The 573,320-nt window shown below is 44.2% G+C and overlaps 32 protein-coding genes, 7 long non-coding RNA genes and 1 pseudogene across 74 annotated transcripts; 17 read left to right on the top strand and 23 right to left on the bottom strand.

The window, feature by feature from the left end:
- Positions 1-10,455: 10,455 nt before the first annotated feature.
- LOC143516218 (uncharacterized) lies at positions 10,456-19,580 on the bottom strand. Its single transcript, XR_013131609.1, has 3 exons — positions 19,255-19,580; positions 19,007-19,091; positions 10,456-10,760 (listed from the first exon to the last, which is right to left on the bottom strand). It is a non-coding gene; the product is annotated as an uncharacterized LOC143516218 (long non-coding RNA).
- Positions 19,581-34,929: 15,349 nt separating this feature from the next.
- Positions 34,930-37,655, bottom strand: arl4ab (ADP-ribosylation factor-like 4ab). 2 transcript variants are annotated; one of them, XM_077008662.1, is made up of 2 exons: positions 37,445-37,655; positions 34,930-36,676 (listed from the first exon to the last, which is right to left on the bottom strand). In XM_077008662.1, exon 2 carries the CDS (start codon positions 36,668-36,670, stop codon positions 36,065-36,067), a length of 606 nt encoding a protein of 201 aa, XP_076864777.1. In that variant the 5' UTR covers positions 36,671-36,676; positions 37,445-37,655; the 3' UTR covers positions 34,930-36,064. The 2 variants fall into 2 exon arrangements, with proteins under 2 accessions (XP_076864777.1, XP_076864776.1); XM_077008661.1 differs by having other exon boundaries at positions 34,930-36,792; positions 37,445-37,651.
- A 12,006-nt stretch (positions 37,656-49,661) lies between these two features.
- Positions 49,662-56,228, bottom strand: LOC143516813 (kelch-like protein 10; annotated as a pseudogene). The gene is made up of 8 exons (XR_013131795.1): positions 55,675-56,228; positions 54,425-54,779; positions 54,127-54,316; positions 53,551-53,625; positions 52,875-52,951; positions 52,553-52,667; positions 50,056-50,147; positions 49,662-49,948 (listed from the first exon to the last, which is right to left on the bottom strand). The product of XR_013131795.1 is annotated as a kelch-like protein 10 (transcript).
- Positions 56,229-71,822: 15,594 nt separating this feature from the next.
- LOC143516812 (uncharacterized) lies at positions 71,823-81,383 on the top strand. 2 transcript variants are annotated; one of them, XR_013131794.1, is made up of 6 exons: positions 71,823-73,577; positions 73,758-73,901; positions 74,070-74,252; positions 74,385-74,465; positions 79,888-79,938; positions 80,034-81,383. It is a non-coding gene; the product is annotated as an uncharacterized LOC143516812 (long non-coding RNA). The 2 variants fall into 2 exon arrangements; XR_013131793.1 differs by having other exon boundaries at positions 73,758-74,252.
- A 7,086-nt stretch (positions 81,384-88,469) lies between these two features.
- On the top strand, positions 88,470-99,087 carry LOC143516811 (uncharacterized). Its single transcript, XR_013131792.1, has 2 exons — positions 88,470-94,767; positions 96,798-99,087. It is a non-coding gene; the product is annotated as an uncharacterized LOC143516811 (long non-coding RNA).
- Positions 99,088-99,185: 98 nt separating this feature from the next.
- LOC143516809 (uncharacterized) lies at positions 99,186-104,128 on the bottom strand. Of its 2 annotated transcripts, none has more exons than XR_013131791.1 (5): positions 103,546-104,128; positions 100,887-101,015; positions 100,236-100,480; positions 100,007-100,135; positions 99,186-99,855 (listed from the first exon to the last, which is right to left on the bottom strand). XR_013131791.1 is itself a non-coding variant. In XM_077008658.1 (5 exons), the coding sequence occupies exons 1-3, from the start codon at positions 102,491-102,493 to the stop codon at positions 100,305-100,307; spliced, it is 318 nt and encodes a 105-aa protein (XP_076864773.1). In that variant the 5' UTR covers positions 102,494-102,810; the 3' UTR covers positions 99,186-99,855; positions 100,007-100,135; positions 100,236-100,304. The 2 variants fall into 2 exon arrangements, 1 of the variants encoding a protein (XP_076864773.1); XM_077008658.1 differs by lacking the exon at positions 103,546-104,128 and adding an exon at positions 102,443-102,810 and having other exon boundaries at positions 100,236-100,442.
- A 6,762-nt stretch (positions 104,129-110,890) lies between these two features.
- LOC143516808 (uncharacterized) lies at positions 110,891-130,514 on the top strand. 3 transcript variants are annotated; one of them, XR_013131789.1, is made up of 6 exons: positions 110,891-111,058; positions 111,212-111,256; positions 115,503-115,550; positions 117,243-117,286; positions 125,208-125,418; positions 130,343-130,514. It is a non-coding gene; the product is annotated as an uncharacterized LOC143516808 (long non-coding RNA). The 3 variants fall into 3 exon arrangements; XR_013131788.1 differs by lacking the exon at positions 130,343-130,514 and having other exon boundaries at positions 125,208-125,506; XR_013131790.1 differs by lacking the exons at positions 117,243-117,286; positions 130,343-130,514 and having other exon boundaries at positions 125,208-125,506.
- LOC143516806 (uncharacterized) lies at positions 117,348-124,768 on the bottom strand. The gene is made up of 2 exons (XM_077008656.1): positions 117,823-124,768; positions 117,348-117,549 (listed from the first exon to the last, which is right to left on the bottom strand). Exon 1 carries the CDS (start codon positions 122,763-122,765, stop codon positions 117,873-117,875), a length of 4,893 nt encoding a protein of 1,630 aa, XP_076864771.1. The 5' UTR covers positions 122,766-124,768; the 3' UTR covers positions 117,348-117,549; positions 117,823-117,872.
- Positions 130,515-134,060: 3,546 nt separating the features above from the next.
- Positions 134,061-145,824, bottom strand: scin (scinderin). The gene is made up of 16 exons (XM_077008657.1): positions 145,524-145,824; positions 143,929-144,083; positions 143,524-143,685; positions 142,364-142,513; positions 141,947-142,039; positions 141,658-141,790; positions 141,203-141,291; positions 140,808-141,023; positions 139,846-139,979; positions 139,616-139,706; positions 138,963-139,133; positions 138,707-138,884; positions 138,448-138,569; positions 138,235-138,312; positions 138,072-138,132; positions 134,061-135,071 (listed from the first exon to the last, which is right to left on the bottom strand). Exons 1-16 carry the CDS (start codon positions 145,714-145,716, stop codon positions 134,899-134,901), a joined length of 2,199 nt encoding a protein of 732 aa, XP_076864772.1. The 5' UTR covers positions 145,717-145,824; the 3' UTR covers positions 134,061-134,898.
- Positions 145,825-148,942: 3,118 nt separating this feature from the next.
- Positions 148,943-155,121, bottom strand: tmem106bb (transmembrane protein 106Bb). Of its 3 annotated transcripts, none has more exons than XM_077008647.1 (8): positions 154,998-155,121; positions 151,967-152,182; positions 151,661-151,724; positions 151,383-151,542; positions 151,156-151,296; positions 151,008-151,057; positions 150,867-150,920; positions 148,943-150,746 (listed from the first exon to the last, which is right to left on the bottom strand). In XM_077008647.1, exons 2-8 carry the CDS (start codon positions 152,172-152,174, stop codon positions 150,617-150,619), a joined length of 807 nt encoding a protein of 268 aa, XP_076864762.1. In that variant the 5' UTR covers positions 152,175-152,182; positions 154,998-155,121; the 3' UTR covers positions 148,943-150,616. The 3 variants fall into 3 exon arrangements, with proteins under 3 accessions (XP_076864762.1, XP_076864761.1, XP_076864763.1); XM_077008646.1 differs by lacking the exon at positions 154,998-155,121 and adding an exon at positions 153,479-153,632; XM_077008648.1 differs by lacking the exon at positions 154,998-155,121 and adding an exon at positions 152,703-152,721.
- On the top strand, positions 154,658-157,931 carry acot13 (acyl-CoA thioesterase 13). Its single transcript, XM_077008655.1, has 3 exons — positions 154,658-154,833; positions 155,008-155,192; positions 155,362-157,931. Exons 1-3 carry the CDS (start codon positions 154,750-154,752, stop codon positions 155,516-155,518), a joined length of 426 nt encoding a protein of 141 aa, XP_076864770.1. The 5' UTR covers positions 154,658-154,749; the 3' UTR covers positions 155,519-157,931.
- Positions 155,752-158,449, bottom strand: c6h6orf62 (chromosome 6 C6orf62 homolog). The gene is made up of 5 exons (XM_077008654.1): positions 158,314-158,449; positions 157,788-157,964; positions 157,147-157,272; positions 156,911-157,045; positions 155,752-156,820 (listed from the first exon to the last, which is right to left on the bottom strand). The coding sequence occupies exons 1-5, from the start codon at positions 158,440-158,442 to the stop codon at positions 156,695-156,697; spliced, it is 693 nt and encodes a 230-aa protein (XP_076864769.1). The 5' UTR covers positions 158,443-158,449; the 3' UTR covers positions 155,752-156,694.
- A 1,637-nt stretch (positions 158,450-160,086) lies between these two features.
- Positions 160,087-163,557, top strand: gmnn (geminin DNA replication inhibitor). Of its 4 annotated transcripts, none has more exons than XM_077008652.1 (8): positions 160,087-160,243; positions 160,734-160,878; positions 161,256-161,323; positions 162,156-162,254; positions 162,343-162,499; positions 162,588-162,670; positions 162,791-162,901; positions 162,980-163,557. In XM_077008652.1, exons 3-8 carry the CDS (start codon positions 161,270-161,272, stop codon positions 163,127-163,129), a joined length of 654 nt encoding a protein of 217 aa, XP_076864767.1. In that variant the 5' UTR covers positions 160,087-160,243; positions 160,734-160,878; positions 161,256-161,269; the 3' UTR covers positions 163,130-163,557. The 4 variants fall into 4 exon arrangements, with proteins under 4 accessions (XP_076864767.1, XP_076864766.1, XP_076864765.1 ...); XM_077008651.1 differs by having other exon boundaries at positions 160,088-160,243; positions 162,153-162,254; XM_077008650.1 differs by lacking the exon at positions 160,734-160,878 and having other exon boundaries at positions 160,088-160,243.
- Positions 163,558-165,089: 1,532 nt separating this feature from the next.
- On the bottom strand, positions 165,090-197,655 carry ripor2 (RHO family interacting cell polarization regulator 2). Of its 4 annotated transcripts, none has more exons than XM_077008641.1 (22): positions 197,320-197,655; positions 181,526-181,646; positions 180,527-180,709; positions 180,206-180,284; positions 179,890-179,913; positions 179,578-179,631; positions 175,073-175,222; positions 174,892-174,955; positions 174,755-174,798; positions 174,253-174,378; positions 174,004-174,152; positions 173,642-173,771; positions 170,634-171,293; positions 170,292-170,464; positions 169,649-169,814; positions 169,245-169,377; positions 169,000-169,161; positions 168,738-168,911; positions 168,423-168,625; positions 167,707-167,790; positions 167,506-167,596; positions 165,090-167,276 (listed from the first exon to the last, which is right to left on the bottom strand). In XM_077008641.1, the coding sequence occupies exons 1-22, from the start codon at positions 197,387-197,389 to the stop codon at positions 167,176-167,178; spliced, it is 3,141 nt and encodes a 1,046-aa protein (XP_076864756.1). In that variant the 5' UTR covers positions 197,390-197,655; the 3' UTR covers positions 165,090-167,175. The 4 variants fall into 4 exon arrangements, with proteins under 4 accessions (XP_076864756.1, XP_076864757.1, XP_076864759.1 ...); XM_077008642.1 differs by having other exon boundaries at positions 180,527-180,685; positions 197,320-197,654; XM_077008644.1 differs by lacking the exon at positions 197,320-197,655 and adding an exon at positions 191,265-191,444.
- A 12,534-nt stretch (positions 197,656-210,189) lies between these two features.
- LOC143516800 (Y+L amino acid transporter 2) lies at positions 210,190-226,612 on the bottom strand. 2 transcript variants are annotated; one of them, XM_077008639.1, is made up of 10 exons: positions 226,520-226,612; positions 224,825-225,306; positions 218,754-218,879; positions 218,325-218,469; positions 218,001-218,124; positions 217,275-217,378; positions 216,880-216,976; positions 216,595-216,744; positions 216,312-216,495; positions 210,190-212,324 (listed from the first exon to the last, which is right to left on the bottom strand). In XM_077008639.1, the coding sequence occupies exons 2-10, from the start codon at positions 225,267-225,269 to the stop codon at positions 212,227-212,229; spliced, it is 1,473 nt and encodes a 490-aa protein (XP_076864754.1). In that variant the 5' UTR covers positions 225,270-225,306; positions 226,520-226,612; the 3' UTR covers positions 210,190-212,226. The 2 variants fall into 2 exon arrangements, with proteins under 2 accessions (XP_076864754.1, XP_076864755.1); XM_077008640.1 differs by lacking the exon at positions 226,520-226,612 and adding an exon at positions 225,606-225,625.
- A 3,691-nt stretch (positions 226,613-230,303) lies between these two features.
- stmn2b (stathmin 2b) lies at positions 230,304-237,774 on the top strand. The gene is made up of 5 exons (XM_077008638.1): positions 230,304-230,573; positions 234,984-235,079; positions 235,190-235,365; positions 235,774-235,965; positions 236,222-237,774. The coding sequence occupies exons 1-5, from the start codon at positions 230,555-230,557 to the stop codon at positions 236,279-236,281; spliced, it is 543 nt and encodes a 180-aa protein (XP_076864753.1). The 5' UTR covers positions 230,304-230,554; the 3' UTR covers positions 236,282-237,774.
- A 1,248-nt stretch (positions 237,775-239,022) lies between these two features.
- Positions 239,023-241,713, bottom strand: hey1 (hes-related family bHLH transcription factor with YRPW motif 1). The gene is made up of 5 exons (XM_077008637.1): positions 241,541-241,713; positions 241,239-241,314; positions 241,047-241,130; positions 240,825-240,906; positions 239,023-240,619 (listed from the first exon to the last, which is right to left on the bottom strand). Exons 1-5 carry the CDS (start codon positions 241,624-241,626, stop codon positions 239,970-239,972), a joined length of 978 nt encoding a protein of 325 aa, XP_076864752.1. The 5' UTR covers positions 241,627-241,713; the 3' UTR covers positions 239,023-239,969.
- A 19,084-nt stretch (positions 241,714-260,797) lies between these two features.
- zbtb10 (zinc finger and BTB domain containing 10) lies at positions 260,798-273,518 on the bottom strand. Its single transcript, XM_077008633.1, has 4 exons — positions 272,548-273,518; positions 267,857-268,778; positions 263,821-263,996; positions 260,798-263,653 (listed from the first exon to the last, which is right to left on the bottom strand). The coding sequence occupies exons 1-4, from the start codon at positions 273,241-273,243 to the stop codon at positions 263,348-263,350; spliced, it is 2,100 nt and encodes a 699-aa protein (XP_076864748.1). The 5' UTR covers positions 273,244-273,518; the 3' UTR covers positions 260,798-263,347.
- Positions 273,519-274,704: 1,186 nt separating this feature from the next.
- tpd52 (tumor protein D52) lies at positions 274,705-292,104 on the top strand. Of its 2 annotated transcripts, XM_077008636.1 has the most exons (8): positions 274,705-274,862; positions 286,649-286,773; positions 287,162-287,310; positions 287,450-287,551; positions 287,892-287,918; positions 288,727-288,768; positions 289,008-289,056; positions 289,449-292,104. In XM_077008636.1, exons 1-8 carry the CDS (start codon positions 274,844-274,846, stop codon positions 289,569-289,571), a joined length of 636 nt encoding a protein of 211 aa, XP_076864751.1. In that variant the 5' UTR covers positions 274,705-274,843; the 3' UTR covers positions 289,572-292,104. The 2 variants fall into 2 exon arrangements, with proteins under 2 accessions (XP_076864751.1, XP_076864750.1); XM_077008635.1 differs by lacking the exons at positions 287,892-287,918; positions 288,727-288,768.
- An 870-nt stretch (positions 292,105-292,974) lies between these two features.
- LOC143516795 (uncharacterized) lies at positions 292,975-300,531 on the bottom strand. The gene is made up of 2 exons (XR_013131787.1): positions 295,507-300,531; positions 292,975-293,522 (listed from the first exon to the last, which is right to left on the bottom strand). It is a non-coding gene; the product is annotated as an uncharacterized LOC143516795 (long non-coding RNA).
- Positions 300,532-300,553: 22 nt separating this feature from the next.
- znf704 (zinc finger protein 704) lies at positions 300,554-330,076 on the bottom strand. 5 transcript variants are annotated; one of them, XM_077008629.1, is made up of 9 exons: positions 328,845-330,076; positions 325,428-325,636; positions 308,096-308,199; positions 307,490-307,731; positions 305,557-305,657; positions 304,153-304,414; positions 303,399-303,578; positions 301,287-301,384; positions 300,554-301,051 (listed from the first exon to the last, which is right to left on the bottom strand). In XM_077008629.1, exons 1-9 carry the CDS (start codon positions 329,100-329,102, stop codon positions 300,940-300,942), a joined length of 1,566 nt encoding a protein of 521 aa, XP_076864744.1. In that variant the 5' UTR covers positions 329,103-330,076; the 3' UTR covers positions 300,554-300,939. The 5 variants fall into 5 exon arrangements, with proteins under 5 accessions (XP_076864744.1, XP_076864743.1, XP_076864747.1 ...); XM_077008628.1 differs by having other exon boundaries at positions 300,554-301,054; positions 328,845-330,073; XM_077008632.1 differs by having other exon boundaries at positions 303,399-303,506; positions 328,845-330,072.
- Positions 330,077-330,594: 518 nt separating this feature from the next.
- Positions 330,595-360,123, bottom strand: pag1 (phosphoprotein membrane anchor with glycosphingolipid microdomains 1). Of its 3 annotated transcripts, none has more exons than XM_077008624.1 (7): positions 359,892-360,123; positions 339,147-339,353; positions 338,667-338,718; positions 337,263-337,365; positions 336,379-336,926; positions 333,650-333,709; positions 330,595-333,391 (listed from the first exon to the last, which is right to left on the bottom strand). In XM_077008624.1, exons 2-7 carry the CDS (start codon positions 339,296-339,298, stop codon positions 333,059-333,061), a joined length of 1,248 nt encoding a protein of 415 aa, XP_076864739.1. In that variant the 5' UTR covers positions 339,299-339,353; positions 359,892-360,123; the 3' UTR covers positions 330,595-333,058. The 3 variants fall into 3 exon arrangements, with proteins under 3 accessions (XP_076864739.1, XP_076864742.1, XP_076864741.1); XM_077008627.1 differs by having other exon boundaries at positions 339,147-339,344; XM_077008626.1 differs by lacking the exon at positions 359,892-360,123 and adding an exon at positions 358,572-358,705.
- Positions 360,124-361,919: 1,796 nt separating this feature from the next.
- mrpl53 (mitochondrial ribosomal protein L53) lies at positions 361,920-364,888 on the top strand. The gene is made up of 3 exons (XM_077008623.1): positions 361,920-362,051; positions 364,394-364,506; positions 364,655-364,888. The coding sequence occupies exons 1-3, from the start codon at positions 361,960-361,962 to the stop codon at positions 364,771-364,773; spliced, it is 324 nt and encodes a 107-aa protein (XP_076864738.1). The 5' UTR covers positions 361,920-361,959; the 3' UTR covers positions 364,774-364,888.
- Positions 364,889-365,203: 315 nt separating this feature from the next.
- fabp4a (fatty acid binding protein 4a) lies at positions 365,204-366,359 on the top strand. Its single transcript, XM_077008622.1, has 4 exons — positions 365,204-365,360; positions 365,539-365,714; positions 365,805-365,906; positions 366,135-366,359. The coding sequence occupies exons 1-4, from the start codon at positions 365,288-365,290 to the stop codon at positions 366,189-366,191; spliced, it is 408 nt and encodes a 135-aa protein (XP_076864737.1). The 5' UTR covers positions 365,204-365,287; the 3' UTR covers positions 366,192-366,359.
- A 9,632-nt stretch (positions 366,360-375,991) lies between these two features.
- Positions 375,992-380,298, top strand: fam8a1a (family with sequence similarity 8 member A1a). The gene is made up of 5 exons (XM_077008621.1): positions 375,992-376,478; positions 376,752-376,872; positions 377,034-377,157; positions 377,625-377,764; positions 378,167-380,298. The coding sequence occupies exons 1-5, from the start codon at positions 376,094-376,096 to the stop codon at positions 378,309-378,311; spliced, it is 915 nt and encodes a 304-aa protein (XP_076864736.1). The 5' UTR covers positions 375,992-376,093; the 3' UTR covers positions 378,312-380,298.
- Positions 380,299-396,800: 16,502 nt separating this feature from the next.
- Positions 396,801-461,584, top strand: atxn1a (ataxin 1a). Of its 6 annotated transcripts, none has more exons than XM_077008619.1 (4): positions 396,801-397,001; positions 435,981-436,048; positions 451,002-453,139; positions 454,053-461,584. In XM_077008619.1, the coding sequence occupies exons 3-4, from the start codon at positions 451,355-451,357 to the stop codon at positions 454,614-454,616; spliced, it is 2,349 nt and encodes a 782-aa protein (XP_076864734.1). In that variant the 5' UTR covers positions 396,801-397,001; positions 435,981-436,048; positions 451,002-451,354; the 3' UTR covers positions 454,617-461,584. The 6 variants fall into 6 exon arrangements, with proteins under 6 accessions (XP_076864734.1, XP_076864730.1, XP_076864731.1 ...); XM_077008615.1 differs by having other exon boundaries at positions 435,981-436,075; XM_077008616.1 differs by having other exon boundaries at positions 435,977-436,048.
- Positions 461,585-463,911: 2,327 nt separating this feature from the next.
- On the bottom strand, positions 463,912-470,571 carry gmpr (guanosine monophosphate reductase). Its single transcript, XM_077008620.1, has 9 exons — positions 470,240-470,571; positions 467,943-468,062; positions 467,694-467,777; positions 466,855-467,028; positions 466,656-466,737; positions 466,321-466,427; positions 465,925-465,967; positions 465,643-465,802; positions 463,912-465,024 (listed from the first exon to the last, which is right to left on the bottom strand). The coding sequence occupies exons 1-9, from the start codon at positions 470,324-470,326 to the stop codon at positions 464,844-464,846; spliced, it is 1,038 nt and encodes a 345-aa protein (XP_076864735.1). The 5' UTR covers positions 470,327-470,571; the 3' UTR covers positions 463,912-464,843.
- Positions 470,572-471,022: 451 nt separating this feature from the next.
- LOC143516786 (tissue alpha-L-fucosidase-like) lies at positions 471,023-475,773 on the bottom strand. The gene is made up of 8 exons (XM_077008613.1): positions 475,238-475,773; positions 473,791-473,928; positions 473,569-473,706; positions 473,237-473,342; positions 472,941-473,141; positions 472,611-472,801; positions 472,032-472,131; positions 471,023-471,882 (listed from the first exon to the last, which is right to left on the bottom strand). Exons 1-8 carry the CDS (start codon positions 475,588-475,590, stop codon positions 471,751-471,753), a joined length of 1,359 nt encoding a protein of 452 aa, XP_076864728.1. The 5' UTR covers positions 475,591-475,773; the 3' UTR covers positions 471,023-471,750.
- A 1,018-nt stretch (positions 475,774-476,791) lies between these two features.
- Positions 476,792-480,763, bottom strand: LOC143516785 (tissue alpha-L-fucosidase-like). 2 transcript variants are annotated; one of them, XM_077008610.1, is made up of 8 exons: positions 480,092-480,754; positions 479,867-480,004; positions 479,635-479,772; positions 479,265-479,370; positions 478,969-479,169; positions 478,037-478,227; positions 477,441-477,540; positions 476,792-477,318 (listed from the first exon to the last, which is right to left on the bottom strand). In XM_077008610.1, exons 1-8 carry the CDS (start codon positions 480,436-480,438, stop codon positions 477,187-477,189), a joined length of 1,353 nt encoding a protein of 450 aa, XP_076864725.1. In that variant the 5' UTR covers positions 480,439-480,754; the 3' UTR covers positions 476,792-477,186. The 2 variants fall into 2 exon arrangements, with proteins under 2 accessions (XP_076864725.1, XP_076864726.1); XM_077008611.1 differs by lacking the exons at positions 476,792-477,318; positions 477,441-477,540 and adding an exon at positions 477,595-477,908 and having other exon boundaries at positions 480,092-480,763.
- Positions 480,764-480,976: 213 nt separating this feature from the next.
- Positions 480,977-484,544, bottom strand: LOC143516784 (tissue alpha-L-fucosidase-like). The gene is made up of 8 exons (XM_077008609.1): positions 484,002-484,544; positions 483,780-483,917; positions 483,548-483,685; positions 483,187-483,292; positions 482,891-483,091; positions 482,543-482,733; positions 482,025-482,124; positions 480,977-481,895 (listed from the first exon to the last, which is right to left on the bottom strand). The coding sequence occupies exons 1-8, from the start codon at positions 484,358-484,360 to the stop codon at positions 481,764-481,766; spliced, it is 1,365 nt and encodes a 454-aa protein (XP_076864724.1). The 5' UTR covers positions 484,361-484,544; the 3' UTR covers positions 480,977-481,763.
- A 1,669-nt stretch (positions 484,545-486,213) lies between these two features.
- On the bottom strand, positions 486,214-489,711 carry zbtb8b (zinc finger and BTB domain containing 8B). The gene is made up of 4 exons (XM_077008608.1): positions 489,580-489,711; positions 488,105-489,186; positions 487,822-487,979; positions 486,214-487,718 (listed from the first exon to the last, which is right to left on the bottom strand). The coding sequence occupies exons 2-4, from the start codon at positions 489,150-489,152 to the stop codon at positions 487,416-487,418; spliced, it is 1,509 nt and encodes a 502-aa protein (XP_076864723.1). The 5' UTR covers positions 489,153-489,186; positions 489,580-489,711; the 3' UTR covers positions 486,214-487,415.
- A 960-nt stretch (positions 489,712-490,671) lies between these two features.
- On the top strand, positions 490,672-494,033 carry LOC143516781 (uncharacterized). 3 transcript variants are annotated; one of them, XR_013131786.1, is made up of 6 exons: positions 490,672-491,149; positions 491,846-491,945; positions 492,602-492,749; positions 492,846-493,094; positions 493,176-493,446; positions 493,669-494,033. It is a non-coding gene; the product is annotated as an uncharacterized LOC143516781 (long non-coding RNA). The 3 variants fall into 3 exon arrangements; XR_013131784.1 differs by having other exon boundaries at positions 490,676-491,149; positions 491,846-491,960; XR_013131785.1 differs by having other exon boundaries at positions 490,685-491,149; positions 491,846-491,960; positions 493,324-493,446.
- On the bottom strand, positions 493,913-500,610 carry LOC143516780 (uncharacterized). 2 transcript variants are annotated; one of them, XM_077008607.1, is made up of 13 exons: positions 500,308-500,610; positions 498,951-499,002; positions 498,791-498,868; positions 498,331-498,569; positions 498,081-498,181; positions 497,802-497,980; positions 497,494-497,688; positions 497,303-497,389; positions 496,957-497,210; positions 496,002-496,127; positions 495,642-495,782; positions 495,328-495,439; positions 493,913-495,161 (listed from the first exon to the last, which is right to left on the bottom strand). In XM_077008607.1, exons 4-13 carry the CDS (start codon positions 498,550-498,552, stop codon positions 494,944-494,946), a joined length of 1,635 nt encoding a protein of 544 aa, XP_076864722.1. In that variant the 5' UTR covers positions 498,553-498,569; positions 498,791-498,868; positions 498,951-499,002; positions 500,308-500,610; the 3' UTR covers positions 493,913-494,943. The 2 variants fall into 2 exon arrangements, 1 of the variants encoding a protein (XP_076864722.1); XR_013131783.1 differs by lacking the exon at positions 500,308-500,610 and having other exon boundaries at positions 495,665-495,782; positions 498,791-499,100.
- Positions 500,611-504,310: 3,700 nt separating this feature from the next.
- On the top strand, positions 504,311-508,929 carry LOC143516217 (uncharacterized). Its single transcript, XR_013131608.1, has 4 exons — positions 504,311-504,503; positions 504,595-504,627; positions 504,931-505,012; positions 507,299-508,929. It is a non-coding gene; the product is annotated as an uncharacterized LOC143516217 (long non-coding RNA).
- A 369-nt stretch (positions 508,930-509,298) lies between these two features.
- On the top strand, positions 509,299-513,237 carry heyl (hes related family bHLH transcription factor with YRPW motif like). Of its 2 annotated transcripts, none has more exons than XM_077008606.1 (5): positions 509,299-509,812; positions 511,266-511,332; positions 511,506-511,589; positions 511,790-511,871; positions 512,003-513,237. In XM_077008606.1, exons 1-5 carry the CDS (start codon positions 509,733-509,735, stop codon positions 512,668-512,670), a joined length of 981 nt encoding a protein of 326 aa, XP_076864721.1. In that variant the 5' UTR covers positions 509,299-509,732; the 3' UTR covers positions 512,671-513,237. The 2 variants fall into 2 exon arrangements, with proteins under 2 accessions (XP_076864721.1, XP_076864720.1); XM_077008605.1 differs by having other exon boundaries at positions 511,766-511,871.
- A 6,444-nt stretch (positions 513,238-519,681) lies between these two features.
- LOC143516777 (homeobox-containing protein 1) lies at positions 519,682-528,005 on the bottom strand. Of its 2 annotated transcripts, XM_077008600.1 has the most exons (11): positions 527,871-528,005; positions 527,245-527,356; positions 526,623-527,031; positions 525,331-525,416; positions 524,945-525,055; positions 524,024-524,149; positions 523,601-523,754; positions 521,764-521,846; positions 521,495-521,590; positions 521,197-521,318; positions 519,682-521,087 (listed from the first exon to the last, which is right to left on the bottom strand). In XM_077008600.1, exons 2-11 carry the CDS (start codon positions 527,321-527,323, stop codon positions 520,947-520,949), a joined length of 1,407 nt encoding a protein of 468 aa, XP_076864715.1. In that variant the 5' UTR covers positions 527,324-527,356; positions 527,871-528,005; the 3' UTR covers positions 519,682-520,946. The 2 variants fall into 2 exon arrangements, with proteins under 2 accessions (XP_076864715.1, XP_076864716.1); XM_077008601.1 differs by lacking the exon at positions 524,024-524,149.
- A 426-nt stretch (positions 528,006-528,431) lies between these two features.
- LOC143516778 (gap junction beta-4 protein-like) lies at positions 528,432-530,058 on the top strand. Of its 2 annotated transcripts, XM_077008604.1 has the most exons (2): positions 528,432-529,308; positions 529,411-530,058. In XM_077008604.1, exons 1-2 carry the CDS (start codon positions 528,948-528,950, stop codon positions 529,755-529,757), a joined length of 708 nt encoding a protein of 235 aa, XP_076864719.1. In that variant the 5' UTR covers positions 528,432-528,947; the 3' UTR covers positions 529,758-530,058. The 2 variants fall into 2 exon arrangements, with proteins under 2 accessions (XP_076864719.1, XP_076864718.1); XM_077008603.1 differs by having other exon boundaries at positions 528,432-530,058.
- Positions 530,059-531,442: 1,384 nt separating this feature from the next.
- Positions 531,443-532,404, top strand: LOC143516237 (gap junction beta-3 protein-like). Its single transcript, XM_077007799.1, has one exon. It carries the CDS (start codon positions 531,634-531,636, stop codon positions 532,402-532,404), a length of 771 nt encoding a protein of 256 aa, XP_076863914.1. The 5' UTR covers positions 531,443-531,633.
- A 496-nt stretch (positions 532,405-532,900) lies between these two features.
- tmem54b (transmembrane protein 54b) lies at positions 532,901-540,004 on the top strand. The gene is given in 7 exon segments (XM_077007781.1): positions 532,901-533,184; positions 535,807-535,997; positions 536,748-536,807; positions 537,741-537,932; positions 538,912-539,043; positions 539,325-539,492; positions 539,494-540,004. Coding segments are annotated over 7 exon segments (819 nt in total). The 5' UTR covers positions 532,901-533,165; the 3' UTR covers positions 539,551-540,004.
- A 167-nt stretch (positions 540,005-540,171) lies between these two features.
- On the bottom strand, positions 540,172-566,738 carry hpca (hippocalcin). 2 transcript variants are annotated; one of them, XM_077008598.1, is made up of 5 exons: positions 566,417-566,738; positions 547,002-547,148; positions 544,554-544,835; positions 542,584-542,689; positions 540,172-541,941 (listed from the first exon to the last, which is right to left on the bottom strand). In XM_077008598.1, the coding sequence occupies exons 2-5, from the start codon at positions 547,095-547,097 to the stop codon at positions 541,844-541,846; spliced, it is 582 nt and encodes a 193-aa protein (XP_076864713.1). In that variant the 5' UTR covers positions 547,098-547,148; positions 566,417-566,738; the 3' UTR covers positions 540,172-541,843. The 2 variants fall into 2 exon arrangements, with proteins under 2 accessions (XP_076864713.1, XP_076864714.1); XM_077008599.1 differs by lacking the exon at positions 566,417-566,738 and adding an exon at positions 551,271-551,412.
- Positions 566,739-573,320: the final 6,582 nt, after the last annotated feature.

The raw sequence follows: 573,320 nt of genomic DNA, 5'->3' as shown, positions 1-573,320 counted from the left end.
GTATTATGTGTGTCTGTTTTTGCAGTTTTCTCTTAGAATGAACTACAATTTACAGCCACAGATTTATAACACTGGATATTTTTCATCGGACTAATCAGAACTCCTCCAGCCAAGTGGGTTTATTACTCATAATTTATACATTCCTGTCAGCTTGGAGGAATATATGTGTAATACTACCACCGAAAAAGGAGTATAGCAAAAAATGAGGAAAAAATCGCTTACGAATAACCTGCATTGTTGTTTTACGTGTTTAGGTGTGATCATCAAAAATAGATGGATATTTTAACATGTATTTCTTACAGGTAGTTTCTTTTACAGAGTCAGGTCTTTTGAATGTGACATGTGACTCAGAGCCAGGATGGACTGCTTCCTCCAGTCATGTGATGAATGTAGGCCTCTGCTTGGGAGATGGCTAGCTTCTCTTCCTCCTGGGGATTACACGTGTGCGCTGGTGGTCCAAGTGGATGAAGAAAATATTTGTGTGGTAAGATCAACCACTTCCTGTCTGAATTATCCTGAGATCCCATCAGTCACCAGGGCTTTGCAGGCAAAATAACCCTAGTTAAGTAGGTTTATAGGTGTTTATTGGTCTGGCATGTTCAATATTCCGTTAATAAAAAATGTGCCATTGCTAGACAAAGATACAGTTGTGATCAAATTTATTCAACCCCCAATGCTGCGAAGGGTTTTATGGAATTCAGTGCACATTTGTAATTGTGTTCATAATGAAATCTTACAAGGACTTGTTAAAGAACTAAATGCAACTAAGATAGCATCAATTTTTTTGTCATAAAGTATTAAATGGCCTTTTTGTGATTTCTTCATTGACACAATTATTCAACCCCTTTACGACTACCACTCCTAAGAACAGAGGTTCTTTCCAGTGTTTTCCATCAGGTATTGAAAACATCTGTGGATGTCAACGAGCAGCAATCAAGCATGATAAGCACCAATTAGGCAGATTTAAAAGGACTGTGATACTCAGCTCCTTCTAGACATCTACTGGTGTGATTCCAAGCATGGTGAAGGCAAGAGAATGGTCCCAGAAGACAAGAGAAGAGGTTATTGCTCTTCACAAGAATGGCAATGGATATAAAAAGATTGCGAAGTTGTTAAATATTCCAAGAGACACTATCGGAAGTATCATTCGCAAGTTCAAGTTAAAGGGCACAGTGGAAACGTTACCTGGTCGTGGCAGAAAGAAGATCCTGACCGCAACTGCTGTGCGCTACCTGAAGCGTAATGTGGAGAAAAATCCCCGCGTGACTGCTAAGGAACTGAAAAAAGACCTGTCAGATGTGGGCACTGAAGTTTCAGCTCAGACAATAAAGCGCGCACTGCATAACGAAGACCTCCATGCCAGAACGCCCAGACGCACCCCCTTGCTGACTCCAAAGAACAAGAAAAGTCGACTGCAGTATGCCAAAAGTCATGTGGACAAGCCACAAAGGTTTTGGGACAGTGTACTGTGGTCAGATGAAACTAAATTAGAACTGTTTGGGACAATGGACCAGCGCTATGTTTGGAGAAGGAAGAACCAGGCTTATGAACAAAAGAACACCTTGCCTACTGTGAAGCATGGCGGGGGGTCAATTATGCTTTGGGGCTGTTTTGCTTCTAATGGTACAGGAAAGCTTCAACGTGTGCAGGGTACCATGAATTCCCTTCAGTACCAGGAGATCTTGGAGGAAAATGTGATGGAGTCAGTCACAAACCTGTGGCTTGGGAGACGTTGGACCTTCCAACAGGACAATGATCCGAAGCACACATCCAAGTCCACTAGAGCATGGTTGAACATGAAAGGCTGGAACATTCTAGAGTGGCCATCGCAATCACCAGACTTAAATCCAATTGAGAACCTCTGGTGGGACCTAAAGAAGGCAGTTGCAGTGCGCAAGCCTAAGAATGTGACTGAACTGGAGGCTTTTGCCCATGAAGAATGGGCTAAGATACCCATAGGTCGCTGCAAGACACTTGTGTCAAGCTATGCTTCACGCTTGAAAGCTGTCATAACTGGAAAAGGATGTTGTACTAAGTACTAAAAAATAATGTCACTAGGGGGTTGAATAAAACTGATAATGATGTGAGCACAGTAAAGACATTTGTGGTTATTCCATCATAAATATTATGTTATGTTTGTCTAATTTATAAGTGCCTCTTTGATATAATTGTAAATAAGATGACTAAAATGATCAAAATCAATGTCAAACTGGCCAAAACACTTTATTTCAGTGGGGGTTGAATAAATTTGATCACAACTGTATATGTTAGGTAATGCATGCTATGTTTGAATGACATCAGTGTGACATAAAAATGGCTCTGATGCAGCATTATGTAGTGAAATAAAAGTTACTTGAAAATGAGTCACAGTATTGTTGTTAGAAACATTCTGTTTAAATCTACATCAAATGAAATAAGAGCCATATCAGTTGCACCTGATACTTCCAATACCACAAAGTACACTAACATTGTAGGATGTGAGTGACCAAAACCAAATGTTTCCCTCTATGTGATTTTTTGTCTAAGAAGTCACATGACATTTAAATATGTGACATCTGGGAGAACAATAAAGCAGAATTAATTTACAATTCACTGCATGAACTTTAGTGACTGCTTCCCAGTTTCGCAATTGTGGGCCTTTCTGATGTATGCATGCATTTAGAAGGCCAGTAATATCTGCTATACCAGCAACACTTGTGCCTGTGCCAGTTATGCCTGTGCACTCTTTCTTTTATAATTAGCACTGTAGTTTAATTCATTAATTTAACAAATTAACTATTTTAATAGTTGTTTCCAGCAAGTGTTCTAGTACAGGACACTGTGTTCTAGTGTTCCAGAGAATCATGTTGTAGTGTCCCAGTTCATTGTGTTCTAGTGTTCCAGAGAATCATGTTGTAGTGTCCCAGTTCATTGTGTTCTAGTGTTCCAGAGAATCATGTTGTAGTGTCCCAGTTCATTGTGTTCTAGTGTTCCAGAGAATCATGTTGTAGTGTCCCAGTTCATTGTGTTCTAGTGTTCCAGAGAATCATGTTGTAGTGTCCCAGTTCATTGTGTTCTAGTGTTCCAGAGCCTCATATTCTGGTGAGGGGGTTTCACACTTCTGCTCAGCTAGCTCATAAATCCTGTTCAGCAGGGTGTTGATGATGTATTTATTAGTTTATTTATTACTAATATAAGACAATAAAATGTCTTTACTCACTTTGCCAGTTATTGTCAGACCATACAATGCAAGTCTTAAAGTTGTTGGTTCCAGACAAGAAAGACGTGGATTATGTAAGATACGTTTTTCTATGCTGTGGTGCTCAAAGACTCTCCTTTGAGAACATTCTTAAGTGATGGAGTTGACTTTGAGGTGTATGGGGTTTTAGTCATGTGTGTTTATGTGTGTCAAACGTGCATCCTTTTCTCGTCTGAAGACCATTTGACTGTAAAGTCTGCCTGACTTCACCCAGGCCCCTTCTGCCGGTGCAATTTGTCCTCCCAGCTGAAGGACGCAATTGACCATAAAATTGCAGTGCCTTGCTGAAGACGTGTGGCAGCGGCCGGGCCAAGCAGCAGATCACCACCGACCCCTCATTACTCGGCATCCTCCCCTGCCAACCCATCCCACATCTGGAATCAATTACACATGTCTGCCGCTAACGAGATGTGGAGCGCTGATGCGATTCACACGTGAGGCTCGATGTGCCTTTTACAGCTCAAGTCCATCTGTTGCTCAGTCTCTCTCAGGTGATAAAACCGATAGAGGGCTCCTCCTCAGGGATTTATATGGCACCCATACACATATACTTATCAGAAAGTCTCACGGATATTAAAAAAATGAATAAAGATTTAGGAAACAGTTTATTGGTACTGATGTACTTAGGATTTATACTTTTTCTGCAATTGATATGTTCTTTTTATGTGACATCATGATATGGTATTCAAATCATTAAGTTAAATTCAGTGCAAAGTCCAGAATAAATTAATAAACTTCACCTGTCAAGTATTGTTCAAAATGCCCCAATCACATTATTACAGTTACAACAATAACAACAGTTATCTTATTTTTGCAGCAATTGTAAATAGTCTAGTATTTGGCTAAGAAAACAATGATATTAACCACAAATAGATTAAAATCAATCTATCAGTACCAAGTATTATTTACTTCAGAGAGTATAAATAGTAAATAAAGTCATGAATTGCCACTTTCCCACACAGTTAAAAGCATCACAAACACATATCAAACATATGAGTCATGTATGGACACAGATGAGCATTTTGATAAAACACTGGGATTCCTTTCTTAACACCAGTTGAAAAAATTATATTATCTCTATATGGAACATAATATGTTATATATATATATTATATGTTATAGCTATATACACATATGTGTGTGTGTGTGTGTGTGTGTGTGTGTATAATATAAGTATAAAAACAGTACTGCAGTACTGATGTTGTTCTATGAAATGTTTTTTTATCTTCCATTGCTAATTCTACTGTTTATTAATAATGTCCTTAAAAAAGTCACATATGTTCAGGAGCCACAGCTATTAGCGTGTGTTTTTATCCTTTATGAATTGGAACATGCTATTTGGGTGGGTTTTCTCCTGACAGGGGGCCACTACTTCCTGGCTTTTCTTAAAGGTTCCCAAAACTGTACTAATGATTTTTGCATAGCAGCAGCTGAGCTTATGTGGGAACCAATTTACTTACTCAAAAAATATGTTAACAATATAATATCTGTTCTTAATGTGAATGGCCATGCCGTGAGGGCGTTTTGATGTTGTGTGAGTCGGATAACTGTGGGTAAGACCAAGGACTTAGAATGGCAACACGGGACAGCATTTAATTGCATTTGTTATAAAAGAGCATGAGTGAAACAGCCTATGGATATGGCAGCACCCTAAAGCCAGACCTGTGTGATATATGTCTGTGGTGTTGCTATAGCTCGCCAGAACGTTCTTAGTAAAATACCACCAGGCCTGGACCATAAACCTGGGTGACAGACATCTGCTCAGCTTTCACTGAGTGAGTGGCAGCACTCACAAGCCTCTCACATGTATAGCTTTAAGAATGTGTGTGTGTGTGTGTGTGTGTGTGTGTGTGTGTGTGTGTGTGTGTGTGTGTGTGCGTGCGTGTGTGCGTGTGTGTGTGTGTGTGTGTGTGTGTGTGGGTGTGTGTGTGTGTGTGTGTGGTGATTGCTCTCTAATGATGTAACACTTGGCCCTGGCTGGGTGGTTTTGAAGGCTGCTCTTGGTATTTCCCTCAGTAATTACCCATTCTCCCCAAGCACTGATGGAGGCTGGCCCTGACCCACCAGTGAAATCACTGAAGCCATTTCAGAGAAAAACTAATAAAAACCCACCTGCCTGCCACTTCACAGGCTGCCTGGGATAGCGACACAGTGAGCTGTTCTGCATTAGCACAGAAACAGACTCTGATTTAGTCATCTTATCTGCCCTCCACTCTACCCTCCTGCTTAATATTTAACTTACATATGAGGGTTCACTACATTCAAATCCGGTTAATATCATTACAACCCTTGAATCCTGCAAGAATCCGTTAAGAACATTTTAATGTCAGTGCCTCTTGTGTCTTTGGGTGTAGTCAGTTAGCCGTCATGCAGCTAAATACATGCACCCTAATCATAATAAATAATTTTCAAAATGTAGCTTGTGCTTATATATAATTAAATATTACACAATAGTGAAATTAACAGTTTGGCTGTTTGTTTTCATACAAAATTCTTTCCAGATCTTACATACAGTATACTTGCAATGGTGAAATTATGCTGTAAATTTAACTGATAACTTAAATAGTGCCAAAACAAATGTTCAAGTACTGATTGCTCCATATTTGTATTCAGACCTGCAATGTGGGTGTAGCTCTGCTGGCACAGACCTGCAGCAAAAACCCATCCAATCTTTATTTACCATGGCAATTCTCTTCCTTCTTACCACACTCACCACTGTCCTCCCGTTCACCTCATTCTTGTGTTTATTATTCTTCACTGGTCATATGTAGGTCTGTTTTTCCTCTGGTAGGTATCAGGCCCGTGGAGGGCATGCCCAGCAGGGCGTCGGACTGTGAGGGGGCATTGCGTTGAGAGGATGTGGTCATGGCCAGCCGACTGTGTCGGCGCTGATATATCCATCTCTTTAAGGACTGACAGAAAGTGAAAGGTGAGAGAATTGTACTTCCTTTTGTGGACTGCTGGTGGGAGTCTCCCCAGGTTCTTGTATGAGTTTCCCCTCAGAGGTAAAAAGCCTTTTCCTGGGTTTCACCTAAAGTCATCCATTATAGGGAACACACTCACTGACCCAAGAACAGTTTTTTTCAGGATCAGAGCTGTCTTTCCCTTCCCACAGTGTACACACGCTGTGAACCTTAGGTCAGTCTTCCACACACGAGTCAGGAAGGGGCGTTTCGTCTTCTTACATCAGCCCTTCTGATAAATCCAAATTGACATGTACTTCGAGTAGCTCTTCCGAAATGACTGTGCCGGATGTGGCGAACAGAAACAGGACTTGTTGTGATTTCCCGGCGAATCTGGAGAGTCGTGAGGGTGGTGAGACTAACAGCTGCTGAGTCGGAGGACTGACTGGAGTTAGCTGGGGCGAGTGGGAGAGCACGGCGGACCGGCGCTCAACATGGCCGCCGGGGTGACATGTTGAATGCAGATGCGAATGCTACTGGCTCTGGTTTTAGGAGTAGGGCCTGTAGAGTGAAATGGTCTGGCCCAACTCCCAAGTTCATATTTATATTCATGGGAAGGGTGTAAATAAGAAACAAAAGGCCTTACGGAAGGCCTGGAATAGCTACTGTAAGTAAACAGTGAAATGTGTACGTCGCGCTTTTTATTGGCACCCATTTCAAGTGAGCTATTTTACGTTCACCCCACGATGCTACTGTTTCTGTAGCTGTGCCTAGTTACAGTCCCCTTTTAATGTGCATGTAAGAACTCTGGCATGAACTTCATTTCTTATTTTGCATGGTTTCAGTTCCAGAGTCAGTTTTATATTTGTAATTGTACTTAGTCACAGCATGTGCTGACCCCAAGTGGATCACACTATGGAAAAACAACTGTAGCCATGCAGACTGGGGCTGAAATCATACAAGAACAATTCTTATGCTGTTTGCTTCTACTGTGACTACTGTGAGATCATCAACCATTTGTAGCTCACTCAGACTTAGAGGTGTTCCTCTATATCTGCTCTAAGTCCTGTTGTCTCACACGGAGAGTTCTTGCAGTATCAGCATTTCCACAATATATAAAAAATTAGAACCAAATTCACCAAATTGATTAAAAAAGAAAAATTAGAAGTGTGTGTGTGTGTGTGTGTGTGTGCATGTGCTTGTGTATGTGCGTGTACGTGTGTGTGTGTGTGCATGTGTGTGTGTATTATGTGCGTGTACGTGTGTGTGTGTGCGTGTGTATGTGTGTGTGTGTGTGTATGTATGTGTGTGTGTGTGTGTGTGCGTGCCTGTGGGCCAGATGTAGCTCTCTGAGAGTCGCTGGCTCTGTAGGCGGTGGGTGTTTCTGAACGTGTCGGCAGCCATATGGACAGAGGAGGTCTGGAAACATCCCATTACAAGTCGTACATCAGAGGCCTGACAGGCCCGCTCAGTCCTGTTTTCTTTTCAGTCAGGAGCACAGCTGCTCCAGGCCTCTGGACGCTGGCCGCCACCTTAACCCCTCACTGTCTACACACACACACACACACACACAGAGACAACACACACAAACGGACACACTCTTGTATATACTCACATTGACCTGCACCTACATGTAAGCTTTTCGTATATTGCCATGGACCTTTACATACACGCAGTCTCTCGTTGCCACAGGGTTTTGTGGGCAGCAGTGTTACCAAGTCTGCGGTCTTAAATCAGCACATAGCAAGCCTCCCAGTAAGCAGCATTTACATTCGCAGTTCAGCGAGGTAATCAGCTGAAGTGAGTGCACCGATTCCTCTATATCCCCTTAGCACTTCAACTCCGAGCCTTCCTCTTCTGCCTCATCTTCCTCGCCTCCTCTGCTCTCCTCTCCTATCCCCTCATCATCACAGTAGCCTTTGACAAGAAAGGTTTTTATTGCAAACCTGGGACACTTTCACACAACAGAGCCGTGTAAAAATGTATCACTCTGAAAGGTGTTTTCAGTCCTGCTTGCCACTTTTTTTTTTTATACAGGAAGAGCAAAAGTAGCTGATGAATTATGAACGTGGCCTAATGGTGAGAAGGAGAATGTGTGGGAACACTCCAGAGCTCAGCAACTGATCTGCACTACTGACTTGCTGCCTTCTGCAGACTAAAATCTCCAGCCATGCTCCAACCCGAGCAACCTCACAGCGCTTCTGGAAGCAAGAGCACCAGCAATCCCCTGAAGGTGATATTGTCAGCTCCTGGCCTCCTGTCTGCAGTGGGATACAGGGGAAAATTCAAACCAATGGCACGGAACATAAAAGAAGCTCAATTACTGCAAAGGTGAATGTGCTGGGTTGGGCTTATCCCACACAGGGGACCGCTCCAGTGTTCCAGTGAATGTGAGTTCATGAAAAAGAAACATTTCTGAATATTTCAGTTTTCCTAAACATAAAAAAAGATGAACACTCACATAGCTCATGTTTCAATTATGACTAAAACTAATATGATTTTGAGTTTTTGAGCAAGCTTTTAAATGCTTAAATGCAACACTGCTGGATTTTCCTGTACACACATATATAACAATTAAAGTTAAGTATTTAACAAACACACACACACACACACACACACACACACACACACACACACACACACACACACACGTAGGTCATGTATACATATATACCACAACTTAATTATTAAAGCATGTTTCCCCCACTAGTGATTTACTTTCTTCTTTTAAATGAAACACTTGCACAAACATGACGAGGTCGTTCTCCGTCGTTCTTCATTCATACATGGTGCGTGCAATCACTCTCTCGTCACTGTATCAAAGCCAGTGGCTTCAGATCGGATCTGAAACTAGATGATCAATGCGGTCTCCTTCATTGTTTTTCTTTCGTTTTAAGCTGATTTTGGAAACTCATACTGTCCACAGAATCCTGATCTGTTCACCACTGGAAAGGCACCGTGCAGTACCGGTTCTGTTAGGAAACTCCTCCGTAGCCTCACGCTGGAACGACGTGACAGAAGCACTAAGCCCACTGTCGCAAATTCAGGCTTGTTCATCTCGTTGGGTGAGAGAAGATTTTCACAAAAAATGCTCCCCCAATATAATATAACTTCTAGCTTCTGATTAGATTAGGTTATGTTAGACTTGCCTTTTCTGTCTGGAGTTTAGAGGTTAATGGAGCGACTACCCCGGGCTGGTGTCTCTCTGAGCCTGCGTGTGAGCTTGAGACTGACAGAGATTGGAGCGCACACCCATGAGAAAGGCCAGAGAAGAGAACTGCACTTCATCTGGGCCAATGAAGCATGACTTCACACGCAGGCAACCCTCCAGCTCAACGTTTAATGTTTTTCTATGTAGTTAGTTTGTTCCTGTATTACAGCCAATAGACCTGTGATCAATGCGAATAACTATGTTTATCTACGACCAAAATTGTGCTTCTAAGTCGGACAAAAAGCAGTGACAGTGTGAAAGTTACTGCACTAAATATATAGCATATGATTTATGGTTTAACTTTCACTGTAACTTAATATTCAGCACATCAGTTCAATTTTAGATTTCGCAGTGCAAAAATATACTGCTTTGATGACAGTTTATGGTAAACATGCACAGGAGCAAATCTTTTGGCACGTAAATGCGGTTGTTTACACGGGCTCACAGTGCCTCCTTGTGGTCATTTTTGGAAATGGAAAGCTATGTTGATTATTCACAAAAGAAAGAAGAAAATAATAAAGATACAGTTAAAGCCTTCCTAAACATTTTCATTCAAAAAATTAAGTTTACACGTGCTGTCAGGGCCACCTCAAATATGTTTTCACATTATGCAACTGTATATTTCTGTATGCTGAGACTATAACTTCCACTAGATGGCTGTATTGCATGGCAGTGCAACTGCATTCATACCCAAAGATTCATAATGGCCACAGGCAGGGCTAGGTAAGGTCCACATAAATCTATTCAGGGCATCACTAATCTGTTATGCTGAGGCAGATATAGCCTCTTAAGTGTGTCACCAGCTCTGCTGTTATCGTGACAGGAACAAAGAAGGCATTGTGATAGGCCACTTTCACTTTAAATCCAATTACTTATTTTCAGGAGAGAGTGAAAAGGCTCTTTGCCCTACGAATATTCAATGAAGAATGCATAATAATAAAAAAATAACCAGGTATTAGCATTGTACATATTTATTTAGTATGTGTCTGCATTCATTTAGTATTTGTATACCAATAGTGCTAAGTGCAGGCCTGGTACTAGTGCACATCTGCACACATGCATCCCTAAGGCAAAAAAATGCATCTCAGACTATTGAGGCATCTTCACTGCACATCGCCGCTGCTCTGGTGCCTCCCGGGCCCGTCCACGCACGGCTACTGTATGTGAACACACAGGACAGTGGCTCAGGCTGTGAGGCGAGAAGGGCCTTTGTGCGGCTAAAAGGAAGGGAGCCGTCTGGAGGTTTCAGCCTAGGGCCTTGGCAGTGGAACATGTGGAAGGCATCCAAGATGAGAGACCTGATCTCAGGACGTGCAGGTAACGAATACGTGGATGAGGAGGGAGACTGTGGCGCGTCGGTAAACTGCCCCGTCGTCCAGACCCGTGATCTGTTTTCATGTCGGCGATCCTAAGAAGACAAAGCTTAGTTTAATGCTAGGGAATATTCATTTATATATAGTTGGATGGTAGATTTCTACAGAAACAGAATTCATTAATTTAGTGAATGTGATGAATAATTGAAAAGGCATGGATTTGAAGTAATTTTGATTTAAAAGAAATGTCTTTCTCTAGCTGTCTCTGTTGGTTTTATATTTATTGATGAACGAGCAATGATTCATATCACTGGCAGATTAGAAACTTTGATAATACATTAATTATGTGTATTTTGCAGCTATCTTATGTGGAGTCACGTATCTTCTCCTCTCTCCAGTGTGTGTCTCTGAACACCGATTTATTTAAAGCTTCTATGGGCAATCACAGCAGGGAATCAGATAAGAAGGGGCTGGGGTGACCACCTGGACCAGGAGGAAAGTGAACCAAGAGGGAAAGGCAGAGAGGTTTGTCTTAACATCAGGAGTCAGAGGTGAATGATCTGAGCTGACCACAGATCTAGGAGAACGAAAAGATGGCCAGGTGCCATATTAAGGTTCCTGTAGATTCTGGTCTGGAGACACAAACTAGTAAAAAAAACAAACGTGGTATATACAAAGCATGAATGTTTAATGTAAGAGAGTAAACTTAGCACTTTTGTACAACCAGGTGGTTACAATGCAAACATTTCCTAAAACAAAGTTAAACGATGAATTATGGTTGAGTGATGACTTCTCAAATAAATTTGCTTCTCCTGAAGCGCAAGTTTGTTGGACAAATGCTTTGGCTTCAGAGAAGCGACTGCGATCCATGGCACTGATAAAAGTAAGATGTGTGATGAAAGTGAGGGAGATTCTGCGAAATGTCTAGAACAGCTGAAACAGTGGCTGAAAGCAGAGCTCAAACTGTAGTCCCTTCAGACCAGAGAGTGCTTAAGGTGTACCTTAGAAAAGAAGAGGAGCACTACACAGGAATGCTATTCATTTTGCATGCCTAAATTTTCAGTAGGGAGAAAGTAAAGAACAGAAATGGCTTTGATGTCTCTTGCAACATGGGATTTGCAAGAGAACTTGGCAGATACATCTCTGTATTCTACAAGAAATAGTCTGGGAACGTTTCACAAGAACGCAAAAGTGCAGAGAGAGAGAGAGAGCGAGAGAGAGAGAGCAAGAGAAAGAGTGAGAGACAAAGCAAGAGAAAGGTGAGACACTTTGAAATATGATTAAGTGAGGTTTGGAAGTGGAAGTGAATAAGACAGGGTATTAAGAGGAAAACTAATTCAGAGATTTCTAGATCCTCATGTGGGATTTCTAGATCCTCGTATGTGCCTTTGGGGGTTCCCACGACACGACGTTGCGTAGTGTAGCGACCACAGTGCCCTCCTTCCTGATCCTGTTTGTAGAGCTCAGTGTGTGGAGAGCTGGCAGACAGGCGTGTCCCTGGTGGATCTCCACGGCTCGTCTCCTGCTCTGCATGCTCCAACACGCTTCCAGATGCCTTCCCAAGCTCGGGTGAGAGTATGCTTTCGTGTCCTCTACTGCTGTTTTAACTTCATTTGTAAGCTCTAGAATATTGCTCTTTAACACATGCACTACCATGAAACATGGTAGCATGATTGAAGTATGCGCACTGCTGAGTGAACATTAGTGCAGCAGCAGAGTGAGCATCAACACAGCAGCAGAGTAACAGTGTGACCAGAGTGAGCATTAGTGGAGCAGCAGAGTGAACAGCAGCATATCAGCATAATAGCAGAGAAACCAGTAGAATGAGCATCAGCGCAGCAGCAGAGTGAACTGCAGAGTGAACTGCAGAGTGAGCAGCTCCATCCTGCTGGGTTTGCATGTGTGTCCATCCAGGTGATCACACCCAGATCACAGGAGTGCTTACAGACTCTCTCTCTCACGAATACACACACACACACACACACACACACACACACACACACACACACACACACACACACACACACAGTGTGATACCAAGCAATGAAGATTACTAAACCATTTGATTCATGGTCAGATAAGTGTACTACCCAGGCTTGTTGCTGGAGTTCACTAGCCCAGGTGTTGAAAACACATTCAAAGCGGTCTGACCTCACAGCAGTAAACATGCCAGCAACCCACTGGCCCAGCAAAATAGTTAAGGGTTCTATAACCTTAAAGCTTCAAATTATATTTTACTGTAGTAAAATGTCACTGTAGTATGACTGCTACCCAAGCGTCTAATATGTGGTATATAAATCTACTGTTATTACCCACCCTCCAAGTGCTTGCAAGCTGTGATGCCCTACTGCTGAAAAAATAAATATACAAATATACTGGCTACATTTCTGGCGACAATTCTCTGTTCCACACTAGTGTTTTGTTGTGGTACTGAGGTATGCAGCAGGTGTGTGATGGGGGGATTACGGGGATGAGTGCGGAAGCGTATTCGGTTACACGGAGTCCTGAGGAAAAGCAGACAGCTAAGGTGGCTGCAGTATGGCCACAGAGTACCATCACTGGAACTCAACTCACGCTCAGCCACATTAACACACAGCCACGTTAACGCACAACCACGTTAGCGTTCTGTCACATTAGCGCTCAGTCATGTTTGCGCTCAGTCGCGTGCTCTGATGCCACTTTAGTCCACTCCCGTTGTTTTTAGTGATGAGGCAAGTTTGTCCATGTCACAGGCCTCGGGCTGCTTCCAAACACTGTATGTCTCTGTCAAGTTTTCTCCCAGCAATGCCGTTGATGAACCCTACGCAGGCTGTGTTTGCTAAGACACAAATGTGCTATAGGCTGGCGCACTGGTCTTATGTCATGGGAGGAAAGACCTCCCAAAATGTCACAGGTCATAGGTCACAGCCTCATAGGTCACAGCATCTGTACACTTCTCAGCTCTGGCTGAAGATCAAAACAGCTTCTATCACCCTTTGGATTTACAACATTCAAATATAATTTTGCAGTATTTCTGCATGTGATTTTGACATTGGTATTACCACATCCTTACAGCATAAATCTCCATCGATTTAAGCCTGAAATTACAGCCATGTGGAAGCAGGGAAATACATTTTGCACATTACACATTAGATACGCTTGTCTGATTGACATCTCATGCCTTGGCTGAGAAAGCCAACAGGTGCTGATCTGCAACACACACCTGCTTTGATGCTAACATGTGTGTCAATATGAACGCCAAGGATGCGAGTGAGACAGCGTGAGAAAGAGAGAGACTTAAGAGAAAGGAAAGCAGTTGCATAACGTGTTGGAAAACAGCCAAGGGCCAGAGGTGCTGTAAGAGAGTCAGTTCTGCACCCTGACTCTGTGTGTGTGTGTGTGTGTGTGTGTGTGTGTGTGTGTGTGTGTGTGTGTGTGTGTGTGTGTGTGTGTGTGTGTGTGTGTGTAGGTGTGTGTGAGAGAGAGTGGCAGAGACAAACAGTGGGGGGGGGGGGACACATTTCACACATGCCCATGCTTATGTGAAGAAGGAGAAGGAGATAAGTGGCGAATATTGAGAGCAACACAGAACCTCATAAAAGGCCTTCTCACCCGTCTCCTCTGTTCACCTCTGAGGAGCACTACGAGTCTCATAGAAACCACCTTTACTCGGTTAACCCCTGGATAACAGAGCAAAGGACTCAAATGCAGCACGAGTTCAATTTGAACCAGCATGATTTATTAGTACCTCGTCTTCCTTACGTCCCCTCAAGACGTATCGTGATGCCCCAGCAAACAAAGAGCTACTTCATTTATTTAGCATGAACCTTGTCCACAAAGTCCCAGTGAAGAGCGAGAGTGAGACAGAGCTACGGACGCTTCCGCCCCGTCCTGCGTGCAGAACCAGGCCCTCCCCGTGCTGGACTTAAATTTTATCTCCACCCCAAGCATTGCGTGCCAACACCAACCAGACCCAGCGCACGGAGGAGTGAAATTAAACGACGTATTCTCCTCCACCTCTGCTTTGTGCACACAGTGTGCCTGTCCTTTTCCGTGGTGACCGCATGCAGTATTAATCTGGGCGCCTATCGGGGTTTCTTCTGACCCGTCTCCCGCCTAAGGGGAGTGAGTTAAGACTCTGGGCCACATTGCAAACGATATGGAGTGGTAGCCAGCTTGGATAGTCCTGCACACAGGCTCTCAGGGCTAGCGAGGGGATATGGACCTGTGGTCTGGAATGTGTTTACCTGCAGTTTTGTCAAGTGATTCCCCAGCACACGCACCCATGCCTGCCGTGCCCTCTAGCTCTCTGCTGCGGTGTTGGCCTGTGCACGCTGCCTGGGTGCTTCGCTCCTGGTTTTAGGTCAGAGTCGATAACATTCGACTTACTCTATGGATGTCATCTGATAAGTGAAACTTATGATGAATGCACCTTTCAGTGAGGTTATCTAGAGATAAATCAGTATTGGTCAACTAATGTCTAAATGATCCAAGTGACCTTGTACTATATTGTGTGCATATAGTAAATTCCGCATTTTAATCTGAAACACACATTTTTTATGTGTTTAAAATGGGCAGAAGAGGTAAATGTAGGATTGGTGAAGGTTATTAAAATAGAGATAGTTATGACAGATCTAGGTTACTGCTACAGAAATTTTCCTACTAATTCCCTCTCACCACATTTCTCATATGGGGGAGAAGGCTGCTGGAACTATAACATGGCCGACTGTCATGTGACACTAAGCTAGCCACAGCTAACCAAAAACATGCAGTTTCTCAAGAAAGTCCCCACTAACATTTTTAATGCCAAGTTTGAGGCTATTAGTTGACCATGATGAGATTAAGGAGGATTAAGGCTGTTGAGTCCTGTAACTGAGAGGCTATTTTGTGGACACATATTTTGCCTGGTTGCAGTTAAACCTTCAATGACAACTGACTTAAATTGTTTAAAACATTTTAAAGGTAATGAAGGGACCTCAGAAGAGTGATATAAATCACACACTTGAGACCTTGTACTCTTCTTTCATTTGGCTGCCCTCTAAAGAACTATGCTTGGCTCAACAGGTCTTTAAGTGCAGCTTACATCACTGTGAATTAATCACGTCACAAACTTCTGCTGCACGTTGACCTCCTGCCAGACACCAGGGCCTCGAACTGCAGGCCGTCACTAAAGCCTCAATACTGAAACCACAGACACATGGCTGGCAGGGCTGAGAGCAGTTAAACTGTACTGCATCGAGCATAGCCTGTTGAGCGGGGTTGGGGGGGGGGGGGGGGGTCACACTCTTGGCTGCTCCTCTAGACATCAGACAGCCTCAAGTGAACTCCCACCTCATGCTGATCACAGTGGCCTTTGACCCTTATACACATGGACTCTGCAGGAGGTCGTGGCATGGTGGGGCTCATTTGCACCATTCAAGTTTAGGCAGGAGTGGAGCCCATGTTCCGCCTACTCTCCAGCTACAAGGTGTTCCTCTCCATTAAAAAAGGGAAAATACCATCCCTCACTCTCTGCTTTTTAGCAGATTGTTGATGTATGGGAACTATTCTAGAACAAAAAAAAACAATGGCGCAAATGTTCATAGGGGGAAAAGCAAATAAAGATTTCACTGTATTAGTACTTTGCTCAGCCATACATAATTATATTTAACAAAGACTTTGTTTTAGTTGACTCCAAACACATCGATGCACATATAAACTTAGCAGTGTTGTTTTGTTCCATCAATGGCTTGTTTAACTGTGGTAATTATCTCACGTAGTGTTCCCTTTTAGTACCCAAACCATTCCAAAACAGATTGAATGTAGAGAAAACATCCTTAATCCCTGTGAGGTTTAACAGTTTGTTGCTGGCTGCAACATCTCAAGGTGCTCTCGCAACATGTGAGAATTTCAGCTTGAGTGCTAAATGAAAAGGGAACTTGAAATGCGTTTCCAAGGACAAGACATGCCGTTTACAGCCCGGGATCAGACAATGCCTCCAGCCCAAACTGAAGCAGTTCAACATCACAAGGAGAGGATTTCCCTTTGATCTAACATACAGTATGCTATTGGTTGCTGTACGTCCTACTGGTCTAATGTATTGGTCTCAGAGGTTAGCGAGTTTCTCTCCATCTGCCTCTTTCTGTATTTTTTGTTTCCCATGTTTATTCCCTATGAACACAGGCAGATGCTATAAATGGTGACAGGTCTTTTTTGTATTTAAAAGGAAGGAACACTCACTTCTGTGAAAAAAAACAATATATATATCAGTGGAAAATATGTAAAAAAAATAAAATAAAATAAAAAAGTAAAATCCCTGTTGTGTTGTGAGTCCTATTGCAGCCCAGAAAGCACAGGTTATCAAGCTAAAGGTTTTCAAAAGGCCCTGAATAAGATACCTGGAGAATGTCAGGGTATGACAGGCAAGGACAGGATAACTTCAGAATACTATTTCCTGCACCAAAAAGCCCTCTGCCTCCTTCAGCCTCTCCTGATATAATCTGAGTTCCTCACTGCCTGGATTAACTCGCATCACAGCTCATTTCAAGGACAAACTACAGGGTAAAGTCATGTCTGCTAAGAAAGTCCTCAGCTCTGCTCCATGGATAATCCGTACAAGTCCCGGGTAAATAACCATCTAAGCAAGATGACCGCCGAGTCTCTCTCCCTAGGCAGCCTTCCCTGTGGGAAACACTTTCATTCCATAATAACCGTAAATCACAGATCACATGAACAGGCTCTTTCCCATGCCGTGGTAAAACCACCTGTAACTCCCGGTTCATCCCCCTTCCTATGACCCCACCACAAGTAATAAACCAAACTCCTCCCACCATCTTTTTGCAGTTTTCCGTGTGATCTGCAGACAAATGCTAATAAGTAGAAACCTTTAACTATAAACCTGCGCTGCAGAGTGCACATCAAACTGCACTTAGCTTTCTGCACTCTATGTTTATATCTTGCATAACGGATGCACAGTGGTATAGTCCCTAAAGAATGGTATGGCCGTGCTGTGCTCTATGGCGGGCTGCATCATATTTCATACAAATGTAAAGTACAAGAGAATAAAAGGGTTGCTGATTCTGATAAGTGGATGCTTCTGTGATGATGTCACCAGGACCCAAGCTGATGATTGGTCTAAACGCTGCACAAGAATACAAACAGAAGCCTTGAACTGCTCTGCTACATGCAGGCAATAGTGTTTCCATGACAACTGAGTAGAACCATAGAGAGAAGAGCTGGTCCTTTCACTGGTCATCTGTTGTAACTGTATCACACATGCACACACATACACACACACACACACATGCACACACACACACACACACATGCACACACACACACACACACGTACACACACACACACACACACGTACACACACACACACACACACACGCACGCACATGCACACACACACACATGCACCCACACACACACATGCACACATGCACGCACGCACACACACGCGCGCACACATGCACACACACACAGACACAGACACACACACACACACACACACACACACACATGCATGCACACACGCACGCATGTGCACACGCACACACATACACACACACACACACACACACACACAAAGTCATCATTGGGCCAAGGCCCTGCTTGCAGCCTCTCAAATCAGCTTATCGGGGCAGTACAGCAGAGGGCTTGAGGAGGGTGTGGGGGAGGCACAATCAGAGGAAGCATGGTGGTGTACTGATTATCTCCCTCACTCTCTGTGTGTGGCGGCAGGCTGCTCAGAGTGCAGAGAGAGAGGGGACAGGCAGGAGCTCATTACTGCACCCAGCAGTCAGAAGAGTCTCTGCCTCTCCATCACCTAATCTACTCTCCCTGTTTCTGGAAGCGCATTAAAGGAACCGTTTGCAGACTGACTTTGGTCATAAGCTTTTTTTTTCTTTTTTTTGATGAGCAGGTTCTGTCTTTTGGTATATTGTGGATGCAGAGGATGTTAAGGGGAGGTAAAGGTCACCCATCGATTATTCTACCTTTGATCTCATGCGTGGGCTATCAACATTATCTCTATATACAGTACATGTCCATCATGCCTAGACCTTGCGGATATATGTACGTATATGTACATAAGAACTATTGTAATTTCTTCTGTGTTGTTTACTCTCTATAATCGTCTGTTCTGCTCAGCATAAAGAGAAAAAAATAACTTTTGCACTTGCAATTGTCTACTAGCTTGACTGTTTTCCCTACACAGATTTGACCTACTTCCAATGCTACTGCCCACACATCTCAGAGAGGAAGATAAGGAGAAAGAAGGATGGAAAGAGAGAGCATGAGAGAGAGAGAGAGAAAGATAGAGAGAGAGAGAGAGAGAGAGAGAGAGAGAGAGAGAGATGGAATGGTTTGGTTTTTTACCCTTCAGCTGTCTCTCAGCAGGAGTTGTAGAGTGAAGGATTCTGGGATTCTTGGACCCTCCGCCTCATCTCCTTCACCCTATTTTCTTTATTAAAATGCCAAATTTAAAAATGAGATGAAAGGATATATTAAATATAAATTTGCATTTACTGAAGACAATAACATCAACAGCACCTGTTGCCCAATTTGGCATATTGCCACATAGTGGGTTACATCACTCTTATTTTAGACATAATTTCTTGACCTACCTGGACGATTTGATGTATTTTGATTAGGCGAGTGCAATTACAAGCTGTTACAACCAGTTCAACCAGTATGAGTGATGTTAGGAGAAGGAGAGTGATGTATAAAGACAGCAGTATACAGCATACAGTCCACGAGATGAGATCATAGCTAGTTCATCGTTAGACAGACAACCTTCGAGTTTATTTACATTCACAGCTGTAAACGTCATATCGTCCCAGTCTCTTAGGACAAGCTCTTTTTCACCCACACAGTTTCACTTTTGCTTTGACAGAAGTAGAGCTTTCCTGAAGCCACTTCGCTAAGCACACACGTCTCAGGGAGCAGCGATGCCCCCGTGATCCACATGCTGTTTGATTTCAAGTGCCTTCTGAATCTCTCTGAATCCTTTTCACTTTCAAAGATCCATCGTAGACATGAGATAAAAGTCATGAAAGACATGTTTAAGGGAAAAGACACAGAAAAAGCATCCTGATTTAAACACAACACCTTCAGTTTAGAGGTTCTAATTTGATGTAATGTGTGTGTATTTAATGGATGTAATTGTCACCTGCATCTACACATACTGTGCAGTAATCACATGGCGTTAGTCTAAAAAACCTTGTTCTGCTCGGGCGGAATGTGAACGGGTTCATATCAAGTGTGGTCATTTATGGCCTGGGTCGCAGGCCACGCGTTGCTATTTGCAGCACTGCGTGTGTGGCATGTCTGTGAGGGGTCTGGACAAGGAGTGGAGTGTCTCGCTAGTGTTTGCAAACTGCTCAGTGGCACACAGCTGATGGTGAAACACAGTCATGCATGACCTGGCTGTCTCTACATTAACAAAGCTAGAGCCTGACCTCATACATAATGTCGGCATGTCAAGGAGATTTCTGCCTGTCTACTGACAAGTAATGCTTTGACATCTCCACTCCTCTGCAAACACACACTCATGCACACCTACCCACTCAGTTACAAACACACACACACACTCACAAACACACACACACTCAGTTAAAACACACACACACACACACACACACACACACACACACACACACACACACACACACACACACACACGCACAAACACGCACAAACACAACTATATCAGACCAGTCTGTGGTTCCACACATACACACACTCCCATCTGTCAGTATAGGAGTTGTATTGCAGCATGCTAGGCCTAGATCTGCTTCTCGCCTCTCTTTTTGCTCACACATGGAGGCACACACACACACACACACACACACACACACACACACACACACAAAGATTTTTACAAACACAAGATGCCCATGAAAATGCATCCCTTCTGGACCAAACCCTTACACATGCACACAAGTCCACACCAACATCTCTGTTCACAGTCTGAGAAGAGGCTGTGATGGCTGCCAAGGAGGGGGCGTGGCTTTGTGATGGCTGCTATGGAGGGGGCGTGGCTTTACCAGGCAGAAGAAGTACTGATGGGCCTCTAACAGAGCATGAAATGAAATCCACGAAATCCACAGTGCTTGGAGACCCAGAAGCAACTCAGATCCCTTCAGAGCAAAAAACGGAGGAAAAAACAACAGAGGAAAGTTGCCATTTTGTGAAACGTAAACAGACACCACGTTTGAGTGCATGCAAGCCAGCATACACGCACCCTCTATTCTTCAAAATACTTCATAATACTAGAACACTCTCCTGTCTCTTTTTCTGTGTGTCTCTCTTTCTCCGTTTAGCCATCCATCTCACACACATGCACAAACAATCTTAGCAGAAGCACCGGGGTGAATACCCAGGACAGCGGTGCAGCAGGTCTCCTGCCAAGGCTGATTGACTTCCTGTCTCCACACCGCTGGGTTTCCTGCCATTCATCTTGGCTCTTTCTTCATCACGTTCCAAATGATTATGTCCCAACAGCAGCCAAATCGCTCAGGAACCCCTCGTGTGTGTGCACATGTTTACCACTGTACTGGAGGGCTCCCATGTGTTCAGGACTGGAGGAGATGGACCTGTGTAGTTATTGTTCTAGTGGAAAGTCCCTTCAGAATTCCTGTCAGAGCATCAGTCAGTTTCACAGATTCAGCAAGTGTGTGTGTGTGTGTGTGTGTGTGTGTGTGTGTGTGTGTGTGTGTGTGTGTGTGTGTGTGTGTGTGTGTGTGTGTGTGTGTGTGTGTTTTGAAAATGAATTCATATACTGTATAGGCTAACACCTTTCCAAAATTATTTTTGTCTTAGAATCAAGATTAAGATTGATTTAAATGCTTTTATTACTATTAAAAACATACATTCAGTCAAGTGTGTCCAAACGTTTGACTGGTAATATACATATGTCTTCATGTACTGTTAAATTCACTAATGTCTCCAATGACATGACCACAAACTACATGGGAAATGTAGGATGATAATTATATTGACTAGGTTGTGGCCTGGCTATGTCTGACAGCCTTGACATTATTGTAGCGATGGTGGTAACCATACCTGGCCAAATTGCTATCCTTGCTGCATTACAAAGTCTAGATTTTGACCAAAGACTCTAAATAGAACAAAAAGGCGAACCCCCCCCCTCCCCCCCATCCCCACACACACACACATCTCCCCCTCCCCTCTCTGACACACCTTCACTACTCCCAGCCACTGTGCTCACTAGGACTGGACCAGGAGAAACTGTGTGGAGCTCAGATTAGGAAGACATCAGAGGTAGCAGGTACTGTATATTCATATTTCATAACCATGGGTACAGTATAACAAAGTCATAAGACACAGGCAGTTAATCACTGATTGTGGTGTCAGAGAGATAACTGGTTTCGTTATCTCAGTTTGAACTCATTTCATCTCACAGCCACCTCACCTCTCCACCTCCGCTGTAAAATCCAGCAATAGCCTCATCACCGTCGATGGGAGGGGCGGCTGGATAACCCTGTTGTTGTCAGCCCAAATATCACCAAAATCTGACTCATGAGATTGTGAAGGTATAGTCTGGGGTTTAAACTGTCATCTCATGTCTCATCTTCTGGCCTGCAGCAGAAGCTGTTTGGCTGTCTGTCTTACGTTTCTGTAAACGGATGATGCAGTAGATAGGGACAGCTGACAGCTGACAGCCAAACTCTACTATAAAGGTGAGGTTGTAGAAGACAGTTTCATGTCACAGGTCACCATGGCAAAACAGCACAGCAACAAGACACAAGGTAGTTATACTACATCAGCAAGATTTCACAGCAGACTGGGGTTTCAAGATGTGCTGTACAAGCACTTTTGAAGAAGCACAAATACACTGGCATGTAACAGAGAGGACCATGGGCACAGTTCTCAGTGAAGGAGACAGTGCCGCAGATGAAAGACACGTCATGCTTACTTCCCTTCAAAATCAGATGTCCAGCAGTGCCATCAGCTCGGAACTGGCAGAAACCAGTTGGGCCCAGCTATACCCGTCTAGTGTTTGGAGAAGTCTGAATATAAGTGGTTGGCTCCAAATTTACTCTGCAGCAAGAAAGTGACTACAAACGTACAGCCAATGTAATCAAAAACCATCTTCAGTGTAAAGAAGAACAAGGAGTCCTGAAAGTGATGATATGACTCCCACAGAGCCTTAATATCGTCGTCATCGAGTCTGTCTGGGATACCATGAAAAGACATTAAGAAGGATTTGAGCAAGCCTACAGCCAAATTTGATATGTGATTGGTTATCCAAGATATTTGGAACTTCAAGAACTGCGTGGAAGTGTATCTACAAGAATGGATGATGTTTTCAAGGCAAAGGGTGGTCGTCACGCCATATTCTTCATGACTTCTCTTCTTCATTCACTTTGCATTTTGTTAATTGACTATTAAATAATAGTTAGCGATTAACTCTTCCTTTTTGAAAGCATTCTTACTTTGCAGCATTTTTATATATACAGTACTGTGTGTGTGTGTGTGTGTGTGTGTGTGTGTGTGTGTGTGTGTGTGTGTGTGTGTGTGTGTGTGTGTGTGTGTGTGTGTGATATGTAGATGAAGCAAGGAGCAGTAGAGGAAACCAGGCAGCCTGCAGGGGGAGGGCAGTTAAAGTCCTGCACTCCTTTGTTTAGAGGCAATAAAGGAGCAACAGACAGACCTTACACCACAAACCCAAACAAGCTATTTCTGTCCAACCCGGATCACATTCCACCGGACAAACAGTGACCAAGCAGCTGAAACAGCAGGCCAGATAAACTAAAGATGAGGGAGATGATGGAGAGTTGTTTCTAACGAAGGCCCCTGAGAGGGAGGCGGCCTTGGGAGGCCTGACAGAACAGGGCTGATGTATTCACGTAAAGATTAACGAGCTGGTGATCTGGAGCACGCCCGGAACAGGAACTCACTGCAGCACGAGCCGCAGGGCCATTAATAGCCAACAGATGAAGGCTCCTTTTTTTATATGATGTATTTATGGAGAGGCGTGTCTGTACCCGGCTTCACTCCCAGCCATTGCTGGATCCTCCCTAATATGTTTGCGATTGGAATGGTAGATTTTAAACCAACCAAGAAGGTGAAAGACACTTTATTTTTCATTCTATGAATAGATGGGGATTGAGGATTCGGTCATCTTAAGATAAAACTTGAGCCAATCCTAATAGCAGCTGCTGCAAACTGGGTGAAAATCCGGTTAAATATCCTCTCACTGAAATGAATTTCACTGTGATTGAATTGCAACAATGCCATTTCAGAAGACTTATGTATTTTTATTACACCTGTTAACTACTGTTTAGTGGGTAAACTCAGCAAGGATCTTAGAATGACTACTCTGGGGATTTTTGTTTCAAACGAAAGCTATTTCTTAAATAGGGTTGTTGGTGTATTTCCTTCACCTTTTATGCTCTGAGAAGACGTAGTAAAGTTGTCTTGTGACATCAGAGATATTGCTCTCCACTGTCCAAGTCTATAAATAAGTCATACATTATTTAAACATCATGAGAAAAGAATAATTTTAGTATTTTTGGTTAATTTTAGTAATTTAATTTTAGTAATAAAATAGTTTATGTTTTTGTTTTGTGAGTTGGGGAGATCAATTTAACAGAGTATAAGTGTTTGACCAGTTATTTTTTTGTACTAAGTAAAAGGATTCAATTAATGTATTAAGCACAGATGAAGCAGTCATCACTGTATCCCTCCCTCTTTGGATCTGGGAAGCTTGGAACATATCCCCAGTTCACTGGAATGTGAGTCTCAAAGAGAGAGACAAAGAGAAAGAGAGAGAGAGAGGAGGGGGGTCTGAATAATGCAATGCAGATATTTATAAGTTAATTAAAGCTGAATCTCTGCTAGGGCAGAGCGGGTAAGAATAGATGCAAGGCCAAAATATACAAAAATTACCTTCTGATAGACAGAAGAACTGCAGCTAAACACTTTATTAGGTCAAACTTTATCCTTGAGCATGCACTACGCTACATTACACACACATACCCTCAAACACAATGAGAGGTCTATGAAGAGTGACTTGGTATAAATATAATTATAATTATAGTAGAATTATAACTGTGTTTTGCGTCCATGAACACACGTTGATACTTTAGCTGTAATTATTTTAGGATAAGCCTGCATTCCTGAGATGGTGTGAGAGGGATTTATTCTCAGTTTCATTGCAGTGAGTTGCTGATTGCACATGGAGCTGCAGGCTGACACAAAATGACTGCCTTTAGTCTTACAACCGTGAGACTGCTAATCTGTGCTTGGAAGCTACAAAGCAAATGTTTACGGAAGATGTTAACACGCACAAAGCTACAGACGACTGTAAGTTTGAGATATGATATTAAGGAAAACTCCAACTAAAATTGCACCCTATTTAGATTCCAAATTATATGGTGACCTTTCTTTGAATATGGATTTCTGTCCAAGCCAGAACTCTTCTCTATGCTTTCATCAACTCATCTTTCAAAGTAACAAGAAAAACTAGAAAATATTGATATACCTTTTGACTGCACAAGCAAGGCTAAACTTGAAATGAATGTGGATTAAGCGTTAATCAATCTCTTTGAGTCATGTCATATTTTAAAGGTTTGTTTGTGACAATAATCATGTGGTGACATGATATGTCTTTTAAAGGCAGGGGTAAGATTTGAATAATTAATGAGTTTATGAAATTCTAATAAGTCCGCTGCAATCCTTATCGCCCGTGCTCACGCTTACAGTGCAGCTTTGCCTAATGATGACTGGGTAGAATGACTTAGCCCATGGCAATGAGTCCGAATGTGAGGCTGAGAAAGTTCATCTGCAAACTTTAGTTAATGAAAAAACAATGGAGGAATGTAAAAGATTCATCACTCCATCCTCATCTTCAACAGCGACCGTGGAAGAACGTGTTGTGACGAAACACAGAGGAAAAGCTCTTTCTGATTAGCAATAGGACTCTTTCTGCCTGCTGAATCCAGGGAAAGCCCGTGGAGATGGGCTCTTGTTCCTGGATTCTTAGCTATGCAGCTGCCATCCTTTGCAAGACATCCAAGAGGCATGTAAACAGTTTCTACAAGTGCAGTTAGGTACCTACTTGGCATTCCAGCAAAGATTGCTAGTTTTGGCCATAGCAGGATGTCAAAAGATGCAGCACCTGGCTTCAGGCCATCACCCTTTTATATTTTGAGCAGCTGTAATTAACCTAGAAGAGGTTCATTTAAGTCCTGCTCGTTTGGGGAGGCTGCTTTAAAGGTTGTTGAGAGTGGGAGGAATCAGGGCAGTTCTTTGCCACAAGTCCAGGTTAGCTGGCGCACCTTACCCAGAGGCGGACTTTGCATAGAGGCGTGGCTAGGCAACTGCATTGGGCCCCTCCCACTGCAGCCCACTGTATGGGCCCCCTGATTAGCTGACTTATTTCTCGCATATTAATGTTGATGGGCCCCCTAGCAAAATTCACCTTGAGCCCCCAAATTTCTAAGTCCGCCACTGACCTTACCCATTCCTGGGTAGTTGAACCTTGACACTACATTAGTCAGAGTGAGGTGTTCTGTTTCTCTCCAGCCCTCCACTTATATGACTCAGTCACTTATACCTTGTGGTCCCTCTGTTTTTTACCTGGTCATTTTTCCTTGGATATGATGAATCACTCCATTGAAATTAGGATTTGGATTTTAATAATGTTAATGTTTTGAAAATGAGATACATTGATTAGATGTTTTAATTTTACATGTAACAATGTAAATGAGCAGGATTTATGAATATTTTTGTGCCCAGTCCTGACCTTAACACGTGTTTGACAGACGTGTCTGTCATGTTACATTCACACTATCAGTCCCATAGGCACTGAATGAGTATGGAGGAATGACTCTCTCCCTAGAGGTGAGAGGGAGTCTGTGTGTGTGTGTGTGTGTGTGTGTGTGTGTGTGTGTGTGTGTGTGTGTGTGTGTGTGTGTGTGTGTGTGTGTGTGTGTGTGTGTGTGTGTGTGTGTGTGTGTGTCTGCATTTTATGATTTTCAAGCTTAAAGACGTCATAATGTTGACCTCGCAGGCACACTTAAAATTCTATTTCATGTTTTGTGTTATTGTGAAGACCCTCTCCCTCCCATTCTCCCACTCTTTCATCCTCCTTCTAAAAACACCCTGGCCCATGCCATTCTCTGATCTTTTAACACACACACACACACACACACACACACACACACACACACACACACACACACACACACACACAGTGTTCTGATGGTCCTCATTGATGAGGCACTTTGTTTTTCTCACAGAGGGTGTTAAGACTCTCTGGGTAATCAATGCTCTCCTATGAGATACGAGTTCCTGTCATGAGATGTTTTACCCATTCAAGTCTGAGTGCCTGAACATATCTGACTTCATACAGATGCGGGGAACCTTATCCTCTGACACCTTTAAACATCTTATATTTTACACACCCAATTCACACCTGCAGAGGTGGAAAATGTGTTCAGTGTTGTAACAGCACAGTATTTCAGAAAGATATTTAAACTGTAGGACTGATAGAAACAGAAGGCATGAGGTGTTTGACTTTTAGAATAGCAGCTGTTGGAATGGAAGAGTTATTCAGTGTTCTCTTCTCCAAACCTTGTATTGGTCAGGGACCAATTCAGCTTATATCTCTAACAATAGACCAAATGCAGGTCTTAGGAGAGTAATGTTTGCTGGAGTTCAGGCCACAGAGTTGTTAAGAGCAGTTGTTTCCTGCTTCCTCCTCTCAATGTGTGTGTTGACAGGTGAGTTGATTCCATGAGCATGTTGGGAAATTGTGACGCATTGACGCTCAGTTCCATCCCCACAAGGGGAGGAAGAGGAATGACAGGTCACACGCTCCCTCTCTCTGTCCACATGAGGGGCACCAAGTGAGGCCTGTGAACACTACCCATGAGCCATTGCTGAACTCACAGCTGTTTCATTACATAATCCACCATTTTGTGGTGTGAATTGAGTTTAGGAAAGTCATGTTCTCAGAAACAGGGACAATCTCATAGAGGCCATGAACAGAATACTGCTTTAGCTTATAATAGAATTTCTGTTTCAGTGAGCAAAAATGATCATATTATCCGTTCCTGGGCCCCGTTTTGAACAAGATGATTGGGTAATCTCACTTTTCTTTTGTCATCAGTGTTACACTTTGACCAGATTAAGTCACACATTTACCCTTGTGTAAAATCATTTTGTTTACAATTGGGTAGGGTACTCTCTTAGAAAATGTGATTTAGTTGAGCTGTAACGAGTCACCTCCATACTGATCACCTGTCACAGTGCAAACCAGACAATATCAGCTCGACCACGCTGGCCTAACCAGCACTCTCCCCCGCTCTGACCTCAAGGGAAAGACACTCCTCTCCCATTGTGCTGAGACCAATCACTCAGAAATCAAAACACCCACCACCCTTAACAGAGGAGCGAAATATAAAACTGAGAGAAAAGTTAGAGGGATAAGACACAGGGAGGAAAACAAGCTGACCTTTGACACCTTAAACTTGAAAGAAAGGTAAGAGGCCAGGAAAGCCGAGGAGTGTACACGAAAACGACGGGAAAGGAAAAGGCGGCTGGGCGGGGAGTGGACACCTACAGGGCGGTTAAGGGAGAGAGGAAGGGGACAAAAATGGAGGGAAAGGGGAAAAGTCTCCTGATGGAATATGAAAGACCAGGAAAAAGCACTGATAAGAGAGGTGTTGGTGAGAGCAGAAGTGGGCAAAGGACAGAGGGGTGAACAGAAGGGCAACAAAGGTAATCTGATTACAGAAGAGGAAGAGAAGTCCCGGCTTTGCGCTGTAGTTTCCGTGTCTGTAGGCCATGCTACTGTGTTTTTACAGTGATACATTATGAAGGCTTTTAAAAAAATAATTATATTAAAACATCAAACCAGAAAAAAATATACTGTATTTCTGCATGAAAAAGTATTAAAAGTACTTTTATAATATAACAGATTATTAAACTATTAAACTAGATTTGACTTGTAATCCCCTGTAATCTTTTGAGATTATCATACATCAACAAGTTCATAGTGCCTGCTCTAGTATCCTAGAAGCACAGCAGGAAGCATATCTATTACTCAGCTCTACTACAAATATTATTGTGACTGAAGACAGGGCCAAGGGCTCAGGAGTGTGTGACTGATGTGTGTGTACCAAGAAAGCAAGGATAAGATAGCATTATCTTACAACAACGCAGGTGGCTCCTACTGGGTTTCAGCCCACTACAGCGTGTGGGCCAGAGACCTGCTGACACACGAGCAAGTGACAGGAGCATTATGTAACCTGTGAGAAACAGATATGGCTTAATCGCAGACATGTTTCGCCAGCTCCAAGCTTCTTTCACAGATGTGTCCAGAGAAAATACACTTCTTAAACAAAACAACAATAATACATTTACCTCAAACACACTGTGACTTTTTGTGTTTCAGTTATTGGAAAATAATTCACATTTTCCTTCTTCGTTGCAGCAGCTATATGTTTAGTGGATGGTACCCTCATATACAGCATTGTCCTATCTAACTGTGAAACAATGCTATTTCTATAATTTGTTAATTTGGTTTAATTTGGGGTGTGTGGCTCACAGCCTTGACAGTGTTTTCTGGTTAAATGGTGGTCTGCAGTGCAAGATTACTGTGTCTCGTTTCCTCCTGTGAATCAGATGCAATAATGAGGCGTCACTCGGTAGCTCTTTCCCACTGAGAGGATAATCCCTTTGGTCCACTCCAGTAAACATCCTGCCCATGACACCTACCTGCACACAAACAGCACCTCACACGTTGCCACCAAAGACAACTGTCAATCAGTCATCACCACATCCACACCAGTGTAATCATGAGCATGTGTGGAGCCAAAGATGTTGGCCATGTGCATCGCGCTCATGTTTTTCAAGTTGCCAACATGCTGTGTTCCACATTGTGCTTTCAGAGACGTCTGCACTGTGCCAGCACAGTATAACTGAGACAATGTCGGTCAGACTCTGCAAGGCCTCCAGGTCTCCCAGCCGAGAGAGCAGGTAATATAAGAGTCAGGAGATGATGTCCAGGCACAACAGTTGGTCAGGCACAGCAGACATTGCTTTAAAGAGAGCATGTAACGCCATGGGTGGGCCTGGGCACTGAGAATCTGATCAGTAAGAGGCCTTTAGGCAGAGTGCCTTGCATGGCGTGAGTCTGAGTGCTTTTGTTTAAGTTGCGTGGCGGAGATAACTGGATGCTGTTTGCCCACAGTGCTTGCCAGAGTCTTGAGGGGAAATATGGAATGAGCAGGTTGTAGATGGAAGACCTCTCGGACTGGTGAGATGATTTGGGAGTAAATACATTGTTGGGGTTGCTTGTAAAGATGGACCAAAACATTACATTGCTTTTCAAGGTCAATTTTTTTTTCATAGGGTTTTTACATTTTGTTATAAGGAAATCTATATTAGATTGATTACGTATTAGATTAAATTAGATTAGATTGACCCTCTGTTGGTTGGTAATAAAATAAGAAATACTTTTATCAATCATTAGTTTTTATTATTAATTGGCTTGAAGTAGTAATACTTCAAGCCAAATTAAAGCATATTCTGTCTTTGTCCACACAAAATTATTTATGGTCAACAGTATTTTAAAGGGAAACTCAACTCTTCAGCGTAAGATGGCTTGACTATCTTCAGCACATATCCAGCCTTGACCAGAGCTCGACAGGAAGCTCAGGACATCCCCACCCTACGTGAGAACAAAACGTCCCGTAGACAAAACAGAGCAGTGTAGTTCCTGTATCCACTAGTACCCACGCCAAGCCCACACATCCCATGGCTCAGCCAAGGGCCCTATCAAATGTTAGAGATTGCAGTCAGATGAACGTTTTGACCGCCTAAATCCACCCACTATCAATATTGCCAACCACTAACAGGCTAAACAGATAAATTATTTTGCCCTTTAAACCTTGAGATTTATTTCTAAACTGAACATATTGGGCACCATTTGTTTCAGTTTTGGATTCTGCTAAAAGAATATTGGTGCTAAAACAGAAGATATATATAAATGAATTTGATGCTGTCATAGAGACAAATAGAACAAAACTTATTTGTTTATTAAAGCTAAGGTATAATAAACATGAAAAAAAATTCAATCAGACATGAATTTTCACTTGAATAAAAATTACATAATGAAACTGCAGCCGTCCCATCAGTAGTTGTGCAACCAGTAACTCCAGAAGAAAAGGCTATGAATCTTATTTCCTTTAATACAGTGTGAAGCTCATTATATTTCTATTACTAGACTCTGGCTGAAATAAACCAAGCAGTTGTTAGGAATCACAGTTCAACTGACCTTATTTGAAGGGCGGTCTAAGAACACGATCAAACCAAACACTTCTAAGATTCCACTGAGAGCTGCTTAAAGTATAGCATGACTTTGAACTGTCAGATATACTGAGGAAAACCCTCACACATATTCTACCCTTCTCTTGCACTTCTTATTTTTCTTCTTTGCTTCTTTACGCTCCTTCTCAGACACTCACATGAATACCAAATTCAAAATCAATCCCTCTCTCGCCTCCTTTCCTTTGACGCTGTAGATCTGACTACAATGGGAAAGTATTGGCATTAAAACCCAAATACCCGGTGAAACGTAGGGAGGTTTCTGGGGAAGGTCACAGGGAAAGAATACATACTGAAAAAGGTTCATTTGGAAATGAAAACACTTAAATAATCTGGTGTACACTAACAAGCCATATTTCCAAATTACTCAGTACTTGCTAAAAGTTTCAGAAAGTCAGTTGTCATGACCTATGACCTCTAAAAGGGGAAGCTAAGGAAACGGACAAGGTGGTGTGCACCCTTGTTTCCTGTCCAGCCCAGTGAGTAGACAGAAACACTCCCCTAATGTGGCAATGAAAGCACCACTTCAACATTTTCCCCATTCATGAAAAAGGTAAAACCACACATAAAACTCAAAAGATCATCCTTGCTCTTTTGATCATAAGACTTTCTCATTTTACTGTCTCCTGAGAGAAGCTGGTAGACCCTTTCCCATCTGGCCCTCACGGGAGTTTGAGGCACAGAGGGACCAGACCAAAGTGACATTCATCCACATTAACTGGGACCAGCACTGAGCACCTCAAAGAAAGTCCAGCAGACTTCACATACATTTCCTTACCCATCCAGGCACTGAAGCAAGCAGTTTTTTCATATGGGCTCTTAAGTGTTACATTATGCAATGCTTCTGATAACAAAATATAATTTTAGCTGAAAGCCTGTAACAAAGAGAAGTTCTTTAGGTAACAATGACCTATTTGTCACTCAATAATAATATGCAATTATACCTAAGTAGCCACTATATTTTAGCAGTAATAACTTACTTTTAGGGCAAAAGCTGCAGGTTTTGATGTGAAGACTCTGTCAGCATAGATTAACTTGGGGGGAAAAAAATTAAATGTGATTTAAATTGAGGTCATTTCAATTTGCTTCAGTAGCTGGCAGGCTCTGGAAGCACTTGAAATAATTGGCTAGTCATGTAATGACTATAGTCTCATTAATATTCGGATTCTTACATACCACAAGAAAAATGTAAATGATTGCTCAATATTTTTACAGTTTGCTGTACCTCCATTTAAATTTTTCTCCAAGAGTTTTTTTACTATAATCCTTAATTTGTTAAAACATTGAAATAAAATACATGTATCTAATTATAATTTCAAATATAAGTAAATATATTCGTGTAACCACTGAAGGCTTTAAATGTACAGAAGCAGAATGATTGTGCTATCACACGTTTTTTCGGAGAGGAGAGGGCGGGTTCTTCTCAGGAAAGGCCCGGGAGTGGCTCCACACTTATCTTCTGCTGCTTTCCCTCCTTATTCTGCCCCACTAACTCCACCCAGGCCTGGTAACGCCACACGAACACACATACATTTGCACTTCAGCTACATGGCTTTGATGGACTGCCCCTTTAACATATGGTAATCTGAACTAAAAAAAAGATTGTGTTTTGAGAAGGGTGTCAGACAGATCTAAGAGAAACCAGTGAAGCATCAGCACATCAATGCCTATCTCTCTTAGCCCCTTTCCACCAACGAGAAGTTCAATCTTGTACCAAAATTTCAACTGATCTTAATAAATTGCAGTTTTGAGAATATTTCATCAGTCTGTCTCAAGTCCTTTGACTTCTATTCATCAGTAATATTTTAATACACCCGGCTGCACATACATATTGCCAGTAATGTGTAGAAAATAGACCCAAACCAGACACAGACTATTCTGTATAGGAGCTGGTCAAGTGAACCGTGGGCTTTGTTGCTTTGCTATACTGTCTGGCCTTTGTCCTGGACAACATCTACCATGCAAAAAAAAAAAAGGTTAAAACACAGACCCACCATCTATTCCTCCCAAAATGTCTCCTAATGGCAGTATTGAGAACTTCATGACTCTGAGCAACCTGTTGGCAAGCTCGAGAAGGCACTGTATGAAGGCACTTTTATAGCCAGGCACTGTAAAATGACGCCACACAAGGGCGTGGGGTGTGGATAGTGGAGGTGTGTGGTGTGTCAAACCCTGAGACAGCGTGTTCCTGAAGCAGGGCAAAGAGCAACAGGAAGCTGTGCTCTGCAGACTGAACTCCTCTGTCCCACACGAAACGTTTAATCCTTGGTTAATTACATAACACGATCAAAAGGACCACACTGGTGCAGGAAGGCCCAAGGATTGATATGGGAGTATGGGTACAGCTAACCTATTAGCTCTAGTGTGGACCTGATAAACCAGGCTTATTTCCTCACATAGTCATGGGAACTAATCAGCTCTGTCTGAGCACTATGTTGATAGAACAAACCAGTGGGCACTAGGCACAACGCCAGCCTCCCGCAAACTCCCGGCCACGACTAATACGACGGGCCTTTATTTTCAGCAAAACACAAGGGCACGCTACGTTCTCATTAAAATTCTTCAGCGTATCCACATTGTATGTGAAGTGGAGACTGTCAGGTGTAATTTTCCAGTGCTGTTTTCAACACAAATCAAAGCACACAGTCAAACAGTCAGATCACATTGCTCCCCCCCCCCCCCCCCCCCCCCCAAAGCCCCAAAGACATCCACACTTCGTTACTGAGTCTAGATGCTGCTGCCCTACAAAATGCAAAGACACTGCATTAAGGATTCTCTTTGAAGCTCTTGTAAGGTCTCCACGTACCACAGTGCCAGACAGGACTGGTGTTTTGCATGGTGTAAGGTGCGCCATCTCCCATGGAGAAAATCTGCTTACATATTTCTAAACTCACGACAATTAGACGCATGTCAATTCCATTATCTCTGCAGCCAGGAGACCTAGGTGGCTACACGTCTTCTTCTGTTCCATTTATCTTGCTTACTAAAGAGGGTGAACTAAGCAAGTCCAGCAAAGGTCTGTTGTGATGGGTCAGCTTGTGGACAGGTCTTTCTGTGAGCACTGTGAGGACCAGGCTTGTCCTAGAACCAGCTGTCCCAGATCCTTTCCAAACACAACACACAGCTCTGTGGGGGCTCCAGATTATTCCCGGCACACTCAGAACTCAACACTTTTAAGATCACTCTGTTTATTCTTTTCCCGGTATTTGCTCATGACAGAATGTGAAGGCGTGATGCGCACGCTTTCTCCAAGTACTTAATTAAGGTGTATGCTGCCCGTTCCACCTGCACTGTGACTGGTTTTATCTGTTTGGTCATATGCAGCAAGGTTTTTGCCAGTGGAAAAAACATCGGTGGTCCTACGGGGTTATGTGAAATGGCCTAAATTGTCACACCATGCCATGCTTCTTGCAGAATGATACTCAACATAAGCATGGAGTCTGATGGGTGTAAGCACAGTGCTAACTGTTCAGAGACACAAAAGCCTCATTTAAATATTCATTTTTAGTAGGCTCATTGAATCCATATAACATTCATGTTGTTTGAAGCTGCACTTGTTGTGTGCTATATGGATCCCCTATACTGTGCGTGTGTGTGTTTGGACTGTGAGGAGACAAGGAAATAAGGGCAATGAGCAGGAAAATTGCCACATGCATCACATGCCTGGAATGGCAGTCATATGCTTCAGTTCATGATGGCATCTGCTTAAAACCTGTCCAACATCCAGTCACTGTACAGAGGATGAAGCCAGTACACCACTGGCTTACCAGTATAGTGCCTCAAATCAGTATTAGGTTAGTAAATGCCATAAACATAATGTCAAACACAAATCTGGAACACCACAGCTTTGGAACTGCAATAAAGAGGAGATGAACTATTTGGTACCCAATTTAAAATCCAAAACGGTGGGAAAAAAAAAACCACATATTAAATTTCAGTCTGGGTGTTTTATTCAAGATGTATAAATTGACACATAAATATGAACTTCCCTGCATCACACACATACCAAGTGATAAAATGGCACACTTGAATGTGAAACAATGTAGGACTTATAAAAACGCTCCTTTTGAAGCAATACACACATTTCTTTTTCTTTTCTTTTTTTTTTACAATCATGAGTTCCATACAAAAATCTGAATTTACAAGTTCATAGACTATAAAAGGGGATTGCTAAAGTGCATTGAAATGTACAGGGAAGCACAGGGAAGTTGTGTATAGAACTACAAAGAACACAGGTAGTCCATGTCTTCTGTAGACAGAGAAACTCCAGGAACTGTGGCAGAAGTCCTGGTCCCAACGCATCTGCCCTTGGTGCCATGAACGCTGCGGTGTGCAGAACTAAAGGCATTTTAGCTGGTGAAACACCTCATTCTTTTACATTGGAAAGTCAAAATGTCTGTGCGCTCTCAACATTTGTGATGAAGCTTATCCTGGTTCTCCTTACAACACCTCTGTTGTGCAACAGTAATTCTGTGTAAAAAAAAAACGAAAAAGGCCCATTTTATGCTAACAGAAATTACAGATCACCTGAATGTGCACATTTGACATTTCAGAAAGCTTAATTTTACAGGGACTTTGGTAAGCTTCTCTTTCATTAATTCACATTGTATCAGAATGGATAATAGAAAAAGAACATTAGAGTTCAACGGGCATCAGCTACATTATTAGCGGTCTGTCTTTAATGTAACAGTTTGTATCCAGTGTTTGTTCGAAAATCAACAAACCACGTGTCCATTGAAGTAGTACAATATATCTTCATGTAGAAGTCCTACGATGTCACTCACACCATTCCATGACTTCTATCTTCCGTAACCAGTGACAAAACAGTGTTCAACTATCGATGTGCTGTTCCATGTCTTTGGACTGTAGTCATCCGGCTCCATCGGGCTGATAAAACTCAGCCGGCGCCAATCAATCAATCCCCCAGTGCACAATCAAAAAAATAATTAAAAAAAAAATCAATCAATCCCCCAGTGTGCAGTCGTTCAGGCCAGCAGCACGTTTCGTGACCAGCCCGATCCTCGAGGAGTGAGCACAAGCCCTGCAGCCTCTTCTCACACCGACCCGCCCAGGTCATCTTTTACGTTTCTGCTGCCTCATCATCTTCCGCCGCTTGACGATCATGCCGTGAAGACGCTCCAGGCCCTCCTGCAGGCCTTCTCCGATGATGGCGCACGCAGGCTGGAGATGCCAGGGAGTGTGAGCACCGAGCTCATTCAGAGCCAGCATCCTCTCCACCTCGCCCAGGGGGAGGGCGTGGCGCAGGTCCTGCTTGTTGGCCACCACCAGCACGGGCACGCCCTGGTTCTCCTGGAGCCTGGTGATCTTGTGCAACTCCGTCTTGGCCTCCTCCATGCGTTCCACGTCCACCGAGTCCACCACAAACACCAGGCCGTCGGCGCAGCGCGTGTACGAGCGCCAGAGCGGCCGCAGCTTCTCCTGGCCGCCGACGTCCCAGAAGTGGAAGGCCGCGTTCCGACCTTTACCCTCGAGGGCCACTTTGATCTTCTCCGTGTTGAAGCCCTTGGTCGGAACAGTGTTCACAAACTCGTTGAAGCGCAGCCTGTACAATACCGTGGTCTTTCCAGCGCAGTCCAGACCAAGAATAACAATGTGCAGGGCCTTTAGGGATGGCAAACAGGAGAAGATGGTGTGAGGTTCTGATAATCCGTTTCCCATCTCGTTCTGCCACGCCGGAGGGGATAAAAGCGAAAGGGGAGAATCACGAGACCAGGAGCCACTGTGTTTCACCAAATATTCACAAGACTTCTCTCATTCCCCCAAGAGGCCACCACTACAACCTGAAACCAGATGAAAAAGTAGCTGATGCAATGAGGCATCCAAACAAACAGTTCATTGCTTTCCTGCCTTGGAAATTGTTTCTAAGAGGGCAGAGCCACGTCTTTATCATTATAAAACGCGAACAGCTTTAACCTGGTTGGATGTCATTATGTCACAACGAGGAAGAATAAGAAACACATCAGCGGGGAGCGCAAAGGTTTCATAGGCTAATTCCTAACGCCAATGGCTAACTCCTATTCAACTGTAATAAAAATCGCCAATGAATTACAAGAACCCGTCCACTGCCTTGTGTTCTATTCATGCCACTTTTCGGGATAAACCCTATGCAGGTGGTTCAAGAGAATGGAAACACACTAGTTTTGGTTACTGTTTAACAAAATGAAGCTGATAAATGGTGCTTGCTGTGTCTTGAATACAGCCGAGAGGCTGTTGCTGACTGACCATCTGTGAAAGCAGTTGCTGAGAGGAATATCGCCATAAACAGCAAGTGAATTAAGTTCCTCCTTGCGTGCTGCCAACAAGTGACCCACAATTAAATGAATGAAGCTGCTACAGTTTGTGGTTTATAGACTCTAAATAAACATTCGCCGGTATGATCGTTTTAGATTAATGACAGCAATGTTTGAAAACAGCATCAAATCTGACACTCACCTTAGCCGATATATCCTATCCTTGGGACAGGACGATTCATCAAAGTCGACTATTTACAAATAAATAAAGGGTTGTATTCACGCCCTAAGAGAGATACCCACAATATCCACTCTTCAAGACAGACACCGCTTCACTGACTGATACAGCAAGCCAGTTCATTCTAACACCGTTGGTTCAACTAGCGATATACAGGAGATGCTGATTGGTTGACTTCAACGGCAGTCCTAGGTTTTATCCACGGCTGATTGGTGCAATGTCACGCCCATCATTCGTCACTGACACACCTATCTACCACCTGTGCCGCTCGCTCAACCATTTACACGTAGACAGGGAGCAATAGGCGGTTTTGTTTATTCATCACTTCGTTTCGTGCTAAGCTTATTTAAGCTGGTCCGTTTGAGCATGCTTTCAGAAATGTACATTGGCAGTCTAATACTGAACAGTTCGGTTACAAATAATGCTGTTGGCCAAAATTAAGAAGTCAAATTATAGATATTTGATCTTTGAAGAAGTAAACACCTGGGATGTTGCTTTCAAAAGACGAGGTAGAGCGAGAGCCAGTCAAAGAAACGACATCCGTCCAAGTACAATGGTGATGAGTTTAGCTTTCACATGGATCACCCAGCTATTAGCAGATGTTTGATCTCATTGAAAACGGAGAAACACAGCCGGGAGAATGTTAACTGGAGTCGTGAAAATACACAGTTCTTCTTTTCCTGGTTAAGAAATCCGTATTTCAAATGTAAATAGCTCTGAAATCAGTAATTTAGTGTTGTTTCCCCCGACGTTTAACCAGGCTTGATCTGAACACAGAAATAATCCATGTGTAATCCAGCCTTTTCTTTCACACCTCCGCCCTCGTGCGGTCGTAGATTGGCGCGCAGTGTTTCTTGAGATTCCAGTTTGTTATCGGTTTATGGATCAAAGGGCACGTAGTTAAAATTGGATTTAATTTAGTTCTTGATTTAATTCTGGATAAAAGTGACACGTTTAACGTTACTCACAGAGATGATTATTTATCATCAAAGAAAGTGCGTGATAGATAGAAAACGGATAATCTGTTCAATTGTAGATTGTACCAATATGTATCAAAGGTTATGCTTTATGTTTTCAGGACACATACAACGTAATACAAAAAAGGAAATAAGCATATTAATTCAATACAATGGAAATTCATTTTTAAAAATTTATAAAAAGCAAAATTAATATATAGTTTTATAACCAGTTAACATAGCTACTATCTTTACAGTAACTCTAGATTATATGGCCAAACGTATGTGGACACTAATTTCAAGATGATGGTCTGTAAAAGGAAAGGGCCTCCCCCAGTTACTACAAAACTGGAAAAGTATAATTGTCTAAAATGTATTTTTTACACTGTAACATTAAAATTATTATTCACTGGCTTTTAGCAATTTTCTGTCGTTCACCAAACCTCTATTTGTCAATCAGACAGCCAAATAATGTGTTTAATTATTTCAAATAACATCTTTCCTCTGCTGCAGAGTGCAGAAGTGGTGTATTTTATATTACTCAAACTGACATTTAGAAGATAATGTTGGTGATTTTAAACTACCAACACAGTTCTTGTGCAGGTTTTTCTTCCAGAGACAGTTTGTCATTGTTATGTGCTAACTGAGCAACCCCTCTGTGAGTTTGCCAGGTCAACATGGCTGCCATTGCTCATAAATGTTTCCATTTACAAATAATTGTCTTACAGTTGACTGGAGCAGCTGTCAGCTGTAATTGAAATTTGAAAAACTGACTTGTGGCAAATCTCTTCAGTTTTACCTATTCTACTTCCAGTGTTTGTCTTTGTAGATTGCATGAGTATGCACTTAATTTTATACAACTGTTGTTGAAATGGTGTGGATGAAATATCTAAGCATAACAATTAGGAACAGTGTCTACAGATTTTGGCCATATAGAGTACATCAATAACACTATCATATATTACATGCTGATATGAAAACTGAAATATGTTTGGCAATCAAGCGGAAACATTCTGATAAAGAAATGCATCTCATGCAACCAAATGTGTCTCTGCTTCTGCTAACCAGTAGCAGAAGTCTCCGGTCTCGCTGGTCCCCCTTGGAGGCTTTAGTTGACATTCAGTGTCTTCATGGCTCCAGTCACAGGGTCAGTATCCCACTTGGAGGAATCCCACCCCAGAAACCAGCCTGTGAAGGTCGGGGGCTCGTGACCCTGCTTCACAATCACCACAGGAGTTCCTTTGTCCCGTCCTGATGGGTCTGTGTCAATATACGTCTTCGCTGTAGAGGAATAAATTATCACTCAGTGAGATGTTATTCACTGTATTTTCACCTCTGGAATTCTGTACTTAACAGTCTGTGTTCAATATACATTCAATATACAATATACATTTGAGGCAAACAATGGACTTTCATCTCTAGGTTTTTATCTGTGGTCCTTACTCTTCTTAATTCAGAAAAACTTGTGTATGTATTTTTTTTTGTTGACACATAAATATGAACTTCCCTGCATCACACACATACCAAGTGATAAAATGGCACACTTGAATGTGAAACAATGTAGGACTTATAAAAACACTTGTAAAAAATGTATGTAAACTTGTGTAACTATGTATTTCACACTCACATAGAAATTACAGAATACTGAAATATATGAACATTTATAATGTATTTTAAAAATACACTAACAATAGAAAAAATTATAACTGAGCTGCAACAGTATATTTGTTAAGTTGCATTGTTTCCAACAAAGTTGTGTTTAAGAGTCTTGTTCAGGAGGGACATGTCAAATATCTTTCATTTATCTTTAGGAAACTCAAGCTGAGTGTTTTTCTTCCTGATTTGCCATAGAAAACTGAGCTCTGGGATCATATTGTAAATATAGAACTCATTGTGAACACATTTATGGAAATGTCTCTAGACAAAATGTTTCCATCTTTCCAGAATGGGTGTAAAAAAGGATATTTCAATACCTCCCTGCAGATGGAATGTACCTCACCAAGGGTCAGGCATGCTAGCATATTCCAGTGCAGGATGGATGTAACTAATATTTATTTTTTTGTTAGACCATCTCAGCTTCTATCAGATGAGATGGTTGGTTTTTATGGCATTATCATTATAGTAATTCCTCTGCAGATCTGACTGTATCAGGACTACTAATACTGAGGTGTCAGGGGTGAGAGGGGAGGTTCTCATAAATATCACAATAGTGTTACACCTAGCTGGATTATGAGATGTCTTATGAGATGTTATCTTGTCAGCATGGCATTCACTGACAAGATTTAAATCACCCACATATTTCCAGTGATTTCCAATCTGAAAGCCTATAGAAGCATGATTGATAACAGTCAAAAAGATGAATGGCTCAGCGAATGCATCTGTGGTTACACCCCTGTAAGGTCATTGAATTCAGAATAACAATCTCAGTGATGTACTCTCTGCCAGTGACCAGCACACTGGTATGTCTGAGATCTAGATGTACACTACCGTTCAAAAGTTTGGGGTCACTTAGAAATGTTCTTATTTTTAAAAGAAAAGCAGTTTTTTTTTTCAATTTAGCTAACATTAAATGCATCAAAAATACACTCTATACATTATTAATGTGGTAAATGACTATTCTAGCTGTAAACATCTGGTTTTTAATGCAATATCTACATAGATGTATGGAGACCAATTTCCAACAACCATCACTCCAGTGTTCTAATGGTACATTGTGTTTGCTAACTCTGTAAGGAGGCTATTGGATATTTAGAAAACCCTTGAAAACCCTTGTGCAAGTAGGTTAGCACAGCTGAAAACAGTTTTGCTGATTAGAGAAGCTATAAAACTGACCTTCCTTTGAGCTAGTTGAGAATCTGGAGCATTACAATTGTTGGTTTGATTAAACTCACAAAATGGCCAGAAAAAAAATCAACTTTCAATTGAAACTCGACAGTCTATTCTTGTTCTGAGAAATGAAGTCTATTCCTTGTGAGATATTGCCAAGAAACTGAAGATTTCCTACAATGGTGTGTACTACTCCCTTCAGAGGAGAGCACAGACAGGCTCTAACCAGAGTAGAAGGAGAAGTGGAAGGCCCCGCTGCACAACTGAGCAAGAAGACAAGTACATTAGAGTCTCCAGTTTGAGAAATCGACGCCTCACAGGTCCTCAACTGACAGCTTCATTAAATAGTACCCACAAAACGCCAGTGTCAACGTCTACAGTGAAGAGGCGACTCCGGGATGCTGGCCTTCAGGGCAGAGTGGCAAAGAAAAAGCCATATCTGGCTAATAAAAGAAAAAGATTAATATGGGCAAAAGAACACAGACATTGGACAGAGGAAGATTGGAAAAAAGTGTTATGGACAGATGAATCAAAGTTTGAGGTGTTTGGATCACACAGACGAACATTTGTGAGACGCAGAACAACTGAAAAGATGCTGGAAAAGTGCCTGACACCATCTGTCAAACATGGTGGAGGTAATGTGATGGTCTGGGGTTGCTTTGGTGCTGGTAAAGTGGGAGATTTGAACAAGGTAAAAGGGATTTTGAATAAGGAAGGCTATCACTCCATTTTGCAACACCATGCCATACCCTGTGGACAGCGCTTGATTGGAGCCAATTTCATCCTGCAACAGGACAATGACCCAAAGCACACCTCCAAATTATGCACAAACTATTTAGAGAAGAAGCAGGCAGCTGGTGTTTTATCGGTAATGGAGTGGCCAGCGCAGTCACCAGATCTCAACCCCATTGAGCTGTTGTGGGAGCAGCTTGACCGTATGGTACGAAAAAAGTGCCCATTAACCCAATGAAACTTGTGGGAGCGGCTTCTGGAAGCATGGGGTGAAATTTCTCCAGATTACCTCAGCAAATTAACAGCTAGAATGCCAAAGGTCTGCAATGCTGTAATTGCTGCTAAGGGAGCATTCTTTGACGAAAGCAAAGTTTAAGTACAGTAGGGTCTCCAGCTTTGCCTGCGGAGCAACAATAGCAGATTTTCACACATTGGGGAATTTCATTTGAGGCTACAGAAAGGTTAAAAAGCTGCATAAGAGAAAACATAGTTTCAGGTTATCTGGACCCGCTGATTTTTTAGTGTCTAAAAGCCTAAGGGCTTCATACACCTCGAAAACTGTTAAAGGAGTAAAACTAAAGCACTGAGAATCAAAAAGACGCTCAACAGAGCTAACCCAATAGGGACTCGTATGAATAGAGGTGGCCAACTCTTTTACTAAACACAATGAAGTGCTCATTAAAAAGATGAAGCATTTCAGCTTCACATTTTTGCCTGGAGTCCTTCATAATGCATGTTGAAAGCTCCATAGGTTTATGTGTTTTGTTGTTAGCTATAGATCTGATGGTTTCATTGGATTATTTAGATTTCTCTGGTTTGTTTAATATAATGATCTGTCTTAGCTTTCCTGATTGCAACAGTACATATATTATAATATGTGTACTATTGCAATCAGGAAAGTTGACAGATCTCAACATAGTATGGATTGGATGCTTTTTAGTAGATTGCATATATGCAATCTTCTAAAAAGCATCCAATTCATACTATTTTGAGATTGTCTGGCTTTTGCCCATACTATATTATACAGTACATTTAAAATATAAGGTGTGTGTTAGTTGTGTTCCATGCTTGTCTTTGTGTGTCTACGGGTGCTTTACTATAAGGCTGTGTGTTTTGAGAATACTCGTCTCTGCATCCTGCCATTACTCACACATGACAGGAGTAATCCACCCATCCACCTAACAGGAGCATTATACATTATAACCATCAATACACATATCTTTATCCACCACAGATTTACTGAGCCACATTGCTGACTAGCTTCAGTTGACTGCAGCTAAACGCGAACCATATCCATTTCCTCAAACAAATTGCAAGCATTCAAGTGAACCAGACCAAGACCAGCTCATGATTTAAAGTCTGTTGGAGTACTAAAACTCATGGCTGTCACACTTAGCCCCACCTCCACCTGTCTGTCATGTCTGTTTTGTTTTTCCTTGTGCTCATGTTTTGGTTTTCCCATGTGTTCTCCTGCCACACCCATGTCATTTGTAACTCTGTCCTCTCGCCATTGTGCACGTGTTCACCAGTTTTATTCCTTGGTTAGTTGTGTATTTAAACCCTGTGTTTTGTCTTCCTTGTTGCTGATCATAGTTTGAAGCCTCTGTTTGGTTTGTCCTCAGAAAATCCCTGCATTCAGTATTGTACGTTCAGCCTGTTGTCTTGTCTCGTGCATTACTTAGTTTCCTGGTAATGTGTTTGGTTTGGTTATCCATCATATTTCTGGGTTTTCCCTAAGTTTAGTCATGTCTCTTCATGTTGGTTATCTATCTGTTGGACTGCTCACCTGTTATGACCCTGGACCATTCTTATTAATCTATTAGGGGATTTGCCCGTAACAGATCTAGCTTTTCTCAGCGTTTGCGTCCGCCGCATTACCGCTCAACGCCTAAAGAATCACAATGGCAGAATATGGACCTGGATTGGGTTGGGCATTCCCTGAGATCAGACGCAACAGGACAATTAAACATCCCAAAAGTATTTACAGCGTAATTCCCTTAGTTTAAAATACTTCACTGCAAAATCAGAGAATGTGTAAAGAGAAATGATAAAACTGTCTTCAAGAAGCAGTATACTGGTCAACCAGCTCAGATCCACAGAGTGAGACAAGAGCCAGGGGTCTATTTGAACAGCTGGATCTATTTGAACCAGATGCACCGTTTCTCTGGTAAGTGGGACCAAAATTCACATGGAAGATCATGCTCCCTATAAAATCCAGTTCAGGGATTTGTAGAAAATGTGAAGTCAAGTAAAGTCGTTTTGATACAGTTGGTTACAAATACTGATACTTTGAATGTCCCCTGCTTTTCTGTTCTTGCTGGTTTCATAACTTTTTCTCCTTAGATTTGTGCTCTAAGTGAGAGTTGTAGTGGGTTTCAGGATATTTCCTCTTTGAAAAACTATCCAGTTGCTTTAGTTCAAGGGTCACCAACATGGTGCCCGCAAGGACGTCATGAGTCGCCCGCGGGCCTGTTCTAAAAATAGCTCACTATAGTGCCACGCACCAATGAGCTGCATCTTTTTTTTGCACTACTATTAGAGATTGTCCGCGGTTGCCGTGTGGCTTCTAGCTAGCGGGCTATGCAAATAATGTACACGCAAACCACCCCCCCCTCCCCCCCGCTCAACAATTATAATACATCGCGAATGTATTAAACTGGTAGCCCTCCGCAATAATTGGTATCCAAGAGGTAGCTGCCAGTTTGAAAAAGGTTGGTGACCCCTGCTTTAGTTGTATCCTTCAGGTCATTGCCTTGCCACGAAGTGAAAAGGAATCCAGTGAACTCTGCAGGCATTTGGTTGGATTTGATCAGTTAACTTTCTGGAACATTCAGAATTCACCATCCTGTGGGGCTCAAGGTACTAGTGGCATGAACCAGTTCCACTGCCAACCAGGAGGCCTCTATTCTCCAGACTTTCCACTTGTCACACTGGAACAGGAAAAATCTTTATCAAAGGACTTAGAGTATAGTTAACAAGCCGACATTCTTTAAAAACACAATTTAAAGCAACCTGTAACTTCTGGCATAGAAGCACCTGAATGAGTGGAGTTTGGTTCTGTCCTTCATTGAAATGTGAAGAAATTCTACATAATTGCATTAGTACACACTATTCAAGGAAGACCACCTTCACCACAGTCCACTTTAGAAAACTATGCACACAAATTGAGAGTTAAAACTTAATCTAGTTAATCTAGTAGTGCCCAGTGAGTGCCCACTGCTAAGGGACTGTCATCACCTGTCAAAGAGGTCTGGGTGAGAATGCTGCGTGTCGTCCTGGAGTTCCACTGCAGTTCTATAGTCTTCCACCGCCTGATCTATCAGTCCCAGATGACCACGGACATCTGCCCTGAGCTTGTACAGCAGAGCATCAGGCTGAAGCTCTAGAGCTACAACACACACACACACACACACACACACACACACACACACACACACACACCTCTGTGTTATTTGCATAACATACCCCATTCTGATGAAAAGTATTATGTGTGTAATTACATGTCCATAGAGAAGAATGAACCATCACCTGTCAGTCATCAGTGGAGCTCCCATACAAATTGTTAGAATTGAATGATGGACATTAATTAGTATCAGCAACACAATACTCCTATTCACTAACACCCTGTGTCACTGTTCTACACACAGACTGCAGAAGTATATCACACAGTTGTTGCTAAATACATCTCCATTTATCAAATATAAAATGAGAGTGGTGTAGGGGAGGGTACGGTGCTTTACAACCCAAAGGGAGAGACAAGAGGGAGCATTTAAAGCCCATTTGCCTAGTACATTTCCATAAATTACCAATCATTCAGTCAGCACATTTGCAAATGCTGATTCCAGTGAACCCTGAAAATGACCTGGTATGAGGTATGAAGTTGGGATCAATGTGCATGTGAACATTATTTTACATATATGTAAAAATAAATGTAGCGAAAAATGTTGGAATGTAAAGTGAAATCTCTATTAATAGAGAATATAATAGATAGACTATAGAGAGACCTAAGTATTTCTCTACAAGGCTAATAACGGAAATTCTTTATATTAGAAAAACATCTGAAACAGTTCAAATCAGAGTTAACATCAAAACTTTAGGTCCTTTGCTGCTGGGCAAAGTCATCGGAAATCTAGCACTTGGTGTACACTGTAATCATAGTAACCATCTGCCTCTTGTTTTAGACAACAGTGTCTAGGTTACTTGAGCTATAAAGGACTTATTTTCTGTGATACTGGGTCAAATAGACTAGATTCAATTTTAAATACTGTGCATGGATGTCTGCACATCTTATACATATGTACAGAGAATAAACTGTAAACAGCTGCCACGAAGCGATGAATCAGCCACAGTGCTTAGGTAAGCCGTAGTCTCCAAACATCCATCCATAGATATCAGAAGAACTCAGGGTGTATCAAGAACACGTTTCCCACACCATCACTCCACCTCCACCAGCCTGAACTGTGGAGTTGTGCACTCAGACATGTTAGCTGGAGCACCAGTGTTGTGTTCAGTTGCAGTTTGTTCATTGTATACTGCCTGTTCATGACAACGATTCTTGACATCATCCTCTGAACATTTTTGTTGACAAAAGGTTTATGTCCATATGTGCACTGCCTGGATCGCCTAAAATAAAACCTTTGATTCAATGACCCACACATGGATCCTTGAAGCCGGAATAACATCAAGCGGACTCTAAGAGCCTTCATCAAGAACCCTGTTGGGGTTTGGATGATGACCCTAGTGGCCAATGTCAGGCAAATAGCACGTCACCTGCTGGATTTACCAAGGAGATGCCCTGTGCCTACTGCTGTTCTGCATAGGTCTGAACCCCCTCAGTGAAACCATCACCAAGAAACCATCCTCTGCATGGATGACATCAAGCTGTATGCCAGAAGCGAACAAGACATCGACTTACTAATCCATCTCACCAGGATACACAGCAATGACATGACGTCACTTAGACAGGGAAGTGTATTCAGATGTTTGCAAGATAGAGATCACACTACCAGAAGGAAAGTTCACAGATGTTGAAGGAAGCTAAAAGTACCCTGGAATCCCATAGGCAAATGGGAGTCTTGTAGGAACAAAAGAAAAGCACAAGGAAACCACAGCCAAATACCTACAAAGAGTGAGGTAAGTCCTGAGATGTCCACTGAATGGAAAGAACAAGATCTGAACAAGATCTGAACTATCAAAACCTTTACCATTTATTAGGGTTCACTGGCAAAGTGTCACAGCACAGAGGTACTAATCATGGCAGCTCAGGAACAAGCTCTCAATACAAGATCAATAGAAACTGGGCTCTACCACACCAGACAGGACCCTAGATGCAGGCTGTGCAAAGATGCCTCTGAGACAATACAGCACTTATCATGAAACACCATTACCAAGTGGCTGTCATCGTATACAGAAACATCTGTGCTGAGACCGGGCTGGAACAAACTTGATTTATAATCTCTAAGAAACTAACTCTTTACTCCCAATGAAGTAATGAATACATGACCAAGACCTTTTATTTAGTAACAATATACTACGTTTCAGTGAATAGCTTGATGACATGATACATATATATATATATATATATATATATATATATATATATATATATATGTACCTTTCTGTCCCTGTGCCCGTGTCTGAGTTGTCACCCATTTCGTTCCTGTCCATGTGTCTGTTGTCTGGAGTATTTTTGCCTCTGTCTCTGCCTCGTTCCCTGTTCCCCGTTCTGATCCTGCTTCCCGGTGTCTGTTGCGCTTCCTGGCCCTGTCCAGTCTCCCGAGTTCCCGTCTGCCTGTCCCCCTCAGCCTGTTTCTGCCCCTGTGTTTGTGTCCCCTGGCCCTTTGTCCTCTGTGCCATTTTTTGCCCCTAGGTCCTGTTTCTGGTGTGTCCTCCTCAGTACCTTTGCCACAGGTCCCTGTGTGTTTTTCGTCTCCTGTTCTTGATTTGGTTCCTCCTGTCTGTGCTTGATGTTGGGTTTCTTTTTTGGTTTCTGTTGCGCGCCTCGGTGCGGCGCGCCTTGGAGGGGGGTTCTGTCATGTGGTCCTGCCTCCCCCCTGTCAGTCTTGTCTTTTGTTTTGTGCTCTGTGGTTTTGAGTGTCTTTTATTTTGACATTTCCTAGTTGTCTCTGTTTTCACACCCCTGCCATGTTCTCTGCCCCTCGTTATCACCATCAGGTGTGTCTTGTTGAGTCCCTTGTTTAGTTGATGTATTTAAGTCCTGTGTTTGGTCTCTGTGGTTGTGGGTTATTGTATGTTGTCAGTTGAAAGATTAAGTCTAATGTTCTAGTCGTGAGTAGTGTTTTTTTGTTCAGTTAGTTCATACTTTCATATCATCTTTGGTCTTTGTATGAGTTGTACCTTTTTGTGTTAGTCCTAATATCTCCTAATATCTGCATCTGCGTCCTACCTGCCCAGCCTTGTTTGTTACACACCCTCAGTAATCCAACAATGCTGGATTTTAAGTTATGTTAAATATAGATTATATAATTACTTCCTTGTGGTATATGTGTCTTTTGAATCCAATGCATATGCATTAATTATAGCCATTATACATTAAATAAGTCTGGTTATATTGAGTATGTCTAAAAGTAATGTCTTAATACTGTGCCAGGATTATTGTATTACGTTTGCTGTAATGGATGCTATATACAGAACTGTTATTCCTTGTCCAGAAACAAAAAAAACGTTTCCATGAATACTGAGCAAATGCATTTATAATCGTTATTGAACTTGGAATAAATATGGTAAGAAAGTGAATGGCTAAAATGAAAAAATTGAGAATGAAGGAAACATGCATGAAGGAATAATATGGGGGGAAATGCTAAATATATGGTTTAATTATTACAGAACATTGTATCACAGTAAAATTATTCTTCTGGTCCAAAATATTTGGACACAGAGCAAATCTGTTCTTCCGTACACTCTCATATTTAATGTTAAAACAAGGAAGTTGGTAGAGTAAAATGACTGAACTGATGAACTTGCATAACAGTAGATTCATTTTATAACAAGTGTAATCTATTACAGTGGACATTTTGCTCGGGTTGAATACATGAAGGATACTTCATGAAGGATCAGTGCAACAACAAAAAAAAACTGAATGAACCAAGAATAAAGAATATATCTTTTTTCTGGGGCTCTGGTAAAATGTGTCCCCCTTGTATTCTCAATGTAAATGTGATGCAGATAGTATTAAAGTTACTGAGGGAAATGGTAATCAGTTTATCAGCATCAATCATGACTTATTGTTGATTTATTTGATTTTGGGGATGTGTATTGTTTATTTGTTTATGTGCTGCTGCCTTGGCCAGATTTTTTATCTCAGTGTGGTATTTCCTGGTTAAATTTACGTTAAATAGATTAAAAAATATATATATTTGGTTTTCCTAAGCAATTCATAGATGTTGTTTTTACTAGTGTTTTACCTGCTTGGAGAATGGATTCACTGACCTATAAAGAATCAGCTGTTAAGACAATAAAAGTTATTTTGATGCGGACATCATCCTGCAAATAAAACTGTCTAATATAATACTGAAACACTTCAGAATCTATCCGGAGGATGCAGAGACTGTGTCCATTTTTATGGATCATCCACGTATCTCCTACAGAGGTAAAAATATCAAAAACATGTATAAAAAAAATGAAATGGTGTCTATAACTCTGTTCCACAGTAAGACAAGCACCAAGTCTCTTAGGGATCTCTGATCATTGAAGTGCCTCCTTTTGTATAATAAAATGGTACAGTCTGCTCTGATGTGTACGTCTGGCTTTATTGGTGGATCCTGCACGTCTGTGTCAGGCAGATTAGGTGGTGTTGGAGGTGGATGGATTCTGGCTCTGTGGGAGGTCCTCGGGCAGGTCTCTGGGGGCGGCGTACTCTACTATTTTGGGGAGGGCCGGCACCACGCAGCAGCTCAGTAGACTCCGGGAGACACTCATGCGGTGGACCTCCTTCCTGCGGGAGGCACAGGGGAGAACATGTTTCATGGCACCACTCACTCTACTATCAAATATGGCACATTTCATTACATTTCATTTCATATCAGACAGGTGGAAACGCACCATTCTCCTGTTTGCTCATCGTAGCACTCCACGTGATTAAGGGCGGTGCCGTTGTCATATCCGCCGACCACAAACAGGAGGTCGTCGACCACCTGTGCAAAAAAAATAATTTTTTAAAAATATGTTTAGCCTAAATAACCTAAACATGACCTGAATATTTTTTTAGCATGATGCCTGTATCTGTTAAAGGGTGACACCATTTACAGTGAAGAAAATAAGTATTTGAACACCCTGTCACTTTGCAAGCTTTCTCACTTAGAAATCATGGAGGGGTCTGAAATTTTCATCTTAGGTGCACGTCCACTGTGAGGGATAATCAAAAACAAATCCGGAAATTACAATGTATGATTGTTAAAATAATTTGTGTGTTACTGCTGCAAATAAGTGTTTGAACACCTGCCAATCAGCAAACATTCTGGCCCTCAATGACCTGTTAGTCCACCTCTAAAAGGTCTACCTCCAACCAAATTAGTTATTCTAAATTAGAAGCACCTGTTTGAGGTCGTTAGCTGCATAAAGACACCTGTCCACCCCACACGATCAGTAAGACTCTAATAACATGGCTAAGACCAACGAGCTGTCCAAAGACACCAGAGACTAAACTGTAGACCTCCACAATGCTGGAAATGGCTACTGGAATGGAATCAGGCCAGAACTACACGGGAGGAGCTGGTCAATGACCTGAAGAGAGCTGGCACCACTGTTACTGTGGGTAATACTCTAAGATGTCATAGTTTAAAGTCATGTATGGCACAGAAGGCTCCCCTGCTTAAATCAGCACACGTCCAGGCCCGTCTTAAGTTTGTCCATGACCGTTTGGATGATCCAGAGGAGTCATGGGAGAAAGTTCTGTGGTCAGATGAGCTCTGCATAGAACTTTTTGGTCTTAATTCCACTCGCCATGTTTAGAGGACGAAGAATGATGAGTACTTCCCAAAAACACCGTCCCTACTGTGAATCATGGAGGTGGAAGCATCATGCTTTGGCGGAGTTTTTTTGCACATGGGACAGGACGACTGCACTGTATTAAGGAGAAGATGACCGGGGTCGTGTATTGTGAGATTTTGGGGAACAACCTCCTTCCCTCAGTAAAAGCACTGAAGATGGGTCGTGAATGGGTCTTTCAACATGACAATAACCCAAAGCACACAGCCAGGATAACCAAGGAGTGGCTCCATAAGAAGCATATCAAGATTCTGGAGTGGCCTAGCCAGTCTCTAGACCTAAACCCTATAGAAAATCCTTGGAGGAAACTCAAACTCCGTGTTTCTCAGTGACAGCCCAGAAACCTGGCTGATCTGGAGAAGATCTGTGTGGAGGAATGGGCCAAAATCCCTCCTGCAGTGTGTGCACACCTGGTGAAAAACTGCAGGAAACATTTGACCTCTGTAATTGCAAATAAAGGCTACTGTACCAAATATTACCATTGATTTTCACAGGTGTTCAAATACGTATTTGCAGCAGTAACACACAAATAAATAATTTAAAAATCATACATTGTGATTTCCGGATTTTTTTTTTTAGATCATATCTCTCACAGAGGACGTGCACTTAAGATGAAAATTTCAGACCCTTCCATGATTTCTGTGGGAGAACTTGCAAAATCGTAGGGTGTTTAAAATACTTATTTTCCTCACTATATGCAATACTGTTCCAGTCATCATCCACTATGAGTGTGTGCAGGGGTGCAATTACTTATGTTACGTCCTCGTCTAGGCTAGGGGAACAGTAACATAGAGGTGCATGTTTTTATAGCAGCTGAATGTAAAAGGGACTGGACAACCAGACAAAAATTGATGAAAACTTAGCCTTGTATTCAGACATAGTAGTGGATAAGACAGATGTAAATGTCTTCGGGAGTGGCCAAGGCCAAAATAACAAACAAAACGTCACTCAGAACCAAAACAGCTTTACCAAACTATACTTACAAAGAAAACAAACAACATATGAACTAAACTACACTTACCAAACATGAACAATAAATACATACAAACAAAATGGCAGCCACTCCCTACCTCCAAAACGCACTACCAACAAGATGCACAACAGGTATACATAAAGACTAACATAGAAACAGATATTAATGATCACAGCAACAAGAGATTCACAAATTCTGTTTCAGGCTCAAAAGCAATACATGTACATGTTCCCCTTTCCTTTCCCTTCCCCCTGTCTCTGTCTCTTCCTCGTTCCTCCCTCCTTTTATAGGATAGGGCTGGATAGACTGGACTGGACTGGGGCGGGTAGTGGTAAAATCCGGGACGAACCTGGAATCGGAACAGAACAGAAAACACCACACAAAAACAAAACATACAAACAAACCCTCATGTTACACTTACTTTCTGAGGTGTATGCAAACATACGAGTGTGTGTGTGAGTTTGTGTGTGTGTGTATGAGTGTGTGTGTATGAGAGTGTGTGTGTGTGTGTATGAGAGTGTGTGTGTATGAGAGTGTGTGTGTATGAGAGTGTGTGTGTGTGTGTGTATGTGTTGTCACCTCAATGCCGAAGTTGCAGCGTGGGTTGATCATTGAGGGCAGGTCTCTCCAGGTGTTGGTCATGGGGTTATAGGCCTCCACGCTCCTCAAGAAATTGACACCATCAAACCCCCCCCCACCTTCAAAAACAGAACACACATGTTCATCTGTGTTACTTTATAGAGTGAAATTACTTTAATTATAGTTCTTCAGGCTTGATGATGGCAGACATTTAGCAGATTTGTAAAATCGGTAAAAATGGCAGTGTCTGACTGCATTCTGCTATTATGTGTTATATAGATGTGAATGTGTGTGTGTGTGTGTGTGTGTGTGTGTTGTCCGTACAGCGTAGACCTCCTCTCCATAGGAAATGACTCCCATTTTAGTGCGACTGCTCCTCATGGGAGCGATAAGACTCCACTGGTTCGTGTCTTAGAAATTCTGAAACCCTTCAATGGTGAGTACAAAATAAGTCAGAAGCAGTTGGGTTAGATAATAAGTACAATGATTTATTTAAACATAGACATAGATTAAACCCTTGAGATCTCCGTTACAAACACCCACGTGTCAGTCACAGAGAGAGCTAATTCCCCATTCCGAACTCTCATCCTTTATACCCTTGATCATCAATACACACGGTGTCCACGAGGTGAACACACGGTTATTAACTAAATATGATTGGACAAAGTAAGGAGTGATTAACTCTGATTTGACAGATGCATATGATGCGTGCCCCCTCCCTGCTCAGCATCCTCGTGATGGCATGGCAGACTGAGTGTCGCCGTAGTCCTTTCCAAGCTGAGATTATGCGTCTCCAGCGAGGTCAGTTTAGGAACATCCAGAGGAACATCAGATTAAATGTCCCAGACAGGCACACATAAACACATCTCTGAGGCCTACTAAAGTCACCAGAATGACTTTAGTGCTTTGATTAACACACATATGCAAAAACCTTATTTCTAATGTGTTTAACGTATACTAAGAAAGCCTGATCTAAATGGAAATCACCAAATTTCCACCACATTCGTCTCAGGGTTGTAGACCTCCGCCGTCAACAAATACTCATGTCCATTATACCCTCCACAGATGTAGACCTGCCAATCATATACACACACACAATGCTGACTAATATATCATGTCCTGTCAAACTTCACTGTAATACAATATGGGCTACACAATATGAGCTTTAAAGGAATATTTCAGTGAAAACTCCAATACATGTGTGGTGTCCACCATATCTGAAGCCATGAGGCTAATCTATCTAGCAAGTATTGAAAGCCATTTCATTGTAAAATCTTCATTGACATTATGTAAACTACATCATTATGCTTCATGATTTCATATTTAAATAAAACATTTAGTTGTGGCGGCGAATAATCCATTAATAGCCTATAATAATTTATTAAATATATTAACATTTATTTTTGAGCGACCCTTGTTTTTGGCTCGAGTTTGAAAAACCCTACTCTAGTGTATAGTGGGGAATAAACTCAAGTATGTATGTGAGCATGTGTATGCATTGACATGCAGGCATTTCTCAGCTCACTGGTTTGGTAGCACTGAAATTGGTTGTGTGTGTGTGTGTGTGTTGCCACCTTGCCATGCAGTGTGGTGGCACTAGCATCCTTGCGCTGTTCATGCATGGGTGCTATCATGCTCCATTGATTTGTTTAAGGTTCGTAGCGCTCGGCCGTGTTGAGGTCTACGTGTCCATTATACCCGCCCATGGCATGGCGTAGAGACGGCCATGGAAAGGGACCTGCGTTGATTATGCATGGGTGCGACCTGCAACACACACACACCATAAACAACACATACACAGCAACCTAACAAACACACACAAACACTAAAAACACACACAACAATCTTGCCCACATGTACACTGATACTGACCTTATGCCAAGTCTTGGCCACAGGGCTAAACTTTTTTACACTGTTGAAGTACTGAACACGGTCAGTGTGAAGTGCTCCCACAATGTACACAAATCCATTCAGATATGCTGCTCCGTAATAGGCTCGTGGACACTCTTCCTCCAGTGTTACAATATTCCACCGATCCGCCCTCGCATCATAAGCTTCAATGCTAGTGATGAAAACTGCGTCCCTCCAACCGCCTATAGCTAATAAGATGGCGGAGGGCAATCGTGGGCGGGACAGAGGGTTTCTGAAGTCAGAGTTAGACGCTCCATTCTTCTCCAGGTTGTTTATGGTCTTCAGTGCATTGGAGATGATGGGCTTGCAGTCCTGTCTTTTAGTAAAGCCTGCTTTATACCTCCGGACACGGACGAATTTCGTCTGTCCGTACCAAACGTAGCCTCCATAGGGGGCCACTATACCTCTTTCCGGTTCCAACGTTGTTATGATTTTTTAAAATACATCCTCTAGAGGGCAGTATAGTCAAATTTCCGGCACCGGCGCGCCAGCAACCTCCTCCCAGCTGTTTTTGCATCGGGTTTTCCATCCACCGATTTTTGCGCATTTTGAAAATGCGCATGAAAAAAGCTGGATGGAAAAAGACCAAAATTCGAAAAAGCCCCAAATATCGCAAAAAGATTTTTACGCTAGGAGGAGGTGGAAAAGTTAGACTATCGCATCGCCAAAATTCGGAAAAACTGGATGGAAAAGGGTTTTTCGCATAAACGATGACCTATCATGCCTCAAGTCATGTGGTTCTGTACATGATCGCGATGTAAAGATGGCAAATGCATACAAAAACAGTTCTGGAGAGAGCAAAAATTGAATTTAACTTCTCCACGTATAGAAAAGAAAAAGAAAAAAATGTTTCAAAACCTCAAAGTGCAAAAATGCGTAACTGCCAGATGGACGTAAAACCACTATTGTTTGGCGTCCTCTCACGTGATCTAAAGTTTATTCGTATAACTGTAATGAATGGAAACAAGGCTTAATTCGCATTTTTTTCTGCCGAAACTTGGAAATTGCGCATTATTTTTTCGAAAGGTTTGGATGGAAACCCAACCAACTCGCAAAGTTTCTCTTCTAACTCGAGCGCCATTTTTAAAAGTCCAGTACTCTTCTTCATTGATTTTCCCGAATTGGTGTACTTCCGATGCTTCTGACTCTCTACTGCCCCCTGATTTCCAGTTTATATTGCTCCGTTACTACGGATTCGTAAGCGCTCTGGCAACGGACCCACTGACGGATGAAACGACCCCCGGAACCGGACGAAAGGGTCCGTATCCGTAATTACCGTAGGGTGTGAATGGGCCACTGCCATGTGTCGATTCCTTTCTAGGGGCGCGTGGCTGACCCAGCGCAGGATGGCCTCAAACACCACCTCTTCCTGTTTGACACTGAGGTCGTCCTTCTCAATGATGTCACACAGCTGGGTCAGCGGCACCTCCAGGAACTCTTCTGACACACATGCAACCTCTTCAAAGTGTTGAAGGATGAACAGGTGGGCTTTCTGACGCAGGTCCGGGCACCAGTAAGTGTCAGCCACTTTATGGATGCCTATGCAGTTCTCCACACCCATCTGAGCTTTTAGGAACTGGCAGCAGGCACGTACGAGGCCCGAGACTAAGAACTGGTCTGCAGCTGCTAGCAGCTCCTCCACGTTGTCTTCATTTATGGGCACTGAGAGTGTGTAGGCATAATCAACGATCAGCCGCATCATTTGTGGGGAGACGCCAGGGATGTTGTAGACACGCTTCTCAGGAGGGTACCAGTCACTGGTGAACAGTGTCCTGTGGAGGAAGCATACAGGTCACCCTTATGTAGCGTCCCGGTTGAAAAAGTGGTCTCTCGAACGGATGGTTCACAACATAACATTTTATTATTATGCCTTAGTCATAAACACATCGTAAGAGCTTGTTCCCTCATCAACCAGGTGCTAAAGATCCATTAAAGTTACGAATAATTATTTAGTAATCTTGTTTTACACTGTTCTTTCAACCTTGACCATGGAGTGCACCTGCTAACTCCGCCTCGGAACTCACACACTGATAGCGCGTTTATTTTTCTCTTCTTCGTTTCTTTCTTTCAAAATAAAAGCATAGCGCTGCAACAAAATAATAAAGGCTTATGAACCAACTTGCAATATGAAAACACTGAATTATCAGGTCAGTTACACTCCCACCAAATCATTATAGCTTAACTGGCAAACAAATGGAGTAATAATGATTTCCTAACGAAGAAATGACCTGTAGCCTTAACTCAATGAACACAGTTTGTTATAAAGAATGAACTTTAACTGTGGAATGCAATTAAACAGTCTCTAATAACAAAACCAGTTTCTGCACTGGGCGTTCCACTATTGAAGGTTTACTAGAACATTGTCCTTTCTCCAACTTCTTTTCTGCAAAGCGAATCTTTACTTTCCTTACAAGTCCATCTTTGTCGGTCACTGTGTCCACTACACAAGCTAATCTCCATTCATTGCGAGATAAATCATCCATCTTTTCCATGACGACATCTCCTACCTTCAAATTTCTTCTTGGAGTGTGCCATTTCTGCCTTGTTGCAATGTTAGACAGATATTCCCTTTTCCAACGGGACCAAAATTGTTCTGCTAGGTACTGCATTTGCCGCCATCTTTTTCGTGCATAAATGTCCTCCTTAATGAAGTTCCCTGGAGGGGGCAAGGCTGCCTTTGACTTCATAGTAAGCAGGTGGTTCGGTGTCAATGGCTCGAGGCTGTTCGGGTCACTGAGGTTGTCTACTGTGAGAGGCCTGCTGTTCACAATTGCCATCGCTTCATAAAAGAATGTTCTTAATGATGCATCATCCATTCTGTCTGATGAAAGTGAAGCTGTAGAACGCATAATGTTTCGAACCGTCCTGATTTGTCTTTCCCATACACCTCCTGTATGGCTTGAATGAGGAGTGTGCATTTGGAAGTCACACTGTTTCTCAGCCAGAAACGTGGTAATGCGGTTAGTGTCCACTTGTTTCAAGGCTTCCTGCAGTTCGTTTTTAGCTCCGACGAAGTTGCTTCCTTGATCGCACTTTATTTCACTGACTGCTCCTCTTATGGCTATAAAACAGCGGAGAGCGTTGATAAAGGCATCCGTAGTCATGTCATCCAACATTTCTATATGAATTGCCCTGCAACAAAGGCAAGTGAACAGAAGTCCATAACGTTTGTGTACTTTGCGACCTTGTTTGGTTGTAAAAGGACCAAAACAGTCCATTCCACAAAAGGTGAACGGTGGAGATGGATCTAGGCGCTGTTTTGGAAGATCCGACATTTTTTGTTTCTCTGTGTCTCTTCTGAGCCTGCGACATTTTACACATTGGTGTATAAATTTTGCCACGGCTTTGTTGATGCATGGAATCCAAATTCCATTTGACCTAATCTCATTGATTGTCAGTCCTCTCCCTTGGTGTTGTACCTTGCTGTGACAGTGAGCGACGATTAGTTGAGTAACGTGATGGTCCTTGGGAACTAATACTGGATGCTTCAGTGTGGAGGAGAATGAAGCATTTCGGAGCCTTCCTCCCACCTTAAGGAGTCCATCACTATCAAGAAACGTGTCCATTTGAAGCAGTTTACTTTTGATAGGAAGTGCCTTTCCCTGTTTAAGCAGTCTTATCTCCTCTGCATATTCATTTGCTTGTAGGTCCTTTATAACAACACATTGTGCATTTTGTCTTTCTTGTAATGTGCTATGGCCTGTTGTTTTATCTCCCTTAACACGGCGGATCAGTCGAGCTATGGCTTGAGTGGCCTTGTACCATGAGGAAAATTTTGTCAACTTGTCTGACAAACCTTTCTGCTCCGTTTTAAGTGAGTTTAGTGCGTGTACCTTTTTAACCTCTGGATCTCCGAGTGGCACATCCATGTCAATCTCTGTAGCTGTGGGAATTTCTTTGTTCCATAAAAACTGTGGCCCTTGGAACCAGTTTGATGTCATAAGTTCACTTGCACTTAAACCTCTGGAGGCCATATCCGCTGGATTTTGCTCAGAGGAAACATATCTCCACTGCTGGGGGGAGCTGTTGAGCCTTATCTTCTGAACTCTATTGGAAACAAATGTGTGAAAACGACGTGCTTCATTATTAATGTAGCCTAAAACCACCTTAGAGTCTGTCCAAAAGTACTCGTCTATCTCCGTCAATCCTAATTCATCCTTTAACATGAGGCTTACAGTGATGGAGACAGCAGCAGCTGTCAGTTCGAGTCTAGGTATTGTTACTACCTTGATAGGAGCAACTCTGGCTTTAGCTGTAACTAAAGTACAATGCACTTGCTCATCTTTGCTTATATGTCTTAAATAAGAACATTGACCATAACCGTACAAGCTTGCATCAGAAAAATTGTGCAATTCTGTTTTCACTATTTTGCCAAAGTCTTTAGGAACATAACAGCGTGGTATTGTGATTTTCTCCAAGTTTTTTTAATCTTCTTTCCATTTTTCCCATGCTGGCCGTAGTTCACTGGGAAGAGGATCATCCCAACTTGTGCCATGTTTGCATGTCTCTTGAAGCACTCGTTTACCTGTGAGTACAAAGGGGGAGATGAATCCTAATGGGTCATAGAGAGATGCAACCATTGATAGGATGCCCCTTCTTGTAGCAGGTTGGTCATTGGGGAGAAAGCCAAACCTAAGTGTGTCTGAGTCTATGTGCCAGTGAATGCCTAGTGCTCTTTCAAACTTCGAGTCATTAAGTGCTAGGTCGCATGATTGCTGTGGAGAGGCGCGTTCTGATGGTGGAATGCTTTCTAACACTGTTGTTATTACTTACAAACTTGTGCAGTCTGAGGCCACCTAATGCACAGAGAGCCTGGGCCTCCTGAGCGAGCTGAATAGCTTCCTCGATGCTTGCAGTGCTTGTTACACCATCGTCCACATAGAAATCCTTCATTATGAACTGGGATGCAAGGGGAAACTGTAGCTAATTTTCTTTCGCTAGATGCTTTAATCCATAATTTGCACACCCTGGTGAGGATGTTGTGCCGAACAGGTGAACCTTCATTCGAAACTCCTGAGGCTCAGTATTCAGGTTGCCATCCTTCCACCATAAGAATCTTAAATAGTCTCTATCAGCTTCATACACATGAAATTGGTGGAACATTTTTTCAATGTCACATAACAAAGCAACTTGATGCCTTCTGAATCTGAATAGAACGCCATTCAGATTGTTCAACAAATCGGGCCCTGACAGCAAATGATCATTGAGACTGTTGCCTTTGTATTTTGCTGAGGCGTCGAAAACCACTCTGAGTTTGTCTGGCTTTTGAGGATGATATATCCCGTGGTGGGGAATGTACCATCTTTCTCCTTCCTTTCCTTCACTGTGCACTTCCTCAGCCTCACCCTTCTCTATGACTTCACTCATGAACTTGACATATTGCTCCTTGTACTTTTGGGTTTTCAACAGTTTGTTTTTGAGGCTTTGAAGTCGTACAGTTGCCATTTGCTTATTATCTGGTAAGGAGGGTCTCTCTTTAAATGGAAGTGGCATTTCATAATGTCCTTCATTGTTTTTGTAAATGCCTTCTTTAAGTGTATTCAGAAAGAGAATGTCATCTTGGGAGACTGATATGTTATCCTTGTTGTCATTCTTAAAGTCATGCTCGAGAACCTTGATCGCGTCAGCTGGAGTCATTAAAGGGAGCTCCTTGGTCGTCACTCTGTGACACACAGCAGACATGCTAAAGGCGTCATTGTGGGATGAAGTGGGACCTACAATGCTCCAGCCCAGCGCTGTGCGGACTGCATAGGGTTCGTTCTCTCCTCCTAAAATTACTTGTTGTGGAGCTAATGCCTTGGAGCAATTGTACCCAATTAAAAGCCCAACTTCACACTCTAGCTGCGGAGGAATCTCATTCACTATTGCTCTAAGGTGATTCCATCGCCTTGCCGTTTCACAGGAAGGAATGTGGGAGCGATTAACAGGTATACAGTCTTTGGTGTAAGCAGGAGGGAGTTCAATCGTTTCTGAGAAGTTGTAGCCTCTCACCTTAAGACCTGATACACGTTCACTTGACATAACAGTATCCTTACCCAGCATTGTAGTGAGTCTTAACTTTATTGGAGTAGACTTAGCCTTAAGATTGTTAGACACATCTTGGTCGACAAATACTGTGTCACTCTGGGTGTCTAAGAGTGCATAAACAAGCCTTTCTTTACCTGGTTGTTGTTCTGAAGAAACCCATACAGGTACGATCATGGACGTGTTTGCACATTGTTCACTGGTTTCTGCATTGAGAGACAGGGTAGTTGCAGCCTGTTCTGCATCTATCTGAGTTGGGTTTGTGGCTAATTTAACATGGTCATAGTTGAAGTCGTGCAGACATGTGGGGTGTTTTTTCTTTCATATTTCACACACAAGTCTGTAGCGACAGTCCTTTGCGCCGTGTCCGGGTTTGAGGCAGCCGTAACAAAGCCTGCTGTCTTTTATGTATTTCCTTCTTTCTACAAGAGGTTTGTCTTTGAACTGGGGACAACTGTGAAGTTTGTGTCCGCTGTCTTGACAGAGCGAGCATGGCAGTGTAACGTGTGACCTTGGTTTAGTGGTTTCTGTCTCTGTTACTACCTGCGTTTGGAGAACACTGGATGTGAGCCTTTTTTCCTTTTGGTGACTTTTACTAGTGGTTTTGGTGGAGTCGGTAGATTGGAGAGCCTGAAATGATGTGATTGGATTGCACAAGATCTCTGCTTCAGAGGACAGAAACTCAGCAAAGTCTTGTAGATCTGGAAACTTTCCCTTTTCTTTCATGCTCTGAGTAGCTTGACGATTCCACCTCGCTGCTGCCCAAGTTGGTAATTTTTGAACGAGTTTTTGATTTTCTTCACAATCGTTGAGAATGTTTAAGCCTTCTATGTGGGGCATAGCTTCATGACATGTTTGAATTAGATCAGCAAATGCTCTGAATTCTGTAGAGTCATTTGTTTGTATTTTTGGCCATTTTGAAAGTTTCTCTCTGAAGGCTTTCTGTACAACAAATGGGTGACCATACCTTTGGTTGAGGCGGTCCCAAGCATCATCATATGCGGCACTGTCATTTCTGTAGAAGATGCCATCAAGCATTCGTCGAGCTGAACCTCCTACATATTTCTTCAAGTAGTGGAGCTTGTCTGCGGGTGAAATATTCCTTTTATCAACAAGTGCTGTAAATGAAGCTTTCCACTCAATGAACTGTATTGGGTCACCGGTGAACATGGAGGGCTCTGGTATTGGCAGTCTATTCATGGCAACGCTGTCCTGTAACGCTTGAGCTAAGTAAAGAATGTTTGATTGTGGAAGCGACTTAGACGCTATGTTACTGTCAGAGACTTGAATGGGAGCGGAAACTGGGGAAGCCCTCTGGACGGCTCTGCTACAGTCAACATGAATGCTGCTCTCACTTTTTATCTCCTGATCATAAGTTATGAGCCTAGCTCTTGCTGCCTTTAACTCCTTTTCAGCCTTTAATCTGTGTAACTCACGTGTCAGAAGTTGGATCTTTTCCATTTGTTTTTCTTCTTCTAATAGCACTTGGTACTCTGCTTCCTTGGCGGCTAATTCAGCCGCAGCCTCCGCTCTCTTCTCAGCAACTACTGACCTTGCAGAGCTTGATTTACTAGCAAATGAATGTTTACTTTTATGTGTGACCGATGAGCTATAGATGGACCGAGCATAGTCCGGTTCGAGAAGCTCACGTAGGCGTGTCTTAACTTTGTCTCCGTCATAGTCATCGATGCCTGAGAGTCTTTCAAGTGCAACCTTAATAAAGTCTTTTGTGACCGCTTCACATGCATCTGTAAGTCGCCTTGTATCACTAGAGGGGGTAATGCTTTCTCTAATCTCAGCATACAACTTTATGACATTGTCTCGATCTTTCTCTAATGCGTCGATGAGCGAGGCAATTTCGCTGTTTGTTATGTCTCTCTTTAATAGCTCTCGTGAATTACGAATTTGCTTTTTCCATTGATCGTAGACTTTGCGGAGTCATCGTTCCTTTTTACAGGCCTCCTCCTCCTGATATACCTGCATTTTTTCCGTAGGTTTCCTTAGACGAACGGAATGTAGAAGCTCCTCCTCCTCGTTGACCTCCGGGTCTTCCGTGTGTTCGGTTTCCTTTCCAGAAGCGTCCATGCTTAAGTATGACACAATTAACCATCTGATCTAAGAAGACCTCAGCGCTGAGCGCGGGTTAAGCTCTTCTCAGCCTGGGGCAAGCTCTTACTGTAGCGTCCCGGTTGAAAAAGTGGTCTCTCGAACGGATGGTTCACAACATAACATTTTATTATTATGCCTTAGTCATAAACACATCGTAAGAGCTTGTTCCCTCATCAACCAGGTGCTAAAGATCCATTAAAGTTACGAATAATTATGGCAGATGCTATTTGCACCCGGGTATATGCAGCAGTATGTGTTATTTGCACCCGAGTATATGCAGCAGTGTGTGCTATTTGCACCCGGGTGTACATAGCAGTGTGTGCTATTTGCACCCGGGTGTACATAGCAGTGTGTGCTATTTGCACCCGGGTATATGCAGCAGTGTGTGCTATTTGCACCCGGCTATACGTAGCAGTGTGTACTATTTGCACCCAACATTTTGATTTATCAAAGATTAGTACTATTCTTTTGTGTTCCATTTTACTTACAAAATTAGTTTACAAGAAGTGAAGATACTTTTATTTGGGGTTATGGGGTAGACCTCAGTTTGAATTTTGTTTTTCACTTGTGAGTCTTTTTCTTTACCATGCTTAGAATTTAAATAGCAATTTAATTATCCTAAGTCGCTTACCGCTAATGGCAGTAATCACATGGTAAATACTACATGTAATATACACTGCCAGTGATAAATAATGTTAAAACAAAATGTAACACAAGTTAATATCTGTCTGTAGCACCCTGATATGTACACCACATTGTATGTGTCACGTTACGGTCCCCGACCCCTCCCTTTGGGCGTGTTTACGTCGTCTGCGTCAGTGGATCTTCGTGGGTGCGGTTGCGTCCTGTGATAATTCGTCTCACCTGTGGCTCGTCTCGTCATCACGTGGGGTTTATGTAGTTTGTCTATTTAATGTGCGTTCGCGCAGTGTCTTGTGCTCGTCGTTGTTTGAGTCTACGTGTCTCTATATGTCTGAGTGTTAAACGTGCACTGTCTGCGCTATATGTGTAAAGACAAATAAAGTAACGTCTGTAGCGAACAGGATTCTGTGTCTCGTCCTTCACCCAGTCGCCAGCGTTACAGTATGATGTATACAAATATTCTTCCTGCCAGTACATTATCAGCCTCTTTAATTTTATTTAATTTCACAGAATGCAGAAGACAGATTTGACTTTTTAATTCATTTTTTCTGGATGGTTTGTACATTTTTTAAAGAAATAAATTGGGGTTTTTATTATTTACATCATGTTTAAATAAATTTTAATTTTGTGCATTGGATGGTAGCCCTCTTCACTCCATAATCTCAGTGCTCTCTGGAATTCCTCACAACTGTCGAAGGAGTATCCTTCACAAATGTTCTTTAGCTTTTCTTCCTTCTTGGGAGAAAACACAAATATTAGCTTATATAAAATAGTCATTACATTATAAGTCTGGCATATTGACTCTGTCATGCAAAGACCTTAATTCAAAAGGACTGTACATCTTTTGTTATACACATTCATGTCCTTTGTGTGTACTGAAACAACACAAAAATAGAGAACAAAAAGACAAAATTATATAATTTTACACAAAACTCAAAAAATAGACTGGACAAAATTGTTTTTGTAAGATAGCAATGCGACTGTCACGTAGAGCTACGCCCCCTCTCTAGCTGTCACTTCGGGTTGCTGCTCCTGGTGTCTGTGTTGTTCCCTGCGTGTCTGTCTCCATGGTTTCCCCTCGTCTGACACGCCCGTGTCATCAGTGTCTTCACCTGTGTGTCTAGTTTAGTTCTGTGTATTTATAGTCCTAGTGTTTCACTTATCGGTTATCAGTTGTTTTGTTCTATTTGGTTAGTTTGTGCTCTTGTTATTCATGCTCTTTGGTCGTGTTGTGCTCTTGTTATTCATGCTCTTTGTTCAGTGTTCTACGCTTCCTGGTCTCTGAGTTCTACTCGTTTCGTTGCTCAGTCGTCTGTGTTTTCCGTAGCCTGATTTTCTAGTTTGTATGCGTTTACCCCGTGTTTGATTTGAAGTGTTCATTCTGTGTCTTAGTTTAATTCTTAGTATCGTCATGCCTGTTTATTTGTCAAACCTGGATGGCTCGCCCGTTATGACCCCTGCCTGTTTGAACGACTGGAATTCCCATTAATAAATCTCGCTCTCCTCAGCGTTTGTGTCCGCCTCCAAGCTCTGTAGCGCGAGCTACGTTTAGTGTTGCCACCTGTCCCGGTTTTCACGTCGCTGTCCCGGTTTGTCCCGGTTTTCCTTCTTTTTAATATTCGGTCCCGGCAAAAAATAAAAATCATTTAATGTCCCGGTTTTCACTAGGTTAGTTCAAACTATTTAGACTGTTTCTGCACACTTGAAATCTGTCTTTTTTTCTCGCTGTGTCCATTTTACACCCCCCACCCGGTAACACTTTACGTTCGCCACTATTATGCTCCTATTAGCTCAAAAATATATCAGTGTTTGTTGGATAATAATTCTCACACTATTTCTTAAATATATATTTTAAAATGTAGAGTTAAATTGAGTGATGGACCTTTATACATAACTATTAACCAAATTCTGCTTACCGTTTCCTACTGTGTCCGTTTCGGTTCCTTTAAATTTGCGCCTTTTCGCTCCCGCGCATTCATTAGTAGACATGCGCAGATGGGTTCGCTTTCTTTTTTTTAAATTAAGGGGTGAAAATAGCCTCGTTGTGTGGCAAATGCTACTTGTACCCGGGTGCAAATAGACACTCCGAATAATTATTTAGTAATCTTGTTTTACACTGTTCTTTCAACCTTGACCGTGGAGTGCACCTGCTAACTCCGCCTCGGAACTCACACACTGATAGCGCGTTTATTTTTCTCTTCTTCGTTTCTTTCTTTCAAAATAAAAGCATAGCGCTGCAACAAAATAATAAAGGCTTATGAACCAACTTGCAATATGAAAACACTGAATTATCAGGTCAGTTACACCCTTAAGTGTTTGAGTTTGTAATTTGATGCTTTTGGAAAAAATGAAATTTTTAAAAATCTATTTATTATTCTGATGTTCTGGATCATGAAGTGGGCTCTGGGGGAAATGTAGCTTCACGGGTTCACTGTGATCACAAATAAAACTGTACAAAAACAAAAATATATTTACAAAAATATGTGACAATCATTGGCAGTCATAGAAGCATCTTATGAACAAATTCTAACAGAGGAGTGTTCCTTTGTAGATTTTGATTTTTAATTTTAGTTTGTAGGAATGCTTAAGTGGTTATCCATGCCTGCACGTTTCACTGGTGAATGAATATGAGATGACATACAAGTCAGCCACCCAGTTACCACCCCACCGACCCTGGGACTGTCACATCACCCTCAAGGCAGGTACTACGCCACTGAGCGATCGAGTCTATCCACTTTCTCAGGAAGAGGAGCGGGTCATGGCTCAGTATGTTAAGGAGGCTCTCGCTCAGGGCTATATTACTCCCTCCACCTCTCCCGCCTCAGCCAGCGTCTTCTTCGTGAAGAAGAAAGACGGTGGTCTGAGGCCATGCGTAGATTACCGAGGGCTCAATTCCCTCTTAGTGAACTTTGCCTACCCGCTGCCTCTAGTGCCGTCGGTGCTGGAGCAGTTAAGGAAGGCTAAAGTCTTCACTAAACTAGATCTGCGCAGCGCCTACAACCTTATTCGCGTACGCGAGGGTGATGAATGGAAGACGGCGTTTAGTACCTCTACGGGGCACTACGAGTATCGCGTCTTGCCTTATGGCTTGGCCTCTGCTCCGTCGTTCTTCCAGGCGTTCATTAATGAGGTCTTAAGGGAGTATTTGAATAGATGTGTTGTCGCTTACATCGACGACATTCTGATCTATTCTCCCTCCTACGACCAACATGTGCGTGATGTATGGGCAGTTCTGGGCACACTCTTGCGCAATCGTTTGTATTGCAAGCTCGAGAAGTGCGAGTTCCATCTCAGTGAGATGAACTTCCTAGGTTACACCATTAGGCCAGGCTCCGTGCACATGCAGCACAGGAAGGTGGAGGCGGTCGTGAAATGGACGCAGCCTCACACACAGCGCGAGCTTCAGAGATTTCTGGGCTTCGCAAATTTTTATAGGCGGTTCATTCGCGCATATAGCCAGATCGCAGAGCCCCTTACTGACGGAGGAGTTAAGCTTCGCTGGACAGAGAGATCTACGAGAGCGTTCAACCAGCTGAAGCAAGCGTTTGTCGCCGCGCCGGTTCTGCACCAACCGGATCCTAACCGTCCCTTTATAGTGGAGGTAGATGAGTTGAACGTGGGAGTAGGCGCGGTGCTGTCACAGCGGCCGAAAAAGCATAGCTCCCTCCGTCCCGTAGCCTTCTATTCTAAGAAGCTCACCGCCGCCGAGCGCAACTACGGGGTGGGAGACCGTGAGTTGTTGGCTATGCGGAAGGCGTTCGGTGAGTGGAGACATTGGCTGGAGGGAGCTAAGCATCCATTCACCATGCTTACCGACCACAAAAACCTGGAATATATCAGGACCACGAAACGGATGAACGCCCGTCAAGCCAGGTGGTCTCTGTATTTCTCTCGTTTCAAGTTCCAGGTGACATACCGGCCAGGAGAGAAGAACCAGCGTGCGGATGCGCTATCTAGGTCCTTTCCTGGCAGTACGGAGTTGACGAACGAGGAGCCAGTGCTTACGCCTGAGTGCGTCGTGGGAGCTTTGGAGTGGAAGATCGATTGGGAGATCGAGGCAGCGAACCTGCATCCAGGTTGCCCGCCGCACCGTAAGTACGTTCCCCCCACGCACCGTAGTGCCCTCATCAGCTGGGCTCATACGTCAGTGGGGACGGGGCACCCAGGGGTGTCTAAAACGGCTCAGTTGTTGGGGGCTCGCTACTGGTGGCCGGGGCTGCACCGGGACGTACTGCAGCAGGTGGCGTCCTGCGCGGTGTAAGGTGCCACACACTCCTCCTGCGGGTAAGCTCCTCCCTCTCCCTGCACCTAAGCAGCCATGGACGCACATCACTCTGGACTTCGTCACGGACCTCCCCCCGTCCGAGGAGAACACGGTCATCATGGTGGTGATAGATCGGTTCTCGAAGATGGTTCGCTTCCTTCCCCTGTGGGGCCTGCCCACCGCGTGGGAGACTGCGGATCTCTTGTTTCGGCACATATTCCGGCAGTTCGGTCTGCCTGAGGATATCATGTCGGACAGGGGACCGCAGTTCACCTCGCGTGTGTGGTGGGAGTTCCTGTCCAAGCTCAACATCACGGTTAGCCTCACCTCTGGTTACCATCCGCAGGCTAACGGACAGGTGGAGCGAGCAAACCAGGAGGTGGGAAAGTTCCTGCGCGCATACTGCAGCGAGCACGTGGACACATGGTGCGCCCTTCTGCCCTGGGCCGAGTACGCACAGAACTCCCTCACACATTCCAGCATGGGGATGACACCGTTCGAGTGCGTGCTCGGACGCCAGCCGCCGCTTTATCCTTGGAACGCCGCGTCCTCAGACCAGCCCATCGTCGAGGAGTGGTGTAAGAGGAGCGAGCGGGTGTGGGAGGACACCCATCAGCGGCTGAGGGAGGCGATCCGGCGATTCAAGAGGAAAGCCGACCGTCGGAGGGGAGAGGCCCCATCTTATCAGGTAGGGGATAAGGTGTGGGTCTCCACTGAAGATGGACGCCTGGGCAGGAGAGGTAAACTGGGGGAGAGATATGCCGGCCCGTACGTCATCTTGAGGCGGCTTAACCCAGTTACTTATCGCATCAGTCTGCCCGAAGACAGACGTGTGTCGCGTGCGTTTCATGTGTCCGCTCTCAAGCCATACAGAGCAGGTGCATTGGAGGAGGCCTCGACGTCACGACCGCCCTCGCCGCTGCAGTTGTCAGACGGACCCGCGTACCTCGTGGAGAGGTTACTGGACTCGAGGCGCAGAAAAGGTGGCTTACAGTACCTGGTGGACTGGGTCGGATACGGACCGGAGGAGCGCTCCTGGATACCGGCCTCTCAAGTGGTAGGCCCCTCCTTTATCGCCGACTTCCACAGGGAACATCCAGACCGGCCAGCTCCGCGGCGACGGGGAAGACCACGTGGGAGTCGACGGGAAGAGTCCTTGGGGGAGGGCTCTGTCACGGTGAGGGGGCCGGGTCGCCACCAGAGGGCGTGCATCCTGGCCAGCAGCCGATCCCAGCACACACCCCCGCGCACGCAACCACTCCCACAGTCGCAATCACCATCATACTGAGCACCTGTTTCTTGTTTACTTTGCTCTTCTTAAGCCCGCAGGTCGTCTGGTCCAGTGCTGCACATTGCCGCTACATGAGTGTCTCTGGTCTCTGCGTGTCAGTCACTGCGTTCCCAACCTGCGTGCGCGCTAAGAGCTTTATTGGTGTGCGCTACGAGCTTTACCTTGCATCACTTGCAGCGTGTGCGCTAAGAGCTTTACTGTTTGGTTGCCATGGACAATAAACATCCTTCTGTTCAACCCCCGTCTCCGGCTGCCTCTGTCCCGACGCCTCCGGCGTCACACATTTATTAAAGTTTAATTTAATTTATTAAACTAAAACAGACATTGGCACAGGCAGTGGACTTAGCAGTTACTGATTAAAACTTATCATTCTTCTTAGAAGTTCCTGAAACACATTCCTGAATGGTGTTTCAATAAAGGGGGAGATACACCTGTTAGACAACACCATGCACACAGCATAAATCAGAAGTTGTATGATAACAAAAAAGGGTAAGCTGAGAGACAGAGGCAAGTAGGAGCCCATTAGATGGTTTGCAGGGCAGACCACAGGACCTAGAGCTACTTAAAGTACAGGAAAAAATGGACCCCAGAGAAAAAATTTAATAAATAAATAGATAAAATAAAATAGCATTGCTGAGTAAATATGGTAAGAAATAAGGAAGTCTGCACTAAAAAAAAATGATTTAGGGCCCTCATAAAGTTTAAACAAATATTTTACATAAAACATTTAATTATCTAAAAATTATACATTATTTATTTGAATTACTTAGAACCAACATGATTTTGATTAATATTATACAAATTAAAACGACCTGCATAAAATCTATTAGGTTTTTCCACTAAATCCAATAGGGGGCAGTACGCATGTGCACAGTATCCGGAAACATGCCAGCTTGCGTCAGTACATGTCGTATGTGGTGGATATGATACAGGTAAGCTCTTTATATTTTTACAATCTTCTTCCATCCTTTGTTATATATTTTTCTGAAGAGTATTGGAGAATTATATACAGATAATATGTGTTATATATTTTTTGTGATCTATTTTAAAGCTGTGTCATACTTCATCATCATCATACAATCAAGCTAGCGAGTTAGCCAACTAACTAGCGATCTTACAAAAGTAGACTAAATAAGTAAATAGTTTTTTTTGTAAAACATATTATGTTATGTTAAGATTAAAGTTTGTCCAAAATTATTCACACTAACAGTTTGTGTTTTGTGAAATGAGCTGTAGGCGAACTTTTCAAATTGCCATTAGCATTAGCTTCTTAACTAGCTTGCTGGCATGATGCTTAGAAGCGTTAGCTGTGTATTAAATTGTGTGATCTGTAGCCGTTGGTAAAATTATACTGAACTGAGACAGACTTTCTCACTTATTACTAACTTGTTCTAATATTGACTGTTTTTTAGGTATTTTCTGAAATTTTAAGAACGGTAGGGCAACCTCTCAGTTACAGTAAGTATTGGTAATCTCATGGTATTTTTCAAATATAATCCTCTAAATCACTCCTAAACACTCTCCCTCTTTCTTTTTAGGTATATAAATGTGGGAGTCTAAGGTGTGTGGTACATCTGTCACCAGTACGTATGAAATATTAAAGCATTTTAAGCTAAAACATGGGCATTATGGGAACAGGTTCAGGTATCCTTGTGTATACAGTAATTGTCCTTGTACTTTTAGATTATGGAGTAATCTTTTAAGCCACATATACTGTTCACACAGTACTCAAGTATGTCCAAAACCAGTGCACATAGCCACATTTTCATGTCAGTTGTGTGCATGCAAAGAGCTTTCAAATGAAAGAGAGTACTTCAGTCATGTGAATGAACATTTAAGGAGACAAGAAACAGTGACATGTATGTTTAAAGGATGTGAGTTTAAAACTAACATTTATAACACATTCCACTCTCACAAAAACAGGAAACATAATCCACATGCTTTAAACGATTTTAAGTCTGATGTCGTAGTCAAAGTAGAATCACAAGAAACAGGCAGTCCTATAGTTGATGCTCCTTGTTCTGCAGATACAGATATTGAAACTGAAACAGCTACTACAGCTTCAAGTAGCGATGCTAATGTTCAAGATCTTTCTAAACTAATAGAGCAAGATGTTGCCTTAGTTTTATTAAAGTTGGAAAATATTTTGCACGTTCCAGCGGCTGCTGTTGATGAATTACTTCAGGAATTGCAGTATTTATTAAGCTCTGCATCAATTCCATTGACTTGTCACAATCTTGCTGACATTTTTAAAAATCACAGTTTTCAGATTGAGGAGTCAGTCATTAGAGAGATAGCTGAAGGAGTGTGCAAATTAAATCCTTTGAGCAAATCCATAGGAAAAGATGGTTCTCTTTCTACAACCTTTAAACGCAAGAAGTACTACAAGGAGCATTTCAGTGTAGTAGAACCAGTTGAGTACATACTTGATCCAAAGACCAATAAGACCTATCAGTACATTCCATATAAAAGGCATATACTATTTCGTGTGATTAAGTTTTAAATATTCTATCACTTAAAGAAATAATATAATTATTAGGAGTTCATACTTATTATACCTGTGTCAACACTATAGCTGTGATCAGCAGCTATGGGCCCTGTCTTTACAGGTCCAGTGGTGCATCGTAGTGCAGGGGGCTTCCTCTTTCTGAGTGTGGGGCGATGCACAAAAATGGTGGGAACAGCATCTGCTCTCAGCCTAGTGTTGCCCTGTTTGGTTTTGATGAACTGGTCTGCCTGAAAATGTGCCTGCAGAGTGATGTGAGTTTACTCCTCACACATGACAACTCAGTTTTGTCTACCCATATACATATCCCATAGTGGGTGAATACACAGTATTAGAGAACACTTACTGGATACGTATACACTCATTACACATACACTATCGTTCAAAATTTTGGGGTCACCTAGACAATTTTGTGTTTTCCCTGAAATCTCATACCTTTATTTATCAAATGAGCAAAAATGAATAGAAATATAGTCCAGACATTGACAAGGTAGAAATAATGTATTTTTTTTTTTTTTTTTTTAATAATTTTCTACTTTAAACTTTGCTTTCGTCAAAGAATGCTCCCTTAGCAGCAATTACAGCATTGCAGACCTTTGGCATTCTAGCTGTTAATTTGCTGAGGTAATCTGGAGAAATTTCACCCCATGCTTCCAGAAGCCGCTCCCACAAGTTTCATTGGGTTAATGGGCACTTTTTTTGTACCATACGGTCAAGCTGCTCCCACAACAGCTCAATAGGGTTGAGATCTGGTGACTGCGCTGGCCACTCCATTACCGATAAAACACCAGCTGCCTGCTTCTTCTCTAAATAGTTTGTGCATAATTTGGAGGTGTGCTTTGGGTCATTGTCCTGTTGCAGGATGAAATTGGCTCCAATCAAGCGCTGTCCACAGGGTATGGCATGGTGTTGCAAAATGGAGTGATAGCCTTCCTTATTCAAAATCCCTTTTACCTTGTTCAAATCTCCCACTTTACCAGCACCAAAGCAACCCCAGACCATCACATTACCTCCACCATGTTTGACAGATGGTGTCAGGCACTTTTCCAGCATCTTTTCAGTTGTTCTGCGTCTCACAAATGTTCGTCTGTGTGATCCAAACACCTCAAACTTTGATTCATCTGTCCATAACACTTTTTTCCAATCTTCCTCTGTCCAATGTCTGTGTTCTTTTGCCCATATTAATCTTTTTCTTTTATTAGCCAGATATGGCTTTTTCTTTGCCACTCTGCCCTGAAGGCCAGCATCCCGGAGTCGCCTCTTCACTTTGACACTGGCGTTTTGTGGGTTCTATTTAATGAAGTTGTCAGTTGAGGACCTGTGAGGCGTCGATTTCTCAAACTGGAGACTCTAATGTACTTGTCTTCTTGCTCAGTTGTGCAGCGGGGCCTTCCACTTCTCCTTCTACTCTGGTTAGAGCCTGTCTGTGCTCTCCTCTGAAGGGAGTAGTACACACCATTGTAGGAAATCTTCAGTTTCTTGGCAATGTCTCGCATGGAATAGACTTCATTTCTCAGAACAAGAATAGACTGTCGAGTTTCAATTGAAAGTTGTTTTTTTCTGGCCATTTTGTGAGTTTAATCGAACCAACAATTGTAATGCTCCAGATTCTCAACTAGCTCAAAGGAAGGTCAGTTTTATAGCTTCTCTAATCAGCAAAACTGTTTTCAGCTGTGCTAACCTACTTGCACAAGGGTTTTCAAGGGTTTTCTAAATATCCAATAGCCTCCTTACAGAGTTAGCAAACACAATGTACGATTAGAACACTGGAGTGATGGTTGTTGGAAATGGGTCTCCATACATCTGTGTAGATATTGCATTAAAAACCAGGGCCCGTATTTATCAAACTTCTTAGAATTACTCCTAAGAATGCTGCTAAGAATTGACTTATGTCTAAAATAATTCTTAGTTAAAAGCTGAGACTAAAAGTTAGTTATCAAGCCTCTCAGTCTCACTTTATGCGAAGTGTAGGAGCAATTCTTAAGTGTCAGTCTAAGAGCTGATTTATGACACCTGGCTGTGCCGCAAAGCTGGGCCTGTATTTATCAAACTTCTTAGAGTGGAATTTTGGACTTAAGTGCTGAAAAATTCTTAGATTTGCTCCTACTCACAGAGTTAAGTGTAAGTGCCAGTTATCAAAACTCTCAAGTATAAGAATCACTCTTATTCTCCTGAAAAGTTAAGACTGCTCCAGAGGACTCATAAGTCGTTAAGAGTTGCCACCAGGGGGCTGAGATGGCACTGAGAAGACAGAGACGCGTGCGAACCTTCATTTTAGGTACACATTTCAATTTTATAGATATATAAATATGCACAAATATGGACAATAATTAGGCATTAAGATAAGCATGGGTTTAATTATTTTTCTTCCTTTAATTTTTTTTGTGCAAGAGTGTAATTAATATTCATGCTGCGATTTTAATACTTTAATTTTAAGCTTTGATGTCTGCCTTGTCAGTTATTGTTTGTCATTTGGGAGTGAGTCCTCTGCCAGACTTTCTTCAGACGCTCACTCTTCCTCCGGCCATTCATGACTGGTGGTGTTTGGAAGCGCGGTCAGAGAGGGAGGGGCAGATGGAGAATCTGCGCTCAAGCCAGCAGGGTCGGGAGCACGAGCATCTTCTTTATTACTGACGGATGCAATAATTTTGAAGTGACAATTAGCATCAGTGTTTGTGTGCAAATCTAAGTAAATGATAAAAAACCTTGTCTTTGAAATATGTTTTAGAATTTCATTAATGCAGGATCCTGACCCCCCTCCACTCCACAGATCACCCCCATGATACGCTGCACCACCTCACAAAATGCGCTAAGAGGCTTGCCCGGTGGTCCTCCGCCTGAATGTGATTCGGTTAGAATGTATGCAGTATCCAAAATAAATCTGAGAAAATATATGAATAACAAAAGAAAGAAAGGAAAATTATACATACCAGTGCATGTCACATACTTAAAGGTAGATATGAAATATTTTTTTAATGGATTATTTATTAACTGTAAATACGCTGTGTAATTTCACAAAAATTATGACTGCAACATTATTAAGTTAAATGTGACATTTTCTGAATTTTATCTTGACATTTCACAGGAAATGTTATTGAACATGAAATCCGATCCAGTGATTGGTTCCTGCAGGGGGTTTTGAAATGACATCATCAGGCACAGCCAGGTGGGTGTCGTAAATCAGCTCTGAGACTGACACTTAAGAATTGCTCCTACACTTCGCTTAAAGTGAGACTGAGAGGCTTGATAACTAACTTTTAGTCTCAGCTTTTAACTAAGAATTATTTTAGACATAAGTCAATTCTTAGCAGCATTCTTAGGAGTAATTCTAAGAAGTTTGATAAATACGGGCCCTGGGCCTGTATTTATCAAACTTCTTAGAGTGGAATTTTGGACTTAAGTGCTGGAAAATTCTTAGATTTGCTCCTACTCACAGAGTTAAGTGTAAGTGCCAGTTATCAAAACTCTCAAGTATAAGAATCACTCTTACTCTCCCGAAAAGACTGCTCCAGAGGACTCATAAGTTGTTAAGAGTTGCCACTAGGGGGCTGAGATGGCACTGAGAAGACAGAGACGCGTGCGAACCTTCACACATTTCAATTTTATAGATATATAAATATGCGCAAATATGCATTGCATTCAGTTTTTATTCACAATTTGTTTAGTGTCCTAACATTTTTGGAATCCGGTTTGTACTAATAACTGTAATCAATAATAGTGGTTCATAATTAATACACTGACTTTACACTAAGTGGTAGAAATGGTATTAAATTAATATCATTGCTAGTATGCTCTGTGTCACGGTGAGCCGGCCCCTTGGCTCAAGGGAGACTTGAGCCATGACTCATTCCTGAGACTGGCATGATTGCTTCCTTATTTTTACACTTCCCTTGCCCGTCACAGTAATGATAAACCTAATTATGTCCCTTTAAATCAGGGGTACTCAACTGGTGGACTGCGGTCCAGATCCGGACCCTAACACACTCCTGTCCGGACCCAATCTCATTCCTGATTAACTGGATACGGACCAAAAAAAACCTGGAGCATTTATTTCAGGGCTATTGAAAAAACACTCCGTCATGAGTGTTACGTTTGCCACCCCGCTCAACAACTTACGTTCGCCACATCCCCCCCACTCAACAACTTACGTTCGCCACCCCCGCCGCACTGGACCTCAGGTCACAGGTATCTGCCAAAATTGGACCGCGGACAAATTTAGTTGAGTACCCCTGCTTTAAACCATAACTAAATGTACATATACAGAATCATGAACAAATACCAATACACTAAATACTTGAGTCCTGAAACAGAAATCATGTCCCTTTAAACCATAACTAAATGTACACATATACAGAATTAAGGACAAATACCAAGACACTAAATACTTGTCATGATATAGCTACTATCATCCCCTGTGAACCATATATAAATGTACAAAGATGGCAGACATAATCAAACAGCAAGACACTAAATACATGACCCGATATAGAAATCATGTCCCTTTAAACCATAACTAAATGTACACATACAAAATCATGAACAAATACCAATACACTAAATACTTGAGTCCTGAAATAGAAATCATGTCCCTTTAAACCCTGACTAAATGTACACATATTATAGAGAATCAGGAACAAATAGCAATACACTAAATACTTGAGTCCTGAAACAGAAATCATGTCCCTTTAAACCATAACTAAATGTACACATATTATAGAGAATCAGGAATAAATAGCAATTGTGACGGGCGGTGTGAGCAACTGAAAAGGAAGCAATCACACCAAGTCTCAGGGAAAAAGGATGGTTTAATAGAAAGTGTGCAAACCAAAACCCGTGCAAAAGATCCAAATTAAGAATATAATGACCAGCGGTCAACTGGTATAAAGACAAGACATATATAGGCAAACGGATCACGGGCTCCGCCCACCTGAGGGACGCACATGACGTCACCAAACAACAACAACAACAACAGCCGCTGTGGACAGAGGCGGCCGGTAGGGGGCCGCCTCACCGTGACAGACCCCCCCACCAAGCCGCACTCCCCTCCACTGGGTGTGTGGCACACAGCGGCTGCACACAAAACACGAAGGGGCAGGAAGGCAGAGACAGGCAGGAACACACCTCCTGCAGTCCGGGAGCTGGAACATAAAACAAACAACATTAAACAGCTCACCTCCCTGGGCGGGACCCTGGACCCACTGGGCCGTTAATAACACAAAACCACGCCCCGGTCGGTCACAGGGCCCTCACGCCCTAACCGGCCTTCAGCCGGTGAGCCCCACCGGTGTGAGGACGAGGAGCTACAGCTCCTTTCTCGTCCCTCGTGCATGTGTGTGCGTGCAGGCTACCTCTCTAAGGCGTGGCTACTTCACCTCCTGGACCTACCTCCTCCCAGAGCTAACCCCTGCCTTCTGCTAGGGGTCACCCCAACCTCCTGGGGAGCCAACCCCTCCCGGGGCCTCTCATCGCAAGGTGGACTCCTCCACCCAACCCAGGAGCGCCAGAGACCGAGGCCCAGAGCACCCCCGACACGGGCTAGGGAGCAGCCCCAAGGGCCTCCTGGTCACCCCGGGCAGGAGGGAGGATCTCCCTCCTCAGCAGGAGCTTTTCAGACCGGAGCCCCATGGTCCCCTAACATCCGGGGGCCCCAGCCCTCTAGGGAGGGGCTCTTCATGACCGCGCTCCGGTCACCCCACAACACAAGGGGGCTCCTGCCAGGTGGAGACCCCCACAAGGTCCAGGAACACTGCCAAGGAGAAGCACCTGCACAGAAAACACACACACACACACACACACACACATACATATATATATATATATATATATATATATATATATATATATATATATATATATATATATATATATATATATATATATATATATATATATACAAACACAACACAAACGCGCCTCAGACGCCCTCCGTGCCATACCCCGTGGCACGGGACCACAGCCGTTCCCCCCCGAAACACACATTTAAGGGAAGGATCATGCGTGGAATTACAATTACAATTGCAACAATAACATTTCACAAGCACGCTAGGACACAACGAACACGCAAAGACTAGACAAACAAAATAGTGCTCAGACAGTAAACGAACGGGACAAACACGTGCGCGCTCGACATACACATAATAGTGATGCGCCGCTCAGAGTCACAGTCGCTCCCCACATTAAACACAAGACACACGGGGAGCGAGGCGTCAGTGACGAGCGGTGATCGCGTCACACACACGGAACAGGCGAGCACGCACACAGATCCTCCGCTCGTTCACCCGTACACACTCACAAGACACCACAAGAGAGTTTTCCCAGGCAGACACCCTGGTCCTCGCCGTGCCACACACAAACAAACGCACGGCGGAACTCTCGCAACAAACACCGAACACGAAGAGCTGTCTCAGGGCAGACTGCCTTGGTCCTCGCCGTGCTACACACACACACACACACACACACAACACAAAAGCACGGCGGAGCTCTTCAAACAAAACACCACGCAGACAAACACTTACCATGAGACATGACCACGAACGAAGGAGAAAGTAAAAGAGACTCGACGGCTACCGAAATGTGGCTGGTCATTCGGTGAGCAACTGAAAAGGAAGCGATCACACCAAGTCTCAGGGAAAAAGGATGGTTTAATAGAAAGTGTGCAAACCAAAACCCGTGCAAAAGATCCAAATTAAGAATATAATGACCAGCGGTCAACTGGTACAAAGACAAGACATATATAGGCAAACAAACGACCCTCAGGTGAGACGGATCACGGGCTCCGCCCACCTGAGGGACGCACATGACGTCACCAAACAACAACAACAACAACAGCCGCTGTGGACGGAGGCGGCCGGTAGGGGGCCGCCTCACCGTGACAGCAATACACAAAATACTTAAGTCCTGAAACAGAAATCATGTCCCTTTAAACCATAACTAAATGTACACATACAGAATCATGAACAAATACCAATACACTAAATACTTGAGTCCTGAAACAGAAGGGCTGTTAGAACAAAAAGACAAAAAATAAATAATAGAGATCAATAGTTATGTCTCGATGCTTCTTTGTCTACTGAAGACACTCTTATTCTTCTTGGACATCATCTGCACCCTGGTTCTGCTGGAGTCCAGCAGAGAGTTCTGTAGTGTGTTCTGAGATGACATTCTATTCTCTACTGTTAAATGCCTATGTGATTTGTCTGGCTGATCTGGGGCTTATTCCAGTCCCAGCAACTTAATCAACAGATCTTTGACTCAGCCAGCTTCCCTGCTTCCTGCTCAGTGGGTCTTCAACCTCCTGTTTCTGAATCTGTCTTGTCCCATCTCTGGTCCGTCACATCAGCAGTATGTGCATGTTCCTCTGGCTGAGGAACTGGCCTCTGTCTTGCATTTAGTAGAGAACATGTAGTATTCCTGTTTCCCTGTTTTCATGTTGCGTCACAGGCCTCTACTGAGGCATCCAGAAACTAGAGCCCTCCACTGAACTTTCCAAGCTTTCACCAGACTTCCTAGAGCTTGGAACAAGGGTTTACTAGTCAGAAGACCAGGCCTGAAGTCTCCTTACCTGCAGTTGACATTATTGTTGCTTATGTTTCCCTTCAAAATGGAGGACATCACCACTTTGATGAATCCTAACATTAATCAGCCTGTGGCTGTTCTGGGACTTCAGGTACTGTCAGGCCATGGTTGGGCTCCTTAAGCAACACTGTATTCCCAAACCAGGTGCCCCACTAGGTTCCCCAAGCCAGAGTCCCTTACCTGACTCCCGAAGCTCTAGGCCTCAGATACACCAAAAGCTAAAAGACACCTCTAGGCTCCTCAAGCCAGGCGCTCCCTGACTGAAAAAGTCACCTCTTAATCTATCGCTGCCCAGGGTCTTCACTTCATGTCAAACAGGCTCAGAAGCAACTAGCCTCCACCACTACTCCCAAGCCACAGGACCCTCCAAGTTTCACCAATCTTCCATTGGGCTTCCAATCCCTAGGTCTGATACCTCTGCTGTAGTGTCTTTGTCATCACTGATCCACAAGCCTCCAGTCATACAAGTCACGTTCGTCACAGTGCAGGCTTCTCAAGTCAGAGGCCCCTACTGAGCTACACAAGCTAGATACCTCCAACATACCACAGCTGCCTTCCCAAACTGCCAGCTTCCTCTGCCATTTTCAGTGTGAGGCCTTTGCTGTGATTCTTAAGTCAAAGGGCTCCTCAATCTAAAGGTATCTGTCAGGTTCTCCAAGCCAGAAACCTTCCCAAAGCCAGAGGCCTTCACCAGGCTACACTACAATGTTCCCTTCAGTCCTGCTCCATAAGATAATATTCCTAAAAGAAACTTTAAAGTTTTCCCATGTTTATTGCTAAATTATAATACAATAAAATATGTCCTATACTTGTAATGCTGTGCCATCAAAACAGTCAGTTCTTTTTAACGGTTTTTAAGTACTTCATTTTTGTTATGTTCAAGTATTCATATGTATTAAGGAATTAATGTTTTGAGGGCTGTAGTACAAGGATGGATTATAGCTCTACATATGTTTAGAATTGTGCACGTTATCAAACTATTGCAAAAACGATTTCTGAAATGTACTGTTTAGGTGAAAATGTTGGTGCAGACACTACTGAGACTTCTGTTGCTGGCAATAATGGTAGGATTTTTGATGTTCACTATTTTATTTGTGCATGTTTATTTCTTAATGACTATTTAAAAATGCTATTAAACTGTATTAATTATTTATAATAGAGCTCGTCAGAAAAAGGAAAAGGGCCTACACAAAGAAGCCTTGGACCACCACGGAAGTCAAAACCATCATGAAGCATTTTGGGCGGCACATCAGGAATGAGAAGTTAGCTTCTTTAATAGAATGTGATGCTTGCAGAAAGGCAGAACACCCAATTCTGGAGACAGCTCAAAATATTAGAGATTTTGTACGTAACAAGGGATTATATTACAAGCATGCCTTTAATAAGGCTTTATGAGTAAGTACATCGCTATGCATTGTAGGTTCTTTTCATTTATAGGACCTTATGAGTTTTTACACCCCCATTTTTTAAATAGGGCGTTCTGAGTTTGCAGTTTGCTTTAAAGAGGACCATATGAGCTTGTAATGTTCTGTAGGTTCTTGGAAGGGCCTTATAAGCTTGTACTTGATATTTGGAGTCTTTTCTTTTGTAAGGGCTCTCAAGAAGTCATACTTAGTGGTTCTTAAACTGGAGCCTTGAGTTATACTGATAGCAGACTTTTATAGTTGTTGTGATTGTATTGTATAGTAAATGTAATGTTTTGTAGGTTCTTGGAAGGGCCTCGTGAGCTTGTACTTGATATTTGGAGTCTTCTTTTGTAAGGGCTCTCAAGAAGTCAAACTTAGTGGTTCTTAAACTGGAGCCTTGAGTTATACTGATAGCAGACTTTTATAGTTGTTGTGATTGTATTGTATATAGTAAATGTAATGTTTTGTAGGTTCTTGGAAGGGCCTTATGAGCTTGTACTTGACATTTGGAGTCTTTTCTTTTGTAAGGGCTCTCAAGAAGTCATACTTGGTGGTTCTTAAACTGGAACCTTGAGTTATACTGATAGCAGACTTTTATAGTTGTTGTGATTGTATTGTATATAGTAAATGCAATGTTCTGTAGGTTCTTGGAAGGGCCTCGTGAGCTTGTACTTGATATTTGGAGTCTTTTTTTGTAAGGGTTCTCGAGAAGTCATACTTGGTGTTCTTAAACTGGAGCCTTGAATTATACTAATATACAGTTAGGGAGCCACTGTCTAAGTGTTTTTCTGTTTTGTTTATTTCCAGGTTAGTATTTCAAGTTAGTTGTTGGATTGGCATTACGTTCTGTTATGCTGTCATACATTTTTTTTATGTTGCATGCTAGATGGCATTTTTTAAATGTTTTATACCACTGTATAATTGATGTTACACATACATTTTTTAAAAGATTTTTAAAAGATTTTTTGAAGATGTTTTTAAAGAATTTTTTTAAAGATTTGTAAGCCAGGGTAAAAGTATTCATATGTATTAAGGAATCAATGTTTTAAGTGCTGCAGGGCTAAAAGTAAAATATTGAAATTGTAAATACTGACTTTGTAATACACTCTCATGAACTTTTACATGTAAATCTGTTCACAAATAAATGTTTTCTCAAATATAAAATGTTTTTCCATGTGTTTCAAATAGTTGAGATAAATAATATTTTAATCCATGGATTTAATTTTTTTATCAAGTTACTTATGATATTAAGTCATTTTATTAATTGCGATACAAAGGGGAGACTTAAAAAGAACATTAAAATATGGTATAGGAATTTATAAGTAACAAATAAATAAGTAAATAATTTATTGACAAGATTTTTACTTGTATTATCAACATACTTTTTGATTAAAAAGAATGATTCCATAGTACAGTCCTAGTAAACCATATATGACCTTTGTAAGAAAAAAAGAAAATTAAAGGCTAATAACTTGATGTATCAATTTAGTGTTTTTCAGGGAGACTGTGGGAAAGCAGGAGTAAGGAGGCCTCAGTGGCCTTGAGGAGAACAGAAGGGGCCTATTCAGTGCAGGATGTGTAGCAAGCAGTTTTTAGATAACCAGGCAGGCAGGCTGGGAGAAGAGGAGCAGGTGATTTTCCATGGAGAGCAGCCAGGATTGGGGAGTTATCGAAACTTAAAGAATCGAAACTTATGGACAGGGATTATGAAAGAGAGGACATCGCCCAGCACGGCAGGCTTTTCGCTTGGACACTGCTGAGATCCACTTGGGTTAGGTAGATTCCTAGGCAACTAGCACCAGTGCACTGAAGAGTTTGTACCACGTATACTTCTATTATATTGCATTCAATTATATTCTATATAAATCATTTTAAAAGAACTTTTGTTGTCAAGACTTTGCTTGGACCACTCAGTCAAGGACCAGTCGGTTCATCGGGCGGTGTTGGGGCCCATCTGGGTCGGAGAAGAAATTCCCAACAAATTGGTAGCAGAGGATGGTTTTTGGCTGGAGTTGAATTCTGCAATTAGGACAAGAGAGGAGGTCAATCCGTCCGTGAGGTGACTGAACTAAACCGCGCGGTCTGAAAAAAGGTAAGGAGCCATTCTCTCCTATTGGCTGATGTTACTACGTCATAGGCTAAATTAAAGTTCAGTCACTTATTGGTCGAGGCGAAATACTCTCTGCAAATGTAGTATTGAAATTGTATACGTGTTACAAATTCGATATATAGACAGGAGGATTGCCCTACGACTCATAAAGTCGGGAGGAGGACGCCCTGCCTGGTTTTATACTTGACGCGGCGCGAGGGTCCGCGCGGCGAAAATGACGTAATCGCTGTGGCTCCGCCCGTGCGCGAGGGCCTCGCGTGCTGTCCGTTCGCGAGGTCGTGCATAGTCATTCATTTTCAATGAGAGTGAGCGACACCCAGCGACGCGAAGTGAGCGATTCGAGCGACGCGAACAAGTTGAGCTTGTCTCAACTTTATGCAAATGAGCAGTGACGCGCGGCGGCGACTACCAATCAGAAAGTATGTTTGCACCCTCCTCCGAAACCGCACCTCTGACTTTGGTTCCTACTGATTATTTGTTCCGATTGCAAAATGGAGGAGAGATTAATAGTGGCTGTCTCTGGATGTCCCGCACTTTACGATGTTTATTTTTGGAGGGAATACTGTTCATTTGTTAAAAAACATCTGCAATAAATTAGCGTATACCCTATTATTGGTTATGATTTTTTAAATTCCTGTTTGATCTTCGGGTCTGGGGTAAAAAGTAAAAAAAATACATAAACATTTTAGGTTTATATACTATATGTGTTTTATACACACACTATGTTTTATACACGCACTCCTTTATAATCGTGTGTCCTGTAATCAATAGATTAAAATAAATACTGCGTCCTGCTTTAAAAACGTGATTTGCATATCTGTCACGTGCTGCATGCATGTTGGACACGCCCCCACGCGACGCGATGCTGGCGACTCGGCGATGGAGAGCGATTTTATCGCTTTTCGGTGTGAACGCAGTGTTCTCCGAAACGATAGGCAGTGTTGCCATAGTTACTTTGAAACAGTAATCCGACTACTGACTACTGACTACTTCTTTAAAAAGTAACTCAGTTAAGTTACTGACTACTTGCTTTTAAAAGTAACTAAGTTAGATTACTTTTAGTTACTTTCAGCAGAGGCTGATCCCCCGCCCCTATAACATGAAAATGACTACCAGTTCTGCCAATACTCACTTTATTGACATGTATTTTAACCGGAACATCAAAAATGACACTGGCATTTGTAAACTTTTTCTTGAAATAGGCTTACATGTTTTTTAAATAAATAAATAAGACAGTCTTTCTGTTCAACTCCGCCCACTTACAGGGTTGCCAACTGTCACGCATTGAGACACACGCATTTGACTGTCTTCACACACTTACGCCACACTTCCGATATCTCACGCCGAAAAAAAAATCCAGTTTATTTACCTCTGATCCACATCTATGATTCAATGAGTTACTAGTTCGATCTGGCGCCAACCACCGGCGATCGATCGATCGCGATATAATACTGAATTTAGTCAATTTTACACCCCGCCCGGTAACAATTTACGTTCGCCGCCAAGCCCCGGTTTTTTTTTTTTTTTTCAGGTTTGACGTTGTGTTTTTGAAAGTAGACAGCACTCTGTCGCCAGGACAGAGTGTACAACGGACCTTAATGTTGTCTTCCTTAGCCGAAATAAAATCAAAATAATGCCTGTATTTCCAGCTGCTAAAGGCGAACCTCTCCTTCCATCTGACTTTGGCGCCGCAGAGCAGAGATGACGTAACCACGTAAGAAACGTGTAGCCAAAAAATAAGAATGAATAAATATAACCTACGTTCCCCCGAAATGCAGAAATAGTAACGCACGATGTTTTAGATAAGTAACTTTAATCTGACTACTAGTTTTTAAATAGTAGTTGCGTTAGACTACTCGTTACTGAAAAAAGTAGTCCGACTACAGTAACGCGTTACTAAGTAACGCGTTACCGGCATCACTGACGATAGGTGGAGATAGGTGGCAATGGAGAATAAAAACCACTGCAAAACCGGTGAAAGAACATTTTTACCTGACCAGTGACCTTATATATACACCAGGCATCAAACATAAATATGGCTTTGCAATGTTGTCCGAAACGATATGTGGTAGTATAAAGAAACACCCCTCAAAAAAAGGGGAATGAACATTTACCTGACGCATTTTGATGTTGCTTTGTGTTTCAGGTTTGAAAAGTGCTGGAATTTAGGCTAAAGTACATTAAAATGTTGAAATTACGTTAACAAATACGAGCCTCTTGTAATTCCAGGACGAAACACGAGAGAACGTGAAGACGTTAAGATTGGGTGTTTTGAAAATAAACAACCATTAAATAATTTGATAAAAAAGCGAATTGTTTCGAATCATTTCGAGTATATGTATTAATATTTAACTTAATTATGTTTATCGTGCTGGAAAATATTGAAATGGACCTTGAAAGTTCCGTACAAGTGCTTTAATTCCACCTTGTATAGGTGTATGAACCCTGCAAACATGATTGGTTTTATACTTGACGCGCCGCGAGCGGCGCGAGGGTCCGCGCGGCGAAAATGACGTAATCGCTGTGGCTCCGCCCGTGCGCGAGAGCCTCGCGCGCTGTCATGGCGCGAGGTCGTGCACCTCTCGAATTTTGCGCGCGCGCCGCGATTCAGCGCGATGGACAAAGTAATGTTTGCCGGGTTCATACACCTTCACAAGGTGGAATTAAAGCACTTGTACGTCACTTTAAAGGTGGGGTTGGGGAGGGTTATCGGGATGCTGTGAAAGATAACCTCAGGGCCTGAAAGTGGAATATCAATGCCATATGATACGAGGTGGCATTCGCTAATTTCTTCATCTGAAAAACGGATATTTGAGAAAGTCCCTTTATGCTCCTGTAATGACCCTGACAGACCCACAGACGGGGGGGGGGGGGGGGGGGGGGGGGGATTACCCTCACCAGAGACTTTGGGGGAGGGGGGTTACTGCACTGAATTATGAGCATATTGACATGCGACATGACAAGAGAACACTAAACAGACCCACAGGGTGAGATGCCCCCACAGGCCCACAGGGTGAGATGCTCCCATGAGACAAGGGGCAGTGGAGTCAGGGAACAAAGCTCCTGTGTGGCACTGTGGAGATCTGGGAGTCATGATCTCCTGTGTGGCACTGTGGAGATCTGGGAGTCATGATCTCCTGTGTGGAAATGCTTGCATTGCATTCAATTCACAGCCTCTTTGGACAGTTCGTTGATTTTATTTACTCATTTGAATAGCCTCAGTGATCAAAATGATAATGATGATGATGATGACGATGTAGTGATGGTGATGATGGTGATGATGATGATGATGATAAGAAGTGATGAACTAATTCTAAAATTCAGCGTAAAAACATGCTTATTTCATTATGTTAATAATGGGTATGCCAGCCTGGGTTTGTAAATATCACAAACACCACACTGCAGTGAGAGTGCAGGAATATCACACATGAAAGTTTTTTCAGAGGACAGAAGCTGCCCTCTACTGTCATAACCATTACACTACCCTAAATGCCTGAGGGCCTCCTTTAGACTTTGGTCCTCTTCTAATAAATAAATAAAAATAATAAATAAAAACATACATAAATAAATACAAACAACTGCAATGTACTTTGGTAAGATACATAGAGGATCTAGAGATATAAAAATAGTAGTAAAGTACACAAAATTTCCAGAGAAACAGGTCTGCTCATTTATGGAATGCACATTTAGCCCACATAGATTGATAAAAAAATGTGCAGACTTAATTTATCACAAATGTATTCACTGGCAAATTCAAATAATTGAAAAAACAACAACTACAGCATGAAGCTAATTTACACCATTTTAGTAGTTTCATATAATGAGAAGTATCTTCCTGGTTTACTCCGACATGTTCTCTTCTTCTGCGGGGCCGTCTGCTCTTTCTTATGCGTGAACCAGTGCAGCTTTTGACAAGCCTTACAAAACTATCAAACCAAACCAGTGGGGAACCGTCAGGGCCCTCTACGCCCTCTCAGAGGGCCTAAAATATTCTTAAAACATAAATATATATAATATAATTTATCCAATTTTTTGATCTACTTACAGTTTGACAATCGACATCTAAACAATTACAAAAATATAAGTAAATAAATTATTCAACCGTGTCTATTCAATCTGTGTTGGAAGGTGAGGGGTTAAGTGGAAGCCTGTGAGCCTGTGTCTCCCCCTATCAGGACTGTGATGCCCGCTGTTCGTTTACAGAGGGCCTGGCAGTTATAATTCAGCACAATACCAGTTTCAAATGACAGTAAAATTGACCAATCATATGTTCCTTCTTAGTGGGCGGGCTTAACTGTATGATAATTTCTGCCCACTGTGTCGACGCTAGCTGTCGTTAGCGTACCACCGCTAGCTAGTTTCGATACATTCCTTTGATGCCCTCGTGCACGTTGTTTACATATTCCGCTCCCGAGGAACACGGAGCTGTGAACCTTATTTTGTTGGAACCTTATTTTGCTTAAGAAGTTATCTAGTTATTGTTATCTATATAGTTATTGTTATCTATATTATTGATATTATTGTTATCTATATTATTGTTTATTGCGTTTCTAAAGCTGTACGGTCGTCTCAGTTTTTTTATTTTTTATTTATTGCATATTTATTGCATATTTATTGCAATTTTATTTTTTTTTGTGGGGGGGATGGGAGCGGGCCCAGGTTTAATGGTCACGGTTCGCTACTGAACCAAAAGTTAAATGGCTTAATTCAGGCTTTTGAAAAAAGACTTTCACACTTCAAGATACATACAACTGTGCTGCATTTTCAAAACCCACAATACCTACGTTAGAAATGCACAAATTGGACAAAAATAGTTCATGTCATGAACATACATGTCTATTTAATAGTTCTTAGTTGAGTTCAAACAACACCAGACTTATGCAGGAAGGAAACCCAAGAACCATGCTGCAGAAGTGACACTTCCTGTTGGCTGCCCACCTTCACACAGAGCTCCGCATACATCGCAGCCATCTGCCCTGTTAATGCCTGGGTCAGAATTGACATGGCTATGGGGTTGTTACCCTAGAAACCATAATCATGTCGTTGACAAATTAATACATTTTATTTTGCAAACAAACACATCCCTTAACAGAGGCAATTATGAGCGCAAGGTCTTGTTTTAATAACACATAAAAGCACTGAAATCAAGGAAAACCATGGGAGCTACTGAATTAAACAAAATAAGGGGCGGGCCATTCTACAGCGCTTGCATGGTATTGGCATGGTTGTGGCATACTAGGAAGACTAGAAAATGACGCCTGAAAAGGGGGACAGCATGTGGAGACGATCAGCGGGAGCAGTTTTAAGATCCGACTGTACATCTACAAGGTAGTTCTAATAAAGTGTCAGGTGAGTGCACATCTCAGTGAACTAGTTCAGAGAAGGGGGCTGGGCCCTCTTCATCCACCTAGCACGTTTCTAGGATCTAGCCTTATATCACATTACACATGACTCATCCAAAGAAGGGATTAAGAGCAGCTCAAAGTCACTGGATGAACATTGTCTAGCAGAAGCCATTGATGAAAAAAAAACATCGGACATACCTCAGGTCACCGTAGCCATTGTATAAATCCAAGTCTTCCATGAACACCTTCTTGGCAACATTATAGCTTACAGGGTAACATGTGTCTAGTCCATTTGGGATAGACTATCCTGTCAGTCAAGATCAAAGAAAAAAGTGTTGATCTGATCAGCATATGTTCAGAATCTGTCAATAATCATATGTTTAATATGACAAATTCTGTGTTCCAGTTCTTTTACAACAACCTAATATAAATGTAGCTTCTGTGTTTGCTGCTTGTTTGGAATTCTTAGGGGTCATTAAAGCACCAATCACTGTCCACATCTATATGTAACAATATAGCTTCCCAAAGTTTGCAGTCCACTTATAAAATGACAATGCAGAAAATAAGTATTAGATTTTGGACAATCCTGTAGAAGATCCTACCTTGGCAGGTTTAACTGTCATGGTGATTTCATGTAAAGGGCCATTGAAAATGATCATGCTTGCTTGGCAAAATAAAAATAAAATATCTTCTCAAAGATTCCAGAACTTTTAATTAATTATGATTGTATCAGCAAGGAGTATTTCACCTTGAATTTTATTAAAATCAAATGTGTTTTATTGTAGCACAAACACTTATGCCTACAGAAAAATGTATGTTTGGATATATGCTCTTCTTTTTCTGTCTCTGTTTCTGACTCTCGTGTGAGAGAGAAAGAGAGAGGAGCAAATGTCCCAGCACACATTTTGCTATAGCTGGGTATATGTGTTTGTGCTACAATAGAACACATTTAATTACAACAAAATTCTAGTTTTTGTTTACTTAGAATGAAAGGGCCATTTTAGCTCAGAAATACTTTGTTGTTGTGCTTGGCACCTGAGGTGCCTGCACATGTATCCGTTGGAGCTACCATCTTCCTGGTGCCACAGCAGAAGTAGGCACAATCCTGCCTGCCCTTTAAATGCATGACAGGGCTTCTGGGAGCAGAGATCAATACGGAGGGAGCAGACTGGGACAAAGCCATTTAAGGACATTACCAAACCAATGCAAGGGAATGGCAATTATTAGCAAATGCTTCAAATTTTATTATTCAAGTTTGTATCCTATTTGAAGTATACATAAAAGAAAATAAAATAAAAACGTACAACCAGAATATCTCTAAAGAAGATATGTCTAAAATTGGAGAACATGTAATGCCTGCCAGTAGGTGACCTCTGGGCGGAGACTGTGACACCCCAGAGTGCAACGCGCACTTAATTAATGCCACCCTGAATGTGCTTATTTGTTTCCTCTTACACCGGTTTGATGTAAGCAAGGTCACTTTAATAAAAGAACAGCAAAAGCGATAGCATGACCTACACGCTCATAACCTACATATTGCATAACCTACACGCTCATTAGAAAAGGCGTCACTAGTCTTAACAGAGTAAACATGCACAACATAAACACAAATAAATGCTGAACTCAAGAAAGTGTTTAAAAATGCTATAAAGATTTGTCAGCTGTAAGCAGTTAAGTTGCATGTATACTAGCTGAGAGGGATACAGCACATCCCCTGTATAATGTGTAATAATACCCTACTACTATGCTCATGACCCATCGTCTCAACTACCCAGTACTACTAAGAAACTACTGCGATGACAAGATAGATTTCACACACCCTATGCACACACTAGTTGCTTGAACAGAACACAGCAGCAGCTACAATATAGGCTCAACAAGGATCCAGAAGCAAAGCGCACTATGTTCATGGTCCATTGCCTCTACTGCCAAGTATTCAGACCACCACACAAACCTGGACTGACCTTCAAAACAAAGTGACAAGGACACACACAATACCTTGCAAGCTTTTCATTGGGGTCATCAGGAAGGCACCTCCCTTGGTTGGTGTTTCGATGAATTGAGCCCCCAACACCTCCAGAAGGCTCATCAGTGGAGACCCACCCCCCTCCTAGCTCACAAAGAAGTCCATCACAAGATTTTGCTACCGGGTGGCGAACAAAAAAAAAAAACTTTTCAACATCAACCAACGGCTTCCAATCTCTTGCTGAAGACTGTGCTGGCTCCTTGCTATGCTGCCCCTCACACACAAACCTAATTACTCTATTGGAACTAGCAACTGGCATGCCATTAACTTCCAACCGCTTCTTATCCAGTGCACCTGCCAATGATTTGAGAACCTGATTATGCCTCCATGTGTAACGTCCCTGTGACAAACTCACCTTACATGTTGACGGGATGTGCTTCAATGTACCACTTCCTGCACATAGCTTACAAGTTGGATCCTCACCTACCCACTGCCCAAGGTTTTGTGGAGTTGGAAGCACATCATAGGTAGCTCCCACAAGAAATTTTATACGGCTTGCATCCAATGCCCACAACTCTCGCCAGGTGATTCTCCTCTTCTCCACACTCTCCCATTTCATCCACTGTCCCTGCTTACTCTGTCCTACAGCTTTTGCCCGTCTTACTTCCTCCTCCTGCTCTCGAATAAAACCAGTCACCATTCGCCTTCTCTCAGGAGATATGGCCTTGCTGAATGCCCTCCATGTATCACCTGACCCTAGTCCTGCCCTCCCATTTTGCACCTGCCCTACAACATCTCTATGCTCCAATGCCCTCTTTGCTGCCTGAGTTGCCTCTTGGGAATTCCACTTTCTTCCTGTATGTGTCACTGGTGCCGCTGCTTTGATCAGTGCATCTTTCGACCCTATTAACAACATTTCTTGGCCTACCTTGGCACATTTAAACTCCTCAACTAAGCTTGATAGTGGCAGTTCTAGCACTCCCCTCCCAAACCATGCCACACTACTAAGACAATGTGGAACCCCAAGCCATTTTCTTACAGCCTTATTAACAATCCTTTCTAGCCTCTAGCAACGAAACGGACATGGTAGATTTCATCTTGTTTGCCCGAGTTCTTTAACGACATGATTATCTGGTGTGAGAGAAATTATTGATTATTGACTAATTATCATTGATTAGATCATGTTTAGTTATTATAAGAGATCATTATGAACTTTATGATTTAGTACATGTCCATTCTGACTAAGCAGAAGGACTACAATAATGAAGTAGTGTGATTCAGTGTAACCATGTTTAGTTCATATTATGCATGTGTGCTATACGTGACCCAGGTCAGGGAGAGTGCTGAGGGTAAGAGCACTCTGTTAACTGGTAGTCACTAGGCTACTAGTCTTGGGTCATTTAGCTTTCTCTGTGTTCAACTGATACATCAGTTGCTTCCGCTAACTCTAGGGAAGTCCATATTAGGAGATACACACGTGTGAGACAAAGTAGCCTGCTGGACGCTTATGTTTTGGAACATGCTGTGCTAAAGATAACCTGCTGTTAGAACTGCTGAATTGTGTTTAAGATTGTATATAAGCAGGGGGAGCGCCCCCCTGCCTTCAGAGTTGTCATGCTTGAATGAGACTCTCATGTCTGTGTCTGTCTTGTATCTGTCTTTGTCCTATTTATATATATTTATATTTTTGTAATAAATTAATCATTTAACCACGTCTGAGTCCTCATCCATTTATTAGGAAATTTCCACGACAATTTGGCGTCACGAACAGGATCGGCGAGAGGCACCCCGGAAAGGCGGTGACTGATCTTTGAGGACGCTCCCCGGGGGATGAGATCCCTGGCTGGGCTGGGCAAAGTGGGAACCCCACGAGCAAAGGGAAAGTACCTATACAGGGAGTGATGTCACCGCCAGTCTCCGGTGGTGTTCTCCGCCCGATCAAACAAACCGCAGTGAGTGGGAATTTTCAGTTTATAAAATTCTAGGAATTTTTTTGTTTTTAAGTGTTAAATATCCGCCAGTGTCTGCCCGCCGGATGATCTCTGTTATACGATAGGGATATAGTGAGATATCGCCTACAGGGATACAGAGAGGTATCGCCTACAGGGATACAGAGAGGTATCGCCTGAGAATATAAAGTCTATAAGGTGGGGATACTGCGATATCGTCCACGCGAGATAGGACTTAGCCTAGCGCCCGTCAGTCTGGCCAGAGATCCAGCTGGGCAGAAGCGCACTGATTAGACGTAATACGGTGTTGGCTAGCTCCGGAGCGGCAGAGATATCCGATAGGGGCGGGTGGAACTGTTTGTTACGTTGGTATGCAGTAGCGGATCTAAATTTTGAGGACTTTTTCTGACGTGTTTAATTGATTTGGGATTTTTTTTTGGACCCCTCACAAAAAAAAAAAAAAAAAAAAGTGTGAAGGGTCATCTCTGGGATTATCTAGAATTATGGGTAAACATCATTTGGGTAGAATACATAATAAGAGTAAAGCATCGGAGGCTCATAGCATAATAATAATAATAATTATTATAAGTGTAAATTACCAAATGACCAGAGATTATTTAGAAGATGTAACTCGACATGTGGGTTTTTTAGCATTATGGGTTTGGTTCAAAGGGAACATTGAGTGTAGACTATCTGCGCCGACTAGTTGAGAGAATAAAAACAGAGCCCAAGGTCGCAGATAGAGAAAAACTCGCAAGTATTTTGTTAAACATAAAGCAGATATGGAAGAAAAAGCTAAATGTTGGCTTGAAGAAGCCGAGAAAAGGCAAGCACGACAGGTAGGGATTAAAAAAAGTGTACTAACAAAGTCTCTCAGTGTGTTGTTGTAGCCGACCAGACCTCAACGCTGCCCCGACGAGATCTGCGCCAGCCAACCCGGCTCAGCAATTGCGCCACGCTCAGATGCACCCACAGCCGCTACCCCTGCCTCCCGCACCTCCACCGCCAGTTCCAGCACCACCAGCTCTGGCGCCACCACGACAGCAAACTCTGTCTGCCGCACCTGCACTGCGAGCTCCAGTGCCATCAGTTCCGGTATCACAACCACAACCTCTGCCTCTCTCACTCCCACCAGCCCAACAGCTGCCGCTGCACCCAGGGCCACTAGTCCCGTATGATGACGTCCGCCAGGCGATTGAGTGTGCCCGCCAGGCGATGGAATGCGCCAGCCGGACGATGGGAAGCGCCACCTCCCCAACGCCACCACCGCCACTGCAGCCACCACCACCCCCGCCGCCAGCTTCACCCGTGGCAGCACACACAGGAAGCCGTGCCACAGAAAGAAAGGGTCAGGTGATGCTTGAACTGACCACCCCAGGGTGCGCAACGACCTTCCCAATGGTCGAGGTCACAGGCCCTGAAGGAGTCATCATGGTCCACCGTCACTGGACAGGAGATGACATCATGAAGGCGGCGGTGGGCCTGGGTAAACCGACAGAGATGGGAGGTAAGCGCTCCGGCGAAGAACTAACAGCTTTTGTTCAGTCTTGTCATCCAGTCAAACAAGATAGACCGAGACCGGACACCGGGAGACGTCCGATGACGTCCAACTCCACAACACTGAGTGGGAACAGCAGCTGGACAGGAGGATCCAAACAGGCCCTACAGAGAGATTGTGGGACGCCTGGTCGCAAGGCTGGAAGCTGCACACCCAGCCACTATCAACACGTCCAAAATAGCTGCATGTAAACAAGAAGATGGAGAACCTGTCAGCGACTTCCTCGTGAGACTGACCAGAGTTCACACTGACCACAGCGGTCTTGTAGCACCAGCACAACGAGCGGAGGCCGGCAGAGGCCAGCCCATGGGAAGCCCACCTGAGAAACAGCTTCCTGGTAAGCATGAGAAAAGACATCAGTGACCTCATCAGAGCCCAGTGCATTGGGTACAACAACGCCACCCTGAAAACCATAGAAGATCATGCCAAGCATCACGAGGCACAGCTGGCATGGAGAGTGAACAAGAAAATCCAGAAGCAAGCTGAGACCATGGTGCAGAGAACTCCCAGAGAACGCGGGAGGGGCCACGTCAGAGGCTGAGGAAGAAGACGAGGTGGATGGAGACGAGAGAGTTACCCCAGAGGAGAGGTGGTGAATGTTACAACTGTGGAAAACTAGGACACTTTGCAAGAGATTGTCCTGAAAATGAAGAAAATGCTGAGCAGAGAAACAGAACTTTCAGAGATTGACGGGCAGCGGAGAGGCTGGACGGTACAGGACCACTGGAAGACGACAAAAAGGAAAGTAACTGGTTTAAATTATCATTTAATTTATCAATGCTTGCAGAAGATTAGTGTAGGGCCGCAGGGCCTGCCTAAAATAACACTGACTGTAAACGGCACTAAAATAAAAGATTTAGGTTTATAGTGGTGCCACCCATTCAAAGAAAAAAAAAGAGCCTCTCCGATGTAAATGAAATAATACATTTGAACATGAATTTTTAATTTAATTTAATTTAACTGCTATGGGTTGTGACTTAATGTGTAAATTGGGCCTGAGTAGCAGGCCTGAGGGGTTGTTTATGGAGTGGGAGTTAGCTGTGTTGGGGTTCAGTTATCAGCAGGAGTTCCACTGTATGCTTATGAGCTGCATAGTGCAGGAGGAGAGTGTTGGGAACACTTCATGTGTGAAGTGTGTAGTTTGTTGCCAGGTGATTTGATGTTGAGACCGTAGGGGTCACTGCACTGCACGCTGCATGTGAGTGAGGGCCCCGATAGAGGTTTTGAGGATAAATTTAAGGTTGGAAAACATGATTGTTTGGTTGTCACTGCTATTGTGTGGGATTGCGTGTGGGCTGTGGCAATGGTGCAAACCCCATTAGAACAGGAAGACCTGTTCTCATTTCCTCGATCTAAACCACACGTGTCACTAGCAAACGTGTGCGAGGAGCCTCAATGGCAGGACATCGGTGAATGGAGGCTCCCCTGCAGGCAGGGAGTGGAACTGAATAACCCCCTTGGTATTTTTTTAGCCGCCTCCCTTACCCTCTCAGGAAAGAAGAAAAAAAAATGAGAGGAAGAGGAACTCAGAACTGTTCCTGCAACATTATGGGCACCAGGTAAGAGCGATGTTGGGGCTCATACAGGGGGTGTGAGCCCATACACATCACCCCAAAATCTGACTATAGGCCAAAACAACATCAATACCCTTTGAAGCCTGAGGCGCTCAAAGGAAATTAGGCCAGTTTTTCCAATCACTTAGGCAAGCTGGAGTGATCGTACTGTGCCCTAACTCACCCGTGCCCACTCCAATTTTTCCAGTTAAGAAACCAGGGCGGGAAGAATGGCGGTTTGTGCAGGATTTGCTGGCTGTCAATGCAGCAGTACACGTTAGAGCCCCAAAAGTGCCAAATCCTCACAATATTCTTTCCCAGATTCCCCCAGATAGCCAGTGGTTCAGTGTAGTGGTCCTAGCAAATGCATTTTCAGTGCATCCAGATAGCCAGTACTGGTTTGCGTTTTCCTTCGAAGTAAAAAAAAAAAAAAAACATACACATCACCCACCATTACAATGCAGCACATGAGAAGTATGCAAAGAGGGCCATAGTGGCATTGCTAAATCACCTAGCAAGGGAAGGCCACAAGGTTCCTAAGCAAAATTGCAATATTGCTGACAAAAAGTGCACTTCCTGGGTCATGACCTAGTATGCATTGAAATTCTGACACAACAAACAGAGATAAAAATAACATTTGTTAAAGAGAATAAGCCCGTTTGAAAAAATGAGTCTTAAGAACAGTTTTGAATTCTGAAATAAAAGTTCAGAATTGATGTGTGTGTTCAGTGTTCGTATGTGTGTGGGGAGTGTTGACGTTAAAGGACCAGTGTTTTGACTCAAGCCCATAGTGACAGACAGAGGCCAGTAGCCTACTTTTCAGGAAAACTAGACCCTGGGGCAGCCGGGGTGCGGGCACTGGTAGCATTCAGAGATATAGTGGGGTACGCTCAACTCGCCCTTTGGGTCAAACATGCTGTTTCTCGAATTTTAAAGGACCAGAGAAAAAGAAAAGCACATTTATCCACACAGAGGTTTTGGAAACAATATCACTCCTGCCACATTATTCTGCCCAAGCAGCTGAGCTCACCATTCCTTACCAGCTCAAGGTCAAAGATAAAGCACCAACTGATCTCACAACTACAATCATCAAATGTGCCGCACACACCAGAACAGGCGACACAGTAGCAAAAGGCAATGCCTTCGCAGACTCCACAGCCCAATACACAGTTTTGCAGGCTCCAAACACACAAATGATGCTAACAGATCACAGTAACAGAGAAGACACACCCTTAACAACCAGAGCAATACAAACACAAGCCACAATGTAAGACAAACAGAGATGGGCAAAAGGGGGGGTGCAAAACAATGGGGGGAGTCTGGACACACACACGGAGACAGGTAAGCCGTGTGTCCCTACAGCCTACATGAGAGGACTGATTGAAATTGCTCATGGTAGGAGTCACAATGAGCAAAGGGGGGATAGTAGCATGCACTAGCATGCACTAAGAATAACCACACTCACCCAAAATTTTTATACATGATGTCTGGTATCCCACCACAGGGGGATAACAGATCTAAACATGCACCCGCCGGACACCTGCCGCCGACCGAACACTTTCAACACTGGCAAATTGATCTTGTTGAACTAACACCTGCTGAAATACAGGCTTGTGTGTATGTATGTCTAGCAAATGGACGGAGGCCTTCCCCACCACAAAGCAGAATTCAGATACGGTGCCAAAGATGCTACTAAGGGAAATAATCCCACGATGGGGGTTACCCAGGAGGGTGTCGAGTGACAACGGCACTCCCTTCGTACATGAAGGGCTAAAGGAGCTAAATTAACTAAATTTTAAAGGAAATTAACTCAGGAAACAGAATTGAAATGTCTGCCTCTGGTTTTGTGGCAGAGCAGCACTCTGCCCCAAGCTCGCACAGGCTTATCAGCCTTTGAGATTGTGTTTGGAAGGCCTCCAAACATGGGAGTAGTGCCGCCGGAATGGGACACACACACACACACACACACACACACACACACGTTGAGCCATTAATATGTTATCCTGCACAAGTTTGTCTCTATTTTGTCTGAGCAGGTCAAAGCTGTCAGAGGTGTCGGAGAATCCACTGCACGAGTTCCAGCCGGGAGACTGGGTGCTGATCAGAGATCCACGTGCTGCTAACAACCAACACAGCTGTAAAGACCAGCGGCCGAGCCACGTGGACACACCACACCCACTGCAAAAGAGCTCCAGAGCAGCCGCCAGAATGAATGTTATGCTGTTGTTTTTTACATGATGCTTTTCTCAACAGGAGGGGTAACTGTCATCTCCCCCACACCGGAGGAGAGGTGTGAGGGAAAGAAAGCATGTGTAATGTCCAATGTCACTGCTACTGCAGTGAAACCAAACCAGCCCTGCCTGGTTTGCCATCCTTTCCACATGCCGTGAACACCAACACCAATCACTTACGAAATGGCTACAATGTTAATTAACAGACCCATATGCGAGATTGATAGGTTAACAGGTCAATTATACAACATGTCTCACGCCATCATTCACAGTGGTAAGGTTCCTGATTGGGTAGGTGATGATGTTGCAAGTATGGATCATAGGAAATAAACGCCTGCGACTCAAATGACGAGGTGTCACGAGTCGGCATTCGCAACATGACATTTGACACCACCCCTGTTGAGGGAGAGTGGTGTCTATGCACAGAGGGGGCCTTGAAGGCCATCTTTGGATAGAGCACACCAAGTGCCAGGTTGATCTGGTAGCAACAGGCAGAGACGAATCAACATGCACCATTAGACTAAATAACTCCTCTGCAAAATGGAGTTTCACCTCCTGTCATGGCATCGTGAACCCAGTAACAGATTGGGCGACGATGTGGGCATGCAGAGAGAAAACCTACTCTGCTCTACCTGAGAGATCATACAACAGGGGTCAGTTTTCAGTTCGCCTGGGGAGGGTGTTGTACTCCAGTTTTCCTTACCCCCCCAGTGTCAATTTATACCATACCAGATCGTGTCCCACGGGAGGCCTCACTGGAGGGGATCCCTGGTAAGTTTAAAGGTTACACGCTGGCAGACCCCTGGACTACCCCAGCGGTTGCTGTGGGATGGTCACTGTTCCTCGGAGGGGGAACTACAGCGACGATAGATAAGATCAACGGACTTGCATGGCAAGTTCTGACTTTGGCTTCTCGTACTGAGACTGCCCTGGACCTATTAAACAAAGAAGTGAAAGAAATTAGACAAGTATAGGTCCAGAATAGACTAGCTTTAGACCTCCTCCTCACAAAAGAAGGAGATGTGTGTAAGAAAATCAATGTTTCATGTTGTTTCAGCATTCCAGACTACTATGATAATATTACTGATTTAATTGATCACATGAAGGCCGGGGTTCAAGAACCTGGTTTGGGTGGATCACTTCATGGCTAGGCCCATGGGGACATTGGATGCTGACTATGATTTTACCAATTGTAATAATCATTTAGTTGTTGTTGTGTTTAGTGCCTTGTATTTTGTCTTGCTGTTCGTCGTGGCTTACTGGCCTTATGCGTCAGCATTTTCAGATGGCCTTGCACAACGACTTAAAGGAGCTTGAGATAGCAGACTCCTTGGGACATCTGTTTAAGGAAGACGTCTGGGATGACCTGGCGACTGGCTGGGTTGTGCCCGATGGCCCTGAGCAGCTTAATGAACTCCAGGGCCTGTTTTAAGTTGATATTCTATGATGAAATTAATGATTTATTCTCTCCTTTTTAATGATTACACAGAATCAAAGGGGGGAAGTGTGAGAGAAATTATTGATTATTGACTAATTATCATTGATTAGATCATGTTTAGTTATTATAAGAGATCATTATGAACTTTATGATTTAGTACATGTCCATTCTGACTAAGCAGAAGGACTACAATAATGAAGTAGTGTGATTCAGTGTAACCATGTTTAGTTCATATTATGCATGTGTGCTATACGTGACCCAGGTCAGGGAGAGTGCTGAGGGTAAGAGCACTCTGTTAACTGGTAGTCACTAGGCTACTAGTCTTGGGTCATTTAGCTTTCTCTGTGTTCAACTGATACATCAGTTGCTTCCGCTAACTCTAGGGAAGTCCATATTAGGAGATACACACGTGTGAGACAAAGTAGCCTGCTGGACGCTTATGTTTTGGAACATGCTGTGCTAAAGATAACCTGCTGTTAGAACTGCTGAATTGTGTTTAAGATATTGTGTTTAAGATGTATATAAGCAGGGGGAGCGCCCCCCTGCCTTCAGAGTTGTCATGCTTGAATGAGACTCTCATGTCTGTGTCTGTCTTGTATCTGTCTTTGTCCTATTTATATATATTTATATTTTTGTAATAAATTAATCATTTAACCACGTCTGAGTCCTCATCCATTTATTAGGAAATTTCCACGACACTGGCAATACCCATTCCACCCTGTAGATGGCAGAATTGTGTCATTGAATCACTTCAGTCAGTATTATACTTCCAAACTCGTCCATTCATTCAAGGGCGTTGGAAATGATGGATCAGAACCGATATGAAATTGACCACTCTCCAGGGCTCTGACGTTTTGATTTCGGTGCAGAGTGAGATTTTGTGGGCAAAGGCAGGGGTGGTGTTGGTGGGGGTGTCGGAGCACAGAGGTAGCTTGTATGTGTGTGTGGGCCACCCAGGGTAGAGAGGGGGAAGCTCAAGCATTGTAACTATGACAGAGCTCTTCAAAGGGTGACTGTTTTCATTTGACCAGCTACAAAAGAAGAGAAATCTACCGTTTTTTCACAACTTTACTGTCACGGTTTAAAGAACATGGGTTCTAACTACAGGAGATAAGTAGGTAGATTAGTAAGTAAGCTAGGAAATTACCATATTTTTGGGTAAGGATGTGCAGTACTGTTATTATTGAATTGTTGGATAGGAAATTATCAATCCAATTTGACAACACTAGTGTGCATATTGCCATCTGCCACAAACTTGTGACCAACAGGTCTGTGTTTTGAATGAGTTTGTCACATGGTTCAGTAGATTAATGAACAAGGAGCTGTTTATTTATTGTCGTTTTTTTTTTTTTTCATTTAAGTTGGTGATCCTCCTTGCCTTTCCTCGTCCGGTCCTCCGTGTGAACACAGATCGTTTGTCTGTTTCTTTACAGAGAGGAAACAATTAGATTACAACCATTCAACATATGATTCTGACAATAACAAATGTACAATTGAACATTCAAAAGAGCAAAATCTACAGCTAACAGGGTAACTGGGAATAAATGGAAGACATTTTTAAGAATAAAACAGATACCTTGGATCTGAGCTTAGGACACTCGAGCCCCACATCCGCCGCTTGTGTGTCACTATGCAGAGCAGATCTTGTGGATGAAGATGCATGTGCAGAACACAGCTGGATCAAACATTCTTCAGCAATCTGTCACTTCAGAAATTACAGATAATTATGTTAATGAGATAGGCCTATATTGGGCTTTTAATCTTTTAATATGAATTTCAAAGTAAATTCATGTGTTGTCACGTACTTTGTCATGGGGAGCCGGGGTCGCCGTCATGGGGAGCCGGGTCGCTGTCATAGGGAGCCGGGGTCGCCGTCATGGGCGGCCCGGGGCGGCGGCGCGGGGCGGTGGCCACGGCCTCTGGAACACGGGCGCCGGCCTCCGGAACACGGGCGCCTGCCTCCGGAACACGGGCGCCTGCCTCTGGAACACTGCGGGCATCTCCGGGAGGGGCTGAAGATGGGAGTCACCGGTGCCTGAGCGATGGCCGACTGCGGTATGAGCGGTTAGTAAATTGGCGAAGCGAATGTCATAGTCAATGGCCGCGTCACGGCGCGCGTCACGGGGCGCGTCACGGGGCTCGTCACGGCGCTCGTCACGGGCCGCGTCACGGGCCGCGTCCCGGGCCGCGTCGCGGGCCGCGTCGCGGGCCGCGTCACGGGCCGCGTCACGGGCCGCGTCACGGGCCGCATCACGGGCCACGTCATGCGGCGACCTCTGGAACACGGGGGCCGCCGCGTGAGCTGCGTGACGTATGGCTAAGAAATGGTCACGTGCCTGATGGAATGGTCTGCCATATCGATGTGAGTAATGCATCGCTAAGACAAAGTCATCGGGGTCAAGCATGCCTATGCCATGGTCAGCTGCGTGACGGATGCCTACGCCATGGTCACCTACATGATCGATGGCTACATCACGGGCGGCTGCGTCACGGGCAGCTGCGTCCTGGGGAGCCTGGGCAGCATCATGTGGAGCCTGGGCCGCGTCTTGTAGAGCCTGGGCTGCATCCTGGGGATCCCTTCTTAGCTGAGGAACAGAAAGGTTACTACTTTTACCAAATCTATCACGCATATACAGGCTGTGGACATCTGAACTGGGTTGGGAGAAAATTAATGCTTTTTTGCACTAACCGCTAAAGGTGCACTGTAAAAAAATTGCTGTTAATTTACAGCAGAATTCCAACAGTATTAACCTGTTATTTTTTAAAACAGCACTCTACTGTTAACACAAACAGAAAATTGGTAATTTACTGTTCTTTAACAGGACTATAAATTTACCGGGAAAATCTGACAGTAAACTACTGTATACTTCATATACAGGAAGTTGCTGTGAACTGATAAGCATTGTGGGTATCTTTGCTGTAATTCGAGCGCCCCCTTTTGAGCATTTCCTAATTACAGTAATTAACTGTATGTAACTGTAACTGTAATTAGCAATGGCTGCTGGGAGATTAGAAAATCCTGAGTTTTTTCCCTATTTTTTTCTACTTGCTTGAGTGTTTTAGCAGTTGTAACACTGCATTGTGGTGCAAGTTACATCGTGGACCTGAAAACCTAATCTAAGTTTTTAGCTGACCGTACGAAGCTAACAAAAAATATTAGAAAAATACTTAGGCTAGAATTTTATATAAGGGCAGTCATGGCCTGGTGGTTAGGGAACTGGTCTTGTGACCGGAGGGTCGTGGGTTCGATTCCCAGACCTTAGGCCATGACTGAGGTGCCCCTGAGCAAGGCCCTTAACCCACAATTGCTCACTTGTATAAAAATTAGATTAAAATGTAAGTTGCTCTGGATAAGGGCGTCTGCCAAATGCCATAAATATAAACCCAGCCATTGATGGTTAAGGGTCTTGCTCAGGGGCCCAGAAGTGGTAGCTAGGAGGAGGGGGGGATTCGAACTCAGGACCTTTGGATTGCAACACCAACGTCTTAACCACTGAGCTACCGCTGCCCTTTGAGCTGTTGTTTTTGTATACAGAGTTCTGTTAGCTGTAACAGAAATTAACAGTAAATTGCTGTAGGTTTAAAAAAAACAGTAATATTGTGTAGATTGTGTTTACAGTATTATGCTGTAATTGTAATTACGGTATCCGTACTGTAAAAATAGGGTATAATACTGGTGAAACTGCTGCCAGTAAATTACTGTAATTTTACATGGAAATTTTTTACAGTGTGAGAATAGTATTGGTCAGAGATTTCGATCGTAATAATGTCCTCAGATGGTTTTAATCCCTCAAACTTAATCACACCAAAGACATATTCCCCAATAAATTACCTGACTCCGCCCCTGACGTAAAACAGTGCCGCTTACTTCATGATAGTCATTTTGGATAAATCATTTACACATTCTATTTTGCAACAACCTGAATTGTAATTAGACCTACTACTATAAATTGTTAAAATGTTACCGACGAGCTAGGAATTAAGGTACCATCTCAAACGAATTTGAACTTACGCTCGTCAGTTTTCTCACGGTCCAGTTGATTAAGTATATCGCATGTAACATTGCGTCGCAATCATCAAAAACTTCATCTGTCGTTCAGCGACAGCGGCCGCTCCTTTTATAGGCACTTTAATTGTGACGTCACCAGTGTTGTCAGTAACGCGTTACTTAGTAACCAGAGACCGTAAGTCATGGCCAGCTGATGCGGGCTGACGGTAGATCAGCGGTAGATCAGCGGAGATCAGAAAAAAAACAACTTGTCCCAGAAAATCCGGGCTGGACTACGAAAACATACAGCAGCTGTGTCACTTATTAATACAAGTAGTCAGGAACTGGAAAAGCCTTGTCCATACTAATGCCACATTAATTATATCAAGTCAAGAGAGAGACGCCAGTTGCGCACTGACACTGCTGAGGGTCTAACTCAGGGCTTTTCAACTATATTTTTCTGCGTGCCAAATTTGGCAGAGAGCTCTGACCTGTGGGCCAGACAATTTTCAGACCTATACTAATACTGTCATAGTGGAAGTAAAATTGAAGCGAACGTAATTTGTTGTTATTATTTATGGGGAGATGTGCCGCGGGCCGGTACAAATTCATTAAAGCCAAGGGCCGGGTCTGAATAGCCCGGGTAAAGCAAGGTCTCATCATGTAATCATTCCGCGACACGGTTGACACTACTGAAACGTGAAAAAATAGGTCCGCATTGCCGTAAAGATGGAGCAGTCTAAGCCAGGGTCTAACCAGGAGTGTCCAATCTGCGGCTCTTTGCCTGGTTTCATGCGTCTCCCCAGCCGCTCCACACTCCCACCTGCACTAACGGTCTGTGCCGTGGCCCGGTTACCTCATCAGCTCTGAGGGCGACACACTACTACTTCGTGGTGCGCGGTTTGTTTACAAGACTAGTATTTAATAAATGTAATAAATATTTTGTGATGGTTTATTAGGACATACATTTTGTGCTTTTGTTCATGTATTACGCCTACGCCGCGGCCAGGATGAACCAGATCGTCTGACCACCTGTACCGGCTCAAAAAAAAAACACTCTTATATTTCTGATAAAAATTTAACTCAATCAGAATAAAGATAAAATACTGAATTTATCTTGTATCTACCTCTGAAGCTCTTCCGATGTCTGAAATACAGGCGGTCCGCTGATCCGTCGTAAATCGATTTTCGGTGTAAAAAAGCCTGGCTGCTTTATACCTCCGGACACGGACGAATTTCGTCCGTCCGTACCAAACGTAGCCTCCACTATACCTTTTTCCGGTTCCAACGTTGTTATGATTTTTTTAAATACATCCTCTAGAGGGCAGTATAGTCAAATTTCCGGCACCAGCGCACCAGCAATCTCCTCCCAGCTGTTTTTGCATCGCTGTTTATCGCGATGACCTGGCACCGTAGCAGAATGTAGCCTCTAACCAACTCGCAACGTTTCTCTTCTAACTCGAGCGCCATTTTTTTAAGTCCAGTACTCTTCTTCATTGATTTTCCCGAATTGGTGTACTTCCGATGCTTCTGACTCTCTACTGCCCCCTGATTTGCGGTTTATATTGCTCCGTTACTACGGATTCGTAAGCGCTCTGGCAACGGACCCACTGGCGGATGAAACGACCTCCGGAACCGGACGAAAGGGTCCGTATCCGTAATTACCGTAGGGTGTGAATGGGTGAATACTTTTATACGGCGACGTAGAGCTGCCAGCTACGGAAGCTCAGAGCTGCCAAGCCCTAATATATATTTGGCTCAGTATCATGTAATTACGTGAAAAGTTTTATGTTATAACGTGATATTTATCACGTTATAACGAGAAATTATCACGTTATTTCGTGATATGAAATTATTACGTTATTCTGAGATATGCAACTATCACGTTATTTCATGTTAAACATTTATCATGTTATTTCATGCTATTAGGCCATTCAGCACTTCAACACTTCACAGGTTCAGTCAAGGAACATGGCTCGTCTGCATGACTTAATTCAGTTCTATTTCAAGCTTGGTTTAAGGCATGGTGACATTCTACAGTTGTTGAGCACTGTAGATGGTATTGTTTTCAGTATGCGTACTCTCCGAAAGATTTTGAAAAGCATGGGGTTGTACCGAAGAAAGAATGAATCCGACCCTTTAAACCACATATGTCAAAGTCAAGGCACGCTGTCGATTCGCGAGGTCGTGCACCTCTCGATTTTTGTAACTGCGCACCAGTTAAACTTAATTAAGTTAAATATTTATACCTATACTCGAAATGATTCAAAATAATTAGCTTTTTATCACATTATTTAATGGTTGTTTATTTTAAAAACCAATCTTAACGTCTTCACGTTCTCTCATGTTTCGTCCTGGAATTAGAGGCTCGTATTTGTTAACGTAATACAGGAGAACTGTTCAGTCAGACAGTTATTTGTTGTGAAACGAAGTCGTTACAATTTCAAGCATTTTCAAGTACTTTAGCCTAAATTCCAGCACTTTTCAAACCTTTATTACTTTATTCATTGAATGTACAGAACACGTTTTCTTTGAATGAAGTTTGTTTTAATCTGTTTGCTTGTTGAAAAATGTTTTCACTTGAAATTACTGACAGATCCATAAGAAAATATTGCTTTATTCATTTAAGCATTAAATAATATACACTGTGTTAGGTCTTAATAGGCCTATCTTAATAGAACCTATTAGGTTTAATAGGCTATGTGCAATCATTTCAATATGTTTTAATAAACATTGAACCAGTCCGGCTCTCGGCTTGTAGCAAATTTGGTTTTTTGGCCCTCGGTGTATTTGACTTTGACATCCCTGCTCTAGACGTTGCACCATTTCTCATTGATCAGCAGGGTGGGGACGGGAGGCTGCACGGATACAAGTTCCACCATCTCAACTGCATCCAAGCTGGATATGTTGTCACACAAAGTACGGTGAGACATTTGCTAAAGTTTCTCGACCCCAATGGTGTTGAAAGAAGACGAAGAAATCGCTTGATGCGACGCGTGTACATGAACCCTGGGCCTAATTATATGTGGAACGTTGATTCTTATGATAAACTAAAGCCGTTTGGGGTGTGCATAAATGGAGCTATTGATGGATTTTCAAGACTTATTGTATGGCTTCATGCCTATTCAACAAACAGCAATCCCAAAATCATCGCTGGTTATTTCATAAGGGAAGTTGAGAGGAGGATGGGGACGCCTTCCAGAATTCGCGCAGATTTGGGAACAGAAAATGTCACAATGGCCGAGATGCAGAGGTTCCTACGATGGAGTACCAATCGCAGCATCATCAGAAACTGCTATATCGCTGGGTCCAGTAATCACAATCAGCGGATTGAAAGCTGGTGGGCGTTTTTAAGAAGTCATCATGCCCAGTACTGGATGAATCGTTTTCAGGAACTTAAGGATCAAGACTGTTTCTCTGGAGACTTCTTGGACAAGCAGCTTATCTTGTTTACTTGCCTGTCCATCATCCAGGTGTGTTTTGCTGATTTGATGTTCAATTCAAGTAGCATAACATCAATCAAAAGAAGGCCTGCATTGGCCTGTCATTAAATGTGCTTTAAAAAGATAAAATAGAAAAATATCTAAAATACACATTTATATAACCAGTAGGCCTAATGATTTTGGGATTGTGCCTTGTTGAATAGACAAATCGTGGGATTTATTGTCAATATTATACTGCAAGTAACAATTTCCATATTGTTTTTTTAATAGGAACTGCAGCAAGTTGCACAGTTGTGGAATACCCATGTCGTCCGAAAGAGCAGGAATGCAATAGCTCCAAACAGACGTCCGATTCTGATGTACACCCTGCCTCATCTATTTGGAGGACAAGATTACTTGAAACAGGTCCCTCAGGAAGCAGTGGAGGCTTGCAAAGAAGAATGCCAACAGAGAGGACCGTGTCCTTGTGATGAAACAGTGTTTGACATGTGCTGCCTTATAATGGCAGAGAACTTCTTACACTCACCTACCACAGCTGATGAAGCTATAGAGCTGTATCTTTTCCTGAGAGCATGCATCCTTAAAGACTTGGACATTATCCCATGACAGCTGTATATTTAGTGCTAAGAATAATGAATGGTGAACATCTAAAGCACAATGATCATGTTTTTGTTTTGTTCTTTACTTGATCAATTCTTTCATGAATTCCTGCCCTAAATCTGCAGTTAAAATACTTGACATGTCTCTAGTATTAAATACTGTTGCATACGATGTAATGTGCATGCAGTGCTGTGACCTGAACACATGAAATAAGTGTTGTTAGACAGGTAAATAGTCAAATGTATAGGTGATAGGGCATTGTTTAACATGGTAGTTTAAAATGGTAGTGTTAGTGTTAGTCAAGGAGTGGTTATGTTTCTCAGCACAAGGGGATATGCATCAACATAACATGGAGGTTTATTCTTGTGTTTGCTTCCATCAACCTCATCACTTTTGTGTTCATAAAAGTGAAATAAACCTAGGCACAAAAAGCTGTTGTGTTTCTCAGCATATAGTATTAGGGTCTGTCACTAATCAATGAAAAAATGAGGCTGTATATAAGTCAGTCCAATTTACTTTTGTATCTAATAAGACCTAAATAAGCCTTATATATTTAGTTGTGTCGCGGGCGGTAGCCTGGCGACCATGGACCGCCTTGCTCGTTAAAATATATTTATAAAACAAAAGACTTACCTTCTGCATGCAACATCCCATGCGTTGTCATTCATTTCGTATTACAATCTTATAATTAGTCTGGTCTGAGCAGTGGCGCAAAAAGGGGGCATGCAGCGTATGCGACGCATAGGGGCGCTGCACTAGAGGGGGCGCCAAATCGATGAGATATAATACTGAATTTGTGTCCATCTTACGTTCGCCCCGAAAAAGGCTGCCTTCTACCTGTTCTTGGGTAATACTTAACTGAGAATGTTGGTGGAGAACTTTTCACTTCCCTTTTGAGGGCCAAAATGCCGCAAGTGCACTGACAATATCTGCTCTTTAATTATAATTAAACACGGAGGTCTGTAAACTGTGATTTTCATATTTTAGCTGAGCCATTTGTATAAGACAAATACTGAACATTCAATGATTAAACTATCATTCTGGGTTCGACATTCAGCATGAAAAAGAAACTGAGCAAAATATAAATGTTTGTAATAATTTTTTGTATATAAATTTCATATATAAAAATTATAAGAGGGAAGACTTGAGTGTGCCTGACCAGTATTAGTTTAAAGTGTTACATATTTTTCTTCACATACACTTCTGAAGAAATAGAGGACATTCTAGGTGCAGGGAAAAGGATTCGGGTTCCAAAGTTACTGGAGAGAAATCCTGTGGAGAGCCAGAGAAACTCAGAAAGGAAAGAAATTGAAGATACTGCTGTAAGTATATATGTGCATGCATGCATTCATATATATATATATATATATATATATATATATATATATATATATATATATATATATATATATATATATATATATATGATAAGAGCAAGTGAGATGTTATGTGCTATTATTATTTGCAGATGTCACAAAAGGCAAGCATTATTGAGGGAAAGCGGGCCTCACTAATGGAAATTTTAAAAGGGCGGCAAAGCCAGAAAAGAATCCAGCCAGTGTGCCTCTAATAGTCAATCAAAGAGGCAGAGGATTCTGCTGGATGATAATAATAATCTTTATTAATAATCTTTATTTGTATAGCACCTTTCATACATACATGTAACTCAAAGTGCTTTACAGTATAAATAAAAGAAACATTAAAAGGAGATAAGACAAAGACAAAAAGAAAATGTTAAAAGAAATTAAAGATAAAAATATTAAAATAACATAAAAAGTAAAAAGTGAACTAAGATAATAAAAAGTAAAGTAAATAAGATAAAGCTATTAAGATAAGAGTTTCTTAACTAAAAGCGGATCTAAACAGGAATGTTTTGAGACTGCTCTTAAAACTATGCAGGGATGAAATGCCTCTGAGCTCTTCAGGAAGAGAATTCCAGAGCTTTGGGCCATAGTGGCTAAAAGCACCCTCGCCAATCTTTAATCGGCTTTTAGGAATCACCAGTAGATTACTGTTTGAAGACCTGAGAGACCTGACTGGAACATATCTAACAATCATTTCACTTAGGTAAAGAGGGGCAAGACCATGAAGACATTTAAAAACCATGACTAGAACCTTAAAATCTATTCTAAAGCTGACAGGTAACCAGTGCAGTGAGTGGAGTGCAGGTGTAATATGATCTCTTTCTCCTGCGGGTCAGAACCCTTGCAGCCGCGTTCTGAACTCGCTGTAGGTGCGAAATAGAGCTCTTTGGAAGAGCAGATAGAACAGCGTTACAATAATCTAGCCTTGATGTGATAAATGCATGGACAAGTTTTTCACTGTCAGCAGGAGAGAGCATATCTCGGACCTTAGCGATGTTTCGAAGATGAAAGTAAGCTGTCTTGCATGTAGTCATGATGTGTGATTTGAAGCTGAGCTCATTATCAAAGGTGACGCCCAGGTTCTTAACACATTGTCTGGCTTTCAGATTCATTTGATTTAAATAAGTCTGGACATCATTCCTTTGTGAATCACTGCCAAGAACAAGAACCTCTGTCTTCTGTTTATTTAATTGCAGAAAATTGTCAGACATCCATGTCTGTATATCATCTATGCAGTCAAACAGTGAGCAAATTGATTTTAGGGCTTTAGGTTCTAGCGAAATATAAAGTTGAGTGTCATCTGCATATTGATGATAACTAATACCATGTTTATTAATGATGTGTGGTAACGGAAGCATATATAGGTTGAATAGTATTGGCCCAAGAATTGATCCTTGGGGGACGCCACAAGTTATTTTTTGACGTGTGGAGGAAGAGGTACCTAATGCTATAGTAATCACGCCCAGTTAGGTACGATCTAAACCAGTCTAAGACTAAGCCACTAAGGCCTACCCAGCTCTGTAGTCGATCAAGAAGTATTTCATGATCAACGGTGTCAAAAGCGGCACTTAAATCTAGCAGAAAAAGGACTGAGAGTTTGCCTGCATCCTTATTCAATCTCAAGTCATTTACTACCTTAACTAGGGCTGTTTCAGTGCTGTGGAGAGCTCTGAAACCAGATTGAAAAGTGTCATTTATTTGATTTACTTTGACAAAGTCATTCAACTGGATTGACACTACTTTTTCAATGATTTTGCTAAGAAAGGAAAGGTTAGATATAGGTCGATAATTATTAAGAATTGTGGGATCAAGATTTCTGTTCTTTAATAGTGGTTTAACCATTGCAGTTTAAAAAATTTTAGGGAATTCACCCAATTGCAGAGACTGATTAACAATCGTTAGAACTTAATTTGCTAATGCGCTCAGAACCTGCTTGAAAAAGCTTGTTGGTAAAGGGTCCAGTTCACAAGTAGAGGATTTTAGTGATGAAATCACATCAAGTAGTGTTACCATGTCAACTTCTTGGAAATAAGACATATTAAAGTTAGGCTGAGTAACTGATATAAGGGTTGATGGTCTATTAGTGCTTGTTGCTATGTTCTGCCTTATACTAGTAATCTTGTCCCTAAAAAATATAGCAAACTCCTCACATTTTTCAACTGAAACAGTCTCAGGGAAGCCACAGGAGGTGGGGTTTACTAGCTGATCTATGCTTCTGAACAAGACAGCTGAGTTATTATTGCATGAATTGATTAAGGTAGAGAAATAGTTTTTCCTTGCTGATTTCACTTCACTGTTGTAATTCTGCAATGTTGTTTTATAAATATCAAAATGTACTTGCAATTTTGACTTTCGCCAACGTCTCTCAGCCTGCCTACAATCTTGCCTAAATTTTACAATAGATGGAGTGTTTCTCCAGGGCATCTTAATTTTACCAGAGATTATTTTAGTTACCTTTGGTGCCACAGCATCAGTACAGTTCCTAACTCTGTATGTGAATGTTTCAACTAGCTCATTCCCATTTTCTGAGAGGGGAGGGAGGGACTGTATCATGTCTGTGAAGGCCACGGCACTGCCAGCACTGAGATAACGCTTGGTTATTGTGCGCTTTTCACTGAGTGTTCTAGTAGATAATGACATTTTGAAAAATACACCAAAATGGTCAGAGATTGCAACATCAGTAATTTCAGTATTATTAACCTCTATACGTTTAGAAATGACCAAATCTAAAATGTGGCCATGCTTATGAGTTGGGCCTGATATATGCTGTATGAGATCAAAAGAGTTAAGCATCCTCATGAATTCTGAAGTGATTGGATTTGTGGATATATCCATGTGAATATTAAAATCCCCAGCAATTAAAACATAATCAAAATCAATTAAAATCCTTGAAAGCATTTCTTCAAAATCTTCAAGAAAATCTGCATGTAGTCTGGGAGGATGATAGATAACAATCAAAAGAACTGAATAAGTACTGTTGAGTTGTACTGCCAGATATTCAAACGTAGGATGTTCCCCTAATGAGATCTGCTTACATCGGAATGCTTTATGGTGAAAACATGCAACATCTAGTGGCAGTGATGATTAATTAATTGCCAAATCTGAATTTGATGCATTAAAGAAGAAGCACACAGTACTTGGGCGTAAATATCAAGAAGCCATTAGTGAACTGGAACAACTGAGAAAATTGAACACTGAACTCCAAAAGTGTTTGCTCTCCAAAATCCTTCCTGGTAAGTTTGTAACACTCACCCTTCTTTCCTAAAAGGCTGCCTCACAAAACACAAAACAATTGTTATCATTTTATCTAAACTGGAATTTAAAGCTGTACTATTTATTGAATGTAATGACAGTGAATTACATTTAAGGTCTCATTTATGTTATAGGGAATAACAGCCTTCCTGATTTTATGGACACCCCTCAAACAATTAGTAAGACCTTTCAGTTACTACTTGTGACGCTGTGGTGACGGAGGAAGAAGGAGACACTACTAGCGTCTTACGGTGCACACAGAACATTTATTTCATCCACACAACGCAAAGCCCAGCACAAACGGTGCAAGCACGCTGACGCTAGTGCTTACACGGGCATGAACTTTAGACAAAGACGAGCACAAGACACTGCGTGAACGCACATTAAATAGGTGAATTACACGGACCCACGTGACCTCGAGACAAGGCACAGGTGTAACAAAAGAACACGCTCACAGACGACCCACGCCCACGGAAGTACAAACATGGACATAACGACACACAGACAACGTAACGACACGCCCACAGGGAAGGGTCCGGAGCTGTTCCGTGACACTACTGCTATTACTATTACTGTTGTTATTATATTTTGAACATTATCTGTTTTGCTTGAGAAGGTGTTTGTGGTTTTGTTGCATATAACACTAACAGCTTGTTGCGTCTGTCATGTTGAGGACCCCAGCCCCTCACGGTGAAGAGGAGGAGGAGGAGTCAGATAATGAAGACTACCTCCCTCCGCCCGTAGGTTCCACTCCTACCATAGAGGAGGGCGGGGAGGAGGAGGACTACCCCCCGTTGGAGTGCTCCACACCCACCGCCGACTACGGTGAGGTGGAGGAGGACTCCTATACGGAGGAAGAGGAGGACAGTCCGCCTTCCTCGGAGAGATCAGCTGGGACCGTCAAGGAGAGTGCGGAGAGCCGTCCACCCTCCGATCGCTCCGGCGAGAGCGCAATGGACTACTCCCGGGGTGGCAGCCCGGAGCAGTCCATGGAGTGGAGCCGGAAGACAGAGGAAGACATGGACACTGACGGGGAAACCCCAAACGGCCCGCACGGGGCGTCTGCCAGTCGCGATGCACCAAGCGCGTACGCCAGCCGCGCTGCACCAAGCGCGTCCGCCAGGCGCGCTGCACCAAGCGCGTCCGCCAGGCACGCTGCACCGGGCAGGTCCGCCAGCCGCGCTGCACCGGGCACGTCCGCCAGCCACACCGCTCCCAGCGGAGGCTTCGCAGCAAAGGCTGGAGGAGGACCGACCCCCGCAGCGCCTGCAGTTCCCGATCTCTCTCCCGTCATCGCTCTACTCCTGGCGCGTAGCCTGGCGCGTTTCATGTTTGTCCGTCCCGGTGTTTGTGAGTCTTCCCGTGTGTCTGCCAAACCCCCTGTTCCCGTTTGTGCCTCTTTGTGAGAGTATGCCAGTCTGTGTGTTTGTTTCTGTTCCGTTTAATGTGTCTCCCGTCTTTTCCCCCGTCTTCCCAGGGAGGGTGTTCTAGGCAGTCCATGGCGGACGCTTCACCAAGGGCGGTCACCTCCCAGACGCAGGACTGAGCGCGTCGGATCCGCCCATCGTCGTGGGTTCAGGGCACTGTTGGCACCCCGGGACGGGTAGTGCCCTTGGAGGGGGTGTCTGTCACGTTGAGGACCCCGGCCCCTCCCTTTTGGGCGTGTGTAAACGTTGTCCACGTGCTTTGTCTGCGTCAGTGGATATACGTGGTTGGGGTTTTGTTGTGTGATTAATAAGTCTCACCTGTGAATCGTCTCGTGATCACGTGGGGCTAATGTGTCTTGCCTATTTAATGTGCGCTTGCGCAGTGTCCTGTGCTCGTCGTTGTCTAATGTTTACACGTTCTGTGTCAACGTATCTGTTACTTGTGCGCTATATTGCGTAATCTTTGTTACTATTAAAAGTGACATCAATGAAAAGGAGGATTCGTGTCTCATCCTTCCCTGCTCCGCCGCGCGTCACAGCGTCTACCTATTGTCTAATAAAAAAGCCCTAGTTAATGTTCATGTCACGTTGAGGACCCCGGCCCCTCCCCTTTGGGCGTGTTCACGTAGTCCGCATGTCATCGTCTGCGTCTGTGGATACTCGTGGTGGTGGTTCCGTCTAGTGATTATCCGTCTCACCTGTGCCTAGTCTCGTCATCACGTGGGGCTAATGTGGTTTGTCTACTTAATGTGCGTTCGCGCAGTGTCCTGTGCTCGTCGTTGTCTATGTCTGCACGTTGTGCTGAATGTGTCAAGTGTTTTTCGTGCGCTATTGCGCAATACACGTCTTCATTAAACGTGACGTTTGCTGCCATCGAGGGATTCTGTGTCTCATCCTTCGCGCTGCACCCACCGTCACAGAACGACGAGCCGTTTGAGACACCTAGAAAGCATGCCAGGCTACAAGGGCAAGCAAAAGAAGGGCAAGAAGCCCAGTAAGGCTCTCCATCTCCTCGGTCCGCCGACTCAGGTCCGCCGACTCTGGCGCAACTGCAGCAGGATCCGGAATGCTCCTACCTGCTGTATGCGGCCCGGGAGGCCGCTATTCCCGAGTTGGCACGGGAATACCGCCAGACAGCGGTCCGAGTGTGGCGAGAGAGGCACCCCTCGCCTTCCCAGGGACTCTCACCCCTACGGGTAAGCGTCCCGGGGTTTTACGAGGCAGGGACGCCGCCTGAGGAGGTGAGGGGATCACCGCCACAGTGCGACGCCACGCCGACGTCGGAGCAGCTGGAGCGGGACCCGCAGTGCGCCGACCTGCTGAGGATGGCTAAACAGGCGTCCAGCCCCGAGTGGGCGGTGGTGCTCCGACAGGAGGCGGTTAAGGTCTGGCTGGCCAGACACCCGTCTCCTCCCCGCGCCCTCTCGCCGCTGAGGGTGGGCTCGTGTGTCTTTGGAGCCACCGAGTCCACCCCAGAGAGCGAGTTCGGGGAGGAGAACTCCGATGAGGAAGCCTACCCTCCATCGCTGTACGACGCCTCCACCGTTGACTACGGGGGAGAGGGAGAGGACTACCCCCCGTCGGTGGGTGAGGCGTCCACCGTGGACTACGGTGGAGAGGAGGAGGAAGAGGAATACCCTCCGTCAGAGGACTCCGCCTCCACCGTGGACTACGGTGGAGGGGAGGGAGAGGAATACCCTCCGTCGGAGGACTCCGCCTCCACCGTGGACTACGGTAGGGAGGAGGCGGAGTCGGAGGAAGAATCGGAGGACGAGGATTACCTCCCTCCGCCCGTGTGCCCCTCTCGCACCGCAGAGAAGGGTGAGGAGGAGGAGGGCTCCTATACTATGGAGGAAGAAGAGAGCCCTCCCCCCTCAGAGAGGTCTGCGGAGACCATAAGAGGGAAGCGGACGCCCTCTTCCGCTCGCTCCAGAGACAGTGCTATGGACTGCTCCCGGGGTGGCAGCCCGGAGCAGTCCATGGAATGGAGCCGGGGAGAAGAGGAAGAGGAGGAAATGGAGACCGAAGGGGACCACCCACACGGCCCGTTCGGTCAGTCCGTCAGCCGCGATGCACCAGGCGCGTACGCCAGCCCCGGCGCTCCTGGCACGTCAGCCCGCCGCGCTGCTCCTGGCACGTCCACCAGCCGCGCTGCTCCTGGCACGTCCGCCAGCCGCGCTGCACCCAGTGGAGGGATCACAGCGAAGGCAGGAGGGAGACTGCCCAACGCAGCACCAGCAGCGCCGGATCTCTCTCCTCTACTCACGCTCCTCCTGGCGCGAAGCCTGGCGCCCGTTATGTGTTTGTCTGTGCCAGTGTTCGTCAGTCTTCCCGTATGTGTGCCGAATCCCCTATTCCTCTATGTGTTAATGTACCAGTGTGTGTGTTCGTATCTGTTCCGTTGAGTGTGTCTAACGTCTTTTCCCCCGTCTTCCCAGGGAGGGTGTGCTAGGCGATTCGTGAGGGACGCTTCGCCAAGGGCAGTCGCCTCCCAGATGCAGGACTGAGCACGTCGGATCCGCCCATCATCGTGGGTTCGGGGCACTCGGTCCTGTTGGCACCCCGGGACGGGTAGTGCCCTTGGAGGGGGCGTCTGTCACGTTGAGGACCCCGGCCCCTCCCCTTTGGGCGTGTGTTCACGTAGTCCGCGTGTCATCGTCTGCGTCTGTGGATACTCGTGGTGGTGGTTCCGTCTAGTGATTATCCGTCTCACCTGTGCCTAGTCTCGTCATCACGTGGGGCTAATGTGGTTTGTCTACTTAATGTGCGTTCGCGCAGTGTCCTGTGCTCGTCGTTGTCTATGTCTGCACGTTGTGCTGAATGTGTCAAGTGTTTTTCGTGCGCTATTGCGCAATACACGTCTTCATTAAACGTGACGTTTGCTGCCATCGAGGGATTCTGTGTCTCATCCTTCGCGCTGCACCCACCGTCACAGTTCATTTAATCTGTGATACAAACTTGTACTGAAGATTTATTATCATTATATTATACATTTCAGGGCAATCCAACTTGTCACCCCCATTAAACACTCCTCAAGCAACAGTTGGTAAGTATATTGCTAATAAAACATGAATGACTTGGTTACACTTATACATTCATCCTATCTCTGATAAGAGATAAGAGACATGCACAATAATATTGTACTATTTAATCATTCTACAACTGTCATTTACCAAAAGTAAGGTAATAATTATTAAATTATTTTATATTAGGGATGCAAATGATTAATCGACTTTCGATTAATTGTCGATTAAGACGTTACTCGATCAAAATGTATTAATCACGATTAATCGTTAGAGAGCGCTCCTGTAGTAACTTGAACAGAGTGTAAGAACGAGAGGTGAACACGTGTCGCAAAAGACCAGAGTGGAAAACAAAATGAAGCGGGCGAAAAGACATGCGGTGTGGGACCATTTTGAAGCGGGTTCGGGAAACGAGGCAGAAACTGCGTAATCCAGAAAATCCCGAGGAGGGAAACTTTATTTTCCACGCAACTCAAACAACAGCACTGTTCTCTCCCCCTCCCCTGGCGCGCGCAGGCGCCGCTCCCCCAGTGTCACTTAAAGGGCCAAGTGCCTGTCTGTTAGGGAATTCGCTGCGAGGAGTAGTAGTCGCTACAATTTTAACATTGTTAATTTAGGCTAAGAAGTCAAATGTTCTCTGTGTAATGCGGTATTGAAGTACAACAGTTCCACTAGCTCACTCAATTATGATTTGAACACCGTGCATGCAGCTGTCCTGCATATCACCAGTGCACCTGGTCAACCTAAAATCACAGCTACACTGGGAAGGCGAGCGTTTTCGAAGCTCGCTATGAAAAATGAAGAGTGAGCTAAAACAAAGCTAGCTACCACTACTGCTGTAGCCCTTACAACAGATTGTTGGACGACTCTAACAACATAAAGTTACATTACCGTGATGTGCCACTACACTGACGAGAACTGGCAGCTAAAATCTGCAGTGCTGATTACGACGAACATGTCGGACAGACACACCGCTGACAATTTAGCTGACAAGCTCAATGATGTTGTGGAGACTTGGGCACTCTCCGGTCGCGTTACAGCGTGTGTTCACGACAACGCTAGAAACATTGTCCAAGCATAGGCTCAATAATATTCTGTTTAGCTCTCTATTTAATTTCTTCTTTAAATTTTTTTTACATTTTTTAAAATGTCTAATGTTTCAAATGCAAGAACGGAGCCAGTCCTTAATTTATTCCTTTTTTAAATGAAAGAATGTATTTTGTTATACCATAAAAAATTCCTAATGCATAATTACTTGAGCAATATATCATATAATACAATATAATTATCATAATATAATACATACTTTTTGACCAAAGTGTTTTAACTACACTGCTCAAAAAAATTAAGGGAACACTTAAACAACACAATGTAACTCCAAGTCATCCACACTTCGTGTTCAGATAGGAAACAACACTGATTGTGAATCAATTTCAACTGCACTTTTGCAAATGGAACAGACAACGGGTAGAAATGAAAGATTTTCAACTGATTTCAAAGATTTTTATTAATTGAGATCTAGGATGTGTTATTTTAGTGTTCCCTTAATTTTTTTGAGCAGTATATTTAGCTAATATTTTTAAAAGCCCTATTGAAACAATGAAATTCAGGTGGAAAACGCCGCTTATCGATTAATCGAAAGTCGATTGATAAGATCAATCAACTAACGATTAATGAATTAATCGATAATTTGCATCCCTATTTTATATTTGCAGTAGAAATAAGCCAACAGAAAGAGCAAGCTTCAGAAGAAGAAAGGGTATTTTAGATTTAATTATAAATGTACAGTAATGGTGGTATTGTCTTTGATTAGACTCAGGGTATCTGTAGAGGCGCTTCGTTTCTTTCACCAGTTTCTTGTGCCACCTTTGCCTCTGAGTAACAACCAGTATTGAAAGACGCGAGTGAGATAGAATCCTCTTTAAATGTTTACTTATAAACATCAGACATTACATTGAACTCAACATGACTCGGTCCAAAAACTGTGTTGCTTCCAAAAACTCCAACTGACGTCTGTCCGTCCTAACTTAAGCAGGAAACAAAAAGGGTTACTGACGGAAGCTGAAAGTACAGAAATTTCTTCAAACTTATACATTACTAATTTCTGTTTTCATTTTAGAGAATGCAACAATTATGGATTATTATTATTAATTATCTTCATCATATTTTAACCTCTTTAACTAAATTGTTTTATACAATAAATTAACCCTTAACTGGCTCTTACATTACCCGGCCCCTAATTGGTTAGGCAGGAGGACTAAGCTATTACAAACTTAAACATTAAGAGCCTACTACCTATACTTCAAATGTTCATGAAGACCAACTTGTCTTCCTTTGTTAGTCGTCTACATCACTTCTTTCAACAGACACAGTTTATTTACAGGCCTTTCCAAAGTGTTGGTCCTTGTCTTCAATTTCACTCTCCGCACCATTCCACTGGAGTCTGGCATTGTTTCAACTACCTTCCCCATGACCCAGGAGTTGCGAGGGGAAGAACTATCCACTAATAGCACGACATCTCCCATCATGAAGTTTCTTCTAGGTTTCAGCCATTTCTGGCGCTCCTGAAGAAGGGGTAGGTATTCTCGTGTCCATCTAGACCAGAATAAATCTGCAAGATATTGGACTTGCTTCCATCTTCTTCTTGCATACATGTCATCTTTGCAGAAGGTGCCTGGAGGCATGATTGGCTGGGACTTCAGAAGCAATAAGTGATTGGGGGTTAAAGGCTCGATGTCGTTTGCATCATCCGAGACACTCGTCAGTGGCCTTCCATTGATGATGCTTTCGACTTCACACATTATTGTATGAAGACAGTCATCGTTCATTGCTTGCTCCTTCACCAGGGAATTAAGGATCCTTCGCGCACTGCGGATTTGTCTTTCCCAAACCCCGCCTTGATGGGAGGCGGCTGGGCTGTTGAATATCCACTTTATTCCCTTTGGATGAAAGGCTCTTTCAATTTTGTCATTATCCAACTGTTGAATGGCTCCCCTTAACTCTCTTTCAGCTGCCACAAAATTTGTCCCATTGTCTGACCTCAGGGTGTTGACTTGACCCCTCCTACATACAAACCGGCGTATTGCATTAATGCAGGAGTCCGTGTCAAGGCTGTCAGCAACTTCAATGTGCACGGCTCGGAGAGAGAGACAAGTGAACATCACCCCGTATCTCTTAACAGTACTCCGTCCCCGTTTAACTTCAAACGGGCCAAAGTAATCAACGCCGGTGTTCGTGAAAGGTGGTTGGTCCGGGAGGAGGCGATCTTCGGGTAAGTCCGCCATCATTTGCTCACCAGCCTTTCCCGTCATCCTACGGCAGACTGTGCATTTGTTAATGATCTTCCTGATTGCGTTATTGGCTTGTGGAATCCAATATCTGCATCTCAGTTGTGCCAACACATAACTGCGCCCACAGTGTCCTGTTCTTTGATGTATGTCTCTCAAGATCAAGGTGGCAACTTTGCTGTGTTTAGAAAGAATTGCTGGATGTTTAGCGTTTTCTGGCATAGCGGACTTGTTAAGTCTTCCGCCAACCCTCAAGGTGCCATCTTGGAGAGTCGGATTCAGTCTAAACAGCGCACTACTGCGACTGAGATTGTTGCCTTTCTGCAGAACTTTGATTTCCTCTCCAAAATGCTGTCTTTGGCTGAACCGTATTATTTCCGCTTCAGCTGTGTCCAAGTCCTCCAAGGTAAGCGATTTATTTCCTGATGTAGCTTTAAATTTCTTCATATGCCGTTCTAGCTCTAATCGTCGCTTTCCAGTGTCTTTTTCAGTTTGATCGATTGCTCTTGATGCCTCTTTACTTTCTTTCTTCCATTTCCACAGAGCATCCTTTATTTTTACAATCCAAGCCACTGATCGTTTAAGCTTATTCCAATCTGAATAATAGCCGATCAGCTGGCTCATTGGTTCTGTACTTTCTTCTACTTTGACTGTATTAACAGTGACTGAGTTCTTGACCTCTGGGTCTTCGTCCAGGCTTTCCTTCCACAGCACAGGCTGTTCCGGCCAATCGTTCTCGTTCGGCAGAAACTTTGGTCCACTCATCCACGTTCCTCCTTGCACCAAGCTTTTCGCTTTCAGGCCTCTGCTGGCTTGATCTGCAGGATTTTCGTCTGTTCTGACGTACTTCCATTGAGATTGCTTGGTTGCTTCTCGGATCAAGGAAATTCTGTTCGCAACAAACGTTTTGAAACGAGCAGCTTCACTGAAGACGTATCTGAGCACCGTTGTGCTGTCTGTCCAGAAGACAGATTGTTGCAGTGGAACTTGAAGTTCTTGATGTAACATCTTGTCGACCTTCACCGCGATAACTGCTGCTGTCAGCTCAAGTCTAGGGATCGTGACACGTTTGAGAGGAGCCACTCTTGATTTCCCCATAAGGAAAGCACAGTGTTTCTCGCCTTGCTCATTTTCTAGCAGTAGATAAGACACAGTGCCATATGCATACTCTGAGGCATCTGAAAAATGATGCAACTGCGCCGCAGTAGAGCATCCAAACTTGGTGGGTTTTAAGCACCTACTCACGTGGAAATTGGTGAGGTGAGTAACATCTTTCACCCATCTCCTCCAATCTTCAGCATGCCTTTCACCAATGTTCTCATCCCAACCAAGTTGTTCTTTACAGAGCTCTTTCAACAAAAGTTTAGCAGGCAAGATGACTGGGGCCAAAAACCCAAGGGGGTCATAGATGGAATTAATGACTGACAATATGCCTCTTCTTGTCATCGGTTTGTCTTGCAGTTTCATGCTGTATGTGAAAGTATCCATTTCTGTGTCCCACTGAACACCGAGTGTTCTCTCCACTGGCAGAGCGTCGTGTCGTAAGTCCAGGTCTTTCATTTTACTGGCTCTGTGTTCCTCAGGGATTGACAGTAACACCTTTCTGCTATTGCTCATCCACTTTGTTAAGGTGAACCCTCCACTGTTGCACAAGGCTCTAAGATCATTGACTAAGGTAATTGCGTCTTCATCTGTAGCTACGCTTTTCAGACAATCATCCACGTAGAAATTATTCAGGACTGTCTGAACCGCACATGGAGAAGTAACACTTCTGTGATCCTCTGCTGTTCTTCTGAGTGCGTAAGAAGCTACACTTGGTGAAGAGTTGGCTCCGAAGAGGTGCACGGTCATCCGGAACTCCGCCATGGGCTCATCCAACCTGCCGTTGGGCCACCAAAGAAAACGAAGTAGATCCGCATCATGTTCCGGCACCCTAACTTGGTAGAACATTGACTCAATGTCTGCCATTACTGCCACTGACTCCTCACGAAATCTCAGAAGAACTCCGACTAATGTGCTGGTCAAGTCAGGCCCCTGGAGCAGTTCGCTATTTAGACACCTACCCTGGAATGAGGACGTGCAGTCAAATACCACCCGCAACTTCTGTTTTTTTGGGTGATAGACGCCATGGTGTGGTATATAAAACACCCTTTTGTCATCTCTGTTCAGTTGGTGTGTAGGAACCTGGACAGCATAGCCCTTACCAATGATGGTTTCCATGAATCCCTTGTAGTCTTCAAAGAATTCAGCATTCCTCTTAAACTTCCTAAGCAAAAACGCTATACGTTGTTCCGCCACACAACGGTTATTAGGCATTTGGAGCTTCTCATTCCTGAATGGCAATCCAATGGTATAATGTCCATTCTCTAAAATTGACGTCTTCTCCACACACCGCATAAATATTTTGTCTTCTTGAGACATCTCTTTCTTGTCGTCATAGCTGCGCTCTGGAAAATCAGCATTATACTGTTGGACCAATAACCTCTCAATCTCCATCAAAGAGATTTTGTTGACTGAGAAAGGTCGCGGTTCATTCTCTGTTTCATTCAGGTCTTTCCTTATAGGCCCGTTCACAACCCAGCCAATGGCCGTCTTCACAGCATAGGGACCTCCAGCCTGACCATTAATGATGCGCCAGGGTTCTAATGCTCTTGAACAATTTGCTCCAATAAGTAGTCCCACTTCAGCATCTATCTCTGGCAAGCTCACTTCGTGGAGGTATGGCCACATCTGAACATCCTTCTGTTTGGGTATATTCCCGGCATGAACAGGTATGCTGCTGTGAGTAAACACCTTGGGTAACTCAATGAACACGTTGCTTTCCAACCCACACACTTCCAGGTCAGATATCACAAAACTGTTCACGAGCTTTCGTTCACCTGGTTCATCTTGGCCCATGGTGCTTAGAAGTATTCTTGTGGGCTTCCCTTTCACGTTCAATTTCCTTTGCAGGTCTTCCGTGCAGAAGGTTGCTGTGCTTCCCGGGTCCAGAAAAGCATACGTTTTTATATGTTTGTCGCTATTCTTTGACTTGATTTTTATTGGTACTATTGACAGCACACAATCAGCTTCTCCGGCCCCCGTAAAGCCACAGGACTCTTGTGAGATGGGAGCTTCTGCGCAGGGCACCTCTTTAATTTGAGCACCATCTTTCTTTACTGGGACGGAGACAGAACCTTCATCCTTAACTTTGTGCAGAATATCAGGGTGCTTTAATGCACATTCCTTGCACTCTAATTTTCTTTTGCAGAATGTGCTGAGATGGCCAGGAACCAAGCATCCAAAACATAGGCCCTTTGATTTCAGAAAGTCTAGTCGTTCTTTATGTGGCCGACCTTTGATCATACTGCATGAAGCAAGGGTGTGAGACTGCTGGCAGTACAAACATGGTTTATCAAAGGCATTCACTGTTGTACTCGTGTTAGCAGGCTTGATATGTATTTTTTGGGACATTTTGCTTTCAGCAGCAACATTAGTTGCGAAGCTGCTTCCACGCACCTCTTTCCTTGCTGGCCTGTTTTCCCTTTGGTCCATCTTTCCAGGCGCGGTTGTGCGGCTGTCTGAGATATTACCGAAGAGGGGGTCCATAGCTATCTTAGCTTGGCGATCTACGAAGTTCACCAAATCAGCAAACCTTGCTCTCCTTCCTCTTCGCTCTTTAAGTTCGAAAGCTTCAGCACGCCAACGTTCTTTCATTTTGTACGGCAGTTTGGATATTACTGTCCGTAGATTGGTTGGATTGTCCATCTCTTCTAAAAATTCAATGTCCTCCATAGTGTTACAACATCCAATCAAAAACATTGCGTAGGCATTCAACGCTGTCCTGTCGTCCGACTTCACTTGTGGCCATTTGAGCGCTTTATCAATGTATGCACTGGCTATGCGAAGCTCATCCCCATAATGCTTATGAAGTAGCTGTTTTGCCTCGTGATAGCCTTTGCTAGGTGTCATGTGAACGCAGCTGCGTACCAGTTCTTGAGGTTCGCCATCCGTGTATGTTCCAAGAAGTATAACTTATCCTGATCGTTGTCAGTCTTCTGCTCAATTGCATGCTCAAACGCCCTTATGAAGGATTTGTACTGGAGCGCGTCACCCTTGAACACAGGAATGTCCTTTTTCGGTAGCTGTGAAAGCTGTTGTTGTTTTACAAGTAGCTCGGTAATTACATTCTGTTTTTGTATGACTGTAAAGATGTCATCACCTCTGCTCGTTTGAGCTCTAGGACTCTGATTGGAAGCTGGCTGTGGCTGCTGTGGTATTCTGGAGTGCTGCACTTGCGTTGGTACATGAACATTCACATGAGCTTGCTGCTGTAGCATCATGGCATCTCTTTCCTTATTCATTTTCCCGCTTAGTGATTTCCACGCTGACGAATGGCAACTGGAACCATCTTCGGACCTCTCATATTCTCTAAGCACTTTTAATTTTGCTTGGCTTTCAGCTAATGCAGTCTCCAGCTCTAGCTCTTCCTTTTCAGCTTTAATTCTAGCTGCTTCGAATTCAAGCTCCTGTCTTTTCCTTAACGCTGCTGCACGTTCCAGCAGAGCTGCGTGTTCTGCTTCTTGTCTAGCACGTGTGGACGATACACATGATGTTCCACTTACACGAGACCCACGCAGGTGATCCTTTACAGCTCTGCAGACCCTTACCTGTGAAACACTGTCACTCGGTAGAATGGCATCTTGTTGTTCATCTATCACATGCTGCTCTTCCAGTTGCATGCTTTCCTTCATTGTGTATTCATGCTCATCTGCAATCCATCTTTTAGTTATTTTCATAAAGTCTTTGATAACTTCCATTTTTGGTACAAACCAATTATCCTGGTCAAGCATTTTTTCATCTTCAGACAACAGATTGCCAACTTCGTTGTTGAGACTATTGAACTCATTTAGGGATTGTGCAAATTCACTTTCCATCATATCTTTAACATTTTCTAAATTTTTTGCACTCATCAGTGCCTCTATCTCTTTCATTCGGCTAGTTAGAGTTCCCAAAGTTCGTCTCCTCAATGCTATGAACCTTTGTAATCTTTCCTCTATACCCTTCTCAGTTAGCTTGCGTGGTCTTCCCTGCTCCACTCTGTCTTTGCCACGTCCGTTTTTATTTTCATCGGCCATCTTACAATTCGTGGAGCTAATGCTCACGTTGCGCGCACAAGGGTTTTAAAACACTTCTCAGTTGTCTTTCTTAACGAGCCGAGTGCACACAACCTTTCCAAATCGCAAAACTCCACCTTGACCGAATCCAATCCTGTTATTCACGAGCGTTCTTACAGGGAAGAGATCCAACGCGCTAGCTCTTTTAACTTTGGTTAGCCCCCTTTTGTGGTTTTTTTTTTTTTTTTTTTTTACTTTCGTTTTCGTCCGAACTCGTGGACCATCTTAGAATCCATACAACGTACTTTCTTCACAAAGCTTAGAGGTAAAGAGGAATTTTCGATACCTTTTCCTGGAGAATGCTTCAGAGGATAACCCGTTTCACGGATTCTCTGGGCGAGCTCCGAACTGCGCTATCCAGGTTAATTCAGCGAGGCTACGAGTTAGCTAGTTTTTGGACTAATGTAGAGGCGCTTCGTTTCTTTCACCAGTTTCTTGTGCCACCTTTGCCTCTGAGTAACAACCAGTATTGAAAGACGCGAGTGAGATAGAATCCTCTTTAAATGTTTACTTATAAACATCAGACATTACATTGAACTCAACATGACTCGGTCCAAAAACTGTGTTGCTTCCAAAAACTCCAACTGACGTCTGTCCGTCCTAACTTAAGCAGGAAACAAAAAGGGTTACTGACGGAAGCTGAAAGTACAGAAATTTCTTCAAACTTATACATTACTAATTTCTGTTTTCATTTTAGAGAATGCAACAATTATGGATTATTATTATTAATTATCTTCATCATATTTTAACCTCTTTAACTAAATTATTTTATACAATAAATTAACCCTTAACTGGCTCTTACAGTATCTGTACATTTTTAAATCTCAAATTCAATGACTCTTAAGACCTTTTTAATACCTCTCACAAGAAAAAATAATACTATTACTGGGGATGCAGGTGTGTTCCACATCGTTGACGGGGGGGGGATTGTTGACGTTGTTGAGGCCGTATACTCCAGCGCTAGAAATCTAGCACTAGGACCCTGGAGTGGTTATTTTCGGCATGGTCCTAGCGCTAGATTCGGCAAAGTTTACATCGCGCCAGAACAACTGAACAACACGCACTTATAATAATTTAATGCCTCCCCTCATAAAATTCCAGACATTTTAAGACATTTTTAGGCCTTGAATATGGAAAACTAAATTTAAGACATTTTAAGACTTTTTAAGGACCCGCGGGTACCCTGATACTGATATGATTTACATATAATCGTGAAATAAAATAAAATTTCACACAGACGCACATTGGTGAAGGAATTTACATCAATACAAATCAGTGGAAGAGAGTCCAAGGAAACAGCAAGGACAGCTTGTTTGTGAAGGAGCTGGCAGTGTGCATTTGGGGCACAAACATTTTGTCCAACCGGAGTCTGGAGGGTAAAAGTTGTCCAACAACAAAGACAACCCCCAGGCCCCCTCTGACCCCTCACAAATTAAGAGCACTAAAAAGTAAGTAAGAATGTTGATAAAGAATACTAATCTGAAAATGATGGAGGATATTACTGCTGCATGAAATATTACATGTGTCTCTTATGGACCAGGGGTGAGTTTCCCGATAACGAACGATCTTAGAAAGTTACGAACAACTTTAAGTATGACGTAACTTTAAGAACGCCAAATTTACGAGTGTTTCCCAGCCTTCATAGTCTCCAAATTTACGAACGAGTTCTAAGTAGTTCTTAGTTGACTCCGCCTCTGCAGCTGCACTGGAAAATCTCCGCTAGTCGAAAACCGAACCACCGATTTACATACATTTTTTCATAATTACGCCGCAAAAGCATCATTGGCAAAATGACAATCATAAAAACTAACAACTAATAAGTGTTGACATTTCAAGTATAAGGAAAAAATGAGTAGAACATATTATTACCTTTGCAATTCTGACCGATCGTAGGCTTTTATCAAGGCTATAAATAGGGCACACAATTAACCTTTCACACGTTATTCAAAACCATGGCAAACAAGCAGAGAAAATGAAACTTTCTGTCGAGTGAACTGAGCCAAAAACAAAAGTATAGCCTACTGTTTTCAATAGCTCGAGGAAGTTCATCAAATTCAGAAAAAAACAAAAAAAACTAGTCAAGTCAAAAATAAGGGGGCAGGACTCAGAAAGGAGAGGGCTAAGACTGGTGGAGGTCAAATGTCCACAAGTGCCTTCACTGTTGAGGAGGAGAAGGCACTGGGGATACTGGGCCCCACAGCTACTGAAGGGACACCAGGGGATTTGATACAAGCTTCAGAGTGGATACCCACTGTCAGCTAGTATATATATATATTATATAATATAATATATTTTATACTATATATATATATATATATTCATGGGTTAAAGCAAGAAATTTTCATTTGGCAAAAGACAATGCCAGCAATTACTGAAAATGTGGTGTAGTTGGGACACGGCCTCTTTTGCCTAATTCTACACAATAAAAACATTTATAAAGTATATTTATCTAAACAGCCTGTGTAAGGAGAGAAGAGAGAATGAACACCTGAGCAGTAAATGTACATAAATGTGTATTTAATGGGAGTTATCTGGGGGTCCTCTTCCAGAAAATTATTTAAAGATCAAGTCAAATTTAGTGAATCCTGGTTTAAAAGCTCTCTTGTTTTTATCAGATTCACCATCGCAAAAACATAAGCCGTAAGATTACCTGCTTTAAGTAGGTATGTTACAAAAAAATTAACACCACTGGATAGAGCTTTTAAATACAAACAGAACAACACCATCCATGTTAAGCCTGGTTTAAGCCTTTACACTTGACGCAGCACGAGTGGCGTGAGCAGCGCGAGGGTCCGCACGCCGAAAATGACGTAATCGCGGTGGCTCCAACCGTGCGCGAGAGCCTCGCAGTCGTGCACCTCTCGAATTTTGTAACTTTGCGCGCTTCAGCGCAGTGAAGCAAGTCATGTTTGCCGGGTTCATACACCTTTATAAGGTGGAATTAAAGCACTTGTACGTCACTTTCAAGGTCCATTTCAACGCGTTCTCAACGTTAAATTTAATTAAGTTAAATATTTATACATATACTCGAAATGATTCGAAATAATTCTCTTTTTATCACATTATTTAATGGTGGTTTATTTTCAAAACGCCCAATCTTAACGACTTCACGTTCTGTCATGTTTCATCCTGGAATTACAAGAGGCTCGTATTTGTTAGCGTAATAACTGTTCAGTCAGACAGATATTTGTTGTGAAACGAAGTAGTTACATTTTCAAGCATTTTAAAGTACTTTAGCCTAAATTCCAGCACTAATGCAACATTACAATTGGTCAGGTAAATGTTCATTCCCCTGTTTTTGAGGGGACTACACTGCAAAAAGAATGTGACGCAGCAAGTAGCCTCCGCCGTTCGCGCAGGTGTACAGAGTCGCGCGCTACGGTCACGCCAGGCAGGAGGGGGGTAAAAACTTTTCTACGTAACATCCGCAAATCTGAAGGCGGAATGAACCGCAAGTCAATCAAATGACACCGCCGTCATCTATCCAGCGCTGATGAGCGCCAGTGACAATCATATTTCGGCCACAAAACAGATAGCACGTGCGTGTGTTGTTTATTATGATTTGACGGATTTTTTCCCCAAAAAAATCAAATGACGGAAATCCGTCGTAGTGACGGAGAACTTTAACCCATGATATATATATATTGGGTCTAAAGCTGTTAGAAGCAATTGGGCTGATATTCCCCTTACCCTAGATGGTTTTTCAGTAACACCAAAATCTACTGCAAAAACTTTAGGTGTCACTATTGATTCTGATCTTTCATTTGAGGGACATGTATGCAATGTCACTAAGGCTGCCTTTTTCCATTTACGTAATATCGCCAAGCTGAGACACTTACTTTCATTAGCTGATGCATAGAAGCTAGTTCATGCTTTTGTCTCGTCAAGATTGGACTACTGTAATAGTCTTCTAATTGGATGCTCTAAACAGTCCATAAAGAAGCTACAACTTGTACAAAATGCCGCAGCTCGAGTCCTAACTAAGGCCAGGAAATTCGATCATATTAGTCCCACTCTCGCCGCACTACACTGGCTGCCGATTAAATATCGCATTGAATTTAAAGTTCTCCTGTTAACCTATAAGGCGTTAAATGGTCTTGCCCCACAATATCTGAGTGAACTCATTGATTACTACAACCCATCTCACCCTTTGCGCTCCCAAAATGCTGGATTTCTCCTAGTTCCAAAAATTTGTAAAACTACAGCCGGAGGCACAGCTTTCTCTTTTAAAGCCCCTCAATTATGGAATAGCCTTCCAACTCCAATCCGAGATTCTGACACAGTTCCAATCTTTAAATCTAGACTTAAGACTCACCTGTTTAATCAAGCCTTCAGCTAACATTCCCCTTGTAAGGTGTGGGGCTCGGAGGCCCCAAGACGTTGAGATTTTTGGTGATCTGAGATGTTGATGCTGTCATCCAGATGTGTCTTGGCATCACTCTATTTGTGACAATGACTTGACTGGAAAGCAATGTCTCAGTGAGCCCTCATGCCTGTGGTCACCTCTGAACCCCTCCCTTTAGTTAGGCTGCTATAGATTAGTCTGCCGGAGCCACATGCTCATCACTGGCACGTGAGCTATGTACATTTAAATCAATGGTGGTTTAAATTCATGTCCACTCAGTCTGTATTGTCTATCTTCTTGCATGGCTCTACCCAAGACGATTGGATACAGGCACCTGCAGGCACCTGGGGGATGGTCTGGCTGCCGGTGGATGTGCTGATGCCGGGGTTCACCTGGGGAGTAACACTGCAGTAGGAGCCTACAATACCAGCATCACTGCTCCGTCACGGAATGAAAGCCTGGCGTTCATCAACAGACATTTACAGTGACATTATCAAAACCCAGAACTTTCAATTCTACCTTTTACCTAGTCTGATTGTGTGAATTGTGTGTGACTTGTGTATTTGTGTGTTAACGGGCCGCCCAATGGAGGATGGGTTCCCTTTTGAGTCTTGGTTCTCCCGAGGTTTCTTCCTATTCCCCACCATCATAGGGAGTTTTTCCTCGCCACTGTCGCCCTTGGCTTGCTCATTAGGGTTCTGGACCCATAGTATTGTTAACCTTGTAAATCCTGTAAAGCTGCTTTGCGACAACTTGAGTTGTTAAAAGCGCTATACAAATAAACTTCGATTGATTGATTGATATATATATATATATATATATATATATATATATATATATATATATATATATATATATATATATATAATTTTTTTTTTTTTGCTGCATGGTGAAGCAATGCTTTAGTAACAGCATGCACACATATATGTCAGCTTTGCTTAGTCCGTGGGCATCACCAACAGTCTGCAGAACAGTCTGTGGCATAAAATCGGAGGGCGGTCAGTAACTGCGTCGTGGAGCTAAGGGCAAAATTCTGTATTCAGGCGAACTACATGGCTTCGTGGATTACATCGTCTTCTTAAATTATGTCTTCTATTCAAAGCCAGTACTCTGAAGAGCTGCTATGTTCATCACACAAGCACAATTGCTAGCCTTAATCCAAGTTACTTATATGTGCTACCGATTAATCAATCCATTTTATTGGTTAAGTTAAAACAAGCTTAATAGGCCAACTTGTATCTATTTCTTTGCAAAGAATACATTAATTTTGAGTCTGAAACGCTGTTGACTGCACGATGACGAACGGAGAGACTTAATTAAATATTGGGAAGATATAAACTAATGCTAAATAATTCAAAGTAGTACATTTGATTTCTGTTGACACATTGTGGTATATGCGATGTAAATACTTCAAAAGAAAATAGGCTACTAGGCTAATTATACACATAAACGCAAATGTAGTAATGCCGTGATTAAAACCCGCGCGAGTGAAATTAGCGCCTCTATCATTTTTGAAGTAGAACTGCACGAGAGCTTCGAGTTAAGAAGTACTTAGTGAGTTACGAATGGGTCCGGAGATTCTTAACTTGCGAACGACTATAAGAACGACGTAAGTTAAGAATATTCGTAAGTACGAGGTTACGAAGTACTTAGAGTTACGAACGTTTCGGGAAACCCACCCCTGGACACTTGAATTTTATTAAAATTTCTCAATGACCTGCTAATAATCTTATACATATCTTCTGTGCAAAATGTTGATATTTAATAAAACTGTTCATAATAATAGTCATGTGGCCTTTGAGCAGGTTATCTAGTCTTCATATAGGCTAGAAGTTTATACCTCACATTTAGGAGATTTGCTCCTCTGAGAAGGCCTATACATGCAAGTAAATGATTTGTACTTTGTTTCAAGTAAATAGTTTTTGAAGTCTTTAGAAAACTATATGATTTTATTGTTGTGCAGTAAATCATTTTTATGCATATTAAAGTTTTCTCATGACATTTTGCTTTATTTTGTTTTGATAAAGGTTGCTTCCAAAAGTGGCTCGAGACAAAAAACCTGGAAGAGTTCGAGCTAAGGACTAGAGCAGGAAAATTTGGACGTTATGTTACAGATAAAATCCAAGACATCAACAAAAAACAAAAAAAAAACAAAATCAATAAGTACATTATTTGTTATTTAATAAAATTGTATTACTTGTTTAAAATGTCGTTTCTACAAATAGCATTTTATTAAAGCAGCTGTTATAATAATTTCTCAGTAAATTAAGAAAAATAAATATTTTTGAGTTGTCTTTTAAAATTGTCTTTGTTTCTTGCCTATTTTGCAAACTGGTCTATTAACAGTAAAGCATAGGTGTTAGGGGTTAGGGCAGGTGTGCACATGTTTAAACATTCCCTGCTTGTTTTAGTGTTGCTCTCCTCCAGCATGCCTAATTTAATTGTCATTTAGGAAAACATCAAAATGTTCCAGACAGAAAATCCACGACCATGGTTGAGGCACATTGTATAATATTCTGGTCACTTGACAGTTCTGCTACAAGTTATCAAGGGTTAATTGTAAATTAAAAATACTAGTTATTTTACAGAATACCAGATACAAGCTGGTTTTGGACAGTAAAACCACACACCAGCTACAAGATGGTTTAAGATTGTGTAACCAGCTATAAACCAGCTACCACCTATGAACCAGCTAACAGCTGGTTTTGGATGGTTTAACCAGCTACCAGCTACAAACCAGCTACCAGGTTCCAAAACACAGCTTAAGCTGGTCAAGCTGGTTAACCAGCTTGACCATCTTAAGATGGTATGAGCTGGTTTTTTCCAGCAGGGAATTTCGATAAATGATTCCGGTAATATTCTAACAAGCCTGGATCATCGTCAATTTGTGACGTATCCCCGTTTGTAATTACGAAGCGAGCAGAAATTTTAGAAGCGAGCAAAAAACTGAAACGCGCGCTGAAAACAGTGAAGTGCTCGCGTGGCTGCGAGAAACGAGCGCGCTTAACCGCGCAATTCTTGATTCTCTGCTCTCGTTGTCACTGTTTTTGCTCGGTTTCCTTGATTTTGCGTGCTCAATGTGTCTGACTTGCTCGATTTAACATTATCTTTGCGCTCTCATATTAAAGATACTAATTTGACGCCATACGGTTTTGTTTATTCATCACTTCGTTTCGTGCTAAGCTTATTTAATGCTGGTCCGTTTGAGCATGCTTTCAGAAATGTACATTGGCAGTCTAATACTGAACAGTTCGGTTACAAATAATGCTGTTGGCCAAAATTAAGAAGTCAAATTATAGATATTTGATCTTTGAAGAAGTAAACACCTGGGATGTTGCTTTCAAAAGACGAGGTAGAGCGAGAGCCAGTCAAAGAAATGACATCCGTCCAAGTACAATGGTGATGAGTTTAGCTTTCACATGGATCACCCAGCTATTAGCAGATGTTTGATCTCATTGAAAACGGAGAAACACAGCCGGGAGAATGTTGACTGGAGTCGTGCAAATACACAGTTCTTCTTTTCCTGGTTAAGAAATCCGTATTTCAAATGTAAATAGCTCTGAAATCAGTAATTTAGTGTTGTTTCCCCCGACGTTTAACCAGGCTTGATCTGAACACAGAAATAATCCATGTGTAATCCAGCCTTTTCTTTCACACCTCCGCCCTCGTGCGGCTCGTAGATTGGCGCGCAGTGTTGCTTGAGATTCCAGTTTGTTATCGGTTTATGGATCAAAGGGCACGTAGTTAAAATTGGATTTAATTTAGTTCTTGATTTAATTCCGGATAAAACTGACACGTTTAACGTTACTCACAGAGATGATTATTTATCATCAAAGAAAGTGCGTGATAGATAGAAAACGGATAATCTGTTCAATTGTAGATTGTACCAATATGCAGCCCCGTCGACAGGGGGGGACAACCGGGTCTGTTGTCCCGGGCCCTAGGGCCAGGGGGGCCCATCAAAGAGCCCAGCAATTTATTTTTTATTTAAAGTCTATAATTTTTAAATAATCTTGAAATCTTTCATTAATATAAAATTATGTACTTATAATAAGCTCAATGGCTCAAATATATATGTTTTTTACCTATCTGCATATTTTCCATTAAGTGCATACACCCCCGCCTCCCACTGGAAAATGGTTTGATCCAGCACCGACCGTAGCCGGCTGGTACTGGCCCAACAGCGGGAAATACAGTGGTGGATAGTTAAAGTAAATACAGAAATCTGGAGCGCAGAAAAGAAAGGAAAAACATTTACCTGACGAATTTTAAAGTTGCATTGTGTTCCAGGTTTGAAAAGTGCTGGAATTTAGGCTAAAGTACTTGAAAATGCTTGAAATTGTAACTACTTCGTTTCACAACAAATAGCTGCCTGACTGAACAGTTCTCGGGAAGACGTTAAGATTGGGCGTTTTGAAAATAAACAACCATTAAATAATGTGATAAAAAGCGAATTATTTCGAATCATTTCGAGTATATGTATAAATATTTAACTTAATTAAGTTTAACGTGGTGGAAAATATTGAAATGGACCTTTAAAGTGACGTACACGTGCTTGAATTCCACCTTGTAAAGGTGTATGAACCCTACAAACCAGTCCCACCAGGATTTCGCGGGCCTTTTTTGTGATTGTTGCGGGCTAAAATGTTTGATGTTGCGGGTGTTTTTCAAAAAAATTGCGATGGAAGTTGCGGTGTGTTTTTGCTTTTTTGTGAGTACATTACAATAGGGAGTAAATGTTGTATGGTTTCCTCTATTTTGTAGTCCATTTTAATTATCTATTTACCTATTTATTCAGGGTTGGCAACTTTTCAAGATCGCTTGGAGTGAGATTTGAACCTGGAGGGGGTGGCGAACATTAATTGTTGACGGGGGGCGGGGTTAGCGAACATAAGTTATTACGAGGGGCCTGTAAAATGGACACAAATTAAGTATTATATCGAGATCGATCGCCAGTGGTTGGCGCCAGAACGAACTAGTAACTCATAGATATGGATCAGAGATAAATAAACTTTCTCTGACTTTAAACTTTATCTCAGTTTAAAGTTTAAACTTATAAACTTTATCTCAGACCCTCGCCGCTTGCGTGCGCTGAAGTGACTTCGCGGGCTACCGTTGCATTGTGGGGAATGTAGTGTTTATGCGTGCAAAACACCATCGGGCGGCTGTGGCCTGCGGGCCGGTTCTAATAGTAATTAAATCATCCAGGGGGCCATAGATAATCAATTCGCGGGTCGGATCTGGACAGTTTATCCCCGCTTTCATGTAGTGTACCGGGATACTGCTTTTCCCGATCTTTTTGCCGTTATTTTCGTCGCTCATGCTGCTTTCAGTCTGCTCCTCTTGAACGTATATACGGAAGTAAGGCGGGAGTTTGTCGACGTCACATCAAGACGACATCAGTGATTGGTCAAATTTACGGGAAAGTTGCGGTGATTGGCTGAAGTTGCAACACCGCCCTGATTACGTCATTTTCGCGCGAACCCTCGCGACGCGTCAAGTATAAACCAGTCAGCTGTCAGAAACAGCTTTGATGTGTGGCTATATTATATACTATATGACCTAACGGAAGGATTGTCTGCTACAGAGGAAAGGGGGGGGGCACATGAAACTTTCTTGTCCCGGGCCCCAGCAAGACTGTCAACGGGCCTGCCAATATGTATCAAAGGTTATGCTTTATGTTTTCAGGACACATACAACGTAATACAAAAAGGAAATAAGCATATTAATTCAATACAATGGAAATTCATTTAAAAATTTTTATAAAAAGCAAAATTAAGTTTCATAACCAGTTAACATAGCTACTATCTTTACAGTAACTCTAGATTATATGGCCAAACGTATGTGGACACTAATTTCAAGATGATGGTCTGTAAAAGGAAAGGGCCTCCCCCAGTTACTACAAAACTGGAAGAGTATAATTGTCTAAAATGTATTTTTTACACTGTAACATTAAAATTATTATTCACTGGCTTTTAGCAATTTTCTGTCGTTCACCAAACCTCTATTTGTCAATCAGACGGCCAAATAATGTGTTTTATTATTTCAAATAACATCTTTCCTCTGCTGCAGAGTGCAGAAGTGGTGTATTTTATATTACTCAAACTGACATTTAGAAGATAATGTTGGTGATTTTAAACTACCAACACAGTTCTTGTGCAGGTTTTTCTTCCAGAGACAGTTTGTCATTGTTATGTGCTAACTGATCAACCCCTCTGTGAGTTTGCCAGGTCAACATGGCTGCTATTGCTCATAAATGTTTCCATTTAGAAATAATTGTCTTACAGTTGACTGGAGCAGCTGTCAGCTGTAATTGAGATTTGAAAAACTGACAACTGTTGTTGAAATGGTGTGGATGAAATATCTAAGCATAACAATTAGGAACAGTGTCAACAGATTTTGGCCATATAGAGTACATCAATAACACTATCATATATTACATGCTGATATGAAAACTGAAATATGTTTGGCAATCAAGCGGAAACATTCTGATAAAGAAATGCATCTCATGCAACCAAATGTGTCTCTGCTTCTGCTAACCAGTAGCAGAAGTCTCCGGTCTCGCTGGTCCCCCTTGGAGGCTTTAGTTGACATTCAGTGTCTTCATGGCTCCAGTCACAGGGTCAGTATCCCACTTGGAGGAATCCCACCCCAGAAACCAGCCTGTGAAGGTCGGGGGCTCGTGACCCTGCTTCACAATCACCACAGGAGTTCCTTTGTCCCGTCCTGATGGGTCTGTGTCAATATACGTCTTCGCTGTAGAGGAATAAATTATCACTCAGTGAGATGTTATTCACTGTATTTTCACCTCTGGAATTCTGTACTTAACAGTCTGTGTTCAATATACATTCAATATACAATATACATTTGAGGCAAACAATGGACTTTCATCTCTAGGTTTTTATCTGTGATCTTTACACTTCTTAATTCAGAAAAACTTGTGTATGTATTTTTTTTGACACATAAATATGAACTTCCCTGCATCACACACATACCAAGTGATAAAATGGCACACTTGAATGTGAAACAATGTAGGACTTATAAAAACGCTTATAAAAAATGTATGTAAACTTGTGTAACTATGTATTTCACACTCACATAGAAATTACAGAATACTGAAATATATGAACATTTACAATGTATTTTAAAAATACACTAACAATAGAAAAAAATTATAACTGAGCTGCAACAGTATATTTGTTAAGTTGCATTGTTTCCAACAAAGTTGTGTTTAAGAGTCTTGTTCGGGAGGGACGTGTCAAATATCTTTCATTTATCTTTAGGAAACTCAAGCTGAGTGTTTTTCTTCCTGATTTGCCATAGAAAACTGAGCTCTGGGATCATATTGTAAATATAGAACTCATTGTGAACACATTTACATTTATGGAAATGTCTCTAGACAAAATGTTTCTTCTTTCCAGAATGGGTGTAAAAAAGGATTTTTCTGTACCTCCCTGCAGATGGAATGTACCTCACCAAAGGTCAGGCATGCTAGCATATTCCAGTGCAGGATGGATGTAACTAATATTTATTTTTTTGTTAGACCATCTCAGCTTCTATCAGATGAGATGGTTGGTTTTTATGGCATTATCATTATAGTAATTCCTCTGCAGATCTGACTGTATCAGGACTACTAATACTGAGGTGTCAGGGGTGAGAGTGGAGGTTCTCATAAACATCACAATAGTGTTACACCTAGCTGGATTATGAGATGTCTTATGAGATGTTATCTTGTCAGCATGGCATTCACTGACAAGATTTAAATCACCCACATATTTCCAGTGATTTCCAATCTGAAAGCCTATAGAAGCATGATTGATAACAGTCAAAAAGATGAGTGGCTCAGCGAATGCATCTGTGGTTACACCCCTGTAAGGTCATTGAATTCAGAATAACAATCTCAGTGATGTACTCTCTGCCTGTGACCAGCACACTGGTACGTCTGAGATCTAGATGTATGGACCTAGGTGTATGGACATCAGAGGCCTTGTATAAAACATAACTCTTAATAAATTACAAGTGGTAAATCTTCTCAGTTTGCAATTGAAATAGGAAATTATCAAAAATGGAATCTATGTGATTTGTGATCGAGTTTTCTGAGTTCACATGTCCTTGGATACCCTCTGAGATTTTTTAAAGAATTTTTTATACCGAGTTTCTCTATATTGGGCATTTTGATGTGGGCTAATGAGTTGTTTAGTATGCTAATACAGTACTTTGGACGACTTAGTTGTACTATGCACTTCTGTCATCTATGTCATTATGTACAATGACGTCCTTTTGTCTATAATTTGTTGTCTATTATTTTTTCATTTTCATATATTTTATTTTCGCTTCATTCTCCTAATGACTACTTCATTTATTTTAATTCTGCTGCCATCTAGTGGTAATAATAGCACTGCTAGATGTAAAATACCTAAATAAGATGGCGCCGATCAAGTTGAAGTCGTTTTATTCGAAAAACGTAATTTCTAATAAGCATGATAAAAAAAAACTATATAAGGTTTTGACTTTAAATTAGTTTGTTTGTTGTTTTCAATGTTATAGTTTCGTGTGACGTAATTATATAACCGTAACCGGTTTATTATATGCGATGTATACCCCCCCCCCCCCGCGTAGAGGATACGCTTTACCATAAGTTAATATATGCGCATCGAAAAGTAGACCAACCCCGCCCTTTTTAAGTTACGCATCCCAGTGGTTCCTTAAGTGCTTAGTGCTAACGAGTTTGATAATTACATTTCAAACGCATTGCTGATGAGTGTAAATGTTTTAACTGGTGTCAGAGATTTACCTTTATTCATTTTACATCATTATTGCACAATCACATGAAATATTTCTCGAGTTTGAGAAATACATTTTACTTTAATTGCACATGTACGCAAAATAAGATGTGAAGTATTCTCTGTGTCCATTAGAGCTTCACACGGGCTTCTACTGCTACACACACACATCCTATTCCTGTTCACGAATAAAACTACAGCCATCATTGGCGATGTGCTTTCAAGGAATCAACTGACCCATGTGTTTTTCTCACATTGTACTCACGTAATGACTGCTTACATCTACTTAGGTGTTTGAGTAGATGCTGAGGGCAGTTTATGTGTTGGGTGAGGGACAGTGAGGGATTATTTGACAAAAGCAGCTAAAACAAATAGAAGACTTGATGTTTTAACATTGATAAAACGAAAAAAAAATCTATTGAACGATGTTAAAGGTCAAATGAAATGTAAATTGCTGTGGGGTAGGGGCAAGGCATGGCTTTTTTACCAGGAAGGACAGTCTGGCGTTACAGAGGTGTGGCTTGGATTTAAAATTAGCTTGGATGGGGTGGAGCTGACACCCAGAAGGGTCTTGGGCCTTCTGAAGGTATCATGGGCTTCACTGACACAGAAGAAGTGAGGTGCCTACCCAACAACCACTGAGAAGAACTTGTGATTTCATGGTTGCTGCTATGCTATGAAGAGAGTGGATTGGGCCCTATATGAAGCTTTAATGGATTGGCATAGGATAAATATGTCATCCCTGTCTATAATTATATTTACTGTACCTCTGACTGTAATTTATCTCATTTTATCAGCATTTCACTATACATCATACTCTTGTACAGTGTACAATCGTAATTTTATTATGTTTTTGATCCACTATTCTGTATAATTGCAGATGATTTATTTAATGTTTAATGTATTTTATTACATGTAATTATATTAAATTTATCAGACTTAATTTGTTAATGCTCACAATAAAGTTTCTTACCAGATTTTACTGACTCGGTTCTTTCCACTTCATTGGCATCCTTTCCAATCCAAATAAATACCTGTGAGTTCAAAACAACTGTTGATGCAATGCACTTCAATATATGACATCAGACATATAAACACATAAGCATGCATTGCGTATAAGAATTTGTCTCCTCTACCTGATCCCAGACATCCAGCAGCATGACATCGTCCTCTGCCAGGTCATCCTGGGTAAACTCACCCGGCACCTCCTCAATCTGAGTGGAAACCATAAAATGGATGTTTGGATCCTAGAAACTGGCTATTCTATAATACTATTAGAGTATGTATGAGTTGACGCTGAGGGATGCTACGCTCTGGCGCCGTCTAGTGGTGACTTTGTGAATACTCACAATGAATCTGCCTGTTTTGTTGGAGCAGGCGAACAGGTGAGGTGGACGTGTGAGGCTTTTGCTCTCTAGCCGCTCTGATGTCTGATACTCAGTCTTTCCACCCAGAGCATCCCAGAAGGCCTCTTTAAATGGATAAATCACAATCACATATTTCAAACCAAGCTTTAGGACTGGAGAGTCCCTGTACTGGTAGAATGGTAGAACGAATCCTTCTAGAACCTTCTCTCGAAGCGAACATGCGACAGAAGCTGTTTCTTACCCGGCTCCTGTCCCTCCTTGACGTCCTGGGTCTTACACTGCAGTTGTTCACTCATGTATCTGACCCCACGTATCTCTTCCTCACTGGCACCTTTCCCCTCCCACATGTACCCTTGACCCTCGGGCACCTTCAGCAGGTAGGCATCGTTGGAGTTCAGACTGGATGCTTTGGCATCGACCTGTCAGAAACGTGCAAAATTGGACCATTGAGGCGGAGCTCTGGGGTTTGCATGCCTCTGCTGAGTGTTAGAGCTCACCTCAGAGATGCGTGTGATGGTATCCAGGTTCCTGCGCACTTGAAAAAGACGGACCGGTGATGGAGGTGACTGCCCTCCGTGTCTGGACGTGCCATGCTTGTAGACGACCAGAGGGTTGGCCTTGAACAGACTCAGCAGGTGTACTGGCTCCTTCCCCTGGGTTACACGCACCTACATATTGATCGTGGTGACTGTGATCATTACTTGAAATTATAGACAAAGTTCACCTCATAAAGTGCTGTCACCAAGGTCAAAGTTTATACTGGCAGGAAGAACATGTACACATATGCAATTTGTTCTGGAGAAGGCGTCTGCCAAATGCTGAAAATGTAAATATCGATTTGTTGATGTGATTCCAAGTATGACCACCAGATGGAGTGCGATTCCAGTGGAATGTTTTAGTGTGAAGAATGCTTTACAACGTTTCCCCACATCCATTTTTTACCCGAAGTTCACTGTTAACAATCCCAGTCCAGTAAGACAAATATCACTGGTGATAACATCAGTAGACTTTTAAACTGACATTTTAGATAAACTAAAAAGGTTTTTTAATGTCAGTTGTGTGGTTATTTAATGATTAATGTACAGTAACAGTAGTGAATGAATCAGAGCCGCCTTTACTGTTCACTCTTAAATGCTATCATAGCAGGTACCTGGACAGCGTTTCCGCCCAGCGACCGGTCCAGTTCTACGGTAAGGAAGGCAGACGCTGTCAGTTCATCTATCGTGCTGCTGGAGCCCTGCCTGGGGACAAGACATCAAGCACTCCAGTTACCACTTACAGGACAAAGCGCCGATCACTGATCAATCATACGCTCAGTAAAACTGCATAAAGCCCTTCGTCTGAATCTAGTGTGAATCAAGTATGAATCAAGAGTCTTACCATGTGTAGATAATTTGTCCTCTTTTGTATGTGTATAAAATTATATAGCAGTCCCCACCATAGAACTGTCCGTAGGTCTTTGGGTCTATTAGAACTTTGCTCTCTCCTTTATTCCCGGTCTCAACCCTCCAAATCTGAAAGACTCAAGAGTAAAATACTCTGAAACACAGTGTGCTGATGTTTTGAACTTGCTACTTTTGGTCATTTCATTAGACATAAAGATACCTAAATGCCAAAATATACAATAAAGGAAGTTCGAGGAGTTGAGTCACTAATCAGTGACTACACACCAGGAGCTCAGCAGAACCCCTACAGAGCCCATGGCTGTCAGAACTGCATCCCTCCATTGACACGTAATAAAGGTGTACTACAGCCTTGCTTCAGTGAAACATGCATTCACAGTTATGATCTTTGGTAAAACCATTGCTTTTGTGATTTCAAATCACATTTACAAATCTGTGGGTTATAAAATGACAGAGATTACAGATCTCAATCTGAAACATCCTGTTTCTGTGGAAACTGTGTACTTCACTACAATTTTGAATCTCTCTAGGGTTAATCTCTCTCTCTCTCTCTCTCTCTCTCCCTCTCTCCCTATATTTATTTATTTGTTTATTTACTTCCAGAGAAACAGGATGCCTTTATGTATTTCCACAGAAACAGGATGCTTCATCATAACTTCGATAGCTGTACAAGCTCATTCTTTGGCCTGTCGAAAATGTACAATTGTTTGGAAACTCTGTGTACTTTCCTACAATTTTGAATATCTCTAGATCTCTCTATAGTACATTGCAGTTACTTACCTAGAATCGTCTAAATATGTATTTAGCAATACCAGTCATATCATCCTCATCTGTTAACTTTTCTCTGTTTGTATAGCTTCACACATATGCAAACATAAACATACAGACAATAGAGAAGCCTTCCGGTATTACGTTGACCATGTCCGCTGGGTGACTCACCTGTGTTTCTCCACTGCCATCATCCACCATGCTGTACTGGGCTGCCATCTGCTGACATTCGTGAAGCTTGGAAGCATCAAACTCCACCTGCTGGATCCTCGCAATCCGCTCGGTGACAAAGACCCTGCCCAGGCCCTGAGTCTGGTCCTGGTCCTTCCAGTCTCTAAAGAACTGCTTAAAGACAGGAGTCTCCCCTCCCTCGGGAAGGACCTGAATCTGTTTGCGAGGTCAGAGGACTGTTGTTTCAGTGGTATTACAAAGAGGCATTAAACACGTAGCTGACTGCATGGTGATTCATGGCATACAGGTGTCACTGATGCTTGTTTAGTTTTTTAAACATAACAGTACATAAATTGTTAAAATAATGTGACATAATGCGTCATAAGAGTCTGAACCTGGGTGTTTGCAGGATAGCCCATCTGTTGGATAAAACCCTCAGCTGTCTTCATAGCTTCTTTTCTCTCACTGGGGTTTGCGTTGCGTCCTGGGTCATACAGAGCAGATGAAAATAATGAGGACGAGCCCCAAGAACACGTCCTACACCAAAAAGCACACAACTCCATTTATCCACAAACCTCTAAAAACGAGTGGAAAAACAGAGCCCTACTGTTCCTTAAGAGGTTTGTTAACAATCTCTTGGATTCATTGATCTGGTCAGATGCTACTATCTTTCAGGCTCTTATGAAGTAAATGTTGGATTGTATTCAACAGTATCTGAAATGTCTTAGGACGTCTTGCCAAAGGAAATATTGGGTGTAACCGCGTCTACAAATAATCTTAATGCTCACTGACAGCCTTATGCCAAGAAATAATGTCATAAAGAATACTTTATGTGTGTAGCTGTGTGTACCTTTCCACACAAAGATCATCTTGCTCTTGCTGTGATCCAAAATGAAGCACTCGTCAGATAGCAGGTGCGTCTGGGAGAATGGATTCTCCTCTGACACAACAGACACTTGCATTTGACCCGTGGCATCAGACACCTATTGAAAGAAGTTGTTCTTTTCTTTGCTTGCATTTGTTGTTGCTGTTGTTGTTTGTTTTTGTGAATCTTTGTTGTGGTTGCACCAGTGAGTGTATAAAATGTGCATCTACTCACTAGCAGGGCGTGATCTTGTTGAGTGTATCGGTTTTCTCACCATGTACAGTTTGGCCATTTTCCTGTTAGCTACATCAGCTACAGAATCATCATTATCATCACCATCGGGTAGATCTGGTTTATCACCAAGAACCTGCAAAAAGCAAGGGATGCTTAAAATAAACTGACACGCAGGAACAAGCAAAACGACTGATGCAGAAAGAACAGATGTTTAGTGGTTCCAATGACTAACTTCCAGTGCCTCAAAATAAACCGCATTCACCACATGCAAAAATGCAAAAGAGTGCACAGTAATAGCCTTATTTCTTCGAAGAGTCTCTTTCCTCCTTCTTTGTGATGACCAACATGCAGGGTGATAGCAGCACCACCTCCTCCTGAGGGAGCAGAACCACCTCCTCCTGAGGGAGCAGAACCACCTCCTCCTGAGCTCCATGACGTTGGTGGTTGGTGGTATTACCTTGGTCAGCGCTCCAGGTTCACTTCCTTCTTCCACAACCACCAGCCGAGCCCTGCCATTACGCTCGTTGTCACGGATACCAACAGCCATCTGGGCTGCCTTCAGACGCTCAAACTTGTTGCACATGGAGCCACACCACTGGTAGATAACCTGGAGATAGTCAGAGAGAGAGGGGGGGGGGGGGGGAGAGAGAGAGAGAGAGAGAGAGAGATGGGGGAAGAGATAGTATGTGTCAGTAAGAGCGAGTACTCAAAGCCCTGTTGTTCTTCAGTACTGTTGTTTCACAGTGTTTTGTTAGTACATACTTAAAGATCAAAGTTCTGCCCCAGCCTTTTGTAAAGTACTTTATTATTCTCTTTATTATTCTTAAATCATCTCTCAAGATTATTAAAATCTAAAATATTAACACTTGCACTTTGTATTTTAGTCAGTTCATCTTAATGTTTCATAATGATTCATGCATTCAGGTTATCTTTGATGCAGATATCATATCTGTCCCGATTCACTCTGCACCCAAAAGGACGTCCAAATCACCTGATTATTACTAATCCAATGCACCTGTTTCCTGTTTATTCACCCCTCTGTATAAGGCTGCCGGTCCTCTCCCCCAGTGCTGTATGGCTTTGTCATGCTGTTTGTGTTTGTTTCCATCTTTCGCTCATTTCGGTGCAACAGAGAATAAAAAAGGCATCCGCCCAGCCCAGCCCCGCCCTACCGCCATTACAATCTCACACTTATCTCAAGAAACTCCAGTGTGAACTTTGCTGTACAGCTTCCAACATAGAAACTAGGTTGTTGAAGTGAAAAAAAAATTGTTTTATCAACTGTCTTATGCATTGAGATGGGAAGAAGGAACCCCATGACCTCAGTGATGTCATACAATCGTTTGAGTGTGATTAATTATATTGACAGTGCATGTAACTTCAGACTAAACCAAATATCATTCCCTCTCAGTGTACATATGTACACAGCGTACACATAGAACATATTATGAACAAATTCTGTCCAGGAGATCCTGTTTGATTTTTGTATTACTAGTATCTGAACGGATGCGATTGTACATTTGCATTTCATAAAACAGAACATTCAATGATGAAAAACATAATGTCTCCTTTTAACATGTAAGTTTCTAAAAGCAGAATGCCTTCTGTGGCCCTTACCGCACCCAGGTCCACTATAAAGCAGTCACCCTTGTTGAAGCTGCTCCAGTCCAGGGGCACCTCCGTGGCCCTCACCACCCGCCGGCCCTTGATATGGAACAGTCGCTGGGCGCTGAGCTCATTGGTGACCACGTGATGGAACCCAGACGCCACACCACCTGCCTAGAGGGCGAAGAACAGACCTCATTTCTGCTTCCTTCCCACTGGGTTTTTCTCGTCTACAAGGGTCTCCACTGAATGAGGAGCATGTCTCTAGATCAGAACCTGCCGTGGACACTGAGCCCTCTAACAGGGAAGGGTTCTCATCTGTTGCTCTGGGATCAGTGTCACTCCCAAACAGCCAGAAATGAGAAACCGGAATGCTTTGGCTGTAAAAACTGTGCTATCCAGAGGAATGGTCTTTACTTTGTATCTGATGCCTCCTTTGAAGTAGCTGGTGAAAGCGGTGGATTCGCATGCCTGGAGCTCGCGGTACTGTACTGGTTTACCCCCCAGGTAGTCGTCCAGCTGTACTGTAAAGATGACTGCAGCAGTACTCTCATCTTGGGAGCACTCCTTACCTGCACAGAGAGACCGCAAGACGCCAGACAGGCATACATCACACCGTCATATGGACATAATAGCAGTAATTCGTTCAATTAAAACTTTCATTAATAGGGACATTCATGGTGATTTCCAAAAATCATATCTAAAATAATCCGGCGCAGTGGCCTCACTTGTACTTGTCTGAGGTACGGACGTAAGAATAGTACGAGTGTTTTCACGTCGCAGCAGGAATATTCACACCCACTGTGTAAACTGTCACACGTGCATGTGTTTCACACTTTGCAGTCATTTGCTGATGATGCGCTCCAAAGCACACAAAAGCACAACGATGTGTTTGTGGTTGCCATGCTTCATAATAAAACTCCTCGGTTGTGTTCCTCTCCAATACATGGATCAGCCCTCTCGGGTTAATGCATCCTTAGCATGAGTGCTTGATGGGCAGAAAACCCATTAAGAATCTATTTACATGCCCAGTCATCAATGAGTCTTAATGGATGCATTCTGGACAGCGTAAATGGAAAAGACACCGCCAAGGACAACAGAACTCAACTGCTATTGACTCCCTATTTGAGGTAGTATGGTTAAGAGGTTGCCATCAAACTGTGTCATAACAAGCACTCCAAATAGATCTTCTGATCACTTTTGCTGGAGATGACAGTATGGCGGACTGGAGTTGATGTCCATGACATTCTGTGCACGTTATTTAACTGACATGACCTACACACAAACATCATATATCCTTCCCATTTTATGCATGCTGGGCATACAATTACCTGATGGTAATATGACCTTTAACAGAGATCATGTTCTATAGCATTGATTAATTGAGTTAAACAAACAACTAGAGTCGCACAACTGATTTGGACACAGCAAGTACTACCACTGAAAATTCCATGAAAGAGATAATAAAGATTATCATTGTGGTTACCTGTGGTTCAATATCCTGTTTAAATATGACCACCATAAAGCATTTGCTGATTATTTCCATGTTCTGCATGTAATTTCTGCACATTTTTGCATGTTCTGCATGTTTTTCCCAACATTAGTATCAGCTGATGAGCTTTCAACTATAACCTTACAGCCTGTTTTCATGTGATATTATAAGTCCTTTAGATTTTCTTTTAAGTATTATTTTTCTGCATATTCTACACTGGAACATCTTCAGGCAAGATTCCACAGTTTTGCCATTAAAAGTTTCAAATCACTACAAATGTATTTAATAGATGTAAGCTGCTACACTTAACAGCAAAAAAGAATAAACCCATAAAGAAATATATGACACTTATTTTTTTACTGGTTTGCATAGATGAAATTGCCCTCTATAAAAATCTTTACAGCTTAAGCCAGTGTGTTTTACTGTGGCCACCTAACATTCTGAGGTTAGGTGCAGTAGTCAGTTTATTTATACAGTTTTGTCAAACTTAGCTTTGCATTCTGGATGTTCTTTAGCTCACCCAGCCAATAGTGGAGGTCATAGTAGTAGACGTCCTTCTGCACCACAGTACGGAGGACCAGGTAAGCATCCCCCACATAGAAGCTTCCATGAAGGCTTTCTGGCACTGGTGCTAGTTCCATGTTTTCAATCCTCCAGATGTGGAGACCAGAGGTCTTACCCGCTTGCTCGAACTCTTTGTGGCAGACGACCATGGCTGAGTGGAGTGTGTGAGCTTGGTGTGTTAGGTGGAGAGTGGGGCTTGGTGGACCAGACACTGCTGCTCTGTTGCCTGACAGAAGTGAATCAATAGAAGCAGTGTGGAACACTCCTTCAGACAGCACTGAGAGCAAGTGGGTGTGTTTAGCCAAATAAAGTCAAGTGGGGGGGGGGGGGGGGGGGGTTGGGGCTTATTACTGTACATCAAAGCTCACATTTTCCAGGACGTGGGGGAAATGTAAGCTGAAGCAAGTAAAAAGCCCTCATTATTATAAACTAATGTGGTATAATACACTACAAAATACATGTTTACAGCCCTTAAGCTACAGATTAGAATGCTCTGAGCGATCTGCTGGTGTGGTTTAATTCTCCTCAGCACACAGCCCTACCACTTTCTGTAATCCATTATAAACCTGCCTTTGCAGTACAACAACTTTTAGAGGTTTAGCTTAACAAGCAATGACTTGTAATACATCTCAAATATAGCAGTTTAGTGTTTACTGTGAACACGAGCACTGAATTGCCACTGATCCTCAGGGTTGCCATGTATGTGAATGTGGAAATCATTATCTCAGTCTCCACAGTAAAATTTCTGCAAGCACAATGCAAAAACAGATCTTTTTTCAGTTTGGGATTGAATAATCTCTGCCAGTTCTGTGTGAAGAGCTTGTGTTTGTGAGTTTGTGTCTGTGTGAATAGCTTGTGATTGTGTTTGTGAATAGTTTGTGGGGGTTTTGTGCTTGTGTCTGTGATCTTGTGTGTGTGCGCAGCTTGTGTTTGTGTTCTTGTGTGTATGAAGAGCAGGTGATTGTGTGATTGTGTATGCGAACTTGTGTTGTTTGTGTGAAGAGCATGTGTTTGTGAGCCTGGTCTGTGAGCTTGTTACTGTGTGAAGATTGTGTGTTTGTGTGCTTGTGCCTGTGCGAAAAGCATGTGTTTGTGTGCTTGTGTTGTCTATGTGAAGCTTATGTCAGTGTGAAGTTTTTGAGCTTGTGTCTGTGAGCTTGTGTCAGTGTGAAGAGTATGTGTTTGTGTGCTTGATCTGAGCTGGTATTTGTGTGAAGAGTATGTGTCTGTGTGTTTGTGTCTGTGAAAAGTGTGTTTGTGTGCTTTATCTGTGAGCTTGTGTCTGTGTGAAGAGTATATGTTTGTGTGCTTGTGTCTGTGTGAAAAGTGTGTTTGTGTACTTTATCTGTGAGCTTGTGTATGTGTGGTGTGTTTGTGTGCTTGTGTCTGTGTGTAGAGTGTGTGTTTGTGAGCTTGTGTATGTGTGTAGAGTGTGTTTTTGTGTAGTGTCTGTGAGCTTGTGTCTGTGTGTAGAGTATGTGTTTATGAGCTTGTGTCTGTGAGAGTATATGTTTGTGTACTTGTGTTTGCAGAGCTTGTAAGATAATACAATATGTGATTATTTGAAATGTTGTTTTTGTCAAAGAAAACCAGTCTAAAACAACATTATCTATAAAAGCTAAATACTATATTTAAAAGATGAGCAGTGTAAATGTTTACAAAATTGAATTCATCACCTTAACATTATATACAAGTTCTGTGATATTCTCTCAGTTCTTGAGTTACTGCAACACTCTTTCTGGCCTTTAGCAGAGTGTAGAATACTGTTGTGTAAGTTAACCTAATGAACATTAAATTTATGAGGCAGTCACCTATGAAGATTTTCCATCTTTTCCGTCTTGAAAAAAACTCATTTATGTGGAGCACTTTCAATTAAATTTTCAATTAAAATTAACCTTTGACTGGTATTGAAACATTTATTTTGTCCAGCAGGTGGTGCTAATCATTAGCTCAGAGATAACGTCTCATTTTATTATGAACAGACCCAGAGCATATAATAGTAAGATGGGCTCTTGTAGCTTCAGTATAACTGTGCGTTCACACCGAAAGCGATAAAATCGCTCTCCGTCGCCGAGTCGCCAGCATCGCGTCGCGTGGGGGCGTGTCCAACATCACGCCTGCATGCAGCACGTGACAGATATGCAAATCACGTTTTTAAAGCAGGACGCAGTATTTATTTTAATCTATTGATTACAGGACACACGATTATAAAGGAGTGCGTGTATAAAACATAGTGTGTGTATAAAACACATATAGTATATAAACCTAAAATGTTTATGTATTTTTCTTACTTTTTACCCCAGACCCGAAGATCAAACAGGAATTTAAAAAATCATAACCAATAATCGGGTATACGCTAATTTATTGCAGATGTTTTTTAACAAATGAACAGTATTCCCTCCAAAAATAAACATCGTAAAGTGCGGGACATCCAGAGACAGCCACTATTAATCTCTCCTCCATTTTGCAATCGGAACAAATAATCAGTAGGAACCAAAGTCAGAGGTGCGGTTTCGGAGGAGGGTGCAAATATACTTTCTGATTGGTAGTCGCCGCCGCGCGTCACTGCTCATTTGCATAAAGTTGAGCCAAGCTCAACTTGTTCGCGTCGCTCGAATCGCTCACTTCGCGTCGCGCCGCGCCGCGCCGCGTCGCGTAGCTGGGTGTCGCTCACTCTCATTGAAAATGAATGACTTCCGGTCGCCGTGTCGCTCTCGTCGCTTTCGGTGTGAACGCACAGTCAATCGAAGAGGCATACTCTCTTCTTACCTGCAGGGTGGAATCAAGCTAGAGATAATTAAACTGTCCCATGTATGACATTCAATGTTCTGATTAAAGTCTACACATTTTGCCATTTCCTAGTATGACTAGAAAATAAATTACAGTGCACTTCAGTTAAACACCAGGCATCCCTACTTTTAAATGTAAATGACATAAATACATCAAATATTGTCATTTTCTTTTAAGACAAATCAACCAATGAGTTTTTTCCTTAAGTCCAAAGCACACAAAGCCAACATTTTTCAACACTAACATTTTTGTTGTTGGCTGTTAGCTTTCTAGACCATCCCATATATATGCTTTTATCTGTAGGGATTATGTAAACATTATACTGTCTTTTGAGATTTTTCAGCATTATTGTCAGCATATAATTTGCTTAACAGAGTTCTTTGTGGTATTTTTCCACCCTTGTCCATCTCAGGCACTTTTTGCAACATGTGACAACTTGCACTGAAGTCTTGAGATTTTAATTGTGTCTATTTATGCAGGCACTCCACAACTCTATCTCTTTACACCCAACCTTTCCCTCATGGATCTATGAAACATTTTTTATCGATTCGTCCATACATCTATGAATGAAGTTACATGCAAAAGTCATGACAGGATTTACATCTTTATTCATGCAAAGAAAATATAGGTTTCAGATCACATAGCAAAACTGTGCAAGTGTTTGTTTGCTTACACAAGTCTACTTTCATGATCATGAAATATTTTTATTAGAATTCTGAAAACTAAGCATCAAACATACAGCAATGGTTACAATTTTGTAAAAACTCATGTATTTACATACTGTGAAACAGTTGTTAAATATAATGACGCACTACCCCATATATTAGCTTATTACTTAGCTAGTGTAAAATAACACATTCATAGCACACCCATTCAAACACCTTTAAAAGGCAAAAACATTTTTTAACCAAACTTGAAATGAGTATTCAGTAGGTCTAAACTGATTTAGTGATTAATCTAGGATAATCTTTACACCAGTCTGAAAAACCAAAGGTAATAAATATGAACATTTAGGTTACCAAACCTTAAGCCATGTGAAATAACATACACGCAATATAACAGTGTCAGCTCAAGTCAGTATTAGTGTATGAAGTAGTTAGTGTTTCTCTCCCCACCAAGGAGTAGAGTCCTTCAAGTAAAACTCCTTCTATGAAGCTTTCTTTTAAAGTTAAGTGTTAAAAATATCACACCATCTCCATATCATGTAGAAACAATGTTACAAATGCCTTATTAAATTGCTATTATCAAACTACGTAGTTCAACATATCAGGGCAATACATCTAGTTAACTCTGGGAAGGACACAGTTGGTGTGTATAAATAAAGAAAAGTTACTTTGGAATAATTCACTTAAAAGAAACCAACCCTTATTTCTGTCGGATAAAGTTAGTCAGTCCCAAATGATCTTGCTCTTGTACCATTATTATTATTATTATTATTATTATTATTATTATATCAATGATAATAATAATAAAAATAACAATAACAGTAATAACCATTAATAACAAAAGTCTCTTCTGAGGTCATCTTTAACATATTTGTGACAATTCACAAACTAAGAGAAATAACATTTGGTAATGAATTGTACATAGGAACTGAAAACTTGTCTAAGTGCACACACCCTCACCCTCTAGAGGATGTTATCCTGTAATGCAGGCATTGAGACTGCTCCTGCTCCTTGTGCTGAGGGACTAATAATGACATGAGGTAAACAATTATTCTAATTAATAATGTCATATATATTACATAAAAACTATGCTGCAAGAGACATTTTTAAAGAAAAGATCCCAAACACGTATGTATGACCTATAGCTTGTCTACCCTGCCATGCGCAGACGTTACAGAAATATAACGTGACCTACATTCAAGCATTTTTACAGGGAACCTCAAACAGACAACATCTGACATTAAGCAAAGGTTTTAGTGTTGTACCACCTGCAACCAGTGTTTTTGTCCAAAGGGACTTAACTGAGCCTATAAAGCTGCGAGTGGTTCAGTCTGGAGTGGCTTAGCTGTACTACTACAGTCTGGAGTGGCTTAGCTGTACTACTACAGTCTGGAGTAGGTTAGCTGTCCTACTACAAGAAGCAGTAATACTTTGAAAGGTTGGGACGTTTTGAAGAGCTCAAAATAAAGTGCTTCTTTTATGATTTGAAAACACCCTGATTGTTTAGCAAAGGAACGTGGTGGGCTCTTGAGTCTGGCCAATAACTAGGCCAGGCTACAGTAACAAACACCCAGACGCAGCACTCACTTGGGCTCTAGTCTGAGCCAGGACTTCTCAGGTTGTACTCATGCAGCAAGGTCGTGTTGCCACCGCAGTCCACATACTGGTACATCTCCTGAGACACCTGCTCGGCGTGGCCAAAATACACTGTGGTGACCGTCACCCTGCAAAGCCAGAGTTAACACAGCTCAATCGTTTGAAATTGTTCATCCACGGTTGGACTACATGCGCTGTGATGTAGTTTTAGGGGGGAAAAATGCAGTCCTTGGCGGTAGAATACTTACTGCATCATGACCACAATATTGTGCACTTTGATTGTTATCAGGGTGCAGTAGTCACTGGGAAAAAAATACCAGGTTGTGATTAATTAATTTGTGTCCCAGACTATTTTGTGTTTTGATATTTGGAAAAAGACCCATACTTACTACATATAACTCATTTCATCTGCAATCGTTGTGGGCACCATGTAATCAATCTGGAACAGAATCAGAAGTCATTTGTGGATGAAAAAAAAATACTGAAGAAATAGCAGAGAAACAAATAATGCACTGTAGTCTTAGTCAGTAAACCTACCTGCTTCATGTCAAGGGGGCCAATGGTAGTAATATTGCTGACACGAGTTTTTCCAATCACGGTCTTGGAGAATTGCACCTGTGCTGTGATGTTGGCAACATCCACTGAGTAGTAGTTATTGTTAGTAATATTCAGTGTGTTCTACAAAAGAAACATTAACACACTAAGCAACAAAGTAAAACACTAACAGAGAAGAGATTCAGACTGAAATGCTGAACGGTGCTTACAGTAATATTAAGATACACAATGTGCTTGGCCTGGTCATAGGTGACATAGACAGACTTCACCCCCACGTAGGTTACGTCAATAGAGCGGGGGAAGAGGAAGAACACTGCCAAGCCAGACAGCAGGAGGCACACCATGACCGAGGCAGTCACATATAACTTCCTGTGAAAAGCACACACATCAACAAGACTAAAGGCACGTCTCTAACCTGACAGAGTTCACACCGAAACAGTAAATATAAAAGTGTCTTGGTAATACTGAACAGCAAATAAGATCTTACGTTCTTCTTGGCCTCAGCCTTTGATCACTGTATGGAATCAGTGCCACCAGCTGATTTTCTTGGCCTTCATAAAAATGCAGTTTTGTAAAACCTCTCATGCATTAGCATAAACATTTATCATAAACATCTATCATTGTTATTTGACTGCATTGATTTGTATCATTGTCCTACTTTTGTATATGCAATAACCAGAAAACATTAGGGCGAAGAAACACTAGCTACATGGATCTGTACACCTTGGAACAATAACTGTGCTGTACACCATAGCAGATAAACATATTTATTTTTAAACTTCAACAGGCTTACCTCTTGGGATGCGCCCAGTACCCTGACATGTTGGGCAGGTGACACTGTCTCTACCAGTGAACTCCACATAAGGAAACTGGGACACATCACCACCACCATTCTTAATGTCCTCACTCTGCATGGCATTGTATTCTGGTGAAGAGGTCAGGCTAGCGTGGCACTCATCGTGGCATGCCTGTTTAGGCAAGTGGGACAGTGCCTTCCCCATAATCACACCTGCAAGGAGGAGAACACCTGTCAGAATACTTACACACTCGCCCAAGCCTAATCCAAACTGCATATGAAAAACAAGCCAAGGTCCAGAAAATAATATCTTAGTAATTTTCCATCCAGATGATGACCGCCGAGCATATTTACAAGATGGTCAGAAGAGGAGTTACGGAACCACATTAAATTCCACAGGTTATGTCACCTCAGGCATGTGATTAGGCAAGCACATTACAGCATTATGACAGGCCTAGTGGAGGGAGTCAGAAGATGTGGAAGACCAAGAATAACTTGGATGGACAACATCACAACATGGACTGGCTTTATCAGGAGCTAGTCTACTACAAGCAACACAAGACAAAGGTCATTGGAGAATTGACTCCTCCTTGCAGTCAACCATTTTACTAGTTATAGAAAAAAACAAACACTGGATCCAATTCCCTTGTTATCCATATCTACTTATATCCTTAATTTGTATTGAATAATGTCATGTCATAAAATATTTAGTTTAAATATTCAACAGGCTTACCCCTTGGGATCTGTTATGACATTTGTTTGTTTGGGTTTTCTGTAACTAATAAGATAAAATAATCAGCTCCAAAGAAAGAGGATAAGACTCATAACTACCTGCCACTCACTAGTAGGTGATTAATATTTTGAAGTTTTATGCATTAATGTTACAGAGCTGAGTCCCCTCATAGCCTATTAGATACCTCATATGGCAATTCGGATATAGCTGTATCAAATATGTCACTGTCTATATTTTTAACACAACTAAAATGATGAGGTGGTTATCACTTTGCAAGTATTCAGGCCACGAACCATGAATGGTTAACATTAATTAGCTGCGTTTGATTAAAGATCTGGACGTCCACACAGAGCCCAGTTCTGGTTTTGACCCACTAGCACACAACACACCGGACAAGACCATGAACCCTAACAGAATAAACACACGTTACGCAGGCTATTTTCATATGAACTCGTGTTGGTTACAGCTTACTTTGTGATCTAGCTGTCTAGCTTACAGACCTCGGTGTAGCTAGCTACACTACTAAATGCTCAAACCTAAAGCAAGAGCTGAACAGTTAGTGTTTACTGAATGTGTAACGTTGAACCTACAGGTGTTACGGCACCAAGCGGCCCGTTACACAGTACCGTTACCTAGCGACCCAGCTAGCTGGCTAGGATACGATATGGCTAGTCCGTTTAGCTACGTGCTTACTAACTAGTTAACGTAACGTTACACAAAAGCTGACTACCTAACTATACTTTTGTGGTGTACTTTTGCTGAACGCAAATAATTACCGGGTTTTCCTTTTTGGCAGTTAGCTAGCTAGGTCTTCTCCGATCATGTAATTCCTGTTTGTATCCGAGAGACGGACATGCGCAGTAGCACAGGTAGAGTGTCGGCGACAACTACAGTGGGAGCTACGGCCACCTACAGCTAATCATAGCTGATAGTCTGATTCTCCAGTCTCAAAAGTCAAATGGTAACATTACTGTAATTGAGAGAGAGAGAGAGAGAGAGAGAGAGAGAGAGAGAGAGAGAGTGAGCTTCTGAATTAATAGGAGGAAAATGAATACAATGTCCATCAGTATTAAAATTCATTGACACTAGAAATGACATCCTTAATCCGGATGGTCCGAAGGTGCTTTAACAAACCGATTAGCAAGTCTTCTCTTGGTTTCTCCAATATAAAGCTGATTATATCTCTTGCAAGTAATGCAATAGACAACTCCTGCTGTGGTGCATGAGGATAAACGGGTGATGACAATGCATCATTTGTGCCAGTTATTTCAGTGGCAGTGTTAATACATTTACACATAGCACATCTAGATTGATTGCAGGCTACAGTACCACAGCTGAAAGCTGAATGGTCAGTTATATTGCTCTTGACAAGCATGTCTTTTATGTTTTTGTCTCATCTATAAGAGATTAGTGGAGTATCCTTAAAAATGGATGTAGTCTGGACGTCATCCTGAAGTGTTTAAGTATATTAGCCACTGTTTTATTTGTAGGATGAAAAGTTAGCACAAAGGAATTCTTGTTGTCTTAATAGTAGATTGTTAATAGGTCAATGCGTTCACTCTCTGAATAGGTCAAATATGAGCAAAATGCTTTTCTGGAGGAAGTCTTCATTGTCACTACAAATGTTCTTAAGTCTCAGATTTCTGTCATTTCTGTGCATGAGAAATGCAACGTGTGGCTTATGAGAGTGTGAACTGCTTCAGATGCGTGAGAAGTCAGAGCCCTGCGTTCAGGTGTTTCGTGTTGTTGCTGCGACCCAGAGATTAGCCTTCACTTCACCGTTTCGATTTATACTTCATAATAAAGGTCCTCGGGCTAACATCGTTTATTAATTAGAAACATATATTTTACTCGAGAGTAATTTATTTACTTACTTTACTCAGTGTATCGGCATAAGGAATTACTTGACCAAAATATTATCGACAAAAAAAACCCCAAAACAAATACGTCACTCAGAAAGGCGTTTATTTTGGAAAGCACAAAAGCAAGTGATGTCGGTTGTTGATAACCTTACAGTATATCCTTAGTTGTGTTATTATAAATCGAAATGGTCTCGTTGTCTTTACAATCACTTAAACAGATCATGCGAGTCATGGTGGACACGCCTGGATTTGACCGCGTTTTAAACAAGGTGAGAGTATTGATTATCCCTGTACAACCTTGACCTATGTGCGACCCTCGAAGGGCCAACTAGCTAGCTAGCCAGCCCAGCTATCTTAATTGCTTGTAGCGTTACCACCGATTGTGTCAAAATCAGTGACTGTAAATATGTACAGGTTTAACGTTATCACAAACCTCATGACAGGTTGAACTGGTGTCAGCTAGTCCGGGTAAGGTTGTTTGTGGGATGAAAGTTGAAGAGGAACACACTAACCGAGGAGGGACTCTTCACGGGGGCCTGACCGCCACCCTGGTCGATATGATTTCTACTACAGCGCTTATGTACACAGAGAGAGGAGCACCTGGTGTCAGCGTCGACATGAACATCACGTACGTGTTTTGTGTGAATTGGGAGTCAATGTGTAAGTAGGTTGGAATCAAGAATGTATCCATAAGGTTTTTTTTCAATCACATTGTGTATCTTTATATTACTGTAAGCACCATTCAGCATGTCAGCTCGAGTCTTCTTTTCAAATTACTGTCTGTTTCGTCTGTACAGGTATATGAATGCAGCTAAAATTGGAGAAGACATCTTGATCACTGCGCAGGTTTTAAAGCAAGGAAAAACTCTGGCATTTGCTACTGTGGATATAACAAATAAAGACACTGGGAAGCTAATTGCACAGGGTAGGCACACAAAGCACCTTGGCAGCTGATCAAGAGCCTCCGATCAGGTATTAAAAATATAGGAACCATGTAAATTACTACACATTTTGAAAGGACATAATAAAACAATGACAATTAACACTTGCACTGTATTATATCATTATTTAAAGACAAATCAAACATTCCTATTCATATGAAGAGATCAGGGCCTCTGTGTGTGGGGGTGATTTGGGAGGGGTGAATTTTTTTAATTCAAATTCTGCAATTAGTACTCATCAAGGGGTTTGTCAAAAAAGCAAACAAAGTTTAATGATGTATTTAAGTTTTTCCACAATAATTTTGTTAGGTACATGAACTTAAGCATTGATTTCCCACCGAAGATCCACCACCAAACACAAAATCAGATATCAGTAGCATGAATTAATGGTGCATGAACTGCTTGATTGGTAACATTGACTTTCAGAAAACCACCACCCCAAAAACTGCCTTCAGACTTTTCTTAAATTGTCCATATCCTCAGGTAAAACTGTAAGACATCTCCAACCTCTTAGGCATCAATCACCCAGAAATTAAAAAAAAAACAAACAAACACACGTGTATATATATAGATGAAGAAAGGGATGACCTCTTACAAGCAAGGAATGACACTTGATGTCCAGCAAAACTAAGGCAGTTGAAAAAGTATGAGAAGCAATTTCTACACCAACTAAATTGACAAGTAATGTTTGCCTAGCCTTTTCAATGACTACTCAGGCTGTGTAATCCTGTCACTGATTGTCATTATTCTTAAAACTGTCTTCTCCCCCAAAATAAGAGAAGATAACTTTTCACTTATGAGACCGATATCGGAACTGGTCCAAGACGAGGCCCATATTTTAGCAACAATGGTTTGTTTGTTTTTTTGTCTCCCGCCCCTCCCATATAGAGTTCCTTCTGTGACTGGTGGTGTTGACAGTGCTGCTCCATGAGGACAACCACTCAAAAACAATGTTCGTGCAGTTTCAAATAAAATCAGACAGCTTAAGGAAGGAAAGGGCAAATGGGTGAAACAAACCAAAGTAGGCTGGTACGAAAGACTAAAAAAATTGACTAAATTAATCTCAGAATGAAAATGAGTGGTTAACAAAAAGGAGAGTTCCAAGCACAAGTTCAATTCTATTTAACTGAGGCATGTGTATGGGGTCGACTTGCTTCAGAGGCCTACAGAGGAGTCTTCCATCTGTCTCCTAGTCTGGCATGTATGGACGGAGGTGGTCTTCAATATCTCCAACCCCCCAACAGGTCAGCTGATCCTGTGGCAGGTAGAGGCAGAGGCTGCACAATTTGAAAACTGTGGCCTTGTTTTTTGGAGTCTGTAGAAAGAACACAAGTAACATTCAACTTCCTAGCCTATAAACAATCATTCTGGATTTTAATTGCAGCTTTAAACAAACTGAACTAACCTGCAATTGCTGTCTGTCCAAGAAAAGAAACACAGACTGATTTGGGTTGTTCATAACCATGCCAGCCTTGTCTTTGCGGCCAGCAGCATGCAAAAACTGTTTCTCATAGTCTCCATGGTGAAATTCAAACTTGGCCTTTGAATACAAACAGTAGGGGGAAAGATCAAATTGATCATGTGTTATACTGACAAACACCATTTGAAGCTTCTAGCTTTTTTTAAAGGTAGAACAGTCACCTGAACAGGCCTGAATGGTTCATGGTCAGCTCCCTTCCATCTGGAGAAAAGAAGACAGACTATCTTCTCAATATCGTTGCGGGGCCATAGGATGAAATCCATCTCCTGGGTGCAACCTATTACATCCTTTATATATTTAGAAACAACAGTGAGATCCCAATCAAATAAAGACCACAAAAACGGTTTGTTCACATAAAATTACAATAATTTCATCACATGCCTTATGGAACTTGGGAATAATTCCAATAGAAAAGAAAAAGCAAAACCATGACAGATAAAGCCTTATTTATTGCTCACAAAAAAATCAACTGTCCATTCCCAGGTCCGAGTAGGCTGAATGTGTAAATGTCTAAAGTAACAGACTACTGTAAGTCAGTGGTAGAAACACTAAAACATTCTATTACAATGCATTCACACCTGTTTTATCAAGTAAGATTTTTTCAAGGCATCCACTGTCTAAAAGAACTCATTCAGAAGCTTTTTGTAAAGTACCTAACCCTCACTGCACCAGACATCCTCACTAATCTCAACGACTATTCAAAGAAAATTTGCACAATATGCAGCTCTATTACAATGTCAAAATGTTAACCCTGTAATCCCAACTCTTTGAAAAAATGTATCCCCCCCCCCCCACTACTTACCCTGCGCATTGAATGGTAGCGAGGGGCGTGCAACTGCACAACATCCTTTTGAAGAAGTTCCAAAGAACTTTCTAAGGAGTAGCTTGAATCCTTCACACCTTTGAGGATATTTTCTTCATAGTTGTTGGTCATGACAGGTACCACCTCAGCTACCTCAAAAAGGGCAGACTTCTTTTTCTGCTCATAAAACAGATTCCCAATTTTTTTTTATTATTACAGTTGTTTTGTTAAATTAAAACTAATCAAACAAAAATTAGGCTTGCCCAATGATATATAGGTATTTAATAGTACAAATTCTTAATAGAAATTTTCCCTCCCTCTGGTCAACAGATCAGTGAAATACACTCCAATGTCATGAAATTAAAATCATCAGTCAACAAAGACTGTCAAAGACTGATGAAAAAATCCAAGCCCCTTTTCTGGCCCACATTTAAACTTTTTGTTAATTGGTTTAATATTGGCATAAAAGGATCTACAGTGATTACAAGGAATAACGCATTCCAGTGTAATGAACTTGCACATTCACCTTTTCCTTAAACACGAAGGCAATGTAGATTTTGAAGTCGAACTGATCAGCCAAAGATTCCCTTTTCTTCCGTAGCTGGGCACGGAGTCGGTTTCTCGTTTGATTTCGTCGAGAAGTTGGGTCTCCCATTGTTGTATTTTACTTTCTTTACTCACTTTCTTTTAAAGCATCCAAGAACAGGCCTCGTTGTGTAAATTATATTACGTTTCAATAGGTAAAAATGATCCGGCACTCCCTGTAAAATACACTAACTCTAAAAAAAAAATAAGTCTACCAAACAGCAATCAAGTCATTTTCAGATCAATATGGGAAGTGCATATGGGGCTTAATTTGTATTGTGTCTGAACCACACCATGTCTTAGCAATGGACGATCAAGACCAATGTCATTAAACAAAATTCACTGCTGCAAATCTGTGCTCAACGAGTATGAACTTTGCATTTTATTAACGTTATTGTAAAACAAACGGCCTCCGCGACGCATCCCATGTCGACAACTTCTCAAACGCAAAAGTGGGACCCCCCCTGGCTGAAATGGGAGCCTGCTACCTGAAGCGAGTTTAAAAGAAACAAGGCAAAATATATTTATATATTTAGATATTAGAAGACCTGACTTCTGCGGACTCGGGAGTCTCTTTCACGACACGACTTGTTTGTACACATATCGACGCATTAAACGGTCTGGGTAACACACGACTGGATGGCGGAGACACAGGCGCCCATGGCGGAGAAAGGCAGGCGCCCGGCGGCGTTGGCACCACACACGATAACACGGAAACCGCTCGACATGTCGGGGTTCACCACCAGGAAACCGGCCCACGGACCGCTGCTGTAGTGCCGCCGCTGCGTGTCATCATCCTGAGGCGTTTTTGGTGGCTGTCCAGCTAACGCAGCTAGCTAACCTGACGAGCTAGCAAACCGAGCTGCGTTCACTTATAACGTTACATTTCAGGTTAAACCGCGGTTCGATGTTTTATTCGGTTTACCGGCCGACCGTTACATTTTCCGCCCCGTCCGCTCGCTGACTGACTGCTCTGCGTGGCTAGTTTAGTTTATCTCGCCCGTTTGCCATAACGGCGTTGTCGGTTCACGAACGTGCCAACTTATCGTTAGTCGCTTTAACCAGAAACCACGAGCTTATGTTCCGACTCTCAAAAATAACCAAAAGACTCTCCTCTCTAGCCGCTGCCCAGCTCGCCTCTCCGCCGCGGTGTTTTCGAGTTTTGTTTTTTTTTTTTTCCTCAGTCGTCACAACCAACCATCCAAACCACCCATGCCATGTCAAGATAAATTGACAAACCAATTGAAACGCTCCCTTCTTTCGGATAATAAACGACTAGATTTGCTTTGCGGTGGACCCATGGTTACAAAATGGTTGTTTTAAAATGTCTTTCGTGCGCGTCTCCGACTCTTCGATCGTCGATCCCCGTTCAGCGAACAACAAACCCTCGGCCCCTAACTGAACAAACAACTCAAAATGGCTGTCGACCAACGTCGCACAAGTCCGAAGATACGTGGTTGCCAGGTCTCACTAGAAATGCACACCAGATGCTACCTCTCACTAAACGAAAAAGAAACATGTTTTGATTTCCGTTTCAGTAGAAGGTTTAAGAAGTTATGGACCAATTTCAGTGAAAAACGTTTAGAAGACGAGGAGTGCCACTTATAAGTAGTATAGTCAGGCTGGTAATTATGTGGTTACTTCTGGCAAATCTGGCAACCTTTTGCAGACATCACGTGGTAGACATGTGACCGAAAAGGATGTTTTGACGTTTGAGAAAGTAAGGCACGTCATTTATACATGTATGTGTCAAGCGCGACGTCTGCACACGTTATGTGTAAAGACAAACTATACAGTCAGTGGTACAGATGCTACGTGTTAAGACGAATTTTTGTGACAGTCGATGCAAACGGAAAGTCTACTGCAAGCAGGTACGAATTTTTCAAAATTAAAGTCAGGAACACTGTTCCCGCAAAATATACACATATTCGTATGATAATGACGGATAAACCTCAAAGTAACTGGCTGATCTTTTGCATATGTGAATTAAACGAAATTACATGTAGGCACACTGTCATGTGCAACTATCCACTAGGCGTTATATAAGCAAAGCCTCTATTTATGATAACCGAGTATCTGATATTAGTCTGATATTATTTCTAATTAGATATTCCCCAGAAACATTCGCAAAATAAATGTTCGCACTTTATGCTAATCGGCTCCCATAGGTTGAGGTTACATTAATGCTCTCAGTGCTTTGAATCTGACATGCAAAAAACGATGTAGCTTGCGTTATGTAGACTGTGTAAATCCACAAACTATTCGAGAATCCAATTTCAAAAAGCCAGAAAACAGTCGAACCAGCTCACATGCACGCTAAGATTTACACGTGTTATAATTTTCTGATGACTTTTATTTTAGTAGCCAGACCGCGCCAGTTCGTGGTCACGTGATAAACTCCAACACTTAAGCTCGTCGCTCTGGCGCGTGTCTTTGATGGTAGCTGGGAGACGCTGTGGGTGTAGTGAATGATTTAGCCAAGTGTCTCATTTCGACAAGTTTGTAGGTAAGTTGATTTATTTTGTACTGAAATAGAAGGAACATGCCCAGGAATGTTTTTTCAGCTCCCCAGACATAATAATTAGCAAGCTTGCTAACTTCCTTACTGGTAAAGTGTAGGAGATAGCTAAAGACTTCGGGTTGTATTTGGGGAGTTTGGTTATTACTAGCCTGGTGTTGACCATCTTGGCTAGCTAGCTAATTTGTTAGGCTTGGATTACCTAATCCTTTTACAGCAGTGTCCATCTTCTGACTAGATCAACTAATGATCAAGCCCTCGTTTCAAAGCTAGGATCAACTTTACCTGTCTTATAATAATAATTGTATATAACTATTGTGTTATCATGGTTTTCAAGTTGGATGGCTGTCTTTACGTGTTCATAGGCAACATCGAAGCAATGAGTGCTGTTAGAAAAACGAAGCACGCAGAGAATCCAGGTGAAAACGTGAAGGTATGTATAAAAACCTCTTATCACAATGTCTATATTTCATACCACCATGCACAGGCACTATAAAGGTAACAGTAATTGGCCTTCTTGTGTTTTAACCAGGAAATAGCTAGCTTTAACCGGTTACAAGTGACTTTAATCTGTAGTCTGGGTTCATAGTGTCCAGTATCATTGTAAAATGGGTAAATGAGTGTTTTGCATATGAGTGTTGCAGTTGTTTCTAAAGCAGATCCCAGTGTCTAGTTGAATTAATCATTGCCAGAATAAGCTCACCTTGATGCACTGTACACTGGTATTTAAACCTGTAACTGTGGGTTAGATTGGCACAGTGGTGTTTTGAGTGAAAATATTAACTCATTCCTAACTTGTAGTTGGCTGTAATGAGCATTTTGGAGCAAGTTCCCACATAAATTTAGTTCAAGAATCTTGCAGCAAGATAATGCTTTGAAAGGACCAATCGCTGCCTGTGGGAATTTGAGGAGTTTGCCTGTGCAGCTGATGAATGGCCTGCCCCTTTCCCACGCCTGCTGGGCCTGCAAACATGCAGGGCTGATGGGCCACCATGCTGTTTTCTGTCTCACAATGACTGTTTAACAGGACTGTAAGTGGAGAAGAATTGGGCAGGTCAGTGTTTATGGTATTCTGAAAGGGGAGGACTACTTTGGCAGTTGAGACAGGTTGTAAGCAGAGCCCTCTTATTACTTAAGGCAATTTTTAAGGCAGGGCATTTGGCTTGTATTTACTAAATACACAAATCTGGTTTTCTTATTTTTAAAGTAGGTTGCATACTTTTCTAAATATGTCCTGTTTTGGTGTTTTTCTTTTCCTCCAGAAGTATTTTGCCGCACAAGGATCAAGTGCACTATCGGGGAGGAGAACGTTTCAAGTTCTTCAGCCATCTGCACTGAATAAGAGCATTGGAAAGATAACTGAGGTGTGAGATGTGAATCTACTGTAATCATTTACTTAATTTATTTTGAGTATGAATGCCAAATCCTTTCCAATGTGTAATCTCTCCCCAGACTGGGAAGGCCGGTCCTAAAAGGAAGCAGTGTGGTGCGCACCAAGTCAAGGGTTCAAAGCGGGTTAAAGCAGAAGTGGCAGTAAAAAATACAGATACAGAAAATGAAAACCAGCCAGAGGGAACCACCCAGGAAGCCTACGAGTTGATGGTCAAAGGTAACGTCCAGATGAGCTCACTCATCCATCCAGAGCTTGTTATTTTGGCCATACCTTGGCACGGGCATAACTGTATGGCTTTGTTCAGAAACGCCTACATCTGCTTACTGGAAGGAAGTGGCAGAGGAGCGGCGGAGGGCCCTGTTCAGTGTTCTTCAGGAGAATGAAAAGGTGAACGAAAATTTATTTATTTTTTTATTTTATTTTTTTGTCATGATGATGGCGCACAATACCTTGGTGTCGTGCAATTGCTTGATTTGAACAGTGTGCTGAGATTTTTTTTTCTTTTAGCTGCATAAAGAGATGGAGGCCAAAGATGAACAGATTGCTCAGCTGAAAAGTGAGAATGATGAGCTACAGCAACTAGCAGAGCATGTGCAACACATGGCTGACATGATTGAGGTAAGTGCTTGAGGTCTGTAGTACATGACGCCTGTTACCAGTCTGTGTGAATGAATAACTTTATTAATTTGCTTGAAGAGGTTAACGGGGAAAAGTCCAGATAACTTGGAGGAACTGCGAGAGATTGCTTTTGACCCACTGGATGAGGATGAGGATGCAGAGGTCAAGAATGAAGACACGGATGAGGACGATGCAGAAGATCAAGATCATGCAGAAGGGTCAGGATGAAGAATGCTAGGACTATTACAGAAATTGTGCAGAGTTAAACAACCGAGAGATTGTACTGACATAAGAGGATGTGCTAGAAAAGGAAGACCATGCTGCCTCAGATGCACAAAAGCCAAAGTAACACTCCCTAATTTTCCCTTTGGTAAATCCTGAACTAGAGGGTTCATCCAAGTTGGTGCTGCTGTATCATTTGACCTGTATTTTGAAGTTAACCTACTTTCTTTTGGAGGTTGTGATGTGCAATTACCTTCCTGGTTTTAATGCTTTTTTTTTTTTTTTTTTTTTTTTTTTTTTTTTTTAAACTTAATGTAATCGAACTTGATAAAACTGATTTAACATTTAATGGCTATTGTGCAAGTTTTGTGCACTGTACATATGTAAAACTTGGACATGTACACAAATAAACTGCCATATTTTTTATAAACATTGCTAATAGTTCCATTTAATTTTCAATTTTTGCTAAATGTGCAGATTTACTCAAGCTTTAACCTGTTTTATTAATGTCATCTGAGGGTTAGCATTTTGAAATCGGGTGTTTAGCCTGGTTACATTCTATAAATTAAGGTCTGAAATCAGATTGAGAACAATGACAATTGTAGATATTCAATTGTATAACCTGTTCTTTGCATCTTCATGTCTGATATGTTCTCTTTAATTATGTAAACCCACCAGTATAGCCGAAGATTCCAAGGCGATGAGCTTCCTCCACTCACTTGTCTATTGGTAGCTCATTGTTCTGGATATATTGTCCAGCCAGTTGGATCTTTTTGAGGTGTAGATTCCTGTGGTCTTGATCTGAATCATCTTCATGCGGAAATGTACAACGCTGGATGTAATTATAGAGCAAAGTTAAATACTTGGTCATGTTGTCTTCAGAATGGGCAAATACAGCCTTGGCCATTACAATCATTCTGTTTTGTCCTTCGTGATGCAGTAATAGCAAAAGGGCGTGATCCGTTCAATCTCATGATATGACCATTACAAAAGGGTGAAGAAAACTGATCAAGTTTACATTGTGCAACATATGATTCCTATAGTAGTAGTCAGATTCTTTCTCACATATATAGGTAATATATAGCTTTCTTTTGTTCTGCTGGTTTGAATATCAATTCCGTCATTCTTCTCAGAACAGAAATTCAGTGAAACCCCTGCCAGCCCCTTATCATATCAAAGCTCTCAACACATACTTTTTCTGCAGAACTCTGATGCTCTCCACTGTGTCCACCCCACTGTCCTGAAGCTATTGTGTGTCTAATGGCTCCATTGATGACAATATTGGCCACGTGACGACCTTAAAGATTTTACGGGTTCCTGTGGACCCATGGTACTTCCCATTTTCCCCCCATGGCTTTCCCCAGAGATGCATGCCTAGAAAACTGCAGGTCAGTATCTTGAGCACCTCTAAAATAACCTGCTTAGCTGTCCATGTGGAAGTCTATTCATACCTCATGCTTGGTTAAAGAACAGCACTACACTACACTCTGCCTGCTCAATACACATTTCATCGGTCAATGATTTCAGACATAAACCTAAAATTATTTTAACTATTAACTTTTCAGCTCCCCATGTACTGCTGAACCATTTTTCCCCCTCTGCCCCTTATCATCTGATCATGGCACAAACCAGTTGTTCATAAATCAAATGCTGAACAGATCCATTTTCTCTCCCACCAAATCTTTCTTCATTCTAATTGTGTGAGTGGTAGTGATGGTTTTCTGTTATGCTTTGAACAGTGATCTTGATTTTGCGAAAGGTGCTATATATGTGAAAGTTCTTCTAATTATCATTGATAGTAGTAGTGTAATGGGCTTTTAACAGTCCTGAAAGAATTCCATTACTGTTGTCGTGAGATACATAGATGATTATGCCTTGATAATGCATTGGCTCTCCAAATAAGAACTAAGGCCTTAATCTGAACACATTTAAAGGACGGCAATAAATAATATTTTTATCCTGATAATTATGCAAAAATAAATTTTATTGCCACCTTCAATAGACAAAAGAAATACTGTAAACTGAGGAAAGACAACTCAAAAGAACCAGACTGGACAGCAAGAGGTCTGCATTAATTCAAATCCAAGCTTTTAAACACTAAAACTGGTGATTATAGCTGCCTAAACTGGAAACCAAACATTTATCGGTCTTAGGCCAGCCATCAAAATCAATAGTAAAATGATTTATTATTTTGCATTTTAGTGAAAAGCTGGTGTAACCTTGGATTTGAATAAAGCAAACCAGTGTGAATTAATCACAGGAACTATATGTACAAGACAACAGTTGCCTTATTGGATCTTCTATGTCCAAATTCAAAAATACTGCAGTGATGAAAATAACTTAGATAACAGAAGGAACATAAACTTCAAACCACTGCATAATATGAAAACATACAAAAGGCCTCACTTTAAGTAACTTATAAAGAGAACTATATAATGCAGGTTACAAAATCAATCAGCCTAATACATATTGTTTGTATCAGTTATGGCTTTTTTCAAATTTGTGCTGTCGAGTTTTACAAGGTTAATATAAACACTAAAAACAAAAACTGTTCAGTTGTGCTTGGTTAGCAGTTCGGTACTCCTGGGAATATTTATGTTCTCTCAGTACCGTTTATTAATGTGCTTGTTCCGTCACCAGAGGACTGCTTCTCCTTCAGTCTAATTCTCTAAGTCATAGCAAAGCACTAAACTGTCATTAACACGTCATGCATTTTACACAGCCACATAGTTTGACCTTTTTTACCTTAAGAGTCTTAAAAATACTAATAGCCTAGTTTCCTACAATTTAAATTGTTGCATGACTTTTTACACTGACACATGTTAAGAAATATACATTTCGACGATGATTATTAAAACAAAGTATTTCCAGTATTAAGCATTGTATTGGGGGTTCAGTATTAATAAAGTACCCTGGTATTTGTAAAAAGTACACAAACAACTAGATCGTACTATATTGCAAGTAATCCATTTTAAAAAGAAAAACAACGTTGTGTGACGAGCAACAAAACAAAATAAAAAATAAATATCAGTTGTCACAGTCAATAAAATGACTCAGTAGTACAGTTACAATAGGCACAGAAGCTAGTCGGATCACAGAGCACTGTACTTCCAGTCTTCATTGAAGCTTAGAACCAAATTCACAGTAAATCCATTAACACTTCTCTTAATACCAAAAAGTGCATTTCAACACGCACACACACGTTCACGAGTTTAGTGAACAGCCTTAGCGAGAGCTCAGCCAGTGCTTTACAGTTTCACGAGTGCCTATTCACCATGGCATCAGCACTAACGCACTACCTATTCTCTGGGAGTCAACTGGAGGAACTTGCAGCTGTGGTCACTGGTGATGGTCAACCATACTTTTACTATGATTCCAAGAACAGCGATACAGATCCAAGATCAGCTGAAGCAGTCCAAGTGTCTGCCCGTGATGGCTGCTCACCGGTCAGCGTGACAGGCAAACATAAGGGCCCCTTGATGCGTGGTCTGAATGAACTGATCTGAGCTTCTGATATATCTTCTCACAGCATCCAGTTGGTGTGAAGTCATGATAAACTCTGTCCAGTGATCCCAGGGGTTAGAGCTTACTTACACATGCATACACACAGTAGCTGAGGATTTGGTTAAATGTGTCCCTCAGGATCCCTGAAACCAATTTTGGGGGGTGGGGGGGTTTGGAAGTGCACTGCTGGATGAATGATAAAACTCAACTCTCAAGTTATGGTAGGATATTCCCAACAAAGCATTAATAATTCTGTGCTGTATGTACATGCATCTGACAAGTGCAAACTAAGGAACATTAACCAACATCAGCAAATAATTAAGTAGTAGTAACACAGGATGTTATTAATATAAGATCAACATGAATGGTGAGAATGATGCGTGTACTGTTGTAACACATCTGTGCAGGGAGAGTTGAGCTCTAAGCGTGGGGAGCCCCGGTCCTCAGCAGTTTTGTGAGGGGCGGGGCCTCACAGAGGCGGGCTGGGCTGGGCAGGGCTGGGCTTCTCGAGCCATGGGTGGCCATCACACTGCGACACCCGCCTGCTTTCAGAAGGCAGTGGTGACGGCATTACCGCGGCGTGTGCCCACACGCACCATCTCTCTCGGGACCGTGTCCAGCTGCTCATACGCCAGTCGCCCCTCCTCACCTGCACGCACGCACGCACACGCACACGCACACACACACGCACACACACACGCACACACACTTACTTTCAAACATTGTCTTCCACAAACAGCCTCAGCCAATTGTTCCAAGACTTTGCTCCATCACAGACAGGAATTGCCACATGACATTATTATCTATATGCTCTGGTGTATGTTCATATGTTCATTCTCTGTGATCAGGGAGGAAAACGGTGCTTGCTGTTGACTTACCAAAAGTGAGGAGGGTTTCTATGGCAACATGCCGGAGCTCCTCATTGGCCGAGTCACACAGTGACACAACTGCATCAATGCTCTCCACAGCCTGCGACACAGAGAGAAGCTCCTTGCTACTTCACAGTGTCCTCCACAGGCCTGTTATTGCAACCGCCTGAAGACCAACTGGCCTGGTTACATCGGGGCAGAGACACTCACCTGCAGACAGCTCAGGGCAACACATGCTGCTCTCTGTGTGTTCACGCCTGCTTCCGATAAGGCTTGTGAATAGCAGGCCACTGCCTATCCCAACACACACAAAGTTACAACACTAAGGGCGTTTCCACACTAGAGGGTTTTTCCAGACCCAGGTTCACTTACTCTGTGACTTCAGTACATTTGAACAACTGTGAAAATGATTTTTTAGCCCAGGAGTCCTCATGAAATCAGTGGTGTGGAAATCCACTGTGCACATATTCATTGTGCAATTTTCTAACATAACTGCTAATGTAATGAGTTTCTGCTTCAAGTTTAGTGATGGAGGGGAAATGATTACAGTGTATTTCATGTTGGCTAGCCATATAAGAGTGGCAACATCATCATCAGTATATGTACCGAATAAAAGTACCAAGTACCATGTGATGGCCTGCATTTCATATGTAAACATCTTATTGTTTCCTGGTGTGTACTTAGTACTCTTAGGAACTCTGAAATGGTCCATATGGCCCACCTGTCAGACTGGTCCACATTTTTAGCTTAACTTAGGAAGTCACTTGTCTTAAGTACTTAGTGTTGGTGGCTTTGTTCGGTCAGATGTGGTGGATACAGGGCTACTTAACGCAGGGCTAGCATGAACCGTGTTGAGAAACACTACCGCAGCCTGCTGACACAGCCGTGAACGCAGACGTCTGACGGAGGTGGTCACCAGCACTGACCTTTGACCTGAAAGGCGGGTGTGATGCGGCACTGGAGAGGAAGACGGCGGCGGCCTTCCTGAGGTCTGGGTCAGAAGAGGTGAGCAGGGCGGCCAGAGCGCGCAGGGTGAGGGGGCGGGGCTGGAGGCAGGTGACGGACACCTCCCTCAGCTCTTGAAGAGAGCACTCCGCCTGGCCGGCGCCCAGCCGCTCCGCAAACACAGCTGCACAGCACACGACAAACATCTCATCACTTTCCGCACCCCGTTCGCTTGTGTATAACCTGCAGAAATCCACCGTGGCTCTTGTTAGGTGACCGTGTGGGAGGCGTCGTACCCTCTCTGGCCACCTCGAGTAAGTGCTGCTCCATGTCGGTGACGCCGTGCGCGGAGGCGTAGCCGTGGAACTGGAACACGGTCAGCACATCCTGGGCCAGAGAGGAAGGGGAGGGGCCTGGAGAGGAAGCCAGTTCGCTCCTATCGACCATCTCGCTCACCACCAGCCTGATCACTGCACACGAGACACGCACAGAGCACAACCTTAGCCCTACGCATTCAAACCGGAAACGGAGCGCAGGTGGAAGGTGTGGTCCGTGTACCCGAGTCCGCGTGATGGGGATGGCGGTTCTGCAGTGGTGCGGTGAAGCTATGGTGCATGTGTTTGAGCACACGGTCCAGTGTGGTGTGGAACAGACCGCCAGAACCGCTGCATTCAGACCACAGCGCCAACAGAGCGGGTCGCTCCGTCAGCCCGGGCAGCACTGAAGACACACACACACACACACACACACGTTAGCGAAGTTCTATACACACAGGAGGTGCAACTGTGAGCGGACAGACTCACCATCAGCAGCAGAGGTGATGGTGCCCAGCCGGTCGATGCTGTTCTCCGTGAGTTCCTCCAGCAGCAGGGTTTGGGTGGAGATCTTCTGCAGACAGTCCTTGTGCTGCCACGGGCTGCATCCCGCCGTCAGCAGCTACCAGCACACACACACACACACACACACACACACACACACACACACACACACACACACACACACACGCAAGTGCTTTACGTCAACACATGTAGCAGGTAATGTTTACACATATACATCCATGCAGTGTTGTGACTTTAGGTGCACCATGTTAGATTGACTGTTATGGCTAAAGTGAAAAGTTACTCTACAGCCTGGGGGCTTGAGAAACACAGGCTTTGGAGCAGACGCCCTGCGGGCCAGTTTGTATTAACCAGGGTGAGTGTTTCACCTGAATCAAGTGGTTGCAGTACTGCAGGTGAATGACTATGGCCACGTCCAGGTTCTCGTTGCCCGTGGTGAGTGGCATGGGGCTGCCAGCCACGCTGTTCCCCACCCCAGTGTCTTCTGTCAGGGCTTCGCTCAGGTGCCCCCTGGCCTCTGGGTGCTGTCCTGGCCTGTTATACAAACATGATACGTGCTTACCACCAGAGGGCAGTACAATCTTACAGGAAGGGATAGTCACACATGGATGAGGACTTAACACTGTAGCATGAAAAATACTATTTAGTAACAGTATGAGTATCAATACAGCTTTACACATCAGGATTTGTTTTTAAAATGGTGAACATTGTGTTTTAAAGTCAATGCAATACCATCCATTTCAGATACAAGTCTTGCTTACAGGTGTATGAAAGGTTAATATTGTCCATACAACACAAATGATTAAACCGCACTAACACAGATAACTCTGACCAATCAGAGAGAAGCTAGAGGAAACACCCTGCCAGCCAGAGTCCCTTCAATAGGGTGAGGATTTAGTGGTTTGAGACTCACTCTGAACCCCTACATGCCACATAAAAAAAAAAAACCTCACACACACAACACAGAGGAAAGAGAGAGAGTGGTCAGTCATGGCAGGAAGGCGGAGTTACCCAATCCTGTCCGTCTCCAAGTCAAAGAAGGCGGCTCGTGGCACGGCAGTGGCGTCATCCCCCGTGTCGTCGTCGTCAAAGTCGGAGGTGTTCAGGAAGTCGAAGCTCTCCAGCGCGCTCTCCACGGTTAGGCTGAGGCTCGAAGAGCGACTCCGCTGAGCCGGACCTCGGCACTGAGGAGAAAAGATGGGACACATGCTAACAGCTACACTAGCAAATATGAGCCAGACTACACATACACAAGGCAAAACTTCATCATTGATATTATTGATGGTTTTGTCTGAAAGGTAATTATGTAAGAACCGTTCTGGATAATTGTGACTGAAGCTTTGGATCCCTCACCTTCAGAAGATCCTCCAGTTTCATCACTTCCTGCTCCAAGTCCTGAAGCTCCCTGCAGCGCTGGCCGAGGTTCTCCAGCCTCAGAAGCAGGTTCTGGATGGCTTCCTCCAGGCTGCTCTCCAGGAAGGCCCTGCTGCCCTCGCCAGCCCAGCTCTGAGGCCCAGCCTCGGGCACGATTTCAGAGGAGGTGAGCCTCCTCACGAGCTGCCTGGTCAGGCTGCCCTCCTCTCCATCCAGCTCTACTGGCTTCAGTTCAGAGGCCTCGTCGGGGCCTCCGGGCTCCAGGAAGACCACGTCCTCCGGCCCCACGGCAGACAGCTGGCCCTCCGAGCACAGCGAAGCCCCCGCAGAGCCGTAGCCAGGCGCGTGGTCCTCGGCCCGCTCCCACTCCGCGTCAACCTCGCCGCCACTAGCCAGGCTGGCGCTCGCGCTAACATTCTCCTCCTCTTCCTCGGCTTCCTCTTCTCCTGCAGGCGGTTCGTCTGAGGGACAGAACTGAAGGGGAGGAGGCTGCATTTCAGGGGGGGTCACGGTGATCTCGGGGTTCGACTGGGCCGGGCCGGGGCTGGAGGCGGACGTGTCGGAGAAGGTGAAGGACAGGCGCTTGCACTCGGCCGCTCCACAGCCGCCGTCGTCGAAGACGTCGTCAGGCAGGGCGGACTGTGAGAGGACGGGTACAAAAAAAACGGCATGAACTACGGTCAAAGACGCTGGACGTTACTTTCAGCACGTTACTTAATTCCAGTCACATTCTTTAATTGAAATGGTATAATTCTGTAGGCAAAAAGGGTGAAGGAAGAGACAGGACAAGGAGGACTAGAAAGTCAAATTTGTGAAAAAACTTTGAGTTGGCTTGCCAAAGCCTGCCGAGACAGCGTGAACAGTATGGCTGGGTTACTGTTATCCGTCACTGTGAAGAGCAGATATGTAAATGGTGTCACAAATCGACCATTTATATCAACTCTGATGAACATACATTAGCATACATTTAACTAATCATTTTTAGCTGGAAGAGGTGATGGGTAGACGAGACGAGCTTGAGGCCTGCTGAAAACATGGAGGGATGAATAATAGCACAAAAGTGGTGGATAGACAAGTGTAATCAGTACGAATTGCAGTTGGGTGCTTGGGGTCTACTGTTGGGTCTTTCCTCCAAGTGTGATGGATATAGCTTGTAAATTAAGGGAGTTATCAAATCCTATGGGAGGATACAGGGATGATTGCAAGACTAGGAGGGGTAAAAGGGGAAAACGGATGAATACATGCAGTTTGGCGCTTGGAGTCAGCTGTTGAATCCTTTCACCAACTTTGACTGCTATAACTTCAAAATGAAGGGAGTTATTAAATCAATGGGTTTCTATGGGAGGATGGAGGGATAAATGATCTTTGTGGTCAGCTGTTGAGTTCTTTCATCAAGCTTGATGGTTCTAGCTTGAAAATTGCAAGCGTTATTAAATCAATGGGTTTCTATGGCAGGACGGAGGCATAAATAAAATGATACATGGGGTGGATATGTGAGGATACATGGGGTGGATAGACGAGTGGCACTTAGTAAGAGAAGTTTGGTGACTGTGTCCAGTAGTTCAATAAGTCCAGCAATTTAGTTCTTCTTTAAAGCTGAAGGAATTATAATAATAATGTATTTCAAAGGGAGGATGGAGGGATGAAAATGGAAGAATAAGCAATCAATGGAGGATGTATGGTGATATTAGAGCAGATTTACTATGTATACCAGTTTTGCTTGTTACAGCATGTAAGGCATTGGAGTTAGGCAGTGAAAAATGAACCGAATGCAACAATATGAAAAGTGAGAGATGTAAAAGAAAGAATAAAAGTGATAGAGGTGTGAAAAATGGAAGATCATTCCCATCACTCCTCAGATCATGAACAGCAAGTTTTATGACAATGTTAGCCGTTTAAAAAAATGTCCCAAGAAATGGAAAATTTCTAGGGAAACACGTGGCCAGTTGGAGGGATGATAAGGGTGGATGTGGGTGGTGTATCTCAGGGCAAACACACCATTCAGGTATTGAACAGTTTCTAGAAAGTTTGGTGGTTCCATCTCAAGAGCTGTCAAAAACCCAGTGGTCCAAAATATACAGAGAAATAAGAACAACGAACGTGGCTTTGTCAAGCCAACTGAATGATACAGGTGAGAAGAGAAAGATTCAAACATGCATGCAGAGGATGCAAAGGGTTTGGGAACACTACCAATACACTCACATGCGCGCGCGCACACACACACACACACACACACACACACACACACACACACACACACACACACACACACACACACACACACACACACACACACACACACACACACACACACACACACACACACACGTGGTTGAAGCGGCTGGGCACACAGGGTCCTGACTCACGTAGACTTCCAGGCTGGATTTGGGACGAGGCCTCAGCACAGCCAGGTCTCCAAAGGAGCGGCTGCGTCTGAGTTTGTCTAACAGAGCGTCCCTGAGCGTGTGCAGCACAGAGAGGTGGCCCTGCTGGCCCGGGGCCTGCCACGCCTGGGCACGTGCACGCCCGCGTCACCACGTGCACGCACGCGGGAGGGGCATGGGTTGTTGGCACAGAGGAGCGGGAAGAGGAAGTTAATTGGTGGTAATTAAGCATGGCAGCAGGGGCTGGGAGCACACACACACACACACACACAAACACACACACACACACACAAACACACACAAACACACACACACACACACACACACACACACACACACACACACACACACACACACACACACACACACCACGGTAACTGTGCCAGGACAAAGGTATGTGCCAAGCTGGAGATAGTGGGAAGGGGGTTAGAGGATTAATTCAAGACACCTTAAATGCCACAACTATCATCCGTATGTACATCAATACATAATCATACACAAGTCTATGTGGGCTGTGTATATATGTGTGTGTGTGTGTGTGTGTGTGTGTGTGTGTGTATGAAAAGCCCTGGTTAAACTCTACCAAGATAAAATGGAACTCACAAAAAAGGCTGTGTCCTGGAAGGTGGGTGTCTCAGGTGTGCCCTGGCTATATATGGACACTCGTCTCTGCAGGGCTGAGGCTTTGCTCACATTACCAGAGGACAGGGTCAGGTCCTCCACATCAAACGGACTACAGGGAAACAGACAGATGCTTAGCTGTCAAGGCAAACTGTTACTCACTTAACAAATAGAAAGGACAACAAAGAAACCCCCCAGGACCATCCATCAAAATGATGCGAGTCAAATTTAAAGACTGTTGTAAGTAGCTAACCAGTAGAGGGCGCCTCCATTTTAGGAGCAGGTCTATAACGTCGCTCCGGTATTCAAAGTCTTGAACACAATAGAGTGGGTCCATCACTTACAACCAGGTGACCTCCAGGTTCAGCTTGATGGTACCCAGGTCATTAACATCCACAGCCACCACCTGAGGCATGGCCGTGAACAGGTCCTTCGTCTCACAGATGACGCTGCCTACCAGGACGTGGGTGGCTAGCCCCTTTAGCTCGGTCACCTGAGGGACAGGAAGAAGGTTAGCGCCTCGGACCGAGGTCATCGTCACACAGGTCAGCTCAGTCGCACTCGCAACAAACATTTCAGTTGACTAGCTCCACCTTGATGGAGATGAGGTCTGTGATGAGAGGCATGAAGACCATCTCCTCTCCGTCCCAGCTCTGCCTGGAGTTCGCCTCGATCTTCCCTTTCAGCTTCCAGCGCTGCCGTCCGTACCGCATGAAAATCTGGGGGAGGAGGGGGTGGGGGAGGAGAGGAAGACTTGTCGAGTGAGATGCTGAGCAGGAAAAGAGATGCAGAGAGCCACGTGTGCCCACTCAGTCTGCGCTACACAGCAATTAAGGAGAAGGAACATTCTGCACAAGCCCAGGAGAGAGACTGGGGTTTTAATCAGAAAACCTGTTTCTCTGGGCTGGGAGGAGAACAGTGGTGTGGGAGCAGAGCCGAGCGGGTTGCTAGGGGAACAGCCAATATGGATGCGCTTAACGTACTTAGCGGATTCCCAGACATTTTACCATGAGTGCTTTCATAATCACGGACGAGAGATTTTCAGGATCTTATTTTAGGATCTAGTACGAATGCCATGTTCAAGTCATGACTCACCTCATACTGGTCACCGGGACAAAGCCTCGCAAAGCCGGCTAACCCTGGGGTAGAGAACATACATTTACCAACAGGACTCTATACAGCAATCATTCACTCAGTCCCCCGCCGCCACGCAATAATAGCAGCACATTTACCTTTCATTTTGATGTGGAACTCTCCCAACAGGTTCTCCAACTCCCCCTCAAAGGTGCTCATGTTCTACATAGAAAAGCAGAGACGGACAAGCTCAGACTACAGCCAGCCGAGCTGCCAACGGAAACTGAAATCTAATTGGAGGAAGTTACACAAATGATGTGCAGTGTAGAGAGATATTACTTCTGTGTATTCTTTGTAGCGGCGGTTGACCTCAGCCAGGCTCTCTCGCGTGCCTTTAGTAGATGGGGAGGCGGTGAAGGCCTGCTTCATCTTACTGGCTCCCTCACGCAGACGCCTCTGAATACAGAAACCCTCATACAACTCGTCCACCTGCAGCAGCAAAACACAAGTCTTCAGAACACACACAGGATAACGCAAAGAATTCTTCCTCAGGACGGACTGCATAAATGTTCTCTGACTATGATGCTACAGGAGTCTCTAAAAAACAACTTCCTCATGAGAGGCATAATGCAATACAAAAAAGAAATGAGTCATCAGTCCCGCACAGTCTGAAATCAGCAGACCCAATTTCAGCCATCCAATTAATGCTAATTTCATAAGGCATGGATCAAGAAAAAGATACAGACAGATGGATAGAGATAGAGAGAGAGGGAAAACAAGAAGGAGAGAGGAAAATGGGGTGGGTGGTAATATATGAACTGATCTAGTGTTTAGGATGGAATAAAACCTGACAGGAAGAGGGACGAGAGGAAGCTAAATGAGAGGGAGAAGACAGCAAGAGCTCCCCTAGTGGCCTGAGACAGACAAGCAGGGATGACAAAGTAGCATTTAGTGTTCAGTACTCCCACACACAGCACAGTGTGTGTGTGTGTGTGTGTGTGTGTGTGTGTGTGTGTGTGTGTGTGTGTGTGTGTGTGTGTGTGTGTGTGTCAGACACAGAGGCAGAATCATGGTAATGAGCTCAACTCTTTCAACAATTGTAGCAGACAGACAGAGCAATTGTACAAGTGCACCGATGTTTTCTTACCGACAGAAATCTTACGCCAAGTCAATTTAAAAGGTACGATACTAGTTTGGATTTAACCTCAATCTAAAGCCTTTAGGAGCTTCTGAGCCTCGTGTTTTGATGAGGGTGAGTATGAAGCACTACAGAAGGAGAAAGATTAAAGACAGAGCTTGTGTAGACCAGATGAAATGTGTGTGGGTGTATCACCCGTCTACGCGCATGCACAGCCCTGTGTGTATATGCACAGGGATTGAAGAAAATGGGTGATTGTCTGGTTCTGGGCCCATTTGTTTATTAAACTGAGGAAAAAGACCCACCCGAATCCACCCACACTTACACCACAGCCGTTCGTGCTGTGGTATGAATGTTGAAGCCTGGCTTCATAAAATCCTTTTCTCCCTCATGCTGTCTGTTAAGGTTACGGCTGCGTGTTGGTGCAGTCTAAGCAGACAAGACATTAAGAGATGGGGCTCAACTGTGCCCAAGCCTAGTGTCTCCTGTCCGAGTTCAGCCTTTGCATTTTTCACCATAAACCTTGTAAGCACTTTAAATGTCACGAACGATTCAAAACAGCCACCATGACTCGCAACAAGTGTTATCATGCCTGGTGTCATTGGATCCCCACATGTACTAGAAACAACTGAGGAATGGGGTGTGGCCACTGGCAAGGCTGACTAGTGATTGGTGGAAGTAAAGGCAAGTGAGCTCAGCTGTTGATGCCACTCTATGAGGCCAACAAAGATTTTCACAAGCTTGTCTGCCTCCTGTATACCTTCAAAACACACCCACACACACACACACACACAACCACCCACACACACACACACACACACACACACACAATGGCACAAAAGTCGCGCAAAGCCACTGCTCTGCACTCTTGTCCGGTTTCATCTGCAGACACCATTCCAGTGTTCCATCTCTGCGATTACGCCTTCAGCGCCTCCCAACGTGGGCTTCACCCTGTCTGCGGTGCCTGGAGCTCGGAGCCGAGCTGCGCAGGAACATATTCAGAGGAGGGCGGCAAGGGCGAGACGAATCACGGCTGGATGGGCAGACCCGGTCACGCTCTCTCTGTTTCTGCAGCCGTGTTTAAACAGGCAGGCTGATGCAACGGGGAGAGTATGAAGTGTGTTTGATGATGTCTGGTGCCTGGTTCTACATCTCTTCACACTCCGTTAGCTTCAGAGCCTCAAGGGTGTGGTGGATGAGCATATGATACTCGCATATACATACAAAACACATACACACACACAAAGTGAAATTAAGTACTGCCAAACAGCTGTGTACACACAAGGCTCCCTCTGCCCCTGCCTTGCTCCCACACTGTGAAATCACACACACCCACACACACAGTAAGTCAAAAATGCCCAAGTCTCAAGAGAAGGTGCGTGTGTGTCACACAGTGACACAATAGTAAAAGTGCAGATGCATGCCATCTTAACAATAATAAAAGATAAAACAGAATGGTGTATGAGGAAAATATATGAATGAGCCAGGATAATTTTAGTACAGGGCCATCAAACAGCTGTGCATGCAGGATTTAGACCAAAGAGAACTGTCTGGTCTCAATCAAGGGTGTGGCGCTGTGATCTTATCATAAACGTTTGGTAAACTGTATTTGTGAGATAGACAGCTACAGCAGATCTGGAGATACAGTATGTACACTGTGAACAGGACAGCCAAAGCTATATTGAGCTTGATGAGGAAGTCCCTCGCTAACTGCAGCGTTAGCGACAACGTGTCATCCGTCTCTGTCTCTGATGTCATGCACGCTTGACTCGTCTCCCTTGCAGAAAAGCTCTGCCAGACCCACACTTGGATTTTCTACTGGAAGTCTGAGAAATTGCCTCTTCAAGAAAGAGGGTGGGCTATTTTTAGTTTGTTTGGATTTTAACGTCATGCCACCGAGGAGCAATAAAGAGAAGACGTACTCCTCCCTCTCACGCTCGTCTGCTCTTCCCCTTTTCTGCACAAACTACCTAACCACACCCCTGGCACAAGACTTCCTGTGTTTCCTGCCCTCTTTCCTGTTAATGGTGGGGGGAGGGACCTGTGGTTGCTCCAGGTGCAACGGTAACACGAAACTCTCCATTTGCATTAATTACACTCACATTCAGCAAGTGTATCGCACGCTTATGTACAGATGCCCAGGTGCAGACTATGCCCCGAGCTCACACGCTGTTCACACGCGGTTCACACGCTGTAGAAGCCGCCCTAATGCACGCTTCCAGCCCAGGCCATGTGGTCGGGCCACGTGATGTTAAAAGCCACCCAGCACGACCTGGGGGAACTCTAGCCCTCACGCGCAGCCTGGAGGCGGGGCATTCAGCCTGGAGGCGGGACAGTGATGGGCAGTGTCAATGCTCCCACATCAATCTGCCCTCCAACACGTACAGAGTCTCTCTCCTTTATACTTTCAGCAAAGCGGGCTTTTATGTTTAATTAACCATTCTAATACTATTTACCCTACAGGATTAACAGTCACCAAATGCAAGAGGAGAAAGGCGAGAGGTCAAAGGCCGCGCTCAGCACACGCTCTCCCATCACACCCCCACAAATCACACACACACCACACCACTCTGCCACTGTAATGAACACATGTACTTTTGTATACACGTTAACACGGCAGGTTCATGCCTCTGCCAATCAGCTAGGCTCTGACCTAGATCCATAGCTAATCACAAACACCACAAATCACTTTGAACAGCAAAACAGGACACATCAGCCCCATAAAGTACCATAATGTTCCAAGCCATTTCCAGTACTGTAAACAAGGTGTAATCAACGATTCAATTATCCCTTAGAGACAGCGTGCAAAACCACGTTTTCCAGAAGGCAGCTATGAACCGAAGGATACAAGGCTAATTTTGAGCTAGGATTTTTTTTCAAAATGGCCTCAAAGCTTCCATATTTGGGTTGCCATGGCTACCTCTAGAGGAGAAGCGCTTTTGGGTCGGCAATCGGCGCTCCGCCGTGCGGCTGCCGCCTACCTCGGCCACGGAGGGTCTTTGAGGAGAACCAGACCTGGCAACCCTGGACTTGAGTCAGAACAATTACTACAAGCAGGCACGCTGCACTGCCTTCAGCGCCCATGCCGGCTCCCTCATAACGCCGTCGGCTCGGCCATCGGAGGGTTTACAGCTCGACCCGTATGACCCTTCGCTTCCGAGTGTCGCGCCTGCGAGGTCTACGTGGAGCGAAAGCGGCGGGATGCTCGCGTGAGTTCGGAAAACAGGGGCGCTAGGACCCAGGGCTTGGGGAAGAGATCAGTGCCGGGAGAGCAGCGTAGCCGTCGGAGCACGGGGCAATCTCGCCTTATCGGTGGCTGTGGTGACGAGAGTTGGTGCGTGGGTGAAGCACATATGGGCACGAGAGAGAGAACGCAGGTGGAGATGAAGAATGTCAAAGAGAAGGAGAGAGGCAGATTAAAAGAGGTTAAAAGCTTTTCACTAGTGCTGGAAACATGAGCTAGAGGTTTAGCTTAAAAATGTAAGAGCCAATTAGGGGTGTGAAACATCAGTTAAACAGCAGTTCGCCTCAGTCCTGGTTCAGAGCCGTTGTCGAGTTTGATTTGTTTCAGTAAACGTAGATTCAGCACAAGTCCAACTTGGGAGTGATCCGTCAGAACGCCGCAGTTCCAGCAGATGACCTGGGACACCGGAGAGCGCTTGTGCACAGAGCAGGAGGCAGAGATGCTAATCACACCACTGCTTACCTTACTTATGTGAAACTCCAGGCGTCGCATGTATCTCTCGATGGTCTTTATTTGCTGCAGGAGACAGAAGGAGAAAAAGCAGATCCCACAGGGATCAAGTTGAGTTCACACTCAGAACCCTCCATGAAGACAAACACCTGCAATAATGGAATGAGTCATGATAGCGGGTTGCGTTTACTGGAGCGTGGCAGGACAGACGTGCAGGGCTGCTTGATTTGGACTTTTTTATTTGTTATTTGTGTCATACTGGCTTTGCATACGGCATACAGAAAAAAACCTGGGTAAGGTGCCTGTGGTTAATCTCTTACCCACCTTGTCAAGGTCATATAAGACTCCCTGAAGAACATACATACACACACACACACACACACACACACACACACACACACACACACACACACACACAAAAGAGTGTCAGTGCACTGTAACCTTTCTAAAGCAGGTGTCAGATTTACACAACACGGTGACATCACCCTAATAATTAGGCCGTCACTTTCATAATTAGACAATTGGCCTTATTATAGGACATTATCTTCAGTATTTCACGATGCTATAAGATCTCCAGCAGGTTGTTGGAGGACGTCAGGATTAATCTAGAGATGGAAGGGTGAGGTAACTCCTGCCTTACCAGTCTGGAGTTCCTCTTCATGTCCTTCATGAGAGAAGTCAGTTTGTCCAGCTCCAACTGGTGAACTTCTAGATACTCACTGATCCAGAGAAAAAAGAGAAGAGAGAGAGAAGGGAGGAAGGAGGAAGACAGAAAGAACAAGCTTAGAGTGCAGTAGAAAACGTCATGCGACAAGGCACTCAGAGACATGGCGTCTGTGACGGTGATGCAGAGTAAGGCCTGGCTCGGCTAGACACGGCTGGACTAGTAAGGCCCGGCTCTACACTGCAGAAGCGTGAAGGTGAGGGTTATTGTGTTGTGCGGGGGGGGCAGGACACGCACTCGAGACCCTGCTTCAGGGCACCGTACACCTCCTCCACCCTGCGGGGCTGCGGCTCGTGGGAGGTGCTGCTACTCGACTTGTGTCCAGACAGGTGGGCTTTCTTGGGCTTGGAGTTCAACTTCTTCTGCACCACCGAGTTCCCCATGAACGAGTTGCACCTGGAGATGCACATGGGAATGTGCCTGTGATCAGAAATGCGTTTCAGGGACACAGGACTAGAACATCAGCGTCTCTACATTATGCATAGCACATTTGGATAAATATGAAGTCTTTCTGAGCATATCATTTAGACTGACGGAAAAGGGCTTGCAGGCTGTATGTGCAATGCAGCCGTCTGGGCCTAGATTACGGTTCTGAACATCTGAAGCCCAACTCAGATCATACAGCCTGATTCTACGACAGACCTCTCAGCACCTAATAAAAGCACTGAATTCCTGAGACATAAGGCCATAAAGGCAGTGTGTCTCATGGCCTGACATGTCTCAACGTGTCACACACACACACACACACACACACACACACTTGGAGAATCCACAGTTGCAATGAATCTAGGACATCGTGGTGAGTGAGCACATGCTGTCGCTTAGGGGTCTCTCTCTCTCACACACACACACACACACACACACACACACACACACACACACACACACACACACACACACACACACACACACACACACACACACACACACACACACACACACACACACACACACACACACAATTGGCTAAGTGAGCATGCTCAACACATGCTCTCTCATACACATACAATACACACAGTTCACACTACATCCACAGCCTTTCCCTTATTTAAAACAGGTTAATATTTACGAGTTCCTGCCCACACTTACGCTTAATGTCCTGCTAGACATTAAAATCGAGGTTTTGCACAGCCTTTCTTCCTCTCTCTTAACTTCATACTATATAAAAGATGCCGAGAGATGCTGCTGAGACACTGAACACAGTCAGACCCTCAAGACGAGGAGCGAGGCCCTTACCGTGAGCGTCTCTCCTGCAGGGTACTGAAGCCTGCAAACGACTGGCTGCGGATGATACCGTTGGGCCCTCCAGGAGAGTGGGTGCCAGCCGCCATGATCTCTGGGAAGCGGGAGGACACTCCTGCAGGGAGGCAGAGAGATGCTGGGTCAGAGGTCACGCCGGTAGGTGTGGGGGGCGGGGATATACACTTATAACAAAATATGAATTGAGATTTTAGTCATTAAATGTTAATAGTGAATTATGGCTGACAGTCCAGAATGTATCGGACTAAAATAAAGGTTTGGGAAATAAATAATTAGGTTTCTAAATGTAGTCTAGTCCTTATTAAGCCTCAGTTTTTTTTTTATGGCAAATATCTAGCCAGTCCCCATAGGCACTTAATGTGTGGCAAAATCCCAGTTAAAAGGGGTGAAAAGCAAGAGATGAGTCATTTAATCTCTTGTGCAAACAAGCTGAAAATAGCAGTGAAGGAAAAGTGGACCCCATATGGTGAGCACTGCAAGGTTCCTGTGAAAAGCTTAAAGCCACCTGAGCCTGCGCCAGCTAAAGCGGCAGAAAGAAAGCGAACAGAGATGGCACTCAAAATTACATTTACGTGACAAATCCAATATGGCGATTTATCTCTGGCCCTTGCAGTGTACCATGATGACAGCACAGACAAGCCTTACGGGCTCACTGATGCGAGCAGGATAGCGAGACACGCCCACTCACTCTGGACGGACCCAAGGATGGTCCCCTATTACCCAATGATGCAGGGTATGAAGTAAAGGAAAGGATGTCCCTACTGAAGACGCTTTTTGGAGCTCTCTAGAAGAGAGCCTTGCTCCGGCTGAGACGGGCCACGTGCAGGAGTGGCGAACGGACGTGGCGGTTGCTGACGTGCAGGGTAACCCGGCCCGAGAGTCCTCAGAGAACAGCTCCATGGGTAGGGCTGCGCTCAGAAAAAGCCACACAAAGGCAGCACGACACTGCTCGGAAAGACGGGACCTCGTTTTGCACAGGCGAGACAAAGGGCAGTCTTAGGCCACACGCCAGTCTATATTTAGATGCTCCAGCATAGGCTGATGGGGAATTTGACCCGTGGACTAATGTTTGGGTCAGCATTAATCATCACTCAAAACATCAGACCTTTGCTTCTCAAAGACGGAAAATTAGAGATGTTGGATGGGAGACAAAGACAGTCTGCAGAAGACAACTACACAGAGACAGGACAGAGACATCAGCACCCGGTCTCCAAAAATAGCACCTACTTAAACTGTTACATAATCAATAGCTGTTAAAGATTTTTACGGGATATGGGATATGTAATGAAATACAGTATAATCACATTATATGAAAATGAAATATTATTATGGAGAACAGATATATTTCTTAATATTCCAGTTACTAGAAACTTGGTCAGAAACCCAGGTAGATACACTGGGTTACAAAAGCACCCAGATCGGAAACCGCATTTTCAAAGACCGCATTTTAGACTTCACACTATTTCCACTTTGTGTGCACAAGACATGTATTACTTGAGGTAAACATACAACCAAGACCATGTGATCACATATCAGACTGAAATCCACCAGCGCATCCTACACAGGGGGGGAAGGTCCAGCTGAAGTGACCCGGAGGTGCCTAACCATTCTACGGCGGGTCGGTCTTTCAGAAACGGCACAGATTACTCCATTTCTGCACCTTAAACGTCCCACTTTCCTCACACCATGTCTGGACGGGACACGGCCACTCGGATGGCTACAGAACAGAGGGGTCCGCTCCCACCTCCCGGGCCTGGCCTGTCCGGGCTTACGATCAGACGCCGTGTGTGTGTGTGTGTGTGTGTGTGTGTGTGTGTGTGTGTCCGCCCCAAACACAACCCTGGCCTGTGCCCGCCCTGCAGACATCCTGGCACGCTGACGACAAGGAGTGCGACGGGCAGAGAGTGGGCCTTCACCAGCAGAGAGAGGGACCGTTTGAGGCGTTACCGCCATCCAGCCGAACGGGTATTAAGCGCAGCGAGGGTTGAAAGAACAGGCTTGGAGTTTGGGAACGGATGTGAAGCGTGTGTGCTTGCGCATGTAAGGATAATCCTCTCAAATCCATGCTAGCATCACACCTCATGGATAGCCCAATCCCAGAAGTCTGTTTAGCTCAGCCCAGCAGGCTATAAGACTGCATACACCACACAAAGCACAGTCTGTTATTAAGAAACTTTTACTTGCGTAAAGAATGCTCACACGGTGTACCCTAGCCACATATTTCAACAGAATTGCTATGATGGTCTCATTTCATTCACGAGTCACAGTTCACATGAAGACAAGAATCTTTTTTTTTGCTCCAATTTTGCAGTCTTCAATGCAGAATAATAAATAACAGTTTGGTTCAGCAGAAGTCAAAAGAGACAAGTAGAAAAAAAAACAAAAAAGGACCTCAAGAGGAACTGTGAACACGGAAGCCATCCTCTTCCGCACGACTCTGGCTAGGAGCCCTTAGGGAAGTTTATTTTTTCTACATCTCAATATGAAGATTAATGAAAACGTGTAACTCTGACACCCTCCGCCCCGGTTATGGACGCACATGCAGAGGGTGTTAACATCAGTACACATACGTGTGCGTGCATCAACCTCAGCGTGCAGAGTAAAACAACACTGCCACGATGGGAAGGTTTCATTACGAGTCGAACGCCCCCACCTCCACTGGCCTGCGAGGCCCTGTTGTCTTGGGCCGGACCTGCCGCGGGACGGCTTAAGAATGGGCCCCTTTAACGGGGTTCTCTGTGGCCCATGGGCCTTTGTGCTTCCTTGATCCCTGCTGTCACCACGGCAGCCTGCACACTACCACCACACTGGTTTTCACGCCCATCTCAAGAGAGAGAATCAGGAGGGACCAGTGCACCAATGTGCCCAGGCCGTCCTATTATAATCCTGGGGACTGGAAGCAGCCCTGCCAATGGGGGCTGGGAAGAGTGGGATGTAATTCTCATCTGCGGTGGCCGAGTTCGGGGCGTGCTGACCCGCCCCGCTGCCCCACACCCTCCACAAAAAAGAGAAGGAGAAAGAAGGAAGCTTCAAAATGGCGGTGGCACAGTGACCGGGCGGAACTAAAACTATCGGGCCGACGTGCAGTAGCAACACCCAGGTATCATTTCTACACTTTGAAAGAATCCCTTTATGTGAGACCACAGGATATAAAAGTCCATTGCAACAAGGATGCAACAAGTTACAAGAGCTTGAATGGATGCGTTGGGTAGTGTTGCCATATCTGATTGGTTGTTCTTTATTAGCTCAACCTATGTAGAAAGTCTGTGTTCTGTTTCTCAGATGCATAATCTTGGCATTAATAAAAATTATTTTATTAAAGGTTAAATGTTACTGTATTGAGGAAGTTGACTGGAAGGCAATCTAGATTGGGGAAAATAAGGTTGAACTGTAACTATATGCTTTGTTTTGTATTGTTTACTCTTGTTTACTTGTTTATCTGCACAGGACAAAGCCTGATTATACTTATCCAGTGCAGACAAACAGGGAAATCAGGCAATTAACACTGGGAGGTGAAAAAACTACAACTCCCAAAAGGCCTCACTGATCAGTACACTGCAGGGCTTCAGGTCACACAGGGGAGCACACACCTGATTGTACATAATCTCTTCCAATGCATCTGGACATGTGACGTCTATGACTGGAGATATAAAGACAACCATATCTTTATGAGCACTGTGTGTTACTCGATCACCCATGCAAATGATCGGAATCAGGTGTTCCAATCACTTCCATGGCCACAGGTGTATAAGATTGATCACCTAGGCATGCAGACAGTTTTTACAAACATTAGTGAAAGAATGGGTCACTTTCAGGAGCTCAGTGAGTTCCAGCATAGAAATGTGACAGGATGCCACCAGTGCAACAAATCCAGTCATGAAACGACAGCAACTCCGTGTTAGGCCACGTAAACTGACGGAGCGGGGTCAGCGGATGCTGAAGCACATAGTGTGAAGAGGTCACCAACTTTCTGCAGAATCAATCACTACAGACATCCAATCTTCATGTGGCCTTCAGATTAGCTCAAGAACTTCATGGAATAGGTTTCCACGATTGTGCAGCTGCACCCAAGCCATACATCAAGTGCGATACAAAGCGTCGGATGCAGTGGTGTAAAGCACGCCGCAACTGGACTGTAGAACAGTGGAGATGTGTTCTCTGGAGTGACGAATCACACTTCTCCATCTGTCAATCTGATCGACTTGTCCGGTTTTGGCGGCTGTCAGGAGAACAATACTTGTGTGACCGCATTGTGCCAAGTGTAAGGTTTGGTGGAGGGGGGGGATTATGGTGTGCGGTTGTTTTTCAGGAGCTGGGCTTGGCCCCTTAGTTCCAGTAAAAGGAACTCTGAATGCTTCAGCATACCAAGACATTTTGGACAACTCCATGCTCTCAACTTTGTGAGAACAGTTTGGAGCTGGCCCCTTCCTCTTCCAACATGGTCCATAAAGACATAGATGGCAGTGTCTGGTGTGAATGAACTTGACTGGCCTGCACAGAGTCCTGACTTCAACCTGATAGAACACCTTTGGGATGAATTAGAGCAAAACTCACTCAGGAATATCAGTTCTTCAGCTCAAGTGGACAGGCCGCCTTCTTTGTGTCCAGATTCCCACAATTTACCACAGAATCAATAAAGTGCAGTCTACCTATGAAGCAGTCACAGGGCAGTGGGCAGATAAGAGCAGACTGGACAAGTTTAAGGTCATGCGTATATGCAAACAGGCTGACAGAAAGTAACCAGCAGTAACTTTTTCAAGTAATTGAAATGTCCTGTATCTGTGCACGTGTGCCAGACGGGCTTCGCTCACGTAAATGTCGAGAGATAGAACTCACATGACTTGAACTGCAATCTGCATACAGAACTCAAATCATGGCATCTTAAAAACACATTTCAAAGCCCAGGCACAAGCCAGGCACTTCAACGTTATCAAAAGGTGAAAGGTGAGTGTGAGCAGCTGATATGAGAGCTTCAAAGCCCTGGTGTTTCCTGTTCCTACCGTGGTGGGCCCTACAGAGGGAAGATGCTGGAGATGTCTGAATTCTGATGTAGCTGTGGTGTATCATGCTTCAAACGACTTGGAGAACACCAAGCAGGTTGGAAAGGCCAGCGGGCAGAAAGGGCATCTCACTCTGACAGGACCACACACGACCAAACTCGAAGAAAACGACCTTTACGGCAGAGCGGTGCTCTCAAAACCTAAACCGCTCGGTGGAAAATCACCATTTAAAACATAAATACATGGAAAACACGCACACAGGCACAGAACCGGAGCAGATGGGGCGTGTTTAATCCAGTTGTAGTAGAGAGCTGACCGTTTTGGGTTTAAAATGGGCCATGGGTCCACATGCATCAGAGAGCAGAGATGACGGGCGGAGCAGATGACAGCGTGCGGGGATGACGTGCGCAGTGTGTGACTGCTGCCTCCGGCCCGGCCACCACGTGGAGGAGCAGTATTTATAGTGCGCTCCAAAATGAGCGGCATGCGCGTGGGGGTGGACATTCTTGTACGCGCGGGGAGCGGGGAGCGGGGCACGGGCCGGTGGGGTGACCAGAGTGGACGGCACTGCCGAGGCCATTCGAGCGCAGCTGCGTCTGCATGCATCTCTCCGCCCACGGCGCTGGCAATGTCACGGAGCGACCTTCAGCTTCTGGAGCGCTGCCCTACAAGTTCTACTGATTTCCCTCAGTTTTTAGTCATGCTTATACAATATTTCTCAGGGTCAGGATCCAGTTCATTTACTTTCAATACAAGTGTTTTCACAGCCATATCCACATTCCAATGCGCTCGCGATGAAAATGATTATCCGTCAAGCCACTGAACCCAGTTCAACCTGTATTGGGTTTTCGTGCGTTCAGAGCTGTGCTGATGAATACCTTTTCACTGTCTGCTCAGCACACACACACGGGCCACATCCAAACACAACCCCAAACCCCTTCCCCGCCCCCCTCCCCTGGCGATTCACACCGAGAGCTGTGCGTTCTGCTTTGAAGTACAGGAAATTAACAGCTTTAATTATGCAGACAGCAATGCAGCCTTGCAGGTCAGTAGCGGAGGAGGCAGGTGGATTCTATTCTGCCCCCATTGGTGCATGTGTGCCTAAAACGAGATGAAACCACAAGCGTTCTCACACTGCAGTGAGTGTGTAGATGAAACACACGGCTTCTCGCACAGCTTTCTTAATCTCGCAACTTCTGATGTGCAAATATATACAGTTTATTCACTCTGCACTTTGATGCTGCTACTGAGGTGAAAATTTATTTGAAGCTATATTAAATTAGCCGATTAACAGGCTATTTTTAAACTCGGTTATAAACTACAACTATGTACCGAGGGCCTCTAGACAAGATCAATCACAGGAATCAAACACTGTGAAATTAGATTGTTTTCTTATAGTATTAAAAAAACAACACGTGCAAATGTTTCTCAAATCTTCTTGGAAATCCGCTGTTACTGGCAGCATGGACACCACAAGCTACAAGAAGTCCAAACAACCTTCACAAACACAGACAAACACAGTTACAAACACAGTGCAATTTCTGTAACCCAAAGGTTTACATTTTACTTGTCTGTTCTACTTTGTGTCTAGACGCCTAGCTGACCCAGTCGCCGCAGGGTGGGAGCGAGCTGCCTCGTGTTCCTCGCATGACCTCTGACCTGCAGAGACACTCCCCTGTCCCTTTCCAGCTGTCCCACTCCAGCTGCATGCCACGCCCCCTTATGGGAATGGGACTCCTCCTCTCCTTAAATGCCACCATGTACAAATGTGCCTTCAAAAACAGATTCCAAATCTGTTGAAAGATGCACTGTAAAATATGACAACATTGCCACAAATCAAAATACTTCAGCCTATAAGACTACAAAAGTCCTCCGAATAATTCATATTCCAATGTATAAATGTTCACCAGTGAGAAAGCAGAGATGGGAAAAATGTCAATAAACACATCCTTCTGATCAGCTTATGTCTAAGGGATACAACATTTTAAAGCATACTGCAGACCACAAGAGTGTCAGTGCAGGTCAAAGCAGCAGGTGCAGCCCGGTGAAGGTGCATGTAGGAGATGAGAAGGATGGTCACCCCAGTAATGCCTCCACACCGATGATCAGGGCTGAAGGTGCAGGTACAGGGTAAAGATACGACAGACCAATTGATTTACCCCATTCTCATCCCAGAACATCCAGCTGAGTCTGAACGCGTCACATTGCACACACTGCCTGTAATCACCATGTGACAAAGTGACGTTGATCTTCAAAGGGAGTGTGTGCGCATGTTGTATATGTGCTAGTGAGTGTTGCGTTCTCGTGCCCAGGTAGGCATTTCTTACACAACTTAAACTTATACTGATGGGGTCTGGATGAAGCCATGATGGGACATTCAGTGCATGAGACAATTAAAGGAAACAATAAATGTCTGGACATGCTTCTAACGCAGGCCAAAGCTCAGGTGCTTCTATAAAGCTCATAATTGAAAACAAATATGTGAAATAGCAAGGGTGACCCAAAGGACAACCGCAATGTATAAAAGGCAGCAAGATTAACATTCACAATCAGCTGAAACCACAGCTGATCATCTGTGATCCACAGGGTCTGATCAGAGGGCAACACGGTTGCACACCATTGCCCTGCAGTTCACAGATGATTTAATTTAGCTCTCCTGCTCCGACGCTGTGCAAACCACAGCACATCCTCCCATTAGATGGCTGCAAAAAGTCGGACATTTCCTTTCATCCCTCTTTCCTGAGATTCTCCAGAGAATCTCAGATATCTCTCTTCCCTTCCCCCACACGCCTGCCTCTAACTCTCCTAAAATACCCCTCCTCAGACCCCAGGTTCCAGGCCCTCTGACCGGGATTTGTCCAGACAAGAAAAGCAGACACACGGCAGCTCGAACCCAGATAAGACTGGCAGGTCGAGGCATAAATCACTCTCCAACTCGCCTGTTTAAAGCCCGCATAGGTGATTCAGTCATACAGAGCTGGACAGAGGAGCAAAGCTTCACCGTGGCTGCCCGTGACTGGGTGTGGGTGAGGATTTGTTTATGGAGTCTACAGACTGGCCCACACTTCCTCCCTGAGGCTGCACTCTGGCCATTGCTGGAAAGCATTTTTGGGACGAAGACGTGGAGGCTTATGGTGAAAGAACACTGCTGGCCAAATGACTATCAGCTGTGAAAACTAAAGACACACCTTTCAAAAGAAAGATGAGAATGCTGAATATTCCCCTGAACCACTCTTGGTCTAGCATACACCCTCAAACACACACTCTCGTGTGTGTCTATGGATACAGTACATCAGAGCTGCTGGGCACACTAGAGAAGGCAAGGGGCCTATACCTTTTGAAAACCATGCTAGCAAGGTGTAATTTTTCTTAAGCACTAAATTTCAGCACACACACACACACACACACACACACACACACACACACACACACACAAGAGAACGTTCATTGTATACAAATTAGCTCATTCACTACCTCAAGGACTGACTTAACTCTTACTTGTACGCCACAGAATGATATCAGTGCTCAGAATGGCTCATTGTACTAAATGTTGCGCTGAACCGAAAATGACAAACAGCACAGCGCTTGACTCGATTCGTTCTTGCTCACTTGTTCAGTGGTACAACTAATAATGGTTGCGTGACATTTGAGAGAGCCAGACATCAAACATCAAAAGAGCACATGTAAAAGAATGAAATGAATAAACAGGAACAGAAGGGACAGTCTGATACACAAACCAACAGGAAAGAAGAACTGGAGAGGCAGCAGTAGGAATTTCTCAGTGGCAGCAGCCATGTTGATGCCTTTGGGCCTTGGCATCCTTCTCACAGTACCCCAACCTTAAATGCCTTCCAGATCTAAACCATCCACAGAATTGGAACAAATCACTAGCATTACCCATATGAAAACAAGTGAATTTTCACGTAACTCTGAAGAGTTTGATCAACGCCGAGAGGCATTTTCACTTGTTTTGAACAAACAACAACAACAACAACAACCCCCACCGTCACCTAACAGGTTTTCTCAATCTATATCCTGAAGAATCTGTGCTATGCCGAATTGTAGGCTTCTCGTCCTTCAAACACCAATGCTTGTTAAGACCATTTGAAAAAAAATGGTTAGGTATACTGGGAGGAATAAAAGCAGCAAAGTGTGTACTGAGAGAGAACTCCACTACCACGACCAAGAAACACTACTGCACAGTACTAGTCTCTACCGTCGTTAAAAAACAACATTCATGCAGACATGCAGATGCTTTTAACATAACACGTTCAATGGAGTTGCTCCTCCTGACACTGATGAGGACATGAGATAAGAGATCTGCTCATTCAGGAGGCCAAACGCTCATGAGGGATGAAGTTCATCAACGGCAAGAAGGAAAAAGTGATCATACAGCGAAAAATCGATCCGTCGGAGGAATCAATAACTGCATTTGTATTATTGTAAAAGGATGAATCAGAAAACAAATCGACACTTCGTGGATAAACTGATGAAGGATCAGATCAGATCTCCATCCAATCACGCGATAGCCAGAATAAGTAACCTAACAAATGTAACAAATAACGCCAACAATAACGGTCTGGATATTCTCACTAAATGTAAAAATAACCGACTAGTATCTCGAAACACCTGAAGCAAAGTTATACAGAATTCAGCGTTGCGTTATCGCCACCAACTCTGAATTAGCGTGTGCGTGGTATTTATTAGACACTTACCGCTGCAAAGAGAAAACTTATCAACTAAACTCTGTTCAGTCGACTTTGTCCTTTATCCATTCGAACCGAACCGCTATGGCACGTCCAAAACGTCCACAGAGCCGAATGAGCCTCGAGGTTTCCAAATGATACAATAGCGAAAGATTCAGCGTCCGATCAAAAATCATGTGCATTCTCGTTTAGATTGTAGCAGCCAACTCCCACTGAGAACGGCGGACCAATGGGAAGGCAGAACGGGCAAAGTAGGCGGGGTCTTATTCCGCTCGCCCCGCTTTTCTTTGAGGGAGTTTTTAATGTCAGACTGAAAGTAGGCGGGGTCTACCTGTGCCCCCTTATGAATATTCATCCTTAAGCGTCTGCAAGCGCACTCCGTTCTCAAAAAAAGTTTCTCCACCGTTTAGTGGCGTGTTTGTCGGCGGAAGCTGCGGCTCTGACTCACGTGCTCCTTTGGTATTTACTCAGCTGTCATGATGGTCGTGCAATTGCATAATTTTGCTTTTAGCCAGCGGGTGACAAAGGCTATTCCAGCTATGTGCACTGAAATAACCCGGTGTAACTACAGGCCACATGTAATCTATGAATGCACATTACCTACTCATTAAATAGTTTTTGTACAGGAACAATACAGCCATGTGTTTAAAGAAAATGACGATTACAGTAATATCATAGATGAATAATTGTATTAAATTAAAATTAAATCCGTCCAAGGTGCTTATGCACAGGGAATAGTTATAGTTTATTTTCAGCAAAATTATATTTTTACATGGCCTACTGATGTGAGATTACTTTAGATCGACCATGGTGGTCTCTGTAACAGGATCAGCTGTGGGTTTCCCTCACACATCAGGCTGAGTTGTCTGCAGAGGCACAAGCAAATTCTGCAGAAAGATACCCTGACTCATTTTAATATATTAAGAAAGGTTGATGTTTCTTTAAGAATGGTGTGTGAATACAATAAACATCTCAAGCTTAAGGTTGAGAAAACCGACATGGGGGATACAATTAGTCAGAGACACATGCAAAGACCATGTAAAAGGGCCAGGATGCTGAAAGATGTCAATACATCAAATTACTGATCTAAGTTTTCTCTCTCTCTCTCTCTCTCTGTTTCTCTCTCTCTCTCTCTGTTTTTCTCTCTCTCTGTCTCTCTCTCAGGATCAGCTTTGGCTTGCTCCTGCCAGTGACCTCACCTGCGGTTAAGGCTGACCCGAGTGCACAAGCACGCCGTCTGATTCATGTGCAGTGCGCCGATCCGAAAGGTCGAGCAGATCTGTGGAGGAAGCCCTGGGCAATGTAGCAGAGACACCTCCACACGCCTCTCCTCTCTCAGCCGCTGTAAAGCTCATCCTGTCCTGTAATTACGGCTGTCATCAGCAGCCCCCGGTCAGCAGCTATATTTACAGACGATCCGCACAAGCAGCAGTTATGCCCAGAAGAGCCCCGTACGAAGACAGAGGTCTGCAGGGAAGCTGCACCACATCTTTTCTGATTAGGCGCCTTGCAGGTCAAACAAATGTTTTAAAGTGCTGAATCTACAAAATAACCCTGCGACATAATGCTGTTGGTACCGTAATCCTAATTCAAGGTCTTAATCTTAACTTGATCCCCAGTGTCACTGTGACATCAGTAGTGTTCTCTCTTTACTGGAACAATGGAACTTTCTAAGGTTGCTGAGTCATGGAAGAATATGTGTAGGGATGGTGACATCAAAACCTCTCACACACACACACACACACACACGTGTGTGCGCATGCCACACTGTGATACATGTTCACACACACGTGTATCCTTGTCCAGCACGTCAGCAAACATTCAGTACCCCTGGCCTAAAGAGGTTCACTTTAAAATACTACAGGTCCTGAAGGTCGGTGGGTAGGGATGACCAAGCACTGTGAGAAGATCTGTGGGTGTGTGGACATGCGGAGTGCATGTGTGTTTGCACGAGCGTGGGGTGTTTGAAGAGGTTATGGTGTAGAACTATACAACCTGCATCTAGGTCTGTGAAAACAGTCCTTCAAATGGAACCAATCACAATCATCTGAAACACCTAAGAACTTTGAATTATATAATGAAAGTTCTGCACAAAAGTAAATCCCATAGCATGCATTCCTTAATAAAACATCTATAACACTATAAAACAATACATACCCCAGAAGATGAGTATAATTTCACTGGCAGACATTTAGTCAGCCTTGGCTAGATTATAGGCCGTTATGGCCTAAAGCACACCTCCTGTCTTTAGACTTAATGACAGACTGAGCTGCAGGTAGTGTGTCAGGCCGCCCACCCCATACAGCTGCCTGTGCACTACCAGGTGTGTGCTCTGAGTTTGTATCCGTGTAATAAGCTCTCTGTATGCCTTCAGTATAATTGTGTTGCTGATAACACTGACAATGAAAGCTGAAGGATAAGAACCTAGTCCTGGGTCAGGGGAAGAGGGTTATATTTCCCACTACCCCCACTGATACTGACGGACGGAGGAAACAGCTCTGGTCATCCGTCATCAGCGTGCCTGTGTTTCGCTTGTCGACATTGTTTCTTTTCACTCACTGAGAAAATAAACACGGCCCTGTGTTTGTGGAAAGCTTCGCTTGTTTGGACTAAAGTAGGCCAGTGGGTATCTCTGTTAAGAGGTGGTGAGACAAAGGTGTCACACGGTGTAAGTAGCCTGCAATCCACTAATGGCGGCCCACTTGGGTGTGCACAGAGAGCCTCGTCTGCAGCACGTTTCCCGCTCCCTCTGGGTCTTCAGCCTCGGGCAGTGCACATGCCTCTCAAGCATGATCCCTGGATCCACTCTGGACAGGGATGTTCCAAAAAAACAACTCAAATGCTTGTGGTCATATACATATGTGTAACACCCAGCCAAACACACAAGAGGTTGTCTTTTGTGTTTGTCAGTAGCAATAAGAGAATGTTAAAGAGTTACCAGCCTCCTGCTTCAGGTAGTATACCCAGAATTCCCGGGAGAACTGCTGGAGATGGCTTTATGCAAGGGCTTAACTTATGGCACAGCTTCCGAGGACTTCTTAGCACAGTGGCAACCACTATAAAACCATCAGGCAGTGTTTATCATTACCGCTCTAATAAACATTGCCTGGAATACTGAATTAAGTGGTCGCAGTGGATTACCATCCTTAATTTTCCTGGTGAAATTGCCCACGCATGCAGGCTCTCAGCCAGCGACAGAGTCTAAGGGTGCCAGGTGCCATGTTGTACTGAACCACAGGACTGTAATTGTGTGGCCGTGCTGAGCGGGGCGAGGGCAGAGCGGTTATTCATCTCTGGCTGCAGAGGCAGCACACAATACAGCCAGCGCTCTATTGTACAGCAGCAGTGGAGGTCATCTCAGCTCAGAGGCAGCCCTGGTCTGCAGAGAAGCAGTCGGGTCTCGCTGGTCTTCCAGATAGTATCTCCACTACTGCAGGCAGCACCGCTAAAGCTCCTCTTGCATCCGGTCGAAGGCGTAAGTCTCAAAATGCCGCATCAGGCAGCAATGATGTGAAACCTGATGCCTCCTCAGACAGCTTCACGTAAGCCCCCGAGAGGATCCAGTTCCCCCTCTCGCCCCCAACACGAGAAGCACTGAGAGGAGGTTGAGCAGGACAAATGGGTTTTGCGAAACCCGACTCTGCCTTTTTTGCGCGGGCAGCGTCTTCGGCACGGGGCCACTAAGAGCGCGGTCACAGCTGAACTGGGCGGTCAGGGTGAAGTCTGTTCAGCTCAGCCAGCACATCCAGACTGCCATCAGATCAGATCAGAGTGGATCTACGCCAGGTTTGGCTTACAGAAAGGGCGAGTCAGCAACAGATGCTGTAACACAGTGAGTGTCTGGGCTTCCTCCAAAAAAAAACAGGTGAGGACGTTCATAGAGATAAATCCAAGAGCTACTATTTATGTGATGATACACATCTGTGTCACTAAATTCTGCAGTGAGAAGATAAATAACTTGTTCCCTAGACGCTTTAGGCAAATTTCTACAACACATTTCTTGCAAATATTTGGCATCTAGCAGTGCAAGAGGTGGATAGGTATGTGGTATCAGCATTCATGCTGGAGCTTGTACCTGTGTAACAAACCACACATGAAACTTTAGATTTACGGTCAAACAACCTTAGGGCATGCACTGCTGCAGCATACAACAGTGCTCCATGGAATATGAACAAACACAAGACATGCACAAATCTATACACTCAGAAATCAGCAAGTTTCACAAAGTTCTTCACTTTTCTCCTCTTTAACTCTTCAGTTCCTCACAACCCACTGTCCTTCCTCTCTCTTGATAGGATCAGCAGAATAACTAGGGCCACCCTTCCCAGAAGCCCTGGGGCTTGATCTCCTGTGGACCAGGGAACAAGCCTCCCTCTTTCCTCCTTGAACCTCAGACTGCCTCGTGCAAATGGCCCTCTGAATAACTCATGAAGTGCCTACAAAAAGGACTCTATTGTGTGTATTTTTGTCACAACAAAGCCGCCATTCCTCCTTGCTTTTTTCTTTCCTTGGCAAGACTAAATTAGGTTAATGAAAAAAGTTTTAAAGGCTGAACTCTTAAAGAAGTCTGTGAGGAGAGAGTATGCTAAGTTCAGTGGGGCTGAACATGCTCGACTGGCTGACATGCAGTTGTTTATCTGCAAAACAGTGAGGAAATTTCACTCTCCGTTCCTGAGGTTGAATCAGAGTGGGAGTGAACCCCAAAGGGGAGTAAACCCAGGAGGAGGGGCCTCAGAGAAAGGGCCCAGGAGGAGAAGAAAAGGGCCCAGGAGGAGGGGCATCAGAGAAAGGGCCCAGGAGGAGGAGAAAGGACCCAGGAGGAGGGGCCTCAGAGAAAGGGCCCAGGAGGAGGAGTCTTGGAGTATAAATGCTTAAATGGAGGGTTGGGTCATTGAGTTTTAGTGAACAGTGGACATATTATATGATTACTGTGGACATACAGTTTGTATGTCTGAATAATAGTTTAAAAATGTTTAGTAAAGTGTTGATAGATTGATCTTTCCACTTATTAATTTAATTTAAATTAATTTAATTTAATCCCAAAGGCAGCAAGGCAAAACACTAAGATTTTCAGAAGTGTGATGTGATACAACGATATCTATTGCATAACTTTTCCTGAAGATTTTGGCAAAGTACCTTATTGTGACAGCGAGTTCAAATAAACTGCATTACAGTGAAACTGAGAATGTAGAAATGGTTTGCAAGCGACATTATTTCATACCATTGCACATTCGAGAATAATTTGACATGCTAATTGTGTCTGCAACCCACACGATCTCCTTATCTCTCCCAGTAAAACTGTGGCTTTCTGTCTGGAGTGGAGAGGAGCAGATAGACCCTCATTTGAACAGACCAATTACCTCATGGCCATATTTTCATGCTACATGCACATAAACAAAGTGGCATTAGCACTTTTTCATGTACTTAAATAGGTCATCCAAAGCAATTGGAAGGAATGAGAAGATCTTTTCTAAGTATCTTAAAACATTTAATGTAGAGTGTACTACTGTTTGTACCACCAAGCATATTTTATGACATGGTTGTCAAAACAATCCTCCAATTAGATTTTTTAAAGGCTCTTGATGATTAGAGGTAAGGCTTAAATAACTGAACTCACAATTAAAATAATATTACACATCATCCATTAGTGTACCATTCCTTGTTTGTAGGCAGAGGGGAGTTACACAACAACACCCACACATCAGAGTCTGTATTTGCAGATGACCAAATACGAAATACCAATTCAACAAGCACCATAACTCTGGTATATATAAAAATCATTTATCTATTCTTTCCATGACACAATAATAATGCCAGGCCACCTATCTGTAAGAACACTTATATAGACTTCATCGCATCCTTGTTTGCCAGCCTTAGCACAGTGCTATAGCTCTTAGCCAGGCTTGTTAATGACCAAAGGTTCTGCAAGGTTTTGTTTGAAATTTTGAATCTTCAACAAGGGTGCCTGCAGAAACATGACCCAATTAGTAATGCACCCCACCCCCCCCACCCCAGCCCTGGCCCAAGCCCCATCCCACAATCCCCTGTCCCAGGACCACCATACCATCATAGAAGACATCCTCTGCTTCCTCATACATCACTGAGTCGATGTCCGTCAGGTGGGATGAGGCCATTCCTTTGTTCTCCTCTCTTCTCCCCTTCACTGGTGCTGCCCGTCCAGAGTGAGGAGCTCTGTGGGCTTTCAGATCGGATGCACTTCCTTCGGGCGGCGAGCTTCTGCTCACTGCAGGAGCGCACGTGTGAGTGTGTGTGAGAAGAGAAAGACTGAGCCCACACCGCCTGGGTCAGCTTTCATCAACAGGATGATTTCATAATCTGCTGCGCGGAGAGCACACTTTAAAGAGTGAGTGTGGGTGAGAGCGTGTGTTGCGTGTTGCCTGTGTGCCGAAAGTGTCACAGCAAGTGTGAGGCAGGATGAGGGACGGCGAGAGAACCACACCCTGGTGATTAAAGCCAAAGTAGCATGTTGTGCATCAGCATGTAATGGGTGACCTGTGTTTGATCAACCTGCTGTTCTCTTACTGCGCAGTGCCCCTGTCTTCATGCCTGGGACTCAGCCTTGTGTTTCAGCTCCATAAGAGCAGTGACAGACTCATCTGCTGGAGGCATGTCTGAAAACATTTGATTGCTGTGAAACTTTAATTGACTATCTATACTGAATATCTATATCTATATATACATATATATCCATACTTAAGAAGCTCACTTCTTAACCTTCTGCCCATTATGGAAGCTTGTGGACTGAACTCAAACATAGTGCAAAATGACGTATGCTAGCCCATGGAGACGAGTTGAAATAGTAAGTAGGTTGCAGTGGATTGATTTAACTCACTCTCTTCTTCCTCTTCAATTTTTGCGCTCATCCCATGAAACCCTGTGGAACAGACCTGACTGCAATCTCATTAACAGAGGGACAAGTTCACACAACTGCCGCCATATGATATGGCCCCCCAGGACTCCCAGAACACATGCTTAAAATAGGGGAATAAAAATAGAGCCAGAATGCAACCGCGTTTATTAGGGAAACTTTAACAACCGCCACAATATACAGCAAGTGTAATGTACACACATGCTTCTGTCTCCAGTAGACCAGAGTCCAGATTACTGGACTGAGTATGACTAAACATTAGTGTTGTTAAGTGCAGCCTGGCTCTTGGACTGTAGTAGTGGGAGGAGCCTCTCAGGCCTTTGCGCATAATTAATGGAGGACTGCAGTGTAACTGGAACTCTAAGACAGCCGTGAATAACCCATGTTTGTAGATAAAAGAGCGCCCACACTATACAGAGCTTGCCTCACGCGCTAATAGGTGCTGGACACAAAACAGATGCGTGAGGGTCTGTTCGACATATAGTCAGCATACAACTCCATCGTATATATTTAGCTTGTATATTGGTCTTGGAGTCTATGCTATGATTTATTTCTAGTTACAGTCTCAGAAACAACAACTTCTGCTGGTCAAGGGTCAAGTGGAGGTGCTTTTCATGTTTGGGTTAATTACCAAATCTTGTTTTTTCTCTTATAATAAATGCAAAATAGAACATGAGTTTCTCTGCTGTCCCTTGTGTTTCAGGAAGTGCTAATTATGCAGACTATTACTCATAGTAAACAACTCACATACACATAAACACACAGACACGTGCAGACACACACTTGCTGTGGCCAACACATCCCACCCACAACAAAGTCAAGCAGTGCTCTGTATTTTAGCATCAGCACCAAAAACATTTGAGCTTTTACGTACAGATTGAGGTGGGGGTGAAAACAAGGCTCACCTCTGACCTGTCATTCAAACACAAACACCTTGCACAGCAGGTGAACAGGGAAGGTCTTCAGCACCCTGTCTTTCTTCACATAAACGCTACCAACTTCTCAGGTGCCATTATCTATCCACTCTCGGCCATCGGGCCTCACAACAAAGCCAGCCGCTCCCTGGGGAACCTGCGTCCCTCGGTCAAATGTGCGCGGCGTATTCACACGCGGACGCCTCCCCCCCCTCTCCGCCTCTCTCTGCACAAACAAACAAACACACTTGTATTCCCTGTGGAGTTTCCTGGACTACTCATTGGCACTGTCTGCCCTGCTCTCTGTGTGACAATGGAGCTTCGCACAAGGAGGCCTTCAGAGTCCTACATTCGGCACACGGCAACAATGCGGGTCAGTGTTCCCGACCACGCCCGCGCTGCCTGGCCGGTTCCGATTGTTGTAGTAACGCTCCTAAACAGGAGCGGCACGGTCGTCTCTCGCCGAGGCAGAGACATCGCCGGAGGAACGGAACAGAGGAGGAAGTGGACAGGAGATGGCCCACAGCAAAGCTAGCTTCCTGTTCTGTTTCCTGTTCTGTTTCCTGTTCTGCTTTCGTTGAAGAGTTGTCATGTCCATTCCCACATTGCCCATGGGCATACGTGACGATGGAGCCCGGGGACGAGCAAACGCTCGGATCACCTCAGGAGCCACTCGACATTCACCTCTGTTCACCCCTCCTACCACCACCACCTCCACCACCTCCACCACCTCCACCTGCTCTCTGAACAAACAGCAGAAGATAATCCTGTGCACTGTGAAATTCTTATATTGTACTATGTTGCCACGGAAACAATAACAAGGGCATGGCGATAAATCTGTAGCTGGCTTGGAATATGATTTACAATGATTCAATAGTTAACTCGTATAAAAATTTTCCCTGACATGTGAAATGACACATGTTTTTCAGTTCCTCCTTAAAAGGCAGGGGTAGTCTGTTCTTTTTAGTCAATAATAGGGTCTGTGTGCTCACTTAAGCGTGGTGTACATTTTCACCAAAAGGTACACTGATCCATTTGTAATACGATATGACTAATTCTGCATAGCAAGCCGGCAGAATCCTGGATGCTGTGTTAATATGCGCATCTGTGTGTTTCCATGTCTTTGTGCTCTGCTGCATCTGCTAGTTGTGAAGGTACCAAAGGCCACAGCACAATAAGCATCTGTCAGTGTGAAGGAGCACAGACGACACTCAGCACACAGAAACAGGCCCGCTGTCAGTCAGTCTCCTTACTGTCTTCATAATCCCACAGTAAACCCTCACAGATATATACAGGATGATACAGGGATGATGCAGATGTAGACATTTACAAATATTTTTAAATCTGTTAAAAATAACTGTTACTTTAAGTGACCCTGTCAGATAAAGTAAGTTTACATTTTTTATCTCTTAATAATGGGGTGAATATTAAAGCCTTTTTTTTTGTGGCAGGAACTGGGTGGGTGACCTGTGGTAGACCACAACATCCACCCCTACATCAGCAGGTGACCAGCAAAACGAGAAGTAGACTATGCAACAGAGAGAGGGAAGTACAAGAAAGAAACTCTTGACTATTCATTTGTAAATTGGTTAAGAGTAGGGTGTGGCTCGGTGGTGCTAAAAGTTCAGCCCGTACACCCGGTGGTGTGTGGGCTGCTGTGTAAGCTCTGGTAACAGGACAGTGGGACAGTGCTGCGGGCTGGTAGGCGGACAAACCCATAAGGAGAGCACGATGGTGGTAATGACTGTCTGCAGGACCTGCGTTACACCCCAGTAGTTTCCTGACACTGGACAACCCCCTCTCTGCCTCAGTGATCCATTACCTCAAGAGGGTGGTGTTAAAAGAACATCGCGTATGGTATTTGTGGTTTCTGTGGGCATGTGTAAGAGAGAGAGAGAGAGAGAGAGAGAGAGAGAGAAAGAGAGAGAGAGAGAGAGAGAGAGAGAGAGTGTGTGTGTGTGTGTGTGTGTGTGTGTGTGTGTGTGTGTGTGTGTGTGTGTGTGTGTGTGTGTGTGTAGACAGGAGGGAGAAAAAAGTGAGGAAGAGAGAGGAATAGTTACACTGTGAGATTAAGAGTTTTCCTTCAATTGTATCAGTGAAGCAGCTACAAAAAGACCAAACTGTAAATTAAAAAATAGGTAAAATCAGTTTTTTCCTGCATACTTTCTCATGTTCTTGGTCTACATTTATACTAAGTATGGTGAGAATGGTCTGGCCACAGGCCGCCCGTTTCCTTGGGGAAGCTGAGTCTGAGCGTGAAGTGAGCCATTCTCACATGGTGCTCCAGAAACTCAGACGAGGGGCTCCTTTCCGGTCCATCTGCATGAGAATGGGCCTTCCCAGGATGCCTGCCGTGGTTCCCACCCCCAACTCTTTCAGCACAGCTAACGCAGGCAGCTTGGCATTCCCGAATAGACCCACATGCACCCTGCTTTCAAAACATCCAGGGAACGCTATAGTATCTTCCATCAATAGGAACTACATGCCAAATCCCATTGGCCTGGACCAGTGAGTTCTCAGAAGCTTCGAACTCTTCTCAGAAACCTCAGACACCTCACCTCAACAGGACTGACTTCATGTGTCTGAAGAGCACACCAGTAGAACAGGGGGTATGGAACGATACACAGTAGAATATGTGCTCCATGACCACACCGAATGTCAGTGCAGTCTCACAGTAATAACTACTACAATGTGTTTGGCACTAATCAACATTTTGTCGTGTTGGTTTAGTCTTTGCTACCGTTATGATGTATGCAGGTGCAGTGTGGCCTGCAGGCTAGTGCTGGGAGCTGGGGTGATGTGTAATGGCATGACTCAATCATGGCTCCATCTGTCAGAACAAACACACAGCCAGAGACATTTTCATAACTGCGGAGACAGCTCACTGTTCTGTCTGCTGAACCTCCCACTGACAAACCTCTCTAAGTTTGTCCTCTAAATGCCATGTTCTGTTTCCTCCATGTGCTTAATTAGCAGTGTTAACCCTACCAGAAACTGTCTGTCTGTCTGTCTATCTGATTGTTTGCCTGCGTGCCCTAAACCTTCCTGTTTACAGCAAGTGTGTAGCTTGCCCCCCCCCCCTCCACTTTGCCTGTCAGCTACTGACACATCACGTCTCCATCTCATTCAACGTAGTCCAACAGAGAAGGGCAAGACCATCAAGTCACTGAATGCAGCAGAAATGTTCAAGAACATGATGGTCCTCTGACATCAACACATTATACTCACTCTGAGCAATACAAAGATGATGTTTTCTTTGGGGGTGGGGAAACTGCTGTCTGAGATTGTATTACGGAGCTCTCACCTGCAGCTGCACAGTCTGAACGAAGCATTTACCTGGAGATCTGCACAGCCCGACTGCCGTAATCAGAGCTACTTGTAATAATGGTGCTGCCACATTATGGCTGTAGAGGGAGTGAGGAAGAGATCAGCACAGAGAAGATGTGGGCAGTACAGCCATGTGTGAGGGAGTGAGCGTGAATCACAGTGCCCTGCAGATCACCACTCTCACTGGTGCTGTGGAGGAGGGGGGGGGGGGGGGGGGGGGACAGAGAGAGAGGGAAAGAGAAAGGGAGAGGGGGAGAGAGTGAGGGAAAGATAGAAAAAGATAGAGGGGAAGGAGGGAGAGACAGAAGAAGAGAGTATGAGAGAGAGAGAGAGAGAGAGAGAGAGAGAGAGAGAGCGAGAGAGGAAACGAAAGCTTTCAGTCCTGCTTAAGGACAGGAGAGGCGTGTTGCCATGGAGTGGGAAGATGCTTTGCCCACAAAGTCCCTGACAAATAAGGTTAAGGCAATAAATAGACAAAGAGATTGAGAGAGAAGAGAGAGACAAAGAGAGAGAGAGAGAGAGAGAGAGATGGAGAGAGAGACAAGAGAGAGACAGAGAAATAAGAGAGATAGACAGAGAAATAGTAAATGAGAAGTAATGTTACACTCTAACAGGACACATATGCAGTTTATAAACCTTGCAACACCCAAATTGGTTTTATAATGCAAAGATCAGTTCACATACCCCCATAAAAACATTCAAATAGAAAATAGAAAATGTGGATACGTAAGGGCCACTGTGAATAATGAAATAAAGAATTTACGTATGAAGTGACTCCCCCCGGAGATTCTGCTATGAAATATGAATATTAAAACAAGAATGTCAGTGGCATGTGCAGCCCAAAAAAACACTCAAATCCAAATCGTACCTGCCGGCTTAAAGCTGTGGTAAGCAAGATCCTCTGGGTATATATATGCACTATTTACTTTGAATACATACTGACAAAAATTCGTGACCAAAGTAAATTGTATGAGCTAGGGTCTGAGGGTTTGGTTTATGGGAGTGATTCAGATTTTATCATCCAAATGTAAAAACCCACAGGGTGTGACACTTTTGAGGCCCTACAGAGACCATGAGAAAAGGAAACCAAACTTTTAAATAGAAAGTATTGCTAACACTTTCCTCATTTCTCTTGTAGTTTCCCCGAAGCATAACAAATGCAATCCTTCCATGAGAAACACCTTTTTTTCATTTACTGACTTTTAGCTTAGGTCATCACACGAGTAGTGTCACGATTCCTGCTGACATTTAAATGAAACATGAATGAATGAAAGAATGAATGAAATAATCCTGTCATGTCAATCCCACATGTAATGTTTCTGAACACCTTTATTTGAGGTCTTAAAGCCTCTTCACTTTGTATCTTCTTATAAAGGCATGTGGTCACATGACAACCTCTCTTTTAAGTTCTGAAACTAACAGGCTCATTATGTTTCAATTATAGATGTATATATATATATATTAGTGGTGGGACTTTAACGCGTTAATTTCGATTAATTAATTACGGGAAAATTAACGCACTAAAAAAATTAACGCATTTTAACGCACGATACACTTTTGCATCGTGGAATGTTTCTCAGTGCACGAGTTCCAGGCGTACAGATTATATGGACGCACGATAAGATGAGCATGATGCAGATGACTAAAGAGGCTACGCTGGTGGATGGGAAATTTACATATAAGAAACTTCCAGATGGAAGTTCAAACAAAAATAGTGTTATTTACACTTTATGTAGGAAGGAGTTCGCTTATCACAGGAGCACTTCCACCCTTCGTTACCACCTCAACGCAAAACATGTTGCAGCTAAAGCTGGGCGTACACTGTACGATATTTTAAATCGTGTACTCAGCTCCAGCTCAAACTGTACGACTAACTCGTGGCGGAGAGTCGGCTCGTGGAGCTGCTTCAACAGTGCGATACTCTCACGAGGAGCGATTTGAATTTCAAACATGTTTGATATTCTTGCGACGCTGCGATTTCTGATCGGGAGTTGGTCGTGAGGTGTGAATCGCTCCTCGTTTACCTGTGTAAACTATACGATGCATGACACGCGATTGAGCCGAAACGAGTGAAAAATCGGCTGAAAATGGGCCAAAAATCGCACAGTGTACGCCCAGCTTAACGCGCAGGTCAGTAATGATAACTTAGCTGCTAAATGTATTCCTAGTACGATAGGGTGACCTAAACGTCCGCATTTCACATCCTGTCCCGGTCGTCCCGGGTTTTTTTTAAAGTGAGGAAATGTCCTGGTTTTTAAAGTACCTTCATTGGACCATTAAGACTGGATTAAACTCGCGAGTGACCGTAGCGCGCGACTCCGCACGCGTTTATAAATGACGCGTCATATTATTTGTGTTGTTCGCTCTCTGTGGTCGAAGATAAAGGCTTACAAGAAGCGCTGCACATTGCGTCAACTGATGCAAGTTATGAACTACCGTCCAGGGGGTGAGTTTCCCAAAACGTTCTTAGCACCAAGTACTTCTTAACCTCGTACGTAAGAACGAGGGAAAAAAACAGGTTATCGTGAAAGGGAAGTAAAACAGGTTATTGTGAAGAGCGCCACAAATGTGGCTCTGACTGGGGATCACTGGACCTCTGTTAGCAACAAGAATGATCTTGGTGTGACAGCTCATATTATAGATGATGAATGGAAGATCCAGTCATTTGACCACTTCTAGGCACTATGGAGATGCCTGTGGCAGAGGCCTGGGAAAGTTAAGAAAAGTATACCATCTAAAATGGTATTAAAAAACATCTTCTGATTTACTTCAATTCTTCCAATATCCTGAGCAAAACTCCCAAAATTAAACAACATTTTTGGTCAGAATTTCCAATGTTCTGAACTGTTTTCTGCACTCATATATTGGTCTGTGTAGTAGACTGGTGGAAAAATAAACAAGATGTTGAAGTTTGATTATGTTCATTGATTCATTCATCATTCAAACTTAAATTAATATTTCTCATGTTAAATACTGAAATGCGATTAAAATGCGATTAATTTCGATTAATTAATTACAAAGCTTCCGATTAATTCGATTAATTTTTTTAATCGCGTCCCACCCCTAATATATATATATATATATATATATATATATATATATATATATATATATATATATATATATATATATATACACAGAGGCGGTCTTTGCATAGAGGCGTTGGAATAGTTGGACAATATATATATATATATATATATATATATATATATATATATATAGTCCAACTATTCCAAAGTTCCCAATACAGAGTGGATAGCTATGTGGCCAACAGCAAGGTGACTAGAGTGTAAGGAATTCTACATTACTTCTTTACTCTGCCTATCAAATCCATGGGCTGTCTGAAGCACGGGATGAGTGTGTGTAGGGTTGCCATGCTTAAAGTAGCTATCTGATTAAGAACTGCAGTGAATCCCCCTAGCGGTCAATTCTGGGAACAACAACAACAACAACATCAACAACAACAACAACGGCATCTACAACACAAACAGTGACATGCCACATATGCAGGCATATAAGTATGTTAATAAAATGAAAACATGTTCATGTTCCTGCTGATTTCGTTAGTAGCGACACGCCTGTGGGTGGACAGCTGAAATCTCCCCACGTTTTTTTTTTTTTCAACAGATTGGTCACTTTTAGTTATCCAAAAGACAAAGAGCAAAATGAGAGGTGACCGTGTCTTTTCAGTCGCTGCCCCAAAATTATGGAACGATCTCCCTTTTCACATCAGGCAGGCTGACTCACTCTCTGCTTTTAAATGCGCTCTTAAAACACATTTTTTCTCTTTGGCTTTTAACCCAGTCTGAGATGTTGGTTCTTATTGTTTATTGTTTTAACTGTGGTTTTTCTTTTATACGTATTTTAAACCTGTATGCTCTTATTGTGTACAGCACTTTGGCCACTGACATTGATTTTAAAGCGCTCTATAAAGTTTGAGTTGAGTTTGAGTTTTAAGGTGATGCTGTCGAGACACTAACGAGCTGCTGGCTGATTGCAGACAGACACGGTGCTAATACAGCGCCTCTTCCTTGCCTGTCAGTCTTCTCAAGGAAGTAGCAGGATATCAGAGGAGATTATCTGTGCCTTGGACACATTACACATGAACAGACAGACAGAAAGAAAGATGTTAGATAGCTGAATCAGGGGAATGCAGATCAACTGATTATTGAGTCATTAATACTCTTTTCCTAGAGTACCCGGAAAAGCAGACCTGAAATTAGCAGTGGCTGGGTTGGTGAGTCTGCGCTAACTCTGCTCTAATGAAACCCTTTCAAAGTGACTCGCTCTATGGGGTCAGTCAAGGAGGAAATCCATTTCAAGTATATCTAACAAATCACTGCGATCAGGCTCTTCTTTAAGGATGTCCCCCAGGAGTCTTGCTGACAGGCCTTTCATGCTCTCTGCTCTGTGATCAGCGCGGCACCTGGCCCTCTCAGCCCGCTCTTGGCATCCAAGCAAAAGTTCAAAGCTTAAGCATCAAGCATCAGCACTTATTTCTGAGCACCACCCAGCGAAACCTTTCTCATCACTCGTCTGGCCGTGAGTCTCTGCGGCAGACGGGTGTCTGGACAACCTTCCTCTGTCCTAATCATGTCTTCACCCCTCCCCCTGCTCTTCCGGTCAAACAAAGCACTTGATAGGGAGAGCAGCTGATGCCGGACCCCAGTTGAAGTGGGGGAGCCCCCAGTGTGTATGGGGAGGTGAAGTCTAAGTCCAGGAATGGCCCCGCCTTATGCCTACAGCTCCAGTACATCTGAGAAGCAGACAACTCTGATCTGCTCATCACTGAGATAAAAGAAGGAATTCCAAGCACTTTGGGTCAATTCAGGTGGGGCATGTGTGTGTGTGTGTGTATGCGCATGTGTGTGTGTGCATCCTTCAAAATATTGCTATTCCATACAATTTCTTTTAATACAGTAGGCATGGAATCCATTTCATATTATGTAGGGTCACAGTGCCCCCTCCGTTCCCTGAGAATCAAAGGCACAAATCCTTTGTGTGTGTACAACAGCTGTGTGATGGGATCAGCCTCTACTCAAAGGGTGAATTGTATGTGTAAACAGGCATATGTTGTATGGTGGACTCTGACCTTCAATGTGAAGTAAAAAAACAGCACACATTATTGACTCTGAAAAGATCCAGAAAATCTCTAATACAGCCAGAGACAAAATAGTCTCAAAAGATTAAATATTTTACTTTTGCCCACTTTATCTAAAACCACCATCTTTGCTATGCATAAAACATGTACTGTAGTGAATGAGAAACCCCTGACAGAGCTGCTTGACTTCAGGCCAGCGAGGAACGCAGCTCAGTCAGATGATGCATGGTAAACACAGCATGAGCCTGGGGCCACTGCTGTCATCAATTTCTTAACGTGAAATTCAGCTCATGGGTAGTAACTCCTTGTTTTCTGCCACATATAAAACACAGGAGATCTCTCTCTCTCTCTCTCTCTCTCTCGAAGGGAGAGGTTGGTGAAGATATAGGTCAGCTGCACTAACTGTACAAGTGGATGTATTGGTTGTGTGTTCTACTGAGTCTTAAAGAACTACACAGTACGTAGCTTGAATAAAAGACAATGGCGTCCCTCAAGAGGTATCCTCCACTGCTGGTTCTCCACGAGTACACTGCGATAGAAGTCACATATCTGCTGCCAAGTTGTGGTCCAGTGCCACATTTTGTCCCTGGCCAACAGATTATCTCTCTCGCTTTCTCTCACCCAAATATGCACACGTACATCATCCAGCCCTTTTCTCATAGGACCGACAACTGGTGAGCTTGGTCCCACAGAGGATACCTAAAACGCACTCAGGATCTCAAGACAAGGGCCTCTGTGTGTTAGCCTCTTCTGAATAGACTGCTGACGCAATGCAGACCTGCTACGGCTGGCTTTACTTCTGTCAGACCTCCTGCACTTAAGACCGACCATCATGGTTAAGACTGCTGATATACAATGAAGAAACGAATAAAAACTTGCACCTAACTCCAGGCTTCTTGCAAACACGCATCCTCTAAGCATGGTTATAACAGCCTGGCCTGATGCAGGACCTGATTGGTGGATTCAAGAAGTGACCCAGTCTGCGAAACTGGATCCTGTCCAATAGAGCATATATGTTCCAATTAAACTTTCACTGAATAACCTCTGTGCAAAGGTGCTTAATGCCATTATTCTGAAATTAGTTAAGTCGTTAAGGGAGTCTACCTCTGTCCCACTTTATCCGGTTGTAAACCTGCACCATGGCCTTGTTACTACTTGTGTAACTTGTGCAACAGGAAAAGCATTGGGACACAGAAAACACTGTTTCACAACAGGATAAAGCAGCAGTCAGTGCAGTCCATTACATTCATGCCATTTTCCCATCAGCAATCCATCATTAGATCACCAATCAGAAAAGCTGGCTGAGAGCCAATCAGCACCCAGTATGAGTTGTAGCGTGAACAACACCTGCTCTCACACACATGTGCATTTTTTACTTCCCCACAGAAAACAACAGAAAACACAGACCATTGTAATAAAATAACCACTTCACTCTGATTATGGGATACATGGTATTCACAAAATCAGAACCATATAAAATGCTTTTGAAGAAAATGATCCTTAAAAAAACCTCATCACAGGTGGCAGACATAAGCACTCTTTATACTGGAACATGATCTACATATAACACACGAGCACTTAAACAATAGCACCGTTGCATAACTGTTACATCAGCAACTCAGGTCATCTCCCATTGAGTCAACAACAGGCCACAGTCACAGAAATGAGTTCCTGTCACAGCGAGGACAGCGGAGAGGATTCAACCCAGTCCACAGCACCATCAACCTTCTGATCATTACACACAGAGTAGAGGAACGGAGGAAAAAATGGAGGAAAATCCCAAGGCTGAATATTCGGCTCTTCTCACGCACACACACTCACTGTTGAACGTCCTGCGATGGGCCCGGGTCTTCCAGGGCTGCTGGCGGATCCAGCGTAGCCGTCGAGGCAGGTCCATGGCCTCGGTGCCAGGGTGTGCCCACCGCAACCCGTCCGCTAACCTCACCCCCAACGCGGGCTCCTTCTCCTCATCTCCAAGGTGAGAGACGGACCCTCGGTGGGTCCTGGAGATCCTCGTCTGACCGAGTGGTCCAGCTCTTTTTGTTGTGATACGGGCTGTGTGTGCGTCTCTCCTCTCCTCCGTGCTGTTTGTGATACCTCAGCTCTATATTTTATGCATGAGTCAGGGGAATCTAACCCACCCACCACCACCCCACAGCTCAGGGTACTACAGGCAGAGCCTAAGCTACCTCGGCCCAAAGAGCTGATCTTATTCACGGCCAGCATCTGAGAACAGGAACATGGACACTCACACTGAAATACGACTCCGAGTCTCCTAGAAGGGGAGCGTTGGATAAAAGGTTAATTTATACACATTACCACTTGGAGTATTCTGAATAAATGCATCCCAGCATGGAATGAAACTCATTCAAATACTAAATATATCCTTATATAACCTTGTTACTACTGTTCCTGTACATCTCAGAGCTGGTCAGGTAACAGCTTCTGTAGATGGGTTAAAAGATCATGTTTCAAGAAGCTAGACAATGCCTATATACAAACCAAGTGAATTGTTGTCAAGTAAACATTACACACAACACGTCTGAACAAAGTAGAACTCTTAATCTCCCATGTCCTGGAGAGCCAATTGTAAATTCAAGACAATTATAAACCAGATCTGCCTCTGAACTGTGATGATTGTGATGACTATGGTGACCTCTAGAGGACTTACCCATTCACTACATTCATAAATGACAACCGATGTATAGCCTAGTTTATCATGTTTATTATCATTTGGTACATACAATTCTAAAATAGAAAAACACAACTCAGTCAAAGAGTTGCAAAAAAAAAAAAAAGTTTAAAATTGCACAGGTGAAATGCATAGAAAATGTAAAAGCTCACGTTGTGAAATGGTGACATATCCACCACAGAAAAACAGTGACCTGACAATATTGGACTGGAATATTTTGAATATTTGATTACATGTCATGATTCTGAGGTAGACCCATCTACTCTACTAGTTATACTAAACTTCGTCTGAAGCACGCACATGAACTTACACTGAGTTACAAATGTACAAATATGATGGGAAACAGCTCAATGTGACTCAATATAAACAGTTTAGTTGTGCTATGACTTTGGTCATCACCTTCACAGGAGGTATGTGTGGTAACCATACAGTACTCTTACCGCATGCAGTACGATAAGAGGTTACATTTTCTGTTTCACAAAATCGCTCTTCATACTACAGAACACAAAATCAGGAGGCGGCGTAAGATTACAGAATTCCAGGCGGAAGAACAGGATGAAGGCCATTTTATAACGTAACCTCTTCTCAAACCACTAGTAAACCATTTTAAAACAAGGTCTTGTTATAAACATGATTCTATTGCTATCAGGTCAGAGAACAGAGGTAGAAACTCTTTTCTTTAAAAAGTCACAATATGATAAAAACAAGATAAAAAAAGAGTGTAGGAAGCACTAAGAATGTTCTAAAACTTACAACAGTTTAGATAAAAGCAAGGGAGTCCTTCCTGTCTCTTCCTCCATATAGCTTTGAGTTATAGCTGCTCACTAATGTGTACCAAACTGCAATAAAATCTGAATATATTGCTATTTGTTTTTCATAATGAAATAAATAATAATGGCTTTGGTCAGAGGTTCACAACCCAGTCACAGTGGCCACTGAAATGAACGTGTTTAGTTGTGCTGGGAGTTGGAAGAGAATCAAGAGTGTCTGAGAAGATCTGAGGTCTGGAAACCCAGATTCAGGTTGTACAAGACTATTACTGGAGAGCCAAAGACCTGCTGAATAACACATACAGCTTTACTATACAGATTCTCTTAAGATAAAATGGGTGTGTTCAACTAAATCCTGCAGTCTGAGACAAAGATGGTGCCCACGGCCGGTCTTTGGTCAGTACGGATGGACAGGAATGGTATAAAGTGATGTAGGAAATACTCTGTGGCATTTAATTTGATGCTGACATGAGATATGGATTGGAGATCTTACATTATGTATCTAATCATAATGTAATTTTACTACAGGATGTATGTACAATATTTGACCCATTTGCACGGGATAAGAAATCTCAGCATAAATTACAGAGGTGGGAGTGGCTACTCAAAATCTGCATTGCTGTCACCTTGAAAAAATTTACATATGCTGTTCACGACTAGAAAACACAGTATGACATCTGTCTCCCAGAAAAGGCTTTTGGTGGTAAAAAAGGGCACAAATGTTAGTACAGAGCATCAAATGCAAGACCAAAATAACAAAATAAATAATTCAAATATAAACTATATTGCCCACCAACATAATCACCTGAATAAATATAGCAAATAAAAATGTTTATAACTTATCTACAGTCATCTTTGTGCCATATACAGCAAAACTAAATGCTTCGAGTACCTCTACATTTAAGGGAAAAAAAGCTCCTTTTGCACAGGATATGACAGAATATATACACACATTGATTTTCAAAGGATTCATTTAACCTGAGGTTATTTTATGGCTAGTTTCACAGAAGGTAAAAGGCCTAGTAATCTTTACTGATGTGGATATGCAGTTGGTATAAATGACGCACTTGTCCGGGACAAAAATCAGTGAGATTTGTGAGTGTGTGTGTGTGTTCAATCAGGTGCTCTCATCTGTTATAGTGTTATCTTAGCATTCACCTGAGTCTATGGTCACTGAGATTGGAGGCTAAAATATGTATAAATCACCATAAGATATTAAAATTATTAAAACCATGGTTCCCTGAATTAGCTGGAATGGAACAGTCTGGGCCTTTATGATCATTCAGTTTTATCCATTTCAGGTAGGTTGTCGAGGTCAAGGCTGGGGTCCGCCACACAGCAGACACACAGCTTCTGTGTGTACAATGAGACCACATCTGAAACAAAGAAAGTTTGTAGAAGGTGCTTATTGGCTCATTATATTACATGAAATTGTCTATCACAAATCTTCAATTAGTCCATTTAGATGGCAGCCAACACAACAACCTTAAAGTTCACATAAGTGCTCCTGCATGTAATCTCAAACCTGTCAAATCTCAAAGTTCTTTTGACAACATCAATCCAAAAGAACCATCGTAAGAACATAAATACATGTATTGAAGACCAATGTTTTGCTCTGTAATTAGAGCAAAGAGAGAATTTGCTTGCAACCTAATGGCATTAAGGCTGAAACACCAGGGACATGTGGAACCCTATTCATATTAAAAGAGCTTACAGAAAGCCCAGCTTAGAGACCTGCATTAGAAATCTGCATTCCTCACTGTTAGTAAGATTTAAAGTCCATTTCAGTATTTAGAAGAAAAATTGTACCTGATATTACTTCAGTGTGGGCCTGACAAACAGACAATATTTTAAATAGTATTTTTTTCTTAGCTGCTCAGCTTCTCAAACCAGATCAACGGTATTTTGTAAATACCGATTTGTCCAAGAACATATTTAACTGATTAACTTTTCATTCTTTCTAACCAAACCTTGGTTCCGAAGAATTAAGAGTCTGAAAATGCCCTTTACTGCATCTGTAGCCTCACCATTCTGTCACAAAATAAGGGGCATATGGTTGTTTCAAATGTTTCTAATGTTGACATGGCCCTGGTGGTCAACAACTAGTTAGTATGTTACTGGTCCAACAAACATGTCATACAAACATGTCATCACATATCCCACTGTGTTTTAAATCTTAACAAACTTTGCAATTCAATGATAGCATGATGATATTTGATCCAATGATGACATATAGCGTAAGCTGTTGTTACTGCTGTGACTATTAGGCTGACGGGAGATGTTGGTGTCCTAATAGCTCCATCTCTACACACTCTCACTACCATCAGTTCAGTATCTTTAGCTTCTTTTTTGTGAATCGTAGACTATTGCATAGAATCATATAGCACACATAAGCAACCTGTGGTATTTTATATATACTGCTCAAAAAAATAAAGGGAACACTAAAATAACACATCCTAGATCTCAATTAATAAAAATCTTTTAAATCAGTTGAAAATCTCTCATTTCTACCTGTTGTCTGTTCCATTTGCACAAGAGCAGTTGAAATTGATTCACAACAATCAGTGTTGCTTCCTATCTGAATACGAAGTGTGGATGACTTGGAGTTACATTGTGTTGTTTAAGTGTTCCCTTTATTTTTTTGAGCAGTGTATATACACAATTGAAAATGAATGTCAATTAAAATATTTTCCCTGAACACATTACTAACTGGAACATTCAATACTACAATGGGGAAAATAAGTATTTAGTCAGTCACCAATTGTGCAAGTTCTCCCACTTAAAAAGATGAGAGATGATGTCAATTACCGGCCTAGGTAGACCTCAACTATGAGAGACAAAATGTGAAAAAAAAAATTGAGAAAATCATTTTGTCTGACTTGTAAAGAATTTATTTGCAAATAATGGTGGAAAATAAGTATTTGGTCAATAACAAAAGTTCATCTCAATACTTTGTTGTATATCCTCTGTTGGCAATGACAGAGGTCAAACGTTTTCTGTAAGTCTTCACAAGGTTGGCACACTCCATGCAGATCTCCTCTAGAGCAGTGATGTTTTGGGGCTGTCAGCGGGCAACACGGACTTTTAACTCCCTCCAAAGGTTTTCGATGGGAGACTGGCTAGGCCACTTCAGGACTTTGAAATGTTTCTTACGAAGCCACTCCTTTGTTGCCCTGGCAGTGTGCTTGGGATCATTGTCATGCTGAAAGACCCAGCCACGTTTCATCTTCATTGCCCTTGCTGATGGAAGGAGGTTTGCACCCAAAATCTCACAATACATGGCCCCATTCATTCTTTCATGTACACGGACCTGTACGGGTCGTCCTGGTCCCTTTGCAGAGAAACAGCCCCAAAGCATGATGTTGCCACCCCCATGCTTCACAGTTGGTATGGTGTTCTTTGGATGCAACTCAGCATTCACTGTCCTCCAAACACGACGAGTTGTGTTTTTACCAAATAGTTCTACTTTGGTTTCATCTGACCATATGACATTCTCCCAATACTCTTCTGGAACATCCAAATACTCTCTAGCAAACTTCAGACGTGCCTGGATATGGACTGGCTTAAGCAGGGGGACACGTCTGGCACTGCAAGATCTGAGTCCCTGGCGTCGTAGTGTGTTGCTGATGGTAGCCTTTGTAACGTTGGTCCCAGCTTTCTGCAGGTCATTCACTAGATCCCCCCTTGTGGTTCTGGGATTTTTCCTCACCGTTCTTGTGATCATTTTGACCCCACGGGCTGAGATCTTGCGTGGAGCCCCAGATCGAGGGAGATTAGTAGTGGTCTTGTAGGTCTTCCATTTTCTGATTATTGCTCCCACAGTAGATTTCTTCACACCAAGCTGCTTGCCTATTGCAGATTCAGTCTTCCCAGCCTGGTGCAGGTCTACAATTCGGTTTCTGGTGTCCTCCGACAGCTCTTTCGCCTTCACCATAGTGGAGTTTGGAGTGTGACTGTTTGAGGTTGTGGGCAGGTGTCTTTTTATACTGTTAACGACTTCAAACAGGTGCCATTAATACAGGTGATGAGTGGGGGAAAAAGGAGCCTCTTAAAAAAGAAGTTACAGGTCAGTGACAGCCAGAAATCTTGCTTGTTTGTAGGTGACCAAATACTTATTTTCCACCATTATTTGCAAATAAATTCTTTAAAAGTCAGACAAAATGATTTTCTCATTTTTTTTTCACATTTTGTCTCTCATAGTTGAGGTCTACCTATGATGTCAATTACAGGCCTCTCTCATCTTTTTAAGTGGGAGAACTAAATACTTATTTTCCCCACTGTATCTAAAAAAGTCAGCACATATAACGTGATTAATCTCATTTACAAATAGATTCCCAGCTGCTCTAAAACATCCGACTGAAAAGCTAAAAAGAGTTTGGATTTTAGACGTGAGACTCCATTGAGTGGAGCTCGTGTACCTACTGTCTGGCCAGAGCTCCAGAGCCCCGGAGACCCGGAGACCCAGAGCCCCAGAGTCCCGGAGACCCAGAGCCCCAGAGCACCAGAGCCCCGGAGACCCAGAGCCCCAGAGCACCAGAGCCCCAGAGCCCCGGAGACCCAGAGCCCCGGAGACCCAGAGCCCCAGAGACCCGGAGACCCAGAGCCTCATATCTTTGCCGGGCGTGCAAAGCAGCAAGTGCAAAAAACAAACAAAAGCTTGACAAACTTGTTCAGCATGCGCAACAAGCCAGTCAGCAAAGGGCCAAACATAGAGATACTGGCAATGAATTCATCTTGAACATAACACGAGAGTTGCATTGAGTACATTTATATTTGCAATTTCCGATAACTATATTCCGATAACATACTATACTATACATTTATACTACAATGCTTAGTAGCAACAGAAGCTTGTTTAGGCAAGCATCAACCAAATGTTCATGTTACCCGTCAAAAACTACTTTAACAGACAGTAAAGATTCTGATTTGCTTGTGCATTAATAAACAGACCTGTTCATGAGTTTTAATGTAACCAGTTGAATGTTCTATAAAAACATCAGTAATCCACCTAAGCTACAGGGCCAATCCTGCAAACGTGAAGCAGGCACAGCTAGAGGGACGGACTACACACCTTGTATCGTACTAGACAAAACATTTTCACCGCAGCCTAAACTAAGCACGTAAACCAGAAAACTAATTCTGGTTCTCACCATTTTTGGACAGGCAAAAAGCAAAGCTGCTTGCAATCCTACTCCATCCACTGAATGGTACACAGATAGCACCAACGTCACGTGAATCATCCGTGTGCTAATCAGGGATGTGTCTGGGACAGCGTCTGCGTCCCCATTGGCCAATGCTGATATCTCCCAAAAGATTAGTATGCCACTACGTATGAATTCCGGCCCCAGACTACTGCTACTCACTGAGCATTTGTCCCAGGAAGGCGGGTCTGGAGCTGGCGGGCAGGTACACACACAGGTAGTAGACTGGAGCTCCAGAAAGAGCCACTGCAATCCCCACCAGAGAGTTCACTGTGTCACTGTAGAGTGGTACCACCACCAGGAAAACAGTGCACACACAGTACACTATGGGAAAGAACAGACTCAACTACACACACACACACACACACACACACACACACACACGTGCTGTCAATGCAGTCTAATGAATATACAGAGAAGCCTGGGCAAAAGAGCAAGAACTCACCTTGACAGGGCGGGGCATCTCTGGAGCCTTTATGCGCAGGTAGATCTGACTGGCTATGGAGAGGCCAATGAACAGCCAGTAATTAAAGCTGAAGTAATTAATGAGTTGGAATACATCCCTCACAAACAGGTAAAGTAAGGTCATGGCACCCTAGGGAACACACACACACACACACACACACACACACACACACAGGCCCATGTTCAAGAATGCAGTTTCTGCAGGGGAAGGGTTACTTGAACATATGTTTGGAAAAAAAACCAGATGTGTCCTGTGTTCACTCACGTTGAAGAGCAGAGCAGGGATGGGTGTATAACGCTTAACGTGAATCATGGACAAAACGTTGGGTAAATGGCCCTCCCGCGAACCTACGAAAAACAGCCTGGGGGGGAAAGAACAAATCACGCTACTCAACGGCTGCTCAATTCTGTTGAATTTGCATTTAGTAAAATCAACGACTGGTTATTTAAGTCATTCAAAAGGGTATAAGAATAATCTTGGTTTAAATAAACTCCAATAAAAACATGATGACAGCCCTTTGTTCTCCGAGGTAGTAGGAAGGGCTTCTGCAGTGATTTTTTTTCAGGCTAACACACGCTGTTCCTATGTAGAGTGTCTTAGCCTGGACCCTGGCAGGACGCTGCGTTAAGATGTTATGCGCCCTGCAGGTATTCACCCACCTGGAGGCAGCAATGATGGAGGAGTTGAGGCCTCCGTAGCAAGAGATGGCAACAGAGATGGGGATCAACCAGCGTGCCCAGCCCAGGACGCTGTCAGCAAACGTCTGTACACAGAGGGCGCATACGGGTCATGCAGATTTCACAGAGAGACAGTAAGACAGGAACTAATGCAGATAAGTCAACAAGCCTGGGTTAGCCATGTCAACAAGAGCTTTGTATGACAAACTTTATTGTAAGCAGTCACTGAATTCAACTTTGAAACTAGCATCTTTCTAGAAAAACAAGCTTTAAAAGACAGTTACTAAGGTGTACGATATCGGGATGCACCGGGTTAATTGCTAGGCAACGGGGCATGTGGTAGATAACAACAGAGCCTCTAGAGACACACAACTGCCTGAAGCTTCACTGGATCAGATAAAACAATCAAATCTGAAATGCATTGAACATCTGCTGCCAATTATGACCAGGATCATGACTTTATGGAGTTAACTATGTTGTGTGTGTGTGTGTGTGTGTGTGTGTGTGTGTGTGTGTGTGTCTGTGTGTGTGAGAGAGAGAGAGAGAGAGAGAATCTTGTTTAACATCTATCACTTCATGTGTAGACAAAGACAGAGACAGACAGCACACATCAGAAAGATGTAAAAGAAAGGCTATCCCGATGTAGTCTCATCTTCAACAGGCCTTATCCTATGGCAGCCCATGTATCAGAAGAACAGAGCGACTCACCACGGCCACAGCCTCACTGTTCAGAACGGTGTCCATATCCAACACTGTGTAATAAGCAACGTTCGTCAGGAGGTAGATCACCGTAACGATGGGCATGGAGATCGCTATTGACAGAGGCAGATTTCTGGGGAAATAAAAACGGTAACCCAAAAAGACAGTTATACTGGTGTATAATATGCTACCATAAAATGTCAATTCATCACCGAGATCTGAGCAAAGGGCGAAATGTCTTCTGCCCTGTTTCAGGTCTGACGAGTGTTTGGGGCGGGTGATTAGATAAGGGAGATGATAGGCGGTGATTTGAAGAAGCCACTGTAGCCCCACCTCTCTGGGTTCTTGATCTCCTCGGTGATGAAGTTGAGGGTGTCCCAGCCAGAGTAGGAGTAGAGGGCGGCGTACAGGGCCAGCGCCATGTCCCCCGCGTTCAGCTTCGACTTCTCAAAGGAGTTCTCAAAGTTCATCGCCTTTCCTACAACACCATCCACAGGCAGAAACAGTTACTATCTGCAGAAAGTACTAATTATCTGATTTAGCATCCTATTATCTATTTAGCGTAAGGTGATATTTTTCTTAAATAGCCTACCACCATCCTCTGCCCTTTAATTCTGTAATTCATCATCAGGAAATTAGATTTATATTTAACTTTTCTACCATTAACAGAGTTCCTCCTTAAAATTCTGAAAAAAAAAACGATTACCAGGAAGTTGGATTACACTTAACGTTGAAAATGTGAATGTTGTAAATCACATGTACCTTGGGCCAGTATGATAAACCCTGCAATGATGATGACGATAAGAGCCAGGACTTTGGCTACCGTGGAGATGACCTGCAGGATGGCGCCCCACTTTACTCTCATACAGTTCACAAATGTTAAGAGAGCTAGAGAGAGAGAGAGAGGGGGGGGCAATATCATATCATGTGTATACAAGATAAAAATCTAAATAATATCTTGATCATAAGCAGACTTTATGGCCTTCAGAATAGTCAGCCCTTTTTGAAATGCTGACACACACATTTGGACAATTTATGATTTACTGCATGTGACCTCAATTTGAACATTCTGATCATTCATCTGGGTGTTTTCGAGGTGAGCTGGCCCTGTAGCTCGAGAGCGACGCCCATACACACCCTTAACCACTCCCTTGATCACAATCACACACCTCTGACACACCCACCTGTACCTGTTCCCTGTTCTCCTCTTCCCCTTCCCTATATAAACAGGCCCAGTGAACCAGTGCTGCACATTCAACAGAGCGCCTTGTTATTTTGTAGTTCCTGTTGCGCCCCCTATTGCTGTGCTTGGGTTATTATGGAGATTAGAGATGCACCACTGTCACCCTTGCCTCCTTCCTTCCAAACGTCCCAGACCTTACGGGTGTCTACCCCTTAACTACAGCTTCCCTTTTCCTTCATGATTATGCTGTACCTATCCCGTCTGTCTTCATTAATAAAAACTATAGTTTACATCTAGAGACGGCGTGCACAGCTATACACATTGTCTCTGTGATACAGACGTTAAATGTAACTGTCAACATTTGTTTTTATAGGAGTGTCTAAGAGGTGTGTTGTAGTTAACGCATTACACTACTGACTCATGTCCAAGAAGTTGTATCCTTTCTCTGAATATTAGCTCCTATTAACTAAACAAATTTCCCCCTCAACTTGGGATAATGCATGAATTGTTTAACCCGGGCAATGGAAAACAACAATGGAGCAAACGCAACGAGTTAATTGTGAAGTGGTGTAGCCATTATCTCCTCAACACACTTGCTAACAAGTTATACCACATTCCAGAATCAACTTTAAGACACTTAAGAACATTTATGTCTTCTTTGGAATTTCAGAAGACTACTAAGGAATATTCTGACTGCTTTCAAGAGAAATCACAAAAAAATTTGCTTCTGATCTTTTGCACTGCAACTTCTTCACCATGTTCTACATAATTCATACATATTACAGTATGTGATACATATCACACACTGCTACCAAATTAAATGTGTTTGTGCAATACTGACCTCACAATTAAATAACTGCATGGTTATACATAATCACAGGTCAGACTAAAAAAAATTATTAAACTGTAAAATTGATGAGTATTTTTTTTCCCATTTATGCTGGTTTAAATGAAACAGTTTAAGAGCAGTGGCTGTGCCACAAAATGGTAGACCATGCACCATGCACATTCACAGAACAAGCGCTGAAACATGTATTTGGTAAATAAACACCCATCATTTGTTGATTCAGAATTCAAGACTGGCACTGGAAGCATCAGTAAAGAACCGAGTGTCAAGAAATAGGGTTCCATGGCCAAGCAGCACTACACAAACCCAAGATACCGATATGCAATGACAAACTCTTTCAGGAGTGATGTAACTCTCATCACCACTAAACTCTGTAGCACTGAAAACATGTTCTCTGGAGTGATGAATCATGCTTCAATATCTTACAGTCTGACTTGTGTTTCGAGTAGGTACCAGGAAAATACTACCTACTGACATGCATGTTGGTGCAGGAGGGATTATGACCTGGTTTTTCTGTGTATGGGCCAGGCCCTATAGAACCAAGGAATACAAAAAAGTAATGCTTCAAACTTTGTCGAAGGCCCCTTATGTTCCACCATGACCGTGCTCCTGAGTACAAACAAGATGGTTTGACTGGTCTGGTGTGGTGGAACACAAATGGCAGGCACAGAGTCCGCACCTCAATTCCACCGAACACCCTGGAACATTTTGATGTGTCTGACGTTGACTCATCTGTAGAAGATTAATGGAGGATCATTAAAAAGGGAGGTATCTGCATCATCCTGGAAGAATCTGAAGTGTATAAGTATTTCAACTACTGTTTTATTTGTATTTGTAGAATAAGTCAGCACCAAAGTCTCTGAACAGGTAAAACTGTTGCAACTTGTGAATGAACGAATGAATACAGCACCTTCGAAAAACCCAAGTGAAACCCACAGTTCTGAAAATATTCATCTTATATTCTGCAGGAAGTCTTCATGTTCACTGCAAATGCACTTAAGTCTTTATAGCTGTGAGCGAGGGATGTTTTTTTTTGCTAGACTTGGAATGTAGAACAGTTGTATTGCAAATAGGAATAAGAGTCCATAGGTTTACAACAGATGATGGTATTTAAACAAGAATTTCCAAACTTCACTGAAACATCCAAAAAATTTATCTTCATGCCAGGAAATATCATATTCCACAGTTGGGTGGAGAATGAAGACATGAACAGTTGGAGGTCTTCAAATTCTAGTATAGAAGTGAGAAGAGGACTGTCCCATTTTAATACCCAACCAACTCCAGTTATCATAAAATCCTGCTTCATCGTCTCCAGAACTGGGAATGTCTTAGTGGCTGAGTCTTAGACTGGTTTAGATCTTATCAAATTAGGCGTGATTATTATATTGCATTAGGTACTTCTTCCTTCACACATCAAGAAATAACTTGCGGGGTCCCACAAGGATCAATTCTTAGGCCTTTACTGTTTAACCTCCTTATGCCTTCATTGCCTATATCATTAAGAAACATGATATTAGTTATCATCAATATGCAGAGGACACTGAACTTTACATTTTTTTAGAAACTAAAGCCCTTACATCAATTACCTCACTGTTTGAATGCCTAGGAGATATAAAGACATGGATGGCTAATTATTTTTTGCTGCAACTTAAAGAGAAGACCAAGGTACTTGTTCTTGGTAGTGGGTCACAAAGTAAGGCTCAGACGTTTTTATATAAAATAAATCTGAAGGCCAAACAATGTGTTAAGAACTTAAGCATCACTTTGATAATGAGACCAGCTTTAAATCACACGTCATGACTACGTGCTGGACAGCTTACTTTCACCTTCGAAATAACGCTAAGGTCCGAGACATGCTCTCTCCAGCTGATAGTGAGAAACTTGTCCATGCATTTATCACATCAAGGTTAGATTAATTGTAATGCTGTTTTGTCTGCTCTCCCAAAGAGCTCTGTTTCACACCTGCAAAGAGTTTAGAATACTGTTGCAAGAGTCCTAACCTGCAGGAGAAAGAAGTATCATATTACACCAGCACCAGTTACCTGTCAGAATTTAGAATAGATTTTAAGGTTCTGGTAATGGTTTTAAATGTCTTCATGGCCTTGTTCCTCTTTACCTTAGTGAAATGATTGTTAGATATGTTCCAGTCAGGTCTCTCAGGTCTTCAAACAGTAATCTAATGGTGATTCCTAAAACCCAGTTAAAGATTGGAGAGAGTTTTTCCCCTTTGGCCTGGTCCCGTCTATGTCTTCTGTCCCAGCTGTTCCTTGTTTCTCCTTATGATTTTGTTCAGTACTTATCCTCTGTGTCTGAGGTTCAGTGTGGGTCAATGGTCGATGTATGAGCTTGTCACGTCTGTTCTGTCTCACTCTTTACTTATGCTCCCGTACACGATCTCATGGTGTTCCAGTCAGGTATCTCAGGTCTTCAAATAGTAATCTACTGGTGATTCCTAAAACCCAGTTAAAGATTGGAGAGGGTGTTTTTAGCAACTATGGCCTAAGGTTCTGGAACTCTCTTCCTGAGGAGTACAGACACATTTAATTCCTGTGCACCTTCAAGAAGAGCTTCAAAACCTTCCTGTTTAGATTGACATTTCTTTTGGGAATTTCTATAATTTTATCATTTTATTAAATTATTTCATTTAAATTAGAATTAGATTTTTATGTTTGTTTTCTTCTATTTATATTTTAATTTTTTTTTATTGTTCATTCATCTTTAAACTGTCAGGAAATGCTCCTGACTCCTCCCTCGGGTTCATCTGTGTCTGTGTGTGTGTTTATAGGTGTGTCTGTGTGTTTGTGGTTGTGTGTGTGTGTTTGTGGGTGTGGATGTGTGTGTCTTCATTTGTGTCATTTGGCTCACCCGTCTCTTGTCTATTTTGTGTAATATGTTACACTTGTGTCTAGATAATGTGAGCATTTGTTTGGTCTCAGTCTCTGAGCATCGTTATACGTGTTGTTTGCTAGTGCTAATCGTGCTATAGGTAATTAGAATTAAACCATTGTTAAAACAGCCATCTTGTGTTGGCATCCTGCCTCACCCTCCCTTGTTATATAAACTTATTTTAATATGTTATAAATTGTCTGTAAATCACTTTGAGTTGCATGTATGTATGAAAGGTGCTATACAAATAACGATAAGATTTCTATTATTTTAATTTTATTATTTTTATTATGACTATAAGATTTTTATTATTATTTGTAAGTAGTACTTGGAGTCAAAGGTGAAGCAGTTCTGAGCAGTTCTCAGTCTTGTGTGGTAGGCTTCTTCTCAGGTCTGTTTTAAATCTCTCAAACCACCTTCATTAGGGATGACCGCATATACACATTTTATGTCCATTATAAAAAGGTTGGCAGCTTACATTTGTTCTTTCAGGCATTCAAGGATTTGTAGAAAGTATTAAGAGCCTTTAATATGTGTAGGTAAGGACTAAACCATCATCCAGAAACTTGGTGAATATTTCTGTTGGGCAGGAACAATAAAAGAGTATAATGAGGATTATATAGAGTAAGATTCCATGCAGAATCACGGCTGTGTCTTGCTGAAATCTTACAGAGGACTGTAACTGTGGAGTGATGGAAGACTGTAACTATGGAGTGATGGAAGATAACTGGAGTGATGGAAGACTGTAACTATGGAGTGATGGAAGACTAACTGTGGAGTGATGGAAGACTGTGACTGTGGAGTAACGTTACTAGTGATGGAAGATAATTGGAGTGATGGAAGACTGTGACTGTGGAGTAACGTAACTAGAGTGATCAATGGTTAATGGTCGATGTATAAGCTTGTCACGTCAGTTCTGTCTCACTCTTTACTTGTACACAATCTCATGGTGTATTCGCTCAGTAAATGTATTTCTTCTTGGTGTTTCTGTGATTCTGTTTCTTAGCTCCTAGGGATGAAATGGTTACCCTTACTGTGTGCTCTTCCCTGGTCTTAGATAATACCCTGGAGGTTCATAGATTGTTCCTGTTTATCTGAGTGTTCATTGTATGTATGTTTCTATGTTTTGGTCCACTCATTTCACTAGTCTTTTATACCCTGGATGTATACCTGTTGGTTTCTTTACATTAGTTTTGCTGAACATGTTAATCCCTGTACCCTGCCGGTCTATTGTCTATGAGTTATCTGCTTGTTCCTTTCCTCTCTTGCTTTGCCAACAGTGTTGTCGGTGCTTCCTTAGTGTTGCTTGTTGTTCTGTTCTTAAGTGTATGTAGCTATCCTTTCTAGAATCTTCATCTTCGTGTTTCTACCCGGGGTCATGTCTCCCGTTAGAATTTACGTATTCTTGTTCATTGTGTCCTGTAGTTTTGTTCCCACATGTGTTATTTCTTAGTTGCCCTTCTCCTGTGTTCAGTAAACGTGCAGTACCTCAGTTTGGTGTCCCTTTGTCATTACGTAGCTGTTGTTCGTAGTGTGCTCAGTGTCTGAGTTCATTACGTAGCTGTTGTTCATAGTACGCTCAGTGTCTGAGTTCATTACGTAGCTGTTGTTCGTAGTATGCACAATGCGTGAGTTCATTACCTGCTTGAATACATTAACAATGCTTTTCCAATTCAATGCCAAAATGCTGTTATCTGCACATAGTATGATATTCCTGGGACTGCACTGGTTTATGAAAAATTTCACACCATCCACGTACCACACATTAAGAAGCCTGGACTCAGTCATTATGTCTTGACAGCTGACCATGACCTACTCAGCAGTTTACACTGTTATTCATTCGAGGAAATAAGCACAAACCTATTCTATGAACCAAGTGAAATAACACAGGTGTATTTCTGAGCACAGATAACTCACCTACAATGACAGCTGCGATGAGGCGAACCGCATCGTTTGGAGCACTGCAGGTGTTGTAGAACGGCTGGACGAGGTAGATGGAGAAGGTGAGAGCAATGACAGCCTGGCAAGCTGGTTCCACGATCAACAGCGATGCCCACAGGCGAATAAAAGCCAGGAAGCCTCCGAAGGACTCCAGGATGTAGGCATAACTCGCACCCGACTTGCGGATCGTGGTGCCAAGTTCCGCATAACACAGGGCACCAAAGACAGAGAAGATGCCGCCAATAGCCCACACCACCAGCGACAGGCCGAAAGACCCCGTGTGGAGCAACACGCCCTTTGGGGATATAAAAATTCCAGAGCCAATCATATTGCCCACGATGAGGGAGACGCCGTGCAACAGAGAGATTTCCTGTTTCAGGCGCATGGAGGCGACTGAGTTTGTGTCCCCTGGTTTCCCCATGACCTCGCTATAAGAAGGGCCTCTGGATATTTGATCACTAGGAGAAAATAAAGAAAGGGGTGGGAGAAGAAGGAGGAAAAAACAAACAGGACTTAGAAACAGTGGAGAACGGTGGAGCCAGGATCACCGCAGTGGTGGTTATATTTCATGTTCTACTTACATGTCAAACAAATATTTAGTCAGGAGAGAAACAAACTTCTTATACTCAAAAGCTTCCTCAAAAAAAGATAAGAAATAGGAACAAAATCACATAGTACTTTGCTACCAATGCAATCAAGTACACATTTCTGCAGGTGGGAAAAAAAACATTAACACTTAAATACAAACCGGACTGACTTTTCACAGGATGAATGTATGCCATCGACCACAGCATACCTGAACGCCTACACGATGAGGTTCGGTGCCTTCCTTATCTTATTTGGCTGCAGCTAAACATTAAGTTTATTATCACCCTATACCTGTGTAACGAAAAAATCTATTCTCACATATTTAGTAACACAAATTACAGCTTTTGAACGTTGTTGAGTTCAGTCTACTCCTTCTGGCTACGGTTGGTCGTATCTGAAGACGTTTGACAGCCTTCAACGTGGATGTTGCGTCAGTCACCCGACATCCATCTTCAGGTCACCATTAGGAGCAACGCTAACGCTCACATGTTTCATTCAGCCCTCTTACTTTGTCGAGAGGGATAACTTGCTCGCTGGCTGACTCGTATTCATTCGTTGAATCGCCCCTTTGCGACCGACCTTCAAAGCATATCTTTATTTTCTAGCTGTACAATAAATACTCTGATAAAGTGGAGATGAGGTAGCTGGCTAGGCAGCGTGCCAAACACGAGCTGCTACCGGGTTTTCCTCGTTTCCCTAGCTAGCTAATACATAACCGAATACCTCAACTGAATACCTAACTACTCTACACCCGCACTAAAGGTGGATACTTATTATTTGGGCTTTCTGGTCTTATGTTGTAAGCCAAACCGAATTTAAAGGCAGTTACTTAAATTGTGTCCAGGTTGTGTTCACCTACGGCGGTGTAAACGCGCCCCAAGCTGTGTGAGCTACATTAACGTTACAAACATGAGTGTATCTGGCTTAGATCTTACTAGAACTTACTGTTTCAAATTATTACACTTCGGCACCAGAAAATAACGCTTGACAAATAACATTAAAAACATTCTAACAGAACTACAAAATGAACAAAAATACTGATGGCTATAGAGAGGGTTTAATACATGATAATAACCGTCTTACCTTGTCGCGGCGCTGTGGAGATGCACAAGTTCTCCGCCTCGCCAGAGACGAGCATGAACTCCACAACTGAGGAGCTCTTTTATGAGCCCCAGTGTTTCCCGCCTCTTCACGAGAATAAAACACAATACGTAACTACTGGGCTCAGGTGAATACGTTTATTTAGTGAGAGTATATTTATCTATGCACATTACAGTTAAGAGTATGTATATGTAAAGCGTTCGGGAGATGCAAAACTGCACTTCAAAACAAAACCTACAGAAAATGTACTTGTAGAAATACACAACACACCACTGAAGATGCTAACTCGTTCCCAGTTAAATGTCACATTCAGGTAAAATTATATGACAACAGACCCCATAAAATTCCAATTCTGAACATCTGCTGACCTTACAATGTTAATAACTAATATTGTAATGGGTGTCCATTAGTCCTGTGGCTTTTATTGAACTCCGGTCACCTGGCCTTGCTCATGAAGTCCCACAGACATGTGCGCAGTCCTAATCAAATGTAAAATACATATATATCAAATATCAAAATATCAAAATGATTTTATTGGTACAGGTTTATTTACAAAAATATTTGTTAATTATAGAGTGTTTCCATCAATGCGTTTGTAGTGTTTAAAGTAATGCTTAAAGAGATCTTACATAAACTAGCAAACACTCGTTACAGTGTTTCATTTTGCACTTCCCTGCAGTTTTACACCAAAATGCCAGAGGGCGCTAAAAGCAGCAACAATGATACCCGCTCTGTACATGTATAACAACAACAACAACGATGATAATAATAATAATAATAATAATAATAATAATAATAATAATAATAATAATAATAATAACAATAATGAGCTGGGTAGGGGGGTATTCAAGAAAGCGGGTTTAACAAACATTAAAATTTAACTCGTACAGTCTTCAATCACTCCACAGTTAGTCCTCTGTTAATCCACTACTAATCATAACATTCCAGCAAGACACAGCCCTGAAGCTCGACCCGGCCCAGAGATATTAACCTTCCTCTAGGAAGTGACCGACCCGTTTGTAGGTTTTAAATGCATAAAAGTACCACATAAATGTGTTTATTGCATCAAGACTTTTTGGCTTTGACAGGAACTTCTATTTAAACAAAAAATATTAAAATGCTTAATAATTATTAAATGCTCTTGTTAAAATTATGACTTTTCTATTAGTATAATTAGAAAACAATTATAATTGCCAAAACTAATAACATAAACACACTATATACCAACAGCCCACAGCAGCTCTTCCTCCAACCGTTTGATCTTCAGTTAGGAGCTTCTGTCTTTGCCTTTTGTACAAAACTAGGAAAGACAGACATTTCCAGACATGTAAGGCCAAATCAGTTTAGAGTTGTGTATACTGTTGTGTATGCTGTCAACAGAAATGCCCAGGCGGGCAGAACAAACGTATTAAAACTAACAATGTCATAGATAAAGAAACATAACAACGTAACCGTGAGGTAAGAAATTAAATGTAATGTAGGCAAACATAAATACTTTAAAAGGGAACACAACAACTCTAGCAAAGGAACAACAGCCAATACGAGTTTATAGAGCTGCAGAATTGTATAGCCTAAAGCCTATTTAGCCTATTATAACCACGTATCAATTATATCGTAGTTTTGCACGCGTGTGTGTGTGTGTGTGTGTGTGTGTGTGTGTGTGTGTGTTAAGATCATGTTTAAAGAAGATCAAGATGTTTAGAACATGGCTTTCGATTATTGATATCGGTGATATCAAAATATTCATTATGTAGCGTTGTACCACCATCTAATGGACAAAAAGAGAATTTCCACGCAAAACGGAGCGCATGCTCAATCTGTCAGCTTATTTACCTTTTACCGAGATATTTACAGAGGTGTCAATTCCAGGTTCAGAAAGTAAAAGTCCTCACCAGAATTTTGCTCAGGCTTCATGGATTGTGTTGATTCCACTAATTTCACCTGGATTAAACTAATTAGAAAATCTAGCAAGCTTGAGCAAAATCCTGGTGAGGACTTTTACTTTCTGAACCTGGAATTGACACCTCTGGATATTTATTATTTCATATACATAAAATCAAAAAGAGCATCAGACGGCATATATAAAGTGATTATATCTTTATTTTTTAGACCAATAAGGACACAATGGCAAATAAAAAGAGCCTCTCACACGTACATAAACCCATCCTGTTTTTATCCTCCTTTACAATCTGAAGGGATCCCCATTCCCAGCTATTACTTTGCAGCATCCACTAATTAACTCAGCTTCAAGCTTCAAGCCCACAGCATCTCAGGCGGAAACAATTAGCAGTTCACCGTGACTGACACTGTTACCTGTAAACGTCTGTATCATCATGCTAAGTATTGTGGTACTTGCAGTGTACTGATGCGTCACTGATGTGGTCTGTTGTATTGATCTGTCATGTAGGTCTGAGAGCTTTTTTATTTTCCGGCTACATTCATATGACCCTGTTTAGTTTATGGCCCGACTGTTATCTAGACTAGACACTGCTTCCTTAATTATTTGTGTTAGACATGACTATGGCATAACTGGAGATATATGTGAATTACTGATAAATCTGTGATTGAATGTGTATATGAACTGAAATTGTCAAACAATAGTCAACATACGTACTTGCAGAAAAAAAATGGTAATAATCAGATATAACAAATGTTATGTACACCATGCAATGCTTCCCCTGAAGTTACTAGCCCCCTCTTCTTATTATTCTGTATTAAATTAATTTCAATTTTATTACAATGTTGTTTTTTATTTTATTTATTTTTGGCAATGACCTTCCCAAAGTGATAGAACTTTGGGATAGAGCTTTTAGGTCATGATAGGTTTCTTATTTTTTCCAGTGTAAAACACCTCGCTGTTGTGTGTGAAAGCTGCTATGAAAACACTCACCTTGCCTTCTGTTTCTTCTTCCTCCTCTTCCAAAGTTTCCAGTTTCATTCTTTTAGAATGTGTAAATTCAACAAATCATGTCATTTTCTTACTTTCACTCAAATAAATATAAGCATGTCCTCATGCTTTTATTAAATTAAATGTGTTCTGGATGGAGATTTTAAACAAGAAAAGAGCTATCTTTGGTTTAAGGTAAATGGATCCTGGGAAATCCGAATGAAAATCATTAGCCTGGAAGAATTGCATGCAAAGTAATGCAAACTCAGTAATAAATTATCACTCATCAGCTGCTTTATTGGAAACAATTATTTACTAGAGACACCTGGGAACCATTATGTCTGTTGTTATGTGGGATTCGTCAGGCAACATCCAGCTCTTTATTAATAGTAATATAATAGTAATATAATATAGTAATAATTCTGACTACTTGACCATAGCATGCTTTATACAATGACATTTGAAAACAATTGCAGTATACTGAAGTATGAGTTTGTCAGGTGTGTTGCAATGGTTTTCAAATGTCATTGCATTTAATATGGCCTTTAACTGCCTTTAATATGGCCCTGCTTCATTGAGGATACTCAAATAATATTGGCTCAGCTCTGGTCAGTGTTGTAGTCAGAAACTGGTCGGTGACGGACTGCACACCTAAGATCCCTAAAAGAGTGTCCTGTGCGTGTGCAAGGTGTTCCTAATATAGTGTGAGAGTGTGAATCACCATGAACAGACCATCTGTCATCTGTGACGACACCATACAATTACTGAACTTACCCATCACGTTTACACAAATCTCAGGGCTTTTTCGTGTGCAGGTTAACTGCAAAAAAAAAAAAAACCATACACGGGCTGCACCATTTTTTGAGACTCGGGAGGAGTTGTTTTTAGGCACCCTATGCAGACCTTGACATGAATTCTCCTGTATGCTAGAATACCGGCTGGGTGCGACAACCTTGGATAGGCGCGTCAGGGGACCACCGTAGCCAATCTGCGTGAGTACTTCTCCAGCCCTGTCTCCTGCTCCCACATCCAGCATCCTTCTGCTGACTCAGTGCCTTACGACGCTCCTGTTCCTCCACACCGCGCAGAACCAAGACGCGCTCCGCTACAACACCGCAACACCGACGACCATGGCTAAAACCGCAATCGGTAAGACTACGCAATGCTGTTATCTGGACTGTTTCCATTGCTCTTTGATACTGTAGGTTAGGTGGTTCTGTGAGATGCTTCGCTGGGGAGACGACACCCTTATTACACAAAAGACACACTGAGTGAATTAGAGGACCGGCCGAAGTCTACCGAATGTGTGAAAAAAAACATCTCCAAGCATTCAGATATTTTAGTAATGCATAGCCTATTTATTTACTCTGTTGACAGATACTGTATTTTTATATATTTTTACATTCGACGGTCATTTCCTTTTGTATGCGTATATACTGAATCTTAGCAGCCGAGACCGCTTTGACTTCGAAGAGGTGCTAAGTATACAATATTTTTGTAAAGACCATATGGAAATAAAATTATATAAGCCCTCTTAAACGTTTTACGACGCGATGGCAGCAGCTGATAGCGCACCTGCTGCCAGAGGCTGACACATGCTTCTACAGCATAATGCAGAAGGACCCCACCCAAGATCTCGCACTGTCTGTCTCTGGATATTATTGACTTAAACCCGCTCGGTGAGGGACACAGGATCTCTAGAAATGCACACAAGCCTATTGGTCTTACGTTATTTTCTACCGCACGTAGGTTATTACAATTACAATGATGGAGAGATTAAATAATCGTCCAGACGCAGATGACGGGACAAAACAGGCATCGACGAGATATCTGCGAACGACGCAGATTAATAAGTGTGTCCGTTTTGACAATATTACAATTTGTCATCGGATGATTTATCTGTATTTGCTTACTTGCCGTCAAATCTGCGCTGATTTGGACCAGGAGTCATTACCTGGTTTATTATAAAAGGTCTTGCCATTCGTGTATTGGATCGTTTTACTTTATGGATAGGCCCAATGCGCATCTACATTCCAGCATCTCGGAACCGACCTAATTCCCCTTAGATGTGGCGATGTGATTATTTACAGATTAAACTACAGGACTTCCACGGTACCACTTTGATACTAAACTGATTAATAAGATCTCACGACGTTATGGATGAATTATTGATTAACAGTTCAGTTCGTGGGCTACGTGGTTCTGACCCAGCGGCTGCTGCTTTTAGCTGTGAATGATGGGCGGATGGGTGGATGCACTCAGAGAAGCCTGTATGGAAACGTGCATGCCTCGAAGTCGTCTCGCCCGTAAAATCATGGGCTTTAGCCTTTGGAGATCTGAAGGAGCGATGGGTCGGACCAGAGGACGCACACTGGCGTCATTGAATTATGATGAGGACACGTTGGAGCTGAATGAAGACGTGTCTGGGTCTGTGGGAGAGGCTAGCTGATGGAGCTGCCATCTCCTAGACCCCCTCCCCAACCCCCCATAAAACACGTTATGATGACAGTCATGATGAATGTGTACTATATTTAAAAATAAAACAGCGAAGTGAAGTTACCTTTTGGATTTGCACAGTAAAACATTGGTAAGTAATATTGTAAGTCATGTTTTTACATGACGTTACATGATGATATAAAGACACAAAGACTTGCTGAAAAAGTAACGAGAAAGGACATGTTAGTCAACATAGTCAACGAGTGGAATATAAAAGGCATTTTAATGGATATTAATGGAGACCATGTTGACTCAATGTCAAACTGACCATGAAAGTAAATGGTATTCTGGAGAGCCTAACAGCTTCTTCATCAAATAGCTTGATGACTGATACTTTTTGATACTGATTGATGTATTTTGGTACATTTGGTATATATCGGTCTGTGGACCTGTATATTTTGGTTAATATATTAGACGCACTGAATAACATTTTCCCAAAAGTTAAGGGCAAATTGTTACCTCAGGTTCTTTCACAATTTCCAATGCAGTTTAATTATTTCTCTTGAAATTTGAGTTACTTGGTTAGGCATAAATAATCAAATGCAATCCATAAATCCAATCCTGCAGCATCACTCTCAGATCAACCTTTCAGGTCTGACGTGAGGGCGGGGCAGAAATGTCCTGCATGACATGCCAGCTCTAAAAGTACAGACACCAAGGAACTTGCAGGCCACAAGGGTGTGGCCAGATGTTATATTGTGTAGCTGAGACACGACTTCTTGGTGGCTTGTTTCTAGCTGTCTCTACTATGCCCTGCAAGCTTTTTGACAAGAGCAATTAAATAAACGGGTTCAGCCATGTCAGCCTTTGGTAATGGTTTCCATGGGAGTCGTAAAACTGAGAGGGAGGTCTGCACAGGTCTGCAGTGGCAACAGGGCACAGTTTGTGTGTGTGTGTGTGTGTGTGTGTGTGTGTGTGTGTGTGTGTGTGTGTGTGTGTGTGTGTGTGTGTGATGATTATTGATTTCTAGGGTGGGCATGCTGATGCATTATCCAAGGAGCCACACAAAAGACACCCTTTCCCTTACTGATGCACCTTTTGCAGCTAGCCTGTTCCCTCCTTATGTCACTTTGGATTTAAAGCAGAATACATTAGAGCTGTTTAACATGGCGTTGCAGAAAAGCATCGTTTTCCATTTCATACCAACAACCCCACTAATGCCAGTGCAGTTTGATCAAGGAAGCGGTCATAATTTTTAACAGATACAGGAGGACCTCACCACAGCCGTTTATTTTACATATCCATTCAAGTTAAGGTTCACTGGCTGTCATGCAGGTCAAAGGGAGGCGCAGACGGGCCTCTGTGTCTCTCCATGCTCTGAATAATCTGCTGTAATTAGAGAGCATTACTGAAATAAAGCCTGGGGCTCAGATGTTTAAACTTCAAAGACCACACCCAATATATACACTGATGAACAGAAAACACTGATATTGGTTTGACAGGACAAGGCATATTTTTAAAATGGCTTTGATTAATTACCTGCTCTACCAAACTGTCAATCTCCATCAACTCTTCCTGACTGCAGAACTGAAGGGGGCAATCGCCTCTCACACGTGTGAATACTCACCATCGCCACTCAATAGTTCACCCCCTCCCCCATCATCATCATCACACACACACACACACACACACACACACACACACACACCCACACACACACACACACACACACACACACACACACACACACACACACACACACACACACACACACCCACACACACACACACACACACACACACACCCACACACACACACACCCACACACACACACACACACACACACCCACACACACACACAGAGGCAGAAATGTGGCAGAAACACCAGTGATTACATCCTAGGAGCTCCCCCCTCCACCTACAGCAGAAAGCCCCCTCCGCCTGCCTGTGGGCTCTTGCTCCCAGTGGGGGCGCCTGCTGTCCTTCAGGCTTCTGCACGTGCCTTCCTGCGGTCATGGGGGAGGGTAAATGAGTTCACAGGCCTGCCAGGGAGGACCGCTCTCCTCTGATGGCAGCAGGATAGAGGGACAGCATGGCAGCAGTGGGAGGAAGTGGCAGGCTGCCAGAATGGCATTGCAGCAGACTGCTGCCTGCTAGGAGACGGCTCCGTCCGATAGGCTCAGCTTGATGAATCGTAAATGAGCACCTGTCAGTGAACAGATCTATGTGCTCACTGACGACTATCCAGTTATGTATGATGATCATCCAGGTTATACAAAGATCAGCTCATTTTGTTTCAATGTAGCATTTTTTTTTCGGGGGTCTTTAACCTATACTTGTACTTGTGTATCAAACTGATTTGTCATTTGCTATCATCCAATCCATACCAGAACGAAATGAGATCTTAGGAAGTCATGCAGATCAATGGGGGGATTTGTGCATAAATGATGGAACAAATTTCTGATTAAGCAGGAGGACTCCTGTAGGGAATATGGGTGTTTGTTCACCAGGAGCATTTGAGGACACAGGATGTGTTCGAAATAACCTACTACATACTGCTGGCGTACTGCTTGGGCCCCAAAGCAGTATCCAGTATGCAGTATGCGAATAAAAATCATTTTTCCAGTACGCAAAACATCCCCAGACGACATACTACTTCCACAAAATATTCCAGTACACGAACAGAGCTATCTTCGTGGTGTACTGCATCCCATCATGCAACGCTACGTTCACGTGACCCCGTAGTATGCTTTGCTTTTGTCGCGTACTGGAAACTGTACTGCAAACTACTATGAGGACCAATATGCAGTATCCAGTATATACTGAGTGCAGTATGCAGTATGTAGTAGGCTATTTCGAACACAGCAACAGTCACCTTGCTCCCTCCTGTAAGGCTACAAAACCATCCAGAAAACCAGGGATGCTCCTGCTAATTCAGCCTTCTGAGAACCTGCTTTGATGCTACTTTTCATGTCTATTCATGGCTGAATTTTTATTTCCCACAACATGCGGATTGCACAGGACGCAATCGTAACATGACATAAACACTGAGAGATGAACAAAGTGTAATTCAAGACAAAAGGGCCTCGTTTGATGCTAATTGTTTGATTTGTTTCCCTGCAGCTTACAAAGAGAAGATGAAGGAGCTGTCCCTCGTCTCCCTCATCTGCTCCTGCTTTTACCCAGATGCCCACAATAAGATTATGGCTGAGTTTGAAGGTAAGAAATGACAATAATGAGAGATGAGATGTAGGCAATCAGCACTTATTTAATAACAAGTAGTGTAATAATTGGTGGATATGTCTCATCTTGCCTTCTCGCGTGCTCAGACATGAAGGTCAAGCCCATTAACAAGCGAGCTTCTGGACAAGCGTTCGAGGTGATCCTGAAACCACCGTCGCCCATGTCGGATGGGATGTACAGCATTGCATCACTCCCCAAGAAGAGGGACGTCTCCCTGGAGGACATACAGAAGAAACTTGAGGCAGCTGAGGATCGGAGGAAAGTGAGTCATCAGCTGGTTGCCTTGTTGAATGAATCATACCACTTCTGCCTTAGTATGAAGCTCTGTGTTGATGAGAACCAGTGAGGAACAAGTATCTGGAAGCCTAATACAGGCTCACAGAGAGAGAATGTCTGCAAACCAAGGACACAGACACAGATAGACCTGAAAATATCATGTGCAGGCCATCATGGCAAATTTCATTTGCTTGAGCAGTTTCTGGGTCTGTGCTCCCCCTTCAGCCTCTCCGCTATTGATCAGGAATGTCTGCTTGGAGGTGAAGAGATGCTCTCCACCCCTCTTCACACTGACATGCTCTCCCCCATCTCTCTCTCTTTCTCTCTCTCTCTCTCTCTCTCCGGCTCCCTGGGGCCCTCTGCCCCTCCCTCCCTCCCCCTCCGGCTGCTGTAGTCTCAGGAGGCCCAGGTGCTGAAGGCCCTGGCTGAGAAGCGTGAGCATGAGCGGGACGTGCTGCTCAAAGCCATGGAGGAGAACAGCCAGTTCAGCAAGATGGCCGAGGAGAAGCTCACCATCAAGATGGAGCACAACGACAAGAAGCGCAAGGCTCTCCTCACGGCCATGCTGGATCGCCTGCAGGAACGGGTGAGGGAGCTGAACCCGAATATTTATTTTAGCCGCAGTGTGAGCAGATTGTAGCGTGCTGAACAAGCATATTAGATTGTGAATAATTTCTGCTTTTGAGCCTGCTTTTTATAGTGTAAGGAAAGAAAAATTTTAAATATATTTATGTTGATGGGGTTTTTTTTATTTCTGTGTGTGTGTGTGTGTGTGTGTGTGTGTGTGTGTGTGTGTGTGTGTGTGTGTGTGTGTGTGTGTGTGTGTGTGTGTGTGTGTGCAGGAGAGGCATGCCCAGATCGTACGCAGAAACAAAGAGTTGCGGGAAGAGCTGACTGCATGAGTACCCGTCCTCTTCCGCCACGCTCCCGTCCCCGCCCGCTTCACCACCTGAGAGACCCTTTCTCCCTAACGCCTAATCCCACACAGAGGAAGAGTCTCGGGCACCTCCCAAGCCCCTCCCCTGACCCGAGGGGGAGGGGCCAACCTCGCCCCCCTCATCGACTGCACACCCCTCCCCCACCTCCAACACCCTCGCCTCCAGAATAAAATGAAGAGAAAAAAAACAGAAGGATCCTGCATCCCACTATTCCCCGAAGAACCCTAAAGAATGTTCTTGCTTGATTTGAAACAAATGAAAGTGGGTATTGTTTTTTTTGTAAATACTTCCTTTTTTGTTATATATGAGACAACAAAAGTATTGCAGTGTGCCATTTTATAATTTAATTTTCTCTCTCTGTATTAATGGATGTATTCATTTGATCTCTTTCTATCTCTGAAAACTGCTACAGTTTCTCTTGTGCCAGGCTTTGGTGTTTGTGAGTTTCGCTGGATAGCCGACATTTGCAGTTTCATATCTTCTGCCCCAGTGGCCATGTTTGTATCTGTGTCTGTGTGGAGCACATAATCAATCACATCTTACACACTTCAGACTCTTCTGACAGGGAGATCATATGAGATTCATTTATGAGCCAGCTCTTCCTGTCTGTGTCTCTGTCCAGTCTTAATGTCATTTTTCAAACGCACACATGCACACACACACACACACACACACACACACACACACACACACACACACACACACACACACACACACACACACACACACACACACACACACACACAATTCAGTCATGGCACACACAGCCTCGTACACTCCATAGATTAATGCATGGATTAGCAGAAATAACGTAGCTCAGGAGGGGTTTGCTAAGTCTTTACTTAAAGCATTGCATATGTCATATGACCCCTGTGCCTCATGGTCTCTGTGCGGCCCTCATACACAGGACACGTCCCTCTTATCCATCTCACTGGGGGGTAGTTTTGCGCTGACTTATGGCTCTCAAGACCAAAAACATTGAGTCCTATTTAGAACCAGACAACCACAAGATCAGACATAACAATAAGTGGGGAGGAAGTTATACAAAGAACATAGTGATGGACACAGAATGGGGCACAATGGAGAACAAACAAGCAAACAAACAAATAAACAAAACATCCTGACCTCACATGTCCCCTCCGTGCATAGGTGTGTGTGGCTGTGTATAGTGTGTATAAAGCTGGTGTGGGCGGACCATGTGGAGGTGTGTCATTACTCTCATATGAGCAGGTGGAGACGGCTACATCATCCTGCTCCCCGGGTTTGGGGCGGAGCCTCACGGGGCCTCCATCTGCAGCCTTCCCCCTCTTCACATGCTTTCTCCCCTTAACACTTATATCTTTGTGAGCAAGCTGTTGTGAATAAAGGTTTGGGGTTCTGTGAATGAGAGTGAGTGTCTATGGCGTTTCACTTTTCTCTAAATGCAAATAAAAGAAGTGATGTCAGTGTAAACTTAATTCTTTTTTTTGTCTTCCTTAAAACTGCCAAATGAGAATTTCAAACTTTCAAAATTTCATTGGACGGGAAGTGTCGTCACTCCAAACATTTGTAGTACTACATATCACCAGCAGGTGGCAACAAATTACTTCTAATCAAGTTGCTGTAGAAGTCAACAACACTATTCCCTTTTATTCTTATTTAAAATGTACCTTCAGTGATACACACCTTAAATAACATATATACTTATAACCTATCTTTATATATATATATATATATATATATAAATATATATATATGATAGACATATGAGATAGAGCAAGGAAGGGAGGCTCGGAGACGAAGAGAGAGAGAGGAGTGTATTTTGGCATCGGAGTGTGTGTAGGAGGAGGGTCTATTTTACGGATTTGGCTGGCAGGAGTGTGCAGTAGCGTGGGAGCCCAACACACCAGGAATTGTGTGTGTGCCGCTGCAATGGCTACAGGACAAAGCTGCACTGTGCGGCCGCTTCCTCCCTCTCCGTCTATCCCTCTCTCCATCCCTCTCTTCTCATCATCATCTCTCTCCTCTCCATCCCTCTCTCCTCTCCTCCCTGTTGCTCGCTCTCTCCTTCCCACGCACCCTGGGCCAGCGCTGGCCCCCATTGTCCACTATATCCCTGGCTGGTCATGGCTTCCTAAACAAACAGAGGCCCAGAGGCCAACTACCGTCTTCACAAATTCTCTCACTCGCCATCACAAGTTCAATATTTAATAACTTGCTTAGTTCAGTCTCAATTTTGTAACATGAATATATGTTATATAGGCTATATATAATTTTAATATTTTTTATTTTTAAAGAGAAATGAGGATTGCGCTGGTCCTAAATACACACATTCCCTGTGATCTGGATTCGAAAACCTTCCATTTGAGTCCGTTTTAAGTCAGTCCAGTTCAGCAGGACAGTACACACACATGAACAAGTTCTGTGCATGTGCTCTGTTGCCAAGTAGACTGGGCGACGGGTCCAGCCACGGTGTCCACACACGCCTCTCCTCAGAGTCACCGCCGAGCCCACCCGGCCCATCCGACCGCAACATGGCATCATCTGTGAGGTGGTGCAGAACCCCAGCCCTCAACAGTTCACCACAGCCGACTTTTCATGCACACGTTCCGCAACCCCTGCGAGACGGTTTGGGTTTGACCGCTTGCGCTACGGGTCTATACAGCCCAGATCCACCAAGCTGTCTTCCACTGGTTTTGTGTTCAAGCATGACTGAAGCGCACAAGTGCTATTTCATGTTATTTATTTAGTGACATTTAATAGATTGTCCTGTGTGGAAAAAAAAATGTTAAAGGCTGTCAAAATTAAAAATGGGGTTTACAGTGATTCAAGTGCAATGACTGGCTAGCTCAGGTCATGATAATTCATATAAATAGGTGCAGGGGAAGAAATGCTGACAGAAAAAAATGCTTATTTAGTTGAGATAGAAGTTCTGTTGCATAGGCTTTACTGTATATTTACATTAAAGGAACGGTGCAGTCAAACTCACAGACCGTATCAGCCAGGTAATGCCACTTATTGCATAGCTTCATGGAGCAAATACAAAGGAAATACAATACATCTCACCAAGATGTGACACGGAGTACAAGAGTTGCTTTATATTTCACCCTGTAGCCATGAGAGTTCTAAATACCTTCAAAGAAATGAATTTTAAGGATGTAAATTAAAATACAGGGTGGAAAACATTCTGCTTTTCATTTTTAACTACACTTCAAAATAGTTTTTTTTTTAACTCGTTCTAATAATTACACCCACTGACCGCCATTTTAAAGTATCAGTACCTTAGCCCCCAAACATGCATATCTCTCTTTCTCTGTACTTATCTCTTTGACTTAACAGTAAGGCAGGGCTTTGTACCAGCATTGCACCCTGTTCTACTCAAAGACTAAAGAAATAGTTTTGCTAAGGAGTTATTGGACAAGGGCCTGGCCATCAGCAGTATCTATCCCTGATTAGCTCGAAAGAGGACCGTCTCTCGAAGTAGGAGAAAACACATTGTGTCCAAAAAGCAACACAGTCTGGCACATTAGTTCTGAGTTGCTTTCTTCCACTTTGTCGAGTCCTCCCTAATAAGGTCCATCTTCTTTCAACACTTCACAAAGCAAAGTCATCTCTGGTCTGACACACTGTCCGCGGAAATCCATCTCGGGTCCATGAGCGCTAGGGTGAGAGTTCAAAAAGCCCCTATTTCCATGCTCCAGGGTCGGTAGGGCTTCCCCAGGGTGGATGAAGGGGTGGTGGGCCCCAGTGATCCAGGCGAGAGCAGCGGGAAGGCGCCCAGAGGGAAGGGGAAGGCGGCCAGGCCGGACAGCGACGTGAGGAGGGGGGGGGAGAGCTTGGACTGTGCCGTGAGCCCCTGGGACATGGCTGCACTGGGGGGCATCCTCAGTGGCCCGCCGTGCCCAGCCTCGCCGATCCCTGTGCCAGTTAGCCGGCTGGAGCCGTGGGTCTCTGAGGAGGGTGCAGGCGGAGATGAGGAGGAGGTGGAAGAGGAGGAGGAGGAGGAGGAGGAAGATGACGAGGACGGGGGGCTGGTGGTGCTGCGCGGGAGTGGCGCCCCCTGCTGGTGCTGCGGTAGGAGCAGGTGGTGGGCCAGGTGACCCGGTGGGGTGCCGAACGCAGAGCCCCACGCCAGGTGACCCAGGCCAGAATGGGCTTCTCTCTGGGTAGCATAGTTGTTCAGGTGGGACACCAACCGAATGCGGAGTGGATCCGTGTTGTCCAAGCCCTCGATGATGCTGAGGTACCGGGCCGTCTCAGCAAGGCACTCCCGGAATCCCAGGCCACGGTAATCCATGGCCAAAGCGTGTGCGTCGAAATAACCTGCAAAGCAGAAGGGATGCTTAGTGCATTTGCTCTAATGCAAAAAGTTGCATGGCCAGTACAAAGACACAATTTAGTACAATTTAGTACAAAAGTACAATTTATTTTGAAGCTTATAACATGTTATTCTTGCTCTGAATGATCTTGATCTGAATCTATTTAAAGTCAGACGACTTTAAAATAGATCGTGGCAAAACGTACGTACCTTTACCACCAGCTGCATGAAGCATCTTCAAATGATCTACTGTCATCTGCAAAATTTCCGCTTTTTCCAGCTTTGCCGAGCCCTGGACGGAGGAAGAGGCGAGAACATTTAGATTTGACTGCACACTAAACTCAGCAAGTGTAGGACTAACACGGGGCTGCGTAATGGACCTGGTGGACACGGAGAGAACAGCGATCACAGACAGAACCGCGCGAGACTCACCTGCTTCTCAAAGGCGCTCGGAACCAGTCTGCGCAGTTCAGACAAGCTGTTGTTGATGCGATCTCTGCGCCGTTTTTCGATTATCTATAAAAGCAGATTGTTATACTGTTAGCAAATGTATAACTAATATCCAATAATTAAAGCCTAACGTTTTTTCTTATTCGATCTATTTGTAGCTGGATCACTACTTACTCCTCGGCGACGCTTTCTTGCTTGCACTTGAGATGTTGTAGATGGAGACATTGATCCAAGCGGAGAGTTCATACCGCTGAAAAAATAAAAATGTACATCTTAAATCGTTCTGAACGTTCAGATTTTACCATGAAATAGACAGACAATTCCCTTATCTATGTTTCACATTTCAAGAAAACATTTAAGACAGATCATTCGTTTTTTCGAGCGATTAGTCTGTTTTGCTCCGTTTAGGTCCAAAAGTAGTTAACTAGTTAACCCAACTAATATTTTCGCAGACAGGCACTGAACGGATGACTTACACATTCTCATCGGCACTTTCCTTCTCCACTTCGATGTTCTCGTCAAGCTCGCTGTCAGAAGAACTGAAATCATGATTTCTCTTCATTTTGAACAAATGTGGGGAGTCAGGAGAGCCTGGAGCGTCCGTGTGTGATGGTCAGGTGAGCCCGGTGGTTCGTCCGTTTGAAGCGTCAAGCTTTCCCACGGTATCATTTCAACGCTGCGACAAGCCAAGAAGGGCGGGGCCACGCACGCAGCCAACCAATCGACGAACAGATCCGAGTTTGAACGGCAGGTCAGCCGCCCGGGCGCCACTTTAAGCACGCCCTGCTTCTTTGAATAATTTTGACAGCGAGCCAATAGGCTGTCTGTCCGTAACTGTGGCGCCCCGCCCCCGTGTTCCGCCGGCACTATTGCTGTCTGGCGCGGCTGCGAGGAGCGGCTGGCCGGCTGTCAGCACGCGCGAGCCGTGGGAAAGTTTCTTAGCCTAGCGCAGATAACCAATCAGGGGCGACGGTCGTCTCCGGCGTTGGAATGAATGGGGCAATTGGTTGGGGCGACGGGCGGTCTGCGAATGAGCGTGTGAACCTGTAATCTAATACTAACTCATCCCAAGGAGTGCAGCGTGCAGGAGGAAGCCACCAAAGTCTAATCTTACCCCAGGAGATTCAGCATGCGCCTACTGCGTGTACTGCGAGCCCTACCTATAACAAAAGATAGAAAACAATTAAAATGGATTCAAGTCCTGACGGGCGTCTCTCACAACGCACGCGCACACCTGGGACGCTTTAAGACAGTTGATCTCGATAGTTATTGAGCTTTGGCAAACATCACAGTGCCCAGGAGACCTAACCGGCAGGGCTGTGGGGCTGTTTTGTCAAATACACATTTGTCTTATGTTTTATTTCTTTCCTTGATGGAGTGTGTCAGATTTTTTATTGACAGTGACTGAAGAATTTTACACTTCTGGCTAAATAATATAACAATAAGAATCAAAGTAACAACAAGGGGGTAATGAAAATAGAACAATGAGAACAAGACCACACAGATAATAACATGAGGAGTAAACAGCAAGTCAAACATCTCCCACTGCTGACACCATCACCCGGCGAGCAGGAAATGGAACATTATTTGCTATTAAGGGTTGGCCTCTCACCCTGTTGGCACTGTCGCTAATCTCTAAAGACATGTCAACAAATGTGTGCAGTCCAAGCAGTGGGACAGGTGGACAGCCCATGGGAAGAGTTCTTCTCTCCTTCCTGAAGCTCGCTGTGACAAACGAGAAATAATACGGCCTGAACTTAGCGACTTCCCCTGCAGCATCCACGCTCCAAGTATAGTTGCGAGGACAAAGAATAGGACCGGTGCCCATTCATATAGGGCAGACTGAGAGGCAGGGTCCCGTTTGCTTATCGGCCCCTGCCTAGCGCGCTTAATTGTCATCAGTGCAGGGGAGAAGCCCCCTTGTTCTGCATGCATGAATTAGAGGAAGCACTTTGGGCAAGTTTTCATGTCGATGTTCCTGCGACCAGCCTGGGGTTAGCCGTAAAGATCCCCCCCCCACCACCACCACCACCACCACCATGCTTGCCTCTGATTGTTGGGGTAGGGGCGTCAGAGGGGGTTGGACCGGTGGAGGAGGGGGGGAGGCTGGAGTGTAAAAGGACTGTTGTGTGTTTGTAGAGTGTACGTGCGTGTGTGTGTGTATTTGTGTGTGTGTGTGTGTGTGTGTGGTGGGAGGCTTCACTTGTAACTCAAGTTCACAAAGGTTTCCCACGCTGTTGTTTTCTGCCGCCGTTCGCCTTTGTTCCCGTGTCTCATCGCATGCTGTGATTAGTGGCGCTCTCTCTGACGCTCTTTTGAAGGTGAAGACCCACGACACAACATCATCTCCCTCCAGCCAAGCATGCCCGGGGCCCCTCTTTCATTCCGGGACGGAGCTTTTTGCTTCTCTCAGTGGGTCTCAAGTGCCGCTGCGCTTTCATTCCGGGCCTCTTTAAATCCACGCCAAGATCTGGAGCCGACTCAGCACTCTGGCACAAGCAGCCCTGCGCAAAACTAAAGGAGACGCGAGCTTTTTCACACACCGTCTCGGGGGCACAGAGACATGACGAGAATCGTTAAACGCTGATCTTTTACCCCCCCCCTCTAGTTTTTTGTGCAGAAAGTGTAGAGAGACACATTCCCACAGAGGTGTGGGCTCCACCAGCTGCCCGTGATCAGGGTGGAGGGCGAGAGGGGACGGGCGGTGCGCTCTGATCCGCACATGTGGCCGCGGTGTGGCTGCAGAGGCCGGGCCCGAGGCAGCCCGCTCCGCGCAGCGCCGGCCCGTCTGCGTCCAGTGCGGACAGATGTTCCGATCCCCAAAACAATGTGTTAAAACAAGGCTGCGTTTCTGGAGGAGAGGCGAGGGGAGATGTTATTGTTTATAAATAGCGTTGCATTGAGCGCACCCGTAGAGGAAGAGTGTCTTTGTTTTGTTCACTGGGAGAGGAAGCAGTGCCTAATTCTCTCTGAGACGCGTGTGACACCTTGCATTGTCCCGCTTGCGTGAACGTGTGCGTCCATGCGTGCACGTGTGTGAGTGTGTGTGTCTGCGTGTGTGCGGCTTCATTTGTTGCTTGGGTTTTGGAGAGTTGCCCTCTGATTCTTTGGCATCGCGAGTCTTTTTTCCCTCTGGTCAAAGAGGGTGTGAAATTCGCCATTGCCCCCTACAGGCTTTGTGTGTGTGGGTGTGTGTGTGTGTGTGTGTGTGTGTGTGTGTGTGTGTGTGTGTGTGTGTGTGGGTGGGTGTGTTTGTGTCTATGTATGAGAGAGTGAGAGTGTATGAGAGAGAGTTATTATAATGACCGGCAGGATTCCTCCTCCCAGGTCTGTGTACTTCTCCATCTCAGGCATTGTGAGTAATACTCTGTGTAAAGAGTATTCTTCTCTCTCATGGAACTCCACCCGCTATGTGTATTCCATGAAAGGCTGAGTGGTTTCACCCCTGTTATGCTCCTGAAGGATGAGAACTGGTTCGTCCTCACGGCTATTATAAGTAGTTGACTAGTATGGTTGTTGACTAGGTAATGGAGAAAATATTTTAGTCTTTAATAAGAAGTAGGTTTATTTAGCATGTAGGTTGAATAATTTTAATGTCACAAGGTTTTGAGCATCTCATTCTAGATGACAGCTCTAGAATGAACTAAATCAGCTGCTGAAAATGAGATGAACAGGAGTTTAAAGTCTCTCCTATAACCCTACTACCCTATAGCCCTACTACCCTATAGCCCTACTACCCTATAGCCACTTTGCCCTACAAAACCAAATTATTATTGCTAATGTGCTCAAAATATGGGTTTTTCTGAAGGATAAAATTGGGTAGTAACCACAAAGTAAGATTTTCACACGGATGGCCAGGCATGTGGGTGGGGCCTATATACCTGCGGTGGTCAGAGCCAATTAGAATCTATTTAATTCCACTAGTGGCCTGAGATCTTTGTGGAGGTCAAGCTGACTACATTTCATAATATTGTATTTTCATCCCGAGTCATTTTTGGAAATAAGATGATAGGAACATTTATTTCTCCATTGCTGACATGGGGCTAACATTGGTGTTAGATGCCATCGTTAACAGGGAACTCTCTTAATTGTAATGAGGTGTGTGAAAGCTCTGAGGGGATCCAAAGTGGGTGGTCTTCCACATCTAAAGGTTCGGCCAAGGACCAAGGACACAACACAGGACTGTGGTCAGGAAAGAAGTGGGGCCTGCAGGCTGCAGCTCTGAATTCATTTGCAAAGTTTAGTAGTGTGTGTGTGTGTGTGTGTGTGTGTGTGTGTGTGTGTGTGTGTGTGTGTGTGTGTGTGCACTCGCATGTATGCATCTGTGTCTGTGTCCATAAGAGAAAACTTAGCTTTACCAGACCGCAATATACGAGAGGATTTAAAATGGATGCAATTATTCAGAACATGATAAATATTTGAATCTGTTCTCTATTACTCATGCACTGAAAGAATTTAGATGTCCTTATTCTGTCTGGCTAATGGCAGTCTTGTGTCTGTGTGCTTTTGAAGACAGCCACAAGACTGGCTACAGAGAGACAAACACACACACCCATCCCGACCCGACCCACACCCTGACACACACACATACACACACAAAATTCATGTCACACTCACATATTTCCTAATTTGATAACGACCTACGATCAAAACATGCTTGTAATTGACTTTTGCCCTGACAAAATGGCAGTGGTTTGCCCTTTGTGCAGGCGGCCTGGGATAGCGCCGCCCTGTGACCTGTGTAATGGGCGGGGTCAGGAGGGAGGCTGTGTGAAACCCTCCATGTCTGCTGTGTGACTGGAAAACCCCCGCTGCCTGCGTGAGCCCATGAAATGGAGCCCTCCGGGCAGAGACCGGGCAGCAGACGCTCCCGGAAACTGCCCCCGCGCAGAGGAGTGGCCCACCACCAAGGCCTGGCTGTCTGGAACCGGCGGGAGAGCTGAAAACAGGACAGAGGGAGATAATTGAAAGAGAAGAAGTGAAGGAAGAAATGAGAAAGGAAAAGAGGACAGAGAATGAAGTGGTGAAGCGATGACTAGACTGTGTGTGAGGAAGAAAGAGTGAGGAAGTATATGGAAGGAATATGTCCCTACGGAATAATATTCAGTCCAGTTCTTGTTTGTTCACTGTCAGTCTGGATTCTTTATATTTGAAGTGCATTGATTCATTTCCAGTAAAGCCCCAGTGAACCACAGAAAATCTGTCACCTCACTGCAGACTCCCCTAACCCTAACTGCAGTGTTAACCTAAGCCTAACTGTAGAGTTACCCTAACCCTCACTGCAGTCCCCCCTAACCTTCACTGCAGTGCCCCCTAACCCTCACTGCAGTCCCCCCTAACCCACACTGTAGACTCCCCCTAACCCTCACTGCAGTCTTACCCTAACCCTAACTGCAGTGTTACCCTAACCCTAACTGCAGTGTTACCCTAACCCTAACTGTAGTTACCCTAACCCTAACTGCAGTGTTACCCTAACCCTAACTGCAGTGTTACCCTAACCCTAACTGTAGTTACCCTAACCCTAACTGCAGTGTTACCCTAACCCTCACTGCAGTGTTACCCTCACCCTAACTGCAGTGTTAACCTAAGCCTATCTGTAGAGTTACCCTAACCCTAACTGCAGTGTTACCATAAGCCTAACTGCAGTGTTACCATAAGCCTAACTGTAGAGTTACCCTAACCCTAACTGCAGTGTTACCCTAACCCTAAATGCAGTGTTACCCTAACCCAAACCTCCAGCTGCTGTAGGCCTGCCCAGACACACAGACTTTTTTTTTTTTGCTTCCATTCATAGGCCTGTGAAATGAACTCTGGATGCTTCCGGCTGCACCGTGCAGCTGTGGCGTCTTTACTGAGAAACTGTGGCTTATCCAAACACTCCCGACTCTCTAGACCACATCACACTCATTTAACAGTGGCTCTCTCATGTTATTTCAGCTTTCTAGTTCATTTGATAAAATGAGTAGGTGCACTTGTCAACACATATAATGATCTAATAGTACGAGCCTCCATTTTGAGCCTGGCCGCGTTGCTGCCGACGGTATGGACGGCTGGGAGTGATGCGTGAACACATGGGGAGTGTCACTGTGAGCTTTGCCTGGCCTGCTGAGTGTTTATTCAGCCATTATGCTGACAGGCTGAGTTCTGCCCACTGCCCACCACCGACGGGCTGTTTTCAGATCGTCCCACAGCTTCCCTTACACAAACACCGGCGTCTCACTCTTACTGCTCCCACTGGGCTGAGAGACCTCCGCTCGAAGGTTCCTTTGCATATGTGAAACGAAACACTGCCTGCTGATCCTGTTATGACTGAAACTCAAGTTAGAAATTCTATTTTTGTATAACGTGTGGAGATTTTTATGCAGTTCCTAATGCAGTAGTATGACAGAGTGAAACGCTTGTGATGTAGATGTATGGGGGAAGGACTAGATTAGAGTCCGTGTACAGTCAGGCAGACGTAGGCAGATATGCAGACAGTTTTAGGTAGACGTAGGCAAACAACTTTACATCAAGTCTATAGTGCACTTGTCCATTATTATTATTTTCTATGACACAGGCATCCAAATATGAACATGTGCTGTCTTAACACACAGAAACACGCACACACACGCACACACACGCACACACACGCACACACACGCACACACACGCACACACACGGCGTGTCATCTGGCCCTGGTGGCCCTGTGTGGTGTGTTTTGGAGATGGGGAGATGTGGAGATGGTCCAGGCTGCAGTACCGGCTGTTCTCCGCTGGCTTCGCAGCTGTCTGCCCACGCCGGCCCTCCGCAAGACCCCCCTGCCATGGATTCCCAGGCTCGCGAAGGGGCAGGGGCCGAGGGGGGGAGGCAGGGATTACGACCGAGGACATGTAGCCATCACACTCCCAGCCTGTACTCACAACACACACACACACACACACACACACACACACACACACACACACACACACACAAACACCCTCCTCTGCTGCCTGCCCTGAGGCAGCTCTGGTCTGAACACATAGTGATTAGTCTGTCTGTCATCTGTAGATCTGTGTGTGTGCGTGTGTGTGTGTGTGTGTGTGTGTGTGTGTGTGTGTGTGTGTGTGTGTGTGTGTGGTGTGTGTGTGTGTGTGTGTGTGTGTGTGTGTGTGTGTGTGTGCATGTGTGTGTGTGTGTGTATTTACAATAGTGTTTGCACAGAAATGTGCATGTGTGCAAGCATATGTCTCCTAAAACCCTCTCCCCCTAAACTAATCCAGGAATGTGTTTTTCATATAAACAAAAACAGTTCAATAAACGTCAGCACGCAGTGAGCTACCCTCATATGTCTGTCACCAGCAGCGGTCGGAGGCTCGAGACTAAAATGGGTTGCAGCTCTTTCAGGAAGTGGGCAGTTGTCAGCGTGGTAACCCCTCTACATCGCTGACAAACAGGACAGAACGGGATTGTACTTTTCCTCCATGGTGTACATAAGCTTGTAGGGGTGGGTGGGGGTGGCTGGTTGAGAATGTTTTTCTTCAGAAAAGACTGTTTTCACTGTCGGGTCTCACGTTTTATGGGAGCAGAGTGTATTCAGTGCCATGTGAAAAGAGTCGTGATGGAGCTCTGGAACATTCCGAGCTTTGTTTAACCTGTGCTAGGGATGTTGTTTGTTTTTTGCTGTGCTGGGTGCACAGTCTCCCTGGAAGCGTCGCAGAACTCCACTGTGTTATCATCCATAGATCTTCCCAGACGGAGCGATATCGGCGGCCGGTTGTCGTCTGCCTCGCTTGCTCGCTGCAAACTAGCGAACTTCGGATTCTTGAAACCGCAGCGAACTTTCACCGGGGCCCGGGGAGCCGCAGAAGAAGAGCATCGCATAACCGTCTATCTACCTTTAACAAACAATGCTGTCATGCTGTCATAGCAAAGCGCGCACACACATACACACACACACACACACACACACATGCTTCCTTTGTCCTCAGAGGAGTCCATTCCCAGGCAACTTTGGGGCGGGTTGGTTTCTGTCTCACCCAGGCGCGCTGCAGCCATAGGTAACGAGGTATTGTTTTGTAGCCGGCTCCAGTGGGGAAGAGTTACAGGAAGAAGGGTGGTGAGAGAGAGCGCGGAGATGGCTGAGCTACGGCCCTCAATGGAGTTTTGTCTAGGCAGTGTGCTGAGGCAATCTGATCCGGTGGGAAACCTTTGAGACAACCACGGAGCCGCAAATAGAACAACAGGAACCGGGGACAATCAGGGCCTGCCCAATAAAGGAGGCACTATCCTCTAGTGAGACAGCCAGCCATGTCCCACACCACTGCAGACGTGTCTTCTGTCTCACTGCACTCGGTGTGAACACCGAACGTATGAACTTGGCTGCATCACACTGGAAGTCACGCCAAGGCGTTCTAGAGATCAGCTTTCGCTATTTCGCCCTGACACCGACACGCCGGGGCTGTCTGTTCCCGTCCTGCCGTCACTTCACTGCAGAATGGAACACGAGCATGTCGGCATTATCCAAAAAAAGCATCGCATTTAACAGGAAACATTCTTTGAAGGCCTATAATATCGCCTTCATTAACAAACGCGTAAGTTCTTGATTAAGCCCATCCTCTGGCGTTATGAGCTGAGGAAATCTCTTCCAGTTGGGTCCTTATATTGTTAGATTGACGGGTCCCCTGTGCTAACGGTTCTGTTTCCTTTATTGATATGTCGAGTGCCTTATGTCACTTCCTGTGCAGTATGAGAGGAAAGCAGACGCTGGCTGCAGGAGTGTCCAGCTGCGCTGGCAGGACGTTTTAAATAAGGCAGAACACACCACTGAACTGTGTGACAACACTCTGAGGACCGGCCGAAAACAGGCGGCCGGGGGGGGGGGGGGGGGCGGCGTCATACAACAATCAGCACTACATTGTACGCCATGCTGGAGGGGAGTCACATTTGCTGTCATGATACAAACACGTACATGTGATGTGGACATTTCTCCAGCTTGTATATTGATGAAGTAATAAACATCTGATAAATTCATCACTGTTCTCTGGGTGGAGTTGTGCAATTCCCCATGCCTGGATTTCGCTGGAAGAAATGCATCCAAGAAGCGTCTCACCATTCGTACGGCTCTTGAGTAAATATCTTTTCATTGTCACTATTCGTTAGCGACTCGTTAACTCGTTCACGGTTGTAATCGCGGGCGGGTCACTTGAGCAGCGGGGTTCTGGCCCCTCACGTAGCCGTCCTCCGAGAGAGGAGAGTTCCTCCGTATCCGGAGAGCTCCCCGCGTGGAGCTTCAGCGGACCTCCGCAGATGTTCTTCTTGGCACCTGAGCAGAGCCGGCGGGACCGGCAGCGGAGGAGATGGGAACGGCGCTCGGCGCCCGAACGCTCGGAGGCCCCCTGGATGAGGCCGCGCGTGGGCGTCGGCGAACGGAAGACGGAGCGTGGAACGGAGCGAACGAGTGGGTGAGCGAAGGGCAGAGCGGGAGAGACGGTGGACGGACCGGCGCTGGAGGGGTTACGACGTGGAGCGGACGAACGAGGGCGGAAGAGGGAGTCATGGGGTAAGGAAGGAACGACAGCTGGGCAGCCAATGAGCACTCGGCACTCTCTCCCCTGCAGCGTCCCCAGCCAAGCTCCTCCCCCTTCCTTGGCCGGTGTGGTGATGATGTAGGCGCCGGGAGACCCAGACCTCCACTGACACTACCTGCCCTGGCCTCTTTGCCTCCGTCTCTGAGTCTGCCTCAGCCCGCCTGGCTGGGAACCGACACATTCACACCATACAATGGCCCACAGTGCCTGACACATAAACCTTTGGCTCATTGTGAGCAGTAAAGCTACCCTGAATGAGAAGAACACATCACCCTTAACTCCTTCTGGAGAGAGGGGCATTTATGTCATGGCTACCAGTGTTTACCATGGAGTTGCCAGTCACCGTGGCAACTGATGTCCCCTCGATGCCCCTCTGTGTTTCTGTCAGTCGATGTCTGAAGTGGAACAACATCACCCATCACAGAGTCAGGAACAGGAAGGCTCTATTTTCGGACGCAGGCGCTTTGCTTTGAGGGCCACAATAATGCAACGCCAACGAGAAAGTGGGAGTTAGAGGCAGCTGCGTTTGATGTGGGGGGGAGCTTTGCAAAATACCCTCTGTGAAAAGAGGAATGAAAACAAGAAAGCAAAGCAAAGGGGGGAGAAAAAAAGCAGGGTTTTTCAATTGTGCCCCAACAACAAAGAGGCAAAAACCAAATATAATTGGCTTTTCCCTCACTGGTCCAGACTTTATGGCTCAAGGCAGGAGACAGAGCAGAGGGGCTCAGAGGATCCTCCTGACCACACCCCAACCACCAGAGAGAGACGGGGGGGTTTGGAATGTGCAGAGCGCAGAGAGTCCTGCTGTCTAGGAGCTCTCGTGCCCCGAGTCCTCCAGGACCTCGCCACACATACTGCGGGGCCACAACAAAGCCGAGGGCCCCGGCACAAAGCGCACGCTCTCATGACAGGACCCTGGTGTTGCCATTGGAATCACATTTCCCTTAAGCAGAATGGTCTGTTTAACTGCCACAAGCTGGGACCGGGACTCCCTCCTCCTCTGATCTGCGCGCTGTCTATTAATGAGTGGCGGTTTATGGGAAACGCACAGCAGTGTTGCTATTCTGGATTCTTGAATTTCCTGGATTAAAAGTGAGGTGGTAACGCATTATGTGTCCGTGAAATGAAACATTCCCACCGCTCCGGGGCCGACGTCCATGTGGCATTTCCCATCATTCCACACGGAGCCCTGAAGACTCGCCTCTTTTCAGCAGAGGAAGTCGCTTAATTGGAAATATCTGCACGTAATGAAATGCAGTGACATTTAAGTGCATTAAAGTGAGTGGGTTGCGAAAGTTCTGAATAGCTCCAAACTAGAGTGCTGCGGCACACAGACGGTATGGGAGTGGAGAGCTTCTTCCAAGGCTTTAAAACAACGTGCATGTCGCCTGGAGAACAGAGAATAAAGGCTCGCACATGTAACAATGACAGATTACTGAAAGGCATTATGGGAAGACACTTATTAACCCACCCATGCAGTACCAAACAGATTCTGCACGAGTTCCCTCTCAGCCTCTGTCCCATTAGCATCGCACCTTTCAACCCCTGCTCACCGGATGGTCCACCGAGAAGCTTCCTCACAGGGCTTCCCATCCTGAATGCGATGGGGAAGTGCTTTGGGGGGGTCTGTCTGTGAGGCCTGAGGTCAGATCCAGGAGGCAGGAGTTGGACGAGGACAGCCTTACGCTCCAAACTTCAGGTCCTGAAGGGAGGAGATGTCAGTCGAAACCTGGCTTAACACTTCTACAGCTGTAGGAGAGGTGAAGATGGCTCTGGATAGATTATGACTGGGCTTTCCTTCTTTGGTCTGCTTTGTTCTCTGAAAGCTCTGGTTTACTCTAGAATGCCTTTGATAATACCTCTTGGCATGGCATCAGCTCAGAGCTAGTCACACCGGAAGGGTAAAGAAGAAACAGATTATACACACCCAGGCTGAAACATACTCACATCAGTCTGGTGATCTAAATCACAAAAAGATATGACATATGAGCATACACACACACACACACACACACACACACACACACACACACACACACACACACACACACTCACACACTGGTGTGACTTTGGTGGTTTGCATATCATGTTGGTTTATGGGGTCATACATATGTAGTAAGTCAGATAATATCTGTGAAGCCAACTACACGTAAAAATTATTTTCTAAGCCCAACCCAAAATCTAACCCTAACCTTAATCGTAACCAAAAATAAATGTTGTCCTTTCAGTTAAAAAAGTGAAAAATGTATTTTATTTTAATAACACCGTAGGGGCCATTTTACTGGCCTTGATATGGTAGCTCACTCTTGACTTGCTTTGGTTTTCCTACAAAGTCAGCACATTTTTGACCTGAAAACGTATGAAAACCAACCAGCACACAAGCACACATGAAACCACACACACACACACACACACACACACACACACACACACACACACACACACACACACCTGTGGGTATTTACCAAATGGTCCCTGACATTAGGGAAAGTCCATGTATATAGTTTGTTTCTGCGTGCCTCTCTTCCTCTCACTCTCATTCAGCCACACACTGTCCATCCTTGTGCGGCCAAAACAACTGCTTCTTGGCCCGCGGCCTGACCTCACGACCCCTGACAGCATGGGAAAGTGCGCGGCTCAGCTGTCGGCCAGCCCTCACCCCGCCCGCAGGCCCCTCCCTCGCCATCCCACCGCGTGCTGCAGGAGAAGGCCAGGGGAGACCGCCCCGCAACCGGAGACCCCCAGGGGCCCCGCCCAGAGCTGCACGGAGATGTCACAGCATGTGGGAACTCATTGTTGCTGATAGCCGCTGACAACTGTGGGTCTTCTGTCCCGTCACGCAGAAGCGGCTACACGGAATCGCGCGGAGGTCGGAATGGTAGCTCCGAAGCCTTCTGTGTGCCGTGTCGTTCTCACGGCGGACGTGTGAGAGGAATCCGTGGTATCTGGGACCTCGGCGAGGGTGTCCTGGCTGAGGAACGTGACGGGGCCCGGGGGCCACCGGGGTCCCGTGTCACGGGGCTGGCAGCAGTGTGATGAGATATGTCCCCTGTTTCAGCCCAGCTCCTCTGTGACACTCCACACAAGGGCCAGGAGAGGACCAAGCAGCTGCTCACTGACAGAGAGATAAACCTCTGACCTCTCTCTCTCCCTCACACACACACAAACACACACACACACACACTCACACACACTCACACAGAGACACGAGCGCATGTGCACATACACACGCACGCACACACACACATACACAAACACGCACAAATAGATGCAAAAATATATACAAACAAACACGTATGCACGCACACACAAACATAAACACACGCACACAGTCATTTGTGCACACACCCAACATCCAATCTAATACTTGCATATGTCAAAACACAAACAGCTGAGCAGCAAACCCACACACCCATGTCTACACACATACAAACCAAAATATCTCATATAACCAAAACTCAAAGATGCAAACTTTGATTGTTCGCAGATAAAAACGTTTGTTGTGGACTAAAACTACAAGGCCTGGGTGAATAAACATTAAGTTGTAAGAGTAATTGACATCAATTTACACTAAAAGATGGTCTGGGACATTTATTTTATAAAAGTGCACAAACTCTTTAGCAACTCAGAAAATTTTTTGGAATCACAAAATTTCACAGAATTTTCACTGAAATGTAGAGGACACAGATGCACATGCGGTGGGGGGGGGGGGGGTGGGGGGGGGGGGGGGGGGGTATTGTGCACTAGCTGCAGGGGGCCAGAACCCAGAACCTCACCTTTAATCAGCCGTGTGGAGAAGGGCCCAGTGGGGCAGGGGGCCCTCAGCTCTCTCATGTGTGCAGCTGACTGCTGTTAATATTTCATAGCGAACAAATGTGGGGCACATTCAGGGGGCGGGCGTGTGGAAATGGGGTGCGGGGCTTAAAGGGTGATAATTACCCCAATTACACTGCTGTTAGTGTGAGGTCAGACGTGCAGTGCCCTGTCTGAGACGCTCGCCTCCGCACCTTTCACCACCCCCGCGTGGGGGGGGGGGGGGGGGGGGGGGGGACTGGGCCTCACCCTGTCCATAAACACACATGTGCTGGACCGCATGCAGAGAGGTCACAGGCTTGCCCACCTGTGCTGAAGACTTGGTCAGAAACACATCTAACGGCTGTGGGGCTGATCTGGCGTTAGCAGGTGCTGTAACCACAGAGAAGCTGGGGGATGTTTTTTTGAGTTATAACATAACTATAACGTCACACTCTTTCCAGCCGCCGTGATTCTGTGATATTGGAGCAGATCTCAGGACGAAGAAGTCACAACAAAGCTTTGGCAGCGCGACCCCCACCAGCGGAGCGTCCTGAAGGCCCACAATGGTCAGCGGAAGAGTCAGTGGCTTTGATCTAAATGAAAGGCACTAATGGTGGTGATGGGGTGAAATTGGCGCTCTTCGGGGACGTGGAGAGCCCCGCCCGGTCCCCCGCTGGGTGATGGCGCAGATAAAGGGCGTGGTAGAGAGGCAGATAAGCTGGGAAAGAGGACGGGTACAAGTGTGTGTGCGCGTGTGTGTGTGTGAGAGTGTTTGAGTGTTTTGCAAGCGCTGGCGTATGCGTGTATGTGCAAACCGAGACCGTGTCATCGAACATTTAAAGAGGTCACTTGCTGAATTTGAATGCGAAGGTGAAAGTGACTGATTGTTCGTGAGGGTTTTCTCTGCGTGTGGGACTACACACTCGATCGTACACGTTGGGGGGGGGGGGGTGTTTGTGCGCTCGCATGTATGTTGACCTCTCGAGGCGTGTGCGTGGCGTGTGAGAAATGTGCGTATGTGCATGTGTGCGTGCGTGCTGGACGGGTATCAGGAGGCGGCCCGGCGTGCATGAATGGAGCCGCACATGCCGGGTCAGGTGGCCGGGCCTGCGGACAGGGGGTGGTCTGTTTCGCACAGGCGCTAATTGTGGCAAAGGGATCGACTTTACAAGACATGCGTTCAGTCAACGGTAAACGCGAAGGGGGGTGAGCGGGAGAGACGGGGGGGGGGGGCAGGATGGGGGGGGGGGGGTCAGGATGGGGGGGCAGTTGGGGGTGCGTCTACTCGTTCCCCCGTGCTCGCAGGCTGCCTGTAGATCACTGGCTGTTTGACTGTGTTGCGCGCTAATGGAGCTGGCAGGGCGGAATCAATTATTGGCCAGTGTAGATTTTCCCACAGGCCGGAGCTGGGAAAGCCCAACAGAACCAGGCCAAGACAGCTGGCACGGAGCGGCCGCTGGGAAAGTAGCCGGCGCCTCTGAACCATGGACCTTTCTCTCTGGTCGAACTGGGATGGCCCATTATTTACGTTTCCTTTCTGCAGGCCCTTAGTAACCGGGCCTTGCCGGTGCCTAGGGAAGAGAGTCATTTAGTCTCCCACCTTGTGGTTGTTGATGGATCTCTGTAGTGCTCGACCCAAACGGCACCGCCACGTTGGTCCGAAAACTAGCCTCTCCTGTCCTCTCCTTAAGGGGAGCTGTTTATTTATCCTCGTACAGTTGAAAGCAGGAGGGTAAATCCTGGTGACACTTTCCTAAATATTTCCCAAGCGGGAGCGTGATATATGGAGTCCCACTCCGAGCGGCAGTCCGAGAGGCGGAGGCACTTGATGGTTTTGGCCCTGCGAGGTCCATTAAAATGCAGGCGCGAGGCGGGAGCTGTTTCTTACCCCGGCGCGCTCACAGGGCCCCGCGCCCACGAGAAGAGGGAGGGGGAGGGGCTCTGTGCCCACGAGGAGGGGAAGGGGGAGGGGCCTTATGCCCATGAGGAGGTGGAGGGGCGGGGCCCTGTGCCAATGCCATCCTGCCACTGAGCTGGGCAGACCCATAGGGGCCTGTACCGGTCAAGCAGGCTAATGACACAAGCACAGGATCCCAGGTAAGAAGCCCACGTGTGTGTGTGTGTGTGTGTGTGTGTGTGTGTGTGTGTGTGTGTGTGTGTGTGTGTGTGTCTTTGTTCTAAGTAGAACAATGAGCGTGGATGTGTGTGAAGTACATAGAGAGAGGGAGAGAGAGAGAGAGATCATATGTTGGAGTATGCATGAGAAGCGGAACTGCAGGGTTTGTTTTCACAACTCAGATTGATTTCAGCCAGACTCCCCGGGGACATGTCTTACTCATGACACTGACACAGTCGTGAACACACACACACACACACACACACACACACACACACACACACACACACACACACACACACACACACACACACATACACACACATACACATTTAAACACACTCCTCCACCTTAAATTTAGAATATAACATGTAAATACTCCAGAACGCAGCTGTCACAACTCTACAATCTCCTCCACTTCTCTACCTCAGGACAGAAGCCCCCCACAGTCTGAAGACCAGTACACAGCTCCCCCACTGAGTAAGATCAACCCCCCCCCCCCCCTGCCCTCTCCCCCTGTGTTTCACACACATGTACACAGACACGGATGTGAACAGAACCGACAGGTATAAGAGTCAGACCAAGCCAGAGAAGGAAAAGGCCACAGACAGAAAAGAACATGAAGGAAGTTACAGGAAATAAAAGCTGTATGTGTGAGCGAGGTCTCTGTCTGACATCTGGGGGAGTGGGTGGAGGTTGGTGTGGCCCAGTAAGGGTGTTTGTTGGACATGGGGGTGAGGGCCTGGTGTTTATTTGTTCTGGGAGTGATGGAGCGTGTTTTGGTGTGTTTTGTTAAAGAATTTGTCAGAAAGTTGGTTTATCCCGAGGGAGAGGTGGAGGGTGTGAGAGCATGCGTTTGTTTAAAGTAAGACAGAGGTGTGATACTTGATACTAAGAGTGAGGTGTGTGTGTGTGTGTCTGTGTGTGTGTAAAAGACATCTAAAGCTAAGCAGAAGAGACAGGACCAGGCAGCAAAAAGCAGGATCCACAATTCTCTCTCTCTCTCTCTCTCTCTCTCTCTCTCTCTCCTTGTAACTGCAGAGTAATCTAATACTCTGATTGCATGGCGTGATTTAAAAGGGGGCACATTTAGACTGACAGACCATATATCCCCTCTTCACGCATGCCAAATGCTGTATCACTGTGAAGGAGAATTTGGCCTGTAACAGTTTGCCATGTGATGATGAGGGAAGCCCCCCCCCCCCCCCCCCCCCCACACACACACACACACACACACTCACACACACGCACACACACACACACACACACACACACACACACACACACACACACACACACACACACACACACACACACACACACACACACACACACACACACACACTCACACACACACACACAAACACACACACACACACACGCACACACACACACACACACACACACACACACACACACACACAGACCCTGCCCCACCGGCCCGGCTCCACACTTAACAAGCATTCTGTCAAGGACTCCCGTTACTCAACTCAGTCAACTGTGCCTTTGTTCCAGTCACATACACACACTCCCACTTTCTCGGTACACACACACACACACACACACACACACACACACAGATGCACACACACACACAGATGCGCACACACAGGCTCCCTCGCGTTCCTTCGTCTGTTTTTATAACAATTCTATCAGCCAACCACTTCACCCAAACAGCACACACACACACACACAGACTCACACACACAGACTCACACACGCAAACACAAACAACTGCACACTCGCTGGCCACTCTCGCCCCTCGCCGGTCCAGGCAGGCGAAATGTCAGGCAACCCGATGCCTCCCACCCACGGCGCCTCTCCTGCGATCTCCTCCCCTGCGCCTCCTCTCTCCTGCAGTTGCTGAATGGCAGATATAGGGTGTCGGGATGGTGCGCTCACAGGATGCGGTGGGCCATCTGAACGCGCCTGCTACAGCACGGCTCCCACAGTTGACACAGTAAACCAATCCGGGCGAGCCGCTGTGCCCAGGGGCCTGTGGGAGCGACGGAGGAAGTGACTGACACGCACACACACACGTACACGTGCGTGCGTACTCACATGCACGCACACACACACACACACACACGCACGGAGAGAATGCTGGCAGTGGGAGGGAGAGGGCTGGTGGAGCGTCGCTCACACGGAGATTGGGTTACAGCCGAATTAGATCAGAGCTGTGGGAACCGGCACCTCGTCAAGCGCACACACGCTCGCGCGCGCACACACACACACACACGTGCGCACACATGGCCGCACGCACACACACACACACACACACACACACACACACGGCTGTGCCTTGTACGTAAACGTGTGCTGACAGATTGTCTCACACAATAAAACACACACACTGACACACACCCCACACATAGCTACAGGCATTAAGATTCACACAGCTCATTTTTCTCAAAGGCATGCACACACATACAAGTCCACACAGTTAGAGCTGTGTGTGTGCATGCAAGTATCCACAAAGAAATGTAATAGTCTTGTGGGCTGCAGGTGTTTGTGAAGTAGCAAGGCCCAGTCCTGACTTATGGGTGAGGCCTAAACACCAACCTCCACGTCCACTTCCACCACAGCAACGCTACCTAGCAGTGACCAGAGGCTTAAAGTGAGAGTATTTAATCTTGATAACTTAATTTCCACGTTTTCACATGCAAATCACCCGAGTGTGTTTCCAGCGCAGGGGAGACGGGCTGCTCAGGACCGACCCAATCGGGACCTCATAGCCAGTAGAGCTATGAGTGGCGCTGGTGGAGACAAACTGAAATAATGTAAAATAGCATATCTGTATGAGCGTAAAGACGTATTGTCAAATGACAGCACATATTAGCAGTACTGCTGTGACATCCCATTGCCTCCAGTGGGGAGCAAAGCACAGTGTGTGTGTGTGTGTGTGTGGGGGGGGGGGGGGGGGGGGGGGGTATGTGGCACGAGTGAACACCTTAAATCGGTTGAAATCAATTTGTCAGGTTAAACCAGTGGCCTCAAGTCTACAAGTTCACATTACCTGCCCAGGGGCCTGCTGCAATGCCTGAAGGCGATCATCCCCCCCACACAAAGGCCCTCAGTCTGGGCCACGTCCTCTCGCTGACCCTGCACGCTCAGTCCAAACACACGGAGCACACGCTCAGACGCTCCGGTCTCAGGTGCCCCCGGGCCGGGCCGGACCGGGCCGGACCGGAGCGTCTGAGCCTGGGAACAGTCAGAGAGAGGGGTCCCGTGTCAATAAGGAACAGCGGTCAGGCACAATGGGGCCTGCTCCGCACAACAGCACTGACAGACACCCGGACAAAAGCAGCGGCGCATTCTCACACAGCCAGCAGAATGGGCCAGTGTGTGGGAGCCCGAGGCCATGTTTGAACAGCACACACACACTGTGGCTGCCATGCACACACGGAACAACGTATAAACAAACACACACGGCACACAGCCTCGGATGAATGAACATGTCTGAACTCAAACAAACGCTACACATCTACACACACACACACATACTGAGCTCATACTCTCTACTGTACGTAACACGTATTCCGACATGACAAATATTCATATAAACACTGAAATAAGACTGATGACCTCACCATATAGCTTAAATAAAATGTCATTTTGGACATATTTCACACGGCTCTAAACATGACAAATGATGTAGTAGTTACACTGATATATTACAACGAAGTGACAAGCTGCCATCTAGTGTTTGATTCTAAAATTAAATCATGTGTTGCATTGCCTAGTTATTAAACGAATATTTTAAAATTATTATTTGTGTTCTTGCTATTCTAAAATGTTAATTGGTTTGGCAGGCCTTACAACATTAGTTTAATAAATAAAATATTTGGTGTGGAAAAAACATCTCAGAATAGACCAAAATATATAAGATTACCACTAGATGGCAGCACTAGAACGTCTAAATAAGAATTCCTGAAACTTTTGCATATTTTACAGCATATTCCTTTTGCCTCTAGTTCCGGCAGAAAAAGCGATGGAAGAAATAATTACGAGTGCCTTCATGATCTTCTGTGCAAATACATAAATAATAGCAAATGTGATAGAATTTCATGTTAGGTATTGTTTTTATTCTCATATATCAGTACAAATACCACAGACAGGACCTAGTTAGCCAGAATTATGTTAGTATTTAGGTCATTTGAACTGTGAGTTCAATGTTAAAAACAAAGCTTGCATAAAAGTATCTTGGATAATTCCAGGTGTGAATGTCAAACCAATTCTTCCAAGCAGTATAGACTCAATGGTGACACAGCTGCACAAGAGCAATATCAAAGTTTTATTTTAAAATGTATTATAGAGGAACAGTAGTACAATTGAAACAGAAAGGAGAATATGTATTCATCTTATAACTTTGAAAAACATAAAAAGAGCAACCTGATTTGATTTGTGTTTGAGTTGAGCCCAAGGCTCTGTTTGCATCACTGTAAGAGAGTTGAAAAATACATCTTTGAAACGGCTTTAAAAAAATACAGCTGGAAAAACCCTTCATCTGTAGTGTTCTACTTTTTGTTGGTTATGTCCACATGCATCATAAAATGTAAAGAGTTCTTGAGTTCATCGGATACACAGACATGAGAAAGAACTAACAGCGTGTCTGGGTGAACAAGCACAGGTGAACAGAACGAAAAATGGAGAAGACGCACAAAAAAAAACCAGCACAAATAACCAAACAAAAAACAAAACAAACAAGCCAGGACCAGATTTAAATCAAGTTACTGTAGCTGTGTTCCATTATTTAAAGCAACATCTTCAATATCTATATTATATATATATATATATATATATATATATATATATATATATATATATATATATATATATATATAGTGAACTCTCCCTCCCACAGTGTTTTGAAAGTAAATAATACAAACAGGATGAATATCTTCTATACAGCTTTTAAAATACACTTCTCATCTGGAGTACGAGAAAGATAAACATACTCTGTCCTATTATAGCGCTTTAGCAGACACACTGCATAAGAACAGGCACGGCTGTCCTCTGGTCTCAACCCACAATCTCTCATATAACGTTTGAGGAAACGAAGAAAGGAAAAAAATATATAGGACACAAAAAGCAATAAATGCATGTCGGGTAAAGTGATTTTACAATAAAGACATTTAAAATCTGACAATTACATACACAAGCAAGAATTTATACTAAACAGGTTACCTGGCTTTCGCATACATTAATTCAACATTAATTAAACAATGATTTTGGTTGGACAAATAGAAATTAACAGTCTTGATTGCAATTTGGAATCAATATATATATATATATATATTTATATATAATATTAAATAATGAAATGTTTAAAAAAAGAAAAAAAAGAAAAGGAAAGGGAAAAAGCCACACATACGTATCAGTTTTCTTTTATTTCCATCCAGACCGGCTTTGGGGAAATAAAGTAGTAAACGTAAAGTGGTAAGTGCACGTCTATGTTCATAGAGCTCCACTTTACGTTACGACCACCAAAGTGTTTAAGTCGGCAAATACAAAACAGAGTCAAAATTAAAACGATTGTAAAGAGACTGGGGATTTTGCACTGATAATGGAATATTTTACAAAACAAACTTCATACATCCCAACCAATCGGCATTCTTCACAATTACCTGACGCACACCATTCAAGTGATTATCTGCATGTTCAGTACCTCATCACACCAACTCAAAAAGGTCCGAAACAAAACTTTGGGTCATCTTTACATGTACTGCCGGTGTGTGTGTTATTTATAATCAAAATAAAAATGGTATGTGTGTGTGTGTGTGTGCATTAAATAAAAATCGATGGCAAAGTATACCTGATAGGCTCTTTAGCACAAGTGTTACATACAGAGCTGATTAGTATATCTGAGTAGGCTTTACGATTATTAACATCATATACAGCTTCTAGGTCCAGTATTTCAAAAACAAGCGTTACAGCACCAAACGTTTCCATCATTTGGCAAAATTCAAGCTTTAAGTGAATGTCAAAATGCTCTATAAAGTGTTACTGTGATGCTGTGATTCATATAAAGCTAGCAATAATATATCCCCCTTATACTTTATTTTTTTCCAGATTTTTTTTTTTCTTGCTGCATTTTCAGTAGTTTGTGTCCTGACAAATCTTGGTGTGCGTTCTGCTTGGCACAATGGCACAGCCCAGTATAATTTAATCATAAATATGGCTGTGGTCAATTTGAGTCACAAAACAGAATTTTTTTTTTTCGTTCCAAGATTTGTGCAAGGAAATAGGAAAGGAAATATAGCTCATTAATTTTCATTACAACTAAATATATCTACACAACATGAGAGGGAATAAATTCTTCCTGTAGGCAACATCTCTACAATGCTTTGTCTGTAAAGTCTGCAGAGCGGACCGAGCTCCACCTGGCCAGGAAGCACACGCTAAAACGGAACTTCTCTCATCACACATGGAACAAAAGCAAATTAGATCATTTTAATAAGACCATATTATCTTTCTTTATAAATTAAATAATTAATATTTTAAGATGATTGGCTTATCGTAACTTAAAACACTGTACACCATACCCAAAAAAGAAAAAAAAAAAAAAAACAAATACATCACTGATAAACCTGATTTTTATGAATCATGTCATCTCTTTCTCGAACAGGCAGTAGGCCTAGACTCTCTCATACACACATGATAATCTTTACATCTTGGAGTCCCTATCTACCAAAGCTTCGGTTTCTTTGACATACACGTCCCCGTGCACCCACAAGGTTTCATAGCACTTTGGAGTTGATTGTTTCCCAGCTATTTTTAAAATTTTTCTTTGTGTTTTTTTTTTGTCGTTGTTGCATTTAACTTAGTCCTCCTCGGGGGTGACACCCGCGTCACCCTCCCAGGTGGATTGGTCGTTCTCGTTAGGCTCCTCCCCCTCGCCCTCCTCCGCCATGTCTTCGTCGCCGTCGACGGGCTCCTCGAAGTCCTCGTCGCGTGGGAACTCCAGCTCCTGCATGCCCTCCAGGCCGTCCTGCGTGGCCGGGTGAGAGTCCGCGCAGTCCACGCACACGCCGTAGCGTCTGGAGCCGTGACGGATGCCCACGCTGGCGGCCAGCATGAAGATCTTCTTGCACACCATGCACTTGTACTTCTTATCCTTCTTGTGCACCTGTGGGGTGAGGGGGGGGGGGGGGGGGGGGGGGGGTAGACACGGAGAGGCACGGTCAGCGGACGGCCCGAACACACACGGAAAAGAAAAACGGGGCGAATGTGAGGGAGGGCGGGAGGGGGCGTGGCCTGGCAGAGCGAGGTCCCGCCCCTCTGCCGGGGTCTCACCAGGGAATGTCTCTTGACGTGCTCTCGGCGGGTGAAGAGCTTGCCGCAGATGTCACAGCTGAAGGAGCGCACGCCCGAGTGGATGATCAGATGCCTCTTTAGTGTTCGCCGGTGCTTGGCAATGTAGTTACAGTGGGGACACTTGAGCTTATTTAGGGCGGTGTCAGACGTTTCGCCTGCAGAGGGGAGAGAGAGAGAGAGAGAGAGAGAGAAAGCGAGCGAGCGAGCGAGAGAGAGCGAGCAAGCGAGAGAAAGCGAGCGAGCGAGAGAGCGAAAGAGCGAGAGTGAGACAGAAAAAGAGAGAGAGAGAGAAAGAGAGAGAGAAGGGGGTCAGTTGCAGGTCAACTCCAGCATCTAATACAGCGACAGGAGTTGGGGGTGGGTGGGTTGGGTCCTGGTTCTCCTCCAGACTTCTCTCCACTTATTTCTGTGGCGCTGACCCACTAAGCGCGGGTGCGAGACGCAGCCGGTGGGAGCGGAATATCGTGTTTATGTGAGAGGAGAAGACACGCTCGCTCTCAACCATCCTGACTAAACAGAGCGCCAAGCAACCTGGTGTCCGGGTCGCTATGGAAACGCCGTACCACGCGTCATAACTGCATTAGAATAATGTGATTTTACCAATGAGAAGAAAAAACCAATGACAATAAAACCACAACAACAACAAACACACCAACAGAAGCAGCGCTGTGTGTGTCTGCTGCGCTAAAGAAGAGCAGGAAATGTTGATGGAGGATCTAGGGGTCCATTCCTAAGACCCCCAGAAGGCGGCGCTACACAGGAGACGCCCGTGTGGAGCAACGTCTGTCCTCCAGCCCTCCTCAGACTAGACCGGGACCGCCACTCCCTGCTCCAGCACGCCCCCCTGCTGGAGGAGGGGGGGGGGGTGTCCCGGCTTTGTTTGAGCCAAAGTGGCCCAAACAAAAGGGTCGTCAAGCAGGTTGCCAAGGGGCTGACGAGAGCCAGATCACCTGGGAATTTAAGCAGGACTCGGCCCGGCGGTGTCGGTCCAGGGGAGGTGTCGTCGGGACGCCCACACCGCCTACGCCGCCTTCAAGAAACTAAAGTTCAACCTCTGGCGTGTGTGCGAGTCACGCACAGGCCCCGTATCAGACTTTGCCATTAAAATATTACTGAGAAAAGTTAATCATCAAGCCGGGCCGTTACGAGGCCAGAATCGAAACCGCCTGCGCGTACCACCGCCAGCCAGAACCGGCGCGTCGCAAAAGGCCCGGCTTAGACGTTCCCGCTCTCCCGAGACCGTCCTCGCTGGGAATGTGGGAGGAGGTGGGGCGGGAGTGGGCGGGGCCAGCCTCAGCGGGGGAGGGACACAAAGGCGGAAGATGAGTGGCCTCCACCCAGTAATTGCTCCATCTGTACACTAGCTGAAAGCCCTGGAGGACATACACACTTACTGCTCCTGCACGCCTGCCTGCAGTCACTATTCACCGCTTCCTAAAAAGCGTCATAAATACTTGCCTTCAGAAGGAGTGTGTATGTTCCGAGACGACCTGTACGAGCTACAGGCTGCGTGTGTGTGTGTCTTTGTGTGTGTGTGGTTGGGGGGGTGGAGATAAAATGAGTAAATGACTGACAAAAGCCTCAAAAGTGGATCATCTCTGGCAGGAGGGGTTAGGGGCTGGCAGGGCAAAGCCAGCAGATCCCCCAGTAATGGTCTGTGTGATGGCGCACACACACACACACACGTAATGGCCTGTGCGACGGGCCACTCTGCACGGGTCAATATTTGGAATGGCAGGGACGGGAGTTCTCCATTTGGGAGGATTAGAGCGGGACGACCCCTGGCATCTCTGCACCTCGGAGACCTGGGCGGGGGAAGTGTGTGTGGGAGGGATTGTGTGTGTGTGTGTGTGTGTGTGTGTGTGTGTGTGTGTATAGCGGTTGCAAACAGTTCAACTCCCCAGTCTGGAAAGGATTCAAGTATTTACGACGAGGACTTGCGCTGTGTGAACAGTGCGAGGAGCAGACAGGTTCTTACAGCAAACACCAGGCCGGCTCCCTCCAGCCCCACACACCAACCGGAGACCAGCGAGTTGACCGGTGCCTACAAAAACCGCCATTAAGCAACGCGCTGTGCAAATATCATATCGTAAAAGGAAGCAGATTGTGTGCCAAGACGCTCTCGATCTCTCAGGTTCTCAGACACGCTGGCACAAAAAAATGCCACGAGCGTTGGACCACCTCGTCCTGAGGGAGGAGTGCACCTCCCCGTGTTGCTTCATCATCCAGCATCAGGAGAACCACGCATGCGAGAAGCTCCCCTTAGAAGAACCAGCACCTCTCGGGCCGCCGGGCTGAGACTCTGACGCTCCGCCAGGTTAATATGGACCCGGGTGCGCAGACTCGCCCTCTAATTAAAAGGAGAGTCCGTGCGTGCTACACACCCCACAGCCCACAGGCCCGGAGGAACGCGGTGTGGAAACAAGACCGCGGCTGGCCGCGTGCCACAAGCGAAGGTCAGGACACAACTATGCGAGCGTGTGTGTAAGAATGCGCTTCCAACAACCCGGCCAACGCCACCAGGCAAAGGCAGGGCGTCTCACTAATGACGAGCCCTGCCAATGACAAAGCAAACCATGCACATTCCAGAAATATTTTCTGATGATTTCCACCAAACTGAACAGATACGAGGAGCCGTGAGGAGACCGTCGTCCAGACAACCATAAAAAAAAAAAAAAAAAAAAAAAAAAAAAAAAAAAAAAAAAAAAACACACAAGCAGGCATTTTAGATTGCTTGGGCGGATTACGATTTCCTGATAACACAGATTACGATCTTGAAAAGCAGGCCAAGGTTGAGCCCCTGCTGTTCTCATTAAGACGGATACGGTCACAGTGAACATACATACAGGCTGTGATCCGCCATTACGTTCATCAGTAGTACATTCAAAACATGGAGTTATGAAAAAACAATGTGTCAACACGAGTCCTGAACACGAGTCCTGAACACGAGTCCTGAACACGAGTCGGCCCCCATTCAACCTTTCACAACAGGCCTACATTTGACAGTCAGCAAATCTTTCATTTTGCGAGGTACCTCAGGCCCTGAATCTACTGCGCAGTTTTTATGCAACACTTCGTCTTGCCATGACCTCACCGCTGTTGTGTAAGAACGGTAGAGTTCACACCGTGTGACGAGTACGGCGGCCTCCGTTTAGGTTAACTCCACGCTACCGTCACGAAGGAAGCCCCCAGAAAAACTGCCTGAACCACAACGGAGTCCACGTGAGTCTGACGCGAGGAAAATGGCGGACGGCTGCCCAGAACAGCCCCGACTTCTCAGCAACACCAGCTAATCGACGTTCGGCAAACCAAGGAGCTTACAGTTCCACATTACTGGGCACCATGTCACGGGAAGTAAGCATACATCAATGCTAAATATATTTTTTAAGCACTTGCCCCTCTTTCTAAGCAACACTGCTAAACATAGGCACTTCATGTTCATGAGAATAAAACATGAAATCAAGCATGTCGTTATCGTAAAGAGCAAACGAATAATAATGAAATCTACGCAGAGGTGGACAACTCGTTGGCAATAGGTCTGTTCTCCCGGCCGGCTTGACGTCTTAGCCAAGGATACAGTCTCTGTGTTCACCTGACTAGGGCTGTACGATCTGTGTTACTATTAAACTTAGCTGGCTGCAGGTATGTGTGTGTGTGTGTGTGTGTGTGTGTGTGTGTGTGTGTGAGAGAGAGAGGAGTCAAGGACACAAGATAGCATCACACCCCCTGCATCATATGGCCTCTCTAAACAGCAGCAACTATTTAGCATGGTCACTGCTCAGAACAAAGCTGCTACCTTATTCAAATCCCAGCCTCTCCAACGCGGGCTGAACGAGGCTCTGAACATGCGAGTCAAAGAACACAAAGAACACAGGTGTGTCGCGTTAACGTACAAAAGCCCTCAGCCAACGCGAGCGGCTCCCGGGTTCAGCCTAGAGTGGCCGTGTTCAAAATGGCCGCCGGGGGCATGCCCCGTAAACCTGTTCTGCGTCTTCCGAGCGGCCGTGCGGCTTACCTGTGCTCTCGGAGAGATAAGAGAAGTCCTCTCTGGTGTAGGAGGCCGAGGGCTGGATGAACATGCCCTCGTCGAAGCCCTCCTCCGGCTCGGGGGGGATGTTGTAGACGAATCGTCTTGCGATCTGCTTTTTCCGCCTGCCGCTGCCCGGCTCGGGACGTGCCTCCCTCTTGACGCCGGCCCTGGTGCCGGTGGCGGGCTCGTTCCACACGAACACCGGGCCCGGTCCGGACGGCTCGGCCTCCGTGGACTCCGAGGAGTTGTCTCCGCCCCACCCCGAGCTGCCCAGCGCGCACCCCTCCCCTGCAGAACCGTCGGCATCTCCTGGCTCCTCCTTCACCTGCCCGCTGGCCTTGATCGACAGCTCCGACAGGATGCTGGTGGCCCAGAAGTTGCCGGGCTTCTTGTCGGCGCCCTGGCCGTCCTTGGGCAGCGTGCGGCGCTTGTTGTAGTCCACCACCACCGAGTGCGGGGCCTCCTGCTTGATGCTGATGTTCAGCACGTCCTTGATGAAGGCCCGGCACGACTGCACAACCTCCGTCATCTGCAGGTAGCTGGCCACCGACATCACCTCGATGGCGTTCTGGCTGGTGAGGAGCAGGTTGCCCGAGTACAGGAAGTCCAGGATGACGGAGAAGCCCTGCACGGCGGCCACGTCCAGGTGCGTGACGGTGGTCTGCTCGCTGCCCTCGTTCTTGGTCAGGCAGTAGAGGGTCTTGAAGTAGCGGCTGCCGGCTACCAGGATGTTCTTGTGCGCCCGGAACACCTGGCCGCTCACCACGATGCTGACGTCACACAGGACGCCGCTCTTGCGCTGCTTGTCCAGTTCCTGGAGCAGCTGGTAACAGTAGGAGTTCTCGCTGGACTTGCTCCTGTAGTCCTCCACCTCCGCGCCCTCCGCGTCCTCCGACCTCTCCGTCTCCTGGAGGACGCGTCACACACGCACAATTAAACAAAACATGAAGGCAAACGGCATTAGTTCACAGTGTAAACTCAAAGTGGAGAGAGTACGGTGACACCACCACAGCAGAACTGGTTTAACCAGATCCCAAACCGCAGCACTGTGGGAAACGTATATCTGCCCAAACCCCCCACTCAGGCACTAACTGCAATACAAGACACACCCTATGCAAACCATTTAACTCACTCAGCTAATGCTCTTTAAGTTTGAAGATTTCAGTTGGCCACCTCTCTCTTTCTCTCTCTCTCTCTCCTCGGATATGAGAAAGAAGCAAAGCACTCTGGGAGCCATCAGTGGGTGTGTATGTCCGTGTTGGATTGTAAAGCAGATGTCCTAATCCACACGGTCATTTATACCACTCGGATCTAACATTTCCCCCTCCTACCACAGCTGTGTGTGTGTGTTTGTGTGTATGTGTGTGTGCTAGAGTCATTCAGATTAAATCCATTTCTCAGGGGCGGAGGTCATCACAGGCCCCTCCTCCACATGGCCCTTGTGTGAGTACAGGGAGGTTATTACCACAGTGTGGCACTTGCACCGTCAGCCCAGCCGGAGGACAGAGGGACGGGAGAGAGACAGAGGGACGGGAGAGAGACAGAGGGACGGGAGAGAGACAGAGGGACGGGAGAGAGACAGAGGGCAGCCCACACAATGCCGGCTCTCTCCTCCGCGCTCATTGTTCGGGGGCCGTTGGTCGCTACACTGCGGCTTTGTGCTGCTTGTGCCCGGCTCCGAGGGCCTCGGCACACATCCGCGAGGGCCGCAAACACCTCACTGAAACGTGCCCTGCGCCGTGCTGCCGGATTCGCTTAGGAGGGTCAATAGAGACCACGCTGTGGTGCATTTGCGTGAGGGCGGAGATGAGGAGGCAGGCCAGATGGGGACGGGCTTGAAAGAATAAGAGGAGAGGGGGGTGGAGGCCAAGAGACTGATATATGGGAATGACTGTCGGTTTGTGGTGTCATATTGTTCTCCATTGTCGCCCGTCTTGCCCGAGGCGAGTGTTTGCTCGGTGGAGAGGCCGACACTGGCGGCCCAGAGAGGAGCAGCGTTCCTTCTCCTGCTCTCTGAACATCCCTTCTCCAGATGTGCCACGTGTTACTGACGGCGCTGCCGGAGAAGAGACGCTCTCGGAGAAGTTCACTACTCGAACCGTCCCAAACTAATGTGTGGTGACGGTCGCTTTTCCCCCAAGCAAAGATTTCTCAGACACCGACTGCTGAAAGAGGAAGGACTGGGAAAACACCAGTGGCGGTTTAAATTCACTGGTCAGGAGTAGCAAAATAATACTGAAACTTGTGACAAACCAGGACTGCCCTGTGTGAAAAAGACATTTCTCATAAAGCGAGCTGCACACAAAACCCGCAGTGGTTTTGCTTTCTGGTTTCACACCTCAGACTTTCGGTCTGACGTGGAACAGGAATACAATGCAACCGCCGGTGCTAAATACCACCCCTCGCCCCTGCTGTTGTGTGTCTGGGCTCTGGTAGAGACCCACGACGAAGACGATCACCAGCTCGCCTGAAACCCACCACGCCTCGGACCGCGTACGAGCACGCACGCCCCAGGCTCTCTCTCTCTCAGCTGCTAAGTGCTATCCGATCACATATTGGACACGGAGTAGACGGTGGCACTAAAGTCGTCCCCCAGACTGCAGGGAGAGCGGTTTTGTTTCATACCCTACTGTGGACCAGCCTCCCCCTGAAGGCAGAGCTGGGTCCCCTCACCCAGCCAGTCTCACAGATGCATGAACAATGTAGCAGTGTGCTTGACCCAAGGTGTGGGTGGAGAACACCAGGCTCTGGGCCTCCCAACAATGTAGAGAGCTCATCGATAGAAAATTCCACAGAGTTTTTCCCCCCAATACACATAGGCCTACATTTCAGAAGGGGCAGACAGGACACAGACAGAGCCACTATCTCCTGCAAAGCCTCACTAACAAGGGAAACAAGGGATGGCAACTTTGAGGACAATGACCAGACTCGAAAGTGAAGCAACCCAGATACCCCCTATTTGGTTAATCGAGTTACAGGCTGCTGCTCAATTGAATGAGGTCTGGAGATGGGGGAAAAAACAACAACCATTGTCTGAGACATAGCTGATCATGACAACAGACCACAATTATGGAACTCATTTAAGATTATATTCCTGCTGAAGAAATACCCCGACAAACACAAAAGATATCCAAAGATCATATCACGTATTACTTTATCAGAAAATCACCCCAACATTGATATATTCTGTTTTTTTCTGTTGTGATTATAGTTAATAGTTTGACAAAAATGCAAAGCAAATGTAGGATCAAGGCTGATACTAATCTAAAACACCTTAACTACTCTGTTGCTAGGGAGGGGCCAGTAACCCCTCCCACTGCTTACCTCCCTAATTACTGAAGGCTATAAATTCAGTTAGTTGAACTCCAAGACATCCTGATTAGCATGAACAACTGACTGCATTTGCAATGCTATCCTTGGAGATTTTATTAATAAATGAATCAAATTGAGCATAGTCATACTTTTAATGGCTTGAATAGCATGCATAAACTGACCACACCGGCCTTTAAGAATGCATTCAGAACAACGCTCCCCTAATGTTATACACTAAAGATTCATTATAGAGCATTAAGGCTAGTGAAAGATCTGAACGTGCGCTTTGAAAAATAATCATACGCATACTATTGATCGGAAATCCCTTTATAGGGGGTGGGGGGGAGACGACACCAGGACACAAGGTCATATGATAAATTTATTACTCACGCTAATGATAAATAGCAGCATTGAATGAATACAGCAAGCATAGCTGTCAATGGGAAACACACACCAGGCTGGGGGCTACTGGACTGTGGAGCAAACAGACCATCTATGCACCGTGGAGATTCATTTAACACAGTGCTTCTGAATTAGGTGCCCTAAAGGGGAAGATGAGATGTGCCAGAGGTCACTTTTACAGCGAGGCAACAGAAGAGGGGGGTTGGGGCAGGGGTGCGGCTCCCCAAAGGCCGCTGGGTCAAGCTCTTGCCCTTAATGCCCTCTGTGGTAATCAACCCTGTTGCCAGGGGCAACAAAGGTTGATAATTACAGTGCGACACTGAACTGAAGTACAAAGGAGGAAATCACACTCATTATAAACGGGGCACTGGACAACACTGCCACAGTCCACTATATTTGTGGAAAAGAGACCCACAAACACACACCAGCCACGACTAATGAGCTATTTAAGAGTTATTGTGTGAAATATCTCGACGGAACGTCTTAACCGACGTCTGTAAAAAGTTAGAAGGTTAGCTAGCTTAAGTTAGCCTTCTCGCTAGCTAGCTGCGTCCATCATAAACGAGCTAGCAGGCTATAAACGTACAGCAGGCTACCGCTAGCTAACGTTATAAATGTTTCTATTGCTCTACACACGTCCATAAGTGGACAAAAAAAAAAACTAAATCACCACGGGGGTAAAAACGACGGGTTATTAGTTCGGCGAACCCAACGGGCTCTTCCTGGTGTCTCAAGTCGGCTGTCCAATGCTAAGCTATGCTAAGCTAACTAGCCTACAAGCTAACCTAGCTAGCCAGTCACCAAGCCAACCGTATAATTTTGTCGAGTGCTACAAACACAACAAGATACTAAACCAAACTAAACCAAAACAAACTCACATTCTTACTTCAAACGTAGTCGACATATAAAACCTGGTGTGGCGGAGCGAGCGGGAGCGGCGGGTCCCCCGGGCTCGGACTCACCTGTTTGGCGGGGTCGTTCCTGCCGTGCTCCGAGGACAGGTGATGCCGGAGCAGCAGGGCCCGCTTGTAGCTGCGGCCGCCCTTCACCAGCTCGTCGCCGCCGGCCGAGGCGACGTGGTGGCACCAGGAGCACCACATGAGCCCCGTCTCCCGGCAGAACCTCAACCAGGGGAACTCCTGCAGCCACGACGCCTGGAAGAGCGAGTGTTTCTGGAGCAGCGTCTGCGGTCTCATCTCCACCCGAGCCTTCCCGGCGCCCGGCTCCTTCTCCCCGCCGCTCCCCGCCTCGACCCTGTCGTCCTCGGACCCCGCGGCGGCCCCGTCTTCGCTCACGCCGTTGCCGACCGTCCATCCATCGCCCTCTCCCGCGACCGTCACGGACGTCCAACCGATACTGTCAACCGACGCGTCTCTCCCCGCCGCCCATCTCCCCCCTTCCGGGTCCTCTTCCTCCTCTGCCTCCGGTTCTGTGCTGTCGCTGACGGACCCCCCGCCCTCCACTTTACCCAGCGACGGTCCTTTTGCCCCCGGATCCCTATCCTCCTCTTGATCCGGCCTGTTCCCGTTCAAGTGTCGATCTCGCCAAGCCTGGGCCTCCCAGCTGGTACCGTTGCTGCCCCGGACAGCGCTGGACCCGGCCACGGCTGGTCCGCCTCCTCGGAAAGCCAGCGACCTGCGGTTTCGCTCTCCGGACATTTTCTTAATAAATTACAATCTACTTTCTCAACGATTTTTTCCCCACCGGCTAAACACGCTTACAAAAAAAGTCTTCCACGACGTAAAAAATTAAATATTCCGCATCGATATGGTCGTTTTTTCCGCTTTGGCCTCCCGGTGCGACTATGTAGGTTATGCGGAAATAAATAAGGGTTTTAAAGGCATCATGAATTTGAGGGTTCCGTCTGCGTCCGCGCAGAGGTCGAATGGCAACGACTTTCCCCACAATGCACCTCGGTAAGAGAAAGGGGGGGTCGTGTGTGTGTGTGTGTGTGTGTGTGTGTGTGGGGGGGGTCTCGTTTAAAGGAAGATGGGGGTGACTTAACAGCAAGGGGTCTTTTGTGTTGATGACTGCACCCATTTTCCGCATGCTTTTTTATCTTTTGATATCCTCGTCTTGAACCAATAAGTCCTCGTCTGCCTTTCATGCCCCCACTGAGCGGGTTTTGAGGGACTGACATTAAGCACGCCGCACAATGTTTGTTTTAGGAGACCAAACTATAGGGCAGGTAAAAGGAGGAATAAGACATCTGTTGACATAGGTGCAGTTATAGGAGCTGGCTTTTTTCAATACTACAGAGCTCTGTTATAGAATGGTTGAATTATGTTACATCTTTCAAAACAGCAAAATATATAGGAGAGACATATGCAAAACAATCGGTCAAATAAAATAATTAAATGATTTATATAAATAATTATTTCCTAGATACAATACAATACTATGAATGATGCGAATTCATAGATTTCCAGATTAAAGTAATGTTTATATGATTATTATTATTTAAAAGCATACTATTAACGATTTTACATATGAAAGGAAATCAATTTAACGGGATCCTTATCAAAATAAAGTGGATGGGGAAATTAATTAATTCATTCGTTTATTTGTTAACCATACAGAGTAAAAGAAGAGGATTGAGCTGTCAGGTAGGTAATGTTTGGTGTGTTCGCTGGTAGAACATGTCACCCAGTGGGTGGCGTTCTTTCCTCTTTACATTGTCAGGTTAACTGTCAGATTAGTAACGACGGGAATTGTTTCGGTGTCATTGTAGCATTGTTTCCTGTTTCAGTGTTGGTAAAATGGGGATTTTGAGGCTGTGAACGACAGAGTTAGACCTTGTTTCACGTGGCATGTCCGCAGCTTGCCCATGATGCATGATGCAGGTTGCCCATATTTAAATACAAACGTGACATTATATTTTATAATTGTCAAATAAAGTAATACCATTATCAGTTAGTTATTTACTGTAAAAGTTAAACCTTGAAGTTAACTGTTGAAGTTAAAATGAAGTCTTCAAAACACACCCACCCACCCATACACACACACACACACACACACACACACACACACACACACACACACACACACACACACAAACGCAAGAAACTGTTTTTACCACGTGCCCATTTCTTTTTTGTTTACATCTCTACGTGAGCTGCGTGATGACGTCACGCACGACCCCACCCCACTCACACAAACCCAGCTGCAGCGCGTGAGGGGTCAACACAGCTAGCTGGTGTGAAGTGGCGCTTTCGGGAGGATTTAGAGAACAAAATAACCTCTGAAGTGCTCAGAAGAATGGAGGATTCTGAAAAAGGTAATAGACAAAAGGTAGTTTTTGAAACGTGCAGTGTGCGTGCAGTTCATGCTCGGTATTTAGCCAAAACAAAACTTATTACCTGTTTATTTCTCCCCGGAGTTAGCTAAGGTTGGCTAGCTGGGTGCTAGCAGTTGGCTAACATAATCGATACATTTATAAATCAGTCATGTTGCGTTGGCAACGATGAAGCGACGCGCGCTACTAATACGTGTTTAATGTTGTTATAATAATAATAATAAATAATAATAATAAGTTTATGAAGTTTTGCGTTGACGGGACGTTTTTGACAGCATTGGTTAAACTGCAAACTTAACTGGCTAGCTAGCTAACAACGAAGGTAAGCGAGGAAGTAAGGAAAAGCACATGTTTTCACTTTGACTCGTTAATTAACTACTTTTTGCATACTTATTAAATAATAAAGTCTCATTTACAGATTGCGCCATCATTCATTTGCTGGGAAGTGAAGGCCTGCTATTGCAGTGAATGGTTGGACCTGTTGTCAGCAGTATTTCAGCTGTTTCTCCCCATAGCACACAACAGCATGATCATATTATAAGTGATGATGAGTTTCTTGTTATCTTTGGTCCTTCATAGCTTGCTTGGGTTCCCTGAGATGCGTTTTCCTTTTGTTAAATGTCATGTAGCCCCTAATTTGCTAGTCACCAAGATGTCCACATGTAGGAAGGTGTGCTTGGTTTGTTTGTTTTTAGTGTTGAGTCAAATTATTAATGTTGGTTTATTGTGACCCAAAATAAGGTGTGTGATGTGGTGTGAGTGAGAAGGTGCTTTAATAACAGCTGCTTGACTTTGACTAGTGTTTTACAGCTGAATGTTCTGTTCCATATTGAATCTTGTCTTTATGCAGCTCTGCTCCAAGCTCAAATTGATTCTAGAGAGAATATACAATTATTCATTGGTGTGATTTTGAGAAATTGAAACTCATTTCTTTAATGTGCTAAACAATATGTCTGTTCGCTCGGAGTTCCTTGATTTCTTTTCTTCCATGTAAATGACAACTTTAGCTAGTATGTGACTACATCAGTGGGCAGAAATTCTATGAAAAGAGTTGAGATTAGGCGTCGGCATATCTTACACATGATTTAATAAATATGCTTTTGTTAGAATTTTATATGGAAACTATAGATATTAAGCCTGTTCTTATCAAAGGATCACTATTATAAAATATCCTGCCTTTGATTAATATCATTGTCTAAACAAAATGGATGATAAAGATTTCAATTCCTTCTTATGATCTGAGCTAATTTTTCACAGTGAATATTCATAAAGTTTATGAATGTTTGCAAAATTTTCGTGTGCCTATCCACATTCTTGCTTTTTAGTGCAACACTTTGAGTGTTAGATATGTTGAAAGGTTGTATAGGATCACACCCCAATATGTGTGTTCAACCGTCTCTCAAAGTGTGTGTAAATTTGCACAGATCTGTTCAACAGTTATTCGCAAGGTGCTAAATCTGCAAAAATTAAATATCACTAGATTTGTTGTTTCTCATTGTAAGACAGAAAGGATACATTAATCTAAATGTGACTTTTCTTATTTTTTCTTGAAGCTTGGTGGAGTTATGGTATCAGATCCTGAACCTAGTAGATAGGCCTACAGTATCTGGAAGGGCTGTAGTCACCATTGTGGTCAAGGTAACTGTAACCTGTGTGGTTTTGAGGTGCAAGTACATGGGACCTTTTCTTTTAAATGTGGCCTTTTGTTATTTACATTTCTGGCCAGTGATATTTTTTTCTCTGGATATCTGCATTGACTGACTGAACACACAGGTGGTACTGATATCCTAAACACATTGCCAACCAACTGCAGTAGGACTGCTTCTAGCTTTGTGTTTACCTGTTTAAAATGGTAAGAAACCTGAATCCGTTTTCTAGTATTACTTATGCTAGAGTAACATTTTTTAATGTTTAGTCAGTCCTCACATAAAATGTAATGTCATTACGTTTTAGTCCAATTTTTAGCTGCATCTGATTTACACAAATACGGTTAATGTATATGTAACATTTCATAACTTTAGACTTGGACTATTCTTATTTCCTGATACGGACCGTGTAAAAGTACAACCTAATATCATCCTTACCTAATATCAGCCGTAGCACTTTCTAAAAATCGGTATCGATATCCACATCGGCCCTTTAAAAACTAATACTGAGTACATCACATCAATACATCAACCCTTTAAAAGCAAACCAATACGGTACTCTTGCAGTTTAGGATGATGGAAAGGTGCTACATGAATTAGCACGTGTCCCTCTTAGTTTATTTTTGTTTTTTCCTCTGATTTGTGTTCCTTGCTCCCGTGCAGACTTGCTTGTTATCATCCATCCCAGGTGGTGCCTTCATGAGGTGTCATGTCCTCCTCCCCCCACCTCCATGTTCCATGCAGGGACGCCATCTGCTGAGTTCACATTTTTGCATGTGCACGTCTCACCAAAGCTGGTGCGCAAAGTCCTTAATTTTGAATTCTTTGGCGAGTGTATTTATTTTTTTTGCTAGGTATGGATTGCGATTGCGTCTCAGGCTGCACCTCGTTAGCAAGGCTTCTAGTTTGAAGGGGTGATGTGTATTGGGATACGGATCCTGCTTTTGTATTTAGTGGATTCATGCATGATTTAATTTTTTAATTAGGATCTCATTGAGATTACAATTTAAAGTAAAGCCCTAAAATCACATTCTGAAGCATGAGTCCAGTAGTGTAGTTATTTTCCCTGAGCCATTGAATTGGTCACGGTTGATACAAGGTGAACAGAGGAAGTCGTACAATTAGGCCTACATCCCTAGAATGAATAGAAACTACTATAGAATTTGACGGTGTTGCTAAATCAGTGGTCTAAATTAATGGACTTGAGCAACGTGATAAAAGTACTTGTGGCAGTGCTACTATTTACATGATAGTCCAATAAAGTAATTTACATGACTTTAAAATGCAAGCACATTTCAAGTTTTTCTTTTTTACCTTAGGCTCTGAGCTCAGATGTAAGCATCTAGTTTTGAGTGAGGCACCACCACCCTAGCAATTCTTCTAGTGCCATCACTCGGTACCCTCATCAGACCATTGATTCTTCACCCAGCATGACCTAGATATATATCCACATACATATTTACGCTTGATAAACGCCAGTGTTGTGCCAGCATTTACATGGTGTACTGTTTCTGCATTTACAGCATTTGGAGAATAACTTGCATTTTTATCATTGTGTGAAAGTGTGTGTATGTATGTGTGTGTGTCTGTGTGTGCTCCCTTGGGAACTCAACACATGACGCTGGTGTTGATTGCATCTTGCATTTCCTGCTCTACCAGGTAAGCTAGAGGAATGATTAGGATGGGAATAAGATTGCACCACTAAAGCAGTCGCCCTTAAATTGACACAGAACCAAAGTGGTGCTGTAAATATTGCCATTGTATTTATCACTGTATGTAACTAGCAAAACATCCATCACCATGTGAGCCAACACCGACTTTGTTTCTTATCCTTCTGTTTTGTATTGGTTACCTGTGAATACACTTATCAGCTTTCATGTGGAAAAAATTGATTGTCCAAGGTTTGTCTGCTCACTCAAATGAGTAGAACCCAAAACTTTTGTATGGTTTTCACATTTGTTGCAAGTTGCAAATAGCTCATTTCAAACATTTCTTATTATGCTTTGAGTTATATGATATGATTCAAGTTTCAACCATTTTGACCCCTCTTAAGCTCTTTCTTTTTCATTGGATGGAATAATGAAGTATAGCTGAAGCTAATTACTTTGTGTTGCATTACAAGAACACAGTGTTGCTGTAAAGGCCATGCCAATATATGTCCTAAAGCAGGGGTACTCAACTGGCAGACCTGCACGCAGTCCTGTCCGGACCCAATCTCATTCCTGATTAACTGGATACGGACCAAAACAAAACCGTAGCATTTATTTCAGGGCTATTGAAAAAACACTCCGCCACGAGTGTACGTTCGCCACCCCCGCTCAACAACTTACGTTCGCCACCCCCACCGCTCCGGACCTTAGGTCACAGGTATCTGCCAAAATTGGACCGCGGACAAATTTAGTTGAGTACGCCTGTCCTAAAGCATATATGTCCTGTTTGCCGCTTATGTAGAGCTGGAGCACCTAGCTTTAAGATGAATATCGTAGGAGTGGCATGCATTGAACTGTACTCTGTGTGATAGCTGCATATCGTCTGACATTTCACAATAGCAGAGCCAGAATGTTGCCTTTTTACACCTTCTTAAGATCGGGCTACTTTTACGTCTCATAGGAGTATGGCATAGCTGCTCTTTGGCTTGCTGAGACTGCAATTCAGCCTGCACAGGCACGCAAAGAGCCATGCTTCCTCATACTTGCTCTCGCTATTTTGGTTTGGTTTGACCACTCGGTGGGATGTTTTGGGTGTGCAGTCCTGGGGCAGTACCAGTGAAAGCAACATGGGTACACCTAAGGGACCCTTCTAACAATCCATCCAGACACAAAAATACATAAGCTTAAATTTAATTGTAAGGGGGTGGTGTTAGTGGATACAATGAAATTGCAAAAGAATTGCTGTTGGCAGTTTATATCAGCCACACACTGCTCTTAGTGGCTTACGGGGTGTGATTCATAGGCTGTATGTGTTTTAGAAATAATAGCTCTTGAGCTATCTGTAATTAATCAGTTAAATGCTGCTTTCATGTCTTTTGTAGAGGTTTACAACAAGCTCCTCTTCCATAGACTGACATATTTGACCTAAACTCACTCCGAATATCACAAACCAAAGTGGATATAGATTTTGGGTGAGTGGGTGCATGTGAGCATGCTTGTGACGACCTTTACCAGTCTGTGCTGGCTTGTAGCGGGGCGTTCTGAGGTCACGACCCATGATCCTCCGAGAGTTACTGTGGCCGTGGCCACCCTGGATGGACAGCGTGAGTGTGGAAGTGAGACATATCCCATGATTCACATTATGGGTAAATCATATGACACGGTGCATCAGAGAGAGAACTTTAGTATGAGATTCGTATGACTTTCATTTAAGTTTCCATTTAGAGGATAAATGTACAATGTGTTAATTGACTGGATGCCATGGAGCGTTAAAGACCTTTTGAGGGTCTGCTTTGTTTCAGTTTGTTTCTGAATAGAGTGTGTGTGTGTGTGTGTGTGTGTGTGTGTGTATATGTGTGTATGTGTTCCTTCCCTAAATGGTAAAGTGAATGAAAATCATAGGGATCTCAGTTATGGAGTGTTGGAGGCAGCTGTAAAAATGTTTTTTCATTTATTGATTCGAACTGCATAACTAAGAAAATATGAAGATTACTCGTTTGTGCCCTTATTGGCATTTTTAAGATGCTAACCGTAACCGTGAGAGGTGCAAAAGTGCGCTATCGATCGGTATGAGCTTAAACAATAACGCAACTGTAGTTTTCTTCCTCTTGTACTGCCAACTTCTCTTTTAAAGCAGAACTGTGTTTCAATGGAGAAGTGTATTTCTTGACACGGGCCTTTTCCCCCCTCATGGTCTCTTGGGTAATGGAGTGATGGGTCTGAACTTGCTGTAAAGAAGTGGGGCTGCAATCCAAATTCATAGTTGGGAAAGGATTTTCGCAATTAAATTTGTTGGATAAGACTACGGGTGTGTCTGTATTGCAACATCTGGGCATGTGCATGTGTACATATCTTTTTGTTACACAAACTGAGTGATGCATGGTCTGGCTAGAGGCCATCAAGGACCTCTCTGCAAAGCAAATATCCGGGTTTTTGAAAACCCACACACAGCCACGACCGTGCTCAAGGGCAAAGTGTATTTCACCCTTGGTGTCTGTGTGGGTGCGGTGTGGTTGTTGCTGCACAGTTTTTTTGCCAGTAATTATTACATGGTCAAAATAAATGTTTAGTGATGATGTTATGTAGGTCGGTGTCCTTGTAGAATAAGCTATGAAAGTAGATCTGGAATAAGAAGCCTGACAGTCAGTGGGAACTATCAGCAGATTTCCATAAATTTGCATTTTTACCACGACTCTGCCAGAAACTGCTTTTCTTTTCTCCTAGATGTGTAGCGAAGACTATTCTGTTTGGTATCTGGAACCAAAGGCATAGCAAAAAGACCTCAGTACAGAAAGAATTGTTTAAAAAAAACCTCAGTTATTAAGAGCAGATTTCACATCTACAACTCATTGTCGATCAGTGTGAACTGTTTTAAACTGAGAGATAATCTGCTACTGCCAGACCACCTATAATTAAACTCTGGAATACACAGCTGATTACATGATTAACTACGAAGAATATTGACAGATTATAGCTAACTAGACTCATGTGGCTTAGAATAGTGCACACATGACTCAAATTACTTGTGTTCAAAACTAGGGTATACTTCCTGAAATGTGTCTACTATCAATCTCAGATCTTTTCTATGGGAAATAATATAACATGATAAAATATAATATGTTCACACAGTTTTTGGGATCCACCTTCCTTGTATACGCACTTAGTGGGGCAGCCGTCTGTCAGGGAGTTCAGCTGCTTTTAATGTTAATTATCTAGCACTAATCAATTAAAATAAGTGGCTACAAAATGCTTTTTAAATAGGTTACGTTAGCTTTAGCTTTAGAATAATGGCAGTTAATGGCTGCCACATCCTGTGCAATTATTGTATTCTACTAACATCAGGTTGAACCTTGTCATGGGGTTGGGCAGTGTGTCTAACACATAACAATGTGTACATGGAATATATACATGGGTCTAATGATGGCTGCAAGGAAACATGGCAGTGGGGTGTACTGTATAATATACATTACAACTATACAAGCTATCCATGCCACATTTTATACACATTTAATAATTTTTTTTAATCACTTCAGCCTGGTGTGACATTGTTTGATATCCTCTGTTTAAAATAACGTGGTCACTAAAGCCTTTAATTTGTTGACTAGGCAGTTTATATACCGGTATATATTTTTATGTTGTGTTGTTTAAATGTTGTGTGGGAAAATACCTTTTCATCCACTGCCATAAATTTTTCTTGTGATATGTTGGAGATAGACAAAATAACAGCAATATAAGGCATTATTGTAATTATTTTTAAATGCCTACATCAATTAAGTCTAAATAAAGTGCATTTTGGCATTTTAATGTAAAAGGTTGTAAAAAACATTAAATGGAAACTGATTACAGAGAAGATGGTAATAGCTCATGGTTTTTCATTGGAAGGACTTCCAATGAAATATATTCAAGTTTGATTTCCAGGTAAGTACTAAGTAATAAATCTAGTTTTCGACATTTAAAGCAGACACTGCAGTTATATCGGGCAGGGTGAACCCTGCTATTAGCATTGAGACCATCTTCACAATGCTGGTACATCATGTCGTCAGATGTGAACAATGGATAATGGCGTCGCCTCTCGGCCCAGCACTGTCTCTAAATTGTGTTACAGAAACATTTGATGTCTTTCTTATGTCTGCCATTTTCTGCATGTGCCCATTTGAAAAGAGTGTTTGCAGTATTACGCAAACACTCTGGAATGGTGCTTAACTGTGGCCTTGGAGGGCAGGAGAGACGGGTGATTTTTCACTCATCAGGAAATGACTGGGTTTAGAATTTGTTACAACATTGAAACATCTACTTTTTCCAGCACAATCACAACATTAATTTCATGGGATTCTGAAATTATTATAGTGTAGATCAGTATAGATATCTTTTGTATGTAATTTTTATTATAATAGGCGAGAAAAGCACATTAATTGATTGGTGGATTATTGCTTGTTTATCTGGGCCACTGGAGATTACAGAGTGCTTCTCATGAGTAATGTAACGTGAAATACAAGATGGCTGTAGGGAGCCAGGTATGGCAGGGGCAGCAGTTACATATTCGACTGCCCAGACCCCTGCTTTAAGGGATGAGCTTCTGTCTGCTGTTTAGTTACGAATGTCCTCAGTCACCAGCTGCCATGGAGATTAGAGCCGGGAGCTGCCATCTGTAACCGAAGTAGCGTGTGCAGCAGAGGTAACTCATTAACACGCCGCTAAAGCTAGCTGGGCCTGCTCGTCATGTGAGCCTGCAGCCCAGGGCACTGTGGGCAATCTAGCAATGCTGGCTTGGAAACACGCACACACTCTGGAAGCTAGCATAAGAGGAGAGGGTCAGAAGATGCAGTGAACAAAGGCAGAGCAGCACATGACTCCTGAATACTGACTCCTGAATGCTGACAGAATGGATCCTATGGAGGAATACACGTCTCCCTTCAGTTTTGAGCAAGGAGTTAATGCCAATTACTTTTACCTGTCTACCAAAGAGACCTGCACCCCACCCAGCTCACCAGTAATGCATTATAGAGGTATCGTGTGTGTGTGTGTGTGTGTGTGTGTGTGTGTGTGTGTGTGCATGCACTCGTGAATGCATGTAGTATGGACGTTGGGCGTGGACATGTGGTGTATCACTGTGTGTTTAGGAGGTGCAGACCATGAGCTAGTGACTGAGTGTGGAGAAGTGATGGAGAATAAACACTGCCGTTCAGAACATGCACAGTGTTGAACGTCTGGCTGAACTCTGATGCTGTCAGGTCCCGTCAGGCACAACTGATGATCAGGTGATGGACCTCGGGGGGGGGGCTGCCTTTCAATGCCCTGGTAAACCCGCAGTTCAGCCATTTAACAAACATGGACTAAATCTTTCCAGCTGATGTCATTCATATGAGTGCAAATTCTATGTGCTTATTGTGGTTATGCATTTTAAGATGGTACTTTTATTTTTTTATTTTTATTAATATGGGTACTTACAAAATTGATAGCTGGTGAATGTAACGCAAGTTAAATGTGAATTAAGTCATTTCTCCAAACATTTTGAAGTGCTTACGTGCTGCTCCATCAGTCTAATTGACCAGGCAGCAGGAGGTGAACGCTTATGCCAGTATCTCCCCGCACTGCAAATAGTTCCTGGCTGGTTCCGCTGGAGCTTTCGCTGGTATCTTCTATAGTCACCATGGAGCTTGGGCTGGGTGGATTTTTACTCACTTGGTTGCCGAGCATCCAAATCTCTCAATCTCATCCTTTCAGCCAGCGTAGATGGTCAAGGCAAATGTCTATTTGATCACTTTTCATAAAGAGAAGACGTTATGTGAGGTCACAGGAAACGAAACCGAAAAACCCCCAAAGAGCTGGACTCGGATGCGTGGCAACACTTGACACTGTCTGTAGGACTCAGCTTGTCCTTTGTGTGTCTTATCTGTGGTCCAGCTTGCAGCCATTTCTTTGACATGCCTTAACCTCATATATCACCTGGGTAATCGGTACCACTCAACCACTCTCGTCCTACTCTAAAATAACAATGGAGGTGTGTATGTGTGTGTGGTTGGGGGAGTCCATCTAGGAGCACAAATATTAATAATGTCCTACATTAAATTCAAGGCTCTGTTCCTCACTTCCGGTCCAGAGTGGGCGTAGTGGGGGCAGGGGACACTTCCACTCCGTTTCCCCTTTTCTAACCTCAGTTGTTTATCAGCCCTTTCCTGAGATGCCCTTGAACAGGCTATGGAACAGTACAGTTATAGTTCCTGCCCCACATTAAATGCTTACATCTGGAGGATGAAAGTGTTTACATGTAAGAATCTACCGCTCCGAGGTAAAGGCATGGCATGTGTTGCACTGCCGTGTGACTACGCAGAGATCTTGTGGGCGGAGCTGAAGTGGGTCATTGTGGTGAGGTGTCAAAGATGTGTCTTGATTAACGGCACTATGGAAATGAGGAAATTAGAGACAGAAACTGGACCACAGTTTGTCTCATAGCCCTAATTTCTTTCTCTAATAATTCTCATTTCTTTTCGAGACTGTACAAGGCTGACTCATTAAATTCATTCTTTTATACAATTTTTAAAAAGTCCTGACTAGTTTTGGAAATTTGGTAATTACTGTATGAGTAAGATGGTGTAGGAAGTTGCACCCCCAGTTTGTCCCAAAATATATTTCGCAAGAAGCTAACAAAACCGCATCCTCAGTTTTGTCTGCCTGATGAGGCTTTATATTTACCGTATATTATATTTATATTCCTCACATGCAGATTCTTTAAGGCCCTCCCCAACACTTCTGGACAGATGGGAATTACATGGTCCTTATTAGGGATACTAAGAGCATGTGGTGGGAGATTTTGGGAGGGGCCTTTTATTTATTTATTTATTTGACATGCTCGGTCTGATTCATGGTGCTAACGGCCAACCAGTACACTTCCTTTTCCCAAAACACTAGTTCTTTGTACTAATGACTTCTATTACAGATTGGTGAAACATGGCCGGAGAGTAAGAGTCGTTTTGTGGAAAGCTGCATTGGCAGGTCTGTGGGATGAGCTGCACACTGGGGTCTTTTTTATCTCTGCTCTGAGCTGATGTGAGATTAGGTTTGGCCAGTCGTATTGGGTGGGTCCAGTCCTCATGCTGAGAAAAGATAAGCAGTCAGTTAGCTGATAAGTCATGAGCTCAAACTGAAAGATCTCATGACATTCTTCTCCTTCTGGCAGCGGGGTTGCACTTATAGGACATGCGGAAGAATATTTCCGCTAAGAGGTGGACTAGCTAGCAGCTTTACTTGCAATGGGCAAAAACAGTGGCTGCGTTTATATACAGAGATTTCTGTCACTTCATATGAGTTCATGTTGATTGGAGTTGTTAAGAACTGTTGACATGTATTCTAAACACAGCAATTCACCATAAGCGTCTGAAATCATCCATGTAGCCTACATCTACAATAGCTGAAATCCAAGCTAACCGTTTTTGTGCAGATGAGTTTAAACTTGTGCTAAGATTAGCATAAAAATTAAACATGACAAAGTCCCTTCAACATAAGTATAGAACCGCTAACTTGTGATTTTTTTATTATATATTTTTTAATTTCCTGAAATGCGGCAGGCTCAGCCATACGCCGTCTGTTACCCATTTGCTGAACATTACAAGGTGAGGTACTACAGTAACCTCCTTGTAATGGCCTTGTGGTTCAGAACTTTATTTGAATCCTCTGACAACTGAACCTTAATAACTGTTTATTATACACAATATATTACTATATAATAACAGTATTCAGCATTTGCATAATTATCCACACCACAACAGTAGGCTCTGTTTTTGTTGCTCAATAGGAATTAAGCGGCTATTTACAGAAGAAAATGTAAAGGTAGCTATTGTGAAAACTGTCCAATTCAAGAGGTTTCATGGCCAGTATTCCAACTTTAAGTCATCATTTCAATATCCTTTTGATTTGATTAAAATTCCACTCATTCCGTGACTGAGGTCAGTCAGATTACTCTTCAACGATCGAGGCGTTTATAAGGTTTTCTAATCCCGATCAAGCTATTGCATCGATTGCTCAAGTTTTACTAGGTTGTGTTAACGTAGCCAGTTTTGCCTGCTGCTTCCACTCTCTAATCCTTGTGACGACGCCGTGGCCTTTTTTGGTCGTCTTTCATCAGGATTGTGAATTATTTATGCTGCATGTCATCCAGTGTGCCGGGGGGGGATCCGAGAGTGATGCTCCTGTAGCAGCGCGCTCTAAATAGAGAGCTGTAATCCAGCCCGTGTTTATATCCTCACTGCGCTGCCCTCCCTGACTTTGAAGGCCGTCTTCCTAATCTAGCCGTGCAAGCCCAAATCTGTCCATGTCATCCCTCCATATCACAATGGGTGAGCAGAGCTGAAGATCAACTTGCTGTAAAGGCAAATGCACTTTTCATGCAATTTGCTTCTGAGCTTAAAGAAGGCCCACGTGTCGGGTCGATAACGTCGAATGGCTCGAAGGCTGAGTATGATTTTTGCCGATCCAGGTATTCCGGGAGCAGACGGCGTAGCAGAAGTGGGGGAGGACGCGGCGAACTCGGCGGACCAGACGGGCCCTAACGAAGTCTTCACCGCAGAGGAACAAGAGGAGCTTCGCACCGAGCTGGCCAAGGTCTGCAGCCCATTCCCACAGTCCCTCACACGTCCCGGCTGCTGCTTATCCGTGCTGGGGGGGTTTTGCTCGGAGAAGGTCGAACAGAGACGAGTTAACTTCGATTGCAGCTGGTGAATGTAACGTTTTCAAGGACACGCCGATACCCTCGCTCAGTGGCAGCCTCTCTCCCTGACCCGGTTGTCTGTGACCGACGGCGTGCATTGTAAAGGTGAACTATTGTAATGTAGCACCTCTGTAGTGCATTTAATGGATTTCACGAGGTTGAATAAGCACGGCCGGCGGTACGTCCCCCGTTCGCTCCGCCCGGATACAGCGCTAAGTTATCGGTTTGCGGCCGTCGTGTTTCCCCCGGCTACATCCGCACCCTGATCCCTGTGCTCCGCAGGTGGAGGAGGAGATCCAGACTCTCTCTCAAGTGCTGGCGTCGAAGGAGAAGCAGGTGGCCGAGATCAAGCGCAAGCTGGGCATCACCCCGCTCAACGAGCTCCGGCAGAACCTGAGCAAGGGCTGGCAGGAGGTCACCACCTCCACCGCGTACGTACCCCCCCGCCCACCGGGCCGAGGACCTGCCCCGTCTGTAGCCGTCCGTCACTCTTAACGGAAGGGGAGCGTCTCGTAGCTCGCCGATGGTTCGTGCTTCCACAACGTCCCACCTCTGGCCTTGTGTACGCAGGTACAGGAAGACCTCCGAGACGTTGTCGCAGGCAGGGCAGAAGGCCACAGCGGCGTTTTCCAGCGTGGGCACCGCCATCACCCGGAAGCTGGAGGATGTCAGGTGAGGAAGACCTGGGCAGACAACCCCGCACATTTACATTAGACCTCTGCTGTTCACTGCCCTCTGTCGAACCAGGAGCATGTGAGTGAGAACTCCATAATATGTACCTAATAACGGGGGTCTTTGACCAGCCTCCCTCATCGTGTGGTGTTCAACATGATACTAACGGTAAATGAGCAACTGTTGAAGAAGAAATAAAACAAACAAAAACCAAACCTGCCAAGGCCCTGTATAGTCCAGCCTTGAGGGCTTTCAAACGGTACATCAGCTCACGCAGGTATTCAATGGTGTTTCAGTGCATTTTCTTTTTGTTTGCTAATGCGGTCTGTCACATTTACAGATTACAGTCATTTTCCAATTATTTTAGGTAAGACGAACTTGACCGAGTCATTACAGATGCAGCATCGATCAGTTGTGTGATGAGTTCTCTTGAGGTTTCCTGCATGCACTTCTGTACCTGTGTGAAGTTCATCAGATGTTCTTCATCCTGTTTCTGTAACGTCTGCGCTGCGCATGCTTGTTCTCTGCATGTTCCTCTGTGCTCGTGGATGTGTGGATGCTGCTGTTCTGTACGTTTAGATTGTGCTGAGAATGATTTGTGGGCCATTAGTATAACCATAACATTTTCATGTTTGTTTTTTCTTACTTTTGTGTGTGTGCGTGCTTTTGTTTTTAAATAGTGATTTGAATATGTTTATCCTCCCAAACCAAAGGTTCAACTCTGTCTGTGTGAGCACACCCAGCAGGCTGTGTTTGCATACACATGAGCTGTGGTTTAATCCGTGTGCTCTCAGGACTGATCCTCTGCTTGATCTCTAACTGGCCACAGGGCCGATGAACCGATTTTCTAGATGAACACATCTAAATCTGTCCATCCACATTTATCCATAGTTCTCTCTCATTACTTAATAGTATAGCCAGGATCTGTTTTCACCAGTTATGGTTTAAACTGTGTCAGACAAGCTAGCACTGTAGCCTTGAACCTGTTGTACTTGTGGATATAAGACCTACCCGCAAACCCGTACTGAGTTGGTATCGTTTCCTGTCTCGTTTAAGTTGGAGAGAGTTGAGTTAAAAACTCATGTAAACATCAGACTTTGACCCACACTACTCTTAATGGCTGAGTGACGTGGCTAACCCCTCTCTTTCTCATCTTCCTTACTGCTGACCGCTAGCATACGCTCCATACAGCATTCTGCTAGCATGCCAGTGATGAGGTAAGCCACTCCCTGATGATCATCTCTCTGGCATTATCTCTCACCGCAGCCCTGAGTCTTGGGAGGCCCCCTCATCCAGGATGGCAGCTTGCTAGAAAACCTTCTCTCCCTTGTTTCTCCAACTCGCTCCTAGCTAGTCCACATCCAATTAGAAACTGCAGTGGACCTGTTTGTCATGTTGTTTGATTCCTTGGTGACTGGTATGCACATCAATGTCCATATGTCCCCATTTCTTGCAGGAACACTCCAACCTTCAAGTCATTTGAGGAGAAAGTGGATACTTTAAAGGTAATAGAGCATACATGTTAAAGAGCAAGTCAATTTTACTTCCCAAAGGTAGCAAATAATATTCATGAACTTCATTCATTGTTTTACAGCATAACGTTTAGCTCACATGGGATAGTCTAATTTCTTTGTAGGCCTCAAATGAACAAGGTTGTACTCCATAGAGTGGGCTCCCCACAGGAAGTCCGCCATATTTAAAATAGATTTACTATGAAAAACTACTCTGAAATATCCAGGCCAGTAGAGGTCAGGTATAGTGGCTGTTTTAGAAGTGAATAATCACTGGGGGGAAAAAAAAACGTATTCCTCCTTTAATTTATTTGTTTATATATGTTACACTTCACTCATATCATGTATTTTCGTATATATTTATGTGTCACGTATTTGCACTGCAGACCAAGATGAGCCCCGAGGGGTCATCCAGTGAGCTGGGGGACGTCTCTCACCCTGTGCCGAACGCAGAGCCAATGCTGGAGCAGCCCGAGGTGATGACTGCCCACGACCCAGAACCCCACTGAGGAGCAGGCGTTGGCCACCTCTCCCCTGCACCGCAATGCCCCCAAACTCCTCCACTCCTCTCTTCTCCCTCTGCCTCTCCCCGTCATCCAGTAACCGAAAACCAAAACAAATGCTCCATGCTGTTTGATTTCTCTCAACGTGCTTTGAATAGATTGTTAAAGGCATATTGTGTTGGTTCCTGGCCAGGTGCTGAAAACATCAGGTGTAGGGAGACTTCAGGAGGGAAGTTCTCTCCTCTGCCTCTGGTATCTGGTAGCCAACCGGTATCTCTTTCTGAAACTTTTGCACCAGTGTGGGGATCCTCCAGGCTGATCCTGGTGGCCCTGCACTAGAGCTGATCTCATGGGTACAGTGCTTCTACAGGTGGTCAGGTAGAAACACCCCATTAGGAGGCGGTGAGCTAGTCTGCCTGTCGTGTCCTACTTGCTCTTTTCACACAGTGAGATTGACCACTGAGTCAGCTCTCATACACACACATACCCAAGGCTCAGCTAACACTGTTATTGACCATCTCTTCATATGGTCAATAACACAAAGTGCGACAAATTATCTTATGCTGTTTTGCAGTCAAGGACGGAGAGGGATGCTACAGGTTAAAGGTCAGATATGATATCTATATATAGATGCATTGTTCTGTTAATTACATTTTCCTCAAACTATTATATAGCCCAGGTCGATGGTCTAGAAAACTGGGGAGGAAGTTTTATCATTTTTTTCCTTCGTTCGTTTTGTTTTCTGCTTTGATATTTTGTCAACAATGCTTATTAAAGCAGATGCCAAAAACAAGATTCAATGGAGCTATGGGAACAAAATCCTTGCCTGACACTTGTATGCCATTAAGTTGAATGTTGCCCCCCCCTCCACAAAGGGCATCTGTGGTGTGCAGCATGACAAACACTGAATAATGTTAATGGAGCTCGATGTAGAAGATTTTATTCTCTCATTTTGTAGAAATATAGTTTGTGCCTATAGCTCCAGTAGTTCCGAAAAGAAAACTATTCCGTTCAAAATTGTAAACATAATAGCGTACTATGAAAGCTGAAGGCTTTTGACCGCTATATTTCTACATGTAGCGCCTTAATAGAACATTTCTATTTTGTTGTCTTGGAGTGAACGCTGATTTTGGGTGTCATATGGCTTTAGCGGTACTATGTCATTTTTATTTCATTAATTATAACGCATACGCTTGGAAGGAGGTAATACTTTGTTATGGAGGTCTGTATGCATCTTCCTGTTGAGAGAGACGTGAGAACAGCTAGCTGGGAGTGTGTCTCCACCCTTAGGACAAATCCCACTGGTCTGTAATGGAACCCTGGCTCATTAATGTCAGGACAAAGAGGGACTCCTTTCACCTGGTTATGCTCTAAAGTGGAGGTTTGAATTCAGTTTGAGACCTTTATCTGGGCCATATTTTTGTTTATCCCATCTCACAGCCCACTTAACTCCTGTATTTAAGGGACACACAGCTTCAGATGATCTGGTTCAGTGTGTTGGGAGGTAGAATATGAGCTGTGGGCTGTGCCCAGGTCTCCACAGGCCATGTTGGGAACCACGGATGTAAGGTTGAGTGTTCCCCGTGTTGCTATGGGCATGCGCACACCCTGTCCCGGTGGCTTTGTTGTAGTGTTAGTCCTCTATTGCCCCAGTGCTGCACAACCAGAGGCCATGTAAAGACTGGGAATCACACTGAAATCTTCATGTCAAAGCACTATACATTGAGGGGTTGCAATTATCTCTTGTCTACCAGAATAGCTGTATGAAATATTTTCTAATTTCTGCAGGTGTCAACAATTTGTAAAAGATCTTCCAAATAATATTTTCTGCTAGCAAAGGAAAACTATCATAAAATATATAGATTATTTTCATTTTGTAATAATTCACAGAGGCCTATTTTAACAGTGTATGCATAACCAGTTTAGAGTACACAAAGAATATTCTAGTTAAAGTAATGAGGAAGATGCTGATATGATTCTTTAAGGCTTGAGGCAGCAGGCATCTACAGTCATTACACAACATTTGTGTAACACTAAAGGCTGGTGCTTCACAGCTGCTTTGCTAGGTGCTGCTTTCCCCACTTATTTTAAAAGCACTTTTTCCCCTCAATTGAGGTGTTTTTTTTTTCACCTTTTGTTTACTGGCCCCAACATTTTATGTACAGCAGGAATGTTTAACACAGCACTCACTATATTCAGTGTTTGACCGTGACCTCTTCATTGGGAGTATAGATAAAATGATCTAAATCTTGTCAAATTGAATATATATAGTGTATTATGTACACTATGATTTTTTTGTTATTGACAAAATTGTTTAGCACATTTACTTCACCTGCTGTGGGATCTCTAAACTACGTTTTCTTAAATACACAGGTGGCTTTTTCATTTTGTTGCTGTTTTACTGTTTGTAAACAATATTAAAGGTTGCTTTTTGCAGAATGTGTTACACAAACTGTCTGTGTTGGACTGTTTTACCTGTGCCAGTCATTCTTTGTTTCCGTGTTCTGCTGCTAAATAAAGCACAACTGTTCTATCTTCAGTTTGCTTCATTCTTTTGAGTGCCAAGTTAGTCAATGTTCAACTCTTCTACTGGTTTAGCCTTACTTTTATTGACCACTAGATGGCAGTCTGAAGTCTGCAAGCGGGCCTTTTCTTGTAAGCTCTGTTGATCTGCTATCTGAATTTACCGAATGAGCAAAATCTGTACCTGGCCTCCCCATTAACACATCAAGGATTCAAGGATTCCTAAATCAGTTTACAACTTAGTTTTAATCATATTAGCAATAATGGAGTCTACAGTCTGTATGATCTGGCGCCCATATTTGTTTACGTACCATCTGACTGGATCTCTTGGTCAGTCAGAAACATGGGAGTTGAAAGCTGGTGAGTATAGAAGTGGCCACTAGTAGGAACATTGCACCAGGTGCTATGGTATACTGTATTACCTCATATGAATGACACGTATGTAATCAACATGCAGCTGAACATGACCTCAAGACTATAAAGGAGATAAAACTGCATATCAACAAATAAGGACTGAATGACTAGGTCTTATTTAACATTATATAGCCCTTTATCACTCTAAGGCCCTGAAGATGTGGCAGGACACTTGCTGTAACATTCATTTGACCTCTAGATCCGCCAAGCCAGCCATTAGCGTTGTGAAATCACCATCAATGATGGGGTCTGCAATATTGTGTGTATTAATATTTTATTACAAGGTAGTTTTTTTTTGGTAGTTTATCATGAGGTTAAATCTGATAATTTCTGTGTAATTGCCATTTGTATTAATATTTGTCTGTGTTTGCACATAGAAATAACTTTTAACAGAATGGTCAGAGGCAGAGAGTGAATCCAGATACCGTCGTTATTGGTGTCTGAATGAAAGAACACACCGGACCAAACACAGTGTAGTAAACAGCTGCCAAAAGGCTTTTTTTATTGTTCTGTGACCTGCAAGTCTGAGCTCGTAGTGACCCGAGCTTCGCTGAAAGGTCGTACTTTACACCAAAAGAAACATCAACAGCGACACCGACAAGCACCTGGACACCGTCACTGCAGCACAAATACAACGGCAGTCTCTATGTACACACGGCTTCGAGTAGAAACTAGCACAGCCTGTGAGCGAGGCGATAACAGTCACCAAGTGTGTTCTCTACCGAGAGAACCAGAGTAGAAAAAGTGACCAAAAAAATAAAAGAATAAAGCAGGGGCTCCCAAACCTTTGACACCGGCAGACCTCTGCAGCCCGGCCCATATGCCTTCAGGAGGGAGCTCGGTTCACAGGGTTCATTTTTACAGGCAAATTTGGACCTCAAAGTTATTTTCCGCTAACAATGTTTTAGCTAAAAAAATGTCCAAAATGTTTTAACGAGTCAGATATTTTTCTCTCCTATTTTGCCTCACACCCCTGTGTGTCTGCTGAAGGCCTGGAGTCCCGGCTCAGTTTAGGAACCACTGCAACACAACAAAGGAGACATTGTACACGTAGCAAGTGTTTCTGTTTGCAGTTGGTATTGCAGTTAGCTTAACAATCCTAGATAAGAGGGGGAAAGTGTCTCTTACACTGTCAACTCTGTCATGACTGTCCAACCGTGCCTCTAGATTGGCCTGTGAATGTTTGAGGTTCTTAATCATTTGAATTCAAGGAAATATTTGTCTAGGTTAGTTCAGGTGGACCTGCACTGAATGCATTAAAAAGCACATTTTAGAATTGGAAGAGGGACACAGTGTGATTAAGACTATCTGTTAAAACAGTGCCCTACTGTGCTGTATGGCTTTTTGACACTAACAACTGCACTACACTAGTTGGGTTTTACTGAATTATGTTACTGCTGAATAGTCTTCAACAGCAATTATCATTATCTTTTGAAGAAATGTCTAGAACCCGGTAAACCATGACAGGTCTTCTGCTGAGAGGGAGAATGAAGGGACCAGCAGACTCCAGGGAGTCCGTGACGGCCCCGGGGAGCCTGTAGGCCTGTCTGAGAACGCAGACATGCAGCAGATACATCTTTGTGCTCACTGATAGTGTGTACGGATCCCAGGATGAAGAGAGCTTGGTGCAAGGAGTCCCGCTCACTCTCCAGGGAATCTACATTTTGCCCTGCTGCTCCCCCGCTGTCAGCTGCACGCACCCCTGTATTTAACAGACTGGGGAGGCGGCCTATTGTTGTAGGGCACTAACTGCTTCAGGGAGTGAAACCTAAACCCTAAATTCAGGTTCCTTGCGGAAAGCCAGGTGAGGGCGCTGTAACTGAGCGGCTGTAAGGAGAGCATCAGGGCAGCCGGCCACGCCTCCCCAAGTCCACACGTTCTAAACGGCCAGTGAAAGCCCCACGTCTCATGCACTTACTGCCACGGGCGGGATACACTGCTTTAGAAGGCTCATGCGCACATAAGCACCTTCTTTGTATGTTTCAGCCTGCCAGGAGCTCATTTTCTCTGTTTATGAGGCATATCACAATGCGCACAGCAAAAAGTGTAAAGTGCTCCGAGTTAAGCTGCAATGGTTCGCCACTCCCACAGCCTGAACTGCGTCCCTGCACCACGGAGGCATGAATACAGCGGGGTGTCTACGCCCCAAAAGGCCCCCCGCTCTTTTAAGATAATCTCCGTTTCTTCCGTGATCCTCTACCAGCAACACACCAGGGCAGACGGTAGAATATCTGAATATTTGGCCATCGCTTGGTTCAGACTATAATGGCTTAACGAAGAAAATATCAGAATGGCCAAGAACAAAAAGCAAAGTCATGAACACAACTGGCTCTTCGTGCCAGACACACGCTGAGCCATCGCTGGGTGTTGCCCGTGGTTTGTGTTCTTCCAACCTACATGAAATTTACCACAAAAAAACTGCAATATTTAAACATTGTGAAAACCACTGAAAATATTAAGCTGAATAGAAACTGAATTAAAATAAAATATTAAAGCATGCATGGAGTTGACAGTGTTAGACACTAATCCCCAAGGGTCTATGGGTTAGGGGTTCATTAGCTTTCTCCAAGGATTTCTGGAGAAATGGCCCACAGATATGTTTTTATGATCACTGAAAGCCTCCATTAATACAGAACTGTAGTGAAACTAACTTAGTAACAGCGTTACTGACAAACATGAATGAAATGTGTTTATTTGAAGAACTAACTGCTATCTTGGTTAACTCAGCACTGCTTGGTGGATGGAAGTTGTTTGAGGTGCTGGGGTGTAATAATCTCTATAGACTCTATAGAGTTGGTTTCTATGGCTTTAGGGTTCTATTGCAGCGACGATATTCGGCATGTAATGGTGAAAGCTATCCACCCTCCCTTGTGTAAACACACACGTGTGCACAGAGCATCACATGCTTCCTCTACCCCATTCCATTCGAAGTGCTTCAATTTGACTTTATCATAGATCAGAGATAAAATAAAAGTGTGTTTCTTAAAGCCTAGTTTGGACTCACCACAGAGAAGGAGCAGGCAGTTGCTGTTATGAAGTCATAAGCATGTCGTGGTCCTCTGTTTTATCACCACTGGTGTGGAGTACTAATGGCTTCCTTTTCTGTGTCCACTGTAATCGCCTCCCCCCAGCAAGGATGTAAGTCATATCTTTTATCATCGGCATCCGCTGCCTTTTACGGCAGCTACATCTTATTTGTTTATTGCCCTCGCCCCACCCCCACCAGCACCATCACCACCATCACCACGTCATGAAATCCCTCGATTCATGCCCACGTCGTTACATACGGAGTGGGCTTAAAAAAGGAACCAGCAATCTCTGGATTTCTGGCCAGCTTGTAGAACGTAGCGCGTTCTATTCTATTCTATTAGTACTCCAGCCAATCAGAGACCAACGTCCTCCCCAGTCTGGGCAGCAGGGGAATATGGGAGAGGCCTTTGTACGTTTATATGAGCCTATAGATCAGTAGTGATAGAACAACCATGAGAAGTGAATGTTAAAAGAGGACGTACTGTTCATAGACCATTTTGGACTGCAACCTGCCTGCCCTTTGTCTGTTTTATAGACAAAACACAGTATACACATTTATAAATTCAGTTCATATCTTCTTCAGCATGCACATGCAGTAGTAAAAATACAGTCCAAGAATGTTTAAAAAGTGTAAAAATCCAGTGCGACAGTCTTTGAGTTCTTGAGGTTAACATGGTTATTAACAAGAGCAGCGACATAATTCATCATAGATCACCATGCCTACAGTTTCCGCGCTTCATTGGATATTGATATCTTATTTCTTTAGATACCAGAATAGAACCATTCTTTTCTTTAGAACCAATAATTGTATTTAATTTTGTAATGCAAGATAATTTCGACAAAATAGGCAATTTCACTTCAACGTGCAGATAAAAGAGACCTTATAGCCCAAATATATGCTTAATTTTCAAATGTGTACCAAACTGCCTATGAGTGTTTGGGTCCTAGCAAGTTTGTCACAGGTCCACATTGTTTCTGTAAGGCGTGTTCTGACTACAATGAATGATCTCACTGATTTGTAGGAAAAGGCTCCTGGGTTCCCAAAACATAGATGTAATAAACCAACTCAAGACCAAACCAAGATGGCGATTTAAACATATCTATGTTTTGGAAACCAGATAAACACAACAAAGAACTACAGTACTGCAGTTGAAACTCGATTACAAAGCACAGCTTGGGGAAAGACACCCCTTAGCCTTAAAACTGTGAAAATGTTTTCACTAAAAAACAAAAGAAAAGGGAGTAATGAGCTCCTCCATCCACACATTTTAATTCGTATAAAATGAAGAACTCGGACAAGCCGACACCAGATACATTCCTTTGCTTTCTGTGCATGTCCACACCCATCAATCCTTACCAAGGCACAGTTAGGCTGCAGTGTGTCCCCAAATACCACACTCCTGACAGCGGACATGGGTGCAAGCCCCACACACACACACACACACACACATACCAGTGAGACCCTCAGATCCCCTCACGGAGCAGAAACAGGCAGCCACATGAAGGCTTGGTCATGCTCCATTTGGGACGTGGAGGTGGTCGAATGCATTACTGAACCCCATCACAAGTCATATTCTGCCTTTTTAAAGGCACTGCCATGACAGCTGCGACTCCAAGCCTTCTACAACACCGAGGAGTTTATCCTGATGGTGAACTGGGACAATGCAGCTTGCTTCAAACACAAAAGTAACTCAAGGCTACGCCTTCCACTTCCACTCTTGCACACCTTCTTTGTAGTATGCTGAATGACACACACACACACCTTTTCCTTTAATACTTTTTATGGTCTCATCTCATGTTTGAAGTTTGCTAAGGTTAATATGCGCTTTCACACACACCCACACACACACACACACACACACACACACACACACACACACACACACACACACACACACACACACACACACACACACACACACACTTCTGTAAGGGAAGAGTAATGCATGGCCCATTTGCCACCAGGCCACAGCCAGAGAGCTCCATCTGGCCAGAGGTGTAAAGCCAGACCCACCACTCTCCTGTGGCCATGGTGCCTGCAAAAGGCACTCAATCAAGGCCCATGCTCTGGAAACCCCAACAGCTGCACCAATCATCCAGTGACACTAGTGGAAAACGCATGCAACGGTTTGGCTTTAGATCAGGTTGGCAACATGATAATTATATATAGAGACAGAGCTCATATTCACATACATACATAATGTAGAAGTCACTTATACATTGAATAAACAGTCATATTTTGAATAGATTAGTATGATTTGTTAAACCTCGGATATTACAATGTATTGTTTTTACATAGAGTAACAGGAGAAGTGATCTGGAAGGCTTGAGATAAGTGAGACTAAAAGCTTTTATCGCATTCGGCAATTTCGGCTTCATACTGCACACGTGACGTGGACCAAAGCTGCTGTTTTTGTGGACCTCACTACTATTAAAGATGGCTGTTTAATATGTAGCTATATAGGAATATCTACTGTAGTTACATGATATATACCCCAACCTGTCATAATCGGGAAAGTTGTTATAACGGCAAACAGGACGGGCAACAGGAAGAATGCAAATATGGAAAGAAACAGTGATACCGTTTGAACATTGTTCTTAAGCTGGACCTTAAATCACGTCTTTTTTTTATTTTCATGTTCTTCAGAGTAACAGAGGCCATTACACATAGGAACATCAGCACCTCTACTGAAAGAAACGAACAAGCAATGACCAATGACTGATGGCCAGCTAATGGAATGGCAGTCCAAATGTACACAAGCACCATGATGACAGATAGGGCCATGTGACACATCATGAGAAAATACCGCAATTGTTTAGTAACAGAATCACCCAACAGCTAATCCCTTGCAAGTGCCGTCATCTCGATAGGTTGGTATTCATAGTTCAGATGAAGCATCCCAACTAATGGGAACTGAGAGAGCGCTCAGAAGCTTAACCTCACGATGGTCGAGATGGTTTCAAGTTTTTCTGTGTAAACAACTGAGCGTGCCAGCCTGCCCCTTACATGAACGCCTTTGGAAATAACGCTGAGGACGCTTGGTCTACGGTAGCACCAGGGAACCACTAAAGGGCAAACCCCTGCTCCTATGGCCTTCCACACACGCTGACCAAAGGACCTCTGGCAACATATGTGGCTTTACTTCTCAAACCTAACTGTTATGTCGTATAGCTCAGCATATAAGATCATAAACCCTTCAGTAAGGTTAGGTTCTAAGGCTAATTCTGCAGTTATGATGTCACTGACGTCGACCCCCAGCGCTGGGGCCCTTAAAGTCCAACCCAGCAGGGCTGTTCAATACAGTGCGTCTTGCACTGCCTGTTCAGGACGCGCCCAACATGACGGCCAGGACGACATTACATTTACGGAATTCAGCAAAAAGGGACAGAAACTGAAAAAAGGAGAATTTTTTGAAAGCGAGATGCAAAAACAAATGTATGTCTTATTACTTGGAGATAACATATAATATTTATATATAGGTATATATATATATATATATTTCTTAAAGCAACAAAGAAATTCACATATAATGACAGTCTTCTTTTATCTTAATGTATTCTGTGTACTCTGTAGAAACATCACTTAAAATGAATGCATAATGATAAAAAAAGGATTTCATTCAAAATGGTCTTTATGAAAGAAACACTGTTGGACTCAAACTTATTCACATCTTGTTTGTTCTCTTGTTGCAGTAACCTGTCTCTGCTACTTCAGAGGAAAGACTTTTAGCTTAGATTAGAACAAAATACGTAAACATCCTGACAGTGAAGAGGAACCGTGTCAGGAGAAGGAATGAGTGAAGGGCTGTGGATCCAGAGCAGTGTGTCTCTGTGTGTGTGTGTGTGTGTGTGTGTTTGAGAGAGTTTCCAAGCTGGTGCGACTGCTGTGTGTTTTCACACGATACTGCATCGTAGCAAAAACAGTGCCAGAGGACTTACAACTGCCCGTTGGGCAGGCGGTTTTCATCTTGCATAAAACTGGAGGAGAGATGTCGGAGCTGGCACCATGAAGGCGAGGGGTCCCCAGGAGGAAGTGGAGCCGTTGGACCGGACCGAACCGCTCCGTGCCCGCTCCCCATCGGCCGGAGTCCCGTGTAGGAAGGGCCTCTGTGGACAGTACCCTCCTCTTCCTCTTCCTCCTGCTGGGAGTGTAGTGTGTGGTGCTGTTCCACAACGCTCCTCAATCACAGGTGAGTAAGAAAACACGCTTCAGTGCCTCCAGCGTGACGCGTGGGCGGGGGAGGGGCCGGGCGGGGGAGGGGCCGACGGGGGAGGGGCCGGACGGGGGCAGACGTGGCAAGTGCTGCAACTTTTATTACTTCCTGTTTAAACGCACGAGGTCAGGTTAAGGGTGAGAGGGGAGGGAGCTGATAGAGGCACAGAGGGCCGCGTCTCGTGCTCTCAGGCCGGGCGCGTGGGCGACTGTCTGTAGGTGGCCACGCCCATCCCCTGTGCTGCAGTCTTTGTACTTTATCGTATACAACAGAGTACAGAAACAAAAAGCAAAAAAGAGAAATGGCACATCAGAAAAAACAAAAAATATGAATATCACCGATAATAATCCTTTTTGGTAGCAGGTAGACACTCCTGTGACACAAAACCCCATTACCTTCACTGCTGTTAAATGCTGCTGGTTTTGCTTTCACTGATCGCATCCCTGAAATAAATGACACATATAAAACAGAGATAGAAAATGCTCTCTCCCTCCGGGGTCTAATTGCTTGTGATGATGTGGAAGAAACAGGGAAGCCGCAAGTATCATATCCACTGTGTTCCCCAAACGTTTGTTTTTTGTTTTGTATTGTTTTTTTGTTTTGTTTTTTTGCATTGATCCTTTTCCACTAGAGGGCGCTCTCTCACACCTCCCCCATCCTCTATACCGCCAGAAGTCCTCAGAGCAGTACAGGGAATCTAGTTGGATCTAGTTGACAAACCTTGAGTTTTGCCAAAATGTAGGCGTGGAAAAGTGTTCAAGGAAAACAAGAAACCCCACAGAACCCCCCCCCCCCCCCCCCCCCCCCCCCTACAACTCCATATTTTAACACTCTCAAAGAGTCCTCCTTTAGAAAAAATCTCAGGCAGTGATTGGTCCCATGACTGGTGCCTCCACAACTCACAAGAATGTTTTACAGCCAGAGCTTCAAAAACAAAGACAAAGGGATCACAGGACGTTTTCTCAGGGATTTTTTGTTTTTTTTTTGCACTGTAGAGCGGCTCGCCTCTCTGTTTTTGGCTAGAGGAGGCGGTAGCGCTGGTTAGAGGGGGAATGTTTGAAGAGTATTGTTCCTGGATCCAGGCCAGGAAGTGAGGGAACTTGGGAGAAGGAGGCGGGGCAGAAACAGGGTTTGAGTGACGTTATGCATGCAAGAGAAGCCCCGCCTCTGTTTCCGTGGCAGCCAGACACGGCCTAGTCCACGAACCTCTGGCAGGCTTTCTTCCAGCGACAGGCAGTACACCACATGTCTCTGTTCTCCATCCCGTACACTTTACGGCATTTCTTCCCCTCGCCCCGGGACTTCCTGCTGGGTAGAGATAAAAACAACAACCCTGAGATCCACCACCAGCTCGGGCATGTAAGAGGAAGCCCAACACACAGTATATTTTTACAGATATTTATTTTATATCTCAAACAGTGTGGTCTGTGCAAAATACACAGAACGCAGTTTGTAGTTGCTGACGAGGGCAGGAGTTAAAGTGCTGAAGTGTGTGTGTGTGTGTGTGTGTGTGTGTGTGTGTGTGTCGGGTGGGCGGTACCTCAGCGAGCCTGTACTTCGTGGGGGAGACGACAGCACAGTGATGGTCTGAGGGCGCTGATCGCTGAAGCCCTGTGTCCGGCCATGAGTGGGAGAGGCCTGCAATACAATCCAACTCAATAACTCCTCCCTCTGTCTGGGACAGGCACACCAGCGTGCTACCAGAAGCCTCTCACCTCACAGGACTGAGTGGGCAAGGTCTAGCACTTAAGACAACTATCAGCATATGTACGTAGTGCTGGTGCTGTGAGCATATCAGAGGTGGGACCAAGTCAGTGTTTTGCAAGTCTCAAGTAAGTCCAAGTCTTTATCCTCAAGTCCCGAGTCAAGTCTCAAGCAAAGACAGTCAAGTCAAGTCAAGTCTCGAGTCAAGACAGGCAACAGTTAAGTCAAGTCCCAAGTCTGAAACTTGGAATTTCAAGTCCTTTCGAGACTTTTTTTTTTTTTTTAACCAATGTTGCAGGTATATTTTATTGCACAGTTCAATTTGTTAAAGTTAGCTGCAAAAATATTCATACTTTAAACTACAATTTTCCAGAAATAAATATTCTGTGAAAAAGTCATAAGTAGAACTCCATGTTCAAATAAAAAGTGCTGATATTTTCACAGTACAATACAAAGAACCATAACAGCATTTTTCCCTCTCTTCTCTTATCTGGTTTCTTGGAGAACATGTGTGTCCATGTGTGAGTGACACAAGACAAACAAATATAAGAACTGAACAATTAACAGGAATCAGGAATGCAACTTTAGACATTTCAGTAAACTATTCTGCATTGCATTTGCAAAAGACCAAACTGGCCAAAAGTCTGTATGTCATTTGTGCACGATGAGGCCGTAGAATGATGTCCCCATAGCTGAAAACTCGCTCCACTTTTGTCAATATATTTTTTTCTCGATGTAGATATCTTCAAAATCACAATCCATGCTGAGATAGAACTGGATATGATGGTGACAGAGAGAGGCTCTCTTCCCTGAGTTCAGATACAGAACCCAGGGTTGCCAACTCTCACGCATTGAGCGTGAGACACACGCATTTGACCGTCTTCACACGCTCTCACGCCACACATCCAATTTCTCACACCGAAAAAAAAAAATCTAGTTTATTTACCTCTGATCCTTATCTATGATTCAATGAGATACTAGTTAGCTCTGTCTCCAACCACTGGCGATAGATCGATCGCGATATAATACTTAATTTGTGTCCATTTTACACCCCGCCCGGTAACAATTCAGGTTCGCTGACCCCCCCATTTGATTGGTTGTGCTGCAGCTCATGCACACGCGCACACACACACACAACGTACAGAGTGTGGAAAAGCAGAGGACCAGTCTGCGTCAGAAGGACGGAAATGAAAATTAATGGGGTGCACATTATAAATATTAATATGCGTTTTAAAATTTAGATTTGGGGTAAAAAAAATCAAGTCTTTGCAAGTAAACAGGTTCAAGTCCAATTCAAGTCCCAAGTTATTGGTGTAAAAGTCCAAGTCAAGTCTAAGTTTCTGAATATTTTTTCAAGTCAAGTCAAAAGTCTTAATATTAATGACTCGAGTCTGACTCGAGTCCAAGTCATGTGACTCGAGTCCCCACCTCTGGAGCATCTTGCTCCAGGTGTAAAGGAAACACTGGAATCTGCGCTGTAGATATAAGCAGCTGCCCCTGGGCTCGTGGGTGGGTGAACCCGATTCTGCTGCCTTGTGCAGATCAGGGCCAAACAACACTACAGTTCAGCTGAGAATGGGGCACAAGTGTGTAGAAGAGCTGATGAACAGTCAGGCGAGACCGGGTTCTGAGAGCGCGTTGGCAGGTTCGGCGAAGGGCATCGAGGGGTACGGATACGACGCGGCACGTGGGCAGAAGGGCAGAGGTCACACACGACTGCACTCATCCTCTGAGTGAAGGTGACCTTCCGTCAGGAGCCCTGTGAAGGCCACGCAGGGGAGGTCCTTGCAAACGTGAGTATGTGTGTGTGTGTGTGTGTCAGACTGGGCTCACAGGAGGACAACTGCAACCTGGGCTCAGTAGAGCGGGTACGCGAGTGTGTGTGTGTGTGTGTGTGTGTGTGTGTGTGTGTGTGTGTGTGTGTGTGTGTGTGAGCTTGCGTACTCACAGGAGTGCCAGTGAAGGTGACGGGTGGGGACTGCCAGGAGATGCTACAGCAGGTGGAGGGGGTGAAGCCAGCGGTGCTGGTGGCGGGGATGTTGACGGGGGCTGTGGCCTGTGGAGGGGACAGCAAGGGGTTGCAGTCACACTGACCTACGCTGACCACAGCGCCCCCTAGAGGACAGAGCTGTTGGGTGAGACCTATCAGTCATCTGTCAGAGCTTCCAGAAGATCAAGATGCTTAGGACTCTGATAGGTTTGTCACAATGATCTAACCAGATTCGTCTCTAGCTGTGGATTTATATCTTAGCTCTATGTTATGGGGATCATACTAACATATTAATGGATTAAAAAGTACATTTATTAGGACAGCATAGACCAACAGAGAGGATGTGTCCGAGTGTGATTTCAGAAAGGCAAACAACTCACTGCAGACATGAACACCTGTCTGATATGAGAAGCATTAGTCGCTATGCCAGTGATGGGATGAGCTGATTTTACATTAACTTCTAAGTATACCAGCTGAATCCTGCACACCAGAACACCTCATCAGCCAAAATAAAGGCTTTTGTTTTCTGTGTTTTCACAGAATAGCTCGCATAGCTCCCGTATGGCGAATTCAGAAGGTTCAGTGTTTCGGCAGTTCAGAAGGTTCAGTGGTTCAGTAGTCCAGACAACACTACACTGGCAGGGCGCTCCGTGTTAGTGAACTGTGCTCATAGTGGAAGCTCACAAGGGTGCACAGGGGGGGTGGTGGTTACCTGGTAAGCGTGGTCGGCGTGCACCAGGTAAAGCGCGCTGGGGGCGGAGCGACTGAGGGGGGTGGAGTTGCCGCTCTCGCTCCTGACCGCGCCTCCGGTGGCGTCCGGCCTCCTCTGCTCGGCGGTGGGAGGCGGAGACAAGACGGACGGGGACACGGGGGACAGGCTGCTCAGGCCGTCCGCCACCGAGTCCGTGTTGAGCTTGATCTCGGTGTAGTAGAAATCCTCCTCTCCATCGCTACACTCGGAGTCGCAGTTGCGTCTGAGAAGATCGGGGGAGAACGCCATCTCATTAGTACTGATTCATTTGGCTGCACTACTCTAATTAGTTTTATGACCAGCGCTGCACTTTCCATCATCAATTATTTGGCAATTACTGTCAGTTTAACGGGCGCCTGCTATTAGGGCCTATATTAAACTGTATGCAAATACAATTAAAAGGCTTTGAATGTTTTGTAATGTACAGTGTATTTCATTAAAACTCTGAGCAAAATGTCTTATATGCCTTAAGTGCAACAACATGAAGCCCTAAAAACCTCCGTGACACTACATGAAGTGTTTGAGTGATACTGCCCTGCTAGAAGTAAACTAGAGGAGGAGGTAGCAGGTTAATGGTGTGTCCTTGACATTGTGCTGTCAGTACAAACCCGAGTCCTGCAGTGTGTCAGTGTAGCATAGCATAGCATTCTCCTTGAATCAACACACGACCTCTTAGTGGCTCTGTAATGATCTCATATGCTTAATCAAGTATGTTGAACTGCTGTGTAATACCCTGAGCTTCACTACAGTGTTGAGCAGTCCTGACACTGCAGTGCTGCATAGGGTCCTGACATACACTGCCGGGCTGTGCTGAGTTCTGACCCTCACTGTAGTGCTGTGTAGAGTTCTGAGACTCATTGCAGTGTTGTGTAGAGTTCTGACCCTCACTGCAGTGATATGTAAAGGTCTGACCCTCACTGCAAGGCTGTGTAAAGTTCTGAACTCACTGCAGTGTAGAGTTCTGACCCTCACTGCAGTACTGTAGAGTTCTGATATTCACTGCAGTGCTGTGTAGAGTTCTGAGACTCACTCCAGTGTTGTGTAGAATTCAAAGACACACTTTGATAAGGAACAGTGTGCAGACTTTCTCGTTAAAAAGGGTATTAGGAGTTCACTGCGATGACAGTTCTTACTTCCTAGAAGTGTGTGTGTGTGTGTGTGTGTGTGTGTGTGTGTGTGCCTGGTTGTGAGAGTACAGTGGATCTACTGTGCGTTTTAAAATTAAATGTATAATAAAAACATTCCTGCAGCCCTCTGCGCGTGTTGGCCTGATGGCTTCAGATGCGTTTCCGTGTTTCCTGACGTGGTGAAGTGTCGGCGGGTGAGCTGGGGCGGACAGAGCCGCGCTGGTCCGGCGTGTCTTACCCCAGATGGACGGTGCGGATGTGCCTCTGTATGCCTGCCGCCGTGCTCAGGACCTTACCGCAGTTCTTCCACAAACACTTGAACATCACCTTCATGGAGTTCTGCCCAAGACACAGAGCAGCATGAGCCCACCGATCACACCTTTCCGCTCCAGAGCCCCTCCGCCCTCCCCCCCCTCCTCCTCCTCCTCCTCCACCGCTCCTTCCTCCTCCTGCGCTCGCACACAAAGGAAGCTTGCGGAGAAAGAGGCACTTTATCTTGTTCTCCCTCCATTAGCCGCCCGGGGCCCGGAGGGAGGGGCAGACGGCATCCGTGGCCGGAGGGCCTGGTAATTGGCGGGCAGCGTGAGTGCCACTGCATGCGTGTCCGTCATAACCCGCGTGACTCCGAGCCCAATCTGGCCACACTAATTACACTGGCCCTCTTTGAAGATCCACTGCTTCTGCACACACCAATTGTTTTCATGCTGAAAGCTAGAAGGACAAAGTGGCAGAATACCTCAGTCCCCGGCCATATGCTATTGTGATGGGCGTCACACCGCTGCCTGTTTACCTTGTGGAGGCACTAATTTAATTTCCACGAGGAGGTGGCTGTTCTAGTCAGAAACACAAAGCAGTCCCTTCTCGTCCCTGGGTGATGAAAAACACCACAGCTCCCACTACCAGGTAAATGGGATCTAATTAATAGCTGAAAACCGACCCACATGCCGTCTTGTGTAAAAACTAGCACTGCATGACACCAGTGCAGGAAATAGAACAAGGAGCTTCGCCATCTTCTCACAACATGCTGAGAGCAAGACAGAAGAAACACACCAGAGGACATGACTGGCCTGTGGCAGCAAATAAACTCTGAGTGTTTTTGTATGGATTTAGCAACTACAAAATGTGGATATTTTTTTCTTCGTTTTGGTGCATTGAAGTGATCTATTAAGTTAAGATGAGGACTGTTACTATCACTTCCTTCATCACTATAGCGCTCTCTCTCTCTCTCTCTCTCTCATTCTCTTTATCACTTCTTTAAGACCAGCATTTATTTACATCCTCAGCAAGCATGCAAACACTTTATTGATCTGGATGTCTGGATGGATCCGGATGGATCTGGATGTCTGGATGTCTGGATGGAAGTCCAAATGCAATTTAATGTTTGCTAAGGAAGATATTAAAATCATTCCTTTTAGCACCAGCAGCCTGTATGTGTGACTCCTGCGTAATTAGGCAGGACAAACGACTGGGTTGCGTGCAGATAATGGCGGCAGGCCGAGGACAAACAGCAGGACCGCTGCTGTCCCACAGCACCGCGTTCGAGTTGAGAAATTCACTTCCATATATGAGGGAAGAGAGACAGAAGCTGGAATCAGTGTAACAGAAGCTGGAATCAGTGTAACGGAGGCTGAGGTCAGTGTAACGGAGGCTGAGGTCAGTGTAACGGAGGCTGAGGTCAGTGTAACGGAGGCTGAGGTCAGTGTAACGGAGGCTGGAATGCTGTAATCCGCCCACCCGCACTCTGCACAAGTGTGACTTTCGAAAGTTGACGGTCACAGGAAGTTGCACTGTGCCCTCGACAGCTTTGCAGAGCCTCACAGACGCAGGGTTACGAGAGCGAGAAACGCTGGCCGTACCCCGCAGCTGTAGTGAGGGGGGAGGAGTCGTTGTGCATGAAGGTAGAGAAACACACGCGCACGAAAACACTTACATACACTTACATTCGGGCCTCCCTCACAATACACGATCATAAAACTGACTGATTCAAAACGGACTTTGTCTCTTTCGAAATTACATTAGCATTTCAATACTTCGCCATCAGGCTGTAGTGGTGAGGATGGTACAACTGCACGTTGCCACGGCGCTGAGCATTATTATGCAAACTATTCTCCCTTCCATGCGTTGGCGGGGGGTCGCGGGTGGGGGGGGGGGGGGGGGGGGGTTTGGGTCACCTTGCGCTTGCGGGGAATGGGCTCATCGAACAGCAGGCTCCCCGCATCCTGCTCGTCCAGGGCGTCGTCGGGCGGCCCGCTGATACTGCCCGCGCGGAAGGGCTTGAAGCTGTCGGCGGACAGGGGCGGCGAGGGCGTGGACGGGTTGGAGTGGTCACTGGGGGCGCTCCAGCTCCAGTAGCCACTACTACTGTAGCTGGACGGCGTGAAGCCTCCGTCCTTCCACGAGCCATTTAGTCCTTCTGCGGGAGTAAAGCAGACAGGAGACTCAGTCTGGCAGAGAGCTCTGGTAGTTCAGAATCACAGCCTGAATTCTGGCTCTAAATCTAGGAGAAAAATGTATCAAAACCAAATCCAAGCAGTGAGTGAAAACATACTTAAAGCTGCCGTTGTCTCAGGGCTTAAGGCCGACTTTGGAGGATTTTTATTCACGAAATGGTTCTGTCATAGCGGTATCTAAATCACGAGGGGAGGAGGAAGCTCTGGTGTGCGGAGCAGGGTCATGGCCGGGTGACGGCACAAACAGGAAGCCCCGCGCTGCTCTGTGCGCTCAGGCTAGAGCGTGAGGGGCGTGAGCTGGCCGTGCTGCTGACGCAAGGCACTCACCGCCCATTTTAACCGGGGGACTCCGCACCAGGGGACTCGTGGAGAGGCTGGTCAACACCATGGCGGCCGTCACTTTGTCCATGTCCACCTCCTCTTCCGATTTCCTGTTGAGAGAAGGGAAGAGAACGCCGTCTTACAGGACAGATCACTGGCCCACTTTTGTTTTCGGAATGGAAAAAAGGTTCTGTGCCTTGCCGTGCTAAAAGATTCAGGATTCTAGAGTCTTCTGGAAATTTCTGTGTCAGAATGACTGAAACGTGAAAATTTGCTTGCAACATTCGCCGCGCCTTGACACTGCCACAGCAGCACAGCGTTTCTGTGAGCCATTACGCTGATAAATGAACGATTCCTTCAGGTAAACAAGACCTGGTCCAGATTTCAGGCTGGCTTCCACGAGCAACAAAGAACAAAACAAACAACAAGAACCTCACCAGCTCAGAACGTCACCGAGCCGCACGCTGGCGAACCCTTTATTGTTGCCCAAGGATGGTGAACGGATCCATCAGCGTGTGAAGACCGTAATCGATCCGTTCACCCGTCATCTCTTGCAAATACAGCGTCTCATGGGAACCCCTGAGTAAAATCTGCCAGCAGCAGAGCAGAAGCCGCCCCGGGGCTCCGGGCCAAGAGAGAGACCACAGGCTGATAAACAAGTCTGTGGACCTCCATTAAAGACAGTTTAATTTATGAGCCTCCCCCGCAGGATGAAAACACTCATTGTAGTGTCATTGTAGCGTCCGTAGAAATTAGCACGGGCAGCTGTGCGTTACGGCGGACAGCAGAGCGTTGATGCTGGCACTGCTCCCAGGATCCCGTCACGCTGACACTTCCTGGTCACCTTGAGAGAGCACGACTCGGCCTCGAGACCACGGAGCCGTCCCTGAACAGCACCTAATTAACACCCACAATACCCCCACACCGCTGAAATACTGTACCAAAACACATTAAAGTCCGTGTGATTAACACGTGATTTATCGTCACCCTCCAAAACAGCCATTTTAGGGTCTGAATCATTTTGTCTTGAGTGGCCTTGTAAAAACACGAGGAGCGACGCACCCTCGTGCTTATTAGGCCGTTAAAAAACGATGGCGAGTGAGACATTCAGCTTTCAGCAGTAGACAAAGCGCACCATGTGGGGCAGGACAGAGTACGAATCCCGCCAAACACACGCCTGGTGGGCACAGAGGTGCGGACAGGAAGCCCACTCTCTGGAACACGGTTGTTTTTAGACGGACTGGAAAGGTCTGGCACAGGAAGATTCTGACATTTCGAAATTTCTAGAGGCTTTCTGACATCTTCCCATGAAACATTAATCTGTGTAACACTGAACACTGGGAAGTGGAGCCAGAGGAACCTTCCCTAACAGCAAACTGGAGACAGAGACATCAGCCCTTTCACTTTACCTCAGCCTTCTCCTCGTCTGACCACGGACGTGTTCAGCGCTCAGACCCACACCCTGTCCTCTCTCCCCACCAAACATCTCATGGAGGTATGAAATAATGACCCGTGGATAGAAATAAGCGTGGGTATAAATTACCCAAGGGTGCACGCCCAAGGCCAAGCAGGCCAAGTGTGGGTGGGTGCTCTGGTGCAGTGGTGGAGGGGGTTGGGAGGGAGGGGGGGGGGGGGGGGGTGTTGTTTCTTGGCAAGGGGCATAAACGGGCAAGATGGCAGCCAGCCTGAAGGAGGCAGTCCGCTGACATCTGCTGCTGCTCGTCAGACAGATGTGTCAACTTTTTGTGCCTGTCCAAACTCCCAAGACAAACGGCGGAGCCTGGCAGCGGGTGAAATGCAATCCCCGCGCCCCCCCCCCCACCCACCCCACCTGCCTCCACAGACATCTGGGCCTTTGTGTGGAAGGGCCCCTTTGAGGAGCCCCGAGCCCCCCATGGCACGGAGCTGGAGAGGGGGCTCCAGTTACCAGCACAACACTGACTCTGGGGGAGAAATAACAACAACCAGGATCGATTGTGTTACCATGGTCCCGGTTCTGCGTCACCTGTTGCATCTCCGCTACCGATGGTGTTTGTACTCGAGAACAGAAGAAGAGGCGTATGCACCACGAACCCACCCACATAAACTCTGGCGAGGTTCGGTGCATGACAGTGTCAGGAGGTTTATATAAGAAGACACTTGTATCAACTTTCAGCTCCCGCTGTGGTCTTTCAGGACTACATCGTCCTGGCAATTTAAGGTTCAACGTAACACAGAATCCGTGATGTCATTTACTTCGTGTCATTTGCATATTTCCTTTGCAAATACATTTCAGATTCTTTGATGCAACGCGCTCGCTGTGTCGGCGTTCAGCGAGAGCTTCTGCGTGGAGAAAAATAACGAAGCGGTTAAGCAAGCAGCGGGGAATTCCCCTGAAAGCCCCACCATGGTGCCCGCCCCCGCACCCCCACCCTACCCCACCCGCACCCCCACCCCTCGCCCCTCTCCCGCTCCGCTTTGAGCGGGCAGAAGAAGCAGAGAGCAGGAGGCAGGAACACTTTGAAACCCACTCTGGCCATGGTGGCCACGGCTCAGCGCAGCCACTGGGCTACAGCGCTCGTTTCCTCCTGAATAACGAGGAAGAAATCTGTGCCGTCCAGCCAGACGCCTCGGGCTCCTCCATACAGACACACGTTACACCCGGCAAAAACGAATGAAGGATGAACCCGTTATAAATTATGCAGACATCTGCCGGAGCTAGCAAACCACTTAAATGGCAGTGTTTCACATGTAAGTCACTTACAAGCAGCTTTTCACATTTCTTGTTCAGTCACACTATCATAGCAAAAGCTAGAACTGGGATGAGACTGGGAGAGACTTCGGTACACTGTGATATATAACAACCACATCAGTGCTCAAAAAGAGGATATTTTCCCCCAGTTCTGTTCATAACAGCCTTATAAGCTTTACTTTTTTTCTTTCATAAGATGCACATATGGAGGTGTGTGTTGGGCCTCACACGTGACCTCACGTACATGCCACGTGGCACGGAGCCGGCGGAGATAAAGGCACGTGCGGAGGTAAGAGCACGCCCCTAAGAGCTACAGCTCTGTACTATGAAGGGCGGGGCTCCACGACGCCCATGCTCATATTTCCCATCCCAGACGAGGAACGCTAGCCAGGGCTTTGACTGGCCCTCCGTATCCACACGTGTCCGCCCCCAGTTCTCCAGTATCACTCCCGCCCTCCGCAGTTAGTACGAGACAGCCGAGCCGCCTCCGTGGAACGGGCTGTTGATCTCGCCATATGTGCGTTGTATGTTGAAACCTGCTGCAATAATGTTTATAGTCTCATATGACAACCTGACCAGAAAGAAAAGACAAAAAGAAAAGACATCACAGATGAAGACATGAGGTGAGGTAACGTAATTCCAAGCCAGCCTGAATCCAGATTAGCAAATGGCTCCGTGGGGAGAATACTTAATCCCAAGAATTTGTGAGTCTCGCTCACAACATCCCCTGTGCAAGGTCTGGTTAAAACGAAGATTAATGCATTCATTAGCTATTAACTGGCATTAGTGCAGGCCTCTCCTGGCACGTTCCCACGGACGAGAGGAATGTACACCTGCTCTTTGTTCCCGCTGCCGGCTGGCGCGGGTCTGTCCCGCCTCCCGCCCCTCCCCTACGTCACGCTGCCCGCCACGGCGCCCCCTAGAGGCCTCCGCCCACGCACGCTGGGCAGCAGGACAGCACAGGGCAGCATGGAGTCCTGGGGGGTTGGTAATGATCATCACAGCTCCAGGAGAAATGGCCGACCCAAAAACGGCCCACAGAGCCACGCCCACGCGGAGTTTACCCTAGCAGCGATGAATCGTGGGACGGGAAGCCTCAGTCAAGCGGCAAGATTTCATTTTGAGATTTGATACCCTTCTGTGCTCTACGATCTGCAGGTAGTCAAAACACAGCAAAGCTCTGTGCTTGCTTGGCCTCTATTTATAATCCACAATCCACACCCCCCCCCCCCCCCCCCCCCCCCCCCCGCATGTTCGTCGCTAACGGTGCAGTGTCATTCACGAGCCCTCTGTGCTCCGGTTTCCAAACACGCAGGAAACGGGAGGCTGGTGCACGCGCTCGGAGTACGACACGCCGCACTCGCCGGGGCGGTGACATCACACTCCAGAGCGAACAAAGAAACGACAGCTTGTGTTATGGATCGTTCGGCGTCAAAACAGCTCAGCGACGGGAGCCAGCGCCTGCAGCCTCGTAGAAGAAAAAAAAAAAAAAAAAACCCAAAACAAAACAAAATAACCACAGTGAAAACACAGATACGTGACACGTGGGTAAGAGTGACCACAGTCGGTTAAAAATCAAAACAAGTGCCAATTATTCCGCGAGTGAACAATTTAGTGGACAGGCATGTGGATAAACACACACACATCTGAGGTAGGAGGGAGAGGTGTGTGTTACACACCACAACAAGATGTCACACCAACCCACTTATCAGTCTCCCACCTGAAGTGGTTCACCACAGGGACGGGATGAAGCAGGCCACTAGCAGCCTAGAGTGGCCGCGCAGCCCCGCTGGGGGGTCGCCCCCCCGGGGGCCCGGTCCACGACCGGAGCTGAGCCGGCTACCTGACGGCTGGAAACAAAGCGACCCGGCACAGCCGCGTCCGTCGGAGATCCGCAGACAATGAATGTTTCCGTCTGGCTTAATGAGCGTTGGGAATACGGAGCCGTTTTCCGCTGTGAGCAATTCGTTCGGCCGGCCCTTTTGCTCCTGAGGAGGAAGGGTAGCGGGGGAGGGTGTGTGTGTGTGTGTGTGTGTGTGTGTGTGTGTGTGTGGGGGGGGGGGGGGGGTACCAGGAGAGGGAGACAGGCAGAAAGGCTGCGATGTGAACAAAGGCAGCAGCTGAGCGAGTCATTACGGCGTCGCTGGAAGCCGCGGCTCTCGCTCTCTCCCGCCCGCCGCCTGCCTGTAACGGACCTGACCCGCTGACCCTCCTCCGCTCCAGCTCCACACCGAGGGCGGTGTCACCGGCGCTCGCCTCCTTCCCGGCCGCGTGACGGATGTGGGCGCGTGCGCCCCGATTCTTCCCGCTCTCCGACAGCCTGACGGCCACGCCCCTTCACCCCTCTCCCTCTGGTCTCGGAGCCTGCTGTCCCGTTAATAGCCTGGTCTCTTCGCCAAGCAGACCGCACACCCGTGACCTCTCCGTCACCGCGCGCTGGTTTTAAAACCCTCAACGCCCCGCACCCCCCCCCCCCCCCAACACCCCCCCAAGAGAGTCATCTCTGTGATGGAGAGGTGGGGGTTGAAGCACAGGAGCTAGAAAGTGCCTCATAAAACACACTCAGCCTCCATCACACGGGGGAGGGGACGTTATGGCTTCTAACAGCATCATATCCACATTGACTGTGGCAGGACAAAGATCCTGTCATTTACATTTATCTACAGGATGAGGGCACTTTCAAACAGGTTATGTGTTCTGTGAGGGGCGTCGCCCAGACCGCCTCCGGTCTTAATGCCTCCCGCTCCCTGCTCAAAGACGCCTTTGGGGTACAGTGAATATGGCAGCGGGACATTTATTGGTGAAGAGTGGCCTGTGATTTGAACCACAAAGCCTCTGTTTCCATCCAGGAGAGATCAACATATGATTCATTTACCATCACTGGAGGAGACCACTACCCTCAGTCAGCCCCTCCCCCACCTACCCCACCCAAGCGCAGCCAATAGCGGCACAACGCTGAGATTTATCTACTGTTGCTTAGGGTTTCGGTGGAGTCTGACCGTGAGCGGTGAGACGAAGGAGACACTTATCATCAAGTTACTGCTGTCTGGAGCTCCGGGCGGCTTCCAGCGTTCACAATCACCTGATCCTTCCGTCTTTACTTATTTGAGCTCGGGTGAAAAACACACACAGTGAGACTGTGTCTAATGAAAACACTGCGTGAACGACGGCGAGGCGAGCTAGCGAGGTGGGCGAGCTAGCGTGGTGGTGTTAACGGAGCGCAGACACAGCGGTCACGGTGTCGCCGGGAGACACCGCCGCTCCTGCCCGGCGTCCTGGTGGAGACACGCGAGGGAGAGGAGACACGACGCGCCTCACAGCGCAGGACACACGCCTCTCCTGCAGAGCAGAAAAACACCAGAGCCAGGAGACAAAGGGAGAGAGGGCACGAGGAAGGAGAGAGAGAGAGAGAGAGAGAGAGAGAGAGAGAGAGGAGGGGCGAATCATCCACACTGATGGAGTGCATGAAGGAGGAAGAGAGAGAAAAAAAGAGAGAGAGAAAGAGAGAATGAGAGAGAGAGAGAGAGAGAGAGAAGGAGGGTCTGCAGCTCTCATTGTCTTGGATTGCGCCTGCATCAAGATTGTTGATGTTTCTATGGCCACCGCGTCCTGGCCGTCTCCGTGCGGCAGGGACGACGGGTCGATCGCAAGAGGTGCCGAGCGTGGAGGTGGACGCCCGTCTCCGAGGACACATCACGGCCACTCGACCGGGACGCGACTCTCACCGCAATCAAAACCCTGGCACTGACAGCCAGGTGGAGTTGGCATGAAAGAGGACGACCGTGGGTGTGCAGCAGGTGGATGGGAACGCCACTCCGTGAAAAGGGTTCTGATCCGTGCCAATCGGGTGGGTCGCGTGCGTGTGGCGGCGAGACAAATAAAACCTGCGCAACAGCGACAGAGGCACGTCAACACAGCGGTCAGGCACACGCACCGCGGGGCGTAGCAGGTGAAGCAGGGACGGGGAGAAGAGGAGGAAAGGGGGAACAAAGGAAGAGAAAAAAGGGGGCAGAACGAAAGAGGTGAGCGAGCGGGCGACGCCTTCTGCCACGGAGACGCTGCGGGCTGCGAGCCCCCCCCCCCGCCATCTCCTTCGGTTACACAGGCGCCATGGAGACGCACACAGCCGCCCTGTGCTGAGAGGGGAGGCAGCGATCCAGTTTGGCATTCGGTCCAAACGGAGCAAAGTTCAACATGTGTATCAAAACCACAACCCCTTCCGCAAGTGTGCACATGTACACACACACACACACACACACACACACACACACAGATGCTTCCGCCTCTGCTCCTCCTCACATGACTGCTCTATTGTTTACTTGGCCGAGGTCCTCCAGATGCAGACGGTTCGGAGAATGAATGCGTCGGCGGTGAACACAAGGTGGCTCTAAAGCGCGCCAGCCGTCACCCCCACTGAACCAGGCCAGGGTGACCTCGGCACACCCTCACTGACCTATCAGGAACACCCTCACTGACCTATCAGGTCCACTCTCACTGACCTATCAGGTCCGGGCCCGGCATGAGCATGAGCAGAAGAGCGATGACACTCGGGCTCAGGGGCGGCACAGGCCATGGAAACAGCCTCGCCCTGTGTCCCTGTTGCCATGGTGCTCTCCTTCACTGACTCTTACAGGGGCTCTAGATGAAGAAGGTCAGAGATGGAGACACACTCCTCCCCTGTAACCACACACACACACACACACAGGACAAGGTGACCACCACGGACGTCTTATCTCAGACTCGCACACCCACACACACACTTCCTCCTGCTTTGTCAGCCATTTCCATATTTGAATTTCAGTTCACATTAAATATTTATGTCATATTCCAAAGTCAACTTACTGCATAAAACATCTTAAATATGCACAAACAAAAAGAGCCTCGCGATCACTTTACTAAGCCATGAAATGTTTCATGTTTCTGCACATGTGAGATCCGTCACTGGTCTCTGTTGCTAAATAACTTTCGTGCCTGAACAAAGAGGCAAAAAAGACCTTAAACAACAGATTTGCATTCTGCGGAACCAAAATCAATATATAAAGCCAATGCATATGCATTTATTCATGTACATGCATACATAAATGCATGTATATGCATACATACAATGACATATATATGCATTTATTCATATCTACACGCCTTGACCTTTAGGGCTCTCATACATAATCATGTCATTGCAGGTTAAGAAACACACGCGTCTGCACCTGTAGATCCTCCACTAAAGACGATGCTGGAATCTCCTTCAGAAACCTTCTCCACTCACCTCTCCGCTGGGCACATCCAGCTACGCTTCGCTCATTTAACACTTCCTCTACAACAAACTGGATGCAGTCTATCACAGCCAGATGGGATGACCATACAGTTTGCATAATTGTATATATTTCTGAGTTATGTCATCCGCAGAAACACAAAGATGCTCCACAGGTAAAAGTGGCAAAGATCGAGCTCTTCACCCCGAGTGTGATTCAGAAGGGAACAGAATCTCTGTGATGATGAGTTTGGGACCCAGTCTGTGTGGTTGTGCACCAGGCAAAACATGAAGGAACCATACAAGCAGAACTGGCAGGGGTCAAACGGACCCACGTGGCCGTGATGGGGACTGCGCGGGGACTGCACAGGGACTGCACAGGGACTGCACGGGGACTGCACGGGGACTGCACAGGGACTGCACGGGGACTGCACAGGGACTGCACGGGGACTGCACAGGGACTGCACGGGGACTGCGCGGGGACTGCACGGGGACTGCACGGGGACTGCACGGGGACTGCGCGGGGACTGCACGGGGACTGCGCGGGGACTGCGCGGGGACTGCACGGGGACTGCGCGGGGACTGCGCGGGGACTGCGCGGGGACTGCGCGGGGACTGCGCGGGGACTGCACGGGGACTGCGCGGGGACTGCGCGGGGACTGCGCGGGGACTGCGCGGGGACTGCACGGGGACTGCACGGGGACTGCACAGGGACTGCAGAGGCTGCTGGCTTGCGTTTAACGCACACAGCATTCTCTCACTCCCCAACCTACATATTCCTGTTATACTGAGTTTATAGACCTGACACCTTGTGCAGGTTATGCAGAAAGTCTCCTGAATAGGGTCCTCCCTAAAGGCTCTGGATCTGTGTGTGTGACTAATATTGAAGTTTGAGTTACAGAGCCTCCTTATCCCAGAGTAAAGAAATAAATCCAGCCTATAAACATGCCGTGTTTATTCAACATGCAGTGTCTATTTTGCACATGGCTCTAATGAACATGTGAGAGAGACGTCCCGATCGCTCCTGTGTTTTTCTTATCACACAAACATGCCTGATGCCTGCAACTTAACCATCACTAATGAGGATGAAGGAAGAAATCCTGTTTCATTTGTCTGCGATGCCATACGAGGAATTCAGTTTATTGCACAGTTAATTTATTTTCTCTGCTCTTTATGCAACCGACTATGCAGTTAGGCAGATATAACAGCATAACAATCAATACCTTAAAAAAAGCATATGGAAATCTTCAGAACCTCTAAACTTCTCTGATGTAGCATTATACTTAGTGTATGCACAGAGGTACTGCAGTTATTGGGACCAGCACCTGGCCAAAGTGCTTGTTTTGGGCCCTCTGCACTCTACCTGGGCCCCCCTCTCCCTGCACCCTACCTGGTCCCCCCTCTCACTACACCCTACCTGGGCCCCTGCTCCCTGCACACTACCTGGGCCCCCCTCTCCCTACACCCTACCTGGGCCCCCCTCTCCCTGCACCCTACCTGGGCCCCCCTCTCCCTGCACCCTACCTGGTCCCCCCTCTCCCTACACACTACCTGGTCCCCCCTCTCCCTACACACTACCTGGGCCCCCCTCTCCCTACACACTACCTGGGCCCCCCTCTCCCTACACACTACCTGGGCCCCCCTCTCCCTACACACTACCTGGGCCCCCCTCTCCCTACACACTACCTGGTCCCCCCTCTCCCTACACACTACCTGGTCCCCCCTCTCCCTACACACTACCTGGGCCCCCCTCTCCCTACACACTACCTGGGCCCCCCTCTCCCTACACACTACCTGGTCCCCCCTCTCCCTACACACTACCTGGGCCCCCCTCTCCCTACACACTACCTGGGCCCCCCTCTCCCTACACACTACCTGGGCCCCCCTCTCCCTGCACCCTACCTGGTCCCCCCTCTCCCTACACTCTACCTGGGCCCCCCTCTCCCTACACACTACCTGGTCCCCCCTCTCCCTACACACTACCTGGGCCCCCCTCTCCCTGCACCCTACCTGGTCCCCCCTCTCCCTACACACTACCTGGGCCCCCCTGCTCCCTGCACTCTACCTGGTCCCCCCTCTCCCTACACACTACCTGGGTCCCCCTCTCCCTACACACTACCTGGGCCCCCCTCTCCCTACACACTACCTGGGCCCCCCTCTCCCTACACACTACCTGGGTCCCCCTCTCCCTACACCCTACCTGGGCCCCCCTCTCCCTGCACACTACCTGGTCCCCCCTCTCCCTACACACTACCTGGTCCCCCCTCTCCCTACACACTACCTGGGCCCCACTCTCCCTGCACCCTACCTGGTCCCCCCTCTCCCTACACACTACCTGGGCCCCCCTCTCCCTACACACTACCTGGGTCCCCCTCTCCCTACACACTACCTGGTCCCCCCTCTCCCTACACACTACCTGGTCCCCCCTCTCCCTACACACTACCTGGGTCCCCCTCTCCCTACACACTACCTGGTCCCCCCTCTCCCTACACACTACCTGGTCCCCCCTCTCCCTACACACTACCTGGGCCCCCCTCTCCCTGCACACTACCTGGTCCCCCCTCTCCCTACACACTACCTTAGTCCCCCTCTCCCTGCACCCTACCTAGGCCCCCTCTCCCTACACACTACCTGGTCCCCCCTCTCCCTACACACTACCTGGTCCCTCCTCTCCCTACACACTACCTGGGTCCCCCTCTCCCTACACACTACCTGGGTCCCCCTCTCCCTACACACTACCTGGTCCCCCCTCTCCCTACACACTACCTGGTCCCCCCTCTCCCTACACACTACCTGGGCCCCCCTCTCCCTACACACTACCTGGTCCCCCCTCTCCCTACACACTACCTGGTCCCCCCTCTCCCTACACACTACCTGGTCCCCCCTCTCCCTACACACTACCTGGGCCCCCCTCTCCCTACACACTACCTGGTCCCCCCTCTCCCTACACACTACCTGGGCCCCCCTCTCCCTACACACTACCTGGGTCCCCCTCTCCCTGCACACTACCTGGTCCCCCCTCTCCCTGCACACTACCTGGGCCCCCCTCTCCCTACACACTACCTGGGCCCCCCTCTCCCTACACACTACCTGGGCCCCCCTCTCCCTACACACTACCTGGTCCCCCCTCTCCCTACACACTACCTGGTCCCCCCTCTCCCTGCACCCTACCTGGGCCCCCGCTCCCTGCACCCTACCTAGGCCCCCTCTCCATGCACCCTCTCGATGCTGGACTACTCTCCTGAAGCCCTCTCCACTCTCCACTCTGCCAATCTGTGATAAAAATTGATGAGGGCAACATAAATTAAATGGAAGTCAATTACGACAGTCACATGCAGCGAACTTAATTAGTATATCTCCATTTTAATTAATAAAGGCCATCAACCTGACAGAGATCGATAATTTGTGTCTCCAACTATGTTGTCAAAATTGATAGGTATAATTAGAAATGGTGAAATTGTTTTGCAGGTTTTGTATGAACAGGATTTGTGCAAACTGACAGAAAGCCAACCTGCCAGCCTGACTTTGCCCCAAACCCAGAGCTCGGTCTGCACATGCCCAATTCAGTACATGCACTTTTGTCTTTGACAGAACTATGATGCCATTAGAATTCTAACCCATGATGAACATAATGCACATTAAGCTAATAAAATAACCAGCATTTTCCTATCTAAGGTGCTTAAATGCATTGACACTACACATTTCACCACTGCTGTTTCAAACACTGGGACATCATCTCATAATTGATGTGATAAAGCATACTTAGTACATTTTCCAAAGCAGACCATTAAAATCGTCAGACTGTGTGACAATTTACTGCATTACTGTTTACTGCATTAATGTACTTTATGTAAAATATCCATTATGCAGATTCACTCAAATTACTTCAAAATTTGCATCTTTATAAAGCATATTATTAACTATCATAACTATCTACTAAAGCGGCATTCAGTTAATCAGACTGTTCTGAGAGATACACTGAGAGTGAAAATGTTGATGTGCAGACACTGTGCTAATAAACTAACTACATCAATGTTGTTGATACTGTTGATAAAACATCAGGCCTGCTGGACTCTGTTCAACAGTAGGCAAGTGCATCTTACACAGCCAAAGTAGAGCACACAGGATATAGGACATTAAACTAGTTTATGATTCCTGGCACCTTTCAAATTATTTCCATAATTTGATTATAGATTATTTCCAGAATTATGCAAATGATGTTTTTTTTTATCAAACAGTAAGGTAGCTTTATTATTTACTGACATTCTAATAATTTTTATTTGGTTTTATGAAGTAGCTTCAAAGCAGTATCTGGTCAATATTTCATGGTTACTTTTAAGTAGCCTGATCTCATGACAATTTCATGTTTCTAAAAGCCACTACACAGACTTCCACTGAACTAAGCTTCCAGGACCTCACATAAAAAACGAACTCATTATTGCTTAGTGATATGAGAAGTCGTCTTCAGGAATGGCCTTCCATTAAGATTAATGAACACTTCTTTTCCATAAAACTCAAGAATTTCCCTCTGGGATCAATAAAGTATCTATCTCTATCTATCTAAACACCTTTTTAATTGTAATGCTGCATATTTAAAAATCTTCAGTATTGAATAGGTTGTATTTTACATATTCAGTGTTTTCGAATAATACAATCCTAATATAAACAGCAGCTCCGAGCAACCAGCCAGCAGTCTGAGCGATGGGAGTGCTTACTGTCAGCCTGCTGTTCAGGTTGTATTCTGCCGTGTATTTTTCACAGTTCTCTGTGGGCCGAGCCGATCTGATACGGACTTCACAAATATTTCAATCGTGGTGCGATTCGGAGAAGTCACTTAAGGGAGGAAAGGGGAAAAAAAAGGTAAAAAAGGACCGTGTCCAATCTGATAAGCAGCCGCTAGACCAGTGGGCTGCTGAGGAGACTTCGCTGGGAGTGAACTGGAACGTGTCCAGCATCAAAGAACTCCAGGCTGTGGAGAAAGATGGGCTTTTCAGATGCTAATCACACGCTCCCCAACGCTGCGCTCCAAACACAGTCCCCCTCTTGGAGGGAAATTATTTTCTTTGGCAGACGCTGAGCCGCTCTTCTGAGAAACCACGGCGCTGAGACCAAGCTACCCTGTTCTCCGTCCGATTCACACTCCCCTTTAACACTGTACGTCTCACTGCCGTGGCCGGCCAGAGTGGAGATAAAAGGAAGAGAAAGAGAAAAACCTAGTCGTGAAGGAGAACAGGAGAATAACAAAGCCGTCACCATATTGCTGTGGTCTGAGAGCTTGTAAGAGACCTCATGACTGGGAGCCTTTTATTTCCTGAGCTTACCACTGTGGCACTAAATAGCAGGCTTAGCAAAGGTTGCATTTTCAAGGGGGGAGGCCTTGAATATGTCTGATACTCTCTCTATTAGCCATGCTTTGGATCTATGCCAACCAATTACCGGTTGCTGTGTAGTCTCACATTTTAAGTGACCTCTGTGATATTGTATAGTTCGCATCTTAATTTGACCCTGGGTCAGCAGATCTACACAGGGGATGTAATAAAAAAAAACTAACAATTTCAGGAGGTCAGATTAAGGAGCACGTGAAACGAGAGACACCGTTTGTGCAGCAGGGCCCAGAGCCCGAGAGCAGAGAGCTCATTTCTACTTCTCAAAAACTGAGCAGCGCATTTTCAGGACTTCCCCAAAACCACGCTTCACTTCCTCTACTCGCAATTAGTCGTCTGAAAGCCATTCGTCAAAAAAAATTTTCTGAGCTAACAACGCCACAAGTCAGATCACAAGCTCTCGTTACAATTGGTCATTTCCTGCTATGAGGAAAACATATAACCATGAAAAGAAAGGCCAGGCCCACATCTGCCACAGCGGAAGGGCACATCCACAGTGCCAGGGTGCTTTCATCCACAGTCACGCATCCTGGACAGACGGGAACAGTAAACCTTGAATTAGACCATGTTCATATTTTAAAGATCCCACAGTTTAATAAAATGTTTTCATAAAATTCTCTATCTCTAGGGAAGGCAGTGAAAAGAAAAAAAATAGGTCAGTCATCAAACAGGGTCTATTGATTTCCTTCCTGCTGTCAGAATGCTGAATTAGTGTAAACAAATATGGCAAGCAAAGCTGTTTGGCTCAATAACAAGAGCTAAAAGAAAAAGCTGACCAGGGAGTGAGAGATGCACCTCCACCTCTCCAAAGTCCTGCAGGCCCAAAGCCCCACAAAGACACACATTCTTCCCCATTTATACGGTAATTGAACACACCTAAACCCCCCCACGCCACTGCCCACTGAGGTTACAGCACCCCCGTATCCTGGTTACTGATGACTGGTATGCAATCACCAGCTCAAGGGTGTGTGGTCGAATCTTTTTAATCACAATCAGAGAGGGCAAAGTGCACTTGAATTCCTCGCAGCCATATCCTTCCAAGGTTCTCGGACTCCCGCGTTCTAATCTATGCGCTCTAAACTCCATCCCTTCTCCACCAAGGTGGATGCGGTGTTCATTTCAGGGCAATAGATCATGGTTTCAGGGTAATAATAGTCATCCACTCCTGAGATTACTCCTGAGGGCAGATGAGATGAACTTGAACTTAAATCTGCTCCTTGTGATTATCGAGGGACTCTTGTCAGTCTTTAATTCAAGTGCGGCGTGCTCGTGTAATTTCACAAAAAAACACCAGAATCTCAAAAGGTTGAGCCCACACACCGATCACTATCCATATGAAGAACACAAAACATTAAAAAACTGTTTATGGATAGAGAAGTGTGACAGTAATACCCTGTCCTCTAGATCTACTGCTGGGAGTGATTGGAAAACAGATACACACACACACACCCCTGTACCCAATGCTAAGTCTGTGTTTGTCTGATGCTTCCTGCCTGAGAAATGCCACAAAACTCTATGTGGGAAATGATTGTTGGGATTTGGTGCTGTAATTCATCCAAAGCCACGTCGGAGAGACTACATGGGCTTTTGTTCACATATTTCTGAGGTTCCCACTGTTCAAAAAAAAAAAAAAAAAAAAAGAGCAGAGTCCTCGCTGGTGAAATCTGGTTCTTTGCTGAACTGAGCCACCAGGAGATCCAAACCCAGTGAGCGATACGGGCTGTCCGATTAGACCCAAAAATAAAAACATGTTATACTGGGATGACATATGATCTAATGATATGATAGTTACACTGTTCATCAAAATGTATCAAAACGGCAGAACATAATACGCAATATAATGTGTTTGAGATAATTAGTGAGGTTGGGACAATTGAGGGACACCTGGAACAATTGAGATAATGAGTGAGGTTGGATTCCTTAAGACTTCAGTTGGTGGATTGAAGTGAGGCACTATTCAAGCAACCTACAAGACTTTTTGTGAGGTACAAATCCAGGAATAATCCTGGAATCCTGGAATAACCTGATTGTTGTATTTGCTAGAAAGGTATTTCTTTATTTTATGATAGCACCCATAAGCCAAGGCTCAGGGATATGCTATTTCAGGACACAGAGCATTTGAAAAATATTTGTACCGTTCTGGGTCAAACAACATTTAGTCTTTTAGTGGTTGTGGATAATTAAAATTGCATACACTTATAATTCAGAATAATGTGATTCACAGTTATAAACATTATCCTTCCTGCGGCAAAACACCTTGCTAATAAACTTGGGTAGAAATAATTACACATAAAAAAATAAATGCTCATATGATACTTTATTTCATAAAACACTATTTGCAGACATCTTAGAGGTGTTCAGTTAGAGTCTGCAGCCATGTTTTTGTGTAAGGCACCCTCGTGCCATTCTTCAGAGCTCAACTTGTGAAAGTAGGATCAGTGCGCTGGCTGCGTAGTTTTGGTTTTATATTTATGTTTTTTTCACATTTATATATCCATCCACTAGCTAGTCATCCATTTTTTTTGGCAATGGGCCACTCTCATCTAGCAGTAATGCTAACACATTTTAAAACAAACAAACAAACAGAAACCCAGGAAGGCCGTGGTGTCTGGTGAGATTCTACCTCTCAACACCCACATACATGGCACTACCACGTTAGTGTTAATGCTGGGTTTAGAATGGTGTGTCACCATAGCTGACTGAACACACAATTCGCTTAATGGATCAACGCAAAGTGAATTGTGCAACGAGATCAATACTTCATCAACAAATAGATATCCTGAACTCAATTAAAGTAAGAGACTTATCAGATTTATCAATTATTCTTCTTTATTGAATCTCACACAACGTCAAAAAAGAGGAGGCCATTTTCATGTGGGTCCTTGAGTGAGAGCTGCCCTTTGCTCAGCCAAGCTCAGCCATACCAGTGTGGCCTGTGTAATGGAAACCAGTAGCGAGTGTGAGTGTGAATGACTGAGCCCTGATGAAGTTGAACACACCTCTAGCCCTGCACACACTGCACAGCTCACAGCCCACCACTAACCCTCCCACAGACCCCCCCACCACAGCTGTCCAGAACGACCCAATACATGGGGTGTATTTATGAGTCTTTTCATCTTCAAGAGCACATATGGAAGATTAAAACACTGTTTTTGGCTCTGAGGTCTGACACATTTGCTTATAGCAGATTTTATGTCATAAAGCGAAAACCTTCAATCCAATATTTGAATATGTAAACTACAATTTTTGCTGTATTTCATCAAACCAGCCATGATTGTGGAGCACACTTTAAAATGATTACAGAAAAGAGTTGCTGACGATTTATGGAACATAAAGCGTGTTTGAGCTTTAAATCTGACTCATGACAATCAGCAAACAATAAACACATACGTTACATACTGGCATAAAGAACCTTGCCACTTTTCAATACTAAAAGTTTAGTTTCAAACTTTAGTTTCATTTTCCTAAATGGCATTTGTTCTGACATTTACAATATGTGTATATATACACATCAATATGCATAGATATTTATGAGAAATTAAAAAATGATATGCTTTACACAGTAGGCCTGTCCTTTTCTCCTCAACCAAAGTCTGATGAGCTGTTTAAACCTATTCTCTAGGTTGCCTTATGAGCATAAACTTTATGCTTCATACTTACTGAAGTCCTTGCTTCATAAACCAGATATCCACATGGTTGCTTACTGTTGCATGCCTATAATCTATAACACTACGGTTATAAATACATTAAATGCATAGCTCAAAACAAATAAAATAAATAATAAAAACCATAAGCAATGATAATATTCATCTGTCTCCATTCCTGAACTGGCACAGGTACCACTAGCTAATATTCCCATTCAACTCAGGCAGGGTACACACTGAATGTAGAGGGGAAAAAAACTCCCAGCACCGCCCGTGGGCCTCATCCTCACGCCCGCCTGCGAGGGGCGCTGTGTCTGCGGCGTGGTCCTACCTGGCATGGGGTACGTCGATGCTGGAGGAGACCACCTTGCGCTTCTGTTCCAGCAGCGAGACGGAGCGGGTGTGGTCCTTGTCCTGCTCGGGGGCCCGTCCCGGCCGCCTGGGCTCCTCGGCGTTCTCGCGGCCAAACGGGGCGCTCTCGCCCCTCTGCGAGCTCGGGCACACCGCCGGTACGTCCCGCTGGCTGCCATTACAGGAATTCTGCAGTGGGAAGACAGACGCAGCCCAGTGAGTGGAGGAGAAGATCTCCCGCCTATACACACACACACACACACACACGCACGCACGCACACGCACACACTTTCTCCCCTGTAAGCGGTGCCAGACGCTACAGGATTGTTTACCTTACTGGCAAGCATCGAACCAGTCACCGACTACAGCTTGTTTGTTTGCAAATGCTAGGCTAAGAGAGACATGCACCAGCAAACACACTGCTGTGGGGCCATTAGTGTTTAATACGTGCATCGATACTCACACTGGAGCAAAAAAACTGGATCAAGACATTTCCTTCCCCAGACGGCAGACCTATTTGCTCAGCGCAGAGCTTCTGCGCAGATCTCCGAACTGCTGACAAAGAGAGATTAAACCCCTCTGCTCTCACGCTTCCCCGCCGTGCACAAAAGACACCGGCAGCGCCGCTCTGTCCGGCCCGAGCACCGACCTCCTCCTCCCCACGGCAGCCTCGCATGCCTCCACCACGCCGTGACTAACCTGGAGGGGTCCCCAGCCCCACGCAGCCACCCCGGGGGGGCGAGAGAGACGGAACCACCACCGATACTACAGCAAGGACCACACCGTCCGGATCATTATCGCCTATTAACAAGATTAGTGCGATGCGGTGAAAAGCCTTAGTTCATCACGCCATACTCTGAGATTTTTTTCAATTTGGTCTGATTAATAAGTACAAAGAGATAAAAGACTACATGAAAACCTACCCATATATCAGAATGCTTCAACAAAGTATATGCAACAATAAATACACTCATTCAATGAGAGGGATGTTATTGTTAAAGATATTATACTGAATGTCCATATGTTTAATTCAAATAAATCATACATCTCCCACAGAGTAAACATAACATTTTTAATAAAGGTATGAAATTAAAGAAGATCAGGTTCCAAGACTAGATTAGGCATGTCAAAACTGTCCTCTACTATGAAACATGGATGTCAAAACATGAAAGAGTTCACAAGTTCATGTTTATATTTATCACACCATTAGTCTCGGTGCTTCTGTAACACTCTCTCTCTCCCTCCCTCCCTCCCTCCCTCCCTCCCTCTCTCCCTCTAACTCTCTCCCCCTCCCTCTCTCTGTAACTCTCCCGCTCAAAATGACAGACAAAAATACTTCCCTCCTTCAGCTAAGACCAGCCACATAGTGTAAACACTTTAAAATGATCAAATGGGCCCATGGGTCATAATTTAATTGTGTCAATCAAGAAATTCATAATCCAATGTGCACAAACACATTTTGTTTATCAAACCAGTTTGAGGTTTAAATCAAATTAAACATGTCTTAATTCTATAGAATTAATTAGATTTGAGAGCACGATGCATACAGATGAGATGAGTGTTCCACTTTATGGATTAAACAAAAGAAAAGCGATCCCCGTGCGTTCACTGCTCACATGACTCACTGTGGTATGGCCTTTCTGAGCTGAACACACTAGGAAGACATTTAATGCTGGTTAGAGACCAGCCTTCATTTTGGTCGGAGACCACCCTCCATATCGGCTCACATTTTAATCTAACAAAGAACCACTTAAGACTAGCAAATAAATGTTTATTTCTCCCTCAGTTGGGCAAGCCTTCAAGCCAAGCAAGGGGTTGCGCTTATAGTCTATAGTAAAGTCTAGCAATGGGCTATGGTTATGGTCTATAGTAAATCTAGCTCTTAAGACACATCAATGACCACAGCGATGACCGTCTGCCGTGGCAAAAGATTGCTCATCCATCACGGCCCTGGCCAAGCTCATACCCCACACATGCCATTCAGTGCCATAATCCTGCCATCCAGAGGGAAAAAAAAGAATCACTTCCCTACGCCCCATTAATGGAATGAAAGGGTGGAAAAGAAAACAGGGACAGAACAACAACAACTGCCCGCCTTTGTCTTGGGGGCCTGCATGCATCAGCATTCGACGCAAAAGCCCCTCCCCACACGAGTCAACAAGTGGCATTCCCCTAGGCTGAGGCGGGCTTCCAGGCACCCTGCCAGGGCCAGGGGCTCCCACACACACACACACACACACACACACACCCCGCTGGCAGTCACGGCTGCTGCGTCGGAACGGCCTGTCCCACCTGAGGTCCACGTCCTCTGCCGGCCCCTCGTCTCAGCTTCTAGTCCGACTTTAGTTCCAGCACTAGTACTACAGCACTAAACACAGTCAGCCCTGAGCAGACCACAGCTACTACACACGAACAGAGTAGTGGCGAGTTTGCTAGTAAATGGTGACCACCTACATCCACATGTCTTGTTTGAGGTGCTACTGCAGGGTAGTCTGGACTAATGTACTAATGTACTAATTGATGTTGCTTTTGATGTTAGTGGTAGAGCTGTAGTATTCCATGAACAAATAACCCAGGAACACAAAATATACCAAAATGTATACAAATGTGTCTATTTAAATCAACCAGTGTAACCATGATGTAATATAAAATATTGATGATTTTTTGCAATCCTAGAACCCTTAGTGAGACACTGACAAATGTCCAACAGTTGCTGTGATCAACTGCAATCTGTGTTTTTTGTAGTTAGCCATTTGTATTACAGTTTTGAGCCTCTTTGTTTTGACATTTTGCGAGACAACACACTGCACCTTTAAACTGAAGTCAATTAGGTCATTAAAAAGTCTTTGTTAGCTATCAACTCCAGACGAAGCACCGTCCTACACTGTGTAAAACACTACCTTCACTACAATTCGTTAATGCAAAACTTGTTTACAATTATAAAAAGGATTAATAATGTCTAACAAAACAGACCAGAACTACAAGCAGCCAGAAATTAAATAATCGAATTGTTATTATTATCTTTTTTTTTTACAAGCATCAAAATCCTAACCAGCCGGGTATCGGGGCGAGGATGGAGATGAGGATGGAGGTTGTTATGCACACACACAGGTGCTGATGCTGCTGTCCAGAATGCTGCAGCGCGCGCGCTCTGCCCATCAGGTCAAACACAAGCAGCACAGGACAACATCCACTGTCACGCGCCGCTACTCCAAACACTTATCCCGTGCGTTACGAGCATGCATCGCTCCCCTCGCTGCAAACACCGCTCTCATTGTTCCGAGTACAAGGCATGCTGGTGTAACAGCCAGTACAGTGACCGATGCGTAGACCGGCACGAGGCTCGGGGTTGGAAAATGCTGCAAAAACATAAACAAGCCCAGGTGGTCCCACACACCTTCAAGCTCGACTTCAGCGGCCCCTTCGCGGCCATCTGAGCGGATCCGATGGCAATTTCCTCTTCGGAATATTCTTTCAGGCTTCCGTCTTGCATGAGCACGGTGTAGACGTTGCATCGATGTCCGGCCGGACCGTCTCTGGGCTCCTGTTTGACAGCCTGCACCACTCCTGTGAGCGGTGCCGCCTCCCCCGTCGGACCCGGCGCGTACACGCGGCTTCCTATGATGGAGCGTTTCACCAGGCGCCTTGTATGCATAGCTAGATTACGATTACGATTATGTCCCAAATCCCGGATTAGATGCGTGTCGATCGGTGCATGCGTTGTTTTAATACGGGGAAGTGTCGAAATTCAGATGACAAAATCGCAGTTGAATGAATGCGCGCTCTTCGGATGCAAAACGAACACGGGACGACGACAACATCTTAGAGGACAGCGGGGTCCGGTTCGACGTGTGATCCAAGCTCGTGTAAGGCGACGATGACGCAGAGATGCATGTTTAATTAATGCAAAATACTGTAAATAATTCGGATGCATAAGATAGCGGTTCTTTGCTCGATAACCCCTTCGTCCGACCGGCAAGCGATCTTTCTTCTTTCGACCTGTTTGTTTTCCCAGCCGTTCCCTTAAGCTCGCGAGAGTACGTGAAAACACGGAACGGCATACTGGTGTCGGACCGCAACGGACATCACCGGTTTACCGTTTAAAAAGTGCAGACCGGTACCATGGACTGCGCGTGACCCCCCAGACTCAAGACGTGTTCAAGTCCGTTCAATTAGCCGTTATTCGTCCTGTAACGACACGCGAGGCCCCTCCTTGGTGTCGAAGTACGGATTCAAACGCGACGGAAAGACTCGGTTCCGCACGGTGTTCCGCGCGCCTGTGCCTCTACCGGCGGAATTCTGGCTATAAACATGTGCGGGTTCGCGGCAGATCCGCGCTCCCATTGGCTGGCGGCGTACACGCCTCCGCCGGGGTTACGCGCTCCTCCACTGGGTTACGCGCTCCTCCGCGGGTACGCGCGCCTCCGCGTGTCAGTTTCCCTCCCAATACTAAGTGGTAGAAGGCGGGGAGGGAGCTCCGTTCAAAACAATGACGCGAGGCTGGAGGAGCGGAGCGATATGCGGTGCCGTGTCGACGTGTTTGTCCGCCTCGAGTAGACTAGGGTGTAGTCCAAAGGACTTTTGTCTTGGGTGGATGAATTGGGTGGTAGTTCTGGACTCGCCACCGTTGTCGGTGTTGAAGCTGTTGTTTACCTTTGCGCTGTGTTGTTTACCTTTGCGCCGTGTCGCGTGCCTGCTCGCGTGCACGGGGGCGCGGTAGTAGCACCGCCAAACAGACCTCTCTCGAAGGCCTACTAAATAAATAGAAATAATTATGGTTAATTATGTCCATGTTGTTGTTTATTGCAGCAGAACTGCTGGATTATTACTACTGGAAATCGAAATTTGCGTAATATGTTAGATTTGCACTGTAAATGTAATTGCATTAAAGTACCATTACAGATAATGTCCTGTTTCTAGAAGTGCGACCGCAGAGGTCTACTGCGATGGCATCAACTGCCATGTTGTGCAAGACTAATATTGGGCTTTTAGGCCCATGATGCATTTTGATATTTTCATGAATTTGAGCACAGACTGCAACAGTCCTAGCTCTGGTTTGAGAGAACAGACACTTTGACCTCTTGTATAAGGTACTTTTGATTGTGCAGTAGGTGTGGATATACAAAAACATGAACAGTACGTTATTATTCCAGCATGACTGCAATATTTATTTGGCAAACAACACTTTAAAAAGATATAATAAAATGCAATCATACATACTTTTTACAACTAAAATACACTGAATTCACACTGAAGTATAACAATGGTTCACAATGATATTAAATAAAGGAAGTACCCTCACAATACAGGAGTTTGTACCAACAAAGTGTACCATTATTGCAAAACAAGCAATCGCACTGACAACACTGCATTTTCACCAAACAGGACCCAATGTATAGTGCACCTGGTTCACCAATCACACTTCAGCTAGTGCATGTATATTTTTTTGATGGTCAAAAAACCTGCAGAAATTCCCTTAAGGCAGTCACAGCGCATCCAGATTACCACGCCAGTTTGTGTGCTTCACCACCCTTAAAGAAAGAAAACCTTCATTTAGAGAGTCAATTGATTCAAACCTTTACGTGTCATACATGTAAAAACCAATTGGAGTTGTAGGTACGCATGTCTGGGCATGTCGTCATATGCAGTGTCTTTTTGCAGGATACTTGAGTATGATAACCAGCGTATCCGGAGGGACAAAAGGCTTCATATTTTAACTGTGAACACAATGTGCTGTAGTTGCCAGACAACTGCTGTGTAGCAGTACCACAGTTTTTCTTCTTTTACAGCTTTGGAACTGTACCCACTTAGGCATTCAATAATGAATGTATTTGATACATTTTAAATCAATACTGCTAAATTAAACAAATTTCTGAGGATTTTTCTTTGACACACACATGGGTATTTGTACGCTCAACATCACAAATAATTTATGAACAGTTTACAGAACTCTAGAACTTAACAGCAAGGAGATACGCTTTTGCTACGCCCGTCAGCCTTGTGGATGTAGTTCTGTATGTACCATAAAGAGGTGATTTTATAATCAGCCCCTCTGACTTTGAACCCCACAGACAGACTGATTGCAAATGCAAATGGCACAAAAATAAATGTAAAAAAAAAAAAAAACATTTAATTTATATTTAATAGGCGCTGTGCTCACACAGAGTAGCTACATATTTGTCCTGCGACAGGGAGCGGGGGGATGGGTGAGGGGGTGAGAGGTGAGGGGGTGAGGGGTGAGGGAGGAGCAGGCCACACTACTAAGTGTGCGATACATGAATGAAGCGTCGTAACGACGGCACAGCAGAGACGCCTCCATTTGTAGTACCCAAATATTTCGATAACCATCACAGTCCGACATTCGTTAAAGACTGTTGTGACGGTCACAAAACTGAATCATCTGTATGCAAAAGGAACGATCAACATAACAATAATACCGAATCCATTAGTGCCACAACCAGTGGCATATCTAGGATCTTCTGGCCTCACTGCAAAAAGATATCATTGCTCCCTGTGTGTGTGTGTGTGTGTGAAATGAACAAAATGACAATTTGCTTGTTTCTTTGTAAGCTTTGCTTGCTATTTTGTAAGCTTTTAAGTCAACGTTCTGTTTACTGAGGTTCATGCGATGTTCCTTATACTCAACAAAAATCATCGACGAGTCTTCAAATCCAAATTCCTGGCTCTGACATTTTCAGTGGACTGCACAGTCCTACTCTGTGCAGTCTTCTCAAGTAAGCATCTATTTTAAGTCTGCAAGTCTGTTTAATGCAGCCATGCTTTTCACCTCTGACCTCTGCTTTGGTGCTTGAATTTACTTCGCTTCTTCACAGCTACACAGCACAGAATACATAAAACGTTGAAGCATCGACTAACCTAAACGTTAACCTAAATGCACTAGTCTACTTATTTTAACTACAATAAATATGCATAATTGCTAACACGCTATTGGCCAATTAAGACTTTTTCTTCTACTACATTATGCTATGTGCATATTTTCATAAAATACATATTTTTGATATATTTTAATGGAAATACTTTCATGTTTTAGAATTTGAGAGTTAAATAAAATAATGAATATATCACGTTTGAAAGATCGGTTTAAGAGACATATGTCCATTTGTCTACCATGAATAAGACACTCTATGATTAAGAGTAGAGTGGCATAAATGAACACCAGGCTGTGTAAAGCAGTGTATGTTGATCCTGTCTAGTGAGGGATGTTGTTAAGATAAAGGATCCCTTTGTGAATTATATATGCTTAGTCTAATCCCAATGGGAAGGAATCAAACTGGAAATGTAGGGGCCCAGTCCCCCACACCACCACTGGCCCCAGGACCATTGGTCCTCCCTGACCCCCTGGTAGCTACACCACTGGCCTCAACATCAGGAAGTTTTTCTTGGGTCATTACCTATTACAAAAATGAACACAATGTGTGTGGCACCACGACTTCAAAGTATGCAGCGATGCGTCATCACATTGCGTCTGGGTTGGTAAGTGCTAAACCGAGTCAGTACGAAACCCAACTCCTGAACGCGAAGGGCCTGCTGAGTGGCGGTGCCGTGCGGCCCTCACCCCGCCCGCCGACGTGCGGCAGGTCTGGCGGGGGCTCAGAGGCGGGACGCCTCCCTGTTCAGACCCAGCTCCCCCACGCTCTCGTAGTCTGGCTCTGCTGTCCCATTCCCCCGCTGCTCTTCCTCCTCCTCCTCCTCCTCCTCCAGAGCCTTGGGGATCCTGATGGACTCGTACCCGGGGTCCACGCTCTCCGCGGCCTCCTCGAGGGGCGGCTCGCCCGGTGGCGACGGGCACAAGTCCCTCACGGTGGCGTACAGGTCGCTGGAGGTCGAGTCCGAGCCCAGTCCCGCGATGTCTGCGATGTAGCTATAGTCATTCTCCTTCTCTTCCGCCGCTGGCTTCACCACCGTGGAGTAAATGGCTGAGAGCTGCAGGTGAAGGAGAGTGAGATGTGATGAAGGGATTTCCACCGCTAGCCTCTCTGGCTAACACATGTATAGGCCAGAAAACGAAGTAAAGGTGGCATGTCATTACTCTGTTGGTTTACACTAGCAATTGTTGACTTTATTTCGGTTTTAATGGGCCCAACACTTTGTTTTAATACACCATAAATACTTAGTGCATTTTGACATCTAAATCAGGATGAAACAGGGAAATAAACAGATAACTGCTTAGAAGTAACCTACCTCCTGGTCTGGTGATACCAAATCCTCGGGGTCTAGAGGGCTCGACAATAGTGAATGTGACTGTAACACAATAACACATTACATCATTAGTTAGAACTTATCTATATTTGATCAGTTTACATACAGCAAAAAAAAGCTCTCCACACACCTCCATCCAGCTTTCATTAAAGTGAAATGTAGGGACTCATTCCTTATTTAACAGTCTCCAGTGCTTGAATACTGCTTCCCCATCTTGGCGATCACTATTGTACACTCACAAAGGGGATCGATTCGTGAGTCATTAATTAAGAAACTAAATCCTATAGCCAGTCAATAATGAACACCTTGCTCGTCTGCGAGGAATATCAATTTTGGAGCCAGTGGTTTGCTCATCATGGAACGTATGGTTAAAGTGCACTTTGCTGTCAGTGTGCTGAGATTAACAATAGCTTAATATGAAATTACGAAATTCAGTTTGCACAAAGTAGCAGGCAAGGGACATTTCTGAAATGAAGGCGCTCTGCTTCGGTGAACTCGAAAGTGTGTTTACATTGATACAAATTATCCAAAGTGCACAGGCTCTGAGATGTGCTTTGATATTAGTTCAATTAGCAAAGCAATTAATTTAATAGCCTGTGATACGTTTGGCTCTGGAAAAAGGGCACGGCGAGTTGGGAGACAGGCCATTGGGAGTGACAGACGCTGGATAACACGGAGAAAAGCACGAGCTTCTCTACCGTGGCACAGCGGAGCGTGCTCAGGCAGACGCACGCTGGAGGGCCGGCGTGTTGATCTGCAGTTTACTGTGAGGGACACACCTCCCTCAGCCCATGATGGGGGACCCGGGGGGGGGGGGCCCTCTCTGCACCACAGCCCACATCCTGACACTGCCTCCATTACCAACCCTCTGCACTTCCCCTAGACACGAACGAGGGAACTTCTGCACTCTGCAGTCTCGCGACGGTCACGTTGGTTGGATGTGCCGGTTGCAAAACTGCAGAGGCACAGTTCCATCCGACAGGTGGGCCACCAGCCCGCCCGCGACGCCAGCCGCGTCTGATGTTGGTGTTTAATAAACGTGGGGCTCTTCCCTTACAGTGCCAACTACCCCTCGAGCCACAGCTCATTAAGATGTCGTCCCACTGGCAAAGCCGCCCCGCCCTACCACACAACATCCCACACAGTCGCAATCTCTACACCGCCGCTACACGGTGCCATGGGCCTTCTTAACTTCACCTTACGGTTTGCAGCATGGGAGGCTACTGCATGACTGGGACGTGGTCTGTGAAGGAGACGATGCCTTCAGGTTGAGGACGGCGAGTTTATTTTCACGAAAGGTTTAAAATTCCCAACGTCCTTGCACCAGGACACAGTCTCTCACAAGAATATATGATGGAACACTGATCAGCTTAACGTGAAGCTATTACTCTTACGTGTGTGTGTGCGCGCGCCTGTGTATTTGTGTACACAGCAAGCCTGATTGCGTGTGTGTGGGTGTGTGTGTGTGTCCCACTACTATTTGACAGGGTTTCGCACGCAAACACCGACCCTGCACGTTGAAACACTCCCCCGTCCCATTCATCACGGAGGCGGGCTGTCAGGCAGCCGGCAGGGCGCGTGCCTGTGGCCCAGTGCTGGAGATAGACTCCACACACACACACACACACACACACACACACACACACACACACACACACACACACACACACACACACACACACACACACACACACACACACACACACACACCCACACACACACACCCCTAGAGTGGCTGATTACGCGTGAACGCCATTACTAGGGATATTGCCTTCGATTCGGTGCCATTGCACAGAAAGAGCAAATGGGACTTTCTGCACTTTGGAGTTTAAGAAGCAACAAGCTGTCTGGTATCATAGTTGTAGGATTTTCATATGGAGCTACATGACTGGCCGGTGTCATAAGCCCAGCCCAAGAGTCCCACATGCTGGAGAGTTCCCAATGAGCTGGAGAACATCTGGCTCTGTGAGATTAATACGTCCCCAACACACACTGCCTTGACTGATGAGACAAATCACCGCCGGCCCACTCGGGCATGCATGCGCACGCGGCTGCAGGGGTCGAGCTCGGGCTCGGCGCAGACATATGGGTGTGGAGGGGGAGGGGCGGAAGGAGCGGCCAGCACCTCTGGACTGAGGAAATTGCTGACTTTAGAGCACAAGTGCACCATGGGAAGGGGGGCGGGGTCAAGCTGGAAGGCTGCAGGTGCCCCCGTGCAGGGGGGGAGCAGAGAGGCAGGCCTGACTTTCTTAGATTGGCCCACAGTTGTCGGAGTGCCGGAACCTTCTTTAGCAAGCAGCTAATTGACTGGAGGGATGAAGACAAAAGAAGTGAGAATGGGGGGTTGGCTGGAGACAAAGCGAAGACCAAAGCTAGTTTGGTGCCAGCAGAGAGACGTGGTGCGTGTGGGATTGTGTCCAACGTATGTGTGTGTGCATTTGTGTGTGTGGACACGCTTCTGTACGTGTGTGTGCATGCGTGTACGGGCCTGGCACCCACACGAAGCCCCACGCAGTGCTGTTGCCTGGCGCGGTGCGAGACATCCACTCCCCTTTGCAGATGGCTGCTTTGGGCTTTCGGGAAGCCGCGTCAAAGCTCATAATTAAGCAGCTGGCGTGGGCTGTTGTTCTCCATTCACACACACACACACACACACACACACACACACACACACACACACACACACACCTCCTCCCATCCCCCCCCCTCACCTGGCCGTTGTGCAGGCCGTTGACCCTCGGGCCGTCGGACTCGTCCAGCGCCTTGTGTGGTATGGGCGGAGGCTTCTCTTCCTCGGGCTCCTCGGGAGCGGCGCTGGCCGCCGAGCGCCGGGCCTCCACGTCGGCGCTGTAGCGGCTCTTCTTCTTCAGGTTGACGGAGGCGTACTCGGCGCCGTTGGGCAGGGAGCGGTGCTCGGGCGTGGGCGGTCCGGGGCTCGGGAGGCCGTTGGCCAGGACGGCAGGCTCGGCGGTGGCGCCGGGCGAACCCGGACCCTTCAGCTCCTTCACCGTTTCATAAAGCGAGTCCTCGATGCTGGCGTCCCGCGACGCTCCGTCCTTCAGGACCTCGTAGGTGCCGTCGCTCAGCGTCCCGGGCCCGTCGGTGGGCACCGCCGACGCCCCCGACACCGGGAGAGCACCGGAGGCCGGAATGCTGGGCAGCTCCCGGTCCTGAGGACACTTGGAGGAGCGGAGCTCAGACAGGCTGGACAGCATCTCCTCTGAAGGGTGGGGACTCGTGTCCATGGTGTCGGTGAGGACTGTTCACCAAAGAAGAGCAGAAAGATTCAGCAGCAACACACGCCAAATCTCTTCCACCCACCACTGTATTAGAAATGCCTTTTACATGGCACCACGCAGGTTATTGCTTTGTGAGAATGTAACCAGTGATACAAAGAGCTAAGGGTGGCGGCCACATGCCAACAGACAAGTAATTGCACACCCATTCAAATGCAGAAACAGAAGGACCCTTTACAATGGTGTATAGTACAAGGTGAGTGGTTCTCAAAGTGGATGTTGAATTAACTGGTTAAAATAGGGAACATGCATATTGTGTGTGCAATAAGAAAGTTGGACTTGAAATATTAGCATTTTACCTGTACCACTTGTAAGAGGCCCATTGTGGGAGCTACTGGCCACCAGATCAGTACCATGACTGCCCGTTTCTGCTGATTGACTACATGTCTCTTTTTCCGATACCTGGATGAAGACAAACCCCGATTGATAAAGTCAAATCTACCCTTATTGTATCCTGCTATCCTTATTGCCAGAAATGGACATTGCCTAAAATATTGAGGACAAAAGGCAAGTGGATGAAGCTCTTTGTTTTCAAACCACAGGAAGCCAGAAAGTGACTCTATGGCTCCACCTTGTGGCACTGTGACGACATCCCACCGAGGCAGGAGGTTAAAGCAAAGAGGCACTCTGCTTGTCACAGGAAGACAAAGACTCCATTTAACCTGTCAGACACTGCCATTTAAACGAACACCTCCTCACCGTTTTCCCTGACGAGGCATACATTATTCGATAAAGGCTGCCCTCTAGATATCCATCACTTTGAAAAGAAATGATTCTCCACTCTCTTTGGGCTTCGTATCCACACGTGACAGGATGCGATTAGAGAGATATTATGTCGGATTCTCACCAAAATCCTTACCACCATCCATAAACCCTCACTTCACATTAACCCGACATGATCTTTCAGCCACCTAACCCATCGTACATCTAATTCAGTATTTACATAAAATGGAAAATACATAAAGACAAAGATAAGATAAGAAAATAATTTTAAGGCCGACAACAGACAACAGAGCTGGCAGGTGTGATAAATGTCAGTATGCATGACCAAATGTGAGAGGGTTTCTTCCTTCATTGGTCTGGAACATGTTACCTCAGGAGAACCCGACCAAAATGTTTTGGTGGTGGGTCACACTGGCCTAAGCCACATGCAAGAGCCAATGGGCAAGAAATTAACCACTTAGAGACGATTATAGCGAACAACAAAACACAGCCTATTGTTTGTATGTATGTATGTGTGTGTGTGTGTGTGTGTGTAACCAGTTTCAATTCGCCAGTGCATTTCTCACATGACATGTCCAATGTGATTTTCATAGACGCTCACTGCTAAACTGTGCTGAACTCTTAACCTCGTGTCTTAAATGGCGATTTCCCAGCGGCCCATGGTTCCCTGCAGAGGGCGCTTCCTCAGGGACGGGCTGCTCCTCCCCGGGGTCGCCCTGGCCTGATCTAGCTATGAGCCTGGCTCATGCTTTCATCCTGAGCAAGAGCTCCACGAAGCCCCGTTGAGGGGGGGGGGGGGGGGGGTTCCCCTCTAACCCACAACCCCCCCAGGGCCCCACCACTGGATGGCCATCGCCTGTGCCATTTAATCGCATTCTTATTGGAAAATGCTTTTGTGACGAAAAGCACTTAAGGTATGACTAGTCGCAATCAGGCACAGAGTGAAGATTGTTCATCTGAAAAGAGCCATGCTAACATACCCCATTCATCAGGTTCTCATGGTCCCCGGGGAGTTGGCTTGACTTCTTCTGCCTGGGGAGGGGGGGGGGGGGGGGGGGGAGAAAGATCACTGCTGAAAGGAAGTTGATTACATTTGTAATTTGAACCTATAGTATGCTGCTCTAACCCCATGTGGATAATTAATTACCTTGATCCATATGCTTCAAGATAAAGAACTGGCTTGGAACTGCATGTCAGTTCGCCAGTAGTATCAATTTGACAATGATCGTGCACTACAGTAACACTGGACTGCTAACACTCAATGAGCTGGAACACGCAGGGAAATACGTGACTATTCACTTCAGTTGTATTTTTGAAGAACTTGTAACAATAGACATTGTTTAAAGGCAGCACTATGGGAATCAGAACCTGAGGCCCAGGGACCTTACAGAGTGGCTGAAATCAAGGGCGCCACGTGGGTGACCACACCGGGGGGGCCGATGGGGCCGGGCGCTACTCACCCCTGGCAGCCGGCACACAGCAGCAGGAAGAGGGTGAGGAGCAGGAGCGCCGTCAGCACGGACAGCAGGCCCACCAGAGGCAGATCTCCGCCGAGCAGCGCCACCCAACCTGTGACCCCTGACCCCCATGGAGTGCCCAGTGCAGGAGCCATTACACATCACAGTGAGGAGCAGAGTGCATTTGCCACGCATAGATTACTGGAGAATCTAAAGGGGAGAGAGAGAGAGAGGAGAGAGAGAGAGAGAGAGAGAGAGAGAGAGAGAGAGAGAGAGAGAGAGAGAGAGAGAGAGAGAGAGAGAGAGAGAGAGAGAGAGAGAGAGAGAGAGAGAGAGAGAGAGAGAAAGAGAGAGAGAGAGATGTAAACAAAATATAAAGCAAGTGTGCATTTGTAATGGCAACAAGCCATATGACTTCCTTCATGTTCCGTCAGTGTGAACATTGAACACGTGTCATCGTGCTAAACGTTTATGTCAGCTACTTTTAGTAGTGATAAAACCGCAGTTCCTGTCTGAAACCTCATTATCAGGAAGTTACCAACAAGCAAACATCTAAATAACAGCGAGCAATACTGTTGCATTCCATCAGTGACGCATTTTCAGTAGCCACAAGGGGGCGCACAAAGGCAAATCCTGTATGTGAGCTACAAAAATCCCATGCGTAGCCCGTTTATGTCGTATACTGCAGTCTTGAGGAACCATCTAAACAAATGGTGGCTGGGTGTTTCAATAAGCAGCCCCCACACGTAGGCCAGTTTGAACTGACAACGATCCAAATCCTTAGGACGGCCTCAATAGAGCCGCTGTTCGGAGTTATTTTTAGGCGGGGAGGGGAGCGGAGAACACCCCACCTCCATAAACTGAAAGAACAGATAAGGATCAGATGGCAGGCATCCCAGAGAGTGGCAGAGGCCCAGACGCTTTTGTGTCAGAGCTGAGGGAGAGAGGAGGAAGACAGCAAGCAGGATCAGCGAGGGGAGAGAGAACCCGTCTAGGGTACTGCCCCCCCCCCCCCCCCCCCTCCCTCAGACACTGGAGTGCAGGGAGAGTGAGCCTTGGAAAACATCGTTAAAAAAAATCCCACAAAGCACAGGCAGCATGGCAGCCTTATTTTAATATATGTGGCTCTTTGGGTTCTGAATGTGAAAGCTCACTCGGGCTGCGTGCGTGTGTTTGGAAAAAGCTTATTATACTATTCAAGGACATATGCAAATGTAGCAGGAAGATTCGAGTAGTAGGTGTGATGTGTACACTCGCGTCAAGCAAGGATCACAGCATGCTGCACGTCAACAAAAGGCCCACAGACGAGTCTATAAAAAATAAAAAAAAAACCAGACTGCCTTGAATATGAACAAACGACCGTAGCATAGCTCACTATAAACAAAGAAAATGTTTAGTCAGCTTTAAAGCGGTTTTACATGCTAATGTATACATGCACTGGTGGGTGGGTACATATACATACGTCTGTTAGGCTCTTGTTAAAGTCAGTGAAGACATGTTTGGGGGGGGTTTAAGAGGGATGTTGGTCTCCAAAGAACAACCATTCCCAGAACTCCTACAGTCACAAATTCTTCCAGGAAGTCATATTAAAACCACAGCAGACGCATCCATTACAGCAGAAAAACACAGCTGGTCTCCTGGACGCGCTGGGAGACGCGTGTGCCACCTTACACGGACACGCCGCTGGCGGACACGGGTCAGACCACCAGGAGCGGCGAAGCGCATGGCAGTGCCCCGGCGGAAGGTCAGAAGTTCAGCCGCCCTGCCCGACCCGACACAGGCGTGGAGATGGATGCTCCGATATGATAACGGCATGGACATCACGCGGCCCCGCCTCCCTCCCTGGGGGGCCGGGATGAGGGAGCTGCCAAAGTCGTCTGGGGCAGCATGTTCTCATGCTCCCAGCGTGCGATCTCCTCCGTCTGTCGGTGTGCGAGGGGCCACCGTGTCATAGGCGTGTCCATACCCAGGCCAGTGATCAGGACATGCACGTACCCCATGAGCTTGTTTACACGCGTGCGTCTGTGTGTGCGTGGAAGAGAGAGAGAGACATTGCTGAAGAAAGATCACCGAACATCTCGTTCCCAAGTACAGGATACTGAACTGCCATAGTGACGATGCACTGATCAGAACTCGTGGGATGGTTTGATCTAACGAGCGTGCTAAACGACACTGGAAGGAATGCAACCACGACCGCCGAAGCAAAATGAAGACTGTGTTGGTCTACGCACGTCCATTCCAAAACACACAACCCCAGAGTTCAGAGAGGAAGAGCATTCCCCCCCCCCCCCCCCCCCCCCCCCCCCCCCCCCCCTTGGGATTCAGCATAGCAGTGCGTTTCATGCCATTGAAAATAAGAGAATGGAAAAGCCATTTCTAGAGGAATGTTTGGAGAGGTTGGCCGAGATCTGCAGCTGGGTTTGCGACCAGCACAGGGAGACAGACAGCATGCTCCACCTCTACCTCCACCCAGAACACCTGTGAGAACCTCTCAGGATCTCCGTCCCTCTGGCTGCCCGTGGCATCTCAGCTGTGCATTTATCATGTGGCTACACACTGGGCGTGCTGCACAGCAGAACACACGAGGTGTGAAAACATGCTGTGAATGTCTGCAGACCAGCCAAGCCCCACAGTGTGACCGTGGAGCGAGGGGGCGAGGGAGTGAGGGAGTGAGGGGGTGAGGGGGTGAGGGAGCGAGGGAGCGAGGGGGCGAGGGGGGCGAGGGGGGCGAGGGGGCGAGGGGGCGAGGGAGTGAGGGGGCGAGGGAGTGAGGGAGCGAGGGGGCGAGGGGGCGAGGGGGCGAGGGAGCGAGGGGGCGAGGGAGCGAGGGGGCGAGGGGGCGAGGGGGCGAGGGAGTGAGGGGGCAAGGGAGTGAGGGGGCAAGGGAGTGAGGGGGCAAGGGAGTGAGGGGGCAAGGGAGTGAGGGGGCAAGGGAACGTGTCCACTGCAGAACTCTCATGGCCACACCACGGGCAGGTCAGGAATACCTAACTGGGAATAAATAAATACATTAGGACAGGGCTAACAATAAGGACCGTTTAGCTTCATTATTTGAAGATTTTCTGTTAAGACGTCCCACATTAAAGGTTTAAGCCAAGATCCCTTATGTTGAACTTCAATATCTATTAGTGAAATATCAGCAATATCTCTTACGAGGTGTCGCAGACCAAGAGAACAAAACCAGGAAGCAGCAGGTATCCTAGCTGTGGTACCTCAGGTGTCTGAATCTGATTGGTAAAAAAAAACCCTGACAGACAGATGTAAGCCCCGGTTTACCACTACATCCCCCTCCAGCACAACATGACCGACTTGCGTTTAATACAGCGCGAGATTCCAGTTCAGTGGAGCATAACGTGACGGCAGAAGAACTGAGATCCTCTGGATGAGCCAGGCTGACTGGATGGAGTCTCCCAACCTTCTCCGATGCTCTTCATGGCCTTGCTGGACCCTGGTCAGGAGCTGCTGTCCCATCATGTGTGGGTGTGAGCAGAAAGGGAGGGAGGGGTGGAGGAGACCATGTCTCACCTTCCGGCTCTACCCAGTGGGCGGGCCTCACGCGTGGGCCGGGTCGCTCCCATCACACCGCTTAATGAGCTCTGGCTGGTTTCGTTACGAGCGCTGCTTTCCGTGCGGTCCGCAGGGCAGGGCGAGACCGCCGACAACCGATCCACCAATCAGCATCCTCCTTGCAGGAGCGCCGGTACGGGCTTCCAATTAAAACAGCCCCCGTTAAAGCAGCTGCCTCTTTGTTTCCATGGCAACAGTGCTCATCCCAGGGGTTAATCATCTGGTGTGAAAACCAACCCCCCCCCAAAAAAGGCATGCAGGCCCAGACGGCGGCATGTCTACACCGTTTCCACCTCCTCATTAGCGGGCTGATGCGCGTGGAGATCCGGACGCGGGTCTGAGGGGTCAAAGCCGGAGGACGCCAAGCGGTAACGCTGACAAAGGGTCAAGAGGGGGATCGCCACGGGGCAGTTTCCCCCCGCGAGGGCAGGGGGACGGTGGCGGGGTAAGAGCTGGCCGGAGGGGGCACAGCAGGGTGTATCAGGCTGGAGCAGGACCAAGACAACACAGACAGGAAGCAGCAGGTAGCCTAGCTGGCGTCTCCCTGTGGTAAATGGCTTCTGGCTCACGGCAGGTTTGGAGAAGCATGCCAGCCACCTCCCCTTTCATCGTGGGTTTGCATCGGATTGGTAAAAATGACTGCAGGCGGGCGTGGGCAGAGCAGGCGGGCGTGGGCAGAGCAGGCGGGCGTGGGCAGAGCAGGCGGGCGTGGGCAGCTGGAACCTCTACTCCTCCAGTGATGACAGAGAGAGGTTTGCTCACGACATCTCTAGAACAGGAACACTTCCTGCTACATACGGACCAGTCTCATTAATACATGCAAAGCACAAACAGCCTCACGTGACTTTTTAGGGTCCGAAGTGGCATGAACGTAGATGATCTTTGAACCAGGAAATGAAACTTCAGCAGACTGATAAAGCTGTTAATGTTCTACTAGCAGATCTGTACACGTTTCGTGCTCAAAACACCAAAATCAAGACCAAGAGAGGCAAATGTGTGTGAGAATAAACTACAGGTTCCAAATTCACAATTTGGGAGATGAAAGTAAAAATGAGAAGAGGACAGGTTCCTCCTTTCTTTCACTCATCTTTCATTCTCTCTCTCCCACTCCTTCCCTCTCTCATACCCTCCCTTCTCTACCCCTCCCTCCTCTCTCTCGCATTCCCTCTCTCCGAGTCCATCTCTCCCCCTTCCCCCACTCTTCCCCAATTTCCCTTTCCCTCCATCTCTTTCTCTATTGCTGTCCCTGTTTTTCTCTTTCTTTCCCTCTCTTCTTCCTCTCTTTGTCCTCTCTCATCTCTTTTACTCTCTCTCTCTCCCTCTCTTCCTCATTTGCCCAGTCTTAGACACTTGGCCACTGCACTGAATGAAGCAAACTGCTTTGCCTCACTGGACTGCCAAACAATGCTCTCTGTGTGCAGCTCTCGTACTCACACTTTCACACACACCCTCTGGTACACACACACACACACACACACACACACACACACACACACACACACACACACCTCTAAAAACAGAAGCGGGGCCCTCACTGTCACAGTAGCTCAATTTGACACTTCATATCTGAACAGAGTTTGAGAGATGGGCTGAGAAACAGACTGATTCAGCAGATTCGTGATGTTCTCACACACACAGGGGGCAGCAAGGTGCTAATCATACTACTGAATGGATGATTCATTCAGCGGCACTCTGTGAATGTGCTGCGCGACAATGCTAAGCACCCATAGCAGTGACAGTGAACACCGACATATTGCCATAGATCAACCAACTGTTCCCTTATAACACCCGCAGACCAGCACAGACTGCCGAACTGTATACGAGCTGCTAAGATTTAGCTACTTTCGCTTGTTTGATTGCTTCACCCAAATTCCAGAATGACGGCAGAACAGTGTGATGAGCAGGCCCTGGCTTCACCTTTGACCTCCGCATGTACACAGCTTCGCATACCAAGCGAGCTTTTTTTAAAACATGATCTTGAGGCATTTTATTGCATCGGCAGTAAAAAGGCCCCCTGATGTTCGTGGCTCCACCACTACGCTCCTTAATGCAAGACGGAGACGAGAAGCAGAGACAAGGCCTGTGTGCCCCTGCCAGAACTCCCCACCCCTCCCTCATCAAGGGGGGGGCAGTTGGGCAGAAAAAAGGATATTGCAGGAGCCTGTGCCCTCCACACATGGAAAACCACTATGGAGATTAAACTGCAGTACATCCTCCAGTCCTATGGCTGCGCTGTCGAGCAACACTCGCCCCCTGTAGACTGGATGGAGAACTGCTGGAGGCAGAAGGGAGTGCAAAGATGAAATAGAAATCCAATATGGCTTTACATCCAGCCGGTGTGCAACAAAGCAATTTATCACAGCATGCACCAGGCTCGGCTAGGGCCCACAGTACACTGGAAGAACAGCCCTTGGGTTCATAGTTATTCCCATAGAAACGACCCCACATTGAAATACTGAATAGAAGTAAATATGAAGTCATTAACTGTGACCTTTTGCAATCAGCCAATCAACTCGGAGATGAGGTGAAATTCACAGTTTTGGTTAATGCTCGATTACCTGAGCAAGCTCTGGCCAGAGCATTTCAAGGTTTGCTTGAATTCAGAGCAAAACAGAGGGTCACATGGCCTCTCCCCTCCTCTAGGGCAGATCTTAGGAGATGGGGGTAGGTCAGCCCTCTCTGCGAGGAGGATTCCCACCCCCGCCTGATTAATTTTACTTGGGATTCAGGGTGAGGCGTGTCAGCGAAATAAGGGAGTGTATTTGTACTCGTGGGGTGTGCGTCCGTGGCGGTGGGTTACCGCACAACTGATGCTTACAGTGATCTTCCCTGCACACCATTCCTCAGAGGTGCTCCACAGGGAAGGAGTCCGTGATGTGCTTGTTTGAATGTCCCCCCCCTCTAGCTGCGCATTTTCCCACTGCACATTATGCATCAGTGGAATAGTGCTGTTCATCACCCTGTAAAGATATGGTAAAATATGGAGGCTGTCGCACCATGCCAGAACCAGCGGAACAAATCAGGGGGTCGACTGAATGACAAAAGGGTCCCAGCTGGAGCTGAAGACCTGACGCCGTCCTACATTAACGAATCCACTTCATGGCATGTTTGCCATTTTAAATGTGTTGCTTTTCAAATGCCTCCTTTAAAAATAGCACCTATGGCCGTATGGCTTTCTTCCACTGCGGTAGACACGTAATGGTTAGATAAGACACAACTGAACACTTGCAGAAAGCATTAGTGGGTAAAAACGGAATGAAAACTGCTCAGAACCCGTAAAACGGTGCAGTTCTGCTGAGGCGGCAAAGGCATCTGGTGGCGGAATAGAAATGATCCAATTAGAAGAGGCGCCTGCCACACAGCCGTGCGTGTGCAGCAGAATACATTAGCTAGACATGTCAGCCATGCGGGCTGATGGCACCATTCAGTGTTGCTGTGGCTGCAGTGGAAGACACAGCGATGTGTGCACTGGGAAGGGGGCAGGTCTGGGGCAGGTCTGGGGCAGGTCTGGGAGGATCAGGGGTGGGCCTCTAGGTTCTCTCCATCTCTCTGCCTGGGCAGCCCAGTGATGGATCTCCTCTAGACCTGCCTGTGGCTGCCACGCCCTAAGCCCTTAATCACCTCTCTACATGCCTGCAACTCCTTCATTAGCGGCAATTACCTGTCATTCAGCTGCCTTGTCTTTTCTTATTAAAGCATTAAGCATGAAGAAATGAACACACACACACACCACACACACACACACACACACACACACACACACATTTGCAGTCAATATTTCCTTTTCTCCTTTGGCACTGACATATAGGCTCATCATGTCTGTCTGGCTGACTGCCTGATCGCTCTATAAGAGTGTAATTTCAGCCCGAACTCGAAGTCAAAGTCGTTAGCGTGAAATATGATGAAACACCAGGGCCGTGCTGCACTGTCCGGCGGCACTGTTGGTCCGTTCGCCCCCCCCCCCCCCCCCCCCCCCCCCCCCCGCCCTGCGACGCTCAACCCTCCCACGGGGTCATCAATAATTCTCTCAGAATGGGTCCACAGCGGCGATCACGTACATATGGGCTCGAGCTGCAGAATCTCGTCTTCGTTGAGGCTGTGACCTCAAACTGGAAGGGAACCATGTGCTCCTAGTGTGAGACTTGTTGGGCACAGGACAGAGAGAGGAAGGACACCGTGAATGGACTCTGGAGGCTGAGGGGGAGGTCAGGCGTTCTGCTCTAAATCACTATCAAAACCTTAAAGCTGTGGTGAAATACAGAGTACGCAGTGGGGAATAATAATGTTCTTCTGTCATAAAGTTGCTGATTTCTCAGAAAGGACAAACGCATTCCTTGCAATAATCCCAAAGAAAAGCAGACCGTAGAAAAATACTGTCATATCAACAAGATTTAACTTTGATCGAATGGACTCTAGGGATTGGGTATACTACTCCCCTGCATATCTGGCCAATAAAATCACTTTGGGGGATGGACACAAGGAGGGAAACAGTATGACAGAGGTGGAGGTGTCCCTCTCGGAGACGTCCCTGCCCACAGACCTGGTCACAGTGTAGTGGGCAATTCAAATGCCCATGAAAACATGGGTGTTTTCTTCAGCAGTTCTGAGCTCACAGGCTCCGATTTCCCAGGCCAAGAGCTCAATTAAAGGCATTTAAAATCAACCGGACCGAGGGCAGGCCACAGGAAGCGCTGGCCAAGAGGCAGGAAGTGGGCCCGCTTCAAAAGCAAGCCTTTTGCGGTTTGGCAGTAGCAGGTGCGGGACACTGCCACACGCTCACTCCAGAGTTGAGAGCGGCACTCTCCGTAACCAGGGGCCCATCCAGAGCAGGATATCCCAAGGGAGACTATCACGGACCATTACCAAGACTTTGCTCCCTTACACTGGTTTGCTGCCGGATTTGCTTCTGGCAACGCTGAAACCAAACATACTTTCAGAATTTCGCCATCGCCTATAGTTTTCTTGTTCAAGTAAAGCCTCCTGTCATTATGTATAGTTTGGAAAAGTGAATGAAAATGAAAAGTGGATACTGTGTTGGCATACTACAGTTGGACAACAGAGAGGCCAAATATGACAAAATATATCCAAAAATCATACACTGTACATCATTGTTAATACAGCCTTATTTATGAATAAGGTAAAATCATTTTTCACCCCCCAATTTTGTTTATTCTACAAACAAAAAAAAAAGTCCTGTGAGGGCCAAATATTTCAGCTTGTGAAACAAACCATTCAAATTGTGTTGCTCGGTGTTATGAAAGGATGACTAAATCTGAGGCATTCAGCTTTAAGTATGAGGGAATAGACTTATCACCTACACATCATTAATGTAGCATCTGCTATAATGGTGCTCAAAGGAAGTGTAGCTGTTAAAAGTCGTGCTAGCAGTTTGGAGAACAAATGCTATCTGCACAGTATTTATTCCTCACTCAACCAGCTGCTTGAGATAAATGCATACCTCAGATCGATAAGGATTTAGAACATGAGTGGTAGGAGAACCTAGACCCAAAGTGACAAACCTTTCAGTGGTGGACCACCGATTTATCAGCAGGTAGAAAGGAAACATCTCTGTTGAAACATAGAGCAGAAACTTCCCTTTTCTTCTTCTGTCTTGCTCTGCAGATTTTTCCTGTGCAGTTTTACTTTCTGGTAGCAATATGCCTTAATGGACGAATGCAAAAGCAGTTCCTCTTTCAGCTGGGTTTACTCGTACCACATTTCTGGAAGGGAACATGTGGGTGCTCTGAAGTGTGGTGGAGTGATGCTATGTCTGCTCTTCGAACCGACATTATGAGTACATTCTGACAGGCAGGATCCACCACAGCTTTTCAATGCTGAAAATAACTGGCGTGACTCTACATTGAAATAAACCTCAACACAAGATGATCTCTTTGCAAAATGATTAGATTACACAAGGGAACAAAAGGGAACAGCCCATTTGGTAGAATTCTGTAAAAGATTGCTCAACGTCTTTAAACCAGATTCTTTTACTCTCTTCTTTTAGATGTTAGATAGTTATCGGACCAAAAAAATGCATTATATATATATATATATATATATATATATATATATATATATATATATATATATATATAGTACATCAAGACAGCAAAATAAATATCATGTCAACAAACATTTTGTCTCAGAACCCGAGTTACCACAAGACTCTGCAACCACACCCAAGCAATGCTGGCAATGTTCCATGTGGTTACGCTTCTCAATATACTGTCAAGGTTCACATGCTTTTTACCTCTAGGTTCACTGTGTTGCCCTACTTCAAATGGATACCAGAAAGTTATACACAGAGTTAATTGGGCAGCTACACAATTACAACCAGGTGAAGTGTGTCTGACAGAAAATCTTAAAAGCGGCAGTAAAAATGTCTGTGTTCAACTAGGGCTGAGGGGAGGCTTTCATGTCAGACCTTCAAGATGAGAAAGAGTGTGCAGCAGACAGAAAACAGTAGCATACGTAGGAGTGAGAGAGAGAGAGAGAGAGAAACGTATATGCTGAGCAAGGCTTATTAAAGTTCCCTTAGAAATGAGAGAAGGAAAGATAGTGAAACTGCCACGACTGCTGGCCTTCTCCTCAGACAGTCTTCACTTCTCCCCCCAGATGAACAAATCGCATGCAGAGGATTCATTCTGATGCTTAATGTGGCGAAATGGGACACGGCTCACAGCTGTCAAAAGTTCAGTGCCAAAGAAATGCTGCAGGACCAGAAGCCCAAAGTGAATGCCAATACTGAAGGAGCTACTCAAGTCCGTTCGCATGCCATATGAAAGCAAATTTTAAGTCTCTCATCCAAGCTCTAGTTATCGTAGTCCTAGTTACTTGGACAACAAACTGCAACAAATCCATGCCGAATAAAGCATCAGGTCATACGGCAATAAATGTAAATATGCTTAAGGAAGCAGGCGTTCAAATCAAATGTGATTTCTCTGCTCCGAGACCAGGTGAGAGGCTGGATAGTGGACAGGACAGTTAATATAGCCCAAATGTGTGGGCACACTTAAGAATTAGAGGTACCAGCAGACCAGAGTTCATACACATTTGTGACGGTTCCGATATGAGTGGCAAAACAATTTTCTCCTTTTCACCATCACTTTCTGATGGGTCTGACTGCTGTGAATGCGTGTAAGGTGGCATGTTAAGATGACCCCACGCTAAGGGCCTTGGGGAAGAACATCAAAGCTTTCCAGAGCATTTCTGCACAGTCATTATGAGTAAACGGCTTTAATCACTAACGGACGTGTAAATCGCACGCTGCTTCCCTCGCCCAAAGGAAATGATGCCGCACTTTCATCCCCGTGCAAAAAGACCCTTGCTCACCTGCGGCGCGTTGTGAATGCAGCCATCAAAGTGTTCTACAGTGAATAACTACCGAATTGAATTTCAAGTATTTGAAAGAAATCAGGCTGCTGCACAGGGAGCTGTGCAGGTTAAACAAGAGGACTTTTCCAGCACATTCTATGCGGTTAGGGAAGCAGGCAAAAGCTACATAATCCCAGGTCCTAGTTCACCTGGAACTTTCTGGAACCGCCCGAGACAAACGAACACTCTAGAAAGGACCGGTGCCAATGCTTATTTCATAATCAGGCCCGAAAATATCAGATGGGTAAAAAAGATGATAATTTCAGAAAACCCAACTTGTCGTATGCAAGGCCTAAGGCATCCTCACCAGTCTAAATGTTAGATATGGTGCACATGAGATTTAAAGTACACAGAAAAGGAAAAAGTTTTATTAAGTAAAAATAGGGTATGACCTTACTGGCACTGCCGAGACAGTTAAACACTACAGCTTCTAAACACACCAGAGAGAAAACAAGTGTTTTTAAATTAGGTGTTAATAAGATACCGCAACAATTCCAACAACTCTAACGCAATTAAAAGAACAAATAACACTATGTGGAATTCTCAACCAGGACAGGTTCTAACCAATATTCTCCTCATGTTTCAAATGTAAATTGATAAACTGGGTGAAATGTTCCTTCTTTGGCTCAGCCCGTGCACCTCTTGCTAGGCCTTACTGCTGTGGGTTGGTCTGATCTCACTCTTTCCCCGAGTGGCTCACTGAGGTCCCAAGAACCATCTGAAATGCAGCTGGCACCAATCCGCCCAGCAATCACCCCGCAGTTCCTTCACTCCCAGTCAGCATGAAGAATGGACCAGCCTGCGATCGCCTGAACACTCCCCGCCGGCTCCAGTCCAGATGGTCTGGGCTGTTCCTGAATCCCAAGAATAATCCCAGTAAGGCCAGGACTCGCTCTACACACACACCAATAATCAACAAGTGAAATATGAGTAAACCAAGATCAACATAGAATCCCGTCATTCCACAAATATTAGTTAAATATCAATAACGTTATGTACAGCAGTTCATTTTTCATACTTCCAGACCATCTTTAGTTGTTTTAGAGATTAACCCTGTCAGAAATACAATATTCCAGGCACTCTGTGTCTTTTTCAGGGGGCATCAGTTAAGACTGTCTGTGCCTTGTCCTAGTGATTCTGCTCTCGGACTCTCCCTGGGAGCCCACAGCCCTACAGCACCGCCCGGAACCTTCTGTGTCAATCATTATGCCTCATTACTACTGGAGCTGTTGCAGCAACTGGGATAGAATGTAACTGTTGTGAAGGGATGACGGAGAGAGAGAGCGAGAGAGTGTGGGAAAGAGAAAGAGAGAGCTCGAGTGAACATGCATGAACCGACCGCTATGTAAATCACTTATAGATACTGCGGTGACACCTATGGCAGTCCGAGCATAATACACTGCCAGGCAAAAAGGTTTGTAGAAGATTTGCATAGGTTCACAAGAATTTGCATAGTGTTGTTTTTTCATAGTGTTTGTTTTTTTGCCTACAACTGTTCCTCACAGGCATCAGTTCACGGGCTTATAAGGTCTAATTCAGGCTGTGCCTGCGTAATCCATATAGATGCAGTCAGAGAAGGTCTCTAAGGAACAGACAGGAATTAACTGAGGCATGAAAGAGAATTGGAGACTAAAACGGCAGGAGAACTGCACAAATCCACAGACATCCTGTCCTCAAAATGCCAAACAAAAGTGACAGATGAATAAAACAAAAAAAGGAAAGTTGTCTGGTGCTTCCACCATTAATGTGAGGCTCCCATGAACACAAACCGAGCGCCAGGATTCCTTTAGCAAATCTATCAAAATGGTCTTGCATCACAAGCCGTCCGTCCGGCACCACCAACCTCTCGTGATCTGTACATCTCTCCCGCCAAATCTCAGAAGTCTCTTTCCCAGCACGTCTCTTTATGAGAGGGGTTTCCCCACCCATCCATCCTATCCCAGCATGCAGTTGTCAAGCATTTCCCGCCTTTTTCCTGGGATCTCGGTCTGGGTCACTGCAGTTACGCTCAAGCCCCTGCTACGCCTCCCACTTCCTGATCATTTGTTCCCCATCTGTTGCCGTACGTCTGCAGGCCCACGGTCATGCCACATGACGCCTCCTGCTCCCTCTTCTTAAATGTTTCGTGCCAACCATTCTTGCTCAGTCCCCAGTGCGTGCGAGTTAGCGTCACGAGACCACACATGGCTCCCTTGCTGTGCATGGTGCATGGTCACCGATAATCATGACACTGTTGCCATGCTGTTTAGTCATTAAGCAGTTGCTGGGCCCACTTCCTTTCTTAACTGCTCAGCATTCCCCAGGCGCCTGTGTGCCAGGACGAATTTGAAAGGATTACCTTTTACTTCACACTGTACCAGCACAGCTTTCTCTCCCCACTTTCATCCTCGGTCTCTCCACTTCCAATTTTCCACTTTTGTCTGCCACAACTGTTCTGCACAGAGATCCGCGCTTTGCTGGAAGACATCAGATCTTCACTCCCGGACGTTGGGTTTTATACAAATCCATCTCTCTCCCCTCTGGACTCTTCAAGCTGTCTGGCCTCTGCATTAGGTGCAGCTTTAGCTTTTCAGGATGATGAAAAGTTAACAGTTATTCACTTGTGGCAAACTGCTAAGGCTGAGCACCTTTTTCCTGTGGAATTCAAAAATTGGCAATGGTGTAAAATCTCATGGGACCCAGGTTTGGTAGAAGGCAGAGGCTTTTTTGCTGCATAAATTCAAATGAGGCAGCCAGAGATGGGGGACAGCACTCTTGAGTCTGGCCCGTCTATCAGAGCCAGACAGGCGGATGAAAGAGCCGAAAGCGAGAGAGAGAGAGAGAGAGAGAGAACAAGACTGGTACTCCACTGGGCCCCAACACGCCCTCACTGGCAAACAATGGCTTAATTTGGATAGAATATTCTGATAGACACTCATAAGTGAGAGAGAGTAAGAGAGTGAGAGTGAGAGTGAGAGTGAGAGAGAGAGAGAGAGAGAGAGAGAGAGAGAGAGAGAGAGAGAGAGAGAGAGAGAGAGAGAGAGAGAGAGAGAGAGAGAGAGAGAGAGAGAGAGAGAGAGAGACTCTTTCTTGTTCACTATCACACTGGCATAATCCTCTCTCACATTACAGCCTTCCTTTAGCATGACCACTTATTACGATGGTGAGAAGCTATAATAACAGGATAGAAAACAGTGACTGTAATTATGGTAATAATGACTATGAAGGGGTGTCAGTAAAATCAGCTCACACACAAAAACTCCACATGTTCCCCAAAGAATCCCACATCTCCAAGAGTAAACATGGTACAATGAATCTTAAGATTTTAAAATAACTTACTCACTAAAAACATTTCAAGCATGAAACCAACATGTTTGAAAATTTCCCCTTTTATTTTCTCTTTTGAAAATGAAAATGTAGAGAAATGAAAAAACTAAGCCAATGCCGTCTTCAGAACCTGGCCATTCAAAAGCAGGTCCTCCATTGGACTCGGCGGCATTGGACTGGGCTTACCATATTTACCAATTCAGAAAATTACCACCCATGAGTGGTACCAAGTTATTCTCAACACAGACATCATCAGAGGCAGAGTTAATGTCCTGTTTGTCAACAGCCCACAAGACAGGCACAAAAGGCTGAAAGTGATGAACAGGTTTAATGGGATCTAATCACACAGAACTGCCCCGCTGCCGTTTCTGGCCCACTCTTACTGGGAAAGTAGTCAAAGGGGATGAGGTCCCTTGTGATCTGTCTGACTTCAATACAGTGTTGAGTAGTGGGTCATGTCTTGTGGCACACTGGTGTCTGAGTGGATAGTGGGTCTGCGTCCATGAAGATGTGGGCTGTGGCGATTGGCTGAGAGCGTATCTTATGGATTATTTACGGCTACAGGCACTCCTCGGCCCCCATAAACCCTCAGTGTTCAGATCAAACTTTGGCACGCATGCACTGAAAGCATGCACTATTTTAATCATCTAAAACCAACGTGTCAGGGTTGAGACTATGCTTCTCTTTCTTTTTCCCTTTTAAACCAAGTTCCTGTTCTTGACATTCTCAAGATGAAAGCAATGGTCCTCCAAGACTGCATCTCAAGCATAGGGGGGGGTTTCAAGCACCTCTGGTGACTTCACAGCCTTTTGTTAGGTGCCTGATGTTTTTTTCGAGGCTTTTTATTAATATGCCCTCTGTAGATAACGAGCCCATTTCCTAAAGACTTGCGAGGAACAGGAAGAGGGAGGACCAGGTTAATTGTGAAACGTGTATTTTAGGCAGAGCATGCTGGGAAGCCACCAAGAAAAAAAAAATCAGACGTGCCCTTTCTCTCCAAGGCTGAGCTGACCAGAGACGGCGGTGACTGGAGAACGTTTGCGAGGGAGAGGTGCACACCCCACGTGCCCAATCGATGGGAGTCGATCGCCCACCCATCACATCTTATTGTGTGACTTCCGAACTTCCGCTTCAGCGTATTAGAACTCGGACCTTGGGGGTTGGATTCACTTTGACTTTGTGTGTTTTGACAACAAGGGCCTTGTCTCACTCTTTGGACCTTCTGCTGTGGGCGAGTACATACATAAGCCTCCCTCATGTTCTCCTCTGAAAACAAACAGAACACAAAGACATCTGTATGGAGCGGTCAAATGCCACAACTGCAGGCGATGTGTTAATCCTCATTTATACTCCTCGATCGTCAGGAACGGCACCTGTTGCTACATAAAAAAAAAACTGTAGAAGAATATAACGGCATCTGCTGTTTATCCACTTTCATCAGCAGTGACACAGCGGGCGGGTGCACCAGCGTTTTGGGCTCGGTGCTGCACCGCGTGAATCGCAACCTGCAGCAGCAGACATCTAGCCATGTGTCACCAGGCCCAGGAGCTTGTGGAGCTGGCCACCATGCTGCATGAGCAGAAGCAGTCAGCCGTGATTGTGCCTGGGGAGAGTCCTCCAGCAGGAGATGGGCCTCCAGGGGCCTCCGGGCTCCCACGCTTATCGCACACACTCTCAGAGCAGAGACCTTTACCACACTGCTCCTCAAATGACAACAGCAGGGAGGCGGAAGACAGCTTACTGCTGTTCACGACGGCCCTCAAGAACAAAAATGACAATAAATGTGTTTTTCACTTCTTTTAATGGGTTCAATTTCATTCTGTAGTGGATTTAAGTTTAATACCTGAAGAATGATTCCAAAATCAACACTGCATAGATAAAGACAGCAGTGTGAAAACTTCCTGTTTTATTACAGGAATGAAATAATGATGACATACTGCATTCACACCCAAAGAGAAGTCACTGGTAATCCCTCAATCATGGCCTGCGGCTTTACGACACTAGATCTCGAGTGTATGCAGGATTGCTGCCAGACCCAGTTCTAATGACCATGAGACAGAGGCTATTGACATGTGGGGTGTGGGTGTGTGTGCGCGCGTGTGTGTGTGTGTATGTGTATGTGTGTGTGTGCTATGTGTCAATATGTCAAGAGATGCACTTCCCCCCCCCAGGGACCCACATGATTTCCCCACACCACTCTACAAATGTGCTTTAATTAAATTTGCTTTGTTCCAGCATTTCCTCTATGAAATGTTGAACTGTGAAATCCAAGAGCAGTGAACAAAACAGCAATCAGCAACCAGTCACATACGTCTGTGGTCCTGAGAAAATTGCTATGGAGCCCTTGCTTGATAACAGAGCGTACACCTGTGGGCAAGATCAGACCTGCTTTGTGTCTGGACAACCCCATCTGACTACCACCAAACTTGACAGCACCACATGTACTAGTCAATGAATCAACATTCCAGCATTATATCCGAGGGCTGAATGAAGCAAGGTTTCTAGAAGGCTCCGGTTGAACAGGTCCAGTGACTCAAGTCATCTCCATGGAACCAGATTTTTGGCAATGATCATGCAGTGGTTTCATCTCACTCCGTCTAATTATCGTTTTTTCCCACGCGGCATTAAACATGTCCTGTGAAGATTATCACCACATAATACTTTCATTCCAAGTCTGTGAAGTTCAAGTTCATGTGGCACAAAATATTTTGATTTCATTTCACATATCATGTGACTGTAACATATCACATGCACACACAGCAGACCTGATGCGTCAGACACCTGATGCAAACATTAGCATGCAAACATTGTCCTACTTAATTCACTGCAAGTCGCTGATTTCAAGTTACATATTCAGATTAAGTTAGCAGTGAAGAGAGTGTGGTCAGCTGAGGCAGAGACCTACTGCATCAGAGATTTACTGCTGGATTTACTGAGACTAGACAAATATAGCCATTGTGGTTTCCCTGGAAGTTCATAGGTGAAGTTTCTGTACATTAGCCCTCAGATGCATTTGTGTATCTGTGGAATTTAATTCAGTTGTCTTGCATACCAAACAGCTGTGAAAACAAATTCTGGCTTGATCTCTATTTCCCCATAAGAACGTTTTCTTCAAATGTATTCACTTCAAAAACATCATGCATATAGCATGTTAAATAGATGAAAAACAATTCTGGGCAACAAACCCTGAACCGTTTGCTTCACAAACTACTGAATTCAAACCTGTCCTTAGAATATTTCTGTTACAGAACAATAACATTTTAGATAACTCACTCATAAACATGACTGTATTTATACTTAAAATATGTGCAAACCTTTAAAATATGCAAGGTATGATTCTGGCTTATATTTGGCCTCAGAAGCATCTCTTTTGTCAGTCCAACAGTAGTCTGCCAACACAGAGAGAACCCTCTTTACTTGGTACTGCTTGCCCACACATAATGACAGGAGACTACACTGGAACTATGTAGAATATTCTGGAAAAAGCTATGGTTGACAAATTCTGAAAACATTTATATTGAGTGTTTGAAAATACATAATAAACAGTGGTTTTTTTCAGGAAGCAAAATTGTTGGTGCCAAAATATTGCAGTCTCCAATTAAAGGGCTCTTGGCCTCTTAAAGGGCATTTTTGTCAGTCAAATATTGTCAAGTCCAATCAAATGAAACCTAATCTTAATTTAAGCATGACATTAAGTGTATATTAACCATTTATTTGAGTCCATCTGTGCATGGCTCTGAATGCTGGCATTTTCAGGCTCTTATAAGATGCACCACTGGAATCTAAACCTGACTATATGCATGAGGTGAGGTGAACTCCTAAATTGAATTGTTAGTTTTGTTTCCATGACTGACTGCGCACACACATTAGTTTTCTGTATCTGTCCATGAGCTCTAGTAATCATTACATGTCAGACACAGAAATTTCTATCAAACATATTTGCATCAAGACATTTGAAAGACAGGATTTCGTGTCATATGGAATGCTCTCTACATATTTAAACCATCCACACTGTGGCATTGCAAACTGGAGGACGGCTACTGTTCCGAATTGCAAAGCAAATGAAGAAAAAAAAACAAAATCAATCTGCCACGAGTCATTTTGAGATTGTGATGTGCATCAGTGAAGGAGCGATCAGTGCTTCATCTACTGAGCATCATTAAGAGTCTCTCGGTGGACTTACACTCCTGCACCTTCTGTCTCTGGCTCATTCCGCATACCAATGATTCTGTGTTCTGGATCAACTGTGACACTACAGAAATAACCCGTTAGTCACATGTATAGTGTGCTCATTAATATTTTACTATGCGCTATGAAACGTATAAGGTCACTTTACTAAAGTGTCAAATGTAGATGGTATTTTTTTTTATTAATTGTATTTGCAGTTATATTTGTAATTATCATGGTCAGGTCATCGTAGGAATAATAACTGGGGCACTGCACACGATGTGACTGAGGAAGTATAGAATTTAATAGCTCGGAGTACTTCCCGTTTCCTTGACTACTGCAGTACTGGGGTCGTTCACTGGGTGGCTGCCAACCCGTAACACTGGCAGGTCACACCTGGCTGACTGGGAATGTTCTGACGGACCTCTTACTGAGTAATGACAAATGTCTTCCACAGCGGATGCCGGCAAATCTTTATCGCTCCTTTGGCCATTTCTCTACGTCGATTCAGATTCTTCTCAATGTAGAAGTAACTCAACATGCTTCGCGTGCTATTGAAAGACCACACAAGTGAGAACACGAGTCCTATATTAAGCACATAGATGCGGGTCAGTGTCTCTTCATGCGCTGAGGCTAATACTGCATTCCAACACATTATCCACCATAGTGTGGCAAAAGCACACTTTGGCTGCTTATAGCAGCCCTCTGCTGAGCACTAAACCCAGACTAAGAAGCCCTCTTAACGAATACACGCCACAGCTGGAGAAACATCCAGGCAAACAGATGCACTTGGGCTGGACACGGGCAGGCAAAAAGACCTCAGTTGTTGCACAAAAAAAGCTGAGTCTATGAACTCTCTCCTCCTTCAGCAGTTCCAAGTACAAAACGCAATTCTCAGTACATTCATTATGCATCATTATATATATTTGGATGCGGTAAAGTAAGATCGCTGATAACACAAGGGCTGATGCTTTAAATCAAAAATGAAACTTTAGCCAGTTCTCAGTTTCATACCTCAGCTGATGTTAAATAGACTTGGCGGGAAACCAAGTCTCTGACACCTGTTTTCAACTTGACGTTTCCTAATAACTGCAGTAGCCAGCCTTTCCTCCGCCTGACAGCCCGAGAAGGCCTAGAGGGATTGAGCTTAGATCCTGGACAACTTGAGAAAACACAAACGTTTGCAGCCTTAAAAAAAAAAACTCTTTAGAAATCTCACACAAAACCATGAAATCTGGACGATTCAATGAGAGTATTTGCAAGGAGATCAGTGCAAATCACTGAAGTGGCTTAATGTCTTTCAACTCCCTACCAGAGAGACAGGTGCAGTCACTGGGTGCGTGAAACCCTCCAGCACAGCAGAGCACACAGGGCCCGAAGAGCCAACAAGCAGCCTAGCTCTGCCAAGCACGACGGTACCACCGGCCTAATAAAGTGGAGCGGAAGGCTCCCAGCAGTCCTCACATGACCCCAAACCCACCGTCTTGCTTTCGCAAGGTCCCGAGTAGTAGTTTAAGAGAAACCACCATAATGTCTGATTTGTGAGCAATTTTTGCACATTTCAGCTATTTTATGTATTAATTAATTCATGTTACCAATATTTAATAACGTGATCTACTGTACTGGCAATAGCAGACCATAAAAATAACCTACATAGCCTGACACTGTCTGTGAAGCTTTCATTGTTAAACTACGCTGTAAACATAATGGAAAAACAAGCAGTAACTAAGACATTTACCAGAGAAAATGAGACACCAACCCCAGATGTTTAACAGCTAGAAAAGAGCAATAGATTTATTGGACTAAAATAAATAATTTATTCCCTTACATTTGAAACCATCTAAATATCAACTAACTAAATATTATAGCAAAACAATGTTATAGCTAGAGAGTTTAATCCGTTTTACATCTATATAATAGTAGTCCTACTGATATTAGATTAAATATGGCCAGACGCTTATATAGATTTTAACTTGATACCAAAGAGTTGATGTGGCGTAGATCAACTCCATCAATGCCCCCCATCACCTGGTCTTCAATAGTGGAAAGACTGAATAATGTCTCACCAAAACGGGATTATAATTCCACACAATCCCATAACATTTATAGGTGGGTGTGTAAAGAATCTGAGTAATGAATGCACATACAGGCAATGCGATTTGCAGCAGAGCGCATTCAATTTTGGACTGCTGCGGCACCCCAACATGGTGAAACTGCACCTCTGGTGTAGGAGCTTAGTCTACTGTTATTATTGTCATCATTATTTTTCATGCATTTATTTTAAAAAACTGTACTTTTGCGTTAGGCTGTTTCGAGTCGAATAAGATCACTCACCCAAAGCGACGGTCCATAGAAGCAGCTGCGACTCGGTTAAGTGCGGTTCCGTTGGACCCCCCAACAACAGTTCAAATCTTCAACAACAATCAGGGGGGCAGCGTGTTTTCACCACGGTACACAGAAACACGGTGCGGTCTCTCCGGGGTCTGAGAGCTGTGGCACGCAGACAAACGCGCCCTACACAGAACATACCGGCGCTGCTCTCCGCACACTCTACACAGCCTACCGCTCCACCGCTCTGATATAGGAGCGCAGTGACGTATCGCGGACTCGCAATGGTTTTTGGGATATGTAGTTTTAGCGCATATGTACCCCTGCGGTCGACGCCGCAGTATACATTTCAATTACATCAACCATATTTTTACTGTACATAGACCTACGTGGACTCGAGTTAACAAATGAAACGTACGTTTGTTCTATACAATGTAAATATACAGATAAATACAACACTTAACATATTTAAGGTTACTATTAAAGTTGACATTATCGTTAAGTATACTGTTTTTAAAGAATGCATATTGCATGGCTTGCTTCTAAAAAGAGACTTTACTGATGCATATAAAAACTGCTGTGAAAGCACTAGATCAACTCAAAATAAAGACAATTTAACCACAGAGTCTCCAACCAGCCGCACGTTGCCCGCTCATTACATGGAAGTGGCGCACCTCTGGTTTCCTGCCGTGATCCTTCAGAGGAGCGACGGAGACAGTGATTCAGCGACTGAAAATACTTTTAGCACATAAAGCACTGGAAATCAAAACCGCTGCCTTTAACCCTTATTCTGAAAGGCTGACCCCACACTACTAAGAGTGTGGAGGCATTGTGTGTGGGTCTATCCGGCTGCTTAAGCTTAACTCACTTTGGACAATAAGCTCCCAGTAGTATTAATTATTGTTTTTGAGGAGATGAACCCGCTTACAAGAGTGTTTCACAGGAAACGCAGGCTTCAGCACTGCTAAATATAGTTCTTTTATGTGTAATAAAAGAGAAACTATGTGAAATGTAGGGTAACCCCAGTGGAAAACCAGGGTGTGTGAAGTGACAAAACCTCTTCTGTCAACAGTAGGACTTGTGTGAAGAATGCAACTAACAAAAATAATACTAGTGGGGTGGCACAACCATAGTCGTACTTGATTTTAGTTTATGCAACGAGTACTATAGGGATCCATTTGTTTTCTCCCTTTTATGTCATGTTTTGGGTGTGATTATAGGATTCAATACCTGCTTTGTTATGTTGGTCCGTTCTAATCTTCACTATTCTGATCTTTTGTTAGATTCCTTTGAACATTCACAATGTGCTTTGTCTGTAAGGCTTTTTTTAGGTACTGCTGCTCACGTCAGCCACACCAGAAAGAAAAAAATCATAATCTGTTTTCTAAATGCATTTCTAGCCAAATGCAGTCTTAAAGTGTTTACACATATTAGGCCTACCACTGCTCTATCTGGGGACTTCACTACACCACTTATCCAATAAGCTCATCTCAACCAGTCTGAAAACACTTGTAGATATTTTTTTATTATTTTGCATAATGAACAGAATATAAGACTATTACTCACTGTTTATTTACGCATTGTTACTAAATCTAAATTCAGCACTGTCATTAAGACCTAACAGAATTATTTTGAGAGAACACATCAAGCACCAACACTCAATTTTAGATTATACTTAGTAGTTGTAAAAGTCAGAAAAATGCAGAGAATGCAATATATTTGTTTTTATTTGCCATAGTATGTTACATATAATTTACATACACAAATAAATACGTTTTAAAAATACTGATATAGACTATCAACGTGCGCCATCTACTGGTCACGACCCTTACTGACGAAACCAAGCCTGTGATGAGATATGCATAGAATGAACTCATTTCATTTAAGATATATAATGTTCTGTTATGAAAGTTAACGTTCAACTGATATACGCAAGGTAGTCTTACAAGTCATGAATGTAAATTAGATAAATCTTATATTTCTGAAAACTTTAGGGTTAGGGTAGTGTAGTGCTGCTTTCGCGAAGCATTATGGATCTGAACGCACCATAGTTCAAAGGTCATAGAAAACAAAAATGGCAGCTTACAGAGGAACTGTGGTGTTAAAAGCCGTTAAGAAAATACTTGTGCAGTTTTGCCCATTTGAATCCAATGTTCGCTCGACACGGTAAGATCGCACGTCTATTAGTTCAACATGTTTAAAATCGGTGTCATATGGTAAAGAGATCTTTATCGTGGAAGAATTTGCTGCATGTAAATCGTCTCAACCTTTAACATGATTAACTATAACAGCTAGCTGTTATATATGTGGTCCGTGTCGGTTTAATTACTAACGATCATTTTATATTTGATTAACCATTTAACGATTGCGTGTGGTAATTATGGGACGCTGTAGTCTTTTATGATTCGTGTATGTGATGCCAAATATCTCAGTAGTTAGGTAGTGTCATGGGACTTCATCGCTATTTTTACACGCCACGAGTAGATAAAGAGACATCAATTGATCGTTTATTTCGCTTGCTTGTGTATGTGCCTAATGCACAAGTTCAGAGAAAAGTCAGACCGCTGAGGAGTTCATAGCTCCGGATAATTGTGGTCCACCATAACACGGAGGTCACCAGCATGATGTTGGCTTCCTCTTGGCAGCTGGTGGATGATGCTGTGTATACCATAGTTCGCCTGTAGAGGGCACTCGGTAGTCATTTTCAAATGCAGTAAAATGTTTTCTTGTAAATCACAATTTTGGAATAGAAAATATATGTTGTGTGAAGTCTATTTGAAAAATGAGGTCACCGTCGGTTCTTTTCCTGTTTTTTCGCTTTCTCTGCATTATACTGTAAATGTGATAAAGTCCTTAAATAATGTACCGCATTAGAGAAATTAAACTTAATAATTAGACATTTATTTTCATATACTGTAAGTTGCCAATTGTGATTTTCACCCACTCGGAATTTGTCCTTTCTTTAACCCATTTAAGCAATTCATGCAGTGATAACACACACACACACAGACTGTAGTGAATACTAGGGGGCTGTGAACACACACATGCCCAGAGCAGTGGGCAGCTCTTGCCCTGGTGCTCAACAGCACTTCTGTCATTGCCTAGCTGGGAATCAACCCTACAACCATCTGATTACAAGATGGGCTCCCTTACCACCAGACCACAGCTATAGTTTATGCAATATGAAATTAACAACACTTTTCCCCATTACTTGTTGAACTTATTGGACTTTTTTCAGTAATTGTGAGTCAGGTTTTCACTGAAGTTTTGAAAACCTTTTTAAAAAATTGAAGTGAGTGATGTTATATCTCCAATAATGCAATGGTCTAGTGGTTTTTTTAAAGATGTTTTGAGATGCAATATTTTTATTCTATTGTGTGTGTAACAATCCATCAGAAAATGATCTCTAAATCCTCCAAATGTCTTCACATTATCACTGCTCACACTCAGAACAGCATCACAATACTGTAACTAGTTTCCTTGTTAATTTCTAGATTCCACCTTAATTGGACACACGTTTTTAGAATTATTTTGTTATCACAACTATTGTGACTATTTGGAGCCTTGTCACACATTTATTGATGAGCTTGTTATATATTAAAAAAAAACTTTTTTGTGTCTGGTTTGCTGTGATTTGCAATGTACACTGCTATTTAAGCCTGGGCGGTTAGAGATAGGCAAAGGCTATGACACAAGTCTTAAATAAACAGAAACTGTAATCAAAATTAAGGATGGGGACCTCCACACTCACTCCAGGTCCACCAGACTGAAGCTACATATCAGTCTTTGCAGACTTTCGATAGGTAGCAATGTAACATGACGTTTCATCGATAGGTAGCAATGTAACATGACGTTTCATCGATAGGTAGCAATGTAACATGACGTTTCATCGATAGGTAGCAATGTAACATGACGTTTCATCGATAGGTAGCAATGTAATATGACGTTTCATCGATAGGTAGCAATGTAACATGGCGTTTAGTCGATAGGTAGCAATGTAACATGACGTTTAGTCGATAGGTAGCAATGTAACATGACGTTTCATCGATAGGTAGCAATGTAACATGACGTTTAGTCGATAGGTAGCAATGTAACATGACGTTTCATCGATAGGTAGCAATGTAACATGACATTTCCAAACCACCTGAAGGTCATGAACTCCCAAGCAAATTTTCACTAATCTTCATTGGTACTGTGCAAATACTTGTGAACAGTGCATGTGCCAAGAATTTATAGTGAGAACTGATATAGAAAATGTTTTGGTAGTCACGTTTGGTATACTTCTGGATATAAAACATTTCCTGACAGACCCGGTTGGTTTAGCTTTGCATACCACTGATCTCCATTGGCAGCATAATGTAAGCAGTAAGCTATAGGTCATCTTTTGATATTATGTGAGATATTGTGAATGCAATTCTTAAAGAAATATTTAACCATCAGATGCATGCAATATGCATGAGCTCCATTATTTGGGCCTACTAATGTCATAATTTTGCTTTGTTCCACAGAGAATTCCTTTTTTTGGTTGGATCAGAAAAGGTTAGAGCTACTAATATGAACTGTGCTGTCCTAACAGAAGTGAAACATGACCAGTCAGAGCCTGTGATTGACGTCACATTCAGTGAGTGACCTGGAATTATGCTTTTGTTCTTTGAGTACTTCAACATAAAGTAATAAATCTTAGCTTCGCCTAATAAAGGATTGTGCACAAGTGTGGGGTTTTCACTTGTTTGTGTTTTTAACATGTCTGAACTTTTTTTTTTTTGTAGTGGATGGAGAAAAGTTAGTGATGAAAGCATCCAAACTGACAAGCCAAGAGATGCTTACTGCACTACAGACGCGATGCATGGCAAAAGATCCCCAGTCTCGGACAGGGGGGAAGAAATGAGTGTGTTTTTGTCTACTTTTTATATTATGTACTTGTGCTTTTTCATTAAATAAAATAGGCTACTATATCTGATGCTGTATGTAGGATTAAAAGAATAAATGACATGCAACAACCATTACTGTGTGTGTGTGTGTGTGTGTGTGTGTGTGTGTGTGTGTGTGTGTGTGTGTGTGTGGGACAGAAAAATGTCTAATACTTACCGTGGAGTTATCATCAAATGTGCAAGACACCGCTATGTTCATGCATTGCGCTTGTTTTGTGTTTACGTAAGCTATTTGAACATGAATTTTGTGATCCGAAAATAGACGTGAACCTTACCCTCGTTTTTTGTATTTCCCTGCGCTTAAAAGAAGGAGTAATCTCGAATGACGTTAAAGGCGTTGATTGGGTGACATAATCGCGCGCGTGCAGTAGAAATATCATAAAAACGCAGAGACACGCGTCCAGGTGGTCAGTGTGAGCCCAGCGAGCGTCCCAACTTCAATACGTCTGTACCAAAAATCCAGCTGAAAAGATGGTTGAGAACTTCGTGGGGTCATGGAAGATGGTCTCCAGCGAGAATTTTGACGAATATATGAAAGCTTTGGGTATGATCAGATTTTTAAAAATCCGTTTGACAGACAGACTAACCATAAATTAAAGTGAAGTACTTATTGATTACTGATAATTACTTATTATTAAGCTTGCTGCAGCAAAATGTGTATAGATATACCCTAACTATATTAACTTTGACTAGAATCAAAATGCATTTTTACGCTTGTGCAGGTGTGGGTTTTGCCACCCGACAGGTAGGGAACAGGACCAAACCCAACCTCATCGTTAGAGTGGAAGACGATGGACAGATAAGCTTGAAGTCACAGAGCACCTTCAAAACCACCGAGATCAAGTTCAGACTAAACGAGGCTTTCGAGGAGATCACTGCCGACGACAGAAAGACGAGGGTCAGTTGAAAACTCGGATTTATTTTGTGGAAAGTATCTTAACCCATGCCTTGTGTGGACTTGACGGAGTTTCCCCTTCTGTGTGTCCAGACTGTTGTAACCATTGAGAATAACAAACTAGTGCAAAAGCAGTCATGGGACGGCAAAGAAACCACACTAGAGAGGGAGATCGTTGATGGAAAATTAATAGCGGTAAGAATATTTTAAAATTAGGATCTATTATAATTCACTTACAGACTCACGCGTGTGATGTTTTAGTTTTTGATTTCTTTTATTTTGCACGCACATGTTATTCACATAGGTAGCACATTTGATTAGTGGTAATGATCTGTGCATAAAACGTCTTCCGTATCGAAATGTTGGTCAAAGACACGTATAACTGTAGCAGATGTTTTCTAATTTAATATTTTTTTCCTGCAGACATGCAAGATGGGAAGCGTGGTGGCAGTCAGAACTTATGAGAGAGAGTCACGTTAACCCTGGTTTGATTTGAAGATGCCTGGCTCAGTTTAATGAGCAGTAAGACCACAGAGTCCTTTTATTTTTCTTTTTATCATCTTTGACTCCATAGCCAATGCAAGCGGTGTATTTTAAGATGCATTTAGCGCTAAACGTTGTGGTGCTTTAAATAAATTTGTAATTTTACTGGCGTTTACTGGAAGTGTTTATTTCTTTGTATCGATTATCTTGGCACTTGTCATAAGCAAGTGCTTAAAATCATAAGCCTTTCACATTTAAACTGAAGATTTCATACATACATTGTTTATAGAGGTAATGTTAATTACTTGCTCATTTTAAGTGCTAGCCTAGAAATGTTTTTGTAAACAAAGAACACTATAAAAGGAGTCATTGATGATTGGATACTTCCAGTCTAGGGTCTCAGATATTTAGTACCTGGGGTCAATATCAACTCAAAAGAGTTTATAGAAGTTTATATAGCAGTTTATGCTCAAAAACAGGCTCACAGTGCCGAATTACAAGTTGCATCGATGAGAGGCACTTTTATTTCCCTAGAACATTAGTAGCAACAAACTTACTTAGTTTGCAACTTAGTTAAAGTTGCAACTTGGTCAACATTTGCTGTGTGGTAACCACCCTATCAGGGACATAAGTGTCTCAATAAGTCTAGGCATTCTACATATTTTTGACTTTCATCCACATGTCTTAACACAATAGCCACTGAAATGCAATTCCTATTCTGGACACCTTGCCTATAGGCACACCCCAGTACATAGTGTGACTCCATAATGTAAACATTGAGTTCTTTGGTCAATAGGGAGCGATGCTGCATGGAAACCATTCTTTAAAGACAAGGTCATGCACATTGTCTGATCTCTAAAACGGACAAAATCGTTTTACCTTGGTCCAAGCTGGTGAAAAGCGTAAAAACAATTTTACAATATGATACTCTTGCTCACGAGCAACTGCATGAGAGATCTGGCTTTAGTTTGACCCATAGTGATTTAATTACTGATGGGCAGTAACAAAGTATATGTATATGTTACTGTACTCAAGTACTAGACCTAGAAATGACAAGTGACCAAATGAGCAATCCCCCAAAACCGAAGATAAGAAACCTGCATAATAATAGCCATACTTTTTTTTTTTTTTTGCACCTGTGTTTAAAGCAGAGTGGAAAGCATGGGGCTATGCGTGTGTTTTGGTTTAGCATGGATGAACAGAATGGTGAAAGTGTGCTGTGTTGAGTGTCACATAGGATATCCTTTCTTTTCCTCTTTTTGGTATGACATTTCCTTATTTGCTCATAGTTTGGAAGTTTGTAAGGAGCCCAGATCGTAGGTCCCCACTACTCCAGTTGGCCTGTGTTCAAGTCATGGAATGTTCCACAACTAACTGTTTTCCCAGGACAGGAAACAGATCAGATACACTGATTGTGATTAACAGCAAAACCATCTGAAACAGGTGGATTATGGGCCAACTCCTACCCGACACTTTTCAACAAACACAATGCATTTTCTGACTGCCCATGCTGTACAAAGTTTAGGTGATGGGAGGAGGCACTGGAAGCCATGACTTAAAAAACTCACGTATACTGCATACTGTATACTGATTTGGGCCCAATTAGTACGCAAGTATGCAGTAGGCTGTTTTCAACAGAGCAGTGGTAATCGAAGGATGTGCCACATTCCTTTGAGTTTGATTACGTAAGTCCTGTAGAATCTCATGACCATGCTGAGATCAAAGGATGAGAACATATGAAATTGATCTGCTTCAGAGATATTTATTGTCCTAATGCAAAGGTGACCCATTCAAGAGGTTGCCAGGTCACTGCTTTTGTATCCTACAGTATGGTGTATGTGTGCTTTTGCAGGATTAAGTAAAACTTAAGTTAACTTGTTTTTTCTTTTTGCATCTTATTTTTATTGAGGTGGGAGTTTGCTGCATATTAACAGTCCAAAATGATATATATGCAGGAAGATCATTTTAAGGAAGATGGTGGACAGGGAAGTAAATTACAGACAATATATATTTAACTCTGATAAATATATAATATTTACATTTCTTAATCTTACAAATAATTAAAGTTGCAATATCAACTGAAATTCATCTTGTAAGAACAAATATTTAGCATAAAACAAGTGCAGACCTATTTATAATGTTTTACTTTATAAAAATAAACTCATACTAGTGAATATGATATTGTATATTTGTTTTCAGCATAACTACACTGGGTCACATTCTTTTCTTTAGGGAATATTTAACTGGTTTGATTTTATGAGAGACTTTTGTTGTTAAGAGACTATAAAAAAAATAGAATTACATGAAATAAAATGTTGTGGGACATTCTGCACTTTACCCAGCGATATAATCTGTGCATTGCACCATGGGAACATACACATGGCAGGATTTTGAGGTATTGTGTTATTGATACACTGGTGTACTGTCTTATCATCTTGAATTGAAGCCTGTTTTGCCTGGATCCATCGAAGCCTATGGGAATGAAGTCATATCCTTTGGGTAACATCTGGTCAGCCACTCTGCAGGACACCATGTACACCCTTCCCATGAATTTCCTTATTCTCAGATACACAATGCTGTTATACAAGCAAGTGTGGCTTTGTCTGAGGACGAACCCAAGGCCGTCTTCCATCCTACGATTTCCCTGCATCCTCTGGGCATAAAATTCATTAAGAGCTCGTGTTAGTTTATTGCTATTGCCGGCGCATGTTCAGTAATCCTATACTGTCCTTTAATAAAGTAAGTGTCCAGGTTATGTACCTGCTAAACTCTCCGTATTACACTTGTAATCATGCCAACATTAATCGTGAAAACATTTAGCTTAACATTCATGTCTTGGGTAATTGTTGTGCTAACACTTGAGCTGTTAGTCAAACAAATGACAAATAGAAGGGTATTTCACTTCCTCTTAGTTACATGCTGGGAGTCAAGGACAAGGACTGCTGTGTGTCATTAATGTTATTGTTTCTTTCAGCAGGGCAGCTGGGAAGCTTGTTGCCATGCAACAAGCCTTCATTGTCCTCTAAAGGGCAGATGAGTAGTTGAGCACTATAACAGACTTGAGGCTCTTCAAGCTGTCTCTGTCTAAAAAAAAGGTTTCTCTCAGCATTAAGTACTCTAGTGCCATAGTCATACACTAAATCAGTTTATTTAAGCACCATCACATACTATAGGAAAGGCAGCTCCAATGCCATGGGAGTCTCTTGAAAGATATATTTGATATTGATATTTTTATCAAGGTGAAGAGAGAGGTGATGTGTAATGCACATTTGAGGATGACTGGTTGACACAGAAAGGCATGAAACATTTCAAGTCTCACCCTTGATATTGGAATTTTCTCTTCTGTGTCACTGTGTTCTGTGGAAATAAAAGCAGATCATACTCTCAAAATCCACTTCCCAATTTCAGTCAGGAGATGTTATCAGTAACCTTCAGCATGTGGTTAGCTGTTCTTTGGTCTCTGTATACTAAAACAACACAATATGAGTAGATGTGCTGCATACAGAACAGTGGAACAACAGTATATCATTTACCTACACGTGAACGTCAACCCACTACTTTAACTCATGTGACAAGCCTGGTTTTACTATAATCTACAGAGGAGGACCTATAATAGTTCTTATTTTTTGTTATACCCAAGGATAATAAATCTGTGACATCTGTGACAATTTATCCCTAGTTCCCTCAATACTACTACTACTACGAAGCATCATCATCATCATCATCATCATCATCATCATGCTTGTTGTTGTTATTGTTCATTTATTTATTTGGTGGTGGTGGTTGGCTTTTAGAACTACTCCACCCACCCCACCCTGTGTTAAAATAGAACCTACACAGTTCACTATAGTGCATGCCATTTTTGACACTTTCATTCAATGATTGTAGGATTTCTGGTTAATTTAAATATATTTGTGAGATTTGAAACTAGAGCTGAATATGTAACTGATGTATTAGACCAGACATTGATAAAAAAAAGATTTAAAAAATCTTATCAGACATTGGACAAAAAGCTAAGAATGAGTTGACTTAAATCGCTTAAGCATTTTTAAAATATTGTAATTTTAAGAAAACAATGCACAATGATCACAGGAGTATATTTGACTGCATCCTATATTTTTGGGTGGGGTATTCCTTATTTCACAAAATAAGGTTTTAGTGAAAAGAAATTGACAAATGTTGTCCCTGCTTGACTGTGCTGTTGTGCATAAGAATGTGACATCTGTGCCAGAATGACTCAACAGCATGTCCTGATGCCTATCAGCATTATAGATCCGCAGTACCAAACAAAAGACAGGTCAACTGGATGTGGGAAATGCAGGATTGTAGGCTAACTGTCCAGGCGTACGGCCAGTTTCACTCAACAGTGATTAACTTCTAGTGTGTGACCCCTGGCTCAGTAGAGTCTGTGCCTACAGAGATGTTTTTGAACAACATGTAGGTCGGATTTTCTATTGACTGATTTATTATTTAATTTGATAGCAAACAAAAAATCACATGTGTCATATGAGCTTTGCTACTAGGGAGATTGTGTCAGCAGAGGTCTGAGGGCAGTCTGGTCAGAGGGGTGTGGGGGAGAGCACAGCCTCAGAGGCCTCAGAGGCAGGTGAGTAAAGTGTAAGATCCATATTCAAGAAGATTAGCAAGTGTTAGGGAACCCAGCAGGCACCTCAATGGTGGATAAGATGAATATAACAGCAGTGATGTATGTGACAGCCCCCCCCCAGTGAAGTAAACATCCATCTGAGCAACATCCTCAAGGTCCCATTGCCTCTGGTAGAAGGCTCAAGTGTAAGGAAAAAAGATTTGACCATTCACTGAAAGGGTGAGACAGAAATGAGATTAGACTGTATATCTGACGATTCCAGGGAGTTACTCCCATGTAATGTGGTAAAAAAAAAACTAGAGAGGTAGTTGCATTGAAAACAATATAAAAAAGGTTTCCAGAGTAACAGGGCATTTTGGGGAGGTCTTTCTTTCTTGCAAAGCTGATGAAAAACCTCTGTCAGACACACCTTTATCTGGAAACATGTTTTTTTGGGGATGATAGCTAAGAACGGCAGCTATATCCATAAAAAATCTATTTGTTTTTTTTAACTGGGTCTCTCTCTCTTAAATGTGTATATTCACTCACATCCACTTTATTAGTTTCACCTGTACGATTAACGCAAATGTCAAATCAGCCAATTACATGGCAGAAACTCAATACACTTAGGCATGTAGACATGTCCAAGACAATCTATTGCAGTTCAAACTGAGCGTCAGAATGAGGAAGAAAGGTGATTTAAGTGACTTTGAACATGGCATGATAGTTGTTGGTTCCAGACGGACTGGTCTGAGTATTTCAGAAACTGCTGATCTACTGGGATTTTCATGCACAATCATATCTAGGGTTTACAGAGAATGGGTCGAAAAAGAGAAAATATCCAGTATCCAGAGCGGCAGTTCTGTGGACGCAAATGCCTTGTTGATGCCAGAGGTCAGCAACAGTTTATAACCAGTTTTTACAACTGAAGCATGTAGAAGAACATCTCTGAATGCACAATGCATCAAATCTTGAGGCGGATGGGCTACAGCAGCAGAAGACCACACTGGGTGCCACTGCTGTAAGCTTGTAATTCTCATAGGCTCACCAAAATTGGACAACAGAAGATTGGAAGAACGTTGCCTGGTCTGATGAGTCTCGATTTCTGCTGCGACATTCAGATGGTAGGGTCAGAATTTGGCCTCGACAACTTGAAAGCATGTATCCATCCTGCCTTGTATCAACAGTTCAGGCTGCTGTTGCTGGTGGTGGTGGTACAATAGTGTGGGGGTTATTTTCCTGGCACACTTTGGGCCCATTAGTACCAATTGAACATTGTGTCAATGCCACAGCCTACGTGAGTATTGTTGCTGACCATGTCCATCCCTTTATGACCACATCTTCTATGGCCACTTCCAACATGATAACATGCAATGTCATAAAGCACAAATTAAAGCAGTTCTGAAGGCAAAAGTGGGTCCAACCTGGTACTACCAAGGTGTACCTAATAAAGTGGCCGGTGAGTGTACATGTGTGCACAGAGAGCCTAAAACTGCTGAACTGGAGCTATTTCAATGTGTGATGGAATTTTGCTGGGGATATTGTTGACACATAATGTTGAATGGGATTGTAAGGAAACACTCTGACTCACATATGGCAGGAGATAAGGCAAAAGAGGAATCTGAGGAATCTGACATGTTTGGGGGGGGTTCAAGCTAATCTGGCAGAAAAGACTACATAACAATCTTGACCTAGTGTCAAGATAGGTGGCACCAAAAATAAGGAATGTAAATAAACTGACATTAACACACAGACATTCCCATTGAAATTGCCATTTAACAGCATGGCCAGAAGTGGTCGTAATCATATACAGAAGCTCGAGCAAGAATATGAGCTAGACGTCCCCAAGTCGACACGAGGACCTGCTGTAAGGTGATAAACAGCAAAAGACCCTGTGGACCCTACAGACCCATGCAGACAAGCACACAATGGAGAACCTTCTAGTGAAAGAAGAATGCAGAACATGTAGAAATCAGCAGTGATGATACATGTGGCAATCCCAAGTGATGGAAACACATAAAGGAATGAAGTAAGAGAATAAATGTGGAAATGAGCAAAGAATGTGAAAGGTTAGTGGCAAGGTTGTCCCAGTGGTGACAGGGGAACTTGGGACTGTGACCTCTATGCTGGAGGAGTGGCTCCAGGAATGACAACATCAATCCAGTCCAGAAGAACGCGATCCTCAGAACAGCCAAAACACTGTGCCGCACCCTCAGACTCACATGCTCAGATTCACATGCTCAGACTCACATGCTCAGACTCACATGCTCAGACTCACATGCTCAGTCTCACATGCTCAGACTCACATGCTCAGACTCACATGCTCAGTCTCACATGCTCAGACTCACATGCTCAGACTCACATGCTCAGACTTACATGACTGTGTTTGAGGGCATTGTCACTGGGCTCAATGCTAACTAATCCACACTGGCCATTTTCAGGAAGATTTCTCTGATGCTTGCTACACAAGACTGAATATATCAATCAATCTTTTTTTCATAGTCACTGAGAACCTGTCAGTGAGATACTAATTGTTTAAACCACATCACACCATTTAATTTTGTTTTCAGTATTATTTACACAAACTGATTCCAATTCAGATAATTAATAAGATATTTTTCCTGTAGGAAAATAAAATGAAATATGGGCAAGTGAACATGTAAACACACATTAGTGTAAATGTGTAAACACACATTGGTTATTGACATATTACAATATACTTATGAACAGTGATTATCTTAACCGTTACCATAAATAAAATCACGAGTTTGGAAAACAATGGTTCTGTGAACACCCACCCTTCGATTACTTTGCAACACAACACGCACTTCCACACACTGTGTGGGAGAGATAACATTGGCTTGTGATAGCTTAGAGGAAATAGGAAACCATCAGTCACTTGCGAAACTTTCGTTTCCTTGCTTATGATTAAGATTGACCATTCTTCATTTAAATTGCAGCTCTCATTTAAAATCACAAACAAAACTGTTTTGGTCTGGGGCATCCACTGCAGTGAAAATAAATATGACCAGTCCACAATGGCAACATGACCAGCAGCATGTCTGATAAAGCACACTGACGAGCTCTTTGAAATGAAGGCCACTCGAGGTCCACTATAGCACAGCTGCGTGTAGAAAAAGCAAACATCATTGTGAGAGGCTCTGAGGTTTCTGGGAGATCCGTGGCTTATTTCTGTGGCTTTTGATCCAGGACTAAAGGGGAAGGAGAGGTTCATGGGACTTCCATACAGACAGGACCACATGTGGGGCTGAATGCAGCTTTCGCAAGATCACAAAGAAGGAGGAGGTGGGAGGTATAGGAGTCCTGACCACAGGATGCTGACTTCCTAAGAATAGTGCTTGCCTTGGAACCCTGAGAAGTACACAGTTCACTTAATTAGGGATTTGTGTCAAAGGTGTATGGCAGGTATCAATCTGGAATGTACTATTCTCAAAGTGAAAACTGACTCCGGTTGACTTGAGCTTTTAATTTTGTTTTTTTTTTTTTTTATAAAAAGCACATCAAAATCTTTAAGTAATCATGAAGGAATAGAATAAAAACAATCATTTATTATCACTTGTTTTAAAGTAGCTGAGATTAGCCAGGGAATGAAACTCTATGGTTTCTTATTCAATAGGACTGATTTCCACAGAATTTTCCTCTGAAAGAGGATAAGGGTCAGCAATGAAAATGTAAGACTCATCAAACTGGCCAACAGCTTTACCTAATTTACTGAATGATTTGCTCACATGTGACACAATCAGATTTCTCTGAGGCAGAGAAACTGTGAGAACTGTGAGTTCTCTCCCCCACACCCCTCTGACCAGACAGTCCTCAGACCTCTGCTGACACAATCTCACTAGTAACAAAGTTCATGCAAAAATATCTGTATTTCACAAACGTTTTACTCCCATCTGGCGTCTTGTCCTCAGTTATCATGGTATTGCAGATGGAAAGATTTAACACTTAGTAGCCCTTTGGTGAACAACATAACCCCATCGGCATGACCGAAATCAACTTTAAACTCAGCAGTCACTGTGATTGATTCAACACATACACTCCCACCCACAGCCACACACCCACACACACACATCCATAATCCTCGGCTGTTGGTTTCATACAGGTCAGCATTTGCTAGACGCATCTGTTATTTCACCCCTTTACTCTGATTATTTACAGACAAGTCACCCCATGGCTTGTCAGGGTTGATCAGGCTCACACATGCATTCTCTTATGCCTGGGGGCTTCTATTCAAGGCTCAGTACAGTCACTAGGCAACTGAGACCTAGGCAACCGAGATCTGCCACACAGGCCTAGTGCAGCCTAGTCAGCAAAGTTACTCCAGTAGAAAAAGAGAGTGATAAAGGGAAATAAAATATATCACTTCTTTTTGGCCCGCTGACTACAGCTGGCGCAAAATCACATTGTTTCTGAATGAGATTTTGGTGGTTCACACTATTTACTTTGACTCATTATAGCTACAGACAGAACTAGGAGGACTAGAAGTCCAGACTAGACGTCCCAGGCTATATAAAAAACTATCAAGTTTGATTTGAGTCCCACTTAGACGGAATCTCTGGGTTACAGCACAAAATGATGAATGGCCAATATTTGCACATCACACACCTTTTTCTATGACTTCCTTTCGTTCACTTTTAAAATAAAGCTCGAATTCAAACAAGCGTGTGTTCCAGAGGGGAAATACACTGCTGCCCCCTTGTGGTCATCTCCTAAAATAAATATTTTAACTACGTTTCACTTGTTTTTATTTATTTATTTATTTAATTAATTAATTTATACATACATACTTTATTTATGTGTTTGAGCAAGTACCCCTGTGGTTAACACTGATCTGACTGCATTTCGGTCGTTAATTTCATTTTGTATGTCTTGGACAATGGACTAACTTTGATTTCGGTACTGCATTTGGAATTTCAATTAATTTCCTATTCATTGTATTTAGTCACTTTGAAATATCCTGTAACATTCACTTAGGAAAGTGCACAAGATGCTCATGGTCTGCACCATTGATAACTGTTATGGGTGTGCTGTTAGATTTGGGTGTTTGTTTGTTAAACGTCTTTATTTGTTACCCCACGGTTTTTTATATACAATTAATTTTAATTTTCGCTAACTCGAACTAAAAAGGATACAAACATAGTCTCGTGTGTGTCAAATTACTTGTTACAGTTTCCTATGTATCCCGGAATGGTAGAGTCCAGGACGTAGCGAGAATTAGCATGGCCGATGGTAGCGGGAAGATCAGCTTCTCGGGCGAGGTGACGGTAATAAACACGTTTTAAAACGACTAAACATGGCCACGATGAAAACCGAGGAGGAGCGAACGGCGGACGGCAAAAGCCTGGGCGGAGACCCTAACGTTTCAAGGGCAGAATACTGCAAGAAGTTACAAGAGTGGATGTGGCACTACTACTGCGGCTATGCTAACTGGCAGAACTGGATGTTTATGTCGGCGCTGCCGTTCCCTCCGTGTCACCCGCCGCTGCGGGGCAGCCAGGCTCCCGGCCCCGCTCCCCACCCGTTCGTCCCAACCTCCTCGGACATGGCCGGCTGGTACAACCAGCTCGCCGGTCCGCCTCAAACCAACGGTGCTCCGTCTGGGAGTCCCTCGGCGGCAGCAGCAGCGCCGGCGGCTACGAGCCCAGCGCAGCCCAATGGGAACGCGGTGCCGCCGGCAGGTAGCTGACTAGACCGAGACGCCCTCAGTGGAGCCGGCCAACCTCTCCGGCTCCAGCCGCTCAGACGTCCGGTTACCTCACAGACGAACCACGTTTATGTGTGGTCAGCTAGCTTGTCCCCAATGTTGGACATTTCCAAGTTCAAGACCGTGTTTGTCTGCTTTGAGAACCAGCTAGCTGTTAAAACTAGACTATAGATACTAACACCCAGGTTACAAATCGTTTTTTTTGTTTTGATTTGCCCATCCATCTTGTTTATTTTTTCTGTTTTAGGTAGAGAGTACAACATTCCCTCCCCTTTACACAGATTTCTAGCAGAAATGGTAGACTTCTTCATCCTCTTCTGTGTTAAAGCAACCATAGTTTTGTGGATCATGCACCTAAGTGGAATGAAGTAAGTCACTAGTTGCAACAGTGTCCTGTCACTTCTGATAAAGACAAACCACTGCTGACATTGTTGTGCCAGTGGTATGCTACTTATTGTTATGGTACATCTTAAGACCTGTTTTCACAGATTGGTAACGCGTGTTTTAATCCCTGTGATTCTGCCCACAGGGACATTTCCAAAATTGTAATGCAGTTTGTAGTTGAGGAGATAGATGAGAACACCTCACTTGAGGACCTGCAGAAAATGATGGCGGTGGCACTGGTGTACAGGGTTCTGGTGTGTTTCTATGAGGTGAGTGGGGCACGTGGGGGGTGCTCTTCTGTTTTATTCCAAAGCTTCAAAGCTATAACTTCAACTTCACGCCCGGTGTAAAGCTGCCGTTTCCGTATACACCATGAAATTGCCTGTACGATGATCTAAACTGAATTCTGCATGCATTGAACGTTTTCAACATGTCTAACATGAACATACTTTCCTGTGCATTTCTGACATCTTTAGAAATCTTTAATAGTTCTACTTTGCTTATAGTGCTCCCTTGATTTTTTTTTTCACTGAGGTGAACAATACATATGAGAACAAATCATATTTGTTTACTGACTACCTCTCTTGAATTCACTCTCATTGAAAATTTAAACCCAAAACACTCGATTATATACTCACATAAGATTATACTTGATAAGTCACTTGTGCATGTAATGCAGTGTTATATCTGTTCCTCTTAAATCAATATTGACTTTCCTCTCTTTCCTTCCCTGAAGATCATCTGTATTTGGGGAGCAGGAGGTGCTACTCCTGGGAAGTTTCTGCTTGGTCTGCGAGTTGTCACCTGTGACTCTATAGTCTTGGTACGACCCAACCGTGTCCTGGTGGTACCAGCATCTAATGTCACCTTGTCTGCGTGAGTACAATCACAGATGTAATTGATATTAGTGCTGCATCATATGGTCAAAATATATTGTGATGTAATCTGATGTCTTACAGTATATGGAAAAACTGATTTGGTTTGATCAATCAACTATACATTCGACTCACATTGTTTTGTTTCAACCAAACATCATTAAAACACTCTCTGAAGAGTGATAATTGTTGGATTGGTCCTAGACCACCAAAGAAATTTGTTAGTAGACTTATTTGCATATTCCAGCACACTGCAGTATCGATATTGCACAAGCACATATGTAAGTGATTAACAAACAACATAAAGCATAACTCTTTTTGGTATGTAAAAAAAAACCTGCATTAAAGCTTGCACTGATATTGCGATAACCTGTTTGGTCCTATGGCTGTTTTTCACTTGCAGTTCAACAGTACGTGCTTTGAATAAGAACTTATCCATCGCGTTCCTCTTCCCCGTCTTCATCACACTGCTCTTCTTCCAACACAACAGGACTGTGTATGACATTGTGGCTGGAACCATCGTTGTTCGACGTAGGGGTGCTAGATGACCAGGGCTGGAGATCATGAACGGCCCAATCTAAATGTATCTTTATAGTGTTGATGTTGAGGGAGTCATGACTATACTGAAGTCTAGAAGGGCTTTAGCGGTGTATTGTAATGTAATTGATAAGGGTCTCACGATATACAAATTTTCATGTTTGAAATGATTTTTGATTCTGACATCAAGATTTCATTCAAATTTTGTGTTTGAAAAGTTAGTGATCCTACAGACTTCTAATTATGTAGTACACAAATTGGTTTGACTCCATATATTAATTTTATTTTGAAAACAAACTATGGCAAAGTATCATATCCTAATGCGCGCGCAAAAAAAAAATGAATAAGTAATCTTACAACAGCACAGTTGTGCTATAATGAAACACAAGAAGCTCTTCTGACTGGTATCAGACCTTCAGTAACACACCAGAGCCCCCCCCCCCCCCCCCCCCCCAAGAAGAGGACGAGGGGAGTAATGACGATACCGCTGAAGTTTGGCCTGTTCTGTGGAGCTTCTGTTAAACCATTTGTATTTGATTCATGTGTATTATTGCTTTGAGTCAATCTTCAAAAATATTTGAGGAAGAAGCTTCCTGTGTGTTCAGGAATCATGCGTAATTTTTAGCTTATTGCCGATAGGACAATAATATTCTTTGCCTCTTCTGTAGGTTTCGTGTTGAAGGTTTTGGTTAACACGACTATCAGGTCTAGATGAAGGACTTACAGTCTTATTCACTTTATTCACCAAAGGGGTTTCGTTAGTATTATCCAGAGTCTGACCAAACAGCCAGAAAAGACAACACTCTTCTCAATGCACTGAAGTGAGGGAGTTTAGCCTGTCCTTTGGCAGGTGTCTGCCTGGCATTTGCCTTCATATCGTGGAGTACATTCCTCTTTCTCATGTCACTGTCTGGAACGTACTTCTCTTGTTAAGGCCATCACTGTTTGGGAGGCTGTAAACATGGCTGCCTACCCGCCCTATGGTATCTTATACGCCGTCTCTATTCGATCGCTCTATAATACACACAGCAGTGTACTGCATGAATATTAGCCCCTGTAGGAACCTTACTAAAGTGCTTGTTGATTAATATACTGAATGGCAGTGTACATAATTTACACAGCATTTACGAGTTCATTCTTGTATACATAAGTTTAGCTAATGAGAGATTCAAAGATAATAAATGCATAATTTATGGAACTCATGACTGTACTCAAAGTTATTTTGTGTACTGTAGTAAAAGAAGTGTTCAAAATTGCACTTCATAGCAATTTTTTATATCCCTCTCTTTATACAAACACGCTATTTTGTATGAAACTGAACCGTAGACTTTGTTTTTTATAACAGTGTCAGCAGTAACCGGTGGAAAATCCAGTTCCCTGATTACTGTAAACATTCTGTTTTGTTTGTCCATCAGATTTTGTTTGCATTTCAATTTATTTGGAATTTGAGCACAGCAATTCTGTCAGTGCTCCAAGAGCTGAAGAAAAATGCACCCCCACCCCCCCTGCATGAGCCAGTATATGCGGGACTTGTACAGTAGTTAAAGCTTCAAAATTTGTTTTATTGGTTTACTGTCTTTTTGTATTTGCATCTAGAGCTCTGCTGCACATTTGGGCAACATGCCATTGTCCAGCTTTATAACAACTGAATTAGTGGTTTGTAAGTATAAATATAAATTCTGTGTTTGTGAGGGGAGGTTTGTTCTGAGACCACTATATTGTGTTCTCATTTGAGTCTGTGTGAACTCGGACAGTGTTCGTTTGATATACACTAGGGGGCGACATTTATACATCAACAAGCCTTGACTATAATGCTAAAAGGTTATTTGGGTTAATGTAAATGTGTTGCTGTGACGCACAGGATTTGACATGTCTCGTTATGGCAACTCTGAATTAAGTCTGCAAAAAGGCTTTCATTTCATATCATGAGCAATCATGAAAATTTACTTTGAGAGCAATGCTTAATATTTTGACATAAATAAAGAATTGATAATCTAGCATGCTTGCTTTATTTTTCTTCCATGTTTGTAGACTTTCTGGAATTCTATCATTCCATCTCGGGGGGGGGGGGGGGGGGGGGGGTCTTATGAAGAAAGTGGGCACAGATGGCGCAAAACCTAAGCTGTCATTAGCACACATTGACATAAACATGAAGTTATTTACCATGACTGTAATTCACTATGTAAACGGGACAATAAGTGCTAACTTGCTGACATGTGTGCATTTGCATTTATCACTTACTAATTCCATGACATATAAGCTTATTTGCATTATTTAATGAACAAGCTTTTATGTGTGCCCTGTGTTCTGAGAACACTATTAGCTTTCACGTTAATTTCCAGAACAATGTGATGTTGGTTGCTTTACAAAAAACATTAGACGTGCTTAGATCTATATCAGCAGCTAATGTGTCCTGTAGGTGATGCTTCATGCATTATGCATGCACTAGGAAAAAAAAACCCCTGCGGTTTTATCTACGAATCTAAACTAAAGAACCTTTACACCACCCACTACCCCATCCATCGGCCTTGTTTTGTAATGGACTTTTAATTTAGCTGCACGGTGCCTTGATCACAGAGCCTGCGAGGGCTGCTGGATTGCCAGTACCTGGCTCCACGTCCTCATCACTGGGGTTTAAGGTTGTCCCATTAGGCATTGCTTCACCCGGCCCACACACCTCTGTCTGTGATTGGCAGGCTTAAGACAGCTCAAGCAGGTTAGTCTGACAACTGAGCCGGGCTGCTGAGCTGACTGAGAACAGCAGTGTGCTGAGTGCCAATAGCCTTAACTCTGATCGTAATTCTGTTGAATTTAAATGAGATTATTTCTGGAACATGTACTGAAATTGTTGTACCAGTGGAACAAGGTGTTCGCAGGTAAAGCTTAAAAAGTGCTGACATATTTGTGTGTACAATTACAAATACTCTTTATAATCTACTGACAGGAACATAGACATAAACATAATTATGATTTATTTCCACGTTTTGCATCAATTATCAAGCCCCTACACATATACAGTGCCTTGCTGAAATACTCAATCCCATTATAAATGATCAAATTAATCTGGATTACAAATGATGCTTTGTGTGTATGCTTTTCCTCAACAAACTGGACATATTAAACTGGACTTCAAAATACAGGGAAATGCTGCAAGACGACCTGTTTTGGTCTGCTAAAAGAAATTAGCTACAGCATGTGTGAAAACTCACTCCAGCAGCACGATGATCCCAAGCACAAGGCCATGAAGTAGAGGATGAACAACAAAAAGGTGAATGTTCTACAATGACCAAGACAAAGTTCAGATTTTAGTGCAATTAAAAATCTCTTGCACGTTTCAAAAATTGCCGTCACCAGGCACTACTCAACCAACCTGAACATCAAGCAAATCTGTAGGAGGAATTGGAAAAATAAACAGTACGCTGGTATTAACCCAACAGACCTAAAACTATAATTATTACAGTAATAAATCATTGTTTCAAGTACTAGTCTGAAGGGGTTTAATACTTACGCAAGCAGCAGTTCTTACTTATTACTGAACATGTATAACAACAAACAGAATTGTGAGCACATAACAATCTGTATGTCATGTGTAACTCATAAGGTAAGGGGAGGTGAGCAGACACTCTTCAGACAGTTTGTGTTGGAGCAGTTTTCTAATATCTAATACCTAATTTCTGACCAGAGGATTCCTAGAAAATGACAGGAAATTATCTTAGGAAAATATTTACCCTTGTCAGAAAAAACATTAAACATTCAGTATGTCATGAAAATCATTTACAGTTGCAGCTGTAGGCTAGCTCGGGTGCCCATATATATATATATATATATATATATATATATATATATATATATATATATATATATATATATATATGTGTGTGTGTGTGTGTGTGTGTACACATATACATACATAAACACAGTGAGTTCACAAAGCTCACATAACACATCTTCACGAACAGAAATTTCTATTTGTTCTTTTCTTTCGGGAATATTTGAAAACAAGTTCTCATTAAAGTAGCTGTTGTTTCATGTGGTGCCACTGTATCTTACCGCCTGTGACTCTGTGAGTCAGGTGAGAGCCTTGTTGCCATGACGCCTCGAATTAGGAGCTATCACAGAGGTGCTAGTGAAATTCTACAACAATAACCCACAGAACAGGAAGGAGCCATCCTGCACAGATCCACCCGCAATAATACCAAACTCCATGTTACTTGCTGATGCCTCTAATTACGCCACCCTAAATATGGAACAACTCTGTGTATGACCGCCACGTGTCACTGGTAGAATGCTTTATCTGATCCCACTTGTCTGTGACAGAAAGCATGTGTAGCATCACCAGTAAGTTAACTGGTTAATCGTGCATTCTCATTAAACTGGTGTAAGCCAGTTCTTCATAATCAGCAGATAATCTTCATTCTACGATATTGAAACCATTCTAATCTTTCCGGCGGCTCATGCACGCATACACGGTCAAAGCCTCGCATCCCCTGTGCCTTTCCGAGCTTCCTTTTACCTGCTACAGACCGCACCACTGCGGCGGCCTGTCAGCGAGCTTTTCCTGCAGCGTTGTGGATTACTCTTCTCCCGCTGAAAAGCAGAACTGGTGGGCTCAGGTCTCTTCAAGTCTCTCGCTATGAGACAGGATAGGGATCCCAGCCTCTGTCAAAGGAAGGACAAGTCGTGGGTGAAGGATCCGTGGCCCCTGTCCTGGGCCGATGAAGCCCAGGTGAGGCTGAACCGGCTGACCTCATTAAGAGAGGCAGCTTGGATTACATCCTCCGCCCTATGCACTGCTGGCTTTAAAGGGAAGGGTGGTATCAGACCCGAGTGTTTTCATGCATCCAGAGCCTCAGACAGCCTTGTCAGACACAGGAGAAAGTACACCCTGCGATAAGACAGCTCCCAAAGTTAGACATTCTCCCCAGAATCCTAATGAGACTGTGGGCAGAAGCTTCCTCGCCCGCTGTGTGTATTGGCAGAACGGCAGTGCCATTTTCCTGCACGGACTGCACTTCTGTGATAAGCACGCAGGGGTCAGACTCTCTACGGCTCTGTAAAGCTCACCCGGAGACCCTGGAGGTGACAAAAAGCACTTGTTGTCATCCCTCACACAAAGACAGACGGGAGGTCGGTACTCTGTAATTGTGCATCATGTGGGTCAAATAAGAGAAAAGAGCAGAGAATGGAAAGCTGGGAAATGAATTGGAAGAGAAATCAAGAAATGTGGGTTAAACCTGCAGGTAGCACAATTCCATATTCTCTTCAGGTCGTGTGCCTGTGAATCCAGAAGGTGTGGAATTTCCAGCATTAAGATTCAGGGAGCTTCACCAAAGCTCAGTTATATAAGAATTGAGCACAATGCTGCCTCTGCCTTCTTCAATACTATCTGCTTTGTAAAGATTTGGGATTCGAAATAGAAAGGGGCGAGTTACATTTAGAAATGTAGTGCTGGAGACTCACTGATTTCTCTTCTTTGCTTGACTGTATTTAAAATATGTGCTGACCTGATTTATTGAAATGGCCATCTGTGGTTCACAGAAGTCTAGTCTATATTTTTATAAGTTTTCCATGTGCTAAAAAGAAATATGTTAAAAGAGAAGGGTGGTGTCAGACCTGAGTGTTTTCACACATCCAGAGCCTCATACAGCCTTGTCAGACACAGGGAAGTGTATCCTGTGATGAGACAGCTCCCATGTTTTAAATATGTAATATGTAAAAAAAAACTGGTTCTGCCTATCTGAAAAGAATTAATTATTTGTATTTAATTAATTATTTAAATACGAATGTATTATTTCTATAATTAATTTCTTTCCTGCATAGTGCCTCTACATTTGTTAAAAAATGTAAAAAATATATATTATACATAGTATAGCATAACATAGCTATGGATGCTATGTCATATATGTATATATATATATTAGTGGTGGGACTTTAACGCGTTAATTTCGATTAATTAATTACAGGAAAATTAACGCACTAAAAAAATTAACGCATTTTAACGCATTTAACGGACGAGACACTTTTGCACCGTGGAATGTTTCTCAGTGCGCGAGTTCCGGGCATACAGATTATGGACACACAATAAGATGATCATGATGGAGATGACTGAAGAGGCTACGCTGGTGGATGGGAAATTTAAATATAAGAAACTTTCAGATGGAAGTACAAACAAAAATAGTGTTATTTACACTTTATGTAGGAAGGAGTTCGCTTATCACAGGAGCACTTCCACCCTTCGTTACCACCTCAACGCAAAACATGTTGCGGCTAAAGCTGGGCGTACACTGCGATATTTTAAATCGTGTACTCAGCTCCAGCTCAAACTGTACGACTAAATCGCAGGGAGAGTCGGCTCGTGGAGCTGCTTCAACAGTGCGATACTCTCACGAGGAGCGATTTGAATTTCAAACATGTTTGATGTTCTTGCGACGCTGCGATTTCTGATCGGGAGTTGTGAATCGCTCCTCGTTTACCTGTGTAAACTATACGATGCACGACACGCGATTGAGCCGAAACGAGTGAAAAATCGGCTGAAAATGGGCCAAAAATCGCACAGTGTACGCCCAGCTTAACGCGCAGGTCAGTAATGATAACTTAGCTGCTAAATGTATTCCTAGTACGATAGGGTGACCAAACGTCCGTAATTCACATCCTGTGAGGAAACGTCCTGGTTTTTAAATGACCTTCATTGGACCATTAAGACTGGATTAAACTTTCGCGAATGGCCGTAGCGCGCGACTCCGCACGCGTTTATACGTGATGCGTCACATTATTTGTGTTGTCCGCTCTCTGTGGTCGAAGATAAATGCTTACAAGAAGCGCTGCGAATTGCGTCAACTGATGCAAGTTACGAACTACCGTCCAGGGGTGAGTTTCCCAAAACGTTCTTAGCGCCAAGTACTTCTTAACCTCGTACGTAAGAACGAGGTGACGAAGTACTTGGCACTAAGAACGTTTTGGGAAACTCACCCCAGAAAGACAATGTCGAAGAAAATCCAGCAGCTGTATGATGAGGAAAGAATTAAAACAGGTTATTGTGAAGAGTGCCACAAATGTGGCTCTGACTGGGGATCACTGGACCTCTGTTAGCAACAAGAATGATCTTGGTGTGACAGCTCATATTATAGATGATGAATCTATAAAGATGATGAAGATCCAGTCATTTGCTTTGAGCATGCAGAAGACCACTTCTAGGCACTATGAAGATGCCTATGGCAGAGGCCTGGGAAATTAAAGAAAGTCTACCATCTAAAATGGTATTAAAAAACATCTTCTGATTTACTTCAATTCTTCCAATATCCTGAGCAAAACTCCCTAAATTAAACAACATTTTTGGTCAGAATTTCCAATGTTCTGAACTGTTTTCTGCACACTACACATATATTGGTCTTCGTAGTAGACTGGTGGAAAAATAAACAAGATGTTGAAGTTTATGATTATGTTCATTGATTCATTCATCATTCAAACTTAAATTAATATTTCTCATGTTAAATACTGAAATGCGATTAAAATGCGATTAATTTCGATTAATTAATTACAAAGCTTCCGATTAATTCGATTAATTTTTTTAATCGAGTCCCACCCCTAATATATATATATATATATATATATATATATATATATATATATATATATATATATAATGTATAATGCTATATATTATGCTTTATTATATATTTGTGTTGTTTATTTGTTGTAACCTTGACAGTGCAGTTGAACCGTGTCAACACAAGCCATAGCCTTATCGTCTCATGCTAATGCAGGTGAGCTTACTAAACTGATATTCACAGATAATCTGCTCATAATCTGCGTGTTTGATTGTTGTGTGCTTCAGGACCTCATGTCACCTCTGCTGTTTGCTTTAGCAGGTCAATGTCCAGGAACAGCTTTACAACAAAGCCTGAAATGGCACTTAGGACAAAGTGCTTACGTGGTATCTGAGAAAAGTGAAAGTTGTGAAAGTTCACTCTGCCCACTTCACCCCACCCTGCTGTCCTGGGCATCGTGTTCAATGTCTGTTTGCCATAAAGCACAGCATATCCCCTGTTTACTAAACAGACAGTGTAGATTAGCCTGTGCCGATTCCTCGTTTATGGCCTTAAGAGTTGCAGTGCATCTTACAGCCAGTAGATGGAGTCACTAAGCAAACAGGCTGTGGCTGTAACTAATAAACTGCTTGAATGATATCTGAAATTTTTATTAATCGGTTGATTGATAACAGGGGGAAATTGTATCACTACATCTAAAACAATTCATCCATTAAGAGTATAATACAGTGTATGTTCCACAGTTTTTATAGTCTCGTTAGATAAAGCATTTCTAGCTACTTCCAGTGTGCTGATGGATTTGTTCCATTTGATTCAGGTAACAGCCAAAAACACAAAAATCTCAGCAGTGACTCAGCATCTGGTCCCAGCGCTCTGTACTGTGAGATGCGTTGGACATCTTTCACTCTCTGTGCATTCCAAGGCCTTTAAAATCAGCTCAAGATGGGGTGGGAAGCAGTACGACTCTGGCAGTGTCACCGAGAATCTGAAACATCAGAGGGACGAGTGTCCTCAGTGTCCTCAGTGTCCCGTGGGCTGATTCACAGACGTCAAAATAAGATACACGAGGGCCACAGGCCTAACAGAGAAGTCTCAGTTAGCTGGTCAGTGTGGGACTGACTGCTGGCAAGAACTGAGGATAGTCTGGGGTCTGTCTGGATTTCTGTTGTCTCAAAGATGTGAAGTGTGCGTGTGTGTGCGTGTGTGCATGCGCATACGGGCATATTATATGTGTTTGTGGATTAAAGAGAGATCTAGTCTATGAATCTGTTAAGGAGAAATAACAACTGTATCTGGAGAGAACCTGGTAATGTAATCTATGAAAATAATAGGAAAGTTTGCTTCACATAGTTTAAGATACAAAATTGATTGTGTAACCACTACTAAATCTTAGTTTAATGTCAGTTTAATATCTGTATGGTTTTTGTAGTTGGAAGTGTGCAGCTGCTCTACAGTCTATAACACTGAGCTGTCCTGGGACCAGCTACCAATGATTTACTTCCTCTCCCTCTCTCTCTCTCTCTCTCTCTCTCTCTCTCTCTCTCTCTCTCTCTCTGCTTTGCTGTTCCTCCAAGCTTACGCCTCATTGGCTGTCTCCAAGGCTTGTGTCAGAGGCTCCCCCACCAATGAGAATGCTTCTGGGGCACAAACATCTGAAGTAGTAATAATGTGGAATGTGCTGTCTCGGCATGTGCTGTCAGCTGAGGCACGTAGTACTATCAGCACCCAGGCCTGGCTGAAGAAAGACGAGGAGAGGGAGAGAGACAGAAGAAGGAGGGGCCGCCCAGCGCGTGAAGACAGATCTGTAGTGTTTCTGTGGTTAAAGCTACAACCACGGCTGTGCTACATTTTCTCTTGATTTAATAAGCGCTCTTGCCCCGAGCACAGACAAAATATTCCAAATTGCTGCCGGACCAATTAGATATCACTCGCATACTCCTCGTATCTTCATCCGTACGAAAGAAAAGTTTTCGTGCTGCACCGAGACCCTGACCTACTTTTCTAGCCTACTCTGCAGGAAGCATTGAGCAAGAATATGAAAATGATTCTGGTCCCCCCCCCCCCTGCAGTACCCAGGCACTTCCTCCATATGGCTGGTGTGGAAGTCTGTGCTAATGTGTAAGAGCCCCTTCTATACCACTGTCTTTCTGCTCTCCCCATTGGTTAAGTTGGAGAGATTCATCAAGGGCGACTGTCAGACTAGTCACACGTTAACTACCGATAGATGAGACATGCTGAGAAGATATAATGACCATGTAGGTGTGTGTGTGTGCATGTGTGTGTGAGACAGAGGGGGAGAGTAAAAGTCTCAGTGTGTGTGTGTAAGTGTGTGCAGGCTGTGTGCTCACCGGTGTCGTCTTCCTAGAGTGAGCTGTGCCACTGACAATCCCGATCACCCACCGTCCGGGGTTCTTTCTCCCTCTCTGCCCCTCCTTCTCTCTCCGAACACCTCACGTGCGTCTCAAGAACGGCTCAGCATGGACGATGCGGGTAAACGTCTTCAGTCAAGCTCCCGACTCACAGGTACTAAATCCCTCACCCGAGAGACGTTTCCAGGTTCGCTACGAGCCACATGTAACCCAAAGAACTTTCTCTCCGCTATCAAAAAGGTCAGAGTCGGTCAGGCGTCCTGTCAGGTTGATCCAACGTGTTGGGAGTCCCGCAAAGGTGCTGAGGTACGGGTCTCAACAAGGTCGTGAGGGAGCTCGCTTCCGTGGGTCTAACTGCTGCTATTGGCACAGTATAGTCAACAGGGAGGGACTGGATAAATGTGCCCTCGACGCCCAGGCACGATGCCCGCTCTCGGGGAGCGGGCTGCTGCGTACAGCCTGGGATTAGTGGGGCCTCCACAGACATCCACCGGGGCCTCTGCAGACCAGGTACCTGGTCCGGCCGGCCGGAGGTATGTACTGTATGCCAGGAGCCCTGTGGCTCATGTCTCTAAAATAATCATCATAGGTAGGGGTAGAGAGTGAGAGGGCGTGTGGCAAGAGGGGAGGGGATTGTGGGTGGGGAGCAAATGGGGACAGACACCACACAGGGGTGTTTAGATCGGGTCACTTTTAAAAAATATAGTTGCTGTACGAGAGACACGTAAGCTTGTGTGTACATCTGTGAGCGTGCAAAGCTGGGCGAGCCATGCGCACGCGTGTGGTCGGCGTGTCTATTCAGGTCAGCTGTTCTATAGTCTTTAATGCAGGCAGCAGATAGCAGAGCGTTTTGCACTTGGTGTCTGTCGCAGCATCGCTGCCGCACACACACGTCACGTGGTTCACGATGCGGCCCGTGGAGGCCCGGCGTCCGCGCGGTAAAACACGATACTGTATGTGAAATGTAATACAGTCACAGATGGCCGAGAAACAGTGTAATCTGTGGGCCTGCTGACTGACAGCGTGCATTTAAGCATGGGGGCATGCTGTTAGGCCTTTTAAAAATAGCCCAGCAAGGACGGGCCTAGGGACCACACAAATAATACATCCAGCAGAAGCCTGCCATCTGTGTGTGCGTGTGCGTATTAGCGAGGGTGTGTGCGCTGGAGTGTCTGTGTGCCTGTGTGTGTGTGTGTGTGTGTTTGTCCAATCTCCCTGACCCATGGTCTGCTACGTGCTGTAGGAGTCTCTAGGGAGGAGCTGTAGTACGCGCTTACAGAATCTGACTCATGAGCAGCTTTCTGCAGGAGAGCTGGGGGCCAGACGCAGGGTCTCATGGTACCCACCCACTGATAGCACGCCATGGTATGATCGCCCAGTTACAGCACCGCCATCGTGGTGTACAGTTCGTAGCGGCTGAGTGTTTAAAGTGATGAAACGAGAGCCTACATGGACCAGATGAAATGTGTGCAGAGTGTTGTATTAAATTTGCATCTGCGGAACGTTGACGGGCCACACTAAGGCACACATGGAGGGAGGGAACGGAAAACCTTTATACAAAACTCCCTCTCTGTGATTCTCTCTGTCTCTGATACTCTTTCTCCCCATCTCCCTCTCCCTTCTTCTTTCTGTCTGTCTTTATCTACAAACAAGTGTGTGTGTGTTCGTGCACACACACACACACACACACACACACACACACACACACACACACCCACACACAAACACATCTTAGCAGAGACTCTAGTCTCTTGGGGCGTGTGTGAGAATGTGCACGTCTGTGTGTAACCTTTGTGTACATGGTCACTGCCCCCCCACCCAGTTCAACAGCCTTTGTTTATGCAACTCTCTCTGTCATTCTCACAGTCATGTTACAAAGCCAACAGACTCCCCAACATGACCAGTCAAAGTCAAAGTCGGCATTATTGTCAATTCTCTATATGTGCCAGACATACAAAGGAATCGAAATTACGTTTCTCGCCTCCCTCTGTGTTGACATTTCTAAACCTAAAGTAACAAATGAACCAGGCCAGACCTATCCTAACACTAATAATAACAAATACAGATCATTTGACACAATTCCAATCCTTTTTAGTCTGGCATCCGAGGTCCTACTGATGTGCGAGTATCCACAATTCACATTTACAGCCATCCCACTCTGGTGTAAGGTTAAAACAAGTTATTCAACCAGACGGTGCCACAGTGCGATTACATAACTCACTGGAGGATAGTTAGGTGTGCATAGTAGCAGAACACACCCACTCACCGGAGGCTATTGTGAACAATGGTTTGTGTGTAAGCGTGTGTGTGTAGGTGCGCGTGAATGTATGCTCCGAGTATGTGCGTGTGTGGGTGAGAGACCCGGGACCTCTCAGTGGAAGCTTGATTTCTTTCACAGGATTATGGGAGTCCGAGCTGCAGCTGGCTGTCTGCCATAGGAAGAGCCCTTGACCTAGAAAATAAGTCAAAGAAGTAAAAAAAAAGCCAATGGAAGGTGAATGCAGCATCTAGACGACTTCACTCCAGCACGGCACACAGGGCTTAGACACCACTGGTGAGCCCCTCGACTGATACAGCACGCCAGAGACGTTTGGACCCAGCTCAGTTCGGGTTTAACTCCGAGACGCCCGACGTATTGCCCAGAGCTGAATACATACATATTAATCACACAGGTCCAGATGAAGCGGTCTCACAGATGGTGAAGATCGTGCATGCACGCACGTTCTTACACTGACCTCCGCTTCATTCTTTACCTTCTGAGCGTAAAAGAGGCACGAGCCGCTAGTGCTCTCAAACGCCGTGCGCTCGCGAGGTCACGGTGCGGAGAGCGCGCGACGCAGGCTCCTCGCGCTGGAAGAGAGCGCGCGGACAGCCTGTTCACTCCGAGCAGAGGAACCTTGTGGCGGAACTGTGGGAGGGGGTGCATGTTCAGAGCCACTGAAGCGCAGTGCCCTTGTGCTCGTGGCTGGTAGAAGAGCCTCCACATCTCAGCGTCATTTCACAGAGAAACAAAGAGATTGCTGCACTCATTCAACATTTCATTTTGCTGAATGTCTACCACTTTGTTTCTTATTTTCTCTCTTATAAAATAAGAGTAAAGAGAGAAAATCTCTTGCCAGATCTTTGTATGTTTACTTTACATTATTAGAGAGAATTAAATGGAGCCATGTCAGAAAAAAGGAATACAAAAAGTAGTCGTTTCCTGAACACCATTCCTGTTCCAGTGCTCAGAACTGCCCCTGCTGAATTATTCTGGTCATACTAATCTCATGTTGCAATTCCAAAGTCAGGTTTTCCATGGTGCTGCGTGCCAAACATGGTGTTTGAGGTTTGGTAGAATTTGTCCTTAAAAGGACATCCAGACACAGTAGTCTTGCTAATTTCGCACACAGTATGCTGTCATTTCGAATCTTTTCAGTGAGGTGAGCGGACTCCTCCCATGTTCACTCATATACCTTGTATGGTTTAGTAGATGATTACATCAAAGGCAAAGTGGCGGTCACAGGGCCTGTGTACCATTTCATGACTGATAGGAATGAGAGATGTGAGTAAAAATGTGATGATGCGATATGGAAACTCTTGGCTGGCTCACAGATCTTCCTGCATCTCACTAGGGAGCGGACAGAATACACCAGGGGTCCCGAGTGTGCCGGGACTCCTTCCTGTGAATGTGTTATATGTGTGCTGATCCCGCTTAATTGACTGTGACAAACTCTGAAAGTGCTACAGCCAGACAGCGGTGGCTCAGAGCAGGCAGGGCTGACCAGTGCGGCTGGAGAACTGAGAACGCTGTTGGGAATGTGCGCAGCTTAGCAGGACAGAGTCCGCTGGTCTCTAATGGAGGAGACAGGTGGGTTCTGCACCTCCATGGCCTGGCCTGGCCTAGCCTCTCCAGCAGCTAAGTGTAAACGTGAGTATCCAAAGATGTGAAAGAGGAGGATGGACCAAAGGAGGAGAGATCATGTGTAAGCCCTATCTCTCTCTCTCTCTCTCTCTCTCTCTCTCTCTCTCTCTCTCTCTCTCTCTCTTTGTCTCTCTTGACCTTCCTCTATTTCCACAGACTCTTTTCACCAACAAAGTCGCTAGCTGTGATAGTTGGTGGCAGAGGCAAGCTCACAGTGATGAGGATGAGTAGTGGCAGTTTGTAAGAGTGTGTGCATGTGCACTCTTTGCTACCCAGTTGCTTAACCTGTTCATCCATCATCTGAATGAAAGCATAGCGCCCCCAGACTCACCCCCACACACACACCTCCCCCACATCCAGATGATTTCAGCCTTTGAACCTCATTGACTGAGAGCTGTGAACAGCCCTCCGCTGGTTACCCGTGCTACTTTGAAAGCTGACTCTCGTTTTGTTCGTGGTCTGTCTCTAGTTTGCTCATCCATAATTCAACTGGCCATCACGCGACCCCTCTTTCACAGGAACACAGTTTGGAACGTGCTGACGGAACCCAACAGTTTGTGTGTGTGTGTGTGTGTGTGTGTGTGTGTGTGTGTGTGGGTACGTGGGTCTTTCCTCATGGTCACTCTTCCCTGGAAGAGGGGAATATTTCATCAATGTTTAACCACGTACAGAGACACCAGTGCTGACACATCCAACACTCTTCATTATTGCAACGCAAAATCAATCGCAAGACCTGCGTATTCATATCATGAAAAGTGAATCAGTGTCGTATTCCCGAAGCCTTGATTCACCGATTCATGAACTGGTGCCCTTGCTCTGTGCTCCTCACCCCCCCACCTCCTTCCCTTCCTGCTGGTAGGAATGGCGGCAGCACCTGTGAAAGATCAAGACTGATCTGCTAAGTGTCCGAGGACGGCTGCGAGCGGGAGGACGTGCAGGGAGTCAGACGACCCGGCTTCAGATCCTCCCTGCAGTGCAAGACGAGGTCCTTTTGATCTACCGGATCAATTCAGATCCAGTCCTCTGGTTCAGAAGAGGAATGATGTCTTGCTGACGTTGCTTGTTCTGATGCATTACAAAGTGCTAATTAGGGCTAAACTTGGTTCAAATTTGAAGTTAATCTGTCTATGCTGAACGAGTTGATTGAGTTGGGTGCTCTTAATACTAAGATTAGGAACCCACAAATGTCTAGTCCTGGAGCTTCAATGCCCTCACTGCTTAATAAGGTGAAGAATATAAGAGAAAGAAGTGCTGATTCTCCTGCTGGAGAATATGAATAAGAAACACTTGTCTTTAAAGTCATTTACATGTCTGCAAATGTAGACTGTACCCTAGGACAATTGGACCTGATATTATTCTGATTTCTTAGATGTGAATTCCATGAGGTTCATCCAATATACATAAAAATCTTTGCAAACGAAATCTGACCTTCGACACTTTAACCGCATACTCATTATTTCGTTTCAAATCAAAGGCCTGGAGGACCAAGTCAAAACACCCACTGCTGTGTTGTACGTAGGGTTGTTCGCCTAACGCCGGAGGAGGAACCCGGCCTGTGCGTGTGGAAGGCCGCATCACTACACGGCCTGTGATGCCGACCCACATGATCACTCTGCCACGCTGGCTGGCACCATGACTCGGGCCCTGTCCACCCACTCCGGCTGCCCGACTCATGTCACAAAATAAGTGGTGAAGCTGCCTCTCCATGAAGAGCACTAGATATTCTGTGCCTATACACCAGCTGTGTTGCTGCATGGCTTGTGGCCCTATGAGATAGTGTCATATCCACTAAATATCTCATTTTTGGACACAGAAGTAATAACCACTACAGAGGGACGGTATAATCCTGATATGCAGGTATCAGCATCATAAATTCCTGCCCTCTCGTATTACACATACCCTTATGTATAATCCACACAGTCATATGGAAATGCTATGATGTTAAACAGGCATGGAGAAAACACGGAGAGTGAATCCACATCTGTTAGAATGAGCGCTCAGTGTTTGTAATAAAGATTCCAGAGAATTCTAGCTGAAGGGTGGAGGATGTGAGCGGGTGGAGTCTCACACCACTGTGGAGTTCATGCATTATTTAAAGTAAACTGAAAATGAAAAGGTCGCTCAGCTTCCTTAATCAGGGAAATACTTCCAGAATGAGTCCAGAGTAAAGAAACCAGAATGTTCCATGAATCTGGTGGTTCTTGAACACTATACACTCCCTTCAGTAGTTGCAACATGAATGCTACATCATGGGTATAATTTTAACATTACTGATTTTTTTATCATCAGTAAGATTGTGTTTTCTTGCCTGTTCTGGAAACATTAACGATGAAAGGTAATTGAGGATAAATAAAAGGATGGTTTTTGAATACATATAACTTATTTAAAGAGGTGAGTGCTTATATATACTTGGTGAAATATATTTCTATTGCATGATACATGGATGTATTTCTATGCATTTCTATTACACACTAGCAGATATTAAAAGTCTTTTGAATGCATGTATTGTGAAGAAATAATTACAATGATGATATTGTTCTGTAATGTTATGCAAGAAATTCAGTCTGACTCTGAAAGTGTAAAAATTATTATTTCATGCATGTTAGCAGCTGTCATGTAAGCGGTCCTTTTTTCAGACATTTGTGGTGAATCTTCAGACATTTCTTGATTTGTCCAGTAGAGGGGGTGCAACCTTTGGTATCTGTAAACATTGGCCCTTCAAATGTACCATAACTAAACCGCGGTTTAAACATAGCCTGAGATTTTGACAATGTACATTACATTTCACATAGGGATGGAGAGGTGCCTCCATGACTACTTTGCAAGCAGCATTAAGAGGTTAAAGGAAGTGTGACAACGCTTGCAGATGGAGACGAGTGGCGTACGGTTTAATCCTCAGACAGATTTCTGACGTGGCCAAGAGCAGAGGAATGTGAAGCTGCCCTGTGAATGCAGGTAGAGGCTCACTGTCTGGGCACGGCCCGACACAGATAACTGCTCCCGTGAACATTCCCTTCATGTGTCACGTCAGAAGTACCACTATGATTGCACATGTCATTTTTTTTAACTCGCTGAAGCTTTGAGCTGGGAGCTGGCCTTTGATCATCCATCTGGATGCTCGTAGAGTACGATTCATTATCACTGAGGTATTTGTGCAACACTACACTCTGCAGACTAGTGGCACGCTGGAGAAACCGCAGCTCTCCCGTTCACAGGCAGTCAGCGGCTCAGGGGACGGTGCACAAACCCACACACATGCACACGTGTACACAGTTTGGGTTTGGGGTGTTGTTGTAAATCCCACGCCTCATTCTGTGCATAGTCAAAATATGACCAAGCACAAAGACCTCATCTTTTCTTCTTTATGATTTAATTGTGTTTAAATTGGAAGGACATTACAACCCTTTGGCATACAGCAACATACTCTACCTCATTCTAACTATCTCAGAGGTCCTGGTGGAAGGTATTTTTTGTGCATGTGTTTGACAAATACTTGGAGGACAATCCCCTCAGACATAGCTTACTGGTGAGCCCACATACTGTAGCTCACTGGTGAGCCCCTGCTTTCAAATACTTTCCAATTAATGGTCACCTTCCCCCTTATGTCTGTCAAACTCTCACCTGAACAATCGTCTATTTTTAAGATTGTACCATTTCAGATTTTAATTATGTGAAATTATGTTTATGTGAGGTTATGTTTGTGCGAGTGTGTTTAAAATACTGAAGTCCTAAGAAGGTGCAGGCGAGGTGTTGTTTTGCCTGTCCTAAATCCTCTAGTCAGTACATCTGAACTGTCTAGGAACGATAATACATTCCCAGGTGGACTGCTCAAAGAATCTGGTTTCCATAGTAACGCAAGCACAAACACTTCAGAAAGTCCCATCTAAACCACATTTAAGGGAAAAAACAGTGACAGCAATTGCACATACATTACGCTACTTAAATGACAATTCCAGCTGTAAATAGAACGCTCTAAATGGTCTACTTATAGGATTTAAACCGGCATTGGTGTACACACAGCCTGCTATACTGTGTGCTCTAATCTCCAGGGTTGGCACTGGCAATTATGCCCACCACCATTCACCTGTACTGTCTGAACATGTCTGAGTAATGACCTTCATTCATTTGGTACTTGACATGGGTATCTGAGTGGGAATAAGAAGGTTGCCAGTTCAAGCACCACAGAATTAACCCTCAACATCTCAAACTGTAATTCATAATTGCAAGTCCCTTTGGATAAAAGAGACAGTTAAATATAAATCTGTTATCAACCATCGAGGAGGGTTTGAAATGCAATGGTGGCAACATTTCTGAAAACATTATAATTCACTCTTGAATAAGTTAACAACTACAGTACTTAAAATTAGCCGAAGCACTGAATACAAAAAACGGTGCTGATTAAAAAGATCTCTAAAACATTTTGTTTAGCAATATTGTTGGCAAACACTTGTACTTACATGTCCTAAAAGCAATGAAATACAGAACAATAATTATATTTTAAATTCTGTCATTCTGATTTCATCTTAGTACATATAATACAGAATTGTTTTGATGAATCTAACATCAGCAAAAGGCATCACCCATCCCCCGGTTTTCATAATACAGTTTAGGCTTCAAAGCCTTAGCTAACGGGGCCGGCCAACTGCTCCATATTTGGGTTACACATTCACACACACACACACACGCACGCCTTCTCTTTCTCACACACACGCACGCACACACAGGCGCTCACTCGGTCACACACGGGAGGTGGGAGCAGAGAGCGAGATCAGCTCCGCCGCAGCACGCATCGCTGTAGCAGTAAGGGGAGACGATAGAGCGGCGACGCGGGCGCGGGGAGCCCCGACAGCCGCACACTTCACCGCCCCGCTGCACCACACGGTAGGTCCGTCCACAGCCGCTTGTTTTTCCTCCCACTTCAGAACTAAAAAAAACAGACCCGGCTGGAAGAAAAAAAAACACGCAGCGAATCAGTCTGACGTTCATTTAAAGAATCCTTTAGAAATTGTTTATGCTACTTTGTCACTTGTCCGTGATCGGTGGGTAATATGCGCTTAGGTGGACTGCGCGACCTTGTCCCAGGACTTTTTAATTTTGAATGGAAAATGTGCAACTGTTATAAAGTGGAACATGAGAGCGCTAGTTGGTTTCATGGAGCCCGGGCAGGGAGCGCTGTTGCCGGGGTGGGAGTGCAGCAGGAGCGCTTCCTATCTGCGCCACTACAGCTGCTACGCGTTCAAATCCTCGTAAACGCGTTTTGCACGTCGCTGTCTGCGCGTTTCATTCGTCGTGTGGCTTTTTTTTGCACTTTTGCTGAGTCAACACGGTTGTGGGAACGGTTCGGACCGTAAAAAACACAATCGCGGAAGTGCACGCTATTTTCTAGCAGAAATATCCTGCTGGACTTCAAACTGTGTAGTTGACCGGCGAACACGGAGCCAGCGAGCGCGAGTGAGGAAATATTGCGCGTTTTGTGTGCGCTCGTCCCATTTCAACAATTAGGCGCAAGTTAAAACGTGCGCGTGCCGCTCCGCCAGCGACACTCGCGCTCGTGCGCCGCCCGTGATGTCACTGGGTCCAGCTCCGCCAGTTATATAATGGGCTGTTGGGATCCCTGCTAATGCTTACGGGTGTTCTGCACACTGTTTACGTCCGTATGATTTATGCATTATGCACTACGAAATGTGAGCATTGGAGTTTTTGGAAAGGTAACTTTATTGTAAATGGAAAAAATGAGCTATTACCAGTTTATCATCATGCAGTCGAACAGAGGGCTCGCTTTAGGTGCACAAGTTGGTCGTGTTTAATTGAAGCAAAGCCGGAGCAGATATGCTGTTTCCAAGCGGAACATGTCATATTCTCACGAGTCTGATACGGAGGCGTCAATGCATGTAGTAACCGAAACGGCGACGTTGCTAATGCAGATTTACGTGAAGCAATTATACAAGCCTTACGACGAAACGGAGAAATACGTGCTTTATTCCTCGAAAAGCTTCTGGCTAGCCTACAAATATGCTATTACATAATGAAAATGGTGCCAGGGGCATGTTTTGCCGAGTTTCTCCTAAGGCTTTCATATGTTTGGTTATGGCGTGTTGCACTGTGTCAAACCTGCTGTGTTAATCCATGCTCAGAACCCGTACTTTTACATGCTAATGAGCAGTAATTAAAACACAAAGTCTAGCCTAATCGCGAGCGTTCTCGTACGTCAGCTCGTTTATCTGAGTAACACACACACACACACACACCTGCCACGGGCTCCTTGGTACTCGTTTGTGTCAGTATTTCTCTTTAACTGCAAGGGCGCTTTGAAAGCACTAAAAGTGTTGTAACGGGTTCCGTTTGCTGAACCATGCTGCGCGAGTGACAGGTGCAGGATCACCTTTCATGCTCGAGTGCCTGTGAAATATGGACACACCTCCACCTGCAAATACTGCTTACATAATGCCACCGTGATTGACAGAGACAGTCTCAGCCAATGGCCAAGGAGAGCCAGCCGAACCAGAAATTTGTTTACACATCGGAGGGGAGAGACCAATAGCAACCTGGCTTCACCTTATTCCTAAGAACACTGTAAAACTAGGCCTATCCAGACAAGCTCTGTGCACACACTCCCTCACAGGTATGCATGCAAAAGCAGATCAGGCCAGCCACACTTTCTGTTTATCAGTACTCAAAAACTCCCCACAGTAGTACACCCTACTTCATAGTAGTCAGTTCCTCTCGTAGTATCGAAGAGCAAAGAACTTGCAATAGAGACAAGGCGTGTGTGTGTGTGTGTGTGTGAGGGGGGTGGGGTTGTGAATGATGCTGGCTCCAGACCTCACCAGGCCACTTTTATCTCAGCTTGATTCTTTTGCTCCTCCTCTACTGGTGAAATACACAAACGCAACCTGCTTTTGTACTACATGGTCACATCGAGGTTTTTGATGTCAAGATGAGAAACATTCCTCTCTCCAGTGAGTGGAAGATGCTATGCGGGTCATTTCTCTTCCTCGCGACTCCGTCAGGACGTTATGCGCATTCAATTGAAGCTCTCTCTTTGTTGCCGAACTGAACATTGAAACAACCTTAAACAGTAATAGGACTATAAGAATTTTTATTTTGAAGCTTTTATGGCCCACATCGGCTATTACTACCCCAGTTCAGCTATCCATGACGAATCTATACCACCACGCAAAGTGTTTTAGTACAGAACAGTGCCTGTGTTGCAAATCAGTGGAAATAGTCATCTGAATAAATCATGCACATGTCAGTCTAGCCATGTTTTACCTTACCAGTGCACATATTACAAAGTAACTGTTGAACCAGCCACATTAGTAAACCGGTTGGCTAGATACCCCTCTGTGGTTTGTGAGAAGGGTTCCTTTTCTGCCACGCAGCTGTGGGCGAGGTAATGGTGTGGGTCTGTAATGAATGTGACCGATGGCAGCGCTCCTGGGTGGACTTGTGTGCGCTTTACATCAAACTGGTTCTGGTACTAATCCATATGACCTCCTCTCTTCATCCCCCTATTGGCCTTGATACATATTTGATAATGTTCGCTCTACTATGATGGGCAGGGCAAACCTCCCAGCTTCCAAACCCTCTGTGTATAATGAGGAACCCGCAGTGGAAAAAAAATATGACATAAAACTATTTTTAGTCGGTTTACCATCAGACTTCTGTTTCACTTGCTCATTCTAACAATTTTGGTAGTATTCAGGCGTGACCAAATGACTTTCAGTATCTTTCGTCAATATCTCTGTTCCTCTTTTGACAACAAGGGATGCACAAGGTTGTTCATTTTGTTCTGATAGATACTGCCCCAAAGGAAACCAGGTCCTGTTGTTTGATATGTTGTGTACAGATGCTTGTAGCCGATAAACAGGGGCCAGCACTGTTATGGTGCTGGATACATCTACTTGGCATGGAACGAGCCCTCGAGCTGCAAACAAGTGAGGGCGATTGTAACTGAGCCAATGTGGTTTTCTTCCTGATGCATTCAGCAGACCAGTGGGGGCACCAAAGACCAGTTACCACCTCGACCCCTGAAGGTCTCTACTCTCTCCCCCATCAAGCCCCAGTTGGCCTCGGGTTGATGATCCCCTCCCTTCCTCTTCCTCTACCTCATGCTGTGGAATAGATACCATGTGTTATCAAAGAAAGATTATAGGTTTAAGTTTGACTGAAGGGCTATCAGGGGTTTGACTGACAAGCCCTCTGGGAAGCACCTTCAGGACTAAGCCTGCAGCTTTGGAGAACCGCTCAAACCCCCCCCCCCCCCCCCCCCCCCCCCACCCTGGGAGCTTCCCAGCGGTCGGCCGGCGTGCGGGGAGAGGGGGCCACGCGACGTCGTTGTCTCATGCACGGCTCGAGCGCCCATCGTGTCTTGCGCAAAGGAGGATATGCATCAAGAAAGGAATTCAGGAATAACAGGAAAACAGCACTGATACAAACAATCTGTGGAATACCGAAACCCACCCTTACAAATGTTATTTTTGGCACAGCATAAATTTTCCTTATTATGCATGCTTTCTTATGACACCCCCGACCTGCGGCCGATTCATCTCGAGAGGTGCTTACGTTATTGGAAAGACAACACCAGCAGCTTTCCAGGAAGCATGTTAGGGGGCTTTTTCCTTTCAAGCTTTATTTAATGCACTCAAGCTGAGTCAAACTGTGGGTGCCATGATAAGACTGGGGCTAAAACGATGCTAACTGCCCAACAGCCCTCGTCAGTGTTGTCATCAAGGTAGGGAGGGAGGCCACCCCCCCCCCCCCCCCCATCTGCCACGCGTCTTCTCTCTGAAGTCCTCTCCAGCGAGCGAGCTTGCGGTGGCAGCCAGAGAAGCATGCCTGTCCTCCACGTCTCACGCTTTTCCCCCTTTTCCATTAACCTTTCCAAAAACGTGTGCGCTAGACAGCCAAGGGTACATCAAACACAGATAAAACTGAGGCTCAACATTCATGGAATTCCTGTCATCATAAGCTTAATATAACACCCACCTTAGCAGAGCATTGCAGGTTTCATTTATAACCTTCGTCTGTTTGATTAATGAATTCTTCCATTATCATTAATATTTTTGCTAACTTTGGCTACGTGGCATTTTTCGAGAGTGTTGGTAAAAGGTCCTGGCGGTGATGAGTGGAGTGTTCTGAGGTAAAGAGGCCGTCTCTGACATGCGGAGCGTCAACAGTTGTGAGTCGGAGCAGCGTTTGGATGGAAGGGGCAGGTTGAATGAGCAGCAGACAGCCGACTGATGAGCCCTGACACAGATAAATGAGGCTAATCCAAGGGGCCACGATGTGATGCTCTATTCTGGGCGTCGGCACAGAGAAGGGGAAGGAGTTCTTCACTCGCACTGCCGTGGAAGGACTCTAGAAGAGTGTCTGTCAATTCCTAATCCCCACAAAGTTTATAATGATTAACTACAGATCCTGTAAACAATGCACAGTGATTTCATGATGGTACAAACGTTGAGCTACAGTATTTGCTGCCCATTTCAAAGAAGATATGTTGGTTCCTTTGCTGTTCACTCACTAAATAATTCTTCCAATTTGAAAATATATTTAGGATGTGTATTGCATTATGATCTTACATATATATATAAATTTGTTTGCATCAGCTAACAAGTAACTTCGACATGCAGGGAGTGGCGTACGTAACACGGAGAGTAGGAATGCAGGTTTGTGCCGTTGTCCGGGGTCGTGAATACCTCTGCCATTGCCACCCACAGCGAGCCAACTGGTGATAAGTCCATGGCCTCTGTGACATCTGACCCGTCTGCGCGGGTCGGGGTGCTGCGCAGACAGGATGGACTGCCCGAGGAGAGCAGACAGAGAGCGTTCTGCGCTTATATCAGCGTGTTGAATGCCAGTCAGAGGGAACACCCTGAATGCGCAGCCATATTGCGTCCTCTGATGTCACCCCTTTGTCCTTCACAGTAGGCGATGAGCAGAAGACCTGCGGGGAGGAGGATGGTTTAGGTCGAGCGCCTCGGTCTGCATCAGAACGAGAGAATGACCACCCAGTCAAGGACAGAAAGGGTCCCGCTGCTTGTCGAACGCTGCCGAGCGATCCCCCCCCAGACGCGGATCATATTCACTACTCTGTGACATGAGAGGGCAGGATTCCAGCCATGGCTGAAATGGAGGCCGTGGTGAAGTGGAGTTGGGCCTGGAATTAAGGATCATTCTAGCTGTAGTAATTTGACCCGAGACAGTTTTCTTTCCTGTGGAAGAATTGATGATTTTCTTTCTAGATTTAGCGCTGTTTGCTAATGTTGCACAGCAGGTCATTAGCACAATTCCCCTGAAGCACGCCTTCCCAACCACACAGGCATACATACACACATAGGCATTTACAGTGGGCGGTTGGCCCTCGGGTAGTGAAAATAAGATGCACATGCTCATATAGCCACTGTAGGCAGAGTGGCTGGGCAGACATGTGAGCACCAGGGTGCTGGGTGCACACACGCCCTTTAGCTGCGACTACATGCAGCTGAACCTATATCAGTCCTGACATCCTCACAAACATACTGCTCAAACGTGTAGGATCTATTAAACACGACATAAATATTTGATACCTTCCTGGCTAGAAAGCTGTGTGTGTCCTAGCCTGCCTGTCCCTTTTCGCACAAACAGATTCAGCAGCCCCAGATCCCGGCTGGAGAAACGCTCTCTCCGGGGACTGGCCTTCTCAGCGACGCCGGGGTCTGGGGTCACCAGTGGGAGAGGTTCAGGGAGACAGCTGCTGCTCCTGTCGCTTTGGAGATTACATCAGGACATGCATGCCAGAGAGGGGCTGGAGGGTCTTCTTTTTCCTGTGGGGAAATGATTTGATTTTGAACGCTTATATTGCAATAAACTCATTTAGCCTTAGCACAAGAGCAGCGTGGCCTCGGTCACTTCGTGAGGAGAGCTTTGGCCATTCTAGCACAACTGGTAGCAGAGAGGTAACAGGCTAGTGTGTAGAACGGTGGGACTATTTCTGTGTAGTGGTTTTCACAGAACATTTTTTACAACCCCCCCTTCAAAAAATAACAAACAAAAAAAAATCCCAAAACCACTTTTAGGTCATGACTCCCAAGAGTTCACAGAAAACATCAGTGTAAGTTCAGCATCTTCCAAACAAATCTGCCAATTATATGTTCTACGTCTTGCATGCATTGCTTTGCTTAGAAGTTGCTGGATTAGCATGTTTGATTGAACCCTTGCAAAATAGGCTCTGGGTTTTAAGACTTTTTGCCAAATGCAGAACCTGAGGGTTCTATCGCTAGTAACATTACTCAAGCCTGTTCCTGTTTATGCATTCATGCACATGCGGTCGTTGTTGATTTTCACCTTCTAAAGAAAGATTAGTAATTCTTCGTTGTAAAGGCATTACCCATCATTACTCAGATTTCTTGTTTTAGTCTTTCTAAACTGGAGGCTAAATCCTCCATAGCGAGAATCCTTTGACTTGAATGGGGGCTGTTTGCTTTTAGCGTGGTAAAAGGTTGCCTGGCCTCTCCGTGTGTTTATTGACTGTTCAGAAGTGCTGCGTCCAAGTTACACTCCCGTTCCTTTTCTTTGAATTTTGCTGAACCTCACGGATGGTTTCCAGCTGCCTGTGAGGTTGGCTAATCCCTTCATGCCTTCCAAAAGATGACACGAAGAGATACTGAACTGTTGTGAAGTGATACCGAACTGTCGTGCACGCCAAGCTTGACGAACGTTTTCCTCACGCGGACAGTTTTAAAGCTTTGGTTATGCAGTTAGTCACCACTGTACAGTCACGTTTGCTGGCTGATCTACTAGAGGTCAGAAAAAAGACCATGTTCGTCCGTATGTTTTTTTGCGTAGTCCTCACTGGCATGGCAGAGGCCATTGCTGCGTTTGCTAAAAGCACGCGGCAGTCTTCTCATAGTTAATTAAAGGCCTCCAGATCTTTTCCTCCATCCGTGTCTCTGGCCTCGCTGCTCTGGTCTGCCTCGGCTGTGCCGATCGGGGCTCTGCTCCAGGGCTGCGTATCGGTGGGAGAGAATGGAACCTCTACGATTCTCCCACCACAGTATTTTTTAAAAATGTTTTTACCCCCATCTTCTGTCCTACTTTCAGTCTTTCATCTTCAGGATGGAACAGCGAGGAATGTGTGTGAGTACATGGGTGTGTGTGTGTGTGTGTGTGTGTGTGAGTACATGGGTGTGTGTGTGTGTGTGTGTGTGTGTGTGTGTGTGTGTGAGTACATGGGTGTGTGTGTGTGTGTGTGTGTGTGTGTGTGTGTGAGTACATGGGTGTTTGTGTGTGTCTGTGTGGGTGTATGAGAGCGAGAGTGCTGTGTGTAGTGTAGGTGTAGTGTGAGTTCAGGAGTGTTGTGCATGTCTTAAGAGTTGGAGGTGATGTGAGTAGGTTGTGAAAACTGTTGCGGTGGCACGTGAACCAGGTTGGGGGGGGGGGGGGGGGGGGTGTTGTTCTGCAGGGGGTTGCCAGCCAGAATTCCTCTCAAGATGGAGTGTGACATCTTTGCGCTGTAGGGCCAGAGTTCATCAACAGAACTTGTCTTCTGCTCCAGTGTTCTCCTGATAAGGGCCGGGCTCGTTTTAGTGAGTCACCACCCACCCATTCCAGCTACAGGATGTCATTGGCCTCCTCTCCCTTACACACACACACACACACACACACACACACACACACACACACTCACATGCACGCATGCACAAACACGCGCACACACATACACCAACTACTGGCTGCTAGGCTCTGAACAGTGGCTGTTGTTGATTGTAGAAAGCCAGCGTCCCCCAGGGCACTTGGGAAAGTTTTCAGGCTTTGACGATTTGGCTGAAATCCAGGAGGGCTCACATCTCAGTAGATATCACTGGCCCCAGTGTGCATTAAGTAACAGCACTGTTGCTCAGCCGGGAATGCAAAACAGCTCTTGTGTGTATGTGCATGTGTTTGTGTGTGATTGGGCATGCATGTCAGCGTGTGTGTGTGTGCTGCCTCCTGTCACCTCAACCTTGATTACATAAGCAGGGTCGTCATATACAAGCCTCAGGGGAGTAGAATGTTGACGACTTCTGACATGTCTCATATACAGTACACACACACACACACACACACACACACACACACACACACACACACACACACACACGGGCACAGGTGGGCAGAGACATTCAAGGACAGACATGCACTCTATAACTTTACCTTAAGTACATTTAATAGCAACTGTAGTGAATCATTGAGGGGACTACAGGGTTGGAAGAGGGACTCTGCTATGGAACAGACAGTGTCATCCTATGCCAAACAAAGGCTATTTTCTTCCTGATTAAAAATTGACAAGTTCATATGCAGCGCACTCATTAGTTATTGGGCTGCCCTTTGCTTCATGCTGTAAAATGCGTGCATAGGATCAGAAGACATCATTACCTACATTTGATTCTACACTCACTGCTCTCTCTGTGCACGTCACTTCCCTGTTCCTGTGTCTGTGTATTGTGTCAATCTGCAGAATGTGTTATGTGTGCTTGGACTGGCTCCAGACTTTCAATTCTCTAGAATGTTTTTAAGATAATTTGTTGTATACCTTGTCCTGTCAGAGAGAGAGAGAGAGAGAGAGAGAGAGAGAGAGAGAGAGAGAGAGAGAGAGAGAGAGAGAAAATGTTCAATAATGTGGGATATAAACTTTTTCACACTGTAAAACCATTGGCAATGCAACTCTTGATCTAAAGATTACAAGAGTTTGGTGGTGTAGTCACACTCTCTCTTCCTCCATTACACACACACACACACACACACACACACACACACACACACACACACACATACGGTACATAGTGCTATGATACTATGCTAGAGTGCAGTCAGCTGTAGCAGAGATGGCACAGATTAGTGGGCTTGGGGTGTCTTGGCCACCTAAGGTAAAGTCAGCCCACGGCACGTGGACGGGACGCCCTCCTGACGCACATGCCTCATCCGCGTTTATCCCTCATCATGGGTCAGCGAGCCGTGGCACACACGGGATGTGGAGAGAAAGAGGAAGCGGGAGTAGGAGTCAAGGTCACGGAGGAGAACATGTTTCTCCATTAAAAAGAGACAGATGGAGCGAGAATGTAGGAGTTGCTTTTCTGCTGGCGTGTTGGGGGAAGAGTGTGCACTCTAGACGGCCATCACACACTCTGCTGACTGGCTGCGGTGTGAACTGCACTAAAGCTGTGCTGTAGAGACAGACAGGAACAAGCTCACGGAGCAAGACGCCGTCTGCTCCGACAACTCCTCCCTCCAGTTGAATTGCGTGAATGGAAACCCTGTTTCCTGGGCAAGGACAGCCCTTGCTGCTTGTGTGTGTGTGTGTGTGTGTGTGTGTGTGTGAGAGAGAGAGAGAGAGAGAGATCCTAGCAGACCTCTGTGCTTGTGATCAGGGTGGGCTAATGCTTCAAAAGTCTTGGCACTAGACAGCTCCGGACCACTCCGTGTGGAATGCTGGGTAATGCTGACTACCGTGGTGCTGGGTCTGTCTGTGGGCATGCCCCATAACTACCCCCGTGTCCCTTCTTCTCTGTTAAGGTGCTGTAATTAGTCCCAATTGGCCCAGACGCAGTGACTGCTGTGATGTCTGGGTTCTACTCCGTTTTACCCCCAGAGTGCTTCTGCTCTCTGCATTCCACTCCCGGCCCCATTTAGAGGGGTATGCAGGCACACCGGAGTGAGGACACCCCCGCGTCTCTTCTGTCCAACTCTTCTGTCCCGTCTGTGTCCCTCTGTTCTCTGATTTTGTGTGAGTGTGGTGAGTTTTTCCGTAGCGCATACACTCTTGTCAGGGGTGTCCGCAGGTCCCGCAGATCAGAGGTCAGCCATCTTGCTGAGGGGCAGTACATTCGCCTGGTTGATGGGGCGTATGCTGTTTAATGTGCTCCACGCATGGTGTGTGAGCGAGACTGGTCACGGCACCTGGACTTTGGCTTGCTTGTTCGGTAACTTCTGGAACTGGAAAACTGGCAGCGAGTTCTTTTTGTGAAGGAATCTCACCCTGCTCCTGATGGAACTGGGCATTCCCCCTTCCACAAACACACAGCATCTGCATTTCAAAGGGCAGCGCTCTACCAACCATGTGCTCCTGTCGCTGGGATACCTGCTCGCTGCTGCTGGCCTTTTTTTCATTAAAGTGATTTTTAGTGTGCCAGCACGTTTTGTATCCCAGCAAGATTAGGACAGATCTCGTCTGGGTGTGGCGTCTTCACCTTTTCTCTGTTTTTTTCTTTTGTCTTCACTTATTACTAACATAATACCGCACATCATGTTTCAGCCTTAACTGCTTTTGTCCTTTGTTAATATATAGTAGTTCTAAATTAATACGCAGTAGTCCTACATATCCGGTCAAAGGTTATCATCTTAGTTGATGATAATTAAAGAGCTAGCCTACACTGTGCTTCTCAGACATGAATCAAAACATTACATAGACAGCAGCAGAGACGGAGAGGGAGAGGGAGGGAGAGAGACCAAACTCTTTACCTTAAATTGAATTGTATTGAATTGACTGAGAGAAAACCAGAGCGAGAGAAGGGTTAGATAGAGTAATAGAGAAAAGTGATAGACGGGGCAAAAGGTAGCAGAAAAGACTAAATGTGTGAGAACGATGGTGCGTTAATGGGCGTGAGAGGGAGAAGGTAAAGGGCAAAGAACTCCTGGTCCGTCCTTCAGTAACACAAACACAGCTGCTTATGTGGATAGGAGAACTCGACTGTGCTGTGAATCCTTCCTCACAGAGGGGAAAACCCTTAGGAGCCACGCACACACACACACACACACACACACACTGATACACACACACTGATACACACACACTAACACACACACACATCAGCTGGAGGAGGGCGTGTCCTAGTGGCTATGGAGCTGCTGTCTTGCCCAGCTGCTATCTTTTTCCAGAACGGTACTTTCGTACTTTAGATAAGAATAGAGAGCTACTGTTGGTCAGGGACCTCAGCTAGTGTCGTGGCTTCTTATTCACGGCTCGCGCTGGTATTTAATACCATATTGAAATAAGTCCACAAGAGAGAGAGAGAGTAGTGACTGCCTGTGAACAGGAGAGTCACCTGGTTGTTGTAATAAATACCAGTAGTCTGTAAAGATCTTTGCTGAAAAGAAGGGGCCAGTGGCTCTACGTATGTGATGATATCAAGGCTGCATTTGTACAATAATAATGCTTTATCAAATGATAGTAATAGGAATCAGATGTGCCTAGATCTTTAAGAGACCTTGGGTCTCAAGGCAGGGAATTCCAAAGCCTAGGGCCATAGACAGGTAGTGGTTATGACTAGCTGTTGTTGGGTAGTGGGTATGACTAATATGTTAGTGTTGGTAGATCTTAGAGCTCTTGCAGGACCTTACGAAATAATTGGTTCACTATGGGCCAAGACCATGAAGGGTACTCATTTGTGCAAAATTAATTCTCAGAGACACAGGGAGGTCATTGGCTCTATTAAAGCTGCAACTAATCTAAATAAATAAACAGATCATTTACTAGTTTCGATTATGTAATTTAAAGAGGGATGATGGACCTCCACCACTGTAAAGCCATGAATACATAGAGAGGGAATATTCTTAATGTGAAAATAAGCGAAAGGGACTCGTGTTGCTGTTTTCTGAAACCACAGCAGTGGTGTCATGATGTATGTGACCAGACATGCACACATCTGAGATTTATATAAATCCAACCCAAAGCTGCCACAAATATGGACGCATAAGAAAGAGAAGCCAAAGGTTTACAGGGACCGACGGTGTCTTTCTGCAGAGTTGCCGTGGCTACTGTCTCATGTGACCCGTCATTGGCTGACTCGCTCTGTTCTAGCAACAGACGGCATGATGGCATAGCAACAGAGAGGTGCATGTCAGTCATATGACGGTATCATCCAAGCATTCACAGGAATGTTTTTGTGAAGGTTTTAATAACCAGTTTAAACCCATCTGTTATACTAGGTTTTTAGTGAAATGCCCTGACCTCTTTCAGCTGTGTGAAGCATTCTGACTCGCCCTGCACACATTCTTGTGGTTTTTCTTAGCTCAATACTGAGAATCTTCAAAACTTCACAGTATCCTTTGGCATATTTTTTTTGCTCTGTGTGCCTTTTAGCATTAGAGTTTCCCATGCTCCTTTGTTGCACTCAAAGTGTGAAGTGGGAGGAGTTTTATTGACTGCATTGCACTAGTACAGGGTGCTTGTATGGGAAGTGGGAGGGGCATACCTTACGTCTGCTCTGCCCGTCTGCCTAGCTGGGTTCACATGGGGCTTTCAGCGAGAAATGAAACTGCTACCCACAATTGCTGAGTCAGAAGAAAGAGGGCCAGTGCGTGTGAGCACACGTGTGTGGTGTGTGTGTGTGTGTGTGTATGTGTGTGTGTGCGTGCATGTGGTGCATGCGTGTTGATGGTGTGGGTACACTTGTGTGTGTCTGTGTGTGTGTGTGTGTGTTGATGGTGTGTGTGCATGCATGCACATGTGTTTGCATGTGATGTCTGTCTGCCTGTCTGTCTGTCTGTCTGTCTGTCTGTCTTATCTACTGCAGTTGCTTTTGTCCCTCTGCAGTGTTGCAGAAGTAAACTTTGCTACTAGCTTAGTGGAATTAAGGTTATCTTGCTCTTCGATTCATTTCTCAGAACTGTGTCAAGGGGCAGAGGGGGGGGGGAAGCCAACCCGTGTGCACATACACACGCATACACTCACACATTTACACATGCACACGCTTACATATTGCAGACTTTTCAAAGAGGGAGTATTGATGTGGAGACCTTCAAATTCTGATTACTCTTTTGACTCTGATTCTGGGAGCTCACCCAAAGAAAGAAACAAGCCATAAACCCCCCCCCCCCCATGTCTGGGTTTGCCTGACAGTCTGGGCTTCCCTTTATCCACATCTGTCCCTTCTCCTTATCTCTAAACACTGGGAGTGAAGCTGGGTAACCAGGCAGCATCACAGAAGGACGGTCAGTGCTTTTCAAAGCTTAGTGTGCCTTTAATTCTCGGAGTCATGAAGAACAAGAAGTACTTCAGTCTCTCTGCTCTCCCCAGACACCTCTGTTCCAGCGTCTCTCAAACGCTCAAATTCAGCTCAAATGGCAGCTCAAATTCCACGCGCTGTCCTTCCATCTCCACGGGTGATGGCTTTGGAACATAACTGTGGTTCACTCACAATGCGTTTGACACACTCGAAATCAGTAGCTGGTAAGCAAACGTGCAACAGCACAGGCTTTACCGACAGGCATTAGTGCGGAGAGCAACTCTGAGACAACATGAACGGGATGCGACTCTTTAAATCACAATGTTGCCTTTGAAGGAAACGCAGGTCTTGAAAGATGTGAAACCACTCGTGTTTCTGCAAAGAGCAGAAATAGTTTCTGACTCAAACAAACAAAGAGTGGTAACCATGCCGACGGCCGCCTATAAATAGAGGCTAGTGTTTGTTTTGTGAATGCGCGCTCCCCCCGGGACCTTCAGAGACTCCATCAGCCCTGATTGAGATCCTGGTTAACAAGCCTTCCCTCTCACTCCACACCTTCACAATGGAGAGGGTGTTGGGGCTGGGGATGGAGATGTCAGTGAACATGGTGGATCGGAGTGGGCTTGAAGGAGAAGTGTTCACCCCTCGCTCTCCTGATCCACTCCAGGTTTTTGCTCCAGCTAGACACCCTGGTTTGGTAATCGAGTGCCCTGCAGTCCATAATTGCCCATGGCATAAAGACCTGGACTGGACCTTTAGTGTTTTGTGGGCTTGTATGAGGACATGAAATGTCTCTTTAATGGAAGACCTAAGTTTTCAGCGCATGGGGAAAATTGTCACAACGGCCTGCTTAGAAAGCACACATGCCCTGCGTACTGAAGAGACGTCTCTTCTAGAAGATAACATACCTTATTGAGTACTGGCGTTCAGTGCACAGAGCAGTATTTGACACATCAAACCAGCACTGAACTGCCTCACAGCTTATATAGACATTTTGGAAACCCAGGAAACCTTAATGACATCCGACACGATTGCACGAGGTACCGTTTCAGATAGCCAGTGGACCCAACAGACAGACGCAGACGCAGAAGTACTCGGGTGAATGAAGAATCCTGGAGGCTCCCCTCAGAATCCAGCATGAGGGATTTAGTCTGTAGCCGTGGCAACAACTTGATCCTTGGTTCCTACTCATCGTGCCCTGTATGATCACACCTGGACCCTTCCATGTCAAACCACAGATGCATTCAAACAGTCCCAACCAGCAAAACCAGTACAGAACCCAGCCGGCATCTCCTCCCAGGCCTCTGCCTCTCTCAGTTTGAGTTTGTCACTGTGCAGCTGATTGAAAGCCTCGTTGAACTTGCCTGTGGTGTGTGTGTGTGTGTGTGTGTGTGTGTGTGTGTGTGTGTGTGTGTGTGTGTGTGTGTGCTGTGGTGATGGGCGGGGCAGGCCTGGTGTCTGGGCTATGCTGGGAGTTTCCCTCTCCCCCCTCTGGAGCAACTGTGTGATGAGCAGTGGCAAGAGCTCAGCCTATGGTCACAGCTCTGTGGAAATGTACATCCAACCCTCCTCCTCCTCCTCTTCCTCCTGTCTCCCACGTGCTGTCTCTCTAACATGGACTCTGAGATCCAAGACCTCCCTCCTCTTCTACCCTTGGTCCACCTGTTCTCTTATTGTACTTCTTCTCCTCTCTACTCCACTCGATCACTTTCAGAAAGTTCCGGAGTGCTCTGTCGTTCACTCTCCGTCTTCTTCTTCTTTGCTGGTGCTCGTGTGCATCTGCTCTCTTGCTGGTTCACCTTCACATATCTCTGAGCTCGCTTCCTCCCCCAGACTTCACCTTCTCCTTCTTCTTCTTTTCCTTCCTCTATCATTCTGTGCTTACTGGTCATCACTGGCTGAGTGACCCATCACCTTCTCTCTGTGGATGTGTAAGCAAAGGCGGTGCTGTAGTAGAGTTCGTCTTCCTGCCACACGCTATCTCGTTTAGTGCACTGCACTAAATGGAAGAGGTGGAGTGGTGGGGTGGTGGTTCTGGTGGGGAGGTGGAGGGCCTCCGTCCCGAATGGCACTCTGGATCCTTGGGGGGGGGGGGGGGAGAATAAGCTTGAGTGTGGGTGGACATGTTCAATGTGGACGACATATGAATCTGATAACAGCTGGAGGTTTTTCTGGGTGTGTGTGCCATGTGGAGTTTGTGTTGAGCAGCATCTTGGGGGGTGGGGGTGGGGGCTGATGGAGGTTGTTGATCCAGCTGGAGTCGTAGCCAGCAGGGCGTAGATAAATCTTTCACGGTGATATTCCTGTTTTGACTTCTGACAGATCATACTTTTTCTCTTTGGCTCCCACTTTCTCTCTCTTTCTCTCTCTCTCTCACTTTTTCTCTTTCTCTCCCTTTGTCTGTCTGTCCCTCACTCTTTCCCTCCCTGGTGCGCTCTCTCTCTCTTTTCTTTCCATCTGAATGGAGAGCTGCTCAACCTCCTCCTTTCTTTCTTCCATTCTCTGTGTCTTATCTCTTTCATTTGTCTCCAGTAGTGATCACTGCCAGGAAAGCCTCTCATACTCTGGAATGCTCTGCCCCGATCGGACTGCACATGCTGGCGTAGAAATTCTTGTCATGCTTTCTCTTTCTTTTCTTCTTTCTTTCTTTTCTCTCCCCATCCCAACTTGTGTAAACCCTCTGACACCGTGTGTGTAGTATGTCAATCTGAGTGTGGAAAGTGTGACTGACTGCTAGACCAGAGGGTCTGAGTGAGGAGCTGCTCTGCTCTGCCACTGTGCAGTATGTCTGGCTGGCTCTCACGCTTCAGTTTGCCTCAGCTGTCAGTGCCTCCGAGTACCCAGAGCAACCCACCCCTAAGCAAACACAAACACACAGTCTCTCAGCCCTGATGTCTGGCTTCCCCCTGGACATTTGTCTGAAACACTTTCTCTGGATACTCACTCTATTTTCCACCCTTGTCCTGGCTATGTTTATGTTTTTATTCTCCCACTCATGCTCTCTCTCTCTCTCTCTCTCTCTCTTTCTCTCTCGCTCTCTCTCTCTCTGCTTCTAATTACTAAACAATGAGTTAATTACCTGTGCCAGGGCTTATGAATTTATTCATATAATGTGTAATTACCAAAGCCTTGTGGAGTGCTGAGTGGTAAGATTCTCCCCTCACAAAGGGGCTGTTCACGTCTTCATTAAGGGAGTGAGCGGCCCTGTCTCTATTAGATGGCTTTGGAAAGCAAGGCTGTTCCTGGACGGTCACTTTAATTTGAGTGCACACGTCTCTCCGTCCTGCTAAAATGACATCAGTGTCATTTTTCATTGTTTGCCATTGTTTGTCAAATCATTAACTGAATTTCAGTTAAGATGGGAGGCAATCTGATCAACACACCACCAAGGAAAATCTCATCAACCACTGTTTTACAAGGAAAATATGTGTCCTCTATTCCTACTTGTTTGTTTTATAAAAAGGTAGCTGTCAGTAGATATCTGGGCAAAAGAGTGTAGGAGTGTGTGGATGTCTTGGAGATCTGCATCGATTTGCTAGTATTCCAATTAGCCTTTGAAAGATCCCCATTGTGTTGCTGCGATGAGCACCAGTCCTACAGCTCCCTCCGGGCAGGCGGTTCATGGTCATGTCTATGGAAATGTGGGGAAGGTCAGAGTCAGAGTTCTCGCACATTAAGGGTCGTGTTTCCATTAGCGACATGACAACCGGCGCTGAGTGATGATCTTTAATATCTGTGTCTGCTCACGGTCTCGGAGGGGCTGATCCCCCCCCTCTGGAGCGAGAGGAACCAGACTCCACAGCCTGCCTTCAGCTAATTTAGCTTATGAATATTTTTTTCCCCCCTTTCAAGAGAAACGAAACGAAACCAGCTGCATAATTCTTACCGTTGTAAGAACAGTAGTTGCTCTTGCTTTTATAATCACTAAGATCTGAGGCTTTACAGTGCTGAGGAGGTGCTGGGTAATTAGCCTGTGCCATATGAAAGTGTTGTAAACTGGCTAATGATGAAGAAGACACCTCCCGCATCTGCCTGCCTTTGGTACGAAAATAAAGGATAACAGTTCTGGACTCGTAGTCTTTGGTTAAAGCCTGGCGGCTAGGCTAGCCACAAGCCAGACGAGCTGGACATGCTCCCTGGTTGCCAAATGGGATCAAATCAGTCGTTCTCAGCCTCTGTATTTATAATGGTCTGTTCTCACTGTAATTGTCCTATAGGGCTACAGGCCTTATGAGAAGGAGTCTGGCCTAAGTGGTAGGAGCTCCTGGTATGTTATCTCCGAGGCCTATCGCTCGCATAGCTTGGACGTCTGACTCATGCATCTTATCGGCACCTCTCTCTGCACAGCGATGAATTTACACGCCATTTCCGTCCCCGTCCCATTCATCTCCCACTGCCGTGAATTTTCATTTCTTTTTAACCTGTCCACACGACTATGGGCAAACAGCGCTGACGGGATAATGAATAAAGGTGTAATTGTGGACGTGGTTGTGGTGCTGATTTTTATTAAACAAACGTATGAATTCTCAAGGGATCTTCTGTACTCATGTGACTCTTGACTAAGCCAAGGAGCCAGTGGCCCATTGAGGTGGCCGAGGCTTTTGACTACTGAGTGAGCGCTAATGTGGAGTTCTCTCTGCCTACACACTCCTTGCCTGCATGCATAATGTCCTATAACTTATGAGAAGCGAAGAGAGGATATATAACAAAAACTTCCTTATACGTCATCCGGTAACATTGCATAATGGAGTTAGGTGGAGCGTGTGAGGGACATGGCACCACCTTTATTCACTATGGAATGCTACACATGCCTTTAACATGTCCCCAATGGCTTTGATTATTTGTGAAAGTGGCATTTGGTATTTGCAGTGGGACACACCATGTTGGGTACCTGGACTCTGTTGATCTGATGTTCAGAACATGTCTAGTCAGTGCTGTTCGTTACGCTGGGCTGATTAGGGAGTGGCAGAGGGTGGCCTGGCTCCCAAGGCTCCGCCGGAGAGCCGTGATGCTGGCTGTGTGTGAGTAGCAGTGTGTGTGTGTGTGTGTGTGTGTGTGTGTGTGTGTGTGTGTGTGTGTGTGTATTTGTGTGTGTGTGTGTGTGTGTGTGTGTGTGTGTGTGTGTGTGTGTAACAGGGGTGGGGGTGAAGGGGGGAGTAGTTTTCTTCTGTGGTCTCCATCACCCACTGCCAGACGCATGTGACCTCCCACACTGATGGAGCTCCCAGAGTGACAGATAGTGTTGGCTTTGATGCCTTCACTGAAGGAGGAGGAAACTGTAGTTCCTCTCTCTCTTTCTCTCTCCATCACATTTACTTTGTTACATTTATCTCTCTTTATCTCTCTCTCTTTATTTCTCTCATTCCCTCTCTCCCTGTAGGATGTAGTCTATTTTCCTCAGTTCTTCACAAGTGCTCACTGGTTCTCTGTCTGTCTTATATAAAGTGAATGTTGACATGATTGACTGACAGATACACATAGTTCTTGGAATGTGAACTGAAACAGCATGTTCAGTTCTGTCACACCCTGAAGACAGGCCAAAGATGTCAAGTACGAACTTTGCACACTTGTAATGGTGTTTAACCAATACGTGTACTAATACACGCATAGTTGGTAGTCTCTCTCTCTTTTCAACTGTACCTTTTTCTCTTTTTCTAATGTATTGCTCTTGTCTATTCCTTTCTCTCTCTCTCTCTCTCTCTCTGTGTTACTCTCTCTATCATATACACATATGTAAACCTGTAGGAGACACCACAAAGACTACAGAGATCAGCAGAGTATCTCTCTATGATCTAATGATTCATTGTCACACATTCTTTCTCACACGCACATGCGCACACACACAAACACACACACACACACACACACACACCCTCGCACTCACACACACAGGAGAGCTTGGGAGCAGGGTATTTTTAGAGCGAGTTGGCAGAGAGAGCTGGGTGTGTGTGTGTGTGTGTGTGTGTGTGTGTGTGTGTGTACGTGCGTGCATGCGCGCATGCGTTGGTGAGTACTACAGACAAAACCCGAGTGATCAGAGGAATGAAGTGACATCACGGAGGGTGACTCAGTGTGTGTGTGTTCTCCACGCCTTCCTGTGCAGGAGAGGCAGCAGCACAGACGTAGAGGCACTACTGACCCAGCACCACAGCTCTCAGTCAACCCACACACCTCTCATCCAGCAGACTGTGCCAGCCCTACGCTGCTGTTATGCAAGCCCCCCCCCCCCTCCCCTCCCCTCTTTGCTTGTGCAACAGAGAGCAACAGCACCAGTGTGGTGTCAGTGGAGGAACACACCATTCTGGTGTAAGTGAATGCTGAATGCCAGTTACTGGAGTGGTTTTGCAGCTGTCCGGCCAGGCCGTGGGTCTGCCCCCAGCTCCGGCTCCTCGGACAGGGCGGGGGGGGGCGGTGGCTGGATGGGCCGGCCACGGGGGGGGGTTGGAGGCTGGTCGCGGCAGCAGAGTGGTGCTTTGTAGCCGGTTAGAGGGACATCCTGAGAGCGTCAGCCTAATGAGCCGTGGGTCTGTTATTCTCTCCCTAACGATCACAGGACGGTTTAACTCATTTATCCTGCGTGGTGTTGCTGTCGGGACATGTGGTCAGCACAAAAAGTGGGTATGAGTTCTGCTCATATGTGTGTTCTGTTTGTGTGTGTGTATACACACCTTCGCTTTGTGTTTTAATGAAGTTTGGCTTCTGTGTTTGATGTGTGTGTGTGTGTGTGTGTGTGTGTGTGTGTGTGTGTGTTTCCAGAAGCAATGTGTGCTTAAAATCCAGAAGCAATGTGTGCTTAAAATCCAGAAGCACTAGTGCATGCTCCATATTCGGGGCTGTTTGTGTGGCTTCGTGATGTATCGGTTGTCATATGGTGAATAATGACGGTCCTCCAGAATTTTTTTTCTTTGTTCTCAATGTGTCCGTATGCCAGTACAGAAGAGCAGCAAGACTACAACCAGCAGAGACAAAGGCAGGAGGCTTTGCTAAAGGAATATTCCACTGATGTTTCTAACAACAGCAACAAAAAAGTTATCACTTGTAGAACTGCACCTAGTTCTGGAGGTCTGGGTTTCGAATTAATCTCTGCAAGGATACACACTGTTCAGCGTCATTGCAGTAAACTCCTTTAGAATTCAGGGAATATGTGAATTCTGAATGAGTATTATAAATAATCATTATTTACCAATTAGATTGTTGGTGAATGTTCTGGCATTTTTACAGTACCATGGACTTGTTGAAATTTACATGCTCAACTACAGTTGTGTTAGAAGATTATATGTATTCTGACCTTTATCAGGTCTTATTGTAAGATTTAAGATACTATATGACTTGTTTGCCTTATAGGTGTGCCTCATCCTGCAATTTATTGGTGGTGATCATGTCTCCATATCTTACTTTGCCAGCATATATATCACAAAAAATTTTAATGTGCAGAAAATACGTTCCTGAGCAAAAATATTTCCTTGAACACACGTGCCTTTGTGGTCCACTGCAAACGAATCCCTTTTCCTCTAAAACACTATGATGGCCTCCGCCGTTCTTCTGTTGGTGTTTACCTCCCACACACACCCCGTCCCACCAGCACGACCGGCAGCCATCCACTCCCAGGGTCTCCTCCACCCTCGCTTGCCTCTCACCCTGCCTGAGCTCCACCCACATTGTCACCTGCCAGGGTGGAGCAGACGCACCTGACCCGGAGAGGAGGTGGAGCTCTGGCGTGGGAGGCCGAGAGCCTCCACCCTGGGTGGTGCCTCCAGCGGGTTCAGGAGCAACACACCTGCTGTGAGAACACTGGGACCGCAGCTGTCACTGATACAGCAGGTGACAAATGAGCAGTGGGCATTTCACATGTCTGAACAGCCCCCCCCCCCCCCCCCCCCCCCCAACACCCCCCCCCCTCCAGTGTGAGTGAGCCCCGTTGGGTGGCAGCCCCGTTGGGTGGCAGCCCCGTTGGGTGGCAGCCCCCAACCCGGTGAGCCATGCAGGCCCCGGCCCGGTGAGCCATGCCAGGCCCGGATGTGACGGCGCTCATGTTCCAGGTGTGGCTGATGAAAAGCCATCGCTCTGAATGCACCTCAGATTGAGGCTGCGTCTATTTTAGGGGCAGACATTACCACACATGCAAAACGCGGTGTGGGAGTAGTGTGGTTATTGTATCCTCTCTTTGTCTCCATGGCCACGGGGCAGTGTGGTAAGGGAAGGCTCGGAGCAGCAGCCCTGGTGATGGCAGTCGGGGAGGGCACGGTGAACCCTTCCCTAATAACATGAGTAAGATGGATGAAAGGATGCCAACAGAGAGCGCAATAATCAAGCCAGCAACTGTCTCTTAATACGCCTCTCTCTCTCTCTGTCTCTCTCTTTCTCTCTCTCTCTCTCTCTGTCTCTCTCTTTCTCTCTCTCTCTCTCTCCCTTTCTCTCTCTCTCTCTCTCTCTCCCCCTCCCTTTCTCCTCTTATATTAATGTAATCTGTCAGTGGCTTATGCACTTGAGTTTTCTCTCATTAAAATGGTTTACAGTAATTGTAAGAAGCTGCTGTTTATCCAGCCGTTTCGGCCCTTTATGGAGACGCTCTGAGCTCCCTCTGCTCCCTGCGTAGGGCGTAGAAAGAGAGCAAGGAGAGGTCCCGTCAAAGCACGGTGTAACACCTCTCCGTTTTCAAAAACACTAGTCATTGGTTAGGAGACACCCACAAGAAGCTTACCAGCAGAGAGCATGACACATAATTGTTTTCCAATATTTATAACAGTCAACAACACTGTCGTGCAGTACCAGTGAGGTGCTAGTATGACACTCACAAGCAGCATCCATTTTTTTTAAGTCATGTTTTCTAAAAACAGATACGGTATACAGATGATAGGTACTAAAGATCTCAATTCTGTGGCTGGTGGCAAAGTTTAAATGCATCACAAATGAATGGAGTCACCATGATGCTCATACTGGGGGTCCAGGCTGCACACTTGGAGCCCACAGACTACCCACAGACAGAGACAACCCATGTTTAACCCTTATGTTTAATTATATCTATGTATCTAATTACATAATTTAATCTATGCACAGTACACATGTCCTGTGATGCCGCACATACTAACTGTGTATGTTAATTCCCCAATCTCTGCTCAGTTCTGTAGTATTCACTTCTCTGGTATTATTTCCAGAAAGTACGTTTTTGGGGGTGAAGGAGAGACACAGTCGAAGCACCTGCAGTCCTGGTGCTGGATTGGTTGATGCGCTACCAGCGTTCCCTGGACTGCATGTTCGAGACGCTTCTGTGTTTTTGTTCTGCAGTGTTTGCCAGCATGTAATAAAGGCTCTTCGGTTCTGGTGGGTGCTAAGCGTGTAGTAATCAGCAGACGCTCTGAGATTCCTCCTGCAAACCCAGACCGAAAGCGTGGCGAGCCGTGTGTGCGGGCGCGGTCGGGAATCTCTCCTCCAGTCCGTGGGTGAGATCTGTGCGCTTGGAGAGGTGCTACTTTGTGTCTAAAAATACAAGGCGAGTTCACAGCTTAGATGGAGGGTTTTTTTTTGCCGCGATCACATGGATGAAGTTCCTCGCGAGGCAGGAGCGAGTGAACCGAGCGTGCCGGAGGAGCGAGGAGGACGCGGTTCTGGGCGTGCCTGTGGAACAGCAGGATTCTCCGAACCTGCTACTGTTTGTTTGTGCCGTGTTTGTTTGTAGTATCGTACGTTTAAGGTGTGTGCCGTATAACATGTTTTTTGAGTGTTTTCGTGATGATACAAGCTGACAATGACGGAAGAAGTCCAAAAGGCAAATTTATTAATCCAAACTCGGGTCACGTACCCACGACGGGTCAGGCCGGGCAGAGGCTGAAACACCTCTCACTTCACATTGCAGTAGTGGCCACTTAACTCACAGACTGGGAGGAGTTGAGGTCACCGCGGTGAACGAGTGCTTCGGTTGTCCTGCCATTCAGGCTTGTGACCCCTGAGCCCCCCTCTCTCCTTCCGTCAGCCCCAGTCACTCAAATGCCCTGAGCCAGCAGCGAAACCACTTTTGGACAAATCGTTTCTTTTTTATTTATTTTTTGCTGATACCTCTAATTACACACCAGCGTGAGGCGTGGAGGTCACAGGGTGCTGCCCTGATAGTGGGTGACGCCCACACAGTTCTCCAGTGTGAATCTCTGTGTACTGCAGAGAAATCACCTACTAGTATATCCCCCTAGCCCTTGGCTTGTCTTTCCCTCCCTGCCTCTTCCAGTCTTTCTGAGCATCTCTCTCTCTCTCTCTCTCTCTCTCTCTCTCTCTCTCTCTCTCTCTCTCTCTCTCTCTCTCTCTCTCTCTCTCTCTCTCTCTCTCCCTCCCTGCCCATGTGAGGACGCTGTAGTCTCTTGCCAGCACGCAGCCATGTCACACTCACTGAGCCTCTTGACTAGGCATTACAGAAGGCAGCTACCTGTCAGTGTGTGTACACATAATGGGTCCCCCCCCCCCACCATTCCTCTCCCCCCCTCTCTGCAAGAACACGGTGGGACCGCCCTCTTTCACCGCCTGTCCTTCCCTGTAGGAATGAGGTGGAGCCGTTTCTGAAGGAAGGTTTTAAAGAAACTGATTCAGTCAAGTCACAGACACGAGTAAATAGACCTTTGCACTGAATTCCTGGCTGAGGTGGGGGAGAGATGAGATGCAGAGTGTTCAACCATGCCCCAGGGACTATGGGTAAAGGCAGCTGGCCTAATCCTTACGTGTCTGCTCATATCTAGATGGGATCTGCGTTTTTTTTGTCAGTTGCAAAGTAACATTCTTTCATGGACTCATGTACACTTTTAGCTTGAAGTGTCAGATTAAAGAATGTTTTTTTCTCTTTTCTTGTCGTATTGAAATTTTAATAGCTTTCTTGCCACAACAGTAGTATTGGTGAGTGAGTGAGTGAGTGTGTGTGTGTGTGTGTGTGTGTGTGTGTGTGTGTGTATGAATGTGAATGCTTGTAAGCTTTTAGAGAGAAAGAAGGAGAGAAAATGCCTTGGGTCTTTGATTCTGTTGTTCCAGTATTGCTTCCAGGCAGATGTAATCTTACAGGACTTAGCCCTGCTAAACACACATACACACAGGCACACACTCATTCCTCCCGTTTATGGATTTGATTATTGTTATTAATGGCTTCAGTGAGAACAAGCCCCCCCCCTATTTAGCTTGGGTGGATGTGGTCCTGTACAATGACATCATCGGGAGGTGGGCTCTGTGTTGCCAGGGTTTCCAGGCTGTGTGTACAGCTCACGGTCTTTAGTATGGAGGTTGATCATTCTGCTTTGATGTGGAGTGTTGGGAACTGGAGAGCAGCTTCTGGGCTGCAGGGATGGAGGGTGAGGGGGGGGGTCACAGTAGACCACCTTCTCCTGCCCTGCTCAACAAACCTGTCACGCAGTCTGTAGGCCCGTCTGTAGGCCCGTCTGTCGGAATAGCTTGGTATGGTGCTGTTTGCTGTGGCAACAGTGGCGACGTGAAGCTCCTGGTAAACTAGCCTGTATTCAGCAGTTCAGTATCACATGACTGGTGCACAAACAGACAGTCTGTGTTCACAAACGTTGTGCAGAGGGGACTGCTCTTTAGCCCCGCCCTGTGTGTGGCTAACGCTCTTCCTTTAGTGTGGCTCTGTTGGGGTTTGGGTTCCCTGTGAGGGGAAACGAGAGACTTGTCTGTCGTACAGTACACTGGTGTTTAATGAAGATCTGAGTAGAATCTCAAGCGCTGGGCATTTCTCTTCTGCTGCTCACTCATGGGGATATAACTAGAGCACACACACACACACACACACACACACACACACACCTGCCTCCCCGTGCCTGTGCTCTTTGTACCCCTGCAGTATGCAGGTTGGGATTAAAGAGCGTGGGAGTCTGGCAGTTTTATTGCTACCTTGGACTTTCTGCAACACTGAACACCCAGCACCACACCAAGGTGAGCGGGTGGATGTGTGCGCACGTGTCCGTGCATGTGCACCAGGCTTGTGTGTGAGTATTTCATTTGCATGCGAGCGCTTTATGTTTTCCGTGTGCTTTCACGCGTGAGTGTGTGCGTGCGTGTGCAGGCACGCGTGTGCGCGCGCACCGTGTCCGTATGTGTGTACGTGTGAGCTGTACGAGAGGTGGAGCAGGTTTGACTATGAGCAGATCTCCACCCGCAGATCTCCACCCGTGTGCTCTTGCAGGGAGCGTCCACGCTGTGTGCCTGTGGCATGCATGGACCCTAATGCAGTCGTATTATCACAGGCACTGGCCCATTAACAATGGCATGCGTAATTTCCTCCCTCTCCTGAGTCTAGCCCACTCCTGCCTGGGGTGGATTATGTGCTCAGATTGGTGCCTTGTGTGCTGGGCTGTTTTGTCAGACTCTGGACAGTCCTAATCTGTTGCACATAGGGTGATGGTACCTGCAGGACAAACTCATTATGACTTGCTGTAATCCCCCATAATCCCTGTAGATGGTCCAACTTCTACACTCCACTGTTGTAACTAAGACATATAAAGTGTCTGTAAATCGAAGTTCATGGAAATGTGTATACATTGCATGCATTGTTTTCAGAAAACCACTAAGTGTTGGGGTATTGTGGGCAGATGAGAGTAATCCTGGGAGCGTAATCTCTCATGAACACAGACTAACACAGAGTAGCAACTGCCCTCTACTTCCCAGTGAGTGGGTGGGTGGGTGAGTGGGTGAGTGAGTGGGTGAGTGAGTGGGTGAGTGTGTGAGTGGGGGGTTTGAGTGAGTGAGTGGGTGAGTGAGTGGGTGAGTGTGTGAGTGGGGGGTTTGAGTGAGTGAGTGAGTGAGTGGGGGGTTTGAGTGGGTGCATGGGTGAGTGTGTGAGTGAGTGGGGGGTTTGAGTGGGTGGGTGAGTGAGTGAGTGAGTGGGGGGTTTGAGTGGGTGGGTGAGTGAGTGAGTGAGTGAGTGAGTGAGTGCTTAATGAGAGAGCGTATGGGGTGCTGTGAACAGGAATGTGAGGGGAAAATGAGCCTTAGGCTCAGCTGACACTTCGACTCTGGACTGCATCTCCCCACACACCCTCCACACCCACCCCATACCCTCCACCTCCCCACCACACACCCACCACAGGACATTCCCAACACACCTCCCCACCACACACCCACCACAGGACATTCCCAACACACCTCCCCACCACACACCCACCACAGGTCAACACACCTCCCCACCACACACCCACCCAATACCCTCCACACACCCACCCAATACCCACCACAGGTCATTCCCAACACACCTCCCCACCACACACCCACCCCATACCCTCCACCTCCCCACCACACACCCACCACAGGTCATTCCCAACACACCTCCCCACCTCACACCCACCCCATACCCTCCACCTCCCCACCACACACCCACCACAGGTCATTCCCAACACACCTCCCCACCACACACCCACCACAGGTCATTCCCAACACACCTCCCCACCCAGCATTAACATTTCACATCAAGGAGGATCTGATGTTGGCTATCTTAACGTTTCCATTTATAGTTGTACAGTCCTGCAAAGCCAGACATGAAAAGTTAGTACAAGTTAGAACATCTGTGTTGTACACACGGTGTGCTGAGACACCATTTTCTGCTTCCGTGTCCTGCTGTCGGCTCTCTGAGTTCCCTGTGGATTGTGGGTGGTGTGGGGCAGGCCAGATGAGACCAGGAAGGGCAGATCATGTGGTCTGAGGGCTCTGCCCTGGCAAAGGTGCTCCGGATGTTCCTTAACTTGGCTGGACCTTTGGCCATCTTTATGTGAAGATCAGAGTGGTCTGGAAGCTCCATGGAGTACGGAGCCGTGTGGGGAGAAGGTCCTTCAGGGAGGAGCACCTGGCCCACTCCAGAAAACTGCACCACTGAACTCTTTTACTTAAACATGGACACTGATACCAAGGCTAACGCTAATATATGCAGGCACACGCTCAGCCTTGTGAACATCTACACACGCATGCATGCATGCACACACACACACACACACACACACACACACACACACACACACACACACACACACACACACAGGCTTAGTGAGTGTAATTAATCCTCCTGCTGTGTCAGGCAGTGACTCATCACACACACATACGGCCAGCCTCGCTTTGCTAGAGTACACACAGTACTGCTAAATGGCTTCTACACACACACACACACACACACACACACACACACATACACACACTGCTCTGGCAATAACAGATGATGGAATATAGTGACAGTACCACAGTCACACATATACACATTTAATGTTTGTTCCTCCCATTGTGCAGACACACACACACACACACACACGGTATTAAATGGTAAGCCACAGCAGGAAGCTCTTTGTGCAACCACCCGGCGTATGTAAATGAGGAGTGTGTGGGGTGAGACTGCACAGCTCCCATGCAAATGTAATGGAGACCTCAACCACAGAGGTTATAAATAGACAACCAGTGTGTGGCTGCCTCAATGAACTGTGACTCTTAAACCTTATCCTCGCCTGGCCCCTCCCTCACACGGACGCTAGTCCCACCTCTGCGTGGGCGTCGCCTCAGCAACCTGGTCAAGGGAGGGGGGGACTGCATGTGACAGTTATGGCAGATTCATATCACATTTAGTTAGCTTGTTCATAGGCAGGCTTCACTCCCTGTATATGTTGGCTAAGGAGAGTGAGAGTGTAGAATAGGGTAATAAGGCATGAGATTAGATTAACTCACCAAGGAAATCTCTCCAACGGTGGTTGAGACTTTGTCAAACAGCCATGCACTCTAATGTAAACAGTGTTTTATGCATTATGTCTGCTTTCCTAACACTGTGCCATTGAGCTGTCCCAAACTTTTCTTGTTAAAATGTGTGATTTGTGCTTTTTAATATTGTTCTTTCTGATGGATGCGTGTGCACGTGTTTGCATGTGTGGTTGTACATGTGTGTGCATGTGTGAGCATGCATGTGTGAGCATGCCTGTGTGTGCGTATGTGTGTGTGTGTGTGTATAGGCTAACACACACTTCATGGCATAGAGATATTTGGTTGAATGTTGTCGTTTTGCATATAGTGTTACTTTTTCTCAACCTTCCTCTTCTTTTAACCATGTCTATATTTTCATGTAGAGTGTGTGTTTGTGTAGATTGTATCTTTGTGTAGAGTGTGTGATCGTATAAAGTGTGTGTTTGTGTAGATTGCGTGTTTGGGATGAGTGTGTGACCATATAGACTGTGTATTTGTGTAGATTGCGTGTGTGTTTGTGTAGATTGCTTATTTGTGTTGTGTGTGTTTGTGTAGACTGCGTGTTTGTGTAGATTGCATGTTTGTGTAGTGTGTTTGTGTAGATTGCATGTTTGTGTAGAGTGTGTGATTGTGTAGATTGTGTTTGTGTAGATTGCGTGTTTGTGTAGAGTGTGTGATTGTGTAGATTGTGTGTTTGTGTTGTGTGTGTTAGTGTAGATTGCGTATTTGTGTTGTGTAGACTGCGTGTTTGTGTAGTGTGTTTGTGTAGACTGTGTGTTTGCGTAGTGTGTTTGTGTGGATTGCGTGTTTGTGTTGAGTGTGTTTGTGTGGATTGCGTGTTTGTGTAGAGTTTTTGTGTAGACTGTGTGTTTGCGTAGTGTGTTTGTGTAGATTGCGTGTTCGTGTTGAGTGTGTTTGTGTAGACTGCGTGTTTGTGTAGTGTGTTTGTGTAGACTGCGTGTTTGTGTTGTGTGTGTTTGTGTAGATTCAGTGTTTGTGTAGTGTGTGATCATATAGAGTGTGTGTTTGTGTAGATTGCGTATTTGTGTTGTGTGTGTAGATTGCGTATTTGTGTTCTATGTGTTTGTGTAGACTGCGTGTTTGTGTAGTGTGTTTGTGTAGATTGCATGTTTGTGTAGTGTGTTTGTGTAGATTGCATGTTTGTGTAGTGTGTTTGTGTAGATTGCATGTTTGTGTAGTGTGTTTGTGTAGATTGCGTGTTTGTGTTGTGTGCGTTTGTGTAGACTGCGTGTTTGTGTAGTGTGTTTGTGTAGATTGCGTGTTTGTGTAGTGTGTTTGTGTAGATTGCGTGTTTGTGTAGTGTGTTTGTGTAAATTGTGTGTTTGTGTAGTGTGTTTGTGTAGATTGCCTGTTTGTGTTGAGTGTATTTGTGTAGATTGCGTGTTTGTGTTGAGTGTGTTTATGTAGATTGCGTGTTTGTGTTGTGTGTGTTTGTGTAGACTGCGTGTTTGTGTAGTGTGCTTGTGTAGACTGCGTGTTTGTGTAGTGTGTTTGTGTAGATTGCATGTTTGTGTAGTGTGTTTGTGTAGATTGCGTGTTTGTGTTGTGTGTGTTTGTGTAGATTGCGTGTTTGTGTTGTGTGTGTTTGTGTTCTGTGTGTTTGTGTTGTGTGTGTTTGTGTAGATTGCGTGTTTGTGTTGTGTGTGTGTGTGTGTAGATTGCGTGTTTGTGTAGTGTGTGTTTGTGTAAACTGTGTGTTTGTGTTGTGTGTGTTTGTGTAGATTGCGTGTTTGTGTTGTGTGTGTTTGTGTTCTGTGTGTTTGTGTTGTGTGTGTTTGTGTAGATTGCGTGTTTGTGTTGTGTGTGTGTGTGTGTAGATTGCGTGTTTGTGTAGTGTGTGTTTGTGTAAACTGTGTGTTTGTGTAGTGTGTTTGTGTAGATTGCGTGTTTGTGTTGTGTGTGTTTGTGTAGACTGCATGTTTGTGTAGTGTGTTTGTGTAGATTGCGTGTTTGTGTTGACTGCATGTTTGTGTAGTGTGTTTGTGTAGATTGCGTATTTGTGTTGTGTGTGTGTGTGTGTAGATTGCGTGTTTGTGTAGTGTGTGTTTGTGTAGTGTGTTTGTGTAGTGTGTGTTTGTGTAAACTGTGTGTTTGTGTAGTGTGTTTGTGTAGATTGCGTGTTTGTGTTGTGTGTGTTTGTGTAGACTGCATGTTTGTGTAGTGTGTTTGTGTAGATTGCGTGTTTGTGTAGACTGCATGTTTGTGTAGTGTGTTTGTGTAGATTGCGTGTTTGTGTTGAGTGCGTGAGCAGTGAGGTAGGTGACTTGCTTCAGCATGGTTTCTTAATTAGGTTTCCATCTACTTGCAGTAGAGCACTGCAAAACAACCTTACGCTCTGTAACTATGCAACCAGATCTTTATGTGACTGTGTTACCAGGCAACTTAGTGTCCCAGTGGTGAGGTAACGGTGTAAAATTGTCATAGGTGACTGACTCTTTGCTCTGATAATGGCCAAATTAAAGAAACGCGGGGCCAGAACATATGATGTTTCTACTTTGCACACACATGATTGATGAAACAAACACTAGTCTCAGGCCAGTTATCTGCACTGGTGCTGTGATCTTCAGTTTCTCTTCAGTGAGCCCAGAACTTAGGGTTGTTTGACTCTGGAAGTATAATGAGCAATTACAGTGTCATTTCAATACCCTGTGTAATACTCTTGATTAAACACAGTTTGCTTGTCCTGTGTGGTCAGTATCACTACGGTTTGGAGTTGGAGAACTCTGGCAGTTTCAGATGGATTAGGAATGTCTGATCATTCTTCTGTCTCCTTGCTCTAATGCTCTGGTCCACTGACCTCAGAACAGCATTACAGGAGATGGAAGAATGTCTGACTGGATTTTCGATCTGATCCCTGAACATGGAGAGGCTCTTGTTCGGAGTCCCAACATACGCTACTGAACAGCGCCATCTGCCTGTAAAAAACTCAATACAGCGTATGATGAATTTTGCCTCTTCCCAGGGTCCATGTGCACTGCGTGAAGTGCAAAATACAAGGGAACACCATTTTAACACTATGTATAATATAGTCAAGCTTTGCATAGATGCTGCCTGTTTATGTCTTTTGGCTGTCTTAGCAAGCGTCGATTGCAAACGGAAACGTTTCGTATTGCGTATTATTATTTCGGTAAGTGCGAAGCTCGCACCGTCTGTTTCCTGCCGTGTCTCGCAGTGGGGATGGTGGGGAATAGCAGTCCCACGCCACTTCCTGGAGGCACACACAGGGCCCCTGGGGCTTTGACGAGGTGGGGGTGGCAGAATGCAGCAGAAAAAGATTAATCTCTCCCCCCCCCCCCCTTACTCTCTCTCTGTCTTACTATATGTCTCTGGATGAATCCTTTTCCATCCTTGGGCACTTCGCTCTCCCTGCTGGTCTGTGTCTCTCGGTCTGTCGCTGGTGTGTGCGTGGCTGTGTGTACTGTCGGTGTGTTGGGTCTGTGATGGGCATGCCTGGTCTATGGGATGTGTATGCCTTCCATTTTAGTGTAAGGTTACCTCCACCCTCCTCAATCCCTCCACTTAAGGGCTTGTTTTCTTTTTTATTCCAGATTGTTTCAAATGCTTAGGAAAAGAACTTTGCAGGAACTCCTTTGCAGGAGACAGTAAACCGATCGCCAATCTCCTAGAAAGAAAAGGATCACTTTATGACAATGGAGGACAGTAATGTACACCCACTATGTGTGTGGTTTTGTATGATTGGTGGACAATGGTGTCAGTCAAGCCAGACCTAGGACAGGAGCTCAAAGCCACAGCATGAGGCCTTTACTATGGGAGACGGAGGAAGAGAGTTTGTTCCAGTGCGGCGTGGTAACTTGAGAGAGGCGGTGCTATCTGCTTACGGCTGCCTTTTGTCCCGGCTGGTACGGTAGAAGAGGCAGGAAAAACCGAAGCAAGGACGCGGCTATCTCTGCATCAGCCACGCCGAGGCCATGGAGCTGCGTAGAGCCGCTTCCCATCAGCCCCTCTGCCCCAGGGTGGGTGGAGGAGCTGCAGATAATTAGAGAGAGAGGGAGAGAGAGAGAGAAAGCATGCGCACATTTACATACGTACACGTGTACGTGCGCATGTATGTGTGTTGTGCGCGCGTGTGTGTTTAAATGAGTATGAGGTATCCTCTTCACCGCCTTTTGTTCCACCTTCAGTGTCACGCAGGGACAAAGGAGAGAGATTGAATGGTAATTGGCAGCTGAAGGACGGCCTTTGAGATTGCGAGTGTCACGGCTCAAGCTCCACCGAGCTGTCTAGTGCGCTGGACACGTGTCCTCGTTCACGCCCCTTCCAGTGTAAAGCGCAGTGCGTTTGGGGGGGGGGGGGGGGGGGGGGGGGCTTGCGCTCGGTGTAAACGGGGGTTCCTTGGGGTTTGATGTGCGTCTCGCTGTGGAGACAGAAGGAATGAGTGCGGTTTGTTGGCACCGAGGAAGTGAGAAGCGTCCCTCAGCGCATGAATGGCTGTGTAGAGTCGCCCCTCACCATTAGAAGCCGGGCTGACTCACTGCTCGGCTGTCTTAGCTGACTCGGGGCTGGGTCCTGCTGCAGGCTGGGATGGCACTCTGGGGATGGCACCTGGGCACTCTGTTGTATAATGGAATTACCCTGGCAGTCCGACGCGGGCACACGCACGGGCACACGCGCCCTGCGTTGTCAGATCTTGGCTAGGAAGATGAGCTCATGGCCTGTAGTGACTTGTCTATTGATCTCATCGCCAGCGACGGTAGTAATGATGTCACCCTCGGATACGCCCTCATTCTCACACTCACCCTCCCAACCATGACCTTGAATGGACCGAGCTCTACATGAGAAAGAGAGGGAGTGTATGTGTGTGTGCGTGTGTGTACGTGTGTGGTTGTGCATGTTTCTGTGTTTGTGGTTTGTGTGTTTAAAAAAAGAGAAAATATAGGGAGAGATAGAGAGATAGGAAGAGGTATGCTCAACTCTAAGGGATGAAAAGAGGATCTCTACTGTGAACACACACACACACACACACACACACACACACACACACGCACACATGCCATTTCCAGGTTTCTTTGGGCTGTTCCATCTCTTGTGTCTTTCTTCAGAGAGTGGAGTAGCCATATTTGATATGATTTATCCATCTAAAAGCGAAGGTCATGTGACCAGCCAGTATGCCTTACAAAGCATTCAGAGGTGACCGCTGTATAAAGCAGCACTACTGCCCTCTGTTTAATACCAGATGGCATTATCATTATAAACAACACCTTGACTTATGTCAAATGTTACAATATCTTCCTGTCTTATTTCTTATATCCTGACTTTTCATGTCAACATGATCCATGCATGTAGCCAAACTGTGCAAAGAATCAGACTGTCCATCTCTTTCTCTCTCTCTCTCTCACACACACACACACACACACACGCACACGCACACACACACACACACACACACACACACACACACACACAGGACAGCTGTGTCTGTGCCTAGACGAGGAATGTTTGTCAGTGAATCACCAGCCGGTGAAGTTTGTGTGGAGACTGGCATGGCCGTCGGGGTCAGCTGTGTTCACCTTTCACCTTTCACCTTTCTCCATCCCTCACTTTCCTCTGCCTCTCTCACTGCCAAGGGGGGAGTGTTTTTTTTCCTTTTGAACACCTGGACACAGTTCATAGACATTTATAGAAAACAGTTCGTAGAGGTTGATGTTTTGTTTACAATCTTTGCTTGCAGGTATTCCCACGGGGAGTATGCATTTAGAACAATGCTCTCTATGCAACGTGATTGGGAAAACAAAATTAGCTCTTTGGAATTCCATTATGCTGAAGTCTGAGGGGTTACCAACATGTTTGAGAGAAAATGGGGTGTGTATGGAAGCTGAATCCATTAGTTGAAAGAGTTCTTTAACCACTGATAGAGTTTAGAGCTTTGCCTTTATGCCCTCCTACCTGGCTGGATTAAAAGTCTGATTTCTCGTCAGCCCTTTTTCTCATTGGTTTCTCATTGGTTTCTCTTCAGCCATGTCTCTTGGTTTCTCCTCAGCCCTGTGTCTCATTGCTGTCTCCTCAGTGCTCTCTCTCATTGGTTTCTCCTCAGGGCTGTCTGTCTCAGTATTGTGTTGCCCTACTATGTACAGTCTCTTAGCTCTTTGTCTTCATGGGACTTGCATGCATGTTTAATGGTAGTCATGGTAGGACTCGGTGAAATGTCTCTGTGCCATAAGCCACTCCAGCAGATAATTTGATGTCATGCAGATCACAGCAAGGCAAAAGAAATGACCCATTGTCAGGAACAAATGTAGCATGATGCTCGTAAGCGACTGGGGCAGAGACAGATACTTGCGCCTTCAGTCGGTATTCAGTTCAACTCGGAAGGCCACATAATTTTATTTTCCCAAATGCAGTGACACTGTAAAATCATTACCATTGCCTCCACCCATATATTTCCCACAGTCCCTATCGATTATACCAGACCCCTTCACCACACACACACACACACACACACACACACACACACACACACAGCTGTACTTTAATTGTGCTCTTTTGGGATGGGTTAACTTGTGAAAGAACAAGTCAAAGCGTTTGTTTGTGTGCATGTTCGTATGTGCGTGTGTGCACACTGGGGGTGTGTTTAACATAGGTTAATATAAAGTGATTCTAATTTGGTTAGTGAACCATACACTTTATAAAATTCTTCTGAAGCTATGTAGTGTGTAGATGCGGTGCAAAGCTCTGTGTAAGAGGCGCTGTACTGTGCTTCCTCCATTGTGCGAGTGTTTCTGGCTTCATGTTGTGCACTACGTAACCCCCCCCCCCCCCCCCCCCAGGGCCTTCTAATGTATTTACAATAGAGAACAGCAAGGGCAACTGTTCTCATTCAGACAATAGGTGGAAAAAATGTACAATAAAACCAACTGTATGTGGTGATACCTATAGCACAGCAGTTGGCACCGGGTGTGTGTGTGTGTGTGTGTGTGTGTGTTGGGCTGGTGCAGAGAGAGATGCCTTACCTTACTGGTCCGTGCGTTTTGCATAATACGCAGTTCGCTGCACACGTGTCTACCTTCCTGTTCTTTCCCCCTCTTCACTCCAGCCTGGACACGCCCTTCTCCAGCCTGGCCCCGCCCCTCCGCTCTCCCGGCCGCTGAGCTGGGAGCTGGTGCCTGTATTCAGTACCCAGGCAGCAGGCCCTGTCAGCGTTCACTCCATTCCCCACACATGGAGGTGTGCAGGAGTGCTGACATATTTACACCGCTCGAATGAAGATTGAAAGAGTGTGTGTGCATACTTGCGTGTGTGTGTGTGTGTGTGTGTGTGTGTGTGTGTGTGTGTGTGTGACACATCTAGTCTTCCAAGCTTCTCTGGTCAACAGTGCTGTAAAAACAATCTCTGGAAAACAATTGTAGAGGAGAAATTCTTCCAGTGTCATCACATGCCCAAATATACCTTTCGAGAGAAAATGTGTTTGTTTGTTTGTCTGTTGTTTGTTTGTTTATGTTTATGTGTATATGTGGGGGTGTGTGTGTGTGAGTGTGTGCATGTCCATATGTGTGTGTGTCTCTGTTTCCTTCTGTCTCATACACCTTCTGTCCTTGTGGGTGGTAAAACTTATGCATTACATTGTGGAGTTTCATGGTCTTTCTTCAGAGTTGATCAGATTGGAGTGTGTGGAGCAAAGTGATGTGGTACCCTGACTCCATTTCATTACATTTATGCTGATGGAGCAACTGAGATGAAGAATAGTGTGCACCTACAAGACGTGCTCTCACTTTATATACAGCATTTGTCCATGTCTTTTCCATTTTCAATTACACCTCAGATACAGATCTTCTCATAAATCCCAACCAAGTATCTCTCATAAATCCCAACCAAGAAGGTTTACCCTTTCTTGAGGCTTTAAAACAAACAAAAAAGTCTATATTTTAAAACCTGTGTGCTGGGACCTCTGTAGACTGGTCTGAATGAGAAGCACGACTCTGCCTAAAGTATGGTACAGTCTTCTGAGGTATTGTACAGTCTTCTGAGGTATGGTACAGTCTTCTGAGGTATTGTACAGTATTCTGAGGTATGGTACAGTCTTCTGAGGTATGGTACAGTCTTCTGAGGTATGGTACAGACTTCTGAGGTATGTCCTTATGGCCTGGCGAACTGCAGAATGCCTGGAAAAAATGGTGTTGGGCGTTTTTCTCTCTGGACCATCTGTCAGCCGACCTGTCAGGCTGGGAACACGAGTAGCACCAGGCAGCTAAAACCAGCCTCTCGCAGGGAGGGGACGCAGGCCTGGCCCTCACTGCAGACAGCAGGAAAGCGCACGCTTCTGCCGCACAGTTCCCAGGTCAGCCCAGGGATTGCTGTTGTTTTTTCTCCACTGTGCTGATTGATCAAAAATAACTGTATACGACACATTTTCTTCTGAGTATGCCTTTGGACATCCGAAACGAAAATTGTCTGGTGATAACATTTTGATGGGATAAAAGTTGAAAATGTAATTTGGATTATATATAATCCAGGTACAGGTGTTATTTAAAACTCCAAAATTATACTGACATGAGTGTTACTACTGAAAATAGTAATACTAATACAAATTCAATAGTATTGAAAATAGTAATACTTAATACTATTGAAAATAGTATCAGGAAATCATGGGGGGTGGGGGGGTGGATTATATACATGTAACCTTATTTCACTGTTTATCAAATTACATGTTATGTGTATATATACACATAATATACACACATATATTTAAATTGTGTGCATTTTATTTTTTGAGCAACTGTCATTCGTTTGTCCAGCATGTTATTTGGGGATTTGGCTGTGCTCAGCTTTGTGAACCTTTCTGAGTAAACTATACACTGTAGCCTAACCAAACAGTTGAATTATCATCGCCAGCAGACATTTTCCCACATGTTCTGTCACGAAAGTGCCTGTGTGGCTGTTCTGTAGTGGATAGTAACTTCCAACTCCGCGGCAGGCATTCCAGACACAGGCAAACAGAGCCCTGGCAGGCAGACGCTGGCCAGCGAGGCTGTGCCGGGCCTGTTTACTGCTTGTAGCTTCAGCCATTAAATTAAAAACATTACATTAAAAAAAGAGCACTGCCTGCTCGTTTAGTGCCACGCCATGTCTGGTTTTACAGTACATTTAACACTATAGTCAAGCTCAATTAAATAAGAGCTAGCTGCCCAGTTCAGCACTGAATCAATAGGGGAGCAGAGAAGGTGATGCACAGGGATTCTTTTTAACTTCACATTACTGCAGTTTGGATGGAATCAAGCCAGGGGTGCCTGGAAATGTCTGGAATTGTGTGGAATTGTCTGGTATGAAGCTGTGTAGCAGCTTTTCAGGAATGTAGGCCGCAGAACTCTGCTTGGTTATCCGCTGATTAATAAAATTCGGTATAATGAATCTACAGTGCATAACCACGTGGAATCATCCCGGCAGAATGAGAGGACTTTAATTGTTCCACGATAGATGTACATGTGCAGATCTGGATTAGGTTACCGAGGTTTGGTAATGTGTCCACATTAATCTCCAACTAGGTTGAATTCTCTCTTCTCCTCTCCTCTCCTCTCCTCCCATCCCAACCCATCCAGTAATATTAATAAGAAGCTCTAATATTACATAAGCACTGTTCGTGTAAGGGAAGGATATTGATTTTATCTTGTCCTCTGAAAGTAACCATTTGTCCCTCACACAATGCCCCAGAGATGGGCGATCCGGAGCTGTGAGCTCTCCTCTGCTGCACGGCCCTGCAGGTCAGCCGCGTGTCCGTGTGCCTACGGCCGACCGGCGCTGACGCTGCACCACCAACCACTCCTGGCATGTCTTACATTCGCTTTGCACAGATCCGGTTTTGTTTGCGCAAAAGGCCGAGTAGGCTTGAGTGCTGCGAGCTCTTATCTTAGATCAGCCCAGGCACGCAGGTGGGCCACAGAGGCAGGGCCACTGCCTGTAGCCATCACCCGCCTAAGTGCTACGTAAACCCCCCCCCCCCCCAAGACTGCCCCAGTCTCACATGTCCTTCTATCACACTGGGGACCGGTGTAGGTGGGAGATCTCCTAAAGTATGCAGTGTCCCGAGAGCATCTGGGCCTCTCGTGTGTAGATGTTAGCCTCTTGTGTGTAGATGTTAGCCTCTTGTGTGTAGATGTTAGCCTCTCGTGTGTAGATGTTAGCCTCTCGTGTGTAGATGTTAGCCTCTCGTGTGTAGATATTAGCCTCTCGTGTGTAGATGTTAGCCTCTTGTGTGTAGATGTTAGCCTCTTGTGTGTAGATGTTAGCCTCTTGTGTGTAGATGTTAGCCTCTCGTGTGTAGATGTTAGTCTCTCGTGTGTAGATGTTAGCCTCTTGTGTGTAGATGTTAACCTCTCGTGTGTAGATGTTAGCCTCTTGTGTGTAGATGTTAGCCTCTTGTGTGTAGATGTTAGCCTCTTGTGTGTAGATGTTAGCCTCTCGTGTGTAGATGTTAGCCTCTCGTGTGTAGATGTTAGCCTCTTGTGTGTAGATGTTAGCCTCTCGTGTGTAGATGTTAGCCTCTTGTGTGTAGATGTTAGCCTCTCGTGTGTAGATGTTAACCTCTCGTGTGTAGATGTTAGTCTCTCGTGTGTAGATGTTAGCCTCTCGTGTGTAGATGTTAGTCTCTTGTGTGTAGATGTTAGCCTCTCGTGTGTAGATGTTAGCCTCTCGTGTGTAGATGTTAGCCTCTCGTGTGTAGATGTTAGCCTCTCGTGTGTAGATGTTAGCCTCTCGTGTGTAGATGTTAGCCTCTCGTGTGTAGATGTTAGCCTCTCGTGTGTAGATGTTAGCCTCTTGTGTGTAGATGTTAGCCTCTCGTGTGTAGATATTAGCCTCTCGTGTGTAGATATTAGCCTCTTGTGTGTAGATATTAGCCTCTCGTGTGTAGATGTTAGCCTCTCGTGTGTAGATATTAGCCTCTTGTGTGTAGATATTAGCCTCTTGTGTGTAGATGTTAGCCTCTTGTGTGTAGATGTGCATTGTGTGGGTTTAGATTGATGTGGGCTCACGGCCATCACGTCTGCTCATCATGGCCTCTTGGCACCACGCCTCATGCCTTTGATAAGGATTCAAAGTAGGTGATGTGTCATTTGTGGAGATTGCATTGGTTGCTGGTTATGTGAATAATTTGTGTGTGTGTGTGTGTGTGTGTGTGTGTGTGTGTGTGTGTGTGTGTGTGTGTGTGTGTGTGTGTGTGTTTATGCTCAGGCAGAGCTGGGTGCTCAACAACACGTGCTGGGATTGTAAGGACCCCATGGGCTGCTCCACACACACACTGGAGTGAGTACAGGAGCTGAACTGAATGCGGTAGGCCATGCATTCTCACACACACAGTCTCACATGCAAGCACACGCATCTGTGAGACATTCAATCTCTTTGTTTTTGACAGCTGTTATGGTTATACTGTTCCTGTCCACGGATATCTTAAGACCCTCTAGCTTAACCCATAAATTACAACAAACCAGATTACTGTACATTAAAATTTCTCAACATGGAGCAGCTGTTTAATGAGCAGTTTGACCTACAAAGTGCAATTCTGCTAATGGAGTATACTCAGGTTTATTATGAGTGTGTGTATTTCACTTCCTCTGAGGCTGCGTGATTTTGTTTTAATGAGGGTGACACAGCAGTGCAGAGCAACATCTAGTGTAAAAATCAAGCTCGCTGGAGCGCTAACCGTGTCACCCTGCCACCGTGAGTCCTGATTGGTGTAGCAGAGGGACAAGTCTGCCTGGCAACAGAGCTACTGTTTACTAAACTACGCTGTAGTCAAAACTAGGAGTCTAAAGCTGCTCTTTCACAAAACGCTTCCAGTAAAATACACTCAGCCTCTTCCTGTGTCATCATTTATGATTTGCCAATACTGTATAGAGGAAACACAGCACAGAAACACCCACCTGCCCACCCACCCTCACAGACACACACACTTATCTAGCAGTGTGTTCATTTGTGAGCTCTTGTATGAGAGTTTCTACGTTTAGCATTAACATTGAAGGTTCTGACTGTTCAGATGCACCATGCATGCATAAAAAACATTACTTTCTGTCAGAGCAACCCAAATATCATGCAAACATCGTTTTCATATTCATGAGCTGTACACCAGTCAATACGTTCACTTATGATTAGTATGATATGAAGACACAGGAAGGTTCTTTGTTAACATGAACGGTTTCAGTTTTGATCATCAATGTCATTTCATCAATTATCTGATAATGGCATGATAAAACTTATTTATTAATTTATTTTAGACTGTATTTCCAGTCCACAGTGACATTGCTTCAACTACCGAAGGTCTCTGTTAGTTTATGAATTTATATTATATCAGTGTATTCCCCAGGGAAGACCATGTTGCTTGCAAAACAGTGCGGTGTGGTTTAAGTAGTCAAATAATTGAGTTTGTTCAATAATCTCTGGCAGCAATTAATTTCATGTGTTCGTATCCCCCCCCCTCTCTCTTCTGGCTGGGTGCCCATTGGTTGTGGTGAGCAAGTCTCAAGGCTGCCCCCTGCTGTCTGAGTGTGTGGGTTTTCACGGTGCACTGTGGAGAGCGGAACTGGTGGAGCTGTTCTACACCTCTGAGAGTGTGAGGTAGCCGCGTCTCTTTGAGTCTACTACATCCGAGGTGCTCGCTGATTCTTATGATGGCAAATTAGTGCAGGCTAACCATGAGGTTAACAAACGTGTATACGGTATGTCATTAGATAAGGCTTTCTCTTTCAAATGCCCTCTCTCTGAATGTGGTCAAACAACAGTTACCACACTGTTGCTGTTTCTGTTCTTGGTATTCAAAGTTTTCTCTGAGGCTTTATGGCTTTAAACATATTTCAGTCTATATCCTTCTGTGTTTCGTTGTTTCCTATGATGACAAGAAGGGTCAAATGATTTTCATAATTTTTCCTGTCTCAACTGTGCTTCTTTCTAGCTGTGCTTATCTGGGGTTGTGTCTCCTTCACATGGGCGGAGACAGCACTGTGTATTGCTTGCTGGCGTGTTCCTGAAGTGCATCGAGTTACGTCTCAGGCCAGGAATAGAATTTAAGGTTGTAATCTGTAAGACCCTTTCAGCAATGACTGTGACAGGCAGGCCAGTTTTGCAGCTGCATCATCAGAGACTGCAATGACAGTGGCGTTGCTGTACCCTGTAACACCTAGCAGCATGTGTTTACCATTTGACCCTGTCTGACAGCTATAAGCAAATCTTGGGGGAAGGTATGACCAGAATTTTAAGTTCAGATACTTATGATGACTTTCAACAAGCCATCTGTTAACTCATAACTCGGATGAATACATTTGAAATAGTTTTTTTTTTTTCTGGTAGGCTTCACTACCCACCTGCTGTTTAAAGATCTAGCTCTATCAATTATAGCTTATGGAAATAACCCTTTAAGGGCTCTGTTACTCCAAACGTGTAGGGTGTGTGTGTGTGTGTGTGTGTCTGCGCAAGCCTGTACGTGTGTGTGCCTGGGCATGTGTGTACGCCTCAGTTACTGTGTTAGGACAGCGGTGCTATTCTTGGCTGGCTGAGGAAAGTCTTGGCTCTCCGATGCATGGGAAAAGTGTTCTTGGCAGGGGGAGCAGTGGCATTCCATTGTGTCTCACTCCCTCACCACTGAAAGCTATGTGGCCACTCCGTGCTCTCAGTGAAGGGCTTTCTAGAGACAGACTGACTGAGTGATTGAGTGAGTGATTGAGTGAGTGAGTGAGTGACAGAGAGAGAGGGAGAGCGAGAGAGAGAGAGAAAGAGAGAGAGCAACATTGTGGAACCCCACACAATCATTGTATGGCAGCACTCTCTGTAACACAGGCACTCAGTCACACACACACACACACACACACACACACACACACACACACACACACACACTGCGCCATACACACACACTTCACCAGGCCATACAGCAGCCACCTGCGGTGCGTGTTCAAGCCGGTGGCTGGGGTTCCAGTATTCTCCTAGAGCAGACAGCCAGCTCAGGGTTCCAGTGCTGCCCCCGCGCTCCTCAAACCTGGCAGTGCCGTGGTCCCATGAAGCCTTCTCCTCGCACGTCGCCCCCATTCACAGCAGCTGCTGGTCGGCCACTGCTTCTGGAGGCTGGGAGAAAGGACGGAGGAAGTGACTCTGCCAATGTGTTGAGCTATTTGCCGTCAGAGAAATTCAAAGAAAGAAAGAAAGACAGGCCAGAAGCCACAACCTCTGTGTTGAGAACTTTTTCCTGTTAAAAGGCTACAACAGGACAGAGAATTGTTGCTAGTTTAGCCATTGCTAACTTGTTCTAACCCGCATTGAAAAATACATCATTCCTGAATCAACTGTGTAACTGCATATGTTTATGCAGATTTTCTGCCCTGGCATCTTTTTTAATATCTTCATTTCATCCCTCCTATTGTCAAGCCCACAGTTTGGAGTACATGTTGCTCAGAAAGGAAAGAGCTCTGATTCATCCCTGAGTGTTTCTGAAGCCCCAGCCCTCTGCTTCCCCTGTGGAAAGGACCACCCAGCACACATCAGAGCTGGAATTTCCTCTGAAGTCTGTTGCAGACCTGGCGAGCCGATACAGACCTGGCGAACCGGTGCAGACCTGGCGAGCCGCTCTAGCTCGCCTGGTCATGTGGCATTAGACTCTTGGCTGTACTCTCCGTGAGCCTCCGCACATCTGGCCATTCCAAAAGAAATACTACCACCTTAATGGGAATAGACGTTGATGCTTGCCATCAGATTTGCTATAGGAGTTTTCAGGTTACTTTCAGGTTGTGAGATTAGGTCGTTTTACAATTGGGAACGATTACAAATTGTTGCAGCTTTTGAGTTACATGTGTACAATACATAAAAGGAACTAGAAAGCGACTGCAACTCAGATCTACTCAGATCAACTCAGATCTACTCAGATCAACTCAGATCTTTATTATTTACTGGGATTTCATCTCTTCAGGCAGCCATTCCTGAGCTGACGTGAATAGGATTTCAGCTTGAAGAAGCAGAGAGACACCGCTTCCTCTTCTCGCGTAGGTGGACCGAAATCCCGAGGACACACAAAAACCGTGCAGCGTTTACTAGAGTCAGACATCGCCGTCTCCCAAAGCGGGTCGGGTTTCAGAGAACATCAGTCAGACTTTGTGCCATCATCGGATCTTGAGCTCTGATGATTTTGGTTAGTTCTCAGAAAACCAATTAATCGCTATATTATCCCTGCAAACATTGAGTGAGGGTGAGGGGGCGGGGCAGTTGTGTGTGTGTGTGTGTGTGTGGAAGGTGACACAATGCCCTTCAGCACAGCCAGGGTCAGAGGGGCCATGTGCTGAGCAACACACACCCACACACACGTCTCACGTTACACGCTAGTATACACAGTCTTTGTTATTTAGTCTGTGTTATTGAGTCTTTCTCCTGCATTGCAAGACTAGCCGGGAGAAGAGAAAGCAAATCTATGAGTTTAGCTTGTATTTACATTTTGTTCACTAAATCAAATGTAATGCAGTGCTAAGAGGCAGTCTTATATTCATCTGAGGGACTCTTCTGATGTGTCAAAAGATTTCAGTTTGGACAAGAGTATTCATGAAATGACATTGTACCCGATAAGGCTAGCTGTGTACAGTCAACAACTCCATAGTGGCGTGACATTTAAAAGAAATTCCATGGCTGGCCACCACCAACCTAGGGCAGAAAAGGCTCTTCATATGTAACTGTAGTCAGTGGTTTGACTAATGTATTGTGTATCAGAACAGTGTCAATAACGTGTCTTTCACCATATTTTTTTAGAAACGGCAGAAGCTTCTAAAACACAACAAAACATTCATGTGATTTGGCATGTCCAAGATAACCTTCAGACCCCTATGTTTTTTAATTGAGCACTTTGAAATCAATCAAAACCTAGTTAGCAATGTGTGGCTTTCAGTGTGGTCAAAAGCAGACCGGTCCTCTCTCACTGTATTTACTATCTCTCTCTCTCTCTTTCTTTTCCTCTGTCTCTCCCTCTTTCTCACTCTGCCTGGTCATATGGTTCTCAGGCTATCATGTTTCAGGAGTGTCTGGGGGGGTTGTGGAGGCTGAGGGAGGGAGGAAAGATCTTCTACTCTCAGTGGTCACAACACAATGTGTTTATTAACTCAGTGTTATCTAAATGTTTGACTTGTCATGAATGAGTGATCAAGACCTATCATGACCTATGAAAGAAGAGGTTCCCAGAAAGCTACGTAAGTCTCACTCTTAGATTACCAGGCATAGTGCATTGGGAAGATGCCACGTAATCCTCACTCTTAGATTACCAGGCATGGTGCCTCAGGACGATGCTACGTAGTATTCATTCTTAGATTACCAAGCATGGTGCATTGGGAAGATGCCACGTAATCCTCACTCTTAGATTACCAGGCATGGTGCCTCAGGAAGAAGCCACATAATCCTCATTCTTAGATTACCAGGCATGGTGCCTCAGGAAGAAGCCACATAATCCTCATTCTTAGATTACCAGGCATGGTGCCTTGGGAAGATGCAGCCAGGCTCTTTATAGTGGATTAAATGAGAGTTTCCTGTTGCAGGACGGCTGAATTGTGCTACAACGATCTACGTCATTCGGTGAAAGAGCAGAGAAAGAACTCTCCTATCTTGTACAGATTTTATCTGATTGTGTATTGGACAATGCGTTTTAGTCGGGCTGGTGCGTCTCGTGGTGGACCATTGTGGAGCTCAGCGGTGCGCTGCACCTCCACCTAGTTGCTCCACCTGCTGTTTTGTCTGTTATGGTGCAGCTAAGCCAGAATGGAAGCAGACACGTCCTCGTGGGGCATCACGGGACGGACATCCGCCCGCACACAAAGCGAAGAGGAGCTGCCCCGTGGCCTGCGTCCCCCGCACCACCCACAGCACAAAGGGGCGCGCGGCAGGTGGGGGTTTGGGTGGACGGGCCGGGTCGGGGCCCCCCGTGGCACATGGGCTCATTCCCGTGCAGTGGGTGCGCTGGGATGCTTCGCTTACCACACACAGCCATCGGACCGAATTGTGATTCCTGAATTTGGGCCAAAATAATTGGGCTTTTCTAACCCTGCTAGTGAGGGAGAGGTGGAGTGAGTCTGATTAGGGTGGACGGGAGGGGGAGACGGGAGGGAGGGACGGGGGTGGACAGGAGGGAGGGACGGGTGTGGCAGTGCGGACTCCTGATTAAGGGGCCGGGAGGAAGCGGTATTTTTTTCATGCTGCTCCATACAGTGTATGTAATGTATGTATGTATGTATTAAAGAATCACAGCGCAATAGAGCGGCTTGCGGAGCTTTGCCCTGGCACATGCGTGGCATGAGGAGTTTGCCGTGCTAACGTGAACAGACATGGAGATGGTGCTAAGGCCAGACCAGCGTGGCATCGATGTGGGCTGGAGTCCCAGACGCAGGGCTGGATGTGTGTGTTGAGTGGCGTCCGGCGTCCAGCAGGAGGGAGTGTGTTTATTCATGCTGTCCAACCTGAGAAATCACTCACTGTGGTTGGAAGCTCCTCGTGAAGGAGGAGAACCACATTGGGGTGACCTCTGGAGCCATCGGGGTGACCTCTGGAGCTGAGCCCTGATTAACACACCGCAGTGGCACTGAGATGCTTGGATGCTCCTGAGAACTAGCACGGCATATGTTTAATCCAGCTGCTCAGTGTTTGATCGCTGGGTCTCTCCAACCTAGTTGTCTGAAGTGATTTACTATAACCCGTCAAGAAAGCTTAAAATCTAAACTCCTTATTAATTCCTGTTTTGATGGAGTTACATGTCTAGGGTTCCTGAAGTTAGATTGAGATTACGGTAGGATTACTGTAGGACACCAGTTTTAAAAAGGGAAACAGAATCAAATGCACAATCTAATTGCAGATTGTGTGTGTGTGTGTGTGTGTGTGTGTGTGTGTGTGTGTGTGTGTGTGTGTGTGTGTGTGTGAGGGTCATATCTTCATGTTGCTGGTAGGCTGGTATTACTCCAGATCTCTCTCCTCCTCAGTTGTCAACTCAGAGGAGAGAACTTCAGGAATGCACAACACACACACATTACACACACTCCCTCTCACCCAGGCACAAACATAGTACATTCTCACACAACGGTTTTCTTTTAATGAAGCACTCTGATGTTCAAGAGCTCACACAAAGCTTCAGCAAGCAATGTGGTAGGGCGTATTTGAAGCTAATCAGTGGCGGATCTTGGTGTGGGATTATTACCCTGTGCAATAAAGCCCCTAGGCGTGCTGACTGCCTCCACGCACACTGGACACCTCCACCCGGAGGTGCTGGACACCTGCGGCCATGCTGGACACGGTTGGCACCATTCCAGTGCTCCTGCTCACCTTAATGATCCAAAGTTAATGCTATTAGAGTCAGATGTACCATGAAACACACAAAGAGCAATTGTCATGACATGAGAAAAAAAGAGAGATGGAGAGAGAAAGTTTGCCCTGTAGTGAGATTAGCAAATGTACAGAATATTATCTTTCCTTAAAGGGGATTTACATCTATATTGTGTGATATGGGCATAAATGCACTTTTATACATTACGTAAACAGACACTCTCAGCTTTTCACCTTGTTCCTTGGTGACTTGTTATTGGAGTTGTTTGCATGCTTAGCAACAAGAGCAAGGGAAAGAGAATGAGAAAGTGATAGAAACTGAGAGAATGATGTAGAGTAAGTGTGTGAGAGGGAGAACTCGAGAGAGAATGTGTGTGAGAGAGAGAGCAACTGAAAAGCAGAAATGCAGACGTCTGTCCTGTGTGCCCTGCAGCATCAGGTGTGTGTGGAGACCTCGTGTGACCGCAGACTAGTGACCCCCGGGGGATCCTTCTGTGTGTAGTGACCCGAGAGGACAGCAGGGCCACAGCGTGCGACACTCGGGTGGCGATGAGTCACACGTGCTTCAGGGGTTTGGAGGGGTTTGTTTTGAGCACTGTGTCTCCACTACGGCATCAACAATCACAGCTAGGGTGAGAAAACGACAGCTCTGACTCCCCACTAGAGTTTTCAACTGTGTGTGAAATGAATTGTCTGGTGAAGAGGGAGGAGGACAAAGATCTGACAGGGGAAAAAGAGAGAGGAGTGGGAAAGAGAGAGGGAGAGGGAGAAAGAAGAAGGGAGGTGGAGAGGGAGAAAGGGAGGCAGACAGAGGGAAAGTGTGATATGTGGGAAAGGGATATAAAGAAAGCAACACTATAGGCTGAAGTGTCACTGTTTTGGGGTGTGTGTGTGTGTGTGTGTGTGTGTGTGTGTGAGAGAGAGAGAGAAGCTCAGCAGGTGCTATCAGAGAGCCCTCTAAAAGCTTGTCTGTTCTTAGCTTAGATACACCAACAACAAACATTTTAGATCAATATTAGAGTTGAAAGGTGTCACTGTAACCAAAGTTATTTCAACTTCTTGATTCAATCTTAATTCCTAGGGAATGATATAATGGGTCATTTTTGGTTAATAGGCTGTGTGTGGTCAAGAGAGACAGATTCAGGGGAAGGTCTGTGATCTCTCTCTTTCTCAGCATTTCAAGCCAAACACACAACAACTAAATAAATCATCGCAAAGGTCCCTGAAAAAAGAGCATGGTTAATTGGTTGCCGTGGCAACAGACAAGCCTCCTCTAACCCTCTAACCACTTGGTTTAGTGAGTTTGCAGTAGTGTTGTAAACTCCTCCGTTTAAAGAGGGAGCTCCACGCTTTGCTTCTGCCCACACGCATACACACACGCGCGCACACACACACGCATACACACACACACACACACGTATACACACACACGCATACACACACACACGTATACACACACACACACACACGTATACACACACACGCATACACACACACACGTATACACACACACGCGCACACACACACACACACACACGTATACACACACACGCATACACACACACACGTATACACACACACGCGCACACACACACACACACACACACACGTATACACACACACGCACACACACACACACACACACGCATACACACACACGCGCACACACACACGCATACACACACACACGCATACACACACACACACACACGCATACACACACACACACACACGCGCACACACACACACACACGCACGCATACACACACACACACACGCACACACACACACACACACGCATACACACACACACACACGCACGCACACACACACACACACACACACACACACACACACACACACTCCCGTGATCTGCATGACTTTCCATGGCAGAGTCCTAAGGAAGGTGGGGTGTTGGGGGTGTTGTAGGTTTTGGGGTGGGGGGGTGTTGAGGATGTTGGGGTGGGGGGGGGGGGGTGTTGGGGTGTTGAGGATGTTGGGGGTGTCGGTCCGTCTGCTGCCAGGCGCGTTTCGTCAGACGCACTTCCGCTAGGCTCACATTCAGCACTGACACTAATGTAAGCATTTGGCTTTTATTAGCGGGACAATAGCAGTCTGACGGCAGTCTTACGGAGGCAGACCCTTCCAGCTCTTTAGTGCTCTGGAGGACTAGTCTCAGTTTTTAATAACACCCTTCAATCTCCCTGCTGTGCTATCCTGGCTACAGTCACTGTGCTGAGATCAGTGTTATTGTAATGTGTGCTGCACTCTCTCTCTCTCTGTCGGCCTGGCTGTCTGTGTCTTCTCTCTGAGGAGATGGCGGTGCTGTCCCTTCTAACTTTGCGTGACACACTACTCACCGCAGCGGAGAACACATGTTTATTAAAAGTGCACCGCTAACTAGGTCAATGAAACAAACCACAGCCTGTAGCTATGGGACTGAGGCAGGGTTGTCACTACTCCCCCTAGTGGCAAACAGATGAAAGTGCAATTGCTTCTGTAGTATTTGAAGCGACCAATGTGAGGATGGACTGTCTTATGTTTTATGTGGGTGGAAGCTTTGAGACCAGGTCCAGAAACAGTGTTCGAGAAGTCTCAGGAGTGTGCACGTAGGCTGCTTCTATCAGGAATTAACTTCACTTTCCCTCACTACACAAAACTGGGTTCAGACATGTGGCAGTGTGTGACCCTAGCTGCCCTCAGCATTGACGTCATTGCATGTATAAAGCAAAGAATAATAAGACCCTGGAACAGGAGTGTGTGTGTGTGTGTGTGTGGAGGGGGGGTCTGTATTTATCATTCTCTTATAAACTCTTGCACTCTTTATCTTGTGTGTCTCTTGGTCTCTCACCTGCCTCCTCACACCAATTTGCTTACTACACTCTCCTCTTAGCCCGCTCCTCCTCACCCTCAGGCCTCCGTCTGTGTCCTCCGCTGCGTCTCCTGCGCTCCCTCATTCTCTCTCTCTATCTCTACCTCGCTCTCCTTGTGAGTGTAGTCCGGGCACAGTGCCAGCTGGCATATGTGTTTTCTGAATGAATACCTGATGAAGTTGATGGAGGGCAGTGAGTCAAGGCATGGGAGGAACAGTGTGTGTGTGTGTGTGTGTGTGGACAGATGATGGACCAGCCAGGCCCTTGCATAACGTCCGTGGAAGTACAAGCGGGCGGGCCGGGCGCCAGCTCAGGGTGCCTTTGTGTGACACTCTGACCCTTGTTGAATGCAGCCTGCAAGCCCCTTGCATCGCACACAGCTACAGCAGCCAGGGGAGACACAACGAGAGAGAGAGGGAGAGGAAGGGATAGAAAAGGGGAGGGAGGGAGCGAGGGAGAGAAAGGGTGAGAGAAAGAGAGGGAGCAGCCAGCCTAAGGCAGAAGAGTTGGTGAAAAGACTGTGGTTGCCTCTGTGGACACTTTACAGAAAGCTATAAAAGGAGCCACAGGCTCTCTGGATACTGAGGTAAGCGTTGACCCACTTCTCCCAGCCCGTGTTCCCCCATCCCTGCTCGCGTGCACCGCGTGTGTGCGCGCGCTCTCCCTCTCTCTCTCTCTCTCTCTATCTCCTGTTGCTCGCCGTGGTTAGCAGTCCTCAAACGACTCTTACAGCACATACAGCACAGAGCCTTCATTCGTCCTCCTGCGCTCACCAGCTCTCTCTTATTAACTGTGGGACTTTCTCTCTTCCTGCCGTGGCGCGAAAGTGCAAGTCATGCAGCCGCTCTGAAACGCTCGTCTGTCTCGCGAGCGCGCTCGTGCTTCTTGCACACTTCTCCTCTCCTGCTCGTCCTTCTCTCCCCGCCTGCTGCTGCTGCTGCTCCTCTCTTTCTCTGCTGGTGGATTTAGTTGGGAACTGGCACTCGCTCGGACTGACTGGAAACCCGGGGAGAGCCGTGATTGTGTGCTAGGTCTGGGCCCACCTCTTAAAGTCACAGCGCCTCGGTTTAAAAGCAACGGTGTGGTAACTGTTTCTCGTTGTAATTATGCATCACGCTGTTTCTAGAATGGCCGTGCATGTTAAAATGCTTTAAAATGATTTAATAAGACACCAGTAAGCTTGCAGTATGTACTCACTGGTGCTTACTCACTATAAAACATTTTTTGACCCCGCAGGGACAAACCCGCATCGATCAGGAGATGTGCACTTGTGTTTTGTCTTGATAATGAGATGTTTTGTTACAGTCAGCCCAAATGTGAGCAATATGTTGTTTAGAAGATTCGGAGCTTCAAATATTATTGCATTTTCTGTGTCATTCATGCTGGTAATGAACTGTGAGTGATGAATGGCAGTGATTCCTCAGTGTTCTCCAGCTCAGGGACCTTGAGTTGAAATTCATAGTGCTGGTGCAGGACAATACGCTTAGATTTCAGGTCATCTGATACTCACTATGCTTTGTAGAGTGTGTGTGCTCAGCAAGATTCATCTAACAGACACCTCTCTCTCTCTCTCTCTCTCTCTCTCTCTCACTCACTCACTCACTCACTCACTCACTCACTCACCCCCACACGCATACACACACAGCACACATACTCACACACTCACGCTGTGCTCTCCATTTATAGTACTGTAGCAATGGCAGTGCAGTCCTAGGGGGCTTACAAGTATGTGCATGCATAATATAAACCTCTTTTCTGCACATCTTTTGCTGTGTGTGTCCTTGTTTGTATGCGTACGCATGTGTGTGTGCCCGTGTATGTGCTGAGTAGTGTTGCCTGTAATGTAGGTCAGTAGAGGCTGCTTCCCTCCCTCCCTTTTGGCTCCGACACTGTGTGTGTGTGTGTGTGTGTGTGTGTGTGTGTGTGTGTGTGTGTGTGTGTGTGTGTGTGTGTGTGTGTGTGTGAGTGTGTGTGTGTGTGTGTGTGCACGCACACTATCTCTTCGCTGGAAGGCCAGACCGAGCAGGGTTTCGGCCCCCTTCCTCTTAATCCACAGGGATTAAGGGGGAGGCCGTAACGGTTTAAGATTAGGAGCTTTCCCCGGAATACCGCCGGAATGTAGCAGCACTCTGAGGAGTTTGGGATTCCGTGAGTGTATTCGTGCAAAATTCCTGTTATTGGCAGCCGCTTCATTAATCCTCACCGGCCTCCGGCAGTTTCAGACATTCATTAAAAAATAGTGTGGGCGGTAGCCACTTCACCAGAACATGCTCCTTTTCCCCTTCCGTCTTCTGTCGGGGACGCTCCAGGGAAATGTGCTCGGAGTTCTCCAGCCTGTCCCTGCGGGGGGGACGCGTTTAGCTGTTTGATCAAGTCCTTTCAAAGACGTCCTGTAAAGAGTCGTCATGACATGGTTATTCGGTGCCCTAAATGCATGTCCTGATCTCACCCTAAAGGGGCATCTTTAACCGCATGTCTTTAACCGCATGTATTTAACCGCATGTCTTTAACCGCATGTCTTTAACTGCATGTCTTTAATTGCACGTCTTTTCATCACAGCTTGAAGCAATGTCTTATTCAAGGGGCCAATTACAGGACGATAGCACGAGTGGGAATATTCATTTCTCTGGTGTCTACAAAAGCACAGCTCATGTCACTGGTGTCGCGGTATGTTTAGGAACCATTTTGTTATTCAGAACGTGGTTGAATGTTCTGAATGTTCTGAGAAGTAAGGTCTTCCATGTTTGTATCAAGTGCGCAGGAGCTTAAGGACAGAGCTCCACACTTTTGCTCTACTTTCTTTATCTCTGCACCTTGTTTTTGTGTCTTAACCGTCACAAGACATACTGACACTGAAGAGAAGTAGTGAACTCTTGTCCTATTGTGAGTTCATGAACTCTTGTGAGCTCTTGAACTCTTATTTATTGTTGTCCCTTCTCTAACACCTCTATGTTAACCTATAACTCATTAGCTACATTTCACTCATGGAGTTAAATTTGACAAATAAACAGGAAACCCAAACAAAGTGTTGTGTAGACTGTAACTGTAAGTCGTACATTTCTACTTGTTAATAAATACTGTATACTGTAAGTGGCCAAAAACATTTTTGCTTTGTGCAAACAAAATTTTATTCATGTCATAGTAACGCTTAAGTAGTGGTTCTTAATTACAGGCTCTGGATGAGCTATTGTACCTTACATAACTAACTCCAACTCAAATATTTAAATTTGCCACTGCAGTGGGTTACTGTGCCAACAAAAGAATATTGTCATCAGGAAGGCCTGATTTTGTACCAGCAAGATTATGGTAATTTATTCATCAGGGTGCTCGATCGCCTTTGTTGCGCCTAGCACTGTTGAATAAGCCTGAGAAGACCATGATGAGAAGGCCATGATGTGGACACCATGGAGAAGAAGGGAGCAAATAGTTTACCCAGACAGCGGTGGTGAGGGACCTTCTCACATGGCCCACTGTGCACAATTGGAGGGCCTGGTCCCCTGCACTGGGCTCAAGGAGCCAGATTAGCACACGTTTTAGAAATGATTGGTTTGTCCTTATACTCCAACATCCTATACTAGTGTTTTATTATTATTGTTGTTGTTGTATTTTTTTAAAGAATGCTTTGTGATTTTGCATTGAAGAAGGTGGTGGCTGTCTGGTGGAAGGTTGTGTCAATCAAAATAGAATGAATCGTAGCTTTCCTTTAAATGTAAGTAAATATCATCTTGCAGAGAAATCAAGGGAATTAGCCTGGATGATGTCTCTCATCATATATCCACATTTCTGAGTTTGTTTTGGTTATAATTCAACTCCTCTTATGAGCATTTCATGCGGTTTTGTTTCATGTTTTGTAATTTGCTGGGTCTTTGGGTACTTCTAACGAGTAGAGATCTGAGCTGAGAACACAGATATCACCCTGCTTTTGGATATACGTTGACTTTGTATGAGGAGGTTGGTGTAAAAGATGATTCGAACGTGAATCAGACACTGGGCTCCTAGTTAGCTGGACGTCTCCATCGTTAGGGAAGTATGGTTCAGACGAGCAGTGTGTGTTGTGATGAGACACCCATGACTGTAGAGACTGAAGAGGCTGTGAAGTTGGTGATGAGTGAGGGTCATTGTGGCCGCCCGGTGAGGAGGGTTATGGGAGAGAACGCAGAAGATAAAGAGCGCAGTTAAATAGGCGTAAGCATAATGAGAGCATTCTCCCTCCAGCAGCGCTCTGGGGCTCTGATTGCACTGCGACACCTCTTAAATCATCAAGGCCCTGTTTGAAATGCAAAACAGCTCTCCCTCGAGCGCCGGACAGAGCAGACAGAGGCGGGCGGGCGGGCGGGCGTAGGGGCGGGCTGGAGGGCGCTCGGGGAGCGCTCTCAAAAGAGCAATAACTCCGACAGATCACAGGCTGTTGGTGTGGGTGATCTGCTCGTACTTCGATGCGCTGGATGAGTGCCAGCATGAGTAGAGGCTTTTTTTGCCGTCCAGGGTCGAGTCAGACTTTCAGTGCCTCATGGAAATGAGTGCATAATGTATGTTTCCCTGTGCATCCATTAGTAGTAGATATGAGGGAGTAGTGTATATTTGTGCGTGCATGAAAGTGTATGTGTGTGCGTGTGTGTGTGCGTGTGTGTGTGCGTGTGTGTGTGTGTGTGTGTTACAGGTTTTAAATCAGTCCTGAGTGCAGAGCTGCTAGGTCATTATTAATGATGCTCCCACTGAGTGCTCCATCTCTCCCTGCAGGGGGCCTACTCACACACTCACACACTTCACACAGAGCGCATGCAGATGGTAGAGATGGCTCACTGTGCACAGACACACACACACACTTATTCCTACACACCTACGCTGCCTTAATGTCTATACAAACACTAGCATTAAAACATACAATACAGGTGCGGCACTCCCTTGGCTTATTGTAGCTGTCGCTAGACCTTTTTTTTTTAAAGACGCTGACTGTCATGGTGTGTGTGTGTGTGTGTGTGTGTGTGTGTGTGTGTGTGTGTGTGTGTGTGTGTGTGTGTGTGTGTGTGTGTGTGTGTGTGTGTGTGTGTGTTCTGCAGGTTTCTGCTGCTGTCCTGGAGACTTGCTTTCAGAGGGAAATGATTCCGCATGAATCGGGCTCAGCGCTGTCCCACAGCAGGCCCGTGTTCTGGTGCTTTCAGCTGAGAGCTGCGTCCATCCAGCCCTGAGCTCGGGAGAACACCGCCCCTCCCACCGACCCCCTCCTCTCCACCCCCGCCCCCCCCACCCCGCGTCTCCCCGCTGCACCATCTCACCCGCGGGTGGGCACGCTCCTGTCCACACACACACACACACACACACACACGGAGAGAACGAGAGGGAGGCGTCGCGCGAGAGAGCAGAGCCACGGGTCGAGACGTCCGGACCCGGAGGAGCGGCAGACGGAAGCGTCATGAAGTCCAACCAGGAGAGGAGCAACGAGTGCCTGCCCCCGAAGAAGCGCGAGATCCCAGCATGCACTTTGCCCTCGGAGGAGAGGCCCGTGGTGATGGCGCCGGCCAGCGAGAGCCAGCGAGGGGGGAACCTGGCCTGGCTGGCCAGCGTGGCCAGCGGGCGTGAGAGCGGCGGGCTACGGCCCGGCGCCCCCCCCGAGCCCGACGGCCCTCATTACAAGCCGCTGGTGGTGGAGTACTCTCCGCCCTGCTCCACCCAGGCCCCCCAGGCTCCGACCGTGGTGACCACCGTCCCCGCTGTCTACACCTCTCCCCTCACCCAGCACAGCGGCACCATCCAGTACACGACCCTGCCTCCCAACCTGCACTTCATCAGCCCCCCGTACACTACGCCCTACGCCGGCTACGTGTCCCCCCTCCCCCCGCACCCCACTATCGCCGGCTCCCAGCTGCGGCACGCCGACGCCCACAGCGCCTCTCCACCGTCCAAACCCGAGCAGCACCACCCGCTGGGTTGTCCGCCCGCCTCGGCCAGCACGCCTCCGCCTCACTCCACACAGTACGTCCAAATCTCCGGCTCCCCCCGGACGGCCCGCTCGCCCCAGAGCCACCTCCCTCTGCACCTGAACCCTTCCCAGCACACGCTCGCCCTGGGCGGGCCCTCTCAGGTCCTCGTTCAGTACGCCGACGGGCCCGTGCCCAAGAAAGAGGAAACGAGGCCCCGGGAGGTTCTCAACGGTGAGCTGGAGACGATCCGGCGGTTCGGCCTGCACCCGGAGTCTGCCGGCGGGAAGCAGGGGAGTGGCTTAGCCAAAGGGGCGGCGGCTAGCCAGCATCATCACGCCCACCAGCAGCAGAGCTCGCAGCACTACGAGGCCCGGCACGTGGTACTGCCGGCCGAGTACACACAGGACAGCTCTGCATTGCGGACCTCGCTCGTGTTGGTGCCTAACAGTCACAACTCCAGCAGCGCCGATGCTGGGGGCACCTTGGGCAAGCTCCGCCCCCCCACGCCCCACACGGAAAAAGGAGGCATCTGTGCGGGGAAGCCCATCACCCGCACTCCCTCCAGCTCCTCGCTCAGCCTTCCCTTCCCGCCCCCCCCTTTACCCCCCACTTCGGATGGCCCGAAGGCAGCGGTCACCACGCTGTCGCCCCACACGGTCATCCAGACCACACACAACGCCACCGAGTCATTGTCCCTGGGCCTCACGTCGGCCAACTTCTACCCCGCCCACCAGCCCATCATTGGCTATATCGCGGGCACGGGCCAGCAGCAGACCCTCAACTACCACGCCGGCCTCCCCCCGCACCTGGTCATCCCCGGGACTCAGCCCGTCATCATCCCCGTTAGCGGATCAGACGCCACCGGCACGTCCGCCGGCACGGGCTTCCCCGCCCCGCTGCCCCACGCGTTTGTCACCGCCCCTGCCCCCAAAGGAGAACCCTTCGAGCCCCCGGCGCCCTACCCACACACGGCTGGCACTGTGGTCCAGGCCCAGCTGCACCTGCCGGTGGTGTCGGCTCCCGCCGGCATGCTGGCCACGCCCCCTCCGCCTCCCTCCGTGCCGTCACTACCGCCCTACTTCTCCAAGGGCTCCATCATTCAGCTGGCGGACGGGGAGCTGAAGAGGGTGGAGGACCTGAAGACGGAGGACTTCATCCAGAGCGCAGAGATCAGCAGCGAGCTGAAGATCGACTCCAGTACGGTGGAGCGCATCGACGGCAGCCACACGCCCAACTTCGCCATTATCCAGTTCGCAGTGGGAGACAGTCGCTCGCAGGTACGTAGTCTCGTGCTTTACAGACCTCGGTGGCTTCATCGCGCTACTGGACCCGTACGACACAGCGCCATGACTGGGGTGTTAAAATTACTGCACAGAATAAAAATTTATGTCTGACAGAAATCTGTAAGATGACAAACAATTTAAATTGCCAGTAATTATTACTTATTGTAAGAATCCACTGGAACCACATCCCCTCAAAAACCTATACTTGGTGTGTGTTTCCATAAAAGTATCTATATTATCTATAGATACTATATTAATGTTTATATGAAAGATCTGTTTGTTACAAACAATACGTCAATATATATATATATATATATATATATATATATATATATATATATATATATATATATATATATATATATATATATAATGAATTTTATTTATTTCTTTTTTGCACACAGTTTCAGACGTATTGTGATTATTCCAGTCTTCGTGCGTTGGAAGTGTGAAGGTTTTTACTGCTAGTTACAAATGATCTTGAATTTGCACCGCAGTAATGAGGTGTCCTGGACGTCTCCTATATTAGCGCTCTGCGGTCGCTACAGTCGTTCTTCCGCCTGTTTCCGTATGGTACGCTTGTTTGCTGCTGCTTGTATGGGCACCCGAAGGCAGAATTGAGTCATCCCTGAGTTTAGCTCCCTTCTGTTCTACTGTGAGGGGGCTGTGTGAAAAATCTGCTTCATTTGTCTGTGAATTGAGATTGGGCCGCCCACTCAATCCAAAAGTCTGTCAGGCTCAACACTGACACTCATGGCTAAACACAATGTCTGTATCAAAGCAATTCATCACCACATATTGCGTTGTGAAAATAAAAAATTTGTACTTTCTGGGTCCCCCCCCCTCTCTTTCTCTTTCTTTCCCTCTCCATCCCTCTCTCTCCTCTTTCTCTCCGTTTGTTTCCCAGGTCAGTGTGGAGGTGTTGGTGGAGTACCCTTTCTTTGTGTTCGGTCAGGGCTGGTCATCCTGCTGTCCTGATCGGACAACTCAGCTGTTGGAACTGCCGTGTGCCAAGCTGTCGGTGGGCGACGTGTGCATCTCCCTCACCCTGAAGAACCTGAGGAACGGCTCCTTGAAGAAGACCCAGGCGCAACTCCAAGACGCATCCAGCCTCGGACCACCCCTCAGACCACCCAGGGCGCCCTCGTCCGCGGCGAGGTCAGCGGGCCCACGCCACGCGGAGCAGGAGAACGGACTAGGGCGGTGCGGTGGTCAAGGAGGAACGGATAGTCAAAGCAAACCGCAAAACGGAGAACTGAGGTTTGGTGAGAGGGGCGCTTATAAAGGCACGCCCCCCACAGAGCCGGAGAGCATCAGCAAACCCCAGGGCCGCAAACGCAGATGGTCGGCCCCAGAGGGCCGTAAGGTGGAGAAGGCGGAGGAAGAGCCGCCCTCCACCCTCCCCAAGCCTTCCTTTATCCCTCAGGAGGTTAAGATCAGCATCGAAGGCAGATCGAATATCGGCAAGTGAAAGCCCATTGGACTGATAGATTGCGGTTTTGAATCGAATGGAAAAAATTACCCTCAATTGTTCTTCTTTCTTTATTTTGATCTTTATAGATCTTTGATCTTTTGTTTTTTTTTATATAATTTCAATCTTGAATTCTCAATTTTTTTTTCCTATCCGGATTACTGTACCATAGGCTAAATTAACTCGGTATATACGTATCACCTTATGTGTAGTAATAACATTTTAATAGGTGCATTGAATATATACAGACGGTTGGTGCAGTTTTATTTTGGTTGTGCAAATCTGGGGCAGGTATAATACAAGGTGAATGTGTTTAAGAATGAGTTATGTAGGACAGCTGAGCACTGCACGATGCCCTCTAGGGTACAAAATATCTCGCAACATTTTCAGGCCTACATCTGTCCTCTGTTTTTGTCCTGTTAAAACATGAGGAGGTGACTCAAAGGACACCCGCTGAAGTAGCACTACATGGGATGCTATCACGCACACGCTGCACTAGTAGCGTCCACGCTTGAGCACAAGGGACGGGGGGGAGGGGCCGGCGTGGATGATGTCGCTCAGGGAGGCGGGACGGAAACCGACTCCTTCACTGGCTGCTGGAGTTCTCATGATGTCAGTCATCTTGCTCAAGCTTTCTCATCGGAGATTTATGTGTAGATGGGAGATGATCCAAAGCCCATGGCAAACGGCTCAGAGGGACGTGGTGAGTGCAGTGTGGTTAGTGTAGAGGGTTTTAGCTCTCCCAGGGAGGAGAAGAGGGTGGCCCGATGCTGGGGTACAGGCCGGGCCAGGTGATGTCATCCAGGTGAGACAGGGAGACATGTCATCAAGCAGTGCCAGTTGCTCCAACGAGGGAACTACACTCACAGACTAAAGAAAATGGCCGAATTTGCTTTCATATATTCAACTGTCAGACCGTTTCATTTGATTGTTTTGTAGTTTTGCTTGTAGTTCATTTCTGCTAAATCCTCCTATGTTATCTGATGGGTAGGTTTTTTTTTGTGCTGAATGTGCAAACCTTACAATCAGGGGTTACTTTTCTCCTAGGCACAGAATAGATTCTTGTCTATGTAAACGTGTGAGGATGTATCTCAGTGCATACAAACACAAGCGATTGACTTCAGCTATATGTAGAGAGCTAAAGAGTGGGCTTCTTGTTTGGTGCGACCTTACCTGTGTTTTATATTTATGGAAGGAAGCTGACCGTGGGAAAGTAAGAGAATGTCGCCTGAGGTGGGGCAGGTGGTTGAAGCACTTAACACACTTGTCACAATAATAATTACCTATTATTATTATTACTATTTTATTACAACTATTATTATTATTATTATTATTATTATTTTACATTGATCTCACAACATGAACCCAGTACTGTACAGTATGTTGTATTAGCATAAGGGTGGAGTTAAGAGCTCTGTGGGAGGGGCTTGCAGGGTTTCTTTGATCTGTGAAAAGAACGGAATGTGACTTGTGGTGAGGGTCGAGAACAGCGCTCGAGAGGGAGCGTCTGTCGCCAAGGCGACGGCTCTCTGAGAAGCTCTGTTCTGCTCTGGTCTGGTCCACAAACCCCAAGGCAAAGGCTTAAACCACGACAGGCGTCCAGACCCGCCAGGTGGTACGTGGACATGGACCACGAGACAACTGCCATTTTCGTCAATTAAACTGAGAGGTGTGAATGTGGTTGCAGGCAGGAACAGCTTCAGGAGTGGATGGACGGTTCAGATATGCCATGAGGAGAGAGGAAGCACATGTGAGAGATTCTGGACACAGAAATCTTGTTGGGGTTTAAGGGTGCCCTGTTGTTTTTGCTTAGTTTTTTATTTGTAATGTATGTATGTGGATGTGCATGCATCCAAGTGTGTTTGCACACACACACTTACGTGCACACACACACACACACTCACACAGTCACACATTTATTTTTGTCATATTGGTGTTTGTTTTGTCTATTTTGTACATTAACATGTATAGAAATGCATATACTGTATCTATCATTGTATGAGGGTATAAAACTAGAGACGCCTTAGTGAAAACATAGGTGAAAACTCACATGTAGTACTCTCAATGGTCTGTGTGCGTGTGTGTGTGTGTGTGTGTGTGCGCATGCGCACATATTGTGTGTGTGGGTGGATATATTTGTGTGTTTGTATATGTATGTATAATATCATATATAGAGAGATATTTGTCCAGTGTTTCTGTTTAAAGTTCTACTTAAGAGAATCTTGCAGTTTGCACATCTGGAGAGGTAGTGACATGACTTTTATTCTTTGATGTTCAGCGAGCTCTCAGAGGAGAGGGCTAAAAACCCAACTCACTGAAATGTAGCAGTTGCTTGACAAGTTTGCTTGGCTTGCTGGTCTCATGTGGTTTCCCGCCCCCTCACTTAACCAACACCCTGCTTTGCAGACCCTTAACAGGAGTGCCTAACACACACACACTCTTTTACCCACAGACGCATATAATGGGTACGGGGAGAGGTCACAGCTTTCAGCCTGCACACTTGTTGAGCTTTCTGATTGATGGCTTTGTTCAGGTGTATTTGAATTGGTGACATGGACAGGGTGAGCAAATATTGGTGGATGGATGGATGGATGGATGGATGGATGGATGGGTGGATTGATAATGGATGGATGGATGGGTGGATGGGTGGATTGATAATGGATGGATGGATGTGTGGTTGGATGGGCCTGATGGATGGTGATGGGTGGGTGAATGCACCCAATATTCAATTTGAAAATGCTTTATTTTTTTATAATAAAACAGGGTTTCTCAGATCAACAACACAATCGTGCATTTTTTTCCTTTTGACATTTCATTTTGCTCCCACTTCGTAGAGTGCAAATTCACTTGGTATGTGTGTGTGTGTGTGTGTGTGTGTGTGTGTATGACAAATGCAAAAGTCTTGTTTCTTTTTTGGAAGCTAGAGTATTTTGAGTCAGAAGACAGCTTCAATTAAACTGAAGTGATTTTATTGCATGTTAGGTTTGGGCCAAAATACAGACTTTGGTTTGACTTACTTTGTTGTTCTCTCTCTTTCTCTGTCTCTTCATTTCATTTATGTCATCACTAATGTACATACGATGAATGCGCTGCAGTCCTTCTGCCATGTATTTCATTCTCTGTTTTGGCATTGCCTGCATTGAGCCTAGATAGCTGTGTGTGTTTGTGCTATACGTGTGCTGTTTGGGGCTTTAGTTGGACAGCTTCCCTTTCTGGTTGCATAGTTTTGTAGGAATAAATTGAGAAGCATTCCAAATAATTACATATAGCAATAATCTTAGTCTCTGGTATTCAAACCAAAAAGAAAATCGATCATTTACCACAGACGCTCAGTTACTGAGTTGTACTTACCCTAATATTTGGGCCCTGCCCTCCTCTTACGTTGTTGCATTTTGCACAGCCGGCCCGTAGTATCTTCAGGGAGAAACGTACACATATATGCAGAGGCAGTGTCTGTCCCTCTAACCCAGCTGAAACCTCTTTGGCTAGTGACCTCTAGAGCCTGTTCAGGTACCCACACAAAACCATTACGCCTCACACCGCCACACGGCCCCACCAGTTCACCCGCCACAACCGCCACCTACCTTTCAAGGCTTGGTCTTGATGTGCAACTGCCCTCCAGCACTTTCTCTCTCTCTCTCTCTCTCCCTCGCTTTCTCTGACCCTCTCTCACTGTTTCTCTTTCTCTCCATGTCTGTCATTCTCTCTATCTGTCTGATTCTGATTTTCATGTAGCCGTTTAGAACCAGAGAACTCAATCAGTATTCAGTTTCCCAATACATTGGGTGTAATGTGGGTGAATCTCTGTGTATTTTAAGAGAAACCCCAGCACAGAGGTATAGGCCATTTAGACATGGATAGATAAAGCAATGCATTCTTATGCTGATGCGTACTATGTCATCACTCAACTAGTCGGTCAACACTTCTTCATTGGCCAGGAAAGTTACCATCACCAGCAGAGGAGAGAGGATCGTTTGTTTGTGCATGTATGTGTAGTAATGGAAACTATGTGTATGAGTGTGTGTTGGGTTGTGTTTGGACTGTAATGTGAGACAGTCCATGCAGACCTGAATTGTACCACTTGTAAAAGGTACAGCTGGAATAACCTATACATATACAGAAACACATTAATTTACTATCCATAGCTACAGAACCTACAGTTTGCAGAGAGAGGAATTACTATAGTGTTACTAGAGTGGAGTGAATATTTGGACATCATGTTATCATTCAACCAAACTGAATCTCCAAAAAAATTTTGTTTTGATCTTTTCTCCATTTATTGTTTTTTTTTTTTTTTTTTTTTATTCATTTCACAATCTGCTACCTGTTAGGCCATAATCTGTATCTCTGAGTTTATGGTTTAGTCCAAATGAGCTCCATAGTACTTGAAACAGTTCTGTAGTAACTGTAATCACTGGCTCCTATTGACTGATATGCAAACAGTGCTGAACATCTTTAGACAAAATCTCAAAGACTAACGTTAGACAGGGAGACATAGCAAATGTTTCATTCACATATCCAATGTGTATCTATGAAGCTTTTCCTTAAAAGCTAAACAAATGCATTGTGGGTTTTCACTTGAGATTTCATCTAGATTAGTATTCTATGCTATTCTTAAAATAATCTCAATCTAGTGACTTGCCTAAATGCATATACACTTGAAAAGCTATTCCCATTTGAGAATGTCAGCCTGTTGTATAAATATAGCTGAGCTCATATTAAAAAATCCCTCAATTTTTATATAAATAAAATCTAAATGCAGAATATATGTAGCATTAGTTATTTATTACCATGTCAAGTGTCTGTGATTAATCAGTACTCTTCGCCTTTGTATTAAAGCTGTCTCCAGCACAGATACTTCATTATCATTTTGTAAAGATGCCCCACTGTTATCACATTTGTCCATCAATGTTTGTACTCTCATTTCTCAATATGCTTCACCTTTTGGCTTTAGAAGCTAATGGCGTCATTTACACAATTTGCTTTGTTCCACATTAGCATTAGTCTTTCCTCGGGCTTACTCAGGGATGAGGAGTGTGTCTGAACGAGCGTGCTTGCACACAGATGTGTAACGTGTAGTTACACATGTCTGTTGGTTGTACATAAATGTCCTGGTGTGTTAAACTGCTGTAGGCAGAAGCAGCCGGTTCATCGCCCCTTTGCTTACGTAGTCCCCACAAGCCTTTCCCTGTGTAAGGCCTTCCTGGCTTTGTTTGTCTCCCTGTGTACTTGTTCCTCATATGTTGTATCTGTTTTTAGTGACTTGAGTGTATGTGAGTTGAGTGGGAGTGGATGTGACTTGATTGTGTGTGACTTGAGTGTGTGTGTGCCTGTCTGCCCGTCTGTTTGTCCGTCTGGTGGTGTTGCTTCTTATCACCAGTGACATCATAAACCCTGATCCTCACCTGTTAGAGTGATCCAGACTGAGAAACACATCAAGAAAACCTCATTAAAGTGGGGACCACTTTTGTAAAACTAACAGAAATAAAATGCACATTTTTGTCATTTATAGAGTAGACTTTATAATACTGTTTCAGCACTTTCTGACCCAAGGAAGCATTGGTTCGTGCCAAGTGTTTTTGGGGTGTAACATTCATTCAATAGAGAGCGCCAGGGAGAGACACAGGGTGAAAAAGAAGACGAAGTCATGCCTGGTGGGAGTGTGTGGTTTCTCTCCTGCTTGTCTGAGGCTGCCTTGTTCTCTGCTCGTTTCTGGGTCCAACGAGTTGAGCAGTCGAGGCTAGAAGTCCACTTTGAGTTGCATTGGTCCTCTAGGAACCAGAAAAAAAAACATTACTTTTGTTGCACATGTGTGCTCTGACACAGATTTTATTTTCTTAGGTAGGTCATATTGATTCTGTTTGACTATACAGTACATGTCAAACACATATATTAGGACCTTTATTGTGCTTTGGTCTTCTGTGTAGCACTCTGATCTTGTGAAAGGGGACACGAGAACCATGTTTAGCGAATGTTTTACGATTTTAGGTGGCCCTATGACAGTCTACTTGTGAGAGGGGCACCTTGTTTTACTTATTTTGTTTTACTGGCACAAATAACAAGAAAAGAATGTTGGTGCGAAGTTTAGCATTTTTGAAAATTCAAAACTATTTTTGGGGCGGTTCATGAATAAAAATGTTATTTTGCAAATCATGTTGACACCTTTTATTTTTCAAATTTCGTTTTTGTTTGTTTGTTTTGCTAAATTGAAATCAACCAGGAGTCCTCTGTTCAACTTGACTGTTGTATGACGTCTTGTCAATGTCCAAACCGCTGGATTAATAATCTCAGGCGAGAAACTTCAATAAGCCCACATTACGGTTTGTTTTACCCTATAGTGTGTGTGTGGGCTTCTTAATATGGGTAGATTGTTTATTATTGTCAGTTATTAATGCTATTGTTATTGTTCAGCTGTGTGGATGCTGGATAGCAAACCTTGTGCGCTCCTCGCTGAAGGAGGCGCATGCATCGTTGCAGTGAGACGCGCAGTCGGTGTCACGCTTCATCCTCACAACCTGGTAAACTGACACTCACTCACTCAGAGAGAGGGGCTGTCCTGCGCTCTTCTTACCCAGACTCCTCTGCTCCCCTTACCCAGCTGTCTTAGGTCTGGCCAGACCACGGAGGAAAAAAAATGGCGATAAGCTTCTGAAACCCTCTTCTTGGGATGCAAAGGGTTAATTGTCGATATCAGGTCCAACTAAACAATTTAGCCTTGGTTCCTCACTGAGAACTGAACCCAAGGACCAGTTGACAACCGCTGGCTTGGACCCATGGACTGCATCCCACTTGTGTAAAAAGCTGTTCACACGTTCAGTGTCATCCTCATATATAGCAATCAACAACCTTACAGCTGGTGTATGTATTTATCTTTCAGAATTTGTTTTGCTACATTGTCAATGGAAAAAAAAAAACTTTGACATAAAAAATGACTATTTTGTACCACTATGTTGCCAATGAATGCTCAATGACATCTCTGTAAATCTGTATTTCACATAGCTAGCTACCAACCTAGTGCCACCGAAGCTTAAAGTCAGTACGAAAACTTTACCTATAATGCAATGAAAAATGATTCAACTGGATTATGTACATTTTCCCAAGAATGAGAGGGCAGACTTTTAGAGGCAATCCCAGCCTGTGTGAACTGCTTTAAAGCTGAGGCCAGACACACTTAAAAGAGCTCCACCTAGTGACCCTCCAGTGAAATGGCAACATCTACTCAATGGGTGATAGGTGAGAGAGGGTGTTTTAGTTATTTCTCCATGTGCACGCTTTTCCCACCACTTCTGTTGCTTTTTGTTCTTTTGGTATCCCTTCTGTTATTTTGGTATTCCCTTTTGTTTGAAGCTGTTGGGATGTGAATAAGAGCTAGCCGAGAGTGACGGGTTATTCCATAGAAAGAGCAGTCTCTGGAGCTGTAGTAGTGTTACGCGCGCTGGATATGGTGCTGCAGGTGTTGTCATAAAGAGATTTAATGTCTTCCATTGGAAGGGGAATGGAGGCTGTTTCTAGTTTATTTTTTTCAGTTACCATTTGGGCAGAAAGCATAGCAGAACCGCTTCAAAGGGGCGTAGGCTACTGTCTGTATGCGAAGGTTGGATATAGGTCGCCATATTGTTTAGAGAGAATTAGACATGATACAGCTTCAGAGCTTTGGAGTTACTGGTCTTGTTGTATGAAGATACTATGTTGAATAAGACTGTTCAATGTTAAATCTCTGAATGTCATGTCCAAGCCCAAGATTTTGTTTTCTGGGTATGACATAGAGGATTCAGGCCAGTAGCAAGAAGCAGTCCAGGATGATGGAATAATGTATGTTTTGCACCTTAGTACAAGAAGAAACCGTATATAATTGCATAAAGGCCTAAGTAGGAATTTATGTTGAGAAAGGAGATTATTTTTGTTTAATTTTGTTTCCATATGCGTGCATACTCTGTAAGTTGTGTAAAATATTGTACTTGCACTAGCTTTTTTAAAAATGGAAACTAATATAAAAATTCAAGAATTGAAATTCTATTTTCTAATTGTGGTGTGTCTATTTGTAGGATACACTCACGTCTGTTTTCCTGGATTTTATGGTCCCTTTCTTTGATGGTGCTTGCCGGTTTTCTAGTTAGAACTTATTTCATTATTCTGAATAACTAAACAATATTTGATTCAGGTTGTGAACAAAATTGTTTAAAAAAAGAAATCGTCTGTATACCAGTACAAGTTTATTGTTTCAGTATACACGTACTAATAAAATTACAGTGCCAATAGCGAAATGTGGGCTTTTTGGAATTTGTGAAACATTGCTCTGTTTATTATGGCTATTAAACATGGCTGCATTCATGATGATAAGAGAAAGAATAAGAGTTCTTATTTAGCTGTGCTCTAGTGATTTACTAAACACAAGCTTCTGTGAAATCTAATTAAAGAGTTGAAAACTTTACACTGTATATTCAAACAACGTTGTCCTAGCATACACGAATACACACAGACATCAGCGGGAGTAGCAGTGTGACTTCATCGAAGCCCTGGTCAGGCATTACTGAATCTGATAGGGCTCTCAGTTATACTTTGTCAACAGAGACCTGTTGCTAGGAGACCACGCCCCCCAATAGGTACCATGTTGTCCATTAGTGAAACAGCTCTAGTGCTGAGGGAACCACCCCACTCTTCTGCTCCTGATGGAGGCAGTGATGGAGCGAGGGTGGAAGTGGAGGAGGCTGTCATGAGTATCAGCCTCCATTAGCAGCTGGCCCATTCATTTAAATAAGTGTCTGGGAAAGGCGTAATCAGATCTAATCAGACAGCAAAAACCATAACACTCTGTGGAGACCAGGCAGAACACAATTAGCTTGGCACCCCTAAACAGTAAACAATGCAATTTAAACTTTGGCATGTAGGTATGAATAGCAGCAATAGTATGTGTATGTGTATAAATGATGTCATTTTGATCTATATAGCTGATATGTGTGGGCCACAGTTATGAAAGAATGGTAGTAATTATAATATAAACTATGCAATTATGCATATAAACTCAGCAACATAGTTCATAACTGAAGCAAGACAAATCCCCCAGACAAATCACTGCCAATTACTGTGTCTGGGAGGAGAGGCTTTGCATGCGCTAAAATGTTTAGGAAACCAGAACCTCTAGTCTGGCATAAAATATGAGAGGAGCAACTCAGCTGTGGAACTCTGTGCTCAAATTGTCCTGCGAATATGTATTACAGTTAGGTTTCATTTTATAGAGATGAAAGCAATGGACTTCTGAAATGATTTTGTAGAATTAAGGCACTCTACTCTAAAATTGTTTATTGATATACCTTTATTACTTCACCAATTACACCGTCACATTCACCAGTTCAACATAAAAAGGCGTGTTTCCTGATTTAAATCGCACAGACCTAAATAAAGAACACAGACAGACGCTGCGGCATTTCTCTCCTCTGTAGCCGTGTCCTGCCACACCCAGTGTATGTTCATGGAGGAAACGAGCCAACAGAAATAATACAGTATGTTGGGCACCAGCCTCCACTAAAATCAAGTCAATGTTACACCACACACCAAAAGGTTTAAAGCACTTGGAAGCTCAACCAGTATTTACCATAGTAACCATGTAGTACTTGTAGTGTATGAAGAAAACATATGAAGTAGCAAGCACTTTATTCTTTATCCTTTATTCTTTCTAAGCCTCCTGCAGTCTCATATTTTTCCAATGGTAACGCTGGTGCATAGTTTGAGTGAATGAATTCCCCGGCATAGCACTGTTAATACAATTCCCCGAAGGACTTATATGACGAGTCCCTATTCTATTCGCTCATACTTAGTCACTCAATGGCATGTCACGGTCTATGCTTGAAGAGCTTAAAGCCTTATGCTAACAACAGGCAAATCATGCTTTAAAACGGCTGCTTTCTCAAGGGAAAAGTGTAGCAGTACGGCATGGGTCCTGAGCAAGAGAGAAGGAATTGTGTGCATGCGAGGGTGTGTCTGAAATTTCCCGGTGAACCCTGTACTCGAGGGGCAAGCACAGATCTGGAGATCCTGGTTGACGCTGAGGTACGATAGGCTGTATGCGTGTCTGACCCGCCCCCTTATTCTACTCACAGGGTCAAGGCAACGGGTTCCCCTACTCTGCGGACGCTCTGGCCGGCTGATGCGTGGAGTGTGGGGGATGCTCTTTGCGCGTGACCCTGATGGATGGTCTGCTACAGGATGGGTGAGACTGGCTGCAGGACTCTAGCCGAACATCTGGCTGGACTGCTGTGTGACTCTGATGAAGGTGGTTCTGCGACCCAGCTCCTTCAGCTTGGCCGCCCCCACGTACGTGCACGTGGACCGCAGGCCGCCCAGGACGTCCCGGATGGTGTTCTCCACGTCTCCTTTGTAAGGCACCTGCACGGTCCTGCCCTCAGATGCTCTGGGGACACAGTGATCAGGACGCAAGCCCATCAGCATGCAATGCCGTTCCAAAAATCACGTGTCAATTAATTAATTAATTATTAATTCATTTCTAATTAATAACTTAAAAATGAATGAATATTAAATCATGGTCAATTCTTTTGTGCTTCTTTGACTGTTTTTTTGGCTACTCTCTTTACTCCCAGAGATCCCATTCAGTTTCAGTTATGATGAGGGCGTGGCTCTGTTCGGCCCATCTGTGATCTCACATATTTCCGAATGTTTTGGAAGCGTTTGTCATGCCGAGTTTTTTGGCAAGTCTCAAGCAGAGTGTTAGGGAACCGAACCATAATTACTATTAACTGGATGTAGTTATGTAGTAAACATACATAGTAACCATAGTAAGTTACAATTTCTTGGTTAGTTTTTATATCTAATTTTCAAGAGATAACAACAACAACAACATGTTCTGCAGTCCAAACTGCCGCGTCATTGCTCTGACGTCTCTAACCATGTCTTTCACTTATAATGACCTGAAGCTGCACTTTGGCCATACAGGTCAGCATTAGGCCAGGTATAGAGCCTCTCTAATGCCCAGTATAGAGCCTCTCTAATGCCCAGTCCTACTGCTCCTCACCTGTACTCTGCCACTCCACCTACATATTTCTTCATAGCTGTGTCTGAGCTCATGCCGTAGAACAGCTTGAACTTCTTGCCGTCCTTCTCAATGATGTCACCAGTGCACTGGTCATGCCCTGCAAGCATGCCTCCCAGCATGACGAAATCTGCCCCAGCACCTGCAGGTCGGCCACACACACACAAACACACACACACACACACACGTGATGACATGGCAGCAGCTGAGTTCATATCCTGATCAGCCTCATCAAGCGAACATCCACCTGGGAGTAGAACTTACCAAACGCCTTGGCCACGTCCCCTGGACAGCTGCAGCCTCCGTCCTAGAGATGTGAAAGCATAAACAGAGATCCAGGAGTAGTAACTCTGTGTGTGCTAGTGTGCTAGATAAACACAATTCATTCTATTTGTTATTATTATTATTAGCATTATTATTAGTAGTGGTAGTAGTTGTAGTAGCATGTTTTTATTGCCTTTAATATTCTGTAGATAACTGTAGACTCTCCACTGACTGTAAATTCCAAATCTCCAACTCAAGTTAACCTCCTTCTGATTTAGAGATTTAAAAAATAAAAAAACTAGATGCTGCCCTCTTATGGTAAAGTAGGTCAAGTGCAACTTCTTGCAACTAATCCCCTTTCATTACGAGAATGAGTTGTGATTATGCCAGACTCACAGAGATGATATGTCCTTTTAGTCCATGAGCAGAATCTGCACACTCGATAACAGCACTTAATTGTGGGTAACCCACTCCGGTCTTGATGCGGGTGGTGCAAACGGAACCTGTGTACACATTTTACAGCCTTCATTTCTTTGGACTCTCCATTTAAAGCATTCACAAAGATTTAGGGAACTCCTTATGAACCAGTGGACCCTGAGAAATCATTCAGACCTTTTCTATGTTGGAGCATGATTTAAATGACCTTACCTACACTGCAGGTCTGCACAGCGGGAGGAAACAGTTTTAGTGTTTTGCTTCATTATGACATTATGAAAATCAGGTGTGCACACCTGGTCCGATTCCAACTTTAATAATGTCGGCTCCAGTCAGAATCAGCTCCTCCACCATCTCTCCTGTTACCACATTTCCAGCCTGCTTGGCCAGTCAAAACAAAAAAAGCATATTGTTTGTTTTTGTTATTTTTAAAACTGAGATATCATGCAGGAATATACTATATCATGATATGAGAAGAATTTTCATCTCTCTCACCATGATTGTGTGGTTAGGGAATTTCTCCCGAACTTGTTTGACAAACTCTACAAAGTGCTCTGAGTATCCGTTGGCTACGTCCAAGCAGATGTACTTAAGAAGCGGAATTGCTTCAAGAATGCTGCACAGTTTCTCAAAGTCTGCCGCCCCACTGCCCGAGCTGGCTGCCACATGCTGAGGACGAGAGGTGAAGAGGTGAAATGGTGCAGACTGCAGATGGCCATAGTGCCACAGCATCGACACTGAGGCAAACACAAAACAATACTCCAGACTCATAGCCCTCAGTGGACATGGTTTAAGAGCCAACACACAACATTCCTGTCACGTTACACGTGTGTGTGTATATGTGTAGTCTGCGTCCATATATGTACTTCCTGTGGGTGTGGTTGTTTGTGTGAGTGTTCACCCGTCTCGATCACCCGTAACGTGGGGCTTGTTATGTGTATAGTATAAATTGTGTGTGATAGTCATATCCCGTGCTCAAATGTGTTGAGTCTATTCCTCTGAGCTACGTTTGTAAAGCACTATACACAATGTATCTGTAATAAAGCTGCGTGTTTTGAGAACGCTCGCCTTCCATCCTGCCATACGTCATATATTACACTTCTATTTCCATGGCTCCAGTTTTGTTTTGTCCATATCCCTAAAACTTAGCATTTATGCTTACTGCTGCAGTTTGCTTTTAAATCATAAGTATATTAACTTACATACTAATCTTCTATAACATGCCTTAGTAATGTTTGGAATTTAAGTTATCTGTTTCCTATATAACACTAGAAACTACAAATACTGCAAAAATCAATCACTTGATACAGAATAAAAAATGTAATGATAATTACCTCTAAGCATTCTGGATGATTGGATGCAAATGTTTTCCACTCTTCCAGAGAGTAGTGTTTGTGGATGGCAGTGAAGAGTGTGTGCTGAGAAAAAGAATAATCAAAGAGGTGTCATGACACACAAGCCTGTTCAAAGTGAATGTAATATTTCCCTTTTTAGGGTTCCAAAACATGACCTGGTGCCGAATCAGATATAAGACATTATGGTGACGTTTGCACACTACCTGAATATTCTGAAGAGGTGCTCACCTTGCTCAGTACCCGGGCCATCTCAAAAGTACCTGTGGTGTCCATGTTAGCTGCAATGACAGGGATTCCATTGTAGGTCTGTTTCGAGTTGCGGAATGTGAAAGTCCTCTGCAGGTCCACCTTAGCAGGTGATAAAAAGAGCAACTACATTAGGCCAGACACACACACACACATTACACTCTTATAAGCTCTTATATAAGCTTCACAATGCTGGCTCTCTTAGTGTGTGGCAATAATGCAAAACTGCTCTCTGCTTTAGAGACAGATTCACAGTGATGTTCAAAAGTCCAAGTCAAGTCACGAGTCTTTTGGCAAGAGTCCAAGTCAAGTCTCAAGTCAATTCCAGAACCTCAGTGACGTGAGGACCGCCATTCAAGAAGAGTGGGATTCCGTGACTCAGCAGAAAATTAAGTTGACTTGTGAACAGAGTGTTATTGAGAAATCCACATTATTTGTTGAGGTATAACCACCACTGTTGTTGGCTTTTGTTTCAATAAACTGTTTGAGATGAGAAAATCACCACTGCATATAATATTATGGCATATACATGTATATAATACATAGATAATATGTATAATATTTAACATTAACATGAACTTTATACGTTTTACAGAATTTTCACTCAAAAGCCAAATAGCCCTAACTTTTGTGAGTAGTGTGTAACTAGTTGGTGGGGTGCAACATGGTTGGACGGCAACATTATACGTTATTCATGTGTGAGGGCTATTTACATTGTCTGCTGAATCATTTAGAAGAGCTGACTGAACTACTCTGTGGGCTGTAACCTGATGAAACACGCTCTTCCTCTTTCCATATCTTCACACACACACTGTCCTCAGATTAAGCAATATAATGAATCCATAGCCACACCCTTTGCAGTGGCACTGAGCATAATTAACAGAACCATTTACCAAGTTATTAAATGCTAAATATGAGGTTAACGAATGATAACCTATGATTGGCTAAGGTATCTAAAAATATATATATTTTTAAACAGGTACTATAGACTTTTATCAGTTGTTTTTTTGTGCAGTGTGTGGTGAGCTGAACATTGTGAAAAATCATACTATTCTTGTGCTTTTATATTCATATAATTCCATTGTTCTGCCTTGTCCTCCTTGGCCTGTGTATCATTCATTGTGTGGTTCTGATCAATCGAATCAACCAAGCAATAACACGGTCTGCTGGATTTGACGTCATCCTGCAGTGAAATGCAGACTGAAAATGAATCTTCTGATATGCACGTGATCAATGGCTGATGTGGTCTGATTATGAGCCAGCACCCAAATGTAGCCTTACAGCACAACCCTTCATTTGCTAATAAGCAAATTTATTCTATTTCTGTCCTCTAAAGCAGGTTAAAAAAATTTATTGATTTGAACTACATCTACTACAGCTACTGGTGTTTTTCTATGTATTTATTTTCTAATCTCGACAATCATATTCCATTTGATTCACTACTGCTTCTCCACCTTTGTGTTTGATTGTCTGCTGATCTTTGACTGAGGAAAGGAGCAGTGACAAACAAACTGACCATAGTGACTGTGTTGCTTGTTCAACCCCACAATCGAGGAGAATATTGCAAAAAGAAAGAAAGAAAGAAAGAAAGACACCTGTACATACAGCCTAAAACCGGACTGGTCAGGTGAAAACTGGATAGGTGGCCATCCTAGTGTCACTGAAGGAAACTTGCAGTGTATTTTACCATGAACAAACAATGTGGCTGTTAGTTCCTCATATGCTTCATATGGGTCTCACATGTGTCTGCTAGATATAAAGGTCATTTGCCTGGGCTACTTCAGCAGTGTGGAACCTGTTCTCGTTGACATTTAGCACACAGAGCCCTTCCGGCCTATTTTTACACACATTCTCAGCGTCTCGGCACACTGGCTCGGCTCATGTTGCTGTATCTTAGCAAGATCAGTTGCCACCATAAATTGACCCTATCTGGGCTGTATTCAGGCTACATTAGCAGCATAGAATGAATGAGAAATGGGAAGCTCAGATGAGACGCAATAGCAAGGTGCATATGAGCCCTTTTCAAGTGCAGCCTCATAAGATAAGTCTAAACATGGGCCTAAACAAAACCTTGCTAAGTTAATATGTCCTCAGCAAGGTCAGTTCCACTTCTAGCTGCTCTGTTACACACACCCGTAAACACCAGTTATACACAAACACAGCACTATACTTGAAACCTGATTACATCCAGTCAAATTTCACTCAGCTCTCAAATTTGAGTTAAGCTCAGTGACACGGCTTTCCACCCCACGGAGACGAGCAGAGATGACCAAACTTACCTCAGACCTACTCTTCAGGCTGCTCCTCTTTGGTCTGAACAGGACATCTTTGAAGTCCAGTTTGAGGTCTGCATCAACCCTTGGCATGGCTGAAGGCCTCAGTGCGAAGGAGATTCTTCTGAGCTGGGCCGGTGCGGTTACTGGTACACGGCTCCAGCCACCAAACCCGAATCGGCAGAGTCCCAACGTATTTATAGCGTGGAGAGGGCCATCCCAGCCCGAGCCCTCATGGCTTTATTTGGTGAGGCCCGTGCTCTCCCTCTCTCCTCCTCACTGGCTCCTTTCTCCCTGCTCTCCCTCTCTCTCTCCTTCCCCCTCCTCTCACACTGTGCAGAGTGGCAGCAGCAGTAGGCGTGTTTCCCATCTGGCCAGTGACACACACACACACACACACACACACACGCACTGCGGATCAGCACAGCACTGCAGTATGCGCACCAGCAAATGGGCTGGGGCATTACCCCCCATCCCTTCATCCCTCCCTGGGGGTATGGGAGGAAAGGATGAGACAATTAGAGAAGAGAGGAACTGAGGAAAAAGGAGGGAGATAACAAATAGGGAATAATCTATATCACTAGCTTGTTTGGTTTTTAAATAAAGTATAAAGGATTGTCTGAATACACATTATTATTGTTGTAAACATTTTGGGGTGAAATAGAATTTTTGTTGCCATATTTAAAAAATGACTACAATAAAGCGTTGATAATGTTTCCATGATAACAAATATCACACTTAAGGAAAATAGGTATAACATTTACTCTGGCTGAAATAATAAACTCAGGGTGAAATATAGGTTTTTATTCAAAATACAAAGCCTGACATTTCAGTCAATATACATAGACTTCACATGAGCTATGTAGCAAAAATAAAATACAAAAAGTACACCATTATTATTCACCATAGACAAATTATTTTGTAAGGCACTTAACCATAGACAAATTATTTTGCAAGGCACCTTACCCCAACTGCTCTCTGGGTGCCGGACTAGGGCTGCCCACGGCTCTGGGCATGTGTTTACCACAGCCCCCTACTGATCACTTGTGTGTGTTCTCAGTGCACAAATACGTAAATGTGGAGTACTAATATTGATTGGGGTGAAAATCATAATTGACAATGTGGTAACTTAACTCATTCCTATCTGTAACCCAGTTCTTCCTACTCCAAGGCCTGCAACAACTCCATTCCTTACTTATGCATTTGTAGTGACAATGAAGACTTCCTCCAGAAAAGCACTAAAATGCATGAAGATTTTCAAAACTGGTTTTCCTAAGGAAGTCACAGACGTTGCTTTTGCTCATGTTTTGCCTATTCAGAGAGTGTATGCACTGACCTATAAACAATCTACTATTAAGGCAAGAATTCCTTTGGTGTTGACTTATAATCTCACAAATTAAACAGTGATTACTATTATATTAGAGATGACAGTCTGCATCCCTTTTTAATCTCAAATAGATGAGTGAGGTAAGAAACATCATACATTCACAGACACTCCATCTAGTTTAAGGGCTCAGTTAAGACACTCCTTCCAGTTTAAGGGCCCAGGCTCCTGCAGGCGTGAAGGGCAGGTTTGGTAGAAGAATGATGAGTCCAGTTGAATGCAGAGGAGCCCACTTTAGAACCTCAGGACTCCCCAGCAGAGTCACCTAAACACAGGAGGGAATTAGGACACTTAATCCCAATATTTAGTATGGCAGAGCTATGGCTTACGACTGGCTTCTTTTAACCAATTAAAGGTCACTGTTTCTTCACAATGTAAAATATTAGTGCAAAAGTGGATTTTAGAAATACACACCACAGTCTTCTCAGATGTTATGGGAGAAAAGAGTTGGAATGAGTACTGCATTGGATTTGTGAGAAAGATGGCATACACTGTAGTGTTTTTGGAAGTGTACCTATAATTGGGGAAAATGTAAAAGCAGATATACCATTCAAATAGATACTGTGTTAGAAGCAAACAAAATGACAATGGTTTCTCTTCTGCTTGTGAAGATATCACAAGCAGCGTGCGACCTATTTTCCAAGAACCGAAACAGTGCCAAAATGTAACCAACTACTTCCTTTTGTGGACTATTAAGGTATCTGTAGGTAACACGTGATTTCAAATATGAGGACATCAGAAGAGTCTCTGAGTCACTCAGTTGTATGGGGGAATACCATTAAAAACCTGACTTTCATATGAATGACTATTTGGACATCCTCCTGAATGGTGTAAGCAAACTTCTGTCCTAGTGAAAGAGTTGCCATTTACATTATCTGAGACAATGACACTGCATCTAGCACAGCAAAAATTCTAATTTGAAGTTCAGCAGAAAGCTTAAATATGTGTTAAATGGATGTAATTAAATCAAGTTAAAAAATTCTAAAGACTCACCAGACTGGCACAGTGGCATTCTCAATCTGCACCCTCCATGGTTTAGTGGCATATATGGCCTCTCCATTTATCTTCAACCAGGCACCTATCTCTCTGAGACGATCCTCAAATACAACTGGAATCACACCATCTGATGCAGGCCCAATATTCAGCAGATAGTTTCCTCCAAAAGTCACTGTATTGACAAGGTCCTGCAGTGAAGAAAGAAGAGGTTTGCACTGCTCTAACTACTACACACATACTTCAAATACATTTATTATTTTGCCAGCCAGTTCACTGCACTTTTACAGTTTACAGTGGTTGGTTATACTAGATTGCAACTAATTTCACCTTTATAACGGTGGGTAAATCCATCAAGTCATGAAGTCTCATGTTCCTACGGTAACCCCAGGAGAGGGTGTCTACTGAATTGCACTTCTCCCATTTGTGTTTGGGCAACTCCGATGGGGTGTACTTGTCAGCACAGTTGTAGTAACCGCCATGTTTACAGTAGCATCCAGCTCCCCATCTGTCATTGACCACAATGGTGTCCTGCAGGGAGCATTTGTGACATTGCAATTCAGAATTGTCATGCAAAGTTCAGATAAAAAGTAAGACAGCTGTGATCACCAGATTATGTTTCTCACCTTCACTGGACTGTCATTGTAGAGCCAAGCTAAGAATTCTGTGGAGTTCCAGTAAGTGTCAGGGGCTTCCCAATCCCCATCTGACCATATCAGTTCTGGCTTGTACCTGAGATCACAAGATACATCAGCCAACAAACTGCAAACTAGAACTGCATCAACAGGTATATATCCTACCACATATGAGAAAGAACAACCATTAATGTGCAACTTATTACTTTCAATATATGACATTTAAGACAATTTAAACAACCATATTTCCATCCAGCAACCAACCAGATCAGTATTTCCTAAATCCATTTAAAAAGAGGTTACATAAAATTACATCAGTTTACCTTGTGACCAGGTCATACAGTTCTGGCATGGCTTTGTAATAAACAAAATCTTGGGTCTTGAAACCAGATTTCTTGTCATTTAGATAGACAGGGTTGAACCATTCATACAAAGAATGGTAGAGTCCGAAGTGTAAAGAGCTGGAATGTATGGACAAACAAATTAATAATATATATAAGACAATGATTATATGATAATAATTTATTAAGAAACTCTATTTACACCTTTTATTCTGAATGGCCATTGCCAAATCCCCCACAATGTCTCTGTGTGGCCCGTTATCAACAGAATTCCAATTCCATGAAGTTGGAGATCCCCAGTTAGTGAATCCTTCATGATGTTTTGAAGTGAAAACAACATATCTGTGCAGCACAAAACATAGTGAGATTATTGCCATGTTATTAGTTGAAGTGCAATTAAAATTTCAGCAAGAGGAGAGGGTTTCAGCAAGACCAGGAGATGTCTTGCAATTCCTGTGCCCTTGGAAGCAGTGGATTAGTGCATGTTAAACTAAACCATTTCCTTGTCATTTAGAAAGCATCTGCTGATCAATGTGATTTTTCTGACATTTACTTTAAAGTTGATCTGTGCATTGTTTAAGAGCATACAGCTGTGATTAAAATACATTTACATACAAATACATTATTTGTATGATGCTATGCAGATTTTTCTAACATAACATTTAAGCATTGGCAATACCTTTAAAAATAGCATCTATTATTCTAATATTGATATTAAGGAGAATTTAGAATAAAACACACTCAATTATATCTGAAGTGGACTGGACCAAAAAATAAATAAAAATCAAAAATCTTTTCCAAAGAGACGTGCATACATCATCAAACTCTTAGCTCGCTTATAACACTTCATCAGTAGTAACTTAGCCCTGAGCCTTCTACTCGAATAAGTGGGGTCTTTCAAGAAAATCTTTCTATTCAATTCAGGTCCAAAGATAAACTGAATAAAGAAATATTCTTCTGCTGGGTTGGATTAGAATCTGTCTGTTAAGACAAATTAAGACCAAAGTTAAGGTTTATCCAGTAGAAATGCCTCTCTCTACTCTTCAGCCACTGGACAGTGTTGACTATTGGATAATCTTGATTTTGGACTTAAGTCTCTGTTTGAAATATCTTACTATATACTGCATACTGCATACTGCACTCAGAATATTCTGTATAATGTTCCCCGTAGTAGTATGCAGTGTCCAGTATGCGACAAACACAAGTCATACTATGAGGTCACATGACCGTTGGTAAAGATTTGTTGCTACTGTTGCGGGATGCAGAAAATGTGGCGGAAGTAGTACATTATCCGGCTATCTAAAAAGGTATTTATCGCAAACTGAATGCTCAATTGTTGCACAATCAGTACGCGAATAGTATGTGAGCGTGATGTGACTAAACTCTTTGCGGACTAGTCCCATGATAAATCCACAGAACATTTGTTTAGTAACAGCCTATGTGCAGGTCCTGCTGTTAAAGCACTTATGGTTGGTTTATTACTCCGGTTTACTTCAGCAAACAGCAGCTAAACTAATGACAGAACAATACCACAATTATTATTATCATTAATAATTATTACAAATACATTAATACTTAATTATTGTTTTAATTATGCAATACAAAATGAATGGTTGTAACGTAAATTAGCATAATTTTGCTGTTTACTTACTTTGCTCCCGAGGCTTCCAATATTTCGGCCCATCTGTCCGGATCAAATAACTTTGCAGTAAACATAGGTGCAAATTCCGTATATTTGAACCCAGGAGGATAGTTCTTGGCCATAAACAGAGCATAAATGGGATCCTTTGACCCCTGCCAGAACCACCAGAACCACTCACTGAACTTGCCGAACGCGGGCACAGAAAACACACCCCAGTGAATGAAAACCCCGAACTTGGCCTCATCGTACCAGTTCGGAAGAGGTCTGGCATCCAGGCTCTTCCAGTCTGGGGTGTATTGGGCTCCAGCCGCCGATACACACAACACAGTGAGAAGCACCTGCACCCCATCATGTATCCTCATGGCTGAAGTGTCAAAACAGAAACTTAGACAAGTAACTTGGACACTGTCACGCAGAAACAGTTAAGACGGTCACACTCGGACGAAATTAAGAATACTCTCTTAGAGACCTTACAATACTCTTGACTGATGAAGACCGGTTTGAGAGGTATGTCTAGGCAGGTGCTTTTCCGCGTTGATCATATGATTATTAAACTAGAAGTTTGCACGTCATTTGTGCGGTACATTTGCGCATTTAAGAAACATTTGGGTGTTACTGGGCAGCACGGTGGCTTGGTGGTTAGCACGTTTGCCTCTCAGCACTGGGTGGAGTGGAGTGGAGTATCTGAGTGGAGTTTCCATGTTGTCCCTGTGTTTGCGTGGGTTTCCTCCGGGGTCTCCGGTTTCCTTCCACAGTCCAAAAACATGGAGCTTAGGTAAATTGGCAATCCCAGACATTCTCCCTGAGTGTGTGTCTGTGTCTCTCCCTGAGTGTGTGTCTATGTCTCTCTCTGTTCAATAAACACAAGTTGTTGTCTGAGTGTGTGTGCTTGTATGCCCAGTGGTGGATGGTGCTCTGCCACTAGGGTCTGTCCTCTCTCCCCTTCCTGCACCCCATTCAGTCCCCCAGGGGGCTGTGGATCCCGGTAGAGAGTACGCTGTGCGCAATTGGCTGCCGCTTCTCGCCGGTGTGTGATTGGTTGTCTGTGACGTAGCTGTGTTTACGATTGTAAAGCGCCTTGGGCGTCCTGATAAGGCGCTATATAAATTGAAATATTCATTCAAATTGGCTGAATTCAGATTAATCTCAATGTTATGTGGTTAGGTAAAAAAAGATGCAACGTCTTTTATGAGCGTTACTCAAATGGTTAAAACTTTCACAACGAAAGGTCCCGAGTCTGGTCCATCAAGTGAAGCAGCCACCTTATCTCTGACCGAGAAAACCAAACCAAATGGCACAAGTAAATACGTAGCATTAATACTTTTGTTTAGATTTTAAGTGGCCGTTTGGTGGTGGGCTGTTGCAAAATGTTCTAAATCATTGGCTTCTGTGCAACATCTGAAATATTTGGTCTGTTTACTCTAATTCTTGAAAATATGTGAAATCCTTCCGGTCCGATTTCCCATGACAATCATTCTGTACCATAACACCTCCCAAGAAAAATTTGCAATGTATGATGTAGGCCCTATTAACATATATAATTAATCAAAAGGAAACAGATTATTTTTTACTTCATAGATACAATAAAGCTGTTACAAAACTGTATTAAACTGAAATGCACACATCTGTGACTGACATATTTTAGCCAGTATCCAGATCATTTAAAAAATCTTACTTTTAAAACAGGTTTTCAATAACAATCATTTAAACAAGATTACATTTCCCCCCAACTAACTTGTTCAGTGAGGGCTGTGTATTTAGATTCAAAGTGCCTTTGCTACAGGTTTTATGGGAGACAATGCAATAAAATATTTCTAAACATTATGTAGAGAATATCTGATAAAAATCAAAGTTTTGAGAGTGTTATAAAATCAACTAAATTCTTAGATATCTAAAAAACCTAGGTAATTCATTAACATCATACAGTCACACCCACTCTATCCAGTTTAAATGCCCAGTTAAGCCACTCCTTCCAGTTTAAGGGCCCAGGCTCCTGCAGGTGTGAAGGGCAGGTTTGGTAGAAGCACAGTGAGTCCAGATGTATGTAGAGGAGCCCACTTTAGAACCTCAGGACTCCCCAGCAGAGTCACCTAAACACAGGAGGGAATTAGAACACAGTCCCAATGTGGTACAAGAACTGTGGGTCACTGATGTCTTTACTGTTAAAACAGCACAGAAAAAAGGAATGGAATAATCAATCAAGAATACACACCACAGTTTTATTGGATGTTATGGGGGAAAAGAGCTGGAATGAGGACTTCACTGGATTTGAGAGAAAGAAGGCATATACAGTAGAGTCTTTGGACGTGTACCTGTAATTGCAGGAATAAACACGCTGCATTTTATATATTAAAATCAAACAACGAGCTAAAATAAAACCACCAGAAATTTGTTTCTCTTCCGTTTCTGAAGACACAGAACAATAACAATCCCACAATTTGTTGGAACTGAAACTGATGCATCTTGCATCTCTTGGGTTTGCTATCTGGTTGCATTATAATTTCCATAATAAAAAGTGGTACTATCCGAGGTCATACATCACATGTTGCTGAGTTAGCCACTAGATGTTTTTGATCAAGCACTTCCGAGTGTTATGAAACATGACCGACTCCCTACTGCCATGTGTCACTCCAGGCATCCTATTGAATGGCATAAGCAAACCTGCCTGTCTGTGAAAGACCTGCCAAACACATTTGCCAGAACTTAGACTACAACTACTGCAACTAACATTCAAACATTAAGCCTAGCAAAAGAACAAAAGTGTTGTGATAAACCGGGGTGTTGTTCAAGTCCAAACTGCAGACTCACCAGACTGGCACAGTGGCTTTCTCAATCTGTACCCTCCATGGTTTAGTGGCATATATGGCCTCTCCATTTATCTTCAACCAGGCACCTATCTCTCTGAGACGAGCCTCAAATACAACTGGAATCATGCCATCTGCTGTAGGCCCAATATTCAGCAGATAGTTTCCCCCGAATGCCACTGTATTGACAAGGTCCTGTGATGAAAAGAAAAAAAAGTTAGAACTGCCAATGATTTCATACAACTAGCGATTTTATCATTATTTTTCAGTAATTACAGTACATTTCAACTAATTTCAGTTTTAAAAGGGTGGATAAATGACATCACTGAGGTATGTTGTTTTCAGGGTTGCATGGAATTTTTTGAACAGCACTGATTGGACACAGACTGCACTGTCTTCAATATATTGAGCTATTTAAATACATTTGAAAATGTTATTATTTGTTAGTGGTTTTAAATCAGTTTTTCTTTATGTAAATGATTTGGTGACTCTGCACAGAACTGCCATATATCAACATGAGCAGTGTTAACCACCAGCTTTGGTTTTATAGGCCTATATTGACTTGTCTAGCCTTTTCCAGCACACATTCATGTCTCATTTAGAACATTTGAAATACATAATAAAATGTAGATATTAAATCTTATCTTGTCAGCAACATGTTATAGTCTATCTACTGTCTAATATTTGTCCTTTTGAATGCACATTTGCATCAACCCCAAAAAACAAAAAAAAAAATACTATGAAAAGCATGAGTGTTTCAAATTATTGGCTTGTCTACTAATTCCATCAAATTATTCTAAGTCAAGCAAGCTAGACAAACATTCAAGCTGACCATGCAGTAAAGCCAAACAGTAAGGATTTTAATTTAAGTTGTCTGTTACTATTGCTAGTGTTTCTCAAGTATAACCCTGGTTATTAGATTGTAACTTATTTCACCTTTATAGTGGTGGGTAAATCCATCAAATCACCCAATCTCATGTTCCTACGGTAGCCCCAGGAGAAGGTGTCGACTGTAGTACATTTCTCCCATTTGTGTTTGGGCAACTCCGATGGGGTGTACTTGTCAGCACAGTTGTAGTAACCGCCATGTTTGCAAGAGCATCCAGCTCCCCATCTGTCATTGACCACAATGGTGTCCTGCAGGGAGCATTTGTGACATTGCAATTCAGAATTGTCACGCAAAGTTCAGATAAAAAGTAAGACAGCTGTGATCACCAGATTATGTTTCTCACCTTCACTGGACTGTCATTGTAGAGCCAAGCTAAGAATTCTGTGGAGTTCCAGTAAGTGTCAGGGGCTTCCCAATCCCCATCTGACCATATCAGTTCTGGCTTGTACCTGAGATCACAAGATACATCAGCCAACAAACACCAACTAACACTAGAGCTTCAAATGCACACTAGCTTTGCATCACCAGACATACAGACTAAAGAAAGACAAATTAGAAGGATTACAGACTTTGTCAATAAAAACCATAATGTGAGGACTGATAGCCAGATTTTCACTGTAGGCTACATCTGCTCACCTGACAGTTAAGGTTTGTTTTAGCTTGAACTCGTTTTCCAAATCTGTTTAAAGAGACCTCACATGACATTGGCTTACCTTGTGACCAGGTCATATAGCTCTGGCAGGATTTTGTAATAGATAAAGTCTTGAGTCTTGAATTCATTTTTCTTGTCATTTAGGTAAAGAGGATTGAACCATTCAAACAAGGAGTGGTAGAGTCCATAGTGCAGAGACCTACAATGCATATTCACAAACAGATAATTACATTTGGTGTCTTATAATGAGCTAACAATCGCACATAAACATACAATACAGGTAAGACAGGTACTTTTTTGCCCGAACGGCCTTGGCTAATTCCCCCACGATGTCTCTGTGCGGCCCATTATCAACGGAATTCCAATTCCATGAAGTTGCGGATCCCCAGTTAGTGAATCCTTCATGATGTTTTGAAGTAAGAACAACATATCTGTGCAGAACAGAACATTGAGTGAAGTTTAAAAGATCAAACTGATCAAACTCCAAAAAATGCTCAGACAAACCTCAATTTACTCACTTTGCTCCTGAAGCGTCCAAGATTTCAGCCCATTCATGTGGATCGAAGAACTGAGCATTAAACTGAGGCGCAAACTCTGAATAGGTGAATCCGGGAGGATAGTTGTCAGCCATAAAACGAAGATATGCGGGCTTCTTAGCCCCCTGCCAGTTCCACCAGAACCACTCACTTCCGAACGCGGGCACAGAAAACACACCCCAGTGAATGAAAACCCCGAACTTGGCCTCATCGTACCAGTTCGGAAGAGGTCTGGCATCCAGGCTCTTCCAGTCTGGGGTGTATTGGGCTCCAGCCGCCGATACACACAACACAGTGAGAAGCACCTGCACCCCATCATGTATCCTCATGGCTGAAGTGTCAAAACAGAAACTTAGACAAGTAACTTGGACACTGTCACGCAGAAACAGTTAAGACGGTCACACTCGGACGAAATTAAGAATACTCTCTTAGAGACCTTACAATACTCTTGACTGATGAAGACCGGTTTGAGAGGTATGTCTAGGCAGGTGCTTTTCCGCGTTGATCATATGATTATTAAACTAGAAGTTTGCACGTCATTTGTGCGGCACATTTGCGCTTTTAGGAAACGTGTTACTGATAAATTATCTGCGGAATTAAGTTTCATTTCATTGCTATGTGGTTAGGTAAAATGATCCAGATGCTTATTTCAAGTAGCGATGGAAGAAATGAGGCCGTTGAGTGAAACGTGCCGCATCTGAAGCGACTGTGTCGAAAAATTGTTCGAGATTTGTAAACATTTATATAGTATAAATATAGTATATAGTATATGTATAGTATATCGTACTCGTTAAATGATCTGGGTACACTCACGACCAACAAAGATACAACATTAGAGAGTTACTTAATTAGTGCGAGTCTGGGTGAAACGTTAGCGACGTCTTTTATGAGCTTTACAGAAATGGTTAAAAACTTTCACAACGTAGGATTTACATTTAGGGCATTTCACAGACGCATCCGAGCGACTTACAAAGTGCATCTGTCACGGAATACATTAGGTGTGCATTGCAGTTTAATATTTTTGTAACTGACATTTTGTCCCGCATCCAAACAATTAAAAAAGTCTTTACTTTTAAACGGGTTTTCAAGAACAATCAATTAAACATGATTATATTTTCCTCAGCTAACTTTTTCAGTGAACAAATTTTCATTGCAGTGATGATTTCATGCAAGTCCTTCATCTGCATCCTCTATATCCCAGTCACTTCTTAGCTCCACACTGCAGGGGCCTCCATGGCCCAGGCTCTCCTCTACCTGACCCACCACAGCACTGCACCCTCAATTATGAGCAAAGCAAGGCACAGACTGCTCCCTGTTGGGAGTTGGCTCCTCCATGGAGCGGCACATTTAGGGCAGGGCTGATGGTTCAGTCCTGGGTGCAGGACTCGAGCTGAGGGGCTTATCCTCACCAGGATTCACGTATTTGCAGAGGGCAGTGTCTTTTAGATTCAAAGTGCCTTTTGCTATTGGTGGCAGATTTTGTGGAGACCATGTGACAAAATCTTTCTAAACATTATACAGAGAATATCTGAGAAAATCAACAAAATTCTTCATTATATAAAAACCTCAGTAATGCGTTCACATCATACATTCACAGCCACTCTATCCAGATTAGGGGCCCAGTTAAGACACTCCTTCCAGTTTAAGGGCCCAGTTAAGACACTCCATCCAGTTTAAGGGCCCAGGCTCCTGCAGGTGTGAAGGGCAGGTTTGGTAGAAGCACAGTGAGTCCAGATGTATGTAGAGGAGCCCACTTTAGAACCTCAGGACTCCCCAGCAGAGTCACCTAAACACAGGAGGGAATTAGGACACAGTCCCAATGTGGTACAAGAACTGTGGGTCACTGACATCCTTACTGTAAAAACAGCACAGATGCTTGAAAAAAGGAATGGAATAATCAATCAAGAATACACACCACAGTTGTCTTGGATGTTATGGGGGAAAAGAGTTGGAATGAGGACTTCACTGGATTTGAGAGAAAGAAGGCATACACAGTTGTGCCTTTGGACGTGTACCTGTAATTGCAGGAATAAACACACTGCATTTTATATACTAAAATCAAACAACGAGCTAAAATAAAACCACCAGAAAGTTGTTTCTCTTCCACTTTGGAAGACACAGAACAATAACAATCCCACAATTTGTTGGAACTGAAACTGTGTGTATCAGAATGCATCTTGAATCTCTTGGTTTGTTATCTGGTTGCATTATTATTTCCATATTATTTCTATTTTTCATGACACTTCTGTCATGTTTCACTCCAGGCATCCTATTGAATTGTGTAAAACTGCCTGTCTGCGAAAGACCTGCCAAATACATTAGCCAGCCATAGACTACAACTACTGCAACTGACATTCAAACATGAAGCCCAGCAAAATTACAAAAGTGTTGTAATAAATCTGGATGTTGTTCAAGTCCGAACTGTAGACTCACCATACTGGTACAGTGGCATTCTCAATCTGTACTCTCCATGGTTTAGTAGCATATATGGCCTCTCCATTTACCTTCAACCAGGCACCTATCTCTCTCAGACGAGCCTCAAATACAACTGGAATCATGCCATCTGCTGTAGGCCCAATATTCAGCAGATAGTTTCCCCCGAATGCCACTGTATTGACAAGGTCCTGCAGTGAAGAAAGAAAGAAAAAAAAAAAAAGATTAGAACTGCTACACAACTACTATACAAATATTGTATATAAGATTCCTAACCATATTGCCAATCATTTCATACAACTAGTGATTTTATAATCATTGTGGTTATTAGATTGTAACTCATTTCACCTTTATAACGGCGGGTAAATCCATCAAATCACCCAATCTCATGTTCCTACGGTAACCCCAGGAGAGGGTGTCTACTGAATTACACTTCTCCCATTTGTGTTTGGGCAACTCCGATGGGGTGTACTTGTCAGCACAGTTGTAGTAACCGCCATGTTTACAGTAGCATCCAGCTCCCCATCTGTCATTGACCACAATGGTGTCCTGCAGGGAGCATTTGTGACATTGCAATTCAGAATTGTCACGCAAAGTTCAGATAAAAAGTAAGACAGCTGTGATCACCAGATTATGTTTCTCACCTTCACTGGACTGTCATTGTAGAGCCAAGCTAAGAATTCTGTGGAGTTCCAGTAAGTGTCAGGGGCTTCCCAATCCCCATCTGACCATATCAGTTCTGGCTTGTACCTGAGATCACAAGATACATCAGCCAACTAACACCAACTAACACTAGAGCTTCAAATGCACACTAGCTTTGCATCACCAGACATACAGACTAGAAGGATTACAGACTTTGTCCATAAAAGCCATAATGTGAGGACCGATGGCCATCAGCAGGCTTTTCACTCTGCACCTGCTCACCTGACAGTTAGGGTTTGTTACAGTTTAACAAACTCTGTTTTCCAAATCTGTTTAAAGAGACCTCACATAACATTGGCTTACCTTGTGACCAGGTCATATAGCTCTGGCAGGGTTTTGTAATATACAAAGTCTTGAGTCTTGAATTCATTTTTCTTGTCACTTAGGTAAAGAGGATTGAACCATTCATACAAGGAGTGGTAGAGTCCATAGTGCAGAGACCTACAATGCATATTCACAAACAGATAATTACATTTGGTGTCTTATAATGAGCTAACAATCGCACATAAACATACAATACAGGTAAGACAGGTACTTTTTTGCCCGAACGGCCTTGGCTAATTCCCCCACGATGTCTCTGTGCGGCCCATTATCAACGGAATTCCAATTCCATGAAGTTGCGGATCCCCAGTTAGTGAATCCTTCATGATGTTTTGAAGTAAGAACAACATATCTGTGCAGAGCAGAACATTGAGTGAAGTATAAAAGATCAAACTCCAAAAAATGCTTAGTCTCAGACAAGCCTCAATTTACTCACTTTGCTCCTGAAGCGTCCAAGATTTCAGCCCATTCATCCGGATCGAAGAACTGAGCATTAAACTGAGGCGCAAACTCTGAATAGGTGAATCCGGGAGGATAGTTGTCAGCCATAAAACGAAGATATGCGGGCTTCTTAGCCCCCTGCCAGTTCCACCAGAACCACTCACTTCCGAACGCGGGCACAGAAAACACACCCCAGTGAATGAAAACCCCGAACTTGGCCTCATCGTACCAGTTCGGAAGAGGTCTGGAATCCAGGCTCTTCCAGTCTGGGCTGTATTGGGCTCCAGCCGATAGGAGAGTACATAACGACACTAACCACAATAACGGGAACATATCACTCTGTCTCATCCTCATGTTGTTAAATGAGAGCTTCTAATGCGTCTGTCAATATAGATGGACCACGCAATGCAAATTTCTACAACGAGCTTCCAAAAGAACAATAAAACATACTCCTTTACACATTTCATAAAAGTTAGGCACTATCTTCCATTATTGTCATAAAAGTCCCGTCTGCCTGTCTGCCTTGCTCACGTGATTTTTAACGAGTTTTTTCGTCATCAGAGCGTCACATTTGCGCATTTTCAAAATAATTATTCGCGTATGTATTTACATGAAGAAACTGACGAAACCCATGAAATATGAAATGAAAATAAATAATAAAAAAGTTAAAGTTTGCATAAAATGCAAATAAATTCGGTTACTAAGGAACACTGCATTAAGCCTAACCTTATATAATGAGGTTTTTGTAATCATTTGATTGGGGTGTGGATTCTGCTGTTGCTACCGTCCAATAAAAAGAGACAATAATGTCCGTTCATTTCTTTCATTTACATAAAATATTTTAGAAAGAACACCGGTGCTGCATTGTTTAAAATATGCAACGCTAACGTGAATTAACAGCAGTATTGTGCTACTCTATCGAAAACTGCTACCGTATGGGGACTTGGAACCATGTTCCATTTTCACTTGTATAAACCCAATGAAGGTATAACCTGACTCACACTATTATAACTTTATTAAAAACTAAAGGCGTAGGTGTACCATTTTTATACTCCACTTCAAAAAATTTTTATTAAAAAAGGTGTAGGATATCTCGATAGACTACTATCTTATATCAAATAATCATTCCAGTACAGAATCGTGTTACTTTACATCAAAATTTCCTCAATTGATAACCATGGAAAAAACAAACAAAAAACACAAATTTGGATTTAGCCGCTAAGTAGCACTTAACGATGGGTAGCACAACACGTTGTATTTGAGCTATTACCTGCTACAGGCCTACACTAATGACAAGGTTTCACATTTGAAAACAGGAATCGTCAGCAACACTAACACTACCAATACTCAACCAGTCCACAAAACTCCTTTGCACATGAGTTTAAATTCTTATCAAAAGGGCAGGTACACATAAAGATATAACATCATAAAGTACATCGATATCATGAAGCAATGTCTGAATAGAATCCAAATTCAAAGAGACAATTGCAATTCTATCTTTATTTATGTCTAATAAAATGCTTCAAAATATCTTTACCAGATAATACTAACATATTTAGCTGGATATTGGCAGGCCTGTTACTACGTGCAATGTGTGATATACTTTACATGATTATTATTACATTAGTTATTAAATTAGAATTAAATACAGACTACATGCTACCAATTAGGAGTCACGTTGCCAGATCTAAGAGGAAAGGTTTCTGTGAGAGAAATGACTACGGCACAATCAAGTGGACATGGTGGACATCCGAAAACACAGATTGCATGTTTGTTATTTCTGACACGGTTAGTGGTATATATAGGGACAGACTGAGGCAGGGGTCGCACCCAACTCATATAATGAATCATGAGTCTTTTCTGTATCAGTCCTCAATACCTCATTGTTTGTGAGCAGAATACAATTTATTGTTAGACATAAACTGGTATCAAACACGTTTATAAAATTTGCACTTTGGTCATATACCTGTTACTTGCACTGATCTATAAATAACACGGTTCTTTCTTGAATCTAAAAATCTGTGAAGTGGGTCCCAAATAGAAAAAGAAATGTCAAGGACTTAGACAATTATCTTCCACAATAACCCCCCCTTTACTGGTATTTGATATCATGACACTGTAATTCTCTTATCAAAACTCACATGCTGGTTTTACAATTTAGACCCACATTTGAAATTTACATTAATAAACATTTTTTTTCAGCAAAATTGCTCTTTCACTTTTTATTTTGCCATCCTGTGTATTTACATTTCAACTTAAATACAGTATATTTCTTCACAAGGCAGCATCATACAGCCTAGAAGATTAACTACACAACATACAAAAAGTAAAAATAAATAAAAGGACTAAACTCTCAGGGTCCATTATGCTAATTATGTTTTCCCCTTAGATAGCAGGGTCCCCCATTTGTTCAGAATATGTGCAAAATCGTTCATGTCTGACCCTGGTCAATTACCTACTCATTCACTATCTTGACTATCATGAAACCTCTGCTAATGATTCATGAAACTCCAAATAAAATTATTGTACCTTTAAAGCAAAGTCAACAAATCTGTTCGTGTTTCTCCTCTCTGTTGAGCTTCTGGGGGAATTCACTGAACTCCAGGATCTTTATCTATGGTCCGACAACAATTTTGACCTTAGCCTCAGACATCAATTAGGGAAGACGTTCATTACACAGCACAGCTTCTAAGTCAAAGGCTGCCATCTCCCAATCCAAGACTGTGTCATCGTTTCATGAGGCGCAATTTGATTTGAAGTGATGTCATCAACATCATGTGGGCCTCCAGTGGCTGCCATGTGACACTGCTCAGACCCCCCTTCCTCCCATCCTGAATCTAGACAGCAGTTTTATAATATGAAATTACCTATTTCCATATAATCACTGTCAAATTAAAAGTTTGTGGGGAATAACTGCCATTTCCTATACTTCTAGACCTAAGTAATTAGGAAACAATTAAGGATTTTACTTTTTTTTAATCCAGGAGCGCAAAAAATATATAAATAAATGTCGCACAGTGATATTACTAAATGTAATTGATTTAGTCTTACAAGCTTAGTTTTGAAGATTAAACTTAAATTAAATGTAAAGAAAAATGTAACTTTTTCTGGAACACTACGAGCTCCATATGAACTGTGGAGCTCATGCTAAATCAGACAATGTACCCGTAAATACACACAACTACAATTTCTGTATCAATATGCAACAAGCTAGCGTTACTCCTTCCTCTGTGACCACACTATTTGCTTTATGACTTGTTCTCCATCTTGCTAAGAATGTACCAAAATGTGCCACACAACACATTTCCTCCAAAGCTTTGATGGTTGGTCTGCATCCTAAGACTTTATTAGGGTGAGACTGAGGGGAATACTGATGCAGCCCGGCAGAATTTGGAACAGGAGGGATCTCTTACAGAAGACTCCCACCCTCCGCAAGCTGCCTTTGAAGGTCTTTCTTATCATCCAGCTCGCCAGCACCAGTGCTGGGTTCTTCATCTCCATTCTCCATGAAGATGGGCCAGTCAGAGTCTCCTGCGTTCTGCTCCACACCCACGGACTGGCTGCCAAGGGTCATGGAGGGAGAGTCCTCATTAGTTGTAGTAACGCAAGTACAGCCATCACACAGGCCGAACCTCTTTAGGCCCTGAGAAACGACCCCGGAAAAGACGCGCCGGCAGCCTTTACACACAATGGGCCAGCTCGAGCGATGGACCTGTAGAAACAAAGGCAGGTATGAACAGGAGACAAAACAAACAAAGAGAGAATAAGGTAGGCTCTGAACAAACGCTGCACACAGACAGATCCTGTTGACGTACAGTGACCGCGTGCGTGCGCAGATGCTCCTGTCGTGTGAAACGCTTTCCACAGATCTCGCAGGGATACGGCCTCTCTCCCGTATGACAGCGGATGTGTCTCTTCAGGATGCCTTTCTGTTTGGTTGTGTACGGGCAGAATGGGCATTTATGGAGCCTCCCTGAGTGGGCAGATGGATGTTGAAAATTTTAAGCAAGACAGCCATTTAAAACAATCGGCACCCCCAATTTGTGTAGTTAAAAAAAGTTTTTGACTGTTGTGATAGAATGCTATGAAGTCGCTCACCTGCATCCTCCATATACCAGTCGCTTTGTAGCTCCATACCGCAGGGGCCTCCGTGCCCGAGACCCTCCTCTACTCGGCCCACCACTCCGCTGCTCCCCATGCTATGAGCAAAGTGAGGTACAAGCTCCTCACGGTTGGGATTGGCTCCTCCACGGAGCAGCACATCTACAAACTGCTTCATCTGGTAGTTGGGGCAGGGCAAGGAGGACGGCTCAGTGCTAGGAGCAGGACTGGAGCCCAGGGTCCTGTCCTCACCGTGGTTCCCGTCTCCGTAGAGGCCCATGTCTTTAGATTCAAGCGAACACTCGCCTTCGTCATCAGGATCAAACTTAATCTTAGGGTGTACCAACCCAACAAGCAGCCCTGACGAGGATGAGTTGATGAGGTCCACGCTCAGGCTGGTCTTCATAGGGGCACTTGTTTGAGGTTGGCTGGGGAATCCTCCTTGCGAGTTCTCGCTCTCCGAGTCTTTGCTACTGGTCGCAGCTGGTGTGGAGAGAATGTCAGAGGGAGCTTCAACAGAGTTGGGTGTATTCACACCCTGAGGGGTTGCCCTGTCTACCTGGGACGTGGAGGCCACGGGAACACTCGAGGCTGAATTCGGAGTCACACTACCGGCTGGTCTGTCTCTCTCCCTAAGCCTCTCCCTCTGGCCCTCCTTCTCCCGGTTGCAAATCTCCAGCGATGATTTAATATAGCCCTTGCAAAAGTTCACCACATCGGTCATCTGCAAGTAGCTGGCAGCTGACATGATTTCAATCACATTATCACTCCGCAGATCTAACTGGCCCGAGTACAGGAAATCCAAAATAAGTGAGAAAGCATCTGCTGTGACGATGTCCAGCGACGCAGTGCTATGCCTGTGGCCACTGTCCTGCAGGTAGTGCACCAGCAGTGCCCGGAAGTAACCGCTGCTGGCAAACAAAATGTTACGGTGAGCCTTGAACACACGACCCTCCACAATGATGCTGCAGTCACAGAAGAAGTCCCGCTTACGCTGTTCATTGAGCTCACATAAAAGTTTAGACTGGTAAGATGGCACCTCCATAATTGCCTTTTACATTCAGGCTGGATCAGTCTTCCTACAATAAAAGAAAACAAGGGTGAGGTTAGAGAGATCACAGATGGAGAAATCATACTGAACCACCCATCAGCTGGCAGTCAATACAATCTACTGATCCCAGTGCCCAGCATAACAAGGTTTACGTTTCTGTATTGCCAACAGCATAGACTGGTACAATATATATAAGAACTTGCATCAGTAACATTTGTGCCTAGTCTACTGTATCGTACACATCTATCCTGGGGTATTTTATAGTGTGAGGTTTCCAAATCAGTTGTGTGACTGTTGTTCGCATCGTCCGCGTCGCTGCTAAGACGCAAGCTAGCTCCAAAGTTGCTTGCCTGGTTAGCCCGGAAAAGTTCGGAATTCGCATGCATAAAACCGATTAAACCCGATTTCATAAACGTATTACCTTGGCTAATCAAAGGACGTTTGATTATAGCGAGTTGGCCATTTAAATCGAAATATCTTCGATGTTGCTTTTATTGCCGAAGCCTGGCTAAGCTAGCTGTTTCCTGAAACATCTCGGACACACACGGGAAATGACGACACCGCCGATGTCATATTATGTGTACACACGTTTGTGTGTTTGTGTGTATAGTGGTGATTTGTGTTTAATAAATGGTTACATTTCTAAACAATTTGCACTTGTTCGAATGTAGGTATCTATGTTTGACGTCTTTTAAGTTGAAGGGTTTAACAAATCCAACCTAAAGTAGTAATACTTTTAGTATCACAAAAGTAAGTACACCCCTCACATTTCTGCAGATATTTAAGTATATTTTCATGGGACAACACTGACAAAATTATGCTTTAACACAATGAAAAGCAGTCTGTGTGCAGCTTATATAATAGTGTAAATGTATTTTCCCCTCAAAATAGCTCAATATAAAGCCATTAATGTCTAAACTACTGGCAACAAAAGTGTGTCCACCCGTTAGTGAAAGTTCCTGAAGTGTCAATATTTTGTGTGGCCACCACGTTCCAATGGTTCCAGAACTGCCTTAATTCAAGACTTTGTGCTCCTACACTTTCCGCCCTAAAGATGTTCTATTGGGTTTAGGTCTGCTTGACCAGTCCTTCATCTTTATCTTAAGCCATTTCATGTGATCCACCATGATAATGTGTGACTGCCCTCTTACAGAACATGAGAGGGACCATCAACATCCAGAACAGTACATGGAGCAGTAATGTTAGTTTAATTTAGTCCTAGCTCAGGGTTATGGAGGGTTATTTGTGACAATATTATATAAATAAATGAACAAAGAAATAATTGTTTAAAACGTTAAATAAATATTTAAAATGAGATTTAATTAATTAAATTATTAATTAAATTATTTAAATATGGAAAGGAAGCATAAATAATTTTATGTAATTAAATTCATCGTTAGTTGATTGTGATATTTGTATTTCATTAATTGTTTAACTTAAATAATTTAATTAATTATTTCATTATTTATTTCATTATTTCAAGCGCGTCGTCGAACCATGAAATAATTAAATCTGTCAACATCAGCCATCAAACTCAGTGGGCGGGCCTAACTCCGATCGATGCAGGTTGATTGCTCTGGCCTGTGTGAGTGTTTTCTCAGCATGGTGGCTCTCGACATGGATCTGCAGGACATTTCTCAGGAGTTCGTTAGAACTATCTTACAGCTAGCGGAGAAAATTGAATCAGGGGCTGCAGCCCCAGACTCTGTCACTGATCAAATACACGACTTTATAGAAGTGTTAGGGCTGCTTTCTGCTCTCTCTCACCAAAATATAGACTACAGGGTAACTGCAAACTTTGAAGAAGTGCTCCAGCGCTTCTCCATCCAACCACAGCAAACTACAGCAGGCCCAGGTCGCCCAGCCTTTCACATCCCCAGCGGAATGCTGGAGCACCATGTTCTCTGTGGAGTAACAGCTCCTGAAATCGCAGATATGTATGGAGTGTCTGAGAGGACCATCAGGAGACACATGGAACAGAACGGAATACGGTGGGTAACCAATCATTTGTTCCATATAAATTTCCCTAATGTAGCATCATCTAGTTCAGGTATCACCAAATGGCGGACCGCGGTCCGGATCCGGACCCGAACGCCGTCCTGTCCGGACCCAATCACATTCCTGATTAACTGGATACGGACCCAAATGCCAAAAAAAATTTAACGGGAGACTATATTTTAAACCGGAGAATTTATTTTCAGACGAGTGTTACGTTCACCACCCATTTGAGTGTTACGTTCGCCACCACACACCCCCCCCCCCGCTCAACAACTTTCGTTCGCCACCGCGGACCCGGACCTAAGGTCTGAGCTATCTGCCAAAAATGGACCGCGGAAAGATTTAATTGATTACCCCTGATCTAGTTCTAACTAAAGTACTGAAAGTACTAGCTAGGTCAGTGTAACGTTTGTCAGTGTAACGTATATTTTTGCACCCAATTTTCTCAAACGGTCAGAAAACTGAACTGATAAACGTTACACTGACCTTACTACTATATGAAAACAGTTTATCATGGCTTTAATATACTAAAACATTGAGCTATGAACACCAAACTTAACTTGTTTATTACTCTTCATTCATACTGTCTACTGCTGTAAAGATGAACATGTACAATTGTAAAGTATATTGTATAGAGATATCCCTTTCCCATCATATATGACTTTGCTCAATGCTTTTGTTTGCTGCAGAAAGACAGACCTCTATTCACCACTCACTAATGAAGAGCTGGACTACATTGTAACTGATGTCCACAGAAGCCACCCAGACATGGTCTTCTGAAAGCCAGAGGTATACGTGTTCCAAGTAAGTGTGTAGAGAGACATTGTATTGGATGGGATTTAATGCTATCTAGCTGTGTAAAGAATGAAGAGAGCACTGCAATGGTTTTAATGTTCTGGCTGATATATCCTACAGCTGTTTAGAGATTGAAGAGAGCGCTGTGTGTGAAAGACTGCCCTGCCAAAAATCCAGCTCACGCCCAGCTTGTCATCCACAAAAACATAGCCTATGCTGGTAAAGAGCTAGTTTTTTATTGGGTGTCCAGCTGGACGTGGGCTGGATTTTTTTTTTTAGAAGGGTAGTGGCGAGCAAGCCAAGGTGCATGAAAGCTGTGATTAAATATCAGGGTTATTCCACCAAATATTGATTAGTGAACTCATCCAAAGTTAAAACATTACTATTGTTATTTCTAAATGAATATGAACTTGTTTTCTTTGCATTATTTGTGCTCTGAAAGTATTGCATCTTTTCCTTATTTTTATATTTCATATTTTCTGCAGAAAATGCTCTAAATGAAAATATTTTCATTTGGAATTTTAGAGAAATATTGTCAGCAGTATATAGAATGAACCAATAATGTTCATTTTACTCACATACATCACTTGCAATGGTCTCTTAATTTTTTTCCAGAGTGGTATGTGTTTTTCAGCTATATTTCTTTTCAGTCTCAAGGTTGAGAGAGTCTTTTCGCAGAGTTGATGCAGAGGGTGTGTGCATGAGACGTCTACGGTTGCATACACTAAGACGACGGCAGTATTCTGTGCCTGGCCCAAATTACTTATGGCACATCGACGGTAACCATAAGCTCATAAGGTATCAGTAATACTGGCAGAAAGAAAAATCTATGTACAGATATGTGTACAACATTGTGAGTTAGCTAACCTGTTCACAATTGTCTCTTTCATACAGATGGAGGTTTGTGGTCCATGGAGGGGTGGATGGATTCAGTCGCTTGGTGGTTTACCTTACTGTGGCTGGCAATAACAGAGCAAACACAGTCTTACAGAGCTTTCTCACAGCTGTTGATGAGTATGGATTGCCATCAAGGGTACGATCTGATAAAGGTGGGGAGAATGCAGACGTTGCAGAATTTATGATCAGGAGCAGAGGTACCAACAGAAATTCCCACATCACCGGCAGAAGTGTTCATAATCAACGGTAAATTCACTTGCCTTACATTATAGTGTTAATTGATTGTACAAGAGAAGATATACAATCCAGGTTATGTCTTTCTTACAGAATAGAAAGGTTGTGGAGGGATGTTTATGAGCATGCTCTAGACCTCTTCTACCAGATCTTTGTCTCTTTGGAAGATCAGTCAGCACTTCACCCTGACAATGAACTCTATCTATTTGCCTTGCATTGGATCTTCCTACCACAAATACAGAGGCATCTCAAGTCTTTCAGAGATGCTTGGAACTTCCATGGCCTTAGAACTGAAAGGGGTCAGTCACCAGAACAACTCTGGAGAAGATACAGAGAGCAAACTCCCACAGAGGACTTAACCGAGGTATGTATTCATTGAGAAGTCAATATTTTAATGTAAGTAAACATTCTGCATGCGTGCATTTCAAACATTTGCTTATATTTTTTGCTGAAAAACTAGCTGGTTTGTTACTGCAACAGTAGGTAATATACACTGACTGGTCATTAAGTACGTTATCTTTGCTTCTACGATGAGCATTGGGTACTGTAAGAAGTCACTAGTCTATTATGATAATATATTTCATAGGTTAATGAAGACTATGGGATTGACTGGAATGGGCCTCACACCCTTCTTGACAACACTGTATCTGTTCCGGAGATCCAGCTGCGCCGTGAGCTCACCGATGATGAACTTGCTTCTTTGCCAGTTCCAGGGGGGCCTTTGGATCGCACAATTGGCATGTACTTGGAGACTGTTCAGATTTTGTCAAGAATCATAGGAGACTGAAATAAATTGCATATAATTTATTCTTGTAGCATATCTAGATAAACATGCATTGGATTTTCAACAACAGTTAATGAAAAGCAAAAAATAAACACTTTGTTTTAACAGCATGAATTTGACATAATTCTTTGTTTTCTGGAACTAAAATAAACTGTGTTGTTAAACAGCCCTATCCTGTTTGTCTATTTTATTACAGAATAAAATAGTGAAGCTAAACATGAGTTAAACTCTTCCCTTTGCAAGCCTCTTTCAAACATGAGGTGAAAAAAAAACTTAATCTTGTTGGTACAGACTTATCAATTTGATCTGAGCAACATCACCAGGTGCACAAAATGTGCCATGAACTAAGGTCTGGAACAAATGACCAAAGTTTGGTCCAACCTAATGAGGTTGTCTTCGGCCAGAACAACTGAACCATGGTTAAGTTCATCTGCAGTGTGAAAACACTGAGATGTTTTAAGCTTTTGGACTAATCAGATGAAGTTGAGACATGATATTGTAATGCATTCAATAACAGCAGAAGAAAAAGAACTGTGTTGTGCCGTTATCACCCACATCCACATACCACCCCCCCTTTTTTAGGAACAGAAATAAAAGTAATTAGAGGGGATTGCACTACCCTGAATCTGCTGCAGGATAGGCCTACAGTTGGATTCAGTACAACACCTGGAAAGATAACACTGCTCAACTGCTAACATTCTACATGTCAATCGGTGTTGAGTACAGAGTGACTCTGCTCACCTAGGTGATGATGGCAGGATGTAGTAAAATTGTTTAGTGCGCTCAGTCACTAAACTGCAGTGTGAAATGAAAAGTAACTGGACTAAATACAGTATACAATGTCACAAACAAATAACTGTGGTTTGAACTTCAGACTTGTGTCCAATCTTATTCAAAAAGACTGGTGTGGCTGCAGGTTTGAAACAACGTGCAGCACACTGGGTTTCATGTATAATCAATAAGTCACTCTTCAAACAACTGATTACCTGAGCTTGTGACTGGCTGGAATGAAAATCTGCAGTCACACTGGCCTTTTGCAGACAAGATTGGACAACCCTGATCTAAGGGAAAGTTGTGTTAAACTAGTCCAAATCCAGTGTGTGTGCTATTTATGGAAGCCATAAAGGCAGCCTCAAAGTCTGTGTAGGACTTAAAATGAACTGGCAGCTTCAAAGTTTCAAAGCATGTGGTGGATGTAGGAAAGGATCCTCTGGACAGCTCCACTTTGAGTTCACATGGCAGCACCTCCCACCCCACCCAGAACTTTAGCAGCTCGGCCAGTTTCCTTGGTGAAGCTAAAAGTCAATGAACACAGAATATTAGAATAAGGATTTTTTCATCAGAAACAACTGTACTGCAAACATTCCATTCCATTGTTTGCATACATATGTATGCATTTTCTGTAAAACTGCATACTGTACCTGTGATAAGGACAACAGAGTAGTATTAACACAACCGTACCTGTTTCGATGAACAGGCGCAGAAAACCAGTAATGCGACATGTGGTCTCAACATCAAATTCATCATCATCATCACTGTCCTCAACAGGCCAAATTATTTTGTCAAGGAGCATCTGAGGGGTGAAAACATTCAACAATGTTAATTAGTTGCATAAATGCACATTTACATAGATCATGGGACATATAGATTTGCATATTTTTACACAGGAAATTCTCCCAGTTGGTTACAAAACATACCGATTACAAGGTTTACAGATGACGAAAAATACTCGTGTGAACACAATCATGATACAAAACTGAGGAAAAATAAATCACCTGGGGAGTGTAGAGCGTTTCACCTGTTCTGGGGAAAACCAGCGAGACAACGTCGGGTCTAGATATCAGGAAGGGCCATACCATCACATCTTTCAGACCCTTCCTTAGCTGCTTTATTTGACGCTTGGTCCTTCCAATGACCTAAATGATATAGCCAACACAAATGAGAACTTTCTACCAGGAGAGGCACGGATAGAAATTGTCAAATTTAACTGTGTTAAATCATGTTTAAAATGCTCAGTTTTTTAAAGTGATTTGGTGACAATTTGGTGTTTATATGTAATAGCTTGCCAATTTCCACCTCTCAACACTGAACATAAAAACAGTAATTTCACTGAAAAAAATATGTCTCTAACTTACAGCATGGACCAATAGTTTGTTCTGTAGCCATCTCCTATTTGTTTTTGTGACTGCTGGAAGATCCCACGACATGGATAGATCTGAGACAGTGTCCTGTTGCTCCTGAGTAAGTTCTTCAGTTTCAAGCTAAAATTTAGATTATTATATAAAAGTTATTACACTAAGACACAATTTAAAAAAGTACATGACAATTTTCAGAAATATTGGATATGCTTATGTGCTGTCTTCACTTATGGGCCTGATTCTCCCAAAGAACATAAGACAGTTAAAAATAACTACACTTATTTAACTGAATCACCTCTACATGACCAAACCACGTATTGTGTATTTCCAAGGACTGTCTAACAGTACTGTATTTTACTATAGATTAAAATGTAACATCACACACACACACCCTTTGAACACAGTTCTTAAATAACATTACACTTAGGCATATATCTTGTGAACAAGCCCAGTAATCTATCCTACAAAATGTTTAAGAACAAATTAATAACGGCATTGATGATTATTATAGATATTAATAAAGTAAAACAAAGTGATTACTAATCAGCACAGAGCTCTTTCATTAACCCTTCTTCATTCTGAAGTTGTGCACCATAGGCATGCCACTGACCCAAGGAAATACTAAGTGTAAATAGCACCCAATATGTGTCATATTTTGAATCCATAAAAATGCATTATGAAATGCAGAAACCAAAACCAAAAACCTTTACGCTTAACCCTTGTATGGTGTTCATTTTGTATCAAATGAAAAAAATACACTTAATTATTTTTAAATCTCAGACTCATTGGCCTTGGCTAATTTTCTATGAAGAACATGTTGTATATCAAAACGCATTTTCAATGAACAAAATGTGAATGTGAACTCAGTGTTTGCGGGTCCACCAAACCCACAAACACTGAGTAACAAAAATATCAGCACCACACAAGGGTTAAAACAGGCAATTTCATGTACCATTTCTATTATGCTCCTGATGTGCAAATCGGGACAGTCTTCTGTGACAATTGTTGCCATTTCTGGGTCTCCATTGAACAACACATGGATTATAGCTGGACTTAATCCTGTCACACATGGGCCATCATTCAAGAAGGAATGACCCAACATCCTTCCAGCAACCTGGAAGAGATTGCTCTCAATAAGGGACTCTGATGTGGCTGGAACGAGGTGGTCAGGCTGACCCTCAAATAACAGCGTTCGACCTGTGCCACCTGTCAGTAATACAAAACAGGCCATTACAGTGGTATAAGTAACTTACTGACTCTCATTTACACATGCTATAATATATGCTTTATACACACACCGAGATTTAGACTGAATCCAAACTGAAGTTTGGATATTATTGTTGTCAGAAAGTACCGCACCACTCCTTGTCCAACAGCAGCATCCCCTGTCATAAAACAAAATATTTATTCAATAATTGAAATAAAAGTAGTGTCTAACAGATTTTTGTCTGTAGCTGTCATTTAAATTTTAACTCACTATATTACTAACCATCAAGGGCACATTGAAGAGGACATGCCCATTCACGTTGCTCTTTATAGAATGACAGAAGTGCACGCTCTCTGTCTTCCTCAGTGTCCCTTATATCCATCTTCAGTTTAAGTGGCCTTCCAGATGCATGTTCCCCAAGTAAGCTCTCCTTGAAAACTTTGGAGGCTTGAACTGGATTTTCAATAAGTCCCCATTCTACACACACAAAAAATATGTGCACAACACAAGATCCATAAATGTTATACCATTTTGAAAATCATTACAAACAAATCAAATCTATATGGCTACTCTGCTGTGTGAATACAAACCACGGTCTGCTGCTCTGTGCTCAAACTCTTCACTGTCAGCCACAACTACTGCACTTGCAACCGATGTCCCTGCTGACTCCGGCCTTACTTGGATACGGTCACTGACCGCGTCTGGTTCCCTAACATTAGCCTCACCCTGATTTTCCTCTCCATCCCTATCTGATTCCTGAATGGATGTCCTTAAATTAACAAAATAAGATTTACTTATCATACTCACTAGAATGTACAACAAGCCAAAATACAAATCCAAGCACAGAAATTGGTTGTGTAGCTACATACCCTTTACAGTTCTCCCTGTGCAGTTTCATTTCAGAGAAAAGAACACCCCTCTGACAAGTGAGGCAGGAGATGACTGGACCAGAGGCATGACGAGCACCTTCCTAATAATGTAGTGGAAAGATTCATAAAATAGCATTTTAATTAATTACCGCTATAACTGATGATTTTATAGAATATAACAATAAAGAACAACATTAATGTGTAAGAAGTATAAACATTTTTTTTCACAATGTGTAAAAGTATAGCTTACAGATTCAAAAGGCAGGTCTTGTTGAAGTGGGCGTATGTAGATTGTAGCCTGTCCAATCATTGTAGCTGGATCTTTCAGATAGACAAGTGTGTATCCAGAGTTGGGACAAGGGAGTAATGCCAGACTTCGACTGCGAGTAGATCCAGCAACTTTGAGAAGCTCAAAACCACCCCCTTCACGAAGTTTTGGATATACTTCCATCAGTCTGTTCGTTACTACCATAGGATCTGCATAATTTCCTGATTACATAAAAAAATATATACACATACATATACACACACACACACACACACACACACACACATTAATTTCAGAGTTAGAGTTATGCAAACACATTAATATTGTGAGCCAAACTGCATTGTGACTGGCACAGAAACAGAACTTTACAGTTCTTTCAAGCACAATTACTGAAACACAAATGAACAAAAGCAAATTACAACTCATAAATGATCAAACTAACCTGAAAATGATACTTTTTTTCTCCAAGTCCTGAGGCTGCAAGGTCTGCCTTCTCCTGTACACTTGGAACTGTATCAGCCTTGTGACCATGCAAGCAACAGAAGGTGTGTGTGTAGTAATTGCATCGAATTGCAGGGCTCTGCAATTGACGTCTAGCATACCTTCTAGGTGTAATGTTATTGCTGTATGGAGCAAAGAGCCTTGCCACCTCGGCTGCATATAGAGAGAAACAAAAATGTCACAACAAAAATGAGAACCACCGACTGAAAACAAAGGATTAACTATATGCTGTCTAGTAGAATGGCGACAAAGCTTAAGTTCCTTATTCTCATGCTACTCTAAATGATTCTAAAATGTATCAGAAAATAAAGTGTAAAAAAAATTAAGTAAATAGTGCTCCCCTTAACATGAGAACCCAGACCCAGTTCTGAATGTTTATTCAAAATAACAATCATTTAACTTATCTAAGCAGCTCATTAATATTTTTTTTTTGTTGTGATTACACAGTCACATGATTTCTGTAAATACTTTAAGGTTCAACTCACACTACAACACGTCATGACAAGTAACTATATTACTTGTATTTTATTGTTGGGTTCTAGAACTTTTTTAGAATATTTTAATTGATTGAATTTGTTGGAACAGACCTTTTAAAAGCAAAAAAACATATAAAATGAGCTTTATTTTCCTTAAGAAATAACACTTATAGTCCAGCAGCACTACTGTGTTCGATCCACTCACTGTACCAGTACACACACCTCATACACCACCACCACCACAATATGACACACACTAACACTAGGGTGACCAAACGTCCGTATTTCCCGGGACATGTCCGTATTTCACGTCCTGCCCCGGGCGTCCCGGGATATTTTTTAAAACTGTGGAAATGTCCTGGTTTTTAAATTACGTTAATCGGGCCATTAATTCTACAGGCACTAGGACCCTGAGCACGGCGCTGTATGACACGGAATCCCTGAGCCTCATCAGTTGAGCCTCATCATACTCAACTTGCGGAGAGCCAACAACTTACGTTCGCCACCCCCCCCCCCGTGTCCTGGTTTTCCCAAACAAAAATATGGTCAGCCTAACTAACACCTCATACACCACCACCAACAATACACTAACACCACATACACCACCACAATACAACACACACTAACACCTCATACACCACCACAATAAAACACACACTAACACCTCATACACCACCACTATGCCAGTGCAGTCACTGCAGTGCTAAGAATAATGACCCACCACCCAAATAATATTATCCATCCTGCTGAACTAGCGCAGTTGCTGAAGCAAATATCAGTGTCTGTGAAAGATGCAGCTAACTTGATTGTTAACGTTGTACAGTTTGCCCATATTTAACACCCCAGTACTAGACACGCAAGTCCAGTATCTAAAATACCTCTAACTAGACTATCTAACTGGTATACTAATAACTGAAGCGGCATGTTGGTGTGTTAAGCTGGTTAATGTTAGGCCCAATCTGTCCTACACCCAACTACAGACCTTGGACAGGTTGTCTGTGTGATGAAGTGGAGGTTGAAGGCTGCTCCTGGGTGTTAAGAGCTTCAGGAGTGTTCCTTAACGCTTCTTCAATCAAACCTGCAGCTTCTCTTAACAGCTCAGGGCAGCTTCTCGACATTTTTATCTCGAAACAGTGAACACCGGTATCAGAAAAAGGTTAAGGCGCGTTAGAGCTGCTCTCGAACATCTGTCATCGCTCTATCATGACTTACTGTGCAATCTAACCAATCAGCCTGCATCGATCGGAGTTAGGCCCGCCCACTGAGTTTGATGGCTGATGTTGACAGATTTAATTATTTCATGGTTCGACGACACGCTTGAAATAATGAAATAAATAATGAAATAATTAATTAAATTATTTAAGTTAAACAATTAATGAAATACAACTATCACAATCAACTAACGATGAATTTAATTACATAAAATTATTTATGCTTCCTTTCCATATTTAAATAATTTAATTAATAATTTAATTAATTAAATCTCATTTTAAATATTTATTTAACGTTTTAAACAATTATTTCTTTGTTCATTTATTCATATAATATTGTCACAAATAACCCTCCATACAGGGTCAGGGCAAGGATACCCTGTGTCTGCAAGGAGGAGACCATTGTATTATTATGTAAGCAAACTGAAACAATGTAACCATACACTGAATGTTAACCACAGCATGCATTTCTCAGACTTACCTTGTTCAGACTTTGTAATAGGACTAGATGTTTATGTCCCTCCATGTTCATGATTGGTGACAGTGGAGTGGGGTTGACATTGATGACCATGCGGTGCCACCTGTGTGACATCATCACTTGTGTGCCCTGGCATCCTCGGGTGTTTCGGCCATTTCCTCACAAGACACCCTCTGCCTGGGTGGGCCCACCACAGGCTGATCAAACTTGGGTATGTGTCACCTGGCAGATTTATTGTTTAGTGCAGACTCATGAAAAATCATCATGAAAGATAAGATAAGAGAAACATAAATTTATGTAACATATAAATTTGACAAAGTACATTTACAGTGCCTTGCGAAAGTATTCAGCCCCCTTCAACTGTTCAACTTTTTGCCACATTTCAGGGTTCAAAGAAAGATATACAATAAAAAAAAAATTTAAGAATCAACAACACGAGTGACAAAATCGTGAATTGGAATGAAATTTATTGGATATTTTAAACTTTTTTTAATAAATAAAAAACTGAAAAGTGTTCATTATAGGTTTATGCCCAGCGAACACGATAAAGCTGTACATCAAATGTTTTAATGCTAGGTGTGCTTTTCCGACAGACTGACATGCAATAGCCTTCCCTATGTGTTTAGCATCTCCTACATTAGATAAAAATGTCTTTACAAAAAACTGATGTAATAAAGTTTGCAAAGAAGTAAGGGTGGAATCCACGATGTGTGATAATATATCATTTTGTTTAGGAATTGAATTGGCAGTAATTGGATTTTACATTGCATGGGATTAATTATAGTAAGTAAACTACTACCCATATATAATCCAGTCTGGATTTCAGAATCTCTTGTGGTGGATTAAATTATTATGTATGTTGAAATACCAGACTCCCAGATAAAGGGAGGGTTAACAATCTGTAGCATCTGAACCCCGAGGGCTGTGATTTGAATACCTCTTGCAGACAATGATTGTAGTAACTGTCATCACCAGAAGGGGGAGCAAAAACCCTGAAAAAACTAAAATCATTGGTATTAGGTAGATGTGTGTATATCTGTTCCTAGCATGCGTAAGGGAGATGCTAAGGGAGATCCAATGAACTGTGCTATAACACCATAGAGACTCATTTTGTTCCAAACATGGTAAAAGGTGGTAAATAATGACATTTGCCAATGTCAGTCCAGTCCATCATGTGCACAGAAAGGGTCAGTCCAATCACTTGTGCGTACATTGTCTACTCTGGAATGCAAGTTTATTTGCTTTCTTTCAGCCTTGAAATAGCTTTTTTTTTTTACATTCGGACTAAGATAAACACACATGCCTGCAGGCTGTGGCACGCCTGTGCCATACAAGCGACAGTGCTCAGAAGGGCTTTTACATGGAGGGGTCGCAGGGTGACTTATTTGTTTAAAGAATTTTCCCATGGTGAACCCACAGAGCACAAAGGCTTTGTGGTGTCCTTTCAAAACCACAGGGTAGACAGGCGGACAGAAGCTGCCATACCGCTTCTTTTGAAAATGAAATTTATAGCACCTCATAAAATGTATTCATGTTCATAATGCCTATATGTAAACCAGAATTAACTCAGAGTTGCAGAGTTCAGATACCCCAACACGACTTAACAAAAAGTTCTGAACTGCAAGGCATTACCTTGATGTGAGGGCATATTTAACAGTTCCTTGAGGCGTGTCTGTGCATCTGTAATGCCATGGAAAGATGCGATGAACAACCTTTTTTCAGTTTTCAACATAGCTGCTCTCTCGTAATGCAGAAAGACAGTGTAGTGCTTTGCCATGTCTAGGCGGAGTGGAGGGAAAAGAGTTGTATTTTCCCAGACGAGGACACACACCATGGGCGTATTTAGAGCCAATGAGAAACACTGATTAAAGAGGAAGAGAATAAAAAGAGACTCGATGGAGGCCTTTTGATTTTCAGCACCCTGCCCCTTACGGCCAGAAAAATGCGCCGTGACACATTTGAATTATCCCAGAATCTCTGGAATTTATTTTGTGGCACCAGTGCAGACCCGCTCCACTGATCATAAGATCTGAGACAGAGGCTCAATGGACTTTTTTTGCTGTCATTGCGTGCGTGTGTGTGTTTGCATGTGTGTGTCCACTGAAATCCACCGCAAAGAGTCTAGATGCTTGAACAATGGATGGGAGGGGTACACGATACGATTTCATCTCTCTGGGTCTAATAGGACAGGCGCCCCTCTTTGGCCTGAAGACGCCACTCTCCTCTGTGGTCATAGGCATGCAGGGAAATGCCTCTACTCTCTGTAATTACCACTTAATGTGCTTGTGCCTTTTTGGAGACATTGACTCTTTTTTTCCCTTCTGCATCCTTCTTTCTCCATAAGTTTGACGGCTGCCAGAAATAAACACGTCAGCCTTTTTATTATCACATATATAGAAGCAGAGAAGAATAATAAATGCTGCCCTCTTGACCGCATGCTTCCGGCAGCACTGGATTAGCTCGGAGCACGGCGTTGCTGTCTGGGACGGGAATATTGCTCACTGGCTCCTCTTCATTCATCAGTCTGTCAACACCATCTCACTGTCACAGCCTGGGACTCAGGACCATGTTCAGGACACACCATAGACAATAAACACCACGCTTATATCCACTGATGTACAAAGGGTTTGCGTTCATAGTAGTAGGACTGTATTTGTGTAAACGCTGAGAGTCTGCAAATGCCTGTGTGCGTGCGTTGGTCCATGCCTCTGTGGTTTGTATAAGCCTGCGTCCGTGCCAGAGAGTGTGACTTTGGCTTTGGCCAAAGTGAGTGAATGTGTGAGTGGCGTGCAGCCGTTAGGCCTCCCGCTGCTGCCACCTAGAGGCCAGCCAGAGGTACTCACCCCCGTCCCCTAATGACAGGGCTGGCTGGATGTAATTAAGTTCAAACATAGCAGCATGCCAGCCGAAGCCGGAGGCCTGCAGTCCTCAGAATCATGTGTCTCGACCACAGGCCGACAGTTCTCCAACACCCACTGCACAGCAACCTCATGCCAGGGCCTGAAACGGCCTCTCACCTCTCCCCTGCCGTCTCAGCACCAAGCCCAGCCCACCTCTGCTGGGACAGCCCGGCCCTACTGTCCTTTATCTCTTTCTCTCTCTCTCTCTCTCTCTCTCTCTCTCACGCATTTCATCCATAGCTAATGCCATGCCAAGATGGCATGTTCATCACACGTAACTCCAAGTCTAACAGCAGAACCCAACGGTCATCAAACTCTCTTGACGTTTCCTGCACACCCAGCGTAATCCTGCTCTAGGAGCTCTAAAATTAACTTCATGGAGTGCTCTGACACCTCTTTATAAAGGCCTATGTGCGCTCTCTTAAACATCCACCCAAAGGACGAGATAGGACAAGCGCCGTGGATAAAATGTCAGTGAAATGTTCTGAGTTTGGAAGAGTTCACAGGTCACAGCAAAACGAATAAAACGTGCTCATCGACAAACTGTAGTCTTCATAGCCACACCAACTTCATAGGCAACAACAGCACCGTAAGCTGAATGTTATTATTATTTCGCTGTTTTTTGTGTTTTTGTTGTTTGACATACCGGTGGTTTTTCAGATGGTAAATTTCATTTACAGTGTACGAGTTTGGATCCCACTGCAGCCTGAATTGTAAGTGGATGTAATTACTGAATGTTCTCTCCTTTAACCTGTCATCATGTTACCAGCTCTGGCAAATCAGGAAAACAAATGTAAATGTTTAGGAGTAAAAACAACACTCAGCAACATCTGCAGTTCAAACACATAACCCAGATAATAGCTCAGCTAACAACGCACACTCCTCCAAGACAACCAAACACAAACAGTGTTTGCAAATACAGGACAACAATATTTACAGTAGTCATGCCAAAATGGCGCTGTGGCATTGGCTAAAGGCACAAAATGAATTTTGACTTTCCTCCTCTGCTTCTCCAGCTCATGAAAGATGGTGTAAAGTGTGTGATGTGGTCAAAGACTTCAGTCAGAATGAACTGATTACTGGAGAGCTGCAAATCCCGTGAGTCATACCATACACTGACATTCTTTACAATCTTAAATATAGAACGCAACCCCCCCCCCCTTCGGATTAGTTTTTCTCGTTCGATGTCGGTGGGGCATCTTCTCTTGGTTTTGGGACTTGAATCATAACCAGATCCCCCTTTTTCCACTTTTTTCTCTTCCTTCTTCCCTTCCTCTTCAGTTGCTGGAGCTTGTTTAATCTTGAGAAGAAAATTGGCTTAGTGTGGGAACTGCACAATTCTTTGGGGATAGGTTTTGTTGTTTTAGACTTGTATGGCTTTTTTTTTTTCAAAACCAGAAAAGCACCATCTTGTGCCAAAACCTCATAAACTGAGATAAAAAAAAAAATCAGAGGGAGGGAGACCGCAACACCACGACAAAGATAGGGCCTGCCTACCACTAAAGAGCTTTACAAATGACAATCTTTCAAAGGGAGAAAACGACAGAGAGGGGGTACGACAGCATTTTGGGGGAGAAGAAAAAAAGGGGGGAAAGAAATGCGGATTGGGCTGGGGGGGGGGGGGGGGGGGGGGCAAAGGGGAAACATTCCCCCAGCCACATTAAAGACATAAAAAAGAAAACAAACAGAAAACATGTCTGACATGAAGACACTGGTTTCTGTGGCGACAGACAATGACTGCTTGTGGCCTGGTGAGGCCTCCCCAGCCTGTCTGGGTCCCGGCACCAGCGAGAGTTACCGCAGTCAGCCACTCTATCGCCGTTCTGCACTGTGGGAACAGGGCTTGAAAGGGACCTCACCATGGGCCACAATGGGTCCTTTTTTACACTGGCTTTTACCCTCCTTATTTATCTTTTGGGAGCCGGATGAGGCGGGCAGGGCCCGGTGGGTAAATAGCGGAGCTGCCTTTGAGAGTCACAGGCAGCCAGCCTACGAGCATAGTCAGTGCTTGGGCAGGATACTCTCTCTCTCTCTCTCTCTCTCTCTCTCTCTCTCTCTCTCTCTCTCTCTCTCTCTCTCTCTCTCTCTCTCTCTCTCTCTCTCTCTCTCTCTCTCTCACACACACACACACACACACACACACACACACACACAAACAACCTCTCTAACACCCTTTCTGTGTCTTCATTAAATGATGCCATGCACAACTTAACCCAGCTTCTGTTAAAAGGAAATATCTAAATGATTTGAAAACCAGACTGATTTGAAACCGGATTACAGGATCAGTAATCAGCTGAAGAAAAATGATGGAGACGAAAAAGGCATCATGCACTCTGGGGTAACCCGCCTCCAAACGAACACCCACAAACCCCCCCTCACCTCCCACTGCCTGGGCACAAACGTGGGACACTTTAAAGTGGGCAGGTCCCAGGAGGCCTTCACAGCAGCGGGACAGATAAGGCTCAGTGGAATTCCAGCGTGGTCTCTCCTTTTCGTGCACTCTTAGCACTCTTGTGTCAAATGAAAAAGAACACCCAAGCGTACACACCCAAACGTGCACACCCAAACGTGTACACCCAAAGGACGTTTGCACATGCACACTGGCTGGAATAAATAATACAGTACGGGTATGGATGTAATGTTTGAATGTGTGTGTGTGTGTGCACATGTGTGCATGTGCATCTGTCTCCGCTTGTGCATGGTGTGCGCGCTGCGTTGCATGACGGTGACTCGTAAACACCGCATAATCAGATTTGGTTTTGTGTAGGTGTGTGCACAAGCGTGCATGCACGCGCGTGCAAAAGAAGGAGGACAGAGGACAGAGGAGGGTGAGAGCGAGCATGTGCGCATTTTCTTCTGTGTGCGTGTGAGACTCATAAAAATATGGGCTTGTTCACTTCAGCTGTGGAGGCGCCCTTGTTGTGGTGGGGAAGGACGGGCACTCTGAAGGCACTGAAGTGGCCGAGCACAAAACACCAAACATCTCTCTGAACCCCCCCCACAACCCCCCAACTCCACGCCAGCATTTCTTCTCTCTCACCCTTCTTTTTCCCCCTTTTGTGCTAAATTTTATTTTTTAAATGTATTTACTCATTTGCTTAATCATGTACCGATCTTTCTTAGTCTGCTCATTTCCTGTCTGCTTTCACCCACCGTCCCTGGAGAGTGAAGCGTGCCGTGACACAGATCAAAACGGTGGATGGAGAGAAGGGGGAGTGAGAGTGAGAGAGGGCAAGGAAGCCTTGTGGAAGAGAACCAATCAGAGTGAAGGAGAGGAAACTCGTGCTTTGAAGTGGGGCGATGATAATAATAACAGCAGAGACTCTGCAAAAGGCCTGACTTCATGTATCGCTCTTTTCTCTCTTTCTTTCTTCTCGCTTTCAGATGGGGGAGTTCAAAATCGGATCCAGACCCAAGCAAAAGAGGGATTGGAAATGAAAGGAGATGGAGTCAGAGGGATGGAGGGACAGGGGGATCTTTTACACTCATCTTGACTCACACACCACACCAGAAGCCTTTGGCGGTGGCCGAGAGCAACGCTTCCGCTTTATTGCTAACGACATCCACCGTCTCCCGCTCGTAGTGCCATGGGGTCTGCAGGAGGCTGGGGAGACGTCAGCTTTTACGCAGTTCAGGACCCAGGAGGACATGGGAACAGGCTTACAGGCTAACACAGAGATGCACGCACATATGACCTGACCATGGAAAGATGCCTGTCTACATGCACGAAAACATGAATGTGAAGAAAAGCAAAGCTCAATTGAACTCCTATCAGTTGCTCCTATTGTGCGTTGTGCTAGAGGAAGATCTTCAAATGTGTCTTACGACTTGCCACTTTTAGTTTCAGTAATAATCATAATACACCCTATTGCCATATTTAAAACATGACTTTTCACAAAACGAGTAATTGAATAACAATAAATAGGGTAGTTAGCAGACAGCTAGGTGCCAGAAGGATTTGCTATTAACGTTATTAGACTCACATAGCTGTAAGATAGCACAGTGATTACAGCCACAGGCTTTAACTTCAGAAGATTTAAATCCTTCTATTGACAAGAGACAAGTACCCGAAGTGCTGGCAGCAAGTGTGAATGAAGTGTGTGTGTGTGGTGTGGGCAGGAAAAATAGCTTACCATTTTTGTCCACATCACTAGTGTTATGTGTGAATGAAGAATAACCATTAACACAATGAATGAAGTCCATTAACACAATCCAGAACTACAGTCTGCATGCACACCAAAGACATAAAAAATACACTTTTATGAGTGCGAAATTTACAAATATTACTAAATGTACCTATTGCTCAAGGTACATACCCCGAATGTGGCATAAGGTCAGCATGAGTTGGCTGTTGGATTTACTTTGTTTTATATCAAAGGCTTAAATCCTCACACAGTAGGAAGCTGCCACTACATCATATAGCCAATCCAACCAGATCTGCTCATATATGTTTTACACAAGTTGTATGTATAATGCATGTATAATGTTATATGTATGCATTTTGTTAATCTGTGGGCTTTTTGTAAAAAAAAAAACTGTGTGTGTGTGTGTGTGTGTGTGAGAGAGAGAGAGAGAGAGAGAGAGAGGCAGGCAGAAGCACTGGTATCCTATCTCCATCCTTCTGTTCAGACACTCACTGCCTGATTCCTCTCTTGACCTGCATGTCTTTCTCTTCAGACAACAGGTCATGGGGTCAGTGTTCATATCAGGGCAGCTTAGCAGTCCCTCTCCGCCCTGGGTGAAGTGCCCCCCCGCTGGGCTGCTGCCAAGGCCCCACACCACCACGTCTGCAGGGCTGCCACAACCTCGGCAATCCCTCCGCCCGACATCTCCTGCACACACTAATCACAGGCATTCCCAGCTCACTGGAACGCCCTGCATAGGCAGAATGGTGGAGACCAGTGGTGCCCATTTTCACACACTCGTGTGTTTGTGTGTGTGTGTGTGTGTGTGTGTGTGTGTGTGTGTGTGTGTGTGTGTGTGTGTGTGTGTGTGTGTGTGTGTGTGTGGGGGTGGGTGGGTGGGTAGGAGAGTGAGCGTATCTAAGTGTGTTTGTGTGTGTGGGACGCAGGGTGAGAGTCCAGTTTAAAGTCACTATTCCCACAGCTTTGTCTCTATTGTCCTCTGAGAAAGAGGCTAATTAAAAGAGTAGAGGAGAGAGAGTGAGAGAAGGTTGTGAGAGAGGGAGGGAGAGAGAGAGAGAGAGAATTTGCATGAATTGCATGAAAAATAGAGGATGAGGCAAAAGACAGAAGAGGCTAATTGAAAGGGGAAAGAGAGAGAGGGGGAGGGCTCAACAGGGGGTGGAGAGGAGAGTAATACCAAGGGAAAGCCAAAACTGGCAACACTGCTAAAGAGAGAGAGAGGGAGAGGGAGAGGAGAGAGAGAGAGAGAGAGAGAGAGAGAGAGAGAGAGAGAGAGACTGGTGCCACTATACAAAAAGGATCAAGGGAATGTGACTTGGCAAGTGGCAGAGCACTGGGGGTCCACAGAAGAAGACGAATGAGACCCACGTTGAAAGAGCAGGAGTGAGAACTAATACAGGCTCCCCAAACATAGCTCTATTGTGGTGGGAGGGAGAAGGAGAAAGAGAGAGAGAGAGAGAGAGAGAGAGAAAGAAAGAGAGAGAGAGAGAAAGAAAGAGAAAGAGAAAGAAGTGCAGGCACCGAACGCTGCGTGGTTTACTGTCAGTTGTTTGCGGAGGGTAGAAGAAGGACCCATCACCACCAAAAGTTTCTCCGCCGGATCAAGTGCTGTTGTTATTCGCCATTGGTCCACCATTTCAACCGGATCATCTCAAGAGGAGTACTGCATAGCCATGAAGAGACCCCATGATTACAGCTCTCCAGAGTCAGACACGGATGAGCTGATCGATGTTGGACAGGAGGACAGTTACTGGTGAGGACCGAGCCCATGCTCACCTGGACCTTCATCTTTCCCCGTTTACCCCCTCCTACCCCCTCCCCAGAGCACACTGCCCATGAAGGGCACCGGGGAGGGAGTCATATGTAATGCGGAAGTCACCGAATGTGCATGTGTACCTGGAAGTGTGAAAGATGGATCATTTATGAGCAGTGTTTTGAAGATGTAGCCCAGCTTTAGACTGGAAAGGATTTCACTACAGAGTTTTCACAAAAGGTTGAGTCAGTCTGATTAAATTGTGTAGTAACCCCTTTTAACAAGAAGAGTTGTCATTCAATTATGCAGTTTCGTTTATAATATTTCTATTTATAATGTTTATAATATCTCTAAATGTGACAACCAGGTAAATGTTGCAGACCTTAGCAGTGTACTGTGCTAGTCGTCTGGACTTAGACTCTCAGTGGATTCACCATTTAAATATTACATTACATTGTGCTGAGATTGGAGCTGACACACTTGTCAGTGATGTCCACTCTGTACTGATGACTGCTGCTGCTGCCAGTGCTTCTGATTGAGGTATCACCCCTGCACGGTCTCCTACTGGTCTCTCTGAAAGCAAGTTCAGAGCTCAGGACCACGATCTCCCACATGCTGAAAGTGAGAGAGGCTGATAGACACTCCCACACTTCCTTCCCTCACGCTGGTTATTTCTTCCTGTTGAAATGGCGTCAAGGTGTGTGTGTGTCTCTTCCACACACCCCGACCTTCAAACTCTGAGGCCCCCGGCCCTCATCACGTTTGTCCTGATCTTTCGCTCAAATCAAGTGTTTTTACTTTTTTTTTGGTTAAGCGCATTAGAAATCAGGAACAGATCTGAAAACTGTATTTTTTTACTTAAATAGGTAAACTTTAAAACTTTAAAACTTTAGGTTTTACATTTTAAGCTTACATTATACACATCTGTGGAAAAGTTTGGAACTCTGCAAGAAATTTGTGTCTAAAATAATAAATATCAGCTCTGGCCTCAGAACTTACCATTATGTTTTAGTTTATGATTCAAACCTCAACATGCTGGGCAAGTCCCTGACTGCGTATTAGTCTTTAGATGTGAGTAACTATGTGTAAGTTACTAAGAACGCAAACCCCCAGCTGCTTAAGCCCTAAAGATATGGAATCATTGTGTCTTCTTGGCTTCAAAAAACGCACTTTTCTAAGATGCAAGAAGTATGGCATGCCAGCCAAGTGAAACGAATGTCCTGAAATGCGTTAAACCAAAATAATCCATTTTTTTTCTCTCTTTGCCAGGCGCTCCTGTGTCTAGCTGTTTTCAAAGTTAAATTAGATTGAGTTTGATGATGTGCAACTGTGTCTCTGCATTATATTAAGTACAATAATGACAACAATATGCAATGACATCAAAGCTTTCATCTCTCTCTCTCTCTCTCTCTCTCTGTGACTCTCTCCCTCTCTCTCTGTATTCATGTCTCAGCCCTGTCACTGGGTCCATGTCCCCAGGCACTACCTCACAAATTTTAGCCCGCAAGAAGAGAAGAGGGGTGAGTCTGTCTTTTTCATTCTTTTTCTTCATTTACACATTTATTCGCATTTGTGGTAGTCCACAAAGCTTCTGGCTCAAATAAGTAAAAAAAAAAAAACATAATAATGCAATTAGCGAAGCATATCTGTAAGATCTTTATCTCTACATCCAAATAATCTCTGCTGCATTTAGATAATTGAGAAGCGGCGTCGAGACAGGATAAACCACAGTCTGTCAGAGCTGAGGAGACTTGTGCCCAGTGCCTTTGAGAAACAGGTGAGACAGTTGCTGTGCAACACATTCAGTACTTTCATAATGGCAAATCTTGTATGGCTAAATCTTTAATACTGCTGGACATGCCATCAGTTACTTGCTGAATCTGCTCATCTGACAATTTAATGTATCAAGTCCTATCATTAACAAAATCCCATTGTTAAAAATTATGAAAACAGATCTCCTTCACTTCTTCTGGTCAGGGTTCATCTAAGCTGGAGAAGGCTGAGATTCTTCAAATGACAGTGGATCATCTCAAACTGTTGCACGCCATGGGGGGAAAAGGTGGGTGAAAGGAAACATTTCTGCTGTATTTTCTTGTCACTTAATTTCTGCAGAAGAACACTGGCTATTCAACGTGCTGCTGCCACTTGATCGGAGACATATTGAATTTGTCATGTTATTTTCCTTCTAAGGTTACTTTGATGTGCGTGCGCTGGCGGTGGACTACAGAACGCTGGGTTTTCGGGAGTGTGTAGGGGAGGTGGTGAGGTACCTCAGCTCCCTGGAGGGCGCGGAGTCTTCGGACCCCATAGGCGCACGTTTGGTCTCCCACCTGAGTCACTGTGCCTGTGAGCTGGACCCTCTCCACCAGAGCTCAGCTACACTGCCCTTTCCTCCGTGGCTCTGGGGATCGTTCCCCCAGCTCGGCTGCTCCTCTAGCCCAGCCTCCGCTTCCCCCTTCCCTGCCGTGAGCCGCCGAGACCTGGCTCCTCACACCGCCGCCCTTCTGGCCTACCCGTCGCCCGCAGTGGCACCCCTCGGCCGCCAGGGGGCGCTGTTGAACCCCACCCTATCTTCGGTGCGCAGGTTGCCCTCTGTCTCCTCCCACCCTCACAGACTGCCTGAGCCCTGTCCAGAGGGCCCTACAGGTCCCTCACCTTTACACTCTGCACAGGCACCTCCTACTAGCTCCTCCTCCCCCTCCTCTATCTCCGCCTCCACTTCGTCATCCTCCACTAGCCAGCCTCTGGTGTCCTTCAGGCCCTTCACTGCTCTGGGGTCTCCAAGCCCACGGCTAAGGGGCGTGAGCAGCTCCAGTAAGACAACGCAAGCTTGGGGAACAGAGATTGGGGCATTCTGATTCAGCCAATGGGCCGGACTAACAGAAGACATGCCTTGCTTGGCCATTAGAACGAGGCATTCATGAGTAATATTACTTCTGGTTGTAGACATTACAAAATGTTTAGAGTGCAAGAATATGAACATGTCCTCAAGAAACACAGCTTCCTGTGTGGGTATCCAAGAATTGAAAGTGATAAAATGTTTATAATGTCAACTATGTTCAGATGGGAAGTAAAAACAGAAAAAAGAATCAAAATGAGAAGAATGATACATCCACTGATAAATCTATTGACACTCAAAAAACACTCTTTTCCCACACATTTGCTGTGAACAAACTGGAACAAAAGTGTATACTTTATAAGTCAAGGCTGAATTCCATGTCTATTATATTCTACATAAAATGCCACATGAGGCAAACTGATAAGAATGGACTGCTTCAATACTTCAGTATAAACATCTTTCCATCATCTCTGTTGATTTTGTTTGTTTGTTTCATCATTTAAACACAAGTTTTCTCGGATTCTCATATGTTACCCGTTTGACATGGACGTGATTGAGGAGATTTCATAAATACACAAGTGCCTTTTCAAAATTCTTGCTTTGTGTTGTTGTGTGTTTGTCCCTGGGCAAAGTTTAAAAAAAAAGAAAAAGAGACATGGGAAAGACGCTAGACGATGGCTCTGCCCACAGCGCAGACTGAAGACCAGTTATCTGCAAGATTCCTTTGGGCACAATGTGAGCAGGGTGGCAGTTTGTGTTTTCTCCACCCCTCTCTAGAGGGGGCCACGGAAATGGTGCGAGCGGTGGCCACAGAGGGAAAATACGGTGGGTGCTGGCGGAGGTCCCGCACCACCCGAAGGAGACTGGGCACGCTGTGTGCCCCCTCATCGCGTCTGCCTACAGCTCTCATGCTAAACACTGTAATTTGCGTGATCCTCACTGTCTCACTCCCAGAATTCCATCATACAGAGACATCTAAATGCACACGCAAGCATGTGTACGCACACTCACACACGCACGGCCTCAAAGAATAGTGCTCTGCGCATTTATGGTCAAATGGAAAGACACGGATACATGTATGCCCATAAGCTTTGGTACCAGAGGCTTCATGCGCAATCAGTGTCTAAGCTAATAATGACCTTTAGCAACATTTAACTACATGTTAGACAGGGGAGATGCACAGAACACTCCAGTTCTCTTGTTTCAACACATGTAAAGGATTTCACTTCTGTAAACAAGACATGTGGTACGCGCTATTAACAAGATAGACAGCAAATTAAAGTGCCATATTCTGCTCACATAACTATGGAACACATTGTCTTGTTCATGTGGACAGTGGATGTCATACATGCATTTAGGAGCTTCAGAATGTGGGCTACTTTTTCTCAAACAAAATAAGTGATGCATGATGTGTGTGTTGACCGTGATTACAGTATAACAAACAATACCACTATATTTTACCTCAGAAAAGCTATTAAAATGTCTGGCAAGACATCAAAGAGTAACATGTTCCGGACACTGGAAGTGAGGTTTTTCAATGCATGCAAGAATGAATGTTTCTCTGTCTGGGGTTGTTTGTTTGGTTGTGTTTTTTCTCTCTCAAAGTTCATATTTCAAAAAGGGTGTGTATGCTCATATAAGGAATGTCTGTCTGTGTGTGTGTGTGTGTGTGTGTGTGTGTGTGTGTGTGTGTGTGTGTGTGTGTGCGCGCGTGTATGTGTGTGTTTCAGCCTGTGGTGGGACTCCGTGTCTGTGAGGACTGAAGAGTGGGTCATCCAAACAGCACAGGGGTGGATGAGTGGCATACCGAATGTGGGTACTTAAGTGTGTAGATGTGTGTTTGTTTTTTGCTGAATGTTTAGACTGAGTCTCGCGTGAGCGGCGTGTGTGTTTGCGTGCATGCACGTGTGTGTGTGTGTGTGCGTGTGTGTGTGTGAAGCTCCTCTGCCTGCCATTCTTTTGGCAGCAGCAAAGCCAGTGCTTCTACCGCAGCTTTCAGCCAGGGCCACCACAGTCACATGAGCTGGGCTTTCCCACGGGGAGGGGCCCTCGCCTGACCTGGAGCTGGGAGCAACCACGCCAGGGTGTCACAGAGGAAGACCAGAGGAAGCCTCGCAGAATTTAACCACTGGACTAGGACTTCCTGCATCTGCCCAACGTATTTAAAGTTTAAATACACCCAGTCCCCAATAGTATCCAATAAAAAGCTGTAAAAAAAAAAGTGCATACTATTTAATGGTGTTAGCAAGGTAGTATAGTATGTTAACGGTGAGCAAGCAGCCAGATGACTTGTGTAATGCATTCGGCTTGGGAAAAGCATGCTTTTCCTACAACCACCAGTTTATAAAATTCATACTGTATGTCACAGCAAGACATGGGGCTAACCATGCGACCACTACTGGTCTCATTCAGTGGATGTGGCTGACCGAGGTTTGATGACATTTCAGCCCACGTCTTATCACATCTTAATCTAAGTCCCCAGAAAAAGAGTTGTACTCTGTTGTTTGTCCTACAGGTTATTTATCCTACTGAGACGTTTACCATCTGGATTTATGAAAATTTGTTATTTTTTTATTTCATGTACAGAGTAAAAAGAAACAAAACACACAAATATAAATCAAAGCCAATAGCTGAAACCTATCGTGCATATCTACAAAACTGACATTGTTAATGGTGCTACAAAGGTGGGGTGTCTATCTCTTGCTCAGCTCAAGTTCAAGCAACATGATTGTGAAGAGTTACTCATGAGTGCATTAACATCAGTTTGCTGTTCTTCCTAATGACTGAAATAACTATGGTAATAGCTGTGGATATGGTTAATCAGTATACCATATACAGTGTATGGGAGTTTGAGGAATTCCATAAAACGGTGAGACTTCGGGACTGCAGCAGGAGTCCACAAGTCCATGGCAGGTTGAAAACAGACCTGTTTAGTCAGGCTTTGTGTCGAGTCAAAGAAGTCATGTATACACATTAAACTGAGAAGCCGATGCTCCTGTTCCTACACCCTCACCTGTTCACCCAGGTGTGCTGACTGTTCCACCTTCTGCTTCTCCTTTATCAGTGTTTCATCTTCCTTGTTGATGTGCGCAGAAGCTCACCCTAGTGTCAGAAACAGCCTGTCCACCATCGCTGCAATGGTGACTGATGGGAGAAGACCGGAAGAACTTGCCTGGGCAGTCCTACTCTTATTCCTCCAGGACCAGTTCTGCTAGAGAGCTTCACATCCCTCCGTGCGGCTTACCTTCATGTTGCCATCATTGAGTAAACTCAAGCTCTGAGCTTTTGTGATTTTATTCTCCAGCCTTCCACAACTTCTCCTATGCATGCCATTGTTGTCTTTCAACAGTCAATACCTGCCACATTCCCATATATCTACTACTCTGTTCAGAGTTGTTGAACACAACTGGTCTTACCAGCCCTAGCACATTTTTGACATTAGACATTGGCCTCATTATTGTCATTTCATCGTTATTCTTTATCTGTGCTTAAACTCAGGGATTAGAAAGTTTGGCTCTAGACCAGGTTTCTTCTGTATATCAGCTCAGGATTTCATTGGTTGGCTTGAAAGCTGTTTCATGGCAGTGTCTGTTGTATGAAATGTGTCTATTGTAAGAGGTTTTTGATGTCACAATTATAGAAATACTGAAAATATTAAGACTATGATAATAGACAATAATACTTTTTCAAGCATAAACAAATAAAAAGTACAGCTTTAGGTTATGATATTTGTAACAAACTAAATATTTTTCAAATAATGTCTTCAAATAAAACATCAGGAATGGTGATCTCAGAATGACATTTTCCCCTTCATTATGCAATAGAATTTCAATTTAAGTAAAAAAAAAAATTGTTTCAATTTATCTAAACCACTAAACCACCATTTGAAGAACCTGAATATCAAATTAAGATTTTTCTAAAGTGAGTAATTGAATTCTCAGAACTCTTATGAGCATCCATCCCTAGGGATAGAAATAAATCTGTGGGAAATAAATGTACCTAAGCCATGCCAACTCTCCAGTACATTTTCTTAATATAAAAAGCATGGCTTACTTGTCATTGCCCTCTAGTGGTTTGGGGGTGATGAAATATTCAGTGCACATTTTATTCATATTGGTAGATCCTTTTCACATTTTTACGACTGTCATAATATTGAGTTATAATTACCATGAGACATCAAATAATACAAACATTTACACTAAGCAAGTCAAATGTCATCTGAAACAATTCATTGCTCAAGGAATCACTCCAGATTCATGACATGAACCTTTTTATCTTTTTCGGCTCTTTGTTAAGAACTAACATGCACTCAGTCATTTTAATAAGCAGCAGATTATATGAGGTAGATTTGTGCTTATTTGAAAGAGGGAAAAACTCCCTCCCAATCGGAGTGAGACATGAGCGTATGGGGCGTTCGTGCCATCAGTACTGTGCCACCAGTATTGTGCCACCAGTATCATGCCACCAGTATTGTGCCACCAGTATGCCCCTGACTGGGCTCAAGCACACACTTTCATTCTCACCACTTAAGTGGATTGTTTACATTCATTGTTTTGCGAACCAAGTATGATCCTTGTGCAAAAGACATAAATATAATATCCAAAAAACATTGTTTGTCTGTGGGCAACCAGTATAGGTTTCTGGTGTTCTTAAGCACAATGGAACAAGATAAGCTGTATTTTCCCAGACGAGGACACACACCATGGGCGTATTTAGAGCCAATGAGAAACACTGATTAAAGAGGAAGAGAATAAGAAGAGACTGGATGGAGGCCTTTTGATTTTCAGCACCCTGCCCCTTACGGCCAGAAGAATGCACCGTAACGCATTTGATTACCCAGGAATCTCTGGGGTTTTGTGGCACCAGTGCAGTCCCGCTCCACTGATCATAAGATCTGAGACAGAAGCCTACTGACAGTTTATGATAGGGGTGCATGTAAAAACGTACAGTGCTGCTCTGGTGCTTCAGAGGCAGGCGTGGTGGTGTGTGCAGTGGCACACGGCTGGGGAGCAGACCTGCAGAATTATAGTTCACATGGTAGAAACACAGTACACAGTTTAATCCATAAAATCAAACCATCCATAATAACGTATAAAGTGAATATGCCACTCACTGGCAAAAGGAAGTCATAGAACTCTTAAACAGTGATAAAATCACAGTAAACACTGGTCACATCAACATTGTTTCCATCTTGAACATTAGTAAAATAATATTATTTCTAATAAAAGAAAAAAAAATCAACTTATAGTACTGCAGTGCCCAAGACCAAAATGAATCATCTGTCTGTCTAGTTCTTGATATAATTTGAAATCGGTCTTGTCTCAGGGTAAGCAGGCCTCAACATTTTTCATGAGACATTATCTTTAAATGGAAATGCTATCCTAATCTTTAGCAGATGTTTTTATAGTTAAGTTTAATATAATATTAGAAATGTATTTCAGCAGACAGTTACTCATACATTTGTACCTGTTTCATAGGACTAAGCTAAACCGCCTTCTCAAAGGTTTGATATCATGTAAAATGCTACTGCTATTTGCTTGCTGGTCCATGTGAATGTATGCCCTGAATTCCTACTATTATTATTACTGCATATTTTATTATATATTGTGATTTGGTTTTCAAAACATTTGGTTATCAAGACAAGTAAAATGTAATTTCAAGAGTCAAGAGAATGTAGTCATCTGCAGTTGGAAACTTGGAAATGTTCATTGTTTCCATGTACAGTGAAATTCTTTCTTTACTCCTAGCCAATAATACCAAATAGAGAATACTCTAAGTTTGACTTAAAAGTTAAAATACAGTTGGACTGAGACTATAAGACGACTGAAATTGCTAGGCACTAGATTACATAATCACTATGTATGTATATATTTAACTCAAATATATACCAGCGCAAGTTCTGCCCACCAGCCAAAGCACATTTTTTTCCAATTTGGCAGAAAACCCACCCAATATGGCAATACTCAACAAGATCTGGTTGTGGAATTCATCATTTTTGCATCTGAAATGATCATTTAGACTAAGTATTAGAGAATTAATTTGAATATGCAAAGTTCCTGGTTAAATGTAGCTATTACTGGCTTATTGTCACTCAGGGATAGCATAAAATTGAGTTGGTCATAAATTAATGTATGGGAGTAAACTGAATTATTTGTTGCAGTTTTAATGTTTAGGCATGTAATTGTGCCGATGTCAAACTTGGCACATTCAACCTCCACTGATTGCGTGGCAGCAGCTACAAAGCTGATGTCATGTCAAGTGTAGAACTATATACAGGGGCCAGTATTTAGTGTACTGAGTGGAGAGAGACACCGTGTAGCAGTGCTGCTACACTGGGCAGAGAACAGCACCGCACTAGGACACATCACACATTAGCAGCAGTAATTGAAGACTACTGTAATACAATCAAAGTCTGTAACGTTTCCAACATCTACATGACACTAATTAGCAATGGCATAATCAATAACTATAAATAATTTCAATAACAAAAAGTACATGCACATCTTAAAAATTATATATTTTAGTGACTATAAAGACTAAAAGTAAAAGTTAAATATTCAATAGTAATGTTGAATTATTAGTATCAGAAATTCAATTGTCTAGTACTAATTCAATTTCCCCTCTTGACAATAAAAATTTTGAATTTAAGATTTTAACAAAAATTTTGTTTCAGATTAAAGCAGGCTTAAAGTCTTGGCGTGTCAATTCTTTGTGTGTGTGGCTTTAGGTTGTGAAGCAACTTTGTTTTGGCTCTTTATTGACCTCATAGTTTATAAGATCGAATGATATTTAGGAGAATATGGTTGGAAAACATATCAGATTTGGTCACATTTTTTGTTTACCACAGGACAAAGCTAAATGCTAAGCATTTTAGCTATATGCTAAACAAAAAAATTATCTTTTTCAAAGATCTGAAAGATAAATCTACCTCTGCACAATGTGCCCCCCCCCCCTCCCACAACACTAATAAGAGAAACGTCACGAGTGCATAAGGTGTAAAAAGTGGTGTCAGTAAATCCATACACAAGACTATATTTGTACACTAGATTTATTGAAGTCATCAGGGAAATGCAGACAGAGATGGGCCTTGGCAGCGTGCAACACTCCCCCGTCCTCTCACACAGAGCTGGACCAGGCTGGAGTTATCATGGCTTAAAGCCCTTCACTTTGCCGCATTGCTCATACTTTTAAACTCATCATCATCAGAGAAAGGCAATTTGTCTTTGACCACATTAAAATGTATTCTCTGTTTATGATGACGTACCTTGGCATAGCTTTGGCATCAAAGAGACGAGGAGAAAATAAAAACCAAAACTGTGGATCCACCTGGAAGCAGCTTGCATTAAATTCTAATTTTGACATAGATACATGTCTTTCGTAGCTTTACATACTGCATTAGCTTATGAAAGTAATAATGGTGCTCATAGCAAACCATAAGTAGGATTTTTTTCATATATAAAATGAAGCATTTTAGAGCCCATGTACCAGTCAGAGGTCACAATAGCTTAAGTGACTGGGTACAGAAGGGCTTGAAGTAGTGGTTAATATAAAAAGAGTGAAAAGTCATGATTATCTGCTTTATGAATAGATCATATTTAAAGAAAATCTTTCAGCTTCGCTTACTAAAAATGTAAAGAAAAAAAAAAGACATATAAACACACGGTAAAGTGATCTGAGACATACAATCCCAACCCCGAGGTTATTGATTTTAGAGATACTGAGTAAATATGGGGCCATATGCTCTCCACCAAATCCCAAATTTAGTTTTACCTGAGTTGGTGGTGGTGTTCAGGTTGTGTAGTTGTCCTTTCCCATATGAGAACTATTGCATATCAGTAAGGATATTTCCACACTACCTGCATTTACACAAGCTTCACACATTCAGTGCACGCCGTCACCACACCCAAACACCTGTCCTGCAGGTTCCGCCCACACTGCTCACTGCTTACTTTTATGAGGTTTGCTTTTAAACTGTTAGACATGAGAAGAGTGAGAGAATGGAAAAAAGGCTTTAGCATGAGGTGGAAGGTTACCAGTTTGCACCATACGCATCTTTCCCTCTTACAATATGCATTAAGACCGTCTTGGAATGCACAATATAGTGTATAGAGATAAATATTGCCATTACTACAAGCGTGATTACTGTAGATACATACGGTTGCCTCCCTACCACTAGAGGCACCAGAGAGTTTGGTGTCTGGCCTGACTTAGATGTCATCCTCAGAAATGTCTAATAATGACACCAAGCGGCACAATTTCAGGCCACTAAAATAAGACGTTGACTCCAGCCACCGCTCACTCCTCATCGCCGGCCTCCCTTTTCGAGTCCTCCAGCTTCTGATCCATGTGTTGGGCAGGGCTCGCAAGAGGCACTACTTCTACTGCAGGCAACGTGGCTCCATCCTGTTCACTTTCCTTTCTTTGAGAGAGCTCGTCCTGGGCACACAGATGGACACCTTAGCATTTTTGAAAAGCTGCTACAAATGCACATTCCATTTTTATCCATCACTGAAGAGATGGGTGTGGCTTAGATCATGTCTTTTACCTGCTCAGCAAATCGTTGATTCACTACCTGATCCCCAAACTCTTGGTTCTCAAGCTCTTCTCCATTGGAGTGACAGCTGGGACTTGGCACCTCTATTCCATGGCTCTCAAGAATGGCAGCCTCTGAGAAAGTGAGATGTTAACAGATGAGTGAGCAAAAGGGGGTTAAAAAAAACAATAGAATTTAAACCTGGGTTACTCTACGTCAAAACTTGTTTCTTGAATTTTTAGATGGTGCCTAGTATTAACCCACTACCACAGAGTAATTTTTAAAATACCATAATTTCAGTCCATCTCACCTATGTTTGCTCGCCTCTTCATCTCCTTTCTACGATTGGCAAACCAGTTATACACTTTGAGTGCTGTGACTCTCTCAAACTCTGAGAGTTTGCACCCTGCAACGCCATTTCACAAACAGAAGAATCCAGTAGTTTCATTTTAATCTGGACAATCTAGTCCATGGTGTACATTCACAATCACACAGAAACCTCAAAGAGAACACTTACATTATTTTTCCTCTTATAGAGCTGCTTCCAGTCTGCATATAAAACGATGAAGGATTAATCACCTGGTTTTTGGATGACTGAGTTGCAGGCATTGGCAATCTCCTCTCTCTTCGCTTCATCAGGATATTGATTCTCTATAAAGAAACTGACAGATGACATCCAACAAATCAGAGCACATTATATATAGTGAAGACTGGCACTGCATTATAAGAACAAAGCCCAGAGGTGCACAGACAGACAGACACACACACACACACACCTCTAGGATTACTCTTCACAGCCCTTGTTTATAGCCCAGGTGACAAAGAAGAGCAAAACACCTACACATCCTCAACCTTCACAGTGCAGTTACCATGGGTTTGCTCTTTGTCATCTTCCTGATAACTTGAACTGCCTACAGCAGGGACTGACAGGCCTTCAATTTGTATCCAAAGGCCCTCTAGTGGTAATGAATGAAGCCTGTCAGACCATCCCTGTGTAACAAAATACAGCTTATAACTTCACATTGATCTAGCTACATTCTGACCAAAGATATCATCTCTTATGCGCTGGTGACTTGAGACATCCTTCTTTTCAAATATGCATGGTAATATATCAAAAAATAAACATTCAATCTTTGTTTTCCCACCATCACAGTTAAAACAGTCATAAATAAGATATTTCAGAAAAAAATCTTCCTCTTGGGAATAATTTAGTAATTTAGTAAGTAAGAGAACCGATAGTAAGTAAGAGAAATAATGCAACAGTAAATGTATAAATTAAAGTAAATATTAAAATATGTATCCCAGATCAAGCACTGACTGTGGGGATTCTGCCACAAAACAAAAAGCTTGTATATTTTAAATACAAACTATGAGTCTTTTTACAGTAGAGTTTATGGTGCAATCAGTCACACTTAAGAACACCAAATCATGTACTCAAGTTACTGATGACGGTGTCTAATAACCTTATGGTGTACTAGGTTTATTAAGAGTTGGATGTAAAATCCATTATCAAAGGCAAAGCTTCAGACACCTCACTATAAAATAGGCCTGTAAATCACTGCAGTGGGAGACAAATGTACTTGTGTGCAGACACCCTGCAAACACACGGACAAGGGGTAAATAAAATTTACCTATAACATGGAGAAGGCCTTTTTTCAGAATGCACTTGTAATGTAGTGTCTTACATTTCACTTTATGTTTGGACGTTCATCAAGTGCTCCAGTGCAAATTTTTTCAACACTTCTTTGTTTACGATTGTTTTCCAAACTGGAAGAATTGGGTTTTACCTCATAAATAAACATACATCACTGATGGAACACTAGAAAGTCAGAGTTCGTTCAGGATGCACACAGCACACAGTAAAAAAAAAGTGATTTCCCATTATATTTCCAGCCCTAATTTCCAGTTTTGAAGATTCATCTACTGCAAGCTGATTTGCAGTATAAATCTGGAGCCCCCTGGCCATTTTCACACATTTTTCAAAGTTTTTTATTTATTTGAATATAAATGAATGAACTACCATACACAACGCAATGTGGATGCCCTGCTAATCTCAGCATGCTCTCAGAGTTCACCCTCTGGGACACAATCCTTCCTTCTTTCTGGGAAATGGGATGCTTCTAAAACGGTTTGAAATTATGTTTTGGACCAATTTTGGTCAATAACCTGTCTATGAATCTCTATATTTATGTCTATGTTTAATTAGATGTTTTTTTTCTTAACCGTATAGTCTATAACATCTTTATAATTATTCTGAGCCATGATATCAGAGAATGTAATGAAGCAAATTAAGTTTAAAGCTAAATTAAACAGTAAAAGCAGCTATTTCCAGTAGAAAACAGACCCATGGGACAATAGACCTGATAACCTGCTGATACAATGACTGGCCAGTTTTCCCTCTTTGTGATTGGCTCACCTCTCCATGATTGACTGACACTCTTTCCTCCACGTGAAGCGGCTGCCCCTTCGTAGTCTGAAAGGCCCGCCCACAGCCGCCCTGTCTCCGGGGCTACCTGCAACCCTCCAATCAGGTTCTTCTTTGACCAAGGAACGCATAGAAAGAGTAGCACCTGCAGGCATATTAAACAGACATAACAAAATAAAAGTGAAATATGCAATAATAAAACGCACTTTTTGGCAATCCATGCTAACATATATAGAGATGTGTCAAGTGTTGAACAAACATTACATGAATTACACATTTAATAATATGATATCCATAAATCTCTCTGAAAATTTTCAAAATAATGCTCTCTGGGTCATGCATTGCCTATCGACCAGCTTTAAGTACAGCAGCTGGGTCCATAAGTTAGAGGCTTCCTTGCAGCATAGAGGTTACCTGGCTGGGACTGGGGTGCAGAGTACCAGGGGAGAAGGTGCATCAGTAGTTCTCTCTGTCTACTCCATGGGGTGTCAGTTCTGCTCCTGGGGCCCTGAGCGTGCTGGTTTTCACTCCATCTGAACCCTTTAAGCCATTCAGGCAATCAGAAAACTGGACGTTAACTATGATCTCTTCCAAAGGCTGACAAAGTTTACTATACATGGGTCTGCACCACCTTCAAAATATATCTCAATAAAAATCGGTTGTATAAACGGTCTGTTCAAATCCACCGGGTTACAAGGTTCATAATTCAAGGCATTAAGTATGCAGAAGCATGCTCGACACTGCAGCATTGCAGAGGATTACAAAGCAACATGCCAGCGGCTGTGTTAGTAGTGTTAGGTGGAGCAGGGACATCAAGAAAACCAGCAGGTTCCAGGCCCAGGATCAGGACTGAGAGCTACAGTGCACAACCTAGTCTGGGACTCCGCAGAAAGGAAGCGAGAGGTAGGGGGTCCCGGTGGCTTCAGTCTCCACATTACTTCATGATCCCCTTCAGATATTGTCACATTCACTCTTTTTAATATGAGTAAGTGAGTGATTTGGCTGGATGACAGGCTGCGAAGTTCATTCCCTAAACAGTATGCACATCTATAGGATTTGCCAAACTCAACATTAACTCAGCGATATAAATAATGGTAAATGAAATCGCTCGGTTTCATTTCAATTCATTAGGTCAACAACACTTTATATAGTTTCTTAAGGCCCCGTTTCAGACTTGATATTTTATACGAAATCATTAGCATGGAAAGCATATGGAAGGTAAGTGTGACGGAACTGAATGTTAGACGAACAAAAAACCCACAGCAGCTCTCCTTTCCTTCAGATGCCCATGTGAAGACCAAGTGCCTCTGCTACTGGTCCGAGCAGCCTGCTTACCTGGGCTGTTGCGCTCCAGTAGGTACCAGCGGTAGAAGGCCCTGCGTTTGGAGTCACTCATCTCCAGGCCCTGCTGCAGTAGCCACTGGGATATGTAGCTCTGGCTGATACCTACAGCAGGGAACACAACATGGATGGAACAGGGACGATGATAACGACTTGTATAGACGTTTTCTCTGCCTCAGAGAACACAACAGTTAGTTACTCAGTTTTAGTTCTGCCAAGAGTGATTTCTTTTCAAAAGTGACAGATGTTTGATGATCAGTGTTTACGGACATGAACTTTTACAACTTTCTCTACAGGGAGAGCGTACCATTACATCTCATTTTGTCACCAATATTAAAGCCATTACAGCACTGGATGTCAAAGTGAGTTTTATCCATTACCTGTGACTTGCCCAACTATAGCCTGAGAGATTCTCCTGTTATTGAGGAAAGCCTTGATCTCTTCCTTTACCAGGTTACTGTCCCTCCTAAAAACAACACAGGCCTAGGGGTGACACATCAAATAAACAACACCAGTCACTGCACCAAGACATGGAGTCTAATACCAGATGCGCACGTACCTGAGCTATTATGCACTGTGATGTTATTACTGTTACAGCTAAATTATTAACGAGCTACAACACTAATTAGATGATATATTGTGAGCCATGATATCAGAGAACGTAATGAAGCAGTTTAAGTTTAAAGCTAAATTAAACAGTGAAAGCAGCTATTTCTAATGTGTTTTATCATTTTAACAGTTTCTGCAATTTCCTGCCTGAAATGACAACATGAACAAATTACACTGTAACGGTGGGAAACGGTCCAATCAAGTCACATTTACATAAGCCTTTTTCTTTCTTTATCACACTGCATCAAGCGTTTTCTATTCTGAGCAGCCCTGATCACCACTGGGTGTGAGGGAGAAAAACTGTCAAGTAGGAAAAAAACACAACAAGAGTGTAAAGAAGGCTCCAAAATGCAGACACCGTCCAGTGATCAGCCATGACCGCATTTCACCGAACAACAGGCATGTTGTAGAAATGAGGAAAACATAACAGCACCAGTACATACAAATAGCTATTTTTAGAATTCGTTTCTGAAACTCTTTAGACACAGTGCGCATTCTTAAAATGAAAAACACAGCATGCATCCTCAAAAGACTTTACATTTAAGTAACAACAGGATTACCCAAAGCATTTTGTCTATACATTCAACTAAAGAATATCAAAATCTAGGAGGGACTAAAAAGTCCAAATGCAGATGAAAGAATTTTAAAGTTTTATTTTAATTTATATCATGTTAACATTGCCTTAATGAACAGGAACATTGTTACATTTTTCATAACTATATTTACCTTCATCTTAAAATTACAGTCAAATTACTCATCTTACTATATGATAATTACACCATTAGAAGTATTTTCACAGTCCTAGTGCCACAAGCCTTAGAGTCCAGCACAACCTGAAACTTCAAGAAGTTAAAGAGCTTTAAAACATCCCATCAAAACTAGCCATCTCACCATCTATCCCAGTCCACCTGACCCACTTCAGAAAGACTTGTCATTCTCTGAAAATTACACCATGCCTCCTGGGATATTTGCTACCATTATCTGTGGTTATATTAATCTCTCCCTCTCTTTAATGTTCTGAGCAAACACCAGCGACATGAAGAAACACAATGCAATTGTATACCTCATGTATTCCTCCACCTTTTCCTCCAGATCCCAGTCCTCTTCTGCCAGATCGTAACTGAACGACCTCTGAACTCCACTGGGTGGGTACAGAGGTGGAGGTGAAGCGTCGTAGCTGTTGCTAGGTGACAGTGCAGCATCCAGGACAGGGGTTTGTGTGGTAGCTGAGGTGAGGGAGGAGGACGAGGAGGAGGAAGAGGGCGCAGTCGTGGCCGCGGAGGTAGGAGCAGTGGGTGGGGCCGAGTGATTGTCACAGCAAGGGGTGCGGTGGTCTGGTTCCAGTCTCTCTAGAGACTCCAGGGCTTGGATTATCTGAGGTTTGGTTAGCCCCGAAAGCCTGAGACGCTGAAGCAGGTCGATCTGCTCAATGGTATAGCGAGGTTCCACATCACAACACTCCATCCTGGCATCTGAGAGAAGAGTTGACTTCATACTTGTGCATGTGGAATTGAATTATTAATGACAAAAGTACTACAAACAATTTCCAGTAAACAAATTTTATTAACTTTTTTTGTTTGTAACTGTGGGGGAAATAAAAAAACATATCTAAAGTTTATTTTGAACTGAATGTGGGCACGTAAATGAAATGTGTAACGTGTTGCGCCGTTGTGAGCCCCGCTTACCTGACAGCTGAGGTGATAGTCGGCCCGTGGGGAGCGGTTCGGTGCGTGGAGCCACAGCAGGGAGGCACCACTGTCGCATGGTCCACAAGTCACCGCAGGGGCTAAAAGACGTCTGTCAAATAAAAATAAAAAATTCCCGAGGCATTAAGCTCACCACAGGAAAGTCCTTCGGGCCATGAAAATTCTTACTGCGAAAGTTAAACACGTCCATTGCGCTTAAATGCGTAACGACGTGCGGGTTTACAGCAGTTTCTGCAACTGTGACAGCTTTTCTCTCATGTGTTTCGCTGCAGTTTTCAGCAGTTAGCTAGCGGTAGCTTACTAGCTTTAGCTACCGAGCTAGCGGTTTGCGAAGGCACACTTGAAACCTTTTGTTTTGAACCGTGTTTCTCTTGTTTCTCACTGAATTACTTCGGACAGCCTCCACACGACACACAAGTCCGGTTACACCGCGACGTCGCCGGATACAATATCGAAACAAAAGACACTGTAACGAATTTTTGTTGCCACTTTTTCTTTTTTTTTTAAATTGCGGATGTGAAATGGCAGCTGACACGCAAAGCTGTGATAAACGGGACTAAACGGACTGCTCGTTGCCGCCAGCGAGCGGGCTGCGTCCGCCTTACCTCCCCGCGCTGGCGCTGCCTGACCGCAGCCGGAGGAAGGGACCGTGCGGCGGGCGACGCGGGCGGTGCACTCCCCTGGTAGACGTGGGCCCGACCGCCCTGTGCGCTGCCTCGTAGTCCCGAGTCGTCCCGACTAGCTAATGAAGGTGATCCGAGAAGGGTCACATTGTCCTGGGATGCTGCAGTATAATATCACTCGGGTGTTATGGCGAGCGGTCTCGACGTTACTGACCTCTCCGCCCGCAGCGACGGTCCCAGGTCGGTGCAGGAAGTAGTTATCCCACCAGGAGGGGGAATTAAAGGAAACTTCTGTTGCCTACCCTCGTATTATTATTAACAGCATCGCTGAACATGTCTGTGAGTAACTGGAAGAGGCGACAGATGTTACACAGCACCCTCTAAGTATCATTGCATCTGTCGGGTGTAGCCAGATGTTCGAGAAAGCGCAAATATTTCCGTTGAAATAATATGCGTATCTGCCTTTGAGGTAAGTAATATTATTAGGTCAGTTTCAAGCCACGAAACAACAGTGGAAAATGTTCAGGTAACTCATGAGCACATAACATTGTTGGTTGACATTTGTAGGCAAACATTATTTTTTTCAGTTCAGTGTTGGATATTATGTGCCTAGAGCTGGGAGAATACGAATAAATAATGTACTAACAGTGAAACAGGTTTAAAAAGTGCTGTCTACTGCATGAAAGTTTACTACATCTGAAACAGATTACGACACCTCAAATAAATTAAATAACGATTATGCGATAAGAGAACTCAACTAAACCTCACATTTAGTAAGATGAATCTCTATTTCTCTCACACCCTCTCTGTCTCTCTTTCTCTCTGTCTCTCCCTCTCTCTCTCTCTCTCTCTCACACACACACACACACACACACACACACACACACACACACACACACACAGACAATAAGTCTCACCATGTTTGCTCACTTAGTTGGTCAGAGTTTGGTCACGTAATAGCTGAAGTGAACGCCACACCTCAGGTTCTATCAGCAAAGACCAACACAGAACCTTCTGCTTTCAAAGAGCGTGTTCAAGTGTTAGTGTCTGTGTTTAAAAATGAACTGGGCTTTCCTTCAGGGGCTAGTTAGTGGCGTCAACAAGTACTCGACCGCTTTCGGCCGCATATGGCTCTCTGTGGTGTTCATCTTTCGTCTGATGGTGCTGCTGGTGGCAGCCGAGAAGGTGTGGGCTGATGAGCAGAAAGACTTTGAATGCAACACCCGGGAGCCGGGCTGCCACAATGTTTGCTATGACCATTTCTTCCCCATCTCTCCTTCTCGTCTGTGGGCACTGCAGCTCATCTTCGTCACCTGCCCGTCTCTCTTGGTGGTGTTGCATGTGGCGTACCGTGACGACCGCGAGAGGAAGCACGAACTGAAACATGGCGAGGGCTGTGAGCATCTCTACCAAAATACCAGTAAGAAGCGAGGAGGACTGTGGTGGACATATCTCTTCAGCCTCATATTCAAGATGTCTGTGGACGCGGTCTTCATTTTCCTCGTGTTTTACATCTACGAAGCCAGCTTCTTCCCTCTGCTGGTGAGGTGTCAGGAGGATCCCTGCCCCCAGGTGACAGACTGCTACATCGGCCGTCCAACGGAGAAGCGCATATTCACAATCTTTTTGCTGGTGGTCAGCTTTGTCTGCATCCTGCTCACTCTGTGCGAGATACTGTACCTCGTTTGTAAGCGTTGCCGCGAATGTGTCGTCTCGCACAAACTCAACAACCAGACTGCAGCCGTCTCTTCACTGGCCAGCAAATGTAATAAAGACAGCATGCAAGAGTTTACTCTGTTAGACAAAGCCAATGGTCATACCACAACCGAGGACGTCTGTGCTCCTGCTTATGGCTTAGTCATCTCTTGAACTCAGACAGCTAAGAGAGAAAATGTAGTTTTTTCCCCCTTATGTGTGTATTTTTGTCCCAGTCTGTATGTTACAGTATCTTAATATCATAAAGAGAAGGAAAATAAGCATATTAAGCAGGCAGATCACTACATGTTATTTCTTTAATTAGTACTAAAACTTTTTTTGTTGTGTTCTATTTTTTAAGTTACTGTAATTATAGATTTTTACAGTAAAGTGTAACAAAACTTGAGCTTGCTTCTGTCTAAATATTGCTTTTGATGTTTTCTCATATAGTGATGTTGGCAAACCTCATAATAAAACTAAGCAATAAAATAACTGTCTTGTGTCTCATGTGTGAATTGGGGGAAAATCAGAAACTGCTCATCAACGGTCAACAACAAAGATACACAAGAATCAGTATTAGTGCTCTGAGACCAAATATAACCATTATACCTCAACGAACTACTTTCCATTATAACTCACCATTATGACTCAGCTTGACCAACTACACCTACTGTACTTCACCATTTGCAATGAATGCAATTGCTGAGATAGCCACAAACAGTTCATAATGTCTTGAGACTTGTAGTGCTAATTTATTTAGTATAAAGCATGTCTGCTGTGTGGTAGTGGGGGAGGGGGGTCAAGCATGCATGTGCAGTGTTATGCATATAGCTGGCAATTATTAATTTTTTTATAACAACACCTGAGTTGTGATTAAGACACCAAAACTTCTGATATGAGTAACTATCAATAGGTGAAGTCTTAGAAGAAACTCCCTATAAAACAAACTGTTTTGATTAGTCAGTGCCTGTTAGTAACCCCTATCCGGGTGATATCAGGTATTAATCATGTAATTTAAAATTTAAAATGTCCAGAACTTTTGTTCTCTGTGCTCCTTGTCTTGGGTAAATAAAATATTTGGCGACAAAGCTTATCTCTGCTTTTAAGGCAAGGCGAAGGTCATCTGGGGTAACAAGTCACAAAAATGGAGTGAGAATACATTCATCATTAGGGGCAGATATGCTTCATGCATTTACAGCACCACAGGTATAATAACATCCAAGATACAAGCGCGTATTCATTCATTCAACATTTGTCACATGAATTAGCAGGTAAATTCCAGAAAGCAGGTGGGTCAAGAGTTTAATTTCATGGTGAAGTTATCCCTTTAATTATAGTAAAGCAGAGCCATATCTTAAGTAGTCTGGGGAACATGAAAATATGAAAGTAAATTAAATTACTATTCAAGTACATAACTGAATGACGTTTTTACAGATTGCCTTTGTGCCAGTGGATTAGTAGCCACTTTAAAAGCCTCCCATGCAAAGTCAGTATGCAGATAAGAAGATGATGAAGCCACACCCCTTCACGACAAAGTGTGTGACAAGTACATAGTCCTACAATCCAGCATAAGAGTGAGTAGATGCTAGAAAAACAGCTAGTCAAACGTTAGTGATGAACTAGGCAACTTATTCATATAATAAAATGATGGATCAAGCAACATTGTAGGTATGGCACCTTGGTGATTTCATATGTTACTATTGGGCTATGTAAAAATTAAACATATTATACTATGTAATTTGCATGTATTTACAATTGCAGATAGTAATGTAATTTACATAATTGTAATATGATGGATTTTTTATGTCGTATGAAAAATACTTGTGATTATTGTGTATTATTTGAGTCAAGTTGAAATCTGAACCCATTTTAAAATTCATTATAGAATACTTTATGATTAAAGGCACTCTTAATGAGTAGGGTTATTTTTCCTGTGTTTCTACTGGTTTGTAAGGATTGCCTGTCACTGCTGTCAGTTGGTTGCACCACTTGAAGGCATCATCCAGCTTCCTTACTAACGATTCTCATCTAACTTTGAAAACCTCCATTCATGGATTGGAAGACCCTCGAATCCCTTCTCAGTGGGGTAAATAAATACTCCACTGGTTTTGGGCGAATCTGGCTGTCCCTGGTGTTCGTGTTCCGTGTCATGGTGTTTGTGGTAGCTGCCGAGCGCGTGTGGAGTGACGATCATAAACAATTTGACTGTGACACCACAAGACCAGGCTGCACCAATGCCTGCTATAACTACTACTTCCCCATTATACACACACGACTCTGGGCCCTGCAGCTCATCTTTGTCACCTGCCCTTCCTTCCTGGTCGTGATGCATGTGTGGTACCGCGAAGACCGTGAGCGCAAGTACCGCCTCACCCATGGCGAGGACGCAAAGCTCTACGACAACCCCGGGCAGAAGCACGGGGGTCTGTGGTGGACATACCTCTTCAGCCTGTTCTTCAAGACAGGCATCGAGGTGGGATTCCTCTACCTGCTCCATCTGATCTACCAGAACTTCGATATGCCCCGCAGTGTGTTCTGTGATATTGAGCCCTGCAGGCAGGTGACGTGTTACATAGCACGTCCCACGGAGAAGAAGATCTTCACATACTTCATGGTGGGGGCTTCAGCCATCTGCATAATTCTAAACGTGACTGAAATCTTCTACCTGATTGCCATGCGACTCATTCATCTCACCCACAAGGGCAGCCATGTCACCTCGCGAAGGAGATGTGCAGAGCCAGAATGTGACAGCTGTAACATAGCAATGACATCTGTAAACTACAAGCTAGCTAATCCAGAAAAGGCAGAAAAGCAATTTTAAAGACCCAGACTGGTGATGCAGGGGATGTGGGATGTGGCTTAGTATATACAACTGTCAAATAAATGAATGATAATTTGTTGCTCAATTCTGTTATTGGCTGAAAATAATTTTAATATATACTTTTAATTGAATTTTTATTACTGGAAGGTGTGTGTGGATTACAATTTTACATAACTATAAGACATACGAGTGTGTGTGTGTGTGTGTGTGTGTGTGTGTGTGTGTGTGTGTGCGTGTGTGCGTGTGTGTGTGTGTGTAAAATTAATAAATCAATTTATTCAATAATCTTTCTTTTCATGGCTCTCTATAAACACTTGTATTAAAACACAGAATGGACATAATTGGTGGTTTAGGCCTAAAATTACCCCATCCGTTACATAAGATAATATGTTTAGAAACCACGTGGCGAACCACGTAATTGTTCATACTATTTAAATATGCAATATACTTCAACATTCAGGTTGATCAAATAAATCGAACTAGTTAGGAACGTTACCTTTGCTCTCTGTGAAACACCTGCGGGCAAACTCAGCGGGGCGTTACCTGTTTGGTTACGTCGATTTGCATGCAGACAGAGCTACATTTTACAGAGCGACTTTCTAACCTAACAAAGTCTAGAGTTCAAGCGCTCTAGGAATGCTACATCTGTCCACATCGTTCCACGGGATTTTACTGCTGAATGTGGCAGATGTGTTGATCTCTCGCTGGTTGATTGGCGTGTAACTTCAGGCACCATGACTGATGATCCTTTCAGAAGCTAAATGAAAATGGTCATTTCAGGTGAGTTTCAACAGACAGTAACATATTGCCACATGTAGTCATCAAGTACTGACCCGAAAAGTGTGAATTAACCGTGTCTAACTTCTAACTAAGTATCTAGTCGCGGAGGTTGTTTAATCATAAACTGGAGATCAATATTGGGAGGTGGAGTCGCTGGATGTAGCTGTCTGCAGCGTTTAGGCCGGGTGTGTTGGAGCTTTTGAGCTGTTGACAACAGTTCATATCTTGGATTAAATGTTTTTACTTCATGTTAACTTGAAAACCTCATTTGTAAAATGTCTGTAATGCGTTTAATAACCAAATTTCGTTGTCTTAACCGTTGAAACAGCTTTGAAACAGTCTTGTGTGGAGAGTACAGTGGTTAATTTAGGTGATGTTTCAGATGCTTCAACCAGAGTGTTGTGAATGTTATCAATACTGGGGTCACGATGATCCTGACCTGTGTTGGGACTTGTGCACTCTCTTTAGGTTTAAATAGGTAAACACGACCTCTGCCGTCTGCACAAGTACTGGAATTTAGTTGGAACATCTAGTGTGAGTTTAAAGACGTAGTACTGGTGAGCACCAAAGCTTCATTCTTCTGAAGATGATGTAGCTGAGAAGCACGTCTACTTTAGTGTTTCTGTTTAAGCAGTGGTTTTTTTTTCTAAACCGGAGAAGCCCTCGCACCCACCAAACCAGTCAAATTGCATTCATTTCTAAAGCTAATGTACAGGACAAAGTTATAGTGAGTCGTCAGAAGTTCCTAGACTTCCAACATAACTTTTGCTAAATGAGTATATTTTATTTTATATGGAAACCCCACTCTTATGTTCAGTAAGCGTTAGTAAACTGAGTGGTAAGGCTATCAGAATCACTTTGTTAAAGTGCACATACAAGGACTTTGTCTTGGTAACATTTGTGCTTATTTGAAGGTGGAAGGATCTGCAGTCACATGTATTCTCATCAGGGATTTTTAGACCTGTAGTGGATGGTGAGCTATAGTCAGTCTCTCTCTCGCTGAACAGATGTTGTACCTAAGTTTGCCCTTGGCCTGAACAGATGCAGAAACAACACAGATAGTTATTAAAGATGACCTCATTATACTGGACTAGTGTTCCCTATGGGAGGTTGAATTAATGAGGGTGTCATTGAAGATTCATTAAAGAATTATCCCTGTCATTTTAAACCAGCAATTGTTCTGTTGAATGTGTTGAAAGATTATTATTTTTTTTGTTGTAAATGAATTAGACATTTTATAAACTAACTTGCATTGAACTTGCAAGTAAATTAAGAACAACAACATAATAAAAATATTCAGAGTCTATTTCTCAAGGTCTGTTTGCCTTGAAAGAACAAACTACGTTTTGGCTTATAGTCAGACTAGGGCTGAACAATTAATTGCATTTGCGATAATTTCGCGATTTTTAAAAACGCGATTGTCTAATCGCACAGGCTGTGATTTAAACTGGTCACGTGACTTGGGAGCGAGCCGAGCCGAGGACGAACGGAGCAAACCCGAGCAGGAGGCAGGGAGGTGGAGAAGTGAAGTTAACACAGCGCACTTTAACTTGTTGCACAATGGCTTCAGGCTCGACAGAAGCTGACACTACTGAAAGTCTAATACCAAAGAGGGGCAGCACATCAGTTGTGTGAAATTACTTTGGCTTTTAAAAGATGCTGCTCATCGTCAGGTACTGTGTAAAACATGCCTTGCTACTGTCGCTACGACGCGAGGAAACACTACAAACCTTCTTCAGCATTAAAAAAAAACACCACAAAGCCTCATATTTGTAAGGCTAAAATGCCAACGACCAGTGCTGCATCTTCAAATACGCAAAAGTGTTTCTCTGCGTTTATACAGCTTTAGTATGCGGTGAGCAGCGAAATACCGTAAAATCACGCATATAGGCGCAATAAGAGTTAAAGCGCGGATGAATCGCGAAAGCGCGGATAGCTTGACCGCGGTCCAGCAGACAGGATTCACTGACCGAACCGTTTGAAAGTGTAACTCCTTATGGATATAATTGGAAGCGGCACGCTGAAATAACTCGGGCAGTAACGGAGTTCATAGTGAAAGACATGATGTCCGTTAATGTAGTGAACAATCCCGGCTTCATGGCTTTGTTAAACACACTGGATATGCGCTACCAAATGCCCTCACGCACATATTTTAGCCAAGTTGCTATACCTGCAGGGTTGCCAACTCTCACGCATTGAGCGTCTTAGACAAAAAAGCTAGTAGTTCGCTCTGGCGCCAACCACAGGCGATCGATCGATCACGATATAATAATAATACTTAAATTTAGTCCATTTTTTACACACACACACCCCCCCCCCCCCCCCCCCCCGGCAACCCTGTATCTGAGCTGTATAAAAAATGCCGAAACAGAGTTTCCTGAAGTGGAACAATGGGAAAAAAATCGCGATTTTAAATCGCAATCGCAATTTATAGATAAAAAATTGCAATTAGATTATTTTCCAAAATCGTTCAGCCCTAAGTCAGACCACATTTTGTACTGCTTGGTTGACCAAAAACTGAGTTGTTGATGGTACATATTATTTTACAGCATTGTGTGTGTGTGTGTGTGTGTGTGTGTGTGTGTGTGTGTGTGTGTGTGTGTGTGTGTGTTTTTTTTACAGGCCTCTGCTGTGCCAATCTGGAAGAGCCCAGGTCGTTAATGAAGATGGGACTGTGTATGGTGTTGGTAGGCCATGTGAACTTCCTGCTGTCAGCGTTGGTGCATGGTACCGTGCTGAGGAACGTCACCCTCAATCCCCAGACCATGGAGTACGCCATCTCCAACATCCTGGCACTGGTGGCCGGCCTAGTGGTGAGACGTCCTGAGCATCCCCGTTACCTGCTGCCTCCCCGTTACCTGCTGCATTTTCATATTAACCTTTATATCCTCCAGACGTACATAGGCCTGTAGTGAGTGCTTAAAATGACCTAGGGTTAGGGTTAGGGCATCTTCCTTGCGTTAGCTAATATGTCTGTGATGCTGCGCTGAGACAGCAGCCCCTCGTGTACAACCAGCTGAAGCATATGCGCCATGCAGCCCACATTTTGTACTAGATCATCCATTGCTTTTTTCATAATTCTTGCAAAAGCTTGTATTCTCTACCCCAGCGATCGGCTGGTAATCTAAAACAATGTATTCAGTGACTCTGTGATCTTCTTGGCCATAGAAATTTTTAGGTGCTGTATTAAATTTGTAGTATTGAATGCAGATCCACTACCACCCCGTGAAACACTCATATTGCAGACATTACGCCTCGCTGTTGGACGCTGTTGTATTGTTTACGACAAAGATCTGGCTTAGGTTTGTGTTCAGAAAAGCCTAATGCCATGATCAGCCCGATTTTGATCTTTGAGATTGGATCGGGGCATCCCTAGCTTTACCTGTCATGTTACCATGTTATCGCTGTGTAAGGGATCATCGCCTATGATGCATCAAACACAGAATGGAGCACCACTGAATAAAACGGGTCGAAAAATCCAAGACGATGGATTGCATTGTGTCCGGTTCCACCTCCTTCTCCCCTATGCTCCATGTTCATCGTCTGCCTCTCTCTTTCTTCAGGGAGTCATTGTTGGAATACTGGTAATAGTCCTCTCTAAACGTGAGAAGAGTCGGGAACTGGTAAGCTCAGGACTCCCAGAAGCCCCCTCCCTCCCTTTGAAGCAGTCAGACAGTATGTTGAACTGTTTCAGTGATTTAATATTCATAATTTAAAATGCACACATTTCTTTGAGAAACTCCTTTTTTCATGTGGACTGCTTCTTCATTGGTATGTGGACAGGGTTCAAGCGTCCACTATGTTTGTTAGCTGGTGCTGTTGCTCTCAGTTCAGTGCGTAAGTAACAGCTCTCCAGCTGTATGGGCTTTAAAGATATTATCGTGTAGTAAGAAGGTAGCGGCATCAGAACCATATTTGTCATCGTTCACTAGTGAACACCTGACTACCATGAAGATTCATCCTTTAAAACTGGATTTAAATGAAAGTTTTGTGATGCATTAGTGAGTGAGGAAATTATTAATAATAATCAAAATGGTGAGCATGCTGAGTGTATAATCCATGCATTGTCAAACTGCACATGCCAGACCTGTTTTGCCTAAGTTTTTATCATGAAAGCTATCTGATACCCATTCTCTCTAAACTTTTTTTTTTGTAAATATCCATTGAAACGGATTGTAAACTCTGTTTTTAGCTTTCTCGTGTATGTTCAGAGCTTTCTAAACTCCTCGAGAGAATTGCCTAATGCGTCCAGTCCCCTTTCAGGTTGTCTGTGAGCTAACGAACATCTCTCCAGTTCTCCTCCACTGTATCATAATTGAAGCTCATTAGACACAGACTTGTGCGCATATGTTTAACCGTTGTTCTTTTGGCACTGATACTAAATACAGATACAGATATCAGATACAGATACAGATATTGTATTGATATACAAATCATATATTTGTATATCAATACAAATATTTTATTGCTGCTCTGTCTCCCTCTTGTGGCACAATGTGTTCGTGCAGGTCCCCTCAGCAGAGCTGCTAGCGAGTAAAACTCCTTTCCTTGTCCAGATGTGGTCTGTGTGCGTGCTGAGCGCAGGAAGTGGTCTGCTGGCAGCTGCCTCGTTTGTCGGGCTGATGGTTTCCGTGGTGTGCACCATCATCCATGGCAGCAAGGGTCTTCTTGAGCAGTGCAACCTACCGGATGGCATGAGTTCCTTCAGCATCACAGACGAGTGTCCCTTTGACCCCACACGCATTTACGTGAGTGGCCAAGACCAGCTGGAAATGCACTGAATGATCAATAAATTGTAGTAATACTGTGTAGTACCCGGCAAGTAAGTAATTATTTATAAGCTTTTATGAGACATCATATTCTCCTCGTTTTTTCCATGCGTGTACATCAGTGAATTTTCTGTAAAGGCAATGATGAAAGCTCATGGAATTTGAATTAAACTGGTTGAGGTTTGGGGTTTTTAGACTTGAAGTATGTAAGAGGACGATGATCCACAGATGGTCAGAGGCCTTGCAAATACTGCTGCCTTTTCAGCCTTTGGGACAGTGGTGGCTCTTCATGACTTCTGTAAATCCAGGAAGAGTTGTATAACATTGCTCTGATATCTGCAGAGCATCTGTTGAGAACTTTAAAACAGCACCGATTTCAAAGTCTTTTTTTATTTATTTATTTTTTAATAATAAACTGGATTTTTGGTAGCTCTTGCTCAATTATCCAGACCGCCTGGATAATTCTGATCGCTCTCGGAGATTCATCATGTCCGTCAAACCGTAATGGTCACTTAGCAAAACGATAGTATACAGTGGGAGGGAGAAGTATCACCATTCTTCATCACGCCTCCTCTCGCCTCCCTTTCTCATTCCTCCTCCTTCCCCTTGTCTCTCTCAATAAGACACGTGTTTCATCATCACGCCAGATGCAGCGGGGAAGCCGTTTGCTCTCCCACCCCCCCCCCCCCCCCCCCCCACCTTCCCCCTGAGAACAGACTGCCTCTCATAAAGCTCCTTTCCAAGAGCCTCTTTTCATTACCCTGAAACGGTCCCCTCCCCTGCTCTCCGCTGCTTCGCATTATCCTGCGTGGAGCGACTTGATTGGTACCAGTATGGCTGAAGTTCCTGGCGACGCACGTTGGTGCTCTCTGTCCAACCTTGTGTGTGTGAGATCTCGCGCACACACACACACACACACGTGCCACATGCTAAGAAGTGTTTCTCCCTCTCTCCCCAGAGCACCACTCTGATCCTGTGGGCGCCGTTGGTTGTGATGAGCGTGGTGGAGGGCGTGTTCTCGGGCCGCTGTGTAGCGGTCTGCATCTACTTCCTCCACAGCAAACCAGGAGCTCACTGTGAAGTTAGATCGGTGTGTAGATCTCTGTAGCTTCTCCCCATCCATTCAGAGCATGTTTTTACACCAGTTCCCTCATGTATATGAATGGGTGCAACGTGGTGATGCATGCGGCTTTCTAACGTGTCTGTGAAGGAGAATGAATATATTCTGGCACACGTGTGACTCACCCATGGCCCCTGTGTGTGTGTGGGGGGTGGGGGGCGTGTGTTCGGCCATGATGGATGACTCATACTGCAGCAGGACCGTAAGTGTGTGTGTTTTGTGTGGGCGTGCCTGTGTGCGCTTTGTTTCAGGTGAAGACCCTTGGAGCAGCTGAGCCTCTAGTACTCCCCTACCATGCCCCCCCACCCCGCCGTTGCCAAGGGAACGGAGTGTTGCGGCAGCTGGAGCGACCCCTGGAACAGCACGAGCTCCTGCACGCGGCGCACCCGTGCGGCTCGACCCGCTCGGCCCCGCCCCGCCGCTCCCCCCCCCCGCTTCAGCAGGGCTGCTCTGAACAGGACCAGCTTCTGGATCTAATGATCAGCCTCGCCGTTCTTCTGGCCAGACCGGTGTCTTCCTGCAATGAAGGTCAATGGAGCGTTCCTGGGCACATTCCACGAGAGCTTTACTGATGAGACTGTTTTGGGCCATTCACCATCGCATTTTACCTTTAAAAAAAAAGGCCTCGCTGCTATCTGTGCAGGGGATTTGGCATCGGGATAGCCGAACTTCCACATACTGCCTGTCGTTACCTGTGTGTGTGTGTGTGTGTGTGTGTGTGTGTGTGTGTTTAAATTCATGTAGAGTATACAGAGTCTGGATTCTGAAGTACAATAAATTAAATTTATGTTTGGCAGATCTTCAATTGCCTGTCTTAAGTTTTTCAATTGTTTGTGTTTTGCGTGTGTGTGTGTGTGTGTGTGTGTGTGTGGTGAATGATTTAGTGTAAATATATTTTTCTGCCCTAACTAATTTTGGTCTTCTGAGATCCTCGAATCTATTATTGAAACCCAATTATACTTGGGACCCATCTTTCTCATCACGCAAAGAGGATGAACAGCAGGTTACCAATAAAACAGATAACAATAAATATCAAGCTGTTGTGTGAGTACCAAAACACACACACACACAAAAAAACACTACCAGCCCAGGTTTCAAACACAGAACTATATTTATCAATGACATAATAGGGAGACCAATCATGACACCCTCGCATGAGGTATTCATGCAACATAAAAGGCTGTTTGGGAGCAGGTGCGTGCCATGAACGCGCAGAATCATTCAGTCTCGGTGCAAATACCGTAGCAGTGAGACGCTACCAGCTGTTGACGGAGACAAAAGGTGTGAACGTGTGGACACCAGAGGTGCACGGACCAAAGCTCCATCGGTGTGGCCACAAAGAGTCAGAGCAGAGCAGCCGCACGCCGACATGTTAACAATCTGGTGAGGCAGCACAGAGTGATGAGAGGAGGGTATGTTTTCATACGCTCCTGTCGAGAGTGGAGGCAAGCCCTTCGCACCACCCATCTCTGTGAGAACTCCCATTTTGGATGTATTAATGACGCGTTTTATCTAAAGCTGAGATGTGCTCAAAAATTATTGGATTGTACATTCCCTGTGACCAAGGTTTTAAAATAACAATTTTATGAGCACCTTCTGCTGAATTGGAGTATTACCTGGTGCCGGGTGGTTTGCCACTTATACCAGGGTTTCAAAAACACAGTATTACCTAAAAACATACTGTATTCAATGAAACAAAGTGATACTATAAAGGTAACGCACGCACACACACACACACACATGCACTGAAACATGCGCACACTCACATTCACACGTAAAAAGCGCCTCAGATCATGTGCTACAAGCATCTGATTCCAAACACAATGGAATATATCCCCTGATGCAAATATTTCATACAATGCTTTGCAAAGCTTTCAGCAGTTCACCTTCGATGCCACAGAGATCAAGTCTCTTCTCCATCTCTGTCCAGCAGCAATGAAATAAGCTTCCTTCACATTAAACTCCTGTAGACCACGAATGAAATACTGATGCCAACAAAGTGATGCCACAAATAATAATGCAAAAATAAATAACGTGAGGAAAACAGTACATATATACAAAAACGAAAGAATATCAATGAAAAAAAATAAAACAGGATTTTCATTATCATTCTTATTATGAAAAATCATAAACACCATAGCAAAAAAGAAAATTCCCAACATTCGACCCATCAGTCCGCTGTGTCTACAAGAGGCTACTTTGGATGCTTACTTGAGCTACATAATACTGTCTTCATACGCAAGTGAGTAAAAAGACACTTACAGTTGCCTTTTTGTAAATGTGATCTATATGTCATTATAGTGTGTAAATACACATCAGTATGGATATAAAAAAAGGATAATTGTGCCATCAGAGAACAAAACAAATAAAAAAAAAAAAGAAAGGACCACAGGACGGATGTTGCGGGTGGGTGAGGTGGGGAGGGTGGAGACTGGCTGGAGCAGGAGGGTCATGCAGAGCTCCCAGGGGACAGTCCCTCCAGACGAGGAGGCCGGAAGGCAGCCGGCAGCGGGACGGCGGGAGCTGCGTGCTCCGCGGGACACCGCCCGGACGCGGACAGAAGCGCAGCCGACAGCGGACGTCTTTTGCGGGTGGTGCGTTCGTTCTTCACACGTATGCGCGTAACTTTCTCGTAGAAACTCAAAGTAAAACTGATGCACTTGTTTATTTTTATTTATGTATATATTTTCTTAAAACTCTTCCATCTGGAACACAAATGACGATGAGAGACGGGAACCTTCATGCATCGAGCACACGTTTCTTGCGGGACTCAGAACTGCGAGGCACTGCTGGGGTCACACTGCAGTAGCCGCACAATGGAAGGATCACTTTTGGCACCTTTAATAAACTCCTCCAAAGAGAGCTTCCCTGTGTAGAGCAGACAGCAACAGTGAGGCACAGAGATAAGAACTATGGAATTATTTGTATTGTAAATTTTAAAACACAATGATCCTTTGACCCTGTGCACAGTTGGTTATTTTGTGTAACTTGTATCTGGATTCTATCCTTGCAAGATTTTAACCACATACATTTACACTATGTAGTCAAATGCATCTCCAGTTAGCCAGATTGAAATGTGATATCTATTGGGCCAAGAAAGAAAAGCATTATTGACTCAAGTCTTCTAATAACCAATGTTGCTGCCTATACAATTTTATGGTGTTATTTTTCCTAAAATTAAATAAAATTGAACATTTCTGCTTGGCTAGTTACGTCATGTGACGTGATAGGAGGGGGAGGAGTTTTGGTTGTCAGCTGTGCCTCAGAGAAATGGATGTGTTTACACTGTTATATGTCAGGCTTAAACGTAGTCTCAGAATACATCCTGAAGTGGAACCATTTAAATCCATTTTAAATGCATCTTGGGTGTGTTTACACCTGCACTTTCATGTGTATAATCCCTATCCAAACAGAATACTGATATTTAAGCTCCATGAGTCAACTAGGTTCAAAAAGGTTCTGTGAGAGATGCACAAAAGCCCTAGCCATCGCAACAGAGCCATCCCGTACCATCATTGTTCAGGTCCATTTGTCTGAAGATCTTATCTGTCCTCTTCTCTGGTGTGGACTCGTCCTCTGGCATTTTCATCACTGAGGACACCATCTTATAGATGGCCTGTGACACAGGAGAGAGGGAGTGTGATGGATTAAGATGACAGAGCAGTAAGGTCATTACTATTCTACCCATACATAGATCCTTAAAGGGCTCTGCAGTTCAGCTATCTGCTTATTCGTGTGTGTGTGTGTGTGTGTGTGTGTGTGTGTAGCTTTGGATCCAAAATATAATATATTGTATATATACTGTGAAAAAGATAATCAGAATTGTAGCAAATAAGCTGTGCTTCAGATTTATATATACATGTGAAAGAGAAATTAGTAATGCATTTCAACAAACACTAAAAAAATTCTTAATCTACCAAAGGAAGAATCCTCTGCACTTAAGGATGTAAAGGAATGACACTGTTATTAAGCTAATAAGGGTGAAGCTGCTGTCGTTTGGAGATAAAACCTTTACAAGCAGGAAGCCATCACGCAGCTTGCTGACAACAGTTTCATAGACAGAACAATTCTGACATCACTGCATAGTTACAGTCCTCCATTAATCCACTATTAATCATCCCCCTTCAGCAGGACATATCTGAGGTTGTTTTGGCCCTGCCACATACAGCTCCACCTGCCACATACAGCTCCACCTGCCACATACAGCTCCTCCTGCCACATACAGCTCCACCTGCCACATACAGTTCCACCTGCCACATACAGCTCCTCCAGCCACATACAGCTCCACCTGCCACATACAGTTCCACCTGCCACATACAGCTCCACTTTTGTATTATCTTCTTCTCCAGATCCCACCAGCCCACGGGAGAAGGCACATCCTGACATGAAGATAAGTCTTTCAGACGTTTCAGTTAAGTCAGGAAATTCTTGTTTAAATACCACCATTTTTAATAAACCTACGGACTCTCATTCCCATTAGCAAAACAATTCTTCACATTCCAAAGCTTGCAAAACCTCCATCCCTTATTCACAGATATTAAGACTTCCTATTAAGACTTCCTCCAGAAAGGTAGGAAAATGTGTGAATTTTTTCATAATAGCATAATAGCGTCACATCATATGCCTTTCCCCCTGTTTTCAGATAATTTTTTAAAAGAGAAATACTTTGCTTGCACATGTGATGAAGGACCTCTGTCTGAAATGTGTGTGTGTGTGTGTGTGTGTGTGTGTGTTTATTTATTTATTTATTTGTTTCCACTTTTCACTTCTAAGATATAAAAGAGTGGCGGAGTTCTCTTCTGTTATTATGCCTCTCCACTCTCACCCAACATCCAACATTATAACAGTGATGGTGGTGGCAAAACGTGAAACAGCTCTGCAATCCCCGTGTTCCTAGCCAACCACGATGTCCATCAGCCTGAGGATAATCCCACCAGTTCTGCACAGGGGAGTAAGTCCTGGTTAAATTTAACTTGCTAATCCACAAGGGAACAGCACCATGGCTGCCACCATCACCAGCTCACAACCCCCCCCCCCCCCCCCCCCCCCCCCCACCACCCCCCACAGTCTATAAGGGACTAACCCACACATTCAACAAATTACTCAACAGATTCACCTGCCACTCAAACTCAACAGCAGAGTGTCACGAGTGGATGATGTCAGAGTAGACTCAAAAGTATGTGCACACCACAGTGATTTGAAGTTGTAACTTGGAGATGTTGTATTGGTGAAAGTGGAACCAAATAAAAAAGTCCTCAAAATGTTCTCAAAATGTTCTCAAAATGTTCTCTCTAACGAGTGTCGGTCAAGATGGGACTGCCAAGTAACTAAAATGTACAAAAAACTTTAGAATACCAAGAGTCAAGCTGTCAAATGTTGGTCATTTTCTGTCTTTTAATTAAAGACAACATCATCAAAGCATTTGAACTCTGTGCAGTATGAAACCTGTCTATACTGGTTCTCCCACAATGGTCTCTGACCTGCACAATCTCGAGCATCTCCTCACGACTGATATAGCCGTTGCCATCCAGGTCATACATGCTGAAGGCCCATTTCAGCTTCTGGTCCAGCTTTCCCCGAGACGTCACACTGAGAGCAATGATGAACTCCCGGAAGTCGATGGTGCCATCGTTGTTGGTGTCAAACGTGCGGAAGACGTGCTCAGCGAACTTGGAGGCATCACCGTATGGGAAGAAGTTAGCATAGATCTTTTTGAACTCCTCCACATTCAGGTGGCCACTCGGGCAGTCTTTAAGGAACCCCTATCAAGAGGGAAAACCTGTTTTAGTTTCAGTTTTAGGACTTTCAGTTTGAAATACAGAAACACAGTGAAATTTGCAATTTGTAAAGTGTGAGCATTGGGGTAGAGCAGGATGCTATATCCTTATTGGAATTAGTCCTGTATGTTTGAATGGTTCTGTGTGGAATCAGCTCATCATCGAGGAAAAAGTTAATGTTTGACCTTCTTTCCTGACCCTGAATGGGGTCAAGGATCAGGTTCAGTGCATTATTGCCATATCAATCTTTGTTTTACTGAGAGCAATATGTTTCAGTACCACTCAAACACAAACATCCACACATCCAACAAACACTGTTTCAATAAAAAAACTTTCAAAATACATTGAAGCACATTAATAAAATCTTAAAATCCATTAATATATGATGCATTGTTGACTGTGGTGTGGAGTTTAACAGTCTGATGTCAGCAGGTTAAGCACTGTTTCAGAACTGAGGTGTTCAACATAAGATGCTCTAGAACCTTTTACCAGAGGGGAGCAGTTCAAAAAGGTTTTGCGCTTGGGCTGAAGCATCTGCATGAATTTTTAATGTATTCTTTTTCATTTCATTTATGTATATAGAGGGAGCATGTAGTAGTTCACAACCCATGATTTTAGCAGAATTTTACTCCATCTTCATATACTGTGGTATTGCCACACTAGGCACTCAATGAAAAGGTCGGCACACTTTCCAACACAGCTCTATGAAAAGTATAGCATGTTGTCTCTAGTCACATCAAATGTCCTAAGCTGTCTTACAAAGAAAAGCCTTTGATGAGCTTTTCTGAGCAAGACAGCAGTGTTGTGCTCCCATTAAAGTGACTTACTGATGGTTGTCCCCAGGAACTTAAGAGTCAACCCTCTCTAGTTCCTGACCATTAATGGTCAGAGATAGTAAGTTCACCATCTTTTTCATGAATTTAACCACCAGGGTTTTTATCAAAGTTGGGGCTTACATTATTAACCCTGTGGGGGCACAGTTCTGAGCCTTGAGGGGCACAGTTCTGAGAAACAGCCTTGGGGGGGCAACATCATGAGAAACACAGTTTTATCGGGCACAGTCCTGAGAACCACAGCTTTATGGAGCACAGTCCTGAGAAACACAGTTTCATGGGGCACAGTCCTGAGAAACACAGCTTTTAGGAACAAGAGCCTGAGAACATGAGGAGTGGAAACACATTGTTCTTTTTAAACTCCTGCTTGACCACACAAAGAATCAAGAATCCCTCAATGCCAAACACTGATTGCCACCAAGACCACAAAGCCCACCAGGCCTTGAAGGTAATACTGTATTAAATGCTGTAATCTAAAACCAAAATTCACACACATGTTCCTGGTGCCTCCAGGTTTTGCATGGTGTAACAGGCACATGTTAGAACATGTCTGCTCAGCTCAATTTTCAGCCCTTTGGCCAGGATAACTCTCTGCAGCTTACATTTTAATGCATGCTGCCTTCATCCGCTCATATAACTATGTATTTCCTGCAGGCATCGAGGCCTCTCATCCAGGCGGTCCCAGCAGTGTTGGAGCCTGTGGTTCAGGTCCACTTCCTGTGGCCACTCTTCACCGAGTCGCAGTGTGCACATAAGGCTGTGTCCTATCTCTGAGGAACAGGGCAGCTTTTATGCTCCAACGTGCCTGTGGCTCGGGGTCTGGATATATAAAATCGTTCTGGATATATAGAATTCTGGATATATAAAATGTTGATATGTAAAACAATAGTTGTATGACCACTTCCTGGACTGCACATTCATAGTCATGAAACAATAAAGCACAATTCAGCATGTTTTACATATTTTGGAACTTGTACTGTAACTGTTGGGTAAAAAAAATGACATTTAACATTCTCCTTAACGTTGTCAATTAGCAAAGTCATGTTTAGTGTCCACATTTTCCTTATATTGTTTGTACTGGAGCTATAACAATAACACATAGCTAACATAGTGAAGCACAATTGTCCACAATTGTGAAAACAATTGTTCACAATTGTAAAACTGTGCATTATATCTTCTCTATACTTAATATCTTACTCTATACAGTAATATCTTCCCCGTACTCATTAGGTACATTCGTGTCATCGCAGCAGGACAAAACTAAAGGAGGAAAATGTAGATTCTAATCATGTCTAGGTTGACAAGTTCATTTTCTCACCTTGTACCACTCCTGCAGCTCATGATCAGAAAACTCAGTGTTCTCCCGCAGGTCCTGTAGCATCTCTGGCCTGAGCTTGCTATTCTGCTTTCCCATGTCGACGGGTCTCTGTGTGCACAGCGACGACACCAAGGCCCCTGGTCAGAGCTGCCAACAAGATCACATCAGTCAGGGGAGAGCGCACTCTCATCAAACCCCTCACATCAGCCACACAGACAGAACGGGATTAATACTGTAACAAACCCCTGACATCCCAGGTATAATTAGAGCGATTGTGTGTGATTGTGTCATGTCTAATTACATATCTAATTACATGAATACATGCGCATACATTCGTTTTCCTAAAAAGGCTCAAAAGGTCCCTGTACCCACCACGAACCTTGAGAAACCCAAGGCAAGTGAATCATTCCGAGACGCGGGACGCAAAATGCAAGATGGAAAAAACAGCTGCTCGAGGTAAATGTTTTCATGACATGTTTTGAGAACACAATCACAAGTACGTGAGCCAAAAATCTGCAGTAATTAATAACCCAGTCGCCCACGCTGCCTGTAGATCAGACGGCCAGCAGGGACCCTGCCCAGCTGGGACGAGAGCCACGGTGACGAAAGCCCACAGGAGGGGCAGCTTCTGCCACCACGCACAGCCCACACACATCAAGCTAGTAGACCTGATGCCATCTGATGCCAGGCTGCATGAAGGAATATGACCTAAGCTAACTCACATAATAAAAAAAAGAAAGAAAGAAAAATAATCAAATAATAAGGTATCTTTCAAAGCTTCTGGCAGTTTCAGCTCTGAGAATGATTTATTTCATATGATTATGTATGCTGGTGGCCTGTCTGATTTAATTTTCCTATATCATGCCGTTTGAACTATGAGGAGAATTAGGCCCGTCTGAGGAAGCTAAAGGAAATAGAGACTGTATAAAGCCCTCTCAGCCCAGTATGCTTTGAGGATTTCCAGCTCTTACACAACTCCCTCTGTCCACCACAGAGGATCATATAAACATGCACTTTCTCTCTCAAATGACCAAATGTACTGGTCAGTTCAATTTTCGACCCTGGTGTGGCTTTCTCAATACTGCAGAATACACATCATAGATCTTTGGGTAATGTCACTGAGGACACTGCCTTCAGTGACAGATTTAGATTTCCAGGCATCAAAGCTGAGACACAAAGTGAACTCCAGTGCAGTGTGAACCACTGAACCTCCCAGCCAGCACACCACTGTTCACCACTGAACATCTCAGTCAGCACACCACTATTCCACACATGACTTCATTACACTGTCTGATATGCTCTGTTTAGAGCAGCAGTGTAATTCCAGGTGCCGCGATTAAAAGTCCTCACCAGGATTTTGCTCAAGCTTGCTAGATTTTCTAATTAGCAATCCAGGTAAAATTAGTGGAATCAACACAATCCAGGAAGCCTGAGCAAAATCCTGGTGAGGACTTATAATCGCGGCACCTGGAATTGACAGCACTATATATATATATATATATATATATATATATATATATATATATATATATATATATATATATATATATATATATATATATAATTTTATCAGGTGTTACTCTCAGGGAGCTCAGTGAAAGTGAATTCCAGTGTGGAACTGTGATAGGATGCTAGCTAGGATGCCACCTGTACAACAAATCCAGTTGTGAGATTTCCTCGCTCCTAAATATTCCACAGTCAACTGTCAGCTGGATTATAAGAAAATGGAAGTGTTTGGGAATGACAGCAACTTAGCTGGTAGGCCACGTAAACTGATGGAACAGGGTCAGTGGATGCTGAAGTGCATAGTGCAAAAATTCTGCAGTCGATCACTATAGACATTCAAACACACAGGTTCAGGTGTTTCAGGTGTTTTGATGATGTTAAATCAACAGGTTTCTTTCTGCTAAGAGTGGTACTAACATTAGCGTGCTGCTCCGAGCCTGCATGTAGTTCTGGATAAAGCTCTGTTGTATCATTTTCTGACTCATGCATTCTCTGAATGCCCTTTTCGTGTCAAGCCAACATAATTATTAGCATTAACACAACTTATATTGGAATTAACATTTTTTTGTTAATGTTTGTTTTTGTTTGTCTTGCATTAGAGAGAACAATAATAGGTAAGCATTGCGTACTGCCCCCTGGATAATGCAGTTTATACAGAGTCAGTTCGGATCACCTAGAACCGGAGAGAGTGCAAAAAAGAGTACGGAGAGCTTGGGAGAAGTGCTGGTATGTAAGAGAAAGATCATGCCGAACAGTAAATGGTAGAAGTGCTGGCGCTGTGTACCAGTGAGGACCGGTCCACTTTGAGCAATCCTTTAATCCATACTTAAAATAAGTCTGGAAGTCTGAATACTTCCTCAGTGTCAGTCAAAGAATCCATTATAAAAAAAAAGAGGAAAGAAAAGAGGAGTGGAGAGGAGAAGAGAGGAAGGGAGAGGAGAGGAGAAGGAAGGAGGGGGAGGAGAGGAGTGGTGAGGAGAAAGGGGAGAGGAGAGGAGAAGAGTGGCGATGAGAAAAAAAATGAAGATGATACTCATACTTCTCTCAAACAATCCACATTCTGTACTCTCCTCTCTCCTGGACACTTAAACATTTTATATTAATTTCCATAAATTTACAAAAAGTGCCTCCATGAATGGAGGACAAACTCAACACCTCAACTCAACCTTCTTGACAAAACATATCCAATGTTCAGTCTGTGTCCATGTCTTTTTGCATCTATGTGTTATGCTTCCATTTCTTCAAACTGCCATTGCCTTCACTAGCCGCTAGGTTTAAATATTAGCCCACTCTCCGGTGTCCCGCACGCACAGACGAAACGTCTAGGTCACACTTCCCGTCCCATTCCATCTCATCGTCCAGACAGCTGTTCCTCTTCTGCCTGCAGATTAGCAACAGCTGTGCTGCTAATCCAGCTGTGAAAGCGTGGATTAATATATCATGAACGCATGCTGCAGACAAGGTAGGATGGCTGGATTGCACTGAGGACCACTATGAATTATGTTCAATGGTGGGATGCGTTAATGTACAAAGACGTTAATATTCATAGGAGTAGCAGTTACGATAAGTAGATATGTTAATACAATTAGACAAAAATATATATGAGTATTCCATGCATCATTTACCTACATTCATGCTTTCTCTCTAGCACAATTGTTACATTTTATGGGGGGAGGGGTAAAATCTTTTAGCCAATAGACTCTAATTGATCTGCAGCGTTGCTGAAAGACGTTCATATTAGGCCATGTGCTGCTTAAATACTGTGGGATACAAATATGTGTATCCATGCCCAGACGAATGCATAGGTGGATGGATCAAAGGGGGAGGAGCTGCTATGTTCTTAAGGAAAACATTCTTTAAAAAACACAAAAACACACAAATTCCCATCCAAACACACACACACACACACACACACACACACACACACACACACACACGCACACACACACACACACAAGACCTTGCGTGCCTGAGAGAAAAACAAGACGCTCATTAAGAGCTCTAGCAGCACAAGAGCTGAGGGTTAGAGCAATGCAGCATGCCAACTAAATGAGAGTATTAGGACAAGGCAAAGGAATTCTAGAGAGGCTGAAAGCACAGCACACAGAGAGCATCACATTGCAGCGTCTATAAAAAGACAGCAGAATTGATTTTTTTCATCCTTTGACTTTTTATCCCCATAACCCTCATACATTTTTGAGAAACAGTGGTAATCAGAGAAGCAACCTGAAATTGCAAACAATTTTGATCTATCTAAATGACACTTCTGCCTCCCCTGTGTCTGCCTATTCCCTAAGTGTCCCACCTTTGTACATTTGCCTTTAGGACATCTTTTAGCCCCTCGAAATATCTTCTAAGTATCTTCAAATCATTCTTCTTTTTTTCTTCTTCTTCAACAAAGACAACCTCTATCTATCTCTCAGTCCCTCCTCCATCCTCTACCAACATCACCAAGACACACACACACACACACACACACACACACACACACACACACACACACACACACACACACACACACACACACAACAAACAAACAAATCCCCCACACTAACATTCCAACAACATTACAGGGGCATGTGATCTCACAGAAGCAAAGATGGGCCTCCTCCCTGCAAATCCTTTGTTGACATCCCTGGAGCAACAACTTGTGGGCTTTACTTAGCCAATAGCCAGCCTGTCTACCCTACAACTGGCAGCATTTCTGAAGCTAAGTTCAGAATCTAATCTTTCATCACTTATGGAACATCTTTACAGACTCACTGTGATGTCTCCCCGCAGAAGCCTTCAAAAACATCCCAGCCGCTCTGGACCACTGAGTTGGGCTGCTCCAGTCTTTACACAGGCAGCAAGTACAGCCCTTAATGAAGCCAGCAGGGGTCGAGGCCTGACCTAAATCAGTGGAGCATTTATTTTACGGATCGCTCAAATGGGAGGAGGAGGAGGAGGGAAAGGGGGCGGAGCTGATGAAAATACGACAAGACCATTCAGAGAGCAATGCTGAGAGAGAGAGAAAGAGATGAAGGAAGAGAGAGAGAATTCTAATGAAGGCGGTAAAAATAACAATGAGGCTGTGTCCTCGGTGGGTGAAGTCCCTCCTGTCTCTGCGAGAATACCAGCTCACTTTGCAGTCTTCATTTAATTCCTCAGCAGGGACTGGTGCAAATCTTAGCTGTCTATCCGTTAGAACAAAGGAGGGGGGGGGGGGGGGTAGCAGAAAGCCCATAGTTGTTATCATTTAACACGTGTCAGACAGAAATAGCCTTCCAGGATTGGATATACACATACCCTTCTCTCAGATTCACTGAACGGTGGAGCAAAATGATGTGAATTAAGGGATATCAGGCAGAAAGAAACAGAGAGCTGTCTGTGTTGGGGAGATGGAACCCAACCAAGCTGCAGGCGGACAGATGCGAATGCAGATGTGCGGTGGAAACATCCTCCATCTCTTCACGTTGTCTTGGTGGGTCTGCAGGCGTGTAAGTCGAGTGGCTATCACAGAAGTCCCAGGTCAGTTCTCACAGGGCACGAGAGACACTTAGTGTTATAATGGCGACCCGGCTTTACACAGTACACACATCACTTTTTCATCATGAAGGAATGAGGCCAGGGTTACAGAGTCACGGGCTATGTACGGACGCCTGGTAATCGGAGGGCTGCTCTGACTGGAGGCTACTATAACCTCTAAGATGCACCGTTTGTGTGTGTGTGTGTGTGTGTGTGTGTGTGTGTGTGTGTGTGTGTGTGTGTGTGCGCGTGTGTGTAAGTGCATGAATGTGTATGCCATGGCAAAAAGCAGGATGGGAGATTTACAGTTGGGTGGGTGCATGACTGCAAACCCATGCCGTCATTTGAGGAATAATGGTTAGGCCTACTGCCAGGGTGATCTCTAAATGTTCACACATTCTATTAAGACTGCTCTGTCACACAAAAGACAGGGTTAAATTTCAAGCTTTATGGACCCTAACGGGCACTACATGCTGCAGTTTTGAGCCTGGATCGGACATTTGATCAGACATTGCTGAGACAAAGCATTTGGAGAGGAGCAGCACAAATGGGTCAACTACACGCACGCTACCTTTGAAGAACTCACACTTTTAAAAGGTACCGTCTATTTCTATAGTGGGTCACACAGAGAGGGAACGGTGACCTTCATTCACACTTGAACAGCACCACACCTGAGAAGGACAACCGCTGGTGCATCACATTAAAATAACTTTCTTCTCTAATGATCTACTAATTTTTTTTACTACGAGACACAGTAAAATGTGTCATACTTCTTATGTAATGGCTTCACGCAATGTTCAACCTCAAAAAGTTTTGCAGCATCAAAATTACCTTAATTTCTGAGAAAGCTTCAGATAGAAAAGAAAACCCTGTTTGTATTTTGGAATATATTGTGGATGGCAGGCCATTCTCAGATCTGCAGTGACACATGTAAAAACGAATATTGGCTGGACCTTCTAATTGTCATACCAGCATTTATAACCACTACCAAGCCACTTCCCTTGCAGATAATCTGGTATGCTGACACAGGGTTGTGTCTGAGCAGGCAAAAATACATCAATTTAGCAAATGGAATAATCACAAATATATATATCCAGTGTGATAACTAAATTGTTGCAGTGTGCAGTCTGCTTTTTTCAATGGCTGCCTGAAGGTTTGCATCAATCTTCTCACTGGGATGAGATGGTGCATGGATAATATTTGGCCCAGAGGTTTACTGTTGATTGGCCTAATCCTGCTGCTTTTGGGAGCCTGTAATCTCATACCTTCAGCCGTCATGGCTCAGTCATCCTGGTCTGATTTCTGCTCAAATGCAGGAAGCAAAAGCATCCAGGCTGGTGTTTGCTTTCTTCTGCAAGCGTCTATATGTACTTATTCCTGTGTGTGTTCTGGTAACTTTTAGGAATGCACTAGACCTCTGTACATACAGGGGGTTCATTGGTTTGACAAAACAGACTTCTGCCTGATTCTCCACTGTTCTTATATTCCTAGTAGTTTGTCTGTTTGTATTGTTTGTAAGTTCTGCTTTAAGCTTCCCCAGTATGTCATGTATAAGTCCCAACAAAATATGATCAGCTTTGACTGGTATTGTGATTGATTTCAGTCAGTATGATTTCAACCTTTCTTCCAACCATTGCTTTGTCCAACCATTATTGTATGTATTGATTTTGATCAGTTAGTATATATTTTTTTCATGGAGTTTGCATGTTCAGATTAAAGCTTATACTCAAGAATTTAACTTTCTAATTCTGCAGCTGCTAATAACCACTTTTATGCTCAAGGATTTTTACCAAGCAGGAGGAACATTTCTGCCTTGTAGACCAGCTCTAATGTTAAGCACACTCAATACAACACCCAGTGCTTCTTTTTCAATACTACAATAATTTATCTGAAAGAGCAGCAACAGTTCAACAACTATGTGTTACAGTAGCTGCCTGAGAGGGTCTTGCGCTTTTCACGCCAAAATGTATTAAACCGAGTCAAAACTGCAGCAGACATTGGGTCTTTCTGATTGGCTGTAAAGCATGTACTGTGTTCTGTCACATATTTCTGTGCTGGTGCAAAAAAATCTAAACCCATTTTTGAAGTAGATACAACTCTTCATCATTTTTATGTCCCAAACAGGTTTCACTTTGCTGTACACATTAGTCTGATTCTGTAGCCTTAGTAGCATCTGGTCCACTTTTTTCAGGGCTTTGCCTCTGTCCTTTCTGCAGTTCCTGGAAAATTGAAGGTGAACTTGTTTCACTGTAAGATAACTGAATCATCTTGTCCTCTGCATGTCCTTTTCAAACCTTTTGTTTCCATGGTATTCTGCTGAACTGGTAGCATCACTGCTCTTTGGTGGTCTTTTCTCTGGGGGTCTTTTCTGTGGTAGTCTTTTCTCTGGGGGTCTTTTCTCTGGTGGTCTTTTCTGTGGTAATCTTAGCTGTGGTAATCTTTTCTCTGGTGGCCTTTTCTGTAGTGGTCTTTTCTCTGGTAGTCTTTTCTCTGGTGGTCTTTTCTAGCATTTCCAACATTTTCATTTCCACTGCTGTTTGTTGACAACCGGCCTCTGCTCCAAACTCTCTGTTGTTACAGATAGCTACATTATCATGGCTAGATATTTGGCTGACAGTTTGTAGTGTGCAAATCTGGAATAATGTTTTATTTGGCACACTAAAATACTCAGATGGAGCCTTTGGGAATGTGTAATGGTGAGTTACATACAGATGCCTTTGGCCACAACTTATGATAACTGCTGCAAGAAAAACTAGGTCACTTTAGGGCTAGCAATCTTGGCAACTCTAGAGCACCATCTTCAAAAAAAACATATAATTAGCCTTTCTATCACAAAAGTAATGTTATTATTCACAAATGCATCTCACCCTTATCAGCAGTTCTTAAAATTAGTACTTATATTTTCACAACAGATGCTGATTTTCCTTATTTTTATGTTGTTATTTTCTTATACACACACTACAAGGTCAAACCCGTACCTCATTCAGTGTGAACACTTAACTCCAGTATAATTCTCTTTTTAAGACACCTCTATTTGTGATGTTCACATGCTTTTTACATCAAATGATTAAACCATTTGTTCAACAAAAAATGGAGCTCTAAAATGTTTTGTGTGTTGTTTGTTAAATGTTTTGTGTTGTATGTGTTATTAAATACCATAAAATGTCTTTGTACGTTAAGCACTTAGAAACAATGTGTTTGTGAGTCTTCCTATAAAAATGTGATAGTTGAGTTTTTCCTGGCAAGAGTAAATGAATGAAGAGTACAATGAATTCAGATTCTCAGGACTTTATAAATCAAACATATTTAAAAAGTCATTCTTTGGCACTAATCAAGGTAGCGTCCTTAAAGCTGGCAGTAGGACTCTGGACAATAACAGTGTCTCTTTGGAACTGTGTGTCTAGACATGTCTCTTTTGTTTTTTTACTAATTTTTTATGAAAACGTGGACTAGATGATCTGTGGTCTATTCACATCTGTTGAAATCAGATCAAGATCCCTGAATCTCTGTGAGCTTGATGAAGATTATCATTGTTTAATGGCAAATAATTATCACATTGTAGCTCACACACATAGATTAACCTTAAAGTTATCCTTAAAACCACAGTGTTTTCAATACATATCCTCAAAGAAAGTGTTTCTGTGCAAACAATGTCACTCCATGTGAATATCTGAAATTACTGATGAAACCACTGATTTAAATGGGCCACAGCAAATGTCAGAGTCACAACTTTGGGCATTCAGTGATCATTTGCACCTGCACAGATGGTTTGCCAGAGATAGTGATATGGTAACCATGAATGATGCTGCCTATCCTAACAGGAAATGGTGAGGGAATGTTATGTTTGACCTGGATGGTGGTGGATTAAATTTAATGTGTTTGTCCCCATTGTGATTTGAAGATAGACAGAACTGAAATATCGATATGTGATATCATTTAACACAACTGGTAAAAGGGGGATGTAAAAGCGGAGGAGAGGGGGTAACTTTACAAGGGGAAGGGCTTTGTCTCTCTCTTTTTACAGGAGACATGGTATCCTCTTGCATCTCCCCTCCAACAGTGAGTCCATCAGCAGCAAATGGACTGGAGGATGTGTGCTAAGAGGCACAAGGTCTAGACCAAGTTAATATCAGTACACATCCAGGCCTCCTGGACTTCATCTTTCCCAAAAGAGAGGGTCTGTCTGTAGTAGGCGGCCAGAGCGTCATGTCTGCCATCTTCAGCAAATCTACCAAAACCACATCTAGCGTTTCTAAGGGAAATTATCTTTACATGTGGAGAGAGAGTGTGAGCATACTAGGTGGACATCATGGGTGTTGAAGGAAGAAAATGATGAAGATAAGAAAGGAAAGTATGCTGTGTGTATGTATCAGCACGGAAAGCATGCTTGGACTGTCACTAACACATCCATGTCACAGCAATCGATAAAAAAACGCCCAGGAGAACTCATTAGGAGTTCATAAGAAATACTATGATTAAAATAGAAGCTTTTATATGTTCAACGGGAGCACAGAAAGTCCAGTTTTAAGTGAAAAGCGTATTTACATCAACATAAAAGAACATATTTTTCATAAATGTAGCATATATGTAGAATAGAAAATATTCTAAATCTAACTAGGTTTGTTTAAAAAAACATAAAAGGACTGAATGCAATTGAGAAAAATACGGGGCACAACGCAGACTGCATTTACATTTATGCTATTTAGCAGACACACTTATCCAGAGCAACTTACAAAAGTGCTTTGTCATCCAGACTAAAGAAAAGTTTAAACCTCATTGCTTCAGTTCAGATTCTGTATTTCACAGAACATCTGCATACATCTCAGTCATGAATTAATATATGCAATAAGTGATTTATTAGTCACATCTGTTACAAGTAATTCCTTATTAACATATAAGCATTCCTTATTGTTTGACTTCTAGACATATTACATTCCTAACCTTAAGATGTGATCACTCTCATTCACTTATAAATCCGTTGCCAGCTTAAATGTTTAAAAGAAGGATTGTACACTCAAGTGGTGTAACTAGAACCTGCTGGGCCACCATGCAAAAAGAAATCAGTGAGCAAACCCCCCCTCTATTTTTATGTCTCAGTCAATGCTCTTGAGGCATTCACTCACTGAGGTGGAGTTCATGTCATGTTCCTTGCACTCAACAAAATCATCAATGACAGTCTTCAAATCCAAATTCCGGTCTCTGACACTTTCAATAGACTGAACAGCCACACCATTAAGTGTCTCCTGTCCTCTGAAATAAGCATCCTGTCTGTTCTATTCAAATGCTCATGTTTTCTTCACTTCCAAGCTCTGCATCTTCACAGCTACCACCAGCACAATGCATAAAACATTTACAGTGGTTTACACTGGCTCACAATGAATAAACATTATATTTAACCTGGCCAAATTATGCTATAAAAAATAATTTTACCAAGAACAATTACTATGTTATGTTCATATGAAGGACAGACCCCCACTCTCCTGATACACAGACCCCTAACTCTTGATACACAGACCCCTAATCTCCTGATACACACTCCCACTCTCCTGATACACAGACCCCCACTCTCCTGATACACAGACCCCTAACTCTTGATACACAGACCCCACTATCCTGATACACAGACCCCTAACTCTCCTGATACACAAACCCCTAACCACACCTAACATCAGGAATTTCACAGGTTATTTTATGAAATTACAGCACTGGCTATATAGTCTGAGAAAGAGAAAGGGAACCTTTGCATTAGTATGTCACCATTATTAACACAATTGCTTCCTTTTCATTTTGTCACAAAGATATTTAATAGTTAAAGATATTCAGAACAGTAAAATATGCATACTAAAATTGAAAGCAAACATGCCACTTCTCCTGACCTCGTTTTCGTCATTAGGGAGGTGACTAATTGTCAGGAAAATGTCCTTATCAACACGCCTACTTCACAGCTCAGTCTTTCTGAGATTAGATTACCCACCAGTACACCAGCGTCCTGCCAGCCCTGCTGCCATAGCCCTAGTGCTCTACCAAGGGAAGACATCAACACATCCATCATCACCTCATGACCTTGTGAGGCTTCCTGCGGCTTGCTATGGCTGAGACGTCCCACGTCACTTCAGGAGTCTGGAGCCTGTGACCTCGCAGGCTAGGGTGGAAACCAACATGGCTGCTCAAAGGGTGAAATAGACTTACGTGATTACATATACTACGCCTGTCTTTAACACTTTTAATTAAACATTTTTTTCTCTTATTTGGCATTTATTCATGCAGACTAATTAATTCTCATTCGTGTCCCCTTTTTTAGCTCAGCAGAGCAATGGACATCAAACAATCTCTCTGCTCTCTGCTGTCTGTGAAAGTCTCATTGCAAGTGTAAATCCCACAGACCGGAAGCTGAGAAACACTGCCTTTCAGCTCAAAGCAAGACATGTAGCATTCTCTAGCCAAGCTGATCTTATTAGTAAAATAGCAGACCAGATTTGTAAGCAGTCACCATGCAGCCAATCAACATGAGAGAAACGGTAACTATGTCTGGAAAGACAACGTAGCAGTTTGAGATAGCGGCGTACCATCATTCATGTTTTTCTGTTTTTATGGTTTTGGTCCTTGGAGTTGTACACATACGCTCATGGGGGGGCAGCACAGACTATCAGTGACGCACCACTATTTTAATCAGCAGAATTCAGCAATAAATAAAGCACGCCAATTGATTTCTAAAGGTTCCTGGCCGACTGACTCAACCTAAGATGACATGCCTGATCCTGAACATAGCGTTCTTCCAAATGTTACTTCAGAAGGAATTATTTATATACTTCCTTCTTCCCTCCAGATACCACCATTTTAAATGCCACCTATTCCAGCACAATGATTTATCTTTCAAATCAATTCCTTATCTTTCAAATAGGGTTGCAACGGTATGAGATTTTCACGGTATGATAACCGTCTCAGAAAATACCGCGGTATCACGGTTATCACGGTATCACAGTTAGTTTGTATATTATTAAAAGATACACTGACCCTTAAAGAAATTACAAGTTTTTTTTGTTCAATTAACTATTTATTGTAGAAACCTGGAACTATTGTATACAAAATGTCTCCTTTAAAAAAATAAGCTGTACACATGTTTAAATAAATACTGCAAAATTAGATAAACCTAAATCATGGATTTCAGTACAATTATTTAAGTTTAAATTATTTAATATCTGATAAACTCAACCTGGGTCAGTGTCTGATCAACAACTGTTGTAAACGTCCGTTGTACTGCCAAGTTAGAATATAACCAGATACTGCAGAAAGAGAGGATTTATTTCTGACATGACCCTCACAATAGAGATTTCTATTTTAAGGCTTTCACACCGAGTCTGGTTTTAACATATGAAAAACAGGCACGTAAAATTTTGAAAATGAACGCATGTAAATTAATGGCATCTTTCACATCCAGTGAAAGCAAGGACCTTAAAAATCTATGGATTTACACTTTCACTAGTGACCGTAGCGCGCGACTCGGCACAGTTCTTTTGTATTACGTTAACAAATACGAGCCTCTTGTAATTCCAGGACGAAACACGAGAGAACGTGAAGACGTTAAGACTGGGCGTTTTGAAAATAAACAACCATTAAATAATTTAATAAAAAGCGAATTATTTTGAGTATATGTATAAATATTTAACTTAATTAAGTTTAAGGTGCTGGGAAATATTGAAACGGACCTTTAAAGTTACGTACAAGTGCTTTAATTCCACCTTATAAAGGTGTATGAACCCTGCAAACATGACTTTGTTCATTGCGCTGAGGCGCGACGCGCGCAAAGTTACAAAATTCGAGACGTGCACGACCTCGCGAATCGACAGCGCGCGAGACCCGCGCTCACCGGCGGAGCCACCGCGATTACGTCATTTTCGCCGCTGATTTTAGTTAAGCTTTTTTTTTGTTAAAAAATTTGTTAAGTCTAATGCACTTTCTGCCATTCTCACTGCTGTGTGCTTAGTAGCTGAACCGGAGCGGAGTTGCGCATGCGCGGGTCAGTTTCTCCGCTGGCTTGCTTTTTACCGGTAATAAGCAAACGCACACGGTATGATAACCGTGCATTTTAATACCGTGGTATACCGTGAAACCGGTTACCGCTGCAACCCTACTTTCAAAGAAACATTAAATAGTCATTTAGTAATATAAACTAAATAGTCAGCAGTGATTCATCATCAAAAGCCTTTTTAGCCTAGGTGTACAGCAAATCTCGGTCTAAAATGGATATAAATGAACTGTTAATTTTGAGGAATGCTGTTGAATTCCATTGTTAATTTCATGTCTGGGTTAGACATATCTAATCTCAGCTATTCTACCTATTCCCTTTCATTTTTAATCCTTCACCCAAGGGCAGCAGACTCCAATGACACTCCAAGATTCTGCACGAAAATTCTCACAGTACTCTGTGTGAAGAGGGCAAGCAGTATTGAGGTCAAGGAGAATAGATCTCGCACTTCCCTGAGGCGTGATGGAAAAGAGGCCTCAACAAGACAGAAGTCACTGCCTGAGTCATTTGCCTGTCCCAGCGCTGGACTAACATGGCCACCTCAGCTTGCCCCATGAGAGTATCACGCGCCACCAACCACTTTTCGCGCCACACCTTCGAATCCATTTACCCTGGAGATCCTCTGCAAATGATGCCAGACATTCAAATGGCGACATATGTAGGAATGAATAAAGCTATGCGTAGAGTAATATATGAATTTTGACCTTTTTTCAACCCTTTTTTCTCTGTATTTGGTTAAAAAGCTGGAGACTATTGTTTAGTGCATTTTTTGATGCAACATAAAAGCAGTGTGGGATTAAAGCACCCAGCGGCAGTCAGCTGCTGTTAGCCAGGAACTCCATGTTTCTAAAGAGAAGCACTCAAACCCCAGCTACTGCAGCACTTCAACCTTCCTGTTACATTGGTATTTCTAACAGGGTCCTGAGAGAAAGTAAACAAATGTGTTAATGAACAGCTCGTTATTGGGGAAAGGGATGAGACAGGCAAGGAGAACCTGAGTGGCAAAGAGAAGAAAGCAGTGAAGTGATTCTGGACTGCAGTGATATGTGTTCTTGTCTGGTCAATAAGTGTCTTTACTCCCTACTGCCTTTTAGATTTGAAAATGGAAAATCTAATCATTCTAAAATTCAGAAAGCAATATTATTAACAATATTAGGCACAGATATTAAAGTTCAGCAAAAAGGTCGTAAAAGAATGTCTTGGACATGAAATCATACCCACGGCCATTTCTGCACATTTCCATGGAGCCAAAGTGCTTAATCCTGACTAATACTGCAGAAGTCAAATCCACTTGACTGAAAATACATATTAAATAGATAATGTGCATTCTGCAATTCTGAGGAAATGTAAACTACCTAATACATTGCAGAGCAGAAGGGCTTGAAAAACAGTTTGAAATACTGAAGAAAAGAAAATATTACATTAAATATTACATAGTATGTTTCTTGATACATTATAAACTCCGCTCCCCCATTTCCTGTCGTGATGAGGACCATACTAAAAATACACATCCTCTTTCATCAGAATACAAATTGCCTTCTCAGCCAAACTGTCCCCTTCACCTGCTATCATGTGGTACAGCAGACAGCTTCTGCACAGGAAGGTCCCCCCTAAATCCCCATGTCTAAGATCAAATATACCCACCATGGGGTCACTTTGATGGATTTCTAGTGCATAAGCTGCATTGATCTGTGCTCCTCATATGTAAGCGTGACTCTGTATTAGGGCTGGACAATATGGGCAAAATTTATATCACGATATATTTATTAATTTTGGTGAATACAATATAATTCCGATATCAATATGAACAATATAAAAACCACAATAAACTGCCAAGAATGCCCACAAAAGATCTCTGTACCTACAGAAAAGGAATGTCAAGTATATGAAACCTCCTCCTATAAAACTATATTTACTTAAAATAAAATAAATTTACTTAAAATAAAACCATTTATTTGTATTCAGCCTATATGAACATGAAGCACAACACCACCGTCAAATAAACAAACTCGTTGGCTTTGTCAATATGAATATATCTTCGATAGCTGAACCACGTCCAAACTACAGAATTAGTCTTTGCCCTTTTATCAACTATTTCGGCTTTATTATCGCTCGTCGTAGCTCGTTCAGTCTTTGCGATCAGCGGTGCTCATTTTGCAGCTAATACGTGTCACGTTGGAGCCAAACCAAAACTCACATAGGCTGCTGTTGCTGAGCACTGACGTGGTGTACGTCAATCACTGAACGCAATGAACCGACGGCTGCACCCTGTTATGAACATTGTAATGCCGTAAATAGCGTTTATCGAAACATTGAAAATGTGTTTAAAAATCATATCACTGTTATTGAAACATTTTCTATTGCGATATATATTGATATTGAGTTATTGTCCAGCCCTACTCTGTATATTTCTGTCTCCCATTTTTCTTTTTTTCCCTAACATGTTAATGCCTGTTTCCCAACTCTGTTAACACATAAGTACTACTTTGGCTGCATCTTTTCATTCCCGTTGTGACAACATAAAGTAAATGCATGAATCTGTGAATTACAATGAACTTGATACAGAGCGTTGGGGCTTGTCTTTCAAGTCCCTTCAGTTTATTCTAATGTACAACAAATATGCACAGTCAGGCCTCAATAATCAATATTTGTTTTTTTCTCATTCAACTCTAGCAGTGTAGAAGAGCTACAGCAGACATGGGAGCCTTGGGAATAATGTGTGTTGCTAACTGATGCCATTTCTATTTGTAAAATAGCTCAGTATACCGAAACATTGATTTTGCTTCTCTAAATTTATACAAAGAACTGTGCAGAATGGCTTTGTAAGTCTTCTCGAGCCTTTTGAAACCTTCTGGCAAGTTGCAATTAATTCAGAATGGAGGAGACAACTTCAAGAAATCCCTACATTTGGTGTTCTGTCTTCACTCATCTCTAGTTTTGAAACCTCCAGTACCCTTCTGGTGAAATACTAACTCCTCTTTTGCCACTTATAGGTCTTCCAAGAAGACTTAAAGGAGGGTAATTGAGTCAACAGAACTCTGCGCAAACAAATTAAACCAGCGTGTAAATGTTATTCAGCCACCTAATATACTGAAAACAGCATCCATAAGGGCAGTGTCTGATAACCATGGACACCAAGCTGGACTGCCCTGAGCAGTGGGACCTTGCCAAAACTGAGACGAGACACAAGACCTGAAGGCGTTTTCCACTTTCCCTCACTCTTATGGAACATCTCTTTGAGCACCACAGCTCCCTGGACTCAGGAGGAGGAGGAGTAGGAGGAAGAGGAGGAGGAGGACAAAGTGTCTCGCAAATCGGCATACTATATACGATCTCAGCTCAGGAAAGGAGCCATTATTCCTGCAGATAATCAACGCGCAGCAGCACAGCACACTTAAAGGCTGATTAACCACATGCATCAGATAGTATGTTGTTGAGTGTCTCTGCAGTCTGGGTGTGTGAATAATAATTGCACTGCTTTCAGTTCCACTTAAATACACACGCACACGCACACACACATAATATTCACACACAAACAAAAACACACAAAACACTTACCCAGTAGCAAAACACATTTGCGCTGAGAGAAATCATTAGAATCAGCCACAGTGTGGGTGCTGAGCATAATTGCTGCCCTGTCACTGTTCTCTAATGGAGGGCTGAGACCTGGTCTGGGAAGTCTTTGGAGAGTGGAACTGAGAGGTTCTCAGTAGGTGGTAACCCACACACATCCTTGAGATGGTACCCAAATACAGTACACAATCACATCTCATCATACATTGCAATCATGACAGAGGGGGCTTGGCGGTCAAGTAAGAGACAGACAAGAAGCTGATTGCTAAGAGGGTTTGAATGTTCAGGGGACTGTCAGGGTTTGAGGTCGACATTGTGCAGCTGATGAGAGAACACCTTGTTTATTTCTGTCATAACCTAGTCAAGCGTATACTATTATAACATCAGACCATCGGGTTGTTTGCTTCTAGAGAACTGTGATGCAGTAGTCCAATATCTTTGCGTTTTTGTTTGATTTTTATGAAAAGCAAAGTGCACACATTGATCAATAGGTTACCACAAAAATGTCTCCATAATAATTAGATATGACCTTTCACTAGTAGGTAGTCATGTGCTTGCATTTAGCAGGACAGTGAAAATCAATGAACTAGACAATAAAAACCAAGATACTTTTGAATAAAGGTGATGAAAGGGGCCCAAAGGGGGAATAGTGCCACATGGAGCAGAAGCCTCGTGCACTTAGAGCACAGAACCAATAAAGTACATAAGTGCTGTTGATGGAATTCATGTCCAAACAGCACCCTTGAGCTGATGTCATCTTTGATTTGTTATATATTCAGTAATATTGAGTTTAATTACTTAATTTCAAAGTAAAACATCTCTACAGAAGAGATACGCACTGCACATACACATACATTGAGATCCACGTATTCAGTATAATTTTGAAGGCTACGGTAAGTGTACAAGACAGACACAGACATAAACATGCAGAAAAAACATCCTACTTATGTTTGTGCAACACATATGATTATTGGAGAAGACCAAAATCAGCAGCACACTTTACCCAGTTATCCGCTAAACGTCGTCTATCCAGTTCTGTGTTTCTTACATGTAATTATATGTAAGATTACAGGAGACGCTTCAGCAAAACTAACAGCAAGCATAAACGCCCTGGCACTGCTGGAGCCTCTGTTTCCTTCTGTTACATAACAGCCATGCTTGTTCAGCATACAGCCCGTCAGTCACGCACAGCTGACGGACACACACTCAGGGCTCAGTGTGGTTCTGTGTCCATCTGTCATTTACATGACACCATCAGGTCCATAATACTAGTTTATACTACGTAAACAAGATTTTGTAATCACAGTAATGCCTGTCATCAATGGAACGGGAGTTATATTTGTCTGCAGATATGAGCAGAGATGAATATATGTTGTAAGGTGACTCTATGATGCGGTATCTTTTTTTTTAATCAGTGATTGAACTTGCAATGGGTGTTGCTTCTGTCCACCCGAATTGTGTGTGTGTGTGTGTGTGTGTGTGTGTGTGTGTGCGTGTGTGTGTGTGTGTGTGTGTGTGCATGAGAGAGAGAGAGAAAGAGAGAGAGAGAGAGAGAGAGAGAGAGGGAGAGAGAGAGAAAACTTCAGAGAACCATGTAGACAGTTTTATGAACAGAACATTAATTTAGCATTAATTACCTTTTATATTCAAAATAAATGTCCTGGTATGTGCATTTCACCTGTATTATAGCCTATCTGTACTAATGAGTGCAATCTACCAGTGAATCACATTTATATTCTGTGTGCTCTATAATAACAACGTCATCTTAGTTATGACTTCGTTACAGGTGATAAGTAATGGCCAATATACTTATTTTTGACGGTAGTGGTGTCTTCATAAATTGTACACACTGAAGCATTAGTGTACACACCAAGGCTCTTTCGTGTAGTACCAAGAATCGATCAAAAAATCGGTTTACGTGCGTCATAAAATTAATGTTGTTTGTTTATTACATGTTTCTTGAAATTTACAAAAATCTGATAACACGCTAGTATTGCTAGCACTTGGCGATAGCAGACACGACGCCTCGGGCTTCTAATAAATTTGCATAAGGTGGTGTTGTATTATTGACTATCACTCTGCAAAGATTTTCGTGAAGGAAATTATTCATTCCAGTTAAACAGTGTGCAGTCATGTCTCGTTTTATTACAGCCTACATTCGCCTAAGCATCGTAACATGGTGAGAGAATTCGAATATATTTGAACTGCACCTCAGATAATTTACCTACATCCTTGGATTCAAATGTATCCCAAGGTCCAAAACATAAACAGAGGGCACTTCAATACTGCACACAAAGTGGTTTCAGTTCTGTCAACGAATGCATCGCTTGGAAAGGACAATTCAGGAAAGTGTGCACATCCGTCGACTGCAGCCCCTGTCCCACGAACCGTTCGTTCTCAGCAGCCTATTATTAGTGAAACGATTAATTACATAAGAGGTAGGCCTGTTTCATTTACGAACTACCGCTCAATTAAAGTAAATGCGAAATAACCTCTACACGATGAAGTAGCATAATCTTCTTATAATGCAAACTGCCCGTTGGAGCCTACGAGCGCCGTGCAATAAAGAGCAAACGGGGCTAGTTAAGTTTATACGCTGGAGTAATCAAGCTTCCCTTTCGTTTCCGATACGAAAAAAAACATTCATGCAATTCGTGCATTACAGTATGGTAGTTACATAGAGAACAGCGGTCCTCTTAATGGCATGCACGTCAAAGACATAACCGACCTGCCGTCATTAAGAATTTAATGCTGAAATCGATATTTCAGATAAAGAAGAAGGTGTTGGTTGCATCTTTCTTACCGTGTTCGAAATTCCCCTGGATGTGTTGATATGTGCTGGAGAGAGGAAGCGTGGCGAGTGCGTATGCGCCTTTTTTTTGTTCTTTTCTGTCCGCGCGACTACTGCTGCCGTGCTCTGCAGACCATCTTAACGCTGGATGCCCCGCGAGAGAAGGAGCGGCGCGTGCTCGCACGGCGCTGTCAGGCACGAGGCGGTCGGTTTAGCGAGCTCCGCTCCACGAGACGATTTAAAGAAGAAGAGGGTGTTGGTGGGATTACGTGGTAGGGCTTTAATGAGATGTCACTACGCCGACTGGTGTCGAGGCCCCCCATCCAACGACAGTTTCCCTGCTCTGTAACAGTATGTTTTCTTGTGTTAATGAGGACTAATTCCTACCTGGTCCATTAAAAATTGTCGTATGCATCAGATTTGGTGCAGCACCCCCCAAAAAAGGCTTTAAAATCCAGAAATGAGCAAGATCCAACCCATTTTTGAGTTAGGCACAGGTTACTTCAGATGTCATCCACTGAGTGACATCTTTGAGAAGCAGAGAGCTTAATAATCTTTCATCTTTAATTCTTAATAATCACGTTTGTAAAATTAAAAGAGAATAATGTCTGCTATTCCTTGATAAAACACATAAATCTGCAGTGTCCCTTAGAAATTGGCTTTGAGCCCGAGAAACAAGTAGACATATGCCGTGCCCCAGGTTCATCCCCATGTATTCCATCATGAGTTATTTTTCGGACTTATGTATGAAAATGTATGAATCTGTTTGGTTCTTACTGTAATCACTGTGCTTCAGTCTTTCTCCTGGAAATTCAGTAACCAGAATTTAATCTGTTATACAGTTCACCACAAAACATTAAATAAAAAATAAATATTGTCATTTTGTGGATTACACAAAAGATCTGTAACAAAGGTCACATCATTTTAAGATTCCTTGAAGAGGAGTCTGCTCAGTGTGCAGAATGACACTGCAAAAATGGAAGCAATCTTCAGTGTTTCAAAAAATGGTAGACAAAGATGTCTACTGTCAGACAGATGCTCATGAAAATACGTTCCATATCAAAAACTCATGTCTGTTGCCATTAGAGTGCATTATTATTATTATTTCAGTAATCATTACTGAACCAAGAGACATCAGCCAGAAGAAAAAAAACTATTTGTGAATGCAAAACAATTTGTTATGAGTGAGAGGGCTATTTGTTATGACTGTGGTATTAGTTGTGAAAGTTTAAGGCAATCATGCATGGAATAGGCACATCATATGAAGAAGCCCTGAAGCAATTCACCAGGCAGTGTGCTACATTTCAGGCCACGCATGGCCTTAAAGACCTTTTTGTTTGGCATTCCAGACAATATTTACTTTGACAGTAGCCTGTTTGGACAGCCTTTCTCCATTAGCCAAAAGGCTTTTAACAACGTCAGAGACAACATCTACATTCACATGACTGCCAACAGCGAGTTCAAATTACCAGCAAGTTAAGTTCTAAAAAAGGAATTGCTATTACAGACACAAAACATTTTTTAACACTTTATCAAGTTTCTATGAACTATGAAGAGCTCAGGGGGACTTCGCAAAGTCTGGAAGCCAAAGCCTCCTAAGAAGCTAATGGCTTGTCATGTGTGCTGGTAAAAAACTAAACATTTATCAAATAAATTAGCAAATGTCTTCATGAAGCCATTCCATTACTAAAACAGATTTTCACCCCAGTAGAAACTTGCTGTGAGCTATAGTAAAGGTCATCCTTGAAAGGAACATTTAGCAAAGCATCTTCTGTCACAGGGTGGGTGAAACATTTGTAGCGCTAAGTACTTCTTAACCTCATATGTTTCATACGAAGTTACGAAGTACTTAGCACTATGAACGTTTCGGGAAACCCACCCACAGTCATCAACTGCTGCAGCTGGCAGGCCAGGTTCTGGTACCAAAGAGACAGGCTCAACAGTAACAGCGCCACTTAGCTTGCTCCATGTCACGTTCCCCATGTTGACGTCTAGTGAATTCAGCTCCAGGCCTTGGACAGCCGGCTTTGGAAGTTCCTGATTAAAGCCTTGAGTATCAGTTTTACTGTAAAAGACTGGCAGCAATACGTCACCTCAGCTAATCAACAGCTGCACTATGTTGGAGTTATCAGACCACAAAGAGCAAACTATGGCCTTCATATCTCGTAACTGTAACAAAGGAAGCAACAAATACTTAGTTCTTACTGTAATGTTCTGGAGTCCTAAATTTCCAATCCAAGACCTTGAATTTGGAAAATGATTTTGTAATCATTCAAAGAACACGATTTGAGTTTTGAAATAAATCCATCAAACTATTTAATTACAGACTTTAATCAGAAACAGAATGCTTTATTAATCCCAGGGGGAAATTGCTTACTCAATGATTATTTCTTAATATGGTCTGATCATTTGTTGTGAAAAAAAAAAAGTTGTGAAAGTTATGCTTTCTGTCCAAATTAGAGTTCCAAGGCATATATATCATGAAAGAAGCAGTGGGTAAGGATGGCAGAGTGATACATTTACTGTCCATAAAGATAATGCAGAAACTTAGTTGCATAAGAGTCTGTAAGCGTGTGAATAAACGAAAGCACAAAGCACTGCGTGAGTTAGTGTTAAGATTCCACAGTCTCTCCTGAAGCAGCTAAGCAGTCTCTCTCCTGAGGCAGATAAGCGGTCTCTCTCCTGACGCAGATAAGCGGTCTCTCTCCTTAAGATGATAAGCGGTCTCTCTCCTTAAGAAGATAAGCGGCCTCTCTCCTTAAGAAGATAAGCGGCCTCTCTCCTGAAGCAGACAAGCGGTCTCTCTCCTGAAGCAGACAAGCGGTCTCTCTCCTGAAGCAGATAAGTTGTCTCTCTCCTGAAGCAGATAAGTTGTCTCTCTCCTGAAGCAGATAAGTGGTCTCTCTCCTGAATGAATGAATGAATGAATGTTCGATTTATATAGCGCCTTTCCAGATTCCCAAGGCGCTTTACAATTTAACACAGGTACAAGTCACAGACAATCAATCACACACACACCTCTCCTGACGCAGATAAGCAGTCTCTCTCCTGAAGCAGATAAGCGGTCTCTCTCCTGAAGCAGATAAGTGGTCTCTCTCCTGAAGCAGATAAGCGGTCTCTCTCCTGAAGCAGATAAGTGGTCTCTCTCCTGAAGCAGCTAAGCAGTCTCTCCTGAAGCAGATAAGCGGTCTCTCTCCTGAAGCAGCTAAGCAGTCTCTCTCCTGAAGCAGTCGTCCTTTCCACAGCGCATCATTCAGCTTTAGGCTTCAATATGCAGCACTGGAGATCTGAACCTGTGGGCTTAAATAGGAGGTGAATTATGGACGATAATGTGTAGCAGGTGAGAGGGGCGTGTCAGTAGGTTGTGAGACTGGGAGCGTGGGAGTGTTTTGGGGAGTGTGCATATGGAAGCACTTTATTTGAACAGCTGATGAAGGACCCCTGTCCAAAATGTCCTGTTTCTTTATTACAATGTGTACTTTGCTACAATTACTACAATTAATAAATCTCTCCCTCTCTCTCTCTCTCTCTCTCTCTCTCTATATATATATATATATATATATATATATATATATATATATATATATATAGTCAAAGTGATAATGGTTGACAGACAAAAATAATGTGCAGCACAGCGCAAAGCTCAGCTTCTGACTCAGTTGCTCCTGATTTGATTAGTCATGCTGGAATCCAGTGTGTAGCCTCCTTCCTCTGCCTCTGTCTTGTACACGATGACTAGCTTTTTCCTACAGTAGCCTAGCTGTGAGAGGCTGTTGTGATTGAATTCCTCCTTTTATTCATGATGTGTTGATTCTCATTCCACCCATCATGGTGGTATGCACCTGTCTCCCAGGCACTGACCAGAGCCATGGTTATCGCTGTACGCATGACACATGCAACTATATTCTCTTCTCTTCCTTTGGGCTATTACTGTCACCTCGACTGCACATAGGAGTTGTTCTGTGCACAGATAGATGAGCATCTCTGTCCTCCGCTAGTATACAAAAGCAGTAACAGCATCATCTATGGACCTTAAAGTGCTCTACACAGTATGAGGGATATCAACCCAGTTCATTATCAGTCTAGCAACAGGGTGCTCCAGCCAGAAAGTGACTCGTAGAGTACAGTAGCACTGGGTAGCAATGACTTCACAAGCTGCATCTTGGCACGACATGCCTGTTTAAGTCTGTGGCTGAACCAGCTCCTGTGATGGTAGCAAGCAGAGGCTGTGAGGCATGACATGTCATGTTATGTCTTTAACTCTGCCACTGCCTCCAGAGAATCCAACTTGACTGCTAGGAGAAGACATCTTCTTGATAAGTTTGTTGACTATTTATTACCTAATAATAAATAGAGGCGCTATACTCTTAATATATGTACAAACATACTTCAAAAATGTACAATGGACAATTATTGCCTATATTATTGGCAACAGGTATGTTTTGCAATAAGCCATGTTGTTCTTGATGAGTGTAATTTATACATTTAGTTAATAGGCCATGAGCATAATCCTTAGTAATCAAAAGTTAAACTTTCGTTTCTCTCTGCAGCCATCATAGTAAGGGAACCCAGCTAGGTGTTGCAGTGTTGTATTTCAGACTCTATGGGACAGTGAACTAGACGCACTTTCACCCGATCACCACCTCCCACAGTGTCAGCTAATCCTTACGTAGCTGATTTCACCTGTGCTAGCAGATTACCCAGATGAGCTATTTCTGGGTAAACAGGACAAGCTGTCCTGTAATCCCACTAGGAGACTGACCGGTACCAATATGGCGGCTGCTGAGGCCACAGAGACAGGTCTTTAGTCCATCGCCACCTTGGGCTAATGGGGAGATTGGTTTAATGTGCTTTTCATGGCTGTAGTCATAGACCCAGTACTAGAAGACCTTTGAGGAATCACTTTTGATCTTAAGGAAGAATGACTGTGCTTACACAACCTTTTCAGATCATGAATAAATTAGAGAAAGAATGAATAAAGAAAGACATTTGAGTGGGAAAATGGATCCCTCTCCATATTCCTGGATGCTTGGTTTAAATCACATTATTATAGTAAATATGTTGTGAATCTTGTAAAAGCATGAAGAGTATTTCTATATAATCTTATTTTTAAGTATTTATATACTGCACCCATGTTTTATAGATCCAGATTCTTTACAGATCCTTATAATCCTTATAATGTAGTTTGTCGACGACATTGTGAAGCCACTCAGAATGAGATGTTTGCTGCCCGTCCCACAATCCCTCACTGCTGATGGCATCCTGTTTCCTGCCGATACATGTAGTGAGCTGGCCAGACGTTTGCCTGATGTTGTCAAAAACCACAGCTGAAAGCATAGCAGACCACCTAACTAGTTATAGATATGCATTTATATCTACACCATCAAACATTCACATGGTCATATTTTTTAAATTTTCAGGATGCACTGATGAATCAGAGTGGCCTAATATAAGATTCGTTTCTGGTATAGCTAGTTAATAATGTTTGATGTGAGGTCTGTTGACTCTCTGTTCCCAACATGAAGTACAATGATATCAAGTAACCTTTCAAGTACGGTCATTAAATAATAACTGCATTGACAACTCCACCATCACTGTTAGAGAATGGTAATATAATTACAAACTTGGCAAGGCTATGTGTACCAGTGAAGGTGACATTACACAGAGCAGAGTTCGAGTGGACCAATTCATTAGCAAATCATTACTGCAGTCTCATATATCCCACAGACACAAACTGAAGGGCAAACCTTCAAAACATCAACTCTCTGGGCAAAGCCAAAGCAACCTCTCATGTTCAAAATTTGTATTGATCTTTAAGATACCTGTTGGCCAGCTATTGCTCCATCAGAACACAAATACAAAAGTGCAGTGATTTTTTAAAGACCTTAATGTGTTTATTTTCAACACATGAAATAGATTTGATGGATATATGCTGATGGATCGTGGTCTCTTGATACTTGTGGAAATGAATGATAAAACATTATCCAGCACAAACATTGAAGCGTTAATGGAACTGCAAAGGTGGTGCTCCTGTGGGCATTAACACAGTTACGATGAGTCCCCTATAGTTTTTTTGGGCTATGCTAATCACAACGCTAGAACATTGGGCACACCCACTACATCAAGCACACTGACCAAAATCATAATAATAAACAAAATACTGCTTTTCTGTAGCCTACAAGTTTGCCATAGAAACCTGGCTTCTTACAGTTTAATATGATGATTGCAGCATCTACAGGTGTTAATAGGCTGCGAGTATTTGGACAGCAGTCCAATTAATAATTCTTATTAATTATTGAAAAAGTTATTCTGGAATGAAAAGTCTTTTCTGGAATGAGGCCGATGCTTAAGGAAAAAGTAGCCAAGCAGCAATAGATGTTAAAATCAAGGGGGGGAATCAAAGCTAAATTAATAATGACAGTGGACCCCACCAGCACTAGAACACCACTGTAATATTGATGAGAGCTGAGAAGGACATTCAGAATTCTAGCACTCTCTCTGCAGTAGCTCAGAAGAATAGCAAACAGCTAGTATCCGAGCATAATATGTTTCAGTTTCTGGTTACTAAGCTAGGATTAAGTCTTCAGACGACTCCCCTGCCTTAACTAATATTGTCACAAGCCACAGTTCATTGATTTCTAAGTATTTAATTATTTATTAAGGTATTATGGGGACTTCTAGATATGAGTGGAGGTTCCTAAGATTAAATATTTCTTGTTCCTATAGGGATCCAAATTCTACGTCATCCATGCTCCTGACATCTGGCTATACTGCTATAATGTTATGCATAATAGTTTCTATGTTGTCTCTGGTGTAAAGGTCATGGACAGCAGCCTTATCGTTCACATAGTTCTGAATATTCCAGTAAGACCACTGACATTTATGCAGTGGCTTAACTAGGATCTGCTGATGTAAT

This window comes from Brachyhypopomus gauderio, chromosome 6 (assembly GCF_052324685.1).
Source record: "Brachyhypopomus gauderio isolate BG-103 chromosome 6, BGAUD_0.2, whole genome shotgun sequence".
NCBI lineage: Eukaryota > Metazoa > Chordata > Actinopteri > Gymnotiformes > Hypopomidae > Brachyhypopomus > Brachyhypopomus gauderio.
The sequence above is the reverse complement of the archived record's forward strand: the minus strand, read 5'-3'. Positions and strand labels throughout refer to the sequence as shown.

Coding starts and splice junctions, on each gene's coding strand:
- hey1 (XM_077008637.1), bottom strand. CDS start 241,626: ATGAAGAGAAATCATGATTTCAGTTCTTCTGACAGCGAGCTTGACGAG. Junction 241,315..241,540: donor GAAAGTGCCGATGAGAATGT/GTAAGTCATCCG, acceptor TTATTTTTTCAG/CGGTATGAACTCTCCGCTTG. Junction 240,907..241,046: donor CGAGCGCCTTTGAGAAGCAG/GTGAGTCTCGCG, acceptor TCCTCCGTCCAG/GGCTCGGCAAAGCTGGAAAA.
- pag1 (XM_077008624.1), bottom strand. CDS start 339,298: ATGGCTCCTGCACTGGGCACTCCATGGGGGTCAGGGGTCACAGGTTGG. Junction 338,719..339,146: donor CTGTGTGCCGGCTGCCAGGG/GTGAGTAGCGCC, acceptor CCCCCTCCCCAG/GCAGAAGAAGTCAAGCCAAC. Junction 333,710..336,378: donor ACGGCCTGCACAACGGCCAG/GTGAGGGGGGGG, acceptor ATTGTGTTACAG/TCACATTCACTATTGTCGAG.
- LOC143516778 (XM_077008603.1), top strand. CDS start 528,948: ATGAACTGGGCTTTCCTTCAGGGGCTAGTTAGTGGCGTCAACAAGTAC.
- mrpl53 (XM_077008623.1), top strand. CDS start 361,960: ATGGCAGCTTACAGAGGAACTGTGGTGTTAAAAGCCGTTAAGAAAATA. Junction 362,052..364,393: donor TCCAATGTTCGCTCGACACG/GTAAGATCGCAC, acceptor TTTGTTCCACAG/AGAATTCCTTTTTTTGGTTG. Junction 364,507..364,654: donor TGTGATTGACGTCACATTCA/GTGAGTGACCTG, acceptor TTTTTTTTGTAG/TGGATGGAGAAAAGTTAGTG.
- zbtb10 (XM_077008633.1), bottom strand. CDS start 273,243: ATGTCCGGAGAGCGAAACCGCAGGTCGCTGGCTTTCCGAGGAGGCGGA. Junction 268,779..272,547: donor GGAACGACCCCGCCAAACAG/GTGAGTCCGAGC, acceptor CGCGTCCTCCAG/GAGACGGAGAGGTCGGAGGA. Junction 263,997..267,856: donor TTATCTCTCCGAGAGCACAG/GTAAGCCGCACG, acceptor TCCCCTCTGCAG/GCGAAACGTCTGACACCGCC.
- LOC143516777 (XM_077008600.1), bottom strand. CDS start 527,323: ATGCGACAGTGGTGCCTCCCTGCTGTGGCTCCACGCACCGAACCGCTC. Junction 521,847..523,600: donor TGTCAGTCAATCATGGAGAG/GTGAGCCAATCA, acceptor GTCATCTGTCAG/TTTCTTTATAGAGAATCAAT. Junction 521,088..521,196: donor ATCAACGATTTGCTGAGCAG/GTAAAAGACATG, acceptor CTGTGTGCCCAG/GACGAGCTCTCTCAAAGAAA.
- LOC143516237 (XM_077007799.1), top strand. CDS start 531,634: ATGGATTGGAAGACCCTCGAATCCCTTCTCAGTGGGGTAAATAAATAC.
- tmem106bb (XM_077008647.1), bottom strand. CDS start 152,174: ATGGGGAAGGCACTGTCCCACTTGCCTAAACAGGCATGCCACGATGAG. Junction 151,297..151,382: donor TTGTGTATCTTAATATTACT/GTAAGCACCGTT, acceptor TTTCTTTTGTAG/AACACACTGAATATTACTAA. Junction 151,058..151,155: donor GCCCCCTTGACATGAAGCAG/GTAGGTTTACTG, acceptor ATTCTGTTCCAG/ATTGATTACATGGTGCCCAC.
- fam8a1a (XM_077008621.1), top strand. CDS start 376,094: ATGGCCACGATGAAAACCGAGGAGGAGCGAACGGCGGACGGCAAAAGC. Junction 376,479..376,751: donor GAACGCGGTGCCGCCGGCAG/GTAGCTGACTAG, acceptor TTTCTGTTTTAG/GTAGAGAGTACAACATTCCC. Junction 377,158..377,624: donor TTCTGGTGTGTTTCTATGAG/GTGAGTGGGGCA, acceptor CCTTCCCTGAAG/ATCATCTGTATTTGGGGAGC.
- stmn2b (XM_077008638.1), top strand. Junction 235,366..235,773: donor CAGCTGAGGATCGGAGGAAA/GTGAGTCATCAG, acceptor CGGCTGCTGTAG/TCTCAGGAGGCCCAGGTGCT. Junction 235,966..236,221: donor TGGATCGCCTGCAGGAACGG/GTGAGGGAGCTG, acceptor GTGTGTGTGCAG/GAGAGGCATGCCCAGATCGT.
- fabp4a (XM_077008622.1), top strand. CDS start 365,288: ATGGTTGAGAACTTCGTGGGGTCATGGAAGATGGTCTCCAGCGAGAAT. Junction 365,361..365,538: donor CGAATATATGAAAGCTTTGG/GTATGATCAGAT, acceptor ACGCTTGTGCAG/GTGTGGGTTTTGCCACCCGA. Junction 365,715..365,804: donor CCGACGACAGAAAGACGAGG/GTCAGTTGAAAA, acceptor CTGTGTGTCCAG/ACTGTTGTAACCATTGAGAA.
- LOC143516806 (XM_077008656.1), bottom strand. CDS start 122,765: ATGACACCTAGCAAAGGCTATCACGAGGCAAAACAGCTACTTCATAAG.
- ripor2 (XM_077008641.1), bottom strand. CDS start 197,389: ATGGCCTCATCCCACCTGACGGACATCGACTCAGTGATGTATGAGGAA. Junction 174,153..174,252: donor CAGACCTCATCTCCATCAAG/GTGGAGCTAGTC, acceptor CCTGTCCCTCAG/GTGACCGAGCTAAAGGGGCT. Junction 167,791..168,422: donor ACCCGCCTTTCAGGTCAAAG/GTCAGTGCTGGT, acceptor GTGTTGGGATAG/GCAGTGGCCTGCTATTCACA.
- gmpr (XM_077008620.1), bottom strand. CDS start 470,326: ATGCCAAGGGTTGATGCAGACCTCAAACTGGACTTCAAAGATGTCCTG. Junction 468,063..470,239: donor GCCTGAAGAGTAGGTCTGAG/GTAAGTTTGGTC, acceptor TCACCTGCTAAG/GTGGACCTGCAGAGGACTTT. Junction 467,029..467,693: donor ATCATCCAGAATGCTTAGAG/GTAATTATCATT, acceptor TCTCGTCCTCAG/CATGTGGCAGCCAGCTCGGG.
- tpd52 (XM_077008636.1), top strand. Junction 287,311..287,449: donor GAGGTCACCACCTCCACCGC/GTACGTACCCCC, acceptor TTGTGTACGCAG/GTACAGGAAGACCTCCGAGA. Junction 289,057..289,448: donor AGAAAGTGGATACTTTAAAG/GTAATAGAGCAT, acceptor TTTGCACTGCAG/ACCAAGATGAGCCCCGAGGG.
- arl4ab (XM_077008662.1), bottom strand. CDS start 36,670: ATGGGAAACGGATTATCAGAACCTCACACCATCTTCTCCTGTTTGCCA.
- scin (XM_077008657.1), bottom strand. CDS start 145,716: ATGGTCGTCTGCCACAAAGAGTTCGAGCAAGCGGGTAAGACCTCTGGT. Junction 144,084..145,523: donor TGACCTCCACTATTGGCTGG/GTGAGCTAAAGA, acceptor CTCTCTGTGCAG/GTAAGGAGTGCTCCCAAGAT. Junction 143,686..143,928: donor AAGGAGGCATCAGATACAAA/GTAAAGACCATT, acceptor TTCGCCCTCTAG/GCAGGTGGTGTGGCGTCTGG.
- gmnn (XM_077008649.1), top strand. CDS start 160,216: ATGCAAACGGAAAGTCTACTGCAAGCAG. Junction 161,324..162,152: donor ATCCAGGTGAAAACGTGAAG/GTATGTATAAAA, acceptor CTTTTCCTCCAG/AAGTATTTTGCCGCACAAGG. Junction 162,671..162,790: donor TTCTTCAGGAGAATGAAAAG/GTGAACGAAAAT, acceptor TTTTTCTTTTAG/CTGCATAAAGAGATGGAGGC.
- acot13 (XM_077008655.1), top strand. CDS start 154,750: ATGGTCTCGTTGTCTTTACAATCACTTAAACAGATCATGCGAGTCATG. Junction 154,834..155,007: donor TTGACCGCGTTTTAAACAAG/GTGAGAGTATTG, acceptor ACCTCATGACAG/GTTGAACTGGTGTCAGCTAG. Junction 155,193..155,361: donor AGCGTCGACATGAACATCAC/GTACGTGTTTTG, acceptor TCGTCTGTACAG/GTATATGAATGCAGCTAAAA.
- c6h6orf62 (XM_077008654.1), bottom strand. CDS start 158,442: ATGGGAGACCCAACTTCTCGACGAAATCAAACGAGAAACCGACTCCGT. Junction 157,046..157,146: donor AACCATTCAGGCCTGTTCAG/GTGACTGTTCTA, acceptor TTGTATTCAAAG/GCCAAGTTTGAATTTCACCA. Junction 156,821..156,910: donor TGGACAGACAGCAATTGCAG/GTTAGTTCAGTT, acceptor TTCTTTCTACAG/ACTCCAAAAAACAAGGCCAC.
- LOC143516780 (XM_077008607.1), bottom strand. CDS start 498,552: ATGGTAGTAACGAACAGACTGATGGAAGTATATCCAAAACTTCGTGAA. Junction 497,390..497,493: donor TCTTCAATGTGCCCTTGATG/GTTAGTAATATA, acceptor GTTTTATGACAG/GGGATGCTGCTGTTGGACAA. Junction 495,440..495,641: donor AAACGCTCTACACTCCCCAG/GTGATTTATTTT, acceptor TTCACCCCTCAG/ATGCTCCTTGACAAAATAAT.
- heyl (XM_077008605.1), top strand. CDS start 509,733: ATGAAGAGACCCCATGATTACAGCTCTCCAGAGTCAGACACGGATGAG. Junction 511,333..511,505: donor CCCGCAAGAAGAGAAGAGGG/GTGAGTCTGTCT, acceptor TGCTGCATTTAG/ATAATTGAGAAGCGGCGTCG. Junction 511,590..511,765: donor CCAGTGCCTTTGAGAAACAG/GTGAGACAGTTG, acceptor TTATGAAAACAG/ATCTCCTTCACTTCTTCTGG.
- LOC143516784 (XM_077008609.1), bottom strand. CDS start 484,360: ATGAGGATGAGACAGAGTGATATGTTCCCGTTATTGTGGTTAGTGTCG. Junction 483,092..483,186: donor ACAATGACAGTCCAGTGAAG/GTGAGAAACATA, acceptor TGCTCCCTGCAG/GACACCATTGTGGTCAATGA. Junction 482,734..482,890: donor ATTTACCCGCCGTTATAAAG/GTGAAATGAGTT, acceptor TCTTCACTGCAG/GACCTTGTCAATACAGTGGC.
- zbtb8b (XM_077008608.1), bottom strand. CDS start 489,152: ATGGAGGTGCCATCTTACCAGTCTAAACTTTTATGTGAGCTCAATGAA. Junction 487,980..488,104: donor CTGGTATATGGAGGATGCAG/GTGAGCGACTTC, acceptor CTGCCCACTCAG/GGAGGCTCCATAAATGCCCA. Junction 487,719..487,821: donor TGCGCACGCACGCGGTCACT/GTACGTCAACAG, acceptor TTGTTTCTACAG/GTCCATCGCTCGAGCTGGCC.
- LOC143516785 (XM_077008610.1), bottom strand. CDS start 480,438: ATGAGGATACATGATGGGGTGCAGGTGCTTCTCACTGTGTTGTGTGTA. Junction 480,005..480,091: donor TTGGACGCTTCAGGAGCAAA/GTGAGTAAATTG, acceptor TGTTCTGCACAG/ATATGTTGTTCTTACTTCAA. Junction 477,319..477,440: donor TAACATCCAATAAAACTGTG/GTGTGTATTCTT, acceptor TCCTGTGTTTAG/GTGACTCTGCTGGGGAGTCC.
- hpca (XM_077008598.1), bottom strand. CDS start 547,097: ATGGGAAAGCAGAATAGCAAGCTCAGGCCAGAGATGCTACAGGACCTG. Junction 542,690..544,553: donor AGATGCTCGAGATTGTGCAG/GTCAGAGACCAT, acceptor CCTGTGTCACAG/GCCATCTATAAGATGGTGTC. Junction 541,942..542,583: donor AATGGACCTGAACAATGATG/GTACGGGATGGC, acceptor TGCTCTACACAG/GGAAGCTCTCTTTGGAGGAG.
- LOC143516786 (XM_077008613.1), bottom strand. CDS start 475,590: ATGAGGATACATGATGGGGTGCAGGTGCTTCTCACTGTGTTGTGTGTA. Junction 473,707..473,790: donor ATGGCCATTCAGAATAAAAG/GTGTAAATAGAG, acceptor CATACATTCCAG/CTCTTTACACTTCGGACTCT. Junction 471,883..472,031: donor TAACATCTGAGAAGACTGTG/GTGTGTATTTCT, acceptor TCCTGTGTTTAG/GTGACTCTGCTGGGGAGTCC.
- atxn1a (XM_077008619.1), top strand. CDS start 451,355: ATGAAGTCCAACCAGGAGAGGAGCAACGAGTGCCTGCCCCCGAAGAAG. Junction 453,140..454,052: donor TGGGAGACAGTCGCTCGCAG/GTACGTAGTCTC, acceptor TTTGTTTCCCAG/GTCAGTGTGGAGGTGTTGGT.
- LOC143516800 (XM_077008639.1), bottom strand. CDS start 225,269: ATGGGGAAACCAGGGGACACAAACTCAGTCGCCTCCATGCGCCTGAAA. Junction 217,379..218,000: donor ACAGTGAGGCTGTGGCCGTG/GTGAGTCGCTCT, acceptor CTCTGTGTACAG/ACGTTTGCTGACAGCGTCCT. Junction 216,496..216,594: donor AGATGCCCCGCCCTGTCAAG/GTGAGTTCTTGC, acceptor GTGTGTGTGTAG/TTGAGTCTGTTCTTTCCCAT.
- LOC143516809 (XM_077008658.1), bottom strand. CDS start 102,493: ATGTTACATGCGATATACTTAATCAACTGGACCGTGAGAAAACTGACG. Junction 101,016..102,442: donor CCGTGAGAAAACTGACGAGC/GTAAGTTCAAAT, acceptor TCTGTTCCTCAG/CTAAGAAGGGATCCCCAGGA. Junction 100,443..100,886: donor GTGATGTAGCCATCGATCAT/GTAGGTGACCAT, acceptor TCCCATCTTCAG/CCCCTCCCGGAGATGCCCGC.
- znf704 (XM_077008628.1), bottom strand. CDS start 329,102: ATGCATACAAGGCGCCTGGTGAAACGCTCCATCATAGGAAGCCGCGTG. Junction 308,200..325,427: donor ATCGACGTACCCCATGCCAG/GTAGGACCACGC, acceptor TTCTCTCAACAG/GAAATCGGAAGAGGAGGTGG. Junction 305,658..307,489: donor CCATTCCCCGCAAGCGCAAG/GTGACCCAAACC, acceptor TGTCTTGGGCAG/AACTCCATGAAGGTGATGTT.